This window comes from Malaclemys terrapin, chromosome 17 (genome assembly GCF_027887155.1).
Source record: "Malaclemys terrapin pileata isolate rMalTer1 chromosome 17, rMalTer1.hap1, whole genome shotgun sequence".
NCBI classification, from domain to species: Eukaryota; Metazoa; Chordata; order Testudines; family Emydidae; genus Malaclemys; species Malaclemys terrapin.
In genome coordinates this window covers 17823091-18280646 of record NC_071521.1, presented here as the reverse complement: position 1 = coordinate 18280646, position 457556 = coordinate 17823091, and the positions used below count along the sequence as shown (strand labels likewise).

Below are 457556 nucleotides of genomic sequence, written 5' to 3'. Positions count from 1 at the left end.
TTGGCACAAGGCTGGAATCCTTTGTCTCTCTGGGTTCCCACCCCTCCTTCTAATGGAAAAGTACCAGGTTTAAGATGGATTCCAGTATCATGTGACATGTTTACATGTCCTGTGAGACTTCATTACCCACTATACAGGAAGGCTTACAAGTAAACAGAGCCATCTACAACCAATTGTTCTAGTCAGTGGGAGCCATCAAGATTTTAAACCACCATTAATGGCCCACACTTTGCATAATTACAATAGGACCTCAGAGTTATGCTACATATTCCTAGTTTGAGATACAAGAATGATACATTCATACAAATAGGATGACCACACTCAGTAGATTATAAGCTCTGTAATAATACCTTACAAGAGACCTTTTGCATAAAGCATATTCCAGTTACATTCTATTTACACTCATTAGCATATGCCCATAAAACGTATGGAGCGCAACATCACACTCCTGATTTAGGACCAAATCCTGAGCCCACTGGAGTCAACAGAAAGGCTTCAATGGGCTTTGGCTCAGACCCGTCTACATGCATAATATGGGGCAGAATCAGGCCCATGACCCCGCCATGGAGGGTTTAGGATCTGAAGGTTCCATTGAAGCAAAATTCCTAGGTCCTCATCCAGCTCCCACTTCACTTTGACGTTAACAGGACCTACTCCCATAATTAACATTTAGCACGTGCCCAAGGGCTCTGCCGGCTACGCGTGGAGTTCAACAGGAACAGGATCGGGCCCCTAATCACAAAGGACAACACCAAAGAGCCAGTTCCTGTAGCATGACCTCGACCCCAATGCATGTAAGCAGCATTTACTCTCCCTGTATTTCTGGTGCAATACGCAGCTCAGTATATTACTCTCCATACCGCACTGCCCTCTGGCCATGTTAACTGGGCTCTTGGAACCATCACGTTGACATGGCCTGGCTTTTGGTGATCTTAACTGGCCAAAAGCAGCATCGCATTCCTTTGTTTTTCATTTGACGTAAATCAAATCTTCCTCCACCACTGTCTCCACATTACCGCTGGCAGAATTCTACTGTTAATTATTAGAGTGAGGCACTCATTTACTATGGGCATGTTATAAGAACACAGATGAAGAATACCTGGCTCTTACATAGTCCATTCCATCAGCAGATCACAAAGCCCATCACAAAGGAGGTCAGGATCATTGTCCCCATTTTACAGATGGGGAAACTGAGGCACAGAGTGGGGAAGTGACTTGCCCAAGGTTACCCAGCAGGCAACTGGCAAAGCTGGCAACAGAACCCAGGTTCTCCTGACTCCCAGTTCAATGCTCTCTCCGCTATCCAAAATGAAGTTAATGGAAGTCATACGGGGGCTCAGCTTGCAGGCTGGGCGTCTTATCCGGTAGGCTCCTTGGGCATGGGTTACTTTTTATTTTGGGTTCATGCCACTCCCAGCACAATGGGGACCTGACCCTGGGCGAGGCAATCCTGCGAATAACAACCAACAACAATAATGAGCTTGTATTCAAGTAACAGCTGGGAGATCAACGAAGAACCAAGGGGCATACAGCCCTTAACTGTACATTCTTTTGTAAATAAGAGCTAGCAAGGAAAGGGTCTCTGTCTTGGGTTTGTACAGCACCTAGCACAACAGGGGCCCTGACTGGGCCTCCTCGACAGTACCACAATCCAAATGATAAAGAATGTCACCGTTCCAGGCCTAGCTGCTCTGCTGTCCTCTTGCTGAGTGTGTCCCCTCAAGTGTCAGGCCTTTACCTCTCCTGGGGTGAAACACTGCAGTTCTCCAACTCAGAGACCCAGCCCTGGGCTACAGCCCCCCGTGGGTCAGCCGACACGTCTGTCCGAATTCAGCCCATGCAATTCCTCCCTTCAGGAATCAGTCACGAACACAGCGACCAGACGGCCTTCTTAAACCAAAGCATTGTTTATGGTAACAAAAGAAAATGAGAGAAAAAGGATTTTGAAGCAATGGTCTATACCGATCACCTTCCCCTGCCAGTAACCTAGGCAGACCGTGGGCACAGCCTGTCTCCTCAAAACACCCCCTTCCCTCTTGAGAACATGTTCCCTTTTACACCTGCCAGATTGCTTTTGATTTCCTGCGTTCCCGAGCCTTTTCCTGGCTTGGCCTGATCTCTCACCAGCTCTGAAATGTTCACGGAGAAGTGGCTTATCTTGAGCCATTCTTTCCCCTCCTGCTTGTTTTTCCCAACTGTCCCCTATTTAAACTTAACCCATATATTCATCAAGTAGCACCCCGATAGAATCACCATGTAACCAGCTTACCAATGACCGGCTCAACAGGCAGTATGCGTAAGTTATTGCAGAGCAAGTCCAAATCCGTCACAAATAATAATAAAACCACGGCACGACGCATGGGGCATAGATACAGGTGCAGTTTAGGAATCCTAGAACACATCCAGAGTTGGGAAGAGTTCCATCTTTGTGCTAAACTCTGTTCGTTTAATTGTGAAGCCATCTTCCCGATTCCCTCCTTCCCACTGGTTGTCTGTCTTGTCCACCTGTTGCATTCTGACTTTGGCCCCCATCCTGCAATGGGCTGAGCATGGGTTCACCCCCTTTACTTGCACGGTGCCCCAATTGGGGTCTGCATGAGCACGGGCGCCCACCCACATGCCGTGCTGGACTCTAAGCTCCCCTTCTTTGCTAGTGGTATGTACAGGAACACAAATAAAATAAGAACCAACAAAACAACAGCAGCAGGACCTAGAGGCCCCAGATAAATCCAGGGCCCCACTGTGGTGGGTGCTGTACAAACACTCAGGGAAATCCAGTCCCTGCCCCAAGGAGCTTACAATCGTCATAGACCAGACAAAGGGGAGGGAAACAGACATAAAACACTGAAGTGACTTACCCAAGATTACACAGCAGGTCCACTCCTGACTCTGTCCGGTGCTTTATTTGCTAACCAATTTATGTGTCTAAAATCCAGGACCAGGCACTTTGGGGGAAGTTCTTGGAATGGCTCCACTGTGTAGATCTTCTCCAGGTCAGCTTACACCCCCGTGACCCTGTTATGTATGGATGAGGGAGACCCTACCCTAGATGTCTTTGGGCTGGGGACCGTTTCTGGAGGGCCTTGTCCCTACAGTCTGGGAGGAAGCCCTGGCTCCCTGAGCTAGATTCTCCTCTGTCTCGCTGGATTTTTTCCTCTGGTCCCTTTCGTTTTCTCTGAGAGAAAAACAAATTGCAGCTCTGGGATGCCATGAGGGGCAAAGTCCAGGGCTGCCTTTTGCCACTAACCTCTATGCCTATAGATCTAAAAATCATTCACATGAGTTGGTTTATATGCAGCCTGGGAATAAATACAGTAATGCTCTCTCTACCCAGAGCTAGTCAAACCTACATTTCTTTCTCCCATTCCCCTCCCCCCCCCACAGATACACACCAAAAATTACAGTTACACATGGAATTCTCAAAGCTACATTTTGCAAGGTTTCCATTTCAATAAATAATGCAAGGTTAAGTAATAAATAAGTAACTACAGGGGCCGGGGGAGAGCGGCTGGTTGTAAAAGTACAGGGGCTGGTTTGAATCAAGCAATGCTTTTTGACCAGGCTGCAAATCCAGCCATGGTGTAAGGCCAGTCCCTATAGGAGGGTTTGCCCAGGGAGGAATTTGACCCAAGATCTTCATCCCCAGCCTGACCCTGGTGTGTCCAGCCCTGGTGAGTGGCGGGGAGGGCTAGCACTGCGGCTGATGCTAGGTTGTTCCTAGACAGACATCTTTCCCCCTCTCTCTGCTCCAGTGCCCTGCTGTGTGCTGCATCATCATCATCATCGCCCATCCTTCAGCCCTGCCTGGAGCCCGCTGCTCCTCCTCCCTAGCCCAGATGGCCAGTGGGCTGTCCTGCAGCCCAGTGATGGATGCACCAACCCGCCTAGGCGATTGGTCTGCACAGCGGTGACGTCCTGGAGCACCATCACCTCCCCTTCCCCAGCATCATCATCATCATCATCACCCCCCCCTCCCCATCTTCAGCTTCCCGGTCTCCCCCTCCTTCGCAGTCAGCTGAGAGCAAAGCCACGGCGAGGGCGAGAGGATTTTTACAAACCGGAGAGCAGCAGGAAAAGGGGGAGACACCCCCCCCACACACACCCCCGCAAAGGCACCAGGGCAGCATGGCACCCCTTGGGCTCAAGGCTGTGGTTGGAGAAAGTAAGAGGATGCTTCTCGTGTTGATCTGTTTCCCCCTTTGATCTCTCCCCTCCCTGGGCTGTGCGGGGGGAGGCTGGATCTGGGGCGTGGGGGGGGGGAATCTGGGAGATTAGATGAACTCTGTTTGGACGTGGGAGTGTGTGTTGCGGGGGGGGGGCAGGATCTGATGGGGAAATGGACTAGAGTCTTGGTAATCTTTTGCTGGAGAAAATAGAAAGGGGGGGGGATGTGTGGAATTGCAGATGCGCAATCCGGACCCTTGCCGGCAGGATCAACGCCCAGCTGGGGGGTGGGGGGAGGGAAAGGGGGCAGGGGAATCAGAGGAGAGGGAACCGGAGACATACATGGGGAAATGGGGGTGCTACCGTTGTTTGATTGAGGGAGGGGGGCTGTTGGGATTTTTCTGCAGTGCTGGGGGGGGGGGGGGGAGAGGGATCAACTGGCTTTCCCTTTCCATTTCCCCAGGCTCCGGGTCCTCGTGGCTTTGTCCAGCGGGCAGCGGTCGCCTGATGATGCCAATACATAATAAGAGGCATGATGATCCTAATAAACAATCATTAATAAATACATCCCCGCTGATTCCCGAGAGCCTCCGGGCATGGGAGGGGGGAGGAGGAGGTGATCCCTGCCTGGGCCAATAATAAATAGATACAAAATTCCAGGCTCGTTCGCCAAAATCGGCTGCGTTATTTTGCGCAGGCAGAGAAAGCCCTTGTTGCTACACCAGATCCTGCAGTGTCAGGGCAAAGCCGCCTGGACTCCCCCCTCCCACCCCAAAACATCAAATAACACCATGCAAGCAGCGCCCAGCCCTCCCTTCCCTTCCCAGCAGGAGCATTCCCCGGAGGAGGGGGGTGGCTGTTCCAGCTACCCAAAGAAATGGTTCAAATAAAGGCTGAATCTTCTCTTGGCTTTGGGCTAGGGGCTTTGGCAACCAGGGTATTTCTTTGTGCGGTTGCTCTGGGGTGTGTGTGTGTGTGTGTGTGTGTGTGTGTGTGTGGTGGTGGTGGGGGGAACTTAAGCTCTTATGTATGAATCCAAGGTGCTATTTTTGGCTCACAGATGATGATCTTCTCTAGATTTGGGGAGAAAAAAAAAATCTCTTAGATTCTCCCCCCCCCCCCATGATGTTATTTTTAGTATCTAAATAGGGGGTTCTTATTTTTAGCGCTTATGCAGGTGGGGAGTTCCTGTACAGAGTGCCCGTTCCTCATGCCATAATAATTAAACCGAGAAACTTTTATGCCTAAACAACTAATGACAAAAAAATGGTATAAAATGGTGACAACTTCCTCTGAGTACCCTCTGCCATGAATCCTATACATTCTTCGCTCTCTTGAAATTAATTAACCTTGTATTGTTTGTTTAAATGGAAACCAGGCAAAATGTCGCCTTAAAAATTCATTGTTTAATTTTTTTTATTTTTGCTTAGCGGGGGGAATGGGAGAATTTACATGTAGATTCTAATAGCTCTGGATACGGAGAAAGCGCTCCTGGAGCTTTGTGCCTTAAGCAGGCAGGGTCTTATTTAACAATCCTCCACACCACAGCATTGGCTCCAGTCTGCAGATGGTGTGGCTGAAGTGCGGTGGTGTGACTGTTTCATGGGATCATCCCATTAGATTTATGTCCTGCTTTGTTCCAAGAAATCACCTGCCCAGAGAGCTAATAGGCAGCTCTGCACCAGTCTCGCTCTGCTTTCGTTTTCCAAAAACCTACAGCTCATCGGCAGGCTCGGTCAGCGGAAAAAAAAAAAAATCCCTTTGGTTCAGCTGCTGCAAGATAATCCTGGAGGGGGGGTGAGGTGGAATTTAAAATATTGTGCTGCATTTAATTCTCTAGCACTAGATTGTCCTCTTTCACTCTCTAGCGTGTGAAAAGTAGGTTATGAAACCGACGTGATGCACAATGTATCACTGCATTCCTCAACAGCATTCCTTGGAAAAACTAAAGGTCTCAGCCGACCCTCCTTCCTCAGTCAAAACTCCCAAAGGCCACAATCTAAATGTATCTTCTGTACCTTCCATTCCTTGAACAAAGACCAGTAGCTGGAAGCTAAAGATGTTGACTTTTTACATATTTTCTTTCTTTGCTTGAATACAATATTAGCCATCCCATGTCGCACACACTTTCTTGTTCTAACCTCTGTGATGGGCATCTGACTGAAGGCAAAACTCTATGCTTCAAGTTTTTTATAACAAACTGCGCTGTTCTTCCCTTAAAAGAGCTTTTGTAATCTGTAAAAGAACCAGTAGGTGGGTATCCCTCTAATATAAGATTAGTCTGGGTATCTATAAGACTAGCGCTAGATTCTCTCCCTGTGCAGGGAAATGCTGCATAGGATACAGGTCATTTGGACTGTGATCGTCCAGAGAGGTCCATGCACTCTGACCCCTGTTGGCTTCACTGGGGCTTGGGATTCTGCCTACAGAGAGCTCTCATTGTAGGATCAAGGCCTTGGGAGAGTTTGCTCTCCATTTCCTTGGAATTGTCCTGTCTGGGAGGTGGAGCTCATCCCCTGACCATAGGTCCCAGCTCTCTGCGTGGAAGTCCTGTGCCGCCTCCTTGCCTCCTGACCACAATGGTTCCTGTAGGACTTCCTCAGTGGCCCTGCCCACCTTCTCCCATGGGTTCACTGGGCAGTTGCCCACACTGTCCAAGGTAATGCGGATTATGAAGATTATTGTGGGCTGGGATGTCCAGGAGGTTTTTCTGGCGGTGGTGGTGATGATGATGCCATGGAGAACAGTTGTCCAGATCCCGAGCCCACCCACTGATCCTGTGCACAGACGGGGTTTCCTCTCAAGTGGGGAAGGCAACATAGCATCATCCTCCCATGGCTCCTCCTTTTACATGGCCCCACCCTTCAAAGAAAGGCACCAGGCCTGGCTTCCCTCTAGCCCTTGGTGATAACTTTATGGACTTGACTCTGAATTCGCAGCCAACTCGTGTCATGATGATCCCTTTTCTGGGGCCATTCCATCCAGCACATCACCCCCTCCACCCACCCGGGGTTGTGTTTGAGAGCAAACACCGTGCAGCCCATGCAGTTGCAAAATAGTCTCATAATTCCACCCCCAGAAGGGGGAAGAAAAAAAAAATTTCACATTCCTGAATGAAACTTTGCAGGTCTGGCCTCTGCCCCCAGGCATCTTGTAAATTCTGAGTAAAATCTCTCCAGCGTATCTGAGTCCAGTAATGGTTAAACCCTGATTCCCAGCCCCTTCCATCACCATTTTATGAAACTCCTGTCCACCCTTTTTTTTGGGGTGGGGGGGATAAAGTTACCATATTTGCCAGCTGCCCTGTTTGACCCAGGTTTGTCCCTATCTTTTAAAAGCCAACCATGGCGCCCAGTGGAGCTAGCGTGATTATTTTTAAACCACGTTGGCCTTCCAACAAGTAGAGGGGGCTGTGCTAAGCAGGGAGTGGGTCGGGGTGCCAAGCAGATGAATTGGGGAGCATGAGCTTCCTCACTGCTTAGAAGGCTTTGCCCACCTCCTGCCTCATCCCATCCTCTGCCCAGTCCCCTGGACCTCTCAGCCTGCCTCTCACATTGACTTCAATCTCGGCCTTTGTGTCCTAGGTCCTAAGGCTATTTTCTTCCTCCCTTGGCTTGTTGGCAGTCTGCTTCTTTGCACCTCTCTTAGGCCAACTGGGTGGGATTGTCAGCCTGTTCCTCTGCTGGTTTTGTAGAGGTTTCCCACACGGTGCCCCACTGCCTTGCTGAAGTGGTTATGGGTTAACAGTGCAGCTAAAGGAGAGCAGGCTGTAAACGCCATGCCAGCTCCATTGCCCTCAGTGAATGCACACTCCAAGGATTCGCTTTCTCTTCTTTGAATTTAATTTCCTGTTTATTATTATTGTTTCTTTTCAAAGAAATGAACCCTTGTGTCGCACCGGAAATGCAAAGGCAAGGGCTGAAATTTGCAAACAGTTAGGGCATTTAGATCCTTTTAAAATTATTCAGGGGCCTTTGAGAAGTTTACAAACCCTTGCCCTGTAAGTATCAGAAACAAAACCATTGTTACAACAGCCTTTGTTTAAAGAGACACTACAAAGGAATATATTAGACACCTTTATTATTAGAATGAATGGAAGCCGTGTGTGAAGAATCCCCTATGTTGCTTGGGAAATCTCCACCAAGGTACCTGCAACCATGCTGCCCATATGTAGCATCCCCTATTTAAGCTTCCTTGTTAGATGTCCGGCTTTATCACTGTTCATGATTGACAAGTGAAAGCCACAAATATATACAAGAGGTCCAGGGTGCTCACGCTAATGGTGCTGTAGGACGCCGAACTCTCGCATGTTGGGATTGTTAGAAGAATTAACAAACCTTAGCTGCGTATTTGTTTTTTTGGCACGCGCACACACTCTCCTTCTCTCCCGTACATCTACACAATCCGAGAAACTGTTCTTATAGACACACAGATGATCAAGTGCCCAGGCCTGCCAGCCCTGGGAGAGATTTTTAAAAGCGCTCAGCAGCTGGGTACACTGGAACGGAGCCCTCTTGAAAAGCTGGCCTGAATAGTGTCGAATGGGCGGAGGCTTCACGGCCTTGCCCCTTGGGTAGTTATTTAGGCCCCGATGCTCAAGGCTTCTAATGTCCACGGAAATCAGTGGGAGGCAGGTGCCTAAATACCTTTGAGGATCTGGGCCTTATACCTGTGCGAGAGCCTGTGGCCCCTTGCCACCATCATGCATAGAGAATTCTGATTTCTTAGCCTTCATCACCCACTTGCACAGGCTCGTTGACCACCCAAGGTGCAAGGCAGGGGAGAACCAGCCCTTAAAGCATCACAGCTGAGGTGTTACTGAATGCAAAGCTTCTGCATTTGTCTGAGCGTCCCCTCCCCCAATACATTAGATATAACAAAGGAAATTATGGCTGGCGTGACAGCTTCCAACAATGGAACCTGACATTTCTTTCTAATGTATAAGACTTCCCCTCCCAGGGTTCAATTCCCTGCTCTGCTGCAGATGTCCTGTGTGACCTTGGGCAAGTCACTGTGATGGGGTTTGGGGGACAATCCAGGCCAGTGAGGGGTTGTGTCCCCACTTGCCCTGCAATCTTGGGTGCCTCAAATGCTTTGCTACTGTAACACCCTGCCTGGGATATTCATCGTCAGCAACAAGGATGCAGGTCGTACCCTGAGTGTCTTTGTATAACTACAGCCCTGGTCCAGAAACACACTAGCAGCCTGCCAGCAACGCACCACTGTCACACTCTGGCTTGCACAAGCCTTGGTTACAACCGGCAAGATGACCCCAACACACTCCCACGTCCTGGATTTCTGCAATGTGCAGCTCTCTCCTGGATAGTGCAGAGAAATCATAAGGTTCATTTGTTCCTCTAAAAAACACAAAACCCACTAGCTCGCCACATGAACTGAAGTTAAGAGTCGCTTTAATTCCAACACAGCACAAGTGGTTTAGATTAATAGTAAAACAAAATTATTAAATATAGGACATAGGTTAAGTGATGCCAAGTAAAAGGAATGACGTTAGAAAGGATTACAAACAAATAAAAATGATAACACGAATCTAAAACTCTAAAACTTAATCTAACAAGGTACAGGCTTGATGAAAGATGGTTTCTCACCTATATTCAGTTTCCAGAGACTTTAACCCCCCCATTGATTGAAGGACCCATCTTTCTTGGCTTGCAAGAGCTCTGTTCCATTGTATCTGGCTAGTGTTGGATGCCAAAGATGGTTTCTGTCCTTGCTTATATCTTCCAAAGTTCAATGATTTTATGTCAAGAGGCAGGATGACCTCAAGCAGTTTTTTCTCTTCCTGTGAGCTTCCCATCCTCCTGCTGATCTTCTATGTAATGAGAGCTTCCATTGTTTCTGGTCACACCTTGCTTAATTTCATTGGAGACAGACAGACAGCTGCCATCGTGAGGTTAGCTTGACGGGACTGTTTACATGATATGTAAATACATTCTCGTTGTCTTTCAAAGTGCTTTGGAAATAACTCTCAGTGGGGGAAAACATGTTCCTTTGTCTAAGGCAGATCCGTTTACCAACTCGCCTGGGTTAAACACACTTGAGTCATCATTCTAGCACATATCCATAACTCTCAATACCCATTGCTTACGTACATCGAACAAGAATATTAATGATCAGGGAGTGATTTCCAATGATACCTCACAAGGTGTGTTTTGTACAAAGATTACTACAATAGCGTGTAGGGTGTGAATCAGAGGGGCTTAGTGTTACAGTCACTAGTCTCTCTCTGCCTCAGTTCCCCATCTGTACAATGGGGATAACAGCACTGCCCTGCCTGGCAGGGGTGTAGTGAGGATAAATACAGTAGTGACGATGGGGTGTTCAGATACTACAATAATGGGGAGCCACCTCTCAGATAGCTGTATCTGAAAAGTGGGAGCTGTATCACATCACAAGATATGCATGTTACACGGGATATAAAGAACCAGTGACCGTGTGGGTAAGACCTGAGGCTGAAGGCCAAGTACCTTCAGCCAGCTGAGAACAGGTATCCCTTGTTGCTGCTCATCTTGAAGTGTGTTACTGCTCTTCTGAAGTGTGTTGCTACACATTTGCCTAGTGAGTCTTTCGCATTGGTTAACAGCCAGTGTTGGGTAGCTAAACTGGGAGTACCCTCCCAGTCATATTCTTCATCAGCCAATCAGGTTGCTCTTATGTTACCAGTTCTATGAAATATGCACATTGGTTTACAATTCCCATTGGCAATGTATTTACATGCCATTAATTTCCGTATGGGCTTCAGGCTATTTCTGTAGCATGATCACATGAGTAGCACATCTGTAGATGTAAAATTCGACATATTGAAGCAAATTCTGCCTTTGGTTACACCCATGCTCTGCCCTACACTGGGAACTTGCATTAGCATATCTATGTCTCAGGGGTGTGAAAAATCCACACCCTTGTGAGATGTGTTAAGCCAACCTAACTCCTGGTATAGACAGAAGAATTATTCAATCCCCTTAGGTACTGCTTCTCAGGGCCACCCAGAGGATTCAGGGGGCCTGGGACAAACAATTTTGGGGGCCCCTTCCATAAAAAAAAGTTGCAATACTATAGAATACTATATTCTTGTGGGGGCCTTTACGGGGCCCGGGGCAAATTGCCCCACTTGCCTCCCCCTCTGGGCAGCCCTGCTGCTTCTCAGGGAAATGGATTAACTACGCCAACTGGAGGACCCTTCCCATCAGTGTAGGCAGTGTCTACACTGAAGTGCTACTCCTGTGTGAGGTCTTTAGCCCACTTTTCTTACAGTTCCACTATTGCACCATCAATGTCAACTGGTGATTTGCCATTGATGCTAATGGCGGGAGGATCAGACCCTATGTCAAGCAAACTGTACTCGTTTGAAAGGCTCCATAAAAGATTGCTCTGCATTGCTCTGTTATAAAGAAAATACATTGCCTCCTGGGGTGACAAACAAGTTTTATTTCTTATAGGCCACCTCATTGCTAACTTTTAAATTATCCGGTCAGTCACTTTAGTGCCATGCAAATCACCCAGAGAGGCAAATTAATTCAGAAAGCGTGACGGATTGGAAGATACATGCAAGATATCTAATGAGCTGGCTGTAGCCCTATGATTTGTCCCCCAATCACTTATTTAAGACCTTATCTCTCAAGAGTGGTGAAGACCATCAATAAAAAGGGTAATCAATAATAGAGGAGAAATACTCACCCGTAGCCATTTGGATTAGCATTATTTTTCTATAAGTTACAGAAGTGAAATTGTAGCAGTTTGCTTTTTTCCCCTCATTTTTAGTAAAAATAGAGAAATTTAAGAGACCTAAAGTGGTGAGGCCATACAAGCATGCATATGATGATAACATCCAGTGTCATGGGATGAAATGGACGACAAAATCATTTTTTTCCATGACCATAGTTAGATCTGACTGTCACAGGCTCACCTGAGGCATCCTGTAGAACAAGCTCACCTTAATTTTGCAGAAAATAAATTAACACTTACCTCAAGATGGCCACTTGGGCATTAAAGTGCTTATTAACAGTCCTTCTCTGGGCCAACCAAAAGGCACCTGACCAAGGTGTCTTGTATTAAGATAGGGAGAGCCTCCCTGGCCTGCCTCATGTAGAACTGCTTTAGATAGTAGCAGCCAATTCTTTTTATCTGGCCTGCTGGCCTCTCATTGGCCTGTGAGTACTCCAGGCCCTCTAGCCACTGAAGGACCAAGTCTCACTGGTTCCACCAGCAGCTGACCCTGGGAGGCCTTTCTAGGCAACTCCTGGAGGTCTGAATTTGTTGCTTTTCTCTTCCAAAAGGACAGCTTCTTAGGGTGCCAAGGCAGCAGGACCTCCAGTAGAGGGCAGGAAATGGCTGGTACACCCTGTCCCACAGATCTGCATAATATTAAAGATAATAGGCTTGATTCTTCTCTTGGTTACAATGGTGTAAATGCAGAGTAGTTCCATTCAAGTCATTAACAGACACATACGTGGGCAGCACCCTGCTAGGCACCCAGACAGGAAGTTCATCAGCACATCTTGTTTTGCCGCTTCCCAGCCCTGCGGGAGAGCCGCGTAGCCCCGTTTCAGAAAAGCACAGCCAGTCCCCAGGCTGGGTCCCAGGACGCACTAGTCAGTGGGGAGGGAGTGGTTGTGGCTGCTGAAAGGGTTAACTGAATAACAATCATAGAACGTTGTCCCCGGTGAGATGACTCCTCCCAGGTGAGGGGTCCGCAGGAAGGGTCCAAGGCACCTGCCCCCCCCTGCCTTTTCAGACCCTACAATTCTTCATTATTTGTATTGTGGTAGTGCCTAGGGGTGCCACTCATGTATCCAGGTCCCATTGGGCTCTAGTATCCTTGGACTAGAGGGAAGCCAAGCCTGGCTGTAACTCGCCTGGCGCTACTAGAGTTTTTGGAGCTTGTATCTGCGGTGGCTGCTCACAGGCCTTGCAGGAGTGCTGTTAGCTGAGCAATCCCCACCTTCCACCAGTTGTTCTGTGATCTGTCCTGATCTGTTGGGGGAGGGATAGCTCAGTGGTTTGAGCATTGGCCTGCTAAAGCCAGGGTTGTGAGTTCAATCCTTGAGAGGGCCATTTAGAGATCTGAGGTAAAAAAATAGTTGGGGATTGGCCCTGCTTTGAGCAGGGGGTTGGACTAGATGACCTCCTGAGGTCCTTTCCAACCCTGTGATATTCTGTTATTCTACCCTGGAGAGCCTTGCCCATATGCTACCCTGAGGCCAGATGCACAGCACACCCACCCTAAGCCTGGCACATCTCACCCATGCATTTATTGCGCCCACACACCCTGCTTCAGCCCCGTCGCACCTAGTGGGCACACCAAACTGGACAAGGGTTGCCAGAATTTCAAAATGAGGCAGGGTCTCGAGGGCCCAGATGGGTGCAGTGTTTCCAGGACAAGGCTTTCTAGCATCTGTGGCGCCACTGTCTTTGTCAGGGTTGTTCTCCCTGAACCGGTGGCAGGCTGCTTCATAGCGTGACGTCTCTCTCCTTTCTCCCCAAGGTCAGGGGCTGCTTCTCCAGCTCGCTTTCTGAGGCGATGTCTTTGCTCCTTTCTGTTCCTTTGCGATTTCTGTGGTTTGGGCCCTGGAGCGGGACATGTCTCTCATCCATACACTGGCCCAGGGGGCACAGTCACCTGCGTTGACATGTCCCACCCGCTCCCCGCCTCGCAGACATGCGGTGCGGGACACGGGGCACTCCTGGAATTCTGCAACGCAGGCCTGCCCCGCGAATCCGGCTGGTCCCTCCCAGTAACTCCGCTCTCTGATTCTTCTCCCTTCCCCTTCACACGGGATTCTCCTGCAACCCGTTGCCATTAGCTCCCCCGGGTGTGCCTCAGCTGCAGTCAGTGCAAGGGATGTGATCTAGTGCTATGGATTTCTTGGGTTTGCTGCAGGGTATCTGGGTACTGCAGTACTGAGGTATTGTAGTATTGGAGGTGCTGGGGTATTGTAGTACTGGGGGCCTTGGGGTACTGCAGTACTTGGGGAGGCCTAGAGTATTGGGGGCTTGGGGTACTCGGACATCCAGGGCTCCTTTGGGGATAAAAATGCTCACTCCAAGAACTGCAGTCTCCTGCCCATGCAGCCCACACGCACGCGGGCAGCCCTCTGCTTGCTGCGCTTTGGCCTGCATCAATGTATTCCTCCTTCCCAGGCCAGGATTATCCAGCCTTCAGGTGGCCGTCAGGCTGACCAAGGCTGTGTTTGAGGGCTGGGGGTCTCTGAGAGGATCAGCCCCTGTACCGGTTGGCTGGCTTGTTCTGTGAAGAATTGAGTGATCTTCAGAGGGGTGGGGGCAGCCTCCTTGCAGGCTGAGTGCGCCCCACCTCTGCCACTCATCACCCCTCTCCTGCTCCCACTACGGTGCACCGAGCGCGGAGGTGGTATCGCTGTAATTAACCCAAATCACACGGCACAGCCTGCCTCCCTGGGCAGAGGCGTCTTTGTCAAATGAAGCCAGACACTTGCATTACGGCCCCCTCTGTTCCCCACCCTACATCTCCCCAACGTCTGACTTGCGCTGGCTGCAGGCCTTTCCCAACAGCTGCCTTGAGATGTGGAGGTCCTGAAAGATGAGGGCCATAATGCCATTCCATACGGCCACACCGGATATGGCAGATCAAAGCAGTCTGCTTGTCCCTCCAATCTGGTATCCTGCCTGTCAGTCACTAGGCTTCAAGCTGTGGTCAGGACTTGCTCGCTAAGTGCCAGAAAGACAGAAACAACCCCCCGTGTTTAAATGCACATGTCAAGAGCATTGGTTATGTTGGACACCAGGATTGCTAGGGAGACTGAAGCACTTGAGGACCGGCCTTCTGCCTCTAAGGTGCCAGAGACATGGGTAATTGAAACAAATCTCATGCTTCAGGGTATAGGTTGTGGGGTCAGGAAGGATTTCCAGCCTCCTCTCTACCGAAGATTCCACAATTGCCCTGAAGAATGCCGATGGAGTCTTTGCCTTCCTCTGAAGCAGGCCGTGGGCTTCAGAAATCCTCTGCTCGTATTGGCTGGCACCAGAGGCCATCGTAAATCTCAGTGGGCTGATCTGGTGCAGCAGGGGCAGGGCTAGCTCTGCCCCACCAAGTACAAGGAGTAACTAAATCTGAACAAAATCGCCTCAGCCCAAACCTGGGAGCTGCTTTCAGCCGTTTGTGTAACAGGCTAGCTCTGCTTGGGCAAGTCACGGCACCTCCGTGCCTCAGTTTCCCTACCTGTACAATGGGGATAATGACACTGAACTCCTTGGTAACGTGCTTTGAGATCTGTGGCTGGAAAGCGTTCTAGACGAGCTGGGCATTACTCTGATTGTTATTATTCTAGATGCAGGGTGTGAGCCTGGCAGCGGCTCTGGTGCCTTGGCCTGCGTTCTATCCGGGGCAGTGCAGCAGCCAGGGGAGTGCACCGAACCGCCCGCAGCCCTACCAGAGCTCAGAGGGGCACTTTTAACAGCTCCCTCAAGTAAGGAGCTGGTGGACAGCGAAGGCAGTTTAAGGGGCCTGCTCTAAACCTCTGACCTAGAGCTCTCACTGGGCAGCGGATGCAGCACTGAATCTGACGGAACTGTGGGTAGACACCACTCGGATGGCTCGTGGCCGATCTGATGGAACTGCGGGTAGACACCACTCGGATGGCTCGTGGCCGATCTTCGGAGCCCAGGGTCAAACAGACTGCAGCTTGCTGCAGAGCTGGGGGTGCTGGAGAAGGAAACTGCCTGCAGGGTACCAAGGCTGGCAGTTGACCTGTCAGAGACAGCCGCCCATCCACAGCCTGCAGGGCCTGGGGCAGGTTGGCAGTGGGGATCTGCGTGGCTGCACTCGGTGCACTGAGAGGACTCTGCCAGGGCTGCAAAGCCAGAATCCCTCCCCCGGCCAGCTTGTTCTCTCCAAACCTGTGCGTTCGGGGGGCTGCTCTTGCCGACCCCAGAGCTCCACTGGCAAAAGGAGGCTCACAAAGGATCAAAATGGCTCCTGCCGGGCAGCGCTGGGCCAGAGGATAAGGCGTGCCAGCGATCCCCCTCTCCAGCACCCTCCCGCTAGCCAGCTCCGAACACGGCGATGCACCTTGCAAGGAGCAGGGCGGGCTGCTGACGAACAAGTCCCAGCAATACCCCAGGAGCAGCCAGGGGCGTCGCAGCCTTGGCATCCTCAGATCTGGGCACCATCGCTGTGGGCATGTGGGAGCCAGAGGCCCTTGCACACAGCACCTGCCAGCGACTCCGCTGCTGGCACTGCATTCTCCGCTCTGCTGGCTCTCTTGTGTGTCTCCCCGGTTCCCGTTCTGGCCTGTTTCCTCAGGCACCTGCCGTGGGAGCCCCCGGGAAGGGGCAGGGGGAGTTGCTGCAGTCGGAGGAGAAAGGGGCTGCAGGCAGGCAGGGGTTGTGGTGGGTACGCAGAAATAGGCCTGGCTGTAGGTGAGGTGGGTGGGGCCCTGTCCTTTGCCCAGGGTTCCACAGAGCCTGAATCACTGCTAAGACAGTCTTGTGCCATCTCAGATCCCTTCCCTCCCGGCAGTGCCAGCCTCTCAGTCCTGGTGTGATCTGCCAGCCCACCCTGTGAGAAGGTGTCCCGCAGTGGTGTGAGGGAGAGGGGATCTCTTGGAGAGGAAAGATGCTGTGGACTCTGTCTGCAGGATGGGCGAGGCCTCTGCCCACACAACTAGAGCCCAGCCATCAGCCAGACACCTGCTCCGGGAGCCACTGCAATGCCAGGGAAAAATACTGCAGCCCCGTGCTACAGCAGCAGCTCTGTGGGTCTGGCTCCTCCCAGGGAGAGCAGAGCTTTAGCTGAAGGCTAGCCCTTTGAAGAACAGCATCATCCTCTCGCCCCTGGCAATATTAGGGCCAGCGATCCGGTCCAGGAGTAGTGAATTTGGGTTCAGACTGGCCAAGCTGCTCGGCACCCAGGGAAGAGAGGGAGGGGGGGAGGAGATGAGATGTCCCCTTTTAGATCCACGCCCTCTGCTTCCTCTCACACGCACAGAGACTGGAGCCAAGCCCCCAGGCTGATTTCCAGCTTCCTGTCCAGACATATCCATCCTTTGTGCTCACCAGCCACCTGCTGCAGGCACAATGCTACCTGCGCAGAGAGAGATGGGGGTGGGAAAGGATGACTCAGCTTGATGCCCGGAGGGGGCGTTATTGTTTTTGGACCAGAGGGAGATGGCGTATGTGACGGGGGAGACATTTCTCCCCTGGCAGTTTGTGTAAGACTGGATTCATCTGGAACCCAGTGGAGAATGAAATCCCCTTTGCCCCCAGGTACAGGTATTCAGATGGCTAATGCTTAGTGGGATGTTCACAAGTGCGCAGTGCTTATCTAGGCAGCTATAGACCTTTAAAAGTCTGGCCCGAAGGGACTTGGTCAAGGTCACACAGAGAGTCTGTGGCAGAACAGGAACTTGAACCTGGCTCTCCCAAACCTAGGCTAGTACCCTAACCCCAGGACCATCCTAACTCTCTGTAGACCCAGCAAAGATCTTAATAAAAGACGGTTGCAAATATATATATTTGAACTGATTAGTCTGATCTGGCATGTGGGTTCTGGGGCTTCTTCAGACAGGATGTGGCCGTATCCCGTGCAGAAGCCACGGAGCGATAGTTAATTCACCTCCTTGGAGACCCCGAATCATGGCCTCCTAAGCATCCGTTTGCTTAGAAATCTGGAAAACCTCAGTGTCTCTCTCTGCCTTCGCCTCAGCCATTCTGCTTGCTGGAGATGCAAACAGCAAATGGGATCACCTGGAAACTATCCTTTCCTCACAGGTCAGGTGCAGGAGAAAGTTTGTGGTCTTAGCTTCAGCACACCTGTCCCAGTGGCCAAGCCCCAGGGGTTTCTCCTAGACAGCAACTCCCCTGCTTCTAGAGTGGGCATGGTTCCCAGCTCTGCCCAAAGCCAGGGTAAAGTTCACAGCTGTTACCGTCCCTCGACTGGGGCAGCCCCCAGCCCCACGACTGGGCTGGCTGGAAAATCTCTGCAGCGAAGACAGATGCCTGAGATGGATTCTCTGGGCTGAGCTCCGTGGTTCTGGTTCGCAGGGGTTTCTGTGAACCTTTTCTCCACATTCGGGGGCGGAGGTTGCATCCTCTTGAATCTTGGGTGTGACTGAGATGGAAAATTCCAGGAGGGACCCAGCTGAGAAGGCGGAGACTCCTCTGCTGTGGGCTGAAACAGGGAGAAATCTCCAGCATGGGGTGAGTGCTGATGAACTCTGCTGAACGGAGAGCCCTGGAGACCAGAGAGTGCTCTGCTTCTCCACAGGAAAAGATACAGCACGGGTAACACACTGGCTAAGTGTCATGACCCCTCGCTGATGACGGGTCCATGTGGAGAATGGCCAGCTACTGCTACCAGCTGATGGAGCTACTCCTTGGGCTCAAGTGGCAGGAGCCTGGACTGTGATACTGAAGGTCTGGGGTTTTATCCCCTATGGAAGAGCATACTCACGGCTGGTGCCCCTCCTGCCCCTCCATAGCAGCTTCTCTTTCCATTCTCGCGCCCCCTGCGGATGGTCGCTGCCATCCCACAGTAGCCTGCCTCTTCTAGGGACTCAGCCCTCCAGCCAGGCTGTGATTTAGCTCCACCCCTTCCAAGGTCACAAAGTCCAACACATAAGGAGTCCAATGTCCCTACTGCTGGTCTTTGGCCCCAACTTTGGGCCCCATGGTCATTTCACCCCTTTGCTCAGAGCTTTCAGTGGTCCTTCTCCCCCTCACCGGACCATGGCTGGTAGGGGAACCCAGGCCCTCCCACTACACTAGGTCTCAGTCCAGCAGCCACAGTCTATAGAGTTCCTTGCCGACGCCTCCCTGGACCTCTTCCTACCACAGCCTGACAGCAGGCCTCACCCACAGCTTTTCTAGTTCACCCTTCTCTCAGGGCCAGGGCTCTTCCCCGGAATCTCCCAGTAAATCCCAAGGCAAAGGTACAAACTCTACCCAACTTCTGCCTTCCTCAGGCTTGACCTTTCATCCTGCTTACATTTCCCTTGCTGTCCTCCACTGAACACCTCCCACGGCTCTCTCCCTGGAAGTCCAGGTCTTGGCCTTTTATCAGGGCTCTCCCCAAGCCTTCTGCCAGACTTCTGTATACAGGAGCAGATCTCAGGGCCAACTCTCCCCTGGACGTCCTCCTTCACCCTCCCAGTTTCTCCACTCTCTAGTCAGGGAGCTCGCTGTAGTCCCCTTTTGCTTTGTACCAACCACCCAGCTCCTCCCCAGCTGGGTTTAGCCTTAATTGGGCCTGGCTCAGCCCCCAAGTGCAGCCAGGTGAGCTAATTGGCCTTGCTTACTCCCATTAACTCTTTCAGGGGGATTGTCATAGGTGCACATCAAAAGGGTGAGGTGGTTATTCAGCCACCTGGCCCAGGCAGCCCTGGGCCTCCTTGCTTAGGCTGTCTACTAGGGCCACATTTTCGGTGATGTGGATACTTGTCCACTAGAAACTGCATGGGGAACACGAATTTTTTACATGTAAGCCAATGGGCAGTCACTGGATGGGGGTAACTTTCAGTCACTGCAAAGCTGGGCTGGATTTGGACCTGTGGCCCAGGAGAATCTCTGGAGATGTCTTAACAAATTGTTAGCAGATATAAATTTGGCAGAAATACGTCTCTGGGCTGGCCAGGTCTCATGATCCAGGTGCTTGGTTTGGAAGGACCCTGTCTCACTAGTTGGACATGACCCCTAAAAGATGGTGTGATGCTTACACAAATTCCCCCTAGCCTCTACACCAGGGGCGGGCAAACTTTTTGGCCTGAGGGCCGAATCGGGTTTTGGAAATTGTATGGCGGGCCGGTTAGAGGAGGGGGTCGTGGCCCATCCCCCCCATCTGCCCCCTTCTCCGCCCCGGACTCCTGCCCCATCCAACCCCTCCTGTTCCCTGATGCCCCCCCGGGACCCCTGCCCCATCCACCACCACCACCCATTCTCTGTCCCCTGACTGCCCCCGGAACCCCTGCCCCTGACTGCCCCCCGCTGCCCCATCCAACCCCCCCTCCCTGACTGCCCCCCCAGGACCCCTGCCCCCATTCAACCCCCCTGTTCCTTGCCCTCTGACCACCCTGCCCCCTGACCACCACTCCGAACTCCCCTGCCCTCTATCCAACCCCCCCTTCTCCCTGTCCCCGACTGCCTCCGGAACCTCTGCTCCTGACCCCCTCCCGCCGCCCCGTCCAACTCCTCCTCTCATTCCTGACTGCCCCCCCCCCCCCCCGGACCCCTGGCCTATTCAACTCCCTATTCCCCCCCCCGACCACCCCCCCCAAACTCCCCTGCCCTCTATCCAACCCCCCTGCTCCCTGTCCCCTTACCGTGCTGCCTGGAGCACCGGTGGCTGGTGGCGCTATAGCTGCGCCACCACCGCCACCGCGCAGCACGGAGACCGGGTCAGGCCGGGCTCTGCAGCTGCGCTGCCCCAGGAGCTCGCAGCCCCAGAGCCCAGAGCATTGCGCCGGCGGCAGAGCGAGCTGAGGCTGCTGCGGAGGGGGAACAGCAGGGGAGGGGCTGGGGGTAGCCTCCCAGGCCAGGAGCTCAGGGGCTGGGCAGGAGGGTTCCGCGGACCGGATGTGGCCCGCGGGCCATAGTTTGCCCACCTCTGCTCTACACCCTCACAAAAAGGCCAGGTGGCCTGGGGTATAGAGTTCCCATGACTTACGGTATCAATGGTTTCCCAGGCCAGACCACAAGCAGAAAAAGCTTCTAAAGAAACAAGCAGATAGTGAATGCACCCGGCCTACATTTAAATCCATTAATTACGGGAAGCCAATTTTTACTGCAGGCCTTCTATCAGCAGAGGAAAATTCCACAGAGAGTCTGTAGGCTTTATTTCATGGTGGATAATACACCGCCATGGGGACCTGGATTGAAACTGAACATCTCTCATAAGTACAATACATTTGACTGTCTCCCTGTAGTAATTAGTGGACATCTATCTATCTTGGACGCCCATGGGCAAGGCTATTATCCCCATTGTACAGATGGGGAACTGAGGCACGGAGAGGCTAAGAAACAAACGGAAGGTGACACAGGATGTCTGTGGCAGAGCAGCGAATTGTACCCACCTCTCCCAAGTCCCTGGCTAGCACCCTAGCCACTAGATCATGCTGCTCATCTCTTCTCCAGAATGGCATGAATCTACATAACTCTGTTCAGGGGTAAGCCCAATGCTGGAATAGCTGGGGATGGAAAGGAATCCGGGCTGCTGATGCAATGACAGAGCTGGGTGTGGGGATCCATTCTGGGGGGAGCAGGATATGCCGCAAGACAAGACTCAGGTACATGGGCAGGTGTCTGTGTGACTTGAACAGTTTATAACCATGCTGTGTCTAGCACTACCCAAAGCACTGAGTTCCTTGCTTTCAAAAGTGCTAACAGCCACCAAACTTATTGTTTTAGAGGTCCTGTCAAATAGACTATTGCAGCCTGCAGCACTGGTATCTTGGCAGCAGTAGAGACAGCACTTCCTGTTGCTTTATTGCTGTGAATGCATATAAAACATGATCATAATTCATTAAAAACAGGCTTTATTTGCCATACCATTTCATCCCAGCAGCGTTTTGCAGCATGCATACTACAGCTGGGGAGTTGTGGAATATTTTTACAGATGTCTTTGAGTCTAGCCTTCCACTTATAAATAAATGGAGATATCCTATCTCCTAGAGCTGGAAAGTACCTTCAAAGGTCATTGAGTCCAGCCCCCTGCCTTCACAAGGAGAACTGAGTACTGATTTTGCCCCAGATCCCTAAGTGGCCACCTCAAGGATTGAACTCACAACCCTGGATTTAGCAGGCCCATGCTCAACCCACTGAGCTATCCCTCCTCCCCTATAGCACCTGAAAGCCAAAGCACCTCAAAAGCATGTGTGATCTATTGGGGCCATTACCTAAAACCAAGCAGCTGTTTAGCAGGTCAACGTAACGTTGCAGGGCACAAAGTGATACCTGCAATCGGATGGGGAGGTTAGGGTTTATTGAAGTGAGTGCCAAAGCTCCCATAGATTTCAGTGGTGCAGGGAGGTAGAAGCTATCAGAGCTTGGAGAGAGTCTTCTCATTCTTGGCCTGTTTTCTGTCTTGTGAAATAAGGCACCTCCAGTAGCAAAGTACCCCCCCCCCCCCCCCCGGACTCAGAGGGGAGAGGACCAAAGCTGGGTGACAGCCAGATTTTCCATTTCGTGGGAAATTCCATGAGTTTGAAAGAAATTCCCTTCCAAAATGTAAGGAAAGCAAATAAAAATTGAAATTTCCTGCGAAATGAAATTCCAAAAAAAGAAATCGTCTTGGCTTGATTGAAATGTTTCAATCAAATCAAAATGTTTTGTTCCAATTTCTACTTTAAAAAAAATTACGTAATGTAAAAAAATTTGAAACAAAAAGTCATTTCAAAATGGAAAATTGAAATGTTCTGTCCGGAAAAGATCAAAATGTTTAGAATGGTCCGGTCTGATTTTTTAAAATGAAATTTGATCCAAACGGATGTTTCTGTAACATTTCATTTTAACATGAACCAGCATTTTCCAAAGTAATACACTTTCATCAGAAAATTTTCAGCCAGCTCTAAAGAGAGCCCGCTCTGCCCCATGCTGATGCCCTCTGGTTAACGCCCATCCGCATTCCAACCTCGCTGAGCTGGTCTGCTCGCAGGCATATCTCCCCTATCCTATAAGAGCTGTTCTTTATTATATAGATCCATAGGGCTGAATTGTGGCATTAAGGCCATGTTCCAACCCAGAGCTAAGTGCATTCCAGATAGTGTGTGAGTGAATGGTACATATAGTTTACAAGGTGTTCCTTTGGGAAGAAAGGCCAGTCTAAGCCATGACTATTCCATTTATATGTTAAAAAAAAATGACTTTGATCTAGGATGGACTTGTGGTGTTGTTTCCCCCCGTGCTCCTTCTCCTTCCAGAGAATGGACAGAATTCCTTATTGTCGCTAAAGCAGATCACTTCCTGGGGTTGGTATGTCTGATGGGCTTTGACCTGGTGCTGTTGTCTGTATGTGCCCATAGGCTACCCACTGAATGTTGGCTCAAAATGAAAGCTAATAAATATATATAGAAATCCAGAGGCCAAGGATTTCACAATTGATTTTGGGTGTCAGTTTTGCAGAGGGCAGGTGAGCAGCGTTTTTTAAAATCAGGCCCCTTTAAGGTTTCTTGCATTGGGCACCCAAAATGACTAGCTACTTTTGGTTCTGAGCGTTCGTTCTTTCTAGTCCTCATTTAGGGCTTGATCCAGCAACCGAATAAGCATGTGTGTAATTTACTCACATGAGCAGTGTCATTGAGGTCAGTGGGTAAAATTCTTCACCGTATTAAGTATTTGCAGGATCTGTCCCTTAGTGGCAGACTTCGCCCGCCCCTGATTTGTTTTTTAAATGCTTTACATGAAAAACACCACAAGGTGCTGAGTTCTTTATTTGTTTTCCCAGTCATACCTCTGAGATTGCATGGCTTAGCAAAACCCTCCGGGAAGGAAAGGACAGAGAGAGGAAAATAACAAACCATAAGGCTTATGCTGCCTTTCCACCAATGTTGCAATTTAGCTGTACTTTCTTTTTGCTCTGGTTTAGTTGTGCAGCTCAGCGGTGCATCAGAATCCTGGGAGGAACTGATTGTACTGGGGGAGCTGTGGCGGAAGGGGAGTTTTTAGGATAGCAGGTGTTGTGGTTCCTGCTAACATACTAGCTAACTGTGGTGTAACCTTCTCTCCATCACTGGTCCACATGGAGGATAAGATCTGCTACTACCTGAAGGGATAACTTCTTTAGCCCCAGTGGTAGTGGCTGGTGCTTTTGGTGCTGATGTTGGTAGGGCCTTGCTTTTACGGACGCATTGCTAAGAGCTGGAGAGAGCCTTTCTACTCAACCCCCCTCCTTTGCTTTCAGGCATCATTTTCTTGAAATACGATGCTTTGGGCTGAAACATTTCATGCTTGGCCTTGGGTTTGGAGCTAAGTGCAGCTTTGGCAGAGTCCCATTTGAGAAACTGCTAGCAGCGAGGGGAAAGGAGGGAGAAGATGAAGAGAAGAGGCTGGGGGCAGGGACCTTAGCATCTGAAAGTCAGAGTGGGGCCATACAGTCATTGCTAAAGTGAGGTAGTCTGGACAAGGTGGGACAGAAATCCAAGCCAAGAAGAGAGCCGCTTAGCACTGGGCATGAGGACAACCCCCCAAGCCAAGCGATTGGAACGGTTGATTCTCAGCCTCAGTTAAAATGTCACCCCCCACAAACCCTCGAGATTACCCAGCTGTGATTGGTCAAACCTTCTAGGCCATAGTCAGCGACGTTTTCCCTGCAGTTCCCCCCGGGATAGTGCCCACACATCATACTGCCTGGGCTGCTGACTCTGCCCATCCACCCGTGAAAAGGTGATGCCTGGGAGGGGCAAGAAGGGTCACATGCCCCTCCCGAGACGCCTTGGGGGGGGGCACATTCAGCAGGGAACCGCAGCGGCGAAAGGAGCAGAACGTGGGCCAGCGGTCCTCCAGTGCGGCTGTACGGCTCCCAGCCCCGCCCCCAGCCCTTCCACGCAGCCGCGTCTCTGAGGTGTGTACAGCCCCGCCACAGGGCTCTCCCGGGAACCATAGCAGTGAAAGGAGCAGAACGTGGGGCTGCCGCTCCCAGGAGCCAGCACCCCGCGCTGGCAGCTCCTCCCGTGCGGCTGTACCAGTACCACCCCCAACCCTGTCCTCCAGTGCGGCTGTACCGGTACCGCCCCACACCCTGTCCTCCGGCGGGGCGGTACCAGTACCGCCCCCGACCCCGTCCTCCGGCGGGGCTGTACCAGTACCGCCCCCATCCCCGTCCTCCGGCGCGGCTGTACCGGTACCACCCCCACCCCCGTCCTCCGGCGGGGCTGCACCAGTACCACCCCCAACCCCGTCATCCGGTGCAGCTGTACCGGTACCGCCCCCAGCCCTGTCCTCCGGTGCGGCTGTACCGGTACCGCCTCCAACCCTGTCCTCCGGCGGGGCTGTACCGGTACCGCCCCCAACCCCGTCCTCTGGCGGGGCTGTACCAGTACCGCCCCCGACCCTGCCCTCCGGCGGGACTGTACCAGTACTGCCCCCAGCCCTGTCCTCCGGCGCGGCTGTACCGGTACTGCCCCCAACCCTGTCCTCCGGCGCACTGTACCGGTACCGCCCCCAACCCTGTCCTCCGGCGAGGCTGTACCGATACCGCCCCACACCCTGTCCTCTGGCAGGGCTGTACCAGTACCACCCCCAACCATGTCCTCCGGCGGGGCTGTATAGACTGCATCCCAGACTGGAGACGCAGCTGCGTGGAAGGGCTGGGGCTGATACAGCCGCGCCGGAAGAGCTGCCAGCGTGGGGCTGCCTGGTGGCCCCACATTCTGCTCCTTTCACCATTGTGGTTCCCAGTGCAGCAGGAGGACAGAGCCCCTCCCCACCCCAGGTAATATGGGACCTGGAGAGCGTGGGGCCCCCTGGCTAGGGCAAGGAGTCACATGGAGGAGTCACGTGGCGTGGGGGGGGTCACATGCCCCCCTTTAGCTGGTGCCCCCCTTCGTGTCCCTCCCACGAGTCGCTCTGCTCTTGTGCTGCACTGGGCCTCATTCTCCTGGCTGCAAGAGGAGCAAATAGGGGAGATCCTTGCACACGCCGTGCTGCACCGTGCAGTAGCTGCTATGCAAAGCACCATGCATGTTCATGACTGTTTGCACTGTGATTTGGGGGTACCTCTCTTCTCAGACCAGGCTCTGGCCGCCCTGAACGAGGCTATCCATGAGGTGTGCTTCTGGACCCGATGATCAGACTGTTTGGCTCTGAGCTCCATCCCTTCCATGTGACTCTCTGAGACACTTGGTGGATAAGTCTCTTACTGGCAGCAGCAGGAGGGCGGTGGCTAGGAGGTGGATCTAACATACTTTTTGGAAAGCTGGGGAGGCACAAAGAGGGCGTGTGGCTAGAGCAAGTCAGAAAACTGCCCAGCCCGGGGGCTGGTTGTAGTGGAATGGACTGGAGAGGAGTCCCATCCGGTCATAGACACCTGGACGGGACAAGGTTCTCTAGTCCGTTCTCAAGGATGGTTCTTTCCGTATGTCTCGTCCAGCCTCAACTGACTTGCTTCCACCTCTTCCATTGGGGGAGAGGATAAGGCCCAAGAAGTCTCACCAGGGGCACATATTCCCTCAGCTCAAACTTGTGTGTAAAGTTATCGCCCCTTGGAGCACCCTAAACAATTCCTCTGTCCCCAGCCTTCATGCTCCCGCTAGAGCCCGTCCCTCTCAATCATCATTAAGGTCACCGGCGATAAAGAAAAATTCACAGAGGCCTGTGAGCTGTCTGTGACTTTATCAGTCCGCGGAGGCGGCGGGGAGCTCTGAGGTACCCTCCTCCCGCAGCGGCTTGGAGCTCAGGGGCTCTGCCGCTCAGGCGGTGGGGGTACCCCACAGCTCCCGACTGCCCCAGTCAGCGGGGGGACCCTGCAGCTCCCAGCCGCCACGGGCTGAAGTCACAGAGGTCTCTGGAAGTCATGGATTCCGTGACTTCCGCGACCTCCGTGACCAAATCGTCGTCTTCATCATCATCCACTTACGCTCTCTCTGTATGATCGTAACAGGCGTGCAAAGGCAAGTCAGGCCATAGGGCTAAGGTAGAACCCAGAGCAACCTGGGATGGGATGGGACGGGCCTGAAAGGTCCGTTGCTGCCGGCCCTCCTTAGCCCTAGAGCTTGGACTAGTGGCGGGAGCCAAGATGCTCCAACGGTGAAAGTGGAGTGAGCCGGGCGTGCGAGGAACCGTGTGATGTTGTCGCCTCTGGTTGTGTAAGACAGACCTAAATGGGAGGTGAAATGCGATTGCTAAGGATTATAAGGGAATGGCTCAAGCTGCTTGGTTCTTGTTTCTAAAAGAGGCTCTAAATCCTTTGTTGTTTTCTTCGCGCGTTGGATTAGAAAGCTCCAGTCGAGCGGGCCGGCTGAGCAGCGCCCAGGGCTGCGCCGATGGAGTGGCCGGCTTGGAGGCTTTTGCTACTCGAGTGTTTGCACAGAGCAGGCCTCAGCTGGGTTCGAATCCTGTCTGCTTGGTTTAAAAGTGAAAAGAGGACGAGGGAAATCCAGTGCCTGAAGAATACTGGAGTGCGGAAACTAGGGTTACCATAAGTCCTCTTTTTCCCGGACATGTCCGGCTTTTCGGCAGTCAAACCCCCGTCCGGGGGGAATTGCCAAAAAGCCGAACATGTCCGGGAAAATGGCAACTCTGCTCCTCCCCTGACTCTTCGGCTCTGTTTAAGAGCCGAGCTGCCCGAGCGCTATGGGCTTCAGGTAGCCCCCTTGCCTCCGGACCCCAGCCACCAGCCGGGCACTTCCCCTCCTGGGCTCCGGCGGTGCAGGGTCCGGAGGCAGGGGGGCTGCCCAAAGCCGGTAGCGCTGGGGCAGCTCGGCTCTTAAACAGAGCCGAATAGTCAGGGGAGGAGCAGAGCCTCCAGCCGCAGCGGCTCTGCTCCTCCCCTGACTCTTCGGCTCTGTTTAAGAGCCGGGCATGGGGGCTGCCCGAAGCCTCTTAAACAGAGCCGGGCTGCCAGAGCGCTACCGGCTTCGGGCAGCCCCCATGCCTCCGGACCCTGCGCCGCCGGAGCCTGGGAGAGGAAGTGCCCGGCTGGGGGCCCAGGGTCCGGAGGCAAGGGGGCTGCCCGAAGCCCAAGCGCTACCGGCTTCACCGTTTGCCGGGCAGCCTCCAGACCCTGCGCCCCCGGCTGGGCGCTTCCCCTCCCGGGCTCCAGCTGCGCTGGGGAAGCGCCGGCCAGGGGCGCAGGGTCTGGGGGCTGCCCGGCAAACCGTGAAGCCGGTAGCGCTCGGGCAGCCCTTTCCCCCTGGCTGGGAGTGGGAGTGAGGAGGGGGCGGAGTTAGGGGGAAGGGGCAGAGTTGGGGCGGGGCTGGGGTGGGGAAATGGGCGGGGCCAGGGCCCATGGAGGGTCCTCTTTTTTTATTTAATAGATATGGTAACCCTATTGGAAACTCTGATCTGGCCACCTGCCCTCGAAGCCTGTGAAATCTCAGTCCCTGGAAGAGCCCCTCTTTGCCGAGCAACCACTTCCCACAATGGCAGAATTTTAGAAGCTGTCTTGGCTACTGCCGGTACCAGATTTTACTGTGTTTCGGTGAGTTCTTTCGCGTGGTCAGGGCAGTCCCCTCAGGACTGACACCAGGATAACTTTGGTTGCCCTCCTGATGTCACTATGAACTGGGCTATGAGCTTGCTGAGGGCTCTGGACTACCCAGCCTCACTTGGGACCTGCTCCAAAGCCCACCAAAGTCAATGGGCGTCTTTCCATTGGTTGGCAGCGACCGCCAGGGGCATGTTGTCTAACCCCCTGCCAAGACGCAGGATTTGTTGTGACTAAACCATCCAAGGCAGGTGGCTCCAGCCTCCTTTTGGAAGCCTCCAGTGAAGGAGTTTCCACAACCTCCCTAGGCAGTCTGCGCCATTGTCCTACCGTCCTTATAGTTGGGACGTTTATCCTGAGATGTAATCTAGATCTGCTCTAGTTTGAACCTACTGCCTCTTCTCCTGCCCTCTGTGGCAAGAGAGAACAACTTTCCCCCATTGTTTTTATGGCAGCCTTTCAAGTGTTTGAAGAAGGACTCACAGTGAACTTCTGGGCATGACGCACAACCCCTCCATTCTCACAGACCAAATCCCCCCAGCTACCCCGCTCAGCCTTTCCCCATACAACCCCCATGCTAATGGAACGGACACTCCCCTCTTGCTGCCTCAGACTACCCCTGGTCAGAAAAACTCAGACAAAACACTCCTTTTGGAAGGGGGGATGAATTTGCTGATTTGTCAGAATCGAAATGTGACCTGGAGATGGTTTGATTTCGATGAAGTTCTGATGGGGCCTAGCCTGCCAGGGAGGTTGCCATCGGACACTGCCTGGTTTCCTGCCAGGTTGCCTGCCTGGCTCCTCACCAGCCCATCTGGCAGGTTGCTAGCGAGCTGGCAGCTCTGCAAATCCCGATTCCCGAGCTCCAATGCTCACAGCTCCATGGCAGTCGGGGCTTCCATGTCCCCTGGCTCTGGGTGCGGCCCATCAGGTGGATGACCTCAAAGTCAGGGAGAACAGGGCTCTGCCGCTTAGTGGACTACCTTGGAGCTGGGTTCCTCCAGCGTCCACGGCTCTGGGGCTCCATTTCCTTTATGGGAGAATTTCAAACTTTTTTTGTTTCGGTCCAAATCAGAACAAAACCCGATTTCGCAATATCAAAATCCTCCATGAAATGGGATGATCTTTCTCTGCCCAGCTCTACCTGAGACCGAAAAGCTGCTCTTTGAATGGGGTGTGTGTGTGGTGGTGGGGGCAGGGAGGTGAGGAGTGGTGTCTCTCTATTACAATAATCCCCTATCCCTTTCCTCTCTCTCCTGCTGTCTCGGTCAGGCTGCTTGTCCTGCTGACTTGGCATGTCCCACAGCAGCGTCTTTGTGTTCCCACAGTTTCAAAATAAATGACACTAGCGCTGTCCCCAGGAAAGGAGCACAAATCAAGTGCTGCTCATCGGCCCCTTGGACAGGATGGATGCAGATGCCCAGAGCGCTCGAATGGCCCTGCCCCAGGCTGCCTCTGGAATTGCCGTCAGCCAGCTCTTACCATGTGACTGATCCCAGGCACAGCAGTTAGAGGTCACAGCCTGGTTCAGAAGTGGTAGTAGGTCAGCTGGTGTAAGAAAGTCTCCAGTAGGCAATTCACTCCTTCTTCCATCCCTTCTGCTTGTCATTCACACGGACCCACTCACTGACAAGCAAATGCCATCCCCTTAGACACCACCTCTGGGTGGGGAGCACTTTAGAGGCAGTATCCTCCACTGAGTAGAGCACTGGAGTGGGACTGAGGAGACCTGGGTTCTATTCCCAACTCTGATACTAGCCTGCTGGATGACCTTGGACAAGTCCACTTCCGTGCCTCTGTTTCCCCACCTGTAAAATGGGGATAATGGTACTGACCTCTTCTGTGAAGTGCTTTGAGCTCTGTAGATGAAGAAGCTGGGTATTATTATTATTATTCCCTGCATGCAAGCAGAGTATTGATCAGGAGTTGCAGTGCAGACCAACCTGGCACTGTTGCGGTCAAGGAGGATGAATCTAGGAGAGTAACGGGCTCAGCGCCCAGGACCCTCGGAAAGCTGGTGTGAACTAACATCCACCTTTTCTGTTCCTTTTGCAGAGATCATGCATGATGTCATCAGGAAGGTGAAGAAGAAGGGCGAGTGGAAGGTGAGTGGGGGACTACAGAGAGAGTTGGAAGGGGGCAGGCAGGACTATGGAGGAAGGGGTGGGGTTGGAAGTAGCCTGGGAGTTGCTGGCCTAGTGGAGGGCAATGAGGCAAGCTGGAGGAATGCTAAAATTGCCAAACACGATGAGTAACGTGTAGCACCAGCCCTCCTGGGGATTCTGCTCTGGCTCCGTGCATCCCTCCTTCCAGCGCGGGCCATGGGGCTGCGCTGCAGGCAGTTTGCCATACGAGGATGGGGAGTCCAAAAGAAAATGGCTGAGGAAAAGCATGACACCTCTCCTGGCCCGTTTGCCAAACGAAGGACAGGACTAGCAGAAGGTGCTGCAGGGCATTGCGGTGGGCCATTGGCAGAGTTCTGTGGCAACCCAGAACCCAGCGTGAGTTTAACTCTAGGGAAAGCTGGGCGTGCTGCGTGGCGGCACCGAGATGCACTGGCAGAGCGGCGTGGCAGAGGCCTGCGTGTGGGCCCCTTCGCTATGCTGGGCCCAGTCAGGGTCACTTGACTGTCGGAAGCGCCGAATTACAGCAGGTGCCTCCTAATGCCTGATCCCCCCTTGGACTCAGTCGCTGCGCTTCCTGCTCACTCGGTGTCTCTTCCGCTCCAGGTGCTGGTGGTGGATCAGCTCAGCATGCGCATGCTCTCTTCCTGCTGTAAAATGACCGACATCATGACGGAGGGGATAACAAGTGAGTTCCATGCCCCCTGACACTCCCATTCTGCTCCGGCTGCCATTGGGAGACAGGTGATCAGGAGGAGCTGGGAGACCAGCATCTTCCCATGGCAGCTTGTCTCACTCCATCCATTGCCCGCATTTTATTCTGAATCAGCTGCAGTACTTCCATCTGCCCGTCTGGCCCGGACAGGGCTCTGCCACTGGGCCTCACCAGGATCTAACATATCTCTCTTAGCCCCCGGCACACTGAAAATGTTCTTATACAGCTAGTGAGTTTCGAGCTTCATTTCTTCCCCAGATGGCCACTGTGCCCCTGAATAGATACACTGGGCTGACTAGGCCAGTGTGACCCCTTAAACCCAGGAGGCAAATGGATGGTGAGTCTCTCTTCCACTGAGCTATTGTTACCAAGGATATTTGCATGGCAATATTGCCCTCATTCCCACCGGGGCGGGGGGGGGGGGGGCAGTATCCCTCAGTTGTATGTCCACGTCTCAGTGTTTGTGGTGAGATTTTTTCACACACTTCCCTGAATGACTCGCCTGGCTGGGATAGCATGAGGAGCTCGTCTCTTGGTGGTATTTCAGTCCCTGGTTGCTGGAAATGCCACACTGAGCCCTGACATCATTGTATTTCAGCCCCATAAATAGCTCTCGGCGGAATTTAAAAAGCCAGCAGAAGAAAAATGTAACACACAGATATGGAGCCATTCAAGTGACTGGCGTTTGACCAAAGGATGCTGGGATTTATGGCATTTGCAACGCGACAAACATTGGATCTGGGGCCTGATTTTCCTCTCCCAGCAAGTTTACACCAGGGGTAACTCCACTGACTTCAGTCTGGGTTTACACCAGGGCAAGTGAAAGCAGAACCAGAACTTCAGACTGCGGGTGATGGCAAGAAGCTGTAGGAGCAAGTGGGACTCCCAGACAAACAAAGATCCTGTTATGGGAATGCCCCCAGAACACCGACCAGAGAAGGGTCAGTACGTTCTGAACAGCACAGATTGGAAGCTAGTGGGTGCAGAGACTGCCCCTTCATCTTGTGCATGTACAGCGCCTAGCACAAAGAGGCTCTGATCTCAAGCAGAGGCTTCTAGGCAGGAGGGCAATGGAAATAATTGATAATAATGAAAGGCCAAATCCAATAGTCCTTACTGGGCCCATTGAGGCGAATGGAAATTTTGCCCAAGAAAGGACCAAGGACGGTATGACATTCAAGATATACTGATCGATCCACCAGACTTCCTGGGGGATGTGGGGGGGAAGCTCCAGATTGGGGGGTTAGTTTGTTTTGTGGGCTGCAAAAGTCTTTTCAAGGAGATTCTTTCTGCTGTGTTGTAACGTCTGACCATGGCTTGTTTTGATCTTGACAGAGTCATAGAAATGTAGGGCTGGAAGGGACCTTGAGAAGTCATCTAGTCCGGCCTCCTGTGCTGAGGCAGGATCTAGTAAATCTAGACCATCCCTGCCAGGTGTTTGTCCAGCCTGTTCTTAAAAACCTCCAATGATGGGGATTCTACAACCTCCCTTGGAAGCCTGTTCCTGAGCATAACTACCATGATCGTTCGAAAGGTTTTCCTAATATCGAACCTCAATCTCTCTTGCTGCAGATTAAGCCCATTGCTACTTGTCCTACCTTTACTTACAGGGCCTGATTCTCCTCTTGTACCACAGTGGCTCCATCAGCATGCAACTCCAGACTTACACCAGCATGAGGGGGAGGAGAATCGGAACCAGATAGCAGTTGCCAGCTGCAATATATATTGGTCCTTATAAATCCTCAGCTGTAAATTGCCCCACCGTTTTATTGAGGTCAATGGAGCTATGACAACCTAGAACAGCCGAGGATCTGCCCCCAAGAACAGCAGGTTGTGGTCCAACATTTGTTCAAATGGCACCAAGCCCTGAAGCTTGAGTGGTTCTTCAGAGGTTTGGGCTAGTACTACTACCTGCCTCGTGATTTTATTTTAATACAAAAAAATTGGATTTCATCGCTAAAGAGTCCTCCGTTCCAGATCCTGATTTCCCCTGGGCTTCTGCCAGTGCTGAGGGTCATTTAATCGCAGAGGGTTGGAAGGATTGGGGTAGCTCATGTGGGAAAAGGAACTTCTACAGCTCATCAATGCAGGAGGGTCTATGGAAGAGGTTGTTTTGCAAGGGACCATGTGGCTCAGGGAACTGGTAGCCAGATATAGAACTTTACCGTGCCACCGGAAATGGTCTTGCTGATTGAGAGAGTGTGTGAATTGATGCACAACTGCTCGTCCACTTTAAACATATTCTCGTGTGAAACACGGACCTGTTATCTACAGCACATTAAATAGCTTGACAGTTTCCATTTGTGACACCTATGACAATTGCTGGACATCAAGAGGCAGGGCCGGATATCCAGCATGTAAGTCTGGTTTGGGCAGTATCAAGGCTCATCTGATTTGCACCTTACTGAGATGGACTGGTCATGTAACCTGTATGTCTGGGACCCAGCTATCAAAACAAATTCTATATTCTGAATTAAGTTCTGGCTACAGTCTGTGTTGTGTGGCGGGCAGATGGAACACTTCAAAGATACTCTGAACAAAATGTGCACAAGAGGAACATTTCTTACTCGAGCTGCAAGTAACTCGACTTGCATGGTGCCACACCATAAGAGTGGTTGGCCACAACTTCGAGAAGAACCATCTGGAACAGCTCAAGCCCAGCACCACATACACAAACAACATGCAGGCCAATCAACACAACCAGTTGACCTTCCCTGGATAAGGATGAAGTTCCCTGGGGGAAGCTGGTACATCTGCCTCTGGCACAGTCTTGTGCATGAACGGAGGACTCCACTCTCCAGAGCATCTTTCACAAGTGTTATGATTCAAGGGGAATAGTAATAAATACGTTTTAAAGGATGGAAAGAGCTATCACTAAAAAATCAACCCTTGGGGGAAAAAGGGGTTCTCCAGGACAGGTCCCAAAGCCTACAGTATACCAGCTGTGATGCTCTGAGCAGTTCCGGTACAATAGAGTTGTGCTTTAAGGGGAGTGGCTGTCTTGCAGAATGGAGCAATAAGTACCATGGCCGCTGGAGGTTACTGTCCCTTTGATCCTCTCCTTGGGGGCACTGTAGGAGCAAGCTAATGGCTGGGAACCTTTTTATTTGGGTGTTGGGAGGTTGGTGGAATCACAGCTCTTCTGTCATTGGGACTTGCCGTGTTGGTTAGGCGTGACCAAAAAGCAATGATTAGATAAGAGAATCCAGGTCACAGCGGTACAGATCTATACCCAATATATAGCTATATACAATGAAAATAGGGAGCCTGTCTCCTGTCACCTGCTGGACCAATCCCCTGTGTCTTGGTTGTGTTTCTTGTGCAGTTGTGGAAGACATCAACAAGCGCCGAGAGCCGCTCCCCACCTTGGAGGCCGTGTACCTCATCACCCCATCTGATAAGGTGAATCTCCAGCATGGGAGGGTCTTGTACCAGGGTCTGGTGAAAGCTAATCATGTTTGGTTGTAGCATCTGTGCCTAATGGGGTAATTGTCAGTGCCAGGATAAGAATGGATGGCAGTGCCCTATAAGGCACTTACAGCCATCAGCAATGATCATTAGAGCTGTGCAGAGGAAGGAAATTCAGTTTCACAAAAGATTTCAGGATTTTCTTGGTTTTTTTCCATTCCAATTTGGAACAAAGCCCCAAAATATCCCAATGCTCCGCGAAAGAAAATTCTGAGAAAAAAGTAGTTTTGGATAGATTGAAACATTTCATGTCAACAAAAACACGTAGTACAATACAAAAAAAAAAACCCCTCAAAACAAAAAGTTGTTACATAATGAAAAACCAAAATGTTTCATTCTGAAAATGTCAAAATGGGACATTTCAACATTTTTGGAATTCCCCTCCCCCCCCCCCGCCCCCAGTTTTTCTCCCAAATTGAAAATATGAAAATGTGCAGCCCAGGCCAGTTAAATTTCTAGCAGTGCTCAGCTGGAAACCTTGCACCGTACATTTTCTAACAGCAGTGCTGCGGGACTCCAGCGGTGTGAAATTTATCACAGCAGTTCCCAGCCAGGGTGTGAAGCAGCGTGAGCTTCTCTCAGATGCCTACTAGTGAGAACCTGTCCTCCCCTCCCCTTGTGTCTGTAAAGTGGCAAGGTCTGGGGTGGAGATTTTCAAAGCCAGCCAGGGGATTTAGCCATACAACTGCCGTCAGAATGAATTAATCTCAACCTAGATCCTTGATCTTAACGCTGCCCCAAAGTTTCTTGGCACTTCAGCTCCTGACCACATTGGACTGAAATTTACAATTGTGACAGTGTAAATATCTGTCTCCTAAGCTAATGGGTCAGAGCTAGTGGATGATTCCCTAGCATGGCACACATTGTGATTATTGAGACCAGCCAATGCACCAGCTGGGTTGTCTAATGATGCTAATCCTGATTTGTGGTGTCCAGCCTCACGTTGGCTTTTTTTTTTCTTTTTCTCCTGTAGTCTGTCCATTCACTCATCAATGACTTCAAGGATCCCCCTACTGCCAAGTACAGGGCTGCCCATGTCTTCTTCACTGACTGTAAGTACGCTGCCTCCATCCCTCTCCCTGCGTCTCTGATGGCTTGTAGTCTGGGCTCCTGACACACTGTGACTTCCATAATGCAAAGGGGCTCCAAGACCATGGCAGGAAACAAGCAACACTTGCATGGAGATTTGCAGCAACCTTTGCCTGAGATCTGTAAAATGCCTTGAAGAAATCCTAGAAATCAAAGCTGGGGAAAGCCCTGTACATGAGTCCAATTCATCCCCCATCCTGTGCAAGGTTTTTCTCTCTCATATATGTGCAAAGGCTGTGTCTAGTCTGAGCTAAATGACTCATGCAATGGGGCTTTCACCAGTTCCTGCGGGAAACTATTGCACACTCTAAATAGGCCTTATTGTTAGGAAATCTTTCCTATGTTCAGCCTTCGCCCGCATTCATCCCCTTGCTCCGGATCATCCCCTCTCAGGGCAGGGGTTTCTGGAAGGGGATATTTCTTCCAAGAGCCCTCTTCTAGCTGTTCAGGGCTAAATGCACTCCAGATATGTAACTCTACTGAAGTCAGTGGAGTTACACCAGTGATTAATTTAAGTCCCACGATCCTGATTCTCTGTCTGTTACCCCACAGTTACATTGGTGGGACTCCCTTGACTTCACTGGAGTCACATTTGCATAAAACTGGTGTACCAGAATGGTGCCTCATGGCCCACATGCTTAAGGGCACTCAGGGTTGGAAGGGACCTCAGGAGGTATCTAGTCCAACCCCCTGCTCAAGGCAGGACCAATCCCCAACTAAATCATCCCAGCCAGGGCTTTGACAAGCCGGGCCTTAAAAACCTCTAAGGAAGGAGATTCCACCACCTCCCTAGGTAACCCATTCCAATGCTTCACCACCCTCCTAGTGAAATAGTGTTTCCTAATATCCAACCTAGACCTCCCCCACTGCAACTTGAGACCATTGCTCCTTGTTCTGTCATCTGCCACCACTGAGAACAGCCGAGCTCCATCCTCTTTGGAACCCCCCTTCAGGTAGTTGAAAGTAGCTATCAAATCCCACCTCATTCTTCTCTTCTGCAGACTAAATAATCCCAGTTCCCTCAACCTCTCCTCATAAGTCATGTGCTCCAGACCCCAAATCATTTTTGTTGCCCTCCACTGGACTCTCCAATTTTTCCACATCCTTCTTGTAGTGTGGGGCCCAAAACTGGACACAGTACTCCAGATGAGGCCTCACCAATGCCAAATAGAGGGGAATGATCACGTCCCTTGATCTGCTGGCAATGCCCCTACTTATACAGCCCAAAATGCCGTTAGCCTTCTTGGAAACAAGGGCACACTGTTGACTCATATCCAGCTTCTCGTCCACCGTAACCCCTAGGTCCTTTTCTGCAGAACTGCTGCCTAGCCACTCGGTCCCTAGTCTGTAGCAGTGCATGGGATTCTTCCGTCCTAAGTGCAGGACTCTGCACTTGTCCTTGTTGAACCTCATCAGATTTCTTTTTGCCCAATCCTCTACTTTGTCTAGGTCCCTCTGTATCCTATCCCTACCCTCCAGCGTATCTACCTCTCCTCCCAGTTTAGTGTCATCTGCAAACTTGCTGAGGGTGCAGTCCACGCCATCCTCCAGATCATTAATGAAGCTATTGAACAAAACCGGCCCCAGGACTGACCCCTGGGGCACTCCGCTTGATACCAGCTGCCAGCTAGACATGGAGCCCTCCCCAGCTCTTCCTGTGCAATGATGGGCAAATCACGACACCTCTCAGATTACTACACCTTATCTGCAATACAGGGCTAATGCGATTGATCTGGCGTGCACGCCATTCTCTTTGCCATGGTCTCTTTGCACTTCGCAGGGAGGCCAAATTCACGAACAATGTGCATGAAGCGTTTTGCGATCCTGGGGTGGAAAATGCTAGAGAAGTCCTTATTAACGCTGCGACGCCCGTTGAGTGTGTGAGCGTGGTTCCTCACTGGTCTAGGGGTCCCCAAGGAGACAGTTGTATTGCTGGTCCTCGGGACAATAAGCACCAGCCTTAAGAATGTTTAATGGGCATTGGAATGAGGCCATCCACCCCTCTCTGGATTTATCGGGGCCTGTCTCAGGATGGGTTGGATACCTGCGTGCTTGGTTTTGACCTTGATTTTGGCCTTTGGGATTTAAAACTGCTGCTGAATGTTCCGGTTCTCCTTCTCTTCCCAGCCTGCCCCGATGCCCTGTTTAACGAACTGGTGAAATCTCGTGCGGCCAAAGTCATCAAGACCCTGACGGAAATCAACATAGCTTTCCTTCCCTACGAGTCCCAGGTGAGTCCAGGACACGGCAAAAGAGCAGCGATCAGCCTAGGAGACCCCGACTGGCACGGGGGGGTTGGAAAGGAAAATGTTCTAGGTTCGCTAGCTGGGGGCTGTGGCTCCATGGGGTTTGCTCTGTAGCTCAGCCTCGGGTTCCCTGGAGGAGGAGAGTTTTTGGAACAGCATGAAATGAGATATTAAATTACTAACCCCCTTTTCCCAGGGCTGGTTCTTTACCTCCTGCCCTGCTCTCTCAGCCCCGTCTCCTTCGATTATTTCTCAGGTCTGATCCTCGGTTGTGTCTTAACCCTGTGCTCCACCCCCACCCCATGCTATCGCCTGTCATTGGCTGTCTCCTTGGGTAACACCAGGGATGGGCCAATGAGTCCAGGGCACAGGAGGGGTGAAACTTTGTGCCATCTGTTGGGGAGCAGGCCCTTGCGCTGTTGGGGGTGGCCCACGTGACTAGGACCAGATGGCAGTCAACCGTCAGAGCCATTAACTCTTTAAATCCCAAGGGTTGCAGAGATTTGCCTAGCTGGCCAAACCAAACGTGCCCCCGGAGAATAAACCTGTGCCAGCAGCTGACACTAGGATTGGCATCTTCTTATCGTGGGGTTGTTGGCAGGGACAGCCTTAGCGGTACTGGCCCCCTGGGTGCAGAAATCATTTGGTTTCCCCTCCCCTCCAAGCCAGCTTCTCCTGCTGCAGGGAAAGGATGGACTTGTGCTTCGCGTCTCCTGCTCTGCCTGCTCCCGCTGCCAGCTTGGGGGTGGGTGTTTACACAGAAAGGTTGATGCTAAGGAGAGAGGCAGCACGGTCTTGGGGCCAGGGCGCTGGGTTGGGAATCAGGAGACTAGAGACCGGATTCCATTCTACCAGTGACCTGCTGCGTGACCTTGGGCGAGTCTCTGCACCTGTTCCTCCTGCCTTGGGAGGCCGGGATGTGTCTCTTCCTGGGTATGATTGTGCGCGATGCCTCTGGGAGGCCCAGCGGGTAACTGGCAGTCTGGGGAAGTGAGCTGACGTGGCATTAAGCCACCTCTGTGTTCTCTCGCTTCTGAGCTGAAATTTAGCTAAGCACAGAATCACGGCATCCACCACAGACCTATCCCCTCTAGCATCCCACCCTGCCCCCCTCAGCCAGAGCTTTTGGAGGGGGCCTTGTGGCTGTCTGACTCAGTTTCTGCAGTAGGGGGATTCTCCAGAGCTTTTATGGTCCCGTTACCCTTGCAGTAGCATAAAAGGGGCATACGCAGAAGGGAAAATTCCTCACTCCGAGTCTGTACAGCGCCTAGCACACTGGGGCCCCGATCTCAGTGAGGGTCTCTGGGCAGCGCTGTACTATTGCTAATAATACTGGTTGTAGGTGAGCTGCTGCAGTGAGATTTGCTGAGGTTCTGTCATTAGGATTTCAAATGTCTTTAGAGAGGGGCCTGAGCCATAACTCTAGGGCCAAATATCCCTGAGCTCTGGGGGTATGTGAAAACAACATGCAAACCCAGATCCACCTTTTGCAAACAGCCCCTCTCTTTATAACAGGCTCAGGCCAACCCCTGGATCCAAACACCCTTTGGGAGGTTTGAAACTTGGGCCCAGACCTGAACATTCTCTCTCGGCTTTGGCTGTCCGAGCCCTGTGTGCCTGGGCCCCCAAGCCGTGGTGCTTTATTGTTGCCGTGGGTAGGCCCTTCTCTGGCATGGGCAACATATTGCAGGGGACCCAGGCAGCCGCCTTGCTATGGCTCTGAGCTGGCACAGGGGTAGTGTGACCGCTGTCAGGGAATTCACGGGAATTTCCAGCCAGCTGCGTCTAGTTAAACAGGAGGCTCGTCTGAGAGTGGCAATGATCTATGATCCCTTCCTCTGGGGCTGTCCTCACCCCCTGCTCCATCCCTCTTTGCCGGCTGGACCCCGCAGTGGCTGTTTTGATTGCCCATCAGCCCACTGCTGGCTGTTGGTATCCAGCACCATCGTGGGGTACGTTGGCATTAGGCGACGACTTTGCTTTTGATGCAGCCCTGGAGATGCTTCTGTGAGGGCCACTAGCTTGGCCGATACACTGAACTGGGGCCCTCGAGAACCAAAAGCATGAGGTGCTAAATCTCCTGGGGTGGCACGGTAACCTACCCTCAGTGGACTGGGCACAGAGGGAGACTCATAACACACGTGGAGATGGCTGGCAGGGGTGGTGCCATGTCAGACTGGGAGAATTAGCTGGCATCAGCCTCATAACAAATCTTTATAGTGGTAGGCCCAGGTAAGATCCCCTTCCCTGCACCCCTTCATTGTGCCTTGGAGACGGGGAGACCCCTCCCAGCAATAAACCAGCATCATTCCATGAATCATCCAGCAGAGAGCACACATCAGTGGCCCGCGCCTGCCCCACACCTCCCCCAGGCCCGTACGTGTGTACGTGTGGTGCGGTGCCTCGGCCAGTACCTGTCTCCAGCCTGCTTGTGTTTGCACCAAGCCCCAATTGTAGCCCAGTCGCCAAAGACTTTTGAAGGGGACTTCGTCACGTGAGCGTAACAGGCCAACGAGTCACTCAGGCATTCGACTCAACTGAGGGGGGCCGCTGGGGAGGGATGAGGTGTGGGGAACAGGTTTGGACCGTGCAACTCAAACAAGCTGCCTTCGGCCTGGCTCTGGGGAAAGTTGACAACCCCCCATGCTTTTCAGGGTGAGTAGAGGTGAGCTACAGCATCCTTGCCACTAGCCCCCCCTCGCAGGAAACCTGGTGCTTGTGCCCCAGGCTGTGCTGAGAGTGCTCTGGCTGTTGGGGTTCCCTGCAGACGGGAACCAGTAATGGGTTGGGTGTTGCAAAGTGCTGTACGATGCCTGGAGTCAGACAAGAATTAAAAGGAGCATTGCTGTAGATGGGAAGCTGTATTGCCTTGTGGGTAGAGCAGCCAGCAGGGACTCAGGCGACCTGGGTTCTGTCCCCGGCTCTGCCTCTGGCCTGCTTGGGCAAATCTCTTCATCTTCCGGTGACTCAGTTTCCCCCTCTGCAAGATAGGGATAATGACGCTGGCCTCCTTTGAGATCTACTGAGGAAAAGTGCTCTGTAAGAGCTTGGTACCATTATCACTAGATGTGGGACACGCGGTAGCCCTGTCTTCTCTAGCCGTTCCTTGGGTGCTCCTAGTGTTGCATTCACATTTAAGCTCTGCCATTCCCGTCCCCTCCAGGTTTACTCCTTGGATTCTGCTGACTCTTTCCAAAGCTTCTACAGTCCCCACAAGACCCAGTTGAAGAACCCAATGCTGGAACGCCTGGCAGAACAGATTGCCACCCTGTGTGCCACCCTGAAGGAATATCCTGCTGTCCGATACCGAGGGTAAGGCTGTGCCCGTGGGGTGGTCTGAACTGGAGGCTTCTCCTTAAAGTATCTATTCATTGAGATCCCACCTTACACCTCCCCAATTGGACAGGGCTGGAATTACTTCCTGTCATTGGCTGCTTCTCTGGAGTAGATCAAAGAAGTACCAGAGTTGCAGGCTATTGTCCCTTTCTCCTCCTGGCCGAGTCCTTCTTCACTTCCATTTCCTTAATGGCAGTTTCCATCTGTTCCCTGCTCAAAATCCTTCCTTCCTGGTATACTATCCCCACCCAAGCACAACTCCACTTCCTCCGCCTCAGACACATAGGAAGGAGAGTGCATCGCCCCCAACAGCTGAGACTATGGTCCAGAAGTGGGGCGGGGAAGGTGCCGGGAAGACAGCAAGTGCTCTCCAAGGAGAGGTGGGGAGAGTGGAAAAAGTCTGCTAAAGCCACGTATGCTTGACAGGCCTGGTCAGAGCCCCATCCAGCCCACAGCTTCTCTGTGTGCCCTCCCAAGGTTTTACATGGAGGCTGGCTCCGTGAGGAGCATGAGAACTATGGTCCACACAGCCATTCTCCTGTCTTACTTCTCCCACGTGGGCCCTGAGCGCTGCAATTCTTGGACATTAGAAGCTGCTGAAATGGTCTGATTTAAGATATCTACATGTCTGGGGGGTTTTTTTTGCCAAGCTCCCTCATATAATCAACACTCCTCATAAGCTGGAAGGCCATGAGGAATTAAATGACTTTACACCTTTCTTTCCCTTCCTCCGTGCTAGAGATTACAAAGACAATGCCATGCTGGCCCAGCTAATCCAGGACAAACTGGACGCCTACAAGGCTGACGATCCGACCATGGGCGAGGTGAGTTCGGGCTGCAGGGTGCTGGATACTGGCTGTAGCACTTAGAGCAGCAGGAGTTCATGAAACTGCTGATGCTCTGACTCTTGGTTTACCTTTGAACCTGTCTGTGTGCAAGAGCCTCCCACGTCCCAGTAAGAGGAGAGGTTTCCGGTACACGCAGAAGGAAGACCACTGTAATCTTAGATGATTCACAACCATTTACATTAGGGCAGCATCTAAAAGCCCAAAACCAAGATCAGGGGCCCAGTGTGCTAGACAAGGTAGGCACATAGTCCCTGCCCTGAAGCGCTTACAGTCTAAATAGAGAGGACAGTCAAAGCCTGAGAGGGAAAGCAGACACTGAGTTGAAGGGCCCAGCCCAGAGTCACACAACACGTTAGCCGCTGAGCCAAAAATAGAACCCCTTGGCCTAGGCCTTATCCACTAGCCTCTCAAGTTCTTCTGGCGGGTTGTATGGCTTGGCTGATGGGAAAAGCCAGTCCCCCTTTTAGTGCACATCAAAACTGAGCCCTTGGTCAATACGTTCAGCCTAGACATGACCTCGGATCACCTACTGCTGTGCATGTGCATAGAGGCTCCGCCTAGAGCCCTCTGCGGGTGGCGCTCCCACAGTAGCAGCACGGAGAGCTCTCTGGTTCCCGGGGTTCCCTTAGCATCAGCAGGGAACAGTGTCCTGGCACATGCTGTGAGCAGGGCCCTTGCACCATCTCCTGCTCTACCCCAGGACATTTGGCTCAGAACAGGTGCAAACACCCCCAATGAACAGGGAGTTCCGTATTTGCTTCCGAAGTGGAACGTATCTAGCGTTGCTTTAAGCTTGTGCATAAAAACAAAACAAAAAAATCAGGCTGGAGAGGGACCATTCCGATCGTCTAGGCCGAGCTCTGTGTTCTGGAGTAGAGCTTCCCCCAGCGGTTCCTGCATCCGTCCAATAACGTATGGCTGAGCCGGAGCACATTTCAGCAAGTGACCTCTGATTTCCACCGTAGTGATTCGAATCGATGGAGAATCCACAGTGACAACGATTTGCTCTTTGTTTTGGCAGGGTCCGGACAAAGCTCGCTCCCAGCTCCTCATTTTGGACCGGGGCTTTGACCCCTCATCTCCTGTGCTGCATGAACTGACTTTCCAGGCTATGAGTTACGACCTGCTGCCCATCGAAAATGATGTCTACAAGTGAGTCCAGTGGAAACAGCCCAGGAGATGCAATACACAATACACCTTCATCCCTACAGCTCTAGCAGGTCCCAGCCTGATGGATCCTTGTAACGGGGTTCACACTGCACCCCTGAGTCAGGGACACTTCAGTCTGGTGCAACACCCGTGCTCTTTATTCTCAGAAGGTTTCCCACTGCCAGTTCCCAACTATATACAGGCTTCACAGATACTTTGCCTACAACAGGCCTGGCCAGCAAAGACTAGGCAGCTCCCATTTCCTTCTGTGCCTGACCTCTCTCTTCCCCTCTCCCCATTTTTCCCTGGCTTCCTCCCAGCCTTTATAGCTCTGGGCTAAGAAAATTGGCAGGTGCAGCCAGTAACCAGGCAGGCACAGGGCTATCCACCCAGCCCCAATCCGTCCCCCTTGATTGGGGCTGGAGTGGCAGGAGCAGATTAAGGGCTTCTCAACTAGAAGAGCTGCTAATTTTTCCCTGTGGGTGCGCCAGCCCCAGAGCACCCATGGAGTCGGCGCCTATGTTCTGTGGCATGCGCTGGTACCATACCACTGAAGAGACACCCCTGGGCGTCCATCTTGTGTGAAAGATGCACTGGCTTGTCTCTCCTCTGTCTGGTCTGGGGGAGGGAAGGTGCTAGAGGGGATGAGGTTATCTCCATCAAAAGCAGGAGGTGATGTGTGTTTCCCCCCCACTGTCAGTTTTCTCGCCATGTGACGCTCCCTGCTCTTTTCTCCAGGTATGAAACAAGCGGCATTGGAGAGGCCCGCGTGAAGGAGGTTCTCCTGGATGAGGACGACGACCTCTGGATCACCTTGCGCCACAAGCACATTGCCGAGGTGTCCCAGTGAGTGCTTGACCCTGTTCCACGTGCCTGTGGGTGGGACAGTCAGTCACCCTTCCTCCGCGCAGGGTCAGGCATGTACTTAAACAAGGGTGGAATTATTTCCACTGGCAAGATGAGGAGCGAAGGCAGGCGCTGGGCGTGCGTTTCAGTACAGCTCTGCCAACACCCCTCAGTCCTGACCTGACTCTGTAGTCTGGTCCTAGACTCCCACAGCTCAGCCAGTGCCCTGCAGTCCCCTCTGTAGTCTGGTCCCAACCTAACCGGGCTACACTGCTGTTTTTAGTGCACTAGCTTGAGCAGGGCTCGCGGGTCTGTCCACCCACGTGGACGACCCCTAGCAGAGACAAAGAGCAAAGCCACCAGTCCTGTTTGCCTGGTGTCCTGTGTCGGGAGGATTTGGGCTGCAGTGCTAGGGAGGGCACACACCAGTGCTGCACCTACTGCCCCACAGACCATAGCAGCTCTGAGACTTACGGCCAAACTTCCCCCTCGTTTCCCAGCCAGTGCAGCTCAACCCTGCTGTTTCGCTGTCTGCGTGCGGACCCCTTCCTGTGATCACTGGCCATTCCCAGCATACAGGGAGCGCAGTGCCTGTGGAGCGGAGCAGGAAGCACAGCACAGGATTAACCTTTGGCTGCTGCACGTGTGTTGTTGCAGTCAGGGGTAGAGTAACACTATATACTGTGCCCAGAGCCCCCAGAACTTTGCAGCCCTCTCCCTTCCCCCATCCTAGCAGCAAACCCCAAACCTGCAAACCCCTTCCCACCTCTCCGCCGCCCAGCCACTGTCTGCTCCTCCTCCAGCTCAGCAAGTGACGTGAGAGGGGGAGGAAGGCTCTGTCCTCGTATGGTGCATCTCTGCCTCCTGGAAGCTTTGTCTGGTGCAGTCTGCGGCCTGCCTGCCATGTGCTGAGGGCCCTGTAGGCTTTGCTGGCTGGGGATGGACGTGAGCTTAAAGTTAAGCTGAATTGGGGTCTCACTTACTGCTGCAGATGGACCCATCCTAGGACAGGGCGTGGATTCCTAGGCCCTTGCTTTCAACCCTGCCCTCCCCCGGCAAGCCCCAGTAACGCACAGGGAGGCTATGGAAGGCTAGAGAGAGGACGTGGGGGAAACTGCAGGGGACAGAGGAAGGGGTAGGGTGGGCAGGAGCCAGTGTGCATTGGGACGGAGCAGATGGCTGATCATTGTGCCCCCTTCTTTCCAGGGAGGTCACCCGCTCTCTAAAGGAATTTTCTTCCAGCAAGAGGATGAACACAGGCGAGAAGGTGATGCCATGGCTCGTGTAGGAACCGGCTCCTGCTAACCGACCCCCTTGTGCACTGGAGCGGTCTGCTAGAGACAGTCACAGGGAATGAGCAGGGGCCAAAGGGGAGGCTAGGTTCTCCATGGAAGTTTGAAGCTCAATCCCACAAGGCCCTCAAATTCCTGGGCCCTTTTAGAAACGAGGGAGAGGGCAGCAGTCCATCCATATTATTTAGAGAGACTCAACTGCTGATAAACTCCCTGAGTGCCAGGTGTGTGGGGGGAGGAGAGAAAAGGAGCAGCTGTTTCTCCTCTGAGGCCATCAACATCACATTCTAGCAATACAGGATTTGCCCTACAGGATGCAATCAGTGCTCCATCACTCCCAATATCCTGCATCAGCCAGGGGACAGTACCAGACTCTTAGGGACATAGGAATGCCAGACTGGATCAGACCCAAGACCCAACTAGTCCAGGATCTTCTCTCTGATGGTGGCCAGCACCAGCTGCTTCAGAGGAAGGTGCAAGAAGCCCGGCCGTAGGCAGTTCTGGGAAGGTTTCCTCCTGACCCCCACTAGTTAGAGTTTGGCTCTGAAGCATGAAGGTTTGTATCATGTGTTCTTTTAATATCCTTTGGAGGATCTCGTGCTCCATATTAATATCCAGTCCCTGCTGAGCTCTTGGCCTTGATGAGAACTGGTGGGAAAGGAGAAAAAACCCTGTCCCCAGCTGACTGTGCAAGATTGCATTTGGATTTGGGTGTGTGTGTGTGTGTGTGGGGGGGAAATGTTCCCCCACCTCCTGAATCCCCTTTCTCTAGTATTTGTAGCTACAGCTCTTATTACCGCTCATAAGGTTAGCCAGCCCAGGAGGAGACTTAGGGACATCCTGTCAACCACCCCCCAAGAACCCTGCATTTGAACAACTGCCCGAGAGAGTTACAAGGCAGGAGGTGTGATGCTCCCATGGGTGCCTTCTTTCCTTGCCTTCCTCCCTACGATGGCAAAGGCACAACAGGGGAAGTCATGCCCTCTCCTTTCCTTGCAGACCACTATGAGGGACCTGTCCCAGATGCTGAAGAAGATGCCGCAGTACCAGAAAGAACTCAGCAAGGTAAAATGAATGAGGAAAACAGGCGGCTGCTAGCAGAAAGGAATCTGGGCATGAGCACCCTTCCATGTCAAATGTCTAACGCGGGCCTGCTTCCTTAGGCTAAGGCAACAGTTCTCGCCGGGAAGTCTGTGGGCCAGTAGTGATCAGTGGAGCCCTTGCTGGTGGTCCCTAGAGAGAATTCTGATAAGGACCCACTGGTTGGTTGAGGGGCAGGAGGAGAGAGGGTCTACATAGGAGGTTGGGCAGGGCTGGAAACCACCTTGCTAAATTTCTACATTATTATTACAGTAGAGTTAGAGGTCTCCACTGAGCTCAAGGGCCCATTGTGCGAGGAACTGTACAGATATAGAATAGGAGACAGTCCTGGCCCCAAAAGAGCTTAAAAATCTAAATAGAGGAAACCGAAAACTGGCCAAGAAGAAAAGTGACATGCCCAGGGTCACCCAGCAGGTCAGCGGGGGAGCTGGTTCCAAAACCCAGGTCTCCAATCCACGTCGTAGTCTACAACCTGTCCGGTGTCGTTTATTCTCCTGGAAAAAGGTGAGGAGGGGGCTGGGAAGGAGGAGGAAAAGGAACCACCCTGTTTGCTTTAGCAAAATAACTGAGAGCAGCTGGAGATCCCAGACTTGTTTTTCCAGCCATGATGCGGTTCAGCACAGCACAACACGGCACAGCACGGTGTACATCAACAAGGATGTCTCTAGTGTCACAGCTGGAAATGGATATTTTTCGCAGAGCCCATTTTCTACACAGTGCCCCGTGCTTGAGAGAGCAGAGAGGGAGGCTGGGGAGTGGGCGTGGCAGGGCAGGGGTACGCTCTTGAAGTCTATTCACACATACCCAAATACAGGGCCAGCTCCGCTGCAGGTATCGATCAGTGCAGTTTCTCAACAGCCGGGGCTTTGGTCCGCTGAGCCAGTTTTAAGCTCTGGGGAACCTACTGCTGCTGCCACTGCTAGGCCCGGGTCTGTACCTCTTGTGTCTCCTTAGTACTCGACTCACCTGCACCTGGCTGAGGACTGCATGAAACACTACCAAGGCACCGTGGATAAGCTCTGCCGCGTTGAACAGGTCCTGGTCTCCTCTGTCCTTTCTTCACACTCCCTCTGGCACCACGAGCTCCCCGCCCCGTGCAGTCACTGCCAACTCAAACGCAGCCTTGGAGCCCAAAGATCCTGCAGACCCCAGGGGAGAATCTCCCCAGGGAGGTTCTTGGGGAGCCTCGGCTTGGTTTTAGTGCCGTGCTGCCTGGTCGTGGCGTGCTTGATGCTCAGTTGCAGGCTGTGCCAAGTGGGAAGGAGAGACACTCTCTAGAGGCAGGTGCAAATGGGCCCTCTGTCTAGCTTTAAACTTCTCTCGCCTTCCCACACCCAGTCAAGGGGCAGGGTCACTGGAGACTCTCCCCTCTATTGGAGAAACCCTCAGGCCTAGACCCTGGTGCTGTAGAGAAGGGGCCTGTTCTGGGCAGAGTGTTCCTGTCTCCGTGACCTACCCAGAAGGGTAGGGGGCTTTCATCCGTCACCAGCCCAGGTGTGTTACCGGACTGCCACAGTCCAAACCCTTCTGTCGGGTCAGCCTGGGGCTGACGTCTGCACCGCCCGCTCCTTGGAAGAGCGACAGTCTCACTTGGTTGGGGTGGAGATTTAGCTTTCGCCCACCACCTGCTTAGCCTCCTGCTCGCTTCCTCCAGCCCCAGTGATCCACCTGCATCGTCTAGATCGGTTTCCGTTTCAGGGCCCTTCACCAGGGAAAAGGCAAAAACACACTTTAGCTTCTCCCTTTAATCTAGGCAGGGAGGCGCTCAGAGCCCAGCTTTGCTCCTTGCACACTGGTAACTGGGTTTAAGTCGGCCTAAGGGAGTCAGAGCCCAGCTTCCCCATGCCCCTCGGACGCCAACCAGAGGCTCCGCATGGTGGCTTGCGGCCTGGCCCTGGGAAGGACTCCAGGGGTAAGAGATAATGAGTGTGTACGTTCTCTGCAGGACCTGGCTATGGGCACGGATGCCGAAGGGGAGAAGATCAAGGACCCCATGAGGGCCATTGTCCCAATCCTGCTGGATGCGAACGTCAGCACCTACGACAAGATCCGCATCATCCTGCTCTACATCTTCCTGAAGAACGGTAGGGGGAGAAACCGCTGAGGGGGTGGGGGATGGGCAGGGGCTCCTCTGGGCACAGGCAAATGGAGAAAGACCAGGGGAGGGAGGAAGGCGATAAGCTGCAGGCCGGGGTGGGGGAGGGGGGGAGAGAACAGAAGGAAAGCGGTGGGGCCAGAGCTCTTCAGACGTGGAGCCCAGGAGAACAGGCCACTGCAGGTGGCTGTGAAGGGCTCAGACAAGGAATGGGAGCTCCTTGCCCGCTCTTCTACGGCATGGGTAAATCATGCCCTGGGCACACTGATTTACACCCGCAACCCACAGACCTCGTTAGCCTGTGCCTGGGACATCAACTGCACAGATTATTAGTGCCTCAGACTGCTCACCTGAATAGTGCTCCCTCTGCCACGGACTAGCACGTCACCTTCTGGCCTCCCGGCATGGGGTAACTGTTCCCGCACAATGCAGCCTTCCCACGAGGCTGTTGCCATCCCCCGCCTCCTCCTTTTACAGATGGAGGCATGGCGAGGCGAAGTGATTCACACACAGTCACCTCGCAATTCAGTAGCACAGCTGGAAATCCCCCCAAGACCACCTAGCTTCCTGAGCTGGCGCTATGCTGTAGGACAGAGGTTCTCAACCAGGGGTCCGGGACCCCCTAGCAGGCCGCAAGCAGGTTTCAGGGGGGCCGCCGAGCAGGGCAGGCACTCACCGGGGTCCGGGGAGAAAGCCAAGGGCCCTGATCCCTGCCACCTGGGGCTGAAGCCTGAGCAATGTAGCTTCACGGGAGCCCCTGTGGCCTGGGGCCCCAGCCAATTGCCCTACTTGCTACCCGCTAATGCCAGCCCCGGCTTTTATATGCAGAAAAGCAGTGGTGGTGGCACAGGTGAGCCGTGGAGTTTTTAATAGCATGTTGGAGAGGCCTCAGAAAGAAAAAGGTTGAGAACCCCTGTTGTAGGAGATGCAGAACCAATGCACAGAACTGCAGGCCTTTAGGGCAGAGAGCGGCTCTGAGGGAGGGAAGTGATGGAGTGAAAGTGGGAGGGAAGATGGGATTGGAGCAACAGCAGCTTTCATGTTTTGAGGGAGGAGCCTCCTGATTGAGGCTTCCTGCTGATGATTGATGGGTGGTGACCTCGGACCCCAGGCCAGGAGAAGGGTTTCCGTTTGGGAAGCTGTTCCCCGTTTGCATTCCTAGGGATCACCGAGGAAAACCTGAACAAACTGATCCAGCACGCTCAAATCCCACCGGAGGACAGCGAGATCATCACCAACATGGCCCACCTCGGCATGCCCATCATCACAGATGTAAGCACCCAATCGCCCCCTGCTGAACCAGAACTTCCAAGTCCCTGTGTGCTACACTGGGCATCAGCCCCTCCCAGGCATCGCTTGACTGGCCAAGAGACCTCCAGCTATAAGCTTATTGTTCCTCCAGCAATGCCAGACCGTGACTGGCTCTGGTTCCCAACTGGTCACAAGCTGTGGGGTCTATTATCACCCTCCCGCTGACCAGCCTGGATTAGGGTTAGCCATTATTGGTAGATACCAGCAGAGGAGGCCACTAAAGTGACAGCGGAATTCTTATTAGCTTTGGGATTGTAATTAAATCCAAAATGGCTGGTGCGGACGGATCTCTACAGAAGCCAGGGAGGAGGGAGTGAATGCACTTACGTAACAAGGGAGAATTAGCGAGTCTGGGACCAGCTAATGCTCTCATCTCTGGGTCATTGGCTGTGGAACCAGCATGACTGGACCTCCCTTGCAGATGGTGATGAGACTGGCCCAGGGCAGGCATGGCCCAGGCAGAGGAGTGCAGACTGCCTCAGGAAATTGCTGGAGGAAGGGACTGGCACCGGGAGCACGTCTAGTGGGGAAACTGGAGGCTCCTCTAGGCTCCAGAGCCGAGCCTTCCTTTTAAAGGACTCTCTGCATGTGTCATTTGTGTCCAGTCTACCTTGCGTCGCAGGAGCAAGCCGGAGCGGAAGGAGCGGATCAGTGAGCAGACCTACCAGCTCTCACGATGGACCCCGGTTGTGAAGGACATCATGGAGGTAAATCATTGAGGAGTGTAGGGACAGTGAGGTGGGGGGGGAAGGGAGGAGTGTTGCTAGTGGAGGTTTTTGGGGCGGGGACTGTTTTTGTTCTGTGTTTGTAGAGCCCAATAGGGTCGGATCCATGGCTGGGGCTCCTGATCACTACATCAAAACAAATGGATAAAGAAATTCACCTGCTTCCAGGACCACATGGTCCTTCACAACCTGCACTGTGTGGGCTGCATCCCTCAGTTCAGCGAGCAGGACAGCACGCGATACGCTGATCTAGCGAGAGGTCCTTCTGTTCCATTTAAAATTGCATTTATGGAGACGTACAGAGCGAGGTGGAGCTCTGGGTGCGTCCCACATCTGAAATCCTGCCCCCAAGCTCTGGCCTCTGTGAGCTGGTCATCCTGCGTCCCTGGGCTCTGGTTTCACATGGCGAGGGTGGTGCCATGGTGGAGCAGGGTGAAGTGGGGACGGGGAAGGAAACATTTACTCAGTTCCCCCAAGGAACAGATCAGAGTTTCTGATCCTGCCTGGTGCAGAGAGCAGCACTGGGTTTGAACAAAGATGTTTTCCGATCTCACCTTCCAAGGGCAATTGCTGTAATAATACACCGACTCTCCGATCTCAATGGTGCAACCTTGGCAGGTGCTCTGAGGCCAAGCTGTTCAGTGTGGGAGAGGGGTTCATTTCTCTGTAATGCAGTTTAGGAAGGACCTTTGCCTGCGCTGCCATCTAGTGGAAAAAAGAACAGGAGTCCTTGTGGCACCTCAGAGACTAACACATTTGAGCATAAGCTTTCGTGGGCTACTGCCCACTTCTTCGGATGCATAGAATGGAACATCTATTGAGGAGATTGTATGTGTGTGTATATATATATCTCCTCAATAGATGTTCCATTCTATGCATCCGAAGAAGTGGGCAGTAGCCCACAAAAGCTTATGCTCTAATAAATGTGTTGGTCTCTAAGGTGCCACAAGTACTCCTGTTCTTTTTGCGGATACAGACGAACACAGCTGCTACTCAAACTAGTGGCAAAAGACAGCCCTGGAGAGGAACACAGCCGTGCCGTGTCTTTGGCGAGATGGGTGTGTCCCCTCTGACAGATCCTGCATCAAACACGACAAGGTTTTAAACTATTTACAAAGTCTAAAGGAGGGAGCTGGAGCCCAGAGCAAAATCCGGGCGTCAAACTTTGCAGCTCAGCCCCATCTCTATTAGGGCAAATGGATCCTGGACAAAGAGCCAGATCTTAGACCAATGCCTCCCCTGCGTGTCCATCTGAGCTTTAGGCTGGTTGAAGAGGACTAAACACTAGTACTTAGGGTTCAGAAGAAATTTCCCCCACCCCACTCAGATTATGCCATAACTTCCCATGCCCGAATTTTACACTTCTCTCTGGTGCTAGCCACGATTGGAAACGGGATGGTAACCCAAGCCTGATGCAACAGCACGTGTGTAAAACCTCCCCAAATGGCTGAGAACTTAAACTGGATGGGATCAGACTGCAGATCCCAGGGATGGTTCAGCCTGGTGCTGTTCTACACAAAAAGTGCTCTCAGCCCTGCTTGTAGCGGTTTCCATCACTTGACACTGACAGACACTTGAGACTTCCAGTGATGTTTGGGGTTATTGTTTGTGCTGATGTGTGAGTGGCATATGAGGGGCTACATATGTTTGGGGTTATTGTGTATGCTGGTCATATTGTTGTGTGGCTGGGGAAGGTTGTACTGGGAGATTTGCGTGGTTGGCAGGTAGGCCAAGTAATCTACCAACTATGCAGTCTCCCTCATACAACCAATGAAATTGTTGCATGCAAATGAGCTGTATAGTAAGGGTGGAGACTGGCTGAGTTACCTCTGATATCACAATGGTCTAGGACGAAGGCGTGTGTCTATGCCCTATATTGTAGCTGGACACCACACAGGTGTGATTTGTAAAATTAAAATGACTGAGAACTTAAAAATTGGACAGCAACAGACTGAAACCTAGCGATGATTGAATGTGGAGATATTCTGAACAGAAAGAGCTCTCAGCTATGCTTGTAGCTGTGTCCATAACGTCACACCAACTCAGATATTCGAGACTTCAGAGCGACACAAATTCCTTAAACCTCATTACAGTATGCAGATTAATTTGTATTACCGTCGCACCTATGAGCCCCAGTCATGGATCAGGGCTCCCTGGTGCTAGGCACTGTACAAACAGAACAGAAAGTTGGTTCCTGCCCCAAGGAGTTCACAGTCTGTTAGTGAATTGGATAGACCCCTACTGTGATCCAATATATCAACATTTGGGATATTATTGATGCTGCATGGGAGGAAACTTGGTTGGAGGCTAAGAGTGGGGGTGTTTTTATTCCCACATTGAGGGGCAGGGAAGGGTAGCTAATGTTTTATAATGAGGTATGTCAGGCAGAGAAGAGAAGAGGTGCACAGAGGAATCTTGTGCATACAGATCTACGGAGATGAGAAAAATCAACCCACCATTATCTTTGAATGCCAAATAATCGACCTAACGAACCCTTGGTAAGTGCTATGAATCAACCCCAAACCTGGCAGAGCGGAGACAGAGCAGATGCCTATGTCCCTAACTTTGGTTTTGTCCCTCACTGAGTGACTCCTCCATCTAGCTCCCACATCAGCCATTCCCCCCTGCAATCCCCCCCAAGTTTTACATCAGTGGTCCTTGCTGAAGGCAATAATGAGGTACTACTCAGCTCTGTGACCCTTGGCTCGGCCCTGCACCAGTATTTGGGGGGAGGGGATGTATATAAAGAGCAAGTCATCTGAGCAGATGACAATGACTCATTCAGGGTGCATGGCACAGCGGGGTTCCTAGCAGGTCATGCTGGGGAGCTGTGCATAATAATTGCCCTGTCAGGCTTAAAGACCCGGTGGGTGACAGGAGGTGGCTGTGAGCCAATAGAGACAAAGCTCCCATTCAGGAGCCAAACAGCTGGCTGGCTCCTGTTCTTCCCCCATTGCTCAGTTAGGCGGGACAGAGGCGCCAGGAACTTGCAGGGTGACTCGTCAGTTTTTCAGCCGCCAAGTGACGGTCCTAGGGATTTGATTGCAGAACGGATTAGCGTGGCACATGGCTTAGGTTTCGGGCTTGCCCTAGGCATTCAGTAGCGACGGCTGCAAGGAGAGTGACTCGCTCATTGGGTTGGCTGGTTAACCCAGGAAGGAGCAGGGAAACGACAGAATCATAGACATGCAGGGCTGGATGGGGCCTCAAGTGGGTATCTAGTCCCTCCCCACCTTGGCTGGGGCAGGATTGAGTTACCCAGACTCTTCTATAGCTCAGGGATAGTTGGGCTTTCCCCAATGGGACAGTTCTTGAGGAATTCTGCCAAGGATCCAGTGGGAAGGGTCCACCCCTTGCAGTGACCTTCACAGCTGGGTCCAGGAAGCTGCCCGATAAGAGGAATTGGAGCTCTGATCCAGATGGTCTCCCATGGGCTTGCCCACTACGTACTGACATCAGGCTCTTCTCTTCCCAGGACACTATTGAGGACAAACTGGACACCAAGCACTATCCCTATATCTCCACCCGCTCCTCGGCCTCCTTCAGTACCACTGCAGTCAGGTAGGTAGAGCCCTATGGAGAGGGGCCCCATGCCCTTTCTGGGAGGAGGTGCAGCTTTGAGCCTCATGCCAGCCTTGCCCCTCTGGGCTTCGCTCAGTTTCAAACAGGAGCACTCAGTTGGCCCAGTCTCATGAGACCTCTCCGCTCACATCACCTTAGTGTCTGAGCCTCCCATGCCGTGATGGATTCTATCCTCCCCACCCGCCAGCATCAGCCCCCTTGTAGAGAGGATAACTGAGGCACAGGGTGGATAAATGACTTGCCCAACATCACGCAGATAGCATATGGCAGGGCCAGGGACTGAACGCAGGTCTGCTGAGTCCCCACACTGAGCCTTAAGCACAACTTATCTTCCTACGATACCGTGTAAGCCATTCCTGCGCCAAACCTGGCTTGTTCCACACACAGTGTGCTCAATCCTCAGCCAGCAATGCAGCCCCCTTTCCGCAGGCCTAGGCTGGGACAGGACTGAGCTCCTGGAACTCTTCAGTCTGCTGTGTCGACAGGCTCACCAGCTGTGCCTGGTGAACAGGTTAAACCACTTCCTCCCAGCTCTCCATGGGAGAGGACACCTGCCACCAAGTTATTGCCTAGCCAGCCAGGATAACCTGATCACCCCAGGGGGAAAAATAGGGGGAGGGAGTAGAGAAAAAGGGAGCCAGAGAGAACAGAGTAACACATATTAAAGGGTCTGTCGGTATCTAGTTTATCATCATCTACACCCAAAGTCTCTAGCCACATTTCCCCAGAAGTTCTCTTACCTTTCAGACACGGTCAAAGTTTCCAGGCCCGGTTAGTGTCCCATGCTCCTCAAAGACAGTACCTTCCTCTCAGGGAGCTCCCTGCTCCTGCAGCTGCTTTCCCTTGGCACTTCTTCTCACCCCAGGGATGAGCTGGGTCTGGCTTATATAGGCCCAGGCCCTGCCCACTCCCAGCAGGCTCTGAGGGGATTGGTTAACCTGAGTCAGCTGCTTGTGGGTTTTTTTCTGCCCAGAGGTGACATTTCAGGCTGTCACAACATCCCAGAATGCATTGCCCAATGGTCCGCCAGGCACTCTCTCCCCCACTAAGGCACTATGGGATAATTGCTCAGGTTTTCGCAGCATGCACTGCTACGTACATGATTAGGCAGCAGGGCAGGTGTGGCTGCACTGATATGGGTGAGGGAAGCTGCAGTCTGGACCCAGCTCAACCCTGTTTGTTGTAAACGGGTGAGAGGAGGGGGTCGGGAACTGGCTACAAAAGTACAGGTGTATTTGGCAGGTGGAGAAACCCACAATTGCCCCAGCACCAGCAGCTCACAGGGACTTTGCTTTTGTTTCTTCTGCATTATTTCCCTTCTGACTCCATGGGAGTGAGGAGCGGTTCAAAGTGCCCAGAGCAAGGCACAGGGTAGGCATGCGGGTGTGAGGTATGCCTCGCTCCAGTCCAACAGCAGCCCCCGATGGTCCAGTTCTGAACCCCAACCATCCCCTAGATCTGCCGTTGCACCTCACCACTGTCCTGCATCAGCGCTAGTCCATGGCTTGCATTCGAATCCTGAACCTTTCCTAAACTGGAACACCTAGCGATGGAAACTGCTCTGTGCCTCAGTTTCCCCATCTGTAACAGAAGGATAGCTTACTGCTAATCGAAAAATATTTAAGATCTCTGCATGCAAAGTGGTATAGCAGCACCAACTTTTATTATTGCTGCCTGTGTTCTAATAATATTTAGCACTTTTAATAAAAACTGATTAACCCTCTCAGCAGCCCCAGGAGGGCAGGCAGCATTGTTAACCTCTCTGCTTCAGTGTGGAGTTCCCTGCTTCATTTTCCCCATAGGTACTGTCACTTATTCAAGACTGGAGAGGGAGCAGAACCCAGGAATCCTGACTCCCGGCCCTGTGCTCAGACACTAGATCTGGGAACAGAACCCAGGAGTCCTGACTCCCGGCCCTGTGCTCAGACATTAGCCCACATCTCTCACCCAGTACTGCCCAGAGGAATTCATCACAGAGGCCTTCACTCTTCCGTAGCAATGAGCAGACATAGGAGTCGATGAGCACTGTGCGTAGTGATTTCAAAGCCATCTGAGTGCAGAGACTGTGCTGTTTCACCTTGTTCCCTCCTCCCTTCCCTCTCTAGTGCCCGCTATGGACACTGGCACAAGAACAAGGCCCCCGGTGAGTACAGGGCTGGCCCTCGCCTCATCATCTTCATCCTGGGGGGCGTGAGCCTGAGCGAGATGCGCTGCGCCTATGAGGTGACGCAAGCCAGCGGGAAGTGGGAGGTGCTAATAGGTGAGTGCCGCGGGCGGTCTGGGCAGCGCCATGCACTGCTCCATCGCACTATCTGGCTCCATCCCATGCTTCTGTGTCTCACCCTCTCTCTGAATGCCATTCCTCTCTGTGCCAGAGGCAAGCAGACAAAATCCAGTCTCCAGATGACCGTGTGGGAAGGACCGATGTGGAAAGCTAATTTCCCGCCCTGAGAACATAGGGTTTGCCCCTACAGACCACTGACCCTTTGAATCTGGCATCCTGGCTCTGGCAGTGGCCAATACTTGATGCTTCAGGGGAAGGTGACCTCTCTCGCGCAGCCAATTTTTCAGTGCTACACAAAGGGGGTGGTTGAGTGGGAGGAAAGGGGAATTTCCTTCCTGACCCCTGAAGTGGTCTGCTTTGGCCCTGAAGCATGAGATTTGATTAATTCTTGTCACACCACAGTGTTTTTTATTGGTCAGAAAATGTTTGCATCTCCACAGATCTTCTCCAGGGTAAATGCTTGGAGATGCTGCCAACAGGGCAGCACAGAATGTGTTTATGTCCCAGGGGTAGAGCCAAGAGCCAGCTGGTGGCGGAGGGGTGAGGAGCCACAAACAACTCCAAGGGAAAAGGACTGGCTAATGCTTGATGCTGACAGGGAGAGACTGGCCTTTTCCTTGCTGCAGGCCAAGACTGAAGTGCACCATAGGTGCTCTGTGTCTGCCTCTGCTTTGGGTGGGGGCAGATCTGGAATAGCAGAAGCAGGTGTGGGTCCGGTCTGAGGGGAATGGGAGAATCTGCGCCTGGTTCTAGTGAGTGCTTTTAGGCCCCCACATTCCTGAGTATGAAATTCACTCCTGCTGCGTTAGCACGATGGGGCCTTAACACATCACTGCTCAGCTTGACACATACAAAACTTAGGCCCCTTCGTGGATCCTCTAACCAATCCCTCATCTGCTCACTGGATTTTCTCCATTGGAACATGCACTCCTCACTCCGCTTAACCTCTCCTCTGACCCCCACCGCCTGGTCAGCCACCTCTCCGTGCCGTTCTGTGTCGTGGGTAACGTCAACGTTCTCATAGCAGTGTAATATCTCCCGCTAACGTGCTCTCCGGTCTGCGACTCTGTGATCGTTGCATGTGTGTTTAATGTCCCCCCGACGATGCTGAGTGTCTCTAACCCTTCCTGGATGGCAGCAGTTTACCTCCGGGCCTCCTTGCTAAGCAGGGTTCTGACTAAGGTCTAGTCCATTCGATTCCTTCAAGGTTTCTCTCATATGATCCGGCCCAGCGTCCACTGGAGTCAATGGAAGGACTCCCATTGACTTCAGTCGCCCCAGATTTGGCCTTGGTCCTAATGTGCTTCTTAGAAGCCTTGCAGCTCCACAGAAATCTGAGGCGAGGGCTGGGGGAGGAAACAGCTGATCGATTGTTGCTGTTGTCTTCATACAACACACCTTGGTTCCCCACGGAGGCCCCGTGGTGACCGCATAAGACCAGCCTCTGAGCTCATGTGTAAATGCACGCGGTGTTGCTCACCCAATCATACATTTACCCCCATCTTTCTCTGTGTCTCTCACTGGCTTTCTCACCCATCCTCACCTGCTGTGTATTATGAATATTAGGCCTAAGTTGGCATGTTCCTTTAATTTATTTCTGTTCAAGAAGTCAGCCCGCCTCTGTTCTCTCACAGGTTCTACTCACATTCTTACTCCCACCAAATTTCTCATGGACCTGAGGCACCCCGACTTCAGGGACTCCACTAGGGTATCTTTTGAGGATCAGGCTCCAACAATGGAGTGAGAGCCAAAGAAACAAAGTAAAAGCAGCTTATTAAAGAAAAGAAACTCTTCCACTCGGAAGGGTTTTCTTTGATTCTTCCGTCACTCTTTTTTCTTTAGTTATTATTATTTCTACTCTTTTTTTTTTCCTTTTGTTTTTTGGTTCTTTGATGAGAAAATGCTTGCAGTTCTTACTACCGATTTGAAAATGTGTCCAGCGCCGCCTTCATTAACCCTATACCATGAATCTCTTTTTGGCCAGAACTTGCCGGCATCCTCATGCCATTAGTTACCCATTACGTAGTCATAGAGATGCAGGTGGCAATGGTTCGCTGGCCTTCACTTGACTGGAGAGACGCTTACACTTAAGGCATCTGAGTGGGGAAAGGCCATGAGGTGGACTCGTGTTTCACAGACCGTCAGGGTGTGTGCATGGATTTACAGCCCGAGTAAGGCCCAGACAGCACATGCATGGATGTGGAGCACGAGCTGAGCAATGTGTAGCCGAATCAACAAAGTCTCCTACATTGGTCCAGAGAGGACATGCATAGCAGATCAGGTGTTAGGACAAACCACGGTTTCCAGGTGGCAGGGGCCACACAGACTCCTTGTAGCATTCAACAACAGAGTTACATGACTGTTGGATAATAATCACCATCGGACATCAGATGACTGTCCCCGTCTTTCTCCCATCCACTCCACAGGGGAAAGTTGAGGTGTTGCCGTAGCCTATTTCATGCAGCTTTCTCCATCAGGGACTATTTCAATCCTCTAGTGCTAGGATCTGGATGTGTGTGTTTGGGGGGGGGCAGATCTGGATGCACAGGGGTTTGTTGGGGGGTTCTGGGTGTAATGGTAATGGGACTCTGCAGGGGGGTCCAGGTGAAGGTGGTTGGAGTTCAGCGGGGGGGTGTCTGGGTGTGTGGGGGGGACAGAGCTCAGCAGAGGGGTCTGGGTGTGGGGGGTTCAGTGGGGTGGGGATCCAGGTGCAGCTGGTTGGGGCTTAGTGGGGTGGGGATCTGGGTGATCCGTTGGGGTGGTCCAGGTGCAGGGCTCAGCAGCAGGGTCTGGGTTTGAGGGGGTCTGGATGCATGGGGGTTGGGCAGATGGAGGAGCAGCTCCCCATACAGTGATCCCTCCCCCTGCAGCTGAGAAGCGATGGGTGCGGGGGAGGGGGGAGTTTGCAGAGCTTCCTTCAATCTTGGGAGAAATCTGGGGGGGGTCTGACTTAGCCCTGGATGCTGTGCAGGGGAAGAGGAATCCTGTCTTCCCCAGCCCAGCCAGGACTAGCAGTTGAATCCAGCACAGGGTAGGAGCCACCAGCCGGGTCTCCCCAGTCCCACCCCCTACCCCACAGTGATTTACCTCTCTGCCAGCTGCCCTGGGCACCCAAAACACACTGCTGGGGAGGGTCGCATGACTGCTCTTGTGGCTTCTCATTGCTTCCCTGCCAGAAAGTCATTTTTCTGCAGGGAAGCAAAGAAATCTCTGGGGGACATGAATTCTGTGCATGTGCAGTGGCGCAGAATTCCCCCAGGAGTAATAGATGAGGAAAGAATGAAAGTAGTAGGGGAAAGAATCTTAAAGGGCCCTCCATGAACATGAGTAGAGCAGCACCAGATGGCGCTGACCTGTTTTCTAAAGGGGATGTGACACTGTCTCCCCGCTCCTGTAAATGCTCCAAGAGCCTCAGTTTATTGGAAGCAGCCGGTGAAGAATCAGGTGAATGAGAGCTGCGTTGATGCAGATGTGGCTGGATGCTAATTATTCCTGCCTCTTGCCAGCGAGGTCCTCCTGTCAGCTCCGATCAGCCAAACGTTCGTGTCACTGCGCTGCCACTCTGAGCTGCAGGGAAAAGGCAACGCACCTCTGCCCCTCCCAGCACTGCCTGCCCTCCATGTCTGTCATCCCATCCAGTACCTGCTAGGGGTTGTCAGTGTGATTAGCAAGGTGGCCAGGAGCCCAAGGGCTCCCCTTTAGTTTTGTTTAAACTGGATCCGATTGCGGGCCACTCTCACCATCTGAACCCAGAGCCGTGGCCTACAGCGCTCACAAGTCCTTTCAGGCACTGTCCCAACTTGAATCCAAGCAGCCGCTGTATTAAAGGGCCACTGTCCATGGCCAGAGGTTGGGTGCCAATGTCATTCGGGTGCAAGGGAGAGAATTGGCTTAATTGGCTTTACCAGACCGTATGTTGGCATCCAGGCTCATATTTCTTCAGTGCAAAGCCTTTTGGTTCAATTTAAGCTTCAACCTCCCCCCTCTCCCCCACTACAAAGTTTGCCAGGCCAAAGCATTTGAGGAGGCCCGTTTGCTGCACAAATGCACAGCATGACTCTAAATATATTTGCGTTGAAAAGCGTTCATAGCAATGACATCTCTTCTGCCTCCCTGGGTTGCTCACCCGGCATGCACTTGAGATGCCAGACTGACTCAGGGTTCCTTGCTTATCACACATGCATGCCCCATCCAGTCTGCAGTCAGTCAAGAGCTGGGGAAGAGAAGTGCTCGGTAGAGCCAAAATATCTGTGCTGCACTGTTCAGATCCGCTTCTCGAACATTGCTCTGGGGTCTTGCTCTCTGCTTTTACAGGACGTAAACAGCAAAAGCATTGTTAAAAGCGAGGAGATTCTCCCAGCCGATCTTAAGTACCCTAGTGGGAGTTTATCATCGGGCATGCAGATTGCTGGCAGGCGGCATGGGGTTTGGTGTCACAGATAGTTTATTTCTTTCAGGGGATGGGTGTCCACGTCCTTTGTGACGTGTGGTGCCCACGAAGCGCGGGACCATTACGTCCATGCAGAGCGCCATTGGCAGAATCATGGCTAGGACCCAGGTCATTTGCGGTACTGAACATCCCCATCTAGATTCCTGACCAGGATTTTAGAATAACTACAGAAGAGGTTGCTCCCAGAGACCCCAGCCCAAGTTTTTATAAGGCATGCTGGGATAGGACGTTGGGATTTACCCAGCGCAGTGCAGATTTCCACACAGTATGGACAGGAGTAATAAAACGCATAGGCATGGTATCTCATTGTGGAGCGTCTCGTCATTTCGACCATAACATCTGACTCCCAGTGCCATGGTCTAACTGCTAGACTGGTTCTCAACCCGGGGTAGTGTACCCCTGGAGGTACTCAGCGCTCTTCCAGGGGGTACATCAACTCATCTAGATATTTGCCTAGTTTTACAACAGGCAACGTGAAAAGCACTAGCGAAGTCAGAACAAACTAAAATTTCATACTGACAATGACTTGTTTATACTGCTCTATATGCTATACGCTGAAATGTAAGTACAGTATTTATATTCCGATTGATTTGTTTTATAATTACATGGTAAACGTGAGAACGTCAGCAATTTTTCAGTAACAGTGTGCTGGGACATGTTTGTATTTGTTTGATTTTTGTAAGCAAGTAGTTTTTAAATGAGGTGAAACTTGGGGGTATGCAAGACAAATCAGACTCCCCAAAGGGGGACAGTAGGCTGGAAAGGAAGAGAACCACTAGACTACACAGCCTTGCAGTTAGACCACGGGCCTGCGAGTCAGGAAACCTAAATTCTGGTCCTGAGTCTGCCACAGTAGTGGCGAGACCTTGAGTAAATCATTCTGCCCCTCTCTGTGCTGCAGTTTCCTCAGCTGTAAAATGGGGATAACAGCCCGAGCCTTGAAGGGATTTAAGCATCTGCCTCCCATTGATTTCACTGCAGCGGGGCAGGGACAGAAGAGAAGAGAGGGAAGCTCTCACATATAGCAGCATTTCTTCCCAAATGCTTCAGGAGTCACTTAGGCCCAGATCCTGAATTGTATTTAGGAGCCTAACTCCCATTGATGTTAATGTAGGCACCTAAATACCCTTAGGGATGTGAGTCAGTGATATTTACCTTCCTTTGTGAAATGCCTTGAGATCTCCGGATGAAAAGCTGTATAAAAGCACCACGTATTTTAACAGTGCTGCCAACTTTCACAGTATTTGCTGTTTTACTTAAAGCCCCAGCTCCAGGAGTCATGTGATCAAATGAGACTCTCGTATTTCATGTTTGTCTTTTAAAGTAAGTTTCTAGCCAGCCTGGTTTCAGAGAAAAGCTTGAAAACACGAGCCCCTAAGGCCCCAGAAACTGGAAGGCAACTAAAAAGAACCCAGAAAGCGTATGACTCTGTAAAATCGCATAATGTTTGCACCCTGAGTCATGATTTCTGAATGCTTTGGGATGGCAATGCGGTTATCACATACAGGGACCTATGGGTTCTTCAGGCCCCTAAGACTTTTTTTGTAGCAGATAATTTTCTTGGGATCTATGTGAAGAAGGTGACACCGGGAGGGCTGCTCTCATCAGGAAGCGCTCCGGCATCTTGCCAGTCATGTTTCGCTTTCTCCAAGAGGGCAGCTCGCCCTGCCGAGCACAGGGTTGGCAGACTCAGGTGTGAAAAACAGTCAACCCAGACGGTCAGCTTCCTTCCAGTGACGGCTTTATCTCTGGTGCTTTACAAGCAATATGGGAAGGAGTCTGGGGGGGAGAGGCCAGGGGGCTCCCTATGCCATCTACCCCAGAAGGAAATAGAGCAGATCTGCTGGGGAGTGGCGGGAGGGCTGCTGTCTATATTTCAGGGAGCAGGGCTAAAGCGACAGAGTGACAGGGCCTTCTTTCTCCCCCACCCCCTCCTTTCTTGCCTTATACAAGAGAAACTCGCGGTGCTCTAGCTATAAGATGAGGGGCCGTGTCTGTGGGGCAAACCTGGTGCGATTGAGGATGAGCCAAATCGCCATGCCTCTGTCCCCTCCCTCCACCCTGCAGTGAGAGCATTCTGGAGAGCAGCCAAGCATGGGAACCCCTGAGCCCAAATTCGGATGCAGCCCTCTGCATTAAGCAAGTGTTTTGGATACACTGTGCACCCTCCTTCCCCCACCACTGACGTGAGCCAGAGTAGAGGGGGGTAGTAACGTGGCTTAACCCCTCCACTGAAACGAGTCGGAAGGGGCGTCTCCTACTCCCTGGTGTGTGTCACAAAACCACATAAGAACATAAGTGATCTCTCTCCTGCCATCCATCTCCACCCTCTGACAAACAGAGGCTAGGGACACCATTCCTTACCCATCCTGGCTAATAGCCATTCATGGACTTAACCTCCATGACTTTATCCAGTTCTCTTTTAAACCCTGTTATAGTCCTAGCCTTCACAACCTCCTCAGGAAAGGAGTTCCACAGGTTGACTGTGCGCTGTGTGAAGAAGAACTTCCTTTTATTTGTTATAAACCTGCTGCCCATCAATTTCATTTGGTGGCCCCTAGTCCTTATGTTATGGGAACAGCCAGACGTAGTTGGGTAAGGTGCGCAGTCGGGAGAGTCCCCAGGGTGCATGTCAGCGCTCCCTTATTTAAAGGAAAGGACGTTATAAAGAATAGGAGCTGCATGGGGATGGATACTACATGGCAATCCAAGCCCCAGCACCAGGAGGCAATGTACGTTTAGCCGGAGTGGGTTTGTCTGTGCCTTAGGCAGGGGCCGGGAGTCATTGCATGGGGCTGGAGTTGGGTTCCCTGTATAAATACTAGGAGGTGAGAGCGCTCAGGGGCCTGTTTCTGGTTTCCTGTACAGCAGGGTGACGTGGGAATAATTCCACTGACCTCACTGGAGTTACATGGGTGTAAAATGCGTGGCAGTGAAACCAGGATCTGGCCCCAAATGAAGCAAGCTGGTGCCCTATTTGTGAAAGCGCGGCGCTAGGATCCCCCGTCACGGCCCCCGGGGGGTGGAGCAGTAGATTAGAGCGTAATGTGACTCTGGAAAGTGACCGGGGGGCGGGGGTTGTGCATCCACCCCCCCGTACCCTTGCGCACATGTGGGGGAAGGGGGGAGGCAAGACCGAGACCCAGCATGTTGATGCTGCGGCTGTCTGCTTGGCCGTACCATGCATACAATCTTGGATGTCTTAGCCTGGTGACTGGCAAGGCCAGGGACTGAGCTGTGTGGCCGCTGAATGGGTGCCATGAGGGAGAGTCAGGAGAGGTTCCTGCTGCCGTGACCAGCTCCTAGTTTCAGAGGGCAACTTGTGAAGGCTTCCCATTCCTGTTCCCTGCTCCTTCTCTTCTCTGGCCTGTTCCAGCATCTCCTGTCGCTGCGCCCGGCTAGTGACTGGCACCTCCGGCAGCCTCTTTACCCAAGGATGCCGTTCGCTCTGGCAAAAGGAACCAGCCCCACCGACACACCTTGATTTCCTCCCGTATGTAGGGATGCAGACGCAGCCCGTGGCTGAAGGTTCCTCTGCCTGTCTGTATAAGTCTAGCTTCCGGTGACCTCCCTCCCTTTCTCCTCCGCGCCTCTTCTCCATCTTTCAAGGGAGGCACATTTTCAAGTGCTGATGACTTTCCATTTGGTTCTCCTCTCCCGCCTGAGACGGTGGCGGCCGTGGTGGCGGTAGTGTCTTTCCCCGAAGGCCACCGCTGCATGTGCAGTCCTCATGCACCACACACCACCCTGGCCGCTCCATGCCCTCAACGCCGTTCTGTTGACGCGCAGTCCATGCCCCCACCACACGTTCCATGCATCATTCTGTTGCTGCACCTAGTTCTCTTGCTGAGAGGCCTCCATATATTTCTTTTTCTTTCCTTTATTGTTTTCTGCAATAGAAACACTCTTAATACCATAGGCTTCCATTTTTGCAAGCATTTCCAATAATGTACCGGGCTGTCTATGCAAGGTAAGGCCTCAGGTATCAGAGTTGGCCTCCGCTCGCCTGGCCAAGGCAGTGACCATCGTTGGGTTGGGAGGGCAGGTTCAGTGGCAGGGGGATGCCCTCTGGGGGCGGGGAGGCACACACATGCTGCTCACACACAATGCCTGCGCTCTGTCTCCCCCCCTCACTTCTAGAGCATGATGCGCGCTCTACATCCGGAGCAGTCCGGCTGTGTTAGCGGACGCCCGCCAGGCCCTGTCATCCCCTCTCCCTGCTATATACATGAGCAGTTGGGGCCATCCCTCCGGCCGCGAGGGAGCGTGGGGGGGTTCTGCCACCAAGCCACACGCCTCTTTCTCCGGTAGCCGAACGAGGTGTGGACATCGCTCAGCTGTGAGGGCGCACCCTACCATGCTCAGCCTGGCCGTACCAAAGCCCTCCAATGGGAATCTCATTCCCTCCCAAGCGCCCGAAACACCAACCTTAACTTTGCCTCTGGCCAACCACGTGTGCTGCCTCGGCTGTCACTATGTGGGGGGAGCAGGGCCACCCAGGGCCTTTCTTAGATGGGGTGCACAGGCTGGACCGCAGCGTGAACGCTGCCAAACTGACCCTTCAGAGCGCTGACGATCTTCCCGTCCTTCCCTCTGCCTCCCACAGGGTCCACTCACATCCTCACCCCGCAGAAACTGCTGGACACGCTGAAGAAACTAAATAAAACAGACGAAGAAACCAGCAGTTAAAACAAAACAAGGTGAACGAAACGACGACGACTCCACCTTCCTGGCTTATGGCAGTCCTCCCATTGGCTGTCCCGCTAAACGTTACTTTGCTGACCCATGGCTCCATCTCCCAGCCCCAACCCCGCGCTTTCTCCCTGTTCTTGTTTCTAGAAACCTGCCCATCCCCCACTTGCTCCTCATTTTAAGCAAAAGTGTTTGGGGGGGGGGGGGCAGGGAAGCAGAAACAAAATGCATTGTGTTAAAAAAAAAAACCCGAAAAGCAAAAATATTTATTCTCTATGTATGTAGCCCAAAACCCCAAACCAAACGCATTTTCAAATAACCCATTTATGCATCGCTAGAGAAGAATTTTCCAAGCATTTTTCCAGGCTGGATGGATTCACATGAATTACTTACAGCTATGTGATCTTGTACCTAACCCAGATGCAAACACAACTGCTCCATGTAGGAATTTGCTCAAATATGGACTTGGTAGAGTTCTTTCCGTTACTGCTGTCATTGGGGGGTTTTCTCAGCTTTTTTCGGGGGGGAGGAGGGGTGTATGTGATTCTTAAAGGTGTAGTTATTTTGTGTTTCATGGAGGAATATGTTAAATTGGGGGTTACCCATGATTCCAGCAAACCTGTCCCCAAATCTTCTGAGGCATCCTCTGCTGACAGATGTTGACCAGCCCTCCCCTCTCCCCCAGCAAGATTCAGGTGAGCACATCTGGACAGATCAATCAGATTGCTGCTGGAGGGGTGACCTTTCGCTTTGCATATGTAGGCGGGGCTTCTGAGAACAGCCAATCAGGACTTTGTTTGGGAGGTGGGGGGGGGGGGTAGATGTGCACTGACCAATCAGCTCGTTGGTCTATCTCGCTGAAGGTGGCCAATGCTTGATGTTTCAGAGGAAGGGGCAAAAGCCAAACAGTGCAACGCGCTAATTGCGAGCAAGTCGGGGGCAGAGCTGGGGGAAACGGCTGAGCTCCGTTCAATGATTGGCCGGTTGTGACCAAAACCAGCCCCCCCGCTTTAAATTGGGATCCTAGAGCTATTTTGCAGGCAGAAAGAAGGGATATTTTAGCACTACCTCTCACCACAAATTATCGCCCACTAGCGGCGGAGCCCAAACCTGCAGGTGCCCAGACATCCTTGTTATACTATACTGCTGCCCGTCCACATCCTTTCTCCAATGGTTTAACTCTTTTCATACCCAGCCTCAGTTTGGCATATTCCTTAAAGAAAAAAAAAATATATATATATATAGGGACATATTTTTTTTAAATGTGTGGGGGTCAAAAAAAATCTCTCTTTGCTTGCAAAAAAATTAATGAAACCAAGGCCGTTTATATCTCTGCATTGAACTTAAGTTTAAAAAAAAAAAAAGAATAATAAAGTAAGCTAGAGGCTGTCACCTCCTCGGTTTCCTCTTGAGATCCCTTCCGCGCTGGCCCTAGTAGTGCCTCCCCCGTTCGTTTCTGCTGTTGTCGTCCAGTAGTGAAATGTTCATGACTGTGGAAATCGCCCAAACTCTCCCAACCCGGCCTCCCCATGTCCCTCTTTCACAGCGGACTGCGTGTATATTAGTTACGGTGTCTTGTGATGTTCTTACAAGCTTGGCGTATAGTGGTTAAACTAGACCTTGTTACTTTTCTTTAACTTATTTCCTCTTCCTTCTCCCACCACCACTGCATTGCGATAGTTTAGGGGTCCTTTCCCCCCCCCCGCAAGGACTTGAACTCCACTCCCTCCTCCCACCCCGCCCTTCCCAAATAGATCTCTCGGTTTCATAGGTGTTTCAATTTTTTCCTTGTCATCGCCCCTGTTCCTGGCCCAGAACATTAGATAAGGGCAAAGTCTGTAAACATTTGCACTGATATTTGTTAGTTATTCCTTGCCCTTTCCCCTCCTTTTACATTTTTTTTTTAAATTAGCGTTGTACCTGATTCAGGATCTTGTCTGTTGGACATTTATTGCTTTTTTCTGTTACAGTTATTTATATAAACAAATAATTTATCAAAAAGGAAACATTTTAAAAGCATCTCGTCTTGGAACTTGTTTACCTAGAAACTTACTGGAATCTAAGTGTTTGAAAAGTGTTGAAGCACAAACATATATCATCTCTGTATATCTGTTCTTCTGTACGAAAGCACTCAAGTCAATAAATAAATACGCTCCCATACATGGTGCAAAAGGCTGCCTAGCGGGTCTTCTGTTGGGGGGTGGGTGGGAAGGAAGGTTGGTTAGAACATTAAGAGAGGGGGCCTCCCCCCCAGAGTCCCATGCTCAGAAACAGATCTGGTTGCAAAACAGAGGCTGGAAAATATTGCAACTTTTTTTTTGTTCATTTTCCCCCCCCTTTTTTTGGAGGTTGAAATTTTGATCCACTTTCATCAATTTCAATGAATCCACAGCCGATAAAAAAAAATAGGTAAAAATTTCACAAATGTCATCAATCTCCCCAGACCTGAAGAAGAATCATAGAATATCAGGGTTGGAAGGGACCTCAGGAGGTCGTCTAGTCCCACCCCCTGCTCAAGGCAGGACCAACACCAACTAAATCATCCCAGCCAGGGCTTTGTCAAGACGGGCCTTAAAAACCTCTAAGGAAGGAGATTCCACCACCTCCCTAGATAACGCATTCCAGTGCTTCACCACCCTCCTAGTGAAATTAGTGTTTCCTAATATCCATGTAGCACCAAAGCTTGTCTCTCTTACCAGGAGAAGTTGGTCCAATAAAATATATTATCTCACTCCCATGTCTCTTTAATATCCTGGGACTGATACGGCTACACCAACACTGCACCCGTCAGTCCCCCCTCTCACTCCCTCACTTGCCCCAGCCCACCTCCTGACTCCCCATTGTCTGTGAAAGTCAAAATGCTGACAGAATAACATGGAGACTTGCAGCAGCTCTACGCTTCGCAGAATTTTCTTCTGGGAGTGCAGGATTGACCACACTGGGTAAGACCCATCACAGTTGGTACCCAGCCCCCAATCAATGCTTTAATAATACCTTGCTCTTTTATAGGACCTTGCCTCAATAGATCTCAAAGTGCTGCACGAGGAAGGTCAGTATCAGGTGGGGAAACGGAGACAGAGAGGGGCCGTGACCTGCCAAGGTCACCCAGCAGGCCAGTGGCCAGCCGAGCCTAGAATCGATGTCCCCTGCGTTGCAGTCCAGTGCTCTAGCCACTAGGTCACACTGCCTCACCTTCCCATAAGGACACCAGGCCTTTGTTACAGTGCTGAATGTCTAGTAGGGACTAGAGGACAAATTTTTTCCGCTTCCTGCGGACAAAGAGCAACTGACACAGAACTGCGTAGTGGCTGAGTTGTGAGGAGCCCATTTGTTGCAATGGGGCTGGGGAGGCCTCCCTAGGGTTGGGAGTGTGCTGGTGTTTCTGCCCCCCACCCCATTCTGCTTCCCTCCCCTCAAACTCCCCTCGCAACACTCATTGTGCTCATCTGCACATGCCCAGAGACCTCGCGCTGGTCCCCACAGAGTGGGCAACTGGGAAGCTTGGAGGGGTATCTGCAGGGGTTCTGGGGCAGGGGGATGCTTGCAGTAGCTGGTTGCAATGGGGTTGAGCATCTGAAGGAACAGGGCCTACAACCAGTATCGGGGTCCTTCCAACAGGGGCTGCTGGTGCTGCCACCTCCTCACTGCTGCCACTGGCCGGCTCTGAGCTAGCAGGAAGAGCCGTGAAACGGAAGGCAGGGGGCCTTCGAGCTACCCGTTCAGCTGGCACCACAGTGGCACCGGTCCCCGTGGCGGCGCAATGGCCAGGTAATGGCTGCTGTGTGCCCAGGTGTGGGAGAGCAGGTGGGCAGGAGTGACAGGGGAGTGTCAAATGCCACGCCTGACACTGGGTCCAGGCCAGCACTCGGAGAGACCCTGTGCGCTGCTAGCAGGCAGCCCACACGGCGTTAGTCATTACGCACCTGATAAAGTCATTGGGAGCTTTGCTGAATTCATCAGGCTCATGCCCTCTGCTATTTACAATGGAGGCCTGCTCCGTCCCTCACAGAAGGGACATTGCCGTAAGCACGTAGCTGAAATCAATTTCCTCACCTCAAGTAAACCACCACACCCACACCCACGCTCAGGGGCACTGGGCTCCGTGCACAGGTTTGTTTGATAAAGAGCATGACAGTGTTTGCTATGGGAAAGAGTTGAAGAAACGCACCGTGTGCGAACAGATGCACGGCGTGGGAAAAGCAGAGGTTGTGGAGCGTGTCTCGGTAGCCGTTCCAGAGCTCCCCGGGGCAGAGCTGTTATATGGCGAGTCCTAGCTCCCACCTGCGTGAGTGCCAGAACTCCCAGGGCCTGGTAAGTCTTGTGTCTCTGCACACGCAATCCGCTAGCTAGAGGGCTCCCTGCACCACCTTCCTGCCTGTCCCCTGTGCTGCGGTGAGGCCAGTTCATCTTATTAGAGCTGGTTGGAAAAATGGATAAACAAAGTTTTGATTACAAAATGTAAGGCAAATTTTGCCGTTTCCCCTGCCTCCCCATCCCATTTTCCAGCCAATTCCCTATGGTTTAACAGGCAGAAGGGCCTGGGGGATCAACACACACTGGGGTTGTGGTAGTTTCTGATCCGAGATGAGGTCAGGATGGGCTTAGCTGTCCAATACAAGCCCCTGGTGCTGGGGGAAGGCTGTACGATAAGGACTGGACGCCTTGGCCACGTGCTGCAGAATTAGGCCCCTTTATCCATTTGCCAAGGTGTTCCCCTAATGTGCTGAGGAGCTGGTGTGCCCCCAGGCAAGCACCCGTGCAGACGAGCAGGATATTGGTCCAGACTGAGGGAATCATAGTGCAAGCCGGGCATGGCAGCTTAGCCCTCGTGCCTGCACATTTCAAGGTATTGGCAGAGCTGCTGGAGGCCTCACACCACCCTTGCAGCTATTCTAATGTACGAGGAGACCAAGGGACATTGCCACCCCATGCTCTCAGCATCCATAAACCGCTGAGTGACAGAAGCTGGGGCTGGACCACAGGGGATGGATCACTCAATCATTGCCCTGTTCTGTTCATTCCCTCTGAAGCACCTGGCACCAACCACTATTGGAAGATGGGATATTGGTCTGGATGGACCATTGGTCCGACCCAGCATGACCATTTTCAGGTTCTTCTGCCACTGCTGCATAGGGGAACCTTCCACAGCTCCTGGCTGCCCCACATTTCCAGGCATTGCTATCGTTGGGTTACAGTCAAAACACACCACATCCTGGCTCTCCTGAACATCTGCAGGTTTCTATGCCCTCAGCGACCTCTGGATAATCAGGGTGGCCTGGTGTCCTTTTCCATCCCTTTATCTCAAGGGAGCATGGTTAGTTTTGAAACGGTGGATGCATGGAGGATGTTGGGAGCAATGGAAAAGTCGGCACCAGAGTACCTCCAATCCCATCCAGGAACCTACATACCATAGGCTTGCCTTTGCTTGCGCTGTCTCTTTAAGAGATACCAGCCTTGCAAAGGTGACTGGGTGGCTCAGATTCTGATCTCAGCAGCACCGGGGAGAATTGGAACAAATCAAGAATGGCCCCTTGGCCCGCAATCAGGAGTTGGAAGCGAAGTAGCCTTACCACTGGGGACTCCAAACTGAAGCTAAAGCTTGGAAGAGAGGTAGCATGGTCTAGTGGGCAGGGCATGGACTGCACGCCAGATTTTTAAAAGTACTAGTGAGATTTTCAAAAACATCTAGGCATCTACTTCCCACTGGAGTAATGTGCCTAGATGCTTTTTAAAATCCCAGTCGGTATCTATTTGGATCCTTAAGCACCTAAATACCATGAAAAAGCTGGGCCCTTAGATTCAGGAGCCCTGGGATCTATTCTCAGTTCTGTGGCTGACTTGCTGGGTGGCCTTGGCCAGTCACTTCTCCTCGCTGTGTCTCTCGTTTCCCTCCCACCCACTGTCTGTCTTAGCTATTTAGGTCTTTGAGGCAGGACTGTTTCTAACTATCTGTATGTACAGCCCCAAGCACAACGGGGCCTCCCAGCCACTGTGGTAATATATAAGTAATAACTAGCTAGGAAGGCTGGCTTCCCTGAAGCTCAAGGCTGTATCCAAAACACATAAGAGAGACTTGGTTTGAAAAACAAACAAATTTATTTCATTAAAAAATAGGCAATTATTTCCTTACAAAATACTGTCAAATGGCTCTGCTAGTTCATTACAAAACCGGGAGATGCTGCAAATGTAACCGTCACTTCTTGTTATTGCAGTTCCTAGAATTAAATACACACACGCACACACCCGGACTTCTTGTGTTCTCCCAGTGAGGATGCATTAATCACGGTGTCCTGGTTTCAAGAGCTCGGGGGCTCTGGGCCACAGTACAACCAGCTTTGCGATAAGAAAACAAGTACATGTGCAAAATTCAAAGCTGTGTGTGCAATTCCTTTATAAGTCAATGGCATTGCACCCTTAAAAACCAGGCCTGAATTTGGTCCATCAAATGGAAGCCTCTTCTAGCAGTCTTAAAAAAAAAAAAAAAAAAAAAAAAAAAAAAAAAACCTCACACAGAACAACTTCATTCTAAGGAAAACTTTCACATTTCAATGTTGCTCGGTGAGATGGGGCCTCTCTTTATCCCTCACTATATAGCTGAGGTTGTCGTCAGTGGGTTCCGCTGTCTCTCTGGACAGAGGTTCTCACACAAACACACTTTTAAGAGGTTAATCTTAAGAGACTGCTCCCAAAATATCCCCCACTGAACAAAGCTCAGTTCTGCCCTCCATCTTTAGTAGAAGACCAGCTCTGACTCCATTTTTTGTCAGCGGTTGTTTGAGATGAGTTTCACGATGCAAGCCCTGAAGCTTTATGGATCGACCACAGCTTCCCCTTGTTCCAGGGCTCTGTCTGTGATGGGACATCATTTCAGTGGCTCGGTGAGGTCCCTGAGAGTGAGACCCCATAACTTGCCTTGTGCATTAAAAACAGCCACAACCCGATTATAATAATATTAAAAAAATGAAGCAATAAATAATTTTTTAAAATGGGGCACTTGGGGTAGGTCCTACATATAAACAAAGTCACAGGATCAATTCCAGAAACCCTTTACGTCATGATTTTTCTCAGATTAACCCTCTCCCCCAAGAACGTTCCGATTGACGTCAATGGGAGTTTGGTCTTCAGCAGGGATTCTGAGATATGGCCTGATGACAGATGGTTTGTGTGCAGTTACATTTGTGTCATGGAGAGAGGTACAGACCCTAAGCGGAGATGGGGAAAGACGAGGTTATTACCTCTCACAGAGGCTAAAATGTTGACTCTTTCTGTATGCGGTAGCCCACAGGCTAAGGCCTGGGTCAAGATTTGGAAAAGCAACTAGTGCTTAGGAGTGCCTTAAGTTTGGGATGTTCCGCTTGAGTCATCTGAAAGGGGACTGATTTTTGGAGGTGCTGATAACCTGCCCTCTGACATTCAGCCGTCTTTAAAGGGTCTCAAGTTGAGCACCAAAAATCAATAGTCACTGTTGAAAATCTTGTCTGCACACAAGCCTGCACTGGTTTGACTAAAGGTGTGATTTTAAACCAAGGCAAGGGTGTGCACGTACACACACACACTCTTCTAATCAGGTTACAACTTATTGTGATTTACCTGGCACCTCTAATTTACCAATACAAGCCTGGTTCAAGATCAATGAGTGTCCACATAGGGATTTAGTTTTATCTAAAGGGGGTTCCAAAGAGGATGGAGCTCGGCTATTCTCAGTGGTGGCAGATGACAGAACAAGGAGTAATGGTCTCAAGTTGCAGTGGGGGAGGTCTAGGTTGGATATTAGGAAAAACTATTTCACTAGGAGGGTGGTGAAGCACTGGAATGTGTTGCCCAGGGAGGTGGTGGAATCTCCGTCCTTAGAGGTTTTTAAGGCCCGGCTTGACAAAGCCCTGGCTGGGATGATTTAGTTGGGAATTGGTCCTGCTTTGAGCAGGGGGTTGGACTAGATGACCTCCTGAGGTCTCTTCCAACCCTGATATTCTATGATTCTATGGTGTTAAACCAGTGCAACGTCTGTGTGTGGACAAGCCTCAAGTGACCTTAACTCCCACGCCCAGGCTCCATCTCCTCATGGGCTCCATCTCCTCATGGGCACTTGAGGGTCAGACAGTTCAGTGTTTAAAGTGATGGTCGAACTCTCCCTACACTGCTGATTTGGAAACTAGAGTAAGTACCACTCTTGCTGGGAGAGTTTGAATGACTCATTCAAGAAACAGCCACCCAAGCTGGAATAAGGAAAAGGCCCTGCTAGGACAGCCTTTGAGAGTTAAATCTAGTCTGTGGACAGCCAGCTCCATGTTAAATTCGACAGCATGACGTACCATAGGGAGCAATGTCGGGATGTACCTTCTCTTCAAAGTTTTCCCCCTCTGTCCAAGCACGTGCTTTGATCCATGCTACCTGGCAATAGGATATAGCCTCAACAGTACCTGTGCTATATTCTCCTTCTGCAAAGCTGTGATCAAGTCCTATTATCAGATCAGCAACTGGCTGCTACTGCACTGTAGAAGGAGCCTGTTCCTACCTTTACCAAGGAGGCTTGATTGGTTGGGTGACCCTCTGACTCCAGCCCATATGCATCATTTGCACAGACAAGGACCACTATAGGCTGGAGAGGAATTTGCTCACTACCCCTCGCAGATTTAAAAGCACACACACACAGGGAACAGATTTTAAAAAACAATAAATTACATGTAAAAAGTGAAATGCCCTAAGGATTATGTTGAAAAAATAATTATCTTATATATGTGTGTATATACACACACACACACACACACACACATACACATACAAACCTGAAGAGAGAGTGATTTAGCCACTCATCAGCTACCACAATGAGAAATGTTCCCTTAAAAATATCAACATGCAAACAGGCGCTTCTTTAAGGGGATCAAACAGCTTGATAGAAGCCAAACCCTAAATCGAAGTTGGCAGAAAGGTCTGTGGTTTTAAAGGGACAGTGTCCAATTTTGGCTCAAACTTTTTTTTTTTTTTTTAAGAGGGGATTTACAAACCTAGATGACAATCCTGAAATCAGATGATAGTTAGATAGAGATAGCTAGAGAGATGGTTATTATGGGAATGGACGGACAGACTGATGGACAGAAAGACAGACTCCTACACCCATGCAAAAACCTTACTGATGTCAATAGAGTGGCGGAAATTTTTTCATCTGAATTTTTATTCCAATGAAAAAAATCACCTCCCTTCCCCCCGCCCCCCCTCCCCTGAACATTTTTGCAGATATGTGGTGGTTGTAATTTTCCAACTTTTGAATAAGATTTTTTTTTTGCTTAAAAATTTTCAATTATTGAGCCCTCTAGCGCTTGCTTTCTTTTTTCCTTCCTCCTCTGCCTCTTCAGTGGCAACACAGAAAGAAGGAGAAAGAAAGAGGGAAGAACCAAAAACTGGAAGATTTCCGGCTGTAGATTTTTTCCAATGAAAAGTGGGGAAATGTTGACATTTTTCCCTAAAAAATGTCGAGAAAATGAACACTTGCAATGACAAGTACTTACATATTTTTCTACCAGCTCTTGTCAAGGGGGGGAAGGGAGCAGGGGGCTGCACCCTAGTGGATCTGATTGCAGGTTCGGATGTTCATCTCCATAGAAATGGTTGTGAGAGTTCAAAATAAGTGCCAAGGAAAACAAGGTTAAAACAAAAACTAACGCCGCATTGGCCAGCTCCCGGACCAGCAGCATTGGGCTAGCCCAGGAGAATCAGTGCGGGGATAACCGCGCGGCTGGTGCTGCGCTCCTGTGGCTTCTCTCCAATTCAAGGAGAAGCGAGAGTGCTCGATGCCTCTCAGGATCAGGGCCTTAGAAACAGAAAATGAAACTGACCGTTTGTGCTTCCTCTGCCCGCCCAGCAAAGCCAGAAACGGCAGACAGGAAGGAGAGATGATAGAGAAAGAGAAAGAGGAGAAGGTGAACAAGCCTCTTGAATCCCCAGGCAAGCTGAGTTCCAGACTGCGGAAGCAAAGCCCTTTCGATTCTCCCGTCCCCTCCGATGCCAGCATAACACCAGCAACAACAGCCAGAAAAACAATAAAATTCCACATAAACACCTGATCCTCCTCTATTCCCCTTTGCGATGAATGTAGAACAATAGAGATCGGTACCCTGTCCCTGGCACAAGCACTCTGAGGTAACCTTTGCTGCAAAGGGAGCTCCACCCTTATTCTGATAGGGCCTACACAAAACAAGAGCAACGCTAGAAAAGACTCGGCTTGTAAACCGAGCTTGTCCCAGCTAGGCTGTGCCACAGCAGCCCGACGACGTGGTGTATTGGGACGGAGCCACAGGGAAACGGATTGATTTAGCAACGCAAGGCGGGGTAAGGCCCAAGTGGGAATTTCTGCAAGGGCTAGGGGAGGGAACTCACAGTGCGATGGTAAGCCATTGGCCGGGGTCCATCTCCAAGCTGGCCAATGGGGAGAAGGGGAAGGGGAGTTAAAATGTTACTTAAAAGTAGAGTGCTCTCTAGGGACGAGGCCGGGGGGATTCTAAAGTGCGAGTCACAGGCCCCTGGGAGGCCAGGGCAGCTGCCTAGTCACGTGTCCCGAGGTTTTCTCTGTCTTCCTTCATCTTCAAATTTGATCCTTTAAGAAAACCAACAACCACCGAAAGCTACTGGCCAAGCGGAGAGGGGCAGGTGAGATCCCCAGTGCAACCGCAGCTCTGGTCCTGCTGAGCAGACAGGCTTGAGGCTTAAGGCAACTGTAACATGCGGGCCGAGGGGGCTCTGGAGAAGGGTGGAGAGACTCTGCAGGTTTAGCTTCCAACGCGGATCCCGCGTGGAGACTCGTGTATCACAGGCTCCTTAGGCGCCGGCGGACGGCTCTGCAGCCCCACGGGAAGGAGGGGGAAGCTGAGGGACAGTCTAGTCATTCTTTGGCAAATTAGTTCCCCAGATGTTTGCTGGGGGGCTTATCTCCAGATGTTTGGAGAGGCTCAGCCTGCCGGCTCAAACTGTCCCCGCCAGGCCCCAGAGGAAGCCGTCCCCCGGTTCTGTCAGAAGAGGCAGGATCCCCTCAGGCGCCTGGCCTTGCTCAGTTCAGAGGTCAGCGACCTGTTCATTTGCTTGGTGGTGAGCTTCATGCTCTTGGCCGCTTCCACGGCCCGGCTCAGGGACCAGTTGAGGTCCTCCAGGTCGTCGAAGTCAAGCATCAGGGAGTGGTGGTGACCATGGGCTTGCTGCCGGGTGGCCCAGGGCTTCAGCTCCGCCACTCTGTACGGGCTGGAGTAATGGGCAGGCAGGCCATCTGGGCCGGGGACTGAGGTAGGTGCTGGTGGAGAACAGTAGCTGGAAAAAAACAACGACAAAGACTAAATACAGTGCGCTGAGGGAGGAACAAGCAAACCTAGATCATCCCTGACAGGCGTTTGTCTAACCTGTTCTCCAAACCCTGGGGGTTCCATAACCTGTCCAGAGCTGAACTACTCTCAGAGTTAGAAAGTTTTGCCTAATATCTAACCTGAATCTTCCACACTGGAAACTAAGCTGATTACTTGTTGTCCTACCCTCAGTGGACCTGGAGAACAATTGATCACTGTCCTCTTTAGAACAACTTTTTCCATATTGGAAGGCTTATGCCCCCCTCAACCTTTTCTTCTCTAGACTGAACGTGCCCCCTTTTGTATCCTTTCCTCAGACGTCAGGTTTTCCAAACCTATCACTTCTGTTCTCTCTCCAGTTTGTCCACATCTTTCTTAGAGTGTGGTGCCCAAAACGGGACACACTGCTCCAGATGAAGCTCCTAAGTGCCTAAACCACTTAGGTTTGGCAACGCTGCGTGGAGCAATACCTAAATAGCTTTAAAAATCTGGGCCTACGTGATTTGACCAAGGTCACGCAGGATATCTGTGGAAGAGCAGGGAACCAAAACCATTCTCCCAAGTCCCAACTTAGCGCCCTAACCGCTGGACTCTCTTTCCCCTCCACAGGCTCTGTTTTGGCCCTAGAGATCCTAGGCTGCCTCCCACAATCCCAGAAGGAAACTCTGAACACCCCTCCCCATGGTAACCCCAACCAACATGGCGTGGGCCGCTCTTACAGCATAGAGGGCGAGTAAGGCACCAGGGGCACTGTTGGGATGTAGTTGACAGCTGTGCCAGGGGGTGGGGCCGCCAGGTACCAGAGGCCAGGCTGTTGCGGCTTCTCGGGTTTGTGACTGAGGCCGGAGCCTTGAGGTGAGGCGCTCTCTGTGCCGCGGCCTGTCGCTGTGGAGAAGAACGACACACGGTAAGAGACACCCGGGTATTCGGCATGAATGGACAGGAAACCCACGAGGCTACTGCCATCCCTGGTGCTACGCTACTGACTCCAGGGGCGAGTCTGGCCTGAGGACAAAGAGAGGGCAGGGGATGCACCCCTCAATCTACTGGAATAACTCCCTGGGATGAATCACACCTGCAAGCCGCTGTGCTGGAAAACCCGGCCCTGGGATCTGCAACTGCAGCAAGTGTCAGACCCTCCGCTGTCAGTGCTCCAGCCCTCACGCGGACGCCTCTGAGCTCTCCCAGCCAGCACTCCATTCCCTCCCAGCCACTGCTGGGACTGCAGCAGCTGTGAGATACAGCCAGCGTGCCAATACTATTACCTACAGCGACTCCTACTGGCAGAGGCTGGCGCTGCAGCACTCCAATTCCATTACCTATAGCAACTCCAGCTGGCTGACGCTGGAACTAGCGTGGCTGGGAGCTCTACTGCTATCCTCTGCAGACCCTCCTTTTTGGAACGGCAGAGTTTTGAATTCAGCTTTCAGTGTGGCCTTGGCCAGTATGTCCCTCTGCTAGATGGGAACCATTCACCAGGGTCACTTCTCAGGCAGAGCGGCTCTTCATAGAACAGAAACATTCAAACAGAGCAAACTGGTCACCCACCATGTGCTGCTTTGTCCCTGGTTTTAGAAACAGGGGTGCTCCTGGTCCCGTTGCAGGTTGGACAGTGCGTCTTCTTTGGAGTGCTATGCTGAGCGGGTCTCACCGTGTCCCCTGCTGCTGCATTGCCTAAAAAACACAGAGGACAAACAGTGAGTAAAGTAACTCCACAAAGATCTAAACGCCAAACGGCTGTAGAAGTCCATAGGAGGTTTCAGGCTGTTTGGATTAAGGCAATTTGCAGAAAGTAAAAACTAAAAAGTTGATTGCAAAGAATGCTGGGTCACAACATGCAAATGGAACTGTACACCTTTAGCTCAGGTGTGGGTTCCTATCAGCGACAGGACTGCGCCCTCAGCAGCTGCAGGGAAACAGCCTCGGATGTGCAAAAATTCAGGCAAAGCACCTGAGGGGATCACAACTTGCATGCAATGTACTCAAAATGCTGGGTGCTAAATGCAAGTTAATCTTTAGCCGAGTTAAATGGTTCAATACAGGTGGCTGCTAGTCCGGAAAGCTGGTCGTTTCTTTATGTGCCGTCTGTTGCTAGCATTGGGAAACACGACGAACAAAGCAGGTTAGAACACAGAGCTTGCAAACGATAACAACTGGCTTTAGCACAATGGGAAAACTGCAAGATTGCAACAAAGGCCAGAAAAATCCAAGGATTACGGCTGATCTGACAGCCTCATCTTGACTAGGATGACCAGATGTCCTGTTTTTAAAGACACAGTCCCGTTTTTGGGGACTTTTTCTTATATAGGCGCCTATTACCCCCCACCCCGTCCCGTTTTTTCACAGGGGCTATCTGGTCACCCTAATCTTGACAATGTCACCCATCCTATGATTCTATGACCCTGTCGATTATGTGGGGTGCTTCCGTAATAATGAACAACATCCACAGAGTCACATGTAACAAAGGCGAGAGCAAGCGACATATGTGCAACTGGGCTGAGTTAACAGTCCAGCAGTGTAGGACGCCACATGCTTTGATCTGTACTAGCCTGCTCTCTTGTGGTAGGGATACAACCTAACCCAGTATCTGCAAATCTCACGGTCAGAGTGACTACTGGGCCAGTCCATTTCTGCACAATCTGCAGAGGGAGCCAGCTCCTACCTTTTCCAATATGAAGGAGGTCCCTCCACCCCGAGGTTGGCTCCGAGACCCTCTCACCACTCTCAGAGCGCATTCCACCCAAAACACATCTGCATGATCTCTGCATCTCTCTCATCGGGGTGGTGTGAGGCTTCGTTATCTCATTGGTTCAGGCCTTAAGTAACTAATGGTTTCGTTAGTGGGTATTTGCGAAGCCCTCAGAAATCTCAGGGAGCAGACGCGAATGAAGTGCAAAATCTTGTTATTTTACAGGTTGTAAATATTAAGCAAAGCAGCTCCGAGGCGTGATTCCTTGGGGTCTGGCCCAAGATGAGCAGATGGGATATTTACCAGCTTGTGTCCTGGTCCCTTGGCAATGGAGGCAGGAAGTGAGGCCCGTGTCTTCCCTCCGTTCTGGGGACACAGGTGCTGATAAGTGGTAGCGCGTCCCTGCAGAATGCAACAAGAGCTGGCTCAGCACCCTTCGCGGAGGGCACCCAGCTGGGAAGGGGGAGAAGGGGGGACTGAGTGGTGGCGCTCACATGGCTGGGAGAGGAAGCTCCCTCTTGCCTGGTAAGCAGGGCCGGCTCCAGGCACCAGCTTGTCAAGCAGGTGCTTGGGGCGGCCGCTCCGGAGAGGGGCGGCACGTCCAGGTATTCGGCAGCAATTCGGCAGACGGTCCCTCACTCCGCCTGGGAGCGAAGGACCTCCCGCCAAATTGCCGCCGCAGATCACGATCGCGGCTTTTTTTTTTTTGGCTGCTTGGGGCGGCCAAAACCCTGGAGCTGGCCCTGCTGGTAAGCACAACATCAAGTCAGCGTGTGCATGGGGCAGAGAGCGGAGATCCAGTTTAAGAACACAGGGTGGCCCATGGTGTTATCAGAGAGGCGGCACCAAGGCCGAGCAGGGCCTGGTTCGTGCTCACCCACCTGTGTAATGGCCCTTGAATGTCAGCGGCCTCGGAGAGCTCTGCCTGGAGGAGAAGCTTGTCCTGGGTTTCCCATCCCGAGCCCGCGGCACGGGGCAGTCTGACTCCGACGCTGTAGAACACCGAGAACACCCGATTAGACAGTCAGTCACATCTGGTAGACACCTCCCTAGTGAGTTTCTAACCAGCGAGTGCATTGCCCCGTGTGCTGGGGGTGCTGCTCCGGGTGCCTGTTCTCTAGGCACTATGGGATAGCTGACTCGCTGTTGTATCAAGCAGGCAAGGTACTAACAAGCTTCAACAGGACTTTATTTTTACAGTGGAAACCTCTTTTCCAAGCTGCTGCTGCACCCTCTGTAACCCTCACTCAGCCTCCTCCACTCCTCCCCCCGTTGTATCATCCTTTCAGACTCCCAGCAGCCAGTGCTCCCAGTTCTAATAATACAAGCAGCATCTAAACACCACACTCTCCCAGCATGCACTGGTACAAGAGCTATTAGGGGCGGGGTAGGTGTGGTGCCGTGGTGCGAACCCGACTCAAGCGTGTGTTGTCATTACCAGGTCAGAGGAGGGAATTGCAGGCGGGTCGCGCAACCACAGTTGCGCTTGTAGCAACCACCGGCCCTCGTGTGAATGAAACGCCACAGGATCTAGGGTAATGACCGTGAAGAGCTCGGCACACATTTGGATCCAGGTCCAGACTCCAGCTTTCCGAAAAGTCAGGAGGGCTGGATCTGGGCATGAGTCTGCCTATCACTAACGTTCCCAGGGTGCTGGTCTCAGTGCCCACTTGTGTGCACCATGGAGTGCCCATTCTCACCTCCTGCACGCATAGGAAGGGCGCCTGAAAATCCCTTTTAGGAGGGGGAATTCAAAGGAGGAAAAGCAGATCCTGGTGTCTCTGCAGTCTGCTGCCCCCGAGTACTTGCTCCTGGATCTGGTTGATCCCAGAGGGGGTAGGTTCCAACGGGTCTACTTACTGAGGTCCCGTTCAGGCCCATCCCGAGGGAGCGACGCCGACCTCACCCGCCTCGCTGGCTTGATCGCTGGAGCCGGCTCCCCAAACTCGCCTGGGCTCCTCTCTGCGGATTCGCTGGGAAAGGGACAGACACAGCGTGAAGTCGAGGGCTCAGCACCCCGGTTCTGGGTGCAGGGGGTTTTAACCACCCCCTCCACCCGGCCCTGCGGGGGCTCCGCTTGCACCGAGTGACAGTCACCGCCTCTGCCTTGAAGCATGGAGAGGACGAGCTGCCCTGTGCTTACAGCCTGCAGACGGGGTCCGTGGGGAGACTGGCAGGACTGCTGGGGAGACTCAGGGCACTAACACAATCATCTGTCACCCTCTGCGGCTCTGGCTGTCCGTGTGGTCTGCACATGGGTGAAATGAGCCTGGCCCACTCCTAGGACCCAGGGGAAGCTTGTCAGTCTCCCAGAAAGCTGCACGGGAAAAGGCCCACACCCCACCTGGCCCCCGTCAGAGCTACTGGCCCTTCACCGTGCGATAAAGGGCCCGATTCCGTCAGCATTACACGAGCCTAACTCCCACTAGCTTCGACAGGAGCTATACGGCCCCCGTGTCCCCAAAAGCGCCAGCCGAGGCTGGGACCCCCCCGTGTTGTCTCACACCTGGCGTTCCCTACTCCCCACTTCCACCTGCCTGGCACTACTTCCTCTCCAACCTGTCACACCCCCTCACCACTGCTGGAGCAAGAGCCTTCTCCTCACTTAGCTCCCACCGGCTGGAACAGCCTCCCTGTAACGTCTGCAAGTCTCAGCAGAAAACAGGTCAGTTCCACCGGGGGGCAGAAATCTCCCCGGGCACCGGAGAGAACCGGAGAAGGAGGCGGCTGTCGGCCAGCCTAGGTCACTGAACTCCCACTGGCAGAGTTTGCAGGAAAGGCGCAATAGGCAACAAGGCCACGTTATGCCGCCCACTGGCACCTACCCAAAGGGGCCTGAGTTTCGGACTGAGGGGCCGTTCCCCATGGGCTGCTTCCTGCTCCTAGTGGTGCGTGGGGACGACTTTCCCTCTGGGTAGCTGCGGGATCGGTGCAAACTCTCCTCCAGCCGCTGCCGAAGCCGTGAGACCTCGTCCTGCAGAGCCCGGATGGCCTGGCTGGGATGGGAAGGGGAAAAAAGGATTAATAAGTGCAGGTTACAAGAAAAATGTCCGATCCAGAAGGAAAATGGGGAACACTCCATTCTCGCCGCCTGTCTGAAATCACATGGCCAGTCCCATCTCTGCTCCTCAGACCCTTGCAGAAGGGACACCATTGCTCACCCCCTGGAGACTCGAGAGTTAAAAGTAACCACGTCTATAGGCCTGTCTACCAAGAGGCGTGACTGCAGCACATAGACATACCGAAGCTAGCTTTGATCTAGATCGAAGCTAGCTTGAGTAACAATAGCAGAGAAGCAGTGGCAGCATGGACTAGCCCCACCCCCCCAGGACCTGGGGTAAATACTCAAGCAGCTGACATTGCTTCACAGCTATTGGCCCCTAAACTAGCTAGTGCCCCTGTAAAATGCCACAGATGGTACTGGACACGGCGAATGCAGGCTGCAATCAAATAAACCGGCAGCCAGTTACAGCCTAGAGGGGCACGGGATTGCCCTTCCAAAGGAACTCTGGAAAGGTGGAGAAACCATGAGGGGTCAACAGCATTTGCTAAGAGACAGAACTCCGAACTTAAACCTGCATCCATGTGTGTCGCTCTCCTCGTTACAATTCTGCACCAGTCCACGCATGGCTCGCGTGGATGAGAGAGTGGGACAGGAACTGTGCACACATTTTCCACTAGAATCTAATCCCAGCGCAGCTTGAGTCAGCAACGCAACTCCGATCCGAAGAGCTGGACCAGCCTGTGCTAGGGGACGTGCACGTTGACCCAGTCATGGAGATCAACCACGCTCTTCTCAGGTCCGTGGAGAAGTTTTGCTACCTAAGGAGTACGCAGTCATAGAATGCCATAATTGAGCATGGGATTCCCCATCGCACAGCCCACGCCTGTTCTGCATTGGGAATGCCATCCCACTGCCTCTGTCAAGGGAAGCACCAAGCTAATTAGCTATCGGGCAGTCATGCTTACGATGCTTACCCAAGGCCAGATTTTATAGCCAGCTAAAGCAAAGCACTGTTCTCCTGGGGACCAGTACAAACGATATAAAGACACACTGAAGTCAAACTTGGAAGCCTGTCAGGTTGACCCCAGCTGCTGGAAAGCAACAGCCCACAGCAGAGCAAGATGGCAGCAGATTTGTCCTGTCACTGTTAACTGTTGCGAAGCAAGATGCAGCCTGCAATGGTCATGGACAATCTTGTCTGTCCCACGTGTAACTGTGTTTGTGGTTCTCGCATTGGTCTGATCTCACGTATCCGTAGTCACCTTTAGCGTTGACTGAATCCTCATATGTCAACATTGATGTGAGACTCCATCGGCATCAGACGTACCCTAGAAGGTACTTTCAGGATGCACCAACAGTGGCAGCGGCTGCACCCAAGTTATCTCTCTTCAGAGGCTTCTGCTGTCTGACTACAGGGCAAGCTAACGGTGCCACAGCTACGTGACCCAGTGTGGTGGCCCAATCCCAATGAGCCCCGTCTTCCACATCAGAGGCTCCCAAGGCATTTCACAGTCTAAAATGGATATGCAGGAGTCACTGACGTGCAGCCATCCCTGGTGCAGGACAAGACATGAGGAAGACTCCTGTATTCAACTGAGACCATGGGGGAATTTATGGAAGCAGAAGGTACTTGGCTACCCTGGAAACAGGCCAGGAGATGGGTTAACGCGCCTCCTCCTGTGGAAAGAGCCATGGGGCCTAATTGTTTAGAGGTGCTAAGCACCTACAATCCCAGCTGAAGTTAACTGGAGCTCTGGGAGCTCAATCGCCTCCGGCAATTAGGCCCCGTGGAAGCTGCAATGACCACGAATGGTCAGGGAAGGACGTGGTGAGTCTTGGGGAAGCAGCATCCATCTCACACTGACCCCTATCAGCAGGAGGGAGCGAACACCCATGAAGAATGAGTGGACAGGACATTTTCAATGTTAAGGACATTTTGCCAAAACGTGCTGCTTCATCGAAGCCGAAATGTTTTCTGGCAACGGATCCATTATGACGACCTTTCTGTCGGGAAACTAGAGAGGTGGACTAGAAAGGGGACCTCCTTCCCCAGGGCTGTTCCACAGCCCTTCCACTCGGGGAATAATGGGAGGGGAGCAGGATCTGTTTTGCTTTCGAGAGGACCCTGGGGGAGAATGGGAAGGAACGGAAATATGGGCTTTACACACGGAGCTTTTCTGAACGTCTGCAAAGATTTCAAGCCGTTAGGGATCACAGTGCTCGGCCGGGTTCTCTGGGCTCTGGAGTTGATTCAGTGCTGCTCCAGCGCTGGCCGGGAAATGTGATATTTGTGTCTATACATTCTAACTCGGCCCCTCTGACTAAATGCACAAGACAGCCAGCTGCAGAAGGAATGTTTAAACTGCTACGTTACTCTGCTGGCTACCACAGCAGCTGGGGGGAAAATATGCCTGCATTAATACTTACTGTGGTGGCATTTTCCAGACTGCCAGGCAAATGTATGCTTAGGGGAAGCGTGTGGCTTTCTTTTCAGGTCACCAAAGGGTTAACCACCTCCCTTGGGAGAGTGCCCGTCCTTTAGTTTTGCTTTGCCACGGGAACTAGAAAGATCCCTTCTCCTTAGGGAATTGTGTCACCTAGTCTTTCTTGAGATGCCCTACAGGGGTCTGGTTTTCAGACAATGCTCCACACCTGGCCACTGCAACTCAGGCCCCTTTAAGGCACTCAGGCAGGGCACCCAGATCACTAGTCCCTTTTGACAATCTTGGCCTGAAGGTTCCACAATGGAACGTGTCCTGTGAGCGGTGACAGGAGAACCTCAAACCACGTGGAGGTTCAGGCTGGATACACTCTGGAAGCATGGAGCCTTCTCCAAATGAGCCGGGCCTCTGGGTTCTGCAAAGGCAGGTACGAAACGTCCCGGGAACTGGCTCTCTCACCAGATAGCTGCAGGAGACGCAGCGAGATCAACGCTTTCTCCTTCCTATTTGAGCCCCATACAGCATAGCAGGGAGTGGGCTAGAAATACCAAAGAAGTTACCCAGACAAAGGCGACGCAAATTTGACTGGTCAATTCCAGCCTACTCATAATCTTGGGTTCAAGGCTCATTGAAATCCGTGGCCACCTCAGGTCTCTCTGAGGTGTCACTAAGCTGCACATCACAACGTCTCTCAGATCTTCATGGCGACAGCGGGGGAAGGACTCGGATCTCCCTGCTCCAAAAAGCACACGGCCCTGTCAGCTGAGCTGAAGGAGAATCTCCAGCAGCACGATGGGATCGGAGACAAACCCGAGCAGTGCTGACTCCACCCAGTAGGAGGCAGTGGGGCACAGACACACACTGTCCACTTCATTACAGGATGCAGGACACCTACTGATGTCAGCTCAGCTTTCGGGGGTGGCCCTGTTAGCCCTAATACACAGCACAAGCTGCTGCCCTTTAACTAGGCAAATACATAATCACCCTCAGGGAAATAAACGCCAGGGTCCAGATCCTTAGCCAGTGTAAACCAGTGTGGCCCCACATCAGCGACGATGCTGATTTATGCCAGCTGAGGATCCAGCCGCGTCAAATTAAAACAAGGAGAAAGGTTTGGGAATTCACACTAGGTTTGCCAACCCCACTGAAATAGTTTGCAAGGTTCTGGAAACCTCAGACTGCCCCAGGGTCTTCTCGCCCCAAGCTGGGCAAAGGTCTGGCTCCAATCGGGGTCTAACCAGACGCAGGTTTGTGAGAGAGCAGAGGGGGCAGGTTTCTTACTCTGTCATTCCCCTCCCTCCTCTCGTGAGCGACACGAGCGTTAACACTTTACCTGCCAGGCTGAAATGAGGCAGCCAGGCAGTGAGCAGAGGGACAGCGAGGCGAACCAGATCACAGTTTGCCTCAAGAGAGGCCAGTACTCCTGGCTCTATACCCCTAGTACAGAAGGCACTTGCATTGAACTAAAAGCTTTCAGTCCAGCTCACAGCTCCACACAACCACTCGGCTAGCGAGGGTGATGGGAACTCCCTGACCCTTTCTCACCAATCTGCTCTTGCTACAGCCCATCCCCGGGGCAGCGATCACAGAGGCTGCCCTGATCTCTCACTGTGCGGGATCCTCCCCCTGGTTACGCACTCCTAGAACAGCTGCCTCCAAAGACCACTTTGTCCCTGGTTTGCCCAGCAGTATCCGATCTGGCCCCACTCTGCTTCCCAGTCCCAGACACGGCAAAGCCTTTGACCGAGGGGCTAGCATCCACCTGCTAGAATAAGCCTCCGACCTGGCCTCGCTGTGGTGACGGTGAAGTGAGTTGGATGGTCTCTGCCTTGACCCAGGGGGCGGCCTGCGTACGGGGTGCAGCCCCCACGCTGAGGCCACACAAATCGGAGCGATACGCACATGGTGGAGAAGGGCAGGATTGGTGCTGTCATATCGAGTGTTTCTCCGCTTCCTCCCTCCGGCTAGCCGGCTCCAGTGACACCCCCGTATTGGTGAGGCGGCCTCCTGTGGCTTTGAGATCTCTCATCTCCACGAGGGAAGGGGAGCTGCCTCTGGATTCACTCCCATGGAAGAGATCTATTGTACCGAGCTTCCCAGCCTGCCCGTCCCAAGGCCTGGTCCCTCTCAGCACGTCTGAGCCCAAGGAAACAAGTGAGCAGCCTTTCTAAAGCAACATGCGCTGGAACCATTCCATCAGCCCAGTATAAACCAGTCCTAGAGCAGGGTGGAGACTGGAGATAAGGGATCTCGCCTGGGGTGGGCACTTTAAGACGCGGAGTGCTCGGATCTCCCCAGGAGCTTTAAAAACGTCCCTAGTCCTCCATGCACAGAAACCAGCGCAGTTTCCTCCCGGCCCCACCCCTGCCACACTCCCGTCGGAGAGAGGCAGCGTCCTAGCAACGCTCTCAGAAATGTTTGCTGACATTATGCAAGGAGAGGGCACAGAACGGGCAGAACACCCCACCCTCCCAGACCTCCCCTGCTCAGAGAAAGCAGATAAACAAGCCCCCCCCGCCATGATCGGGGGCTGCTTGGCTCGCTGGGAGCCAATGACGCTCCAGGGAAATCTAATGACAGCGCTGGATACAAAGCTCTTTCCCGAGAGGACAGCTCCAGGGATTGCAGTCGGGAATGGCCCAGAGTTGACACCACTAACAGAGAGCCCAGGGTGTGACTTAGTGTCACATCTTCACGTCATAATGCTCCATTGGGAGATCAAGTCAGGGCTCTTACAGCCTAGGACCGCAGCAGCCCAGCTCAGAGATGGAGCTGCCACTGGGGAGGCTGGTCACCACAATGGAGAAATGCTGCAAAGATTCGTGCACAGCCAAAGGTGCAGAGGGGCTGTTGGTCTCACCCCAGCAGCCCATCCCTGCAGCAGATGCTGGTACCCCAAAGGGCCAGGGAAAGCGGCTGCTGTTGCTGACACAGCCCCGCCCCCGAAGCCGAGTTCACACTCACTCTCGTTCCACACGGGAGCCCAGGAGGCCGTGGTGAGCCCGAACTGGGGAAGGCGATGTGGTGGTGGAGCTGGGTGGGCGTCTAGTTTTGCTGGGACGGTGATCAGAAGTGCTGGCCCTGCTGTGCCGCTCTGCCTCGGAGTCCGTGTGAGCTGGGGACATAAGGACACAGTGCCAGACGTTAAATGGCCGAGACCTTTGGGTGCCTCTGTTTATTTCACCAGCGACCTGGACCTGACCCAGACACCTTCCCTCCCCACTAAGGTGGCTCTGGGTGGGAGAGGATTCAGTCTCCATGGTCAAGTCAGTCCTTGACCTCTCTGCCAACACATGCACTGTGGACCTCTGCTCACTGGAATGAGACCTTCCCAAACTCATTCCACCCAGGTCACCCCATAGCCATGTTAGTCGCTATCAGCTTGAGTGGTATTCGAACCAGCACCCAGGAAGTGAAAGGCTCCATTTCCCAGGCCCAGTTTCCAGAGCCACCCACTGTCAAAGGAACAGGACTGAGTGAGTCAACCGACTGGGTGATGGAGGCTCCCCGGTACATTACCGGTTTCCCTCCGAACCATGTGCCTGAGGAAAAAGGGGCCACAGGCTGGATGTGTCTCAGGCCATAAACCAAAGGGAGGATTTAAGAGTCTGGGAGCCCTGAAATCTAGTCTCCCTGTGAGCAAACTTCAAGCCAAATCACAGAACCTGTCTCCAAAGGCTGTGGGCATGAGGGGGCGAGAGATCTCTGGGTGATGGGAATTGAGGGTGGGGAGAGGTCACTAGCTGGTACAGCCTTAATTTGGGGGACCAATACAGCTCCCCCAAGCGATGTGGAAGTGGATACTCTCTGTGGGCTTTTCTTATGTCTCTCTCCCCGGCTGTCTGAGCCCCATCATCCCCCTTTAAAGCACCATTTCCCAAGCAGGCACATGGGAATGACTAGCACTGGTCCAAATCTTTTAGATCAAAAATGAAAATTTGGGTGGAAAAGTTTCATTTTGGGCCACGTTTTCCCAGTGTTCTATTGAAACACCAAATCCCCCCAAATGTTGGTTTTCAAAACACGATTTTTTTAAACTAAAAATAATTTTTGAAAACCATGAGATAGGTGGGGGGGGGGGGGGAATGGAGAATGTTCTAAAAAAAAAATTGATTTTTTTGTTTGTATCAGCGGCAGCTCCTCTCACTGTAGGAAGACGGGAGGAGAACTCTGCCCCTTACAGGAAACAATGTGTGTCTCATGCTGGAGGTGCCCAGACACCCAGGTGATGGGCACTTTCTACTCACTGATGTCTGCGTCTGCTCCCACCTCGCTGGTGATGCTGTTTGTCCACTGGGGAGGGGAGCTGGTTGGGGAGGGGCTGCCCCGGGGCAGGCTGTGTCTCCGGGCACTGCCTCTGGGGGGCGCCTGACTGGCGGAGGTGTACATGCCCAGCAGTTCCTTTTCCGACGGCAGTGGGGCTGCCTCTTTCCGCAGGGAAGTGCGAAGGGCAGCAGGGCTGGATGTGGGGCCAGATCTTCCCAGCATGCCGGGGGTCCTGGGAACAAGGCAAACACACAGGCCTCACTGAGGGACTATCACCAACCCAGCTGCTACTGCGCTTCACCCAGCTGGCTGGTTTCTTCTGGTCTCTTCCTTGGTAAGTCTTTCCTGGCACCCGTCCCAGCCACTGCTCAGCCCACGCATTCTGTAACTACCCTCCCCCTGTTCACTAATCACCCCCTTTGCCATTCCATGTGCTCCAGACCCCCTCGCCCCATTCACCCTAGTCCCCAATTCACTGCTCACCCCATGCACCCCATTCATGCCACTTCCTTGTGCGCCTCTCCCCCAGTCTGATCATCTGCTCTAGTCCCTCCCTTTTCTCTCACCCCCATTCACCAATCCCCACTGGGCCCCATATACTTAGCCTCCTCCCCATGCATAGGCTCCATCACATCACACATTCCTTCAGCCCTGGACACTTTTTATCAGGCCCCCCCCAGGGCAGGAGAGGGGACGAGGGCAGGTCATAGGAGCGGGAGTGGGGAGAAGAGAGACAAGAGTCCATACGCAGTGCGAGAGGAGCGATGCTCCGGGGTGCGGGTCAGCGGGGACACCCTGCTGGCCTCTGACCCCACAAACCCGCTGTCCGTCTCTGGAGACACGATGCGTTGATCCTGCAATAAAGGGAAACTTGATCCAGTTCAGATCAACACAAGGGATGCTGGCCATGTGACCAGGCCGAGCCGGTCTGTAGCTGGAGGGGAGACCGCCAAGTACAAGCATACTGGTGGATGGTGCTGGTCAATCAGTAAGTGGTGTTCCTCCCTCGTAATCAGCACTGAATAAATGCCTCAGATGGTGTTAGGGGGTGCTACGTTGCTGGAGCCATTGTCTTTTATGGGAGAAAGAAGTCTGAAGTTCTGAAGCACATGGTCATTAAACTAAACCCCATGGTCCATTCTGCAGGAATCAGGGTGTTACCTCCACAGGCAACGGGACATATTCCACGTTGGAGAATTGCATTCTGCCCTGGCAAACTCTCCTGCAGCTTCAAACATGGAAATGATCCTTCCCTTCCTTTCTAAGAACCTGCTGGGTGGTGTTCTAGTGTGCTGTTAAACAGCTGTGGTGGACCACACACCAGAGATGGCTGCATTTCAGCAGCTGAGAAGGCAATTTCTGTATACATAGGGCCTTATTTTCAGAAATAGCTTCTGGATCTGTGCCCCAAATTTAGTGACCCCGAGTAGATGGGAGCCCTGCCCTCCATTTCACCCTTCTGGGCGCTTACCTCGGACCGGGAGGATTTTGCCTGACGGAAAGGCTTCTGCGGAAGGTGCTCAGAAATGGCGCTGCCCACCATGCTGCTCTGGCGGGATAGTGTCTCCTGCTGCTCCCCGAAGGACGGCTTGGGGATTGCATCCTGGGGCCTGGCTTTAATAGCCATGTTCCGAGGGAGGGACTCCTCACCCTGGACAGAGGACAAGCGACTGCTCTTCCTGACCAGCTGCCGGCGTTCCCCTGGCTGCAGGGCGTGCGACCTCCTCTCCGGGGGCTGCCTGTTAGGGTGAGAAAGCAACACCAGTCAGAGCCTTCCATCAAGATGGGGCAGTGCCCCCTTGTCATAGCTCTGCTGCCATCTGGTCTCCCAGTCCCTGCAGCACCACCAGGTTCAGGGGCACAGCCGCCCGCCACCCCACGGTTACTGCTGGCAGCGGCTCAGGGAGCTTTCGGGGAGCACTGAACCTACACGGCACAATAGGTCTGCACCTGCTCCCACTGGAACCAGTGGCGATGCCCCCATCGTTGCTGTCAGCATAGTTCAATGGGAGCAGAGTCAGGCCCACCAGGTGCCCAGCTAGTCAGGTGTCTGCTTCCACGCCCGAGGCTGCACCGCGAGAGCTGGGTGGAGAAAGGTCCGTCCGGTTCCCAAAGGATTTCCAGAGTTGAAATCTGGGTCAGTTCCGAATCGAAATGAAAATCAGAGTGCTTCACAAAAGGATGGGAGACCACTACTCCTGTGGGCTGTTTCTGGGAGCCCCGATTCCAGGGTGCTCTGACTGGAGGGCTGCCCCCAGAGACTTGGGAGCCCTAGGGGCCGGGCAGGCTGTGGAGGAGCCGGGTGGGCGCGCTGGCAGGAAACCAGGCAGGATTCCATTTCTCACACACACACACACACACACAGCTCTCGACAGACTGGGCTGTTGGAACTTTGTTGGCATCGCAACCGTCTCTGCGAAACATTTTGATTTCTAGCAACCAGCAAAGTCAGACAAAAAGGTGTTTCCTAGGAACCTCTCTGACCAGCTCTATGCAGCATTCTGCTGCGAGTCTGGCCCCGGTGAGGAAAAGCACCGTGAATCACAGGCCCCAGGGCCTACACGTGTGTATTGCAACGATGTGGGGAGTCAGCAACCAGATGGGTGGATTATACCTTAGCTTGTGAGCTTTATTCAGGGCAGGGCCGGCATCTTCCTTTACATATGTACAGCTCCTGGCACAGTTTGGGCTTTTACTGTGGTCTCTGAGTGCCTTACAGACATGCTACAAGTAAACAGCCAAAGCCTCAGTTTCTTGGTTCTCTCCTAGTCAGTAGAATGTGTTCAAGTTTGCATGCTCAGTTTTCTTCCCCCCTTCCCACCCCCCATCTCTTCCTCCTCTTGGCCTCGCCCTCCTTCTCCTCATTATTTACTCTGCAATGGGCTCGCCCCCGGGGGACAGAGCCCCCTTCGCTTCCGCAGCCAGCCCTGCCCTCCAAAGCGGGGTCAGAAATAGCTGAAGGCTCCTTTGTTCTGCTTGTGACTTGGAGAGAGAGAGAAAGAAGGCGTCTTTGTGCGCCTGGTTTATTACATTTTAACCGGGTAACGCGAAAGTGGGACTCACTTCTCATTTAGGTCACCCCCAGACACCCAGACACAATACCCTGGTAAATGTAACCCAGCAGAACAGCACGTAGTGGGGTTAGACTGAGTCCACACTGGCCAATACACCATACACCACTGCCCTGCTGCTACCCTCAGTTTCTGCAACATTGAAGATTTCATTTAAAAAAAAAAAAAAGAAGAAGGTGAAAAATTTCCAAAAGCAGGCCCTGATTTTGGGAGCCGAACTCGAGAGCATCCAGAGGCAATTCCGATTGTGAGCTCTTTGGGGAAGAGAGCATCTTTCTGTTCTGTGTCTGTCCGGCCTAGCACAACGGCGTCCCTCTTCTGTGACTGGGCTCAGGGGCACTACCCCAATACAATACAATACAGTCAGTAAGCAAGTCCATTTGAGCACCTAAAATGCAAGCATTTTGCAGAGGGTTTAACAAAACTCCTGACTCTCCAATCCCATGGAGTCAGTGTGTGGGATGGACGATTCATGGGGATACATTTTCGACATTACTTTTTCCCTTTTTATGCTTAAAGATCTTGCATGCTGTGAAGGGTATTTGTTTCAAATCTCTCTCTCTCCCCATGAAATACTAAGGAACAACAAAGGGCTGATTTTCAGAGATCTCAGGAGAAGCACTAGATGAAATGACAGGGAATTACAGGTTCCAGTCCCACATTGGGCCCTAGATAATTGAGACACACAGAAGCAGTGGCCACCTTTGAAAATCTGGACCTGTCTAGCCATCATGGCTGCAAAGAAAACTTTTCAAATGCAACGTAATGCTGTTCAGCCTTCCTGAGAAACAACAGTCCCGGACAGCCATGAACTACACCATTCCTCTGTGGGTGTTACCTCTGAACCCTAACAATGGAAAGACAAACACCAGTTTGTCAGCTGATCAGTTTAGCAGAAACATAAAGCCCTGCACTTTAGCCTTTGGGTTTCCAACAAGACAGGGCATTTAAACAAAGAAATGAAAATACAACAGTTTTTAATAGACATTTATTTTTTAAATAACAAAAAAGCTTTGTAACGATTTCCCCTCCCTTCTAACAGAGCCGAAATTTTGGGCCTACAGTCAGTTGGCGCTGTCCCTTTAAATTAGTCTCTTGTCACTTCCCCTCTCCCCCCAATTAGTGCAGGATATTCACAGGGCATGTGGTTTGTGCTCCTGAATTACTTACGGCTGAGTGGTCACACGGGTCCTCTCTTCCTTTAATGACAGCATCCCATGAGGGCTCTCAGCCGTCCCAGCATCTTCTGCAGCAGGGCCATCCACTTCCTGTGGGGAGCCGTTCTCCTCCAGGCCCAGCTGTTCCATGCTCAGAGATTCAGGCAAGGACTTGAAGCTATTGTAGCTGGTGGTATGAAAGAGATTGAGTGTCTCTCCAGCCAGCCAGAGGTCCCCTTCCTAGTGGCAGCAATACCGTGTTCCAGCACCCAGACCCAGTTAAAACACCAGGGGCACTCACACCTTAGGCTGATGCGCCAGCTCCCGTTTGATCTGGATTGACTGGCAGCAGCCAGTTTCGCAGGACAGGTTAGCAGCCGGATGCGTAAGCAAACAGGGCACTGGCAGCTCTATCAGAGCAAGGGATAGTATGGGCAAAAACTCCTCCCTCACTGCTCTGCCAAAGCACCTCAATCCTACCTGGCAGAGGCTCTCGTGATTTCAGCACCAAGCTCCCACCCACAGCTTTAGCAACGCAGGTGTGGCTGCCCCTGCCAGGCTGGTATCATGTGCTGGTTATTCCAGGGAACAAGATTGAAGCTGCTAAACTCATGACACGTGTGTCCATGGCCGGGTTGGACACAGGCGTCCAGAGATGGGAACCAATTGCCCTTTGTGCCATGAGAAGTCGATGCTTGAACTCTCGGCCGGCACGAGATCAGTTTCCCCTTCCCAGTTACGAACACAGTGATGAGGCCAAATGCACCTTTCCTGCCTGGGGTGGGCAGGGAAGCTGTTCTCAATGCAGAGATCGATGCTGTGTTTTCAGAGCCCCTGACCTGCAGGCCCCTTTGTGTGACTGCCTGAGAGAGCTGACACCGGCAAAGAACTGAAGTTGAAACACACCCCCCTCGGGCACAAAACTGCTGTACTGCATGATCACTGCATGCCGGGCACTTGTGTTGCACGAGTGCTGGCTGTGAGCACGTAACATGGAGCATGCATGTCCATTTCAACACGTCAGCATGCAAGGGGCCGGCTGGGTTACCAGGGACAACACTTACTGGTCCAGCAGGTTACCGAAGAACTTCTCCACTTGAAGCTGCTTGTGCCGAAGGGGCTCGGGAAGCTCTTCTCTCTCCTCCTCCGTCTCGCCACTCGCAGAACTCACCTCTGCGTCCACTTGCACTTGGGCGCGGGCATGCTTTGGAACAGGGGCCTAGGGGGCAGAAAGGGGTAAGGTCAGCCCCCCAACCAGAACACCTCTGCCAGCAGGGGGCGCTGCAAGGAATGGTACCATATGCTGGCTGCAAAGGACCTCAGCAATTTTCTAGTTCAAGCTACAAATGGGAAGAATCTTGAAAGAAGCCAGGGCTTCTACACTATGTCGGGGCAGCTCAGCACTACGCCAGCTCCAGCCTCTTCCTGCAGGAGGTGCTGTAGGGAAGCGAGTGGGAGCTCAGGCGGTGTGTGTGGATGGGGAGAGCTCACTGCTACTCCAGTTCTGGCCTGACCCTGTAGGAGTCGCTGAGGGAACTAGGCAGCAGCAGTGGCTGCGGGCAGGGCATCCCCGCTACTCCAGTCCCAGGAGTTTTCAGTAGTGTCTTGGGAGTGAAAAGTGTCACCTTGCCTGGGAAACCTCAGGCCACAGAAACCGAGAGCAGCACAGCATTTACCTCAGGGTAGGGAGTGCGAAGGGCCGGGATCGGGGCTTGAACCGATGGCCTTGGGGAGGAGAGTGGCGGCTCTGAGACCAGGGTTGGCAAACAGCTGGGAGGCAAGGCTGGCTCAGAACAACTCCTCGGGGAGGGCAGGCTCTGCAGCGCTCGGTCAATCCCATCCTTCAGCTCCTCCAAGCGCATTCCCAGGCGGAATATCTCCCCTTCCACCGCTCTGAAACACACCATGCCAGCAACAGAGGGGTGAGGGCCTTCAAAACCATGCCCAGGCGGAAAGAAACAGCCCACAGCTTAGAAAGGAAGGCTGGCCCAGCGGATAAGGCACCAGCATAGGACCCAGGTGCTCTGAGTTCAGGTCCTGGCTTTGCTACAGTCTGCTTGGGTGACTCCTTGTGGCCCCCTCCCCATCTGGTATCAATCCTTCCTTTGTTTGGCCTGTTTGGATTGCAAGCTCATGGCAGGGGCTGTCTTTGGGTGTGTGTACAGCGCCTAGCACACTGGGCTTCTGCTCCGAGACGGGGCACTGGCAATAGAAATAAAACATAACGACTGCCCCACACTAGAATGCTCCGGGCCAGGTTCTGAACCAGGTAAACCGGCAGCAGGGGAACTGTCAGACCAAAGGACACTAACAGTAGCAGGTGCTTCAGCCTTAGGCTGGCTTCTCCCCCTTCCGTGTTTTTACCCTATCTAGTATACCTGCAGGTGCTGTTATTGTCCATGTCAGTGACCATCAGGACTAACTTCACTGGTGTGGGTGGGGTTACCCTGGATTTACATTGTTGTGGCTGAGATCAGATCTGGTCCACTCCCACCCGCTCTTAGAGCTCATCTGTCACGCAGGATACACGTGCAGCTCCAGGTCATTGTCTGCAGTGTCAGAGCGTCCTTTTAAACATGTGAATAATGAGCCAGGAGAAATCAGCCGACAGAGCTGGCTAGTACGGGATTGGAACGCAGCAGGCAGTAATTCACTGCTTAGGATTCACAGGCCTCATCCCTTCATTAACGTCCAGAAGTATCAATCAGGAAACACAGGTAGATTAGAATAAAACGGCATAATCACAACAGGCCAGGCCAGTGTTACAAATGTGGCTGCATTAATCACACTGATGGACTGGACTGCGGCTCATCTGCACAGGCGTTAAGCATTCATTCACGCCCCTTTGCGGCTGGCTGCTCAAATAAACCCAGCTTTCAAACTCCAATCCCAGAGCCCCTCTCTGTCCAACCTACATTTTCTTTCTTGGGCTCTAACCCGCCCTTGGCAGCGTCTGGGCACCTCATTTATCCTCACGCCCCGGGGGCGGTGTTGTTGTCTGCATTTTACAGATGGGAACAGAGAGACTAAGCAATTTGCCCAAGGTCACAGGGTACCTGTAGCCGAGCCCAGACTTGAACTCCTGGTCTCCAGAGTCCCAGGCTGGCACTCTAACCACTGAGCCATGCTTCCCCTTGATATAAATCATCCTTTGAAGAGGACGTTGTTTAAGGAACAAAGGCGGATAAAAAAAAAAAAAGCTACCTGTCTGGATCGAAGTCCCCAAGGGGCCCCGCTGCGCCTGGGCGCTGTTGCTGCAGACCGTTCTCTTCCCGGGCCTGCAGATACGCTCGCTCCAGAGCATCCTGCGCGTCCTTCAGCCTCGCAAATCCCTACGATGGGGGCAGCACATCAAAATGCGTGAGTCTGAGCTTTCGGCCCCCCCACGCTATGGAATCCTTATGCCAGATGACACGCCCAGGACGGCGTCTGGCTAGGCCGCGAGGGTGGGATTTTGAACTCCAGCCAGGCTGAACTGGGCCTGTGAATCCTGAGTTTAACAAAGCCAGGACCACACGCATGCAGCCATCACGAGTCCTCTGAGGAGATAAACCTGGGACCTTCAGAACCAGAAGCATGAGCCTCTGTCAATTGAGCTAGAGAGTTACTCCATTAGCTATGCTTAAGTAGAAGGCTCTTATCCCCTTTGGGGCCAGCCATAAGAGGAAACAGGATCACACACACCAAATCAACGTAGTACAGTGGTGCTAGGAACTATATAGATATGCCCACCCCTGGCACAAGAGGACTAAGTAAGTACAGCATTGCTTAACAACCTCCTCCCTGCTCCGCTGCCCTGTTTGCCTCCCGACCAGGGCTGGCTCCAGGCACCAGCGAAGGAAGCAGGTGCTTGGGGCGGCCAATGGAAAGGGCCGGCACGTCCAGGTTTTCTGGGTCCCTCAGTCCTGCTCTTCCTCTTTGAGCTGCCGCCAAAGTGCTGCCGAAGAGGAAGAGAGGGAGCGAAAGACCCACCGCCGGATTGCCGTAGAAGAATGAAGCAGCGTGATTGAGCTGAAGTACCGCCGATCGGCTTGATCTTTTTTTCGCTTCGCCGCTTGGGGCGGCAAAAAAGCTGGAGCTGGCCCTGCTCCCGACGCTCAATGAAGAGGTCTTACACTGCAGCTGGGGCCCGGCTGTGAAACTCCAAGGTTGTGACTGTGCCCAGCTGCGGCAGTGTCACAACGTTGGCATCCCAGCAGCAGGTTGCCACCTCGCCCTGGCGTGATGCTGCACAGCATCGGGAGGCAACAGTACCGTGCCACGGCACTGAACAGCCTCAGGCCTGGTGACACTGCTTTACTGGGGACACGCAGGGTCTTCTGCATAGAATCACCGGACTGGAAGGGACCTCGAGAGGTCATCTAGTCTGCCAGGAGAGCAGGGGACTAGGACTAAGTATTATGTGCTTCAGCCCCTCTGGGGTTCTCAGTGACCGTGCCTGGCACTAGATGCAACTGCTACTCCACGTAGATCTCCTGGAAATTCCTGGGATCTCAGAAAAGGGGCTAATAAGAGAAGCAGAAAGTAAAGCTGGGTGTACCGAGAGCTGGTCCTGCGGGGTCAGTCTTCCCATTTGGATCAGTCCCTCGAAGGATTCCACCTGGATAGGAGGAATAAGGCATTAACTAATGTCCCATGGAGCTGACCTACAGGAAGGTAATTCTAATGGTTGCAGCATTACAATGGAGCTTAACCTCCTAGACCTGCCCCTCCTCTTCCTCATGGTTCCTTTCTTGTCCCCCATCCCTTGCTGGATTCTCCCCCAGAACTGACCAATTCAGTGCCCCCATTCCCCAAATACGAGTGGGTTTCGTTCCACACACTGCAGTTGGCTTGCTCTGGACCTCACTTGCCTGCATCTCAAATTTCCTCGCCTGACCCGCCAGAGTCTGTGTCAGGGGATCCTCCGGAAACGGTCTCTCCGTAGAGGTGCAGGCGTCAACCCCGGTGAGTGCGGAATGAGCCGGAAAGGATGGAGCCTGGTTACCTGGTGCTGACGATGGCTCTGGAAGAGAAGACAAATGTAAGAAGATCCCAGCTGTGTCATCTCCAAGACTAAGGGACCACCTCCATCCTGAGCACCACGGCAGGGACAAGCCAGTCTCCAGACCTGACTCCAGAGCAGTGAGATCAAATACATTCAGCTCACTCTCAGCAGCTCCCGATGAGTCAGAGAGCCCAGGTGAGAAGCATCTGGGCTTCAGTCTCTGGTGCACGTGTCAATCGGCAGATGGAACTCCTCGTGAACGAGCATCTGCTGAAAAGTCAGTCCTGCTCGGCTCTCTTTGCTTCTCCCACTGCTGCTGAGAAGATGGTGGGGGATATTTAGAGCTGGTACAAATGGTGCCAACTCCATTGAGATCACTGGCATCGTGGCCGCTTGCGCCAGTGATGAATTTGGACCCAGGGCAACACTGGACCACATCCTTCCTGTACAGCGACACGTGGGGCCTGCACATGGGCAGCACGGATGCAACTGCAGCAACTGGGCAGGTGATGACAAGATGCTGCATGAGAGGGGTCCCAGCAATGGGTGGGCGGCACAGCACGGGGTAGGGAGGGCGCAAGGTGAATGGATCCTGCACACCAGAACGAGCAGCGTCTGCAAGAGCACAGCACCCCTACTACCACGGTGGAGTCCTGGGAGCTGGAGCATAGGCTAGCGATGATGGACAGTATCTCCAGCTGCTGGTAGGTGGCGTGCATCCAGATTCCTCTGTTGGCATTTGGTCTGGAGCTGTCCCCATCCCTGCTGCCCCAGCTGTGAACAGCTGGAGAACAGCAGGCATAAGGGAGCTGCTTATTGCCAGGGCAGGAAGGAAGGGGGCAGCAGAACGAGAGGAAAAGCAACTTCACTAACAGACTCTCCAGTGCCTCAAACCCACCTTCATCCAGACCCGCTGGCAGGGCTGGAGCAGGAGTGGTGCTGAACTCTGCCGTCTGGATCTGTGGGATGCTGAAAGCCATGACCTTGGAGCCGTGGGCCATGGTCCCCATGTGAACACTGTGGCTCGGCTTCGGCGGGTCGGCGTACAAGCTCACCTGAGGGGCGGGGAGAAAACAGAGCAGAGAATTCAGGTCACTCCTGACACTGACCCTCAGCACCCGGAGGATCTGGCTTGCAGACACCGGGACAGCTTGTGGGAAGCACCAGCTCTTTGTGTTGCTTTAGTCTGGGGGGATATTCTTCCATGCTGGCCTGGGGGTAATGCTCTGCACTGCCGTAAAGGAGCTCCGGCTCCCATTCCCTGCTCTGATCTCCCACTGCCCAAGCAGGGAGAGGCTGAGAGGGCTCGGCTCGGGGCGTGTCTAGCAGCACCAGCTGTGGGATTCTGTCAAATGACGAGCCAGCTCCACCGCTAACCAACTGCTCATCCTGCCTCTCACGTTGCTAGGGGGCTTTCTGAGGGACAGCAGGAGTCTTATCCAGCCTTCCTGAGCCAGGAGAGCAGAGACTAGTAAACACCAGCTCAGTCTGGCCCTACCACCCCTTACGTTGCCTTAGAAGACCCCGATCTCCACCCCAAGGGACAACAACAGCAGCGTATTCCCAGAACATCAGTGCAGGGCTAATGACTGGGGTGGGTGCATCAGGGTGGATGGGATGGACGGGGACAAGAGTGTAATATAGCACTCAGAAGATGTGTGTCTACATGTACGCTCAAATCCACGCTTCGCCCACATGCGCAAAACTGCATGCGCACACACTCAAACATGCCCACACATCTCCACCTTGGCACGTTATCAAGATTTCAGGCACAAAGTGCTGAAAGCAGAAATCTCTCCCCGAACTATTTTCCAGCCAAACTCTTTCTTTGGCTCCCTTGTTAGCCCGGAAGGAGAAACAAGGATCCCCGTACTAGTTGGCACCAGGATACCCGTGTTGGCTGGCAGCGCCGCTCTTTTAAGTTGCACTTCACGTCCTCGCAATAAAATGCGATCCATTCAGAAACAGTATCGTAGCCTCAGCACCAAGGCACTTGTCTCTGCCTCCTTCCTCCTGGGCCCCTTTCCCAGCTCTCATCCCTCCTCTGCTGGCAGAGGACTTGGCTGGATTGCAGTAATCTCCACCATCTGCTCACTCCCGCGCCGTGAAGCATGGCTCAGAACCCATCTCCACCTGCCCCGCGTGAACCAAGATCTGGGAGAAGTTTCCTCCCAAGCTCTTCCTTTCATTCCATTTTTGGTAGCAAATTCTCCCCCGCCCAAACTCCCAGGAACCCAGTGGAGACAGAGGCAGAGCTTGTGCCCATCTGCGCTCTTCTGGACTGCTTCTTGCCTTATTGTTACCCCCCATCCACATGCCCTCTATAAGAACGGCCATAAAGAGTCAGATCAAAGGTCCATCTAGCCCAGTATCCTGTCTTCCGACAGTGGCCAATGCCAGGTGCCCCAGAGGGAATGAACAGAACAGGTAATCATCAAGTGATCCATCTCCTGTCGCTCATTCCCAGCTTCTGGCAAACAGAGGCTAGGGACACCATCCCTGCCCATCCTGGCTACTAGCCATTGATGGACCTATCCTCCATGAACTTATCTAGTACTTTTTTGAACCCTGTTATAGTCTTGGCCTTCACAACATCCCCTGGCACAGTGCGTTGTGTGAAAAAATACTTCCTTTCGTTTGTTTTAAACCTGCTGTGTATTAATTTCTGTGACCTCTAGTGCTTGTGTTATGAGGAGGAGTAAATAACACTTCCCCATTTACTTTCTCCACACCAGTCATGATTTTATAGCTGTCCTTCAGTCATCTGGTACAGAAGCGGATTTAAATGACAGGTTACAAACCACAGTTAGCAGTTCTGCAATTTCACATTTGAGTTCTGGTGACTTCCCCAGATTTAGCAACAGAGGGTCCTGTGGCACCTTTAAGACTAACAGAAGTATTTGGAGCATAAGCTTTCGTGGGTAAGAACCTCACTTCTTCAGATGCAAGATTTGTCACCTAAAAAGAATGGCTCAGGTTTGGGAAGCTCCCTCACATCCTCAGCCGTGAAGACGGATTCATTTAGTTTCTCCGCAATGGCCTTAATACCCTGGAGTGCTCCTTCAGCGTCTCGATTGTCCAGTGGCCCCACTGGTTGTTTAGCCGCTTCTTGTTTCTGATGTACTTAAAAATTTTTTGCTATTACTTTTTGAGTCTTTGGCTAGCTGTTCTTGAAATTCTTTTTTGGCCTTCCTCATTATATTTTTACACTTCATTTGCCAGAGAGTTTATGCTCCTTTCCATTTTCCTCAATAGGATTTAACTTCCACTTTTTCAAGGATGCCTTTTTGCCTCTCACTGCTTCTTGTACATGGTTTACATTGTTTACATGGGTGGCACTTTTTTGTTTCTCTTACTAAGTTTTTTACTTTGGGGTATATTTACGTTGAGCTTCTATTCTGGTGCCTTTAAAACGTTTCCATGCAGCTTGCAGGGATTTCACTTTTGGCGCCGTACCCTTTAATTTTTGTTTAATTAACTTCCTCAGTTTTGTGTACGGTAGTTCCCCTCTCTGAAATTAAATGCCTCTGTGGTGGGCTGCTGTGATGTTTTCCCCAACACAGGCATGTTAAATTTAATTATATTATGGTCACTATTACCAAGCGGTTCAGCTCTATTCACCTCTTGGACCAGATCCTGTGCTCGACTTAGGACTAAATCAAGAACTGCCTCTCCCCTTGTGGGTACCAGGACTAGCTGCTCCAAGAAGCAATTATTTAAAGGTGTCAAGAAACTTTATCTCTTCATCCCGTCCTGGAGGTGACATGTACCCAGTCAATAATGGGGATAATTGATTAGTGAGTTTTTTATTTTAATAGCCTCTGGAATCTCCCGGAGCATTTCACAGTCACTATCACCATCCTGGTCAGGCGGTCGGTAGTATCTCTCTGCTGCTATATTCTTATTATTCAGGTATGTAATTACGATCCATAGTGATTCTATGGTACAGCTGTATTGGCCATCGACCATGACAGTGCTGTTGTGAGCAGCTTGCTCGGAACTCGCCGGGTTTCTGCTTCCATTAGCAGCCACCCAGGAGTCTGCCCCACAGAGCAGAAATGGACGCACTTCTCTCCATACAGAGTTGGTGGCTAAAATGCAGTTTGCAGGTCAAAACTGCTCCAAGGAGTTCTCCAACTGGCTAGTGGGACAGAGTTTCAGCAGGAGATGTTTCATTCCCAGCCAGACAGCCTTGTTGCTGGAGAGGTGCATGCTGGGAGCTGGAGCTAGAGCTGGGCAAAATGTTTGCAGCAAATAGTACATTTGCTGAACAATGCATTTTAGGGGGTATTGAAACTATTCGCAAATTCAGGTCAAATTTGACTAATAGTTTCAACCAAAATAAAATAAAAATGAAGAAATCCGAAATGTTTGTGAAACGAATTGTTCCCACATTTAGTTTTGAATCAAGAATGAAAAGTTTTGTTCAACCCGAATTCATTTTTTTTTCTTTTGGTTTTTCATTTCAGCAAGAAAAACTGAAGGAAAAAAAAATCAGTTTTGATTAGAAACCAACCAAATTCTTTTTCTGTATTTTTCAGTTTAGCCCCCAAACAAAAGAATCAGTTGTTTGCCCAGCCCTCTCCTCTTCATACGTTTTAGCCATGGAGTGTTGCCTGGAACCAGCAACGTGAGACAGCAGTCACTCAACACGCATGTCACACACGAAGGACGACGCACAGCACCAAACCTAACTACTGAGGGGAAGAAGAGAGTATACAGGGCATGGATCTACATGGAAAAAGAATGTATCCTACCCCAGGAACTCATGCAAACACATACCTGCGTGTGAATCCTCATACAATTACCCATTCACAAAAGCATGCACATGTGGCCCTCGACAGGTCTTTCTGGCCTTGAGAATCATTCATTCATGAGGCAGGAACAGTACCATGTGATATAGGTGACCCCCCACACACAGCACAGGCAGTGGATTACAAACAGCAAATGTTTTGTAGCAATAGTAGCGTTAGGCAGTTTGCAAGCCACCCATCGGCTCAGCTCAGCCCTCAGATAGAGCGTGCATCTGTACAACCAACGTGTTTGGGGACAATGCACAAACCCAGAGGGGAGGTGAATGTGCTGAATGGATTTGTCCTTGCGAACAGCCTGCCCAGCTCTGTTCCATGTCAGTTCGGTGCCAGCCAGTTTTATGCCAGAATGCAGCAAGAGACTGGCTCTTGAGAATGGAAACGGAAAGAATTTGTGACTTGTACAGCCAGAAAACATATTTACCGTATTTATTTATAACAGAGACTGGGGGACTTGCACGCACCTAGCAAGAGACTTTGCCTGGCTCAGAGATTGCACAATCTAAAGAGACGAGACAGACAAAAGGCGGGAGAATATTATCTGCACTTTACTATAGGAAATCGAGGCACAGAGAGATTGAAAGTGACCTGCCCCCAGCCACGTGGTGAGCCAGCGTCAGAGCAGGGAATTGAACCCACAGCTCAGTGCCTTACCCACAAAACCATCCTTCCTCCCCAGTCTGCCTCTAATTTCAACAGCTGACTTCTATTCTAATTTGGGACTGACTGGAAGGATTGTTTAGTTTTAAGGAGCGCCAGCATGAGACCCGTGGACAGTCACGGTGTTGGGAGTAGAGGGAAGGCCCCTGTCCCAAAGCCAGCAGGACAGCCCTGATTCGCAGCCTGCAAGACAATTAGAGTCTGGAGTTCACTTGGGCACCTGCTTCACACAGCACCACAAGGTGATGGAGGGAGGAAGCGCGGGCCAGTGGTTATGACACGAGCAGAGATGCAGGAGAACTAGGTTCAAGTCCCTCCTCTCTTACGGACTCTCCCGTATGACTTTGGGCGAGTCACTTAGCCTCTCTGTGCCTCAGTCCCCAATCTGTACAATGGGTATAACAGCCCTGCCCTACAGGGGTGTTATGAGGATAAATACATTAAAGATTGTGAGGGGCATACTACAGTGAAGGGGGGCATGTAAGTACCTAAGATAGATGATGCCAGCGCACCATCGACACCACATCAGCGTCGAGATAACAGAGTGTGATAACCCGGGACAGACAACATTGTGTCATCGCTTGGACACAAACACTGCAGGGCCCCCCCACTCTGAGCAACATTGTGGTGTGATGATTGCATCCTGTAATGCACAGTCCAGCGTCCCCACCCACAAATGCGTGATGGCTGCTCTAGGCGATCCATTAGATGAAGAGGGAGCCTTCATGCTCTGGTGATCAAAGATAAGAACTTGAAACAGAAAGAAAAGAAAAGCACTCTGGAGATTAGAGAGATGCACATTTGATTTGCGGGAAAAGACCCGGGGGGGAAGCACACGACCAAGATACTTGGTGACCTGCCTACAAATGCTACGGCACTCCCACCATATAGCCTAAAGCTGCCAGCAATTGGAAGTTCCAGCCATCCTTACAGCCTTTCCGCCTCCGGAAGCAAAGGGGGAGCGTGGGCCTGGGAACGTGCATGTTTTTCTATATAAATACACACACTAGCTAATCGCTTGCAATGATTCAGAAAGCAGCGGCTGGTGCCAGCAAGACCTTTTGGGCTAATAAAATAGTCACGGACTATGATAAGTCACAGGCTTAAGAGCCTAATTCTTCCTTATTTAAAGACACACTGCAGTGCTTCTCCAGAAGGGGTCCAGAAGAAACGCATAGCAGTCCCTGTTCTCTGTTAGTTTCGGCCAAACCTTCACTCTTAAGCAGGCTTCCATGTTTGCATCCACGATCAGGGCCTTAGAGCTGTTCAGGCATTTATATTACACTCCTCACTGGTGGAGCTGAGACCCCTAGCTATCTAACTGACCTAAACTGCCAGCCCAGAACTCTACCCCTCTCTACACACCCCAATTATTTTCATCTGCAATTTGTGCGCACAACAAATGGAGGCCAGCGTTTGTAAATCTGCCTCTTTCTGTCTTCTCCTAACCAGCAAGCCCTTTCCCTAAGGGGACTAAGGGCTGGCTTCCCCAGAGGGATGGGCTGGCGGTACTGATCCTATGTAGAATTCTGACAAATAAGCGATGCTCTCGGCTGGTGATTCGTTCTGGTCTATACTAAAGCTAATGCTGCTTTCCCTATATTGAGGGTTAGTCTTTCCTAATGGTTAGAACAAGGAATTGGGAGTCAGGACTCCTGGGTTCTTTCCCAGCTCTGACTTGGCTGGGTAACTTTGGGCAAGTCACTTGACGCCTGATTTTCAGAAGCACTGAGCACCTGCAACTCCGATGGACAGCTGGAGGGGTGGGGTGTTCAGCTGTTCTGAAAATTAGGTCCTTAACATTCTCAGTGTCTCCGTTCCTCTGTGTGTAGAGTGGGGAGAACCCCTACCTCAAAAGGGGAGGTTTAATGTCTAATGTGCTTTGAGGTCCTCACAGGGCAGGTGCTGAAACAGTGCAAGTGCTGAAACAGTGCAAAGCATTCCAGGCCACGTCACCTCGAGCAGAGTGGAGCTGCTCCTTCATGTTTGTAGCACAGCTGGAGCCTGGCACTTCGGTCCCCCCAGCCCCTGAGTTCACCAATAAACCTTCCCCGTGTGATGCAGAGGAGAATGTATTGCTGAACAGCCGGAAAGCCTGGAGAATAGCGCTGCGTGCTGCACTGTTGCTTTAAGAGCTGGATGGATTCTTTGGGAAGAAGAGGTTCCACCCCATATCTACAGGCTGCCAAACCCATTATCCTAGGGGGACCCCCAGGCTGGGCTCCAGATGGGGGAGGGGGGGAAATCAGCCCTCACCCACACCTGTCTGCCTGCAGGGCCATGGTGCTGAACGAGGCCCCCTCTCTCCCCAGCCAGCCGGGACCTGGGAGCGGGTACACAGCGATCCTGCGGCTGGGAGGCTGTAGTGCAGAGTGACAGCACTCCCCTGAGCCCAGGGAGCTCCCGGCATGTGAGATGTTGCACTGAGACGTGTCAATCCCTGTTGCGTCGCACGGCAGTGCCAGAGGGAGATGTGCCGTGCCAGCCAAGATGACAGCTCCAAGACCTGCAGGGGAGCACGGGCCTTCACCAGGCCTGGGGGGGGGCCTTGCAGACAGGAGACCAGACACTGAGCAGGAAGAGGGAGGGTCGTGCTCTGCTTAGGAATGGTCCCCCACTCTCACTTCCAAACCCTGCTCACTGGTAGACCCTTCACCCCACAGAGGCCCTCACTCCCAGAGGGTGTCTCTCCATCACGCCAAGCCTAGCTAGTCACTTGCCCTTCTACCCCCAGGCCTCATTCCCAGATAACGCCCTGTCCACGCCCCACCTCCCTGCACATGGCTGGGCTCCCCATACAAGCTGCATTCCCAGACGGACCGCCCCCCCGCCAGACACAGACTTTGTTCACAGACAGCGTCTCCTCCACGCTGAGCCCCAGTCACTCCTCTCACCGGTGCCTCCCCCCAAAGCCCTGCTCACAGACCGACCCTCCTCAGCCAGCCCCGCCACATCCCAGACAGACCATCCCCACTCTGAGCGCGTCCGCACAGCCTCCCCCTGCTCTGGGATGATCACAGCACGCGGACTGGTGCCAGCTCTCTCAGCCACGGCTTTTCTCCGGGGCATCCCATCGCACTACCTGCTACAGCAGCGCGCGGCAAAGAGCGACTGGGGCCCCGGCTGGCGTGTGCGTGAGGCACTGCATGGGAGGCTAAAAGCGACAGGTGGCCCCAAAGCTAGGAGGACAGGGTTGCATGGAACATAGCTACACCCCAGAATGCCAGGGAGCAGCAAGAGGAAGGATTGCCCAGTGGTTTGGGCGCTAGCCTGGGACTCGAGAGATCCAGGTTCGGTTCCCTGCTCTTCCGCCGTGGAAGTTCTGTGGCTTGCGTTATCCAGGAGGTCAGACTTGACGGTCACACTTCCGGCCTTGGAATCTAGGACGTGGGCAAGTCACCATTGAAGAGAATGGAGCTGTAATAATTTGCACCCGCTGAGGATCTAGTTCTCTGTGCCTCAGTGTCCCATATGTAAAATGGGGATAACAGCACTGGCCTGCCACCCATGGGTGTTGTGAAGAGAAATACATTAAAGAGTGTGAGGTGCTATGGCAGGGGTGGGCAAACGATGGCCCACATCCGACCCATCAGACCTCTTAATCCGGCCCTCAGCTCCAGCCGGGGAGCGTGGTCGGGAGCTTGCCCTGGGAAGCAGCTAGCATGACCCCCCTCTAGCTCCTACATAGTACGCCGACGCATGGTCTGGCGGCTCTGCGCGCTGCCCCGTCCGCAGGCACCACCCCCACAGCTCTCATTGGCCGGGAACGGCGCCTGCGGACGGGGCAGCGCGCAGAGCCGCCTCCGCGTAGGAGCCGGAGTGGGGAACATGCTTCCGGGAGCTGCTTGAGGTAAGCGCACCCCTGAGCCCCTCCCGTGCCCTAATCCCCTGCCCCAGCACTGATCCCCCTCCCACCCTCTGAATCCCTTGGTCCCAGCCCAGAGCACCCTCCTGCACCCCAAACCTCTCATCCCCGGCCCCACCCTAGAGCCCGCACCCCCAGCCGGAGCCCTCACCACCACCTCCCCGCACCCCAACCCCCTGCCCCAGCCTGAACTCCTCATCTCTGGCCCCACCCCAGAGCCCACACCCCCAGCCGGAGCCCTGACCCCCTCCTGCACCCCTACCCCCAATTTCGTGAGCATTCAAGGCCTGCCGTACAATTTCCACACCCCGATGTGGCCCTCGGGCCAAAACCTTTGCCCACCCCTGTGCTATGCTGATGGGGGCCAGAGAAGTACTTTAGACAGAGCGAACGAGCCGGGCTGCACCTGCAGCAGACCATTTACCTAATCGATGGCAGGAAAGAGGGTGTATTCCTCATTGGTTCCAGCTACCTACGACAACGCAAAGAAACAACTGCAGGGGGCAGCCCCCCCCCCCCCGTCTTAGTGCATCTGCACACAGCATGTGCCTTGCAGCTGTGGTTCCACCCAGGTGCAGGGTACCAGAGAACCAGCCCTGCCGTCTCTGCGAAGGTTCCCGACAGCAAACTGCTGGGCCAGAATATTGATGGCAAGTGAAGCTACCAGAGGCAGGCACGCAAGAGCCACTTCAGAACGCACATGAACGGTCATGGGGGGGGGGGGGGGGGGGGGAAGGACCTGGCTGCCCGGGAGCTGAGGAGGGTACCTAGGGTGGAGCAGTGCTGGGGAGGGGCAGAGGGAGCTGGGGAGCTCCAGCCTAGCAAAGCCCCAGGCTGCAGGCCGAGTTAAGGGCCCACAAGAGGGTACTAGGGCTGCAGAGGGGCAACCCAGAGATAGGCAGAGGCAGCTGGTCCAACCCCCCTTGCCGGCGATGAGTGGTTTACAGACTGCGTCTGCCCCAGTGAGCGGGGGCTAGATGGTGACTGGCAGTAGCCACTGAGGCAAGGTGGGGATAGGAGGGTTGGGGGGGTTCCCCTGAGAGGGGAGACCCAGAGACAGAGGGGGTACTGCGATGGGCAGATCCCCTGGGCAAAGGGCACCGGGGTCTGGGAGGGACACGGGGGGGGGAGGGGGGGTCAGTGGCAGGCGAGACCTCAGCCAGCAGAGGGCGCTCCGGAGCTGGGAAAGAGCTAATTCCCTGGACAACCAGCAGGAGGCGCCGCGCCGGTGAATCGTCGCCCCGCCACAGGGAGACAGCGAGAAGCTTCGCCACGTGACATTGCGCCAGATTTCGACTTCCCTTCCCCCAGCGCTGTGCTCGCTAAACCGCAGCTCGGCAGCTCCCCAGAAAGAGGAAGGAAGCAAGAGGCAGCGTGCGAGGACGCTGCGAATTCAAAGCTTGGGCCGTTGGAAGGGGAGTAGAGATGGAGCCTTTTGCTGGGAGCCGGGTTCCTATTGAGCAACTAACCCTCCACGTGCGCGTGTGCTGTCAGACTCACCAAACCTGGGATGGAAATCAGACTGCTGCCCTCGCTGGGTGTGGGTATGAATCCATACTGCTCAGATTGATATTAACCCTGGAGATAGACAGCCCCCCTCCTGAGCAGACAGGCTGAGGGGGCAGATTCTGACCCTTAGAGACAATCCAAGCTTCAACCAGGGACAAGCCACTCTGGCCGTTTGGCCAGAGCCCGATCCTCAGAACTGCACCCAAGTTGCATAAACCTCTCTGGTTTTGGGAAGGCTTAAGATCCCCGCATGCAGCGCCCCTGTTTGCTCCTCAAGCTCCCGCATCGACAAGGGAAAACCCGGCCGGATGAAATGGGAACCAACTGCGACACTCGCCCTGCTCTCAAACCACAAGTGAATCTCTTCAGAAGCTCCAGAGAGCTTGGGTAATTTATTCCATAATTTCCGGGCTGCCTTGGCCCTTTCTGCTTCTGACTCAGACCAGGGCTGCCACAATACCGTGGAAAGGGCAGGTCTTGAGCAATCTCTGGACAGAAGGCAGCGCGGCCCAGTGGCTAGAGTCCTGGACTGAGAGGCAAGAGACTAAGGTTCTATTCCCTGCTGCGTGACCACGGGGAGTCACTTCACCTCTTTGTGCTTGGCTTTCCCTAGCTGTAAAATAGAGATAACGATCCCTCCCCATCTTAAATACTCTTACTATTGTAAATCTCACAGGCAGCCTGCTCAAGAGTCTGCCGGCCCAATGTGACAGCCCCCAAAGCATCTGGAAGAAACATCTGCAAGGAGGGGTGCGGTCCCAATCTCTGGCCTGTTTCAGACTCCCTGACCGTTGTACCTTTGCTCTCAGCCGCAGCCGGTCAATGGTGTTCTCAGCCTCAGCGTACTTGGTCAGCAGTCTGTGGTAGTCCTCCTGGAAGGAGAAGAAGGAGAGCACACGTCAGGGTCACGTAGGGGTGTTACTGTCACTGAGTATTTATATAGCAACATAAATGTCCAGCTGGGGGAAGGTGGATGCTGAAGAAGCAGTTAGCCACCGGGTCTGAAAGTGCCCGGTGCATGTGTACAGACACACACACACTGCACATGTAAACGCTGCAGAAGCCCGTGTATCCAGGGCTTCGGATAATAGCGACTTCAGAATTTAGTCTGCAAACCTAGAAGCAAGACATCAAAAATTAGTTCCCCCTCCACACACATGCGCACGCAATACTCTACCTGAATAAGTGACTGTGGTTTCCCTATGGTTAATTCTAATGCCCCGTCATTAACACCCCATGCAATGATCTGCCCCGTGGCAATGCTGACCGGGATTCCAGAGGGATGGACGTCCCCAGTCAGCATTGTCTCCTAGTCCAGAGGCGACACCATACAGGTGAAGGCGCCAACATTTATTCCCTCCATGCTCTGTGGCCCCTTTCTGCCCAGCATCTTAGGGGAAAGGGATAGCTCAGTGGTTTGTGCATTGGCCTGCTAAACTCAGGGTTGTGAGTTCAATCCTAGAGGGGGGCCATTTAGGGATCTGGGGCAAAAATCTGTCTGGGGATTGGTCCTGCTTTGAGCAGGGGGTTGGACTAGATGATCTCCTGAGGTCCCTTCCAACCCTGACATCCTATGGATAGGAGTGAAAAGGGAGGGCCCTCTGATTTCAATCCTGCAGAGAGATCCCTGGTCTCTCTCCTAGTGAGGCTTCCCTGGTTTGTGAGAGGTGGAAGTTACCTGCAGCTGCTTCACCAGCTCAGTGGCTTGCTGCGGGGACTTGAACTCCTCGGGCACCATGGTGGTGGAAGGGGTAGGGCATTTTTGCGGGGACCCCTCCGTGCTGCTCAGCAACACCTCCCGGACAATCTCCGCAGGAGACTTGAAGACCATGGGGCTCGCTGACCCCCTGGCCCTCATGGGCAGAGTCCTGCTCCGCGGAGGGCGGTAACTCTGATCGTCCTTTGGGAACTTCACCCGCGGCTCCACCTTGGACAAATCCGGCAGCGGGTAGTTGAGCTGGCCTCGCCCGTATCGCGAGACTTCGGATGCAGCCAGGGACGGCCTGGCGGGGCCTGACTTGGGCGAGCCAGACCGCTCTGCCTGCTTACTGGTGTTCCCCCGAGGGCTCAGGGACCTGGACTGCCTGATGAACTTGGAAGGGAGTGCTGGGGAAATGGCCTTCTTCAGCTTCCGAGCCCTGTCCTGCTGCTGGCTGCCAGCCTGCCGTAGGGAAAGGGGAGTCTCTATTGCCTTGAGCCTTGAGCTCTCCGAAGGCTCGGCTGCAGGCACAGGGCGGCGGTGGGATGCCCTGGCTCGAGCAGCAGAGGTTGCCTTGGAGATGGTTCGTGGGGGGTCCTCCATGCTCTCAGTATAGGAGGATTCTGGCAAGGTCTCCGCGTCGATGCTCGGGGCATTCTGAAGGTCTTCCACAGACAGGTGGTGCAGGAGGCTCCAGCGTCTGGAATCAGCCAGCGGGCTCAGCTTGGGGCTGTCCAGGTGCCCGCTTGAGGGCGACGAGGACTCTGTTTCTGCGGGGAACTCCAGGCTCTCTCCGAGTTGGCTCCGGCTTTCAAAGACATCAGCTCCGGTTCTCTGGCTTGGCTTGTGGGAGCGCTCCAGCAGGGTGCTGGAAGGGGGCGGGCTGACGTCGGAGTGTCCCGAAAGCTCCTCTCCGCCATCTGTGGTGAAGCTGAAGGATTTGCCGTAGTCCCCGTACAGAGCCTGGGTGTCCCGCAGAGCATCGGGGCTGGCGCTGTACTCTGAGCCATACTGGCCCTCAAAAGAGAGCTCCCCTTCACTCCCTGCCTCCCAGTCCCCCTCCTGTCTCTCCACATCCCCTGAGCTGGCTTGGTCCTCATCCTCTTCAGTCATGTCTAGCTGCCTGTCTCTCTGTGGGTGCCAGTGGGCTGGGGAGGTTGGGTCCTCCTGTGTCCCATCATGCTCTAGCTCCTCGCCATCATCTGGAAAACAAACAATAGTGCTACCATCACCAAGGGCTCTATGGTTTCTTTGTTCATTTGATTTCTCCCCAGGAACCCAACTCCAAAACTGCTCAGGAGAGTTGGGTTCTATTCCTGGCCTGCCACTGGCCTGCTGAGGGACTTTGGACAACTCACGTCTCCGTCCTGTGCTTCAGTTTCCCTATGTGTAAATGGCGGTCATGATACTGACCTCCTTTGTTAAAAGTGCTCTGTAAGAACTAGGCGGTGGTATTATTATTCCTACAAACATGGGGGTTTTTGTTTTGTTTTTTAATAATAATCCATGCTTTTTGCCCCCATATTCTCCTGCTGCAGCGAGTCCCACAGGTCATGTTACGTAGAGAAACAGTGATCACACATACGTAACTGTAATTCTTTCCAGTTCTGCCGTTTTAAAATATACTGCCTTTTAACCCTTTCTGAGCACCCTCTTGTTCCATTACAAGATGGGAGCAACCCAAGTGGCTTTCTCTGCACCATGCATACATTTCTAGACCTCCAGCATCTCTCTTTTTTTCTATTCTCCAAGCCAAGCCACCTAGTCCTGGGGTAAAATATTTAAGAGTGCCGTAGCAACCTAGGTTCCATCGACTGCCAGTGAAGCTCCCAAGTCACTTTAGAAGATGACACTTTTGAATATTTTACCCTTAATTTTGTCAATCTGGAAAATCACGTGGAGCTTCCCTTGCCCAGCGGGTCCAACTCTCCTCTCATACCATTTGAACGTTGATGGAACTTCATCAACTCCAGTGGAGTTTCTCCGATCCTGCTGGTGTGCATCAAGAGTATCAGGCCGAACGTCCCTGATCGTTTTTATTGTCCCTGCTTTGGGACGTTTCTATTTCTGTTACGGCTTTAAGGGGAGACGGCCAAACCTTGAATGCTATCCATCAGAGGACGACGTACCTTCAGTATATATGTAACGCTGAGAATATATTCGGGGTCATCATCATTAACCACATGAAGATATTTGCATATTATTCCTTGGCCCTCAATACAGGCGAAGGAAACAATTACCCGGCAGTTGGGAGGGCCGGCTGGGCTAGCAGAGATCAAGTGAGTTCACTAAACAGAGCTGTAGCTGCACGGGCAGTGGGATGGGCTAGTCACGCGAGTACAATCCCGACCTGGTTCCCTAGGTGCGTAGTCAGGCGGCTAGTCTGGCCCTCCGCCTATGGCCCCCCGCTCACCATATGTCCTGCAATCACCCTTCCCAACTGCAGCGCAGACGTACCCCGGATATCTTCTTGACTTTTCCGGCCACCACTGAGCAGATGCCTCCACGGAGATGTTGGCAAGGACAGCTCGATCTTTGACAACTAAATCCAAACCCACCACTGCATCTTACCGGCCTTAAGGATTTCTTCCCAGACCCATTACTTTGCCCTGGACTGCACTGACATTCACCCGTTCAACTGGCTCCCACCCGTTTGCACTGCTCAAACACCTCCTCTTTTCACCTCCGTCCAGAGTTTCTCACAAAATCTTCCTCAGTCTCAATTCACTGAAATGTTGGTACCATCAGGAAATCTTGCTGCTTCCACTGCTCCCTTCCCATTCCAAGGTCTTAAACTCCTTAGCATTACCCTGTTTTTCATTTTAACCATCTTACACATTAACCAGTCAATCTCAACATCCCTGGGAACAATCACCATCCCCAGCCAATGGAACGCAAGGCGCAGAGATTAAGGGTAACGTTTTCTGAAATGCCCAAAGGATTTAGGTGCCGACGTCCCAATCTGGGCTGCTTAGTGAGTAAGGGTATGTCTATACAGAGAAGAAAAACCCTGCAGCTGGCCCGTGCCAGCCAACTTGGGCTCAGGTTGTAGACGTCTGAGTTTGGGCTGGATCCCCAGCTTTGGGACCCTCCCACCTCTCAGGGTCCTAGATCCCAGACTCCAGCCCGAGCCCAGACGTCTGCACAGCAGTGAAACAGCCCCACGAGCCCGAGTCAGCTGGCACAGGCCAGCCGTGGGTGTCTAGTTGCTGTGTAGACTTAGTCTTCGGCACTTGTGAAAATTTACCATTGGTGACTTGCCCCAAGACACAGCAGCAGTCTGGTGTCACAGCTGAGAATAGAAATGAAGAGTCTCCTGGCTGGGGTTTCAGACTTCTAGACTATGTCCTGACCAGCACTAGTCCTGGTGTTTGCTCCCCAAGGACACTACAGCTGTTAACATCTTTCCATGCTGCGCAATGGTCATTTATTCCAACGCTCGGCTTCCTAGTTAGCACCGTGCTGGGACTTTGCCGCTTACCATACAATTCTAAAGGTTCCTTCCCAGAAAGCTGACTTCTACCAATACGGATGAGGAGAGATTAAAGAGGCTAGGACTTTTCAGCTTGGAAAAGAGGAGACTAAGGGGGGATATGATAGATGTATATACAATCATGAGTGGTGTGGAGAAAGTGAATAAGGAAAAGTTATTTACTTGTTCCCATAATATAAGAACTAGCGGCCACCGAATGAAATGAATGGGCAGCAGGTTTAAAACAAATAAAAGGAAGTTCTTCTTCACACAGCGCACAGTCAACCTGTGGAACTCCTTGCCTGAGGAGGTTGTGAAGGCTAGGACTATAACAGGGTTTAAAAAGAGATAAATTCATGGAGGTTAAGTCCATTAATGGCTATTAGCCAAGATGGGTAAGGAACGGTGTCCCTAGCCCAGTGGGTCTCTAACTTTTTTACTGGCGGCCCCCTTTCACATAGTAAGCCTCCGAGTGTGACCCCCCTAATAAATTAAACACCCTTTTAAATATATTTAACACCATTATAAATGCTGGAGGCAAGCAGGGTTTGGGGTGGAGGTTGACAGCTCGCGACTCCCCATGTAATGACCTCGCGACCCCCTGAGGGATCCCGATCCCCAGTTTGAGAACCCCTGCCCTAGCCTCTGTTTGTCAGAGGGTGGAGATGGATGGCAGGAGAGAGATCACTTGATCATTACCTATTAGGTTCACTCCCTCTGGGGCACCTGGCATTGGCCACTGTCAGTAGACAGGATACTGGGTTGGATGGACCTTTGGTCTGACCCAGTATGGCCGTTCTTATGTGTGGACTGTAGGTCATAACTGCGACCACACAGAGGTAGATGCAGGTACATATTCCCTGCACAACACCTGACGCACCTGGCACTCCCCTCTTGTGCGTCAGATGCATCAGGAGAAAATCTGCTTGAGTGAATTTCCTGAGAACTGGCCCTTCCCAACATGAGGGCTTCTCTAGCCTGCAGCCATAGCACCTTCAGCCCAGATCCTGCCAGGTCTCATAATCTGATTAACATCAGACCAACTCAGTGCTCGGGTGAGGGACCTCCCAGGAAAACGTTAAGGTGTTGCAAGCATGGGCACTGGAATTTCAATAGGTAGCGTTCTCTTTGCCCCAGTGCTGTAATGCTGAATGAGATTATTAGATGCACGCCCCCATCCCTTGTGATCATGAAAGACCACAGGCCAACTGCGGTTTCAATTGGATACAGAATGGCTCCTCTCTTCCTGTACTAAACTGTTGTGATGCGCACATCCGATGGGTTCAGTGTTCTACCCCAGAGGTAGCTGCATTTTAGTGGCAATACCTATACACTTAAGCTCACTGGGATTTGTGTTCTTCAAGGCAACTGAGCTGCATTTCCCAGGTCCCAGCAGACTACTGGGGTCTGGAGAAAACACCCAATGCCCTGGCATCGCCCATCCCCCCTGTGGCAGTCACTCTCTGCTCGGAGATATCTGTGCTATCTCCGTAGTACATGCAGGCTACCAGAGGAAGAGGACAGAAGAGAGAGCTGACTCACCAGCGGGTGGGCTCCTGGCATTGTCTCCTTGGACACTGCTCCACTCAAACTCCTGCAGTTCACTAAGGTCGAAGCTCCTGTCACTCTGTGCTAAGAGCCCCTGGGGGGAAGATGGCCCCTTCATAAGCTTGACGTTCCCCAGGAACTCCAGTTCAGTGGGATCCTGGGCCGGGGACTCATCCCACTGGCCAGCGCGACCCACCAGTCCGTTCTCGTCCAGTCCAGCAACTCCATTCTCCTCCATGTACCCCTCAGATCCCTGCTCCACCGCCTCCTCCCAGCGCTGCCGCTGCCCAGAGCCATGGCCAAGGCCCGCCTCTCCCCAGTGGGCCCACGGCGCCGAGCTGGCCATGTCCTGCCGTCGCCGACGAAGGGCGTGAGGTGAGGCGGCAGGGCGAGAAGCCTGGCTAAGGAGGCACCTGCCGGGGCAGAAGGGGCTTCACTTGCATCATTTCATGGTGCAGGCGCCGAGGAAGCTCCGGGGGCTGGGGGTGCTTTGCTTCCTTGGGAAATGTAGGTCACAGCGCAGCTCCATTCAGCGCTTCAGTGTCCTGCCTGCAGCTAAGAGGAGAGAGACGGAGAGATGCTTAATGGCAGTCAGGAGGGACACAGTGGGCTCTATTCAGACAGTCCCTCTCCCTGTGTGTCCCCCCGCCCCAGCCCAGAGATGTCAGCTGCTCCCTGAAGCTTTCCCCACCAGCTCTCCCCCTCCCCAGCTCCAAGGGCAGCCAAGTCACCTCATGGATTGTACCCTCCCCTCCCCAGAAAGGGGTCTGACATCCAGGCTAGGCGCCACACAGACGCCGTTGTGACATGGCGCTGCCTGGACTGGGGCGTCGCGACACGGGCGCTGTCACGTCGCCACACGGCGACGTCACGTTGGCCTGGGCCTCTGTCCAAGGTAACGTCCCATGTGGAAGCTAGGAAGGTGGACTCCCGCTGAGCCCGCCGGCCCCACGTGGCGCTCCCCTCTCGACACTGGGCGTGCTGCTGGGAGCGGCGGCCCAGTCAGACGCGCTCTGGGCAAGTGGCAAAGAACTGCTTAGTGGTACGTTCTGCTGGCCACAGCCTGAACCCAGCACCACGTCCTACTCAACATCAGCAGGACGGGCCAATGGTCTTCACCTTCCCACACAGCTGTCTCCCTGCCCTTCCTTCCACCACATTGCCTGATACAATCCCTCCCTGCCTCTTCCCAGCCCGGTCCCAGGATCACAGCCGCTCTACGAGCAGGCAGAAGGGGGCGCTGTGCCATAATACACACACACCTCCCTATTCCCAAAGCCTGGCTCATCGTGATGCCAGCCAGCACGGACAGTGTGTTCAGCAGCTGCCGGTCCTCAAACGTAAGTCTCACCTGTGAGCAGGCTGGCCATACCAGCCCTTCAGCGAATGCAGCGCCCCTTCACCTGGGCATGCAGACAAGACCTGCCATGAAACCCAGCGGGCCCATCTGCCATCTGGGCCAGGCGTCCGGGTGGGAGTGCCAGCCATGCTCTAAGTGGGCATTAGGACCCATCCTCCTCCGTCCTGGAGCAGACGAGGCGGCGAAGGGTCTGCCAGGGAGGTCACGCACAAACATGGCATTGCTCAGAGCGCCAGGGAGGCTTTCCAGCAGCTGCCGAGGCTGCAATTCTCCTACAGGGGAGTCTATTCAGGGCAAAGACTGGCTCCACCCCGCCCCCTCGTCCGTGCAGCTGGAGATACACTGACCCACTGTTACAGGCGAGGAAAGCAATCAATGGCTGGATGGGCACATCGGGCAACATTGCAGGAGCAGTCATGGTGGGGGTGCCCAGGAGGTGCTGCAGGGAACGGTGAGGGGCGCTGGCTGTGGGGGAGCTCCCAGCCGTGCCGGTCTCCGTCTCAACACAGCATTGGAGAAATGCCAGTCCGGCCCCAAACAAGTCCGTTCACCTGTCCCGCTGGAGCTCTGCGATGGGGTGATGTGCCACAGCCCATCTCCTCCAGTGGCTGGGGTGAGGAAAAGGAAATTCTCACCCCCTAGGGGAGAGCTGCCCGGTGTGCACACTGGCTGGGCCTGGGGAGCGGAGCCCTCGCCCAGGGGGGCCGCGAGCCCCTCTGCCCCCAGACTGCACTCAGCGGCAGAACTTCTTTGGCCTCCTCTCTCCAGCCCCTCCCTGTATACTCAGCCTCAGCCAGAGGCGACCATAGGAGTCTGACCCCGCCCCCGCAAAGGAAGGGAGGTCAGTGCTGCTCAGGGCCATTGGGGTTTGGAGCCCGGAGCAGCTGGACCTGGTGCTGCCCAGCGAGGCCTCCATTAGCAGCAGCTCCCATTGTTCCTCGAGAAACAGCCGGGGATGCTCTCATGCAGCTGAGCTGGTGTTTATCCTCCCCCCACACCAACCACCAGCCCTGCTCTCTCCCTTCCTGTGTCTCTCTGCTGCAGGGGCCTTTCCCCAGCCGCTTCACCCTCGCTCAGTCCTCGAGAGCCCACTGCAGGAGTGCGCAGGCATGGGGCCATTGCTCCGCCAGGCAGGGGGACCTCAGTGCATCTGCATAGCGAGACGTCTGCTCCGCTGTCCTCTTTGTGGGGCCCCAAGGAGCAGGTGATCTGCATGCACCCTCAGTGCAGGCTGCCTGCCGCCAGCTCCCACACCAGGTTGCTGTTCTCTCGCACTGAGGTGGGATTGGGCAAACTCCCCCAAGTACCCGCAGGGCTGCAATGGAGGGATCAGAGAGCAGGCAGAGGGCCCCAGGAAACTCCTGTCTGGCTCAGATCAAAGCTAGGTGTTCTCTCCCTCTCTGCACTGGACACTGCCCCTGGTTGTGCCAGGCACTGATCAGCCCAGCTCCTTGGTAAATTGTGACCTGTGGAGCCAGGAATTGGCACCACTATCTGCACGGTCAGACCCTTCGCCAGCCAGGGACGCCTGCACTGGACTTGACACTGTCTTGCAAACTCCTGCCGTGTGCCATCAGGGAGCAGCACGCGCAGGAGTGCATGTGCAGAGAGCACATCGGCCACCCTATCTGTCCAATAACAATCGCCCTCTTGCCCTGAAACCGCTGAGCCATGAGCCGCCTCTTTCACTTCACTAGCCAGTTTCACCCAGTCTGCCTCTACTCACACGTCGGCCTTCCCTTGGCAAAGGAACCTTCCCTTCCAGGGCGAGGTGGCACAAAGCCAGTGCAGGCCGTTTGCCTGATCCTGGCTGCCATGGACCAAGCGAAGCCACTTAGCAGCCAGGCCGCTGTACTGGCGAACAAGCCGGCTGATGTTCAGTGGTGCAAGCACCTGCAGCTCCAGCTGGAGTCAGTGGCCCTGGGACGCCGGCAGAGGTCCCTTTGTGGTGGACACCAAGCGGCTTTGGGGACACGGTGCCCATCAAGGCCTAGATCACTGGTTTGAATCTGGTTCCAGGAGAGTAGCAAGCAGCCAATCACTGGTGGCCTGTGTGAAATGAGCTGTTGGGTCTCAGCCTAGTTCCCACTTGGGTGGTGTCCACATAACAAAACCCACCAACCCAAATCATCACACGATGAAGAGCGGCCAAGGACTGAACAGGCCCTGGAAGCCCAAATGCCCTGGTCTCCCCAGCAGCGATGCCTCCGGGGGCTGCGGCTCCTGGCGTGGGTGGGGAAGCGTGCTCGGCTGCAGCTCCAGCCGTTCCTGTCCTGCGCCCCAGCAAACGACTGGCCTCCAACGCAGCATTCACCTTCACTCTTAACGAGCAGCACCCAACACAGCCCCTCCCACTCCACCCTGCCAGGCTCCGATGCCAACGGGCCGCTCCTGAGCGGAGAACTCACAATTCACCGCAGTTTGGCCTCAGCCAAATTCAGACTCAAGCTTGGGAAGGGGAAAAAAAAATGAACTCAAAGAATAAAACAGCACTAATCCCTCTCTTCGGTGCTTGGCTGGCAATCTTGGTGAACACGCCGCTTCCATCATTAACCCCTAGAGTGCCGGCAGCTCCAGCTTGCCAGCCCCACGAATGCTCTGGAGTCCCCAGCATTAGCTCTGCTGCTCTCAGCTCTTGTTCCTGTGCCAGGCACTGCCCCAAGACTGCTTCCTCCCATCTGCTCCCACCAGGAGCAAAATCGCACCCCAGCAAACTGCTCCTCTCTCCTGTCTTCCTTGCTGTGGAACAAGGAAGCAGAACGTTCTCTCAGCTGTGACCCCAAACACTGGTCTCCTCCCACACCCGATGCCTCACCCCAAGAAGGTATTATAACATGTCCACAACCACCTGGGACTTCACTGTCACCACTGCTGTGGACCGTGGCCACTCAAAGCTTCAGTGCCATTGAGGTTAGAACTGAGATCCCCCTGTTAAAAAAAAAAAACACAGGCCCCCTTCATTTGGTCTACTGGAGAATCACCCTCAGCTGTTAGCAATATAGGGCCAATGACACACAACTAGGCAGTTCTGCACAACTGGGCACACATCATCCAATACAGGGCATGCACACACACACCTGGTCATTCCTGGATTAAATCAATTTTTTTCCCTACCAGTTCACCCCTGACGTTAAGCCCCAGTTTACTCAGTGACTAACAAAACCAAACAAAGATCTCAGCAGAGCACGGCTATTAACCCCTTTGCTCCCGCATTCAGAATCAGTTCGCTCCGAGATCCAGGAGCAGCAGCCCTGGGAAGTGAGTTTGGGCGTGGGGTCGTCAATCCAATATCAGTGCCTGGAGCAGTGACACTACCCGGGACACTAATGGGCAACACGTGGGTCTTCAATTGGGGAGAACAAGGTGAGAGCACTAGGGGGCAGGAATAAGCCACTCCCAGAGAGCGCCGCAGCTTCTGCCATCTACCAACGCCAACCCCACAAAGATGATGCAGGGGAAGGAGCTAATCCAAAGACACCTGGCTGGTAGGGGGAGCTCGACCTGCCAAAGCCAGCGAGGACTCATCCCCCACAGCCCCAGGTCACTCGGCAGGGGAACAAGCTGGTCTCGCCACAGGGCAGCTGGGAGCGGAGAAAAGGACCTCAAAGAAGGGCATGACATGCCCTTGTAGAGTCCACCACAGGGGCCGTGCAGTGGGACCCGGAAAGGGGCAGAAGGGCTTTGTTTCAGGATGAAGAGCTCCAAAGCTTTCCTGCCCTCCAGGGTGTGTGGGCGGGCATGGAGCTGTTTGAGGTCCTTCCATTTCTCCCCAACGCTCTGGTGGCTGTGCAGGTCAGCAACAGTAAGTGGGGGAAGAGAGCCAAATAAAGGGGGAGGCTGACGGCAGAGAGAGAAGATGACAAAATAAGAGAACAGCCAGACTGAGCTTGGAGCCTGTTTGCTGTCTGCATGGAAACGTATCTCTGTGTGTAGCACAAGTCGGACTGTGCGTAAAAGAGACAGTGGCTGAGATCCAGCAGACTCATTCCACTGATGACCTAAGGGCAGGACTGGAGAACTTTCACTCCCTTCCTCTCCAGCGGATGCCTCATTACACTGCTCTACAGCCAAAATGCTTCTGAAATAAATGTCGTCAAACTTTACTAATTCTGGGTCACTGAGAACGAAAATGATGCTTAAAATTGTTGATTGGCTCTAGTTTTCAAGATATGCTATTGGGTCAGTATATATGACCCTTGACTTGGGAATGGCGGAGGATAAGTGAGTTATAAAGGGAAGGGATCTCAATTTATACCAGAAATGACTGAAATACATCTTTGACTGGATCTATGAATAAATTTATGACTGGGTTTGGACAGTACTTGCTTTTTAGGCAAAACAAAGAATGATGCAATCTGAAGCTGGTATTGCGTCATACATTATATGAATTGCATCACATTATTCCTAGAAGTCATGGATGATGCAATCATAACGAAGCTTACATCACTCTGCTGAACAAATTGCCCTATATCAGATCTAGAAATCATACAGTGTCGTGCTCTCTTATTTGTCAGTGTTTGATTTTGCAAAGGGACACATTTCTGTTTAGCCAAAGTGAGCAGAGATGCCTCGTACTTGTGTGAACAGTGCAGATAACTTCTGCTATGTTTGTGGTGAAGTGACTTTTGCATCACAAAAGCGCAGTATAACCAATATGGTTAAGAAAGCCTATCACCTTTATTTTGGCTGCAAAATTGGAGATCAGGACAAGAGGTGGGACCCACACATATGCTGCAACACTTGTGCAACAAATCTTCGCCAGTGGTTGAACAGGAAAAGGAAATCTATGCCTTTTGCAGTGCCAATGATTTGGAGAGAGCCAACAGATCATACCAGCAATTGTTACTTCTGCATGGTGCCTCCAGTTGGGAAAGGTGTGTCAAAGAAGAAAAAGTGGACTGTGCATTATCCAAACATTCCATCAGCTGTACGCCCACGGAGAAGGACTGCCGGTTCCTGATACACCGATTCACTCTCACTTGAGTCAGACAAGGAAGAGGATGAAACTTCTGGTCCTGAACCATTAATGTCACAGGACCCATATTTTCTCCCATCCTCCTCCTCTGAACCACACCTCATAACACAAGGTGAACTGAATGACCTTGTCAGGGATTTGGAACTACCCAAGAGTAAGGCAGAGCTGTTGGGCTCCAGACTACAGCAGTGGAATCTCCTGGCAGGTGATGTTAGGGTTTCCATGTTCCGTGACAGTCAAAAGGATCTTGTCCCATTCTTCTTCATGGAAGGTGATCTTGTAGCCTGCAACAACATCGATGGTGTGATGGCAGCCCTCAACATCATTCACGATCCAGGTGAGTGGAGACTGTTCATTGATACATCGAAGACGAGTCTTAAAGCTGTTTTACTGCATAATGGCAATGTTTTGCCATCAATTCCAGTTGGTCATGCAGTCCATATGAAGGAAACCTATGACAACGTGAAACAACTTCTGAGGTGCATAAACTACGACCAACATCAGTGGCAGCTTTGTGGCGATTTGAAGGTTGTTGCTCTCTTGCTTGGTCTGCAGACTGGATACACAAAGTACTGCTGTTTTCTCTGCGAATGGGATTGTCAGGGCTGCTTCCCCACTTTGAACTTTAGGGTACAAATGTGGGGGCCTGCATGAAACTTCTAAGCTTAGATCTGGTCCGCTGCCACCACTCTCGATGCTACTTCCCTTCCCTGAGTAGCCTTGAGAGACTCTTCACCAATTCCCTGGTGAATACAGATCCAAACCCCTTGGATCTTAAAACAAGGAGAAATTAACCATTCCCCCTCCTCCCTTCCACCAACTCCTGGTGGATCAAGATCCAACCCCCTTGGATCTAAAAACAAGGAAAATCAATCAGGTTCTTAAAAAGAAGGCTTTTAATTAAAGAAAAGGTAAAAATCATCTCTGTAAAATCAGGATGGAAAATAACTTTACAGGGTAATCAAACTTAAAGAGCTCAGAGGACCCCCCTCTAGCCTTAGGTTCAAAGTACAGCAAACAGAGATAAACACTCTAGCAAAAGGTACATTTACAAGTTGAGAAAACAAAGATAAACTAACACGCCTTGCCTGGCTGTTTACTTACAAGTTTGAAATAGGAGAGACTTGTTCAGAAAGATGTGGAGAACCTGGATTGATGTCTGGTCCCTCTCAGTCCCAAGAGCGAACAACCCCCAAAACAAAGAGCACAAACAAAAGCCTTCCCCCCCTCCCTCCCCCCCCCCAAGATTTGAAAGTATCTTGTCCCCTTATTGGTCCTTTGGGTCAGGTGTCAGCCAGGTTACCTGAGCTTCTTAACCCTTTACAGGGAAAAGGATTTTGGTGTTTCTGGCCAGGAGGGATTTTATAGTATTGTACACAGGAGAGCTGTTACCCTTCCCTTTATAGTTAGGACACGGATAGTCGTGCAAGAGATTCCCAGTACATCAAGAAAGATTGGCCACTCCGACAGGCATTGGAGCCTGGGAGGAAAAGTGTTCAGCATCCACCACTTGCTGAATCAAGGAAGATTTTGTTACCACCCTTACACATCAAGCTGGGTCTGATGAAGAACTTTGTCAAGGCCATTGACAAAACACAAGCAGCTTTCAAGTACCTCCGTGGAAAATTTCCAAGGTTAAGTGAAGCTAAGATAAAGGAAGGTGTCTTTGTTGGTCCTCAGATTCGTGAACTTCTTCGAGATGATGCATTTGACCATGCACTGCGTGGCAAGGAAAAGACGGCATGGAAAGCCTTCCAGTTAGTGGCAATAAATTTTCTCGGAAACAACAAGGCAGACAACTACAGGTTGTTGTGGAAAACCTCCTCAAGGCATACAAAAGCCTTGGTTGCAACATGTCACTAAAGATACATTTTTTGCACTCTCATCTAGATTTTTTTCCACCGAACTGCGAAGCAGTGAGAGACGAGCATGGCGAGCGATTTCACCAGGACATTGCAACAATGGAGAAACGCTATCAGGGCAAATGGAGCCCATCAATGCTTGCAGACTATTGCTGGACAGTGACAAGAGATGCTCCATTTAATGAATACAAGAGACAAGCCAAGAAGCGCCGAGTGGACACTGAATAGGACTAAACTATGTACATAATAGTTTTTTGCCTTTTGTTTCATAATAAATTTTATTTATATAACCCTTTTGCTGATTTTTAAAGTGTTACATAAACAGGACAGGTGAAATATTATCATGTAAAGCAACCATAAACACATGAAAAGACCTAGGTTTACAATTTATGATTAAAACTCCACTATCTACACAATATACATAGACTTAAAATGTAAAAACTTGAATATCTTAGAAACAGTAGCCAATCAGTTGTTTTAATTGTCATATTTGAATTCAGCACATCAAAATACATAATAAATAGCACATTTTATCTCTGAAGCAGACGACTTCTCAAAAATTGTAGACCAGTGTTGTTGTTATTATTATTGTGGCCCCGGGTTTCCCAGCGACTAGTGATTTCAAGAGATGCTTTAAAGGGGGCCTGTCAGACACCCATGCTCTGGAAATCAGGCCCCTCCCCAAAAGGGCTCATGTTGGGCCCCCACAGTCCCTGGCCACTTGTGAAAGCCCTGGCCTATCTCTATGGCTGTAGCACCTTTGGGCCCCAGTCAGGAATCAGGGCCCCAGTCAGGGTAGATACGGCCCCTGGCCCAGCTCACAATTCAGCCCGTAGTGAAATATACCCCACCTTTCTCATTACGCCCTCTCCCCCAACAAACACAGGCCCTGGTGGGCTTCTTCTCCCTGACGCAAGACCCACCCCCCTCCACTCAGCACAGCCACAAGCTTGCTGTCCCTAGCCTGGGCCCTGGCTGCCAGCTGGCACCCCAGAGCTGGCCAAGGGGCCGAGCCACAGTGCTAGAGAAACCCTCTAAGGAGGGGAAGAAGTCAGATTGCAGGAATTCTCCTGTGCTGCTAAGATTCCTGATACTTCACGCCACCGAAGGGCAACACGGACACCTCTCTGATCTCTTCCCCTGGGAGGAGATCGGTCCTGCCCATGGGCACCTCGTGCCCCACCCCTCGCCCCATCTGAACCCCCTCGCGGCTTTCGGGCCTGCTCCAAACACGCACCACAGGTGAGCAGGCGGCCCCAGAACGGCAGTTGCAGCACCACCCCGCTGCCTGCTGCGACCGCAGCTTCCTCAGGCCAACGGGCAGCCGCCCCGAGCCGGAGCCACAGCTCAGAGCCAACGGGAACCTGCCTCTGGGTGGGGAGGCTCAGAGCCCCCAAGGCCCGGCACTAGGGCCCAGCGTCACCTCCCATCGCCTCCTGCCCCCTCCCATCATCACCAGCAAGGACAAAAGCATGAGCACTGGAGGCTGATTTTACCCACCCACAGGCCAGGTCCAGCACGGGCAGGGCTGGTGCCAGCTTCTCCCAACACTGCCCTGCCAAGGGACCTCAGCCTAGTCTGCAGGAGGCCCCTACTGGACACTCTGGTGAGGAGTGGGATAGAAACGTTGTAGTGTTCAGGGCCCAGGTCCTGGGCTGGGATGGCTAACCAGCAAGCTGGCTAAAGCCAGTCGGGGCTGGGGGGACTGGGGGTGGTGGTTCATGGCTGGGGCCACCGCTGGGAGCCAGACAGAGACTCATCAACTCATCTACTGCAGGTCACTGAGCATGCCTTGATCTCAGCCGTGCTCCAGGATTGTCAGGAGAGAGTGGTAAAGAACCACAGGGAAAGCTATTTTCTGTGAACACTGAACAGGGAGTTTTCCTGGGATAAAGCAAACAGTGTCATCCCTAGAGTTACCCAACCATATAGCTTCTGCCTCGAATCTTCCCCAGCTCTCTCCCACCTGGCTTCCTCTACAGAGTTAAAGAAGCAAGACACATAGCCTCAGGCAACCACTAGTGGCCTGTGGAGAACTCTGAAACCTGTGGAGAACTGATTACTCATATGGTGCTAACTCTCCTCCTTGTTTCAACCTGTGAAATCATATTAGAAGGCGGCTAAATACCCCCTTCCCCCCGTTACTCATTTTCCGCCTAAGCAGTCCGGCTGCTGCCATGGAAAAGGTCTGAGATCTCCAGTGGGACCGGAGGTGGCCCGTACATTCGTGAATGGGAGGGAAGCACCCACAGCAGGTGGTAACAGTACCTGGGTTTTCTGGGAGGCTTCCTTCTGGCCCGGAGTTTTAAACCCAAATTTTCAAAAGCTGTCCCTGATTTTGGGTGCACAACTTGAAGCAGACACCTGATTTCCCGAGGCGCTGAGCACCCACGGGTCCCATTGATGCCAGTGGTGGGTGCTCGGCACTACTGAGAATTAAGCCCAAGGTGCCCAGAATCGGTGGTCACTTTGGAAAACATGGGTCTTGCAGCAGGTGTGCCTGCAACTGCATGCACTGGAGGAGGAGTCAGGAAAGATGTATGATTCACATCCGGGTTACCCAGCTTTGCTTCCCTTACTGGTCTTTTCCCCTGGCGCAACTCCAGAACCCACAGCCCTTTCAAAAGCAGCTGCAGGAGCCGGTTCTGAGCCGCTCGTATCATTACGACCTGCGTAATGTTCCCTGCTACAATCAGACCCAATGGAAGAGAAAACATCTCTCAAGAGATAACTGGTGTTAAATTAGTATTTTGTTTTCTCTCAGGGCGTCAAACCACAGCCATCAACACGAACTCCCTACAACCCACATGAGCAGTGTGTCAAACTCCCTCCAAGCCACACAGGCAGAGCGGCAACTCCCAACATACCCCTTACAACCCAGCCAAACGGTGTGAAACTCCCCACCACACGCCCTAGGCCCTGGGAAAGCGGGAATCCAGGCCATTTTCATTTCGCAGTGACGCTGCCAAGACTCATTCATTCAGTTTTACTCATCAACCAAACAGCTTCTTCTCTCACTGTTGCTCCTAATTAACACACCCCCGCCCCTGGAAAAACTCAAATTGGTTTCCTTGATCAAAACGTTCCCCTCCATCGCAACAAACACTGTTACTGTAGGTTGGCCCCTGACCTGGGCTGCATGGTGGTTACAGCAAGGCTGCTCAAGGATTCTGGGTGGGATGCTAGGCTATGGCTGATGTAGCTACGGGTCAGTGAGCCCAAGGGGGCTAACTGATTTTACTTGCAATTAGCTATAACGATAGTTAGCTTTGGTGCTAGGATCACATTGGTGGCAATGGAGGAGCAGAGGGAGTGCCTTGTGGTACTGCAGGTTTGGACTGGGACTTAGCGACTGTATCAGCTGGATCGGTAAACTGGAGGTGGGATCCCTGCTGGACGACTGCTGGTTGCTTGGGCTACTGGTGGTGAAGAGCTTAGAGGAATCCTGCTAAGAGGAAAGTCAGTTGGAAAGGATCCTGGGAGCCTAGAAATAACCACAGCAAATCAGATGAATGGTACATCTAGTCCAGTGTCCTGCCTGACAGGGGCCAGCTGCACATGGTCAGAAAAGTGCCCGAAACCTCACAGGGGACAATTATGGAGTGGACTGCCTACAGCCGGAGCATTGTGCCTGTATCAACATGACCCTAGCAAGTGGTCATAGCGGGAGAAAAGGGGCACAGGGCTTTTAATTCAGACAAGTGGTCACTGAGAGCCCAGTTCTGCCAACCTCACTCATGCCAAGAAGTGCTTTGCTTCAGGAGTAACCCCAATGATTTCAGTGAGGGGTTACCAGCCAACCATGGTATTACGGTGAGCAAGGGAGACACAATCAGGCCTCAAAGCATTGTGGACCGTGTTTTTGGGTGGGAGGGGGAGGAGTAGGGAAATCCATCCAACTCGGACATCTGAACACCCCCACCGAGGAGCTAGTCGAGTCTTTTTGGACTTGGATCCGCTCCAAGCTGCTCAGCTTTCCACAGTGATCCGACCCCACGTCTCTACTGCTGGGAGCGACAAACCTGGGCAGGCGAGGAATCAGAACGCAAGGGTTTCTCAGCACCTACAAGTAAATGACGCTCCAGCCACGGGCAGGGCAGCCCAGAGAGAGCAAGAGGAACAAAACCTCCACTGCAAAGCTCAGACCAAGAAGCAACCTCACCCTCCAAGTTTGACAAACCCCACAACAGCCCCGTTACCCAAAACCTGTCACTGCTTCCTACGAGACTCTTCCCCGCTCCCCACATCCCTAAGGAGACAGAACTCCGCCACTTGTATTCTGCACCACAATGAGAATAACTTCAGTGACAGGGGCTACTTGCTACCTTCTGAACGGGTCTTAGAAAATCCGCTACCTGATCACTGTGTCTGGGCTGCTGTTGGCGGAACCCTTCCCATGTGGGTGCCGAGCAAATCCGAAAAATCAGTCCATAAATATCCTCCTCTTTGGCAGAGCTAGGCCGAAACCAATCCCGCCGGATCAAAACACCCCCCCAGACTTCCAGGCGGTCTCCAGCTCGGGTCAAACATCAGCCTTGGGAACAAACCTGGCGAGAGTTTGGACCTGGATCCACACTTTGAGGTTCAGGCCCATCTGACTCACTTAGCCACAGCCTAGGCAACAGCTATAAACAAAGCTGTGCTCACCAAAGCACTCAGACCTGGCAGCCTCTTGCTTAACACGAGTCCCCCGCACGCTGCAGGAAATCCCCACTGAGGCAAAACAGGGCAACAGAAAGTCTAGCTGCTTTGGGGGCAGCGGCGACATTAACTGTCAGGCCCAGGAGAGGCCGGACGGCCAGGGGAGCAAGCCAGAGCGCACAGGCAGGCAGTGGAACAAGCAGCTGTGGTGATGAGAGCACTCGAAATGCTCATGCAGCCTGGCATGCCCACCCCACACTGCATCCTGCTCCCCTTCTAGCCTCTCTAGCCTGCGTCAGCCCGTTTCTTTCTCAGCTCTGCTGCCCGGGACTGGGCTCTGAGCAAAGACCCCAGATATTCCAACCCACCAGCTGGCGAAGTGCCCGACATCCGGAGTGCACAGGGGCTGCCCCGTTGCCAGCAACCCTGGGGGAGCAGAAGCAGTGGGGTTGGAAGGTTAGATGCACTCACCTGCTGCTGTCTGCCTTCTCCGTTAGCGGTTATAGGAGCCACTTTCCACACCCCCGAACGCAGCCTGGCTCCCTGCTTTGGGTCCCCAGAGCCGTGCAGCCCCGCGGAGCTCAGATCACCTCTTTCTTAAAGTCTCTCTCTGGCTCTCTCAAGCGCCCCTGGCTCCTCTCCAGCCTGTGCTGTCAGACGGAGGAGCCTCTCCCCACGCGCTCCCTCCCCGCCCCCAATCTCGCTTTCGAAGGCAGAAGCAGGAAGCGTGCAGGCAGATTTCCTACAAGTTTTCATGTGCGTGCGCGCAGACAAAACTTCTTAACCCTGTAGAGCCCTGCACAAGCCCAGTGTGTCCAGATAGTTCAGCCCGCCATCCTCATCTCTTCCTGCAGCCGTACTATAATCCCTTCCGGGGACTCCGTCTGAAACGCAGCTTTAAAATGGATCCACTATCTCTGGTGAATTGAGTGCTGGACTCTCACTCCTGGAGCTCGCTATTCACAGAGCAGGGGCAGCAGAGGAGGTGGTAGGGCCAAGCTCCTTCCATGCTGCTTGGCCAATGTGCCACCTCTAGGGGCAGCACTCAGTGCCCGCTGCGCATTCAGTTCTTGGCATCTCCGGTGATACCGCACAAAGCTGCATATCTCCACAGAGGGGCCCCTGGTGAGAAAACCGGGGCCAACCCTACAATACGACAGGGCTGGCAGATGTCTCAGAGGTGTAGAGTGGAGAAAGTGACCGATGCTAAGAAACCAGGGACCATCCCTCCTAACCAGGGTTTGGCAGATATGAAATCAGCTTGTGCAACGCGGTCTCCTCTCTCCGGGGAACTGAACGGCGAGCGACCAACTTGTGTCATTGAATGACTCGGACGGTAACAGCCTTTGGTCGCTAACGACCTGCCTTTGGGGATGTTCATAGCGGGACACCCCTCCTTTGTAAAATTCTCGTGCTGACTTGAGCTGGCTTTTAAGATTTCGCTCCTCCCGGGTTGCAGTTTCTGAGGTTCCTCTTAATAGAAAGGGTTCCTTTGGGCGTCACGGGTTCCTTCTGACGTCGTCTATGAAGTGACATCTTGTTGGGGGTCTCCGTTTCTACAGCGCCCCCCTCCCCACAGCATCTCACTAGCACACATGGATGTATCCTCGCCATACCCCAGGGGGGAAGTATCCTCCTCCCTGTTTCACGGATGGGGAAGTGAGGAACCCAAGGTCACATAGAAAGCCTGTGGCAGGACTTGGCCCCAGATCTCCTGACTGCTAGTTCTCGTGCCTTGACCACAAGACCAGGCCTCTTCCTACATTACTCCGTGCCGCCGCCTGCATAGCGTGGTGCGGGCAGCTGATCTGTGTTTACGAGCAGCGCACGGCGCTTGTCCGTTCTGCCCCAGGGGCACGTGAGGAGGAATACGACACACACCAAAGTGAAGGGGTAGTCGGAGCTGTGCAAGAGGTGGGTCTCCTTAAAGAGCAGCTCCGTGTTCTGACCCGTACGTCTCAAAAAAGTAAAGAAAATAGAAAACAAATGCCCCACGCAAGGCCAACATAAGCCTTGTTTTATTTGCCACATTCTCGGGAGCCCTCAACAGGACCCTTTTCATAAGGCGGTTTGCCCCCACACAAACTATTGTCAGGGGCATCTAGGCAGAGGACTGTTGCATGGGGGCTCCTCAGCCTAGATTCTATCTTTTTTTAGCGATAAAAGGCCTACTGAGGGAGATGGCAGGGTCTAGTGGATACAGCACTGGGATTCATGAAACCTGGATTCTATTTCCACCTCTACACTGACCTGCTGGGTGACCCTGGGCAAGTCGCTTCGCTGCTCTGTGCCTCAGTTTCCCCTCTCACCCTTTGTCTTGTTTATTTAGACTGTAAGACCCTTGGGGCAGGGGCTCGCTCTTAATCTCGGTTTGTACAGCACCTAGCACAATGGGGTTCTGATCTTGCTGGGGACCTCCAGGTGCCACTGTAATACAAAAATTCATCAGCCTAATACTGCGGCTGGGTCGGGGGCCTGTTAACGGGATGCAGAGCGTTTCACCATTAGGTTGCCAGTTCAAATACAAGCCAGGTTGGTAGCGCCAAGGGCTTTGTGCTCACAGGCGCTGAGCAGCCACCCCACCAGCTGAAAGCAATGGGCGTTCTCTGGTTGGGCTTCGGTGGTCGTGGAGAAAAGAGTGGGTGCTCTCAGTCTGCGGCCATCCATGGTTAACTCTACCTGTGTGTTATAACCCTTCCCGCCACGCTGCGACTGTCTTGTCTATTTAGATTCTCAACTCTTTGGGGCAAGGCCCGTCTGCTATTCAGTGTTTGTCCAGCGCCTAGCACAATGGGGCCCCATTCTTGGCTGGGCTTTAGGCACTACCATAATCAATAGGATTCGCTCAATGGGCATTTTAGCGGATGGCCGTCCATATGACAGCAGTGGGAAGTCTCAGTAGGAGGCAGGGGATTGAATTAGACTGAAGACCGAACTGCCTCTGCCCCCCAAGAGGTAAGGCATCACGTCAGGGCCAAGGCCCCTGGGCGAGACAGTGTGGGGGAACCTCGCCCTGCTACTGCGTCATGGCTAAGGCAGGAGGTGCCTTCGAAGAACTGTAGACAGAGGATTTGAGTGTCCAGGACCGCCGGGTCAGCACCTTTCCCCAGCAATACACTCGCACCGATTACATCACGCGCACAGAGTATTTGAAATAACAGGGAAGTCACGCAGAGGGAGAAGAGGCTGGCTTTCAAACCGAACGCCCCTAGACCCGGGTCTGGAAGCAGTCTCCAGGCAGCGGTGACTAAGGATGGACGTTCTGCTCCTTCACACTTGCTGCTTCTAAGCGCTGCTGCTGTTCTAGGCTAAGGGGAAGCTCACAGGACTTTAGAGTCTGGTATCAAAGCATGCCAGCTCTTCCCTGGGCGAGAAGGTGATAGCAGGCTCCAGGGGCCAGGTAGGAGACCCCAGGCTCTGGACTGGAGGCTAAGGAGAGAGATGTGTCACGGGTATGTGGCGTTAACTGAGTACTATTGTAGACAAGTCTCTGATTGTTCAGGATCGGGGCGTGATGTGACTCCTGCAGTTGTCTCCCCATCACCCGCTACTATCAGCAGGAGCGCCAGGGGTGCCAATGCCTCCCAGCAGGATGCAAGGTGACAGCATCATTTAGCGGCTGCCCAGGGGACAGGGAAAAGACAGGAATGACGCACACTAATTTCTGCATCGCAAGCGTTCACTGTCCGGGGCAATACCACCAGCATCTTGCAGTATGGGCCCACCCAACTCTTTCTATTGACATCTAAGGGTGCTGGATTGAGCCCCGGAAGAGGAAAAGGACTTTGAGAACCTGTAGTGCCGAGGAGCTGGGCTCAGAAAGAGAAGGGGCGGGAAGAGGTGCAATATGGGAATGAATTAGAGAAGGGCAAAGCGGCATTGGTAAAATAAAAACTGACCCAAACCTTCACCCAAAACCGAAGCCCACATGATATAGGAAAGGCCGATTCTTTGTTTTTCACATCAGATCGGTTGCCAGGAGCATCCAAACTCTCACAGCCACCCCCTGCTCCCCGACACCCAGCTCTGCAGTGCCCGGAGATTTGGAGAGCTCCCACAGGGGGCACAGAAGCTGCCAAACTCTTTGGCAACGATCCCAGCTGAGCCATTGAGGCGTGCCCATTTCTGGAACAAATATTTGCATTAAAATGCAGCCCGGCGCCTCAGGCAGAGAGAAGCAGGGTTGGTCTGCACAGCTCTGCGGCCTGAGCACTGTGTAATTACACACAATGGGGAGCAGAGAAGAGAGAGGTAATCATCACTCCCGGGAACAGCAGTGCTGTAATTGGCATGCTGGGGGCGTGTCATGTGCTGGCATATTCATGAGAGGGTAATTAAGCCCTTACTGTGTAATTAGCGATGAGAGGAGGACAACCCTCTGCAGCAATTGAAACCTCGGCATGGACTGGAATGTGCTTTGCTTTGCTGCGGCCAGGACTCGGAGAGGGCTGCTGGACTCTAGCCAAAGAGCGCTGCTCTAGAAGAGGAAGAAACAGAGAGGAACGGACCCAGTACTTCTAGCCACTTCTTCCTCGGTAGGGGCCGGGCAAAGTGGACTCAAGACTGTCCCCCAAGTTTGTGCCACGTGGTGATGGGACCATAGAAAGATTGGTCCAATGAATGGGGCACTAGCCTGAGGCTCTTGAGACTTGGGTTTGATTCCCTGATCTGCCACAGATCTGGGCAAGTCACTTGGCCTCTCTGTGCCTCAGTTTCCTATTTGTAACATGGGGATAAACAGCACTACCTTATCTCAGAGGGTACTGTAAGGATAAATACATTCAAGAGTGTAAGGTGCTCAAATACTCCAGTGATGGGAACCCTACACACCCCTAAGGTGGATGGAAATCACTCCTTCTGTATCTTTGAATGGGGACATGCCCTCGTTCTCCATCACCATCCCATATATCCGCTGTGGGCCAGACGCACCCAAGAGATGTAGTCACGGTGGCGGCGGGAACCCTGCTAGCCTCTGCTCTTCACTGCATAGCGGAGCTGCTCAACCGTTTCCGTTTCACATCCCAAGACAGGCCATGATGCTGGCACCCTCCCAGATCAGGCCCGCTTTGGAGATGGAGCCCCAGCCACACTGGGTTTGTGCTGGAGTGAAAGGACACAGGGCCCGGTCCAAAGCCCACCGACGTCAAGGGAAAGAGTCAAAGGGCTTTGGATCAGCCCCATTCTGCTGGACGGAGCGGCCGCAGGAGCTTACGAACGAGTCAAAGGGAACTGCGAGGGCTCTGATAGCTCAAGGTGGATGCCAAAGGGCAGGATGTTGCTCGTTCTGGGCCTAATCCCTGAATTCTGTACACACAACTCCCAGCCGTGCTGGGCATGCCAGGAACTCAGGATCAGGTCCCTTGGGGAATTAAGAGTGGGGCTTCAGGCTCAGTCTGGCACCAGAACACATTCTGGCCCTTTGTTTTCATTTTTTTTCATTTTTTTTTAATTTTCTCAGCAAATCCAAATGCTACCCAATGGGAGTTGTGAACAGGGAGGGTGACCCCAGGAACAGTGTGCCGGGTCCTTCATCGGAGCAGAATGCAATTCCCAAACGGGTCCAATGCAGCGCAGATGGCAACTCCACTTAGGAGAAATCCTCTGTTCACGGTGACGTTACTTTGACTTCCCTCTTATTCTAATTATTATTGTTAATGAGCTGTACTGCGGTAGCACCAATGAGCCCCAGTCGATGGTCTACATCAGGGGTAGGCAACCTATGGCACGCGTGCCGCCTTCGGCACGCGAGCTGATTTTCAGTGGCACTCACACTGCCCGGGTCCTGGCCATTGGTCCAGGGGACTCTGCATTTTAATTTAATTTAAATGAAGCTTCTTAAACATTTTAAAAAACCGTATTTACTTTACAGACAACAATAGTTTAGTTATATAGTATAGACTTATAGAAAGAGACTTTCTAAAAATGTTAAAATGTATTACTGGCACGTGAAACCTTAAATCAGAGTGAATAAATGAAGACTCGGCACACCACTTCTGGAAAGGTTGCCGACCCCTGGTCTACATAATGCTTAGGGATGGTCATACTTAGTCTTGCCTTGAGCGCAGGGGACTGGACTATAAGACCTCTCGAGGTCCCTTCCAGTCCTATGATTCTATGAAAAAAGATGATCACAGCCTCTAAGAACTTGTAATCCAGGGGTCCCCAACGTGGTGCCCGCGGGGGCATCTAAGTGCGCCCGCGTACTGGCCGGCGAACGAGCATCTGCCGAAATGCCGCGTCATCCAGATGCATCGCCGCCGAAATGCTGTTGATTTTTGGCAGCGACACCTCTGGATGACGCTGCTTGTCGGCAGCAACATCTATTGATGTTGCCGCTTGTCGGCGGCATTTCGGCGGATGCTCGTCTGCCGCCATGGTCCTCCGTGGCTCATCGTCTGGCGCCCGCCAGACGAAAAAGGTTGGGGACCACTGTTGTAATCTATAATGCCTTGTCTCCACTTGGAAAAGTGACTGCCTTTAGGTTAGGCATAGCCCACATGGAGTAGCTAAGCCCAAACTAAACACACACTTTTCCCCCCACCTAAAAATATAACCCGTGCACTGCACTGAATCTATCTGGGTATTCCGTTCTGCTAGAAGCGAAGCTGCCCCAGATTTGGAGTTGCCGTAATCAAGTTCCACTGTACCCCAAAGCCAAAATAAACCCACTTGAAATCAAATCAAAACAGTGAAAGGAAACAGGCATGTTAAGAACAGAACTCTTATTGCTAATAAGGATGGGGGACAATGAAACGATTCTGTCAACGTTCTGGACAGGAGCAATGTTTTGATAGAGAAACGGAAGGAAATGACTGGGCATTGGGCAGGATACAAGCCCTGAAATTGTTTGTGTGCCTTATTGTGTACACGTTAAAAGAGGGTTTAAAACAATTAATGTTTCCTATCCGTGTGGGTAACAAACACCTGAGATTGTTGCAGTGAGAGAATACAGAAGCTCTGAGGAGTGGCACCTTTTGTTTGTTGTGTCTGTGCAGTGCCTAACCCAATAGGGCTAAGGTCTCTAGGCATTGCCATCATCCCAAACACTGGGGCAAATTCTCAGCTGATGGAGACCGGCATAGCTCCAGTGACCTCAATGGAGTGAGACTGATTTACACCAGCTGAAGATCTGGCCCCTAATTCGCTTTTTGACGTTTATGTTTGGTTTTGCCCCAATGGTACGGAACGGCATCCCGGCACCGTTTGTGAGAGCCAGCATGGCGTTTCAGTGTTTCTCATTACCAGGCCGCCATCTCTCCTTCAGGAGTGGGGAACCGGGTCACTAATCCGGTCACGCTTCCTCCCTTCCTCTGCCATTCACCCCCACACGCTCTCTCCAGACAATTACATACCCCACTATGTCCCATAAATAGACAACCCCGGACATCCCCGAAACAGATCACCCGCAAAGTCCCTCTCCCCCAGAGAGACACCCACTATATCCCCTTACCCAGAAGCTCATTCCAAACACGTCCCCATCACCAGATCTCTAGTTCACCCCATGTACCACAACCCCCAAACATGCCCTCATCCATCCAAAGCCTCCCCCTAGCATATCCTCATGCTGTCCACCTCCCTTCATCAGACACACACCCCGCCACAGTCCTTGAAACTGTGAGTTCCCCCACACTACTTTAGGGGGAGCTAGAGCACAGGACTCGACTGGTCAGTTTCTCTCATTTCTGGTCAGTTTCACTTGTTCACCTGCACTAGCACAATCCTGCAATGTCTGAGTTGCAAAGGGCCTTGCTAACGGTCATGATTTTATTGAGAGTCTTGTGATACTTGGTGGTTTTCTGAAAGCCCCAGCTACTGAAGTTCATGTTTTCGTGAGAATCTCAGCTTTCCTTTTATCAAATATGAAATTTCTGGCCCTCACGGTCGCAGAGCAAAGTTTGAAAACGTAAACCCTTATATGCTCAAAAATCACAGGGCAAACAAAAGATTTCCAATGTTTTTGATGATGTTGTTGTTTTAATCTCATGATTCTTTGAGTACCTAGGTTTGGCAATACTGCAAACACAGAGGAAGATTAAAATTAATTAAAAAACCCTCTTTCTGTATGAATTCTTCTTGCAAACTTATGTGTATTGACTTGGGTTTGGTAAAAGAGGATTATTTTACAAAACCTAACCTGAGAACCAAATTTGCTCTTTCCCGCTAACGTATAAGCAGATGATACATACGATCACAGTGACCTTTGGCTGAAACTCAAGAACCGTTTCTCACCTCTTCTCCGGAAGTTAAAAATCAGAAGTCACTTTGGGAGGGGGGCGGGGAAGAGGTGGTCTCCAGTCCTGGCCTGGGAGTGAAAATGAAAGAGACAGGAAGGACCGGTAGAAATGATCAGATTAGAGTAGACACCCTGCCTGCCCTCCCCTTCTATGAGAGAAAGGGAAGCGGTGTAGGTTTTTTTGCTGCAGCAAAAAGAGTGATGGAAAAGGGAACCACGACTGTTTGAGACAATAAATAACAAGTAGCAAAAGCATAACATAAGAATTGGGAATCCTTCAACCCCAGCGACCCTGAGGGTGACCACAGATGAGAGGGGCTAGGGAGTACGATCTGCCAGCCAAACAGGGCTTTGCTCAGCAGTCTGTCCGGGCATCACACACAGCAGGACGCTGACAGCTGACTGAAAGGGGAAGTAACGGGAAGGGAAAGCACCCTGCCCCCACTTTGAGAAATCAGCCTGGCTCTGCTAATCTGTATTATCCATCGCTGGCTGCAGGCTGCTCGCCCCCACACACATGCAGACAAAAGCCCCATGCACCAGGCGTTCCCTTTGCTGGGAACGTGACCCAGCAGAGTCTTGCTGGAGGCAGGCAACGCTTGGCGTACCTTCACGGGAGTGCCAAGGCAATCACTGCATTTATTGGGTCCTTCCTTCTCTGTGCCCCTGGATGTCTGTTACTTTCTCCCATGCACTGCCCGGCCGATGCACCTCTGCTACTCCTGCCTGGTCCGTGCGCTGCTCTGCCAATATCCCGCGGTACGGACTCAGAGCGTTCCTCTGCTACTCCAGCCCTGGGCTCCCCTCCCCTCTACAACCCAGCTTTGCCAGTGCACTCTTCTATAGAATCCTAGACTCTCAGGGTTGGAAGGGACCTCAGGAGGTATCTAGTCCAACCCCCTGCTCAAAGCAGGACCAATCCCCAGATGATTTTTACCCCAGAACCCTAAATGGCCCCTTCAAGGATTGAACTCACAACTGTGGGTTTAGCAGGCCAGTGCTCAAACCACGGAGCTATCCCTCACTCTATCCCGTCCTGCAGTCCTCTGCTAGCCCAGCCCAGCCCGCACACTGCTCTGCCAACAACGCACCTCAGCACTGCTCGACTGGGCCACAGCTCTGCCAAAGGGCCCTGGAGGGATAAACTTCCAGCTCCCCTCCGAGCCGGTCGCCCCCCCAAGCAGTTCATCTCAGAGCGAAAGAGAATTCCAAGCGAGACACGAAGCCTCACTTCAGGCTGAAGGTAGGGGAGCCAACGAAGGAGGGGAGGAGGAGGCTAGAAGGCCAACCAAAAGGGCCTGTCCCACTTTCCGAACCACCAGTCCTCCAACAACCCAGGTCCCTTCCCCTAGAACAGGGATCGGCAACCTTTGGCATGCAGCCCATCAGGGAAAGCCCCTGGCGGGCCGGGGCAGTTTGTTTACCTACAGCGTCTGCAGGTTCGGCCAATCGCGGCTCCCGCTGCCCGCAGTTCGCCATTCCAGGCCAATGGGAACTGCGGGAAGCGGTGTGAGCCGAGAGACGTGCTGGCCGCTGCTATCCGCAGCCCCCGTTGGCCTGGAACGGTGAACCACGGACAGTGGGAGCTGCAATCGCCGAACCGTCCCGGCCTGCCAGCGGATTTCCCTGATGGGCTGTGTGCCAAAGGTTGCCGATCTCTGCCCTATAACATTCCTCCCAGACAGTCTTCCCCACCTTGCCACATGTCACCTGCCCAGCGAGAGCCCTTGGAAAAGTGTATTGGTTTGGAGATTAAACACCTGGCTACCCTAACTATCCCCCGTGGGCTACGGCAAAAAACGACGGCACTTGTGACCCCGTTCTCTGGAAGGGAGCGGCAAAGCAAGGGGGGCATGTATAGACCCCTTGGGACACCCGGCTGATGGGCTCGGTTCACGGGACGGAACACTGGTTTGAACCCGGTGCCATAAGAGCGGATCATAAGACCTAATTCTCTGCATGGAGAGGGGCAGTGGCCAGACTCTCATTGCTGGCTTGTCAAACCCTGGAGAGGGAGCAAAATCCCCAGGGATGTGTCTCCTTGAGAGATGGGCAAGGGATTCTCCCAGACACGTCTCCATCTGTCCTCTCAGTTGAGCAAACACAATCCCAGCTCAGGAATGAGACGAGCTGAGCAGTTCGTTAGCTCGAGGCGCAGAGAGTCCAAGAGAGACGTCTAGCCAACACCCTGCTCTCATCTGGACCAGACTCCTGCCTCCCACCATAACTAGGGGGCCTAGAGGAGAAGGAGGCCAGAGACACCTGCTAATAAAGTCCAAGGAAGCCCCGTTAAAGCCCAGCCCTAACTCCCTGCTGCCCGTCTCTCAGGTTCGCCTGAGGGGAAGGTTTTTCTCTTAGCAGCCAAGGAGTCTGCAGGTGAGTCAGTTTAGGAAGAGGTGTGTCCCGGCTACACGGCACTAACACGCCCATCCGCTGTGTCAGCCGGGTCTACAGTGCAGCTGGACGGCGAGAGGGGGCTTCGCTCCCAGAGCAGGGCGGGGCAGGGCACTTACTGGAGCAGCACGAGGGTCCCGGGGGTGTCGCCCAGAGGCGTAAGAGGAAGGTGAACTTGGGAATGGAAGGGGCTTGATCCTGCAGCCACCGAAGGCAGTGGGAGCAGGAGCAGGCTCGGAATTAGGCAGATCCCGAGTGAACAAACCACACGAGTCCCAGGGCCGAGAGGGGAGCCCAGGAGCCATGATCTCGATATGGACTTTGGCTTTGCTGCTGAGAAGAATGCCAAAGCAGAGGGGCGGGCACCCCGGTCCCGCTAGGAACCGGACCGAGACCCCTTCCCCAGCGGGCAGCCTGGCTCTGCCCTGAGTTGAGCAGAGTGGAGGGATGAGGAAACAGCTGTATTTCCACATGAGCTGCAAGAACATCCAGGCGAGCAGAAGGCAGAAGAAAAACTGCCTGTGGCCCGGGCAAAAAAAACGGAACAAAGAGCAGAGCTAAAAAACCAATGGGATGCCAGAGGACATGGCCACGGGAACAGAGGCACATACACTGCCTGTCTCCCTGCCTGGGCACAGGCAGCGCCTCCTCTCCCCTCCCCAGCTACCACAACCCCTCCCTGGGCACTCCCACCTTTCAAGCTAGGCACAGCCTGCACCCTCCTTTTCCTCTCTCCTTGATCCCCATGGGCACAGGCTCTGTCCCCCCTTTTCCAACCCCAGTGATCTCCAGCCCTGACTCATCCCAGTGCCAGACTCGGGGCAGTGTTTCTGTAAAGCAGGATATAAGGAATTGCGAATCGTCCCACCTCCGTTCATTTAACTGTGAGCCCTCATTAGCCAAGCCATTTCTCAGCATGGGCATGACCCCAGGAAACAGGCCCAAACCAGCATGATCCCATGAAGCGGGCAGCGGGCACAAATTTACCTCTGCTCAGGAACCCTTCGCGTTGTAGTGAACCCATTTAGCTGCCCCAGAAAAGCATCCCTAACAATTCCATCCCTACAAGAGAAAGCTGCTAGATTTCCCCCAATCCTTCAGAGGCTGCCACAGACCCAGAGAAATTAAGTCCCTCCAGATCTTATGCACGCTGATGGCAGCATAAAGCCATTTAAGCTTGATTGTTGCTAGCAGGGCTCGAGCACGGATTCCCTGACGCAGTAGCGACCCTGGGATTTTCTTTGCTATGGAATATCCCCCACAGCTGGTTCTCAAACCCTTGTCTGCAATGGGGATTTAGCCACTGGTGTAGCTACATCAGTGCAAATGCCTAGGTGCTTGCACTGGTGCAACTATGGTAATGGACCTGGATGAGCGTCTAAAGCCTCCACTCTAGGCAAGACCTAAAATCAAAACCAGAATCCTGCTGGCGACCACCACATTTAAATCCAGCTATTGCTGCGTGGTTCGGTCCCCACTGCGGGCTGGACCACAGCATAAGCTTTATCAGAGACACATTTTTCTAAGCGCCAAGTGCTTTTTATTACTGAAAGCCTGGTCAGCATCTCGAGGCACGCACCCCTCCCCAGGGGGAGAGAAGAAGGGAAATAATCCAACATGTCTGTGGGCCCAAGATTTTACTATGCTGCACACCGTGGCTACTGGGAGCTCCCTAGTTAAGGTGGGAGAGAATTTTCACCCTCCTTCCCCAAAACATAGGCCATTAGTACTACAACTAAAGAAAATCTCCAACTGGTAGCAGTATAGGACGTAGGACACATAGTCGAGGTTCTAATTCCATCAGTAGAATGTTTTCTCTCTCTCTCTCTCACACACCCACACACTCTGCATTTTCATTTATTACGATTGGGCTGAACCAGCTGGCCCACTCCTGCTTTATTTTACACGCGGATTTCAATGGGACCAGTCGTGTACGTAAAGTTAAGCGCACGTGTCAGCGACTGTAGCACTGGAGCCCCTATATTTACACCATGTTGTACATCAGTCCCCTGCATCAAGCCCTTTGTGTGTGCGCCGTTATCCCCAGCTCCCTTTTCTCCTAGGAACTGAAAGAGAAATCGAGTTTCCTCCAAACCCCCAGCGGTGGGCAGCCCAGCTGTGCTTTCACTTTTGGCACATCCACTTCCCTGCTACAATTACCCTGCTTAGAAATACTTGCCCTGTTTGTAATTTATCCAAAGATAATATCAAAATGAGCAACCCAGCAATGCACAGGGTTGGCGGTAGCAGCAATAATCCATCTGGATGCTCACCTGATCCACCCAGCCATAAAACCGACATGGTCTCCTTTATCCTGTCACACTCATCTTGCCCCTTGGCCATGCAAAAGATTCCCGCCGGAGTTGAAGGGCCAGATTCTGATCTCAGTTATGCCGGTGGACTTTAATGGCATGGTTCCAGATTTACCCTGGGGTGAGATCAGAATCTGGCCCACAGACTCTGCAGCCTTTTCTCTTTCCTCTCCCTGAGCAATGCTCACTAAAAAGGAACGTTACCGGGTTAAATATGGTCCAAAATATACGTTTTGTGAGTTCAAGTCTTTACACAACCTTAGACCAACAGAAATGTTTCCAAGATTTAATACAAACCCTTTTCACTGGACTTTAAAAGTAAAACACCATTCACCCTCTGTACCATTTGTATGCCAAAGGTTGCAGGGCCCTGCTAGTGGAATGTGAAACTGACCCAATACAAAAAGTGAAACTGACTAGTCAAAACTGACCATTGCAATCAAGAGAAGTTAGGAGGCTAAATACCTTTGAGGATCTAAGCCAGGTTGTCTAAAGTTAAAGCCCCATATATGGTCACCTTAAGCAGTGTTGCCAGCTCTTGCAATAATCTTGATATTTCGTGTTTTATTTAAAGCCCAGGGCTGTCAACTGAGGAAGTGAGAATCTCAGCGTTCATTATTTAAAAGAAGTAGTTTCTAGTCCTCCTGGTTGCAGAGAAAAGCCCGAAAACATGATTCGAGTGAAACCCTAAAGGCTCAGCAACTAGAAAGCAAGTGGAAAGATAGTCGGATCTGAGGGCACTCAGCATCCTTGACGATCATGTTGCCGTTCTTTAAACGATTATATATGGGGCCAAGCATTAGTAATAATGAAATACCTAGCTTTTATCTAGCACTTTTCATTTATAGACCCCAAAGTGCTTTCCAAAGGGATGGCATCCTATTATCCCCAATTTACAGATGTGGAAACTGAATCACAGAGAGGGGACGTGACCTGCCTAAGGTCATCCACCAGGCTAGTGGCTGTGCCAGGAATACAACCCAGGTCACCTAAATCCCCCGTTCTCTGTCCACTAGGCCATACTGCCTCCCATTAGGCACCCCACTTTAAAAATTTTAGATCTATTTTCACTGTCCAAGCTGAGCGAAACACAAAAAAGAAACTAACAGAATAAAGAGTGAAAAATACACTTTAAAAACACCTTTTCCATTTAATCATCTAATGTCTCATTATGCCGAATAGAGAAGGAAGTTTTCTGCAGGATTTTTAAACCCGCCAGTGTGCCTTGAGTGTTAACTGAAGCTGTAAAGGGAAACTTGATGGAATGATACCCCCTTGTATCTGGACATCTTCATACTCCCAGGCCTCAAGCACTCTCAGCACATTCCATATTCAGTTTGAGTTTTTGTCTATGCCACTATCATTAACGGCACGTCAGCATTTCCAGTCAAAACCTCTAGCTTGGGGGATTTTAAGTAGACCATAAGAATGTGTCCTGGCTGAAATTTGGCACAGGGAAATTCTCAGTACAGTAGGGAATTATGCCTGGCTTTATTTATTTATTTATATATATATATAGACTGAAGTTGTATGTGTATAAAAGAAAGGAAATAAATGACAAACAAACCCTAAACGTTATTTCTTAATTCATAAACTATTGTAATTTAAAATTAATGGAACGTTTATCGTGGAATAAAGTTCATAATAGCTCTTCTCTAGCATTTTGCATTAGTAGATCTCAAAGTGCTTCACTAAGGAGGTCAGTGTCATTATCCCCATTTTACAGATGGGGAAACTGAGGCGCAAAGTGGGCAAGTGACTTGCACAAGGTCACCCAGCAGGCCAGGAGCTGAGCTGAAAACAGAGCCCAGGTCCCCTGAGTTCCAGTCCTGTGCTCTATCCTCTCGAGTGTGGCCTCGCATCCCTTATATTAACACACACAAAACCTTCATTTCGTGACAGGTGAGGCCCCAGCAAGGCGCCCCCCACTCTCCCTAAATCTTCAAAGCATGGCAAGAAGAAGCTCAGGGGAAAGTCCCCCGCAGTCCTTGCCACCTTCGCAATGCCGACAGTGCTGTCAAGGCCACTCCACCAAGCTTTGCATCCATCTCCAACAGGCATTGAAAAGCAGCACAGGTCTTATCCTCCAACAGCCCAGGCACTCTAACCTCATACCTTAACACCGACTTTGCACTCTATTGTACCAAGAGCCTGGCACATCTGGCTGGCTTGCAGCCCACACCTTTCCCTTGAACGGATCATCCCGAGTGCATCAGAAATGACACCAAATGTTCTTCACCATATAGGCCCCTGGGGTAGAGTGTAGCAGGCATTCTGAGCCAGCAACTATAGACATGGGTGTTTTTCCAGCTCCAACCCCAACCCCCTTTTAAAAACAGTGACGTAAAATCCCAAATGAAACCACAGGGGGCAGTTTTAGGCTGGCAGTGGCAGGGTGCAATTCATTACCCAAGTAGGGATTTACCCATCACCAGGCCTTTAACTAGATCTCCTGTAAAAGTGCCCTAGGATCTGTAAGGCATGGACTTTGGTTTGGCAGCTAAGATGAGAGCTGCAGTATATTTCTTCCCCACTATCCCCCTTAGAAATGTGCTAAGGGATTATCCGCTGTTTACTCTGCAAGGACCTGGTCCCGTTTATCTGGCTCATGTGAGCGGTGCCCTTGAGTCCATCAGCTCGACTCACTCGGGGGACACGTAAAGGGTCTAACACAAAGCCCAATGGAACGACTGCCACTGACGTCAGTGAGGTGAAGATCTGGCCCTAATTCGACCGCCTGTGACCTACCCAGTCAATAACCTGCGAGGGAAAATGCCTGCAGCTGCATAGGCCTTGACATGAGATCAGCTGCGGCTGAGCACAAATAAAGCCAAGCATCTGGCCAGATGTGCAGCCTGCGCTTTGCACCTCCTGCCTTCTTTGCCTGGAACTCTGACCCTAGCAGGGGTAACGCCTTTATCTCAGCACCCACAAGTTGCACACCTAAAAACCTGGCAGCTTGCCATGCAAATCCTGGGCTGTGTCCCCGTCCCTATCATGGCTGAAGCGATGTTGGGTTTATTTCAAACCTTCTGAACTTCCCAAAGCCCCAGTGGTGCTCAGTGGTGAATGGGGATTAGCGTGCATGCGCTTGGGGTGCTCGGCACTGAGGGAGGGATAGCTCAGTGGTTTGCGCGTTGGCCTGCTAAACCTAGGGTTGTGAGTTCAATCCTTGAGGGGGCCATTTGGGGATTTAGTTGGGGATTGATCCTGCTTTGAGCAGGGGGTTGGACTAGATGATCTCCTGAGGTCCCTTCCAACCCTAATAATCTATGATATTCTCTAATCTATCTATGATATTCAGGGTAATTCCAACACCAGGAGGATGCGAGGTCATCACACGTCACTCTAATGCAGCTTGACAAGTCTCCCTGCCAGTAATGCTGCTCCGGACGCTGGCCTTAATCCCTGTCTAGATACAGCTGTCACCACCAGCAAGAGAAAGCCTCCGGTAGATCCCCTTCCAACAGCACGGCTGGGAAGAAGTAAATGGGATGGACCACACAGATGGCAGGAAAAGGGACCATAGGGCAAAGTGATGGGGCAGAAAGCATGGTGGAGAACTCTCAGATTACATTTTATATGAAAGGTACATTTTAAAACTAGTTGATAAAGGGTTAATAAGTGATGAGCTGGTGTTTTAACAAATGGTTAATCAACTGCTATAGGACCAGTTGATTCTGTAACAAGTGATGAACTATTTATTCAAACATCTATTCATCATTTAGTAACTGTTTTTGAAATGTGCCCTTCCTCTAAAGTGTGGCCATCTTATGAATTCTGGGGTGCTGTTAATGGCCCAGGTTTAAGGAAATAAGTATTTTTAAACCTTTCTTTTCTCAGAAATAAAGGGAACTGAAACTCAAACCAGCCCTTGCAACATCCTCCAGGCAACTACATGCAGGGCTAAATACCAATGTCTTGAAATCCCCCTAGTCAGCCCCAGCCTTGACTTACTGCCACATTTCCCGTCAGTGAGCAGAGCAAACTGATGAAAGGATCATGAAATCGTCTTGCCACGCTCTTTAAGAATAAACTTTAAAGTGCAGCAGACTTTATGAGCTGAAAGAGACTTTAAAAAATATGTACAAGTTCCGCCCCGGCAGCAAACCTACTTTAAACAGTTGCCTGTTTATAAAGGAAACATGCATAAAGCCCACAGTGGGGAAAAAATCTTTGGACCTTTTGAAGGCAGCTTGGATTTTAGTTGCCAGTTTGCTCAGCTGGCCTTTTGGTTGAATGCGTAATATAGGAGTCCTGATCCTCGCTCTCTAACCACCAGAATACGCTCCCTTTAAGCGGGGGGTCCTACGATCTAATTCCCCTGATCAAAGCAACAGAACATACCCCCTCAAAAACCAGGAGTTCTGACTTCCGCTCTTTTGGTCTAACCCCCAGATTACAACACCCCATCCCCTTGGTGGTAACGGAACCCAGGAGTCCTGCTTCCCAGAGCCCTGTTTTAACTACCAGACATCACGGCCCAGATCCAGGACTCAAATCCAGGAGTCCTGACTCCTAGAGCTCTGCTCTCATCACCAGACAACAGCCCCCTCCTCCCCTGCCCTCTTTGTCTCCCCTGAGACTAATATCCATAATAACCAAGCTGCTTTCCCGCCTCTGCCTCCCCCAGAGCCCAAGGGGCGAGGGAAGGGGTATACAGGTTTCTGGGTGAGGGAAGCGGATTAGCTGAATCACAGGTTCTTGTCAAGCAAGTCATTAATGCTTGGAGTGTCTCCTTGGTTGCCTAGTGAGCTTCACACACACAAACCAGCCAGCATGCCATGGCACTTCTAGGTAACCACAGCAACCAAGGCTTCAGCTCCGGGACACACACACCAAGATCTGTTGCATGAAGCTGAGATTCTTGTAAAGACCCCCCCCCCCCTTCCCACACACACCTTTTTTCTTCTTCTTCGGTTTTAAGAGTCTTCTGCACCTTGAAACACGAAGGTAACAGCAAGAAGAAACCAAAACAAAAACTCACTCAAACCAGAGGTGGCTGCCGCATTTGTCTCTGTACATGGCCAGATGTGCACAGTTTGTTCATTTTTAAGCCCGTTTTTTAAAAGTCTCCTCCCCCCCCCCCTAGTGGGAGGAAGGATTTTTCGGGGGGAGGCATTTTTACAGTCTCACTCCGGATTAAATCTCTGCCCCACAGATTTGCTAGCCAACTTCCGAACCTCCTCCCACTGCAAACGCACATGGAATTTTGCCGCGCGGCGGGCAGCTGGGAATGCAGGAGGGGGGTGCACCCCGGCCCCCTGCTCGCCGTGCCCGCAGCTGGGCTCTCACCTGAGCAGACGCCGGTTCGAGTCCCCCTTGCACCGGACCGAGCAAAGTTTCTCCCGCGCTCCCCTCCTCAGTCAATTTCCCGGAGTTACAGCTGGCAAACAATAGTCTCCAGCCTGAGAGGGGCAGATGGGAGGGGAGGGGCTTCTGCCTTCATTAGCATAATACATCAGATTGCCCGCAAGAGTAGCTAAAGGGCGGGGTGTTGTCCCCTATTTGCATGGCACATCGCAGGCGTCCAATCAGAGCGCTAAGGGGCGGGGTTCTCCTATATTTGCATAGTACGTGGCCTGTCTCCAATCAGAGATTGCAGGGGCGGGGTTCCAGGCTAAAATCTCCAATCAGAGTTGCTGGGGTGGGGCTTTGATGCAGCAGCTGGAATATACGCTGGTGTTTTCTTAATGAGTGCCTCAAACCTCTGCTGCGCCCTGGGATTGGGCAGCAAGAGAGAAGGGGCGGGGCAGAGATTCATCCCTCCCTCCCCTAGTCAGCTGGACCCGCCCCTATTCAGCCCACCATATGCCCCCAACTCACCCTGTACCTGACTTCCCTCCTCCAGGGGCTGCAGCAAGGGGGGAAGTGCAGACAGCAATTCCCCCTTCTTCTTGGCTGGTGTGAACGCTCCCCCTCCTGTTTCGCTCTGCTTCCGCTGCCCATTCCCTTTCCCTCCCCAGCCTACCCAGCTCATCTATTGTAGGGTTTTATGGGGCCGCCCATCACTGCAGTATCTGAGCCTTTTCCAGGTTAAATCAACAGCAATTGCAGCGTCTCTACCTTGACTCCCCTCCCTGAGTCAAAGCTCTCCTCGGGGGAGGAGGAGGTTTTTTGGGGAGGGTTATGGGGGGCGGTCAGGCATCGAAGGGGGTGTTTGTATTGTGAGTGTCACTTAGGGTGGAAAGGCTCCGTCCGAGAGGAAGGTTTTGCAGCATTTCCTAAAGATGGTCACACTCTGGATCGGCCTAGTGTGACCAGACCGCAAGTGTGAAAAATCGGGACGGGGGTGGGGGGTAATAGGAGCCTATATAAGAAAAAAACTCCAAAATCAGGACTGTCCCTATAAAATCGGGACATCTGGTCACCCTAGATTGGCCTGATCCCCTCGGGAAGTTTGTTCCATAGCCGGATCCCCAGGGGACAGCATGCTCTGTCCCCAGCTCTCACGTGCTTCGTCCTGGGATTTGGCTAGGCATTGTCCCAAAGGAGCACCGCTGTCTCACCCCCTCCTCCCTACTTCTTCTCTGCTTCCTCTCCATCTACCCCCTTCTTCCCTATCCCCCTCCTCCTGCTACGACCTGAGCTGGAGGAGAATCCCCATTTGCTTTCACCAGGACAGGGCCTTTGGCACACAGCTGAGTTGTCCTGATTCCAGCCAGTAGAGGGGAGGGACAGATAGACACACACTCACAAAGCTCATTCCCATAGAAACTATTGTTCATCATACAAGGAGAGTCACTCGCGCAGTTTGGTTTCCTCCCCAGTGTTTTATCTGAGGACAACGTTTCCCAATCTCTTCTCCGCGGAGCACTTGCTGGCAGTCCATGGGGCTGGCTCGCTTCATTTCCAGCTGCTTCGACGCACGTCCACTTAATGCATGAACGACATCTAACAATGCATCACTTTCCCAATGTTACTTTTCCACCTCAGCACTCGCTGCCAGAGGGCTGCTGTGGGCTCATGAACAGGAGAGGAGCTGGTCTGCCTGAAAGTTAGCCACTGTGGTGCATTGATCCTAAGCGATTGATTAGAAAAGGACCCAGGGCTCCCGGCAGGGAGGTGGAGAAGAAGATAATATTTAGCAGACCAGGCAGGTCGGAGTGGCAGAGACAGGGTGCTGTGGCACCCGCCTTGGAAAGGTGCCGATCACTCTTACCTGGCTGTCGTGAGCAATACACGCTAACAAACCCCGAGGCAGAGAAAGAGAAACTCGCTGAATCTTCAGCAAGCGCCATTAGCCTCTCTGCATCATGTGGCTGGCTGGGCTGGGCTGGGCTGTTGGGACTGGCGGGGGGGGGGGGGATCGGGTTCAGATGCCCTTGGCTGCCCAAAGGAGCAGGGAAAGTTCTAAGCCCTGCCATGAGATTTCGTGTATCTGAAGCTGATTATTAACTGCATCCCTCTTCTTCCGAGGTTCCTAAGGCTGCTGCTTGGGGTGGTGCTGCATCCTCAGTTATCTTCGGGTTCTTGGAGTCAATACCTGGAGCCAGTGCTGGGGATCTTTGCGTGGGCAGTTTGGACACCCACTGGCCCACCAGTGAGGGACCCTTGAGGTCAGGGTGGTGGTACACTGACAGGAAAGGCTGTACTGGGCTGCCTGCCAGGGACGGTCAAACTGTGCAGCCCAGGTAGGAATTCTAGCTCTGGACTCTCGTCTCTGGATCTGTTGGTCTATCTCTGAGCTGAATCCTTGTTTTTAAATGTAAACTTGGCTTCTAGCTGTATTGACTGCACAGGAGACTGGAGCCCTCTGGCTTTCTGTGCAATGGGTACAGGGTGGGCAGTGGCAGGACCCGCATCCCCTAGGTGCCCCCGCCCATGTGCCCAACCACTGACCCAGAGGGAGAAGCTCAGTCTCTGTGGCACTTTTCACCCTTGGCCTCTTTGCTGAGAGTGCCATCAGGGGGCAAATTCGTGAGGGGGACGGGGGAGCTGAGGATGGTGTTGGAGATATGCAGATCTGGTCTGAGAACCAGTAAACTCCTTTTGACACAGAGAACCCAACAGCTGCCAGGTGACCCAACGCTTCTGCACGTGAGAGGCCTTGGCTCTGATGCCTGGGCCGGAGAAGCCGCTGTCCGATGCCATCTTTACAGCCGGCGCCGGCTGCAGGCTTCACGGGTTCTTGGAAGGCAGAATCACCCCAGCAGCTCCCATTGCAGCTCCTCGGTGAGCAGCTGCCGCGTTCCCTCCGGTTGTTCTTCTCTGCCCGGCCGCCCGAGGTTCTAAGTACGCTGCTGGGTGGGGCACACGGTCTGTCTGGTGCTGCTGCGCTTTCTCAGGTTATCTTTCTGGGAGACACCAGAGGGCACCGTGAGACGGGATTTAACCGACTCCTTACAAAGCCATTCGCGCGCCCCCTGCCATCTGCATGGCCTGAGATTGTGTGTGACTTTCCCTCTCCCCACACTACACAGGCCTGGCCAGAAGTGGAGCGTATGATTGCGGAGGGGGCTAGGGGAAGAGGGGATGTGCGTCCCTGGGATGTGCCCCCCGTAGAGACATCCCGGTTAGGGTGACCAGACAGCAAGTGTGAAAAATCGGGATGGGGGTGGGGGGTAATAGGAGTCTATATAAGAAAAAGCCCCAGATATCGTGACTGTCCCTATAAAATCAGGACATCGGGTCACCCTAGTCCCGGTTTCCCTGAAGACTCAAGTTCTCTCCACAGAGAGCACGAGCAGCAAAGATCACACTTAAATTTCAACCCACCTCTGGGGGCACAGGCCCCTGGGCCAGGCCTGGGGCGTGGGGTGGGGAGCCTGTGACGCACTGTCTGCAGCTGGGCCTGGTGATGGGTCCAGCGGCCTGGGCAGTCTGAGAGCCATGCTGTGGGCAGAGTCAGACAGCCCTGGAACTGTGCGCAGGGCGGCCCACCTCTTCTGTGGACACCCCCAGGGGCCAATAGGGTGACCAGATGTCTCGATTTTATAGGGACAGTCCCGATTTTGGGGTCTTTTTCTTATATAGGCTCCTATTACCCCCCCACCCCCATCCCGATTTTTCACACTTGCTGTCTGGTCACCCTAGGGGCCAGATCAGCGACAGGGCTTAGTAATATATCCCAGGAGAAGAGGGAATGTTTGCGGCCCCCTCCACCCCCACAATCACACGGTCCCCACCTGCTGGCAGCGACTCAGGCCCGAGGGCTGGAGGTTTCTGCTCTGACTGTTGGCTTAGGGGGAGAGGGCAGCCGTGTTCTCACTGGTGGGGAGAGGACTGACCCATCGCCAAGGGGGCCTGCCTGATAAGGTGCTGGGAGCAGCACGGGAATGGGAAGGTCCCTGGCTTGCTCAGGAGTAGGGCTGAGCCTGCAAGGATCTTGCTGGCTTGCACAACAGAACACAGAACAGAGGAGAGGGAATATGTGTGCAGCATGCATGACCCCTGTACATGGCCACTTCTGTGCTCTGCACACACACACACACACACACACACACACACACACCCTTTGCATGCAGCACATTTATGCTCTGCACTCACACACATACACGCCTGTGGTACACACTTCCTCTGCACACACACTGCACGTGGCACAAACGTGATCTGCACACACACACAAACACACACACACACACATGCACTACACCACGCACACAATGCCCACGCTGCTGCAGAATGAATGCATGGCATAGGGTGTGCACCCGGGTTTCTCTGTTCTCCTTCCCACTCTTTGTCTGTCTTGGCTATTTAAATGCGAGCTCTTCGGGGCAGGGACTCTCTCGCGCTGTGTCTGTGTAGCGCTGAGCACAATGGGGCCCTGATCTCCGTTGCAATGCAAACAACAATAACAACGCTTAGACTGGGGACCCCTGGGTACAAACTGTTGAAACACAGAGAGCAACCACCCCTGCTCAGAGCTGATCGCCACACCTTTGCAGCCGGCCAGGATCGGGAGAGGCGCCCACTCGCCAGCCGACTTTTTTTCGAACCCGTTAGATTTATTGAAAAATTAAAAGCACAAGCTCTGTAGATATAAATACACTGACACTGCTGGCAATTTACAAGGCATCCATTCCTGGCTGTACACGCTGGGACACGGGGCCTGGAGCCTTGATGGGGCCCTGTGCCACATGCCTGCCACCCAGCCCCCAGCGGACAAGCCCCCGAGAGAAGACATTAAACCAGTGATCACCAAAGAAATCTCTCCCCCGTTCTCCCCACTCCCACTTCACTATGCCATTAGCAGCCGTGGAGTCCCCTGCACAGCACATGTTGCACTAACATTACTGCACGGCGGGGCACCCTGCACCTATGGCCCGCACCCCTTGACCCCATCCGATCTCCCAGGCATGGAGGGATTCTCTGTGCGGAGGAAGGCAGAATAACAGAGGGGAGAGAGATGCTGGTGGGGCGGTGGGGGAAGGGGCAGGGTGGGGGGTGAGCTCTCAAGGATGTGGCTGGCTTCCCTACCCCCACATCTAGGAGGAGGTGCAGGGAAAGACCATCTGGAATATGGCTTAAACTGGGAAATGAATCTGAACCACTGAAGAGAGACAGAGGCAGGGCAGTGCCCAGAGTAAATGCCCAGGCAGGAGATGCAGGGATCAGCCGGAGTCAGGATTCTCCTCTCTCCCACACTTTCCGTTGCTTCCTCGCCCCTCCCTCCCTTTGCCCCCACACTCTCCTGCAGTCCTTCTCAGCCCTGGGGCCCATCACCGGCACCGCTGCTGTCAGCCCCAGAAGCAGAGCACCGCGAAGCACCTGCCTGGGGCAGCCCGGGGCTGGCCGCCCATGTTCTGTGCCTGGAACATGTGTTTGTGCGTGTGTGTGAGTGGGCATACGCTGGGCAGGGGACAGTGCCAGCTCTGCCATGGAGGGTGGCTTCTGTGCTGGGGCGTATGGGTGCACGTGTTAACCCGCATGCCGATCCGCCCGAAGCCCTGTCCGATCCAGCTCCCTCGCTCTTCTGTCCGTTTGGCTCGGGGGCTGCCGAGCCCCCTAAAGTGCGACGTTGAACTCGGTGACCAGGAAATCGATGTGATCCTTCTCTTTTGTTTTAAAGGCCTCGGCGATGACACGCGCGGCTTCCCGGTGCTCCTTTCCCCGCAGCGTCGTGCCATTCACCTCCAGGAGCACGTGCCCCACCTTCAGCTTCCCGCAGTTGTGGGCAGATCCTCCTCGCTGTGGCAGGGCAGGAACAGACGAGAGGGAAGTGCTCACGTATATAGCAGCCTTTATCCCCAAATGCTTCAGGGGTCGCTTAGGCCCAGATCCTGAATGGTATTTAAGTGCCTAACTCCCACTGATTTCAACTCAGGCACCTAAATACCTTTGAGAAGCTAGGCCTAAGCCCACTCTGAAATGCAGCCACCTCTGGGGCACAACGGCTGCTTAACAGCTCCATGCAACATTACACAACAGTTTAGGACAAAGAGTGAAGAATACTGTATCCAGTCGAAAAATAGGGACCTTTAAAGAGGCAGAATGTAATTCCCTGGGTTGTGATCTGGCCAGTGGACCTGGGTTAGCCTTAGTTTTACAGAAAATGTCCAGGATGTTGGGACATCGGAGTAGGACACAGGAAACCCGGGGTCTAATCCCAGCCCTGGCCTGCAACAAATCCCTTCACCTCTCTGTCATCTCCCTCCCTGTGTCTATTCATTCTGTAAGCTCTTTGAGCTGGGACTGTCTCTCGCTGTGTGTTTGTATAACGCCCGGTGCAGTGGAGCTCTGATCTCTGGTGGCCTCTTTTGGCATTACTGTGATATGAATGAATGATAATAACAGAGCTGGTCCAATAGCATTGTGCGGTCTTTGGTTTGCCAGCTCCCCCGATTGCTGCATTTGCGTTAGTATTTGTTACGTGCAATATACTGTTATTTAGCTGGACTCACGGATTAGTCCGGACAAGTGGTTGCCTGAACTCTTTGCTTTGCTTTTTGCACATTGTGGCGCCTGGCTGCTCGTATAATATCAACGCTGCTCCCTCAGTGAACCAGCTTTACTGGAGGTGCATGAATAGCGGATACCAAATACCCAGCCACGAAGGGCACAGCTTTGCCGGCATTGCTGGAAAGCCATCACTCAAATGAGTATTACGGCCACCCCAGCAGCTGAAGTGATTGTTTGGAGCTCTTTGCAAATCTGCCGCTTCATTTTTTGAGCACAAGGGGGCAGGGCTGCAGAGTTACAATATGAGAAGGGCAAACTTTTTCCCCTCAAGCCTTTTTTTCAGTGACACATGCAGATTCGGTACATTTCACAAAGGCACGTTGGTTTCTCATCCATTCTGACCTTCTCAAAACGCAATGTTTCAATTTGTTGGTTTGAAATTACTTTTATGTTTCAAAACGCCTTTCATTTTATTTTTGAAATGTTTAAAAATGCCCCACATGTTTAGTTTGACACTAAACTCATTTTTTTTAACATTTCAATTTACTGAAACTTTCAACAAGTTTTCATTTTCCGTTCGAACCAAAACAATCTTGTGTTTCAATTTGTAGGACTTGCCAATGAACTGAAAAACCCGTTATTCAACCAGCTCAAGGACTTGTCTTCATCAGTGGCTCTCAACCTTCCCAGACTACGGTCCCCCTTTCAGGTGTCTGATTTGTCTTGTGTACCCCCAAGTTTCACCTCACTTAAAAAGTGCTTGCTTACAAAATGAGACATAAAAATACGAAAGTGTCACAACACGCCATTACTGATAAATTGCCGACTTTCTCATTTTTACCAGATCATTATCAAATAAATCAATTGGAATATAAATACTGTACTTACAGTTCAGTGTATAGTATATCGAGCCGTATAAACAAGTCAGTGTCTGTATGAAATGTTAGTTTGCCCTGACTTGGCTAGTGCTGTTCCTGTAGCCTGTTGTAAAACTAGGCAAATCTCTAGATGAGTTGATGGACCCCCTGGAAGAGCTCTGACGCATACCCCTAGTTGAGAACCACTGCTCATGGACACTTAGTCCAAGACAGGCTGGGGTGTGAGTCTACCCTGCATTAGCCTGCTGCACACTAAGGGTCCACGTGGACCTGCTACCGCACACTAACAGTTCCTTAGTGCGCTTTGATCTATCTCACCTGGACACTGGAGTAGGTCAAAGTGCACCAAGGAATGGTTAGTGTGCAGCAGGGTCCAGATGGACACTTAGTGCTCGGCATGCTAGTGTGGGGTAGCTTCACACCCCAGCGTGCCATGGACTAAGTGTCTGTAGACAAGCCCCAAGTTACAATCTCATCCCCTAGGGGAAATGCAAGGTGAGCCTCCTCTCCTGGACCTAGCTGACTTTTATACTCTCCTCTCCCTGAGAACATGCTCGCCCTCTGCTGGAGACGGGAAGAGCTGAACGGTGGCCCCACCCTGATATGAGAGGGACGATGTAATCAACAGCCAGCATTCTGTCGCCATCTGCTGGTGAGGGAACGATAAGCCCAGCAGGTGTAGAAGACAGGAGGGAGGCTGGATTCTGGGCGTGTCCCTGTTAGAAGAACCCAGGTGTGAAAATCTCACAAGACCTTTCAGAGCTCAGAGCCACGCAGGAGCATCTGCATCGGACTACTCCCGTTCCCAGCACACCGTACCTGTATGGTGACTATCCGGGGCAGAGGCTGCCGGGTGTTGGCGCCGCCCTCGATGGCGATCCCCAGGGTTGGCGCGCTCTTCGCCACTCGAATCAGGCATGATGTGGGCTCCAGAAGACCAGGCTGTGGAGGGAGAGACAGCAACGCGACTGAGGAGGGCTGGGTGAGGAGCCTTCTCTCCAGGCCATCCTGCCCCGCCCCCAGAGAGACCAGACCTTGGTCTGGGGACCCTATGCCAAGCAGGTTAACCCTTTCCAGCCTGCCTAGCTGTGCTTCTATGGGGCCATTTTCCATGGCGGAGGAACGTGGTGCCTGTGATCCCTCTGGCCACGGCCCTGCAGCCTGTTCAGTGACTTGGTGGGAAGAGCAGCGGAATGAGCTGATTGGCTGATGCGAATGAGACTCTGGGCTGCAGAGATCCACCATCCTTGGCTTCGCCGCTGAAGTGGGACATTGCAGCATCCTGGGGGCGGCCGGAGCAGGATGGTCTCCAAAAGGCCGTCGGCCCTGAGGCTCCCCGTGCACGGCCACCTCAGTACTACAAGCTCCGGCCCATCCCCGCCTGCTGTTGTGTGTATGGGCCCATCTACACTGCACACTCCCTATGGTGGCGTGGAGAGTACGGATGCTGCACACCCCCAGCACGGGGATAAATAGCAGACTAGATGGTGGGGCGTGGTTAAAGCAAACAGAGTCCAGACATGCCACAATCCCCAGGCTATATACCCTGCATGGCCCTCTAAACGCCCAACAGCGCCTCCTCACTGCTATTTTTAGCAATCACAGAACCATAGAATCATAGGACTGGAAGGGACCTCGAGAGGTCATCTAGTCCAGTCCCCTGCACTCAAAGCAGGACTAAGTATTATCTAGACCATCTCTGACAGGTATTTGTCCAACCTGCTCTTAAAAATCTCCAATGATGGAGATTCCACAACCTCCCTAGGCAATTTATTCCAGTGTTTAACCACCCTGACAGTTAGGAAGTTTTACCTAATGTCCAACCTAAACCTCCCTTGCTGCAATTTAAGCCCATTGCTTCTTGTCCCATCCTCAGAAGTTAAGAAGAACAATTTTTCTCCCTCCTTCTTGTCACAACCTTTGACATACTTGAAAACTGTTATCATGTCCCCTCTCTGTCTTCTCTTTTCCAGACTAAACAAACCCAATTTTTTCAATCTTCCCTCATAGGTCATGTTTTCTAGACCGTTAATCATTTTTGTTGCTCTTCTCTGATCTCCCTCCAATTTGTCCACATCTTTCCTGAAAAGTGGCACCCAGAACTGGACACAATACCCCAGTTGAGGCCTAATCAGCACGGAGTAGAGCGGAAGAATCATTTCTCGTGTCTTGCTTACAATGGAGCGTCCTTCTGCCTCAGCCTTTCCCTGTCACAGGTAGTCACACACCACAGTGTGGACGCAGCCTCCTTTTCCGTGGCAGGTAGCTACACATACCCTAAAGCCGCTGCCAGCTGTGTGCAGGGCGGACGTGGCCTCTGAGTGAAGGACCAGTGGCTGGGTCAGCTAATGCTAGCAGCTCCATCATCTCCAGGGCAAAGGGCTGCATGCTTATGGGTACGACGTCTCCACTGCAATCAGGAGTGTGACGGCCGCACGTGTAGACGTACCTGAGCAGCGAAGTGGCAGCAGCATGGACTTTACAGGTCCGCCTGGGTCCCTGGGGACGCTCTGCTTGGGCTCGTGTTGCTGCTGCTTTGTTATCTGACCTCGCTAGATCAAAGCTGGCTCAGGCCTGTCTGCGCGTGCTGCCGTCACACCTCTGACTGCCATGTAGACCCAGAGCATGAAGGGCCCCAGGTTCTAGTCCTGCCTCCCCAAGCAGGGACGAGACGTGCAGTACCTTTATACGCAGCCTGTCTCTTTGCCCAGCAACAACTACAGATGTGTCCCACTGCCTGAGCTGGCTCTGCTGGGTGCCTCACCGGTTTGGAGGCTGCCTCTGCTGGCCCATCACTTCTCGGTGCCTCCTTGGCGCTTCGGCTTTTCCCAGGGATCTGCTGCCGGTTCTTGTCCCTGCCGCTCAGCTCCACTTCGCCGATGTCCACCCCGCTGTCCTCGCTGAGGGTCTGCCCGCTGTCCGACAGCTGGGAGAGCGTGGAGGCTGGGGGAAGAGCGGGACCAGGGCTATTAGCAGGAGGGAAAGAGCAGCACGGAGGGAGCCGTCACATGAATATCACAGGCTTGGGCTGGTCCACGCCGGGAATTTACACTGGCATAGCTGTGTCGCTCAGGGGTGTGAAAAATCCACCCCCCTGAGAGACGTAGTTAAGCCGACCTAACCCCCAGTGTACACAGCGCTCGGTCAATGAAAGAATTCTTCCCTTCCCTTAGCTGCCGCCTCTTGGGTAGGCGGATTACCTACGCCGACGGCAGCGCCCTCCTGGCAGCCCAAGCAGCGTCTACACTGAATCAAACTTGAAAGCCAACACACGTTGAGCCAAAGGTTCTCCTCCTCCGTCTCTGGAAGGAAGATGGGTCCAGATTCAAGCAAACTGGGGCTAATTCATGGGGGTTGTAGTAAATCCACAGTCAGTTTGCAATCTCATAGGTTTTCAGCGAAGTTTCCAGTGAGCTTTGACACAGTCAGAATTTCCTTTGGGGCTTGTTTGAAAATGAATCACCAGGCCCAATGTCGGGGGTTCTGCACTCAGTGGGTTGAAAGCAGGACCCCAAGCCCCAGAGAAATGGAGCCCCCCAGTTTTGCAGAGCTGAGCTTATCTGCCTGACGCACATCAAGAAACACAGCGAGCTGCCGAACAGCCTGCATCGCGCCTCAGGCAAGCTGATTTAAGACCTTCATTTGCATACATTTGCATGAGATTTATTAACCAGCAATGAATTCTAAAAAACGACACCTGCAAATTGGGTGTAAATCGCCGGTTTTTATAGACGCGCCATTAACGAGGGAAACCGCATTTCCCATGCGCTGCAAAGGCTGAGCAGCGGGCCCAACCTCTTTGCCGCTGCTCTGGGCAGCCTTCGACGTCCCCCTTGACATTACCCTGGGGCAGCGTTCCTGCCCCCGGCTGAATGCAGATATTTTCACCTGAAGTCCCTGCCGCATTCTGTGCCGCAATCAAATGGTTAATTGCAGAACTCAGCAATGGAAAAGACCTATTAGGACAGTCTAGGTCAGGGGTAGGCAACCTATGGCACGCCTGCCGAAGGTGGCACGCGAGCTGATTTTCAGTGGCACTCAAACTGCCCGGGTCGTGGCCACCGGTCCGGAGGGCTCTGCATTTTAATTTAATTTTAAATGAAGTTTCTTAAACATTTTAAAAACCTATTTACTTTACATACAACAATAGTTTAGTTCTATATTATAGATTTATAGAAAGAGCCCTTCTAAAAATGTTAAAGGGTATGACTGGCACGCGAAACCTTAAATGAGAGTGAATAAACTCGGCACACCACTTCTGAAAGGTTGCCGACCCCTGGTCTAGGTGAAATTCACCCCTATGCAGATGGCCAGCAAAAGACCTACATGTCACTTAAACCCTCAGACGAGGTCCCATGTGGCATAGAGGCTACATGGTAGCCCGTTGCAGAGGAGAATTTCACCCATAGCCCATTGCTCCAGACAGTGCAGGCTTGTCTCCCCGCGGCCCCTGCACGCAGCAACGCTTCTCTGCCACTGTGAACCTTCAATCCCATCTGCAGAGGTTAAGCACTCAGACCCAATCAAAGTGCCGGCATGGCTGTCCACAGTTCTGGATGGACATCATCCATGGTCTACTTCACACACACACACCTTCAGAGAGTGGGTAGTTCTGCCCCCGAGACATTGCAAAATAGAGGGGTTCTACCAGGTCTTCAGGACATTTGTTGGAGGGAAATGACCCCAGGATACGGGGGGGCTTCTTGAAATGATTAAGTACTAAGATACTGAGGTAAATGACTATGAGCTTCATTGCTCAGCTCTACTCTGCTTGGGTCCCTCCACGAACTAACTGAGCTCCCAAAGCCCTATCCGGCATTGGGCCCATGTAGAACCTGAGATAAGTTCTCTTCTTTGCCCCTGGTTAGGGTTGTCCCAGGACGTTACAGACGCGAGGGACAGGAAGGTGAGGTGGGAGAGGTTTGTGACGTGTAGAATGCAGTGCTCAATCAGGCTATCCTTGACCGTGGTTGGGAGGCGATCTAGGGGAGTGCCGGGAACTGGGAGAGAGTCTGTGTGTCCGCACCTGTTTGTGCAGGAGATTTGGGCTGATGTCTATCAGCAGAAGGCTCGCGGAGGTGCCTCCACCCACAGGCTCAGCAACAGGGAACTGAGGTCAGTGTCCAGGCTGAATGTATGTAACAAGAGCTCAAACTGGACTTGAAATGGGTCTCGGCAATGAAAAGTCAGTTTCTTACCAACCAAGCCACCGAGCGTGCGAGGAGAGCTAGCAAGGCAGCATGCGCTGGTGGATAAGGCACTGGACTAGGAGTCAGGAGAACTGGCTTTTAGCCCTGGATCTGCCACCGCCCAGCTGAGTAACTGCGGGCAAGTTATTCCACCCCCTTTCCTTTCCCACCCTGTGTCTGTATTTAGAGTGTTAGCTCTTCAGGACATGGCCGGTCTCCTATTATATCTGTGTACAGCGCCTAGCGCAATGGAACCCTGACCTCAGCTAATGCCTCTGCTGCTCCTGGAAGGATAATAATCAGTAATAATAAATCTGAACAAACATTCTTAATGGGATTGCAGGTGGGGACTCAAACCATGACTGGGAGGAAGAGGAGGAGGATGACGGGCTGTATCCAGAGCTGTACCTGGCCCTACGAACCCGTTAGCAATGCTATGGTGGTGGACAGGCAGAGCATTCTATACAGAACAGAACCGAATAGAAAATCATGTTATCCATCGCCCACCAGCAGTGACATCTGCAGTGTGTAGATGGTATCACTAGAGGGCAGCAAAGCCACCTGCATGGAGTGTTTCCAGAGCCTGGGGGCAGGAGAAGATAGAAAATTGCCCTTTGGGGTTCCCAGGGGCTCGGGCCAGAGTCCATTCCAGGTGGGCACAGAAAGCCAGTTCAGGTGTTTCCCCCAACTGTACTTTGAGTGAATCACCAGGAGGCCTCTGCCTGTCACACAGTAGGACAAACTTTGGGGCTGATTCTCATTTACATGAAGGCCCCTTTACAGGGATCCGGGAGGTAAAGCGAGTCACTGACAGCGTAAACAGGCCCTAGTGACAATGAGAATCGGGGCTTCTGACTTCACAAGTGCCAGAGAAATCCAGTCCTGGAGTCTTGGTCACGCCGGAGCTGGATTCTAGCCCGGGGACACCTCAGCCAGCCACAAAGGACTGGGCAGAGGGCCGATGAGGTAGAAGATCAGTTGACTCGAGCGTGAGAGCAACTCTAGGGGTGTCACATGGCAACTCACTCCTTTGGGACCTCCTGTGTTTCCTTTTGGTAACTTTCCCTTGATGTCCCCTTTGCACTTCTCTTACCCCCCTCCACCGCCCCAAACACACGTTTAAAGGACCAATGCCTGGTTAAATCTGGCCTCCAAATTTAACTTTTTACCAAGCAAGCTTTTCTCAACCCAGACACTAATGGAAAAAGTCCCGGGGTTATTCCTCTTTTCTTTTAGAATTCCATCAGAAACAGATTTTATTACCAAACGCAGCAAGACTTGCCCAGGAGACCAGATGCAATCAGCTGCCTAGCGGAGCTTGGTCTTTAAGTAAAGGTCAGGTAAAATTGCATTGGAAAGCTAGGGGAAGCTTACAAAAGTTCTCTGAGTAGAAGGTGGTAGGGAGGCAGGGTGCTGTAATGAGTGCCAAGCCCCTCATCCCGCTCTGACAGCATTGCCAATGCCAAGCACTCTGAAATCAGCTTAAAAATCATGGGATTAAAACAATAACATGGGTCTCTTCTGATTTGCCCTCTCGGTTTTTGATCCTAAAATTTAATAATTATAATCATACAACACCTAGTTATAGAAGAGCTAGGTATTGTATCATATTAATTATTATTGTTAAAGGTGATTTCAAACTTTGATTCGCAATTAGGAGAACTAGACACTCTTTTTTTTTTTTAACCTGTAATCTGATATTCTCACATGACTCCAGCAGCTGGGGCTTGCAATAAAATCGGGAGAGTTGGCAACATTGCTTCTACCACCGCAGGCACACGTTGGGCATTGCCCCAATTTACCTCCTTCCTGCGGTTTAAGTAAAGGGCTTGCTTACATGAGGAAGTTATTCCAGAATAAGGTAGGGCATGAATTTAAAGTGCAGTAGCTATTCTGGAGTAGCTCCCCCTTGGACATTCTTATTCCAGTCAATTTTCCCGTGCAGACAAACCCTTCATAACAAAGGCCCAGATGGTAATGAGGAACCTAAATGCCTTTGAGTATCTCAAGCAAGGCTGTATTTACAGATATAAGACTCAGTCCTCAAACTCCCCCATCAACTGGCTGTTCTCAAGGGTTTCTCCCTGCCCTTCCCTCTAGCTCTCTCTTGTCTCAGAAAAACTCTCAGCCTTTTCTAACCCAGATTTGGGACTAGTGGGGTGTCCCTGTTCTAGCTGCCTGGATGAGGCAGTAGAATAGCCCTGCTTTTTCCCTCGGGGCCCTCAATCCTCACTGTAAATCCTTAGAGGAGGATTCACTGTCAATTCCTGCCCCCTGTGGCATTTGCAATGCTAACATCCAGGCCTTGTGAGATCAGGGGAATCTGAGATGCAAATTGACTAGAGGGTGGCTGTAAAGAAGCGTGAAACTGACTAGTCTCATTGTCCAAACAGAGCAATGCAACAGGGGAACAGAGAGCGAACAAGCCCCTTCTGTGTTAGTGGCCTGAGTGGCAATTTGTACAGTGGTTCTTTAACCCGGCAATGCCCCCTGGGGTCAGTCCAGCAGGCAGAGCCACCCACCTCGGGCTTGGGGCAAGGATCTCACTTCGTTCACGTCCGGCTCGCTGTTGGGCCGATGCACCTCCACCATGATAAAGTGCTGGTTGATTGCTGACTGTGGGCTGCCTTTGTCTGGCTCTGGGTGCGACGAGGGATGGGGAGGGGACCGAGAGGCGGGTGCTGGGAGGCTACTGGCTGGGGTGCTCTCAGGAGATGGGCTCTTCAGTCTGGTTGGAGACTGAACTCTGGGGAAGGGGCCTATCGGGTGCTGGTTGACCAAGGACAGGTGGGCACCCAGCTGCCTCCTGGAGCTGAGAGTGGCCGGGGAAACGGCGGCGTAGACGGTGCTCGAGGCAGAATCCGCAGTGGACGCAGAGGCCGAGGTGGAAGTCACGCTGGCTGTGTCCTTATCAGGGTGGCTGGGAGGCGGGATGGGGCTGGGAGGGGCCACGAAGAAGAGGCCTGAGTGGGAGGATTCAGAGGAAGGGCGCTGGGGTGTGTCTTTCGCTGTCTTTCGGAGCTGGGCAGTGGAGGAGTCCAGCGTTTGAGCCGGAGAAGGAGGTGGGGGCTTAAAGCCAGGCGGTTCCTCAGGGAAAGACGAAACATCGTCCTGTGAAAAACCAGAACAAAAAGCCATTAGACGCCACTATGTGGGACAATGGGCCCTTTCCCCTCCTGGAGACCTGAGACCTGGCCCATCACCCCTGGAGCCTGGTGTCCTGTTACCTCCAGTGACCCGCCTCAGAGGTTTCTTCCTGACCTCAGGGGCAATCTGAATATGCCCTGGAGTGTGAAGATTGATAGAGGAATAGTCCTGTTTTTAGCTCCAGTAACCATGGATGCAGTTCTTACTCACAAACCCCGAGTCCTTTTTTCTAATTATGCTGTGTTATTTGCTTCAATTGTGCCCTGCTGCAGTGAGTTCCACAGGTTAGTGATGGAGGAAAGTATTAGAGAAGATGGTGCCTTCAGTCAGCATCCATTTCCATTTGAGGAAGCACTGGCTAGAGAAGGTGAGATATCTTACCAGGGAGATGTCCGGCAGGGCATTAATACTGCTCTGGAGTCCCTCTCCACTTCCCTCCAGGTCTGCGGTGTTCTAGGCACACAAAGGAAGGGGAAAAACAGTCACTGCACTGTACCGCAACACAAAGCAAAGCAGAGGCCGTAGCACGAGAGGCTGCCCACGGGGTTAGGGTGAATCTTGGAAAACCTCACACGGACAGAAAGGTTTGCAGCAAAGGGAGCTTTTCAGTTGCAACGACAAAGGTTTGTATTCGTGGCAAGGTCTCCCCTGCAGCATGGGAGATCCCAGCAGAACAACTAGGGCAAAGCAACCCAGATGGGAAACGGCTTCTGCTCCCCGTGCAGACTAGGCGGGCCAGGCCTTCGGCTCAAGCAGTAGCTTTGTGGGTTCAAGCCCCACTGACACGCATTGGACTGTTGTTACGTTTGTTTGTTTTAATAATGCAAGGGACCCCTGAGGCCTGCTGCTGCCATGTGTGTGTCCCCAACCCTCCTGTTGATTTCAGTGGGGAATTTCAGGGGAGCAAGGGATGTAACCAGCCCACGTTTTTTAGCTTGGCAGCATCCCCTTTAAAAGCAGCCCTTTGCTGAAGCCAAAGGGCTGGCTTCTCCGCTCGCCCATCCCGCTGGGAATCAGGAGCGCCGCCGCTGTAAGCGAGGAGACACTCCAGTCCGGTGCAGCGTCTGCAAGGACTGATCGCCGGTCCCTGGGCGCAAGCCCCCTTGAGTTCAATGGAGGAGGCCCTCCTGTTAGTGGAGAGCAGAATTTGGCCTATGATCTACGTAGCATCAAGTGCTCAGAGCCATCACGGTGGGAGAAGCGTCCTTCCAAGTGAGTGGATCTCTCAGGGCTCTGTCTTTGCTCAGGCCTGGGCCGTCTTCAGAGGTGCTGCTCCAAGGATTGGGTGGGGATGGAGCCTCCCAAGGACTAGGTGATGGTCGTGGTGCGTAGCTGCGCTAGACTGGGGAGGGGGTGCAGGGAGTCCCTTACCTGGGGAGCAGCCTGGCAACGAGGGTGGGGCATGGCCGAGCCCGCACGCATTGGTAAGGTGCACTGGCTGTGACCTCGCTGCTCACGGTGTGAGATCACCCCTGAGTGTTTGAGGCTCGCTCTCCAGGTTGGGGGGTCCGGTTACTCTTTGGACTATGGGCTTGTCGGCGCTGGGGTGGGAGCCGCTCCCACAGCAGCCTCGTGTGGGTGCCTTGCTCCTGTGACTTGTCCTGGTGAGTAGGGCAAACCCTGCTCCAGGACAGCTTAGCGCTAGAGAGATGTGTCTGCATTCGGGGTGTGCAGAGCCCAGCCCCCGCCGTGGGCACAGCCGCAGACCGGACTGCCCCTGAGTCTGCAGTGACTGCGAGGTGGTGTGTGCGGATCTCCCTCGCTGTATCTGGGCCTCTCTCCAGGCCCAGGCCTCACTTTCCATCAGGAATTGCAACATCGCTGCAAAGAGATCACCCGCTTCCCTTTCCACATTCCCTTCCATTTCACTTCCTTCTCCCCACGCTTTCCCGCTAGCAAAATGCTTCTTCAGGAGCCCACGTGCCCCGGCAGCCCAGCGCCTTTGGCTCGCTCCCCTTGATCAGCTGAGCCAAGCTGGTGGTTTGAGCCAATCATATTTTCACTTCCTTGGGGGATCTTCCACTCTTTGGGGGCAATGAAAGGGTTAAATCAAGATGCTCCCCCCCATCGCGCGTGCACACCTCCCTGACACGAAATCAGACCAGACAGTCTCCGATGCAAATGCGTGCCAGATGTTGGGTGGGTTCCCCCCCCCCCATTATAATTATAGCCAAAATTAATTATCAACTGTCAAAATACAGCCTGGAATTTGTCAACGCCATCAGCAGAGCCTGAGAAATCAGCAAAAGAATTCAATTAGTTCGTTAGTCTCTCGGCACGGTGGGGCTGTCAATCAGGGACAGGGGGGAGATGGGTAACGACAGCCGGAGGAGAGAGGCTCGGAGCTGCGAGCGCCTGGCTAATGAATTCAGGGAAATGTCATGTCCGTGCACGGAGGGATTGTGCAGATCGGCTGGGCTGAGGCAGCTCTCCGCATGTCAATGGGGCTGGCACAGGCCCAGTTGGGCCAGCAGAGGGGAGGGCAGGAGTCCTGGGCTCCAATCTGACTCCAACACACAGCGGGAGCCCGGGGGGGTGGGGGTGGAGTTTGCCTCAGATGGGCTGTGACCCCTGTCCCAAGGCCAGAGCCATCACTTTCCTGCCACCATGGCGCTGCTGATTAGAGCAACTCCCTGTTGGGAGTGTGACTCCAGGCACTAAGCACCTGCTAGGATTTCAAAGCACCTGTCAGGGATGGTCTAGGTAACTGACCCCTGGCACAGCAGGGGTAAGGGGCACAACTTACCCCTGTCAGTCTCTGCAGGCCCTGAGTGTGAATCCAGGCACAAGTGCCCTGGAGTGTGCGAGTTCTACTGCACTCCACGCTTGGGAGTGTGAATTGTAACACGTGGCCCCTGCTGGGTGGGGCCCCCGGTGCTGATAGGCTGGGAGCATGAATGCGGGCACCAGGACGCCGGGGTGTCATTCTCACTGCGTGTGGGGGCAAGGAAGGAGAGAGAAGGCAGGCCGCTGTGTCCCCCTGGCCATAGTAGTGTGCTAGGGCCCAGTAGCAGAGCCTGCCTTGATTTTGTCTGTGTGGAGGGGACAGAATTGGGTTAAAAGGCCAACGATCAGATTCACCCTGGTTTTAGGCCAACGTAAAGCCCGGCTGAGGGCCCAGGTGGACAGTGGCAAGTCCTCCACAGCATCAGAGTGGAGTGGCATAGTGGGACTATACCCCCACATGTACTAGGGGACGACACAGACTCCAAATGCTGGCAGGTAAACCCAGAATCAACCCACAGCAAGTCCTGCTTGTGTAACACCAACAGAGCCCAGTCGTCGGTGGGTGGGATCGAACCTGGGACCTCTGGAGCTAAATGCATGAGCCTCTACTGCATGAGCTAAAAGCCACGTGGCCCTTAGCTAAGCCTGTAGATCAGGCTCATTAATCTCTTTCTAAGTGGTCTCGGTGCCACTAGATGGGACAGAACACCACACCCAGGAGGTGCGTGGGTTGCAATTGCAGAGTAGCTGCTGCTTGCAGGGTTTAAATTGGCTTCCTCCCGCAGGAAACCCGAGGGAGGGCAGTGGTGGAAAGAGCTCCTGTGAGGTGAAACTCCTGGGTTTCAATAGCACCCAGCACTGCAGTATCCAAGCCCTGCAGCCTCGCTCCACCGGAGGTGGAACTGACGCCCAGGAGAGCGCATGGCTCTGCAGTGTGGTTATAACACCTCTTGATCCCACGAGCCAATCATGTTCTCCAACATACTATGGTCTGGAGGGAACCCGGTCAACTGGAGCCTCTTCTTCCCAGCCACTGAGCACAGAGAACTCCTGGGCACTAGCCACAGGCCACGAGTGCAATGGGATCTGTCTACTGGGGGAGCGCGCGGGGGGCACTGGTGCTAGGATTCACGTGCCCAGCATATAAGCCCAATGGGATCCATATAACAAGGGAGCAGCATTTGCACCAGGATTCACACTCGCGCTCAAGGACAATTCCCCAACCAGGTAAAGTGTGTAGCCCAGAGGGGGGCTAGTTAACAAGCAAATCAAATGTCATTTGTAGTCCCAAGGGAACCAGTTTATTCTCCTGGCAGGGGCATGTAGCAAGAATAAGATACTGCTCCTGTTGGATTAGCAAAATGCCACTGAAACCTCTTCTAGTTAGACTGATCTCGCCGTCTGCAATTAAGTCAACAATCAGGCAGTTTCCATCAGCAGAAACCACTGATCTAGAGAGGCTGCTGCGGCTACAGCATATTTCCTTTCCCTCGCGCTAATGAGGCTGTTGGTTCATTTGTGCTGGAATGGGCAGGGTCCTGTCTGGGTTTAATGGTTTAATGTTGTCTATTGTTGGATAAACAATTGGTTAGTTTGAATCTGTGGTGCGTGTGCATTTCCCCATCGGCTGGAGAGCGCTCGCCCCAAGGCCTTCCACCCGTTACATGGCTCACATCCAAAACAGGCCCAGGAGGCAATGAAAAGCACCCGCGGCCAGGAAAACGTGTGAAGAAAGTGCTTTTCCTCTGTGCAGCTTTAGGACAGGGAATCGGGGACGGGGGAGAACAAGGGTGTGAATGGACATGGTTTGAGAGCAATGGGGAAAGTGGTAGCGTGGGAGCCCATCCCTCGGTCTGAGAGGCCTGCAGGATTAGAAAGCAGAAAGCCTTTGTCTCAGGGCAAGGAGTTCTCATTCCCAGCTAGCCCAGGATTGGGCCAAGGGTTATTTGGCAAGAAGGACGGGTTTCAGTGGGATTAGGCTTTGGGGACAGATAGCCCCAGCAATGGATAGGGGATGATTCATTCTCAGTCCCAGCCAGGCTAGCCGTGGGGCAGGAATTTCAGGAAGGGCTGATGGCATGCAGGGTTAAGGTGGGCCAGTGGGTGTCAATGGAGGGGGGGCAGTGATTTCAAGATGAGACAATTTTAGGGAGCGTGAACTTCAGTCAGCCCCCCACCCCCCGCCTTCCACCCATGCAATCCAACAGAGGGGGACACAGAATTGGGCTAAGCACCCACAGAGAGCTGCACCTTCTTACCCCAGCGCCGTACCCCCTCGAAGGAGAGAGACACCTAAATATCACCATCTCCTCCTTTATATGATCTCCAGCTGCTGCCCCTAAGCCTATAATCCCACCAAAGGGCTTGTCAATAACCACACAGGAAGCCGCGGCATTTCCAGTCCCCTTCACATGTCGCTGTTGGGGGTAGGCAGCTGGGTCTGTAACCCCTCCCTGGCCAGATTTTCAATTGTCTGCCTGGTGTGCCAGAGACAAGAGCTCCAAGCTTTCAGGCTGCCACCTGAGCCAGGACGTTAACAGTGCACCAGCCACATGCAGCTCGGACAGCTTCCAAAATGCACATGCTAGACCCCCAGCACCTGACGTCCTGCAGGGTGAAGTCCACTGAGTTCCTGTTCAAAAGATCTTCCCCTGGCAGGATGGGTGAAATATTAAGGCTCCAGGGCCTTATAAATAGGGAAGCTTAGGAGACAGGAATTGAGACCCACCTTTAACACCATTAAGCTAAAAAAGCTTCCAGGGAAGGCGGACTGAAGAGAGAAAGTATTTACCAAGAGAGTAAAGTCTGCTCCTCCCCGCCAGGCATGTGTGGGTACGGACGGCCTGCCAGCTCCCACTCCCAGTAGTCTATTCTGGTTCTTACACCATGGCCATCACCAGGATATCTAAAGCCTTTCCCAAAGACCTGGTCCAACGTGCAGTCTCAGTTTCAGCATGACACGGGTAGGGGAGTTTGCACTCTGGTTTGATGGAAGCACATTGCAAAGCTCTCCTGTATGCCGCATGACTGCTGCTTTCCCTGCCTGATCCGGGTGCAGTTCTACTCCAGCCAGGCTATCTGCCTCAGAGCTAACATGCTTGGTGAGGAGATTGGGAGGGAGGGAGGGGATGTCTCTGTAGCACAATTTGGCTAGCCTGGTTCTCAGGGGAAATAAACAAAAAACGCTGCCCGCACCGATCAGGGAACCCTGGAGAAACTCTGCCAGTAACAACCAGGCCTAGACCCAGGTGCAGCTCGCTCAGCCTGGATTATCAGCAGGACCTGGGCTTTCTGGTGACTGCGTCCTCTTCCCCTGCAGGGTGAACAGCACCGAGTTCCTTCCCTTCCTGCAGGACGGGAGGATTTCTCAAGGGTCACACTGCAGCAGATCTTTATGCTAACCCATAAGCAGGGTCCTACCAAATTTATGGTCTATTTTGGTCAATGTCACGGCCATAGGATTTTTAAAATTGTACATTTCATGATTTAGAATCATAGAATATCTGGGTTGGAAGGGACCTCAGGAGGTATCTAGTCCAACCCCCTGCTCAAAGCAGGACCAATCCCCAACTAAATCATCCCAGCCAGGGCTTTGTCAAGCCTGACCTTAAAAACTTCTAAGAAAGGAGATTCCACCACCTCCCTAGGTAACCCATTCCAGTGCTTCACCACCCTCCTAGTGAAAAAGTTTTTCCTAATATCCAACCTAAACTTCCCCCACTGCAACTTGAGATCACTGCTCCTTGTTCTGTCATCTGCTACCACTGAGAACAGTCTAGATCTATCCTCTTTGGAACCCCCTTTCAGGTAGTTGAAAGCAGCTATCAAATCCCCCCTCATTCTTCTCTTCTGCAGTCTAAACAATTCCAGTTCCCTCAGCCTCTCCTCATAAATCACGTGCTCCAGCCCCCTCATCATTTTTGTTGCCCTCCGCTGGACTCTTTCCAATTTTTCCACATCCTTCTTGTAGTGTGGGGCCCAAACTGGACACAGTACTCCAGATGAGGTCTCACCAATGCCAAATAGAGGGGAATGATCACATCCTTCAATCTGCTGGCAATGCCCCTACTTATACAGCCCAAAATGCCATTAGCCTTCTTGGCAACAAGGACACAATGTTGACTCATATTCAGCTTCTCGTTCACTGTAACCCCTAGGTCCTTTTCTGCAGAACTGCTGCCTAGCCACTCGGTCCCTAGTCCATAGCAGTGCATGGGATTCTTCCGTCCTAAGTGCAGGACTCTGCACTTGTCCTTGTTGAACCTCATCAGATTTCTTTTTGCCCAATCCTCTACTTTGTCTAGGTCCCTCTGTATCCTATCCCTACCCTCCAGCGTATCTACCTCTCCTCCCAGTTTAGTGTCATCTGCAAACTTGCTGAGGGTGCAGTCCACGCCATCCTCCAGATCATTAATGAAGATATTGAACAAAACCGGCCCCAGGACCGACCCATGGGGCACTCCGCTTGATACCGGCTGCCAACTAGACATGGAGCCATTGATCACTACCCATTGAGCCTGACAATCTAACCAGATTTCAGCTATTTAAATTTGAACTTTCACGGAGTTGTAACTGTAGGGGTCCTGACCCAAAAGAGGGCTGGGGAGGAGTTGCGTGGTTACTGTAGGGGGGGTTGTGGTATTGTCACAAGCAGCCGCCCTGAAGTAAGGATGGAGGTGTTGCCTTCAGAGCTGGGCTGCTGAAAAGCAATGGCTGCTGGCCGGGAGCCCAGCTCTGAAGGCAGCGCCACCGCCAGCAGCAGCGCAGAAGAAAGGAGGGCGTGGTGTGGTATTGCCACCCTTACTTCTGCACTGCTGCCTTCAGCCCTGGGCCCTCAGCCAGCAGTCACCACTCTCTGGCTGCCCAGCGCTGAAGGCAGCAGCGCGGAAACAAGGGTGGCATGGTATGGTATTGTCACCCTTACTTCTGTGCTGCCGCTGGTGCGGTGCTGCCTTCAGAGCTGGGCACCTGGCTAACAGCTGCTGCTCTGATGGCACCGCAGTGCTGATGGCACCGCACAACTAAGGGTGGCAACACCGCCACCCCCCTACAATCACCTGGCGACACTCCTCCCCGCAACTCCCTTTTGAGTCGGTATCCCCAGTTTGAGAAATGCTGGTCTCCCCTGTGGAATCTGTACAGTACAGGGTAAAAATGACACAAAAGACCAGATTTCACGGTCGGTGACGTGTTTTTCATGACCGTGAATTTGGTAGGGCCCTACCCATGAGGATACACCCCGCCGGTTTACTCTGACGGAGACTACAGGCCTCCTGTGGTTTTACACTCATTCCACCCCAACTCCATTTCGATGGGGCTGTTCCTGTTCTGGATCTCAGCTGGAGATGCCTCCGAAATGTTCTGCTGTGGCAATGGGCCTTTCAGGGAAAGGGCTGGCGGGCTGCCTGTCTCCGGCCATGCCAAGGCACCCTGCCGGTCCTCTCTTTGCTCAGGCCTTGCCAACAATGCTGCTGACCCCGGCTGTTTTCGGTCCGTCTGCGTGGAGATATAAATATCGTTCCATTTTTTGCTGAGCGGCCCTAAAAGAGGACTGGATTTCCCTTACGCCTAATATTTCTGGGCAAAATAGAAATTGCTTCTGGCTGTAAAAGGTAATGGCTTTTCAGCAAAAATGTGCCTTTAGGCACTCACTCTATTTTAAGATCACGTTTTATTGGCTCTCGCTTTAAAAAGGCCACTGAAGCCTCATGCCACAGCTTCGAAAAACAAGCGTTTAGAAACAGCTCTGCTCCTATCAACAGTCAATTTCTCCTCCCTCTAATGTATGTTATTCATGGATCCTAAGGGCAGAAGGGGCCTTGGTGATCATCCAGTCTGACCCCTGCAGAGCACAGGCCAGAGCGTTTCACCCACTGATTTCTATACTGAGCCCAACCTGCAGCGGAGCTAGGGTGTAATCTTTCAGAAATATACCCCGTCTTGCTGTAAAAACTCCAAGTGATGGAGAATCTACCACATTCCTTGGCCATCGGTTGCAATGGTTAATTAAACTCACTGTTAAAAATGAGCACCTCCTTTTTTCCAGTTATTGCTAACGACAGGAGCCGGGCAGAGAAAGGTCCTTCTGTTTCGAGGAGGACTTTGGTATTTGAAATCTGGTTTGAGTCAGATTTAGAATAAAATTCAAAATTCGCCATGAAAGGGCATAAAGTCTCGGTGTTGGGGCAGTGTGCCCGGTGGGCTGCCACTGACTCACCCACTCCGGGGATACCAGGCTCTCAGTTCCCTGGCAGCCCACAGGCGGACTGTCGGGGAGGTGGGTAGGCAAGATGGCAGGAAACCAGTGGAAACCTGGTTTCTGTTGGAACTTCGTCAAATCAGACGGTGTCCACAGAACATTTCAATTTTGACAAAACAAAGTTTGTCAAAGTTTTTCCTACCAGCAGTACTAACAACACAGGCACGGACACAGGGTCATAATAAAATAACTATTTATATAGAGATGTATTTTATATTCTCTAGTCCCACTGCACTTTACTCACATATATTGCTATACAACAGGGATCACTTCACCCTCTGCTGAAAGGCGACCATTTCTGGTGTGTAGCTTGACAGTAGTTTAACACCTCTGAGCTACACTACACCTCAATGTCATTTTAGCACAGGAGATAACAGAGATCCCATTAAAACAGTGAATGGAGGATTCCAAGTTAGACTTTGGCCAGGACCTGTCCCTGGTTTTACAAGCACCCTGGGGAGAGTTAATGACTGCAAGCAGTCAAGACCACCATTGTCTGCCTCATGGATGTGTGTATTCCCTAGCAAAGGTCACACAGCAAAACAGTGACAGAGACAGGAACAAGGCCTAGATCTCCGGAGTGCCAGGCTCCGGGTGCTGCCGCCTTGAATGAGGCTAAGTGTGGCATGGTGTCATCCCCTTCCCAGGGGTGAGGAAGGCTGGTGTCACCAGGTCCGCTTTGACACACAGGATCCGTTGGACTGCTCCTTAATTCACCACAATAGCAATCAGACCCTCACTTGGGACTCAAGGTGTGTGGAATATGGGAGGCCGTGGTACTAACACTGTGCCCCCTTCAGCTCAGAATCTCTCAGGGACCCCACGGAGAAGGGGATTAAAAGGGGTAGCCAATCATCTAACTACCCTTGCGGTTCATTTGTAAAAATGTCCAAGAGACCAAATAACCAAACTTAGCCAAATGTATTGTCTAAAGACAAATACGAAAAGGAGATATGCATGCCCTCCTTCCAGGAACCAAATTCTTATCTTGGAGCAAGTTCACTTCCCACCGAAGGTGTGTGTCAAAGCTAGACATTTCAGCTAGTAGAACTGATAGTGTGATGTTACAAGTTACAAAACTCTTTACACATCACTTCAAATATAAGTTTGTCCCACTAGTTTGTGCCAGCGTGTCCTTGGTACCACCATATATTTTCCAGATCTCATTTTGACGGCTACATTCCAAGCGTTGATGAGCCATAACAAAAGTACGCTCCGGCTGTACTTGGTACGAAGTGTTCATGCATCTTTGCCTTGACAAGTTTCCTATTTTTTAATTCCAAAGCTGCCTTCAAGCTTTGCAAAGTGTTGTGGGATAGCTGACATGGGTGAAGAGAATCGTGGGAAGCGCATAATACATTCAATTAACATAACTTCCCAACACCCATATATATATATATAAAATATATTATATAAATACCATGTGCATACTGCCTATTAACGTGCTGTATACTACACCTAACATATATACATTGGCTAACAGAACCCAAACCACTCCATCTAACCTTCATGGTACTGAACAGCACCTTTCACCAAACACTGCGCTATCCCCTCGTCATGGGAGCACTCTGACCATCTAAGGGACTTCCCAGAGAGCAGGGGTCATTAGATGGGGAGGGGAAGTGCACAGCATGAGGCATTTATGAAGTTGCTCCTCTTTCCCTAGAGATGCCCCCCAGCTCACATCCAAGGCAAGGGTCACTACGCCCATCTGCACCAATGGAGACACGGACCCGAGTTCATGGAGAGCGAATTCAGGGGTTAGTAAAGGAGCTTGAAGCAGAGCCGTCCAGTGAGGTGGTTCTTATTAGCCCACTACTCACTCGAAGCTCATTTCATCAGACAGGTCTGAATTTATCTCCGCCTGGACTAACTTCAAGCCATCCAAATGCAGGCGCAGTTCCACTGAAACCAATTACTACATCAGCTACAGTCCAGGTGCTTTAAGATTCCACCTGCCCTGCAGGGTGAATTCCATCCAATAACCTTGAGATCCCTCCCTGCCGGATAGAAGGGGCTTTTAAAGATCCATTACTGGATGCGCTCAGCCTCACAAATGAGAACTTTCGATCATTCACCGTACAGTGGGGTCCGACTCAGCCCCTGTGTGATTCCTGGGCAGGTCAGGAGAGCTGCACTGGGGATGAGTTTGGACCAGTGTTTTTACACACCTGCACCCCGTCATTCAGCCTGCTGTCGTGTCTGATTCAGCCCTGGTGGCAGCCTTTTGGGGCTCTGTGTGCCTGGCAGATGTTCTGCGGATGGATTAGAATTGCAGTACATGAGAGTGCCGGGCTTCTCACCCAGTTCGGTCCTAGAGCCCATGGTACGGTTTCAGGAGCCCCGCCCCCAAACATTTTGAGACCCCGCTCATCTAGCCATACCGAAAAAGGAGAGTGGTCGTGCCCCCTAGGTTAAGAACCCATGCTATTATGCATTGCTCTTTATGGCACTTGAATCCAAGACAATGCGGACCTAAGACCTTCAGGAGAAAGTCATCCTCTGCCTATTCTCACCTGCCTTAGATGGCCAATGTGACAACCCCCTCCCCACAGCCAGGGCACAGGCTGTCTGATTACACAGAGCAGCCGACAGATGTGGTGCCGTGATGGAAGGAGCAGGTACAAAGGTATCATGAGACAAGCTGGAATGAGACAGTAGGTAGAAAGGACAATCGGGGACAGATCAGATCAGACCAGGAGACTGGCGCTGCGCTTGCCCTTCCAATCTCCTACTGTTGCGCCATCAAGTGCACGGGGAGCTTTTGTGTAGACAAGGCGCCGACGTTTTGACGTGGTCCGAAGTGGGTCAGGGGGCATGGCGGTAAAGACGTCAGTGCCTTGTCTACACTGGAGCTCCAAACATCGCTGCCCCGGCAGAGCTGCCCCAACACTAGTGGCAGAGAGGGAGATGCTAAGGAAAAGCTGAGTGTTGGCAGAGGCAAAGGAAGCGAAAGCAAACACCGAACGGGGCTGCAGCTGTTCACATGGTTAGAGCACCAAGAGGCATCAGCCTCTGGCAGCAAACAATTGGATTATGCTCCCCCTCCTCCATCCCTTTCACTATGGAAACCACAGCACGCAACTCCCCACCCCATTGAAAGGACCCTACCTCCATCAGGTCTATTAGCCACAAGAGCCGCTCCTGGGGGAACAGATTCAAACAGACATAAAAGGGAAAAACAAAATGTTAGGGAGGAAGCAGAACAAACAAACCAAACACTGCACAACTCCCTCTCCCCCCACCCCCAAGCTCGCCATCCCATGGCACATGCATTGGGTTCTCTCCCATGCATTCAAATAAAGGCAGCAATCGCTCCGTTCAGAGAGAAGCGCAGGGAGATGGGGCCAAATAACTAGCATCGGTGGACTGCGTGGGCTCTTTCTTGGTTTGCACAGAAATAACAGGCCCCCTTGAGTTCACCCTCTGTCATCTCCTCCTTCGGCATTACTGGGCAGAGTTAAAGCAAAGGATCAGGGATTTAGGGGCAGGGAAGGCTGATCTGGCCACACTGGTTGCTGTGGGTGCACTAGTCTGAAACTAGTCTGAGGCTGCAAGTCTCACGGGTGGAAAGGAAGAGCAAGGATTGTCTGAGGAGTGGTCGTTTTGCATGCCCTGTTTTCCCTACAGATCCTGGGGCAAACCCGGGGCTGATTTACACCCCAGGAAATCCCACTGATTCCTCTGGGGTCTGGCCCCATGTGCTCCAAACAGGGTGTAATTTGCGAGGGGGTTGCTCACCCTGGCTCCCGCATTCTGAAGCTCTAGCCTGTGTACCCAGAAGCAGGGATCAGTCGGTTGCTGCAGAGGACAGCCAGAGAGTGGTGGATGAAGGCAGGAATGCATCGATCTGCCCCTTTGGGATCTGAAGGGGTCACCCAATATTTTCCCAGCCTTCCCTATCCCCCTGGTAGTCATTTGACTTCAAAGAGCTAACACCACTTCTCGTCGAGGATTGTTATTTGCCAGCACCCTCTCCTGCCCTCCTATCTCTGGAGATATTTTGATGGCAACCCCCTATGTAGGGTGACCAGATGTCCCGATTTTATAGGGACAGTCTCGATATTTGGGTCTTTGTCTTATATAGGTGCCTATTACCCCCCACTCCCTGTCCCGAATTTTCACACTTGCTCTCTGGTCACCCTACCCCTATGCCCCAGAGTGACTCTGGAGTTTCCTTGTTTGGCTCGATCCAGCGTGTTGCTTTAATCCACTCCAGGTTGTGCAGGAGGTATTAACTATGGGACTCCCATTAAAGGCTGAAAAAACCATGCCCGGTGCCATGAAACTTACGCTCGGAGCTCAGACTGGGCTGCCTCATCCCCAAGAAAGGCCCCTCTGCTTCTCCCCTGTTGGCTGCAGGGTCTCCCATTAGAACAGAGCTTGGCTTGTTTTCCTACTGCCCCCCTCGCCGCGCTTATCTGGCAGCAGCCACTGTTGTCTGGTCCTTTCAGGGAGGTTTTAATTTTCAAGGCAGCTAATGCGTTTATGATGAAAGGCAATTTACGGCCGGGAAATTAATTTTGTGGCCGCGCCACTGCACGCTTAGAGGTGATTATGATAACTTAATTAGACGGTGCACGTAGCGACGGCCCCGAGACATTGCAAAGGAGTCACTTCTGCGCGGGGAAGAAGAGGACTGGCAGGGAATGCAGATGGCGCGATTTCCACCAACCCTGCTGAGGGGGGAAGGGGGTGATAGGCAGCATGTGTGTTTATGGGGGCACGGGGAAGACGGGGACTTGTTTAAAGGGACAGCTAGAAAGGCAGTTGGAGCCCAGGCCTGGTCAATGAGAAAGGGAGGGCGGTGATATAGGGCGGGATTTTCAAGCGGGCTCAGTGTTGGTCAGACTCTGCTGGCACTCCCCACTGACTTCAGCGAGTGAGTGAGAGAGGGGCGTGGGTGTCCTTGTTGAAGTGGATCAGCTCAGCCCTTCTCTCTCCAAGACAAAGGGCCTTATCTCCAAGCTCTCCCACGACCTCTAAGGAGCGCTCCACCAGGTTCATCACCTCTGCGGTCCCCGGGACCCTGAAAATGGCCCTTTCCCAAAGACCGGGTATGTCATCTCCAAGGTCCCGCATGACCTACAGCTGACATCTCCTCACAGATCCTGGACACCACCCCGAGGGCCCTAAGGACTTACAACCAGACCCTCCCTAGAGGAAAGCAGGTGCCTCATCCTCCCGCTTGTTCTGTTCCTTTTGGCCCATAGTGGCAGGAGGGTGGAGTCCAGAGGGTGATTCAATGCACTGGTCTCCAGCACAGCGGAGCTCTGCCCCCTCCTGCCCTCATTCCCACCAGAGCTCATGGGGTGGAATAGCTCAGTGGTTTGAGCATTGGCCTGCTAAACCCAGGGTTGTGAGTTCAATCCTTGAGGGGGCCATTTAGGGATCTGGGGCAAAAATCTACCTGAGGATTGGTCCTGCTTTGAGCAAGGGGTTGAACTAGATGACCTCCTGAGGTCCCTTTCAACCCTGATATTCTATGTGACTGCTGAATTGCTTATGGGGTGTCCACATGCATTTTCCATGTGCTTCAAGAGTCTCTCCGTTTGCCCTGGCTGCCTGGATGGGGTCCACCAATACCACTTATACACAGGTCAGGGGAGATCTCGGGGCACGAGTCTGATGCTTCATCCCCCACCTGTTACTGAAGCCATGCATATGGCATCGGGGGTAGAAGTGCTGTCACGGAGCCTTTTGAAGCAAACCATGATATTCTCTAGGATTATAGCTATGCCTCTGTTGTTCAGGGTTACAGGGTTTGCCCAACGAGAGCCGATCACTGGCCAATCAAAGCTGGCACCTTGCCATCGACAGTGGCCCAGTATCTCTTGCTTCAGAGGGGGAGATTTCCTCTTCTCTCAAACAATTCACTCAGCTGATTCTGCCATGCTGTGGAGATGGAGGAGGGGATGGGCCAGGGGGTTGGAAGGTCGATTCTTCCTGGATGCCTGTGGCAATCTGCTTATGCCCTGAAGCATGTTTGGTTTGATCACGTTGATCTTAGCTTCAGAGCGGTGGGAGCAGTGAATGGGCAGCACTTTTAGAGCTAAGCCGGCAATGCCATTCTCCTCCCCCACAGGCACCACCTCAGCGCCACCTCTGCATAGAGACTCGTGTGATGTCTCCATGATGCCTGCAACCCGCTGCCAGAGTGGAGCTCCTGCAACGTGTGAGCGCGGAAGGCGGGAGAGAGCGGGTGAGCTTGGAGAGCATTTTGGAGAGCTGAGGGGGAGCAGGTTTGCGGAGGGCTGGGGGGCGGGGGAAATGGGGTTTTCACAGGAGGACTTCACGGGATGGGAGGGAGGGGGTAGGGCTTCAAGGAGAAGCAGGATGGTTTGGGAGGCTGACTGGGAATGGCAGGAAAGCTGAGCTCACTTACCCGAGCCGAGCTGACCGTGGTGGAGGTGAAGTGGCTGCTAGTGGAGGAGCTGGTGTCGCTGTAGGACGTCATGGAGTAGGAGTCCGCACTGGGCACCGAGGGCTGCCGGGCCTTCATGGACTCGATCTCCCGCTTCAGAACCAGGTTATTGAAGCGATCGAGGTCCTGGGGGGCTATCACGCCCCTCACCTCAGATAGCAGCGAGAACTGGAAGTGGGGGGAGGGAATGGCCAACATGGAGACAGCGCATGGGACAGCTGGCCGTTCGCTGCACCATGAGGCCATGCATTTTTTTAACCCCTTAATGCCAAGTGTTGGAAACCCTAACAGCAGCCACCACCTTTGCAGCCAGGCCTCCTAAGTGGACCCCGCAGTATTTTCAGGTTTGCACGCTCCCAAAACGACTACGTGTGCTCCAGCCAGCAATGATGCAAGCTGATGACCATTGTGCATGTAGAAATGCACAGAGGTGCATGTGCAAATGCTGCATTTACTAACCGCGTCTGTATCAAACCCAGCTGAGCCCACCGCCCCCTTCAGAACAATGCTCTCCGCTCTCAGCACAGCGGGCGCGTTTCACAGCCGCACAGAGAAACCTCAGTAAATTGGACAACCATTTGCTTTTCACTATTCCTTCCTCCGGCAGCGAACTCCATTTACTCCCCTTGTGGCCAGGAGCCTGGTCTCATTATGCAATCGGCAAAAGCAGAGTGAGCTTCTGTCCCGTTTCTTAACCACAGCGCTCCGTGGCTTTAGAACGAGACCGGCCCATTGTTTAACCGCAGCGGGAGTGGGACGGGCATGCGGCGCCTCCTACTCTGCTATCACAATGCGGGACAAAGGCTGGCCGCCCTGTTACCTGAGTCCAGTGGGGTGGAGGCTTTGTGTTGCCCGCAGCAGCCCACATCCATCTGGCACTAGTTCGTTAAGAGCAGTACGGGGGGGGGGGGGGGTGTCAGGGCAGTCAGTGACCACCCCATTCCCAGGGAACCGTGTCTTTCAGGATGTGCCCCTCCCACTTTCTCGCCCCTTTGCTCTGCCCCCCATATAGCCCTGGGTGATTTCATTGTCCACCTGGTGGCTGTGGGAATGGATGCCCCATTGCCCTCCTCCAGAGACACGCTCCAGCCTGTTTGCTGGACTTGCCTGGGCTTAGAGGGGCTGAGTCCAGGCTCCTGCCCTCTGTTGGCTCCAGGGTTCCCTCCCAGCTGAGAGCGAGCACAAAGAACTGTGCCTGGCCAGATCGCACAGGGGCTCTGCCGCTGTGTGTCACGGGGACCCCAGCTATCTCCAGCCGTATGGCTGGAGCGACTCTAAGCTCCTCACACCCTGGCACAGAGTTTGTGCACCAGGGCATTCTGGAGAGGTGGTTCAGGCTGTAACCGGCTGCCATCATGGCCCCTTGTTTCAGCCACTCCCTGCACCCATAATCAGTCATTAGTTGTGTTGTGGCAGCACCTAGAGGCTCCAGATCAGGGTCCCATTGTGTTAGGTGCTGCCCAGACACAGAGAGACAAAAAGCTTACAATTTAAACAGACAATGGGTGGGAGGGGAAATAAAGGCCCAGAGAGGGGCAGTGACTTGCCCAAGGTCACGCAGCACATCAGTGGCAAGGCTAGGAACAGGCCCCCAGTTTCCTGGCTCTCAGTTCAATCCCCTCCCAGCGGATCATACGGTCTCTCTGCTGCAACTTTGGCTTGGGGAATTAGTTGGCTTACAAAACCGCCCCGTTTACTAATGGCTCGCCAGCTAATGGTGTCGCTGGAGCCGAGCTGACTTCAGCCGCTATGCGCGGTTCCATTCGCTCTGCTGTGGGAGAGCCGCGCTTCCCTGGAGCTGGGGGTAGCTCTGCCTTTACCTTGGCGTGCGTGTTGAGTAGCTCGAAGAGCGCCATCACGAGGGAGTCAACGGAGATGTTGGTCTCCTTGTACTCGTCCAGGTAGTAGGCCATGGTCGCCCGTTCCTGTTCGTTCAGAAGGTGGCGAGCTTGCTCCTCTAGCATGACGCGGGTCTGGTTCACCAGGCTGCTCAGCGTCACCTGGGAGCCAGCCAGGCCCCTGTAAAACACAGGCTGAAAGAGAACACATGGGGAAGGGTTTATCCTGGGGCTGGGGCTGAGAAACTGGCCTCAAGAAATGCAGCAGCAAGAGTAGACAGAGGTCGACCGTAGCGCCATGTTAAAGGTTACATCCCCCCACCCAGGGCCTCTGCTCAGCCATTCCTGGCCAGCTAACACTTCTGTCAAGGCTGACCTGAACTGAGAGCTGGAGAAAGGTGCCTGGTTGGCGGCCGGCATATAGGCTGAAGGCCTCTTATCTTCAGAACAGGTGCAATATGGACAGCGGCAGAGCCATCTTCTCTCCAGCCCAGAGTTGCCGCCCCTCAGCCCAAGCCGGGAGGGACCAGGTCTGGGTTGAGAGGGGAGTGAGGCCTTCTGGTCTGTTTGCTACTCGGCCGCCCGGCTCAGGCTCCCGCTGGTGGTTTTTGTGAGGCGGACGCTGAATGGAGAGCGCAAGCTCATTTCCCACCGGCCACCAGGCGGTATTGACTAAGGCCTCCTGTAATGGAGGAGTCCGCCACTGAGCGCAGCAGCGCCTGGTGGTCAGCCCACCCCACCCCACCGGCTGGCATTAAGGGTGCACAAGGGTCCAGGAAATACATCTAGACCTAAGGGTCCTGGGAGTGAATGGTGCTTGGGGAAGGAATCTGGACACGGTACCTCTAAAGGCCTGAAACCTTGCAGAGAAAGCAGGGCAAGTGGCCCCTCTCCCCCAGCTAACTGGGAGAAGGGGAGCAGCAAAGAGGCTGCCGGCTCCTCACAAAGGGCAGGCGCTGGCGGGAGGAGGAGTGGGAGTTCTGCTGAAGGGAGCTGACAAAAGCCTTGCCGTTCACTTCATTCACAATCCCAGCTCCTGAAGGCCTGGGGAAGGAACCCTGCCTAAAGCAGGGCACAACCGATGGACCTAAGGCTGAGAGGCCTGGGAAAGAACCCTACCTCCAGAGACAGGGCTGAGGGGGAGCTCCTGCCTCCAGGACAGTAGGGCTGACCAGTCCCAGGCAAGAGGCAGAGGAGTGACTCTTCCCAGGCCAGCTGCTGCAAGAAGGGCTGGGAGCAGATCCTAAGAGGCACCGCCACAGCTGCCAAAGAAGAAATGGAAAGAAGTCCTAGATTCCAGGCAGGGATGGTAGAATCCAGAGAGCTGGGGAAAGATGTTGACAGGCTTGGAAAAGGGAGGCACAGCCCCGGGAGAATGGCAGAGGGACTGAAGGGAACAGTCCTTGGCTGCCTAAACAGGGCTGGAACCCAGAACAGAGGGCGGGCCTGGGTTCCCCTACCCTTCCCCAGGCCAAGAGCGAAGGTGTGGGCATCAGAAAGAGAAGAGGCCAAACATCCTGGGCCCCAGATGGAGTTGAGGGGCCCAAGCTCAAAAGCCACTAGACTGGGGGTCCTATCCGGCACTTTTCTGTTAACCCCAGAAGGGGAACAGACTGAGCAGTGCCCTGGCCACAGGTCATGTATAATGACAGACCGTCGTGGCATCGGAAGGACTGCAGGGGGTGCTAGACTGAAAAAAGCCCTGCAACACTACACCCAGGCCCAGGAGGCGCTCTGGAGGTGAGGTCTGACAACACCCCCATTTTCAAAATCAGCCTCTCCTTTTGGGTGTCCAGCTCTGGCTCTCCAGTGGCGCTGAGCGTCTGCAGTTCCCATGGGCTCTGGGCACTCAGCCTGCTTGGCAAACAGCACCCACATGCTCAGGGCTGGGCACCCACACGGGACAGCAACCAGCATCAGCGGCCGCTTATAAAAACGTCGGCCTTCATTATTACTAGGCTGGAGTTGACCTGGCCTCTTAAAGGGGAGGGAGCTTCGTAGCCCACGACCAATCCCCCTGAGCCATCCAATCTTCCTCGCTGAGATGCTCCACACCCATTACATGCTTCCAACAGAGCCGTCCTCTTTATAAAGCATCACGAGAACACAACCCAGCCCAGATTAATTCTCAGCCCTGAAACAAGAGCTTCATTATCGGCTTTACGGTGAAGTGGCTGCAGAAGCCACAGGGTTTTAATATTAACCTTTTCCTCTGGTCCCACTTCACATTCTTCCATGGGACTAAAGCCTGGTATTTAAAGAGAACGTATTGATGTCCTGCACATGGTTCGTCTCAACAGCAAGCTACAGAAATGCCTACTGTTCGCTAAACCATCGACTGTAATTGCAAGGTGTCTCTTGACTAAAATCAGATGGATAGCTCGGAAAGGGGAGGGGGGTAGCTATCAGGTAAGAGCTGCTCATTAGTGCTCTGTGTAAACTCGGAAGCTTGTCTTTCACCAACAGAAACTGGTCCAATAAGAAATATTATTACACCCACCTTGTCTCTCATTTTTGTAGGCATTTGGCAATCTGCTTTCCTTCAGAGTTGGTAATGATCCAGTCCCCCTCCATGGTGCCCAGGGCTCTGTGCCGAGATGTGTCACTCTAGGTTGAGGGGTAAGATTGAGATCTTGACCGCTTGTAGTCATGAAAGACCTCCCGGCACTATTCACAGTCCACAGCCAGCCGTCCTGGCCAGATTCCAACCTGGGTCATTCAGCCAACCTGACCTCCTGGCATTGGAATTGGTTAGGATGTACCTCCCTTCTGTTCTGTTGCTGGGCCACTGTTAAGCAGCTGCCGTGTTTCACGGCAGAGGTGGCTGCCCTTCAGTGCTGGGCTAAGTGACTCCTTTATAGGAAAGTGTAGGAAGTGTATTGGCTCCATTTGGATGGCAGGGGATACAGCAAGGAAAGATCTTTACCATCCGGTAGAGCTAACCGTATGTTTCTAAAAGCAACGGACACCTCTGTGGTGTAGGATGCATCCCAGCTGAAGATCTCCCGCCCTGGAGGTGAGCAAACTGTATTCAGATGGACAAACTGAGGCACAGGGAAGCAGGACTGCTCCCTCCTCAGCTGTGACTCCCCGACACCAGCTTCATCGCACTCACAACCATCTCTGATCATCCCTGGGATGTCAGCCACACCCCTCCTGCCAGGACCTGGCCTAAACACACCACCTGTTGGCCCTCTGGAGCCATGCCCTTCTACAGGGACTCTGCTAGGAGATGAATGTGGAAGAAAGAAGCAAAAGAAGACATTGAAGAACAGGACTCAGGAGAGGAGAATTGAACAAGTGACCAGCTAAGATCAAGGGAGAGCTGCTAGCGGTACTGCATGTGAGCTGGGTGACCTGATGGGTCAGAAGAGGTCACTGCAGCGAAGTGAGGAGAGGTCATTCAGTGCAAAAATCAGTGGGGCTTAGAGGCCACCATGACTGTCACGCTACATGTGAGCACAGAGAAAGGGGGATAGGTACAAACAGAACTCAGGAGTCCTCACTCCTCCTCCCTTAATCTGACCCTGGACCCACCCATAAGCAGGAATAGAACCTAGGAGTCCGGAGTCTCAGGTCATTGCTCTAACCACTGGACCACGCTGCCTCTGCCAACAAGTGGGTGGTGTGGACCAAAACGGCAGTAGCCCTAGGTTCCTGCCAAGCAAGTAGTCACCCCCCTCCCCCCAAGATTAAAGTGTGACTATCTAAACCTGTAGCTATAGAGCTAAAAAATTACTGCACAGCAGCTGGCGAAACAAAGTGTTTGCCCTGCCTCCTTCAGCTAGCCAGGAAGTTATCCCTTCAATCGCTACTGATTTAGCATTTTAACAGCAGCTTGTATTGCTCCCTGGGTGGGCGAGTGCCAGGCTTCCTTCTAGGTAAAGGGACAAAGGAAGATCAACCCCAGTTCCCGCCCGCCCGTCCCCACAGATGCAAGCTCAGAGCAGAACCCAGACTGAAGAGTGAGTACAGAAGGCAGCCAGCAGCTCCCAGCTGAGTGCCAGGGAGATATAAAGGGCTGTTTCGTTTGGAGCAATTTCTAACCTGATGCGTTCCCTGAGCAGACCAGGGGGCTGTTGTTCAGCCTTCCTACATCAAGGATGCAAATTGTTGTAAAGAAACAAAAGCCAAGCGAACGAGACATGGGCAAGCCGGGGAAGCAGTGAAAACCTCGCAGGCTGTTTTGCTAAATAAGGAGGGTACATCTGTTATCAGCGCACGCCACCTGTGAAACTTCCCAACTCCTTTCCATTTCAAAGGAGGACGCTGCACACAGAGAGAGATGCCGATAATCTCGGCAAGGCGGCAAATCCCCGTCGCCGGATTCCTGGCTGCGTTGTGGCATGCGGTGCTGGGGTGGGGATCTCCCCGGTCTCAGAGGCCTGGCTCTGCTCAGACTACTGGGCGTTGGAAAGGCCCTGGGTGTGCGAACGTAACAGCTGGTCTGACACAGGTAGAAGATTATGCTGGTGCCCAGGATGTTTCAGACTTCGCAGCTGGCAGTGACAGGGCACTGCTGGGAAGACACCAATACCGGTTCTGCGCTGTCCTTTTCTCAGTGTGTAATTATTCTCATTAAGAAGGCAGTGCGATCTATTAGAACTCATTAATTACAGTCTGACCCCGCTGTTTTCCCTGCACTCTGAGTTCATAATTACCCCCCCCCAGCTTCTCCTCCCAGGCACAGCGCCACTTCTGGGTTCCCGGATCACTCTCCTGCGGATGCGGCTTCGATTTTGCTCTACCTCTGGGGTGCAGCTCAGTAAAGCTGCCATGGGGAACAGCCCTGGGAGGGCCGGCAGCACCCCGCCACTCGCTTGCAGGAGGGAACTCACCTACCACCACTGCAGCTCTGCGCCCCGGTTGAATGCAAAGCTGTCTTGGGCAGAATCAGATTGAAGAGCAACTCCGCTCTCTAGGGACTTGCCGGGGTGACTTTGGTGGGTGAGAGTCATTTAAATGTAGCCCCCTCCCCCCCAATGATCATTCGTGGGAGGTGGCGTTCCGTTCTTCACACCCACTGCTGCAAAACAGACCTTCCAACTCATCAGCACGTTAAGATAATCCGTTCCCATGCCCCTCCTCTGAGCACCGATTAGAGTGTCGCAGCAGTCCCGGCCGTGTCGTCTCAACCCCGAAGGGGAGCTGGCAGGCAGGTGAAAGAATGGGACTGCTCTCACCCCTGGGGCGCTCCAGGGCTTTGGTGACCTGGGACAGCACCGGGTTTGATGAACCAGCCTAGGAGCGAGAGAGAACCCCAGGGTCTCTCCCGGGCCAACAACCTCGATACAAAGAATTTCATTTATAGTCATTACAGCTGAGTCCCATCTCATCTTGCTGGGGTGGAGGAGGACTCCGGACGAGCTGAACAGGGTAGGGGCGGTGGGTTTTCAAGCCATGGGATGGGTCAAAGGGCTGCTCCCTATGGCTGTTCTCTCCCGTGCCCAGGGCTGAGCAGTGTATCAGTATGGCAGCAGCCGGCAGAGAGACAGAGACAATAAAAGAATCAGAGCAAAATGCAGGAGGGAGCACGCCTGCACCAGGCAGAGCTTTGCCGACCTCCCTTCTGCCTCCAGTCTCCTTGCACTGCTGCGTGTCAGGCCTGCAACATCAGACACCCTCATGACAGACGAGACTCTCTTTCCACCCACAGCCTTGAGCAGCTTGGGCCTGCCAGGTTTTACAGGGCCCTGGACTGAGTCTGATGGTTGCCAAGTAGCCCCATAAGCTCAGGAGGTCGCTGACCTTCACCTGTGCCCACAGGCTTCCAGCAAGTGAGGATAAGCCAAGGACAGGGCTATTGTTAGAACTGTTGAAGGGGAAAGACAGAGCTGGTGGCACATAGCTCCCTGCCACCACTCCCACCTCCTTCCCCATGCCCAGAGACAGGGCCCCTGGATGGCTGGGGGTGGGCACGCAGGTGACGGGGTGTGGCTGCTAACTCTGGCCTGGCCTGGCTGTGCTAGTGTGTACCAGCCCTCTGGAGCTCCAAGACTTGCAGACTTGATCACCCATCTGCCCCCACTGGGACCCAGACCAATGGTACACACTGTCCCAGCCCCGAATGGCTGGAGACGGAGGAAGGGTTGTGATAATGCTTCAGGATCAGCCTGGGATGGAGATGGCTGAGATTAGTCTCTAGGATGTCCCCTCTGTCTACTCCCTTGTAGCGAGGATGCACCTGTTGATTTCCGGTTGGTCACGGGTGCTGTAAGTGTGGCAAGAGAAATCCAAACCCATCCGTCATCCTCTTCCCCCACCCGTAAGAAAGGGCACTATCAGTGTAACAAACTGGAGTTATGGGATGGGGGGGAGCAGAACCCCTCTGTCTCTGCTACTCCATCCTGAGAGTCTAATTTCCACAGCGCAATGGACAAAAGCACCGCCAGCGAGTTATCCCATTGCCCAGCAGCCCAAGTCATCTCACTCACAAAACCATGCGATGCAGAGCCTGGCAAAATCACTCTTGGGTTCAGCTGTGGTCCTTTATGACTCTCCCCTGAACTGACACGTCCCCAGGGAGACCCAAAGAGTGTGGAACGTGAAGCTCCCCCTCGCCTTTGCAAGAGTTTGGCTCCGTCCTTCTCGCTTTTGTCTCTTTGAATGTCTCTTCTTTGATGCATATGAATGATATGGGAGATCCAGAGATAGGCAACCCCCAAAGTAGCAGAGCCCTCCCCTGGAGCAGGGCTTTGGCCAGGCTTCCCCACCTCCTCACCTTTTAACCCATCTGGCAATCAACTGGATTGCCTTGCCTGATGGAAACTCAGAGCATCCCCATCCTCACTGGAGTCCCGATACCAGTCACTCCCCACGTGTCTGCAGCACTTGCACCAGTGTATGGGCAAGAGGGTCTAATGAGAGAGGTCTAGGTTGGATATTAGGAAAAACTATTTCATGAGGAGAGTGGTGAAACACTGGAATGGGTTACCTAGGGAGGTGGTGGAATCTCCATCTTTAGAGGTTTTTAAGGCCCAGCTTGACAAAGCCCCGGCTGGGATGATTTAGTTGGGATTGACCTGCTTTGAGCAGGGGGTTGGACTAGATGACCTCCTGAGGTCTCTTCCAACCCTAATCTTCTATGATTCTATGACCCTGACCACAGAAGGTGGCTGGTGGAAGGGAGGGCAGCAGCCAGTTCTCATGATGGAAGGGGATCAACCTCTTCCCTCTCTCCTAGAGAAGGGTCAGACACCAAGGCCAGCTGGAAAGCACTGACGAATCAGGAAACATCTGCGTGCTCTTGAAGAGCAACATCTGGGTTGACTATCAGAGCGGGTGAAAACATGTTTGGCTCTTCAGGTTCCTTCTTCTTTCCTGCAACTTTCTTATTAACAAGCCATCTCTTCCCGTTTTAGAGCAGAGCCACTGGACAGGACACAGAGCTAAGCACTGCCTGGGACAGTAGGACCTCGCTCTGCCTGAGTTATTAAAGTACTCTGAGATCTATATCACTTTCCATCAAAGTGCCACAAAAGTGCTCCGTATCATGATTTTGTCATCCTTGGGACTATAGAATTTACCATCTGGGATCAGTCAGTTGGTCCATCCATTCCCATAGCCTACCTCCAAGGTGACCAATACTTGATGCTGCTGGAGGAAGATGAAATTCCTGTCCCAGCACACAATGCCCCGGGTAATTGTGCCAGGCTGCACATGAGGGAAGGGAAGAATTACACCCCGAGACCCTTAAGCAATCAGTTTATGGCCTGGAGCATGTGATCTGATGATCATTACACCTTAGTTTGCATGATTGTCGCTATTTCTGTTGGCCGTCAAAGCTATTTAAAAAGCCAGCCACCATATGCATGTTAGGCAAGATGCATCTTCTTTCAGCACCAGATTCTGATGAGAAGTTCTGTTCAGAGCCGACCCTACTGCCAACTCAAAGATCATTGGGAGGTGGCACACACAGATCTGTGTACCTACTATCCTATTTTTTATCATGGCCTGCAAAACCTCTCGGAAGGTTGGGATCCAGAATCGATCCTTGGCCACTGCAGCGTTTCCCCAGAATCCTTTGCACTGTCACACGATTGCATCCCAGAATCCTTTGCACTGTCACACTATTGCATCCTGCCACTGCCCTGTTGCAAGACCACCATCTCATGCCGCTGAATGTCACTGTTTATCTGTCACTATAAAAATCACTGTGCCCCATGAAAACCCACAGCTGATCCCACCGTTTCCCCCCTCCCCAGTGATAGGAAATGGAGCAGAAACTGCAGTGCCCAGGCAAAGGATTGAAGAAATCACATCATAAATCACAGCAGCCTGCAAAACTCATCCTCTGGGGGGAGGGGGGAAGGGAGGTCAAAGAAATGGAGGGAGGAGGGAGAGAGCTGGGACTGTCTGAGGGGATGGGGGAGGGAGCTGAGAACTGCTAGGGTAATTAAGAGCAACTTACAAGCTTTTTAATGTTTTTCCACAAGATAAACCGCTGACAACTGGACATCAATTACCTGCCAGCTGCACCCCACAGAGCCGCGGCTTCCCTCCCAGATCCCTGCTGCTCCAGTAGGCTGGCCCTAGCTTCACAAGAGATGAGCCGCTGGCGAGCATTAGGACGAGGAGGCTATTGAAAGGAGGGGAATGGCAAGAGGTGCAATGGAACGAGGGGGCCGAGCGATGGGCTATCCCAGAGCAAGAGTCTTCAAGCTGGGAACACGCTCAACCCACAACACGCAGAGCTGCATTTCCAGCACCCTGGATTGTTTGGGTCTTTGGTTCAGCGGGCTTAAACGAGAGGGCGCTGGATTTGGATCTCCCGCACCGGTGCTCCGTTCGCTTGGCTGCAAGGACTCCGCACGGCCGCCGGTGTAACAGCGATCAGAATCTGGCCAAAATTTGGGTCAGGACCCAGGTTCGGATTCCAAGGGCTCCTGGAGCATGGGGGCGGGGGGGAAGTGGGGTTTGGGTTCATATTGCGGGAGAAGGGGGCTGATCTCCCAGAGCGCGAGATATGTACTGACCAAAGAGAGCAAGGCAGCTATGCAAAGACGGCGCTCCTCTCCCCGTGGAAGCTGTGCTGCCTTTCATGCATTCCTGGGGTATAACCGGCTCTCCAGCCTGCCCAGGACAAAGCCGAATTCCAGCCCGGAGGGACCCCTCATGCGTCCCCTTTCATCTCCCCAGGTCTGGAGTCCTACCTTTGCCGTTGCCTCTGCTGTGTGATCACCAGCTGCCCTGGGAGGAGAGAGAACAACCTTTAGCACCGAGCCAGCTCATAACAGCCCGAATTGGCAGGGTGGGACTTATTAGCATGGACCTTATTAAAAAGGCTGTTTGCCCCTCCCCCGTTGTTCTAGGTTAACACTAGACTATTAAGTTGCAGGCCATACGTCTCTGACTAATGGCTTCTAGACCAGGGGGAGATATGTTCTAGACTCCGTGGCACTGTCCCATACTGCTGGGTTCTAGGCTATGGGCACAGTCTGCTGGGTTCCAAAATATGGTCCTAGAGTATAGGTTACCAGGTTCTAGGACGGGGGTGCTAGGTTTCAGGCCACGGGTTGCTGGGTTCCAGATTACAGGTACATATAACAGGTTCATGGACCATAGCAGGCCAAGTCATGGAGTACAGGCCACTAATCTCACAAAACAACATCCAGGCAACTCTGTACAGAGTACATGGGATGCTGGCTTGCAGGCCATACAAAGCAAGGTTCCACAGATCCCACGCTGAACGCATACAAACCCTGCTGTGTTCACCGGGGTCTCTCCGATCTGGGAGCTCGCTATCCATTGGGTCTCATCCACCGTGGTGCGGGCGTGGGGCAGCCTTCCGATGTCCTTCACAGTCATGATGAGGTGTCGCGACGACTTCAGCAACTTCACCGCCTCGTCGTGGGGGATGCTGAGGAAGCTTCTGCCGTTCACCTCCAGGATCTGATCTCCCACCTGCAGACACAGGGACAAATGAGTGACCTGGGTGAGCCCGGCAGACCTCCCAAGCATCTCTTCATGTTAGAGCCAAGCATTCCTCTCGCTGGTGCTAATCCAGTGTTACCAGGTATCCACCGCATATCCTGGTGTCATGCCTTATCTACAGAGCAGTGCCCCTCTCCTGGCATTACTGGGGAGGGATAGCTCAGTGGTTTGAGCATTGGCCTGCTAAACCCAGGGTTGTGAGTTCAATCCTTAAGGGGGCCACTTAGGGATCTGGGGCAAAAATCAGTACTTGGTCCTGGTAATGAAGGCAGGGGGCTGGACTAAATGACCATTCAGGGTCCCTTCCAGCTCTATGAGATATAGGTATATCTCCCTATATTTCCTTTCCTCTTGATATAGTTGCAAAAACCTTCCTGTGATGGCCACCACCTTGGCCAACTCACTGAGGGGTCGAACTGGGGACCTGCAGAACTAGAAGCGGGAGCTACTACAGCTTAAGCTAAATCACCCAACTCCTCTCCTCTGTGGACCAGGCATAGAGAGGCACCCATAACACATGCTCACCACTGGGTTACATTTCCAGGGTAAGATATTCTAAAGGGATCAGCTGCCTTGAGCAAGTGAAGGGGTGAGCGTAGTGTGGGTATCCCTGCCGGTGCTAGCTTTAATCTAGCTAGCAGGGGTAACAACAGTCGTGTAGAGATGGTGGAACAGGCTAACAACCAATGTACAAGCCGGCTGGGGAGCCTGGCTATGTACTCGGGTTGCTGGCCCAGGTTGCTACAGCTACGCTATTACTGTATGCCTACACCTGCTGGAATCACACCCTCCCTTGCAGTGTAGACAGACTCTTATAGGGACCAACTAAGTGGCCGGGTTTTCCAAAAAGTTCAGCACACGGGGTACACACCGGGGGGTGAGTGCTTTGAAAACCTGGTGTCTAAATAAGTCTACACGGCAATGAGACACCCGCAGCTGGCCCATGCCAGCTGACTCGGGCTAAGGGGCTGTCGATATTTAGCCTTGGGCTGCAGCACAAGCTCAGGGCCCCTCCCACCTCACAGGGTCCTAGAGCCCAGCCTGAATATTTACACTGCAATGAAACAGCCCCGCAGCCGGAGTCCCATGAGCTCGAATCAGCTGGCACAAGCCAGCCCTGGGTTTTTAACTCCAGTGTAGACATACTCTAAACAGGAGTGGAGCTCTTCTGAAAAGGCGGTCCCAACCGTGAGCGATGAGCAATCACTATCCGGTTGCCCACTGCGCACAGAAGTGAGGGATGAACGTCGCTTTGGGGCAAATACTGATTTTTTTTTTTAAATGGAACAGAGTTTAGTAATTTTCACCGACTTAGTAGTTTCCCCTGGCCACCCCTCTGCTGGCTGCTGTGGGCTTCCCCCATTATCCTGTTGTGACCTCCCACTAATCCCTCCCTCACTGAGTTCAACCTCTGCATTTATACTAGCGCCAAGCTTGTCCTTAAATTCTCTCACAGTTCCTCCCCTCTTTCTCCTCTGGCTGGCGTCTCGGTATCACAAAGCTGTCCTCAGCCTCAGTTGGATGGTCCCTGGTTAGCTGTATTTGTCACCCAATAGACATGTAGGTAATTAAAGGCTTTGGAGCTCCAGTGGGGCTGCATTGATTCCTCCAGTAACCAATCTGTGTCGCTGCTGATGGCTTCTCTCGCTGGGACCTGACGTGAGCTAACACACCCTGCAACTTCTTCTCTTTGTGCTCCCCGGGGGAAATCACCTGCTTTATTACCATCCTGTCCCTGGGAGTCTAAGGCTAGGTCTACACTGCCCGCCTGAATCGGCGGGTAGAAATAGATCTCTCGGGGATCGAATTATCGCGTCTCGTCGGGATGCGACAATCGATCCCCGAATCGATGCTCTTACTCCACCAGCGGAGGTGGGAGTAAGCGTCGTCGACGGGGAGCCACGGAGGTCGATTTTGCCGCCGTCCTCACAGCGGGGTAAGTCGGCTCCGATAGGTCGAATTCATCTACGTTATTCACGTAGCTGAATTTGCGTATCTTAAATTGACCCCCCCCCCCGTAGTGAAGACCTGCCCTGAGCCTCATCTCATTCAAGCCAGCAGGATCTGGCCCTAGGTTCACAGGCTGGATTAACGCTGTCCCCTTATTCTGTAATCACTCCTAAGCCCCGAGCTGATTTCCCAGCCCCCACACGGCGCTTACAAACCAAGCCAGTTAAACAAATCAGCCAGGAGCTGGGAAAACACTCCCCTCCCCTGATCAGTTTGCATGTCAGCTGTTCACCCTTCCAAGTCCAGATGACATCTGGGCTTGGTTCCGTTTTGAGCGGCAAACCCTGCTCCGAGGCTCTGGGTAATTCGCTCCGGGGAGGGGCGCGCATTCTGCATGATACATTGCACTGTTTTTAACAACTCTGCTCTGTTAATCCATTTGCACCCAGCACCCACTCAGAGCAAGAAGTGTTGCTGCCTCCCGTGGGCTGGTCTCCTGGAGCTTCATCACAGGGTCGTAGGGGAAACCAATTTATAATCTCTCTGGCTCGGGCGTCCAGGCTGCTGGAGACTGTCACTTTGCAGCCAGATGGTGGTTGCCTGGAGTGTCACATGGATGCATCATTTTACAGCACTGCTGAGAGTTTTATCTGCAGCAAGAAGTCCATCTCTTGGCATGACAGGGCACAGCCCTCAGCAAACAAGGGTGTGGCAGGCACCTCACTCTCACTCCGTCTTGAAAATGTAATGGGGAGTCATCTGCAGAGCGAACAATTGGCCACTTCAAACTTCTCACTAGCCTGTCAATCAGGGCCACTTGGAATATCCTGGCAACGGCAGGGACAGAATTCAGATCCTGAACCTACTGCAACAGCACAGCCACTCCCAGCTGAGCTCAGGGAGAATACCCATCAGCTGTTAGCAGTATAACATATATGACACAAAGTGGAGCAGTAAAAAGCAACAGAGGGTCCTGTGGCACCTTTAAGATTAACAGAAGTATTGGGAGCATAAGCTTTCGTGGGTAAGAACCTCACTTCTTCAGATGCAAGTGTGGAGCAGTGCGGATTCTGTGCAGTAAAGGGCAATGGGGACACATTGGTCAGTTCAGCACAGTCCCTGTGAACTTAGTTCTTCCTTGTGGAGTTTTGCTCTATGTTTGCGGCTTTACGTTAGCAATAGGCAGTCATACAGTTAGCCAAAATGGGCCAACCTGTGAACCTTGAAGGAGCTTGTACCCAGGGTTCCAGTCCAGACCAGGGCCGGCTCCAGGCACCAGCCCAGCAAGCAGGTGCTTGGGGCGGCCAAGGGGAAGGGGTGGCACGTCGGGCTGTTCGGCGGCAATTTGGAGGCGGATCCCTCTCGGAGGGAAGCACCTGCCACCGAATTACCGCCGGAGAAGAAAGTGGTGCGGTGGAGCTACCGCCGGAGTGCCGCCGATTGCAATTGCGATCGCGTTTTTTTTTTTTTTCTGCCGCTTGGGGCAGCAAAAACCCTGGAGCCAGTCCTGGTCCAGACCAATCTCCCCACTCCATTTATTAATGTGCAGTGCTCCAAAATCCCCCTTGGCTAAAAATAACTCCAAACTATGCAAAGATAGACAGAGGTCTTCTCCACCCGCTGGTAGTCCTTCTGAGCAGAACACCGACAGCTGACATCTTTTCAATCTCTGTCCCTGCCCTCTTGCATGCAGTCGACTGACAATAAAGCACCCGCCAACGTTGTGAAACTCCAATCCCTCATTGCAGCATCTTAGGGTTACCATACGTCCGGATTTTCCCGGACATGTCCGGCTTTTGGGGGCTCAAATCCCCGTCCGGGGGGAAATCCCCAAAAGCCGGGCATGTCCGGGAAAATCGGGAGGGCTCGGTGGTGCTCGGCCGGGGCCGGCGGTGCGGGGCCGGTGCGGGGCCGGGGGCATGGTGCCGGGCCAGGGTCACAGTGCCAGGCCGGGCGCGGTGCCAGACGGGGAGCCGGGGGCGCGGTGCCGGGCCGGGGTCCGGGCCGGTCAGCCGGGCCCGCGGGGAGCCGGGCCGGCGGGGAGCCGGGCCGGCGGGGAGCCGGGTCAGCCGGGCCGGCGGGGAGCCGGGCCGGCGGGGAGCCGGGTCAGCCGGGGCCGGGGGGTGCGCCGGGCCGGCAGTGCTGGGCGGGCCGGGGGTGGTCGGCCGGGGCCGGCACCCCAGGGCCCGAGCCGACCCAGGCTGGAAACGCCGGGGGCCAGCCTGGGCCGCGCCTCCCCCCCACACCCCCCTTACCTGCTTCAGGCTTCCCGCGAATCAAATGTTCGCGGGAAGCAGGGGAGGGGGCAGAGACTTTGGGGAGGGGGCGGGGCTGGGGGCGGGGCCGTGGAGTGTCCTCCATTTGGAGGCACAGAATATGGTAACCCTACAGCATCTGGGGTTAATTCCACAGTGTCTCACTCCTGCTTCCAAATCAGGCCAGCTTCGGGGATGAGGACAGGGACTAGACTTCATCTTTCTTCTGCCTCTTAATCCTCCCTGTCCTTTAATGAAGATCATCTGTCATTTCATTTCATAGCCCATATTTCCACTGTAATCAGAGACTTCCTCGGGCTGCTCCACACTGCTTGATATGGAACATTGTTTTGGGCCTTTTTTTTTTTTTGGCTTCCAGTGTATCCAAATCAGCTCTTCCCTCCACTCTGTATCACGATCCCCTAAGTTTCTGATAAGCGGCTTCTTTGAAACAGCTCTTTCATATCTGCTTAACCACAGCCTTCTGTTTAGACCTTTGTTCTGACAAAGCTGTTGTCTTTATGCTTCGATTTCAGTGGAACAAGCCGTTACCTTCAGTAACTCCCTATTTGGAGGGGAGCTGAAGCTAAATATAATAAATATAATAAAATGAAAAATCAATTCCAGTGTGGCTTGTTCTGCCCACCATGGCGGGGCTCAGAGCTGGCCGGCCGGGTCTTGGGGGTCCTCCGGGCGCCGTGGGGACAGCCGAGGTTCGGGGCTGCTCCAGGCCGCTGGCTGTCTGGCAGGGGTTCGGGACTGCTCCAGGTGCCAGCCGGGTTTGGGGCTGTGCCAGCAGTCCAGCCTGCGAGAGTGGGGCAGTGGAAGGGGCAGAGCCTTGGGTGGAAGAGGCGGGATGGGGGCTAGCCTCCCCAAACAGGGGGTGCACACGCCGCCCATGAGTTTTACTGCTGTAATTCCATTGATTTCAATGCGACAGGGAGCAGAATTTGGCTGCGTGTGTCAAGGATAAAGCATCAGGAGACCTAGGTTCTTTTCCTGACACTGACTAGCTTGCAAAAGTCATTTAACATCTGTGCCACGGGGTGTGGGGGTAATGATCAGTCGGCTTACGTTGCCACTGTTATCTGAGCCTCATTCAACCCTTGAGGTATGACAGCGCCAGCACCCTCATTTAACAGATGGGGAGCTGAGACCCAGAGGGACTAAGTGACTTGCCCAAGAATTAAACTCGGGTTTGCCAAGCCTGCGACTAGCATCCTAACCACCGGCCCGGCCTCTCTTCAGAACAATGTTCATGCAACTTGGTGAAGTCCACCGAGAAAAATGCTACCCATTATTATTGCATTTATTACTGTGTGTGTCGGGGCGGGGGGGAGCTGCCAATTACCATACGCCACGTGGCACCAGAAAATATTGCAGCCTCGGCCTTGAAAGGTCTCTCGTTGGGCAACACTGGAGCAAGGCCAGTCTCTACTCTCCAACCATGAAGCTTTCAGCCTGAGTTCCCCAGCCTACCATGAAGGGTTTGAGGGGGCGGTTAGTGCTCTGAAGGAGTTAGATAATCTGGTCCCAGTGCCCGCAGGCAACAGACACACTTGCTCTTGTCTGCTTTTGTCATCCTGGTGCCATAATCTCCTGCTGAGCCCCTAAAGATGCAAACGGCTCCTTTAATTGCACTGCCTAATGCCAGCCAGCCTGCGCTGCGATTGTTTTCCCCTCCTGGTGTCGGCTATTGAGAAATTCCACAAAATGGATCCGAACGGCAGCAGGCACAGAAGAGAATCCTCGGTTAGCTGGGTTCTAGGGTCTGGCTCACGAGCTCCGTCCCCTTTCCTTCCCAATGCTGCTCCCAGGCGAGGTGCACGTGTTCCACACAGAGAAATGTGTTAGAGGGCCAGAGGACTAGCTCGCACCTCTCCCTATCCCAAATTCGCTATGTGTAATGGACTATACCAGGGGTTCTCAAATTGGGGGTGGGGACCCCTCAGGGGGTCGAGAGGCTATTACATGGGGGTTGCGAGCTGTCAGCCTCCACCCCAAACCCTGCTAGCCTCCAGGCTTTAGAATGGTGTTAAATATGTAAAAAAGTGGTTTTAATTTATATGGGGGGGGGGTCGCACTCAGAGGCTTGCTGTGTGAAAGGGGTCACCTGTACAAAAGTTTGAGAACCACCGGACTATACCTTTAAGAAATTTGGGAATGGATCGTACTAGGAAGTGCAAAGGGCTGGATCTGGGTTTGGTAGATGCAGAAGGAGTAAAACTGAAATAAAGGGCTGGTGGACCCTTCTGGCTTGTCTCTCTGTTGCATTGAAGCTCCACCCTGGTTGTGTTGCACAGCATTGCTCTGATCCATAGGGAGGTGCTGTTCCATCCCAGAAACAGTTGGATGTCAGTGGCAGGTGAACTGATCCCTGTGTATAATTTACGAAGTGTTCTGGGTTCCTCTGGCATGAAATCCCCATCCCACAAAGGAGACTTCTAACTAATGACTTGCTCTCTGCCTGATAAACCAGGACTCATTTGATCCCCTGAGATCTCCAAGAGTGACATGGAAATCATACCGATATTAGTAAATGCACATAACTATGTAGCTGCGACAGAGGATTGAGCACGAAAGCGTCAGGAAATGAAACCTGTGAGCGGGGAACCCAGGAGAGGCAAGATTTGTGGATGACACAATTATTCAGACTCAGACAACAAGAAGGACCTAACAAAGTTGGGGGCTGACTGGGCAACGCAATGCAGGTACCGTTATTTGTAGAGTAGTGTAAGGTCACACACATCGCAAGGAATGACACACGCACTTTGATGGTCAGGAGAAAAACCTAGGCAGCATGGTGCACAGTTCAAGGAACATCTGCTCAATATGCAGTGGTGGTTTAAAAAAAAAAAAAGGGGGGGGGGACAAGATTTTGTGTAAAGCCAAACATAGAGAATAGCCCCCAAACTGTTCTACAGATCAACTGTATGCCCTCACCTGAGCACACCCTTCAACTGTGGTCACTCTCGTCTCTGAAAGGATACCAGCAGAAATAGAAAACGTCCCAGAGGAGGGCAACAAAGATGATCAGCATCACAGAAAGGCTTCCAGGCAAGGACAGATTAGAAAGGTTAGAACTGTCACATTTAGAGAGCAGACACAGGAGAGGGGAGGTGGCAGAGGTATCCAAAGTACTAAATGAGATCGAGAAGATGAGTCGGGTGCTTCTCACTTACCCTCTGTCATAAGAAGAGAACAAGGGGCATTCAATTAAATGGAAAGGCAGCACATTCTAAACCGATCAGAGGAAATCAATTGGGATTCCGTGCACGATCTGCGGAACTCTGTGTCGCAAGTTAGCACTGAGGCTAAAAAAGGCATTTATAAGAGCTAAAGGCACAGTACTGTAACTCAGCCAACCTGGGTTCTATTCTCAGCTCTGTGCTTGGCCTACTGGGTGACCCTGAACAAGTCACCCCACCTCTGTGCCTCAGTTTCCTCCTCTGTAAAATGGGGATGAAGATACTGACCTCCTTGGTAAAGTGCATTGAGATCTGTAGATATAAATTACTTTATATCCATATACAATAAGTCCCTGAGTTTTTCATGAGTAGATTTCCAAGTGCTTTACAAAGGTCAGAATCATTAGCCCCACTTTACAGATGGAAAACTGAGGCACAGGGAAGTGAAGTAATTTCCCAAGGTCACCCAGCAGGCCAGTGTCAGAGCCAGGAACAGAACTCATGTCTCCCAATTCCCAGGCCAGGGCTCTAACCAGTAGACAACTGTGCCTCCCCTTCTATAGTTAAAACTAGAATAAAACAAAATCTGTAAGGGATACAAGCCCTCATGCTTCAGGTCATTAACAAACCAGTGGCTGATGGGGGTAAGGCAGAAACTTTCCTTGTGAGCAGGTTATTCCATAAGTGTCCAGTGTCTGCTACAGATATAGAGTCCCAGTCCTACGTGCAACTCTCCTGGGATCAGAGTTAAACTGGGGTAACGCCGGCATGAGCTGAGAATCAGGCCCAACGTTTCCTGAATTCTATATAATTGCAGGTGTGTTGGAAACCGATTCTGCCTCTCCCATCTCTGCAAAACCACCCCATCATGTGCCATTGCAGCAGAGGGCATCTGACTATTGTCTCTCTCTAGCAAACAGGTCCGGTGCAGTAACCCAAACCTCAGTCACGCAGCCCACGTGAAAATGGCACTTTCCAGCCAGTTAAGAGTCACACTGTAATAGCACCCACAACAAGAGTTCAGTCCGCAAAGACAGATGCAGCTGCTCCTCCTGGCTGGACCATTCCCCCCTTCTGAATACCACCTCCTCCCGCATCTTGCCTGGAAGGAGCTCAAAGTGCTTGGACAAGAAGCATCATCATTATCCCCAGGCAGCAAGAATCTCCCAGCATTGAGCTCATGGTTGCGGAGAGGATTGTTAGGGTTCGATTATTGATGAATGAAATGTCAGATAAGCTAAGATCCATCGGCTTTATTGGCCAGAGAAAGGGTTAATATTTTACCCAGTCCTGGGAAGCAGTTTTCAATCTGTGTCTGCCCCAAAGGATGAGCTTCATTTGAGTTATTTGTATAGGGTGCTTGTTTACGACAAGCAAGAGATTAATATACCTCACTCCCTTTTTCGCCTCTGCGTTCCATACACTGCCATTCCGGATGCCAGTAGACCGTAAAGTACAAATAGTATTAGACCCATAATGTGAACTACTGTTTTGTACTCCAGTGCCTAGCAACATTCATATATAATACTCCGGAGAGGATCCCACAGGCACGTACAAAAAAACCCCAGCCTTGAACAATTTAACTCCTCAGTAAATTTCCACAATAAAGCTTAACATAAATGCAAAAGCATGCAGAGAGCATAAGCATCCTGGTTCATTGTATAATACTGGCTAACAGGATGGTGGTAAAACACCAGGAGCGGCTGATGCCCTGCGTGGTAGCAGCCCCACCAGCTGTGGAGCAGCTCGGAAGAAAGGACTGGTGCAGATGAGGCCAGAGACTCACTCCAGACCACACCAGGAGTCTGAAATAGAACTCAGGTCTCCTACCTCCCAGTCCCCTTTGTCACTGAGCAGAGCCCACTAGGACATCAGTGCTGGCAGTACCAGGGGAAGAAGAAAGCCAGTAGTTGTAACATAGCCTTTGAAAGGCAGTGATACAAAATGGAGCTGGTATCAGAGGGGTAGCCGTGTTAGTCTGAATCTGTAAAAAGCAACAGAGGGTTCTGTGGCACCTTTGAGACCAACAGAAGTATTGGGAGCATAAGCTTTCGTGGGTAAGAACCTCACTTCTTCAGATGCATCTGAAGAAGTGAGGTTCTTACCCACGAAAGCTTATGCTCCCAATACTTCTGTTGGTCTCAAAGGTGCCACAGGACCCTCTGTTGCTTAAAACGGAGCTGGTGACTGGTGGCCTGGAATCCCAGCTCCCCACATTTCTGTATGGCTTCTTGCTGCCTCTCCTGGGAACAGCAACACAAGATTTGGAGCAAGAGGCTCGTAACAGCCATTCGCCCTGCTCAAACTTGCTCTGTTCCCTCCTCGGCTTTCCCCAGTGGAAGGTGCTCCAGGATCAGCCGCTAAGTTTCTACGCCGGCTCTGGAAGCAGATCAAGCTGAATGTGTCTAAGCTGGTGAGATACAGAAACCAGGCAAACTGGAGAAAGAGCTGCAGATCGGGTCAGGCAGACAGCAAACTTGGCAGCCCCGCTGCTTTGTTAGAGTGAGTTTAACTCACAAATGTCACGAGTTCTGATGTCCTCAGAGAGCAGAATTCACAAATTCCCTTCACACGCCTTTAAACCAGCGTTCAGAAAATTCCTAACCGCCATAGAAACAACTAGGGTAAATTACGCAACAGTCTAACCGGCTAAGACAGACGTACGTCGGGGTGAAGAAGCCTTGAATTAAATGTGCAATGAGCATCACCTCCTGGGCCTCTTTAATGCACTGAGCAATCCATACTGGAATGGAGTTTTGCTGCTAAAAGAAGGAGTGTCTATGGCATTGCAGTACTAAAACGATGACAATTCAAGTTCTATCAAGGAGTTTTATTGCAATTATGAATCTTTAATAGTTTTTCATATCAAGTATTAAATTTTCATTTTTTTTGTACAAGACAGAGATGCAGTTTTAATGAGCCATCTTATAACTATTTCATAGAGGTCCAAAACGCCAGCAAGCCCTTTCCATAATGAGGAGTCTAGGGAGGGGAGCAGACAAAGGAAATGAAGGAGACCTAGCACCATGATTAGATCTGGCATTACAGGTGCCGGAGCAGACGCCTGTGGTGGGGTGCAGCACAATCAGTTTGTGCTGTTATAACAGTGCCTTGGGGTGACCGGAGAACACCGTCTTAGCCAGCAGTTTCTGGTGCTGCTTTGTGTGTGGTCCAGCAGAAAGAACACTAACTTGGACTCAGAAGACCTAGGCTCTGCCACTGACCTGCTGTGTAATCTTTGACAGCTCACTTCATCTATCAGTAACCTGTTTCACCTCCTGCTTGCCCTTTGGCTATTTAGCTTATAAAATATTCATGGCAGAAACTGTTGCTTACTATGTGTTTTGCATAGTGCCTACCATCATGAGGCCCCAATCGCCATTAGGACAGTAAGTGCTACTGGAATAATAATAAGAGAGGAGAAACTGCAGGCAAAATATACCTATACATTACAGATCTTGTAAAATAGTTATTGATGAAAAGCAAATGATGGAATACTTGGAAAAACTGAGCATACACAAATCCGTCAGCCCACATTCTACACATTTTTGCCAGGGATTTTACTAATTAACACCAATAACCATTTTTCATAAACCAAGGACAACTAATGACCAGTGAAGAGAAAATGTAGTACCAGGTTTGGTTTGGTTTTTTAAAGTTGATCCTGGCAATAACTGTACTGTAACTCTAGCTCCAATAAGGGGAATAAAGGCAGAAATAAGAGAAGTATTCAGAGAGAAAAATCACTGCGCCGGACATTGTTGGACAGATTTTCAAAGGGCTCATCACATTGGGTGTCAACAATGGGAACTACTGGGAGTTGAGCACTTTTGAAAATCTGCCCCAAAATATTGGCGTTGAGCACTACCAATAGAGGGCAATGGAACCAGCAAGATGAGTTTATACAGAGCAAATTTTGCTGGACAATCTTGGTGGCTTGTTTGGAGAGAACTGCAAGATGACTAGATGAAGGGAGGTGCAGTGGATGGAATATAGATGGATTTCAGTAAAGAGTTGGACACTGCACCTTGAAAAATTAATTCAAACTGGCTTGGGGAGGACTGAACGTGAGCGAAAAGCCTTGAAACGGAAAGGTAATGCTAACTAGCATTTAATTGATCTGGGAGCGAGGTGGCTAATGGGATGCTACAGGGGTTAGTGTTAGGACTGGCCTCATTTAACATCATTAATATACCAGAAGATGAAGGTGAAATGACATTAATATCTATTAAACTAGAAGGAGTTGCAAACCCTAGCCAAGATAGAGAACTAATACAAAGACCCAGAGAGATTCGAAACATGGTCAGAAAAGAAAGAAAAAAAGAATCAACTTGGAAGAATGTGACCTAATATATAAGGGGATATAATCCGAGATGCCCAGACTCAATCGGTGGGAGGCAGTAATATTGAACAGACCTAGAGTGATGGTGGATAGCAAATGAGACCAATGCACGTGTCGTCTGGCACATGCAAAGGAATCAGATGGCAGAGCAGGGAGGTCATAGCCCCTCTCTATGGGCATGGTCCAGTTAGAGGCTTTCCATTCACTTCACTGAGCTGTGATTAGCCTCTATAAGCAGCTGTTGACCAATCACACCTGGAATATTACGGTCTCTGCTGGGCGCCACGTTACCAGGAAGGTGACCGGAGTTCAGAAAGCAGGAAAAGTGATCGGGGGCTGGAGGGACTGATTTATGAAGTAAGATTAGGAGAGCTAACTTGGTCTAGCTAGGCAAAGGAATAACTAAGGAGGGGCAGTCTACCTGGATGGGGAAGGAATTATTTACAGGGATTCTCAGAGTTAGGGTGTGACATTGCAGTCTATAGGATTTTATAAAAATATGCTAATGAGTGAATATAATGTAACTGGGATATGCTTCATGCAAAGGGTCTCTTGTAAGGTTTCATTACGAAGCTTATAATCTACTGAGTGTGGTCATCCTATTTGTATAAATGTATCACTCTTGTATCTGAAACTAGAAATATGAAATATAACTCTATTGTAATTATTCAAAGTGTGGGCCATTAATGGTGGTTTGGAATCTTGATGGCTCCCATCAACCAGGACAATTGACTGTGGATGGCTCTGTTTGCAGGCAAGCCTTCCTGTGAATCAGGCTGGGAGGAATGAAGGCTTGAAGTCTTGCAGTGACATGTGATCATGTCACGTGAACTGGAATCCATCTTTAACCTGGTGTCTTTCCATTGAGAAGGATGGGGTGGGAACCCAGAGAGGGACAAAGGATTCCTGCCTTATGCAAAAGATATATAAATGGGTGGAACAGAACAAAGGAGAGAGAGGAGCCATCATGAAGAATCCCCTAGCTACCACCTGAGCTGGAACAAGAGCTGTACCAGGGGAAAGAATTGTGACCAGGCCTGGAAGGGGTCCAGTCTGAGGAAAAAACTTACTGAAGCATCTCTAAGGGTGAGATTATCTGTCTTCAGTTTGATTAGACATAGATTTGCGTGTTTTATTTTATTTTGCTTGGTGACTTACTTTGTTCTGTCTGTTACTACCTGGAACCACTTAAATCCTACTTTCTGTATTTAATAAAATCACGTTTTACTTATTAATTAACTCAGAGTATGTGTTAATACTGGGAGGGGGGGGGACAAACAGCTGTGCACATCCCTCTATCAGGGTTATAGAGGGCGAACAATTTATGAGTTTACCCTGCATAAGCTTTATACAGGGTAACACGGATTTATTTGGGTTTAGACCCCATTGGGAGTTGGGCATCTGAGTGTTAAAGACAAGAACACTTCTGTAAGCTGCTTTCAGGTTAAGCCTGCAGTTTTGGGGCAAGTAATTGACCCTGGGTCTGTGTTGGAGCAGACGGGAGTGTCTGGCTCAGCAAGACAGGGTGCTGGGGTCCTGAGCTGGCAGGGAAAGCAGGGGCAGAGGTAGTCTTGGCACATCAGGTGGCAGCTCCCAAGGAGGGTTCTGTGATCCAACCCGTCACATAGGGTTAAACATTATCCTGGATTTTTCATTAAGGAAACTTACTGAGGCAGGTTCAGAAAAATCTGTCAAAAGTTTCATGACAAAATAAACAAAATATGACCTTGGGTATAAATATTTAAATGTTGATTATTTATAACAATCAAGGCTGTTTTCTTGACACCTGAAGAACTCTCTGTTTCACGGCTGGGATGTTCTAATGTTCTGAGGCTAGTACTTCTGAATTGCAGTAGGATTTTAATTAGCTGGGAGTCGGCTTTCACCGAATGCTTTGCATTGTCCATGTAAGGATCAGGAAGCCCTTAACAAACCCTTTGCTCCTGTGAGTAATTAGTATTGGGCTTTGAGGGTACCCGAAGCACAGAGCGGCTAAGGATGATGCTTTCAAGACTAAGAAAGTACAATGCCCACTGGGTCTCTTGGCGGCTCAGACAGTGTTCAGCTCCTTTGAAAAATCCGGCCAAGGGAGCTGAAATTTACACATTTAAAACTCTATTTGTGCTCTCCTCATTTGTTTATTGTCTCCATTGGCTGCTTTTCACCAAATACCGTTGGTCTGTAAGTGACTTGTCCCAGGTCACACAGGGAACCTGTGGCAAAGCTAAGAATGAAACCCACATTCCCTGAATCCCAGTCTAGTACCTTAACCATAAGGCCATCCTTTAGATGGCTGATATTTGTTGGCTCCTTGGGTGAACACTTAATAGGACTGGAGTTAATGATCCACTTATAAAATTATCATTCACCATATTAAATATAGCTGAGGGCAGATAACATAGTTTAATATGCATAGAGCTATCCGGTAATTTAGGACCTTATCCAATGCCAATTGACGTCAATTAGGAGTCTTTCCATCAACTCCAGCAGATGTTGGATCATGTCCCTAAGGAACGAAGTCTTTCTATTTGCCTGGTATAACCCGTTACTTGGAAGGACTTGTTTAACTTCAGTTTCTTTCCGCATCTTAGAATCATGTCTCTCTGTGCCTTTGCCCATATTAGCTTAGGGAGTGTGCATGTGCATTCTTTAGTCTAAGTATCATCCTGTGTGGATAATAACAAGACAGAGGCCCCTTTCTGTTCCTCCCTCCACCAAATATTTCCAAATTTACAGCTTGCAGTGTATGCAAATCAGGGAGAAGGAACTATACACAAGCATGCAGAACCCAGTGTTCAGCAAAGCGTCAGGCTTCTGGCACGCACAAACCAGTTACAGGAAAACAGCACAGCGAGGAGCAAGGCATAAAGGATCAATAGGCAGAGATGTAATGTGAAAACAATGCTCACGGCATGAAGCCTTGCATAGAAAACGCCGCTACCTCTTAATCCTCACCTGGCCAAGAAAATAACACAGGATTAGACGGTGCATTTTTATAGAAGCGTCTCCAATTATTTCCTTCCCTCCACTGCCTGGGAGATGAAATGATAGGAGGAGAGAGAATGCTGTGTATTATAAATGGAAATAATCAGAGAGGGTGATAATAGAAGGCTGTATTCTTGATATGGCCGCTATTATTTTTTCCTATACGTATTTCCCTTGGCCCAGATGTTCCATTAGCTGCTCTGGCCTCCTGGCTGAGCTAGGAAAGCAGCAATTTTCTCTGGGTGGTGACGGGCGCTGGTTGGGGGAGCTTGGTGGAACGTGGAGGCATCGATTATGAAAATCATCTCAGGGAATGGAGACCAGTTCCCCTCCCTCTCCTGCCATTAATCTTGCAGTGTTTACAAGGGGGAGTCTGACAGGTCGGTGCTGGGAACACACAGGTTTGATCTCACCTCAGCCCAGTGACTTGCGTTATGTCCGAAGGCAGCCCCGGGTGGCACGTCTGTTTTCTTTTTATATTAGGGGGAAAAAATGCAGCTCGTGTGCCATGGTAAATATGAATGGGATAACGTTGCTGCCCTGAGATTTCAGCTGCCATGGAGCACTGTTCCTGCTGCCCCTCATGTACATGAACTAGGGGAAGTGTCAATGTCTCCCCAGGGCCAGGGGTGTGCCTTAATCTCAAAGAACAGCTGTTTTTAAAGATCTGGCATGTAGGCAGAGTGGTTCCAAAGGGAGAAGCCCACAATCCCAGAGGCCATGTGACAAGGGTGGTATAAGAACTGAATAGAATGGGGATGGTCCAACGCTGAAGGTTTGTAGGGCCAGCTGGGAGTAGAAAGACTGAAGGAAGATTAGCTCTCAGTCTATGTAAGGTACCTACCTGCCCCCCAACATGGCATTAATGGAGCACCTCACAATCTTTAATGGGTTTATCTGCACAATACCCTGTGAGGCAGGGCAGTGTGATCATCCCCATTGTACAGATGGGAAACTAAGGCACCAACTAGTTGAATGACTTGCCCAAGGTCACACAGGAAGTCTATAGCAGAGCAGGAATTGAACCTGGATCACCCAAATCCCAGAGGAGCCCCCTAACCTTTGGCCCATCCTTCCTCTCCAGCCTCCAATCTCAGGCAATTTAGCACATGCCGCAGTAGCGTCAAAAGGGCAGTGCCGGGACGTGGGATGAGTGCTCCGCTGCAGAAAGTTTAGCAGCAGTGGGGTACTGGGAGTAATTTGCCAGCCCATCACAGGGGAAGTGGGATCAAGGTGGATTACACCTCGATCCCTGATAATCCAGGCCTTTGTCAATGTCTTGAGGGAACATAAACAGCTGATCACAAGGAGTTTGTTATCCACCAGTCCTACACTGAAGCAATAGGCACAGTCTATTAATTCATTTCCAAGGGAACCCCCCACAACACCTTACCCTCAGTCACTGCTGAATCGCACTGAAATGGAGATGAAGAGCACAAAGTTGCGACCCTGAGGAGACGGGCCATTTCGAGAAAGGCCAAACAGAACTGGGTTATTTTGAGCAGCACAGCCAGAAATTACAGCCTGTAAAACCTGCTTCTGAAACACGCTCCCAATCAGAGGAGCCAAGGACTATTCCAGAGTCCAATGCATCTCTTTACAACTCCTTTACAATTTTCCTGTCTGATATTAAATCATTGTCTATTGCATCTGCCACCAAAGCCTGAGCCATCCGCTGAACTCCTGCATTTCCCTTGCCGAGACCTCTCTCCTGGCTAAGGACTGGGCTCAGGGAGTCCCTTGAACCAAGCAGAAAAAGGGCCTTGCCTTATGCCACCTCAGCAGTGACCGTGCACCGAACCCCGGGCACGAGGGCAACCCAGCTGCAGAGAGAATGCCATGGGAGGTGCTGTAGCAGATCCTCGGAGTTCTTGTATCTCGGAGACAACCTGGAAGCAGGCATTGGTCCTAGGGTGACCAGACGTTCCGCTTTTATAGGGACAGTCCCGATTTTTGGGTCTTTTTCTCACATAGGCACCTATTACCCCCCACCCCCGTCCCGATTTTTGACACTTGCTGTCTGGTCAGCCTAGTTGGTCCTAACAGTAGGAATTGAATACGGCGATGCGGAAGTGGCCAGAAGCAGAGGCAAGTCGCATCAATTTAGGCTGCCTGCAGCCACGCACAGGCTCAGCCCTGCATTTGCCACCTACGGTGCCGATCGCTAATGGAGATTATTCTTGCGAAGGTCACTGAAGCGGAAGGAAACCAACACAGACATAGTGTCGTGCCGGCTGCTGCTACTGTGAGTGCAGGCTCCCCAGCCCCGCATCACTGCAGCTAATGCAGTCTCACACGGACGTACTGAGAGGAAGGAGTTAGGGTGACCAGCTAGCAACTGTGAAAAAACGGGACAGGGGGTGGGGGGTCCTAGGCACCTATATAAGAAAAAGTCCCAAAAAACGGGACATCTGGTCACTCTAGAAGGAGTTCAAAACTGCAGCTCCAAGTGGCTAGCAACGACAGGTTTCTCTGATCAGGTCGGAATGAGAAAGATGCACCGGGGGGGACACCAAGCCCAGTCACTTTAATAGAAAAAAAAGTCTCTTCTCTTGCAGCACGGGGAGACGGGAGAGTGACACTTGCTTTCCCCTCCAGACACCGGCCTAGCTCCTGGTGGAGAGACTTCCATTCGGATGGGAAACAAGGCTGCATGGGTCGCCACGGGCAGTGCACTAGTGCAGAACAGCAGGTGCCGCCTGCTTCAGAGGGGCTGCGTCCATTGTGTACAGTGGCCCTGCACACACACACACACACACACACACACACACACACACACACACCCACCCCGTGGCAGCTCTTCCAGACTGTTTTTAACAGCCCAGTGTAAAAAAAATCAGCCTGTAACCATTCATCCATTCATTAGGAGCAATGCCCAGCGCTAGGGGGATTGCTGAGGTGGACTCCTAAAGGCCCAGTGCAGTGGTTGGGTTACTGTGTTGGCAGCATGAGTACGGAGACTCACATCGGCTGGAGATCCTGCTCTCTAAATGCATTCCCAGCTGAGCCCCAAACCTCCCCCCACTTCCGCGCTTGCCTCTCACCTTCAGGCCGGTGCTTTCCGCTTCCGAGCCCTTATCCACCCCGGTGATGTAAATGCCTAGCGCATATTCTGCTCCTCCTCGGATCATGAGGCCCAAGGACTTCCCTTCGTTCAGCACCAGGTTCACCTGTGGAGAGGGAGAGCTGGTATTTACGGAGCCCTGCAGACATGCCCAGTACTTTACAGGTGCAGGGAAGAGGCACTGCCCCTACCCCACGTCTCGGACAACATGGTGTTGTCCACTGGCCACCTAGGCCCTACGTCACGGCTCGAGGGAGATGGTGTTTAGAAGACAGCGTGTACCTAGAATCGGAGAATCTAGCTGATTATGAACTGAAAATGTGCTCCTTGTACAGGGTATGAATCAGCCCCTTTGCTATGAGGAGGAGGGGGGGGGGAACGCCTCCCTAGCCGCCTCCAGCCATCTCCGCGGCAGCCCCCGAATGGTTCTGTTGTGTTGCAGCCACAATCTTAGCAGTGGCTGTCCCTTCCCTGCTACAGCAGCTCTGTAGCGCCCCACTTGGCTGCCTGCTGCATTGCAAGGCAGGGAAGTGAGTCATTCTAGTTTTTCACCGACTTTCCTGCCACGCTAGCGGAGTCCCGGGGAGAGCAGGATGGCAAGGGAAACAGCTGAAGTATTGGTTGTGGGCCCTTGCCATGTTTGTGTGTGTGATTATGACAAATAAAAATAGCAAAAAGAAGAATGGTCTCTCCAACCTGGAACAGAGAATCGATATCAGACTTCATAACAGTTTAGGTAAGACCCAAACTACTTCATTATTAAGGGCAAAGAGTAATTATAACAAAAACAATCTTTGACTGGCTAAAGAAATTTGCCTGCACAATTATGTAGCAATGGTCATTTTGTTATTCAGCCCTGGGTTGGGGTTCTTTGTAAAGTAAGATCATAAACTGATCACCAGAATGATTCCTTTTCAGAGAAAGAGAAGCAGAAGAGAAAGAAAAGGATCAAAAGAAAAGCCTGAAAGGTAAGTGAAAGAGGCTAGGAGAGGAACGATATGGCAGAGAGGAGGGAGGAAAGAGGGAAGGGATAAATTGAGAGATGGAAGGGAATTAGGGTCTTGGGGAGCACAACAATAAAAGAATTACTCAAGAAGCAAGTTGATCATGCCAATACTTCCAAAAACGGGGGCCATTTATCCGTAAATGTATCTTGCTTGTTTCTATTGCAAAATGCTATTTGTTCCTTTGCCACCAGGATCGCCAAGTCACAGCACCATTCTTCAACAGTTGGGTGCACTTTGGACTTCCACCATGGCAGAATTAGATGTTTGGCTTCTCTGATCAGAGGTCTACCCACCCCAAGTTTTTTCGAAGGATTTCAGTTTCCAAGGTGGATTGGGTAGGCCTAGGAGGGAATGGCCAGCCTGCTGTTCAGTGAAAAGAAAGCAATAGGCCCAAATAGTTGCCTCTGTCCAGAAAAAACAGATTGCAGGGCAATTCCATAGCATGTGGTATAAGTTAGTGCCGGCCACATTGCAGCACTAGCATGTGTCAGACCCGGCTGCTCTAGATCTGAAAAATCGCTATGGAGTCCAGACCATATTCCTCTGCTGGATCAATCTGAACCCCAAATCTAGGGAGCAAAGCTGCATATCGGAACAAACCTGATTCCACTGAATGTGGGTAAGGGAAACGGAGAACTCTTGTTCCTGTTTCCTGCCAACATTTCTCCCTAAGGAGAGGAAAAGGCACAAAGGAATCATGTTCAGTTATGTGTTCAAGATCCCTTTCGTAATCCAGCCCAGAACAGGTCGATGGGCCATTAAAATGTTCCCGTTACTCCAAACTGAAGGCTGAATGTAATAAAGGAGGACATCTAAACTTAGAAGCAACCAGATACCCGGCTTTCCTTGCGGCCACAACTGTGATGGATTTCTCCTCGGGGAAACAGGAGAAGTCTGAGTTTAGGACGGATGCTAGTGGGAGCAGGGCTACAATTTCCAAAACCAGCTGTGTGATCAAAGGATTGAGATGCATTTTGCCTATTTCTTTTATGTTCCCAGGAAAGAGGACTCCCAAGTACCTGACTTGCACCTGCTGCCAGCAAAAAGTGTTACCCAAGAGGGTGGCATCATGCACCCTTCTAGAGATACCGAGCGCCTCCGACTTGTGCCAAGCCATCGATACCCTGCGATTTCCCCAACCAATTCAATAGTTTGTTGAATATGTGGGGGGTGGTCTGAAGGGGTTTGCTGATGAATAAAGATAAATCCGCATAGAGGCATATTTTTGTCTCTTGGGGTTCTATTTTATCCCCTGTACCTCCTAACACTCTAATTTTTATTGCCAGAGGCTCTTAGGCCCAATCACACAGGAGTGCTGACTGCTACCCAAGAAGGGGAGATATAGTGATTGGTTAAGACACAAGAGGTAAGACTGGAGTACAAAAGTCTAATCCAGAGCAAATGACAGCAGCCAGGGAAATAGAAGATAGTGCTGAATAGAAGCTATTTTCAGGTAAGTCTGTCTTTTTATTCACTGTTTGTACAGCACCTTGCACAATGGGTTTAAAAATCAAAGGCCGCCAGGGCTAGACCGAGCAGCTGTTATACTTTCCCAGACTTCCCCTGGAGAGACTGTCACCCTGTTGACGGCTCAGATCCAGGTCTCGCCGGACACACATCACTATGCACACAAAGGGGCACATGGCTGTGACCATCTGTCCTAACGCAGCCCACAGAAGCAGAGTAGGAAGATGTGCAAATGGAGTGAGAAACTGTTGGAAGAGTACCTGAAACAGGACTGCCTCTCTGCTACTCAGATACCTCTGGCACGTCCTTTTGCTGTGCCACAGGCAGGATACGATTCGCCGTGGTGAGGGTATAGGGGAGATCAGAGCAAAAGCTAGCTCTGAAGAATCTAAAAGCCCTGGACTGGCCAGGAACTCTGCATGGGATGAGGGCCAGCCCAGTCTGCATGGCCCGGGACCCAAGTTATGCAGAAAGGCAGAGGCAGGCTCTCTGGAGACCTCAGAGTAGATTTTCAAAATGGGCGAAAGCAGGATTTACATGGATACCTGCTCCCATACACTGGGAAAGAGTTCAGAACTTAGGGACCATGATGTAAACATTAGGGGGTGAGGAGTAAATAGGGAAAGAAATGCAGAAGTGCTGCATCCAAAGGGTAACACCACCTCTTAGGAGCTACCTCCATGAAGCGACTCAAGGAAACAGCAGGGAAGAGATCACAAGATGGCTACATGTGTTTTTGGGGGAGGAGACTAAGGGAATCAAGTAAACAAAAAAGCAAAAACCTAGAGACGTAGGTAGCCTCGTGATTGAGGCCCTTGACTAGACGCAGAAGATGTGGGTTCAATTCCCAGCTTTGCTACGAAAACCCAGGGCAAGTCATTCAATCTCTTGGCGCTTCAGTTCCTCACTTGTAAAGCAAGGAGAGCGAGTCTGACTTTTCTGTTGCATTTGAGCTCTTTGGAGCAGGGTCTGTCTCTAACTATGTGTTTGTGCAACGCCTTAGGGAAAGGGAGAACCTCCTCGATTGGTGCTACCGAAACACAAATCCTTGAGACACACACAAGACTGGCAGGGTGGGTCAAACAGCCTTTGTCTCCCCACTCCAACTCCCCCCCGCAACACCCTCCTAACTAATAAATGATGGAGAATAACCACACTCAACATACAGCCGTATATCACCTCACCTTCATAGCTCTCCCAGCATTTGACACTTACTAATTAACCCCCCTGTGAGGTAGGCAATGATTATTGTTACCCCCAATGTATCAAGGGGGAAGCTGAGACACAAAGAAAAGGTGTAACTTGTCCAAGGTCACACTAGGGTGACCAGACAGCAAGTGTGAAAAATCGAGACAGGGGGTGGGAGGTAATAGGATCCAATATAAGAAAAAGACCCAAAAATCGGGACTGTCCCTATAAAATCAGGACATCTGGTCACCCTAGGTCACACACAGAGTCAGGGATAAAACTGGGAAGAGAACCCAAGAGTCCTTGCTCTCACATTTGCTTGTTCTAGCGATGCTTTCTGAGCCGGAGCTTCAGCTGGCAGAAGTCCACTGACTTTGATGGAGCTGGGCCAGTTCACAACAGCAGAGGATCTGTCCCACTGCCCATGTTCTTATGTAAACATGAGATTACAAATGAGTTACACACTTTTATATGGGTTATGAACTTGACCGAGCGTTCTCTCTCCCCTTTATGCCAGCACATAGCCTAGGAGTCAGACAGGAGCAGTAGCTACAAAGGGGCTCCAGGTGACCTCTTCTTCCAGAATGACACAATAAAGGCACAGCAGGATGAAAAGAGATCCTCAGAAAGGTGGGGAAGGCCTTTGGATCAGAGCTCCCTGCAACATCCCGCGCCGCTGTTAGTGAAACAGGTACTGATCTGCACAGCAGAGGCTGTGGCTTCAAAGCAGAGGGAGGCAGAGATGAATTATGCAGGAAGTAATCTCTTCCTTTCTCCCATACAAATGTCTGTCCTGCATATTAGGGAGGGGAATTACAGAGCATGCTGAGAAATCCGAGGGGGGAACCACCGGTCCTAACAGCAGCAATCTGCCGCTGCTCCTCCTGGAACCGCGAGGGCAATTGCAATGATTTTACTAAGGAAAAAGGGATTGGGGTAGGAGAAGAAAATCAGCTCCCCAATTCTCACTTAGGCAAAGCTCCCACTGATTTCAAAGGGTGCAAGCAATGCTCTTATTTCTAAATCACAGGACGGCGAGATGGGGGGTTGGGGCTCTATTCCCAGTTCTCCCACAGTCCTCCCTCCCCAGGCAATTTTGGGTGCCCACCTTGAGCCCCCTCAATGTATTTCAAGTCTGCCAGGAATTTTTATAGGGCCAGATTTTCCAAAGGCTCACAGTTAGAGCCAGACTGTCAAAAGTGCCAACAGGTACCTGGTGTGTGGAGCTTTTCAAATCTGGCTTACAGGTGCTGTATGCCTTTGGGCCCTGGCCTGGTAATGGTGCTCTAGTGTGTACACCTGTGTGAGACAGCACACGGGAGTTAACTCTGTGTTTGCTCAAGGGCTTCAGGAACCCCCTGGACCTGTGTGTTGTTCTCACTAATGAATAATACAAACACAGACGCCACCCTGCCCAGCGACAGCTGGCACACATGCTGCAACAGACAGGTGTTAATTACTTTCCACAGACATCTGGCAGCACCATTATCAGGCAAACGTAGGGCTGACAATTTTCCCCTGACGGAGGCAGACACTCTAGACCGTGGAGCTGCGTTTACAGAGTTTACCGTTATACCCGGTTTTCCCATAGCCTCCCCGATAGTCACCCTTAATATTTCCCTGAACATTCTGCTCTAAAAGTTTGTCTACATGGGGACAATCAGGAAAGCTAATCCAAATGAACTAAACCTGTGATTTTAAAATGGGTTAGTAAAGCCAAATCAAACCCTTGTATGGATACCCTCATTCAGAACGAAAGTGGCCTTAAAGCAGTTTAGTTTCCTGAGTGTTTTGTTCCCATGTAGACAAGCCCTAAGTGCGGTTGGAAGACTGGGTTTAGTAGAAGACAGGAGGCCAGGTCTCCGCTAGAAAGGTTTGTTGACATAGATGTGTCAGACGGGGTGTTGGAAAACCACACTCCCTACCCGACAAGGCTATGCAGGCAAACCCCCCCGTGTAAATGCAGCTATAGTGACAAAAGTGTGTGTCAGTCAGCATAGCGTATGCCATTCTGGGAAGTAGTGTCACTCTGTGGGCAGAAAAATGCCTTCCAATGGTATATGTGGTGTCTGCACTGGGGGCTCTGCTGGTATAGCTATGTTGGCAAAGCAGCTGCAAGGTAGACAAGGCCAGAGGAAGGGAGAGCAAAGTGGAATTCTTGTCATTGTTTAGGTAGCAACAGTGCCTGCAGTGCGCTGGATACTTTCCAAACACGGTCCCTTCCCTTGAGAGCAAACAATCCAAGACAGGGGTTCTGAACTCAGCTTAGTTCACTCCTAAGAGAAATCAATGAAGGCTGGGATTTTCTAAAAAGCCTAAGGGAGTTAGGCACTCAATTGATTCCATTCTATATATGTTCTTATACACGTGTTTGAGCACCCAACTCCCACAGGCTCTTTGAAAATCCCAGCCCAAGGATATAAGAGGAGGACTTAGCTAGTTTCTTGTAGGTGACACGGAAGAAGTGGGAAGCCCATACACTGGCCCTCACTCTGTCTTCTGCATCACCCCTGGTGGCTCATTACAGATCACATCATCACCCAGTGAAGCCAGTTCAGCTCCAGAGGGGACTTAGGAGAAAAAAAAACCCCACATGCCAACCATCAAGCTGTCTGGAGTGGCTCACAAACGTGGGTTCCAACCTCAAGGCAGAGTGTGACAAACCAGGGCACAAACCCCAAACTGGTTGTGCGTTCTATCATTAGATTTCACCCATCAAGTATCAGGTGTGAGCTCCTCAAGCATTATAACAGCCTTCACATGGAGTCACTGACAGTCACCTTGGGTATGCCAGTCTATCTGGTCTCTCAGGCAAGCTGGCTTTGTGATAGATGGTCCCTCACACCAAAAAATCACAATAATATTAAGGTTACTACCAGTCCCAAAGGAGCAGTCACATAGCCCAGGTCAGTTGTACCTCAGATCTCTCACCAAAGACAATGCTTGTAACCAATCCTATATTAAACTCTCTAAGGATTTGTTAAGAAAAAGAAATAGATTTATTTACATGGTTAAAGCAAGTAAACGTATGCACACAAATTAGTCTTAGGTTCCAAAAAGTAATAGAAGCTGCTGTAATGGGTAAGCTCTATATGTCCTGTAGGGCTAACTCAAACTAAGAAGCTTGTGATCCCTTGCTTATGCTTAGAAATATTGCCCTCTCCAAATTCCACGCAGCACAGCAGTCCAGTGCCTTCTGGGATTTTTATTCCCCTCCCCCAGAGTTGAAGCTGTGATGGGACAAGCATTTGTGCATGTGCCTTCTTCACGGGTGTGAGGAAAACAATCAAGGAAGTATGTTGTCCACTGATGTTCCACAATGGTTTGCCTGGTGTCTATAGGCCTTCTTTGGTTGGGCAAGAGATGACACCTCTTCTGGTAAACTAGTATTTCACATTTGGTAATGCTTCTCCCTGGACTATGTGAGTTTCCAGTTTTATAGCAAACACGTTTATAGTTACAAAGCAAATACTTAAATCTTGCTTTATAACATGGGATGCAGATATATAAGTGAGATTAATGCAGGCAGCAACTCACAAGCATTTCATAAAGTCCAAACACGAAACACACTCTTATAAACTTAACAGCTGTTTTAACAACGCTAACACACAGGTGAGCCAGATGTTTCCAGCTATGCATTAGTCAGTGTTCAGTGAGGCACAAGAGTCTTGGCATGAGCTGGCACCTGGTCTGCCAGCGTCACAGTGAACTGTCAATTGGTGTCTTGGCAGCAGGGCAAAATTCCAACTGAGGACTATTCATTGCACTTTATAAGCTGGATCCAAAGGCAGTTCTCATTTTTATAACCTGATTTTACAGCTGCGTTGCAGGCCTGCGAACGTCCCATTGTCACCCATTCAAGTTTTTACGGGACTGCCAGCAGCCAATCAGATAATACCACGGTGCATATTAATGGGACTCTGCAGAAACTGCTCCATATCCACCCCAGCCTTGTATTTCCTCACCTGTTGTTCCCTTTTATCACTGCTGGCTTGTAGAAAGAGAGGGGAGAGGGCTGCTAAGCTGACTTCACACTGTAGCATGGACATCATTAGCCTCATCAGGGTAGATGAGAAAGAATGAGAGGAAGGCTTTCTAGCCAATTCATTCATGCTCTCTGAGTTCCATGGAGTGGCTACAGCTGTGAAGGCTAGATACTCATATACAAGAAACTCGCCAGCTAGGGCCTCTTCTTACCCATGCCTCCAAAATGTTTAAATTCATTGGGTTTTAACCCCTTCATTGCTTTTAGGGGCACAAGGTCCTGAAATCAATTCTAGGGTTACATAGTCATGAAAGACTTGTAGCAGGCCCGCTGCCCTACATGTTAGACAGGAGAGCGGGACAACATTTTTCAACCCCAAAATGGGATTTTGGCTTGGTGGACAAAATGCTCTTTGGGACCAATAAAACTGATTTTTGATGGGAGATTTTTTCCCCCTGTTTCATTTGTTTTAAATTGAATTTTGTTGGGTGCTGTTTTCTAAAACTGAAAAATATCTGATTTTTTTCCATCCTTTTTCTTCTTTCCCATTTATTTATTGGCCAGTGACTGCAATAAACTGAATTATATTTAGGTTTCCCCTTCCCTTTTCCTCTCTTTTCTTTCTTCTTTTTCCCTCACTAACTTTTCAAATCTCCTCCAACTTTGAAAGAGTCACAGAATGGGGAAATGAAAAACAAAACTAACTCAGTTTTTTTTAGTTAGTAGACGAATCAATTCTATACTGTTCTTATATCGCGCTCATCACACAGTATCTGAGTGCTTTCCAACAGTCCATTAAGCAACAAGACTAACATCTGTTATGTGCTTATTTGCCCACCCTCTCCCCTGGGGGAGAAGTGCATCCAGTGGTGTCTCTTGTTTCGGTGCAGTTAATTTTTTTAATTTGTTTTAAACATGCACTAAGACCACACACCCCCACCCCTTTCCCAGAAGATCCAGAGTGAGAAGAAAGAGCTAGAACAATGCAACCCAGAATGAAACAATGGTGCAGGAAAAAGAATAGCCTCGTAACAATACCGGCAAACAACTATAGGGGGTGACAAATCCCCATGGTCTGAGACTGTTGGGTACCTCCCAGCTAGTCACACATTCATAGAAAACCTTGGGTGCCTGTAATACCTGCTGCCATTTTGATAGGGTGCTGGATTTTTTTTTTGGGGGGGGGGAGTGGGAGGGGTTGTTTTTAATAAACATGCTGCTAAGTATTTAGAGAAGACAAGGTCAAAGAAAGATTAATGTAATCAACCGCACGTTTCATGTGCTTAAAGTTCGGCACCCGCTGAAGTACCTTGCTAAGTTGGTGCCTTAAGGATCAAGGAGTGAAAATAACTAAACTCGGGACACTGGCAATTAAAGAATACAAAGCCCTCTCCCCTACATCACGAGCCTGAACTACTGCGTAAAAACCCCCAAGCACGGCTTAAAAATATACACAGCCGCTGGCAGTCACAGAAGGCTGGGATGGCGAGGACTTAATTGCATTTCTTAATCAACTAATACCGAAGGCTCTCAGCTAAACGCTGAAGACGACCCAATTTATATTAAACTGCAGGCTGCCAAGGAGAGCATCAACTGGCAGTGAGGGACAAAAGAAAACAATCACATTTCGAGTGCCTGACTTCTTGACAAAAGGCAGATCCATGCTGTAGCCAAGAAATGAAAAGGAATCAAGTATATAGAGGAGGAGATCTCTTTCTTCTCTGATTTGGGATCAGTAGCCAGGCAGAAAGGAGGAGGGCTTAGAAAACGCTCCAGGACCTGAACATTGGAGACAGGGTTATTACACTTTAGTACTTACTGTACTAAATGAAGAATGAAATACAGGGATAAAAGCGACTGGCTTTGAGATAAGGAGTCAGACGCTTTGTCAGAAAAGATGTAGATTTTATGCAGGAACCTCACAGTTCTTCGGGCTCGATCCTTCACCATTGAAATAAATGGGACTTTTGCCACTGAATTATATGGGAGCTGGATCACACCCCTTAAGGAGCGAAAAAGGTTGAGGCTCTTCACAGAAGGCCGAGTCCAGGATGGGGCAGGTGGCTGTCAATCACCTGCCTTCCATAGGTCCTTGAACTGGGGGTGCTGCCGCAACCACTGGCTTTAAGTGGTTTTCATCATATCCGGGGTTTACAGTTTGGTTCAATGGCGCTCAGTACCCCCACTGCACAAATTGTTCCACTCCTGCTTTCTTCAGATTCTGCACTGCTTCAGGGGCCAAAACAGCCCTGCATAAATTAGAGCAGCCCCAGGTGCTGTTTTACAGCAGCCTTCCTGGGCCTGCCCTGCGGTTTGAAGTAGTACAAAAGTCTCTATAGTCATGTGTGCTACAGACACTCCCCTGTCCCACTCCCACCCCCAGCACATCCTCTGAACTGCAGCTAGCCAGGGCCCCTTTGCAACACGCTGTCGGCCCCTGTGCACGGCTGGAAAGGCAGACAGCAGGCAGGGAACAAAATCTGTCCCTGAATTATTTGCATCAGCTTTAATTTTAGTTCCAGTCACATGATTTGGGGCAGTTGGGTAGAATTGGTTTGATCTATTTTCAGGGTTTATAATAGCCCCCCCAGGTATCTACGTGTCTTCCATGTAAAATTAACAGAAATAACAGAGGCCCTAGTGAGTGGAATTCATGGAGTCTCTGGCACTTTTCCCTTTTGGAGGTCCAAACGCTTGTCGGGGTAGGTTTTAAGATTTTTATTAATTTCCTCTTCTTGGTTGGGACAGAAGGAGGTGTCAGTGTTGTGTTATTGTTAGGGCGGAAAGGTGTGTGCAGATGTGTTTTTATCGGTAACCATCAGAGAAGTTTAAACTCTGTACACTATCAAAACAAAACACTTCCACTAAGCTAAATAGACCGGGTCAAAGACTTATTAAAATTTTCACCAAATTTTGACACAAAAGGAAATATTTTGATGAAATTTATGCTACATCCTCCCCCCTGCCCCCACCCTTTTTTAGCCAGCTCTGTTGCTAACTATAAATTCAGGGCCTACACAGCTGCCATTTAGCGTGTGGGGGGGATAGATTTACCTCTGCCTGACCCTCCTCTTCCCAGTGCCCCCCCATTAGCAGCCTGAATCCCCCAAGCTGATAAGCCCCAACACCCACCCCCTCCAAATCTGAGTGAGTGGTGTTGTGACCAGGCGCATAAGGTTGCAGCGTTTGGCCCAGCAAAAGGGTCTGGCCATGACCTAGGTGGTCCCCCAGCTCTGGGGGCTATGGCTCTGAGTGACAAACTACACTATGGCTCGATATTACAGGGACACAGAATCGTTGTGAATTGTACTATCATCGTTGCAACAATATATACAGATGTAGGCTCCTAACATGCCCTTAACGTTACATGCCTGAGAAGCCCCAGTTGAGTTCAGTGGGGCTACTCCCATGTGTAAAATTAAGTATGTCTAAGGCTAGGTCTACACGACAGCTTATGGTGGCACCCAGGGGTGTGAATAAGCCACCCCCGAGTGACATATGCTACACCGGCATAAGCACCAGTGGGGACTGTGCCATGAGGCCTGGGGAGCTTCTCCTGCTGACATGGCAACCGCCTCTCACGGAGGGGGGTTTATTATGTCGCCAGGAGAGCTCTCTCCCATCAGCATAGGACAGGGGTGGGCAAACTTTGTGGCCTCAGGGCCACATGGGGGAATAGAAATTGCATGACAGGCCATGAATGCTCACAAAATTGGGGTTGGGGTGTGGGAGGGAGTACAGGCTCTGGTGGGGGGGATGCCGGCTCTGGGGTGGGGCTGGGGATGAGAGGTTTGGGGTGTAAGAGGGGGTCTGGGCTGGGACCGAGGGGTTCAGAGGGCAGGAGGAGGATCAGGGGCTGGAGCAGGAAGGAGTGCAGGTTCCAGCTGGGGGTGTGGGCTCTGGGGTTGGGCTGAGGATAAGAGGTTTGGGGTGCAGGAGGGTGCTCTGGGCTGGGATTGAGGGGTTTGGAGAGCAGGAGGACAAATCACAGCTGAAGCATAGGGAGAGGCTCAGGGGTGCAGGCTCCGAGCGGCGCTTACCTCAAGCGGCTCCCGGAAGCAGTAGCATGTCCCTTCTCCGGCTCCTACATGTGGAGCGGCCCCCGACTCTCGGAGCGGGGCCATGCGGCTGCTTCTAGGAGCTGCATGGTGCGGCCCCCAACCCGGCACCCTGCCTGGAGCGCCGCCGAGCCCCAGACTCCATGCCCCAGCGGGAGCTCACTGGCTGGCTTGATTTGGCCCACGGGTCGTAGTTTGCCCACGCCCGGTAAAGGGCATCTTCACCAGACATGCTGCAGCACTGTATGCTTAGACAAGCCCTAGGTGTTTGCAGGATCAAATCCATAGTTAACGCTGCAACTTTCTTCTTCTCCCAAGCAAGGATGGAGACAATGAAAACGCCATCACAGCATCTTCAATAAGGAATTAGTCTTAAGTCAATACTGGTGAGATTTTTGGTTGTTTGGTTTATGCAATTACCGGGAGATGGATTCAATATCTTTTAGAAAAGCATTTGCAGGCAGGACTTATTCTATACTAGATCAATTCTATATGTGACTGTGTTCCAAGTTTTAAAAGTTTCATATTGCTGATGTTATCTTGATGACATTACTGCTAGAATACAATAAAAATAAAGTTTAAAAAGACACAAAGTCCCATTCTCCTCTCATTTATACTAGGATAACTCTACTGACTTTAACAAGGTTATTACTGATTTACACCAGCATACGGGAGCAGAGGATCAGGCCCATCCACTTTGTATCTAATCGAATGCACAGTATATTTGGATTGGCAAAATTCAGATCCGAGAAAAACAGGTGAAAGGATGAACTGAAAAAAATAAAAAATGAATCTAACTAAAATTCTGCACACTTGATTGCCTCTAGTAATGACACTATTGTAAGTATTAGTGTTTTGGACATTATTAGGGCTTGTAAAAGAAAAAAAAGAAAAGAAAAAAGCAGTGGAATGATTTTTTGTGAAAATGCCAGCTTTCCTCTCAAACTTTTGATTTCTCATTGGAAACCCAATCCTCCTCCGCCACCCAACAGCTGAATTTGCAGCTCAAAGCAGAAGCAAGAAGTAATAAAAAGCCCGAACAAGAAGGAACTGTATCTTTCATGCTGTTAGGACTTTGAGGGGGCAAGGATGACTAAGCATAACAAAAGATCCCCTGTGCAGAGCTTGCTCGTTATAGAAACTTCTATTACCTTTTGAAACTTATGACTAACTCATTTGTGTGTGTGTGTGTGTGTGTGTGTGTTTACCTGCTTTAACCTTGTAAATAACTTTGATTTCCTTTTCCTAGTTCATAACTCTTTAGATAGAGAGCCACTCCTATAATAAACTACAAAAACTGTGGTTGGTGTGAGATCTAAGGGGCAATTGACCTGGGGTAAGTGACTGGTCCTTTTGGACTGGGAGTAACTTGAATAATGTTCTGATTTGTGTTAGGGGTTTGTCTATCACAAAGGCAAGCTTTCCAAGGTGACAAGAGAGATTGGAGTACCCAAGGAGACTGTCTGACTCCATCTTATAGCGCCTAAGAAGTTGACACTGGATACTTGGGTGGTGAAATCTAAGAACAGAACTCTCAACCAATTTGGGGTTTGTGCCCTGTTTCACAGTCTGCCCTGAGGTTGGTACTCATACTCTTGAGTCACTGCAGGACAGCTTGACCACTGGGGTAGAGCTTTGTTTAAACGGCTGGGTCCACGATTTCTTGCCATGCGAGATGCTGAAAGCATGCGGTCAGGGTGACTTCTGCTAAGGCAAGACCTTGCTGGGAATGTTTAGCCATCCGCTCAAGAGGATGCGTATGATCTAGAGTTAGAAATCATGAATCCAGATCCCTGTAGCATGCAGCAAAAGGGACAAAACAATGATCTAGTGCAGCCAAAGCAGCCCTTGTCAGAAGGACCTGGGGCCAGATCTTCAGACGAGTTCCACACCCAACGTGCACCTGATGGGTTGAGCTCTTTAGAAGATCTGGCCTATGGGGCATATCAAGGCTTACAGCTTCTTCTTCTTCTTCCCCCTTTTCCCCAGCTAACTGAGGTCAGGTCTCCAGATCATTCTTTTCCAGGCTTCCCGTCCAGCACCCGTTGCATATCCACTCCATCCTCCCATCTATCCACCGCTTTCTTGTTCTTTGTCCACAAACTCTAGTCTCAATTGCTTCCTTAACAGGATGTCCTTCTTCCATTCTTCATATGTGCCCATGCCACTTCAACTTCCTCTCTTGCAGCTTCTCTCTCCTGCAGACCTTGATCTCACTCCTGGTGACATTATACCATGTATAGTCCAGCAAAGTCACCCCTCTCACTGCCCTCCAACATCTCATTTCAATGACTTCAGGTCTTCTCAAGTGCCTCTCTTTGGTCACTCAAGTCTCTGATCTGTATAGAAGCGCTGGTCTTGCCATGGTTTTGTCCAGTGCCCCTTAAGTCTGGGCATCTGCTTATAATAAATCACTCCACTTATCTTGACCCAGACTTCCCCTACACTCAGCAGCCTTGCTTGCAGTTCTCTGATAAAGGTCTCCATTTGCTGCTAACCAGCCCAAAGGTACTGAAATGCAGAGATCTGATTTAGGCTCCAGCCCTTAGCGCTGATATTCATCTGTCTTGGTTTTGCACAAGTCACTCATATGACTTCAGTCTTTTCTTTACTCCTTTTGAGGCCTTCATTTTTAGTTCCCTGTTCCAGATATCAATTGCCTGGACCAATTCTCCCTCGCTATCAGTGGTCAGCTCAATATTGTCTGCACAGATCAACTTCATACCATTTTCTATTTGTATTTGCTCACTTATGAAGTCCATCACAATTCTGAATAGTAATGGACTAAGTGCTGATCCCTGGTGGAGATCAACCTTCACCACAAAACCCTCTGTTACACCGAAGGGCATCTGCTCCTTTGCCATGGAACCGCCCTACAAATCAAACACCATCTGGAGCAGGTCCTCCAGTGCCCCACAGAATCATAGCAGCGGCGCTAGCAGTCACTTATGTACTTTGTCTAAGGCTTTCTCCGCGTTCAGGAAAAAGCAACTGTGCTCAGTGTTCCCCTCCAGTTTGCCACCAACTATCTAGCAATGAACGTACCATCTATTGTCCCTTTTCCTTTCCTAAAACTAAACTACTCCTTCCTAAAATGGGCTCTGCTGTTTGGCAAACGCAACGATGATTCTGTTTCATGCAGTAGGACAGAAACTTAATTTCTCGGTACTTTGAATGGTTGTATATACCACCTTTTTGTTTGTCTGTTGGTACCAGTATGGACTTTCTCCATTCACTTGGGATTTTCTTCTCTTTTCAGACTATGCACAGGACTCACATGAGCCAGCATATACCAAACTCTTTCAAGGCTTTGATAGTTTCTGCTGTGACTTTGTCTGGACTTGCTGCTTTTCTGAGTGCCATCTTCAGCAATGCAGCCTTGACCTCTGCCGCCTACCGCTCATGAAAAGCCAGGATTGCTGGTTCACACAATGGCAGTGTAGCCTATGAAGGGTTCTCATCATTAAGCAGACCCTCATAATATTCTTGCTGTCAGGTATGTACTAGCAGCCTGCCCCCTGCATCCTCCATAAATGATGTGTCCACTTGGTCTTTCTTCCTTTTGTTTTTTGTCCGGAACCATCACTTATCTTTTCTTTTTGGGAAGTTGAGGGCAGATGTTCAACGTATCATACAGCTTCTCTAAAGTTTGGTTTCTTGCCTGTCTGACTGCAACATAATTCACACAAATGTGGGCACACGCACCCACAAAACCATCCTTCTCCATACTTTTGACCCTCTCTCTCTCTCTCTCTCTCTCACACACACACACACTCCTACCTCTCCCCAGATTGGTTACACTGCTCCCACATCCCCTCCTCCCAATAGCAGCCGTTTCCATGTCAAGCCTTCCTTATAATGAACGCTTTCATCTACAGATAAGCGAGCTTGTTAAACAGTGCTACAGACACCTTGCTGCTGGGCACACAGAACAGCAGTGGCAGGGAAGAACGCTGGCTGGGAACATTTCTACCCTGACAGGTGTGCGATGCCTGCTTGGACCTTGAGTTTAACCTTGCAAGAAAAGAAAACGACAGGAGCATCACGGCTATATTTAGCTACATCCCCTCCCTCTCCAGTTAACCTTCTGTTTTGCGTCGCATCTGTCGCCAGCTCTAGGGCTGAATTCCGATCTCTGAACTGTTCTTCTCTTTCAAATGCCACTCATTCAAGACGTCGGAGTATTTATTCCCAGACATTCAGGCTAATTAGAAATGGAAGCTGGGGAGGCGGGGGAAGATTGCCCACCCTTTCCAAGGATTTTAAAGCTGGCTAGACATCAGACACCACCCTGGGCTTCTGTCACTCCTGCCTGGCAGCACTGAGCTATCCAGGGACATGGTGCATTTCCCTGACATTTGTAAGCAGGATAACCGCAGTCATAATGGCAGTATGAAAAACAGAGGCACGGCCTGGGTTAGGCCCTGATCCTGAGGATCCAGTGGCTCCTGTTGAAATAGCTGGGAGTTACGGGTGCTTAGTACCTTTTGGGATCCGGTCCTGTGAACCGGGGCATGTTTTGAGGGCTCTGTGGTGCATGCTAAACCAGGGCAAAACGACTTGGATAATTCACCCCTTAAGTGCACCCTTGGACAAATACCTCCAGAACAGCCTCCACAAATTCTCTTGTAAGGTCGCACTCCTCTTCACTCCCAGCCGTGGCTATTGATCCTTATAGCGCCATCGTCAGTCATTACCCGGCAGAGCCAGGCACCACTCGGTAATCAGCCTGCTGGGCAGCACTGAATAAAAGAAAGTGTGCAGCGGCCCATGGCTTTCTTCCGCTCAACATACTGATGAGGCTTCAGGAGCGGATTTTTCTGCTTCGCTCACAGGACAGAGTAACAGACGTACCATGCTCCGCATATTGCTGCTAAAGAGCATTAAGGGTTGGCTTGCGAGGCAGGCGCTGAAAATCGGGAGAGCTTTGAGGGAAAAGGAGCCCAGCTAACAGGAGCGCACCCCCTTCCTTTGGCACTTTTAGCCTGTAGCCTCGCACAGCAGCGGGCCAGGCTCAGAGACAGCAGGCGCGGAGGGCTCTGGCCTTCTGAGCATTTTGTGTTCATACAAAAGGAAGAAGAAGAAGAAGAAATGAAAGGCAAGAGGAGAGTGACATGCATGAGAAACACTTCCAGGCTCCAGCTTCAAAGAGCCCCTGCCAGCCCCCTGGATCCACAGGAAGGTGACACAAAGCGGGGAGGAGGGACCCGACCGAACCAATCTCCCTCCACGATGCCTAGTTTTCTCTTCTTCTTATGTGAAAATAATGGCCCCCTTCTCCCTTGGGGCCGGCCGGAATATTTCATCAGTGAAGCAAAACATCTTGTCCCTTCACAGGTTTTTCTATCCGACCGCCAGGAGAGGTGTGAGCTCACAGGTGCCTCTTCTCACATCAGGCCATGCTAACAGCTTCTTGGGTGAGCAGTCAAGGAGCTAGGAACTGTTAAAGTCATTGAGGAGAAGCCTCAGCCTGAGTGGTTAGAGGCACGTTAAGGCCCAACCAGCACTGAGTCTCGGAGCCTGGGTCAATTGCCTCAGGCTTGTGGGACTGAAAATAGCCCTGTAGATATTCCCCTTTGGGCTGGGGCCTGGTCGCAGAGACCCTCCCCCAGCCACTGGGTTCTCACTCCAGCTGCAGCCCGGGGTCTGGAACATCTGCACTGCTCTTTTTAGCCCTACAGCCCCAGTCAGTTGACCCAGGCTATGAGACAAAGCTCCGTGGGTTTTATTTGCGATGTAGACATAGCCTTAGAGTTGCTCCACAAATGATGCACGGGTCACAGAGTGAATGGGTCCCCCAGGCACTGACATCGATAGATACAGTAGATGGATAGGCAGTTCTGTCTAATAGAAAGATACTCATCTGTATGTCAGTCCTGCCACATACATGTCCATCAACATCATTGTAGTGTCTGAGCACCACAGTCCCAGCAAACTGAAGATAGCAGTGCTTCACCAGCTTTCTTCCATGGGTAACGCCAATGCCCTGGGTGGGTCGGTGTTAATGGGGATCAAAGCCGGGACCTCTGGATCTTAATGCACTTAAGATCTTCTTAGCCCAGGCTCTAGCAGGTTCATCCATCCGCAGTTGGCCTAACACTCTAGAGCAGTGGGCTCCAAACTTTTTTGATCGCGCACCCCTATCAATGAAATTTTTTTTGAGCACACCCCCCCCGCCGCGCCGCAGGGCCGGCTTTACCATTTTTGCCGCCCCAAGCAAAAAAAGCCGCTCGGACTCCCGCCCGAACTGCTGAAGCGGTGCTGCTCCGGCAGCGCTCCTCCTGCCACGCACCCCGAAGGATCCGCTTGCGCACACCCCACTTTGGAGACCACTGCTCTAGAGGGGGACACGGCTTACACGTCTCCAGAGAATCAGAAGGATGGAGAGGAAACATCTGACTCCCCTGGGACCAGGCAGTTCTGCACAAATGCATCCAACATTGGCTTCCTTTAAAACATTTCTCGTTTCAAAAGGGAGCACTGTCCAGTGACTAGGGCAGAAGATTGGGACCCAGGATGCCTGTCTCTGTTCCCAGCTTTGCTAGGGGCCTGATCCAACTGCCATTAAAGTCAACAGTAGTTGGACCAGTTGCTGCGAGTCCTTGAGCAAGCCACTCCATCTCGCTGTGCCTCTGTTTCCCCATCGGCAAAGTGGATAGAATACCTACTTCAGAGGGGGAGCCGTGAGGTTTCTGGCTCGTAAAGTGCTTTGAGACCTTTATCTGTAAGGAGCTATGGAAGCACAAAGCATTATTTCAAATCTCAGCCACTAAATACATTATTTTTTCTGGTGTCAAAAAAATAAAATAAAGAAAATTAAGGCAAAGCCAAGCTGGGTCGATACACTTTTCCCCCCACCAAGCCCTGACTCCTAAGCTTTCCATTTTGAGGAATGTCTGGGAGATGGACAAGAGAGGAAGAGAAGTGGAGGAGCAAAAAGGGTGAGAGAAGAAGAAGAAGAAGCAGTAGGATTAAGTGAGAGAAAGAGGAAAAATACGAAGGTATGAGAGAGGAAAGGAAAGGACGTTTGGAATAAGTCAATTTCCCCTCCTCCCCTACTCTCTCAACTCACATGCATGCATACAAGGTGGTGTCCAAAATTCACCCCTTCTTGGGAATTATGGTTAAGTATAAGTTACAAGTCTTTGCTTGGCTTATTCCTAGACCACCTATGTTTGTCCCCAATTCCCTCTAAGATCCATGACCCTGGATAGGAGCTAATGAGCCTCCCCATATCTGGCTGTCATGTGAGCTAGCCAAATAACCCTGCCTCTCTCCACAGCGTCCTAAACCCAGATCCCTTGACAGAGAAGAAAAGCAGACGAAAAGCACTATATTTGGAGAGAAAATCCTGATGTTCTAACTCAGGCTTTTTCCAGCCTTTATGCAGGCAAGACTCCCACTGAAGCCCCCCTACCCCTCAAGGTTTCAGCATTTGGCCCAAAATTAAATGGTGAAAGAAAACAAAAATGATCTGAGATGGAGGGAAAGCAGCAATAAGTCCTTTTGCTATACAACCATCAGAAGAACCATGCCCCAAACCACCAGAAGAGGGGCCAGTGTGGATTTTTTCATATCAATCAGATTTGTTATTGACATCAAAGTTAATGGTCAGCCTGGGAAACATCACAGAAACAGTGTCTGGTCTGCTCAGCAGCTTCCCAGCTGCAAGTGCCACTGACAGTCCTATTTGCATCTGAAAGAGCCTTGTTTCCATCTCAGTTCAGGAAAGGTGTTGGCTCTTTGATGTTCAAAACCACCTTTGATTCTAAAAGCCTATAAGAAGGGCCTCATTTTCTATTCAGTTCTATTGAACCCGGTTATATTTTGTCAGGGCCTTGCTGGCTTCATTCCCATTCAGTTCTACGTGATTCTGCCATTACAGGGACCGACAAGCTGAAGCTAAAATCTAGACACAAAATCACAGAGGGATGTTTTCTGGGCATCACACAGAGAGTCAAGAGAACAAAGTTGTGAATTTGGGGAACAGATCACAGAGCTGGGGGTCCTCTTCTCCACTGCCCTGCCCACTTCTGTAGTTATTTGCACCACTGCAAAGTGAATGCAAAACACTTTGGAAGCATTCTGCACTATGCACGGTGCAGGGCAATGGCACAGGACCAGAAGCAAAGGGCCAGCCCTTGCTCTGGTAAGAACCGATGATGGAAGATGGAATGGCAGAGTGGAGGGGGCTTGAACTTCTATGGCAAGAGGAGATGAGGCCCCAGGGCTTGAATTTCTCCCTCTTGCTCACCTTTTTCTCATCCCCCTCTTGCAGAAGCTGAAGGTGACTCCTCTTCTCACCGTCCTTCCGCAGGGAGCTGCTCTGGTGCTGGGGCAGGCCCATGGGTGGGGATGCGCTCCGCCCCTGGGGATCCACCCAGGTGTAAATGTGATTGGTGACATAGCCCCCAGGGATCCGCCCAACCGAATGCACCGACAGGTTCAGCTTCTTGGAGCCTTTCAGAGCCTGTGAGACAGTCCGGGAGAAAAAAAGAATTAATTCCAGAGCCCAAGGGAAACAACAATTAATGCAAATGGAATTTCAATAATGCTAAACTTTGCTTTGCTATGGAACCGTTCATTTGGTGATCTCCAAGCACTTTACAAACATGGATGGAGCAAGCCTCACAAATCCAGGACATGGACTCGGGATCTCTGAACCCTCTGCTGAAATGCAGCCACTTCTGGGGTAGATCACAATAGCTGTTTAACAGCCCACATTGTTCCTACAGGACAAGCAGCAAAGATGAGCACATAACTTGAAACTGAAGCAGGGTCAGAGGGAAGCATGTTGGAATGAGGATAGGATATTGGAGTTAACAACCCTAACTCTTATGCAAAGCACCAGGGGATTGAGAATGATCTCACATGGGCAGGATGCTGTATTCTGTCTAACGTAACTGTGGGTACCAGATGGGTCTCCTGAGTTGCAGGCAAGTGCCCTAACCACCGGACCATCCTTCCTCTGCAATATTTGGATCCAGATCTACTGTATGCTCTTGCCATATTTGCGGAGCAGCCACACGCCGTTACCCAGAGTTACAATAGGCAGGGTGCAAATGCTTTAGAAGAGATATACATCTCCATGTCTCCGGGCATAATCCAACCCCTACAGCCCAGGGTTAGGAAGCAGTTTCTCTGATAGGCAGGTTATTCCATACTCACGCACTAGGGGTTCTCTTTTCTTGCACCTTTCTCTGAAGCAGTTGGTTCAGGTCTCTGATAGAGCCAGGCTCCCAGGAGAGAGGGGCCATGGGTCTGGCAATTCCCCAGGCCTGCTCAGCCCAAATTCCCCACTCCATCCTCACCACATCCCAACAGCAGGACTCCTGCAGTCGTCCAGGACAGGGGATCTCCACTGCTCAGGAGCAGCCTAGGACTGACCCAGGTCTGGAGACGGAGCCATTTCTCCTCCTTGGGAAAGCAGGCCAGACCGGCCAGAGCTACATCAGCGACAGGGACTGCTGTTTGTGGAAACCTGCCCTGCCTCTACCCAGCCCAGGGAAGACAATTGGAAAGATTCCCCTTGACTTCACTGGGCTTTGGAGCCGGCCCACGAAAGAGAATCTCAGTCTTGGGTGCCGTTCCTTACCGTACACCTCCCAAGCACAAACAGTCAATTAACACATGAAATAATTAGTTCAAAAACCTCCACCCCACCCTGAGGGGACCAGGAGATCCAGCGGGGCCTGTTTGCCGGTTGCCCCTCTGGCTAGTACTGCAAAGGGCTGATAGCTATTCTGTAGTTAAATTTCACGTAATTAATGTTAGGGGAGCTCGACCAGCTGCTCACAGGGTTCAGTAGCATTAGGGTGACCAGACAGCAAGTGTGAAAAATCAGGACCGGGGGGGGGAGTAAGTAGGCGCCTATATAAGACAAAAGCCCCAATATCAGGCCTGTCCCTATAAAATTGGGACATCTGGTCATCCTAAGTAATATCAAGGCAGCTTAGTGTTTGGTAGCGGCCGGAGGCTGCTTTGCCGGTTTAATATACATATGCCTGTGGGGCAGAGACAGCAGATGCTCACCTTGAATGGGGAGCAGGAAGTGTGCGCCAAGGAGCCCAGGGTGTAGAAGGGGCTGGGGCAGTGGCAGGGCTGGGGGCAACCGGTGGGGCAGGCATTCGCCTTGGCCCCAGAGATGCACAGCAGACTGAGGAAATGGACCTGTCAGGGAAACTGTGGCTGCAAGATATCACCGCTCCCCAGCATTCAAAGCAGCTGCCTGCCCAGCTCCCGCTGCTGTTGTAGGTATATCTGGCAGCAGACCCACCCTCTCCCCCAGGGGAGACAGCCCTCCCACCAGCCCAAAATGACACAGATCTGCCGGGCTGCCCCTTCCCTGCCCAGCCCAGCTCCAGGCCCCCACTTCCAGGTGTTGAGGGAGTCAGGCCAGAAGAGAAGGGGGCCCAGGCTGCCCCACCTCACACACTCTCCAGGTACAAAGGGCATATTGTGGAGGCAGAAAAAAAATAGATCACTCCCCCCTCCAGAATGTTTCTGCGCCTGGGATGCTAACCCCCACCCTCCTCCTGGTTCTTCCAGCCAGGTTTGGGGGCCAGGTCTCCTGTTGAGCCAAACTAGAGCACCATGCCTGGGGTGGGGGGGGACTTGCCAAGAGGTGCTGGTATTGGCCGCTCTCAGATCCGGGAAATGGGATTAGCTAGGCCCCTGCACTGTTCTGGTGGGGCAGCTCTGAAGCTCTCCCTGCAAGCAGATCCCCAGGTCAGCTGCAGAGAGGAAGCCCTGGATCCAGCACGTGACCCATTCCACGCTTCACCCCGGGGAGCCATTTGGCTGCAAGATCCTTCCAGCCCACTCTGGGAGCTGAAGGGAGGTGTCACTGAGATTGGCCACCACTGCAACCCAGCTCCAAACATGTGCTGCCACACCCAGTCACGGAGGTTTAGTCCTTTACAGCAAAGGCTAAACAACCAACCAGAGAGCAGCCCTAAGCCAGGACCAGGTCCCCAGGCTTCAGGGCCACCCCTCCCAGGGGTCTCTGACACTCCAGCTGTGGCAGTTCCTCACCTCAGCCAGCTCTGCTCCCTCCTTGGGGCAACAGTCCCAGGGCGGTTTCTCTAAGCCCTCCCCACGGGAGTTAGCCTTTGCTACCCGGACTTAGTTTAGCTCAGCCCTCCTCTCAGTTGCCGCCTATCAGCCCTTTATAGACCCAGGTGTAGCACAGCCATCTTTAATTAGCTGGATTAGACTCCAGTCTGGGGCACTGGGCTCAGTCTAGCCACAGAGACCAGCTACCCTGTGATGGGGAGGGGCTTTAGCTGTGGGCCGGCTTGCGCCCGCCCACTTCCCAGCACCCAATAGGGAACTCCCCTGTGACAGGAGGTCTTTAAAAACAACCCACGGCCTTGGATTAATTGCAGTGACTTCTAAACGCGGCAGTCTGTTCAGGGGCTGCACCACGACCTCCACCCCAACAGGTACCTATGGAGAGAGCTAAGGCTCCAAACGTGAGTCCACAGTGGCTTTGCCTTAGCAGTGAGTGCTTCCTCGGAGCGGAAATGAAGCAAATCCCAAGGCAGCCCTGTTCTGAGCAAGGAATATAATCAAAAATAATACCCGGCACCTATATAGCAGTGTTCAAGCATCAGCTCATTAATATGGCTTGTGAACTAGTTGATCTGTTCAGTAGGAGCTAACATCCAAGTCAGAAGACCAAGAGAATATCTATACTGCAAAAAAACCCCAAACAAAACAACCCCTTCAGCCACAGCAAGTCTCAGAGTCCAAGTCAACTGACTCATGTTTGTGTTATGGGCTAAAAATAGCCGCCTGGCCGCCCCTGCTCGGAGCCCAGGCTCCAGATGCCACTTTCCCCCTCTACTAGCCAGTAACAAAGCTCTGAAACCAGCAAGCCCCAGATGGGTGAGGGAGGCCCTGAAAACATGCCACAAAGACTCACAATGTGAAGGAGCGCATGTGAAAACCCCACAGCACTCAGCCTACAATGATGGGCAGCAGTATAAAAACACTAAGATAGCAGCCCTAAAACAGAGACTGTAACAGAAAATGAAACTTTGGGAGGAGGGATAGTTCAGTGGTTTGAGCATTAGCCTGCTAAACGCAGGGTTGTGAGCTCAATCCTTGAGGGGGCCATTTAGGGATCTGGGGCAAAATCAGTACTTGGTCCTGCTAGTGAAGGCAGGGGCCTGGACTCAATAACCTTTCAGGGTCCCTTCCAGCTCTATGAGATAGGTATATCTCCACCTTATTATTTATTTTTTTTTAAACCAACCTATAAACCTATAAACCATAGGTTTCAGAGTAGCAGCCATGTTAGTCTGTATCCGCAAAAAGAACAGGAGTACTTGTGGCACTTTAGAGACTAACACATTTATTTGAGCATAAGCTTTTGTGGACTACAGCCCACTTCTTCTATAAACCATAAGAATTCTTGCCCTGCTATTCAGTCCTACAGCGTATGTCAAAAGAACCTACAGAAAGGGTCGTGTTCTCGATCAAATGCTGTAGGGTTTTAGAGCAATTTCTTTAGAATCCTGTCACATTTCTATATTCTATAGAACACTGTTCGTTTCAGCAGAGACAACAAGCCGCGGTCAGCAAGGTCTTTTCCTTGCAGAGGACTATACCAAGTAATCACAAATAAATGCAAAAGAGCAGGAAAACAAGCAGAGGTGGTTTTGTCTAGTGGATAAGCCACCAGGTTGGGAGTCAGGAGACCTGCATTTTGTTCCCGGCTCTGCTGCATGACTGGCTAATGGCTTCACCCCCTCCTGTTTTCCCCTCCCACCTTTGTCTTATCTATTAGAGTGTAAACTCCTAGGGTGTGGTCTACACTGCATTGTAAACCCAGGTCTGTGGGATTCAGGCTTGTGGGTATGTCTACATGGCAACCTCCCCTCCCCCCCAATGCAGCAGGGTCCTAGGCCCCAGGTCCTGAGTCAGCATGGGTTTAGTGTGCAGTGTAGACATACCTGTAGGGGCAGCCAGGGGTTGTCTCATTCGGTGTTCGTACAGCCCCTAGCACACATTCGTTTCCACGGAGCCGAGTGCAATGGGGCCTTGATCTTGGTTTCTAGGTGCTACTGTTACTTAACATTAATAAAGAGAAAACTCCCCACCAAAAGGTCAGCTCAGACTGATGACCCTGGCTGTGTAGCCCACCCTTCCCCAGTGCATTCATCTCCATCTGTCCCCTAAGCATCCATCCCATGGGGTCCGATTCCCCAGCACCGAGGGCCAAGCTGCACACCCAGAATTAGTGCAAGCTGGTGCACGGCTGAATCCTTCCCCACTGCTTCCTCTGATCACCTGTGCAAAGGAAGGGGGGAAGCTAAGCTGGAGTTAACCCCTGATTTGCCATGCAGCAGATCATGCCTGGCAATGGTGAGGCTAGAGAGAACCTGAGCCTGCCTGAGAAAGCTTGCCCAGCCATTGGCGTGACCTCGCTTAGGTTCCCAACGGCACCACGCCTGGCCTTGGTCTGACACGAGCCCATACAGCCATGACTTTGCAACACATTTAGGAGATAAAAATGCCAGAAATGGCAGGGGGGGAACCGGGGAGGGACAAGCATGACCATTGACGGTGGGAGGAGATGAGCGGAGGGGGGGCTTTTCCCTTCCTTCTGAGCTCCCTGTCAGCCCCTGACAGAGCGGGAACACCAGGGAAGCTGCTCTCGGAAAGCTGGGTAAACAGTCTGAGAGGCTGAGTGGCCGGAGATTTACAAGGTACTTTTAAGGTCCCCCGGTGTTCCCCTGACAGTACTGCCGGGGAAATGGAATCTCAATTAACGGCCAGATGTTTTATGTATGAAGCTGACAGCAGAGACTCTGGGAGGCTTGGAAAGCGAATGCAGAGCCCTGCCTGGCAGCGCGTGGCTGGACCAGGGCTCCCAGGCAGCAGCAGGGAGTGGAAACGGAGGTGCTGTCTGTCACCAGGCCGGCTTTCCAGAGCGGCTCTCCCAGAGGAATAGGCCAGGCCAGCCTGGCGGCTGTGGGACCCAATTCATCAATGTGACCAAGCTGAAACAAGCACAGGACCCGAGGGTGCCTCAAGCCACCGTTGCTCCTTCCTTATTCTGGGGCCTAGGGCTGCTCTGTTGTATCCGGCTGCTCACGGCCACAAATGGCTGTTATACAGTAGGTCACTGACCAGGCCTGTGGTTCCCCCGGAACGGCGCTGACACCCCCGCACTGCCAGGGACTGCCCCAAGAAGTGCCGGGAACCCTTGTGCTGTCTGCGTAAGGACTTGCCCGACGCTGGAGGAATTCCCTAGGATATGCCTCTGCCAGGCTCACCGCCCTTTGCACCAACACAGCCTTACGAAGGGGCTGTGAGCAGGCCGCCTGTCCAGACTGCCATCAATAGAGGGACCCCTGTGACAGCAGCAGCCTTCTCTGAATAGCCCAGCACTGTGGGATCCTGACACAAGTGCCCTGCATTGACCAGCACAGGGACAGTTATACCACCCCACCTAGGATGGCCTAAAGCCACCGCCACAGCTTGCATGGGAGGCAGAGGAGAGATCCAGGAGCAGGAAGAGGACAAGGACCTGCCAGGCAGGAAGGGTCTGGAAGGGAGAAGATGGCATATTTTAAAGGGATTAGAGCTGACTTTTTAGTGGCTCCTGTCCTCATTTATCTCCAGTTTATTCTCTCTCACACCCATCTCCCCGAGGCAGGGCAGTGCAGTTATCCCCATTTTACACATGTAGAACTGAGGCGCGGGATAGATTAAGTGACTTGCCCATGGTCACACAGACAGTCTGTGGCAGAGCAGGAACTGAACCCAAGACTTGAGTCTACTAGACAATCCTTCCTACCCCTCAGCCAGGGGTTTGAGTGAGCTGGAAGCAATCACCATGACGCACAAATCCCAGCTCCGGAGGCAGGTGACCTATCCAGTTATTTTGGTAGTTGGGTTTGGTTTTTGCTCCAACAAAGAAAGAATTAGAAACAAATATAAGGGAAAGAAATTGGCTCTGTAATCCTGACATTGCATTTGCTACATCTAAGCAGCCACATCTAATGGAATGCCGGCGCAGTTTCCACTTGAATACTGATGAAATTGCTCCATTTGTCCTTAACTTCACAGTACAGGGGCTGCTGGAACTTTGCCCTTCACTCACAAAATCCTCCTGTCTCAGCTTTTAAAAACAATTGGTTACTTACTTCAAACTGCAGCATCAGGCAGGGAAGTTAATTACCAGCGACAGCAGATAATGAGCCCCCTCTACCACCACCAACGGTGGCTTGAAAACAGTTACGCCTGCTCCCCAAACGAGATCTTTTCTGCCACAAAAATAACATTTACCTCCAAGCTACATTTCTTCCTGTGAGCTCAATCGTGGTCCCAGCTCCCACCCCAGTCTATGCTCTGGTGAGCTCAGAGGCAGGCAGGCGGCCTCATACGGCTGCTAAGTGGGATGGAGTCACAGCTCCAGCAGCCCCCCTCACTCCTTCTGTAGCAGTAGCTTCATAGCAAATCACCGCCCCCTCCTGCACCCTGTTGTGCTAGGTGCTGTGCAAACATGTGTGAAGAGACCGTCCTTCCCTCAACGAGAGTATAACCTACACAGGCAAGATGGACAAAGGGTGGGAGGGGAAAATGAGACAGGAAATTGCCCAAGGTCATGCAACAGACCCCTGGGAAGCTGGGAATAGAAGCCTTGCCTCCTGGCTTGATGCCCCTTCTATTAGGCCAGGCCGTCTACAGACTGGGTCAAAATAATCCTAGCAAGAGCCTTGACCAGCTCTGTGGAGCTTTGTTCTGCAGGTAAAACCGCACCTCCCTCCTCACGTGCACCTGCCTGACACCATTCAATTCATGGGGTCCATGGGTGCAACTGAGGCTAGAATACGGCTCTGGATGTCGAGATTGTTCATCTGTCAATCAGACCCAGCGTGCAGCTTATATGCACCCTGTCATCACACACGGAGACTCTTCTAATGCCATAGGACAAAGGGGTGAGTTAAGGATTGTCCGAGATCCCTCCTGACATGTGTGGGTTCATGCCAGAAACTTTATTTTAATTCAGCCTTTATTGGGTTAATATCCTTTCCAAAAAATAAAGGTCATTGTAACAATAAATGGATAAACCTTTCATGGAAACACATGACATTGGAAAAATTGGAAACTACATTTATATACCACCTGAAGGATCCCAAAGCAGAGTATTAAATGTGTGGATATTTATGTGAGTAACTGTGTGAGTGTAATAAATCACTTCATGCACCATTGAAAATGCAGCCACCTCTGGAGTAGAACATGGCAGCTGTTTAACAATGCACAGCAACACTATGCACCAGTTAAGGAAAGGAAGAGAAGAATACCATATCCTATTAAAAGGTGTGTTTTTTTCCTCCTGGAAAACAAAGCTATAGGGGTTCTCATTCAAGAAGGCACTTAGGCATGTGCTTAACTTTAAGCATGTGCTTAAGTCCCACTGTCGTCAAGAGGAAGTCAACAGGAGCTTAAGCACATGCTGGGAAAGTGCATTCATAGATAGGCATATTTATCAAAGTGGATTTTTTGATTCATTAGATTGTGCCAACTTGGAAAGCATTTTAATCCAGCTATTTCACAAAATATTCTGTCTGGAAATGCCTCATAACCATCTGCAGTATGGAGCTATAAAATATACGTATTAATAAACAATAGTAACTTTGCCAGTGGGTAAAAATACCAGGGACTAAATTCAATCCTGGACACAGCTCTGTTGCAGTCAATAGTTACACCTGAGATGAGTTTGACCCTAGGGTTTCATCTCTGGGGACAAATCCATCTTTTTATATAGGTCACAAGTCAAAATAGGTTGGAGAGTCTCATCCTTAAATCCCTAAAGGAACGTGTCCACATTGGCAAGCCACAGCCCAATTCCCTGCTCAAGACAGGGCCCGAAAGTGGAAGAGTAGGGTAAGGTGCTACAGGAGCCAGATGCATTTAGCAGGGTGTGTATGTTAGGACACTAAGGCACTGGTCAAAGCAGCTTGGATTATTATTCTCTATGCTTCAGTCATGCCTAGAGGCCCCAAGCAAGACCAGGGCTCCACTGGAGAAGATGCTGCAAAAGTACTTAGGGTATGTCTACACTGCAATCAGGAGATGGGATTGCTAGCGGCACAGGTTAGCCCGCTCGAGTATGTACCCAGGATCCTAGGCGGGTGGGGCTAGCCCCTGCCTCAAAGAGTTTACAATCTCAATAGACAAGAGGAACAAAGTAAGTATTATCATCCTTGTGCTACCGAGGAAGAACTGAGGCACAGAGAGATTAAGTGACTTGCCCAAGGTCACACAGCGAGTCTACAGCGGAGCAGAAAGTTGAACCCAAAGCTCCTAAGAGCCACTCCAATGTTGTAACCACAAGAATATCCTTCCAGGTATAAGTGCATTAGCAGAATAGGCCAGGGCAATGGAGAAAATCTCTCCCGAAGCCCTGGGTGTATCAACTATGGGTCAGACAAGTGAGTACAAGGTCCGAGTTACTCCAGGATCAGAAATCCTCAGGGCATCTGGAAGCTTTCAGCGCCTCTGGAAGCAGCAGTGGGCGTGGATGAACATCGGTGCAGCCTGGAGGAGGTGAAATGGTGCTTTCCTTTGAACAATGGCACCAGGCATGTATGGGAATGAAACACAGTAGGCACAGGACCTCTGGCACAGATTTTGAACACATTCACATTCACGCGTCTGTGCACTAAAACAGGCCTTTATGAAACACTGGCAGGCCGAGCTGCAGAATTAAGAGGCATTGGAGAAGCTTTAGAAGATTCCCAATGCAGCTATCGATCACTCAGACGCTTTGGCAAGCCCCAAGTTAACCCAAATATTTTACTGTTTTCCCTTGCTGGGGAGGCTGTGTCGGCCTCAGCCAGAGTCTCCCTATTTCCTCCCACCTTAATTTTCTCTTCCGCTGTCAAAGATGGCCGGCTAAGAGGGGCCTCTTCAAAGTGCTGCTTGTGTTCTATCTTACGGACTGATATAGCCCCTGTTATTCTAGTACTAGACGGGTGACCAGATGTCCCAATTTTATAGGGACAGTCCCAATTTTTGGATCTTTTTCTTATAGAGGCTCCTATGACCCCCCCTTCCCTCCCCCGGTCCCAATTTTTCACACTTGCTGTCTGGTCAGCCTAGTGCTAGAGCACCTCAGAACAGCCCCACAATACCTGTGTGAGGTAAGGAAGTATTCTGTGTATGGTGAACAGAGAGGCTAAGGCCCAGATCCTCAGGGGGTACTTAGGCTCTTCATTCCTATTGAAACTTTGTGTTTCATTGGATAGAAATGAGGAGCGAAGCATGAGTGACTTGCATAAGGCCATATGAGAAGTCTGTGGCAGAGCAGGGACTTGAAGCTGGATCTCAAATCCTAAGCCAGGGCCTGAACTTCTAGACCATCCTTCCTCTTGCTCATGCTGTTGGCTAGGTGGGGTACGGTAGAGACTTCAAGTGAACCCGCCCATAGAATGGGCAGAGCACTCCCACTCTCAGGGCCTGATTGGCTGCTCCCCTCCACCTTGCCTCCTCATTTACCCCAGTGCAAAATGACTGGAACACGTTACCATCCTGATTGGGAGCATTTCACACTTGTCAATGCCTGCACAAGAGCAGCCATGATTCAGGTCCTCTGTCTGCTCAGGGGCAAAGGACTGACCTGAGGCTCAAAGGCAGATCCATGGGTCAAGTGAGTTATCATAGCTCGTGCTTTCAGAATCGGGATAATAAAGAACCCTTGGGTCCATCCCCCCCGCTGCATTGCACGATCATCTATGTGCATTATAGGATTTTTTCTTTTGCTTTCCCCAGAAGTACCTTGTATTGGCCCCGGCTAGGGGCAGGGATGTGGGACTTAGTAGCCCAGGATCTGATGTCGCTGGGGAAATCTTAGACTTGCCAAACCCCATGTATCCAATGCTCCATATTGTTTGAAATTTGTTTCCAAATTACTTTCACCCCCCGTTTGTTTTTCTAGCTCCCACCTCAATGTCCCAAAAGCTGCAGTTTCAAGGACTTCTGCAGAATCAGGGTTTACCTGGATGTCCCTTTGTTGCACTACATTGCCCCAGCATGGCAGACCCAGTTGCTTTTGTAGTTAATAAACTTGTCTTGTTTTGTCTTAAATCAGTGTGCCTGGAAATCCGAACTGGGGGCAGAACGCTGGGTATATTCCTCTCCGCATTGAGGGAGGGGGCGAATTTCATGAGCTTACGCTGTACAGTTCCCTGTGCAGCGCAAGATGGTCTAATTTGGGGTTTGCACTCTAGAGGGGGGTGGGCGCTTGAGTAACTGGGCAGTTCCTTGGCTGAAGCCTTCCCAGGCAGGGGCTAGTCAGAAAGCCTGTTTGCATGTTACAACAGCTGGGTGTGTCCCTACGTGTGTGCTGGTGAAAGTGTGAGACCGGGAGCGTGTCTGCAGCTTCTCACGGCAGTACAGTTGAAGGGAGCCCTGGCTGGTGGGTCAGGTGGGCTCAGTGGTACCTCAGTTCCCAAGTGGCACCCCTGGAGGAGGGGAACCCATCACATCCTTGTCCATCCTCATTTATTCTCTTCATTCCAGTTGGATGTGCATGGCCATCAGTGCTCTCAATAGTTTTCAGTATCAAGATGGGGGTGGCTGACTTTACTTTTTACCAGGGAAAAAGTTTGCAGGTAATTTTCTTATTCACTGAAAAAATGTTACCTGAGGCCTTTTGAAAGTTGTCAAAGGAAGAGGAGGTAAAACAGCCCTCACTTACTCCTGACAGCTGTTTTTGACAGCTGTGTCGCACCAGTGGAGGAGACTTCCTCCAAAGGATACCTCGGGCCATCCGGCCACCTTCAAAGCCACCATCACGGGCAAGGCTGCGCCCATAAATTATTTAATTCCACCCTGGGCTTGTCATGTTTTACCGCTTCAGCAGGGGGACACTGAGTGGATTTAATGGTGCAATTTAATGCAAACGACCAAGGTAATGAAGTGCAGCCTGTAGATGTACTACTGCTGGCTGAGTTCTTTTGTAGCTCTGACACGCTAAACAGAGCTGTCCCTGATTGACATGCGGATGGGAGCCTCGCAAGGAGCTACAGGGAGTGGTGCTGGTGCTTCACAAGTGGTGCTCTTCCCTCTCGTTCGGCACTGAGCTGCGTTCTGGAGGCAAGGAGGTGACAGCTTTAGAATGAGATGTGAAGCGAAAGTCCTGTCACAAGATTCCCCTTGACGCTGTCTGGGCTGAAAGGCGCCATGTAAATGGAAGCTGTTCTTAGCCACTGAACCAGAAGGAGGCAAGCGCAAATGGGCTGAGACAGAAAAAGGGCAATGGTGGTAGAAGTCGTTCTGCGAGCCCTCAAGGGGCCCAAGGGAGTACGAAATACCCCCATTCCAACACACATACAGCCGGATTCTGTTCTGAGGTACCCAGGAAGGTTACGGCATCAGATTACAACCCTGGACTCCAGGGCCAATGGTGACTTTACACCACCCCATGCTGGGCCAGTCGTTGATTGATTCGGCCCCTGGGGTAGGTTAGAGGGGCTGTCCTAACAGGTGCTCAGCTGTCCCCTGCTCCTACAGGTCACCGAGATAGCCAGGAATAATCAGGAGGAAAGGAAAGTTCTAACGAGGCCCTTGTTCCTTGGGAACAAACCCAGCAAACATCCCGCACTGGGGACAGCAGAGGTTCAGCTACTGACTGCACCAGCAAGACACACCCTTGACTTCAGGGGAATTCCCTGGGGACCGCCCCTTTATGCCAGCAGGGAGCCATTGGACACCAATGAATGGAGCCCTAGGTACCCAGCGTTACATTAATGGAGATATCCTATCTCCTAGAACTGGAAGGGACCTTGAAAGGTCATCGAGTCCAGCCCCCTGCCTTCACTAGCAGGACCAAGTACTGATTTTGCCCCAGATCCCTAAGTAGCCCCCTCAAGGATTGAACTCACAACCCTGGGTTTAGCAGGCCAATGCTCAAACCACTGAGCTATCCCTCCCCCCATAGAGCAGGCTAGAGTCTCCTCTCGGTTACACCAGGGTAGGGTCGTACAAATCGGAATGCCCATTTGCTCCATATGGTCCTGCAGGGCGAACTCCTGTGCCAGCCTACCTCCTTGGGATCCCACTCCTTTCAATGGGCTGTGGACACTGAGGTGACAGGAACACCTAGAGGCCTTAGTCAAGATCAGGGCCCCATCATGCTGGGCGTTGTACACACACAATGAGAGACAGTCCCTGTCGCAATGAGCTGACAGTCAAAGCAAAGGGTGGGAGAAAGGAAGCAATGTTACCTCCTTGTCATAGATGGGGAAACTGAGGAACGGAGAGACTAAGTGACTTACCCAAGGTCACGCAGGAAGTGTGTGGATGAGCTGGGAATTGACCCTAAGTCTGTACCAACCTCAGTATGTCACAGGGACGAAGTCAGCCCTGTGGATGGGAGACCCCCAGTTCCTGCAGTAATCGCTTTCCTTTCCCTGCGCTTCTTACCATCCACTGACTGTGAGTGGTGCCTGATCTCAGCCCAGTTGTTCAGACATGTTGCAAGCAGGAATTGTATCCCTCTCTCTTCTTTATTTTATCTTTCAGTGGATTCAGCCCTGGTGGGAAGGGGCTGGGTTGACAGCCCTGGCACCAAAGGCCTTTCAGTGAGCCACAGAACAGGCACCCCATGGGGAGCAGCCAGGCCACCTCCCCGCCAAAGTGTCTTGGCCCTGGCTGGGGGGACCATCTCCAGAGAAAAGAGAAGGGTTCATTCCCCAGGCTCGGCCAGCTCTTGACCTCTCTGCTACATGTCAGCAAGTGGGAAGCTCATCTTCCATCCCCCGCTGTGCCTGGTTGGTTTCATCCACCGGTTGTACCCAAGACTGTAAGATCTCTGGGGCAGGGATTGCCTTGGCATGAGTGTTTGCATAGGCCTAGGGGGCCTGACTGGGCGTGGGTTATGGGGGCAGCACTGGGTCCCTGGTAGAGGGGAGGTTGTGGCCAAGTTCCACCAATGCAGCTTCTTTAGTTGGCAGATGATCAGCAGGGGCCTTGCAGCAGGACTCACACCTCCTGAAGCTGGAACAGATCAGGCCTGGATTGGCAAAGAGGGTGAGAGGTTGGGATGAGACAAAGGAAAGGTCAACAGACTGCTCTCGGTGTGAAACAGGAAAGGGAAAGGAACAGCTGTCCAGAAGTCCAGCTTCCCATCAGCAGGTTCCGGGAGCTCATTGATTCTTAGACAACAAGGGCTTCCAAACCCTGAACAGATTGATTCCTTGCTGGTGCCATCAGGCTGTTCATAGTGAGCTGCTGCCCATCCAGATTCTCCTTAAACCCCTGAGGCCAAATGGGGTCTGGGGCTCTCCTCTTTCCCACTCAAGATTTTTTCAGCCTTTGAAAAATGCCAGTTTCATGGGGTGGCATTCAGTCCTGACATAAACTGGTGCAACTCCATGGACTGCAAGAGAGCTTTCCTCACACCAGAGCTGAATTCTGACCTTATCCCAAATCTTAAAGCTGTGTCACAAGCCTTCCTTCCCTTAACCGAGCATTCGTGGCTGGAAAAGACTGAAATCGATACCAGAAATCAGACAGAGCAAGCAGGAGCCAACCAACAACTGTATTCCCTGGGGCATTGAGGCTGATATGAGGTAAGCTGGTGGTTCTCAGTTTTCCACACCATGACTCCATGTTACAACAGGGAAAGATTTGGGGATCTACTTCTTCATCTAAGAAAGGGCAGGTGGTTGTGAGGCCCAGGTTGAGAGACCATGGTGGAGAACCTTTACATAGGCTCAGTATCTGAAGAAAAACCATGGTGCAGTCCTCTTAAAGTCATTAAGTTCTCTCTCAGCCTTTGAAAGTAGTGATACTATTGGGCAAAGAATAGCTTAGGTAATTACAACATTTAGACTGTAAGCTCTTCAGGACAGGGTGTGCTTTCTATGTCTGGAAAGCATCTAGTACATTTTGGCTGGATCAGTAAATTAAAATACTTCTGCCTCCTTAATTTCCCCCTGCAGTGTCTACTGGATACAGACTCCTTCACTTCCTCTCTCAAACTGTTGTGTCAACTTGCTGTGCGCTGTTGGCTGCTGTGATCCACCCCAGAGGCAGCTGCCTTTCATTAGTGCGCAAACTGCCTGTAACGTGCTTTTGAGACCGTTAGATGAAAGGCTCTGGGCAAGTCTGTCAGACAGTGTGTGTGTGTGTAGGGAGAGGAGCTAAAGGAAACAAGTCAAGTGGCATTGGAGAATGGTAGCATCAGGGGACCACCCTTACAAAAATCACAGCCGGGAAGCAGACACTAATCATCCGTAAGTATTATTATGGCAAGCAAGTGCCAAAGACAGGGACAGGACAGATTTTATAAGGCTATTGATTCCCTCTATTCTTTAATTGTCTATTCCGTCTTTCATGATTTAAGTAGATTTCTTTTATTTTAAAGCACTTTTAAAATAGCCTATTTACCCCCAAAATCTCTAGCTTTAACGAGTCATTAATATAAATACCCTGCCTGCTGCATGGCGCTATTAAATGGATTTGCAATACAGCGTTTTATTTGCTAGGATCAATCTTCTGACTTATTCCATCCCTTGGGGAAATCCATTTATGTCAATAGTGCCTAATGAGATCGACAGAATTTGTTTCCCTTCTCCTCCCTGCTTTTTCTTTTCTTGACCAGTCCTCGCTCTGAGGAAGCTGAAAGAGAGAAGCCTTCTTAAAACTTCTCCCTGGCCCTCATAAGCCCCTCAGCAGGAATGCAGATGTCATAAATCAATGGCCATTAATCACAACGCGTTTCCTGGCAGCCTGAATAAAAGGCCCATCTCACACGGCTGCGGCTCACTCATTTACCTTCGCTGCTAATGAAATGAGCAATCTATTTCCAATTCATTTGGTTAGTGGCACTGCTGTAGAACACAGTCGGATACAAGGAGCATTAACTCACGGCCATCCTTCTATCTCCCCCTTTTCCCCTCCCACCTTTTCTTCTATCAATAACAGACCTGTTTGGTTTCTTGAGCTATTCAGAGGGTAGGAGTGCATTCCTCTGCCTGGGTAATTATCCCCCGTTTGCAAACTGCAAAGACTAGTGCTGAGGTTCTAGATAATTGAAAAACTCCCACACAGTTTTGCATTGATTCCATTCAAAATAGAAACATCGGGCATGAAAGAGTGAAGGAGGGAGAGAAAGAAAGGGATCGAGTCTTAACACATGGCAGAAACAACACGCAGAAGTTTGCACAACCACTGTTTCCTGCATTCTCCTGGCATGTCCCTATTAGAAGAGACGGGTGAATCAAATAGCTGAATGTCCTCGACGCTTGGCCCTTTGGACCCAATTAGGCTGGACAAGAACAACCAATTGTCAATATCACAGAGGGAGCTTCCAGCATTGTTATGGAGGACAGGTGGGAGGGTGGGAAAGAAATGTACTTTTAAAATGAGACCATTTGCTGCCTGTGGCTTAGAGCGCCCCTCTGTGCCGATGGGAGGAGCAGACAATCCAGGCATACAAAAGGGGGAAGGGGCCTGAGACCTGCTCCCTGGAGAGCGAACACAATTATTATTAATAGTATCCCAGCAGCAACTAGATGTCCCAGCTGAGCCTGGAGCCCCTTTGTGCTGGGCACTGCACGAACATACGACAGACACTCCCTGTCCCAAAGAACTTGGAGTCTAATAGGTGAATCAGACAAAGGGCGGGAGGAGAAACAGGCCAAGAGAGGGAAAATGAAGTAACTTCCCCAAGGCCACAGAGCAGGTGGGTGGCCAAGGCAGGGGTAGAACCCACAGCCTTATCCAGACTGGGTCTCAGTTATCACTAACTGCCTCCCTTACTGGCAGCCTATGAATGACCTATGGAGGCTGCTCTCCCTCTAGAGAGGCTCCCTCTTGGCAGGGCTGTGTGGAGGCAGTTGAAACGGCCCATCCTGTACCTGTGCAGAAAGAGAGGCCTCCGTTCCCCAGGGCTGCCAGCCCAGCACCTTTCACCAATGCCAAAAAATGACTAAGAGACAAGAAGCAAACCAAACCTAGCGGGGGTCTGGCTCCATCCTGATCAGTACTGCAGCCCCAGCAAGCCCCAGCTGTGTGACTGGGCTGTAGTCGTCCGTCAGGCTCACGTGTGACCTGCGTGGGAATATCTGATGGCAGAACTGGGCCCAGAGTCTTCAAGCTACTTGGACCTGTCTGGCAGTGCGATGAACTGAATTGAGCTTATACCCTTCCAGCGGGGCCTGAAGGACAAGGCCGGGGGAAATCCTTTACTACAGCAGTTCTGAGTGTGGTTTGTATCATGAACACAGGGCCTGACACATTTCTGGGCCGGACCAGTGCCTTTGCGGCCTTGACTCTTCCCATGAAGGACCTGTCTCTGACCACCTCTCCACAGGGTTTCAGCTGCACCCACAATCCCTCTTGTCAGTACCCTCATTGTGTCTCCTCCATTCACCCTAATTTCTGTGGCCCCCCACTAGAGCAGCCTAGCCCCCGGCTTTTGTCCGAAGGATCGGGTTTTCCACTCTTTGCCCCAGCCCCATCGCTGCCTTCTGCTGCTTCAGGATTTACTTGGCCAGAGCTTAGTCTTTTTCACAGCTTTCCCTCCCAGCTGCCACTGGAGCCTGGCCTCTCCCTTTTGCCCTGTGCCTGAAGTGTGTGTGCTATGGGCAACTGGGAAGGGACAGAGACAAAGGAGATGGGGCAAGAGAGCTGGGGACAGAAATAGGAGTGCGGGATGGGGGAGCAGACACAGAGAGGAGGCAGACTTGAGATTTCTCAGGGGAGGACGAGCAGTGAGAAATGACAGAGGGAAAAATCACAATGGGGGACAGAGACAGGGGACGTCAGGTGAAGTCTCCATTTTTTTAAGGAGCCTCTGGAGTCAATACAGGAGGAAACAGCCAATCTGGCCCTGAAAAATGTGGAAATTAAAATATATTTTGGTTTTCAAATAGTTGGTGAACATGCAAATGCATGCAAACGAGCATACATACTTATGTAAATATATGCACATTTGTTCACAGGCCTTTAGAGGGCCCAGTGTGGGGTGTAGGCAGGTTTGATCCCCACCTCTTTGCTAGGTGTAGGCACCTGAGGATGACCGAGGAAAGCTCCAGGTCCCTAGGGCGTTCTCCCTGGCTACCTCAGAACCTGGCTGCATGCTGCAGTAGAAGACGCTAGCCCAGCCCTGCTGCTGTACAGAGACTCTGGCACTACCCCAAATCTCTTTGATGCCCAGGCCTGGAACAACTGCCCGGTGGATCCTTATCACCAGTACAGCTAGTCAAAGACTAGGGAGGATTTTTCACTGAACGTTTGAAAAGAATTTTTGTTTTGTTTGAAATTTTAATGATAATAATAAATAATAAATACAATAATAAAACAAACACACACACCCCACACTGGATTTTTGACCATAATACAAAACATTGGCATTCTCTATTTTTTCCCCAGTTCTTCCCTTTTTCTTTTCCCTTTCTCCTGCTGCTGAGAAAAGGGGGGAAGGAAAAATTCTAGTGTGTGTGTGTGGTGGGGGGGACCCAAATGCAACATTTTTTGGTATTTGGTTTTTCATTGAACAAAACAGAAAATAATGAAAGCAAATTCATGGAAAATGAAGTCCTTTTCCATTTAAAAAAGAAAATCAATCAGGTCTAATTACCAGCAGCCCACACAGCCCTTTCTATTGCTGGCTCCCTTCCCAGTGTTGTGCAGAATGCAACATTTTAAGCCCAAATAGTGAGGGTTGTGGGCCTGAGAGGAAAATGGGGTCATTGATGTCTCTGTATTCTAGGTGGATCCCTGATTCACGAGCTGTTGATTTTCTTTACGGTGGGATAATATGTGCACTCTGCATTTGTCAATGAGGAACATTCGGGTAATGCACCATCTAAGAAGCAAAGCAAAACAACTCTAGTAAATGTGTTGTCAGTTTAAATGAGACTGCCAGTGATTTAGACTTCTGTAATTCTCTGTGTAGGCATGACATTGAGAAAAGTACCCCAAATCCGTCAGCCTAACTAGAAGGGGGGGGGGGGGGAGGCAGAGAAAATAAAGAATTTAATCCATGAATTATTCTGCACCCTACATTTTAATTTTCTTCTAATACATAGTTGGGCTGAAAAGAGAAGTTTCTCTGTTGGGTCAGTTTGTGTATTTCTTCACTGATGCAGAAATGTTTCTTTACGACATTCCAGCGAATGTCACAGGATTTTCTTATCATTTATATTCCAGCATTGCCTACTGGCCCCTAATGTACCAGGTACTGTGTACACAAATGCTTTGAAGAGCTTACTATCTAGCCAGACTAGAGAGACAACAGGTGGGAGAAATGAAGCATTATTAGCCTTATATTCCAGCTGGGAACCTGGGGTACAGAGAGACGTAGGGCCTTACCTCTTTTACACTTGTGTAACTCTGTCGATTGCAAGAGTTACTCCTGATTTGCTGGTGTAATTAAAAGGAGTAGCAGACCCTAAAAGACTTGCCCAAGGTTTTGCAGGAAGCCTGTGGCAGAACAGAGAATTGAACCTATATCTCCTGAGTCCCATGCCAGTATATTAGCAACAAGCCCAGCCTTCCTCTCCGTAGCTGGAGCATTTCTGTGGACCTGTGTTCAAATCCTCCCCCAGGTCCTAGATAAGATGAATGTTGTCATCTCAGCTTAGTCCACACCACCAAAAAAACCCACTTCCCTGTTTGTCACAGTCTCTGCTCAGGAGTAGCTTGGCCCTTGACTCTCAGGGCAGTGTTGTGGCACATTGGTGGCTCAGGACTATAGCAGAGGGGGACAGTTGGGAGCTGCATCAGCAGAGCTGTGCGGGAAAATATGCCGGCGCTATGCTCCATCATTGCCAGTGGCCTCTGCCTTTGAAGAGCATTAAAACAAAGTTAAAATACAAACGTTTCTGACTCAAATAGCCAACCCATCCCCTCTCCTCGACTGGAAAATCCTGGGGACTCTGATTCCCCTGTCCGCCGGTGAGCTCAGCATGCTGCTAGAATTCAAATGTACATTGCTTGCAGGAGAGCGAAACAGAGCAGAAGCCCAAGGCTATTTTTTTAGATGTCTGTGTTTGGGATCATTTTTCCCCTTGTATTGATTTTGTTGTTGTTGTTGTAGTGCAATTAAAAAACAAACAAACCTGCACCCACCCGAGATCCATTTACCAAGGATTCAGATGTCGCCTCCAGCTAATTATCGGGGCAGATGAATGGTCATCCTACTATTCACATCCATCTTATCCTTACTGCAACCACTCTAGAGATTCAGTTTGGGCCACTGGTTTGTACACCAGCTTCTAAAATGTACAGATGAGCGAGCCCAGCACAATCTGTATGAGTAAAAGCTTTTATAAGAACAAGCCTGATACCTTTTGGGGAAACGGGGAGCTCTGTCTATCTATCTTGCCTCACCAGTCATTTGTCTGGCAGTCTGGAAAATGCAAGCATCCGGAGGGTTAAAGAGTACACTCATCCGTACAAACGGCTTCAGCTGAATGTCTGGTGCAATGCAATGGCGATTATCAATCGTAGCAAGGAAGGAGTGTCAAATATGCTAATCGATTAATTGGGCAGCAACCAGAAACGACAAAATGAGGCTCGTGTTCTTTTAAATTGTCTGGCAGGCAGGATTGTTCGAAATATATTTTCAAGCTTCAGATCAGCATGTCTCTTTTGTCGCGTCTCAGCAGTGCCTTAGCAATGCTGCACGGTACCCCACTAGAGAACCAGCAGCCGGAGCGCTTTATAACTTGGACGGAATATTATAGCCTTTGAAAAGATTGCCCGGCTTGCTGCCTTGTGTATCCAAGTGAATAGACTGTTAAAAATAATTCAAAGGAGATTTGATTTGATTTTTTTTTAAACGCCTGCTTGGCAGAGGCAGAGTGTGAGAAGAAAAGAACATCTCAGAGTGAATTAAAACCCTGTGTACCAAACTGAGGCAAACAAGAACAAATGGATAAAATCCACCCTTTGTCCACCAGAGCCTCTTCCATCACAAACAAGTCTTCTCAGACAGAACTGCACAAGGGGAACACACCTGCTAAAAGGATAGGCTACTTGTGAGCGGTCACATCGCTCTACTGTATTCTGTATTTATTTTGCTTTCCAGCACAGATCTGTCTCATCACAGCCTCTGCCCTGGCTCCTTATCCCTGAAAGGAGATCACAGAATCCTTTTAAAGATGCTGATCTGAGTTACACTGGTGCAAATCTAGGGTGGGTCCACTGACTTTGGTGGAGTTACTCTGGATCCACGCCAGCAGGAATGAGATCAGAATCAAACTCATCAGGCCAGATCCTTTGTGATAAATCCATGCAGTTCCATTGATTCTGGTGGAGTTACTCTAGATTTACATTGGTGTAGCTTCGATTGGAATCGGACTCATTGGAATTCTGCTGATTTACACCCGCAGAGGATCTGGCCCAATTATCTGTTTCCTTCAAACTGAAACAATTGAGCTGCAAAATAAGAACCTGACAATAAGCTAGGGTGACCAGATAGCAAGTGTGAAAAATCGGGACGGGGGTGGAGGGTAATAGATAGGTAATAAAATGTTTTTATTTAACAAAAAGCGCCAAATATTGGGACATCGGTTCACCCTACAATAAGTGAAGAGGAGAAATGTCTCCTTGTGTGATACATAGCGCACATTGTTTTTGAATTGAAAGTGCCTTGGACAAAATATTATGGCTTAGTGAAACATACACTCATTTGTCTGTTGCTAAAATACCAAGGATATACTGTAGCAAGAGTAAACACAACCAGGTGAGCGCTAGAAAGCATAGAGACAATGCAAACGTCTTCACTTAGAGTATGATTTAAATTACAATGTGCTTTTGATAAGCCCCTGAGTGCTAGAGCGTTGGAGCGACAATTGTAATGAAGTCATTTAATTTTGATTTGGATGAAACACATACAGACTACGGAGCAGGCTAGGCATAAACCCTCAGCGCTCGCACTGGGTTAAGAAGCCAGTCATTACGTGAATTTGATTGGGAGTGCTCAGGTAATCTAGCTACTTATATCAGATTTACACTAAAAGAGCTTCAGTCCAATATCCAAGTCACGGCACAACAGTAAATTTTCAGGTGGAATGGTATGTAACTCATCAATTTATGTCTCCTTTGTCTGGCTTCGTGGCAGTCTTATCTTGGAGCCAAGTTTCCACTCTCAGGATATCCTGTCATTGTAAGACTCGTTCGAAATAATTACTATTCCACGGATTGTCTATGGGGACAGCAGCCAATAGAAAGAGGAACTGCCTCATGTCAGACTCGGTCTCTCGCTTCCTTCGTGGAAGAATGCAGGAAAGACTAGATTATTTTTGCAAGGTCAGATACAGGATCAGATGCTAAAAAAAGGTAAAAGTGACTGAACTACCTTGGCCTACTGAGATGTATGTATTAGTCACTCTCTGAATTCATTTCATAGACTCCATGAACCTATGTTTTTATTTATCTTATCTGAATGACGGACGGTTTGCCTATGCTTTTGTACAGTACCCATCATTGTGTAATCTGGGCATCTGGCAGATGCAATATTGGATCAGACCACTGGCAGGCTATGATTCTGTCCGTGGTCAACATGTGATGCTTCAGAAGATGGAAAGAAACCCATAAATGCAGCAAGCGAGGGGAATGGCAGAATGACTAGAGAGGAAATTCCTTCCTGACTCCTGTGGTGGTCACCTTGTACCCTGAAGAATGAGCTTTGATTACTCCTATCTTACGGTAGCATGCTTTGCATATACTGATGTCTCCAGACACAGAGAGTGGATTTTCGCTGCAGGACAATTAAGATCAGAATGCAGTAGGGAAGGCATACTCCTTTTCAACTGAATGGGGAACCAGACGAATACCCCTCAGAAGGCTGGAAAGCACACTTTAATCAGACCGCTTTAGAAGGAAAGCTACTCTCCCCTAATAATTTAAAGCAAACTTCTGGACAAGACAATGTTCAGGGAATCTTATTAGAGTGATTTATGTTTTTGTGCTAGGAAAGGACCCCAGCTGGTACTAAACTCTGCTCACATTTTATATCAGCAATAACCCTAAGTCACAGGAAGAAAAATTGCACACATTTCTCTGGGCCTGAATTCTTGTGCACCTTAAACTCCCGAGGGCCAATTAGCCCTGGCATTGGCCCATTGGACTAAATTCTGTTATCATTTATGCTGGTGTAACGCACTGACGTAGGTGGAGGTTTCCAGATTTAGCCTGGTGTAATTGAGAGCTGAATTTGGTCTATTGACTGTAGTGGTGTTGCACATGCTTACGCCAAGGCTGAATTTGATCTCTATTGATTTCAGGGGGAGGTTGGGCAAGGAGTGAAGGACTGGACTGTATCCTTAACTCGCTTTGTCATTGCAGCTCAAATGGTGTAGAAGATCCTCTTAAGTGCTCAGGAACCTACTATAACTGCATACAACACAGTGAGTTATGGACAGGGGGGCTGGAACCATTTTTATAGTGGGGGTGCTGAGAGCCATTGAACCAAACTGTAAACCCTGGATATAATGGAAGCTACTGCAAAGCAGGGGGTGCTGCAGCACCCCTAATTCCAGCACCTATGGTTATGGATGGCGTTTATACCTTAACCCTGAGTTGTGTCTTTTGAAGTCAGATCCCTAACGTTATTTGACATATAGGTTTTCAGCTTTGCATTTCCTTGGGGTTTATTTCAAAAGCGGCACAGCAATACGATGCATTAATTTCACTCAGTTTTAAAATCTCCAGAGGCGTCACCCTGGCTAGCTATGTGAATCGTTATGTGATTGCCTTTTAAAAGAAGGAGCGGGGTTTCTTCAGTGCCATCAAAGTGTATTATACGCATCATGCTTCATCAACGGACCACAAGAGCTCTGAAAGATGCCCGTTCCCCTGAATATGTGATGAAATGGTTGTTTGAAAAAGTTTCAGCCCATGTGTAGATAATTTCTGAGCTTCCATTTTGTATCCTGATCATTTCAAAATACCCACAAGGAGACCTTATTATGGAATAGCCCCTTGGCAAATTTTTTTTTCGAACACTACTGTTCAGACAAGAAGCTCCGAGTGTTTTACACAAATACTAATTAATGAAGCCTAAAATATCCATGTGAAGAAGGTAGATATGGTTATCTACATTTTACCAGTGGGTAAATAGAGAGACAGAGCTTCTTAAGTGAATTGTCCAAGGATACAAGGTTGAGTCAGTGGCAGAGCTATGAATGGAATTCAGGAGTCCTGGCACCCAGTCCCCATCTCTAATCACTGCACCATGCAACAGAAATTTTCTTTCAGTTTTGCGAGCACAGAATAGCATATTAAATTGATAAGATTCCATTTTTATTCTAATTTTTCTTTAAATGTTAAAAACTTCAGTCTGGTCCTGAGATTATTTATACCTAAATTTCAGCTTGGAACAAATTTCTTTTGCTTTAGGGTAGAGATTTTAAAATGTTGGGAAGGGGAAAGTTGACAGTTTAAAAATGAAGGGCTTGATCCTGTAAATTTTTATGCAAGCAATCTTTACTCACCAGGTCATCCCCATTGAAATCACTGTGACTACTCACAGGAGTAAGGGATTGTAGAAGCAAGTGCTGGTGAAAGGTACCAAACTGACTGGGCTGGAAACCAAAGTGCTTCAGTTATCCACAGAAGAACTAAAACACAGACAACTGCAAGACAGCCTTCCAGCCCCTGACCTCCCCTCCCCAGCTCTGCCAACATACCTCAGCCCTATGGACCAGCCTGTCTGGCTCATTGACCCCTTGGCTGTTCTGCTAAGATTGCCAACTATTGTGCCATGGGAAGTCTCCGAATTGAGCCCACCAACCTATTTCACCAAAACATCTTGCTGTCAGATAGCAACAACTTCTGGTCACTCGAACCTGAGTTAGGTTCACATCAGCGAGCTGCCGCTGTAAAATTCCTTCTGTGGATACCCACCACCTAGTCCCTTGGCTGGTGAACTCTGACTTATGGCACCACGGTCATTCTTATTTATTTGTATTACAGTCGCTCTCAGGGGAGGTTGGGGAGCCGTTGTACGGAGTGCATGCAGGGAACGTTCCTGAGCAGCCGGCAACCCTGGTGTGTGACTATTTTCTTTTTCATTCTGGTCTAGTGGTAAGAAAGGGAACCTAGGTTCTGTTCCTAGCACTGCCACTGAATCACTGTATGGGCTTGGTTGGGGGGTGAGGGGAAGTCATTTTGCCACTCTGTGCCTCAGTTTCCTTAACTGTGGGAGGTGGTAGGATGGTCTAGTGGATAAGATACGAGGCAGATCCAGGTTTAATCACTGATTTCCTGTATGACCTTGAGCAAGGTACTTAGTCTCTTTGTGCCTCAGTTTCCCTGACTGCAAAATGAGATGACAGCCCCACAGAACTGCAATCTGTGTGTGTGGGGGGGGATCCATGAATGTTACTGAGGTGCTCAGACTCTATGGTAATGGGGTCTCTAACTAGATAGACAAACATTTGGAAATAGGATAATGATACTTGTCCACCTCTGAGAAGCACTTTCAGATAGTGGTTGTGTGCAGTATATTCCCGCCCTTTACTATTTAGTACGATCTCTACATTAAACCGACTGGCACGTCCCTGTGCATTGTTAATGCCTGTTTTTTCGCCCTTCCAGCATGCCCTGGGAGTGATTCTGATCTCTCCTTCAAAGGGGCAAACCAGGGGCCACGCCACTGAATGTTTGGAGTTGCTCAGGATTTACACCGCTGTGCCAGAGGCAGAATCCTGCCCACGGTCTTCAGGGGTCTAAGGTTCACAATCTGGGGGTCAAAACCCTGCTGCCCTCCCCACCTTGCTCAATGGGGGGAGGGGAGGGGAGGATCCAGGGTAGTGAGGAGGGTGGTGGTGGTCTGGGAAGGGGTGAGAACCACTGCCCCACATCTCAGTTTATTCAGCCCAATCGCCAAAGAAGCTTCCCCTCCGCCCCCCCGCATTTCACCTACCTTGACAGCTTCGGCGTGGGTCACCCTGTCCAGCGACTTGTCATTGACGCTCAGGATCTGGTCCCCGACCCGGAGCCCTTCTTTCTCTGCCAGGGAGCCCGGCTCCACCAGGGAGACGTAGATGCCCACCCCATGCTCCGCGCCCCCGCGGATGCTGAAGCCCAATCCTTCGTGGGTCTTGTTCCTCTTCAGGCTCACCTGCCGCACCGCCCCGCGCGGCTCCTCCGAGGCGGGGCCCGCCAGGGGAGCTGTCCCGTCGGCGGCGGTGCTGAAGTCCGGCCCGGCTCTCCGGGGAAGGGGCAGAGGGGCGGGCGGGGGCCAGCCAGAAGCCGCGGGCGGCGGCGGCGCAGCCAGGGGGGCGCCCCCGGCGCTGCAGCCGGGCAGGAAGCCGGACTTCAGGCAGAGCCCCTCCGAGGTGTACTGGTCGAAGAGCAGCTGGTCGGAGCGGGGGATGACCAGGCGCAGCATGGGCAGCAGCTGCCGCTTGCCCGGGCTGTCCAGCAGCACCCGGAGGGTCTGCACCAGGTCGAAGACGTTGCGGCGGGCGTGGTAGACGTTCAGGCAGTGGATGAACTGCTCCCGCTCGGGCTCGCTCAGCAGCAGGGTCAGGGCACGGTGCAGCTTCCGCACGTTGGCCGAGAGCAGCCGGCTGCCCGCCCCCGCCGCCGCCGGGCCCGGCGAGCTGGAGCCGGAGGAGGTCACGGACAGGCGGTCCAGCCCGGCGCTCATCGCCCCGCAGCCCGGGGGGACCCCGCTGCCTGGGGCCGGCGTGTGCGTCCCGGTCAGAGCATCCTCCGGCAGCGCCCTGCTCTGGGGGGGGGGTCCCCTCAGTCAGCCCAGAGCCCCCGCCGCGGGGAAGGGGCGGCTCGCCGGCTCGGCCAGGGGCTCACCCCACGGGGCAGCGGAGCCATGAGAGAAGGGGGAAGCCCCCTGCCCCGAACACACACGCCCCGGAGCCGAGACTGGGGCCGTGCACAGCCCAGAAGCTGGAAAGTCGCTGGAAACCCCCCCCCCCCGGTCCCCAGTCTGCCCTGGTCCCGGGGCTCCTGCAGACCGTGTCCGGGGAGAAGCGATCTCTCCCCCGCCCGGCTTGTTCTTCGCGGGGAGCCCCCCGCCGGGCCGTCGGCAGCCCCCTCGCTCCCAATCCGCCCCCGCGGGCCAAGAGCGGCGCCCGGCCCCTCGGCTCCCTCCAGCTCTCCCGCTCTCCAGCGCCTTTCTCCCGCCGCCGAGCGGCCGGGCTCCCCGCCCGGCCCCGGAGCCAGCGCCCGGCGCCCGCCGGGCCCCGCCGCCGCTGGATCGGGCCCCGCAGAGCGACTTTGCCAAACTGTTGAGCCGGCGCCTGCCCCGGGTCCCGTCCGCTCCCCTGGCGCCGGCTCGCCAGGCCCCGCCCCCTGCCAGCAACACCTCCGGAAATGACGTGTCCCTGACTGCTCTCCGGTTGCCAGGAGACGGGGTGATACAGTCCAGGGTGATACAGTCCAGTTCGGTGCATGGGGGCCTCTCACTGTGGCAGGCGCATTGTGGGCTTGGATACAGGAGCACTGCGGCGCCTTTTCCTTCCTTCTTTCTGGTAAAAGCAGAGACAACCTCTGCAATCCCCCATTGCCATTATAACCGCAGGGGACAAGCAATTTAAATTAATGGCGATAGCCCATCTCCTAGAACTGGAAGGGACCTTGAAAGGTCATCAAGTCCAGCCCCCTGCCTTTAGTAGCAGGGCCAAGTACTGATTTTGCCCCAGATGGCCCCCTCAAGGATTGAACTCCCAACCCTGGGTTTAGCAGGCCAATGCTCAAACCACAGTAATTTGGTATGCATGGAGAGACTCAGATCAAGGCAGTGAATTGTTTATTACGCAAAGAGGACTTGAGAGAAGAGCAGTTGAGAGGAACTACAATGAATGGACTTGCAAATTTCACAGCCGGGGATGTGCTGTTCTGGAAGGGGATGTGAAGTGTCTCTGAGTTTGAACGTTGTGAGTCTGATTCTGCTCTTATCCTGTACACGAGGGTAAATCAGGAGTGACTCCGTTGAAGTCAAAGGAGATACGCCAGTGCAAAACTGGTGCAGCTGAGAGAAAGGTCAGACCTTCTCTTTGTTGCCAGTTGTTTAGACATACTGAAATTCTCTTTGCTACCTTTTTTTTAAAAATGTACAAACAAGTTGTCTGAGGTGCCACTGTCAAATGTGGGAATGAATTGTCTACCCGGGAGCTAATTTCCATGGCATGCGGTTAATGTTCAAACGTCCTTAGCTTGGTTTTCCCATTATACTCAAAATAAAACTTCATATTTACCCAGCACTTTCCATCTTCAATGTGCTTTAGGAACATCAGGCAATTAATTCTCAGCACACATCTTTGCTAGGTAGCTCCCATTCCCTGGTATGCTGGTGAGATTTCAGAAGTGGCTGGTGACTCTGGGGGATGCAGTGTTGGGGTTCACACTGAGGCACCTGAGCGAGGCCTGATTTGTAGAGTATGAGTGCTGACCACTTTCTAACATCAGGCCCATTTATAGTCAGGCACCAGAAAATTAGGCAACCAAAATCACGAGTCCCTTTTGTAAATCTTGGTTATAATAAGTGCCTACAGAGACAGATGGATAATGATCACTCTTGTTTAATAACATTGAAAGCAGAGAGGTAAAGTGGTTTGCCCAAGCCCACAGAGGGTGTTTGTGGAAGAGATGGACTTAGATGTTTAGGCCATTAAACCATGCCGCTCTCCTCTCCAATTATAGTTGTCATGACTGGGTTTAATAATTCGTCTCCATATGTGATTAACCTCTAATCTTTTTACTAATAAGGATAGTAGTTGTATTATGGGGTTCAGGGACCTCAACTGAGATTAGGTCTCCTTTGTGTTAGGTGCTGTACAAACACAGAGCAAGAGACCATACCTGCTCCAAAGATCTTACAAACACAGGTCCCAACCCTGCATTGTCAGCTATATAGGTCTGCCCCCATGCAGAGCCCCATAGAGGTTAATTGGGCTCCATGCAAGTGCAGGGCTCTGTCTGCATGCAGCCCATTGCAGAGAATGGAGCCTAAATGAGGGGTTTAGTATGTTTGTTTTGTTTTGGGTAATAACAGTGCTGTACAATCTGAGACCTGATCCTGCCTTCCTTGTCCAGCCATTGATTTCAGTGAGAAAAAGAGAGTGCCAGGAATGGTGGATCAGACCCATTGTAACTAATGAGTCATTGCCTAGGGAAGGATCAGGGTGTGAAAATGGTGAAACGGGATTGTTTCCATCCCTTTAACATGCAAAATGCGTGTGTGTGTGTGTGTGTGTGTGTGTGAGATCACAAGTCCTCACCGTACAGTGGCAACAGGCTGGAAGGGGAATAGGCTGATATTTCACTGGTAGTTTCCCCCCATCCATCTTGCATAAGTACCTTCAGATCTGCTCGCAAACTGTGCAGTTTACTCTGGTGTTTTGTGCAGCTGAGACCCAGAATTCTGTTTCCTCCCTGATAGTGAATTAATTGTTTAGAAATGACATGATGGGAAAGGAAGATCTCAGTGTATCTAAAAGCTGCTCTGGGCCAGCCTATAGGTCAGAGAATAAGAGTCAGTTTACACACTGTTCTGAGGAGAATACCTTGGTTTGGATGTCCACTGCCCCTTCAGAGTGAACTGGTTGTTTGACCCTTGAGAGTATTTTTTCCATTGCTGATGTGCCAATCCAAGTTGTTAATAATACTAGTAATTAATAATAGCTAATATGTTTAATAATTATTAATTCTGGTTAATAATAATAGTAATAAGTCATCTACACTAAAGCTGTGACTCATCAAAGCATTTAAGAACATGCTTAAATTTAATCATATTTACATCCCATTGATGTCAACAGGACTTAAGTACATGCTTACTTTTCTGAATAGGGACTGGCTGATGTCCCTGCTTACATAAGCCAGTCCCTATTCCCTGAGTGACTCTGGGCCTAAGGGCCTCATCCAAACCCATCAAAGTAAAATGGAGTCTTTCCATCAACTTCCTTGGTCTTTGGATCATATAATACAGCTCCGTTCATTTAGGAGACTCAAAGCACTCCATAAACACTGGCTAAATCGCCTCACAAAATCCCCATCTGGTACATTCTGGCTATGTAGGGTCCATTTACACTTACCATTAAATGCAGTCACTCCTTAGTGGAATCCTAAAGGCAGCTCCTAAACATCGCCTGACACAGCAATCTAGGCCAGGAAGTGAAGAAGGATACTACATCCAGTTATGACAGAAAGAAGAAATGTAAGGGAGAGCATTAACCCAGGGAGACAGCTATGGCAGAAGGGGTAACACCCCCATTTCTAAAGAGAAATGTTATGGTAGCTTAAATGACCACAAACGATCAGGGCTTTAATGAAGCAACATGGTCTAGTGGGTAAGGCAGTAGTTTGGGGCTCAGAGGAGCTGGTTTCTGGTCTACACTTTGCCACCAGCCTGCTGTGTGACCTTGGACAAGTTGCTGAACCTCTCTTTCTGCTCCTACACAGTGTCTGTCTTCTCTGTTTGGATTGTCAGCTCTTCTGGGCAGGGGCTCTCACTCACCGTGTGTGTACAGTATCTGGCACAATGGGGCCTTGGTCTTAGGTGAGGCCTCTGTATGTTACCATAATGTAAACAAAACAATAATAAACGGAGAGATGGACCTTCTGGCAGCACAGGGTCCCCTGGCATGACACCGGGGGATTGGATCCCTTCTCCTATCTATACTCTGAAGGTCTCCCATCCAAAATGGAGCCAGCCCATTGCTTGAGGTGGAATGACTGCAGGCCACGAGCGTTCTTCTTTCCAAGGTAAGATCACACCTTCAAATTAATTTCACTTGTGACCTTTGCTAAGCTTAGAACATGACGCTTCAGGAGAAAAATCAGTTGAAAAATGCATTGCGACCACGGGGTCTCATTGGTTGATTAATTTTGTTTATTATGTACATTTTCATTTAATCTTTCCTTTTCCTCTGTCTTTGGCACATGAGCGAAAACCATTTTCTATTCCAGAGTCATTAAAGTCTCTCTTTCTCTCTATCCTTTGCTGAAGTGCCTTCTATCCAAAGCAATAGAGGAGGATTAAACTTAATCTATCAGATGCATCTCGCTGGCAATAGAATTCATTTTATTCATGGATATAATGAAAGGGCTTTAACAGCTGCATTACAAGTAGTCTTATGTATCAAAGCTTTGTTGGCTCATTCAGGGCTTTGTTTAAAACAAAACAAAAACTGGCAGATTCCTAATTTGGGTTCTAACTCTGATAAATAAGCAGATGGAACAGCCAATGTAATTGGGAAAAAAGGACAATACAGTATATGGCAGAAAAGTGAGCAAAACTAAACAACACAACAGCAGCAACAGAAATTAAAAAAAACAAGGGAAGGGCAAAAAAGGTAAAGAGTTAACAGTAGAATAGAATCCCTTCAAAGTAGTTGTTACCGACCACACATTAATGCCTAAAAACTGCCATGGAGAATCTGTCTATCTAGCGTATTTGTATGCCCTGTGAAAGACTCAGACCAGTGGGGTACAGGAGTCTGGTCGAGGGCAAATATACTGGTCACTGGATGAGTAGTTTTCTGTTCCCTGAGTGACCAGGGCAGGGGCTGCACTAGAGTAATCAGGAACCTGCTAGAACCAGTTAAGGCAGGCAGGCTAATTAGGACACCTGGAGCCAATGAAGAAGAAGCTGCTAGAATCAATTAAGGCAGGCTAATCAGGGCACCTGGGTGTTAAAAGGAGCTCACTTCAGTTTGTGGTGTAAGTGTGAGGAGTTGGGAGCAAGAGGTGCAAGGAACTGAGAGTGAGAGCTGCTGGAAGACTGAGGAGCACAAGTGTTATCAGACACCAGGAGGAAGGTCCTGTGGTGAAAATAAGGAAGGTGTTTGGAGGAGGCCATGGGGAAGTAGCCCAGGGAGTTGTAGCTGTCATGCAGCTGTTACAGGAGGCACTATAGACAGCTGCAGCCCACAGGGCCCTGGGCTGGAACCCGGAGTAGAGGGCGGGCCTGGGTTCCCCCCAAACCTCCCAATTGACCTGGACTGTGGGTTTTTCCAGAGGGGAAGGTCTCTGGGTTGTTCCCCAACCCACATGGTGAATCTCTGGGGCAAGAAAATCCACCAATAAGTGCAGGACCCACCAAGATAGAGGAGGGACTTTGTCACAGCCCCCATCATTGTTGTACCTGGGCACCAGGGGAGGCAGGTGAACCTGCCCTTTGGGGAGGCTAGCCCTTGGCCCCTTTTGCCCCCACTCTTCTGCTGGAGCCCTGGGACCTCCCCACTGTGGCTGGAGGAGCCCCAGCTGAACTGCCCCAATCTCTGGGCCACCAGCCAGTCTGAGTTGGCCTGACACTGGGGCTGGCCCATCTGAGCTGCCCTGAGCCGGCCCACCCAAGCTGCCCTGGCTGGTCTGAGCACCAGCCTGTCCCCTGGGTCACTGGCCAGCTCGAGCACTGGCCTGATCTCCAAGCCAGCCGGACCCCTGGGCTGGCCTGCCCTAGCCAGCCTGGGCTGCTGGCAGGCTGAGCCCCTGCTGGCTTGGGGGGAGAGGAGCAGCGGGGGGGCTCGGGGTGGAGCATGGGCGGGGCCATGGCCTGGATTAGGGGAAGCTTAACTTCCCCTGGCCTATTATACCCATTGCCCATGCTGGGCACCTCACACTCTTTAATATATTTGTCCTCACAACACCTGGGAGATAGGAAAGTGTGAGCATCCCTTTTTTCGATCGCTGGGGAAGTGAGGCATGAACACGAAATGATTTTCATACAGGAAGTCTGTAACAGAGCAGGGAAGGGAACCTGCCGTTGGCAAGTTCTCCATTAGTACACTAACCGGGGACCAGCCTTCTTGGTTACCAGGCCCAAGCCGGTGGAGCTTAGAGTAGATGCTGAGCTGGCCCTGCACATTTTGATTGTTGCTGGCTCTAAAAGCGGCTACATGCCCAGCAAGCATCAGATAACGGGACAAATTCAGCCGAATGCAGCTCAAAGTAAACAGTGGCAACTCTCGTGGAAGTGGCCAAATTTTGGAATGATTGCGCTTTCACAGCGGTGTGAACTCGAGAGACCTCAACTCTCCATTCGGCTGCCTACCTAGGAATATCTACTGCACTGGGTAATCTCTCAGTGCCCAGTTATTCTGGGCTTAGAACAGTGTAACTAAATAACATCCAGGCCCAATAATAACTATTTCTCTCCCCTGTCGCACTTTTCCTCAACAGATCATAAAGCACTTTACAAAGGCAGGCAGCGTCATTATCCCTATTTTACAGACCGGGCAAGTGAGGCACAGAGCGGTGAAATGGCTTGCCCAAGGGCACCAAGAAGGCCAGTTACAGAGTCAACAATGGAGCCCAAGTCTCTTGAGTCCCAGTCTAGTGCACTTGCACCTAGGCCACACTGCCCCCCTACACTAACATTGCATTTGACCCCTGGAGTGAGGGCAACACAAGCCATGGGGTCTGATTCCGATCTCTTTTACAGTGGTGCTATTCAGGTGGAATGCTCTGGGAGTTGCTACTATTTAACATGTAGGAGGAGTGTTTAAGTTCCCACACAGAACTGGTCCCTAACAGTGTGGCTTTGGGTACAAGTCGTGTGTGTGGGTTTTTTAAAAAGGAAATAGAGCTAGAAACATGCAGGGAAGCAAGACCATTTGCATCACTTTGGGGCAGATCTTCCGCTGTGTAAACTGGCATTGCTCCTTGGAGTCAATGGGGCCAAATCCTCAGCAGAGGTAAATTGGCATCAGCTCCATGAAGCTAGTCCTCAGTTGGTGTAAATTGTCATAGCTCAATTGATTTCCACGGAGCAAAGTCCTGAGGATCTGGCCCTTTTAATTGACAAGTGTGAAGATGCAGGTAAAGAATTGAATACCCTACAGGGCATTTTGGACGTAAAACCTAATATCAACATAAGCCAAAGAAGACTGGATCTCTGCTTCACTTAAGCTACACATTTACTACAGACAGGTGGTGTAGTGGGTAGGGCAGCAGTCAGAATCCTAGAGTACTATTTCTAGCTCTGGCAATGGTGCACTTTATGACCTTGGGTGTGTCTCCTAAACTGGGGCTTATGACACTTATCCCATCGTCTTCTGACACTCTGCAAACTAGGGATGGGAGCTAAGTATTATCATTCCTTTGCTTCTCCCGACACACCCCTATACAGCTTTGTCAGTGCCTCACAGTCCTTAGCTGCACATTTTGCTACGACAGTCAGGCATCTCTGGAGCACAGACTGCCAATCATAACACATGGCCTGTTGCTTTGGTAATGTGGACTGTGTTACACTAGGGACTAGGGTGAGATCAGCGTATTAACTTCAGGGGGCAGAAGTCAACCCTGGTCATTGAGATAAAAGACGAATTGTCAGTCCGATGTGCCCCCAATAAGGTTGTAATCCTTCCACGAGGGGAGCGTTTGGAGCTACAGTCACTGAGACAACTCAGGCTGCCACAAGGGTCTGTCAAGACTTTGATTCTGAGTTATTTGAACTGCTGTGTCCATAGCGCGTGGCTGTGTTATGGGGCAGTGCAGCCTGTTGGAGAGTGGAGGAGATTGAAGGGGGAATTCGAAATAGCAATTTGCTATAAAAAAAAATCCCAAAGTAGGGACTTTATAAGAAGCTTATTGTTGACCCTTGCAATCTGCACTGACCCTTTTTAATAAGATTACAGTCCATTCATCTTCAGAGCAGGCACCCGTAAATCCAAGAGCTAAAACTCATAAGATTTCAGATGGGGAAAAAAAAATGCAGGGCTAGAGTTTCAAACCAGCTCAGGGCCAGGTTTCCAAATCCTCAGCACTGACAACTGGGGCCAGACTCCCCAAAGAGCTCAGCTCCCATGTAGGTATCTAGCCAAAGGCCATATTTTCCAAGGAGCTCAGCTCTCCCAATGGGCTGAGCTCTTTGGAAAAGCTGACCCCTTATTTTGGTGTCCAAATGAGGGCAACTTAGCTCTTCGAACACTCTAGCCCCCTGTGAACACATGGAAGGAGCCACCTCATAATGAATCAACTGGTGATTTGTTTCCCCCTCACTACAGTACATCGAGGTCATTCAGACACACTGTAGGTTCAAGCCGCCTACGATAGTGATCTGTGGAGTTTTAGTTTTAAAATGAAGCTGCCTCTGATTCTTCTCTTAGGCTGCTTTAAGGGCCGGATCCAAAGCCCGGTAAAGCCAATGTGTCTCATTCCGCTGGCTTTCATAGGTGCTGGAATGGACCTAAATACACTCAGTGGAGTGACACCAGTGTACTTCTGAGGAGAACTGGACTCTAGGGGCACTAAAGAGACAATTGTGCTGATTTACACCACATTTACACTAAGGATCTAGCTCATTGTGTTTGAAACCAACTGTACAGTTCAGGTAGGTACAATTCATACTTCAAGTTCCCAAATAGAGGACACAGCCTGGGGGAGGGGAAGAGGGGGTACAGTTGAGGGGTGTTGGAGGGATGGGTGTGTACTCTGAGGGGTTACTGGAGGTGCTAGAGGAGTGTATGTCCTGGGAGGGGGTATTTTGGGAGTGCTGGAGGGGGTATAGTTGAGGGGTTGGAGGGGGATATAGTTGAGGGAGTTGGAGGGGGTGCTGGAGGGATGGGTGTGTACTGTGAGGGGTATTTGGGGTGTTGGAAGGGATATTTGGGAGTGCTGAAGGGGTATTTGGGGGTGTCTATATTGGGAGGGAGTATTTGGGGGTGTTGGGGGTACCTGGGGCCTCACACTTGAGATAGGGGGCAATGTCACGCTCCCTGCCACGGTGGTATGGTGGCTGGTGCAGGCCTGGGACCCAGCACCAGCCTGTCAGTCAGGGCTTTCCTGTGGGCCGCTGCCTCTCCCCAGGGTGGGGAGCCAGAGTCTGGCCCTGTCACCCCTCCTGGCTGGGTTCAGAGGCCCCACGGTGGGGCAGGCGGCCTGGCTGAAAGATGCTTGGCGGCTCCACTCACCTGGCGGGCCAGGCTGGGCCAGGTGGGATCTGGCAGCTGCGAATGCAGGGGAGGGGCCAATCGGGGCAAGATGGCGCTTTCTGAGATGCAGCATCTGCTTGCAAAAATCCCAGCCATTTCCTCTGATTTGAAAAACCCTCCTGGTTGGAGGGCTGAGGATCCAAAAGAGGTTTTCCTGGACATTACCCAGACATATGGTAATGCTAAATTCAGGGCTAAATCCCTTCCCAGTGTGTCTCAGAGTCGTGTGAGTTACCCAGGCCCTGAGAATTTACCGGCCTGATACTGTGTTTCAGTGGAGTTACTTCCCACTGGCACCAGTGTAAGTGGGGGGAACACCAGGCCACTTACAAGCACAGCAGTGCCAGTTCCCTTACTGAGTCTGAGCAGAACCTTACTCTGCAAGTGGCTCCATTGATCTGAGCGCAGGTCACAGTGTGACCCACTATGTGCTTATGTTAAGCAGTAAAGGAGCTACGTACAATGTGGGTCAAAGCAGGGGGTGGGGGGAGGGAGACGGCATCCACTGGGACAGGTGAAACAGCTGGGAAAGAGTTAAAGGCTTCCTGCCTGTCACATGACTCAGTAGGGGATTGAAAGAAAGGGCTTGTCCTTTTCTTTGGGGGCTGGGAGAAGCCAGGGGAAAGACTCTGCGGACAGCAGTCTGGTTCGGTGAGGGCACCTCTCACTTGGGCCCAGGCCTTCAGATTGCAGCACAGTGCCAGGGCGTTGGCTGGAGTGGGGGTGGCTACCCCATGTGTGGCAGTTCCTGGGCGTGGATCTAATGGTGCCTCCCCTGTTTGCCCCCCAATTGCACATTCCTTGCCAGCCTATAAGGCTTAATCCTGCCCCATGGAAGCCCATGGGAGATTCTTCATCAATCTGACTGGGCGCAAGTTCAAGGCAATATAGCTTTGTATGGGGCCCACCTCTCAGAGGTACAGTGAGTGCAGAAACCAGCCCTACTCTGCCCCTAACCACGTCCCATAGTGAGGAGGCTCCTCCCCCGTTGGTGATTTCTAGCCCAAGAGGAGCATGCTCGTTTCCCGTAGGCGACGCAGGGCAGGAAGAGGCGATGCTTGTGTCTTGACACTTGGGCTTCAGAGCCCACTGGAATGAAGAGTTCTGGCAGGCTGGCTGGTTGGTTGGTGAATGCATGATACGTAACAGCAGCCCAGCAGCGGGACTCTGGACATCTCTCAGTTCTGAGAGTGCATTTAAAGGCTATAATGCCCAACTTCTGTAGTGTGGGCATTGATTTAGTCCTATCAGTAACCTCCAGCAGAATGAGTGCTCTCATTCCTTCAGGATAAAATAATCCAGTGCCCTTGGAGAGTGCCAGACGAAGACATCGCCTCGCCCTTCGCTTTAATCCAATTGCTGTTGCTTCCCAGAACTCCCTCCTGAAAGCTGGTTGTGCAGTCTCCAATGCCTTTATGTTCCCAGGTAAAAGAGCCGTTGCGCGAAGAGGGTGAAAAGCACATTTCAGAATGGCAATTCCTTCCTGCCGAGCTGGAGGATTTCACTGAACTGTGAGAAAGTAGGGAAGGAAGAAGGAACCCTTCTTTGCTGTCAGGCTCCTTCAGAGAGCATTAGGAGAGAGGCTGTGTTCAGGGCTGCATCTTGAGTAAATCCTGCTTTAGCAGATTGGCCCACAATCCTCTCATTATAGTGCCTAGGATGTGCTGTATGAACACGTGCTGCTCCCTGGGGTGGATGAGAATCAACTGTGAGTGTCTGAGTTTGGGTGATATTTACTTTAAAAAACCCTGCTCCAAGGGGGGGGAGGGGAGGAGGAATGAGTTGGTTGCAAATATTTTCTGATAAATAGGGAAATGCTGGGCCTGGAACAGGTGATTATTTGTATTATGGTAGAAGCCCCAGTCCTGGACCAGGCTCCATTGTGCCAGATGCTGCATGAACACACAACAAAGAGACGGTCCCTGCCCCAAAGAGCTGAATACAAGACAAGAGACATCAGGTGGAGACGGACGGAAGAGCACAAGGACACAATGAGACAATACGCAATAAATGGTATTTAGTTATGCTGGGATTTATAAAAGAGCTAAGAGTATGTCTACACTACTCACCGGATCGGAGGGCAGCGATCGATCCAGCGGGGGTTGATTTTATCGCGCCTAGTCTAGACACGATAAATCAACCCCCGAGCGCTCTCCCGTCGACTCCTGTATTCCACCTCCGCCAGAGGCGCAGGTGGAGTTGACGGGGAAGTGGCAGCAGTGAAGACACCAGGGTAAGTCAATCTAAGTACATCGACTTCAGCTACGTTATTCACATAGCTGAAGTTGCGTAACTTAGATAGGCCTGGTCTACACTTGGGGAGGTAATCTAAGTGACTTAGGAGGATCACCAGTTAGAACTGGTCAGCAACCAGAATTTCCATTGCGTGGGAAATTGACATTTTGGGGAAAAAAAGTTATGAATGGGAATGAAAAGTCAAAAAAAAAAAAAAATTCCAACAAAAGTTGATCATAGACCATCAAAATGTATCATGCTGATAAGGTAAAACCAGGTTGTTTTGACTTTTTCATTTCAGTTAGACTTTGTTACATTAAAAAACCCACAGTGAATCAAAACAATAACATTGAAACAATGTTTTTACTGTGCTTCAAAACGTTTCAGCATTATCAAAACAAACCGATAAAGTCCAAACAAGGGGCTTAGATTTTTTCCCTGTCAAATGTTTCATAAAAATTGAAGTATTCCAACGAAACATCATGATTTTGACAAAACTGCATTTTATGATGAAAAATTGTTCCATCAAATATTTGTTGGCCAGCTCTGCCCTCAATAAAGCCCCAAATAGAGCAATGCAATTTAATATAACCCAGCCCTAGGCCGCCAGGTGACTTAAAAACTCAACCCCACCCTCCTGGCAATTCCCCACTTTTACAACCCCTCGGCCTCATTTCTAAATGCCTGGGGGACAAAAAGCTTTATGATTAGGGCTTCCCTTTTTGTGCAGCACAAGACATCTTTGATTCTCAGTATAAGGCTGAGTGCTGGGGATAAGGAAGAGGCAGACAAGGTGTGCTGCAAAGCATGGGATTTCATTACAACCTAGTCTCCAACTGGGGCTGCTTGTTAGCCTGTTTGCATGATTTTATTACAGATTCATGTCAGCTCCCACGCAGTGAAGTGCAGGAGGTTTGATCCTGTGCGCTGCTGGATGTCTGTAGATTCAATCAACAGGAAGGCGAGGTCTCTCAGCAGCCTGCAGAGAGCCCAGGTGCTGTACACATGTAGGACCAGATCCTCTGATGTAAATTGGTAACCCTCCATTGAAATCAAGGGAGTGATGCCCCTTTACACCAGCTGAGGCACTGGTAACATCTCAGGAACACAACCACACAGATAAAGTTAGCGGGTCTGGGGGTGACATGGGCACACATAGAGCGAGCATCAGGCTGAGAGGGACAGACATAGGATGGGAACAACTTGTGGGATGGAAATATGCTCCTCATTCCCGCAGGGGTGCACTTCCTCAGAGCCTGGGGATCTATAGCCTGCCTGCAGAGATGCAGCATGGTCTGGAAATTAGGAGACCTGGGTTCTATTTGTGACTGGCCGGGGGACCCTGGACAAGACACTTCCTAGCTGTCTGGGCCTCTCTTTCCCCTCCTATCATCTGTCTAGCTGGTCTATTTAGACTGTGAAGGCTTCAGGGCAAGGATTCTCTCACTATGTGTTTGCACAGCGCCTAGCATGATGGGGCTCTGATCTTGGCTGCTCTAGGTGCTACTGTAATACAAAGAATAATGTAGGTCAAACAGGTTGCAGAGATCCCTAGCAGGTATAGTCCCACCCAACCTGTGTGCTTTCTCTCAATCGTACACCACCTGAGGTCTAGTGCATAGCATAATTGCCAGGCTGGAGAACACCAAAGGGATTCAGGGGGAAAATGCAGTCTATCGATGAACTAGGATATGCTAAATTGGTCTGAGCTTCCCAGGCAATTTGCTCATTTTCACCAGCTGAGCCTCCTAGCAGGTGGGAGAATCCGCAGCCTTCGCCCACACAGAAACCTGCACCGTGCTAATTCTTTATTAACAATCTAATGCGTTCATTATTCGGGCAAATTTGTTCCGGTCTGTTCATTTCTAAAGCCCGTCCATTTAACGGGGCCAAACTCCACACTCAGTGACCCTGGTGCTAACTGCTGCTCTCAGCCACGTGGGTGTAAAGCCAGGGGGATTCCACTGACATCAGCAGAGTTTCTCTAGATTGAACCAAGCCTGCTGAATCCAATCATTGAGCATCCACGCTTGCTCGAGGGGTTGGTTTGACGGTAGAGGCAGTTGTTGGCAGCAAGTTGGTTTGCTCTTCACAAGGGCTCAATGGCCCCTCTTTGGGCAGTGCCTAGCGCGGCAGGGTCCTGGTCCATGCTGGGAGCTTGTTGGTGCTATGGCAATAATAGTAAGAGTGGGTGAAGCACCCCTCTTCATAGAGCCTGCAAGTTCCAGGTACTTCTCAAATCCCACAGAAGTTCGCCGGTGCCGGGCCTTGTGCTGGCTTCTGCAAGGGCTGAATTTCATCCCCTGTGAACCGGTGGGTTGGGAGGAGCAGGGGAGAAGACACCTCCTGCCGCAGACATTGCTGAAGCCCCACACCAGCAAATGAGTCCTAAGGCCCCCCTATCCCCGGCCTCTCTTGCGCTATTGCCCTGTACTGACACCAGGCTGGTGGGCAGATGTCTCTTTTGCCCTTAAGCAGGTTTAGGACACTAATAGGGATTTCTTTCATGGGCCTCCTCTTGCACAGGTGCAGGTATGTTCTCTCTGCTGAGCCACAGGGCTCGGCTGCATGACAGGAATTAAAGGTCCAGAGGCTCCAGTTCTGAACAGCTGTTGGCCAAGTTGATCCAGCACATCGCCTGGCTCTAGTGAGACACAGAATGTATAGAAACACTATAGCCCAGCATCCTTTGCCCTGTAATTCATTCCAAGGCTTTGGAAGGGAATGGAAGATACATACTCTTACTCACATGAGTAATAAAGGATCAAATGCCTTGTCACTACAGTATAAACACATCTCTCTGCCGCTCCTCCTCCCAGAGCAAATCTGCCCAGGAGGCCAGCGTGAAGGTGGGGGATTGTGTTCCCTGCTGAGTTATTAAAACACTGCAAGAATAGAATCAAAAGAACATGCGATAGGTTAATGAAGTACTAATCTCCGCTGCTTCGTGGTATATGAAGTAATAAACAGCTGCTGCGATTGATTAAATGTAGAAGCAAAGCAGAGGCACTTAATCAATCACCTAAGCCTTTTTATTTTTTAAGTTTGAAATTAATTTAGTGCCAACAGAACACCAGTAACTGGAGCCAGAGGGCTGCTACTTAACCCCAGGAATGAAGTTGTCTGGATGGCCACAGAGTGAGCTCCCCAGGCACTCGATCCCTTGCCAGCTGTTATACCCACCACCCAACCCAATATCCACATCATCATTACACTGAAACTCAGCTGGCTTCATGTTCCATTCCATCGGGGAGGGTTTCCACTGGGCAGGCTGCTCCGGAGGAGGGAGATCAGCAGGATTGGGAGCATCGAAGGAGCCTGCAGACCAGGAAGCAGGGCCAAGGGGGTAAGACACAGGAGGAAATGCCTGAGTCGTGCCATAGGGTCCCACCCATTCAGACCCTCCTTTCGAGTTTATCGGCACCTCTGTGCAGCCATTGCAACTGATCAGCCAGCGCCAATACTGATCCCCAACAGCAAACAGCAGATGTCAGTATCTCAGGGGAACACAACCTTCCTGCCACTCCCGAGCTTTGTAGCACCTGGATACCACCACGATAGAGCAATTTCACAGCCCTTCCATGGTCCCCCAGCTCCATCGTAGCAGGGAAAGGGTCCAAAGCAGCGTCCAGAGAAGTAAATGAAGCAAGCAGCCTAGGCTCTATGTTGGCATCCAAAACTGACTAGCATCCCTGTTGCTCAGGGTTAAGATCCCTATGGCATGACTTAGGAGAAGATCCATTGATGGGGCAGTTTGAGGGAACCTGGCACTGGCCTTGCCCATGCTGTCCTTGTCTTGGGGATAAGCAGAGAGATACCATCTCTGGGGAATCTCCACCTGGTGCCTTCCATCGACACTACATTCATGATGAAGATTATTTTGGTAGATGGGCCAGCGTCCCAGTCTGGGTTAGGCCCCTCTGGAAAAGAAGAGGAGTTATTCCACCTGGCAACAAGGCCAATTAGGAGGAGATACTGTCCTTGTAACAGAAACTGGACACACATTGAGCTTTCAGGACAGCATGGTCCTATCTATTTACCACTTACTCAGCCATCTACCCTGTCTATTCCCATACATAACCATCGAGCTATGGTACTTCTATGGCCTCCGTTGCCATAGTACGTGAGCACCTCTCAGTCTTTACCGTATTTATCCTCTGTGAGGTAGGGCAGTGCTATTATCCCCATTGTATAGATGGAAAACTGAGGCACAGAAAGAATAAGGCGCAGATCTCAAAGGTATAGTGAGGCAGAGTGGCCTCCAAGCTTCACAGGGAGGAACTACCACACTCCCCGTGATGGGGGGAGCCAAGCCAGCCCCATCCCTTGCGCCAGAAGCAGGCGGGAAGTATAAGAGGCGAGCCCTTCAGCTCAGTTGGAGGGGAGCCAGCAAAGGAGGCTGACATCTCTAGCCTGCTGCAGGACTCCAGCCGCACTACCGTGTAGGGCACTCGCCCCAGAGGAGAATGAGGAGCTGCAGGGACTGCTGTCCGCTGCTTACCCGGAGAACAAACAGATGACAGAACCCTACCAATGGACTGTGAGAGGAAGTAGCCCAGGGAAACCAGACATTAGTCCAGGTGTGCTGTCGCAATATGAATCAGTGTGTTGCAGTGGGATCCCCGCTGAACCAGTGGCAGGACTACCCGCCACTGTTAGGGCCCTGGGCTGGGACCCAGTGGAGCAGGGTGAGCCCGGGTCCCCCAACCCCCTGACATTGACCCCACCCCTGGGCTCAGTGGTTTGAGCATTGGCCTGCTAAATGCAGGGTTGTGAGTTCAATCCTTGAGGGGGCCATTTAGGGATCTGGGGCAAAAATCTGTCTGGGGATTGGTCCTGCTTTGAGCAGGGGATTGGACTAGATGACCTCCTGAGGTCCCTTCCAACCCTGATATTCTGTGATAGCGGCCTACTGGCTCTAGGCCTGAAGGTCTGTGCCTTGTGTGTTGGCTGTCTGCCCTAGCCCAAAGGCTGAGCTAAAGACGTATTGCTCTGTCCCGCCCAGAGGGTCAGAGCCCTGACTGTGTAAATTACTGTCTGCCCCCACGCTGTAGAGTGGTGCTTGGCCGCACCGAGGAGGGCAGAGCCCTAACCTAATAATTGACTTGTGTGACTGCCAACACAGCGCTGTCCATGCCGGCACTTTTGTCGGTCGGGGGGGTATTTTTTTTTTTTACACCCTGACCGACAAAAGTCTTACTGACAAAAGTGCTGGTTTAGACAAACCCGTAGTGGTCATCCCTCCCCTTCAAGCTTGGAGAGAGGCCATAGGCCACTACGAAGGGTATTCTAACTCCCATTGATTGCAAGATTTGATTTGAGGATCTGGGCCTAAGTGACTGGCCCAAGGTCACACAAGAAAGTCAGTGACAGAGCAAGGACTTGATCGTGGGTCTTCACAATTCCACTGCTGCTTTCCTTCCTCTCTATATACCTTCTTAGAGCTGGTCAACATCATTTGGCCAAAACATTTTCTTGCAGACACAGGGGAGTTCATTGAAGATTGTTTTTTTCCTTGGGGAAAAACATGGTTTTTGATGACATTTTTCGATAGGAAATTAAAAAAAAAAAAAAGAAACAAAATAAAAATTTCAATTTGTTACTAAATTTCCTGTGAAAAATTGTCAAACAAAAACGTTTCACTTGAAATTGTTCTCTTGGAAGGAGGGAAGGGTGGGGGTGAAGAACACCAAATCTTTGTTGACCAGCTCTACTTAACTATCTCCTCTAACTGGCTGTCCACCCATTACTGTGGTATCCAGGTGCTGTCTGGATGGGATTACAGCACTGAGTAAAAAGAAAACTGTAACAAAACAAACCCAACCCCCAACAACCCATGGGGCATTCCTGAGGATGGTAGGGAGCGGGTGGGGCTGGCTGAGATAAATGAAGGAGGTGATCCTCTGACTTGCACATGCTAATACCCGCAAATACATCGCTAATGCTCTCAGTTCATACTCATTAGCCTGGCCAGCGGAGACAAGACAAGCATGTTATGTCATTGGTTAAATCCTGCTACATTTCCCAACGACTCCAATTATATTTTTAAATATTTATTCGTTTTCCCACGTGGCATGATTGTCTGTGTCTTCTGGAGCCTGGCAGGCTCACTCAGAACAGGGGGACCCAGCACTTGGGGGTGCCTCATCTCCTCCCTTCCTCCTCCCCCCCCCCAAAAGCTCCCAAAGGTCACATACATGCCCTCTGGCCCAGGTCCTAACACAGCGATGAAATAAAGTATTTCCAGCTCATGTGTGCGGGAGAAGGAAGGGGTGTGATATCGCATGCACACAGCAGCAGAGAAAACAAGACATATGCACATGCCCACACAGACACACATTTGCACACAAACACAAGCACACTGATGCACACACAGATGTGCACACCCACACACGCTCACATTCACACACTCCATCTGAAGGCATGTCCGGCCCATGCTGATTTAGCGACTGCAAGAAACCAACTCTCCTTGGAAGTCCCAGCTAGCATCTGAGACAGAAGAGACTAAATATTTATGGACATGTGCTTCATTCATCATCTCCAGCTGGGTCTGCCCTCCCTCCTCGTCATCTACCCCCCTCCCCCACCATTAGATGGCTTCAGGCCTCTAATTTTAGCTGGCAACTCTCCCCCATAATTTTCCCCCGGGGAGTGACAAGAGGATAGGGAATGCAGGATAATCTGTTGCACTGCTACAGACTAGGGACCGAGTGGCTAGGCAGCAGTTCTGCAGAAAAGGACCTAGGGGTCACAGTGGACGAGAAGCTGGATATGAGTCAACAGTGTGCTCTTGTTGCCAAGAAGGCTAATGGCATTTTGGGCTGTATAAGTAGGGGCATTGCCAGCAGATCGAGGAACATGATCGTTCCCCTTTATTCGACATTGGTGAGGCCTCATCTGGAGTACTGTGTCCAGTTTTGGGCCCCATACTACAAGAAGGATGTGGAAAAATGGGAAAGAGTCCAGCGGAGGGCAACAAAAATGATTAGGGTCTGGAGCACATGACTTATGAGGAGAGGGTGAGGGAACTGGGATTGTTTAGTCTCCAGAAGAGAAGAATGAGGGGGGATTTGATAGCTGCTTTCAACTATCTGAAGGGGGGTTCCAAAGAGGATGGAGCTTGTCTGTTCTCAGTGGTGGCAGATGACAGAACAAGGAGCAATGGTCTCAAGTTGCAGTGGGGGAGGTCTAGGTTGGATATTAGGAAACACTATTTCACTAGGAGGGTGGTGAAGCACTGGAATGGGTTACCTAGGGAGGTGGTGGAATCTCCTTCCTTGGAGGTTTTTAAGGCCCGGCTTGACAAAGCCCTGGCTGGGATGATTTAGTTGGGAATTGGTCCTGCTTTGAGCAGGGGGTTGGACTAGATGACCTTGTGAGGTCCCTTCCAACCCTGATATTCTATGATTCTATGAAACTTAACTAATGACAAGAGCTTGGAAGGAGAAGAGGGGTAGGAAGGGTAATTTTAAATAAACCTCTGCATCGTTCAGCTGAGGATCTCAAAGCGCATGAGGAATATTACATTATTGGGGGCCCCACTCAAACTCCCATTGAAGTCAATGTCAAGTCCTCCCTCTGACTGCAAAGAGAGCTGGATCGGGCCTTAAATTGCACATCTCCCCCCAGAAGCCTGCTGTTATTGTAACCCTTTTGCAGGTGGCTACATGGGGAGAGGCTAAGGCCCAGATCCTCAAAAGTATTTAAGCACCTAACTCCCATTGAGATCATTGATGGGAGTTGGGCACCTAGATACCTTTGAGCATCTTGGCTGAGAAAACGAAATAATTTGAGGATCAGGGCCTCCATGGTTTGCTAATTGCCATAGAGCGAGTGAGGGGTAGCATCCAGGACAGAACCCAGGTGGCTTAGTACCCAGGTCTCATCTCTAACCATTAGGCCACCCACACTGATTTTAACTTAAGGCACTGTTAGCATCGTTTCCCTGCACACTCTGCAGGGACATTTGCACCCTCTTCTCCCAACTCAGCTGCAGCAGGGCTGACTGCTGTGTATCGTAGGTGCAGGATGTGGGAGCTGCATCTTCTTCTTCATGTCCCCCTATGGGTGTTCCTCTTTGGGCGTGTCTGCATCCCACGCACCTTCAATTGGAGATTTTTATTAGCAGCATCAGTTCAGCCCAGACATACACCAGTGATATCCTCGTGCCCCACCTCAAGGTTATATCAGGCTGCATGGGTGGTCTGCCCTCAGTTCCTTCTCATCCGCCTCGGCCTGACACGGAGCTCGGTGTGTCCCTCCATGGTTGCTGAGCTTGGGTATTTCCTTAGTTTAGTTAGTAGTTACTTCTGGTTTAAAAAAAAAAAGTTTATTTCCTCAGGGGACTTCCTGCCTGAGAGGGGCTTGCCCAGTTCACCGGGGTTTAAATGTTGCCTCATGTACAGAGGCTGTTCCCATCAGCGATGGACACAAAATGTGGTCACTGCCTGGGAGAGTTACACGTCCCGCAGAAGCGTAACTTCTGCTTAGCCCTCAAATCCTGGACTTGGAACCACCAGGAAGGCAGCTGTGATTTCTGATGATGGGAGGGCTCCCTTTGCCCCCCTTTGGCACCAGGTCAGGAGACCACCCCGACCCCATACATCAGTCCCTGGGGGTCTCTAAAGCTCCTTCAACTTCGGTGCAGCATGCTCCCAGAAAGAGGAAATACTCAGACCACCTCTAAACATTCTAAGAATTCCCTCTCCCAGGGATTCCATCTTAAAAAGACCTCCTCCTCTGACCAGGTCAACAGCCTCAGAGACATCATCCTCGAGGCTCGGTACCATAGAGGCAAAGAGCTCCTCCAGAACCAGTGGAGCGGGAATGTCCCACAGTTTTAAGTCCAAATGTGGCTCTGAGAAGGCTCTGGGTATTCTCTAGTGGAGATGGTAAGAAGATCGGTACTGTCGGATTGCAGTAATCCCTTGGTATCCTTATCGCGTTATTCGGTACCGTGAAAGCCTCCAGCCACATCAGCACTGTCTGCAAAGTGCTCCAAACCATCAGTACCATCCAGCAAGGACAAGTAGACTCTCGTGCCGCAAGACTGTAGATACCCAAAGGACTTATTTGTGGCTTCTGAAGCAGAGTCTCCATTGCTGGCAGGTACTGAGCACCTCTCGGTACTGAGAGCTGCTCGGTCTCTGGAACTGTATACATCCCCGGTATCGTCACCTCCCTTTTCCATTGGAGCTCCCCCATTAGATGAAGAAGAGGATAATGATGATGAAGAGCTCCCTTCAGTATCATTGATCTCTGTTCAGGGTTCCCCCCCCCATGTACCTGTATATGAACCCCCTTTCTCAAAGGAGCAGGGAAGTTGTTTGGGGGCCTTATTGCTCTGAGTGGAAGCAACCGTGGAGGCCAACCCCTCCCTCATATGTCCTCACTGGCCATATTGGGAGACTCTCTTACCCCACAACAAAAGGAAACATTTGAAGACCAAGAGTTTAGAGTGGACAAAAATCCACCCCTCAAACTACCATCTTGTCCTGTTGCTGAGTGAAGCAGTAATGCCTCCTCCTCCATCTATGATGATTTTTGGCAGTTACAAGATCTTGTTAAGGGGTGACAGATGCCCTATGGATACCTCTTGAGGAGGTCACAGAATCCCAACACAAATATTGGTTATTCTTCCCTTTGCAATGCCATCCAGGCTCTGCTGGAACCTGTGAAAACCATTTGGCAAACCCTGGCTACAGTAATGCCCACATGTAAGAGGGATGATAGAAAGATTATGTTCCCACCAAGGACTCTGAGGTCCTATTTTCTCACTCTCCACCTAACTCTCTGACTATTGACGCAGTGAATGAACAGGGCAAACACCATCATTCTAAGTCCACCCTGTATAACAGAGAACAGACACACCTGGATCTTCTGGGGAGAAAAATCAGCAACCCCACAGTTCCACATTTCAAATGACTGGGCACTGATGGCCAAATACAACTTCACAAATTTATATAAAGTTTGGATTGTTTATTAAACACCTTCCTCCTGACCAAAGGGAACGATTTCAGGCCACTATTGCTGAGGGACAGTTATTGGTCAGGACGCTCTTAATGCTTCAGATACCACGGACGGTTCCATCTCTACAGCAGTGGTGCTACACAGGGGTTCTTGATTACAGGTGTCTGGTTTCCTCAGAGAAGTCCAGAATATGGCAGAGGATCTCCTGTGTGATGGACTGAAGCTGTTTACAGAGAATACCGATGAGTCGTTGCATACCCTTAAGGACTCCAGAGCCCTTGTTACGCAGCTGCACTCCTGCAAACGCAAGAAAGTTTACTAGACCACAAACGGCTCAAAGACCCCCCCCATACAATTCTCTGGGTTTCAGAGACCGAAGGAACCTCCTAGAGAGAGAGAGACACACACACACAGATTCCAGAGAAAGAGACCCTTTAACTCACCTGATGCAACTTCGCAGCAGGCTTCATTATCGAACATCAGTTTTGACAGAACAGGTGAGGGTTTGAACTCCGCTTGCTCATTAGCCTTCCAGCTTCAATGTTTTGCCCACCTCCCCCCATCTGGAGATCAACTCTGCCACTCCCAGCAAGCATGGGAGCATATTCCCTTGGAAAAATGGGTGCTGGACGTAATATCATTGGGCTACACTGTCCATTTTCCCTCCCTCCCCCTTATTCCCCTTCTCTGTCCCTCTTCAGGGACCCCTCTCACGAGTTTCTGCTTAACCAGAAAATAAACTCCCTTCTTCATTTAGGAGCCATAGAATTGGTCCCCCTGCAGCCAGAATACCTGTTGCAACTAAAGAAAAACCGGACAGTCACTTAGTTCCCCTAAATAGTGGTATGAAAAGCTGTCAGGGCAGCCAGATGAACCTTGAGGGTTCTCCCGGTTTGTGCACCCTGCAACTACAAGGTTTATGAAAGGCCCTGGGAAATCTCTTCCCACGGTCCCTACCCCAGTTTGGGACCTTAATCTGGTTCTTCAAAAGTCTCATGAAATCTCCTTTTGAACTGATGGTGACCTGCTTCCTCTAGTGGTTGCAGATGGCAAATGCAGGCATTTAATTAACTGCTATTGCAGTATCTCCAGTGAGACGGGTTTAATTGCTTCTGTTGTAGTGGTTGTTGATTTTAGATCTTGGATATTGAAGCAGAGGAAGGGATTAATAAAAAGCCACCAGAAACCTGAATGGAGTCACGTCTATGTGAAATGCAGCAGTTTATGCTGGATACGACTTGGTATAGCCTTTTGGAAGTGAGGATAAAAAAAAAACAAAAACCACAACAACAACAAAAAACGACCACCCATAAGCAATGCTATGATTCCCCTTTTACTAAGAGCTGGCTTCATTGCTTACCATAAACTCCTGCTTACAACAAGTATGCACAAAGCACATTAAGCCCAAAACACAGTGAATTTACTGTGAATATTAAATCTCTCTCAGAATAAAAATCTTCTCTCAAGTTGCCAAAAAGCCTAGAAATACATTTGCCCTAGCCACTTAAAATCAGCCACATCAAAGGGAAAATACAGCCACCCCTTGTTTTTCAATAAGCTACCTATCAGGATTATTTTAAGGGGGAGGACAGCATTACTCAATCAGTAAGAGTGGGCTGGGAGTCAGGAGACCTGAGATCTACTTGCAGCTTGTTCGCTTACCTGCTGGGTGGCCTTGGGCAGTCGCTTCTCTGCTCTTTGCCTCAGTTTCCACATCTGTGAAATGGGATACATTCCTTCGTAAAGCCATAGATAAAAATTGTGATGCAAGAGATTCATTATTAATTGAATCTCTGCTATACCTATAGGGCCTGGTCCTGTATTCTTTGTTCACCCTCAAAATCCCAAGTCCCGGGCAGGCTGGTATTCAGGCTGCTAGCCCTTAGTGCTTAACACTGTCAAACTCCTGCAGAAACATTAAACCAGTCTCACCACTCTCAGGAGTTAATGAATACAGCCTCTCTTTTAGAGGTGGGGAAACTGAGGCACGGAGCAGTATGAAGTACTTTACCCAAGGCCACCCAGAAAGTCAGTGGCAGAACCAGGAGCTGGGATTAGAAATCATTAATTCCTGGGATTTAGTTCTATGCAGCATATCCACTGCCTCTTAGTGCATAAAGGGCCTATTCCAACAGCCAAACACATTACAGCATCCCCAAGGTTAGACACTTAACGAATGACCCCTTTCACCAGGCAAACAACTGTGGCTGATCCCCTAGGCCAGGGTCAGCAACCTTTCAAGAAGTGCTGTGCCAAGTTTTCATTTATTCACTCTAATTTAAGGTTTTGTGTGCCAGTAATACATTTTAACTTTTTTAGAAGGTCTTTCTATAGGTCTATAATATATAACTAAACTATTGTTGTATGTAAAGTAAATACGGTTTTTAAAATGTTTAAAGAAGCTTCATTTAAAATTAAATTAAAATGCGGAGCCCCCCGGACCAGTGGCCAGGACCCGGGCAGTGTGATTGCCACTGAAAATCAGCTCGTGTGCCGCCTTTGGCACGCGTGCCATAGGTTGCCTACCCCTGCCCTAGGCTGATTGCTGGAGAGAAGATACAACCGTTAAGGAGCAAAAGGGTTACAGTCTACAGGAGCCAAAGCTTTCCCAGGGTGCATCCCTGGCACATACTAAATGCTGAACACTAACTGCCTAATTGCCCCAGTCTCGTGCTTCCTCATACATAAAAAGACCATCCAGTTCTTCTCACAGAACTCCCATCAGCCTTCGGTACACGGCACAGGTGCACAGCGCCTGATTGCAAATTGAATTCCATTATCCCAGCATCACCACCGTTTCCAGAGCGGGGTGGAGGGTGATGGGATGGCAACTGAAGCAATGTAAGTGAGCCGGTGACATGAGCCGCTGCGAGTGCCCTTGGGGTCGCTCATGCGTGACACTGATAGGAGTGCAGATTGCGCCGTGCGCTTGCTGCTCCATTAGCGGCCGGCTTGTGGGGCTGAGGACTCGGCCATATGGGCAAGGCAGCTCCACTTGGCTTCCCACAAGGGATCATTAAGTGAGCTAGAAACAATTTCTGTCTAAGAAGAAAGGGAATAAATAAAACCTGCCTCCACCGCCGCTGTGGGAAGGATGGAATAAATAAATAACGGGGCAAGGTGAAATGCTAGCCTGGCCCTGGGGCTCATTTACAAACACGGTAACATCCCTGCCTGCTGAAAAGACTCAGGATGGGAGCTGATCCCAACCAACTCCAGGTATAGACAGCGCTGCAAGGCACCGGGCCCTTGCCAACACTTGTTTGACACAGAGGAGCTGATCCCGGGCCAGCTCTGCCTTCCCTTGACAAGTCACTTCACTCCTGATTGTTGCCACTTGCATTGGCTATTCTCTGCCCTCCCGGAGATCCCACCACCCTGCACCGGGACAGGGACTGGAAGTATGTTCTGCAGGGCAATGTCACTAGGGGTGTAATTGAGGCAGAGCGAAGGAGTTCATGAGGATCCTTCTTATTGGTTCACATGTATTGCATAGCCCCAGGGGAAACATGAGTGACAGGTCATGCCACACACTTTCAGCAAAATATAGGTGCTTCCTAACATAGACATGTAATCACTGCCTCCATGGGAAGCAAACGCAGGCGTACAGGAGACCTTTCAGTAGCTGACACTACAATGTCTCATTTAACTTGGAATAAACATATCTGGAGCCTCAGCGTTGACGATATTAAGGCTACAGAATTCATAGCACATACTTGAGAGCCGCTTGCCTGTTACACTAAATGAAGACAGCAGCCACAGTCTATGCTCCTCCTGCTTCCAAGTCTAACCTGGAAAATGAGAGCTGACAGCAGGGATGAGTGGAGTAAATAGTCTGTTCCGGGCAAAAGCTTCCTCTCCTTTAGGATTTCTTGGCGTTGGAGATTCGACTCTGCCACCGTCTAACAAGAATTAGCTGCTACCATCTGTAAATGTTCCTGCAACAGGCCAATGGCATCCAGAGAAGAGACAGCAGAGATCAGTTTTGCTGCTTCATTTTGACCTAATGCAGGAGCCTAATCTGAGTCAGAACTGAAGTGTGTGAGCGGATAGTGTCCTGTGTGGGATGGTTACGGGGCTGATACACCCCATCATGGAGGGGGAGAGGTGCGTCACAGCCCCGCGAATGAGTTTGAAGGGGTGTCCCGGGTCTCACGGCTGTGCAGCTCAGGGGCCTCAGTCCTTAATGCAGCCCTTGATAGCAGGGTGGTGCAGCCTATCGGTCAAAATCAATACCACAGCCCCTGCTGTCAGGACAGCGCAGCCCAACGGCCAGAGTCAGTACTACTGGCAAACCGGGCCACCCCCCTGGGGTGGGTGGTGGCCAGGATAGGGGGATCTGGGCCCACCCTCTCCACTGGGTCCCGACCCAGGGACATGGGTTTGCCCACCACCAGCTCAGTGAGGGTCCAACCAAAACAACCCAGGCCTTGGTCCAGTTCTGTCACCGTTTCCACACAAAACCTACCTGGGTCACTTCCTACCCAAGTCTCTAGAGTCCTCCATCTCTGGGATTCTCCAGTCTCTCCCCCATGTCCTGTCCTGGTGTGTCAGGGTCTGTCTCTAACTGGCTGGCCTCTCGTCTTAGAGTGCAGGTGGTCCTCCCTCAGGAGATGGCAACAGACCTTCTTTCCCACCAGCCATCATCCCGGACTGAGCTGGTCTGCTGGCTTTTATATCCTGCTTCCAGCTGGCGCATGCCCAGCAGTGCTGAGGGGGTGTGGCCTCCTCCGCTAAGAGAGAAGGGTTAACCCCTGCTGTACCAGTGCGGGGCTGATACACCACATCACAGGGACAGACATGGAGCTGGGGAGAGGAGGGGTTGAGGTGGAGATAAAGGATTGTACATGGAAAAACCACAAGGTTTTTACTGTTGCTATGCTCTATTGAAGAATTGCAGCGTTCCACCCCAGGGGTGGCTGCATTTGACTGGTGGGTGAAATGGTCACTGTGTGAGTATACAATACACCACAGAGAATTTGAATCCCCGATTTAAGTGCAAAACTCAACTCAACTCAACTCAACCTTAACTATGGAATGCTCCATAATAATGTGTTGAGCTTTAGGTGATCCTGAGGGATAAGGAGCAATGCCCATACAAGAAGGCATTATCATTAACTCTTTGCTGGCTGTTCTTTTTTTGCCTAGTCTGGCAGCCTGCTTTGAGGTGCTGGTGTTTCACTGGGATATCAGTATTTCACAGGGGAGCTACCTGGTACCTGGAGCAGCATTCGCGGGGCTATTGCTAATTATCCTTTATAAACAACCCTCTACACAGCATCCTAGATTTACTATGTGCTTTACTTACCATTACAGCTAGGGATAGTAGGACATATTATCCCAGTCTCCAAACCTTTATGCTGGCTCCCAGTTCGGAGCTTCAGGCTCAGTTACTCTGTTCCAGCACCTGGGACAAGGCAAGGGAGCAGGGGTGGCACAAATGTAGCTTTAAGCCACTTTTCTATTTCCTGTATCCAGAAGTTGTGCAGAGACCTGCTCAGCCCCGAGTATAAATGAGGGCAGCCTCAGGGGTGCTCTAATTTGTACTCTGCTTCCTGTGATCCCCCGTGGGCAGTAGGAAAGAGAGACTAACCAGAGTGCGGTGTACTGTGGTCACACCCCTGATCCACTCCCTAGGCTGGTCTGGTGTACAGTCCATACACTAGCTGTATACCAGGTGGGGAGGCACATGTATACAAGGGTGTATTTTTGGAAGCCAGTTCTGTCCCCATTAAGTTCCCTTTGTGCTATCAAAGCAACATATCAGGGCCTTAGCATCTTTATAAATCAGCCCAAAGTTTCCACACTGGGATTTAGAATTTTTCATTTGATTCCGAAGGCCGTTAATGGAGCAGCTCCAGCATATCGGACTGAGTTGCTTTCCCCCCTCCCTCCCGTTCCCAGCAGATCACTACCAGCTGAGTTGGCTGGACAGTTAATTTTCCATGAGAACAATATTGGAGCAGGTCAGCCACGGCTTATACTTCCTGCTCCTGTTCATAAGCCTCACTGTGTGTTAACACTCCAGAGCAGGTTCAGGAATCACCAGTGCACCTAATTTTTCCTGATCACCATCACGTTATTGTTCTGCATCATTTGGTGCTTGCTCTAACATTGTGGTTTCTGCATTTAGCTCTGGGAGGTGGTGGAGCGAGGGGCCTGCCTGTATTATATGGGGGGGGGGGGGGTTGGTAAATAGAGCCGCAGGTGCTATAAATCAATATACCTCCCTTGACTTCTGTAGAGTGATGCTGATTTCTATCAGTTGAGAAACTGGCCCACCGATTGAAGTGTGCTCTATACCTGACGAGCCCCTGGGACCCGGATGAAAATGAAATCTGTACCCTCTGGACTTTTTCTATGCAAAGATTTTAAATAAATATAGAACTACACTAATTAACTAGTGTAAACCAGTGGGGATTTGTGATGGGGTGTTCAAACCCCACACTGGGCCACAAGGGATTACGGGATTATTTTGGGCTCAGCCAGCCCCGCCCTGCCACACCTGTGGCAAATGCGCCATCTGCTGGAGGAATTAAAAGGCAGGGAATTAGCTCAGTTGGGTGGCAGAGCTGGAGGTGAGCAGATCTGTAGTTTACAGCCCCAGTAGTGGGGAGTCTAAAGACTGACACAGCTGCCCAAAGGGGCCCTTCCTGAGGGAGGGGAGGACCTATCCCAGAGAGGGAAATATCCTGTGAACATTAGTAACCTTGTCTTATTTATTGTGGTTTGGATTTCCCCCACAAGGAGAAAGTCTTAAACTAAGATGGGGGTGGGAGGAGTTAAATGGAAGATGCTCAGGGAGAACAGGCTCCTTGGTTGCTAGGCTACTGGTAACCCACAGGCCCCTGGGTCAGAGTCTGGTAGAGAGAGGAGGGCCTGGGCTCCCCTTACCAACCCTCTTGGCAGTCAGGGGTTGTGGCTGTGACCACAAGGCCATGTTCCCCAATTGGACCCTGAGTGAGGACCATTGTAGGAGTTTAAAAATTATTATTACTGATTAGGTTGTTTCTGGCTATGTAAGGAAAAAAACTCCTTTTAGAGAGCCATATACTGCTAGACCTATGTGCTGTGTAGTTAGGGCAGGGTATGTCAAATCAAGACTTCTGTGTTTGAGTCCTGATTCCTGCCACTGACTTTTCTTGTGACCCTGGTCAATTCACTTAATCTCTTATGGTGTATTGAGGACTGTGTTGGTAATTGCAAGCTCTCACTTTTTAAGAGTGGGAGCATTTCCTGGTCCTTCTTGTGAGTTAGGGGGCTCTGCAGGGAAGGGTGTGAACTGAGCCAGCCTGAGCAAATTGGGGTGAGTTGTGCCTTACTGCCTTAGGGAGCAACCTGGTTTGTGTCTCTCGTGTTTTGGGTTCTTGTGTGTTACTGGTAGGTATTCTAAGAAATAAAGTGCTGTGAGGGCCATCCTTCCAGAAAGCATCCTCTGTGTGGACGGCTCCTCTTTCGGCTGCTCTCCAGGGATCTATGGGACAGGGACAGTCCCATCCCCCTCTGCCGGAGGAAAGTCTGATAGAACCCATCCCTTCAGGTGGGTTATTCCTCTACAAGGTAGCCACCAATATCTATATTCACAGTACTGGTAACTGTGGCAGGAGCTGGGCTCCTAGAGTGCTGGGGAAAGAGTCTGTTACAGAAACAAACACGCTGATTGCCAGCTCTGTGCAGAACCATGCTCGGTAACCTATGATCCTCATGCATCCGAACAGCAAAACTTTGATCATCCTCCTCTTGCTGGGTTGGCTCAGGCAGGCAGCCAGTGTCTGTGATCTGCCTGGGGAGCAGGGAAGATATTGTGAAAAGAATTTCTCTTTCATGCTTTGTCCTTTTTAGTGCAAATTTCCTTGAGCGTATTTGATGCCGGGCAGAGCAAACAATGAAGTGAGAGCGCAGCAGGGCTGGTGCTCTGGGAGCCAAAGAGAGGCTTTCAGAGCAGCTCCTCAAAAGACAGTTCGTGCTACCTCTCGGATGCAGTTACCGAGAGCTGCTGGAAGTGAATTTCATCCCCAGGCAACAGGCAGAGCCCAACACCATCCGGAGTTGTAGCGCAGCCTCATTAGTCAGCCTGCTTGGCTATACAGAGGATGATGAGCTACAGCATTGCATGTTGTTGGCTCTGCCTTTGCCTAGGTTAGACTTCAAGAAAAATGTCCTAATCGTCAAGGTGTCACGCTCTCTAGAGTAGCTCACAACTGAGAGTGCCAATCTCGGGTCAGACTGGCCGAAAACAGGGCAGATGCCCCAAACTGGTTGTATATTGTATAATTAGATTTCACCAAGCCATAATGTGTGCACTCCTGGGTTACTACGTTAGCCTTACCATGGAGTCAGACAGCCCCCTTAGGCTTTCCAGCTTATTTTACCCCCCAGACAAACTGGACTTTGAGATGCAAGGTTATTAAAACCAAAAATCACCTCACAGGTTACTCCCAACAGGGCTGGATTTAGGGACAGATGAGCTGGCCTGTGGTGCTGGGCTTGTGGGGTGCCAGGCTTGGGATGCTGTTTTTGTTGTTAGTGACAAAAAGGGAAAATAGAACGTTGGAAGTGTGGTTAGATGTTTGGCTGCGTGTGTGTGTTCCCTCTGTGTCCTGTGCCACCCCAGCCCTGTGCTGACAGCTGGCACGGCAGACCTCAAGCGAGCCACCCAGTGACCACAAGATCCGTTAAGGGACGAAGCACCCAGCCAGGTTTATTGTTGACAAAGCATGGTACTAATATCCTGCAGACTCTAGCGGACCACTAATACATGTATGCCCATAACAATGGACCAGCTCAGTGAACGGTGGGATTTTCCGTTCCTCCCTAAGGCCAGACAAAGATATTCCCTTTGAGATACATATTTATACCTCAATACAAACAAGTTAGTACTGCCCCTTTGACATGGTTAGTTACTGCCCCCTGACGTGGATAGTTATAACCCATCATGTTGGTTTGATCAAAACATCTCTATTACACACTGTCATCCTGACCTTATCTTTTAGGAGGGGTCAGTGTATTCCTGTTATCCTTGGGGAATGTTTTTGTACCATCCTTGACCTCAGGATGTTCTGGTACCACTTGATATTGGGATGTTTTTGCATGAGCACTTTGTGACTACCATTTCTTCGGAATGTGTATTTCTGCAATATCAGCCCTGATCTTGCCAGATTCTGTGAGCAGATCCTGCCTCATACCAGGCCTCTGATACAAGGGCTTATGTCTCAGGCTCTCTTTCTGCTACATGAAGTAACATGTTTCAGGTATTCCATATGTGGCTTCATTGTTCACTAACCTCCTAGAATGTTCTGGACCTTTGTAGAATCTCATGGAACCTTCCAGACTTTCTGAGAACTACATTTTCCTTGAACCTCTTAGAAAGTTGTCAGCCATGCCCTCATGGGTATATAAGGGGCAGGGCGTCACCAGTCAGTGAGATACAAGAATGCAGCGAGCCCAGCTGTGATACTGTGAACCTTGTTTTATTGTGTAATTGTGAAAGTGTACTTGTGTTTTACGACTTGAAGAGTAAGTAATGACTAATAAAGGACATATTTAATCAGACACCAGAATTGCAAATCATGCATCAAAGTCGTGAAATGGGCTACAAAAACAATAAATAAGGCATTCAAAAATTTAACAAAGGGTGTGTGTGTATGCCAAAGACAGTTATTGCCTTGGGTGTCATTTGGTCTAGGACCAGCCCTAACTCCCAAAGTGTCAGTCACTTACCCCAGGTCAATGGATACCCTGGATCTCACACCAAAGACACTGCTGACAGCCAATTTCTTTAGTAAATTAACTGTTAGAATCCAAAACAGTTCAGAGATACTGGATGGACCCCTGGATCCATTCTTATAGCTGTCTTCCCTGGAAAGCAATCTGGCTAGTGTCTCCATCACACCATGAGTTTTTCTCCATTGACTATGTGACGTTGCACTCCATATGTTTTATGGAAATATGCTTATGAGTGTGAATATGATGTAACTGGAATATGCTTTGTGCAAAAAGTTTCTTGTAAGATATCATAACAAAGGTTATAAACTATTGAATATAATCCTCCTATTTGTATGCATGTATCATTCTTGTATCTGAAGCTAGGAATCTGAAGTATAACTCTGAGGTCCTATTGTAATTATGCAAAGTGTAGGCCATTAATGGTGGTTTAGAATTTTGATGCCTCCCATTGACTAGGACAATTGGTTGTAAATGGTTTATTTACCTGCAAGCCTTCCTGTGGGCCAACCCAGGAAGAATGGAGACTAGGGGTCTTACAGTGACATGTGACCATGTCACATGATACTGGAATCCATCTTAATCCTTGTACTTTTCCATTGATGAGGCAGGGGTGGGGACAAGCACAGACAAAAGATTCCCGCCTTGTGCCAAAGCTATAAAAGGGGGTGGAGCAGGACAAAAGGGGCTGGCCAGTCATGAGAAGACCCCTGCTTACCACCTGAGATGTCTGCTGGAACTAACAAGGACTGTACTGGGGAAAGAATTGGGCCCAGACTAGGAAGGAGTCTAGTCTGTGAAAGAAGCTTATCGGAACATCTCTAAGGGTGAGATATTACCTGTAATCAGTTTCTTAATGAATTAGGCTTAGACTTGTGTGTTTTTGTTTTATTTTGCTTGGTGACTTACTTTGTTCTGTCTGTTATTACTTGAAAACACTTAAATCCTACTTTTTATACTTAATAAAATAACTTTTGTTTATTAATAAACCCAGAGTAAGTGATTAATACTTAGGGGAGCAAACAGCTGTGCATATCTTTCCATCAATGTTATAGAGGGTGGATAATTTATGAATTTACCCTGTATAAGCTTTACGCAGAGTAAAATGAATTTATTTGGGGTTTGGATCCCATTGGGAACTGAGTGTCTGGGTGCTGAAGACAGGTAACCTGCTGATCTGTTTTCAGTTAAGTCTGCAGATTTGGGGGCGTGGACCAGACCCTGGGTCTGTGTTGCAGCAGGTTAGCATGTCTGGCTCAACAAGACAGGTTTCTGGAAGTCCCAAGATGGCAGGGAAAACAGGCTCAGTGCTAATTTTAGCACATTAGGTGACAGTCCCGAGGGGGGTCTCTGTGACCGAACCCATCACAGGCTAAATGCAGACTGGGTCTGTGGATTTCCCATTCCCAATGACCTATGCTTTGAAGTTAGTATGCTACTCCATTTACAGTCCGAAGGCTCTAATCCCGTTGGCTGAGAGAACCAATTGGGGATATAAACAATGCATTTAGTTATAGCCATCCAAACAATCTTTCATTAGTTTCCATGCAGTTTACACATCAGGTAAATTCTCACTAACTTACACTTTTGATCTAGGTTTAATTAAGTACAGGGATAGATATAATGTAAAGCAATAGCAACCAACAGGTCAACTTCGTGTAAATGTAATTACCGGGGCATATGCCATATAAATGTAATGTGATAACATCCCCCTTTGCTCTATTCTAACAATAGAGAATGGTCTATTAGAATGGTCTAGATAATAGAATGGTCTAGATAATACTTAGTCCTGCCTCAGTGCAGGGGACTGGGCTAGATAACCCCTTGAGGTCCCTTCCAGCCCTACATATCTGTGATTATCTGGGGATGAAATTCACTTCCATGCAGAGAACCAGCAAAAGGCCTAAGCACCACTTACATCCCACTGAAGCCATATTTTGAGGAGTGGAATGGATGGCTAGGCATTGTGCTGACCCAGTGCAGGGGGGTAAATTTCACCTTAGTGTATTAGGAGCTGTGTGATTTGAGAAGGCAGCTTTCTGTCCACTCTTTCCTCGAGTCTGTTGTTGGCTTTAGCTGGTTTGGTCAAATTTGAGCAGTGCAAGATCAGCCCCTGGGTGGGTGATCACAGAGGTTATCACTGAGTAGGGATCTGCAGAAGCCAGGTCACACATAGTTGGAAGGATCTGATTTTAACCAGGACAGTGCTGGCAAGGGTCAGTTTGTATCACTTTAGCTAGATCAGGACAATGAAAGCTGTACAACGTTTGGGTGTAGACAAGCCCTAAGGGCGTTAGGCCCCTAGGTGCTTTGGAAAATCCCACTAGGCACCTATCTGCATCTTTAGGCACCTAAATACCTTTGAAAATCTGGCCCTAGCTCCATTCGTCCCCTTTGAAAATTCCAGTCCACATCTGCTAATATCAGCTGGGATTTTGAATCCCAGGGAGTTGAACCCCCATGACAGTTGAGTGCCTAATTCTCTTAAGCATCTTTGACAATTCCAGGCATAAAGACATGCAGGTCCTGCTAGTGCAAAACCTTAAGTTGATAAAAATTGAATAATAATAAAAATACTTGGAAATAACCAACGGTGTTAGCCATGAAATGCATGACTAATTAAATCCTCCTTAGCCTAGCTGTGATCAATCCTGGAAGAGAATGAGAAGCTTAAACCAATTTTATACAAACAAACGGGGAAAGAAGAAGCCCAGCACACACCCGCAAAACTAACGAGTTGCCTTCAAAGGCGCCTGTAGAGCAAAGACGTGTTCCTGTGTGAGGACTATTCTGCCTGTGGCATTAGGAGACGGGCCCAAAGCCCCTTGAAGTCAATGGGCATAGTCCTATCAGCACTGATGAGCTTTGGATCTGGCCCTAGGAGAAGGAGGAGCTACGAGGCTTCTGCTTGCGGTGCTAATGTGACAATGGGGCTGTAACAGATTTCACCCCTCTCAGAGTAACTGACCGTGTTCATGGATCATGTTATTTCCTGCAAGATGAATTTGTAATGTCTCCCCTGGGATTCCATCGCTCATTCCTGGCCTAGTAAGACAGCGTGTGTATGTGTCTCACCCACGTGCACACAGCCGAGTCCTGGAGCCGGCTGCAGTTCATGCGGATGTCCGACATCGATGGAGAAGGGCACTCGGGTCTGGAAGGCCTGAGGGGGAGGGCCCCGAGCTCTATGGCCCTCTGAGCCCAGATGACTAAGATTAAGCCAAGCATGTTATCCGATTGGCCTGTCGCTCTGCCCTCCCTTTCCTCACCAAGAGCTCAGTGACTCATTGGACCTTCCTGCCCATTGTGCTCCCTTTCAGGTTCTTCTCTGGACAAAACTGTTCCCATAACACACCAGCTGGGAGGAGACCTAACTGACACCCTGCCTGAAACTGGATTTCCCAACCAGGGTTTGGGGTGAGGGTTTGGAAGGTGCTTGGAGAAGTCCAGATAAAAGATGCTATACATGTAATCTTCCCTTTGGGCATGTTGGCCCCGATCTAACTCCCATTGAGTTTTTCCCTGTGGGCCCTCATCCAAGAAATGATACAACATCCAATTCAATTCTGATTTCATCCACACAAGCAAGTGAAACTGGAGGGGAGACCCAATAGCTTCTTAGGGGCAGGACTATTTAACAGAGGAGGGGCTGGATGGCTCTAGTCTAGCTCAGTCATGTTCTTATACAGCACCCATCACCATGGTATCTGATTGCCTACAATACACACAGTTTTTCACTAACAGTTCCAAGTTGGCCTAGGTTAGTATCTGTTCAAAGACCTTTCCCTTCCGAGGCCTCTTTGACGGACAGAACAAAATGAACTGTAGGGGGAAGGGGCTCTTAATCTGGTTTCTCACAGGTGCTGTCCACCTCACAGTGGACCCCTGTTCTAAAGTGGTCAGGGTAGGCTTAACCGGGTTACCAAGAGTATAATGGGGTTGATCCATGCTCCAACTGTATTTCCTGTTTAGTCCTTGGAAATTTCCCTCCACTCTGTCATGATTCAGTTGAATAAAGCAGCAAGTTCACAGCCTGCAGTCCTGTGGGTAGATGTATTTTTGTTGCACTTAGCAGTCCCTTTACCAAATCCCCTTTGTTAGCAGTCTCTTGTCAGAGAGGTCAAGGACTGAAGGCACGGCGAGGACTGAACCCCTCTGTTCATCCCAGAGAGAGCCACTCCAGGTCAGAGATGAGATAAGCGAGGGGGGCACTACAGTGGAAGCTTGCACGGCCTCTGCCCATGTTGTTCCTTGTGCATGGAGAGACTTTCACGCCCCAGCGCTGTAAATCAAACACCTCTCACCAGCCCTCCATTCACTTCAGATAAAAGGGACAAGCAATGACTCAGGGATTTTGGGAGACTCCATTTCAGAGGCTGCTCTGGGCTGTGATTGGTTACAGCAACAGTTGGCCTTTCTGTTTGGAGCCTTTCCCCCCATCTGTCTATATTAAATATACTATATATGGGCTCAGCCCTGAGATCTTCTATGGCCTCTTTGTGCTGCTCTCCTAGCACAAAGGGGTTCTACAACTGACTTGAAGACCCAGCTGGACATTCCTCCACTACAGAGGGAATCCCTGGGTAGCCTATAACTGGACCTATGCCTTCCTCCTCCTCCCAGAACCCATCCGGAGGGGTGTTTTGGGGGCGTGGCAAGAGTACTATGAGTTCCAGCAATCCTTGAGTAGACATGCAGCTTGCTATGGAACCACGGGGACACCCACTTTATTGTACGCCAGTGAAATATGGGTGCCGAGGAAGGCCGACGAGCGGTGGGTTGATGTTCAAGAGTCTTGTCCTCTTCATTGGCTACTCCCTATCACGTGGCAGGTCAAGGTCAGCCATAAGGATATTTGTAGCCAAACCCAGCAACCGCCTCCATTGGCACTGGTTCGGTTTCAGCGGCTTTCTGGGTCCAGCCGTGTTGTTAGGAGAGAAGGTGGACAAATTATAAAGCGTGTTTACCAAGGAATGCTGCTACATGGCCAACGATCACATAGTCACCAAAAGCTTCAGTGGCATGATAACATCGCCAACGGCAGACAAACATGGAGCTTCCAGCCACCTAGGGACCTAGCTAGAGGTCAATCCGGGTGGGGCTTGATCTGCAAGGAGGCTACATCCGTTTGGGATTTCCTCTGATGATAATAAATGCTTGAGCAGCCATCGCAGTTGGAGCATAGTTTAGGGCATCTATGAGATTTCTCTAAACTATGCTGGGAGCTGCTCCAGCCCCTGGCTGCCCCCAGACTTGGTGAATCACAACCCTGCTCCTTTGAGGCAGGCGCACACATGTCTGCTGAGCACAGCAGAGAAGGAGGCGAAGTGCAGCAGAGAACGGGGTGTATTTATTCCAAGCTGAATGGCAATTTCTCTGCTGCTGTTTCTGTGCATGTATTGTGCAAACGATCTCCAGCAAACATGCACGGCTGTTACAAATATCCTGTGGCAGGGCCTGAGAGACACACGCTTGTTTCCTCTTACTGGCATTCAACCTTTTCTGAAATCCCCAGGCCATGCCAGACACTCTAGTGTGCCCCCCCACACGTATTCAGCGATTCCGGAGTGTGCACCATACATTGGACTGCATGGGGGGCTGTGAGCAAGTCCCTTCACGGGTGTTACTCAGGGTTTCCTTCCTGGATGATGAAGAGATGAGGCAGTGTGGCTGCGTGTCCTTCCATGAACAACAGCTATTCACAGTGGCTGGGACTTTCAAAGGAGCTTATGGGGAGGGGGGAGGGGGGCTTCTGGTTCCAACTCCCATGGAAAGTCAATGGAATTTGGGTGCCTAACTCCCTTAGGCTCCTTTAAAAATCCCAGTCTTCCTGCACAGCATGCATTGTCCCCTTGAACTCTCACTAAAGTCACTGGAAAGGCTCCTATTGACTACCAAGATGCTTTGATCAGGCCCTTGACAATGGTTAGGAGTCAAAGGGTATGTCTACACTGCAAAAAAACACCTGTGACAGCGAGTCTCAGAGTCTGGATCAACTGCCTCGGGCTCATGGGGCTCCCGCTATGGTGCTAAAAGCACAGTAGAACCTCAGAGTTACGAACCCCAGAGTTACGAACCGACCAGTCAACCACAAACCTTATTTGGAACCAGAAGTACATAAATCAGGCAGGAGCAGAGACCAAAAAAAAAAAGCCAATACAGTACAGCACTGTGTTAAATGTAAACTACTAAGAAAAATAAAAGGAAAGCAGCATTTTTCTTCAGCAAAGTTTCAAAGCTGTATTAAGTCAACGTTCAGTTGTAAACTTTTGAAAGAACAACCATAGTGTTTTGTTCCCTGAAACAAAGCCTGTTGCCAACTCTGTCCACATATCTATTCAAGGGACAGCATCATAGGACCTAACCACATCAGCCACACCATCAGGGGCTCGTTCACCTGCACATCTACCAATGTGATATGTGCCAGCAATGCCCCTCTGCCATGTACATTGGCCAAACCGGACAGTTTCTATGCAAAAGAATAAATGGACACAAATCAGACATCAAGAATTATAACATTCAAAAACCAGTAGGAGAACACTTCAACCTCCCTGGACACTCAATAACAGACTTAAAAGTGGCCATTCTTCAATAAAAAAACCTTTAGAAACAGGCTTCAACGAAAAACTGCTGAATTGGAATTAATTTGCAAACTGGACACCATTAAATTAGGCTTGAATAAAGACTGGGAGTGGATGGGTCTTTCCCCCTGCTAATTCCCCCGCCCCTATTGTTACTCACACCTTCTTGTCAACTGTTGGAAATGGGCCATCCTGATTATCACTCCAAAAGTTTTTTTTCTCCTGCTGATAATAGCCCATCTTAATTAACTAGTCTCGTTATAGCTGGTATGGCAACACCCATTTTTTCATGTTCTCTGTGTATATATCTCTTCCTACTGTATTTTCCACTGCATGCATCCGATGAAGTGGGTTTTAGTCCACGAAAGCTTATGCCCAAATAAATGTATTAGTCTCTAAGGTGCCACAAGTACTCCTGTTCTTTTTGCTGATACAGACTAACACGGCTGCTACTCTGAAACCTGTTTCGAGTGCTGAACATTTCAGAGTTACGAACAGCCTCCATTCCCGAGGTACTCCTAACTCTGAGGTTCTACTGTAGCAGTGTAGGCGCTCCCACTCAGGCGGGAGCTGGGCTCTGAGACCCACCCCCCTCACCAGGCGTCAGAGCCCAGGCTCCAGCTAGAGTGGGAATGACCACACTGCTATAGCATCAACCCCGCGAGTCTGAGTCACTTGACCCAGGTCTGAGACTCGCTGCCGCAGGTGTTTTTTTGCAGTGTAGATGTACCCTAAGTCACCAGGAGTGTAAGTCTGGAGCCGGGGCGCCAGAACAGGGAGAGCCAGGGGGCTATGCGCTCCCACTTTTTACTGGCCCTAAGGTGAGCAAGGAGGGGGCGGGGGCAGAGAAGAGTGAACAGGGGGTAAGGTTTGCGGGAAGAGGTGGGGCATGGGCTCAGGGAGAAGAAGTGTGAGGGTGGGGCCTCAGGGGGAATGGGCAGCACGGGGGCTTGGAGAGAAGGGCAGGCACAGGGACGGGGGCTCAGGGAGAAGGTGTGGTGCAGGGGTGTGGGGCGGGGCACGGTTTGGGTGCCAGTGGGATCCCCCACCCACTTTTAGGGAACTTCTGCTGCTCCTGGTTTGGAGCCGATTGTGTGAACCAGTGCAGCTCAGCCCTGCTCTCCAGCCCCGGGGCCCTCTTGCCACTCTCCCCAGCTTGCACGGTGGATTTCTGATGTATGCAAGTGCGAGCTAGAAGGAAACCTGGCAAAGGCTTGCACCCAGCGGCAGGGCTTGAACACAGATCTCTAGTCTGGTCTACATTGTTTTTATAGTGCACTCAGTGGGCGACGTGACTAATATCTGTCACATGTCCTTTGGGTGGGAAAGGCCAGTGGCCTAAACCCCCATCCCTGACTCTTCAATTGCATATTCTCTGAACACCCATCACCATGTTATACCAGACCAGTGAGTGCTTAGGAGGAAGGAGTTATGTTGATCTTGTGCAGCTGGCCCTTTCATAGACAATCGATCCCTGCTTAAGGTTGTTGTGCTACTGTTTGCAGAAGATGAGCTTTCTGAGGCCAAAATAAATGAAGCCTACAACACCTGTATTGGTGTTGGAAGATGGTGTATTGTTCTTGATGATTAGTTTGTTACCATGGTTATTTCAGGGTAATCCACCCTATTAATGTCCTGAATCCATCGAGATGCTGTTTCATTACACCAAGCCCACACCAATCTCCCTGTTCCCAACCAGGGGCGGCTCTATGCATTTTGCCGCCCCAAGCACGGCAGTCAGGCAGCCTTCGGCGGCATGCCTGCGGGAGGTCCGCCGGTCCCTTGCCTTTGGCGTACCCACCGCCAAATTGCCGCTGAAACCGCGGGACTGGCGGACCTCCCGCAGGCATACCACTGAAGGCTGCCTGACTGCCGCCCTCACGGCGACCGGCAGGCCCCCCCCGCGGCTTGCCGCCCCAGGCATGCGCTTGGTGTGCTGGTGCCTGGAGTCGCCCCTGCTCCCAACCCATTGCACACTTAGCTGTGTGGCTGCATTAGCAACTCTTTACTCCTGCAGACTGAATGGCCTTGGGCCTTCTCCACAATTGCCAGACAATGAAAGATAAGTTTTGACAGCAGCAGGTTTGTTGCTGGGGGACTTGCAAAGCTGATGGCTGAGGTGGCAAGAACAAAGATTGACGTTCAGTGCTAAGATCTGCCTTGCAAGGAGCAGTGTAGGGAAAAGTGCAGTGGGTGGAGGGGATGGAGGGAGGGAATACTAGCATCAGAAAGGAGGTGTGATGCAGGGGAAGTCCATGGGCCTGATTCAGCAGGGCCTTGTGCCTGGTGTAGTCATTTGGACCAAGAATCCTGAAAGGTATTTAAGCATCAAACTCTCATTGAAATCAATGGGAGTTGGGCACCTCTATATCTTTGAGTCTCTGGGCCTTAAATCTGTGCCACATGAGTGTGAAATGCTAAATCAAATCAGAGTTGGCCACTCACTTTACCCCAGCAGCAGGACCAGCTCTACCATTTTTGCCGCCCCAAGCAAAAAGCAAAAAAAAAAAAAAAAAAAAAGCCGGTCGGCCTGTGCTGCCCCAAGACTGGCCGGAATGCCGCCCCTTAGCATGTGCCGCCCCAGGCACGTGCTTCCTCCGCTGGTGCCTGGAGCTGGCCCTGCCAGCAGGAGCATTTTACTCCTCCATTGCAGAGAGGTACATGGGCCACATAAGGTTTACAGTGGCACGGAAGCAAATCTATTTACGTATCTGATCCCTCCATCACCTTTGTACCTGTGAGATAGGGAAATACATTATCATTATTTTAGGGGTAGGGAAAGTGAGGCACTAAGAGCCAGATTTTCAGAGAGGCAGATAGACACCTAGTGAGACTGACAAAAAACACTGCAACAGGTTAATGTCACTGGGCACCTATTTGAATCTTTTGGGGCCTAAATGCTTCTGAAAATCTGGCCCTGAGGGACCTGAATAAGGATCACACAAGGAGTCTAATAGCAGAGCCAGGAATTAAACCCAAATATCCAGAGTCCCAGCGAAGTGCCTTTCCCACAAGACCATCCCCAGCCTTCCTACCTACTACAGCTGAGCTATGCTGCTGGTTCTTTCATAGATATTTGCTCTGCGCTTAAGGTTGTTATGCTTCTGCGTGCTCTATATCTTATGGGCAGAGGCAGCCGCTGCGCACACAACACAAGCTGGAATCAGGTGTTTGCTCTAATCCCGCACGTAGCCAATTGGAGCTATTCCCAGCTTCACCTTGCTTTGGTGAACAAGGCCAGGTCTACGCTCCAATTTTACACCAGTATAACTACATCACTCTGAGGAGTGACACCCCCGCCCCTCCGAATGACGCAGCTATACTGACCTAACCCCTGGTGTAGATAGCACTATGTCGCCTGGAGGGTCTGATAAATGGGGGTGAGGGGGAGATCCCTTTTGTGGACAGCCAGCCAGCCAGTTAGCTATAGAATCCCTCTTGGTGGTTGTTCTCTACTTCAGTGGTTCTCAGACTAGGGCCGCCACTTGTTCAGGGAAAGCTCCTGGTGGGCCGAGACGGTTTGTTTACCTGTCGTATCCGCAGGTTCGGCCGATCGCGGCTCCCACTGGCCACGGTTCGCCGCTCCAGGCCAATGGGGGTGGCGGGAAGCAGCACGGGGCGAGGGATGTGCTGGCCGCTCTTCCTGCACCCCCATTGGCCTTGAGCAGCAAACCGCGGCCAGTGGGAGCCGCGATCGGCCGACCTGCAGACGCAACAGGTAAACAAACCGGCCTGGCCCGCCAAGGGCTTTCCCTGAACAAGCAGCGTCCCTAGTTGGAGAACCACTGTTCTTCTTGCTTTGCCTGTAAAGGGTTTAAAAAGTCTCCCTGCATAGGTAAGTGGAAGGGAGTGGGCACCTGACCAAAAGAGCCAATAGGAAGGCAAAAACTTTTTAAAATTTGGAAAACAACCTTTCCCTTTGTCCGTCTGTTGTTGTTCTTCGGAGAGAGGGGACAGAGCAGAGACAGGGCAGGGACTATGCTGTAAAAAGCTTTTTGTCAGGTATGGAAATCATCAGATCATACCTAAAAACTCCTCATTTGAAACCCCAGATATGTAAGTAGATCAGATAATGTCTACAAAGACGCGATTAGGTTTATCTCTGTTTATTTCTTATTGGCTTGTGGACTCCTCTGTGGTAACTCCAAATGCTTTTGTTTTGCATGTAACCTTTAAGCTGCACCTCAAGAAGGTTATTCTTGGTGTTTAATTTTTGTAAGTGGTTTTTTTAAATCTATCAAAAGCCTAAGTTCCAGATGTATTTTCTTTTTTTTTTGTTTTAATAAAATTTACCTTTTTTAAGAACAGGATTGAATTTTTGGTGTCCTAAGAGGTTTGTGCGTATGTTGTTTGATTAGCTGGGGGCAACACTAATTTCCTTTGTTTTCTTTCTCAGCTCTTCCCCGGAGTGGGGCGTGAAAGGGCTTGAGGGTACTCCACAAGAAGGAATTCCCAAGTGCGCCTTCCTGGGTTTCAAAAAGGGGGGTTTTGCACTTGGGTGGTGGCAGCATCTACCCATCCAAGGTCAGAGAGAAGCTGGAACCTTGAGAGTTTAATACAAGCCTGGAGTGGCCAGTATTAATTTTTAGAATCCTTGCAGGCCCCCACCTTCTGCACTCTAAGTGTCAGAGTGGGGAATCAGCCTTGACAGAGGGTTTCTCCCCTGGGCATAGCTACCACCTCTCACGGAGGTGGACTGACTATGCTGATTGCAGAAACTCACCCGTCAGCATAGTAGTCTTCACTGAAGTGTTACAGCGGCGCAGGTGCAATGGTTTTAAGTGTAGACCTGCCCTAAGAGTTTCTCTGCAGAGGGAGCCCCACAACCCTCAGTACTCGTGCCCTAGAGACCTGGCTGTAGAGTGATTTCTTTCACAATGAGGAAAGGTCACTCTGTCCCATTCACGCTGTTTTGTGCGAGTGTCACAGTGTATTTTCCTGGTCTGCAGCGCTTGTAATAAGCATCCAAATTAAACGGAGCCCTTGAAAACTTTCAATGTCTCTGAGCAACATTAATAATGAATGAGAGTTATACAGCATCCCTTCATCTAGCCACACATCTCTCAAAGCACTGAACCATCGACATATGCTGGGCCTATTTCATTCATCACTGACCTGCGACTGCCTGATGGCCGCGGCTGTTTAATAGTGCGCAGCACTGTTACTCAGTGGTTTGGGGCAGAAAGTGAAAGCCAACGCATCCACATTGAAAACACGGGAAGTTTTTGTAGCAGTGAAAACATTGTTACCTAAATGGAATGTTTCCAGGTGAACCCGTTCTTGCAGAAATCACCCGGGAGTTGCTAATGATGATAAGCGCTCAAAGCTTTGGGTTTGCCTATTATAGGAAAGACAGCACTTATTGACCTATAATAGGTTTTTTTCTATATCACCCTCGTATCTAAGAGCCTGATCCAATGTCCACTAAGTCAATGGAAAGAATCCCAATTATTTAGGGACCCTAAAGCCACATTTCTTCAGTCTCGCACAACAGATTCAATAGTACATATTTACAAGTTGCAGTTTATTCCCTGCACTGAACTGGCACTGCCGATCAGTAGCTTGTCACCCATTTGGCTGGGAGTCCCGGGATGCCTAGCACCTGCCACTAAATGCAATGTTAATGGCACCATCTGAGATGAGGGCCCCAACCTCTGAGCTTGACAAATCCCAGAAGCATTTACAGGTAGCAAATCAGAGTCTGGGAGATTTTGCTTGTTCCCAAAGGAGGATTTGAGCTTCACAATCACACCTCTTGCAAAGGAAAGTGTGTTCAGTCGCAGTACAATTCAACTTACGGTTATATCTATTAATCTACCCCCTCGCTTAATTTACACCCTGGCTGGTATCAGGAAATTAGGAACTGAGACTGTTATTAGCACCCTCGGACTTAGCCTGGGGCATCTGAAATTCTGAGTCCTACTCAGGGCCGGCTCCAGGCACCAGCCCACCAAGCTTGTGCTTGGGGCGGCACCTGGAGGGGGGCGGCGCGGCGCTCCGGCCCCCGGGGAGAGCGGGGCCACGGCTGGGTTCGCCGCCCTCCTCCCAGGGCTCCGGCTGCCCTCCCCCGGGGGGAGAGCGGAGCCCCCGTCGGGGCTCACCGCCCTCCTCCCAGGGCTCCGGCCGCCTCCCCCCCCCCGTGGGGGGCGGCCGGCGGCTTTTTTGCCTGGGGCGGCAAAAAAGCCAGAGCCGGCCCTGGTCCTACTGAGTGCCAAAGGCACTATGCCAGCCTAGGAGAGTCCATAGAAGGGATGCCACCGGTCCTGATTTTCAGATGGCAGTCACGATTTGGATTGGGCTGTTTCATATAGTACAAGCAGCGCCCACAGGACACTGAAGCAGCCCCCTATCGTTTCCATCACAATTTCATGATGCAACAGATTTGTCCTGGAGAAAGGTGACAACGGTTCACAGCACGAGTACAGCCTCCTGAAAATTCTGTTAGCAGGTCTACTCTTGCCATCGCATATTGATCCACATTTACCCCTGGTGGAACTCTGGGGGCTGCAACTGAGTTACACTGGGGATAATAAAGATGGCCCACGGATCACAAAGTCTGGATTGAAAATGGAGCATTCTTTCCCACATGGAGTCAACTTTTGAGCCTCAGCTGGCATAAGTTGAAGTCATTGGAACTACTAGTTGAGGATCAGGCCCAATCCTTCATTTGCCCGTGTCAAAATTCTCCCTATACATTATCTTAATTTTCTATTCTTTTATTTAATTTATAAATCTAAAATACCCTGCAATGTTTACAACAATAACAAATAATTATCAATGACCAATAATAATTAACAATTAATTACTAATAATTAATCATTAGCCTGCACTTATATAGTAGTTTTCATTCCAGGATTGCAAAGTTATTTACATTAATGAATTAAACTTTGTAAGATAGGTAAGGGATATACAGCGATCACTTCAATTGCTATTAAAATGCAACTAACCCAGATATTTACGGGTTGAACACAGCAGCTCTTTTAAAAAGCAGAGAGCTGCACTACACAACTGTTAAGGTCAGCAACTGAAGAAAAATAGTGTATCCAATTGAAGTGTGAGGGACTTTAGGGAGGAAGAATGTAATTACCTGAGCTGGAAAGAGGCCAGACACTAGGACTAGCATCCCATCTCTTATGGAAAGTGCCTTGGGATCTTTAATGACCACATGTTTTGGGACAGGGAAACATTTTTGTACCGGCTCTTTTTAGAAACTCAAAGCAAAGCTAAAAGGAGACAAAAGAAAGCTATTTTTTTCTTGTTGCAAAAAGATCCCATGATTAATTGGGATGGAGGGGCTGATTCAGCAAAACAGTTATGTGAGTGCTTAAAGTCAAGTTACCATGGGGGAAATGGCAGACAAGGAAGGAAAACTGGAAAAAAAATGCTTCTATTAACAAACCGTTTTGTTTAATTTTAAAAAATTGAAAAATTCCATGAAAAAGGACAAAAGAAATGAACATCTTTTCATTTCAGGCAAAGCTATTCGCAAAAAAATACCAGCCATGTTTCACTGTGCACCCATTCACTGGGAATTGCACTGATGGGATTTAAAAATAATATTGAATACACGTCATATTGTGAATCGTAACTCTGTTTGTATTAATTGCATGTATTACGTAAGGCTGTAGCTTTTTGACTAACCAAGGGCTCAGTCATGAGCCTGGCTTCATGACTATACTGTAGAGGGGAATAAGGGGATGACAGAAACCCTTTTACTCTTGTGCATGGGCTACCCACATCACTAAACCATCGCAGGGCTGTACGTCTCCTGACAGGCGGGCAAGGAGTGCGTGGATAGAGGCTGGGAGTGGGCAGAACCTGTGTTCCATTCCTCCGTTGCATCAGCCAGTCCAGCTCAGCTGTCACAGAGGGGGAAGGGTTGGTGCACCTCATTTCCCCCTGGGACAGAACGGAAGCAGGGACTGAGTGGTACCAATCAAGCCCCAGGCTTATAAAAATGTTCTTCCCTTCAGGGCTATGTCAAACCTCGATGAAGTTTCATATTAGTTAAATTAATGGTGGTGGGGAGCCGGCACTGGACTGATAATGGGCATCAAGGTTCAGTCTTAACTATGCAGAGATAGCGTGTTTCTCCATAATACACAGTGGCAGGTTCATGTAGAATGTGGTGGGGAATAAAATCTAGGTTCAGAAATGCTTGCGATGCCAATTAATTCAAAATCTGTTGGAAACCAGGCCTTGAAAAGTTGGAAACTGTCGAGCCTATCCCAGCTCCGACTCTCTGACTTTGGAAAGATGAGCTGGCTTGGTGCACCTGCTCCAGAGTATCTGTGATGACAGTAAATGGCAGTTAGTCTAAGTATCTGAAAAAGGCAATTATCCCGCAGGAAAGAAAACCCCCACCATCCATATTGACTCAGGAGGAAGGAAATGTCAGCCTCAGATGGTTTGCTGTTGTATTGTTTTAAAGCATTTTACAGCAGGTATATATTGTGGGTTCATCTCTAACAGGTACTAATTAAAAACATACACACATCCCTTAAAACCTGCTGCTTCTAACAGATGAACGTCCAGGTGGAAATCTTCACTTTCCCTGATTCACAGGACAGTGTAGAAGGAATAGGATGGTCCTGGACCAGATCTACACCCCATTGAAGTAATGGAAGGATTTCACTGGGCTTTGGGTCAGTCCACTTAGAGTGGGAGAGGTGTGGATGGCTCCAGGGAACGAGAATAGGGCAAGAAGCTGCTTTAAATCTGGAGGGGGCATGCAATGGCTGAAAATTGTTAGCATTTGACAGTTGTTCTCTGGCCATGTATGAAACGATTTGGTGGCCACAGCCCACTTTTAAACGCAACTGGGAACCCTCGTTGGCAATCGGCACAGAGATGGGTAAAGGACAGACAGCCTGATCCACCCCATTGCCTTTAATGAGAGGCTATCAGTTGCCTTCAATGGGAGTTAAATCAGACGCTGAGCATGGAGTCTGAATTCACTTCTTGTCCCCCAAGGTCTGTGTAGTGAGAGCCGAGAGGTACATTGGTGGGACAGCGCGCATATGTGTGCTCGCATCTCTACTGCCATTTCTGTTCTGTAGATCACATGAATCTGCAACTGTCTCCAAGCTTGGTTCAACATACAGTGTTAGGATCAAAGCCTTTCTCCCCATCTTTCCTTATCTCTTCTTTTCATTTAAGTGAATTCAGTGCTGGATGGACAGGCCCACTAACCTCATTGACTTAGCCTCTCGGACTGGCAGAAGCTCATCCTGCCAAACGCTCATCATTCCTATTTAATTCTCTAAATATCCAGCCTGACTCATTGCCCCATGTCCTTTCCCTCATAGGAGACAGAGACAGGAAAGACGTACGAGCAGATACTAATTCTTCCCTGCAGAACCGTGAATCACTGCCACAGCTCTAATTCTTATAATTGTAGGTGTAACTTACAATATGCAACTATACTGTGAAGGCCAATTCTGGTATTTTCAAAGGGATACTAAGGGAATTAGGTGTTTTCCAGTGGGAGTTGGGTACCTAATTCTCTCAGGACCCTTTGAAAAGCTCAGACCCAAATGGTCAGAGAAGTTCATAAATACCCAGGCACTTTTCTGCATGCTGAGTTTAGGGGTTCAGAGCACAGGCCCTTGGAAGCAGCGTGATTCTCATTACATCCCAGTGTGGGACTTTTCATGTAGTGTGATCACATGCTGGCATATTGATGCTCACACCCACGGGGTCTCATGGTGCTGTGACGGGGCCAGATTCGGATGTGGCAAGATCATCCTGCGGTGCAGGAACGAAGCAGTGCCACCGGGCCACGTTATCCTGTACCCCGGTATGCTCAGCAAACAGGCTGCAAATCTCCCCAGTATCCCAAATCCACTTGCAGCCATGGGAGGTTGGGGAGGCCCAAACCAGGAGAGCAGAAAGGGCTAGAAGAAACCCTGAAATTATGTAGGGTTACCATACGTCCGTATTTTTTTGTTAGTCTCTAAGGTGCCACAAGTACTCTTCTTTTTGCGGATACAGACTAACACGGCTGTTACTCTGAAACCCGTATTTTCACCGGCTTTTTGGTTCTCAAATCGCCGTCCGGGAGGAATTTCCAAAAAGCCAAACGTGTCTGGGAAAATAGGGAGGCATGGTGAGCCTAGCCGGTGAGTGCTTGTGCCCCCCGCTCCCGGTCTCCGGCCCTGCCCCCATTCCAACCCCTTCCCCAAATCCCTGGCCCGCCTCCTGGAGTCGATGCCTATGCCCACACCCCTGCCCTGCCTCCAGCCAGCCCCACACCCCCTACACGCAGCCAGCCCCTGCCTCCAGCCAGCCCCGCACCCCCTGCCTGCAGCCAGCCCTACTGCACCCCCTGCCCTGCCCGCAGCCTGCCCGTCTCCAGCCCCTGCCGGCTGCCGCACCCCTAGCCCTGTCTCCAGACAGCCCCGCACCCCCGTCTCCAGCCAGCTCCGCACCCCCTGCCCTGCCCCATGCCCCTGTCTGCAGCCAGCCCCACGTCCACTGGTGCCCTGTAGTTCCCAGGGCAGTAACCCTGCACCCCTGCTTCAATGAGGGGGGCAAGGAGCAGCGGGGCCCCACACATGTGAAGCGGAGCTCGTTTCTAGCTCAGGCCCATCTTTTTAAAAAAGCACTTTAGGCGGGGTTACCATACGTCCGTATTTTCCTGGACACGTCAGGCTTTTTGGTTCTTAAATCGCCGTCCGGGAGGAATTTTCCTCCCCGGAAAATACGTACAGATGGTAACCCTCTTTACATATCTAAACACGTCCGGGAGAGCAGCCGCAACCGCGAAGGCCCCCCCAGTGCAGTGCCCTCTTTTTCTGAACGTTCAACTAGGGTAACCCTACATTATGGGCTGGGGGGGCAGAAGGGAGGGACCCCCACAGTAGGGTGACCAGACAGCAAATGTGAAAAATCGGGACAGAGGGTGGGGGGTAATAGGAGCCTATATAAGAAAAAGACCCCAAAATCGGGACTGTCCCTATAAAATCGGGACATCTGGTCACCCTACCCCACAGGGATGGAGGGGGAGGGAGGGCCAGGCCCATGGGTGGGCGTGGTCAGATCTCCCCAGGGGCGGGGCTTGGCCTCTGCAGCGTCTGGGCGGGGACGAGGCTGCAGCGAGGGGGGAGGGGAAGCAGACGCACGAGCCCCGCCCCCGGCCGCTCGCAGTCAGCTGACGGGATCACGTGAGCGGCGGCGGCCCAGGTGACCCGGCGGAGCCGCGCAGGAGGGAGCCGCAGGTCGCGCCATGGCGAGCCAGTCGCAGGGCATCCAGCAGCTGCTGCAGGCCGAGAAGCGCGCCGCCGAGAAGGTGGCCGAGGCCCGCAAGCGTGAGTGTCCCCGGGGCGGGGGGGGGTTCCCGGGCCCGGCCGGCGCGCGTCTGTCGGGGCGGCGAAGGGGCCCGGGGCGCTCTGGGGGGTCCCTGCCGCGGCTGACTGGGGGGAAGGGGGCCACGGGCCGGCTGCAGAAAGGAGCTGCCTCCCTGCGAAGGGGCCCTGCGGCCCCGCTTGCACTGGCGACACGTTCCTGCTGGTTTGTGGCCGGCTGACGAAGCCCCTCCATTGGGTTCCGCGGCGGGCTCCGTGTTTGGGGTTTGTGCTGCTGTCCCTCTCCCCCAGGTTGAAGAGGGGATGGGTCGAAACCTGTGGTTCCCTCCCTCGCTTCCCTCTGGATCGGAGGGTGGGTCTAACAATCCTCTTGGACTTCCTCCATCTCACAGGACCGTTCACTAAGCCCCCAGAAGACTGCGCTGTCCTGCACGCCGGTTACTTAGGAATAAGGCTGCGAGTCTGTCACGGAGGTCACAGATTCTGGGACTTTCTGGGACCTCTGCAGCGGCTGGTGTGACGGCCGCTTGGGCAACTCCTGGGCCGGCCGCTGCTGGGGCAGTCTCCGGCCACCGCCCCCTTCCCCCAGAGCAACAGCAGTGTCCCCAGATGGTGCCCGCCCCAGAGCACCAGTGGTGTGCCCCTCCCTTCCCCAGAGCACCCATGGCACCTCTGGAGCCCCCCCTCCGGAGCACCCAAGATTTAGTCAAGGGTATATCGTAAAAGTCATGGCCAGATCCTGGGCTGTGTATTTTTGTTTACTGTCCGTGACCTGTCTCTGACTTTTACTAAAAATACCCATGACTAAATCTTAGCCTTACTTAGGAGTAGTGCTGGTCAAATGTTTAATTGCTAATTATCTGACATCCCTCTCAGCTCATGGAACATATCTTGATTTGTGCGACAGTATCTGGTTGTACATATTTGCCAAATAGCTTATGGAAACAGATTTCAGCTGATGTGTTGCTTGCAAGGTTTTTGCTGGTCATGATGCGATTTGTCACCCAAATCATGTGGTATTGTTTCTGACTGGATAACTTAGGCTCTTTAAACAGGAGATTAGCAGTTGATGAATAACACTCTTTCTGGTACAAATTGTTGGACAAATAATCATTTGGCATAATACATATAACTTTAGAGTTTTGTGAGCATTTTCACAGACAAACTGGCTTCCCACATGTTTGTGAATAACAAACAATATGACCCCAGGAATAATATAGTAAAAGAAGTGAGGTTTTTACCCACGAAAGCTTATGCCCAAATAAATCTGTTAATCTTTAAGGTGCCACCAGACTCCTTGTTGTTTTTGTAGATACAGACTAACACGGCTACCCCCTGATTCTTAAACTAGCTAGGTTATTTGTGGCATGGAAAAAAATCAACTTTTCAGTGGCAAATAGGAAAATTTCCATGGCTGGCTGTGGCAGGCGGGTCTTATGCCATCAACTTCTGCTGGCTTTAAGGTTTCATTGATTTTTTTTTTTTTTTTTTTAAAGTGATTCCTATGTTTGAAAAAAAATCTTGCAAATATGAACAGACTGTAAACTAATACAGTGCAGCTTTGAGTCTGCAGACAGGTGCCTCCAATATAACTGCTGATGCTAATAGCTTTCTCGAGCAATAGCAGGATGAATTAAGAGAGTGGTCAGTTGTGTTGCTTTTCAGGACCCTTTGGACAGTGGTGAAACTGATCACTATTTCACACAGCTGCTACAGACCAAGTTAATCCACTTTCCATCATCCTAGTGATGTGTACACGGGGTGTGTGTTACGTGGGTATAACGCTGTTGTTCAGGGGGGTGGATATTTCACACCCCTAGGGGATGTAGTTATACCAACCTAATGTCCTAGTGTAGATCAGGCTTAAGATCTGTGACTTGAGAGAAAAGTGTGTGCAGTGCAGTGTTTTGTATTTTTTTTAAATATATACACGCATATGTGATTATGTTTTTGTTAGAGAGGACAAGGTCAAAGAAATGCACTTTGCACTTAAAGTGGAAGATGGCGAGGTTTGTGGTGGTCCTTAGTTCCTGTGGGAGTTCATTGCAGAGTCTTGGGCAAGCCCTGAGAAGGCTCTGTCTCCTGGGTGGATGTATGGGAAAGAGGGGGTGGGTGACACTTCTCCGTTCCAGCAGCTGGGGGGGCATTGAAAGGCTTCAGAGTCATCAGGCAACTGTTCTGCTAGCTAAAGATTAACATGAAAGATGGTGCCACCAAGCCAGGCCCAGGTACTGCTCTCTTTCCATCAACTGGGGGGCTGGACCAGTTTTATTGGCCAAATACCGGCCGGAATTGGGTGGCCCCTCCATGTTTTATCTGCCTCTAGCTGGTAGGTTTACTCCCTTGGCGGCTGTTAATGAAAGGAACGTTGTATATGATGCTGACAACTTACATAGAGATTAAAGATGTGTGAGATCCTGGCCCCATCAAAGCCATTGACATAAGTGGCACTAGGAATTCATCCGTGGTCCCAGCCCTGAGGAGTTCAAGGTGTCCCATTTTTCAAGGCCGGTTTTAAGGACTGCCTCTGGCCTAGTAGCTTCTGCTTCTTACACTGTTGTGTGGGAAGTGGATTCCTTTAGTTCAGTTTAATTATAGAAAACTTGAAGGGGAAAGGTTCATGTAACGGCTAACTCTCTTACGGCTGCTGCACATCTGTCTTGCGGCAAAACTAGGCTAGCTTGACCTTTCTGCCATGCAGATTCACAGTGCTCTGAAGTGAGTTATACGCTTTCTGTGAGCTGAGCCAGCGGCGGGGTGTTTTCTAGTAACATCTGCTGGGTTTGATGGCTGTTTGTTCATTATCAGAGCTCACCAGTTGGAGAGCATGACAAGGGATCGGTGGCACACAAGTGCCCTTCGGGCGCTTTTTGGAAGATCTGGAAATACCGGTTATCTGTACAAACGTGGAAGGCTGGGGGAGGTTGGAGAGGGCATGCTGCATTCTGGAGTTGACCTCCTGCAGTCTCTTCATAGCTTGCTATAATTGCAAATGCTACAGCAATTGTCGTGGGAGTCCGATAGCGTGGGGGGAAAGTGCTGTCACCATTAAATCTGGCCTGGCTGTCTGGCGTCAATTGGTACTTAACAAGGCTCTTTCTTTGGAAACAGGAAAGAACCGGCGGCTGAAGCAGGCGAAAGAAGAGGCCCAGGAAGAGATTGAGCAGTACCGCCTCCAGAGGGAGAAGGAGTTCAAAGCCAAGGAAGCAGCTGTTAGTTTGTTAGATAATTTTGCGGCTCCATCAGTATTACTTGCACTGAGCTCTGCATGTGGTGATGCGGTTAGATCTCTGGGAAATCACATTTGGCTTTTGCTCCTCTTGGCGGAATGCTCCACGTGGGGTGTTCTGTCCTTGAGCAGTTTCCTTTAATTGCTTCTCTGTGCAGCCAGAGGTCTTGGTTGGTATCAGCAGAGAGGAGCCGCGGCATCAGAACAATGTTGTCGCACCTCGGAAGCTGGAATTTCTGCCTTAGCAGTAAAGCAGTTAATATTAACAAGATCATGCAACTGACCAATGCTCCTGCGGTCCCATTCATAGAGTAGAACGCTATAAGTTACTCTGACAACGCGCATTGTATGTATTAATGCTAGAAGTAGAGACAATGCTCATCTCCCTGCTTCCCTTACCAAAGCCAGTTCATTCTCACAAATGCTGTTTGTTATAATGGTACCTTGATAGAAGGCACTTGGGCCCCGGACGGTATTTAATGCTAAAGTTTGTCTGAAATACTGCCGGGGCCTGGATTACCCTCCCATCTCCCAGTCGGGGACACTCACAACCAGCATGCAGGTCACAACCTGAAGTGTCTGTGCTGGATAGCCCTGGTTCAGCAGCCTGTCTACAGCCCCAGCCTGGCTTCCACCAGCCTGGGCTACTACTTGCAGGGTGGCCCCAACAGGCTCCAAGTCCACAGCTGGGAGGAAGATCTGTGCTCTGCAATGTACAGCACTCTCTGAACTGTCCAGGAGATAAGGTTCATTTGTTCCTCTAAAGAGACAAAAGCAGGTTACAGCTCAACTGAGCTAAATACGCCCTTCCTTGCAAGGTTTAGAGTAAAAAAACAACCTCTGTCCATTGCTCCTTCTAACTCCCCACCCCCCATGTGCAGAATGAATTTTGGTATGGGCACCAATATGGAGGTGATGTGTGACATCACCTTCATATTGATACACATAACAAAATTCATGTGGTGGGAGTGGGGCCGAGGGGTTTGGAGTGTGGGAGGGGGCTTGGCTGGGGCAGAGGGTTGGGGTGCAGGGGTGTGAGGGCTCCAGCTGGGGATGTGGGCTCCGGGGTGGGGCTGGGGATGAGGTTTGGGGTGCAGAAGGGTGCTCCAGGGCTATGGTGTGGAGAGACGTGCTGCTGTGGGGAGTCCTGGGCTCAGGGGGAGAGGCGCCTCTCCCTGCCGCGGCAATTCCGGGGCTGGGGCCACAGGATAGGCATCCCTCCCATGGCAGCTCTGGGTTCGGGCTGTGGGAGGGGCTCCACTGCAGGTTGGGGGCCAGGCTAGGTTCGGGCTGGGGAAGGGTAGCCCCTCCCCTGGGTGCAGCAGGTTCCCTGAGTGCCTGTGCCGGCGCCAAGAAGGCTGCTGCGTGGCCACGCAGCTTACAGGGAATTTAGCCTATGTCCTATTGTTAACCATTTGTAAGTGATACTATGTAAAAGGAATAACGATAGAAAGGATTACAAGCAAATGAAAGTGAAAACATGCATCTGAAAGTCTAGAACTTAAATCTAGCAAGTTACAGGCTTTGTTCAAAATAATTTCTCTCACCTATATTCAGTTCCCTGAGACTTCAAGCCCCCTTTTTGCTTGAAGGACCCACCTTTCTTCGCTTGCAAGAGCTGTGTTTCCTTGTGTTTGGCCAGTGCTCAATGCCGAAGATGGCGTCTCTCCTTGCTTATATCATCCACAGTTCTGTGACTTTGTTTCAAGAGGGAGGATGACCTCATGCTGTTTTTTCCCTTCCTGTGGGCTTCCCATTCCCCTGCTGGACCTCTGTGTAAATCAGGGGCAGGCAAACTTTTTGGCCTGAGGGCCACGTCGGGTTTCCAAAATTGTATGGAGGGCCGGTTAGGGGAGGCTGTGCCTCCCCAAACTGCTAGGCATGGTCTGGCCCCTGCCCCCTGGTCTGGCCCCCCTGCTTTTCACCCCCCAACGGCCCCCCTGGGACTCCTGCCCTATCCACCCCCTCCCCACTCCCTGTCCCCTGACTGCCCCCCACCGCCCCATCCAAAACCCCCTCGCCTTCCTGAGTGCCCCCCCAGGACCCCTGCCTCCATTCACTGCCCTCTGACTGCCCTGTCCCCTATCCGCCACCCCAAACTCCCCTGCCCTCTGTCCAACCTCTGCTCCTTGCCTACTTACCACGCTACAGCCGTGCCACCCAGAGCACCAGGACAGGCACCCATGCTGCCCAGCTGGAGCCAGCCACACCACTGTGCAGCACAGAGCACCGGGTCGGGTTGGGCTCTGCAGCTGCGCTGCCGCCCAGAGCATTGTGCCGGTGGTGCAGTGAGCTGAGGCTGCAGGGGAGGGGGAACAGCAGGGGAAGGGTTGGGGGCGACCCTCCCGGGCCAGGAGCTCAGGGACCCAGCAGCAGGGTCCTGCGGGCTGTAGTTTGTCCACCTCTGATGTAAATGGAGCTTCCATTGTTTCTGGTCGCACCTTGCTTAATTTCCCTGTAGACCGGTAGATTGCTGCCATCCCTCATGTTTTGGGGAAATCTTTCTCTCCCTTTGGTCACAGGCTGGAAAGCCTAATTTCAACAAGTAGCCATAATTCCTTATGTAGTGTTTGTACATTCAGTTCACAATGATATTAATCACCAGGGTGTCAGGCTTTCATAAAAGCCCTCACTCTATACCATTTTATAATACATTAATATTGTAAGGAGTCAGGTGATTCAATTGTTCATCACTTGGGGTTCAGCCCCACTGTCTTTATAGACAAGTAAACCTTTGCAATGGCTTCTTTGAAAAGTAAAACTGGACCAAGCTTTCTCTCCTGCTGGGTGTAGACTGATCCTGTCTTCTCCCCTTCTTGGTAATGTGAGGTTTGCCTCCACCCCTTGTTAGCATAATGGGTCAGTCTACATGATATGTAAATACATTCTCATTGTTTTTCAAAGTGCTTTGCAAATAACTCCCAGGTGGGGAAAACTCTGTTAATTTCTCTAGTGCAGATCTATTTACTAACTCCCCTGGCATGCCTTGTTTAAACACACTTTGGTAATCATTCCAGCATATGTCCATAACTCTTAATACCCATCGCTTACGTGCATCACACACGAATACTAATGATCAGGATCAGGGAGTTATTAGTTTTCAAATGATACCTCAAGCTGTCCTGTTCTGTAACGAGGTGACTACACTAGTGTGTAAATACAGGGGTGCTTACTGTCACAGAGTTGGGGATTTTTGAAGAACATCGATGAATCTGAATTGCAGAAGTGCCTTACATCTTAAATTACATTGTTGGCAAAGGTCTTTGACATTTTTCATCTGCAATTTTATTATTGCAGTAGTGCCTAGAGAGCCCTAAACTGGAATTGGGCTTCGTTGCTCAGATAGCGAGAGAGAGACCATCCTTGCCCCCAAAACCTTAATCTAAATCCGTAAGACAGTCTAAGGATGGGAGGGGAAAATAGAGCACAGAGAAGTGACTTGCCCAAGCTCCCGTGTTGGGTTATTGGCAGAGCTGGGAAGGGAACCCAGATCTCGCCTGGTTCCCAGTGCAGTCCATTAACCACAAGACGATGCACCGAAGGATGTAACCGTTCTGCCATTCTAGATATACAACTGAGCACAACGTTTTGTTTGGTTGCCAAGTAACTCTTAGTGGGCTTCTCTCTTTCCCGTGTCTCTCTTAGGCTCTTGGGTCTCACGGCAGCTGCACCACAGAAGTCGAGAAGGAGACCCAGGTGAAGATGAGCGCAATCCAGGGCAACTTCCAGACGAACAGGGAGGAAGTGCTGAATAACCTGCTGAAGTTTGTGTACGACATCAAACCGGAAATCCATGTGAATTACCGCATCAACGGCTAGGGGAGGAGGCAGGAATGGGCCTGTGGAAGTGTTAACAGTAACAGCTATGCTTCAGATGAAGTGTCCAGCCCTTAGTCATGCTATAGCTCTGTGTGCTTCTTGTAGAGGTGTTACATTATTTCAGTAAGTTGTAGGCCCCTCTATCTTGGCGAGACTCTAGTTAACCTATATATGGATTCAGAGCTTATCCAAAGATTTCATGGCCATGTCTCAAATATGCATTGTGTGATCTAGGTATCAAGGGGAACATTAACATTCTGTGCTTCTTGGTGGGTATTAAAAAAGCGGTTTTCTTTGCTCAGAAAAGGGGTGTGAGATGCAGGACCGGTTTAAATGGCAAGCCTGTGAGTCTGTACCTATTAGAAAACACAGATCTGATGTCCTCCTAGAGTGGAGTTTGTCACTGTAGTGGTGTTGGTAACATTAAAATAGGGTTAAGCCCAGTCTAGGGGGGAAAAAAAAAAGTCTGGGTGTGCACTACTGGCTAGTAGTCGTCAGGAGCTTGTGAATTACTGTCTTAAGACCCTCTATATATTCTACTGTTAACTTGAATTAGAAGCCGGGCACTATGATATTTGAAAGTAAAGAATTTATTTAACTCTGGAGTTTCTTCAGTTGTTTCTTCTTTTTCTCCCCCCCCCCCCCCCAGCCTTTTACTTACTCTCTGTTACAGTAGCACCTAGTTGCTGTGTATACACAGGGGTCCCTGCCCTGAGGAGCTAACAATCTAAATAAACAAGACAGATAGAGGGTTGGAGGAGAAACATCCTAAGGAGATGAAGCAACTTGCCTGAGCTCACACAGCAGGTCAGGGACAGAGCCTGGAATAAAACCCATGTTTCCACTAGACCACTATGCACCAGTGGCCCCTTCCCCCCCCCCCCCCCCCCAAATGCCTGGAAAAAGTGTTTATTCCGTGATCACTTGGCAAAATGGAAGCTAGATTAGCCCCCCTTCATACTCCGTACTGATCTCTGCTGTACTGTAATACCGAGGTCATACTGGTTTAGGCAGCATCCTTCTGGTTTTTAAGGCCCGGCTTGACAAAGCCCTGGCTGGGATGATTTAGTTGGGAATTGGTCCTGCTTTGAGCAGGGGGTTGGACTAGATGACCTCTTGAGGTCCCTTCCAACCCTTATATTCTATGATTCTTCTGAGCTTAAGAACAGCATAAATATGAGTCTTTTTGGTTGTCTCCTGACTCGTAAAGAGATCGAAGTGCATCAGACCCCATTTAGATAGAGGCTTCTTATTTTGGCCTCATCTCTCCATTAATTGGGGTGGTGATAATCCCTAAACTTGATAAAAGCTCTGTAAAGGGGGAGTGAGGGAGACCAGTCGGGCAAGGGCTGCTTTTATGGATAGTGGCGCTATAATTAAAATAAGAAAGATTCTACTTGATGCAAAACTGTTGCATGGTAGCGGACAAGAAATAACCCCCTACGCTTGTCTAGCATTGTTTGTCGAAGGGTCTAGAAACTCCTATCTCACAAGGATGCTTTGATAGCGGTTAGGAGAGAGAGCATCAACCCTACCTTGTTGAATGAGGTAACCAATGCACACAGGGACTTGCTCAAGGTCATGTGATGCAACGAGAGAGCAGATATTGCTGCCTTGTCAGTCTTTTGTCTTAATCGCTAACCTAAATTTTCATCAAATATCTCATGAAGGGAAGACCCTCTTCAGAAAATCAAGCTCTTAAACTGGCTATGAAATTGAAACAAGCAGCCCTACCTGTGTTACATTGCAGTGGGCCTAGAAAGAACCAGGGCCATATGATGCCTAGAATTACGTAAGCCTCTCTCTTAGAGCCAGCTCCACTGGACTATAAATAAACCATATCAATGGCTGGACAGGTGCCAGCTGACCCCCCCCCCCCCCCCCGGGAAAGGTGCTTGGCCCCTAGATTTAATCCAGTTGTGTTGAAGCATTTGGTGCTGCTATTGCAATGGATGATGCAGTTTGACACCCCCCGCCCACACACACACACACTTGTCAGTCTGAGAAACAATGGAACTCTTGCTGTGCTAGTCTGGAAGCACCTCATTGTTAATGTCGAAGTGCCCAGAGCTGCTTGGTCACGCTGGCTTTTCCTCATTCATCCTTTAGATTGGGGTGGATTATGTTCTGTTCCACTCCAGAATTCCTCTTTGGCTGGAAATGTAAAGATTTCAGCCATAGCTCGTGCTGAGGTTTTAATGCTTTTTAAGAATGCCAACAGCCTTTTGCTTTTCTACCTATTAGCAGGCTGTTCCCACAAAGTCTTATTACAAGAATTATCTGACTGCGCAAATGTGCACAGGGGCAAATCTCTCCAGTTTTTCCTCTCCAGCCAGGGTTGCTTTGTTTGCAATGCAGAGGATTCCGTTGGAATGAAAGATGCATAAACCTTATCCCAATCCACTGTGGGGAAAGGACACCTAGTGCAATTATTGTTCACAAACTAGATTTCACACGTTTCATCTTAAAATTAGACTGCCCACTAGTAAAGATATTTTCTGCAGGCAGGGGCATACATTAGACAAAAGGTCTTTCAGTTCTCAGATTGGATTCATCTAAAATTCCACCTTCTCCCTAATGACTACTTGATGAATTCAGGTGTAGCCTACACCAGCTGCTAACACAGTGTTTGAGAGCAAAGTCTACCTTTCACTGCTCTGCATCGGTGGCAGATGGCAAATGGTAAAGCTGTGTGTGACGGGCTATCAACTGAGCTCAGGTAGTGGTTGAAATCCTGTTAATTTTAATAGCGATTGCATGCCCAGATCAAGAGCAGTAGTTTTTGTTTGTTTTTAATAGACTTTTCTCTGGTGTCTCTCACTGTGGTATTTGAGCACGTCACAAGCATTAATAAATAGCTGCATGGTATTTCTCAGATGAGGAAACCGAGACCCAGGGAAATTAAGGTCATAAAGTCTGTAGCAGAGCTTGGGAACAGAACCAACCCCACCTGCCGTCTGCTTGTCCAACATCCCTTTCATATGTCTTATGTATGTTTCAGCAATTAGACACACAAGCTGAAACTCCACCCTTTATTATTTGTCTTGTAGCTCCTAGGAGCCCCCATCGCGGACCAGGACCCCATGGTGCTAGGTGCTGTACAAACACAGAACAGGATGGTCCCTGCACCAAAGAGCTTGCAGTCTAAGAACAGTTTAATCGTGTGTGTGTCTGTCTGTCTGTCTACATAAGCGTGAAGTACCAGTTTCACATGCATAGGTAATAGCATGGAGTGAGCCCAAAGCAGCCCTGCTGTGAGTTAGTGACCTTAGTTCAGTGTGCACAAGGTTACTCGGTTTGCGGACACCTTGCCTTCCATATTCAGTCAACGCACCGCCTTGTTCTAGCGCACTTGTTACACAGTAGGCTGGTTAGAGGGAAAGGGCTGTATTTCCTGCCCAGTTGCCAGGCAGCAAGAGGAAAGTTCAGTCTCCTCTCCTCCTCCCCCAGCCCCCCAACATCAGCTCACTCTCATCTCTGTAAGTGTCCCTTTGGCCAAGTGTCAGTCTTCATCTGTCACTGATCTATTGGTGCTGGGAAATTCTGCATTTGGGTCTTTGTTCGGAGGCGTTTCTGCACTCGATAAGCCTGGGCGAAGGAAGTCCCTGGCAGCGGTGGTTCCTTGGAGCCTGATTCTCTTTCCCCTTACACCCATGTGGCACTAATGTCAGTGCTTCTGATTTACACCAGCGTGAGGATAATCAGGCCTCTGTTTTGGAGCGGGGAGGGAATTGACTGACTGCACATGGAGGGCAATAGGCTAAATTCCTGTGGCTGCTAGGGATAGAGGACTTTCTGGACAACAGCGCTGGCACGTTCTTATACTGTGCTCTGCGCTGCTCCAAACACAACTAAAGACCTGGTTTGCAGGGATAACTCGGGGCAACGAGAACGGCAAGATGCTCAGCAATTCAGAAACGTCCGGATCCAGCCCCAAGAGCTACAATTAATATTTGCAAATTGTGCTAAGTACCCTACAAACGCACCGTAAGGGATAGTGCCTGGATTCATAGTTTATATAACCTGCTTGGGGGGCGGGGGGGGTCTGAGCCACAGAGGATGCGAGTCTCTTACAGCTCAAGTTAAGGAAAGGTGATCTTTTAGCTCTGGAGGTCCCAGGTCAGTCCCCAGTGTGGCAGCCAAGTAGACAAGATAGGAAAAGAGTAGGGAAAGGGATACAACCCAGAGAGCAAACTGATGGTTTGCAGCAGGGCACTTTATGATCAGGATAAAGACTGTCCCTACCCTAAATCACTTACAATCTAGGTTACATGGGACACAGTGAGAAGGGGCATGACAGTGAGGAAGTTTACACAGAAGATGAAATAGTGGCTCTTTCGGCAAAGTGGTCATTGGGTGTGTTTCTTTTAATTAGATGTATTAAGTTACCATAGGAGGTGGAGGCATCTGCTTTTGTTTCATCACCATGGTTAGAGATGCAACTCATTGAAAATGGTAAATATTAGGTGTGAACATTTTTTAAAAGCCTGTTTTATTTTGTTTTTGAAATTTTCCACAGCCGTTTTCTGTATTTTTTTTTTAACACCCACCCACCCAAAGTGCCTTTTTTTTCAGTGTTGAGGGAAATTTTTTTATCCCATTTTTCTCCTTCCTTCCTTTTTCCATTTCCAGTGACAAAGTGGAAGAGAAGGGGAAAAACGGGAGACAGAGGAGGAAAAGAAATCAGAAATGTTTTCTTTAAAAAACACACATATTTTGCAAAAATTGTCATTGAGTCGAAAAAGCTAGTTTTCATCAACAAAAAATTTCAACCTGATCTAGGTGGAAAGTTTGTGGCGAGAACTTGACTTTGTGACTGCCCCTGAACACAGAGCAGAGATTTTAATTGTGCTGCCTGAAATGATGTACAGGTCTCGGGTTTTTTTTCTCCCCCTAGTGATCGTCAGGTTCTAAATTAATGCATCATTTGTAGGAGTAGTTCAGGTTATTCAAATGCTCACTAGCTTTTGCTTGTCAGTATTGTATTGCAACTGCCATTGTTCTTCCTATTCACCTACGTAGGTGAGATCCCTCTCATGGTCTCTAGCGTGAACTGACCTAAATGATTTTGAGTCCTCTGCAAATGTTGACACCTCACGGCTCAACCCATTTTCCAGATCACTGATAAATATATCGAACAGCATCAGTCCTGTTCATTGCTAACCTTTTGCCAGGATGACATTTGACCAGTTTTTCCTTCTTTGTTTCTTAGATACTTGCCCCTCTCCCCCACACTTTATGATTTCATTATGCATTCTACCAGTAATTCATAACAAATGGTAAAGATCCTTAGCTGGAAGATCTGCCTTTTACCGCAGCTGAGAATCTGGCCTAAAATGTTAAGGAAAAAGAATATCAATGCCTCCCCCTCCTCCTCTTCCCCCTTCCTTAACAATGGTTTGAAAGACAATCCCTCTGAAAAGAAAGAAATTAACACTTTTTTAAAAAAATTAATCTCATGCAGTAAATATGGTTGCTTAGACTGGCTTGAGAATAATTAAATAGATATTAAATTACATTCAACTACCTCAAAATATCTACTAAGGAATCTGTTGGATCAATACCAGAGCTGGTAGCCAGACTGAAAACTGCTAGCTTCCTTATTTTTAATTTGAGATGCAAGAAAGGGTTTTTGCATTACCATAACCAAAAAATAATTTACCTCATCTGGGCAGGAAATAAGACTTGGGTAGAAAAAGCAAGAGCTGCACATTCCCCATTAAGCAAGATCAATTTTTGATCTCAAATGTATAATTTGAGAAATATCTTGAAATATAATTAACCCTAATGGCTCCCGATCCTTGGGTTCTGATGGGCTATACACAACACTGGACCAGAGAGAGAGAGAGAGAGAGAGTGTATATTGTGAGAGAAGATCTAAAGGAAGATTTGATACTGGTATGAGGATCCCCAGGGCTTCTAGGGCCCTTTCTGCTTTAGAGCTGTGCATGCCTTCGGAGACTTTGTTATAATTTCTCAAATAGCTTCCATGCTGAGCCTAAACATTTCAATCTCCTGATTTGTGACTTCCGGGCCTTTTAGGCTAGTCGTTTCCTCATTTGTTTGCCAATTGCTTTTCTAAAGTAACAGGAGTTGGCAGTGGCGATCTCTAGGGGGGAAAGGCTACAGAGGAGCAGGAGACTTGATGCTCAGGAACCACTAGGCTCTCGCAGCCCTGTCACTCCAGGTGGATGCACAAAATGACAGAGGCACACGCTGCAGCCCACTCCAACTTACCTGCATAAAAGCAGCTGGAGTCATTTCCCCCTCCCTGCTTGCACAACAGACCCACTAGATTTAAGGCTCCTCTGGATCCATAGAAGGGGCTGGCAGGATTTGCCCCTCTGCTAAATCTCTGGTCCCTTTGAAATCCATTGGAATTTTGGCACTTAGAATCATAGAATCTCAGGGTTGGAAGGGACCTCAGGAGGTATCTAGTCCAACCCCCTGCTCAAAGCAGGACCAACCCCAACTAAATCATCCCAGCCAGGGCTTTGTATCAAGGGGGCCGGGCTTTGGCTCTGAGATCAGCTCCCAAAGGTAATTTTTGCTCAAGAGTACCAGAGTTTATGCACTGTAGCTAATCACAAAGCAAGCAGCCAGAGCGATTCAGTGTCATTTTTATTACCCATCTGTGGTTTGCCACAGGCCGTTTTTAATAACCTGCGTTCAGTATCCTTTCTAAACACCAGGCCACTGTTCCATTGCCATGCCTGGATCCTTAGCTGGGGGAGAAGAGAAGGAAGATGCAGTTACTCGTTCTGATGCAATGCCTATGCAATTGCATCCTGAGCTTTGCCTACCTGTGTTTGTAGAGGGGAGATGATACGGTGTACTAATGACAACAGAGAGACAGCCTGCAGTGGCCAATGCAATAAGGCCCCATGTGGATAAGCAGCTATGAAGTCAAAGCAGTTCCTGTGTTTCAATGAACACATTGCCTAGTAAGGATCAGAGTAAACCAAACGAGAGAAATTCCAGGCTAGATGAGAATCACCGGGGGAGTATGTGCAGTAAGTGGAGCTAATCTTTTTTTTATTTTAGTCACCATTCGCTAGTATAAACAAGTGTGCTACGATCCGGGACTAGATCTGTCTCATGCCTCCCTGGAACCACTTGGGATTGTTTGTTTCTGGTGTGTCCCGATTCTATGGCAACATCCTGACTACAGACAGTGTAAAATGAACCTTCTCCCTTCCCACCCCACCCCTTTGCTTGGGGGAAGCTGTAATCCCAGTGTTGCGTGTTACACAATGGAGAGCAAACTATGGCGTGACTCCCTCTGATTTTATGGCCGATCCTGTCTCATTTCTCTGGGAGAAGCTGGGTTGGATGCAGCAGGTAGGGAAATGGTACAGCGTGTGTCCTTTGAGTGCAGCCTCATGTTTTGAATCAGATGTGAGTAGTCCACAACTAGGATCTGATCTAGGCCAGTCAGGGGAATGAAGAGGTGGGATCCCTGACTGATGTCGCTGTGCTGGCAAAACCCCCTAGAAGAGACACAGTTATATGGGTAAAACTGCTGTTACCAGGATAGTTTCTTTCACTTGGGGTGTGTGGAAGGGGGTGAGGGAGGGAACTGAAATAAGCTATGCCAACAAAAGCACAGTTTGGCTGGTATGTGCTTTGTCCCCATAAGGAGTGCCTTACTGGTTTGTGCTTTGTATCATACATGCCTTACTGGTATGTGCTTTGTCCCCATAAGGAGTGCCTTACTGGTGCAGTATACTGGTATTCTATACCCCCAATTAAGGGCTCCTAATATAGACCTGGCCTTAGACCCACTACCAACCCTACTAAAGTGATTGGGAGGCTTTCCACCCACTACAATGGATCAGACCCCTAATGCAAAACTAACACATCTTTTCTTGGTCTCTCTCTGCAGCAGTTTATTTGTAAGGGAAACCAGGAAAATGTCCTAATTTGACGGTCGATTCTTGTAAACATCCAATAAATTCCCAGGGCTGGGTATGTATCTCCCTTTCCTCTTATCTACATTTGTCTGTTTATTTGCATGGCCAATTTCTTAGTACTGTATATTACTCCCCAACCTTGAGCAATTGGTGCAAAATCTCCAATCTCTATGTATTTCAGAGAGAGACGTGTTTGCCACAGCTTTGCTTAATTCCTGCCTTCTGTAGCTGGGAAGGGGATATGCATGGCAGCCTTGGCTGGCTTTTAAGAAAAGAGCACAGCTACCGCCTCAGTGTTTGTTCACTGGCCTTGTTTTACGGGGATGAGTGCATAGTTTGGTACCTCTCAACAGCAGCACTCTGTTTGTGTGTGGGGGGTTTGGGGATGACTGATAGGGGCAGAGCCTTCAGTGAGAACAATGAATCAGAACCTTGATCAAAGCAGTTATTTCTTATGAGTCAAATATTCTGGTAAAGGAAATGTCACCCTGCTGGAAATGAGCGCAGTCAGCGAAGACAAGTTGCACGGTGCTCAATGTCAGCGGCCATCTTCTGAAGGCTTTCACTGCAGACTCCAGGGGTGCCATCCCGTTGTTAAAGTTCTGCTTTGGCTAATAAACCCACAGCAGTTTAGATGATGCAACCCTGGGGTGGGGTGGGAAGGGAAAAGGTTCATTTTACACTGTTTGCAGCTGAGAATACAAGGTGACCCTCATCTTCTTGTTTAAGGGAAAGTGTCCCCTTTGGACCATGTTGATGATCAGCTTCCTGGACCTCCACTAAACCTGTGGGGCTTAACCCCAGCTCTGAACTCCCCCAGACTTTGAGGTATTTGAAATCCGGAGGCTCTACAGTTGTAACAGATGGGGAAACACTGTGTAGGCACTCTACAGGGTTAAAACCACCAGATACAACATGCCGAGGGGAAAACTCTCACGCACATGAGCTATTTTGCAAGTTGGTGCCTGCAACACAGTGTAATGAAAGCGAGAGGCAGGGTGGGGGCGAATATGCTGCTGTGACTTCCGTGGGTTGCACCAGTGTATTCGTTTGGATCAAGGCAAATGAGGATGATTTATTTCTGCAGCAGCCACACTGTACAATAGCAAACAAGAAAGAGGTCCCCATCCCAAGGTTCAACAGTGTTAAGGCACAAAGGGTAGGTACCGCGATGGTCATACACAAGACAGGATGAGAGAAGGAAGTGAATGGGGTGGACTCATTGGATACAGAAGACAACACGAACTAGGTGAGCTTGTCTCTTGAAGGACAAGGGGAATGCATTTGGTTGAACATTAACCTGGAGCTTAGCTAAGAACATGAGGTGTCACAAAAGGAAGTACAGTAGCCCGGAGTGAGTGAAGGAGGCAAAGGGAGTATTCACAATAGTAGATTGGCAGAGCATACGGGATGGGAGGGAGCATAGGAGGAGACAAAGGCAGAGTCCCAGAGCACTTTGGAGGTGAAGAGGAGAACCTAAGAAGAGAGGAAGGGAGGGTGGAGTTGGAAGAAGGACAGATCTCCACAGAGGGGCATTGCTTCCACACTAATGGAGAACCCCGTGGAATGACATGCACGCTGGATAAAAAGGTAATGGTGAAGCTATGGAATTTGCACCCTCTTCCTGGGTAGGAGGGGCTGGTTTCCAGCAGCAGCTCTGCTGCTGTCTGTGAACTGCCAGCACGCATTGCCTGCTCTGAGCCAGCTTTTCCCTCTGAAGTTTTCTCCAATGGGAAACTCTTTTCATGTGACTGAAATGTCTGTCACATCTAACCCTGCGGATCCCGAGTCAGCTGTCGCTTTATATGCTACCAGCATTGATGGCGCGTTTAGTGGGTGTATGGCTCTTAACTCTGGGCTGTGGTTCGGTTAGATCTCTTGTTTTCTTTTTTTCATTGTCCTCCCCGTTTGCCACCAGAGGGCAGGAATTGAGGGCGAAACCAGGAGGGATAGTGACATTCACCACCTATCTTTTGACCTGGGGAGAAGAGTTTATTTCACCCTCGATCAAGGAAAATAGGATGGAGAGGGTTTTTTTTTTTTTTTTTTTTTTTTGAGGACAAGAATGTTCATTATTTGGGCTGGCGTCAGGGTGATGTGATCTGGTGGAGAAGGGCTTGGTGTGTGTGTGTGTGTGTGTGTGAGTGTGTAAATAGCTGCTGTCACAATGGAGATATTTCATGGTATTCCCTGCCACAGCAGATCACTCATTTCCTTGAGATTGCACAACTACTCACCCCCCTAAGCACTCAGTCTGAAAAATGCCACCGCTGCATGGGTCAAATTCACACACCTCTCCTGTTGTGCCAAAGTATCAGAGCTTTACTCCTTGAACTGAGTTTCCTGTCCTTTGTGGGTTCCTGCTGCAATCATAACGATCTTTTAATGTAGTTTCTGTTGCATCCGGTTCCTGTTTGACTGCACTTTAGCTGATGACTATCATGGATTTATGTGACTGGATTAAACCTCAGTGACACCAGGGGATGCAAACAGAGTAATCTCATATCTGATTGTGGAACAGCATTGATAGGCTTTGTGAGGGAGCCCTGCAGCTGCAACACAGGTGCGTGGGAACACAAGTAAGGGTCGAGAAGTGAAGAGTAATTGTGGCGCATCATCCGTGTGCTCATAGAGATGCAGAGGAGCCCCAGGCCCGTAGCGCAGTTACTGATGCAGGACAAGCCTCAGAACATTCAGATGCTCATTTGGGATAAGCCTCCCCAGTCTGGCTGCTGAGCTGAACGATACAAACCTCCTGCATCAGCAACATGGAATCAAAATCTCACAAGCACCATGTCACGGTCCAGGGCAACTGCCCCTGTATCCAGCAAGAGCGCCTGCTTTTTGGCTTCTGGCTCCCAGCCATCAGCTCTCTCGGGCGGAGACCTCACCATGCTGCCTTCTGACCGGGCTGAACAGTTTCCCACCTACACTGTGAGTTCCCCAGCAAGTCAGACTGCCTAAGCAGGCCTGCTTTGCTGTCTCCTCAGAGGCTAGAAATGGCATAATTGCCCCTAATTTATAAGGTACCACACAGCTTCTCTAAGCAAGCCCATTTATTCTTAAGGTGAAAGTATTACAGAGAAAACATATTAAAACACTAAAGGAACCTACACACATGCTAATAATCTTACCGGAGACCACCCTACCCTACCCCAGCAAGGCCTCTGGGGGTGGGGCAGTCCTTCAAACCCACCAAGCGGTTTTGCTGTGCTTACAGGTTCCTAACAGCATTAGCTCAGAACAAGCACCCCTATGAATCTGAGAGTCCCTCCTTTATGCTGTTGGGACCTTTGACCTTGGGATGCTGGGAACAGATAAACAGGGGGTTGCTCTTCAGGGTGTAGCTTCAAGAGGTTGTGTCTGGAGATGGGGATTTGCATTTCCTCCCCGTCCCCCGCTATTTCCGCTCAACTAAAAAAATCATTCATGTCCGGTACATTGTTTAAATGAATCCATTGAAGCTCATAATACGTCCCAGGGTTTACATTGATCATGTGTCTCTCTTAGAGACATCTACCTCCCACAATAATACATTAACATTTGCATTTTTAATCCAACATACAGTAGAAGCTCAGAGTTACAAACACCTTGGGAATGGAGGTTGTTTGTAACTCGGAAATATTCGTAACTCTGAACAAAACGTCATGTTCTTTCAAAAGTTTACAACTGAACATTGACTTAATACAGCTTTGAAACTTTACTATGCAGAAGAAAAATGCTGCTTTCCTTTATTTTTTAGTAGTTTACACTTAACAGAGCACTGTACTGTATTTGCTCTTTTTTTTTTTTGGTCTCTGCTGGTGCCGATTGCATACTTCTGGTTCCAGATGAGGTGTGTGGTTGACTGGTCAGTTCGTAACTCTGGGGTTCGTAACTCCAAGGTGCTACCGTACTCCTAAAATCCTTACAATGAATCCAATGAGCTTTGTCCAGGATATTGTTATATCTGACACACACTGTCTCTCTCACAGGGCTGTGTGACTTCTGTTTCTGGAGCTGAGAACTGAAATGCACAGGCGAGGGTGAAAATGAGAACAAAAAGTTACCCAGGCATTTCTGACCCAGCGCAGAGGTTCCCTGCGGGTGCTGGGTGGAAGCCCTAGTCTGTCTGTCTCTTTCTCTTCGCCTTTGTAATGTTCCCATCACTGTATCATCATTTCTTATCTGAACTGGTTTTCTCTTTCTCACGCAGTAGTCCATTATGATGCACCTGGTCAGTGTCCAATATTTACAGTTCAGTGACTTGGCTGCTTCAAAGCCTCAGTCATGTATATTCTCACTGGCCCCCGATCCTTCTCCCATGGAAGAAAATGGCCAAGCTCCCCCCTGGCTTCAACAGGCTCAGGAGAGGCCCATTTGTGGATTAATTGCCTACAAAATGTGCATGATCGTGTTTAATTAAAGGACGGCTTTTCCCATGAACAAAGAGGGCTGTTGCCTCATAGATGGGAGGTGTGGACGCCTGGCACCCATGCCTGCAGCATCATACATATACATGGGGATGCTTTATTCATGAGGACTCTGGAGCTGACCCAAGAGTACTCCATTAAGCATTTGGGCATAGTCCATCAGGAGCAGAGTCCGCAGTGCTCCTAAGAGTTTGTAGGCAGCTGTGCTGCAAGGGCTTTTTGTGCCAGGTGGTGTCATGTCTCTTCCTCCTTGCAGGCAAGATTGTGACTCCCTTGCTCAAGTCAAGTCATATATTACATCACAAGCAAATTAATGGGACTTTTCTTCAGTGTGAAGAAGAGTAGCACCGTCTAGTCCACAGCAAGAACAGTCTTTTTATGTGTTCACTTAGATTTAACTGGGTGTTTCTATGGAGTAAGAGAGGAAAGGGGAAGAATTGTGAATATAGAGTGTTGGATTTATGACTGCAGGAGATAGCGATCCGCATGAAGCCCGTTTCTTCACCATGGCCTGTGAAAGCCAAGCAGACGGAGCTGAGAAGCAAAGTCCCCTCTCCTACTGTGGGACCCATGCAGATGACAGCTCCCTTCACTGGGTGAAAGGTAAGTAAATAGCTCAAACTATTGATTGCAGCAATGACATTCTGAATCAGGTGGCATTGAACTAAGAAGCTACATTTTTTTTTTTTTTAGGGCTGCTCATTTTCAATTGAAGAAATAGAACCATTATAATACACCTCTACCCAGATATAACGCTGTCCTCGGGAGCCAAAATATCTTACCGCGTTATAGGTGAAACCGCGTTATATCGAACTTGCTTTGATCCGCCAGAGTGCGCAGCCTCGCCCCCCCCGGAGCGCTGCTTTACCGCATTATATCTGAATTCGTGTTATAGCGGGTCGCGTTATATTGGGGTAGAGGTGTAATTAAGCAAAAATAAAGAACACACCCCATGGCCAAGAATTACAAAAAAGTGGCTAGTAATTTTGGGTCCCCCAAGTTTGGGGAGCCCAATGTGGTACACCTTAAAGAGGCCAGCTTCTCAGGAGTGCCCTGCTGAAAATTAGACCCCTTTAAGGCATCTCTATTGGGGCCCCCAAAGTCATAAATCGCTTGTGAAGATCTTAGCCTGGATTTGTAAAGTGACTGACAAAGCCTTGCTCTGTTTATGTTGCTTAACACAACACTCCTTTAGAAATGGGCTAAAATTCCGTGTCCATCTGATACAATAATAGCCATTCGCTCCGGTAGCACGTTTCATGCATAGCTCGCCAGGTGGTTGCCCTGTGCAGATTCAGCTGCAAGATCAGGGCCCAAGGTTTCAAAGTGACTTTAAAAGACATCAGTGGGAGCTGCAGGTGGTCAGCTCATCTGGAAATGAAGCCATGTAAACGTTTTAAAAAGGGTCCATTCATTTTGAGTGTCTCTGTTTCTGGTTTGCCCAGTTTAAGACATCTAGTAGCCAGTGCCTGATTTGCAGAGGTGCTGAGCACTCATAGCTCCCTTTGGCTTCAACTGAAGTTGTGGGATGCCCAGCACCTTTGAAAATCCCTGGGGCTAAAACTGGGCACCCAAAATTATTAGCCTTTGTCCTGAGTAACTTGCCTAAGGTCACAGAGTGGGTTAGCGGCAGGGCTTGGAATAGAACCCAGGTTTGCTAACTCCTGCGCTACTAGACCAGACAGCTCGCTTTTGGATGATGTAGTTCATCTCAGCAAACATGTAGAACATTGTTTCATTCACGTACACCACAGGTCTTGAAATATGCCTATTCCATGGATTTTAATCTGGATGGGCCACACCTTTGTGTGAGAAGGAATTTAGCTTCCTTGTTGTTACCCAACACAGGGGAATCCATGGGTGGGGAAGAGCTGGTGCAGAGGGTGGGGCGAGGTGTGCCATGGGTAGGAGGGGGTGGGGTAGACTCTGCAGTGCTCTGCCTTATCTTCAGCCAAGACAGCAGTGCCTTAAGCCCAGTTTCTCAAAGGTATTTAGGCACCTAGATACCATGGAAATCAATGGGCGTTAGGCTCCTAAATACTTTCAAGGAGCTGGGCCTTAAAGCCATTTGTCACAGATCTTCACAGCTGTTTTGAGTGGGTTGAATCCATTGTCTGGTCACCCACGGGACTGGCACATGATCCCTTTCCAGGTCAGATCACTTCCTCTTTGGGCACACGTAGGATTTGGTCTCCTTACCTTTCAGCCCTTGGTCCCTCCAGTATAGCCAGAAGGCTGCGCAGCTCTTCGTGTTGTGATTTTCTTAGAAACGATGGAGTAAGAATTCAGAGTCCGTCACATGCTGAGAGGTTCTCAGTGCAATCTGCCACTTCCTCAATTTGCAAGCCCACTTCAGCACTCATGAGGAAAACACACCACAGAGCAGTCCCTTATGATCACACCCAGCCTTCTCCTCCGATTCTTTTTGCAGAGTTTCACAATGGCCAAGTGCTTATGGTTCTCACTGCTAGCAATACCTGCTCTTCCACCTTCTTTGATATGGAGCTTTGTGCAGAGAAACTGAAGACCTTTGGAATTCAGGTTAGCTCCTCACCGGGAACCTGGCTACTTGATGGCTTACTAGGGTGATGGGTATTTTTATGCCTGTGTCACTCGCACCTGTTACAAGAGATCAGGGTCTACTTCATATATGTCACTCAGAAGAATAGACGGCCTATAGAAAGAGGGCTATCGCTTACACCTGGGCAATCCTATTGACTTCAGTCATCTTTCATGTGCATCACAAGTCGATATCTAAATTATTCGGCCATCTAAGTGCTGCATCATTGAGGGTAGCAAGGTGTTGCACTCCTCTACCCTGTTTGACTGTCTGTATCGCTGCCCTGCAGTCACATTGGCTTAGCCCAATCATCACAACTTATAGCCTTCAGAGAGGTTGGGCGTGTATAAATTTCAGCTGCGTCTGAGAAAGTGATATTACAAAGTACAATGATAGTGCTTTGAGATCCTCTGGCGATAAGTGCTCTGTATAACTCAGGGCTTGTCTACACGCGGAGTTGAGTCAGTTGAACTGGTGTGATTTTAAACCAGTGCATGTAAACAAGCCCTGCAGCTCGTAACAATCAGTTTGCAGACGCCTAGAAGATAATAAGGGGATACGTACCCGTCAGCACAGATTTGTAAAGAACAAATAGTGTCAAACCAATCTGTAGAGGAGTGGACTCACCCCTGCGGCGCCTCCTGGTGGTCGTCCAAGGAATTAGCTCTTCTAGTGTCCTGGAGCGCCCCCTGCAGGCCGGTGATCCGCCTGTCCTCTGGCCCCATGTCCCTCCCAGACCCTGGTGCCCTTTTATCTGGGGTACTGCCCCCTGGCAGTACACCCCTCAGTACTAGGGTCTCCCCTCCCTGGGGAACCCCCACCCACTATCCCCACCTCACCTCAGAATAAGGCCACTACCAGTCACCAACTAGCCCCCACTCCCTGGGGCAGACTGCAGTATAGGCCACTCATCACAGGTAAGGTTGGGTTTGGACCTGCTGCCTTGGCCTACCCCTGGGCTGCCCTCTGCAACCCCCAGTATCTTCTAGCCCAATGCTAGGCCACAGCCTGGGGCTTTCCAGGCTGGAGCTCCCCAGCCCTGCTCCACTCAGGTACCCTGTGTCAAGCTCCCTGCAGCCAGGCCCTTCTCTCTCTGAATGCAGAGAGAGACTGTTTGGGCTCTTTGCTCACAGCCTTTTTATACAGGCCAGCTGGGCCTGATTGGGGGATGGCCCAGCTGTGGCTGCTTCCTCAATCAGCCCAGCTTTGCAGCTGTCAGCCACAACCTTCCCCCAGGGCTGTTTTAATCCCTTCAGGTCAGGAGCGGGGTACCACCCCGCTACACAATCTAATAGCTTTCTTTGACAGGGTAACAAGTCTAGTGAATGGTGGGGAAGTGGTGGTAAGGTTTTTGTTACCGTCTTGCATGATCTTCTCATAAACAAATTAAGGAAATACAACCTAGATGGAGCTACTATAAGGTGGGTGCATAACTGGTTGGAAAACCATTCCCAGAGAGTAGTTATCAGTGGTTCACAGTCAAACTGGAAGGGCATAATGAGTGGGGTCCCACAGGGATCAGTTCTGGGTCTGGTTCTGTTCAATATCTTCAATATCTGTTCAATATTTAGACAATGGCATAGAGAGTACACTTATAAAGTTTGTGGATGATACCAAGCTGGGAGGGGTTGCAAGTGCTTTGGAGTGCAGGATTAAAATTCAAAATGATCTGGACAAACTGGAGAAATGGTCTGAAGTCAATAGGATGAAATTCCATAAGGACAAATGAAAAGTACTTCACTTAGGAAGGAACAATCAGTTGCACACATACAAAATGGGAAATGACTGCCTAGGACGGAGTACTGCAGAAAGGGATCTGGGGTTCATAGTGGATCGCAAGCTAAATATGAGTTAACAGTGTAACACTGTTGCAAAAAAAAGCAAACATAATTCTGGGATGTATTAATAGAAGTGTTGTAAGCAAGACACAAGAAGTAATTATTCCGCTCTACTCCACTCTGAGTAGGCCTCAGTGGAGTATTGTGCCCAGTTCTGGGTGCCACTTTTCAGAAAAGATGTGGACAAATTGGAGAAAGTCCAGAGAAGAGCAACAAAAATGATTAAAAGTCTAGAAAACATGACTTATGAGGGAAGATTGAAAAAAATGGGTTTGTGTAGTCTGGAGAAAAGAAGACAGAGAGAGAGAGAGGAGGCATAATAACAATTTTCAAGTACATAAAAGGTTGTTACAAGGAGGAGGGAGAAAAAATGTTCTCCTTAACCTCTGAGGCTAGGACAAGACACAATAGGCTTAAACTGCAGCAAGGGAGGTTTAGACTGGACATTAGGGAAAACTTCCTAACTATCAGGATAGTTAAACACTGTAATAAATTGCCTAGGAAAGTTGTGGAATCTCCATCATTGGAGATTTTTAAGAGTAGGTTAGACAAACACCTGTCAGGGATGGTCTAGATAATACTTAGTCCTGCCATGAGTGCAGGGGACTGGACTAGATGACCTCTCGAGGTCTCTTCCATTCCTATGATTCTATGATTCTCCAGTCTGTTTCACTAAAAGACCTGATCTTAGCACTAAAAGATCCAGTCTTGCTCCCACTGAAGTCAATGGTCAAACTCCCAGTGGCTCAAATGGGAACAAGTATGGGCCCATTGTTAATGGAGAGAGAGACTTGAGTAACATGCTTGCCAAGGGTCAGTGAGCAATTAGACAAACCATTCATTGTGCTGAAGACAGAAAGGGATGGAGCAGAACTGGAAGTGTCTGTGATGGACACAGCATGGCAAATTCTCACCTTTAAATATGATCTTGGTCTGACATGAGCTCCCATGATGGGTCCTTTTGCAGTTTCATATCAATACAGTGATTCTGCTTCAGAAAGAGTTTCACCGCTTTCAGGGCAAGCTGGGCTGACTGCATGAGCAGGGCAATGACACACACACACACACACACTCTTTAGTTAAATGGTGCAAACCCTTGTGTGGACTTTCTTATTTCAGTTTACGAGGGGCTTATTTCAGTTTTGCTTAAACCTGTTCCTGACTGACTTCAGCTAAACCGAAATAAGTTTGATTTAAACCAATATAAGAATGTTCAGACAGCCTTTTGCACTGGTTTAACTAAATTGGTTTAAGATCCCATCAGTAAAATTTCTGCAACTGCTGCAACTCTGCAGGTAGGTGTATCCTTAGTTATACAGAAAGCATGAGGATCTCAAAGCACTTTACAAAGGTTGGTGGTATCATTTACAAATGGGGAAATTGAGGCACAAATAAGCTTTTTTTAGGCCAGATTTTTCTCTGTTATACCAATATAAATGAGATCAGAATTTGGGCCAACATTCCTTGTTTGGAGGCAGAGTCTGGGACACAGGCCAATCGCATTGAATCTCCAGTCTCATAATCTAATCATGTGAAATGCTGGCCTGGCTCTTGGCGATTGCCATTCTACTCTTCTTCTGATTGTTCTTCTGCATTAAAAAGTGAGTGGGATTTGTTTGTTTTTTGATTTCTGAACAGATGACAATGGATCAGTGGAGGAATTTAATTCAAAATGCCATTCTGGAACCTGAAGTAAGAAGATACATGTTCTACAACTCCAGAGCTTTTGGGATAGCCATTGCTGTGGTAAGGATCATGGCCTCTCATTGAGGTTAATTGGTATGTGCGGTTACTGATGTACAATGAAAATTGCCTTGGGGATTTTCACAGGAGCCTAAGGGAGTTAGGTGCCATTTCAATGGGAGTTTAGAGAAGGGATTGAATTTTCAAAGGCACAAATGGGAGTTAAGTGTCCAACCCCTATTAACTTTCAGTGGAAGTGGAGCACCTAACTCCCTGAGGCCCCATTGAAAATCCCATCTTGCAGAGATTGCTGTATAATGAGGCAGGTATGCACACTGCCAACTTTTCAGGAGTCCCACCACAGGCTGCCAGTTAGCAAAGCTTTCGCCGTGGTGGCTTTAATGGGGATGGAACTCATTTACTGGAAGCATCTGCCTCAGCCCATCCTTCTCAGCTCTCCAACATCATCTGAAAACACTCTGGACCTCATTCTCATGTACCCTGAGGTCTTCTCACTTCTCTGGCAGGGCCGAGGAGTCTTAAAATGGGACTCAATTATATTTTCACCATCTTTCAGGCCCCTTTTCATGAACACATGAATAGTCAGAGGTATTTTTTAATGTCAGCCATTGTATTTTCGCTAATGCTGCAGTGTTTAGATTTTTAATATTTTTCTGTTTGGTATTATTGATCTAACCTGTCTAATTTATCTATCTATCCCATATAACATTGTACCACGCTGTATCATACCTACCTTTCAGTCCATCTCTAATCTATACGTCCCATCAGGCAACGTCCTGTCTTGAGATACCACTCCAAGGTATCCCCAAATGAATACGACTCATTGCCTTCATTAGTCCCTAGAGTGGTCCCTTCAGGCAGGTGCCATTGTACATCATTTTTGCATTATTGTATTTTAACTGTCTTGGCTGTACCCATCGTGGTGTGGGAACTTTATAAACACAGTGACTATAATAAGTATTATTATCAATACACCCGGGGGAATCTGTTTCTTACTAAAAATGTAGGAACTTGGTTGAAATCCTAAGTATGAAACACCATCAAGAATTCATCTGCTGTCTTTGATGATCAGGAGCTCATTCAATCCCAACTCTCATTCTAGACCTCTCTCTCCCCCAGGATTCTTATTAGAAGGACCTTTTGTCCATTAACTCTCAGAAAATCCCTGGTAGTTTATCTAATTTATGAGAAGGGAACTTTCTTGTTCTCTTGACCTTTCTTCTGCTTTCGCGATTTTTTGTGAGTATTGTTTTCTGAGTCTCTCTGGGTCTTTTCAGATTTTCTACATCTCAGTCTGGGCAAATATTTACTCCACCATGCAGCTGTATTCCTTTGGGTGCCACTGGGAAGTCAGCATTCTGGTGACGTTGGCTGCCATAGCACTTACTATCGTTGTTATATTGATTATTGACCAACATCAAAGGAAGGTAAGGAGAAATTTTTCACGTGTTCAATTATGTGTTTCTTTCCAAGCAAACAGTTAGGGAACAAGGTAATTGTCTAGAAGTATTTGAAGAGCATAATTGACAAGAAGGGACAGAATATTTTAGAATGGGCAGGTATAATTAGAATAACCAATGGGGTGCAAAAATAAAGTTAGGCTGCATATCAGAAAAAATAAAAGTCCTCGGGCTTGATCCATAGCCCACTGAAGTCGATGAGAGTCTTTACGTTGACTATGATGGACTTTGGAGCAAGCGCCGAACGATGAGAGCTATAGACTTAATCTTCCAAAGAAAGGGGAAGCTCCATTGTTTGAGATATTGAAACCTAGACTGGAAGATATACAGGACTGTCTGAGATAATCCTGAACTGACTGGTGGGAGAAGGAACGGGTACAATGATCTTACAAGTCATTTCTCTCTCCAACTTCTGGGATTATATCACATTTTGTGGTGAGAACTCTGGTTGAATAGACCTGGTATGTCAACTTCCTTCAATGGCAGCAGAGTTAGGCCAGAGTTGAGTGCCTCTGAAAAGACTACCTGAAATGGATAGTTTCTCTCTTTGCTTTGTTTTCAGGGACTTAGGACTTTGGGACCATCAGAGTCACTGTCTCTTTAAAATTCCTGGTTACAGGCTGGCCTGGAAAGTCACTGTGGGACATGCTAACATCTTCTCTGTTATTTAACAGATACACGTGAATACTGACGTGAGGCTGGCAGCTGCCAATGAAGTCTTCATGAAGCACAACTTACTTCTGGGGGTTGCAGATGCCATGGACAGACACCAGAACATTCTACAGGTATCCTTTCTGGGTGAGACAATTTCCCCTCATTGCTGGTGCCTGCAGATATGGAGGTATTTATCATCAATCTTCTCATCAAAGAGGCTCTCCAGAGTTTTTTTTTTCATATCTGGGGCCTGACCCACTGAAGACAATGACTCCAACTGAGTTCAGTGGGCTTCTTTATTATTTGTTGAGTGCCAGTAGTGGGCTCAGGGCTGTACAAATATAAAGGAACATGTGGTCCCTGCCCCTAGAGCTTATACTCTATGTTGCGAAGACAAACTCATTAAGGCACCTAATACACCATTTTCACAAGTGCCTCCTGACTCTGCATGCCCTACTTAGACACTTTAAAGGGGCCTGATTTTAAGAGGATGAGTGCTCAGTGCTTTCAGAAAATCGGGCCTCTTTAAAACGTCTCAAATTGCCCCCTGCCCCCAACATAGAGGGACACCAAATTAGTAGGTACTTCTAAAAATTTAGGCCCAGAGGACCAAACGAAAGTGAGTCTCAGACCCTACTTTTTAAAGAGAACTTTTGTGGATTATCGCACAAGAGCTTGGAAGATGTGCAGTTGAAGAAGGGGGTTGAAGAAGGGGACAAGAAAACAAAGACTCCCCGCCCCACCAAGCATAAGAGGCAGCATGCGAGAAGGCACAATGATTAGAAATGGAAAGGAAACCAGGAGCTGAGAGGGGAGGAGGAAGAAATTAGGAGAGATGCAAGCAGGAGGGGAGTTATGCAAAGTCTTGAAGGTGAGGGTGACACACTTGAGAACTTGAACTAGATGTTTGGACAAACCTGGCTACACCTCTAACTAATCAAGATGGCTAATGGAATAGGCTCCGGCTCTGTGCATGTGTGCTGGGCTTGTCAGAGAGCAGAACTAGGCCCAAGGATGTATATTTTTGTCCGTCTTACTCCAGTGTTTGACTATATCTTTTCTCAGCTTTCATATTGCTTTGGAATTCCCTTGATCATGCAAAGTAAGACTATAGATGGGTACCCCCCGCAATCCCCAAAATTGGTGGAGCACCTCATTTTCCCCTCCTCAGGGACTCCGTGGCCACCACCCACAAGCATCAGTGGGTCCTGGTTTCTTAGTGACTGGGGCCTCAATCTAGTGGCTGGGAGCACAAAACCAGCAACTTCCGGGTTATTAGGTCACAAGTACAGAAAATCAAGGACTACGTAAAAATAAACCACAGTCTATTCCCTGGACCAGACAGAGGTCATTTAAAAGAACGGGAGGGGAACAGGTAAAGGTCTCAGAGAAAATAAATAAATAAGGCCCCAGCCCTCCCAGAACAACCACTAAAACCCCCAGACAAGAAATACCCCCACCATAGTCTCCTCACAGACCTGACCAGGGCAGTGGGGCTGGAGCTCAGGTTGTAGGGCTGGTATCCCTGTCTATGCATCCAACCACTCTCCTGTCCAGCTGGATAGCATCCTGGGCAGTAATGAGATCTGGCCGACCCCTGGCTCCCAGTGCAGGGGGGCCTACGGGAACCACTGGTTTTTCAGCCCTCATGGATGTAGCTTTTTGGGGCCCAAACTCACCATTGTGGAGGGAAGGCTCTGGTTTGGCCTCCAGCCATCTGACCGGGTCAGTCAAAATGGCTGCCTCTTCTGTGACTGTAGAGAGCAACAACCAGCCTCCTTCCCCTGTAACTCTCCCTCCCTGGTCACTTGACCCCTCAGAGTGAGCTTCACAGGGGCCAGCCCAGCGCCGGCTCTTTGGGGCCAGGAGTTGGTCACCCCGGCATGCCAGTCCAGTTCCTAGGTGTGTCCCTCCAGCACAAGCAGATAGGCCGTCCCAATCTTTGCCTGTGGAAGCTGTGTCTTGTCTCCGAAGTCCCCAAACTGGCAGGCAGTGGGTACAGATAGATACGTTGCTAGCTCAAAAGATGGAGCATTAAGGAATTGTATTGGTGTCTGTCCTGTAAAATGTTCCTTCCTTAACATTCCTCACCATCATCAGCTTTGCTTTGTCCATTTCAACCTGGAGCAGTGTCGTCACTCCTTAGCAGGCTATATTACAGAACGGAAGAGAAACCACGAGGTAAACGATGCTTGGAGCAATCCGAGCTGACTGTGCTACATACAACCTCTAGGATTCGGAAGAAATGAGGGGTATAGTGCATGGGTCAGGTTCCCAAGTATACTCTGGTTGTCTTACCCCACTCTAGTTACACAAAACAGCCAGAAACTGTGTTGATCTGAAAGTGAATCTAATAAAAATAAAAAGGATCGCCTGTTTGAATTTCCTTGTGATCAGGCCTTGTTGTAAATTTCTTCATCTAGGGCCAGATTGTTAGAAATGCGTGTCACAAATCAATTGTATGCATACGTGTCCAGTTCACATGTGCAATTGGGTGCTCGCGTTTCTCAAAATCTGTCCCATGATAATGAAACGTAAAAATGTAATGAAAGAAAATGAACAGGAATCAGGGCCAGATTTTGATACCCTCACTCACACTGCGTAGTACCTAACTTCCTGAGCCGTGCGACTGAAATCAATGGGACAGCTCAAGGAGTAAGAGCCGATTCTGTTTGACTGAGGTTATATAATCGAATCCCTTCAAAAACCGCTCTAGCTCTTTGCCTCTAGGATGTGCATGAATATGTAAATTCCACACTGGAGTGTCATTGCTGGTTAGGAGCCCACGTCCCAGTGTGCGTTTCAAATCCCCACTCCTGTAATCCTCTGAAATCTGAAGAAGTCCCACTGGAGAAGTGTTGGATGCACCAATGGGCGGAATGTGACAAGCAAACTGAACAACCTAACAGGCATCCCACGTTTCAGACAAAAGCATTATTTTTTATTATTTGCTTAGGGCTGGACTGTGAATGTCTTGAGGGTGCGCAGTTAGTCACACAAGTAACATAGCTGAAATGACTGGGTTTACTTGTGTGAGATACTGCTGACCAATGTGAGTAGGAGGATTACAACCTGATCTGTAATCCTGGGTGCTGTACAAGACATAGACCTAGTCCCGCCTGCAGGGAGGTTAAATTCTATGCTGGACGCACAGCATGTGTTAGATGCACCACCTGATGAAATGCAGTTCCTAGCTCAAAGCAGTGTGGGTGGTTCTAACCTATTTTTAGGCTGGGCAGAATTTGATGTTTATTTTTTTAAATAATTTTGACAGATAATATTGATGTTTATTTTTAAGCACTTTTTCGAGGTCTATTCATTTAAATGTTCACATTTGCAGAAAATTGTGGGGGCGGGTGCCAGACAATACAGTACGCTGGAGTCAGACAATAATTATTTAAGGACAGGAGGTGTTGAGATACAAAAAGTTAAAGCTTTGATGACTGTTAAAACATTAATTGTCAACATTGTATGTCAAAACATAGGAAGTAAATATCCTTAAATCAGACAGTAATTCTCCAGCAGCATTTTTTGTACTTTGCCTATTAGTACATTTCTATTAATATTGATGGAAATAGTTTTTCATTGGTGTGTGTGTGTGTGTTTGTGTGTGTATGTGCGTGCAGTGAAGTTGACGTTACTGACATTCACCGATAAAAATCGAATCCTGTCAAACGTACATCTTTTTCATGCCCTTCTTTCCTGGGTGGATAATTGTTGATAACTGCAGCACCAGACCTTATAAATTATCCTTGCCAGCTACTCAGAGAGGAAAGGCAGAAAGACAATGCTGCTCACCTTTGGAGATCCCAAGACCTCTCCTTGTGTTTTTCAGTCAGCCCTGAGGCACAATCTGGACCAGTTCTGTGTCACTATGGAAACAGTGATCCACTCGGGTCAGGGAAGAGGAGAGGAGAGTTCGTCTGAAGAGTCGCCTCTTCTACCCAGTGACAAGAAAAGGACTCTGGCATGCAGTGAACTGCTCCATCTCATTCCAGAGGGAGCTCCAGAGGTAACTTGGAGGCTAAGCAGCAAATGTTTTCTCTCTGATTTAGCAAGAAAGCTTCAATGGGATGGGTTTGATTTACTGTACATTTTTATACACAGAGCTATTGAGTGAATTTAGTGCTGGTGACAGCCCTGGAAACAGAAGCCCTCTAGCTATCTGTAGAACAGCTACAATATGAGCTGTGGCGAACCAGGCTTGCCACCACTCCATCCCTGCCAACTTGGCTCAGCCCTGACTCCCTGGCAGGATGAGGTTGTTCAGTCTCTATGGCTCACTTAGTCCTTGGCCCCTCAGCTGGGCCTGTCAGCTAATAACAAGTGTGGGGACTGTTCTGTGAGGTTGACACCAACACGCTGAATCATTTCACATAGGCCCCAACATGGCTCTTGGATGGTCATAATGTTCTGTCACCGTTGACCTGAGCTGTATTTGAAGCAGTGACCTAGCTATCACTGGGTTCCATTACCGTTCCTTTGAGCCATCTAGTAACCTCACTTATATTGCCGTTAAGGACAGAGGGCCTGATCCACATTTGCAGTAAGGCAGTGTAAAGGTGTGTACACTTTAAAGTGAGTGTAACTTAGACCCCTTTACATAGCCAGAATGGTGTAAATGTAAACATGAATCAGGCCCAGATAAACTTAAGCTTCTGAGTACAGCAGAATCCCCTTGCTTTACGGGGACTTTCCTCAGTATTTACGGGGACTTTCCTCAGTATTTCTATTCATCCCATTTTTCATACAAGAAATATAGCTACAAAAGGTCTTTGATGGCTTTTGCACTATCCGCTGTTGTAGGAGCATCTGTTTTGGGGCTGGATCAGGAATAATAAGGAGAAATGCATTAAGAGTTATCATTTAATATCTAATACATCATCGATTGGGGGACAAGATGTCTCCTTGGCAGCAGATATTGACACCAATATCTAAAAGCTCTTTTTCATCTTTGACTCCTATGATTGCCCCAAGACTCTATCACTTCATCTATCTATGGATGCTGACCCTAGAACTCTGTCACCATGGGCACTGTGTAGGTATTGATGTGTGGCGTGCCTCTGATGTTGATCTCATTTTTGTTCCAGGTGATGGCCCAGCAGCTGTTGGTGATCTTCAGTGGCTATTACATTAGACTCTTGATTAGTGGTCAGCTCCCTCAGGTCATCATGTTACGGCATGTGGAACACATGAATATTCCCTGCCTTTGCCAGTTCATAGAGATGAATGTGCTTGACACAGGACACTGTTGGTTCAGGACCAGGTGACATGAGGGGCCTGGAAAGAGTTGTTGCAATTAATACTGTTCAAATACAGTGGTCAATGGAAGAAGCCAGGGCATAGGGAAATCCCGGAGAGAGATACAACTGCATCAGGGATTTGTTTTGACCAATGAGAGGACAGTAATGAGGTGGAGGACATGACTTTAGTTAAATATTCAAAATCCCATTCAGAGACAATAAAAGAGACAGATACCTAACTGCCCAACCGCCCTCTTGAACAGGAGCCAAATCTCATGCGAAGAAGTGAATTGTGCTGCTTATGACTTCCTTACTTCTCATCAGGTCTGTTGGCCATCCAATACAAATAGTTGCATTTAAGTGTGTTTGTAATGAACTATCAACTCATGCTGTGAACAGTGCAAGTAAGGATCATGCCTGGATGATGCACAGCATGTAAAGTTCAGATTGTTGAATGTTTAATGCAAGGAACATGGCAAGATCATGGCTAGTTAAGTTTCCTCTTTTATGCCCCACTCATGTTCCTTTCATCATGCATGTGTGATCCTTGCATTTTTCCCAGCATAGGGAAATGACCTGGCTATTATCTTTATTTTCTTGCACAGACATGCTCTATTTTCTTTGGCTCTTGAGATCAGAGCATAACATCTCTCATGCTTGCTCCATGCCGGCAGAAACTCACAAACTCTTAGCATCCCATTTGTTCGGGACTTTTGTTGGTATTTGTTATTTTCTAGACACGGACACTGCACTCAGCACTATACAAAACACAGAAGATGTCACTACCTCTGACCTGGAGAATTGTTACCCTAGGAGCATGATCAGAAATGTCCCCCACGCCTTTGACTCTACCAGGAGTTAGGGGTGATGAACAACTTCCAGAAGGTGCTTTAAAAGACAGACAACATGGAACACACTACGAAATCTTAAGCAAAGTTCTTTATTGAGCACCTTTTCTACAGTTTTGGGACAGTATTTTTTTTTATGCTATCATTTGTAAATGACATGGAAAAGGAATTAGTTTTAAGCAGGAGACCAAAGTATCTGCTTGTTACCGGGTTAATTTAATAAATGGCAAGTGAACGAAGTGCTTAAATTATGCACATAATTGTGTCCTGGAGTAATAACCACGAATGGGCAATCAACATACAAGTCAGACATGGCTCGTGCTTTCCATATGAATCCATCTGACAACTGCAGACCCTATCATCTGGTTTCTGCAGGTAAACTTAAGGCTATAGTTCCATGGAGGAGTTGATCCAGTACAAATGGCAATGGGGATTTACATGACCTCACGACCATGACAGGCTGTAAGATTGTAGTAGCTGCCTTAGGCACACAGATGTCCTAGTGACGATCAGAGTATATGGGGCTAGACAGACAGTTGTAATGATGTGCTCCTGCCCTTTTATTTCTAATTGTAAAGTCCCCTGAATAGCTTATTTCTGTCGATGAAACACATTCATTTGTAATTTGCCTCTCCATGGAGGCACTTAAAGATCTCATTTAAACCAAGTTCCACCTATTACATAGGAACATGGGAACTGCTAGACCTCATCAGACTAGCGTGATCCAGCTCAGTATCTCATCACCGACAGGGGTCCCTACCCGACGTTTTTGATGAAGGGGCAAGAAAATTCATAGGGAACAGTTAAAAAATAACCTGCTCCCAGGAGAAATTCCGTCCTTACTCCCCTCGTTGGTGTATGCCCTGAAATGTGCGGTTTATGTCCCCTATAACCTTTTGTTAAATGAAGTGTGGAGGTTCGCGCTATCCATGTAAGTGTCCAATCCTTTTTTTGTAGCCTTTTTTTCTGCAGAGAAATCCTGGCTCCTCCGCAGGTTTTAACAATGACTTCAGCGAGCATTTCACCCCCTCCCCGGCCTCAATAGTTTCTCATGGTAGGAAGTTCCGCATTGTTCTGAGCAGGTCTTTGTCATGAAACTCTTGCAACAGACCAGTGTATGATAACAAAATAGAAAATGTTACCTCTTGTTGTCTTGACAGGGCACTAAACTGGGAGTCAGGATATTTTGGGGCTAATACTGGGTGAGCAACTGACCTCAGGCAAGTCACTTCCTCTCTCTGTACCTGTTCTAGGGTGGTTGGCCCTTAAAGGAAGCAGGTTCAGACCAGAACTGGTGCTCCCAATTTGGCTGATTAAGAGCCTGGGGCGGCACCAGAGGGAGAGTCAGAGAGGTAGGAGGTCCTTGAAGGGAGCTGTAAGAGATTCCCGGGGCAGCGGGTGGTTAAAGAGCAGCAGAGGGGTTTATGGCTGACCTCCCCAAGCTGGAGAAGGCTGAAGGCAGTAGAGCAGCATAGGGACTTTCCTGCTGACTTTGAAGCCAGCAAGTTGAAGCTGCAGGGCTGAAGCCAGGGGAGCAGTGGAAGGGCTTCCTTGCCGGCCTGTCTGAGATGAGAGGTTAACAGAACTGGGGAGTGATGCTGTTCCCCTGGTGAGAAGGATGTCCCAGCAGAGAGGCTAGTGGTGGGGTTCCTGTTGGGAAGAAAAGGGGCTGCACTCCCGCTGGAAGGCCGTCCTAGCAGAAGGACAGGAGAGGACAGGTGAAGAGCCCAGGTGTGGTGGATGATGCCGGAATGTGGCACGTGCTATGCTGGTGAGCTAGATGTGATGGGATTTTAAAGACTATTTTCCTGGGATGGGGCATGAGGGAGTGATAAGTGGACTATGTTCTGGGACGTTTGTTAGGGATTATTTGCACTATGTTTTTGTAATAAAGTCCCCCTCCTCCCCCGGAGGGGGATTATTGAGGCAAGAGAGCCTGTCGTGGAGCCTTTTTGAGAGGGGAGTTGGGATGTAGCCCTGGTGCTGGAGCTCCCAGGTCCCAGGGGGCACCCAAGGATGAGGGGGAATCATTCACAGTACTGCTGAATCCCTCCCCTCCCAACCCCCCCATCTGTCTTCTCTGTGTAGGCTGTAAGCAACTCAGGAGCACAGGCTATCTCTTACTATGTGTGCAAACACATGGTAAGACACCATGGGGCAAAATCTGGGCTGGGACCTCCACCGCAACCGTAATACAACTAATAAATAATTCACTGTGTACTCCAAAGGAATAAATGCTCGCCAGTGGAACAACACCCAAAGGCCATAAATGTACAGCACGCCTGCTTTCATTCTGATTTTAGTCTTTATTGCTGGTTGAATTGTGGGTTTGTAGCACAGGAAGGATTCGGACTTGTTCATCTCCACACAAAGGAGTTTGTGAATCTGTCGTCATTGCTCACTGTGACAATACAGGGAGAACTTCCCAGAGGAAAGGAAATCGGATCACCAAGGGTCAGATCCATCCACGCATGCAAGGGGGGTATCTTCCCTCCATGGGCCAAATTCTGCTCTCTCTTACTTCAGTGTAGATCCAGAGTAACTTCATTGAAATCAATGGAGTTTCTCTGCTTTATGACCGTTTTAGAGACAATTTTTAGCCCTGAAGGCCAGATTCTGTTCTCTGTTACACCAGTGTAAATTCAGGGCTACTCTGGTCCAGATCCTCAGTTGGTGCAAATCAGCATAGCTCCAATCAGTGGAGCAATACTAATTTATACCAGATGAGGATCAGACTCTATTAACTTCAGTGAAGTTACTCTGAAGTTACACCAGTATACATGAGACCAGTATTTGGCCCTATATACGTATTGAATACGACTTTGGTTTGTTATTAGCTTGAGAAGGATAACATATTCTCCCTGGCCCTAGTACAGAGCATGGAGTGAGTTTTGCAGGCAGCAGTTCTAGCAGATGCTGAATGTCAGACTTAATTTGTCTTTCATGCTGGGAAACCCTTGTGGCAAGGGGTTAATAAGGACAATTCATACTGTTATACAAATGTATAGAGAGTAAATGCAAGATGGATTGACTGGTGAACACACATTTCCGAGCCCTGGGGAACAGGAGCACCAGCAGACCAAGACCCTCGCGGAGTCAGTGAGAAAGAAGGCCAAGGGCTTCCAAGGAGGGCCCTGAGGCCATCTACCCTCAGGATCCGCAGGGCTGTTCAGGGCCAAGCATCTTGTTCCTAGTGACTGCGTCCGTCACTCGGGGAGGGGCTTCTGATACCACCGTGTTTACATCTGAAAACACAAGCGCAACGGAGGAAAGAGGAGGAATCAACAATGGGGGAGTTAAAAGGCTTATCATCGTCTGGACAAAGCTTCAACATCAGCTTGCCAGGAGGCTACGTTCCAACCCTTACAGCAGGAGATTGTAACACAGAACAGGGTAAAGCTGAGGCTATGTCTACACTTAAAACACTACAGCTGCATACCGGCAGCGCTGCACCTGTGCTGCTGTAGCACTTCAGTGTAGACACAACAGTGCCAGGAAGGGTTCTCTCGTTGCTGTAGTTAATCTGCCTCCCCAAGAGGTAGTAGCTAGGTCCTCGGAAGAATTCTTCTATCGAACTAGTGCTGTCTACACAGGGACTTAGGTTGGCTGAACTCTGAGGGGCGTGGATCTTTCACACTCCTGAGTGACGTAGCGGTGTGGCTCTAAATTTCTAGTGAAGACCAGCCCTGAGAAAATTAGGCCAGATTTACATTAGAAAATGTTTTCAGTCTTAAATAGCTCTGCCAGCGAAGCTTCCTAGCGTCAGCAAAACGGGCTCTTGTTGGTATCATTTAGAATGGTTCAGTGAGTGAAATAAGCAGCTCCATTGATTCCAACAGAACGAGGCTGATTCACACCAGCTGAAGATGAGTCGATTATCTTAAAGGGGAAGTTTAAATCCCACTGCCAAGGCCACTGATCTGACACCTGTTAAACTGCGATTTCAATGCTGGGCCTCTCTGCAGCCCCACCCCACCTGGCTTTTAATAAGTCTGTTTAAAACTGGTTGTTTTTTAGTCACAAACAGCGATGTCAACGGAGCTCGGCTGGCATAGGCTTCATGGCCACGCCTCCTGCTGCTGCATAGGGCAATACAGGTTGATACTGACAAGATCTGAGCTCACTTTCACTTAGGGTGACCAGATGTCCCGATTTTATAGGGACAGTCCTGATTTTAGGATCTTTTTCTTATATAGGCTCCTATTCCCTCCCACCCCCGTCCCGATTTTTCACATTTGCTGTCTAGTCACCCTACTTACCCGAGAGCAAATCAGGACAAACTCCACTGAGTTACACTGGTGTAAAACTGGTGTAAGTGAGAGGAGAATCAGGCTCATTACCTTGACCATGTAAACCCATCACTCACTGCTTCTCTTAGAGCTTGAGCAAATGATTTGGAGCCCGTCTATGGAACTCACTTCTTGTGCCTCAGTCTCATCAATCTACTATCCAACTGTTGCCACATTTTAAAATTTAATCTAAGACCTCTGAGTAGGGGTTAGGACAGCAATTCACTTAGCCTTATCTTATCGGAAAGTGGTGCACGCTGGGTATATTCTGCAGCAATTTAACAGGAATAAAAGTGCAAGTCTGTCAAGCGACAGCCATATTTTGCGTCTCCAAGAGCTTATCAGAAAGGAGGGGGGGTCCCAGCTGATTCAGTGGTTAGTAGCAAGGTATTGAATTTCAGGCAGCTGGGAGAGCCGCAGGCCTCCTGGGTCTTGCATGAGCCATCTGCAAAGTCATGCTGACTTCTGTGTTTTCAATAACTTCCTCTGACTGATGCAGGCAGCGGGTGGGGGTGGGGCTGAATTTGGTAATGAAAATCAGAGCTCTGTTTGCCACTGACCCTGGTGTGTGATAAGACATTTTGGTGTCGAACAGGAAGCCCCCTAGATCTGGGAACTTGAGGGCGCTAAGTGCTTACACAGCATATACCCAGCCATCCCTATGACTGTAGGTGGGTCAGCTCAAGTAAATTTATACCGGGATTTTTTTTTTAACGGTGCCTCCTACTGGGCAAAATGACAAGTTTTGAAAAGACTTTAGCTACCCAAAACCAAAGCCGTGTCTGTAAGGAAATGTGGGGGTGGGATATTGCCCGTCCATAATAATTTGCAGCCCACCCAACCTTTCATTCCTAGCTACGGCACTGCCATGCAGCAGGTTAGTAGCAAAGCAAAGAATAGAACCTAATTCGCCCGAGTCGCAGCCTGCTGCATCACACCACCTTTCTAATCTAGCATGCTTGTTCTCCCCCACCACAGCAATCTTCATGACAGCTCCAGCAAGTCCTTTACTTACTTTGGTTCTGGCTGTGGTCAGCTGGGTGGGCCGTGGTGGTAAGGGGCTCCTCACCTCTGTGGCCACACAGGCTCCCAATTTTTGATGCCACATACCTGCAGGCTGCAGAGAGAAAGGAGATCATTTGTTTTTATCCCTCAAGCTAAGGGCAAATATTTGTTGGCCCCTGTGGGGCACTGGGGAAAAGAAGCTGCACAAGGCACCAGGGTGGTAGGGGTGTTCACAGGAGCAAATCACCCCCTCTCTGATCCTACCTGAGCTAGGGGCCCAATGAGTCACCTTTGCAGGCATAGTGGGAGTCAGGGGGGATGTAACAAATGGTCAGCAAGAGGTCCAGATTGCAATAGAATCAAGTTACACCATTCAGGGTAAAAGCTTGGGGCAAAGACTTTCCTTCTGTTCTGTGCTTGTACAGCACCTAGCACCATGGAGTCCTGTTCCAGGACTAGGGCACCTAGGTGCTATACTAATATAAGTCCATTTCCTGTCAGGGCTGGAGAAAAAGCCCGGAGAGAGCGAGATTCGCACTGATACCACAAGAGATCTTGGCCAAAAAGCACAGAAGTGAAGATAGTTGTATCGACTGGACAAAATGTGCCCAGTTGCACACTTAACTAACTCCAGTTTTCTCCTGTGTAATTCCATTCACTTCAGCAAAATTATTCCAGATTCCCACTGGTGCAAGTCCACAATCAGACCCACAGACACGCCGTGGAATTACGCCGGTTTTCCACCCGTGTAAATGAGATCAGAATCAGGCCTAATGATTGTTTTTAAATTAATGAGCAAAGTTTTGCTTTATTCATTAGATAGTAACCTCCCCCTCCCTCCCCCACACACTCTCTCCCCTCCCCCTCCAGACCCAGCTAGACAAAGCATGTGATGTTATTGTGGGAAGGGAAAGATGTGGAGAGCACCAGCTGATAGGACTTTACCTCCCCTTGCAGGGTGACACAGCAGATATCACAGATATCCTTTTGTCCCCGGCTGGGATACCCCACTGTGGAACAGTCCCTCCCCCCCAACAGTGAAGACAACACCCATGTAAGGAAAGACGCTGAGCAAAGGCCTGGCAGCTCAGACTGCATTTCAAAGAATTCCCTCATCATCCTTCTCCCTGCGACTGGGGGACCAGTGATAGTCGGGGATACACGTGGATTTATAAACCAAACATCCCCCTCTGCTCTGCTTTGTCTGAAGAGGTTTCCTTACCATTGATAATTACTCAGACCATCTCTGCAACGCTCCAGCCAGGCTGTGCTTTCCTGCTGCTCGGGCTCTGGCTCTGCGCGTCTCTCCCACTCAGCTGGGCTGTGGTTTTATTTTTTACCACGCTATTTCCTCCCTCCCCGGACGTTGCCCCAGTAACATGAGTCATGTGGCTCGAAGGCCAGAGGGTGTTGTGTAGATCTTTGCCGTCGCGCCCTCCAGGTAGGGTTGTGAAGAGTGGAGTTCAGATCCTTCCCTGGCCTGGATTTTGATCTATCCTACGTCGGTATATTGCCCAGGTTATACAGCGATTGGTTAGGCACGCAGAACCGTTGTATCTAAATGGAAGCAGCGGTCCCTGCTGTAGCTCCATTGACTTACATGAAGTTACACCATTGATGCATTTGGCTCAAGCTGTGGGACTTGCTCCAGATGCCTCAGAGGGATCCAGGAATCAGCCGTTGTTCAAGCATGGTTCTGCCTCCTTCAAAACACTGGTGTGTGTGTGTGTGTGTTGAATCCCAGTCTCTGAGCTAAACCAGAGGCTGTGGCCGTGGTGCAGTGTTTATCTGTATAGTTTAGGGGTGGAGGTAAGCTGGATTCTCCTCCTATGTTGTCCAGCCAATGTCCACCTGCCCCTATGTCTTCCTTCCAGAGCAAAGATCTCTGTGGTCCACATGGACCACGTGTATTTCCCCCCCCTAGCACGAGGCTCAGATTTCTCTAATGTAGCCTCCCAGAGTTCTGCCTCCACTAGAACTCTGCCTGTGGGCTGAGACAGCAGCCATTTTTCCTCATGAGGTTTTTTGTTTTTTTTTAATACCCTCACACCACCTTTATTAAACAAGTTTGTGTACAACACGCTTCAGGCAGTGACTACAGGCATGGCAAGGCACCGAGCTGGCTGAGGTTTCCTTCCAGCTCCATCAGACACTGCACAGGGTGTGTGTCATCTCTCCATTCCCATTGTCCAGCCACAGGGACTGCCGAGCGGCATCAGCAGGATTGCTGCATTTCAGAGACAGTTTTTCCTCCCGAGAGATCTACCATCGCGGTCAGGCTGCTGCATCCCCAGCCCATCTCTCTGCAGCGCTAGGGCTCGCCCCCAGGCCAGGCCCATCACAGTTTTAATGGGGCTCAGAGTCCCGCTGCTTGGCAACCCTACTGCAGTTCTGTTGCTCGGAGAGGAGCAGCCATTCCCTCAGCGTCTCTTAGCTGCAGGGCAGACGTCTCTGCCGAGGGCCCTCAGGAGTGGCTGCAGACTGTTGCTAAGGAGATGCACATGCTGTGGCCTCTCAGGGTAACTTTTCTTTTGTGCTTTTTTGTCGTTGTTTTCCGTAGGGTAGTCTGAAAGCCTGTGCTTTGCTCTTTGAGTGTGGAAAAGCAACTATTCTGCTAACACACACACACGCTGCACCAGGTGTGAGGTTGCAGCCACACTGGATCAGACCCAAGGTCCATCTACTCCAGTATCCTGTTTCCAAGAGTGGACATCACCAAATGCTTCACCGGGAGGTGTAAGATCCCTTCAGAAGGCCGTTATGGCATACCTGCCTCCCTCTGCCCCACACAGGTCTCTAATATTGAAAGATGGGCTTAAACCCTAAAGCACTGGGTTGGAGGATTAAAACAAAAAACAACAACCCAGCCATAACACAGCACACAGCCAGGGCCGACGAGAGGCGGGGGGAAGCCAGTACAAATTACCGGGGCCCGGCGGTCTGGAAGGGGGCCCGGGGCCTGGCTTCCCCCCTCCTCGTCAGCCGTGTTTACCCAGTCCGCCCTTGCTGGGGGGCCTGAAAAAATTCCGGGCACGGCTTCCCCGGCTTCCCCACCCTCTCATCGACCCTGTTTAGCCAGTCCGCCCTTGCTGGGGGGCCCCAAATTTTTTTTCACCAGGGCCTGAACCCGCTTTCGGCGGCCCTGCACACAGCTAACCATGTCTGGTACCTTCATGAGCAGCCTGAGCCAAAGACCGAGAATTAGATGGACACGAAAAACCATCTTCCCCCTCCACTCAGCCCAGTCACCGCTGGGACACACTCACCTGTTGGGGAGCGTTGGGGAAGCTGCTGTCTATGTGATGCCTGCTTTGTGGATACAGAAAGGACCCTCACAACTGTCAACCTTTCACCTTCGCGAAAAAACTGAAAAGAACAAGGATGATTGCAGCCCACATCTAGGGATAGTTGCATCTGTGCTGAGTCTTCATCAGGCAGCCTGATTTGCTCTGGGCCTTTGGGATTGAATATATTTCTGAGGGGGTTATCATTTGGAGACCATATGTACTACATAAGGCAGGGGAGTCTTGGCTGTTTGCATTACTGACACAGCACGCTAGATGGCGATAGATTAAAGAGAAAAGGTCTGAGGTGCGAGCCGCTCTCATGATTAATGGCAGAGAAATTCATCTAGCCCAGGGCATGAACTGAGCAAAGAGGTCATGGGCTAAAGTTAGAGAGAAGCCAGTAGTGAAATACCACTGTGAACAGCTAGAATGACTAAATACTCCCAGGATGATGACACAGAGGCATCTGTATAAAGTATAGAACTCCCCGCTGGTACCTAAGAAGGTTCCTGGTCCATCTTGCATGACCTTGTGCCATTTCACGTTCCCCTTCTGAAAATGTGGTGACTGTGCAAAAGTGGCACCTTCTCAATCAACAGATCTGTTCCCTGTGCATATTCAGAGTCCGGCCTACTGATTTCAGTGACAAAAATAAATTTTTACTATTCTTGTTTTACTCTTGCTAGCCACACAGAGCAACCTAGTGAAGGGCGAGTGAGTTGGATTCTATTCCATCACATGCATTATCAGCTGCATTGTTCGCCAAATTCCAGTTACAGAAATCTGTATTATGTACTGACATCACTTCATGAGCCCAGAAGAATCCAGCTTGACTTTCAGGTCCCAGGGTGGATTTGCAGGAATGTAGTTAGAAAAAGAACTCTCCAATTTTTAACTGAGCAAATTTTACTTGGTGCCTTTAAAGGACAACAAATACAGTAAGTAAGGAAACCAATAATGCCATTTTTAGAGTCACTTTCTAGGGAATAACCACCTTTTGGTCCTGATTCTCCTCGCATTCACCTGGGTGTAAACCAGGACTTGAAGCCAATGGACAAATTGTGGTGTAAAATGAGTGCAAGAGGAAAAACAGCCCCTTCATCTTTATTCTCTGTAATGTCCCTTTGTTCTTTAAAGGGCCGGTATGCTCCTATATTTCAAAGCCCGCTCTTAAAAATATTGGTCTACAACCTATTCTTTGGGAAGGCTTGCCTAGGAGCACATCCTTGGAAATCAGCATAGCTCAGCTGAATCAGTGGACCTCCAGACTTACGTGCATGCGCTGCAACTTCAGTAGATGTGTTTTTGAGCTATCAGACTATGCATCTGCCATTAGAATCTGGTTCTTATATCTTTGCCTAAATTAGTCTCCTATAATCTCCTGCCGTTGCACGGCTATTGGTGTGGCTCCAGTGGCAGAGAGGCAAAAAGTCCGGCTTTTCTATGACAGGTTTCAGAGTAGCAGCCGTGTTAGTCTGTATCCGCAAAAAGAACAGGAGTACTTGTGGCACCTTAGAGACTAACAAATTTATTAGAGCATAAGCTTTCGTGGACTACAGCCCACTTCTTCGGCTTTTCTATGGTTTGCTCCCTGTCCGGTGTTGAGACAAAACGCCATTCTGAAGAGCTCGCCGCTCCGCCCCCACCGGCGTGGTCTCACATGAACAGTGCGTATGAGGTCACGCCGTGGGATCATGCAGGCAGGAGCGGGGCCACACAGTTCCCAGAAGCAAAGGCAGATTAGGGGTTTGTGGGGCCCTGGGCCAGAGCAAGTGGGGGCCCCTCCCTACCCTTTCCGCCTTCAGTCCTCCCCTTTTCCCTTGGCACTCTTGCCGGGAAGCTGAGTTGGGGCGTGGGGGCTTTCCCCGCTCCCTGGCAGGAGCGCCAGGTGGGCAGACTGGGTCAAGGCATGAGGGTGCCCATTTTTCCAGGAGCTGCCTAATTGGCTGGGGCCCCTGGGCATGGGACCCGTTGGCCCAGTGGCTAATCCGCCAATGCCCAGAAGTACTGGATTGTCCGCTATTCTGGGGACACATCAGTGGCCACCCTAACAGGACGCTGCTGGCATTTTAAGTACCGTGTTATCTAGCCTGGCTCAGTGCAGTTTTTCCAGTACAGTTTCCATGACAGCTCTGAATAGGGAGGCACCACCCATCACCCCCTCTGGTTCCAAAAGCTGTCTCTGCCACTGGGGTCTCATGTACTGGTAGGAACTAGCAGAGACTTAGGGCAGGTCTACACATAAGACACTGCATTGGTGCAGCTGCACCGCTGTCGCACTTAAGTGAAGATGCTCCTGTGTCGATGGGAGAGCGTCTCCCATCCGTGTAGTTAATCCACTTCCCCAAGAGGTGGTAGCTACGTAGACGGGAGAAGTTCTCCCATCAACCTAGCGCTGTCTACACGGGGGGCGGGTTAGATCGGTATAATTGCTTTGCTCAGAGGTGTGGATTTTTCGCACCCTAAGCAATGTAGTTATACCAATATAGGTCTGTCGTATAGTCCTGGCCTTACACTCAACAAGATAAGAGGCAAGGCCCATCCAGGAATCCCAGGATCATTAATAATGATCATTCAGGACAGCGGTCAGAGCAGGGGACATTCGCAGGTGCTTGTGGTTTTCTTTACCCCTCTGCATTTTTCAAAGGTTGGAAAAAATTAGGAAAACTCTCCCCGACCTGCACTCTCATTATTTCTTATTTTTGCTGCGGCTCCTGGATTCTGGCTGGACAGGAAGTGAGCCATTATTAGTGTTTTTTTTCCATACAGCACCATAAAGGTGTACAGGTCTATACACAATGAAGAAGAGATGTAAATTAGAGTGCCCCAAAGCGCTCATAAAGCTAATTAAATATACCGCAAGAAGGGCTTTTTTTCAAGGCATTTTCAATCTAACTGGAAGCAGAAAATGTCAGAAATCCCATGAAAAAGAACTTTTTCTCACCTTTTTCCAACCTAGTTGTTAGGCTCTGGGTTCTAGGCAGTCAGGCCTGGTGATGGGAGTTGTGATCAAAGCCAGACAAAGAGTTGAGACTGGGCCAAGGGCAGCAATGAAACCGGGGTCCAGGGACAGGTCGTGGGTCAGAACAGGGGTCTGAGTCCATCAGGGTCATAATCAGAGTCTGGATGCAAGTCAGAGGTGGCTTGGAGTCAGTCCAAGGACCTAGGGGTCAAGAGGTTGGTGCAGGGCTGGAGCAGGGTCAGAATAAGGTCCGGACAAGGCTGGAACAGGAGCAGAGATAGGGTTGAGGGCAGACTAGAAGTAGGGTTACCATATTTCACAAATAAAAAAAGTGGACCCTCCACGGGGCCCTGGCCCCGCCCATTTCCTACCCCCGCCCCGCCCAACTCCGCCCCTTCCCCGCCCCTTCCCCGCCCCCTCCTCCCTCCCACTCCCAGCCACGCGAAAAGGGCTGCCCGAGTGCTATCGGCTTCACGGTTTGCCGGACAGCCCCCAGACCCTGCGCTCCCTGCCGGCGCTTCCCCAGCGCAGCTGGAGCCCGGGAGGGGAAGCGCCCAGCCGGGGGCGCAGGGTCTGGAGGCTGCCCAGCAAACCGTGAAGCCAGTAGCGCTTGGGCTTTGGGCAGCCCCTATGCCTCCGGACCCTGCGCCCCCGGCTGGGCACTTCCCCTCCCGGGCTCCGGCGGCGCAGGGTCTGGAGGCATGGGGGCTGCCCAAAGCCCGTAGCGCTCGGCTCTTAAACAGAGCCGAAGAGTCAGGGGAGGAGCAGAGCCGCCGCGGCCGGAGGCTCTGCTCCTCCCCTGACTCTTCGGCTCTGTTTAAGAGCCGAGCTGCCCGAGCGCTACCGGCCTCGGGCAGCCCCCATGCCTCCGGACCCTGCACCGCCAGAGCCCAGGAGGGGAAGTGCCCGGCTGGTGGCTGGGGTCCGGAGGCAAGGGGGCTGCCTGAAGCCCATAGCGCTCGGGCAGCTCGGCTCTTAAACAGAGCCGAAGAGTCAGGGGAGGAGCAGAGCCGCCGCGGGAGGGGAAGTGCCCGGCCGGCATTTTCCCGGACATGTTCGGCTTTTTGGCAATTCCACCTGGACGGGGGTTTGATTGCCGAAAAGCCGGACATGTCCCGGAAAAACCGGACGTATGGTAACCCTACTAGAAGTCTAGGGCATCTGTGGTGCTATGAGGCAGCAGGCGAGCTCCTAGCCAAGCAGGGCTGTTGCACAGCCTAACTTGTAGCTCTGGCAGTGAGGGTGAAGTATCTGTGCCCTGGAGTCATCTGACCTGGGCCCTGTCCAGGGAAAGGCCGCTGCAGCATGCCTGGGTGTTGAGTCAGTGCATGCTCTGCTGGAGCTGTTGTGCACTATTCACGATCACCCATGCAAATAGGTTTCTATTTGCAGGATTCTTTGGGAAACAGCTGTACTTTGCTCAGGTGCACGTATTTACATGCCGGCAAAGGGATTCATGTGTGATCAAGGATATGTGCCGTTCACTACTCGTGGTTCATCGTTCGTTATTTCTTATTCTCCCATTTAAAAAGTTTCAGTCCTCCAATCAGGGTGCAGAAAAAAAAATCGCATGTTAAGTACCCCATCACACTGAGCAAACAATGAACAGCCTGCAAACAAACCAGAGGATGAAAATTGTTCATCCAGACTATCTGCTGAGTACTTAAGGAGACTGCATTTACAGAGATTGGGACTCCTTCATGAATTATTTGTGAGCTGAAAAAGGACTAAGTCACCTAATAATGGATGGAAAGCAGGAAGAAGCTATGTCTTTAGGCAGGTTATTCTATGGTCTTAGAACATAGGACTTTCGCCATTTTTCAGTTGTGTAAACTGAGGCAGTTAAGTTACTTGCTCGAAGACACAAAGCTCATAACAAAAGCTAGAAGTTCTGATACTCATAAGAACATAAGAACGGCCACGCTGGGTCAGGTCAATGGTCCATCTAGCCCAGTATCCTGTCTTCTGACAGTGGCCAATGCCAGGTGCTTCAGAGGGAATGAACAGAACAGGAAATCATCAAGTGATTCATCCCCTGTCGCCCATTCCCAGCTTCTGGCAAACAGAGGCTAGGGACACTTCAGAGCATTGTATTGTATTCTACTCTGTTCTTAGTTCTTATACCACTCATTACTATAGTGTCTTCTAGCAGTGCATTAAATTGAAGTATTCCAAAACTGTCAATGGTGTAGGGTTTCTTACACCTTCCTCTTAAGTATCTGGTAGTAGCTGTTTTGGAGACAGAACATTGGACTAGATGGACCATGGGTTTGACCCAGTATTACAATCTCATAATTCATTCGTAATTCTGGCAATGCTCATGGGAACAGAAGAAAGGAGCAAAACCAAAGCCCAGGTCAACGTGATGCCAACCCATTTGAAAATGCAGCTGCTGCTTTATAGCATTTAGTGGAGTTCATAGTAGGGAAATACAAGCCAAGATGTGCTTTCGTAAACATGCAAAAGATGTTGTTTACTCCAGTTCTGAAGAACACCACTTATCAGCTGAACAGGCCGTATCTGAAAAGCTCATTGTCGTCAGTATAAGTCAGGAGCCTAGTAAAATGTCATGTACTCCAAACAAAAGATTTTCTTTCTGGTTCATAGTGTCCGTTATTGGAGTGACCTAGGAGTCTGGGAAATGGCAAGACATTTACAGTTGTGTCATAAACTGAGACAGAAGATCTACCCTAAATGTCTTGCCATTTCCCCGACTACCAGGTCACTCCAGTACCAGACACTATGAACCAGAAAGAAAATCTTTTGTTTGGAGTATATGACATTTTACTAGGCTCCTGATTTATACTCCCTATCAGTGCCAGAGCCGGGGAAGCTAATGATCCAACCAGAGGACCAAATTCAGTGATGAATCCTGGTCATATGCCACCTGCCCCCTGAGGCATATGTTGTGCATATGCTAAGAAGAAGAATGCAAAGGTTTTTTTTCAGCTCACAGCCATTCATCTGGTCAGCAATACAGGGCAGGGAAAGCACTTTGCCCTATTTAGGGAGAAAAAATCAGTTTCACACATACAGAATGGGAAGAGACTGTCTAGGAAGGAGTACGGCAGAAAGGATCTAGGGGTTATAGTGGACCACAAGCTAAATATGAGTCAACAGTGTGATGCTGTTGCAAAAAAAGCAAACATGATTCTGGGATGTATTAACAGGTGTGTTGTGAGCAAGACACGAGAAGTCATTCTTCCGCTCTACTCTGCTCTGGTTAGGCCTCAGCTTGAGTATTGTGTCCAGTTCTGGGCACCGCATTTCAAGAAAGATGTGGAGAAATTGGAAAGGGTCCAGAGAAGAGCAACAAGAATGATTAAAGGTCTTGAGAACATGACCTATGAAGGAAGGCTGAAGGAATTGGGTTTGTTTAATGTGGAAAAGAGAAGACTGAGAGGGGACATGATAGCAGTTTTCAGGTATCTAAAAGGATGTCATAAGGAGGAGGGAGAAAACTTGTTAACCTTAGCCTCTTAGGATAGAACAAGAAGCAATGGGCTTAAATTGCAGCAAGGAAGGTTTAGGTTGGACATTAGGAAAAAGTTCCTAACTGTCAGGATGGTTAAACATTGGAATAAATTGCCTAGGGAGGTTGTGAAATCTCCATCTCTGGAGATATTTAAGAGTAGGTTAGATAAATGTCTATCAGGGATGATCTAGGCAGTATTTGGTCCTGCCATGCGGGCAGGGGACTGGACTCGATGACCTCTCGAGGTCCCTTCCAGTCCTAGAATCTATGAATCTATCTATGAATCTATTGCTCCATTCTCTACCTCACTGACTCACTGAAGAATCCCAGATCCAGTCAAAGGTTTCACCCCTCATGTGGGACTGACTCTCTTTATCTGAGGGCCCTGCTCACTCTGCATGATTGTGGTCTCCCACAATAGCCGTGTTCCACTGGAACAACGGAACCGTTAGCTTCATGGCTGAGTCTAGCAAGTGCAGGATCCTGAGTTTTCACGATGACTGGCCCTTGAATCTGGAACTCCTAGATTAAGTCAAGTGACCACAAATCTTGCAGCAAAATGCAAAGTGCACTTCTTCGGCCAAGCCTTACCCCAGTCATTAAAAAAAAATGTCCAGTCCGTGTTAGGAGGGAAGAGAAAGACAGAGATAGAAATCTCTCAATATTTACACAACATAATTATGGGAGGTGCCCAAATCCCATGGGGATGGGCTCCATATGTTGTATTTGTGTGGTGAGGAGGAGTTTGTGTAATCACTCACAATCAGCAGTAACAATGAACACTTTTGTTTTGATTCATCAGGAACAGCAAAACCACAGACAACTGCCTGGGTGCAAGGAAGAAGTTGAACGGACCCCCCGAGCAAATCCCCTCCTCTCTAACCAGCAACTCATGGGTACTAACAGCAGTTTCCCTGTTGAGCACATTCCCTGTATATAAAACTACAGCACCCCCTATGCATACATAACACCCCTCCCCCCCTAAGGCCACATAATCATCCAACCATCCTGGGTGCTCTGGCCTGCATTGTGGTCTCTGTGTGACACTCGGCAGGGCAGGTATCTTTGGTGACTGCGATTCAACGTGAACCCCTGGTGAGACAGGAGCATTGTCCCCTTTGAGTAGCGGCTCAGTGAGCTCAGAGACAGAAGGTGATACCGATAATGAAGAATCAATGGTTGGGTCTACAGGAAGCTCATCTGAAGGCTCCTCTGGAGTAATGTTGTTTGGACATGAGCATCTTCTCAGCTGGTCGATTTGGCGAAGCTAAACTTGTCCGTTGGCACTCTGGACCTTATATGAGATGGGACCGGTGACCGCGATGATTGTCGAAGCAATCCACCTTGGTCCAGCTCCATAACTTCTAGCAAATACATGTTCTTGTGGTGTGAAGGAGCACAGGGTAGAGGATGACAGGGAGGAATACAGAGCCTGATCCTGCTGATGCTGCAATTCCTCAAATAGATTGGGGTTCAGCTGGTCAAGTCATGTCTTAAGATGTCATCCCATGAATAGCTTGGCTGAGCTAACTCCAGTAGTTGGGCATGGAGTGACATGTTGAGCGTCGAGAAACCTGGCAAGCCTTGTTGATGATCCTCATTATGATATCTTTGGTTGTGTGCACCAGCTGTTTGGTCTGACCGTTTGCTTGGGTCTCGCGTTGCGCAATTGTGATCACTCAAGTGAAGTTGCTTTTGGCAAAGTCCTTGAATTCATCAGAGGTAAAAGCACTTCCATTATTGGACACAATAGTATCCATTAACCCATGAGTCTCAAACAGTTGGCGTAGAGGAGTGATCATTACAGTCGACATTTGTAATGAGACTAAGATCACTTTGAGCCATTTTGAGAATGAGTCTACTATGATCAGAAAGTTCTTTCCGTGAAAAGGCCCCCTCAAAGTCAATATGGATTCTTGACCATGGTTTGTTGGTCACTTCCCAAGGAAACACTGGGGATTTTGGTGAGTTATGTCAAGTAGTTTGGCATGCACTACACTCATTGATGATTTTTCTGTGTTGGCATCAATTCCAGGCCACTAGACAAAACTTCTGACTAATGCTTTCGTGCTCACAATTCCTGAACGTGCTGTGTATAATGTAGATAAGATGACTCAGCGACCTCTTTCTGGAATAACAATGTAATATCCCATAAGAAGCATACAGAAAGCTCATGTTGATGGTTTAAAAATGGTGTGAACTCCAGAGGCAGTTTCCCAGCTGGCCATCCCCTCCACACTCAGGTAAGAACACATGCCAGTGTCAGATCCTTGGCAGTCATTTTTGTGACCTAAAAAGAACAGGAGTACTTGTGGCACCTTAGAGACTAACAAATTTATTAGAGCGTAAGCTTTCGTGGACTACAGCCCACTTCTTCGGATGCTGTAGTCCATGAAAGCTTATGCTCTAATAAATTTGTTAGTCTCTAAGGTGCCACAAGTACTCCTGTTCTTTTTGCGGATACAGACTAACATGGCTGCTACTCTGAAACCTGTCATTTTGTGACCTAGTGAGCCTTAAGAGGTAGGTCAGGGAGGGATTCCAATGTCAAAACTTCAGTTGGAGGAGGAACGGCACAATCCAGCATCTGTAGTGGCATTTGGCTCAGTGCGCTGACGATCGACTTTCCTGGCTTGTAGACAAGCGTGGGGTTCTAAGCACTTAGCATGACACTCCAGCATTGTATTCATGGTGACATGACTTGAAGTGTTGGCTTGTTATTGGAGAGAATTCCTAGAAGTGGCTTGTTGTCAGTACAAATTTCATGTACAACTCATGGCCGTGGATGTAATTGTGGAATTTCTTGAAAGCAGCAATGATAGCGAGCACTTTCCTTATCAATTTGTGCATAGCTTCTCGTGGTGGATGTTAAGATTCTTGCATAGTAGGCAACAGATGCCTCAGTTCCATCTGGCAAGGGATGGCTAAGAATGGCTCCGCCCACAGGTAATGATCAACAGCCTCTGTTTGTTGTAATGGATGAGGACAGAGTCAGGTGTTAGTAACTTCCTGACATTCTTGAAGGCTTCCTCATGCTGGCAAGTCCATTTCCATGGAACTGCCTTGTCAAGAAGGCGATGAAGAGGTTCAGCAACTGTTGCCTTTTTTGGAAGAAAACTGTGAAAGAAGTTGAGCAACCCAAAAAATGCTTGAAGTTCCTGTTTGGATTTCAGCTCGGGGGCATCATGGATTGCCTGTACTTTGTTTCTGGGTGGATGGATACCAGATGCATTGATGCAGTAGCCCAAGAAGGTGACACTTGTCGCTCCAATTTCACATTTTTCCTTCTTGATTTGAATGCCTGACTTCTCAAATCAGTGCAAGACTTCTCAAAGTCGCTCAGCAAGTTCATCCTCAGTTGATCCCATAATCAGGACATCATCAAAATATGGTACAGCGCCTGGAATTCTGGAAAGTAGAGTTTTGATGAAGCATTGGAACATTCCTGGTGCAATGGAAATTCCAAACCGGAGATGCTTGACTCAAAATGCTCCTAGAAGAGTGATAAATGTCTTTACATCTGTGTGTCTTTGTTAACCATCAATTGTTGATATGCTTGGCAAGGTCAAGTTTTGTGAAGACTTTTCCTTCAGCAAGAACAGTGAGCAGTTGATTAACAGCAGGCTCTGGGTAAGGGTACTCTTTGAGTGCCATTTTCAAAGTGCACTTGTAATCTACACAGATTCACACATTGTCATTTGGCTTGCTTATGGATACGATTGGTGTAGCCCATTTTGTATGTGTAACTGAATTCCCTATGCAACGAAACACTCTAGTGCTGCATCAATCTTCAGACACAGGGAAATGATACGTTCCTGACCATCATGTGGATTGGTGTGACTGTTGAATCCAGGGCGAACAACACTGGTGGTCCCTTGTAAGCTCCCACTTCTTCAGAAAATACTTGAGGGAATTCATCCATGATCTTTCTTAGTTGCTCTTCACTGATGGCATGGACTCCTTGGAAGCTGATTTCCAATGGTGTGAAACAATTTCTATGTTAGTGGATTTTATGTTGACCTGTTGTGACAGTGAGAGGGCAATCTTGCACAGAAAGAGCCATAGCAAACATTCACAACACAGCTTTCACTGAGGTTGACATTTTGTCCATTGTCGTCTCAAAGGCTGCATGCCGGACTTGACAACTTGGTAGGACAATATGAAGAAAAAAACAACAGAATGTGACTTCACTGACGATTGACATTCCAGAACCAGAGTCAACTTCCATTTTGCAATCATGGCCATTGATGAACACTGTTACAGATATTTCAGAACCATGAGATTCCTTGTTGCAGACTCTCCAAATGTGATAAAGTTTCTTGACATTATTGTTGAAGGAGGCGTAGGATTTGTTTGATGCTTGAGGATAAGAATACTTGTCATGGTCCTTCTGCTTCACCCTACTGACCTTTGATCGGCAGACTGGCTTGATGTGACCTTTCTGTTTTGCAGAAATGGCATTCTGTGTCTTTGAATGTCCAAGCAGAGCATTGAAGCTATCCTGCGCAGCTTAAGCAGATGTTCAGAGGACTAATCTTGTCTCAATGTGATTGAGTTCCCATTGTTCCGCTGAGGACAATCATCTTTCTTTTGTGACAGACAGTGTTCACGTTGGTTTCCGTGACATGAATTTTCTTAGGGTACAAAGCCGCCATTTTGGTGGCCATGGCCTTTTCCTGAGTGATGGCGAATGTCAGATTCGGCTCAGCAAGGAAAGGGCATTGGAACGCTTCATCCTGAACTCCACTGGGGTTTTGCGGCATGTCATTGAGAAAATGATCAAAGGTACCATGTTCCGCGATGCGTAGGCGGTGATGCCCTTGTCAGCTCATTGATTTTGTTTATGAAACTGAAATCTCTGAACAATGACGGATGGCGTAGGCAAGAAATGCAGAGAGAGACGGCCTCTTGTGAGGGTCCCCGAGGAAGGAGCAGTACCTCTGTGGAAGACTTCACATGTCATGTCCCCATATCACATATGGATTGGCTACAGAGCTTGCTTATATGCTCACATGTGTTCATCCTGAGATACTTCAGCACTCTGCCAGGTATGGCTGAGGTTTGTTTAAATAAGGTATTTTACTTGCAGTGCTACCTACTGTCTGAACTGTATAATACACTTTAGCATTCTATTATGTTTCCTTTTGGGAACTCTGTTATTTTAAATTAGAGCCAAATAAACAAACAAAAATCTGAGACCCCAAGGAGGGCTGCTGAGCAAGACTGTGTGGAGTATTGTTTAAGGAGCCCTGAAGAAGGGGAAAACAGGGGCAGGGCACTGCAGAAGCACCCCTGGCCACCAAGGGGTGCTTGGATGGTGGCCACTGGTCTACATAGGGGCACTTGCTGTTGGGCATAGAATGCAAATCAGAGCCTACCCACACTTCTAATGAAATAATTTACATTTATTTAAACAAAACCTGAGCGTATCCTTTCATAGGTGTGCACCAGCGCATCTGGCTCATTTTACATCAACACCACTGGTGATTAGTGCTCATGCCATCACAAGTGTATCACTGATCGAGCCCGTGGCAGCCGGCTCTGGAATTCCGGAGATTAAGTGTTACCTGAACGGAGTGAAGGTGCCAGGGATAGTCCGTCTCCAGACGCTGGTGTGCAAAGCTCTGGGGGTACTCTTCAGCGTAGCCGGAGGTAAGAGGGAGCTGACAGATGCATCATGGACTAAGTGTGTGATGGTGGGGAACAGAGTTTGATTGAAAATCTCCAGGTGGGCAGGTCACTAGTGGCTCTGCACCTTTATAGCCAGTGATGGGAAGGAGAACAGAGACCCTGGTCTGAGTCCCAGGAGCACGCTGCCTAGAGCTACCTGAACAAGCCACAGGAAGCATGTCCCCCACTATGCCTTGGGAGAGTGCAGACACCTGGGGATAACAGCAGCCCTCTTTGATGGGTGTATTTAGTGCAGTCCCAGTGCCAAGGCTCAGGTGCATGGCTGAAGTCCTCACTGTCAGAAGCATGTGTTGGCACAAACACGTACATGCCCCACTGGGACATGCCTGCCTGACACTGCCTAGAATATTGACATCCTGGAGTCATGCTGCCCCTGAATTTCCCCGAGAAGCAGGCCGTGCTCCTACTTTGGAGTTTGCACTCAGCCTCTGTGCTGGGCAGCAGGTTGGAAACTAGTTCTACACAGGCACAGGGGTGACTGGTTTCTGTGCCCCATGGCAAAGAAGTGATGGCCCCCTCTCCTAGTACTGCAGAACAGGACGGAGCATGCTGGGTTTAGCTGCAAATGTCTGACTTCTGCTATGAGAACACTTTCTGTTTTTCAGGTCTCTTTGTAGGGAAGGAGGGCCCCATGATCCACAGTGGTGCTATTGTGGGGGTTGGCTTGCCTCAGGTTAGTGCTGGAAATGCTCTGAGACTCTCTGCGACTTGGGCTCTGCCTGGGATGAGTTAGGCACTAAGGCCATTGTGAGGGGGGATAGCTCAGTGGTTTGAGCATTGGCCTGCTAAACCCAGTGTCATGAGTTCAATCCTTAAGGGGGCCATTTAAGGATCTGGGGCAAAAATCTGTCTGGAGATTGGTCTCACTTTAAGCAGGGGGTTGGACTAGATGAGATCCTCTAATTTACAAAGAGTGGTGCACTTTAGTCACAGCATGTAAGCCCAACATTGCATCAAAATCCCTGGATGTTACCAATTAGTAATCTGAGAACACTTCTCTGATACTACCATTTTATTTGCCATGGATCTTGCACAACTGTGGGTGTTAGCGGCGTGGAATTTCACTTGCGGGGAAATACATTGCAAGGTTTTATGGAAGCCATTTGAAAGCAGATGCCACATGGTTTATAATTTTAAAGGCTTTTGACATTTGTTATTCCTATCTCAGATCTTGTGTCCAGTGCGAGGCTGTAGTTCATAATGTACAACAGAGCTTTCAAGTATACAAAAACCACAGGAGCAGCATGAAAAGGGAAATAGATCAATAGATAACATTCCATGTTGTTATGTGGTTGGAGCATTGACTTCCTCCACCAGGCTGACTCAGCAAGAGATATGCATCAGGGGCCACCACCGATATGGAAATGAAATGGCTCAAATCCATTTTGAAGGTTGTAAAATTCCTGGATTATTCTAGTACTCAGGGCTGTGTGGTCTAGTGGTTACACCACCAGGCCTGGTCACTCTAGAACAGAGTGTAGAGGAGTGTTGTCGAGTGGTTGGAGAACAGGCCTAGGCAACAGGAATGCTGGGCTGTGTAGGCCAGGGGTAGCCAACAGGCGGATCCTGGGCTAAATCCGGACTGCCAGATACATTTGAACAGCCTGTGAAATCGTTTTATTTACTCTCTGGAGTCTGGAGTCTGGAACTTGACTACACCTTGACCAAGAAATGTGGACCTTGACAAAAAATAATTGATTATGCCTGGCATAGACTGAATGCTCTTCTAATCCGGGTAGCTGGTTATTCCGGAGCAGGGTGGGGCAATGAGGGGAAAGTTTGCACTGTTGCTGCCCACGCTATACCTCTTCTTCGGATAAACAGAGACCTTCGTTATTCATGGGCGTGACTCCAGCACCTTTAACAAGAACTCAGTTCACTCAGAGAAAACATACTCCCCCGCCGCAGATTGCTGGGCCAGTGTTTTTGCTCCTCTCATGCTGCAGCCAATAAGCGGCTAAGAAGAGACATGAGCGTCCCGGAGCCATAAATCAGATAGAGTGAGAGCTCATGGAAACTGCCTTTTATTAAGGTCCCCAAATATGCATGTAATTTACAATTTAAAGGGACAGTTATTGTGTGATAAATACCAAGTGCCTATAGCGAAATATTTATAAGGATGTAACAGAGAAACGCACTTGTCTATAACAGGGTCATTAAGCCACAAAAAACGTTTTAATACCCAATTATCATTTTATCATCACAAAAAGTATCTCCCCCTAGCCTGAGTGAAACGATTAGCTCGGGATTTCATCAGGTTTTCAGGTTAACAAAGGATTGTGGGACATAAGTAGCAGCATCAGAGTCTTCGTTTTAAACCATAGTTGGTGAAATTCACCCCCTGGGCACCACTTAAGCTCTGTTTTGAGGGCTCAAATGATGCCTAGGACCTATGCTGGCTCTCTGAGCACTGGTGAAATTTAACCCAGTGCATTCTCCCTTCCTCTCACAGAAACCCCACGTCAATTCCAGTAGTTAAACCCCATAGTCCAATGTACAGTAATACTCACTTTTCCATAGCACTTTTCATCTGTAGCTCTCAATAGTCGTATTACCCCCATTTTGCAGGTAGGGAAACAGAAACATGATCAATTTCACTGAGCAGAGCCACCAATACAATCCAGCTTTCCCAAGTCGCTTATCCTTGGGGCCATATATTGTTATTATTGTTTGCATTGTGGTAGCACATGGGGCCCCCAGTCATGGGCCAGGATCCCACCGTGCTAGGCGCTGTACAAACACAGAACAAAAAGACAGTCCCTGCCCCCAAGAGCTTCCAGCCCAAGCCATATATAGATTTAGGGCTTATCTACACAGCATGATAAAGCATGCCAACGGGATGTAATTTGTAAAGCACAGTCACGTGCTGCGCTGTAATTGCCCCATGCAGACCCTGCTGATGCACTCTAAAGGTACCGAGTTTGCATTAACGTAGTCCTGTTTGAACCTACATTAACACAAACTAGGTACCTTTTAAAGCACACCAGCAGGGTCTGCATGGGGCCATTAGAGAGCAGCATATTTAGTTAGCTTTACAAATCACACCCCTCTAGTGTGCTTTGCCTGCAGCATATAGACAAGCCCATCGATATAGATGGAGTCAGTGTAATAGGGTGACCACTTAGTGAGCATCCCCTCATGGCCAGGGGTCACTTTGCAGGCATCCTGCGGCTGTCAGCTCCCTCTTGTTTTTAACACCACCTCTGCCCAGGGCTTGTTTACCAATAGATAAGGACTCTGAGGACTGTTTGGATCTTAATAACAAATGGTTCAAACAATCCTTAGAGAGTGCCCACAATAAAATCCCTACCCATGACATTCCTACTCAGCTTCAGTTCCTCTGCCACACACAGAGCTCTTCCTCTTCCCCGTCTGCTTCACCCAAAGCCATCCGCCCTTTTTGGCTGGAACGCTAGCCCTGGCTTCCTTCTCCTGCAGTGTCTTCTTTGGTTTTGTGGAATAGCAGACTGGCTTCCTGAGGCTATTCCTGTCATGCACTCTGCTTTGCATTTTCCCAGTGACTTAGGCCATGTCTACACTGCACAATTATGTCGACCTAACATGTCACCATACAGCCACCGCAGTTATTAAATCGCTTGTGTGTGCGCACACGTGGCTCTTTGCATCAGTGGTGCGCGTCCTCACCAGGAATGATTATATTGTCATCGAATCATAGAATATCAGGGTTGGAAGGGACCTCAGGAGGTCATCTAGTCCAACCCCCTGCTCAAAGCAGGACCAATCCCCAACTAAATCATCCCAGCCAGGGCTTTGTCAAGCCTGACCTTAAAAACCTGTAAGGAAGGAGATTCCACCACTTCCCTAGGTAACCCATTCCAGTGCTTCACCACCCTCCTACTGAAAAAGTTTTTCCTAAGATCCAACCTAAACCTCCCCCACTGCAACTTGAGATCATTACTCCTTGTTCTGTCATCTGGTACCACTGAGAACAGTCTAGATCCACCCTCTTTGGAACCCCCTTTCAGGTAGTTGAAAGCAGCTATCAAATCCCCCCTCATTCTTCTCTTCCACAGACTAAATAATCCCAGGTCCCTCAGCCTCTCCTCACAAGTCATGTGCTCCAGACCCCTAATCATTTTTGTTGCCCTCCGCTGGACTCTTTCCAATTTTTCCACATCCTTCTTGTAGTGTAGGGCGGCTCCTGAAAGCCAGTAACCGTTGACATAAGCAATGTAGGGTCTACGCTGACACTGCGTCAGCCTAATTATGTCGGCCGTGATTCTACGCCATTCGGGGAGGCGGTGTTACTGAATTGGCATAGAAAGGTAGTTATGTTGGGGGGAGCCAAATTTCAGTGAAGACACATCTACAGCTAGATCAATACAAGGCCTAACCCTGTAGTTGACCTATCCCTGTAGTGTAGACCAGGCCTTAGATTCTTGCACCTTTCCCGGTGGCTTTCAAAAATCGCAGAAGAGCTTGTTTTTATTGAGCTCCATTTTCCTTGTATTCTTGATACATGTTCCAAGAAAAAAATTGTTACTTTAAGGCCTCTGAGTTTTCTATGTAGACATCTACTTTCACAGGTACGGCCTTTACAATCCCAAAGGATCTGATTTCGCTCCAGTACTTCAGTCTATATACTGCTCTCCCCCAGAGAGTGCCTTCCGATTGGCTGGAAGAGAGGGAGGCCCTGCCCCTCCCTATGATACAAAGTTTCTGATCCTGGGCCCTTAAAGGGACAGTGTCCTGGGGAGGAGGGTCCCCAGGACACAGCAACAGATGTCAGTCAGCGCCTCCCTGTGGGACCCCCTGCCCAGGGCTGGGAGCCAGGGTGGGGTCTAGCAGCTGTGGCATGCAGGGGAATGGACCAATCAGCTGCAGATGCAGGGGAGGGACTAATTGAGAAGCAGACCAATCGGATCTCTTTCTGACCTGCAGCTTGTCTGCTCTGCAGAAACTGGGGTCATTGCCTTATTTGAAAAGTCTGCCCGGACAGAGAAAGGAGGCTCAAAAAGGAGGCTCTGTCTGGGGAAACCCAGACGTATGGTAACCCTGCACATAACCACTCCTTTTATGATATTAAGTGTAGTTACGTTGTGTGCGTGGACAGAATCCTGATGTATTTTGCACTATGCAAGACAATTACAGCAACATCTCCCTGTCTAGGCAAGCGTTGGTTAATACTGGGTTCCCAGAAGATGCCTTGATCTATTCAGGCTGCTGGAATGCCTTTGTAATAATACATGCACAATCTAGACAAACCAGAGGTTTGAGGCAATCACCTCATGATAGTGATTATTACTGGCAATGTAGTTGGCCGTCCTACAGTATGAGACTGTGAGTACATAGTTTGTGAGTTGATACCTCACTACACAAGCTCTGCAGAGGCACTCTGGCTTTCTGGGTACCATTAGAACTGCCTTTTTCAAAGCACGCTTATCTTGTTGACACAGTTGTTTGCTAGCTGACTCACAGGAGGGGAAGGGGGTGGAAGCCTGGCATGTGAAATGTGCTAATCCAAGAATCCTTCAGGGGAATGCTTATAAATCAATCTACATGCCCTCAGGGTAGATTTCCTTTTTAAATTTAATTTTAGGTGGAAGGGAAAAATAGGAATGCAAGGGGCAGCAAGAAAAGTCAAGTGCAGGCAGAGAAAATATTCACTTGGGATTTGAGCTGGTTGGGAATTTTCCATCAGGATGAAATTGGGATGGAAAAAGGGAAAAAAAGTTCCATGGGAAAATATCCATTTTCAGAGCAGATTCTGCATCTTGGAAAGAATAGGCATAGGGATCGGATGCTCAGCTAGTTTAATAATAATTAATAATTAATAACCATGTTGAATTCAATGGTGCTGAGGGTGTACTCTGTAAGGTATGTAAGCAAAATAAAATAAATACTATTGCCAAAAATGTAGAGGAGGTTTGGAGATGTTTAGAGCTGGGTAGGAGATTTAGACCCAGAGCCTCAAAGATATTTAGGCTCTTAACTCCAATTGATTTGAATAGAAGATAAGAACTAAAATACTTTTGAGGATCTGGGCCTTCACTGTTATTATTAATGGAACATATTTGGCTAACCCCTCTGGGCTGGTGTGAAAACCTTAGTGATTATGCATCCCACAGTTGGCGATGGGCCTGATTCTCCTCTTATTAACACTAGTTTTACAACACCAACTCCCTTGCCTACGGTGTGGTCACCCCGATCTACAGCCGTGTAAATGAGATTAGACTCAAGCTCAGTGCGTTTGCTACAGGGTGAAATTCACTCCATGCCGGCACAAAGACTATGTACCATTTAAGGCCCACTTCAGATGTAGGTTAGGATTTTCAAAAGCACTCGTGTGACATAGTGAACTGTTGCAAGGGAGAGAAATCAAAAAGAATCCCCTCCCCAAACAGCTGATTCCAATTAACCAATCCTCTCAGAGGCTGCTGGGAGTGGACAGTGGCTGGGCCTATATAAACCAGACCCAGCTCATTCCAAGGGTATGAGGAGGTGGGACAATGTGAAGAAGACTGAAGGGCTTCTAAGGCAAAAACATCTCTAGGAAGGTGCTAGAGGAACAGTAAACATTTTGGGGAAAAGGTACTGAGTGCGGGACATCCACTGGGCCCCTTTTCCTTGCGACACTTTGGACTTGCCTGAAAGGCTATAGAACTTATGGGGGAATAAGATTAAAGCCTTCAGGTGTAGGGGGTGAACTGGATCTGAATAGACCCTGTAATAAGTACTCCTTGATTCTCTCTGGCTCCCTTTTTTTCTTCTCCTCCCTATTTTTTTCGGGGGGTCAGGTCATCCTGGCTCACCAGGTAATAGTTTAGTGACACCCTAACTGACTTTCAATGGGACTTGCTCTCTGAGGTCAATGATAGGCTTTTGAAAAGCACACCCAGAGACTTAAGCAAAAGCAATATTAGGCACCCTTAAACTGATTTAGGAACATCCTCACAAGAGAGTTGCCCTGATTAAACCAGTTTCTAAACTGACTTAGGCCTTGTCTACACTACAGCGTTAGGTCGACATATGCTGCGTTAGGTCGAATTTATAATGTGCATGTCTACACTACCGAGCCCTTTCCGCTGACCTAAAGGGTTTCTAAAATCGACACCAGTACTCCACCTCGGCGAGAGGTGTAGCACTAGAGTCGACCTTCCCGGGTCGACTTAGGGGTAATGTAGACACAACGCTGTGTAATTCGACGGGAGGTGTCCCAGAGTGCTCCAATGTAACCGCTCTGGACAGCACTTTCAGCTCCACTGCACTTCAGCCAGGTACACAGGAAAAGCCCTGGGAACTTTTGAAGTTCATTTCTGGTTTGATCAGCGTGGAGAGCTCACCAGCACAACTGACTATGCCTGTCCAGGGCCGCAAATGCGCTCCAGCGTGGAACATACAGGAGACACTGGATCTGATTACTGGGTGGGGAGAAAAATCTATGCAGGCAGAGCTCCGAACCAGCAGAAGAAATGCTGACTTCTATGCAAAATCTCACAGGGCATGGGGGACAAAGGCTACGCCAGAGACACACAGCAGGGCCGCATGAAAATAAAGGAGCTCAGGCAAGCGTACCAGGAGACAAGGGAGGTGAACAATTGCTCTGGTTCTGAGCCACAGACAAGCCGCTTCTATGAGCAGCTGAATGCGATTTTAGGCAGGGACCCCCCCAGTACCCCAACACTCTCCGTGGATACCTCCCAGGCGGCCTCGGGCAACAATGAGGAGGATATTGTTGATGAGGAAGAGGAGAAGGAGGAAAATGCACAGCAGGCAAGTGGAGGATCCATTCTCCCTGACAGCCAAGACCTTTTCCTAACTCTGGAGCCAATCCCCTCCCATGGCCTATTGCTGTGGGACCGTGATGGTGGGGAAGGCACCTCTGGGGAGTGCACACTTGTAATCACACTACAGGTTGTTAAATGTAATTGTGTTTAATGCTTAATCTGAGGTAAACAATTGGGATACAATGGCGGCCAGTCCAGCTACACAAAAGATGCTCCCTGGAAAAGCCTGTTTATGTGCCAAGAGTTTCCCCACCAAAAAATGTCCCCGGGGGGCCCCTGACACCTCCTACCCTTTCTTGCGTGCTTACCATGCCTGCCCGCAAACCGAAATCTGCTGCCAGTTCTCTGCCGTGTGTTGTACCTTACTGGTAAGCGCTTCTTCTAAAAGACAAAATGTGGCCGTGTACCTCAGGGAATGTATTTACTGTTGTGAAGTGTTTCATTCATTGCAAGAGTTAACCTTCTGTTTTCAACAAAGTATGTTCTGTGAGGCTACCCTTGTGGGGTTTTTTTCCTTGCAGCTCCAACCTTATCTATGGGTGCTTCCTCCACACCAGCACAAAGGCTGTCCCAGATTAGAAAACACATGTTCTGTGATTTGATGTGTTCTTCCGAGACTGATAGGGCCCAGCTGAATTCATGGAGGCTTACGCTGTCAGAGAGCAAGTGCGCTGACCAAGAGGGCAGGAAAGCATGCAGGGAACAAGCGCGTAACACGCAAGAGGAGATGTTGCGGCTTATGGGGGAGCAAATAGACATGAGGCGTCTGGCTGAGGTGCAGGAAAGACAGCTAGACCTTACTGCCCCCAATGGTGAACCAGCTGCCCTCCTCACCAAGTTCCATATCCTCCTCTCCCAGACATCCTAGAATGCGGGAGGCTGGGAGGGGGAAGCTCCATTATCCCTTGAACTCAACTCCAGGGGATGATTCATGGAGCAGAAGGCTCTCATTCCCACAGCTTTGATTGCTATACAGTGCAATTATAGCAAGCTATGTGTCCTTGCCCCTCCGCCTGTGTTATCAGGCCCTTAGACCGGGCTTATCTTTGCTATTTATTGCTGTCTCTGTTCAGCGTAGAAGCGGCATGTTTGCGGCTCTGCCCCGGACCTTCCGTTTGCCTCTCTGGCTTTGTGGTAGGCTTGCCTTAGCTCCTTAATTTTCAGACGGCACTGCTGTGCGTCCCTGTTATGGTCTCTGTCCTTCATGGCCTTTGAGACTTTTTCTAATATTTTGCCATTTCGTTTACTGCTACGGAGTTCAGCTAGCACTGATTCGTCTCCCCATATGGCGAGCAGATCCCGTACCTCCCGTTCGGTCCATGCTAGAGCTCTTTTGTGATCCTGGGACTCCATCATGGTTACCTGTGCTGATGAGCTCTGCGTGGTCACCTGTGCTCTCCACGCTGGGCAAACAGGAAATGAAATTCAAAAGTTCGCGGGGCTTTTCCTGTCTCCCTGGTCAGTGCATCTGAGTTGAGAGTGCTGTCCAGAGCGGTCACAATGAAGCACTGTGGGATAGCTCCCGGAGGCCAATAACATCGAATTCCGTCCACACTACCCCAAATCCGACCCGCAAAGGCCGATTTTAGTGCTAATCTCCTCGTCGGAGGTGGAGTAAAGAAACTGGTTTAAAGGGCCCTTTAAGTTGAAAAAAAGGGCTTCGTCGTGTGGACGTGTCCAGGCTTAATTCGATTTAACGCTGCTAAATTTGACCTAAACTCGTAGTGTAGACCAGGCCTTAGAGATCCCCATTGGGGCAAAGCCATCCACTATGTCCTGCACGTTTTCCAGAGTCACTACCCTTCTTAGCAGAAGTGAATTGATTGCCCTGGCTAGTTGGATCACAGCAGCCCCCCCAGTAGATTTACCCACTCCAAAGCGATTCCCGACTGACCAGTAGCAATCTGGTGTTGCAAGCTTCCACAGGGCTATCGCCACTCGCTTCTTGACTGTCAGAGCAGGTCTCATTTGGGTATTTCTGAGCTTCAGGGCTGGGGAAAGCAATTTGCAAAGTTCCATGAAAGTGGTCTTACGCATTTAAAAGTTATGCAGCCACTGCTCCTCATCCCATACCTCCATCACGATGCGGTCCCACCAGTCTGTGCTCATTTGCCGGGCCCAGAAGTGGCATTCCACCATGTCAATAAGCCCGGCTGCCGCCGCCAGCATGTACGAATTGCTCCATTTCATGGCTTCCAGCACGGCTATTTGCGTGACATCACATTCCTCCACGCGGCGGCTCCTGACTAGGCTCTGCAAATATCGCAGGACAATGTGCGAGGTGTTTGCGATGCTCACAACAACAGTGTAGAGCTGAGCGGGGTCCATTCTTGCTGTGCTATGGTGTCTGCACAGGTAACCCAGGCTTAGGCATGAAAATGATTGTTTGCCGTTGCTTTCACGGATGGAGGGAGGAGGCATATACATCATGGGAGGCTGATGACATGTACCCAAAACAACCCGCAAAAATGTTTTTGTCCCATCAGGCGTTGGGAGTCTAACCCAGAATTCCAATCCACAGCAGGAACTGTGGGATAGCGGCGTGAGTCGATGCTGGCCATGGGTATTGAGGATGCGCGCCGCCGGCGGAATGTGCATAGTGGGGACATGCAGCTAAATGTCGACTTTAATAAATTCGACCTAATTTCATAGTGTAGACATACCCTTAGTTGAATCTGCCTTAAAAAGGGTGTGCAATGTCCTAAACTGCTGGGGAGAAGTCTGGCTCTACAAGCACCAGGTCCCCAGTCACGCAGAGATGATCAATGGCATTTTTGCCAGAGATATCACCTCAGATTCCAGAGGCGACAAAGATGTAGTTATTTGCACTTCTGGTTCCTTGCTAAAGGCAAGGAAATCTGTTCTTGCAAGATATTGTGTCTAATCCGAATCAGGAAGAGCTGGAAATGTCAAGAAATCTCATTCTCATGATATTTCCAATTAGTTCTGATAAATCTTAGATACACATCTAAAATGTGTGGGAAGGGGGGAGCTGACTCACCATTGTCCTGTGCTTTGCTTAGTCATTTTGGCCTGACTACAAGAGAGTTGGCTGCTTAACTCGGTTAGATGGATGGTGCCTAGGACACAACCCTCTCCTCAGCATCTCCTGTTGCATAGCTTAGGTATCTCCCTGCCTAGAGTGCTGGGTTTTGTGGATTGCACTCGAAGGTGTCGATCTCGCCCAGTGCCTTGTACAAGGAGCCTGTCAGCTTTTGTGGCGTTGCAAGGCTGAACATTGCAACACTTAAGTCCCTTTGTGGATCTAGGCCTTCAACCTGTGTGAAATGAGTGCAACAGCCTACCAGGTCAGAATGTTAACTAATTAGTCTGCACTAGTAGTGGTGACTACATAAGTTGCAAGGAAGCGGAGAATTGGGCCTTGGGTGCTTCTCTGAACCCAAATGCTTTGAGGACCACCCGTTCCCCAAAATGCTCCGGCTGCCACAACAGGCGAGGTTGAGTTGAAGTAAATGGGATGCTGTAGCGGGGCCGGTCACCCTGCTCCGGCCCTGAAAGGATTAAAAGGAAGCCCTTGCACAGGGCTGGGGATGAGAACCAATAAGAAAAGGCTGGGAGGCAGCCAATCAGGGCCAGGCTGGGCCCTATAAAAGAGCTGCAGGGCCAGAAGGCAGTCAGTCTCTCTCTAGCTTTGGAGAGAGATGGACCTGGCTGCCTGAGGGAGTACAGGGTACCAGAAGCAGAGCTGTGCTGGGGAAGGGCAAGAGGAGCTGGGGAGCTCTTCCCTGGCAAATCCCCAGGCTGAGGCCTTGTTTAAGGCCTAACAGATCCTGGGGCGGCAGAGGTGCAGCCTGGGGATAGGCAGAGGCAGCTGGTCCAACCCCCTTGCCAATGATGAGTGGCCATTGCAGACTGCAGTTTGCCCCAGGGAAAGGGGGCTAGATGATGACTGGCACTAGCCACTGAGGCAAGGGGGGCATAGAGGGTTGGGGGTTCCCCAGGGAGGGGAGACCAGAGTGGAGGGGGTACTGCAGTGGGCAGAACCCCAGGAAAAGGGCACTGGGGTCTGGGAGGGACATGGGGGGCCTGAGGCAGGCGAGACACCGGCCAGCTGAAGGCGCACTGGGGCTGGTCAAGAGCTAATTCCTGGATGACCAGCAGGAGGTGCTGCGCTGGTGAGTCTGTGATCTGCTACAGATGCTGTGATCTTCTTTAGGCAATCAGGACAAACGGATACTGCAAGGGGAGGAAACGAGGCTTAATTGAAATATAAAGGTATATGTGTCTCCAGGGTATAGAAGAAAATTTAGTAGCTGTTATGTTGCTGAATAAAATCATGGGAAAGGTGGCATATAAATCAAGAAAAGACCAGGTTCTGAGCCCTGGGGGGTCCTCTCAAAATTGATTGTGGATTGATATGTGGCATGATGTCCTCGGGGAGGGAGATCAGACAGGTGTCCTGGTCTCTGAATACCAGGTTGCTGCCAGTGACCTGCAACAAATAAGAGCAGTGATTGGTACAGTGAAAACATAAGTGGCATGAGTAGGGTGACCATATTTCCTAGTTTCAGATTTCCAGAGCCTCATGCCTGTGGCTGGACCTGAGCCCTGTGCTGCCTGTGGTTGGGGCTGATTCTTCCCCCTTGCCCCAAGCTCTATGCGGCTGGGGCTGAGTGCCTGAACCCTGCTGCCTGGTACCTCACACTGTCACCCCACCGATGTTCCTCCACAGCCCTCCCAAGGGGCTGCACCTGACTTTTTTGATGAACTGGGTGTTTGTTTGCTCTTGTCAGCTGATCAGTTTTTTTTGTTTAAAAAAAAAAAAGTCAGGACAGAGCTTAAAAACGGGATGTAAGGTCACCCTAGGCATGAGGGATATTAGAGAGCAGCCTGCACCCACTTAGTGTTTGTGTCCAGTCCGAGTCTCTTCTCGCTCACCCTGGTGTATGTCAGGAGTGACCCCCCCCAGAGCTGCGCAGGGCTCAATCCGAGATTCTGGCTACTTTGTTCTGCCTTGTGGCTAGGGCAACAGGGCCACCAGTTCTTACCTGGTCCTTGCTAAGGCAGAATTCACAGAGAGGTTAGTGGGCCAGATCTGACATCACACAGGCCTCCTGAAGGAGTCTGCAGCTCAGTGCTAAGGGAGTAATAGTTGTTGAGGTATACTGAGAGGAAATCCAGCAGAGAACTTTTAGCTGAAGTTCAGATAATATTTCTATGTAATGAGATCTCTTAGGCTTTAGAACAGTCTGTGTAATGGAAGGGGGCGGGGAATCCCATCCCACTGAAGTCATTTCAAATTGAGCTGGCCAAAGCACCCTAGAATATACTGTGAGGTGCAGTCCTGCATGGGACAGGGCAAGGGATGGACTAAGTGATTTAATAGTCCGAACATTTAAAGGCTGTCGAATTCTGTGATGAATCCCAAAGCTGCCTCTCTACTCCTGCCTGTGCCAGTCTGACATCTCCACTTGGATGTCCTACCTCCATCTCAAAGTTAATCTACAAAATCACCTTCTAGGGACAGAAATAAAGGGGAGCTAAGGGTCTGCAGAACCGGCTTCATTGGCCACCTGAGGATTCCCCCATTGTATTGGGGGCATGGTCAGAGGAAGTGGACATGGTTGGAGTATTGTTGGGGCTTGAGGAGCTTCACCAGCTGGCACAGGTTAGAGCAAACTTAAGGCTGCTCTATGTTACACCCTGGTCCATCTGCCAATGAACAGGTAGCATAAAGCCATCTTTCCCTTCCCACTCAGGTCTTGCACAGCTCGCTGGGTTTGTAGATTGGGCCCCTTATCTTTCCTCCTACCTCCCTGTTTTACCCAGACCTTTTTGGGAGGAAGTTATGTGAGAAGGGTGGAACATGGGTGTGGCAGGGTACTTAGTGAGCATGCTATAGTGCCTAAGCCACTGGACTGGGAATCAGGAGACCTCCATTCCATCCCCGTCTCTGCCACTGACCTAGCCTATGAGTCACCTCATCTGATTCCATTATCACTTTTTGTCTCTTCTATTTAGACGACCTTCACCAGGAAGGGGTTGTCTCTCAGTCCGGCTATGCCTATACACGGACTTGAGTCTAACGCCTCAACCCCTCAGCCGTTCTGGTGAGCAGCTGCAAGTGTTCTGTTCTCCCCGCCCCCCACATTACCCCAGAAAAACCTTGGGCATGCTCTGGGCGCTCTCACTTTGGGTCATTATCCAGCGAACTGTGGCTCAACGGGGTTCAGAAAAGCTAGGCTTGCTTATTAAGTTGTGTCTCGACGTGCGCTTGGCTAGCTGGGGAGTGCCCAGCTGGTGATCTGGGGTCCAGGGGAGGTAAAATTGGACCCCCTCAGCCGGAATTTGGGAAAAATCTTAGAAAAAGGCTTAGAGTGCCACTGGAAGGATGCTCCTGCTGCTTGTAGCTGGGGGCAGCGTTCTGGGCTTAGGGGGCTGCATCTGCCCCAGTGGGTGGAAGGATGGGGTCCCAGGACCCCCAGCCACAAGGTCCACAAGTTATCCTCCAGAGGCCAACTATTGAGACTCTGTTGCTCTCCTGTAGCTCAACTATTAAGCCTTCCTCTGTGGCTTCTTCAGGCAGGGAGCAGCATCCCCACGGCGGTCCGCTTCGGAGGACAGCCTGGCTGGAAAGAATTGCATCCACCAGATCAACCAATTGAATATAATGGGCCCAGTTCACCCACAAACAGGGGGAGGGAGCTAGTGGTGGCCACCTTGCCTGGCCCCAAGTCCCTGTGGGCTATCAGGCTCCTCCAGGAGGAGAGGAGGGTGCCGTGATGCCAGGGTCGCCCTGTCCTGCCCCAGGGAGCCACAGGAGGGAGCCAACCTCCATCAGGCACTGAGGGCACTTTGCTGAAGGGGGTCCCTGGAGCAGAGTTGTTGGGGAAAGAGAGAGTCTTTGGTCAAGGGCTGACTTTCAATAGGTGGCAGCGAGGTAGCTGCTCTGCTACACACACAACCCTGATCTAGAAGCAGGTCTACAAAGGCCTTAGCACCAGCTTCCCCACGGACAAGAAGTGTGTTCTGGGTGAGGTGACTCCTTCCCAGCCACGCTCCACTCCTGACACGCAGGGCTCTCCGCACAAGGCTTGGCCCAATGCATGGGGGGTGCAGTACCCTGCCTCGCTCTGTGCCATTTTTAAACCTTACTGCAAAGGTGTGTGGCCAGAACCAAGCACTATTTTCTCCTGGCTTTAAATCTCCTGCAAAGTCAATCTTCCTTTGCCAGCTTTCCTGTTAAATACGTCCCTATTAAGAACTATAGTCTCAAAGTTTCTTCATTATTAGAGTTAATAGAAATCACTGTAGTTATCCAGACTTTTTTGGTTTCCCACCTTTTGTTGTTTTGAGTGGATTCTTGCAAAGAAGGAATCACATTTTTTAAAAATAGGATTAAAAAAAGACAGTGCTGAAAAGAGAAATAGTCATTCTCATTTTTTTGTCTTTTGTTTTTTGTCAACCTATCACCTTTTGCTCCCTTTGTATCATGCCCATGTGTAGTATGGAGAGGTTGCCATGTTAATCCAGAAAGCATCAGAAATCTGTATCAAGAAGCTGCTATTACATGTACAATAGGCAAATAAACCCTTCACTGCGGCTTCCCACAGTAGCAGCTCAATGCCGGGGGGAGGAGGCAGAAGAGGGGGGCGGGGTTAGAGTCTGGTTGTGTCACTGACTTCTTCTGGACTTGGACAAATCACTTAGTTGCAATGTCAAGTGTCTAGCCCCTACAACTGGGGCAGTGTCTTCAAAAGATCTCCTCACCCAATGTGCTGGACTCTTGTGACAATCTCACCATGTATTTTGGTGCTTAAATGGGAGCTGAGTGGTTTCTTTAGTGGATGTCTGACCCCAATTGTGGGTGCGGTGCTCCCTTGAAAATAGAGCCCATAACTTCTATGTCTCCATTTTCCATCTGTGAAATGGGGATAAGGAATACTGCCTCCCCCCCCCCCAATAATTTGTCTATTTGGAATATAAGCTCTTCAGGGGCGGGACTCCCTCTCTGACCACATGTCTGTACAGCACCTAGCACAATGGGGGTCCTGACCTCAGTTGTTGCAGCTGCAAGGTGCTACCACTGACCAAATAAAAGCAGTGTTAATTGTGGTGTCCTTTGGTCCATGGAGCTACTTCTGGTGTGTCTCTTCCCTACCACAAATCTTGCATGTTACACCCCGGGTGCGGTGGGGGGAGGGGGGTTCAGAGTAGAGTTTTAAATGAAAGCAACCAATTAAATAGCACAAATAAAGTCCTAATTCAAAGTGGGAGTTAATAGTTCAACCCTGTACTCTGACCATAGCATTCCATTGCAATAAGATATAGTCTTAATCATCTAGGGACAAATTCCAACCTGGTATAGGAACTTGACCAAGCCCCATGGGTATGTACACAACATAACAAAGGGTAGGTTAGACCCAGATAAGGCTATCAATGATTTAGAGAGAAAATTCTTCCTACTCGTCTACATTTATCTGTTGCCAATGCTATAGATTCTTGTTTGCCACAGGCAGGCAGTGTAGTTTAGCGGATCCTGCAGTGAGCTGGGAATCCTGAGTTCCATTCCCAGCTCCAGCTCTGACATGCGGAATGACTGTGAGCAAGTCACTGTGGATACAATTTTCAAAAGTGACTTAGGCGCCATGTCACTTTTGAAAATTTTACCTGGTCTCATGGAAAATCTTGTCAGCTTGGATTCCAAGCTTTCTCAAAGAAGGAATTTTGTATATGTGCAATGCCTATCACTAGGGGTTCCTGATCTTGACTGGGGTCTCCAGGATCTGCTGTAACATACATCCTCGTTGGTTTTGCTGCTAAAGCTATAGTGTGCATATGGAAACTTTACTACTGTCATCAGAAGCTTTATATGCTGAATAAGTATAGATAAAAGGTGGGTGAGGCAATATCTTTTATTGGAGCAACTTCTGTTGATGGAAGGGTCGCCGAGCTTCTTTCACCAGCAGAAGCTGGTCCAATAAAAAGATCTTCTTTCTCATGTCCTGGAACCAACACTGCTACCACACTATGGCAAACAGTAAGTATAGATGAGGTAGTAACCCCCGCCGTTGTGGATAAGAGACCCAGTAGAGGTTAATAAGGAGCAGAATTGAACTGAACGAAGAACACTAGCCCTTATTCCACCCAAGCCTGAGCGGATGAAGTGCTGGCTTCCCTAGGCTACAGCCCAAAACAGTCGTGAGCTGCTCCACCCACCCAGCCTGATGATACATAAACTCGGAAGTGTCCTGAGTGAACTACTTGACTGCTCTGCTCACCAGGGCCGCCCAGAGGATTCAGGGGGCTGGGGCAAAGCGGGGGAGTGGACATAAAAAAAAGCACCACCCGCTGCAGCGCTTGTACTCACCGGGTGGTGCTCCGAGTCTGCGGCGGCGGCAGCGGGTCCTTCACTCGCGCCGCGTCTTCGGCAGCACTGAAGGACCCGCCGCCGAAATGCCGCCGAAGACCCAGACCGCCACCGGGTGAGTAGCCAGGAAAGGGATTCTCGGCCGGGGCTCGCAGAGCCCCTGCGGGGCCTGGGGCAAATAGCCCCACTTGCCCCCGCCCCCAGGGCGGCCTTGCTGCTCACTTAAACGGGTGTATGCAGTTAATCTGCAACAATAGGTGGCGCTTGGTTGGAGTGCCACTGTTTATGGACAGGGATTGACCAGGGTACCAGCACTACTTTTCCTCCAATCGAATCCCTTGGTTTGGAGAACACTGCCCTTAATATTTTGAGTTACTTAGGATAGCATGTGATAAACACTAATTTGATAGCCTCAGTGACAGTCTTTTTGTGGGGCACCAATATTGGCAGGACGCAACCAGCCTCCAGCTATTTCTGCAGTTTGGGGTCACATAACCACACGAATGCTGGACTTACAGGTGCCATCAGCTACATAGAGGGCCCTGCACCCTAACCTGTATCCCAATTATTTATACCTGCAGAACAGCCACCAAGAAAAGCACAGGGGAAGCTGGGCTGAAAGTTTATCCTCACAACCCTCCCCTTTAAAAATGTGTTCTCACAGAAGAGACAATCTGTCTCACGCAGCTGCAAAACATCACACACTGGGCACCAAAGAGCAAGTGCTGCCTTATGAAGAACAATAAGGGTGTGATGGGGTCCCCCTGGACTGTGGGAGCGCTGACCCCTCCCGAGCCCACCAACTTGGGTTGCCTCTCACACTATGATGCTGATGTCAAGCTACAAACCCCTGACAGGCACTGCACTTACTTCATCCACAGGTGATCTCCAAGTCACTCATGAGCCAACAATAGAGAGGCTCCAGCCATTTCCCCCCAGCTCCCCAGCCTTGCACCCCAGAACTGTACCATCTTGTACCAGATGCCTGACCTGTGTAAGCTCATTACCTAGTTTTCCATTCCCACAAAAGGAAAGTGGACATGCCACAGCCCTTGTTAACCGGTGCTGAGATCCCCCCCCGGCACTTCAACCAAAACACAGTTTTAGGCAAAATATAAAACAGATTTATTAACCACAGAAAGATGGATTTTAAGCATAGAGATCAAAGTTGGTTACTTAAGAAATAATAAAAAAAATCCTCAGTCTAAATTCTACAAACTAACCAGGATTTGAATCAAGCAGTGTTTCATCCCAACAGAGGGCACACGCAGGTTACAGTTCCTCAATACACGGACTGGGACTCTTTTCCAGCATGGGACCACACTTCCCCAGTTCAAAGTCTCTCCCGCCCCCCCAGATGTGTTTCCAGATGTTGAGATGGAGGTGGGGGAGTGATGCCAAGTGATGATGTCACTTCCTCTCTTTTATATTTTCCTCCAGCTTTGCTGTGATGTGGGGATCAGGCAGTCCCCCTTGGTCAAGCAGTCTCCATTGCATCCGTGCACTCTCTGAGAAGTCTCTGGGATTCCGTTTAATGGGCCATCAGCACGTGTCTGGCTGGGGTCCTTTGTTGCAACTGAAAGATTGGCTGTGCGCATTTCCCAGTCTCACAACATATTTCAGTAACACACACAGCAATGCTTCATAACTTCCCATATACCGATAGCACATACAATCCAACCAGTTGTTATTGTTCAGCAGATCAAGACTTTTAAAATGATACCTCACAAGATATATTTTGTACAAAACGTATAATCACAGTGGTGAATATGGGGGTTCCAGGGTACTACTTTGAGGTCACACGTCCGCCCTTAGTTTACTGCAGGAGAGTTAGTCACTGACTGATGAGGAGGCAGTATGCGTAAGGTCCTCTTTAGGTTTTGACCATACAACTCCCAAGGGTTGCTAAACATTGCAGTGTTACCCCACATGTGCTTTTGCAATGTTCCGTGTACCTTTCAACACTTTGTGGATCAGTCTGGAGAGCTCAAAAGTTAGAAAGCATCTCTTTGTGTCTCTGCAGCATTGTTAATGCTTCTGTTTTTACAGCTCGTGTTAATGCAGATATTAATGTTTTCTAGAGTGTACCCTTCTAACGTCCCCCAGTTTTTGTGCTAATGTACTTCTCTGGTGCGTTGTTCTTCCCCTGCCCTGAGAGCTTTGCAGCATACTTGGCTCCAGATGGTAGTAATGTAGAAAGTAGTATTACAACTGCATCACTTAAATGGAACTGATCTGGATTAGTTTCCCCTGCAGTTCCCCAACAACACAATCTTTTAGCCGAAGCAACAACAAACCACCAATGGGCCGAGCTCTCTTTCTGCATTGTATCTACCCCACTGGGGTTGCTATTGCCATCAGTAAGCTTGCATAGAAGTAGCTCACAGCAGAATTTGGACCATTAGCGGAGTTACTCCAACGGGCCTTGTGCCTAGTTAGGAATGTGCAGATGTTGGTTATCACTTGATTAACCTTGACGTTCAGCTTGTGCTCTGCTTTATTTATCTCCAGTGCGTTGATTATGCTTCGGTTCTTCTTTATATCTGCCAAGAGGTTGCCACACTGAAGATTAGTTTAATCTGCCTGCTCTATTTTTTCTGGCTGAGGCATTCACTTGCTCATGTTGAATTTGTCTTCCTCCTTATGCCAGGAAGCAACAACAATCAGTCTTCCTTTCTGTACAGCCTTGGTCCTGTCTCCCACCATAGGCAGGGGTTGTTTGTTTGCATCCTGAAGCTGTCAAGGGTTGATTTCAATTTCATTGATTTAATGTGGTGATTCCAGCCCAGAGAGCTAATTATAAGACTGCAATTTCACGGGGACTTTCATTTGAAGCTCTCAACCTGCATCACTTCTGGCCATTCACAACATCCCTGTGGCAAAGTTGAGGAGGACCCAGAGCTCCTTGGGAGTACTGGTGAGGATTTTTCCACACGGCAGATGTTACAGCAGCAGAGCACCTCCTCCAGCGATGGAAAGGGGTTTTTCCCCATTGCTGTAGTTAATCCGAGGTAGGGTGACCTAACCCCTAGTGTAGCTGCAACGAGGTTAACAGAAGAATTCTTCCATTGACCCAACTATGGTGCTCAGGGGTGTGAACCAGTCTCACCAGGGCTGGCTCTAGGGGTGGGCAAGCAGGGTGGTCACCCTCCATTCCAAAGTCCCAGGGGGGCTGAACTGTTCTGATTCTTGGCCTTCCCCCCCACCCACTCCGGATTGGCTGTCCAGCCTTTTATTTTTATTTTTGCTCAGCCACTTGAGCATGGGAGAGCCAAAAATGTTTTCTGTTCTTGCTGGCAAAATGGTGAGGGGCTCTCCTGGTTCTCATGAAGGGTTGCTAATTTTGGTTGGGCTTATTCCTGGAGGTTTCATCACACAACATCATCTTTAATTAGAGAATCATCTTTAATTCCTGGCAAATTCAGGACAATCCTGGAGGGTTGGCAATAAAGTAGAACAGCATCAACAGGAAAGACTTGAGAGACCCACACTCCAGAATAGCCTATAATCTGGTGGTTAGGGTCCTTGCTTGAGAGGGGTGAGATCTGAGTTAAAATCCCTGCTCCAGAGTGGAGCTTCAGATGTGGCTCTCTGACAACCTGGGTAAGTGCTCCTACCCGTGGGTATACAGTTATAAGGGCACACAGATAGTTTGCTGGTCCAAAACAGTCCAAATATCTCTGGAACCAAACCAACGATCTTTTCTGGTATAGGGTTTTCTCTGCTGGCTGAACTGACAAAACAATTAATCACCCAGCTCCACTCCTCTGAGTTGGATTCATGCCTTGCCACTAGCTGGAATGAAGGCCATAGGCAGAAGTTTGAAGTGCCAAGCTAAAACTGGCTTACTTGTATGAGCCCAGCAACTCATCACACTTCTGTTCAAGATCTCCAGATGGGCCAGACAAGTTCTCCCACAATGCACTGCAAAAGTGTTCAGAGTAGTGAAGCTTATGCAGCATGAGGAACCATGGGATGTGCCCTTACCGAAGTCGGTGCAAAAATATGAGGTAATGGCTGGGTGAGGTTCTGTGGCCTGCAATGTGCAGGTCAGACTAGTTGATCATAGAATCATTGAAGATTAGAGTTGGAAGAGACCTCAGGAGGTCATCTTGTCCAACCCCCTGCTCAAAGCAGGACCAATCCCCAACTAAATCATCCCAGCCAGGGCTTTGTCAAGCTGGGCCCTAAAAACCTCTAAGGATGGAGATTCCACCACCTCCCTAGGTAACCCATTCCAGTGCTTCACCACCCTCCTAGTGAAAGTGTTTCCTAATATCCAACCTAAACCTCCCCCACTGCAACTTGAGACCATTGTTCCTTGTTCTGTCATCTGCCACCACTGAGAACAGCTGAGCTCCATCCTCTTTGGAAACCCCCTTCAGGTAGTTAAAGGCTGCTATCAAATCCCCCCTCACTCTTCTCTTCTGCAGACTAAACAAGCCCAGTTCTCTCAGCCTCTGCTTGTAAGTCATGTGCACCAGCCCCCTGATCATTTTCGTTTCCCTCTGCTGGACTCTCTCCAATTTGTCCACATCCTTTCTGTAGCGGGGGCCAAAAACTGGACGCAATACTCCAGATGTAGCCTCACCAGTGCCAAATAGAGAGGAATAATCACTTCCCTCAATCCGCTGGCAATGTTCCTACTAATGCAGTCCAATATGCCATTAGCCTTCTTGGCAACAAGGGCACACTGCCGACTCATATCCAGCGTCTCATCCACTGTCATCCCCAGGTCCTTTTCTGCAGAACTGCTGCTTAGCACAATGCTTCCTTCTGATGTTAAAGTCTGAGTCAAGTAGAGTGTCAGGGTAGATGCAGGGCATTATAACTACTGGACTGTTATTCCATAGTGTGGCCACTTGCCCTCATGATAGCCTAGGGTGACCAGAGAGCAAATGTGAAAAATCAGGACAGGGGGTGGGGGGTAATAGGCACCCATAGAAGACAACGCCTCAAATATCAGGACTGTCCCTATAAAATCGGGACATTTGGTCACCCTATGATAGCCTAACACGAATGAAGTAACTCAAAGGTAGATCACTTGACCTAATTCTATAGTCAAGACACAGGTAAAAAGGTTGTAAAGAATGGTAGTGCTGAACCACAACTCTCATCAACCAGGAAATAGGTCAGGAAAAGAGAATTCTTCCCCTGACTTGCCATGAACTTTGGAGCTGGGTCCAAAGACCATTGAACGCAATAGGGGAGTTTTTCCAGTTGCTTTGACAGTCATTGGATCATGCTATTGCTTTACCTTAACGCCACTCATCAGTTCTTCATACCTGTTGGCATGGGCAAGAAAAAGCGTTTTGTAATATTATGATGGGGGCTAGATCTACAAGCCTTCAATGCCACTTAAGTCAAACCTTTAATCTCTGCTAGCTTGTGCTGCCTTGTAGCCTCTTGGGTCAGGACAGCCATCCAAGCATGCTTCGTAATTCTTTTTCTTAAAAAAAACCCAAAAAGCTGCAGCAGAATAACTTGTAGCAGGTTGTCTTAATGTGCTTCCTATAAAAGGAGAGGCACTTGCATTTGCAGATCACTTGCATTAAGATAATTTATATCTTTATCTCATTGTATCACTGTTCAGCACTTATCTGGCTTTGCCAACAAAGAGAAGGCAGCATTTTAGAACAGTATATTTTATAAATAAATCCCACTGGAGGATCCTGTTTCTGGAGAGGGGTAATGTAGGTGGGATGGAAGAGTGGCTTCTAGGTGAGAACCTTCCAAACTTCTCTGGGCCTGATTCTTTTTTTAAATAGCAAGGCTACTTTTAAAGAAGCAAATTCAATTGCTCAGATATTCAAAAGTGGCTGGTGAGTTAGGGTGCCTCATTTGGGTATGTGTGTCAAACTTGAGACACCTTTAAATGGTCTTATTTTCAGAAGGTAGGAGCTAAACTTTCTAAAAATCAGGTCCCTTTAAGGTGTTTCAAGTAAGGCACTGGAAAAATTACAATAGTCTTCTTCTCCAAAAAACCTTTCCCGATGAAAACTTTGTTGAAACAGAGATATCTCCGCAAAACCTTTTCGAGCTTCAACAAAACAGTATATTTCAACCACCTCTAGTCTATATACAGATTTAGTACTGTTATAACCAGTTGTGAAAGTGAAATGAATTATATTAAAGAAATAGAATGAATTAAAGAATGCTGTATGTACCTTTAAGTAGAAATGAGAAGTGCTGCAATCCATGTGGCAGGAAAGCAGACATTAACTGCTTAATGAAGGGCAATTGGTGAAGCATTAACCTTAGATTGATTAAAAGTTAATAAGGAAGCAGGATATGCATAGTGTGCCCCATGGAAATTTTACAATTTTGCTCTCTCTGTCCCTTTATTTAGTTCGCACCCTTTTATCTGTATAAATAAGACTGTTTGAATCCTGCATGGGGGCTCACATTATCTGAATGTATTAGCAGAGCGCTGTGCTAATAAAACAGAGTGGTCTGACAAACTATGAGTCCTGACTCTAACTTTGACAATTTGGAGGTTCCACCGAGATGGCAACCGTCTTCCCTGGGGCCATGTGATTCCTGACCATTATTGTAGGATGACCGTGGCAGCCGGCACCTGGGCATTTGGCCCGAGCGGTCCTCCTACTGAATGGAAGGGCGCACGACCACAGTGAGGTCTACGCCATCAAACCTGTTGGTTCCCACTCTGTTCTGGTAGGGATCCCGGGATCTGACATCAGGAATCTGGTCAGGTAATTATTTCTGTGTTTTGTCCGGACTGAAGACTGTCCTGTCTCTCTGTCTATCCGTCCTCCTGTGGAGTGTTTGAGTCTGGGTGCCATCTCCGTCCGGAGATCGGCCGACCAAGGGGTTCCTGTCCCCGCGGTCTGAGTGAGTGAAATCTGCACAATCGCAGCCGCACCACACGTTGGGTAAAACCTTGGTGTGAAAGCAAGGGCGATTGAGTCAGTAGCCTGTGGGCTCCTTTTGTGTGTTGCACCGGGCATCGCTCTGACGAACCCAAATTTCCTTCTTGTGTGATTGGTGTGTGTAAAGTCCTCCTGTATTGGTAACCAGACGTCTAAGTCGGGACAGTTCCCTAAAGGAACGCCGGCTCTGTATTTTAGGAAGGGTCTGGACTCCTGTAAATTTCTGGAAAAATGGTCTAGGCTAACTCAGGGGAATCCCAAAACTCAGTGGCCACTGTTCAAATCTTGGAACAAAGACCGAGTGGACATCTTAAAAAAACAAACTTGGCCAACCTAAAACTAAATTGGCTAAAGGAGAGGTTAATTGTTTCATGCAGTGGTGGGAAGAGGCAAATCGTAGGTGGACAAAATCAAAACTCGCCTCTCTCAAATATTCAAATAATAAGTTAAAAGCTTTATTAAAAGCCTCCTCTCCCACCACCAGACCGAGCGCTCTTCTTTACCCCGTTCTCCAGAAAAAACAACAACAACAACAACCCCGGATCGATCCCAACTCCCTTCATACTCCCCTCTCATTGTAAAAAGGATAAAATGCCCTTGTTCTGTTCCCCTTCGTTGTCTGCCTCAGAAACTGATTCTTTAGTGTTCTACTACCAATTCAGCAAGGAGGGTGGGCTCCTCAACTAGCCCCCACCCTTCCTGGTCCCTTTCCTTAAGCATTTCTTTCAAAATTGTGAAATGACCATAATATCACTCACAAAAACGGTCCATTGGAAAAAGCAGGATCGGGCCCAGACAAGCAGGCAAGCAACAGATAAGGAAACTAAAAAAAAAAAAAAACAGGTTGGAAGCCCTAAGGGCATAGTGTCAGGAGTAAGTGCAAGTATGAACCCTGGAACAATACTTAAAATGGTGAAATCTGAGTGGATAAAGGTGTCATTTTGGGAAATAAACAAGTGATTTAAGGAAAGAGAGTGAAAAGTTAACTCTACAGAGGCTGGAGAGAATTAAACAGTTAAACTCTGTGAAAATGTTAAAAAGGACCTTGTTAAAAGAATTCTTGGTTTCTTTGCAGCCATTCTAAAGGAAAAATGGGCCCTTTTCCAGAGGAATGTCTGTAAATAATCCAGGTAAAGAGACTATCTAATTAAAATCATTTGACTATGGACAATTGAGTCAAATTTGCTAAAAGAACATAAGGGGGTGGGGGGGTCTATTGGAACTTAACTGCCCCAAATGTATAAAGGGAATGTAATCTATGTACAGCTATGTAAAAACAAAGCAGTGTAAGAGGGATGTTAAGGAAGAGAAAATGTGTATGTATCCGTCTGTCTGTGGGAATATGTGAGGTTTGTAAAACTCCTGTTTTGTAAGTTTAAGATAAATTGGTTTTGTTTTGTTTATAATGCCACTAAAAATCCATTTGACTCTAATTCAAAGTTGCAAAACTGACAGACCTTTTTGCCAGACACAGGTAATCAGAGTTGGTTGGCTTTGAGATTTGGTATTTAACCCTTAAGGGGTAACTTGATTCTTTACAAAATTTAAATGTTTTCAAATACAGACCAAGTCATGACTGCAGCAGGGCAGTCAAAATCAGAAGAATAGGGAGAGATTCTGGATTCTGTTTGTTTGTTTTTGTAACAAAATAGCAGATGAGAGCTGTAGGAAAAGAATAAAGACAGTGGCCCTCTGAAGCAACAGCAGGGGTGAGGTGCACAAAACAAAAAGAAGCAATGTTAGAAACACCGAGCCTTAAAATGGCTCTGTGTAATCAGACTGTCTCTTTGATAAGGGTACATAAAACTCTGTAAGAACAAAAGAAACAGTTACACCTCATGTAAAAATGAATATGGCTAATGTTTTAAAAGTTAAAGTATAGAAGGAATGTGCAGATGTGTGCAGTGTATATTATAGAGGGGGTAAAAGAAATGCAAACGAAACATGCTACTTAATTAAAATCCGATTAGGGCTCCAAAGGAGCCACAATAGACTCTGTTTTCTTTTTCAGCTCCCTGTGTGTTTTGGAAGCAAGAGTTAAAAGTAATCAAAACTCTGGTAAAAGTTAATTGTGTTCCTTTTAAGACAGAGTCTCTGAGCTCTGCTAATGGTTTTGAATCCAAAAGCCAAGCCTGTGTGGATGCAAATTATCTAACTGATAAAGGAAGTGAGAGAACTGCCAGCACAAAGAAGTTGCAGATAAAGAACATACCTGGTCAGCAAACAAATTGTCTAAATAAAAGGCACGGTATAACACGATACCTTTAATTAAAATAAATTTAATGTTAATAAATATCCCTGTAACAATGTATAGTGTGTATGATTTTGGGGAAAAAATCCTTTATGGTAATGATGCTTTTCAGCTGTTACCTGTGAACAAACTTAAAGCTTAACACAGCAGGAAAGACATTGTAAACTTGGTCTGCTGTAAAGGGAAAACTGAGGTACACCACCTCATGGATTTAATGACTGAACAGTGGGATGATTTCCCCATAACTCTTAAAAGATAGAAGCCATTAAAACCTGGCCTGCCTATAGAACAAAAAACACAGGAAAATATGGAGGTAATCCTCTTGTTTTGCCTGCAATCAGCAAGGGTATTTGTGAAAGAAAGGAATATTTTAAGTAATAATGAATACCACCCCAAAAGGGGTAGAAAAACGTTATTTTTGTCTTTCAGAAAAAGCTGATGCCAGCTACAGGACAACCTAATACAGAAACAAAAGTGGGTATGATTATCCATGCCTGTTGCTCCAAAGCCCTGCAGTAAAAACATCTCACTAGGATCCTAGATGTGGGATAAAATAAATAATGAGACCAAAGTACTGTATAATGGGCTATGTGTATGTGTTAATTCTTGGGGAAAAAGTGTTTTCAAAGAATGGAAGTGTTAGCAACCTTCCAATAGACAAATGTAAATGTAATGTAAGTAATGTGTTTACAAAAGGTAAAAAGGTAACACAGTTCCTAAAACAAACAGAAAGGCAATGTGGGAAACCGAACCTTTCATATTATACATGCAAATGGCAACATGTTAAGAATTGCCACTGCAGAAAGACATAACAGCTTACCATTGGTATAACATATTTTCTGAATGGTCTCCCACAACTACTGGGGTACTAATGTTACTATCCCTAATTGGTTTTGGTTTTAAATTGTATGTGGGTTTAATTGGAATGTTTGCAATGTGCTGTTGGATAAAACACATGTATGCAAAGCTAGAGCCACAGGCCCAAATCACCTCCCGGTATTTTCTATTAAGTGGACTAAATAAGAAGTGACACTGGTGATTAATAATCTTAGTGTCAAAAGGGGGATATGTAGGAGTAGGATTTTATAATGTCCCATAAGAATTAATGTATTATTTGATTTCATCCTGTCAGCCACCCTTTTTGAATAGCAGAAAGGAATGACAAACCAGAACAATCCTTATGACTGATTATGGTCACCCTTTTGTTTTAGAATAAGTTATAATGTCTCCTATGGTTTCCTATATGTATTACAAAGTAGGCACTCTAGTTAAATATACATTTCTTTATTTTAAGGTTTAGTAAGTAAGAAACAGGATTCTCTATTGTGTCTATGTTAAGTAGATTAGAGGAACATTAAAGGCCTGGGTCTCAATGTAAATTGTCTTGGTTATTGATTGTAAAACTTAGCAAGGTTTAATTTGCAATGCCTTTTTGCTCGATATAAAATACTACTGTTTGTATTCTCAGTCTGTTTGTGTGAATGAGGAATGTATGCATCAGAAAAAGATAAGGTGTGAAGGCCATTGTTATAGCCAGAGTCACGGAAAAAGAAGTAAAGAAACTTAAAGGACATCAAAGAATCATCAGGTACTGCTTACTATCCAGATGGCTGTTAAACTGTCTGGCATCACAGCGTGGATATATGCTTCGCAGTGTAAGAAGGCACCATGCCCAGCAAACCAATCATCACCTCAGGACCACGCAGAGTCAATTTTGACTCCAGAAGAAGACATAAAGGAACAGCCTGCAATACCTTATCATCTACGCTCTCGTAAGGGCTGCCAGAAGCAGATGACGACCTAAAGCAAGGCCCAAAAAGAAGCAGTAGTGAGCCTAGCGCCTGTTGCCTGGTGGATGTAAAACCATGACTGCGGTTCCCTCAGTTGAGGTTGTCAGAACCAGAAGGGCCTTGCCTCCAACATGAGCCTCTGGTGGTGCCTGTTCCTCGGCTGCTGATGTCTTAAGGTCTGGGGAGAGTCCACAATGACAATTCTTTTATCCACCAGCAAGTGTGGATAGCTCAGACCCTTAATATTTCTAATTGCTGGGTCTGCAGCCACATCCCAGCCCACTCTCAAGCTGGTGTTCCTGTCCTGGCAATCCCACTCAATTCCCCAGACCTCACTGGAGGACCTCGTCCATTTAACAAAACATGGAACAATAATGACACTTGGGAAACAGTGGGAATAAATGTATCTAAATGGATAAGAGTGGTGGAGGGAAAAGGTCATTGGTGTTGGGTGTGTAATGGGACAGGGCTGGATCTGGGAAAAAGCCGTTGCCTTCAGCATATTGTGGCTAATGGTGTATGGGATTATTCGAACAAAACTAAAAAGTGGCCGGCTGGGTATGGGGATATGACATTTTTTCTTGACCAGAGGATCAAACAGCAAAATCAATTTCATGTTCCCCCTACAATAACCTTAGTGAAAACAATAAAATCTTTCAACATCATGCAAAAAGGCTCCTAAGGTTACAAGCAGTAGTTGAAATAATGGCAAATGAAACTGGAGAGAGTTTAAAAACAAAACCCTAGCCAAAGAAACAGGCGATCTGACAGATGGCCCTCCAAAACCATCAGGCATTGGACATAGTGCTGGCGGCCAAAGGAGGGACCTGTGCTATCATTGGAAAAAGAAAAAATATTGTGTGTATATACCTGACAACACCAATAAGTTTCAGAGTAGCAGCCGTGTTAGTCTGTATCCGCAAAAAGAAGAACAGGAGTACTTGTGGCACCTTAGAGACTAACAAATTTATTAGAGCATAAGCTTTCGTGGACTACAGCCCACTTCTTCGGATGCATATAGAATGGAACATATAATGAGGAGATTACCAATAAGGTAATAGATTGTGCTAGTCACTTAGAACAAATCGCATATCTTCCCCATGAAGAGCCAAGTTCTTTATGGAAGTGGCTAAGTAACCTGTTAAATTTCTCTGGCATAGGAAACTGGTTGTTTCAGGGAGCCCTGACTATCCTGTTTGAAATCCTAATGATTTTTGTATGCTTTCAGCTAATCTCCTGTTGTATCCAGAATTGTGTAAGGTATGCCACCCAAGTGACTGCCCCAAAACAGAGTGCTAATATGATGATTTTAAAATATCACTGATTAACAAAGAGATAAAGAACGATTAATATTTGGAACCCAGTAATTGTTGGTCTTTGCGTAAGCTTGACCAAAAGGAGGGATTGTGAAAGTGAAATGAATTATATTAAAGAAATAGAATGAATTAAAGAATGCTGTATGTACCTTTAAGTAGAAATGAGAAATGCTGCAATCCATGTGGCAGGAAAGCAGACATTAACTGCTTAATGAATTGCCCCACTTAAGAGTAATTGGTGAAGCATTAACCTTAGATCGATTAAAAGTTAATAAGGAAGCAGGTTATGCATAGTGTGCCCCATGCAAATGTTACAATTTTGCTCTCTCTGTCCCTTTGTTTAGTTCGCACCCTTTTATCTGTATAAATAAGACTGTTTGAATCCTGCATGGGGGCTCACATTATCTGAATGTATTAGCAGAGTGCTGTGCTAAGAAAACAGAGTGGTCTGACAAACTATGAGTCCTGAGTCTAACTTTAACACAGTTCAGTTGTTTTTTTCACCAAAATAGCTCTGCTGATACCACCATTAGTGTGGGCACAGGTATGACAGTATAAGGCATCTTTACCTGTATAATTTATCTTTTTATGGGAAGCGTAATAAGCTATGACAGTATAAGCACTGTGATGCTGGTATAACTCCATCCATATTAGGAGCGTTGTTAACTATAGTTAAAGCAGCACAACTTTTGTGTCAACAAGACCTTAGGTTCCTATCCTCAGCTGGTATAAACTGGTTCAACAGAGCTGTGCCTCTTCGGGCCAGATGCTTAGCTTGGGTAAAGGTTTGGATTCCGGAGCACAAGATGGCCCCGCATGCCAGGTTGCTTTGATTACAACTGTACGGAGAATGAAAGCTCAAGAGAATGGTATTGAATGCTGGGGCACGTGGGAAAATCTGGCTGTGTTAAATATAAAAATAGCCTGTGCTAAATAAAACTGGTGTTTCCTGGATTGAGGAACAGTTTGATCAAGGGCTCTGGATTTAAAGTACCTTATTATGAGCACCCTCGTTCTGTTTGTACATCTTAAAACGGAAAACTGGGACATGAGGTCTAGTGATTACATTGGAAAATAATCAAAACTAATGTTCAAATTTAGTCTGACTTTCAGAGAAAGTCCAAACTTAGCTCTTTAGTGACAACACTATAAATCATATTTCAAATACTTCCCATCTGTTACCTGAATAGACTTCTTTGAAGAAACATTCAGGGCAGTTAAAAAAAACCTTCTGACCTGGCTTTGATGGCGGATAAATGTTTGCTTTTCCTGATGTTGAATATTGAACAAACTTACATGATCTGAAAAAAGATTCAGCCATGTCTACCAGATCTTCTCTTTAGAGACAGAGGACCAGATTCAGTGGAGTTACATTAGTGTAAATCTAAATTAAGTGAGAGCAGCGTTTGGCCCAGATATTGCAGTTTCCTTACGTTGGACCTGATCCCAAGCTCATTTAAGTCAATGGGATGTTTTGAATCAGGCCCCATAGGCAGACGAGCTGGGCTCAGATCTGAGAACAGGAACAGATTGTGATCTCAGCTACACTGGTAGAAATCCAGAATCTTGAACTGAATATCTCCAGGATGTGCTGCTGAGATGAGAATCAGTGACTCTTCTCCTGACAAGTTTCTTAAGGTTAAAACTGTTCATGTGAAGGGCAGTGTATTTAGTGTCACTTATTACATTTGTTGTATGTGTTCCCCTCTCTTTCCTCCTCACATAATAGCAAATAGACACTTTGCTGCAGTCTAGTAACTGAACAATCATTCAGCCTTGAGGCTAATCCCTGATTCACAATATGCATCACTGTGCATTTTACACAGTGACAATCTTTTTGAACTCCGCAGTGATGCGAGTGCCCTGCATTGGAAATGAGATGCCTGGTGCTTAGAATTCTGAGAGCAAAACCCTCTCTGGTAATGTACTTTGCCAGGCCTTGAAAAAGCCGCATGGCCTTGCGGGATGAACTCAACAGAAAAGTAGCCCTGAGGAGAAGCAGGGCTTCACCAGATGCACTGCTCAGGGATGCTTTGATCCAGTGAGGATGAAGCTTTTAAAGATCCCAAAGTGGCCATGAGGAGTCCCTCTGGAAGGGCTGATCCACATCAGTGATGGTGAGAGATGAGTTGAGAATTCACAGCTGGCAAAGGCAGGATCTGTTGGGATCTAAGGATCTGCTGCTGTTTACAAAGAGAGAGGTGGGTAAGAAACGTTTAAAGGGAGAGGCATGTAGGAAGAACTACTCTCTAGGCCTCAGCTCCACTGGAGAGACCGTATGGAATTGTGGCTAAGGCACTAGAGTGGGCCTCAGGCCTGAATACCAGACTCTAGAGTTGCCAATTGTGGTCGGACATATTCCTGGAGGTTTCATCACATGACATAATCTCAAATGAAAGATTAATCTTTAATTCCTGGAGACTCCAGGGCAATCCTGGAGGGCTGGTGACTCTACCACAGATTCACTCCGGCCCAGATCCTCCAAGGTCCATAGGGCCTAACTCCCTTTGATTTCAATAGGATTCAGGTGCCTCAATGACCTTGCGGATCTGGTTTCTCTGTGCCTCGGTTCCCCATTTGTAAAATTGCTAATAATCTAAACAGACAAGACGTCTCTTATTAGGCACCTACCTAATGCACTGGGGAGCCCTTTCTCTGCTCGGTGCTATTGTCTTGTAAACAATAATACTGCAAGCAACAATTGATAAGCTGCCCTGTCAGGAAGCCTCAGAGACACAGACCACCTGTGCAACCTGCCTCAGAATCAGCAGCGTTTGAGGATGGATCCATCTGCTCATCTTGTGGGGGCCAAATACCTGCTGACAGAATGATCTGATGGAAAGTCTGTGTATTTTTTCCTTCTGTAGACCCCCTTACTGGGCTGGTGTTGGGCTGGTTCAGTACTAAGGAAAGACTTCAGGACTTGGTCTGCATGAATGACAAGGGAATTGCAGTGTCCAATCCCAATGTACCTAAGGGATTTAGGTTTAGGGGCACAAGTCCCATTGATCTGTGCTCCTAAATCCTGTATGCATTTTGGAAAATCCCCCTTAGTAGGCTGCAGTGGCTTGTAACTTAGTGGCCAAGGTTTTAGGGCACTTGCTGGCCAGGCATGTTAGTGACTTTCTGGGCTTAAGGGTGAGCTGCAAAGGAGTGGGGGAGTAGTACACTTGTGCCCATTTTTGCTTCTATATGATGCATAAAGGAGGCCTGAAAGGGGGTCTTGCCAGTGCATTGACTGGAGAAGTAGCCAATGATTTCCCAAGAGCTGATGAGAGAAGGAAGGGATTTTTAGGTGAACTATTTAAAACGTCACTTTTGTTAACATTTACCTAACCTTGGGTAAAGGGCATCTTTGTTGACGATTCAATACAACCCCTCTAAGGGGCTGGAACTCTCACTGCTCAGCACGGAGAGATCCCAAAGTCCCTCCAGGGAAACCAGAAAAAACCAGACTCGACATTTCTGCTATTTCTAGGGCTAAACCCCCTCTGCTCAAAAGCCTCTTTCCTGCTTTTCTTTATACACCAGAATGAAACGAAGGGCACAAGCCCAATTTGTAATAAGCCTTTGCAGGTAACAGTTAAGGGTGTTACAGAACATTTTGGACCAGATTATAGGGCTAGATGGTTCCTGTTAAGAGCAGAGTTAATAACCAGTGGCTCCACAGTGTGTGGGGATTAGAGTAAATAGCTAAGCTATCGGCTACCAACTTTCCAGTAGTGGGGCTTAGAGCAGTGTTAATTTGGGCCAGGGCTAAGCCCCATCCCTCTAGGCTTGGCCATACATAACTCTAGCACCTCTGGGCTTGCCGGATTAGTTATGAAAGTAAAAAAAATACTGCTTGAGCCCCGATCCCTAATTGTTTGAGTCCGGCACCTTTTTCATTACAAATTAAGCACTGGCTCGGAGTATATTCCCTGTACCTGAATGAGCGTAGAGGTGCCAAGAAATAGCGTTTTGAAAGGGACCACTCGGTGCAATTAAAGCCCCAAGAGTGACCTGTCGCGTCTTTACAATCCACTGGGACTGTTTTCCAAGATGGAAAATGGCTTTTGTTTTAAAGCCATGGGAAAGCAGCTGTTTTTCAGATGTCCTGGCGCTTCTCCAAGCACCAGCCAAGGCTGACTTGTGCTTTATTGCTGCAGAGCCAGCCAGCAGAGGGGGCACAAGATAGCATCCAATCTGGGATGTGTTAGCTGAAGCCGGTAGACGTACTAGTAGGCTCCTAGCACGTGCAAAGCACCCTGCACTAGAAGAGAGATTCTCCAGTCTGCCCTCTGTTGGGCTATGTGCCAGGGCAGGGCAGGTTTAACCCCACACCATCGCTGCGGAGGGGGAATGCACTAAAACAGCATCTCCCCTGGACACATCCCCTTTCTGTCCACATCACCCCACAGCTTGGCTTGTGGTGGCTGGGAGGCTGCAGTTGCTTTCGGCCACTGTGAACTCCCCCCCCCCCCCCGAGGGAACATTCTGCCTCTGGGGGCCTCCAAGCTTTGGGAGCGGAGCGTTGTAAACCCTGTGAATAACTTAGTCCCAAGCTGTGTATATATTTTGTTAGGCTCTAGAGTTCCCAGATCAGGGCCCCGTTGTGTTGGGTGCTGTACATACAAATATTAAGAGTCTGTGCCCCAAAGGTTTTATCTAAAGAAGATGCAGAGAAGCTGGGAGAAGGGCAGAGTCACTGTCCCCATTTTACAGATGAGGAGCCAAGGCATAAAATAAGTGACTTGCTCCAAGTCACACAGGTAAATCTCTAGCAAAGGCAGGATTTGTACCCAGATCTCCCGAGTCACAGCCCAGTATATTAACCACAAGAGCATCCTTTCTCTCTATGTGAAAAGGCTAATGTATAGAAGAAGGCAAAGAAGCCATGGTTTTAGGTTGCCTTGAGTTCCATATAGAATAAGGGGGAAGCACCCCAGTATATAGAACTGGGAAAAGATCAAAATTGATAGCAAAGGAACTGCAATTTTTTGTTTTCCTAAAACATGATTGCAAATAGCAGGCAGCAAAACCAAGCTACCTGGTTCTGATCTCCGCCAGGGCAAAACCAGAGCCAAAAACCTCTGCAGTGTTGTGCTTGCTGAGCGATGTCTCACATTAGCATGTACGATGCATTGAATTTGTATTAGCAGCTAATTGGTGTTAACAAGGAAGTTATTTAAGAGAATTATTAGCATAATTCATCAGACTGCAGTCACCATTGTACAGTAATAAGCTTAGAATTATATCAGCACACACTCATTATTCCACTTTTACATTGCTTAGATATGGAGTTTCTATTATTTATCATCCCGCCAAATAGTGTAGTGCTAATACTCAGATAGCAATGAATTATGGAAAAGCAGGCAGCTTCTAAACTGGGTAGGACACCTGATTCACCAAAAAAGCCGCAAACATTCTAGCTCTTGAGCACGACAAAGCTCTGTAAAATAGGGGGAACCTTGAAACGAATGGAACAGATTTGGGTCACCTTGCACCAATACCACTGTCCCGCCACCGGTGAACTCCACCAACGTCAATGGAGTCGCACCAGCATGTGTGAGAAGAGCACGAGGCCAACAGCTTCTACGACTACTGATCGGAACCAGGGGCCAGATTCTGGGCTGATGTTCGTCCCTGTCAGCCCCTCTGAAAGCCTTGCTATGGCACAGCAAGGGATTGCACTCAGGTCTAAGTCCCTGGTGACCAGCTAACTCCTGGTGCAACCCAACCTTTCTCTCTTATCTAGCCACTGCCCAACAGGCAGCTAGTGAGGTTTACCCAGTCAGTGGGGACAGCATGCCTCTTTCCCACAGTTACTGAGCATGCACCATCCCCTCACAGCTCCTTGCACAGAGCATGGACAGCAGCTGCCTAAAAGGAGGTGGGCTGGTTAAGCCCAATCGGCCATTGCAGGGGATGTAAATGGGAGCAGAGAACATACTCTCGTTAGGACACAAAGAAGCATCTGAGCCTGGAGACACAGCCTTGTTACAACTGAGAATAAAGGCAGGAAAGCTGCAACCCAAAGGTCATCCGTTACCGGGAGTGTTTCCTATAAATGTCCCCTTCTCCTGGGGCCTCTTGTTTGGGGATTATAATGAACAAAGTATCAAAAAGTCACCAGCAGGAACTGATGTAGTTGAAACGTTGTTGGGGAGAAGACAGATGACAGCTGGTGGGACAAGCTTCCCAGAGAGTGGAACAGAGGAGTAAGAGACAAGTTCCTGAGAGAACCGGATGGATCCTTCACTGGGTAGTTTGCCATTGGAGTCAATGGCTCTACATTCATTTACAGTAGATGAGGATCTGGAAGGGTTGCCACCTGTCCAGGTATTCCCAGATCATACCTATTTTGAGGTAGCTGTCCTGGGAAATCTGTTGGGGTGCTCAGCGCACACCTGCCAGCTATCCAGTTTTATGGGTTCAGGATCATCCCACATGTCCCACTTTTTTTCCTTTTGTACCTCAGATGTGGCAACCCTGGGATCTGGCCCAATGTATGCTAAATAACTGTCACACACAAAGCTAAGGTTGGAAAGTCAAGTACTCAAATGCTAGGGAATGCCAGAATGAAGGCTGGATCTGTAACCCGCCGGGTACAGTCAACTTGCTACTAAGAGCTGTGAGAGGACAGAACATGTGCAGTTTGCTCAGCACTAGGTTCTATGAAGAGATGGACCGTGCACATGTGCAGTGTAGTCATGCCTAACTTGTGAAAGTCTGGAGCATGCTCACTGAGGGTAGAATCTCTGGAGATTTTACTAATCTCTAAAATCTCTGCTGAGCATGTACAAACTGCAGTTTTTCAAAGGCTCATAACTTGGCCAAATGTGGGTAGATTTTCATAGGATGGCAAAAATCCACATCCCTGATGCAAAGATTTCTGCCCCGCCAAATTTCAAACCCCTGCTCCCTAGCAAAGAGGTGCAAAAGATTTTAAAGTCCAGAATTTTTTAACATGGGCAAAACAACATCCTCCCCTCCCCCCCCCCCCCCGGCCCCGAGACTTACTCTTGGAAATGGTTGAACCATTTTGGCTGAAATGTTGCAGAGCAGTTCAGTCTAAGGTTAATTGGGCAAAGTGAATAAACAACTGCAACAGGATCTTACAATGGGAAGTGTCAGGTGACTTATCTTAATAGGTGGTGTTACCAGACTGGCTCAGATCTGCTGCTTGGACCATTTTTTAAACCGATTCTCCCCCACCCCTTCCCCTCAGGATACTCTGAATACTTCTCTTGGGCCAGCTCCTCAGCTGGTGTAATTCAATATGGAAGGTAACTTCAATAGAGAGAAACCAATTTACAATGGCTGGATCTGGCCCCTTGTTTTCAATTAGGAAATCTGAGTCTGCTTGAAAAGAAATTGCTGTGGTGCATCCTCACATTGCAGTGAAAATAAATCCATGGAGATATCCTATCTCCTAGAACTGGAAGGGACCTTGAAAGGTCACCAAGTCCAACCCCCTGCCTTCACTAGTAGAACCCAGTACTGATTTTGCCCCAGATCCCTAAATGGCCCCCTTAAGGATTGAACTCATAACCGTGGATTTAGCAGGCCAATGCTCACACCACTAAGCTATCCTTCCCTCAATGCAGGATATGGGAATATACCAGGATTTTAAGTGCCTAAATATGGATTTAGGTACCCAAATTTGAACCTATGAGCCTTAAAACCATAGGAACTGCTAGCTCAGATCAAAGCAGGTACCCATCTAGTTCATTATGTCTCCAGCCATGGTCAGCACCAGCTACTTCCTTGGAAAGTCCAAAAGACCCAGCAATCGGTTGTTCTGGACTAACCTGCTCCCAGGGAAAGTTTCCTCTTAACCCTCAATAGTCAGACTGACTCATGCCCTGAAGCCTAGGTCTTCTACAGAGATTGCTTTTCCCCTTCATCTTGTTCTGCAGTGTGTCTGAAAGGTGCAACTTCTATGTAGTCAGATCAAAATCCAAACTTCCCTGTAGTCTGGGGATTTAGTTCAGTCTATAGAGACGAGGCTGCCATTGGCATTCATAGAGGCACAGATCAGGATCTAAACTTGCCTTGCAATTGGGCTGTTCAGGTGCATGATTTTGAAATTTTGCTGCAGCTTCAGGGTTTGGCCTCATGGTTAAGGAACGAGACTGGGACTCAGGAGTTCTTGATTCAATTGCCTGCTCTACCACTGACTTCCTTGGGCAATCCCTTAATCTCCCTGACCCTAGTTGCCTTTCTCTAACATGGGAATAACCGTGTTTTACAGAGGAGTAGGGAGCATGTTAGTGACACATGCAGTGATTACAGTGACCTGTCACCCTTACTTGAAAGCATGAGCAATAAGTGCTGTTGTGGACAGTAAGGAAAAGGAAACATCTTTGCAAAAATCCCCTGCCTGTTCAGACAAAGGGGGGAAATAAGAAAATCTCCCTATGTCTTGGCACAGCACTAAGAGCTCAATCCTGACCAGGGCTGAGTAACCTCAACTCCCGCTAAACTCAATGGGACTCGAGGGAGCTGAACACCTGACAGAATCAGACTGCCAATGGCGCTTCCAGTGTGACCATATTTACAGAACGAGAAAGAAGAGAAACCAGAACAATGTGATAACAAGTGACTAATTTGCCCAGGGAGATGGTGCCTGAGTAAGCAGTCAGTCATTTCAGGATTCAGAAGTATGAAAAGACCTTTATCACGTGGTTACCTTGAAGGTCATGGTGCCCTGAAATGCTAGGAAGGAGTCCCAAGGCTCAGCTATTAATCTAACCTCAGTGATGATGATGATGATGCTTTAATTTCCACCCTACCTATTTTTTTCTTGTTGGTTTAGCTTAGTCGCCGTACCTGCTCTCCATGACGCTGACCGCAGTTGATGCCACCTGATAGCAGAGCGATGGGAGAGAGAAGGGACTTTACGGGGAAATCAGATGCGGCTGGCATCATTACTCATTTTTTGAATTTTAAAAGAAATGTAACTGACATGGAAAGACGGGGTGGAATTTTTTTGAGTAATATTTCCATGCACTTCCTGAAATTTAATGGGTGGTTACTGAAGTCATTTACCGTAACCGTGTAAGATGTTTCGATTCATTAAACCACACTGTTCTAGAGGGCTTTTGTGGATCTCGTTATCATTTCTGGGGTCCATGAAATATAAATCCAGCGGCCCTCCACAAAGGTCTAATGTGCCACAGAAGTTATGAGCGCTTTGTATTGTAGTCAAGGCCTCATCAGTTGTGTGTGTGTGTGTGTGTGTATTCAGATGAAATTATCAGCTGTGAGATACACCACTGCTCTACTGGACTGGGACTTGAGAATCTCTGCTTTCTAATCTTCTGACACAATTCCCTCTGTTGATTTGGGCAAATTGTTTAGGACCTAATTCTGCCAATGCTGAGATCAATGGTAAAATGTCCATTGAGTTCAGTGATGTAGGAGCTCTCTGACAGTTTGCCCAGGTATAACACTTAGTTGCCTCACAGGTGTGTTGTGAGGATGAACTCATCAGTGTCTGTAAAGCGCTCTTAAGACAAAAAGCTCTGTATAAGATATCGTATCACTCATTTCTGGGGCTCTGATTCTGTAAACGTTTCTCCCACATTGCTACATACAATAGGCTTCTTTCCCAGCTCTAAATTAGACTAAATAAATATTAGAATGGCTGGATTAGAGTGTCAGTCAGTCCTGCCAGCAGCCACTATACCCGTATGCACGTTTCGGAGAAATCTACAACTTAACACGTGCCTGGCCTATGATGCAATTAGATCATGCAGGGGGAATTTTTATGACCTCAAAATAACCTTAGTAATGATTCAACTTTATAACAGAAGTCAGGTGATCAGCTGAGTGATGACAGGGGTAGCATCATGTGATAGTTTGCATCATTACAGAAGTTATTATGGGGTCATAAAACATCCAGTTGCTTGTGAAATCCAACTAGAGAACCTGACCTTAATGACTACGGTGGCAATGCATTCCAGCGCAGCTGACAACAAGCTTTGTGTAGTTATGTTTCCCTTTGTTTAAATTTATTTGCCACTTAATCAAGTCACTTCTTGCTCTCCTTTTATAACATGCATAATAACTAACCCCCTCGTAGTCAAACATAAGCCACTTGGCAGAGGCCACGAACTTGATCCTTGTTTCCACTAATGCTTCTTTCATTGCTGTGGTAAAGTGAAGGAGGATGTAGAGTAGATGTAAATATATTTACAGCCAGTGCACTTTAGTAATGCACAGGGGGCCTTAAAACTAGCATTAGGGTAAATGAGAATCAGGCTCCAGTCGCTACATCTAAAAGAGATTTCCAGTAATATCTTGCTAACACATTACAATTTTTGAACTACCGATCAGTTGGGCTGAGTCCAGGCCACCTAAAACCCTTGTGGTTGTCCCTCAAAGTGGGCCGTAGGCTAACTCCAGAAACACAATTGGGTCTAAATTTAAACCGGCTGAGATCCCCAGCTGCTGGAACCCAGCTTAGCTCTAATGATTTCAGTTTGCCACAGGTAAGGATCTAGTCCTAAGTCACTAAACATCTTCCCATATCTGTAGTGTTTGCTAACCTGCTGAGGGGCAGGTACATGTGGAGGGAATTAGAAACAATCCAAAAATACTGCATGCCATGGAACTGGTGTCTCCCTTTTATGCCCAGTTCTAAGCCATATCATGTTAGCCTGGAGTGGAACTGACCCCACAGGAACGGTTGCTGCAAAGTTTCCATTCTGATGGAAGTGCTAAAGCGTAAGTCTAACAGCACTGGACATGTGACAGTGAACGCCTCCCAGACACTAGAACTGACATGGCATTTGGATGTTTCATGGGGGTTTGGTGCAGATTCGGTCTGAGACACACAGAATAATAAGACTTCAAAAAGGATTCCTTTTATACGGCTGTGGGAGCGAGAGGGCTGCAGTGAGGCTCATCAGAAAAGCAGAGAAGGGAACAGGCCTGAGAAAAAGGGGCTGTTATTGGTGGAGAGGTTGCATTGAGCCAAGGGTGGTAGCCCTGTCCCAAAACTCCCGTTCAGAGGCAGACAGGAGAACAGCAGCTGCTGCTGGAAGATTCAGCCATTCCTGGCACACATCCCACCTGGTGGGAGAAGAGCAGGAAAGCTTATGGGGGCAAGAGGGTCGTGCCTCTAGCCTCAATCTCTGCTCCTAGCCTTACATAAGTGACACAACCCGGGTACTCTTGGTGTTGGTTTGTTATTGGCTCCTACCACCAACTTCAACCTTCCCCTTTCAGCACATCTGCCCTGACCCATCAGCCCCAGAAACAAACAGGAAAACTCCACAAATAAAAACTTAGGTACAGGGCAGTTAAGGGCATGGTTCCAAAACCTTAAACCAGGAAATGCCCATTAAGAGGAAGGTTTACCCTATATTTTGCGACACCCATCTCAAACCATCCGCTGTCAAGGGGAGGTTGCATCTCAACACAGAGAAATACCTTCTGCTTCAGGTCAGAGAGCCTTTGTGCTCCCCATGTTCATCTGACTCATGCTGTAGCATGTGTGGATGGTAGACAGTTGGGGGTGAGGTTGCTGGAAAGCTGAAATGCTTTTGGGGGAATGAATGGCTGGGGGCAGAGGGGCGAGGGGGGACACATTTGCATTACAGAGCAGGTCAGAGGAATGTGAGGAGTGGGTGATTCAGTCTTTACAGCCTGCTCAGGCTTTGACTTCTCTGCAGACTGTCTAACAGAGGTGTTGACCAATGGCAGCTGTGGTGGTGGTAGACTTTGTGATGTGGACACCAACCACCAAGAATAAGAATGAGACCCATCAACAAATTTAACATCGGCAGCTGTACAGTCTACCCATTATTTTTCCATTTCCTCATTCTGGCCATGGCTGGAAGCAGAATTGCTGAAATGCTAAAGGGCCAGGAGCCCCTGGCGTAAGTCTGTTGACATCAGTTGCATTACAGCAGGGATGACTATGGCCCAAAGTGTTACACTATTTTTAGCTTAACTGGAAATAGCAAGCGCAAGAAATCTTGTAAGTAGGTTTGGAAGGATTAGATTTTTGTCAGTAAATGTTGATTTCACTGACAGTACACACAGAAACCAATGAAAAAATATTTCCATCGATAAGTGAAATTCACAGATAGGCAAAGTAAGAAAAATGCTACTTGGGAGACTCAAAATATTAAGGCTTTGTAACTGTTAACACATGAATTGTCCACATCACTTGTCAAAATGTACAGATAAATATTCCTAAATCGAACTCTAACATTCTCAACATCTACTGTTATTAAATAATTGTCTAACTCCCCTGCAATTACCCACAACTATGAAAATGTTTATCAAGTTAAAATTTAAAACTGCTTAAAACCTTAATTTTGCACAACTGTGAATTTAAATGGATGAAAATAAAAAAAACTGCTTAAAAATAAACAGTGATAGCTCTTGAAATTATTTTAGAAATTTTCATCCCAGTTTTGAAGACCTTAGAGGATCCTACAGCTCAGATAAGCATCTAAACTTTTGGAAACTTATCTGAACCACTTGAGGTTTTCTCTTCATTGGTGTCCAAACATGCCCACAACAAATGGAGAAGGATTTTCCAGTAGTTAGGGTATTAGCCTAGGACTTAGGAAACGTAGGTTCAAATCTCTGCCTTGCCATACACTTCCTAGGATACCTTAGGCAAATCACTGCCCAGGAAGATTAAAGAGGTTATAAAACTAAAAAACTCAATAATAATGGGGGATTTCAAGTATCCCCATATTGACTGGGTACATGTCACCTCAAGGCAGGATGCAGAGATAAAGTTTCTTGACCTCTTAAATGACTGGGCCCTGGTCTACACTGGGTGGGGGGGCAACCTAAGATATGCAACTTCAGCTACGCTATTAGCATAGCTGAAGTTGGCGTATCTTAGGTCGACTTACCTGGCCGTGAGGACAGTGGTGAATTGACCGCTGCTGCTCCCCTGTCGACTCCACTTCCGTCTCTCGTGAGCTGGAGTTCTGGAGTTGACGGGGAGCGCATCTGGGGATTGATTTATCCGTGTCTAGACGAGACGCGATAAATCGATCCCTGATAGATCGATCTCTACCCGCCGATCTGGAGGGGTAGTGAAGACCTGCCCTGCTTCTTGGAGCACCTAGTCCTTGAACCCAGATGAGGAGAGGCAATTCTTGATTTAGTCCTAAGTCGAGCACAGGATCCGGTCCAAGAGGTGAATATAGCTGGCCCGCTTGGTAATAGTGACCATAATATAATTAAATTTAACATCCCTGTGGCAGAGAAAACACCACAGCGGCCCAACACTGTAGCATTTAATTTCAGAAAGGGGAACCAAACAAAAATGAGATTAGTGAAACAGAAATTAATAGATAGAGCACCAAATGTGAACTCCCTGCAAGCTGCGTGGAAACTTTTTAAAGACACCATAATAGAGGCTCAACTTAAATGTATACACCAAAGTAAAAAACATAGGAAACCAAAAAAAGAGCCACCGTGGCTAAAAGACAAAGTAAAAAAAGCAGTGAGAGGCAAAAAGGCATCCTTTAAAAAGTGGAAGTTAAATCCTAGTGAGGAAAATAGAAAGGAGCATAAACTCTGGGAAATGAAGTGTCAAAATATAATGAGGAAGGCAAAAAAAAAAAAAAAAAAAAAGTGAAGAACAACTAGCCAAAGACTCAAGGAGTAATAGCAAAAAAATTTTTAAGTAGATCAGAAGCAGGAAATCTGCTAAAGTGGGGCCACTGGACGATCATGATGCTAAAGGAACACTCAAGGATGATAAGGCCATTGCATAGAAACTAAATTAATTCTTTTCATCGGTCTTCACGGCTGAGGATGTGAGGGAGATTCCCAAACCTGAGCCATTCTTTTTAGGTGTCGAATCTGAGCAACTGTCCAAGATTGAGGTGTCATTAGAGGAGGTTTTGGAACAAATTGATAAACTAAACAGTAATAAGTCACCAGGATCAGATGGTATTCACCCAAGAGTTCTGAAGGAACTCAAATGTGAAATTGCAGAACTAGTAACTGTAGTCTGTAACTTATCATTTAAATCAACTTCTGTACATATGACTGGAGGATAGCTAAGGTGATGCCAATTTTTAAAAAGGGCTCCAGAGGTGATCCCAGCAATTACAGGCAGGTAAGCCTGACTTCAGTACTGGGCAAGCTGGTTGACTATAGTAAAGAACAAAATTGTCAGACACATCTATGAACATAATTTGTTGGGGAAAAGTCAACATGGTTTTTGTAAAGGGAAATCATGCCTCACCAATCTACTAGAATTCTTTGAAGGGGTCAACAAGCATGTGGACAAGAGGGATCCAGTGGATATAGTGTACTTAAATTTTCAGAAAGCTTTTGACAAGGTCCCTCACCAAGCTTTTAAGCAAAATAAGCAGTCATGGGATAAGAGGGAAGGTCCTCTCATGGATCGGTAACTGGTTAAAAGATAGAAAAGAAAAAGTAGGAATAAACGATCAGTTTTCAGAATTGAGAGAGGTAAATAGTGGTGTCCTCCAGGGGTCTGTACGGGGACCAGTCCTATTCCACATATTCATAAATGATCTGGAAAAGTGGGTAAACAGTGAAGTGGCAAAATTTGCAGATGATACGAAACTACTCAAGATAGTTAAGTCCCAAGCAGACTGTGAAGAGCTACAAAAGGATCACTCAAAACTGGGTGACTGGGCAACAAAATGGCAGATGAAATTCAATGTTGATAAATGCAAAGTAACGCACATTGGAAAACATAATCCCAACTATACATATAAAATGATGGGGTCTAAATTAGCTGTTACCACTCAAGAAAGAGATCTTGGAGTCATTGTGGATAGTTCTCTGAAAACATCCACTCAATGTGCAGCGGTAGTCAAAAAAGAAAACAGAATTTTGGGCATCATTAAGAAAGGGATAGATAATAAGACAGAAAATATCCTATTGCCTCTATAAATCCCTGGTATGCCCACATCTTGAATACTGTGTGCAGATGTGGTCGCCCCAACTCAAAAAAATTTATTGGAATTGAAAAAGGTTCAGAAAAGGGCAACAAAAATGATTAAGGGCATGGAATGGCTGCCATATGAGGAGAGATTAATAAGACTGGGACTTTTCAGCTTGGAAAAGCGATGGCTAAGGGGGGATAGGATTGAGATCTATAAACTCATGACTGGTGTGGAGAAAGTAAATAAGGAAGTGTTATTTACTCCTTCTCATAACATAAGAACTAGGGGTCACCAAGTGAAATTAATAGGCTGCAGGTTTAAAAAAAACAAAAGGAAGTAGTTTTTCACACAATGTACAGTCAATCTGTGGAATTCCTTGCCAGAGGATGTTGTGAAGGCCAAGACTATAACGGGGTTCAAAAAAGAACTAGATAAATTCATGGAGGATAGGTCCATCAATGGCTATTAACCAGGATGGGCAGGGATAGCCTCTGTTTGCCATAAGCTGGGGATGGGCTATGGGATGGATCACTTGATGATCACCTGTTCTGTTCATTCCATCTCAGGCACCTGGCATTGGCCACTGTCGGAAGAAAGGCTACTGGGCTAGATGGACCTTTGGTCTGACCCAGTATGGCCGTTCTTATGTTCTCTTTGTGTCTCAGTTCCCCATGTGTAAAAGAGGGATAATAGCACTTTCTTATCTAGGGGTGATGTGATGTGATGCATTAAAGGTTTGGAGGTGCTCAGGCAACAGTAGTAGGGGCCACACCTGTACTTATCTACAAATAGACTGGACATAGCAGGAGTGAGATGTGTTTGAGGCTTTACAGTAAGCAAGTGGCTGCATCTCTGAAAGTGGCTTGACAGTACAGCTGACATGTTGGGAAGGCTTTCTGCCACTCAGAGGCTGGAAATTGTCACTGTTGGAGAAATATCAGCTGAACCCTGGACAAATTGCACCCTCCAGCTTGACTCAGCACTGCCAAATCTTAGAGATGGTAGCAAGTGCTTCTCAAGGAAGGTTTTTTTTTTTTTTTTTTTTTTTTTAAATCAAAGACACTAGAGGTATTCAGTAATAAAACTGAAAGGAAAGCTGCTGGCTTGCAGAGGCAAAGCTGTTGCACCCCAATGCTAACGTGCTTTTTGAGGTTTTTCACCCAGTGCAGCAGTGACTGGCTGATCTTTCACTGTTTCAGATAGGCTCACCACCAGTACCAGGCAGTATTTATAGCTGCATCTGTTGCTAAGGCAATATTTGGGACTGCTTCGTGCTGGAGAAAAAGAATATAATTGGAAGCATGCAAAGGATTCCTGAAGCTGTATCAAATGGGAAGCTCAGGACCTGGATCTGAACTCACCAGCAGCAGTTTTACACTACTGACTTCCATGGAGCTACTCCTGATTTCCACCAACATCAGCAAAAGCCGAATCAGGTCCTCTGAGTTCTGGATTCCTCCCCCACACTTGCTCCTCTGGCTTTGCAGCACTGCTTGAGTCCTGAAGATCCCCCTCCTCCTTTTGAAGGAGGTTTTCCTTAGCCATTGCACAAAGAAAATTCACCGCCCCCATCCTGGTGTGTCCTGAGAAATGTCATGGAGCAGCTTGCTCCGTCTGTATATCCCTAAGGGTGCAAATTGCCTCAAAGGAGGTGGCAAGGAGGGTAGGCCCTGTCCTTGTCCCACTTCTGCACAAGCCCATGGAGAAGAAAGCCAAGAGCTTTCCAGCTGAGAATCTGGGGGATGGGGAAGGAGTGGTGCTCTGTGTGCATGATCCCTCTTGCAGCTCATGGTTCAGCTTCACTACTCATGGCTGTGGCTGAATGCTCCCCATCTCTTCCCCTTCGTAGCCCTCCATGATGTAAGTTCTGCGCTGCAGGCATCTTCACTGCAGCTGAGGAGCGCCAGCTTACGAGACTCAATCAGTGTAATCTCTCCAAAAGGTAATTGCTAAGTGGTATGTGCCTGCCACAAAACAGAATGTGCTATTTTGATCATATCCCCCAGCCCTGCTAGCAAGACCCATGGCCTCTGATGGACTTGAGGTCTCCTGTAGGCAGCACGGAAAATTCCTGCCTCAGGTGCAATGCAAATACAATGTCCTCTTTGTTTAGTTTGGCTCAGCCTCTCTGGTTTCATTTCTCATTGGTTCTGTTCCCGATGAAGTCATTTTCTAAAAAAACCTTCCAAGTCTCTCAGCCCATGAACCTGGTGGAGCCAGCTAGTTGGAAAATATAGCAGGAAGTGCAATTTGTAACTCACTTTGGCGTAACTCGAGCAATTGAAAGTGAAGCTGTTAAAGCAATGGTTTCTCTTGGTCAGCCATTACAGATAAAGGAAGATAGTGGTAAAAACAGATGGCACAGACAAATATACCCAGTGCAGCCCCCAAACTGCCTTGTGCTCAAGAGGAACCTTGCTTTAATTACACTTCCAACTGCGTCCTCGCACCTCTGGAAGCTATTTCTCTCCCCTACCTCAACTGCACATCTCTGCTGAGCTTCCCAAATCTATTCAGGGTTGAAAAAAATCTCCTAGATAGCTACTGGGCGTCCACTCCCAGAACAGACACCACACTGACCAGAGTGGACTGATCTGATCAGAAGAGACTTGTGCACAAACAATAGCATCAGGGACATTCCGAGGGCCAAGTTCATCCTTGGGGAACTGCTCCTCCATTGAAAGCAGTGGAGTTACAGGGATGGATGTGTCCACAGATGTCAGAGAGAGAGATTCTGGGTTGAAACCTCAGCCTATGCAAGTGGACATAATTCCACTGAGGTCAACTGAACGACACTCATTTTTGCCATCTGACAATCTGGCCCTACATTTTTATTTCATAACTTTGAGAATCCAAATCCCTAGAAAATGTTGGTTGAATTCTGGGTCATAGGCAAGAAATTTAAACTAACCTTTTCTTGTCTGTGCCAGCCATTGACGTTAGGGAAGTAAGGGAATGGAAGAGATCTGTCTGTAGAAACTTATATGTGCACTAGGTGTGCCAAAGTCTGATGTTTGAATCTGGACCAGGATCCAATCTTTCCCAATATTCAGGGACTTGTTGGGGGGCAGGGGGAAGAGGGCAGATCAGAGAGAAGGATCAAGATCCTAATATTTGTTTAAGCTGGATATGAGTCAACAGGGTGCCCTTGTTGCCAAGAAGGCTAACGGCATTTTGGGCTGTATAAGTAGGGCCATTGCCAGCAGATTGAGGGATGTGATCATTCCCCTCTATTCGGCATTGGTGAGGCCTCATCTGGAGTACCATGTCCAGTTTTGGGCCCCACACTACAAGAAGGATGTGGAAAAATTGGAAAGAGTCCAGTGGAGGTCAACAAAAATGATTAGGGGTCTGGAGCACATGACTTATGAGGAGAGGCTGAGGGAACTGGGCTTATTTAGTCTGCAGAAGAGAAGAATGAGGGGGAATTTGATAGCTGCTTTCAACTACCTGAAGGGGGGTTCCAAAGAGGATGGATCTAGACTGTTCTCAGTGGTGGCAGATGACAGAAAAAGGAGTCATGGTCTCAAGTTGCAGTGGGGGAGGTTTAGGTTGGATCTTAGGAAAAACTTTTTCACTAGGAGGGTGGTGAAGCACTGGAATGGGTTCCCGAGGGAGGTGGTGGACTCTCCTTTCTTAGAGGTTTTTAAGGTCAGGCTTGACAAAGCCCTGGCTGGGATGATTTAGTTGGGGTTGGTCCTGCTTTGAGCAGGGGGTTGGACTAGATGACCTCCTGAGGTCCCTTCCAACCCTGATATTCTATGATTCTATGATGCTTGAACTTGGAGCTTTGAGCCACATGTGAAAATGAGATCCAGGCCTGAGTTCCACAAAGCCTGGGTGTCTTCAGTTCTCTCTCTAACTTACACAGTAAACACTTCTTGGATATTGACCACAAGCAAACAATTTATTAATGTAATTTGTGATCTAAGCAACATTTCTGGAATATGTAATGTTATTAGCCCTCTGGTGGCCATTGTTTTCCTATGACAAAAACTCCGTTTCATACATCCCTACTTTCTCATTTACCGGATTGCAGCTTTCAAAGCCTGCACTTGTCACAGTTGCCAAGATGGATGAATGAAGAGAATTTAGGAGAGGTCACAGCATTTTCAGTTTGGAAAACCCCAAGATTTCTGATCTGTGCAAACACAACTGCAACTTTTTTGATCACTAAATCTTTGCTAAGAGACGTAACAAGCACTTTTTCTTTGACAGCATACACTGGCCTCTCATTAAATATCTCTGTAGGACCACAGAGGCAACTTCCTGAAAATGAATGTGCAGTAGAGAGGTGGTTGAAAAGTATTTTGCAAATATTTTCAGATGAATTTCTGTTTTGTGCAGAGAGCCAGTGCAAAGCTTATGAGCTTCTTAAATCCCAGTTAAGCCCTGTTTTGAGGACTTAAAAGGGTCTGAAGTTGCACATAGACCTTGGGTTGGCTCTCTCTAGAGGATGAATTTCACCCTTTATGAATAAAAACAAGAAGTTCCTACGATTACATGGGATCATATAATGTGTTATTCACAAGTATATGGATGGCTGCTGGATCGTCATTACATTATTTGCAAATTTTGAACACTTTACAGATGTTAGCCCAAGTGTTTCTTCCTCCAGCAAGTTCATTATTCATTATTGTTTGGAGAACAGAAAATTTTTAATCAGGGAACAGAAATAATACTGTGTGATCATGAGTAATATATATTTGAAGAGGAGAAAGTGTCACATAGATTGAAAAATATTTGTCCAAATTATTTAACTAATAGACCTATGGATAAAGAGTACATTGGCAGACATCAGGACAGGTTTCCAGGTGACTTACTAACAAAAACCAACCAACCAAACAAACAAAACAAAAAAAACAACAGTAAAATTTCAGTGAATATAAGACCTGATTGTCCAGTGCCTTATCCCTTGTGTAGGTAACTACACTTGGGCAACCCAAGATTAAGATACTACTAGTGGCATGACTGGACAATCTGGATTTGGTAGCATCTTACACTCACTTTGCACAGGTGCCATGGCTGACATGAGGTACAAATCAATGGAGATTTTTTTATAACTCACAGTTCAGCCAGCATGGGTTCCATATGACTAATGAATGAAATGAGAACACGAATAATTGCTAGAATATTCCTTACACAGTTTGCACTCGTGCTGAGGAGACGGCACTGTGAAGATCCCCAGGGTCAGATCTTATTTCAGTACAATTCTTTCATGTCTTGACTGTTCTCCTTTCTGAGGATATTTCTTCCATCAATATTTCCACCTCTTGTCTCTGGTCTCTGGTTAATGGACAAGCTGGACCCTCTTCTCATCACATTGATCCCCATGCTAGCTCACCAGACATGATTCCTTCTTCTTGCCCAAATGCTGGGGGACGAAAGGCTAACATGAAATTCCAGCACCTCTTTCAACAGGGTTTTGTGAATTCTTTGCACAGCAGTTTCTGTTTTTATGGTGTGGCTAAGACGGATGGAAAGATGGAGCTTGCTCATGAAGCAGCGGCCGCTGAGTAATAAGTTATTAAGGTCACACCAAAGATCAATACAGTTGAAATGTTTTCTTTTTCTCAGCCGCAGAAATGAATGTGAGTGCTGATTCTTTCACTTTTATACTTGGTGACTAGATATGTTAGCTGTAGCATGCAGGACACCAAGATTTTCTAAAGATCTTGTGGTTAGATTACTAAGTGCTTGACATCCGCAATCAGGGGTCAGATTTTCAAAAGTGCTGGGCACATTAGAAAATCTGGCCACCTATTTCAGGGCCTACATGGGAGCTGAATGTATATTTTTGCTTGTTGCGATACGTCTCAGCAAATAATTCAGAGTCACTTTTTTAGTGTCAAGTATCACAGGGGTAGCCATGTTAGTCTGGATCTGTAAAAAGCAACAGAGAGTCCTGTGGCACTTTTAAGACTAACAGATGTATTGGAGCAAAGCTTTCGTGGGTGAATACCCACTTCGTCAGACGCATGTGATATGCATCTGACAAAGTGGGTATTCACCCACGAAAGCTTATGCTCCAATACATCTGTTAGTCTTAAAGGTGCCACAGGACTCTCTGTTGCTTTTTTAGTGATGATTAAATATTAGTGTGAAGTTTAGCAATCTATCATTCATGATTGTTGCACTGAATCCTCTTCAGCAAGCAAGGACAAATCACATTTGATTTCACAAAAAATTGGAGATGGGAAGGATTTGAACTGGTAATGCAAGGGTGTTTTCTCTATGGGACAATGCTCTGGTGTTTTGTCTAGTCTTGTTGTCAGTTACTCTAACAACTGGCAGCTATCATTTCTCTGGGACACAATCATAAAAGATCAGGGTTGGAAGGGACCTCAGGAGGTCATCTAGTCCAACTGCCTGCTCAAAGCAGGACTAATCCCCAGACAGATTCCCCCCTCTGTGGCCCCCTCAAAGATTGAACTCACAATCTTGGGTTTAGCAGGCCAATGCTCAAACCACTGAGCTATCCCTCCCCCAACCCAGTTTGACCTCTATAGTGTTCCATTCTAATTGTTATGATCTCTATCATAAGGCGACGTGGAAGGACAAAGTTTTGCTTCTGAAATCCATGTATCTTCTGTTTAGAACGATGATTATAGGCCATAACTGCAGCTGGGGTGTAAACTGGCATTGTTCCATTGGTTATGGAGTTACACTGGTTTACCCCAGTTGAGGATATGGTCCATATGTTTGGATCACCAGTTAGAAGGACTTGAACATTTAAATGGAGAATTGAAATACAGAGCCTGATTTTCCACTCACAGCGTCAGTGGAATTGCTTTTGGTTTTCACCAGTGTAAATGGGGTGAAGATGAGGCCTGCAGTATTGTTTTGCTGGGTTTCTTTTTCTGTTGATGACTTAATACCAATTTAAAGTCAGGCTAGTAAAAAACTGAACCAGGTAAACAGAAATAAAGAACCTTCAGTCCTTTCACCCCCTGCCTTCCAAGGGCTCCAAACTGCCTACAAAGGGAGAATTGCCAAGCTACAGTGAAATGCCCATCCCTCTATGCTGACTGGCAAAAACAATTAAAGTCTCTGACGCAAATACCGATCTTGGCATCCACATCATTTACCTGCAGGTTTGAACTCAGTTCCCATTGTTGCTCCTGTTCCCCTTTCCCCTGTTTGAAATGCAGCCCTGAGGAGTGCTGGGTTCATACATTTCCTGGCATCAAAGGGGTTAACCCAAAATGATCACCTGAGCAGCAGTAGCTTTCAGAGTATTTGCCCCTCCCTCACCCCCATTCATGAAGAAAACGTGGCTTGGTTCAGTGGCTCTCTATTGTGCTTATGAGGGCCAGTGTTTGGTTTTGAAGGGATCTGGGCAAAGACAAATGTGTGAGGGCTTCTGTAACCTTCATATCTAGAGAAGCTGAGAGAAGGCTTGGCAGCTGCTTGGCTTGTGGGTGCAGTGGACTTTATCAGCCTAGGGAGAGGTGGGAAATTGGAGAGACCTCTCCTCCCTCCCTTTGGGAATAGATCCTGGAAAGCGAGTGCTCTAAAAGCACAGAGACCTGTGTAGCTGGGTACTCTTCACATACCTAGGGCTGGCCCTGAAGCCTAGTATTTACCATCTTTACAGAAGCAATAGTCTGTTTCCAGAAGGCGCTCTGGAATAATGATCTTCAACCTGAGGCTTTGGCTACGTGCCGAAGCTGCATCAGTTTGACGTAAATCAGTGTGCAAACCAATGTAGTTAAACCTCTGCAAATCCCTTTGTGGATGCTCTGCGTAAAATCCTGGCTCAGTTGAAATCAAGAGCCTCCATGTGGTCTTTTGCACCAGCTTGATTAAACTGATTTAAAATCGCAACTTCTGAAAGCAGTACAACGTTCCCGTTTAGGGAACACCTGTGCTTGCTGGTGCCTCCTATTTGCGGCACGTTGCTCCCATCCTGATCCTGAAAAAAACCATCTCTGGTTACCTTAGCAGCTGCTCCTAGATATAAGGCAATTTAAAACCAGAACACAAAGACCCTCGCCTACACAGAAGTGTTGAATCTATACTGGAGTTGTACCCAATTAAGGTGAGTGGCAATGCTGCCTTTGTTTCCGCTCATGCTGTCTCCTTTATTTAGCTTTTCAGTAAAATGCCTGCACTATAATAAGTGGTAGACTGAAAACATCAAATGTCTGAAACAAGTTAAAGTCCCTATTGTTCTTTGGTGGCTCTCTGACTTTGTCAGCCGTTCTTTGGATGTTGAAGCAACCTATAAAGGAGGGAAAAAAGGGCACAAACACACATTAATGCTTCTTTATGATAAAGACCTGAATGGTTTTTTAAAATGATCTTTTGTCTTTTTTTTTTCCATTTGAGAGATTGATATTTTCTACCCTAGGAATCTAGAGAGAACGGGATATTAGGACATCATCAGAAACAAGAGGGAAGAGATTGAGAGAGGAGGGGAGTGTTATCGGACTGATTAAAACTCTTTTTGTTTTTAACAGCTGTTTCACTCCAATGCTCCTGAAACATGTTGGAGAAAAGAAGTCTCTGTTAAAAATCAAAGCCCACAGTCCCTTCAGTGAAGTGGGAATGCTCACAGTATATATCTGAGACCTCTAGCAGTCTTCCAATTAAAAAAGGGAAGGCCAGACTTGATGGTTGACATTTTCAAAAGGGGCTGATGGTTTGGGGTGCCTCAAATTTGGGTGTCCAACCTTAAATGAGCCTGATTTGAAGAAGGTGGGTGTGCAGCATTTTCTCCAAATCAGGCTCCTTTAAAGTGTCTCAAGTTGGGCACTCTGAGTCACTTGACACTTTTGAAAATCTTGATGGTCATTCCTGATATTTCCAGTGTAAAAAAACCCAACAACTAATCTCACATGCCCAATGCAGGCCTCCCCACCTCCCGCCCCAAAAACATTTCAGGCCTTCGCTATCCATCATAAAGATGCAAATAGGCACAAACCCCGTATCCCCTGCCCTCGGTTTTTGGTCATCTTTCAAGGCCTAGTGCTACTGATCTGGGTGTCTACTTCATTAGAAAGAAACAACCCTCCCCTTTAACCACATTATTTGACTACTGCACATGGGGCTACTGCATTCCACAAAGCATCAAACCACACTGCCCTCACCCCTTCTGCTTTTCTTGTAAGCCGGAGCGTGGGTACTGGAATCTCAACCGTTTGCGTTGCGTGGGTTTGCAAAGAGGCACGAGGCCTTGCATCACCCCGTTGCTGTCTGACCTGAGCTGAGAGCAACAGCAGGACTCCGTGCAGCTGCGAGGTGCTGGGCACTTTACCGCAGCGGCGCATCCTTCTGGCCATGCGGCCCTTCGGAACCCGAGCCGTGCCAGGGATTGGAATGCACAGGAGTAAGGATTGTGTGGCTAGGAATGGGGCCTGCCAGGAAGATGCTCTTGGAGAAGTTGCCAGAAGCTGTGTTCATAACAAAACATTTGGTTCACAGAGATGAATCAGTCTTAGTCACGGGTCCGCTTGCCAGCTGTTTGTTTTTCCAGCCCCCCCAATCGTTGCTGAGCAAGGGGTTCGGCTATGAAAGTTGCCTAAGCTGTAACATACACGTGTTGTATTTAGGGTCCTGTGAAATGTTGCTTGGGAAATCGGCATTCTCTTTTATCAGAAGGCCTCACAGGGAAGAAGGCAAGAGATTTCCTCCCCTCCCCTTCATCTCTCCACTCTCTCCTTCCCAGGTCTGCACAGAGCTTTTGCAGCCTGCTGGCAGAGGGTGGACCTGTGTGAGCTGCCATCTGCTAGTGCAGTGGAAAAGGCAGAGGCTGTAACAACACGCTTGCTTGAGGCTTGCCTGTTCAATCCCCGTGCTCCACTCTGCTGCCGCCTGGTGCGGTGGGGCTAGAAAAAGAGCTGATTTGGGGGGCCAGAGTGATCGTGTTTTGATACAGTCTCTCTCCCTGGCTAGGGCGATGAAAAGAGCAGGCCGCCCCTGTTGTGCCCGGAGCGGGGACAGGGTTCTGGCTGGCTGGCCAGACATTGATACGGGGTCTTTCACTGCGATAGCTAAGTGAGTTGTTATTGTTTGTTTCTATTGTGGTAGTGTGAAGGAGTCCAAGGTATGGACCTAAATGAGGGAAAATCGCCCTCGACTTGTAACCAGGGACAGGGACCACTATACAAGGTGCTGTATAAACACAGAACGATGGCCCCTACAATCTGAGGGAGAAGTTCCTTCATTTAGGGCTTCAACAGCAGGGCAAGAGAACAATCCTATGTCTCTCTTAAGTGCAGGGACCACCACAACAGGGCCTGGCCTGTTGGCCTGGGAACTTGGCCAAGGTCCTCAGACCCACCCCCTTCCCTTCCTCCTGTATTTGCACACCCTCGAGTCAACAGCATGAAATATCTGAGGAATTCTCAGCCTGCTCCTTTCCAGAGCAACAGTAATGACCAGTATGGTGCATACTCAGGCCTAACTGCTCAGAAATGGTATCGTCACTGGTCATTGCGCTCTGTACACGCAGCAGCAGAGCCTGCCAGCCCTGGGGCCTGACTTTGCTTTCCATGACACCAGTGTAAATGGAACCCTTCTGCCAGGCAGTGTCCACGGCAACAAGGGCCGGGTTTAATATCTAACATTACAAAACAGACCTGGCTCGAGCACCCACCCAGAAATCTGGGAAAACTAATCAGCCCTGGGCACCTCTGAGAGGCAATACTTTGCTTAACAGCAGAACTTTTATTAAAGGGAGAATTTTATTAATTTGGGAGAATACCACAACAATGATTCAAAAGTAAGTAAACTGTAAACCCTCACCCCACAGTATCTTGGGCAGTGTCTCTTGCCTCAGTTTCCCAGCTTGTGGTGTGAAAGTCAGGTTGACAAAGGTCACTTTCACATGCCACTCCCCTTTCCCTCTGCGGCACCTCACTCATGATTGGGTGGCTGAAGTCAGCAAAGCCCCAGAATCCAGAGGTGCGTTCATGTGGGTTTACCTCTGACCCCTGACAGGGGGCAGGCCATGCCTCTGCTGCTGTCACTGTTATCTTGGCCGCTGTTGCCTTTGCTGCTTCTCATGGCTGTTGCCGTGATCTCCAGCTGCAATGCTGTATTCTGAGGTTCCACCACTTAGCGATTTCACCGGGGAGCAGGGAACCTCACCGCCTCTGCATCCTTGGTGTTGTCTTTCACCATGACAGGGTCACCACCCCAGGGCTAAGGTGCAGTCCCCTAGACCTGCTCATCAGTGATTTCAGCTCTGGTGATCACAGAGGAGAAACAAGGACTCTCAAAGGAGTCTGCTCAGTGCTGTCCTTAAACATTGGAGGGGAAGAGTCAAGCGGTATCTAGGACTCTTTAAACGGAGGCCATACTCCCAGGTAGAAACACCTCTCCTCGCCCCCTCTGATATTCACTTGGATTTGACATAACTACCCCCCGTTTAGTGACGGAGGTTCTAGTTATGACCCCTTAATTAGGGCGTATTAAATACAGTTCTACTGCCCGGTAGTCATAACAACATTTCCTTACCCCTGGCCTCAAGGCTAAAGTGGATTTTAACACAAAGCAGCCAAAACGGATCACTTTGGGGAAGCAGGTCTGTCTACTGAACACCTAGGCAAAGTCAGTGTGCCAGGCAAATACAGTCTGCTCTAGAGGTTTTTTCTCCTAGTTCATCCATAGATGGCAGGGGAGAGCTTAGTTGGAGCCTGGCCTACATAAAGCAAGTGGCTCGGCAATAAAGCCAATGGACAAAATCCTCAGCTGCTGTTAACTGGCATAACATCAGTGGAGGGACGACAATTTATATCAGCTGAGGATCTGGGACGATGGAATTTTACCACCGTCGGGCTCTGACTTTCTTGTGCACAGGGCCAGTCCTATATGCAAGAAGAGTGACATTCTGTCTTAAGGCAGTTGCCATACTTAGCACTGGATATCAGGGATTAGAGGGAGTGCCCCACGACAACGTATGATATAATACCAGCTTTGAGGGGTTATTTGGTAGAAACAGGTCGAAATCACAGAGCTCAGATCTGATTCCCAACTTTCCCCCAGTTCATGGAGGCTTCAGAATCAGGATTCAGCTACACCCCGGTTATATAGATGAGTTTGAGCTGAGACGTTCATGTCCCAAAATTCCTCAAAGACCCGAGTCTGGTGTTCTGGTACGGGCCCAACTCTCGAGCCAGCATTTTCTAATACAAGTGCTTAAATTTAGGCAATTGACTCCAGCTGAATAAGTAACATGATTTTCAGAGGTGCTGATCACCTGTAGCTTCCACTCACGGCATCAGCCTCTCCTAGCATTCTCTCTTTGTTCTTTCTCTGAATCCTTCTAATTATATTTGTGCCCCTGTTCCAGTTTCTGTGCAACCCTGTTCTCCCTACTCCACATGACTCTCAGGTATTTCTTTGCTTGAATGAGCATTACATTATTGAAATGAATGGCCTCAGATTCTTTTTTTTCTCAGGCCTGGAACTTTGCCTTTTAACCAGGAAATTAATCTTCACTGGGGCTATCGACAGGTTGGGTGTTTCATCCAGCTGTCTCTGATAGTTGCTTTTTCCTCTGTGCTCAGTTTGGGCAACGGCCTTCTTTCTCGCACAGACTGTATCAAGATCAATGGCAAAGTAACATTTTCATTTTTTATGATTCAGCTATTATTGCAAAGCATTTACGAGCTAGGGTGTGCCGGGGGGCCTTGGGAGCGGCACAGGGAGTCAAGTGCTGAGCAGAACAAGTTCACTTTAGGGTTTCTGTGGCTACTGGAGATGTTAGAAGAGCCGGGCCTGTTCCCTGGCCGGTGTGTATCAGGATAGCATCACTGACTTGAATGAAGCCATGCTAAGGATCTGCCCCCAAATCGCTACGTTGTGCAATGCAAAGTGCAAGTGATTCTGGGAGTGAAGCCAACAAACTGTGTTTACACCTACTTCATTGTGGTCCCCCACTAATGCCTCATTAGGAAACCATGAGTCAAATCCTCACAGGCATGGCTCCATTGAAGCAGCGGCAGTTTACCCTAGCTGAGTATCTGGCCCTGAGTTCCTTATTCAGGTAAAACTCCCTCTGCGTCGAATCCTCCCAAAGTAGCTGGGATCATTGTTGAGGAGCTCCAGGGAGCAAGGGATGGAATAAACCGTGTCCCTCATGTCATCCTGCTAAGATGGGACGGAATAGAGGATCCACGTGATGGCTGATCCTGGGGGCCTCTGCTAGGCCCAGCTCCCCCTACATGACAATGCACAGAGAGGCTCTGTGGAGCTCGGCTCTGTGTCCTACATGGTGAAACACTCACTGTGTGTTCCCTCCCACCCCTGATCTCACCCCACACGGTAGAATGGCACCAGGCCTCCTGCGCCCAGGCCTGGGCTAGATTTGCGCCATGGACCTCAGTGGGCGTTTTGCCTGAGTGAAATCTGAGGTAGGACTTCAGGATGCGTCTGCTCCTTGCAAGCCTTCTGTAATGCGCTGCTAGGCTCCTGTCTGCAGAAGCGGGGGTTCTGAGGAACAGCACAGCAGTAGTTGTGTCTGTGGCTGACAGAGAGAGAGATCATATGATACTATGTGTTCCTTCATTTCATTCAAAAATGCTGACTCGATGCCCACCTCGTTTGGACTTCCCATTCGAAAAGAGAGGAGTCAGCTCAAGCCACTTTCAGTATTAAAACTGATGCAACGGGGGTCATTCATGTTCCACAGCTGCTTCTCCGGCATCTGATTACGTGTGAGGAAGAGGAAGGTTCCCATGAGCCACTAATAACGTTGTAAATGCCTGCTCATCTCCAAAAGTCCCTTGCGCCTGTGCACTTGGCTGAACAAGCCAGTCCAAGGCTTGTTAGGCAAGATTTTCCACTTCTTTTAAGTAAATACAATAAAATGGATCTTGGCAAGATCATGTTCCTCAGATTTGCAAGAAGGTCTTGAATGTCAAGTATGATTTTGATTTCATGATGACTTGGCTATTTTTTAACGTGTCTAACTTCATAGAATCATAGACTTTAAGGTCAGAAGGAACCATTATGATCATCTAGTCTGACCTCTTGCACAACGCAGGCCACAGAACCTCACCCACCCACTCCTGTAACAAACCTGTGTCTGAGCCATTGAAGTCCTCAAATTATGGTTTAAAGACTTCAAGGTCAGGGCTGGCTCTGGCTTTTTTGCCGCCCCAGGCAAAAAAGCCTCCAGCCGCCCTCCCCCCCCCCCAGCGCAGCAGGGGAGGGCGGCTGGAGCCCCGGGGGGAGGGCGGTGAGCCCCGGCTGCGGCTCCGCTCTCCCCGGCGGCCGGGGGGAGGGCGCCGGGGGGAAGGGTGGCTGGAGCCCCGGGGGGAGGGCGGTGAGCCCCGGCTGCGGCTCCGCTCTCCCCGGCGGACAGAGCGCTGGGGGAAGGGTGGCGAGCCCGCCGTGGCTCCGCTGTCCCCGGCGGCCAGCGCGACGAGCCCGCCCGGGGCTCCGCTCTCCCTGGTGGTCAGAGCGCCGGGGGGAGGGTGGTGAGCCCCGGCTGTGGCCCCGCTCTCCCCGGCGGCCGGAGCCGGAGCACCGCGCCGCCCCCCTCCAGGTGCTGCCCCAAGCACAAGCTTGGTGGGCTGGTGCCTGGAGCCGGCCCTGTTCAAGGTGCAGAGAACCTTCCAGCAAGTGACCCATGCCCCACCCTGCAGAGGAAGGCGAAAACCCCCCAGGGCTTCTGCCAAGCTGCCCTGGAGGAAAATTCCTTCCCGACCCCAAATATGGCAAACAGCTAAACCCTGAGCATGTGGGCAAGACTCACCAGCCAGACACCCAGGAAAGAATTCTCTGTAGTAACTCAGATCCCTCCCCATCTAACATCCCATCACAGGCCATTGGGGATATTTACCGCTAGTAGTCAAAGACGAATTAATTGCCAAAATTAGGCTATCCCATTATACCATCCCCTCCATAAACTTATCAGGCTTAGTCTTGAAGCCAGATATGAATGGGATCCTCCGCTAGTGTGTATGTATAAACAGAGCTGGTGGAAATTTTTCACATTTCAACATTTTGATGAGTGTAGCGGGGTGGTTCCCCGCTCCTGCCCTGCAGGGCTACAAACAGCCCAGGAGAGGGCTGTGGCTGGGGCAAGAAGCCTGGGCTGATTGGGGGACAGTAGGCTCAGCTGAGGCCATGCCCCAATCAGGCCCAGCTGGCCCCTATAAAAGGCTGGGAGCCAGACGCCCAGGCAGTCTCTCTCTGCCTTCAGAGAGAGAAGGGCCTGGCTGCTTGGAAGTGCAGGGTGCCTAGAGTGAGGCAGGGCTGTGGAAAGGCCAGAGGGACTGGGGAGCTCCAGGCTGGCAACTCCCCTGGCTGCAGGGCCTTGTCCCAGGCCCCAGAGAGGCACTGGGTTCCAGAGAGGGGCAGCAGGTCCAGACCCAACTTTGCCTGTGATGACTAGCTGATAGACTGCAGTCCGCCCCAGGGTGTGGGGGCTAGATGGTGACTGGCAGTAGCCTTACAGTGAGGCGTGGTGGGGTTGGTGGGTAGGGGTTCCCTGGGGAGGGGAGACCCAAAGAGAAAGGGGTTACTGCTGGGGGGCACCCCAGATAAAAGGGCACTGGGTCCAGGAGGGACATGGGGGTAAAGAGGCAGGCGGATCACTGGCGTGCAGAGGGCACTCCAAGGCTGGCAGAGCTAATTCCCATGGCTGACCAGCAGGAGGTGCCACAGGGGTGAGTCCACACTCTCACATAGTGGTGGAAAATGTGGGCATAAGCGGTCTACCCCTGACACAAGGGGACAGGGCATGGACTGTGGGACTATTGCCCAGAGATGGTGGAGAAGCAGGGGATGATGGATCCCAGATACACTGGAGTCTTCTATGCAGAGGCCCCCGGTGCGATCCCTGGGGGCAGCGCCCTGGCAGAAGGGCTGCAGGGGCTCCGGGAAACCCAACAGGGACTGTGGGAGGTGCATTGGGCCTTCCGTGAACAGATGGGGCAGCTGGCAAGGGAGCAGCGGGCCCTAGTGAAACTCCTCTGAGGAGAGCTTCGGCGGAGCCGCCGAGGGCAAATTGGACAACCCAGGGCCAGGAGGCCGGCAGCAGAGCAAAGGATGTGTTATGCCTGTTTAAGGCAGGGACATTTAAAATGGGACTGTCCCTACTGGGATGGGGGCAGGGTGCCTCACCCAGAGGAGGGGCAGGGGCGAGTCCCAAAGACAGAACGCCGGGTGAGGGAACCCGGGCGGCTGTCGACATGTTGGACCTGTGGACAGAGAGGCCACCGCTGGAGAGACTGCCCAACCCCAGGGAGCACGACCAAGGGTAGCCCAGCGGAGGCTAGGCCCAGAAGAGAGAGACTGCCTGGGCGTCTGGCTCCCAGCCTTTTATAGGGGCCAGCTGGGCCTGATTGGGGCATGGCCCTGGCTTAGCCTACTGTCCCCCAATCAGCACAGGCCTCTTGCCCCAGCCACAGCCCTCTCCTAGGCTGTTTGTAGCCCCACAGGGCAGGAGCGGGGAACCACCCCGCTACAATGAGGTTTTGAATTTCAAATATGAAATGAAGGAGAAAAGCTGTGTTGAAATGTTCACAAAATGTACTTACTGGACAACCTAAAAAGCCGGTCACATTTTAGTTTTTAAATTTTGACAAAATCTCAATGAAATTTTGAAAAGAAAAACAACCAACCCAAAGGGGAAAAAAATCTTTTAAATTGTGACCTACCCCCTCTTTTTTCTGACCTGCTCTATTTCCGAACAAATCAGAAGCTTAATAAATGTAAAACATTGTAAGGCCAACATTTCTGCAATCAGCCAACAATTTTGGATGTCCAGCTTTCACTGTGATGAAATCTGAAACATCCAAGTCATAAACTTCTGAAAAAAACAGCTTTATAAGAGAACAGCAGTTAGGCACTTAGCCAGAATACCGTTATTATAACACATCCCTATGTTAGGATTTGAGGGGACTATATTGGTTTTCTGTTTTTATGTCAGAGTCAAGGCATTCCACTCTGATCTTTCTTATGTATAGTTCTTCTAGGGTTTAAGACATGGGAAAATGTGACGATATTTGTTTGTCTAACAATCCACCTACTTGTGCATAGCAGATAGCAATCAAATATCTTTTGTGAATGACTGCTCAAGTTAAACACCAGTTACAGCACCTGGGAATACTGGTATGCACAAATTAGCCAGGTTCTAGCATTTCTTTTCCAAGTGGTGGCTTTTCTTCCAAGCCACTAGGACCATGCTATCCCGTGTGACTTATCTGCCATTAGCACTAAAACAATCTTTTGTGAATATAGGGATTAAGCCTTGACATTTTGTGACATGACCAATTTGGGGGCCTAGTTGTAGGGCCTTACTACATTGCAGGACAGTATATTCTCCTGGAGTGATGTTTTTGCTTTTGGGCTTGAGGGCTCTATGGTCGCTGGAGGTGTTGAGCTGCAGCTGTTAAAAAGAATATATCTGGCATTTTAAAAGGAGATTAAGGGAGTTAGGCATCCAACTTCCTTTAGGTGCCTTTTGAAAATCTCATCTGGAAAGGCTGTTTTCCTCAGACACTGGACACGTGCAGCCAAGCTTAGCATTAAAATGACATGACCTTCTTTTCCTTAGCAGGGTTTTCTGGGTCTAGAACAAGAACTCATTGTATGACGTCAGCACTGGTGAGGTAGTCACCAAACAATCCATGAATTTTTCCACCCACGCAAACCAAGATATTAACTTTATTTGTTTAGTTCTGGCCTTGTGGTCTGTGCTGCAGTTGAACTCCGCTGAATAGCTCTTAATGTCACCAGCAAATGGCTCTCCAGGGTTTCCAGTTCATTCGGAGCTTTGTAAGCAAAGCCCCAGGGAACATATGTGAACAAATGGCAAGGGAAAACAGTGCTACATGAAGCTAATCATGGGGCGGGGAAGGGGATGTCAAAATCTCAGGAACAAATATGCGAACAAATCAGAACAATTCCACACAATGGGGGCTGAGGGTGACTAAGCTGAATTTAAGGAGAACTCCAAAGTTCACTTAGTGGGATGGGGAGGAGAAAACAACTACCAATAAGTTTTTGATATCGAAAACCAAACAATTTTTGGTTTTCCCCTTCCTCTGCCCCCTCCTTTCCTCTTCTTTCTTTTCTTTCTTTTGTTGAAATAAATGGTTATAACCTATTTAGAAAGGATCAAGTGGGGGAAAAGGGAGGGGAGTAGCACTCAATGGCAAAAAATGGCATTTCCAAGTCACTGATAATGTGGAAGAAAAGGATCTTGAAGGCTTATGGATCAATGTCCTATCAGATAAAGCACAAGATGGGGGCATTAGCTGTTGTCAGGTACAGACCAAATCCCACTAGGGAACAGCATGACCACCTTCTTACATTCCTATCTGTAGGAAAAAAAGCTGTGTGATCATGGGAGACACTTGGTGGAGATCTTATGCTGCCAGTACTGAAACATCATTGGAATTTCTAAATGTTATAGATCATAATTCCTAACTCAAAAGGTGTTGCACCCAGCTGGGAGGAATTCTATACTAAACCTTGACTGATAAAGAGGAACTAATCACAGAACTAAAACTGAACAGTGATTTAACTACAAGTAATTATGACTTGATCATATTGGTAACGTGCAAACAGAAGAAAAAGTCCAGACCAATGTTATATATAGATATTCGGTGCTTTAAAAGGGCCAGTTTTACAAAACTGAAAATAATTATGAGCCAAATCAGCTGGGAGGAAGAATTAGGGCAGAAAAATGTGAATTATAATAGGGAATAATTTAAGAACACTTTGTTAGATGCACCAAAAGCCACAATCCCACAATGGAGGAAGAAGGCTGTATTGGTTAAAGGCCTGGTTTAGAGGGTAAGTAAAGGCAGCTATAAAATTAAAAAAATGATAATACGTGGAAGAAAGGGAAGTTGAGAGCAATGAACATAAATCAGAGCTAGAAACTGAAGAAAATTGACAAGGGAAGCAAAGGAATAAAATCCATGGCCAGTAGAGAAAAAGACAATAAGGCGGAATTTTTTAAGTATATAGGAACAAAAAGAATTCTAACAATGGTATTTGTCCGTTACTAGATGGAACCGGTAGAATCATCCATAATAATGCGGAACAGACAGACGTGTTCAGTAAAGAAATGTGTCTGATTTCCTGCCAGCTGGGGAGCTGCTGGGGACAGGAGCCTGGACTTCCGAGGTCTGGAGCAGCCTTGCTAGACAGACTGCCCCACAACTGGGGACCCTAGGACTTATTGGCCCTCTGCCGCACAGCCAGGAGCCTGGAAGCCCCAGCTCTAGTCAGGCCTCAGTTCCAAGCTCGACGGCAGGGAGGCTGGAAGCCTTGAGGATTCTTGTTCAAATCAGGGCTTTCAGGGCTTAGAGCCCTCCAGCTCCCTGTCAATCCGCTAGAGAGAGGCATTGCCTGAAGCAGAAGAAAACAAGTAGTCTTTGTATTATGTTTTCCTTAAGGACATTCTGTTGAATCTCTTACACATGCCTTTTATTTTATGCTCTTCACTTGCTGATCTCACGGTTCCTGGCATGAATGAATCCCCTTTTTCTTTCTTCCCTGTTCTTTGTTTTTTTGCACTTTCCTTGTCTTATGGTCACTCGAGCCCACATACAACACCACACTTGTCCAAGAGTGACTAATAACACACCAGACTTGATAAAAGTCAGATCCTGAGCTACAAAGCTTATAGCCAAACTTTCCCAAAATCCTGAGCCAAAGTTTTGATTCAGTCCATAGTTTCACGGGGAGATCCAAACTTGGTGCTCGTTCAAGTCCAGATGCAGTCTCTAATACAAGCATTTATGAGTGACTCCTCACATAACCCCTGGCTGGTAGGCATTGTTATTACTGCTGTAGCACTCCCTATTGCTATTACTGGTCCAGAAGCTCCAAGGCCCATTGTGCTGAGCACCATACAGCACCCAGGAAAACACAGTCCCTGCCCTGAAGAACTATTACCTTCCTCTTACAGTGGCTTCACAGGAAGTCAGTGGCTGTATCAGGATCAGATCTCATGAGTGCCTAGCTCTTAGCCTTGAGAACGCCATTCTGGACCATGTTGGGTATCACAGCTAGAACCCGTGGCAACTGGACAAAGGCCCAGAAACGTGTTGCCTGAAACCACTGCGACGGTGTTCATGTTTCATAGACACATGCCAGTTGCCATTCCAGCGCCACTGGGTCCGTGCATCATACAGTAGCTGATTGTGGTGCCTGTGTTTGGATGGAGAAAGCACCCACAGGGATCCATTTCCCTCTTGTAGACATGTTGGCTATGGAGTTTACACAATGTGGGCTGGATTGTTTGGAAGCAAAGCTAAAAGCTGGTGTTGTTGACTAGATCAACTTCTGTGTCTTTTTCGCTGGTGGGGTTGAGCTTGTGTTTGCACAAGAGTATGCTTCAACCAATCCCTGCTTCCATCAAGTTTTGCTTATGGGAACCGAATCAAGTTCGTCGTGTGTCCAGATATCAAGGCCCAAATTCTTGAGTTTCTTGCCTCATGCCTTTCTAAGTGATCTTTCTTCTCCCCTAATCCTGGGATCAGCTGGCAGAGAGTTTAGCCCCTGCCATAAATTAGAGCAACCTAAGGTCAGCCCTGATTTAGATTGGCTTGGAACAATTGCTGGCGCAGGATTACAAGGGTGCAACAGGCTCTGACTACGCCCCCTTCTCCCTATTGGCCACACACCTGAATATGAGTCAGCTCTGTGCCCCTTGGGACTTCCCTCATGCAAGCCCAGGTGTCCACTTCGGCCAGTTTTCCAATGGCTTCACTCTGCCTTCAAAGCTCAAAGCAGCCAGAAAGAGGACCATGGATCTGCCCCTTAGAATTTGCTTTTCAGAAATAGGGACGAGTCATCTTATTCTAATCCAACAGGAACAGCATCATGAATCTTTCCACTAACTTTCACACATCTCCCTTGACATTTCTCATGTGTGTGGGTGAGTGCACTTCCGGGGCCAGAGGCAATGGTGTTACAGCGTGGTGGAAAAAACAGTTCTTGTGCTATATCTAGCATGACCTCATACATGATGGGGGAGGGATAGCTCAGTGGTTTGAGCATTGGCCTGCTAAACCCAGGGTTGTGAGTTCAATCCTTGAGGGGGCCATTTAGAGACCTGGGGCAAAAATCTGTCTGGGGATTGGTCCTGCTTTGAGCAGGGGGTTGGACTAGATGACCTCCTAAGGTCCCTTCCAACCCTGATATTCTATGAGGACACAGAAATTTCTTTAGGCCTGTTTCTGTACTGGCAAGATTTCTGGAAGATTTCAGAGACTTGGAAATTATTATTATTTTTTTTTTAAACAAGCTGTGGCTGGCAGATCAGCAGTATTGGGCCACTTATTCCAACCAGACACAGGCTCTGAGCCCTTTGAGATCCACCCATCTTTACAGAGTGTATTTACCTTCTTCAAGAGAGTAGCCTTGCTTTTTTCCTCCTGCCATTCATTCTGCAGGCAGCTTGCCTCATAAGCCTTGTTTCTTTTAGGGTCTGTCTATGCTGAAATCAGAGGTGGATATCACAGCTAGAATTAGTGGCAACTGGAAACAGAAACGTGTTGCCTGAAACCACCACAATGGTGTTCATGGCAACACACTAACTTTAATTTAGCTAACACAGCAAATATTATAGGAGCAAAGATATGGCAACATGGACCCAGGGCAGGTTAGGAATGTGAGTATGTACCCAGGGTTCTGGGTGGACTTATACAGCCATTGGTGCTGCCTTTTTGGGGGGAGGGATAGCTCTGTGGTTTGTGCATTGGCCTGCTAAACCTAGGGTTGTGAGTTCAATCCTTGAGGGGGCCACTTAGGGATTTGGGGCAAAATAACTACTTGGTCCTGCTAGTGAAGGTAGGGGGCTGGACTCAATGACCTTCAAGGTCCCTTCCAGTTGTAGGAGATAGGATATCTCCATTAATTTATTTAAAATCTTCACTGATATTTTTAGCTGTGCTAGCTAGATAAAAGATCGTGCTGGTATGCCTACCTAAGCTGCAGTGTAGACAGACCTGTAGAAGCAATCTCCATGAGCCAAATGCTGCAGCCCTAGGTCTGCTCTTCTTCAAGGAAAACTCCCCATGGAAGCACAAGCTGGATGGAGCAGAACTCATTGACATCAACAGATGTTGCTTGCACGCTACAGTGAGAGGATGGGGTTTCTGGCGTTTCTGAGTGAGAACTGCAGCAGTTAATCCAGTATAAATGAGCTGCTCTTTAAACAGAAAAGGGAAGGCGCCAACAGCAAAAGCCTAATTGTGCCTTTAAAAATGACCCTGGCCCCACTTGAGAACATTTTAAAGCAAAAACAAGAAACCAAAGTATTTGATCAGGCAAGTCCTCAGTGGCAAGGGAAAAACCAACTAACGAATGACCCAGACTGTTCTGCCAGGGGGATAGCTAACCAAACCGTAAGAGACAGTGTTTGCATTCTAAGAATCAGACTCCCACACTCCAATAGCTCTCTTGTATCCTGGTTGCCTTTTGTTTGGAGCTTGTTTATACTAGAAATTGACTGAATCCCTGGAGCTCTTCAGCTCCAGAGTCTGGCAGGGGTCCATTCAATTAAACTAAATGGCATCCACCTTAAAACTGCTACAAGTATCTGAATATTTATTTACATACTGCATGAAGCTCTGGGCTCTGATTCAGATCCAGCCCACCTCTAATCGTTATATTTAGGAATGCGGCATCAGATTAATCACAACTTTATCAGTGCTGCTGCAGTCTCTGAGGACTGAGCGAGGACTGGCCTGCCTCCCGCAGACAACCCGCCAATCTTAAGCATATTCTCACCAGCAACCACACACCGCACCACAGTAACTCTAACTCAGGAACCAATAAATGCACAAACCTCGATGCCCAATCTGCCCACATATCTACACCAGTGACACCATCACAGGACCTAACCAGATCAGCCACAACATCACTGGTTCATTCACCTTCACGTCCACCAATGTAATATATACCATCATGTGCCAGCAATGCCCCTCTGCTATGTACATTGGCCAAACTGGACAGTCCCTACGTAAAAGGATAAATGGACACAAGTCAGATGTCAGGAATGGCAATATACAAAAACCTGTGGAGAACACTTCAGTCTCCCTGGACACACAATAGCAGATTTAAAGGTAGCCATCCTACAGCAAAAAAACTTCAGGACCAGACTTTAAAGAGAAACTGCTGAGCTTCAGTTCATTTGCAAATTTGACACCATCAGATCAGGATTAAACAAAGACTGTGAATGGCTAGCCAACTACAAAAGCAGTTTCTCCTCCCTTGGTGTTCACACCTCAACTGCTAGAAGAGGGCCTCATCCTCCCTGATTGAACTAACCTCCTTATCTCTAGACTGATTCTTGCCTGCATATTTATACCTGCCTCTGGAAATTTTCACTACATGCATCTGACGAAGTGAGTATTCACCCACGAAAGCTTATGCTCCAATACGTCTGTTAGTCTATAAGGTGCCACAGGGCTCTTTGTCGCTTTTTACAGATCCAGACTAACACGGCTACCCCTCTGATACTTGACACCCACACACAGCCGAACATCTAACCACAAAACTCACTATAGTTATAACTGTAGCCTATATCCATAACTCTTAATACCCACTGCATACATACATCACTCAAGAATATTAATGATCCGGGAGTTATTAGCTCACCAGGCATATTTTATATAAAAGATTATTACAATAGTGTGTGGGGTATGAATACAGGGGTGCTTAGTGTCACAGCTGTGAACCTTCTTTCAGGAAACAAAGCCACCTCTAATTGACCGGGGTTATGAAGAGACGTCCTGTATGTGCAGGCTATTACTATTATTTATTTCTATTATGGTAGTGCCCAGATGTCCAAATCAAAAATCAAGGCCTCATTGTACTGTACACATACATCATCCGAAAGACAGTCCCTTCCCCAAAGAGCTTACGACCATGGCTTCTCCATAACGATCTGCTGGAGGGTTTCTTGCAAGTCAATTGCAGCTTCTTGTTCTGAGATAGGATATGGGATGAGATGGACAATTGGCCTCGTACAATATGGCAAGTCATAGATTCCTGCGCTGGTTCCCTCCATCTCACAGAATATGCATAGTGGAAACAGAGTCCCCTCTTGGAGACAATCAGAGACTGCAGCAGCACTGATAAAGTTGTGATTAATCTGATGCTGCATTCCTAAATATAACCATTAGAGGTGGGCTGGATCTGAATCAGAGCCCAGAGCTTCATGCAGTATGTAAATAAATATTCATATACTTGTAGCAGTTTTAAGTTGAATGCCTTTTAGTTTAATTGAATGGACCCCTGCCAGACTCTGGAGCTGAACAGCTCTAGGGTTTCGGTCAATTTCTAGTATAAACAAGCTCCAAACAAAAGGCAACCAGGATACAAGAGAGCTATTGGAGTGTGGGAGTCTGATTCTTAGAATGCAAACACTGTCTCTTATGGTTTGGTTAGCTATCCCCCTGGCAGAACAGTCTGGGTCATTCATTAGTTGGTTTTTCCCTTGCTGCTGAGGACTTGCCTGATCAAATACTTTGGTTTCTTGGTTTCACAGGATTCTTTGTCGCTTTTTGCGTGTGGGTGTTCTCCCTGTGTGCTGTCCCAGCTCCAGGGCCACCCAGAGGATTCAGGGGACCTGGGGTCTTCGGTGGCAGGGGTCCCCCGCCGCCGAATTGCCGCCGAAGACCCGGCTCTTCGGCAGCGGGACCCGGGGCGGAAGGACCCCCCCCGCCGCGGGTCTTCAGGGCACTTCGGCGGTGGGTCCTGGAGTGGAAGGACCCACCGCCGCCGAAGACCTGGAGCAGAAGAAGCTCCGGGGGCCTGGGCCCCGCGAGAGTTTTCCAGGGCCCCCGGAGCGAGTGAAGGACCCCGCTCCAGGGGCCCTGAAAAACACTTGTGGAGGCCCCTGCCGGGCCAGGATCCAGGAGCAAATTGCCCCACTTGCCCCCCCCCCCCCCTTCTGGGCGGTCCTGCCCAGCTCTGCGCAGACAGACAGCACAGCAGAGCGCGAGCAAACCGTCCAATGACCACAAGATCCGTTAAAGTACAAAGGCGCCAGAACAGGTTTTTTGTTGACAAAGCACGGTAATAGCACCTGGCTGACCAGGAGGATACTAAGACATGTATGCCTGTGACAATGGATGCAGCTCAGTGAATGGCGGGACTTTTTATTCCCCCCTTGGCTGAACAAAGATACTCTCTCTGAGATACATCTTTATACCCTGATACAAACAAGTTAGTACTGCCCCTTTGACATAATTAGTTACTGCCTCCTGAGGTGGCTAGTTATTACTCATTACCTTGTACATGTTGGTTTGATTAAAACATTTTTATTACGTACTGTTATTCTGACATTATCTTTTAGGAGGGGTCAGTGTGTTCCTGTCATTCTTAGGGAATGTTTTTGTACCATTCTTGATATTGGGATGTTCTGGTACCACTTTGAATCAGGATGTTGCATGAGCACTTCTTAAGAATATGTATTTTTGTAATATTAGCCCCGTTTTTACCCCATTCTGTGAGCAGGTCCTGCTTCATACCAGACCTCTGATACAAGGGCTTACGTTTTAGGCTCTCTTCCTACTACAAGTTTCAGTTAGTCATGCCGAGGGAGTTGGTATACAGGTCTGCCTAAGACAAAGAAATGTGTATTTGGTTCTCTGATTTTCAAGCAAAGACAATGAAGCTTAATTTTTACTTATTAGGTAAACATAGCTATTAAGTTAACAACTGGAGGAAGAAAAAGCATGGAGCTTCCTTCACTACCAGAGTCCATGTCACCTTCCTCATAACTTGAATAAACTTAACTTTGAGGAGTAACCCTCTGAAGAATCAATTTCAAAGGTTTATTGGTCTCTACAGACAGGAGAGACTGAACTTTAAGTGATGAACTATTGAATCAACTTATTTTTGTATACAATATTATAGTTTTATAAGAGTGCATAGAGTGAGGTCTTTTCTGAAAGAAAATCACAGTGGTGATTAATATCATTGTGAAATGTCTGTATTAACACTAGGTGAGGAAATATGTTGCTTCTGGTCTGTGACCAAAAAAAGGAAGAATTAGGCTTTTCCCTAGGCACGAAGGGAGGCAGCTATCTACCTGTCTCCAATGAAATTAAGCTACATGCAACCAGAAACAATGGTTTCCATTTACATAGGAGTCAGCAGGAAGGTGGGAAACCCACAGGAAGGAAAAAAACAGCCTGAGGTCATCCAGCCTCTTGAATAGAGTGACCTGATGTCCCGATTTTATAGGAACAGTCCCGATATTTGGGGCTTTGTCTTATATAGGCTCCTATTATCCCCCACCCCATCACGTTTGCTGTCTGGTCACCCTACTCTTGAAAGAAGTTCAATAAACTTTGGAAGATATAAGCAAGGGCAGATGCTATCTTTGGCACCCATCACTAGCCAGACAGAAGAGGGAACAGAGCTCTTGCCAGAGGAGAAAGATGGGTCCTTCAGCCAAGGAGCTGCTTGATGTTTTTGGAAACTCAATATAAGTGAGAAACCATCTTGAACAAAGCCTGTCGCCTATTAGATTAAGTTTTAGAATTTCAGATGCATGCTTTCACTTGTATTCAGGGCCGGCTCTGGCTTTTTGGCCGCCCCAAGCAAAAAAAAAACAGGGCGGCCAGAACAGCAAAGCAAAAAAAAAAAAAAACCTGTGGCGCGGCTGGAGCGCGGGTGCAGGGGGACCAGCTGGGTGGGGAGGGGTAGGGAGCGGGCAGGAGAGAGAGAGAAGGGGGCGGCCAGGGCTACAGCAGGGGCGCTGCCATGCGGCCCCTCCCGCTGCGCCGCCTCCTGCCACGAGGGCTCCGCTCTGGTCGGCGGGGAGGGAAGGAAGAGGACTGCCCTGCAGGGCGCTCTGGTTCTCTGCGCCGCCGCCCCCTACAGGGCGGCCGGAGTGGAACAAGAACAACAACAACAACAAAAAAAGCGGCCGGGCCGCCCTAGGATTGGGCAGAATGCCGCCTCCAACAATCTGCCGCCCCAAGCACCAGCTTGCTCAGCTGGTGCCTGGAGCCGGCCCTGCTTGTATTTGCTTTGTAACCCTTTCTAACGTTACTCCTTTTACATGGCACCACTTAACTTGTGTCCTAGTGTTAATAAATTTGTTTTCTTTTTACTATAAACCAGCACAGTGCTGGAAGGGTGTATTTATCTTAGTTAAGTTAATAAACTGTGATGTGCTTTTTTGTGTTTTTAGAGCAACAAGCAAACTTTATTATTTCTCTGAGCTGCCCTGGAGAGGACTGGGCATTATAAAACACATGGTTTGGGGGAAATTCGGGACAGGGAGTGTGTTGGGGTCACCTTGCTGGTTGTAACCAAGGTTGTAACCACCCCTGACACTCAGGGTGTGATCTGTATGCTGGTAGCTGGTTGTGAGCAACCCAGGCTGGGAGCCACAAAGGCAAAGCCTTGTAAGACAACCATTGTTGCAGGACAAGTGGTGACACAATCCCTCACTGGTCTGGATTGCATCCCAAGCCCCATAACAATATCCCTCCTATATTTATTTTTATTCCCTGCTAATGAACTGAGAATGATCTAATTTCCCATGCAAGAGCCAACTCTTCAGCTGCTGTAAATCAGCACCGCTCCATTCATGCCCAACTGAGGATCTTTCTTTCTTTCTTTTTTTTTTTTAAATTGCACTAACTTCTTGGTCTCAGTGGGAAAAAAAGTCCTTGTATCAGAGCTGGATACTGCTGCACAGCAGAGGGGTGTCCACTTCTTGCATAGTGCCTTAAAGGGCAAATTTAAAAAAAAATAGGGTTAGGGAAATGCACTGGATTGAAGAATCCAAGGACCTGAATGTGGAGGATGCTTGGAGTTAGTTTCTGAAACTTTGACTTAAAGTATCTGAAGCCTGCATCCCAAGCAAGGGGAAAAATATGATAGGGAAATGTCGAAGACCAAGCTGGACGAGCAAGCATCTCAAACAGGTTATTAAGAGAAAGCAGGTTTCAGAGTAACAGCCGTGTTAGTCTGTATCCGCAAAAAGAACAGGAGTACTTGTGGCACCTTAGAGACTAACAAATGTATTAGAGCATAAGCTTTCGTGGACTACAGCCCACTTCTTCGGATGCATATAGAATGGAACATATATTGAGGAGATATATATACACACATACAGAGAGCATAAACAGGTGGGAGTTGTCTTACCAACTCTGAGAGGCCAATTAATTAAGAGAAAAAAAACTTTTGAAGTGATAATCAAGCTAGCCCAGTACAGACAGTTTGATAATAAGTGTGAGAATACTTACAAGGGGAGATAGAGTCAATGTTTGTAATGGCTCAGCCATTCCCAGTCCTTATTCAAACCGGAGTTGATTGTGTCTAGTTTGCATATCAATTCTAGCTCAGCAGTCTCTCTTTGGAGTCTGTTTTTGAAGTTTTTCTGTTGTAATATAGCCACCTGCAGGTCTGTCACTGAAAGCAGAAAGCCTACAAGGAATGAAAGATGGAAGGGATCAGCAAGGAAGGCTACCTCTTGGAGGTCAGAAAGTGTAGGGAAAAAGTGAGAACTGCCAAAGCCAAGCAGAGTTGGGCCTTGCAAAGGAAATTAAAACCAACCGTAAAAGGTTGTATAGCTATATAAATAAAAAGAAAACAAGGAAAGAAAAAGTGGGACTGCTAAGCACTGAAGATGGGTTGGAGATTAAAGACAATTTAGGCATGTCCCAACACCTGAATGAATACTTTGCATCAGTTTTTAATAAGGATAATGGGGAGCGTAGGGGTAGTGGCAGAATGGCCAATGAAAATGAGGATATGGAAGTAGAATTACCACATCAGAGGTGGAAGTCAAGCTCAAACAGTTTAAATGGTATTGAAAGCAAGTGGCCTGGATATTCTCTATCCAAGAATAATAAAGGAACTGGCACATGAAATTGCAAGCCCAATAGCAAGGTTTTGTAATGAATCTGTAAACTCAGGGTTCATATTGTATGACTGGAGAATTGCTAATATAGTCCCTATTTTTAATAAAGGGGGGAAAGTGATCTGGGAAACTATAGACCAGTTGGTCTGACTGTATTGCATGTAAGGTCTTAGAATAAATTTTGAAAGACAAAGGAGTTAAGGACATAGAGGTAAATGGTAATTCGGAAAAATACAACATGGTTTTACAAAAGGTAGATCATGCCAGACCAATCTGATCTCCTTCTTTGAGAAGATAACTGATTTTTTTAGACAAAGGAAATGCAGTAGATCTAATCTACCTGGATTTCAGGAAGGCATTTGATACAGTTCCACATGGGAAATTATTAGTTAAATTGGAGAAGATGTGGATTAATATGACAATTAAAAGGTGGATAAGGAACCAGTGAAAGGGGAGACTACAATGGGTCAGATTGAAAGGTGAACTGTAAGGGTGAAGGGAGGTTATTGGTGGAGTTCCTTAGGGATTGGTCTTGGGACCAATCTTATTTGCTATTTTTATTAATGACCTTGGCACAAAAAGTAGGAGTGTGCTAAGGAAGTTGCAGATGACACAAAGACGGGAGGTATTGCCAATATGGAAGAAGACTGGAATATCATATAAGAGTATATGGATGACCTTGAAAACTGGAGTAATAAAAGTGGGATGAAATCTAATATTACAAAGTGTGAGGTTATGCACTTAGGGACTTACAACAAAAATTTTTCTATAAATTGGGGACATATCAGTTGCAAGCGACAGAGGAAGAGAAAGACCGAGGTGTACTGGTTGATCACAGGATGACTGTGAGCTGCCAATGTGATGTGGCTATAAAAAAAGCTAATGAGCTCCTAGGATGCATCAGGTGAGGTAGTGTTAGTACCATTATATAAGGCACTGGTGAGATCTCATCTGGAATACTGTGTGCAATTCCGGTCTCACATGTTTAAGAAAGATGAATTTAAACTGGAACAGGTGCAGAGAAGGGCTTCTAGGTGATCCAAGGAATGGAAAACCTATCTTATGAGTGAGCTTGGCTTGTTTAGGCTAACCAAATTAAGGTTGAGGAGAGATATGATTGCTTTCTGTAAATACATCAGAGGAATAAATACCAGGGTGGGAGAGGAGTTATTTAAGTTAAGCGCCAATCCTGACACAAGATCAAATGGATATAAACTGGCCATCAAATTTAGGCTTCAAATTAGATGAATGTTTCTACCCATCAGAGGAATGAAGTTCTGGAACAGCCTTCCAAGAGGAGCAGAGGGAGCGAAAAAACCTAAGTGGCTTCAAGACTGAGCTTGATAAGTTTATGGAGGGGATGGTACGATGAGACTGCCTACAATGGCCTGTAGCGGATCTGCAACTGTTAGCAGCAAATATCTCTAATGACTGATGATGGAACATTATATGGGGAGGGCTCTGAGTTACTAAAAAGAATTCTTTCCCAGGTGTTTGACTGGTGGGTCTTGCCTACAAGGTCAGGGTCTAACTGATGGCCATATTTGGGGTCAGGAAGGAATTTCCCCCTCGGGTCAGATTGGCAGAGACCCTGGGGTTTTTTTCACCTTCCTCGTCAGCATGGGGCATGGTCACTTGCAGGTTTAAACTAGCGTAAATGGTGAATTATCTAACTTGAAATTTTTAAATCATGATTAAAGGATGTCAGTAACTCAGCCAGAGGTTAGGGGTCTATTTCAGAAGTGGGTGAGTGAAGTTCTGTGGCCTGCAATGAGGAGAAAATCAGACTAGATGGATCATGACGGTCCCTTCTGGCCTTAAAGTCTCTGAGTTTATGAATCTATATTCAGACCTCCCTTATATAGAATAATCAACACATTAGGTTCACCTGCTACCACCCCTATACTGCATTGTTTAGGGTTTTCTCTGGGCCCAAGGGGTTTAAAAGAGATCCTCTCTATTCAGTAACGCAATTCCTAACTGCTTCTGAATGACAGAACATGGGCTTCTGAAGCACCCTCTTTCCCAAACTTCCTTTCTGGGAAGTCAAACCACTTAAAGACCCAGTTCCCAATAACACACTTACAACTAAGAAAACTATTAGATTTCTTCCTAAAACGTTTTTTAAAGGGTGCTGCATTTTAAAATGACATTCGAAGAGTCATGGTGATCTGGAGAAAGAGCTTTTCAGTGAGATCCTTGGTACTTAAAACACAATCAATTTGTTTTTTACTAGTATGAGGCTAAATGAAGATCATTTGGTTTCCTTGTTATGATCTGATCCAAAACAACATAGCTCGATAAATGACAAGTGCCAAGGTGTGATGCTTTGTACCTCGGGGGAACATCCAGCACCCCCATGTTCATCCTTGTAAAATGATTGTGTGGTATCCAATGCAAAGATACTCATGTAGGGTATCTTCGGAAGGCTCGTGATGCACTGAGCATTGTTGTTATAGTAATGTTATGTTATAGGTTATAATTTTATGTATGTAGTTATGAGGCTGAAAATGTATCCTCATGGCTTAAAATAAGCCCAGGCAAAAATTCTCCAAGAGCAGAGAGGCAGTTCACACCTCATCAGGGCTGGTATGGGACAAACCCAGCCCAGCCTCACAGGAACAAAGGACGCTGGCCTAGGCAGCAACAAAAGAATCTGTTAGACTTTCAAGGGAATCACCCACCTTCCTTTGGTCAGTTTGGAACTACGATGAGGTAATGCTCACCTGACTTTGAAGGGGGGGGCAAAGCCAAGAGGGAAGAAAGGACATGATAAAAGGGAGAGACGTTTGCCATGCTCTCTCTCTCTCTTCCACCTACATCTACAGACACCACCACCAAGCGACTGAAGCGCTGCTCAAAGGGGAGATCCTGGCTGAAGAGCAACCAGCCAGCCTGGGGTGAGAAGCACCTAAGTTTGTTAGGGCATTGAAAGTATTAAGATCAGCTTAGAATGCGTTTTGCTTCTATTTCATTTGACCAAATCTGATTTGTTATGCTTTGACTTATAATCACTTAAAATCTATCTTTGTAGTTAATAAATCTGTTTGTTTATTCTACCTGAAGCAGTGTGTTTGGTTTGAAGTATGTGAGAGACTCCCTTTGGGATAACAAGCCTGGTACATATGAATTTATTTGTTAAATTGATGAACTCATATAAGCTTGCAGGGTCCAGTGGGCATAACTGGATACTGCAAGACAGAGGTTCCTAGGGTTGTGTCTGGGACCAGAGGTATTGGCCAGTGTCATTCGGCTGCACAATCCAAGGAGCAGCTTACATTCCAGAGACTGTGCGTGAACAGCCCAGCAGTGAGGGTTCTCACAGCAGAGCAGGGTAAGGCTGGCTCCCAGAGTCAAGGATTGAAGTGACCTAGCAGATCACCGGTCCAGATAACCCCAGAGGGGAACATCACACAAGGTTGTTTGGTGCATGATGAATTCTTGGCTATTTGGTCTTCTTCTCTTTTATTATAGTACGGGTGTATTCCCTGCGCAGTTCTAACAGCTTCACATATTCGATCCTTGCAATGGACGAAAGCTGAATGTAGCCTCACATTCAACAGAACCATGCGGTTGCCTTAAAAACAAAACAAAAAAGCCCTAAAGAATTGACTAGAGAATGTTAACCTCACTATATTGCTTTTAAACCAGCCCATAGAACATTGTTTCTCAAACTGGGGTCGCCGCTTGTGTAGGGAAAGCCCCTGGTGGGCCGAGCCGGTTTGTTTACCTGCCGCGTCCGCAGGTCCGGCCGATCGTGGCTCCCTCTGGCCGCGGTTCACCGCTGCAGGCCAATGGGAGCTGCTGGAAGCAGCGTAGGCTGAGGGACGTATACTGGCCGCCGCTTCCAGCAGCTCCCATTGGCCTGCAGCGGTGAACCGCGGCCAGTGGGAGCTGTGATCGTCCAGACCTGGGGACGTGGCAGGTAAACAAACCGGCTCGGCTCGCCAGAGGCTTTCCCTACACAAGCGGTGACCCCAGTTTGAGAAACACTGCTGTAGAACTATGTGCCTCTTACATGCTATAGGGTTTTTAGGACTAATTTCTACTGAACGTCATTCAATTTCTATAGAAACGTATTGTTTTCATCCTTATGAGATTCCATAGGTTGGTTAAAAATCTCTGCTGAATGAATCCCACTTGCTCTCAACTCCTATAGGGTTTTTTAAAGCGCGCTCTCTATAGAACCTTATGCGAGCAGTCTGATTCTGAAGGTGATTTGGAAGGGTGACCCTGCAGGACCTCAGTCCCAAGGGGAAGCTGGGACTGAAAGGGTTAAGTTGTTCCCAAGTGCGGGTGTATCGAAATAGTCCTTAACCGTTTTGCCTTTTTGACAGCGATGCTTGGAGAGTTCTTCTTTTCTCACCTACCTGCCACGTGTAGCTGTTTCTATTTACCTGTGAGACTTCCTCTTTGTATGCAGAAAAGCAAACAGGCTCAATCCTGGAACATGCTCTCTGTTCCCGCTAAAGTCATTCTCTTCTCACTGACACCATTTTAACAGCAGAATCGCTCCGTTTGCCTTCCATGGAATTGCTCCCGATTTACGTTGAGATAAGTGAGATCAGAATCAGGCCCGACGGGAGCTGACGTCTGGTGTGTTGAGATTTTCAGGAGCGCTCCAGAGAGGTAAGAGCCCAAATCCCATTGAAAATGGAGGCGATTTGGGTGCTTAGCACCCTTAGATTCCATTAAAAATCCCAAGAAGTGCTCAGCACCACATATAAGAACATAAGAACGGCCATACTGGGTCAGACCAAAGGTCCATCTAGGCCAGTGTCCTGTCTTCCGACAGTGGCCAATGCCAGGTGCCCCAGAGGGAATGAACAGAACCAGGTAATCATCAAGTGATCCATCCCCTGTCGCCCATTCCCAGCTTCTGGCAAACAGAGGCCAGGGACACCATCCCTGCCCATCCTGGCTAATAGCCATTGATGGACCAATCCTCCTTGAACTTATCTAGTTTTTTGGGGGGCCCTGAGTGAAAGAGGAAAACATTTACTGTAAGTGATTGCATGAGGGGAAAGGCAAGCTGGACTGGAAATAAGATCACAGTTTCATTTAATCAAGAATCATTCAGCAATTCCTTTTTGGTCCCCATTTAGTTTGTTCTAGCTTATTAGGAAGTAATCAGAGCTGTTATATCTGCTCCCCTCTCTTTATTTTTTGGAAGTGGTTGGCTGAATGTATGGGTAGATTTTACTGCATTAGGGGAAACATATCTGACACATTCAAAGCCCATCTGAATGTAGTTTAAGGCATTGTCTTACCCACAGCAATACTGGCATGACACCTCTGGACACAGATAAGGGGAATGGCTTATTGAAAATGACTGAGCACTGGGAACAGAGATTTGGAGTACAAGCCCAGTCCAAAGGTGCATTTAGCATTCCCAAGTGAGAACATGAATCCAGCTTTTGGTTTGTGCCCTTTATGTGACCCTTGTGAGAACTTTCTGAGTTTTTTTGTTTCAGCAGAATTCAGCTGGAAGATTTATGAGAATTAGAAGTTGTTGATGGACGCATCCACTGTTTTCACAACAATCCTGAACTTTTGCTTCTGTTTCAAATCCCAGTTGAAGCCAAGAATTTCAGGGTGTGAGAGAGAGAGGATGATTAATGACTTTTTTGAGCCTTAGAAAATGTGTGCTTCAGGTTGTTTTTGAGTTTTACACAAAGGGTACGTGTGGACACCGTAGATTATTTGATCCCAAATGGTTCACCAAGATGGATCCGAGCCTCATAACGTGGATATAGATCTGGATTTCAAACCTCAACATTTGTGTTCCTATTTAGCCCATTATAAAAATAGGGACCACTTGCAAAATTTGAATTCATATTACAGGTTGACCTGTCTGTCCAGCCATCTGTGATGCGGTGTATACCCCACACTAACAAAGAAAGAGTTAACTGGAGCGAGGGAGCAATTAGTGCCCCTGTTGCTCCTGGAGGGTGGGGCCAGGCCTAGTGTAAATTTAGGCACAGCTGGGGAGGGGCTGGGTGACTGAATTAACCAATAAAGGAAAGTTATAGGGCAGTAGAAGGGAGTCTAGAGGGATACAAGCCCTTGGGATTCTCGCTCAAGAAGAGAGCTCTGTCAAAAGACCAGCAAAGATCCTAGGAAGCAAGAGGCATGAAGTAAAGTTAGCTCCTGTGGTAAGCCTGGACAAAAGGGCAAAGCCTCTGGCAGGCAGCCCAAGATTTGGGTTTCTGGCAGAAAACATGGGGAGAGGCAGACAGGAGCTGTGCCTCCAGGGAGCGAAAGCCTTGGTAGATTCTGCTTGGTACAGGAGCTGGAAAGAACTCTGCAGAGCTTGGGAAAGGGTTTCAGAGTCTGGAGGAGGGAGTATGGAAGGAAGGGGCTGGGGAAAAGGGCCTAAAGACAGTCTGATTTGGGAAGTAGTCCAGGGAGGCTGCATTGACTCTGAGGGACAGACCTTAGCTGCTTGCTACAGGGTTCTTGGGCTGGAACCCAGTCTAGAGGGAGGGCCTAGGTTCCCTTACTGGCAACTGAGAGAGGTGGCATGAAAGCTTCCTGATATAAAAGGTGTAAGGACCATTGACCATTGGGCTGGTGTAAGGACAATGGACTACAATTTAGTGGGATTCCGTTACACCAGATGGGGTGAGAATGAACGTGACCTGACTGGAGGCCATGTGATGAGAAGACGCACACCACTGCAGGGCCAAAGCAGCTGTTGGCAGTGGGTGCCAGAGGAGAAGCCTGCAGTATCAGACCCAGCAAGGAGGGGGTGTGCTAGCCAGTGAGTCATTCTTCTATACCCTTCATCTACTTGATCTAGTTAACCTGTCTAGTGCACAAGCTACTGTACTATCCTTTCAAATCCTACACCTCCACACTAAAGTTCAATGAAGTTTGAATCCAGGCCTATAGTTTAGACCACGTCTCCAGGGCTTCTTCCAATTTTATTTGCTCAGGAGAATATTTTCTAGTAATCAGAAGTCCAAAACAATAGAGTATTTTAAATGCACTGTTGAAACCATGTTTCTGAGCTCATGTTCTCCCTTTCCATCTGATTACAACTTTCTTTCTCCTGCCTAGAGACGTGTCTTGAGTTTCAATTGATAAAAAAACAGTTGTCTGAAACAAAAAACGTAATTAATGAAATAACAGCCCCTTTAATTTGAAATGAATTATTTTACAATAATTAAATGACATGGGCCTCATCATTTCTGAGAGCCAATCAGAAGCACAAAAGCACGTTCTATAAAATTCCTAGTCAAGCACCAAACTAATGTAATTAGCTCAGCTGTGTGTTTTGTCACTGTCTTCCTGCTAGATCAACGGCGTGAGCAGATGGGCCAGCAACTAATTTAATTCAATGGAATCATTTACTTCTCTCAGAACTAGGCCATGCTAATTTCTGCTAAAAACAGGACTCACGAGAAATATGGTAGCTTTTCTCTTTCAGTTTTTCTATTCCTAAATGCTGCAGGATCCTTTTAAATGTTAGAGAACATCCAACCAACAGATCTTCATAAATTCTGCTGCTCGGTGGGGTTTGAAATCCTAACAAATTGTTTCCACTCTAATCGAAGTTTGCCAGGATTGTCCTGGATAGAACAAATCAAGGCCAGATCAGCGGCTGTAGATCAGAGTAGCTCCACTGCCTTCAAGTGTGACATACAGGTGGAAGAGAATCTACTGAGAAATATCAGAGGGGTAGCCATGTTAGTCTGGATCTGTAAAAAGCGACAAAGAGTCCTGTGGCACCCCTTTGTCGCTTTCTACTGAGAAGATTACTCAATAGTTCTCTTCTGTGACGGAATTGAATAGGTGCCAGTCTCTCTCCTGTCATTTGTGTTACTTCTGATGCATGATTAATCCCTACGTGGGATGAGCTTTGCAACCGGAAGGGAGAGGCAACGCGGGGTTTGACTACAAGTTTGATGCTCTGTCTGGATGGCACATGCACAGTTTCGCTCTTAGGTGTTAGTCGTGAGTTTCTTTGAGGAAGCTTGTCTTGGGGAAACTGAACAGATCACAAAGCAGGGTGCTCACTGCTGCCTATGCACTTGTGTCTGTGATGTCTTTGTTGTTTCAGCCAGCACTTGACACTTTCTCTTCAGAAGTTGCTAAGTGTGGGACTAAAATTAACCCAAATCAGCTATTAAAAAAAAACAAAAACCAATCAGGATTGAAGCTGGGTGAAATTTTTCAGATGAATAGATTATTTGCTGATAAATGCAGTTTCAGGGCAACAAAATCATTTGGAATTCAGCCAATAGTTTCAGTGAAAAACATTAAAACTTTTCATTTAAAAATGTTTTGTTATCAAATTTAGCTAGATGTATTTATTTTTTTTTAAAAGGGGTATTCCAAGTGCTGACATGTGGCCAGCATTCCCTTTGAACAAAAATAATAGGGACTCTTTGGGACTTTTTTCATTGATTCCAGTGGAGTTATTTCTGATTTATTTATACTGGAAGCAATGTAAGAACGAAGCCCATCAATTTCTGTGGGACAGCAACTGGATTCAGAATTTTTCTGCAGTGGAAACCTCTAGATTGCACGTAGGTTTCCTTTGCAATAAACTTATTAGGCCATATAATTCCATCCAGTTTTTCAGCAGAACTCATCAGGGAGGTCAAACATATAAATGGAAGTTATATAGAATAAGATAGGAATGTGCAGAGTATCTTTTCGGGACTCTGACTGAAGGACAAAGAAAACTCTGCTGATGAAATGGTGGAGCCTGTGAATGAATTAAGGAGGGCGGGACAGAGACAAGGTGGGTGAGGTGATATCTTTTATTTCCATTAGTGAAAGAAACAAGCTTTCAAGCTTACACAGAGCTCTCCTTCAGGTCTGGGAAACTAGCTCAGAGTGTCACTGCTAAATACAAGGTGGACTAGACTGTTTGGTGTAAGTTATTACCACATGTTTGAAGGGATCATTCAAGGTGAAGTGGTGTGTTAATACTCCTCCAGTCATGGGGAGGAAAGGAAGGTGGGGAAGCACCTGGAGGAGGCTGGTAGTGCATTACAGATTGATGTAATAAGCCATAGATCAAGTGTCTCTGTTCAGTCCATGATTTTTAGTGTCTAGCTATTAATTTAAGCTCTCAGGAAACCTGCACAACACTTCCAAAAGATGAGCCTTTGAAGATGAGGACTGAGAGGTCAGCTGTAGAGTGATCACTTTGTGAATTTCTCATAAACTCCCTGTAGAATCATAGAATATTAGGGTTGGAAGGGACCTCAGAAGGTCATCTAGTCCAACCCCCTGCTCAAAGCAGGGCCAATCCCCAGATAGATTTTTGCCACAAATCCCTAAATAGCCCCCTCAAGGATTGAACTCACAACTCTGGGTTTAGCAGGCCAACGTTCAAACCACTGAGCTATCCCTCCCCCTGTAACTTGTGTTGTTTTAAACAGAACTGGACAAAGGCCTACAGACAATACTTCTTCCCATTTCTAGATCACATCTCAGCTAAGGGTCTAGGAGGAACATGGAGCACGAAGACATGAAGTGACTTGCTGAAGGTCATTCAGTGAGGGAGTTGGGAACAGAGCCTCTGAGCCCTAGTTCACAGGCCGCTGGGCTAATCATTGTGCCACATTCCCTCTCACTAAAAGAATCAGTGTGGTCGTGTGTCTAGGGTGCTGGACTGAAAGGAGCTGTAGGCCCAGACCCACAAAGGGATTTAAGCAGGACCATGATCCACAGAGTCCCCACTAGCTGCCGCCTAACTCTGTAGGCGCCTAAACTCACTCCGCACCTAAATTTTTGCTGTAAGAGTACCCCCTGGCTAAGTTTCTGCCTCTGGGTGCACACATGGCTGATTCACTCTAGGTGCCCAAACACTAAAGCCTCAGTGTGATCCTCAAACATGCTGAAGATGATGTTCCATTGTCTATTTGGCTGTGGGGCCCAATCTGGCACTGGCATTACTGAGAGCATGACTACCAAATTGGGGTCCATTCAAAATCCAACTGGTGTTGATGCCACCCCAAGTCAGCTGACCCGAGCCAGCTGTAGGTGTTTCTTTGCTCTGTAGATGTCCCCTCAATGGACATAGCCCACACAGAAGAGTAAAGGAGCCTTGTTCCCCTATACAGGTGTAGAGTGCAAGGGATGATCTTACTCAATGTTTGCATGTCAGAAGGCTGCCAAATTCCAGCCTCCAGCCTGCCCCATGCTTTTGCTGAGCATGGCAGAGATCTGCTTAGCAGCAGGGGGAATCAGCAGTCTGTGCTTTAGTTATCAAGGGGCAGGGCAAGCAAACACACACACCAGAATTAGACCCAGCAGGCAGTATCATCTCTGAGACATTCTCAGAGGCAATGTGGGTTAAGCAAAGTACCAGCCACTCAGAATGCTACAGGGAAGGGGGTTAGATAAGTACCTTGATATTGTGCAATCGAGCCAGATCCAATGCTGTTTGAGGTCAATGCAGAAAACTCGGCAATGGGCATTGTATCAGGTCTGTAGAGAAGACCAGCTCTGCCATTGGATTTCGTGTGTGACAGTCCTTTATCTATTCTGTACCTCCATTCCCCTGTTTGCACAACTGGGATAATGCTAAGCTACATATACCAGCTCAGTGTTGTCGGGCGGGTTATTCAGAGAATAATCACACAGCTTTTTGAACAAGCAAAGTAGTAGGTGCTAGCACCATTCCAGTATACTGGTTATAACAATAAATCACTGGAGTTTGGTCTCCAAGAGCAGTTTTTGTTGTCACCTAAACCCTGCAATGGAATTACAGCCTTATTATGCACAGCTGGCATGACATTGCGCTCTCTACAAATTCAAGGATCTGTGACAGATGATAATACAAAAACTCAGATCAATAACAGTAAATCAGACTACCCAGCTCGATGATGATGCTGTTTTAAAAAGGGACCAATGGCTTTTATTAAATCAAGAAACTGAGATAGCTTAAAAATATCTAAGAAACTGAAAGCAGGATACATCACCGCTCCTGTGACTTGAGTGGCAGCTGGTGGTGGTTTTGTGATAGGCGGGGGGGAATCTTCACTGAATTTCTGACCTTTTGAAATGTTAGGTACACTTGGGTTTCGCACGTGTGTGTATGTTTGGGTGCAAAATTTACTAAATGTCAGGCTTTTGGCCTTTCTTACTGTCCTGTAGCTCTGCCACCTTTTGTGCGCTGGGTGACGAAGAACTTCCTTTTATTTGTTTTAAACCTGCTGCCCATTAATTTCAGTTGGTGTCCCCTAGTTCTTATATTATGGGAACAAATAAATAACTTTTCCTTATTCGCTTTCTCCACACCACTCATGATTTTATATATCTCTATCATATCCCCCCTTAGTCTCCTCTTTTCCAAGCTGAAAAGTCCCAGCCTCTTTAATCTCTCCTCATATGGGACCCGATTCAAACCACTAATCATTTTAGTTGCCCTTTTCTGAATCTTTTCTAATGCCAGTATATCTTTTTTGAGCTGAGGAGACCACATCTGTTCGCAGTATTCAAGATGTGGGCATACCATGGATTCATATAAGGGCAATAAGATCTTCTCTGTCTTATTCTCTATCCCATTTTTAATGATTCCTAACATCCTGTTTGCTTTTTTGACTGCCGCTGCACACTGTGTGGATATCTTCAGAGAACTATCCACAATGACTCCAAGATCTCTTTCCTGATCAATTGTAGCTAAATTATATTGTATGTATAGTTGGAGTTATTTTTTCCAATGTGCATTACTTTACATTTATCCACATTAAATTTCATTTGCCATTTTGTTGCCCAATCACTTAGTTTTGTGAGATCTTTTTGAAGTTCTTCACAGTCTGTTTTGGTCTTAACTATCTTGAGCAGTTTAGTATCGTCTACAAACTTTATCACCTCACTGTTTACCCCTTTCTCCAGATCATTTATTAATAAGTTGAAAAGGATTGGTCTTAGGACAGACCCTTGGGGAACACCACTAGTTACCCCTCTCCATTCAGAAAATTTACCATTTATTCCTACCCTTTGTTCCCTGTCTTTTAACCAGTTCTCAATCCATGAAAGGATCTTCCCTTTTATCCCATGACAACTTAATTTACATAAGAGCCTTTGGTGAGGGACCTTGTCAAAGACTTTCTGGAAATCTAAGTACACTATGTCCACTGGATCCCCCTTGTCCACATGTTTGTTGACCCCTTCAAAGAACTCTAATAGATTAGTAAGACACGATTTCCCTTTACAAAAACCATGTTGACTTTTGCCCAACAATTTATGTTCTTCTATGTGTCTGACAATTTTATTCTTTACTATTGTTTCAACTAATTTGCCCAGTACTGACATTAGACTTACCGGTCTGTAATTGCTGGGATCACCTCTAAAGCCCTTTTTAAATATTGGCATTACATTAGCTATCTTCCAGTCATTGGGTACAGAAGCTGATTTAAAGGACAGGTTACAAACCATAGTTAATAGTTCTGCAATTTCACATTTGAGTTCTTTCAGAATGCTTGGGTGAATGCCATCTGGTCCCGGTGACTTGTTACTGTTAAGTTTATCAATTAATTCCAAAACCTCCTCCAGTGACACTTCAATCTGTGACTATTTCTCAGATTTGTCACCTACAAAGGACGGCTCTGGTTTGGGAATCTCCCTAACATCCTCAGCCGTGAAGACTGAAGCAAAGAATTCATTTAGTTTCTCCACAATGACTTTATCATCTTTAAGTGCTCCCTTTTTATCTTGATTGTCCAGGGGCCCCACTGGTTGTTTAGCAGGCTTCCTGCTTCTGATGTACTTAAAAAACATTTTGTTATTACCTTTTTAGCTTTTGTCTAGCTGTTCTTCAAACTCCTTTTTGGCTTTTCTTATTACATTTTTACACTTAATTTGGCAGTGTTTATGCTCCTTTCTATTTACCTCACTTGGATTTGACCTCCACTTTTTAAACGATGCCTTTTTATCTCTCACTGCTTCTCTTTTACATGGTTGTTAAGTCACAGTGGCTCTTTTTTAGTTTTTGTACTGTGTTTTTTTAATTTGTGGTATACATTTAAGTTGGGCCTCTATTATGGTGTATGTGAAAAGGGTCCATGCAGTATGCAGGGATTTCACTAGTCACTGTACCTTTTAATTTCTGTTTAACCAACCCCCTCATTTTTGCATAGTTCCCCTTTCTGAAATTAAATGCATAGAGTTGGGCTGCTGAGGTGTTCTTCCCACCACAGGAATGTTAAATGTTATTATATTATGGTCACTATTTCCAAGCAGTCCTGTTATAGTTACCTCTTGGACCAGATCCTGCGCCCCACTCAGGACTAAATCAAGAATTGCCTCTCCCCTTGTGGGTTCCTGTACCAGCTGCTCCAAGAAGCAGTTATGTAAAGTGTCAAGAAATTTTGTCTCTGCATTTCGTCCTGAGGTGACATGTACCCGGTCAATATGGGGATAATTGAAATCCCCCACTATTATTGAGTTCTTTATTTTGATAGCCTCTCTAATCTCCCTTAGTATTTCATAGTCACTATCACTGTTCTGGTCAGGTGGTCGATAATAGATCCCTATGTTATAGTCTTATTAGAGCATGGAATTCGAATCTCTATGGATAGTATGGAACATGTGGATTCTTTTAAGACTTTTACTCCCTGTGAGCCAGCTGGCATGCTAACGAGTTCATTTCTAGTGAATCTCTGTTTCTGTGCTTTAATAAGTACAGTAATTACAGAATCCAGCCTGAGACAGATGATGGGAAACAGAGATGGATGATAGCAATCAAGGAACGGGATCAATATTATTAAATGAAGAAACCAAGAAAAACCTGTTTCTCAATGCTTGCTTCTCCCCTGCCCCATCCTTACTGTAGTGCTTCCAGAAGCAAATGAGTTTCCTTTGGTAGAAGAGGAGGGTGGTCTCTGAATTCCAAGTTGACAGATGGATGCAATCAGACATGAACACAGGAAGGAAGGAAGGCAGACAGACACTAACATAGACGCAGAGTGACGCATACAGGCAGAGGTAACGAGGAGATGGAGATGTCTCTGTTGCCATCATAAGGCCATACTTCCAATATGAGCTGCTTATTGTGCAGCCACAAACTATGGGTACTTATTGTCACGCTGTCTGGCATTCACAGCTGTGAGTCACTTCAATCGCAGGTCAGACTGTCTGAAACAGGGCAGAGTCCCACTCCCCACTCCCAGCTGGTGAAACAATCTATAATCAGATTTCACCAAGCCAGTAACAAATGTGAACTCCTGGATCAATACATGAATCATACCATAGAGTCACGGACAACCCCCTTAGGCTCTCCAGCCTATCTTACCACCCAGATAACTGGACTTTGTGATACTGGTCTCCATAGCAACCATCACCTCCCATTAGGTCACTCCCAACCCCACAGGGTTGGTCACTTACCCCAGGTCACTTGATTTCACACCAAAGACAATGCTGGCAGCCAATGTCTCTAGTAAACTAACTAAAGGTTTATTAGCTAAGAAAAATAAATGGGTTATTGAGAGGTTAAAGTGGGTAAAATACACTAACAGGTGAGTCTAGGTTTATAAGTCCAAAATGATAGCAGACATGTAATCTGTTAGTTTTCCACCAGTCTCTCAGGGTTACCCAGAATAACTTTGGGGATCTCTGTCTTGCCTCTGGAATGCTTCCCTGTGAGTGTCCAGATAGGTCAGAGATACAGGATCGTTCCCTGGAAAGCAATCTGGCAACTGTTTTCATTCACAGCATTGGCCTCTCCTCTGTTGACTAAATGCATATTGAGTCTGTGAATTTCCATGGTCGAACACAATGACCCATGCTTTGAAGTTAGCAACATTCTTCATTTTAGAACATAAGAACATAAGAACAGTTGTACTGGGTCAGACTAAAGGTCTATCTAGCCCAGTATCCTGTCTACCGACAGTGGCCAATGCCAGGTGCCCCAGAAGGAGTGAACCTAACAGGTAATGATGAAGTGATCTCTCTCCTGCCATCCATCTCCACCCTCTGACAAACAGAGGCTAGGGACACCATTCCTTACCCATCCTGGCTAATAGCCATCCATGGACTTAACCTTCATGAATTTATCTAGTTCTCTTTTAAATGCTGTTATAGTCCTGGCCTTCACAACCTCCTCAGGCAAGGAGTTCCACAAGTTGACTGTGTGCTGTGTGAAGAAGAACTTCCTTTTATTTGTTTTAAACCTGCTGCCCATTAATTTCATTTGGTGGACCCTAGTTCTTATATTATGGGAACAAGTACATAACTTTTCCTTATCTACTTTCTCGACATCACTCATGATTTTATATACCTCTATCTTATCCCCCCTTAGTCTCCTCTTTTCCAAGCTGAAAAGTCCTAGCCTCTTTAATCTCTGTTCATATGGGACCCATTCCAAACCCCTAATCATTTTAGTTGCCCTTCTCTGAACCTTTTCTAATGCCAGTATTTTACATTTCCAAAGCTCTAGTTGTGTTTGGATGGGTAAAAGTAATTATTGGGATACACACTATGTAAATTGTAATAGCACACGACAATCCTTCATTAATTTTCATGAGGTTTACACATCAAGTAAATCCTCATCTTAATACTAAAACACACTTTTGATCTAGGGTCAGTTAAATCCAGGGATATACATAATGTAATGCGATAGCAATCAACAGGCTATAGATAGGCGAAAATGATACCTATTAACACATATGTGAGTTGGTCTATGCCTACTAGGACACTTAACATTTCTTTGATATGCACACGCAAGTGAATTAGCCTATGGGTCTGATCTCTTGGCCTGTCAGCATCACACTTGTACCCATTATGCAAGCACCAAATCTCCTCATATGAAAACACAGCATCAGAATGTTTCTAACTTACATGAAGCTTCCTGGGGTCCCCATAGACTCCAGCATCATTCTTGACTTTCCCTTAAACTGGAGGTGGGGAGCAGGACCAGTGTAGGATCCGTACAAAAGTTTTATCTCAGCCAGGGACTGCCATCAGCAGGGCAAGTTCTGCTCCTTGTAAAACCCTGTTGCAGTACTAGGGAGGCATAAAAGGCCTTGGTCTGACTTAGGGGTAGTCCCTTGGTATCACAAGCTCAAGAGAGTGGGATACTTTCTCACCTAGTTCTGTAAAATACTGTGGATCCGTAGACACAAGAGTAAACCTCCAGACTGAAAGATCTGTTTTCACAGCTGTGGCCATGCAGAAAATTGGGAGCCTCAAGTTTACATTTGGATTCAGTATTTAGGGGTGGGGGGTGGCTGGACTTTGCAAAGATATATAATGAATCTCCAGAGATACCTCATAAATTGGGCCACCCCACTGTACTCCAGAATGAGGGATTTGCTTTTCAGTTAATAGGGAGACATGGTTGAGGGGAAGGTCACTCGAGACACACAGTGCCATTGCTAGAGAGTTCTGGTGATGACTGTTTGTTGTAACGCTACAGGGGACATTTGGAGTGTGTGTATGTGAATTTCAAAGAGTGTTAAGCTAGCTCCTGAGGGGTTCTCAGTTGTCTTCTGACTAGTTCATCATGTTAAGGTGTGGCTGTTTATTATGAATCTGAAAGATGGTTAAATGATTAGGGTGCTACCATGGAACTTGGATGACCTCGGCTCTGAGCAGTCCTCTGCTTATTGGCATCCAAATATTTGCATAGGAACAGAGTGCTTATCTAAAGGTTACCTCAATTTGAGACATCTCTCTGGCCAGAAAACTAGGAGCTCTCCGAAGTTCTGGTCAGTTTGTGGGAATCTCAGTTCCCCTTCTGTAAACACTTCCCTACCTCACAAGTGTTGGGGGACAAACCCATTAAAGATCAGAAATGCATAGATGCTGTGGTAATGGGGATAGCGGGGGTGGGGGATGTAGCTATCTTACACAGTTAGTCAGCTCCTTTTCTACGTAGCAAGAGCTTCATGAAGAATTTTCATTCTTCATAAATATTCACCAAATAGTTTGGATGAATAAAATTGAACACCGGATGTTGTCCGCAAACCACTCACATCGGCTGTTTTCTATTAGTGATTTATGCACTGTGATTGGCCACCTAAGTCACATGGTACTGTCTGAGTTTCCCTGACTCGGAGGAGTGAAACACTTCAAACACAAAGATGACAAAAAGCGAATAATGAGTAATACATTTTCCAGTGTGAAATTCGGAATGAATAAATATTCATGATAAAATTCTTGACTCTTCCAAGATTCATGGTGATATCCAGCCGTCATCTGAATAATCTCAGATACTGAATAATATGATGCCAAAAATCAAAGCAAATGAAACTCAGTGCTTGAATTTCTAAAATATTTCTGGCTCAGCTAGCTCCACTGAAAAGCTTTGGAGTATTGCAGGTGAAAACAGGATTATTAAGGTAGGGAGACAGCATCCAAACAAAGTCTCTCTATGCCAAGATTTACACGCATGGAAAACAACATGCAAACCTGACCTGATTTACGGCGTGTTTGGCATCTTTTAGCTGAAAATGGACAACGTTTTCCTGCAGCTCAGCTAAGTAGGGAACTTACAATAATAATGTTCACATACAATGTTAGTGGGTAGACATAGTTTCAGTGTGTGTGGGATTGTCAGGGCAACCCTCCAAATTCCCTTTCTGGCTCAGCTTTGTAAAGAAATGATAGCTCTGTTAGACAGTGATTGCTTTCTGACTTGGTTCCAGTTATGCTGGGAGTATCAAGCTCCTACAGAAACAAGTTGAACGCTAACTTGCCGTGATGGAATCTCCTGTAACTGCCCATAATGTCATGCCCCAACATGAAAAGTGATGATGGGGAAGGAAATGAAAAATATTCATTGTCATTGAAGAGCAGGTTGTGGAAAAATGATGGAAAAAATGAGAAAGCAAGAACCAGCCTGGCTGTACTGCATTTTGTTCCTGTGTCTCATCCCTCAGGAGTCAGTGGCATGTTGGGAGACCCTTGTTTATTTTAGATGAAGGCAAAGCAGGAAAAGCTGAAATGGTTTGAATACAATAGTTTTGGGATATGGTTTGATAAAGGTCTGGAGGCAATTAGAAAAAGCACTAGAGTGGTCTAACCTTCAGATCCTTTGTGTGTCCCTGATTCTGGGTTCAGCTGGGGACCGGTTCAACACCTTGGAGTAAATTCAAGCAGCCTCTTGGCTACAGTAATTTACACCAGGCTTCCTACAGCCCCCATGAGTTGTTTTGGTAATTGAGGAGAGCCCAAGAGCAGACATTCCCGAGCTGCACACCTACACTGGGTGGGACTGGTGAGTAGGTTGTGGGTGACAGAGCAGATACACCATCTGGGGAGGTGGAAGTCCCAGATGGCCAGATCCTCTGGTTTCTCTCTGGACTGCTGTGCTCGTTTGGATCTGATTAATGCAGAGGCCTGTGTACTGATTGCATTACTCTCCCATGCTTAATTCATTAACTCTCCCCCCGCCCATACACACAAGTTTAGTTTAAATGAGGCTGCTGCAGAACTTCCAGTCTTCTGCATCAGAATGTTGCAAGCTCCAGGAATTGCACTAACTCAGAAGTTAGCTCCATATGTTGTGGTTACATCACCATCTTCAGCAGGGAGACCCACACCATCATTTCCGGTTCCCAGCCTCCACAAACACAACCCCTTTTCTGCTTGAAGATCATGTCAAGCCCGTGAAAAGGAAGGACAAAACGTATCCCTTCACATCAGTGCAGTTACATCATTGACATATTGACCCATACTATTAATACCTATCTTATCTGGGCAATTAAGGTTCATGTGGCTGGCGCAGTATGGTACTCTTCTAGGAGGAAGTCACCTGGGAAATTCCTAAAGGTTAACCGCATACCATTTTGGACAGTAATACTCAGACCGAGGTTTGCAAGTCGCAAGTAGTTTTAATGGGTTTCCTGCGACTCTTTGCAGCCCATGATATTAAAACACTGTGTAAATTAATTATTAACCGATCAGGGTGCTTTTAGTATGTTATTAACCAATTATAGTTGATACAATAATACTTGGTCAGTCATTTTGCTGTGAGAATATATATAAATAGTAAATGAAGCAATGATTTCACACTACAGTGGCTCTTCTGGGTAATGTTGATCGCTAATTTGGTTCCTGAACCACTGAGGTCTGAGTATCATGGATTTAGGATAATAGAAAAGTAGGTCTGGAAGGAACCTCAAGAGGTCATCTAGTCCATCCTCCCCATGCTAAGGAAGGATTAAGTATACCTAGACCATCCCTCACAGATAGTTGTCTAACATGCTCTTAAAACCCCCCCATGATGGGATTCCACAACTTCCCAAGGTAACCTGTTCCAGTACTCAACCATCCTTGTAGTTAGAAAGCTTTTCTTAATATCTAACCTAAATCTCCCTTGCTTAAAAGTGAAGTGATTACATCTTGTCCTGTCCTTAATGGACCTAGAGAACAGATGATCACCATCCTCTTTCTAACAACCTTTTACATATTTGAAGACTGTTCAGTTCCCCCGCCACCACCCGTTGTCTCTTCTTTAGACTAAACATGCCCAATTTTTTCAATCTTTCCTCAGAGGTCAGGTTTTCTACATCTTTTATCACTGTTGTTGTCCTCTGGACCCTCTGTAATTTATCCACACTTTCAAGTGCAGTGCCCAGAATTAGACCCAGTACTGCAACTGAGCCCTCACCCGTGCCAACCAGAGTGGACCTGTTACCTCCCATGCCTTACATACAACATTCTTGTTAATACATTCCAGGAGGACATTTGCCTTTTCAACAACACATTGATGACTCATATTTAGTTTGTGATTTATTATAACCCCCAAATCCTCTTCTGCAGGACCACTGCCGAGCCAGTGATCACCTCGTGTGTATTTGTGCCTTTGATTTTTTTTTTTAAGTATAGCCCTTGTCTGACCCATCATTTGTATTTTTTGTTTTAAAGAAAATATCTAATGTGCCCTTTACCATGTGCCTCCTAAAAACAACCAACTCTCTGTGACAGTCAACTAGCTTGGAGAGTTTTTTCTTTTTTCTTTTTCAATACTACTGCTACTACTAATCTGATGTCTTCTTTAAAAAGAACTGGAAATCCTATTTTTGAACTACAGATATTAGACCAGATTCTCAGTTGGTCTGAATTGGCACAGCTCTGACTTCTGAGGTTACTCGTGTGTATAGTTAAGCACATATTTAAATGCTTTGCTGAACAGGGACGAGATTAAGCATGCGAGTAAAGTTAACAAGGTGCTGAATTGGCGTCCCAATTAAAAACCACATGCTATGTTTCTGATGTGTCCAGTCAAAACTGCTTGAATTCTGAATATCAAATATTCACAACAAAAGTGTTTGTGAATGAGCCACACGATCACAAACAGCTGCATGGGAGTAAATTTAATTTAACTAAGAGATGGTACAGGGGTGACTTGATTATAGACTATAACAGGGGTCGGCAACCTTTCAGAAGTAGTGTGCCGAGTCTTCATTTATTCACTCTGATTTAAGGTTTCGCTTGCCAGTCATACATTTTAACGGTTTTAGAAGGTCTCTTTCTATAAGTCTATAATATAGAACTAAACTATTGTTGTATGTAAAGTAAATAAGGTTTTTAAAATGTTTAAGAAGCTTCATTTAAAAGTAAATTAAAATGCAGAGCCCCCCGAACCGGTGGCCAGGACCCGGGCAGTGTGAGTGCCACTGAAAATCAGCTCGCGTGCCGCCTTCGGCACGCGTGCCATAGGTTGCCTATCCCTGGACTATAAGGACCTACAAGGGGAACAAAACTTTGATAACGGGTTCTTCAGTCTAACAGACAAAAGTGTAAAATGATCCAAAGGCAGGAAGTTGAAGTCAGACTGGAAATAAGATTAAAGTTTTTAACACTGAGTTACTAATGACTGGAATAATTTATCAAGGGTTGTGGTGGCAATTTTAAAAACATGACTGGATTACCCCCCATCTCCTCTCCTCCAAAAGACATGCTGTCTTTCAAAGAGAAATTAATTTAGGGGAATTCTACAACCTGGGGTATGTAGGAGGTCAGATGAGATCACCACAAGGGTTCCTTCTGGATTTATAATCTTAGTCCGTGAGTTTAATGTGCATGAGCACCTGCGCCCTGAAAAGCTGCACACGACACCATTCTCCCTCGCTGACTTTAATAGGAGTGCATTGTATCCTGTGGGCACAGGTGCTGACTTTCTAACTTCCCCTGCTCAGCCCCAGACCCTACCCCCACTCCAATCCTTCCCCCAAGGCCCCACCCCTGCCCTGCCTCTTCCTTCCCCATTCTTGTCCCCTCCTCCAAGCGTGTCCACCCCCAATGCCTCCTGCACACCACTGAACAGTTGATTACCGGTGGGCAGGAGGTGCTGGGGGGAAGAGGGAGAGGCTGATTGGCAGGGCCCACCAGTGGGTGCTGAGCACCCATTATTTTTTTTCTGTGGGTTCTCCTGTCATGGAGCACCCATGGAGTTGGCCCCTATGCCTGTGGGTAAAGAACTGGCCCCATAGTGTTGTTCTCAGTTTGTCCATCTCAGAAGGATGAAGAGATTAATTGACTCTATGGGGCTCCACATCTCTCTCTCTCTCGTGATTCTACTCCTCAGCTGGTGTAAATTGTTCATTGACTTGATGGAGTTATGATACTTCAGTCCAGCTGGGGGTCTGTCCCAAGGTATTTCAAACCTGCTGCTTAGATTCTTAAGCCATCCACTGCAGTGAAGTTTGGATGCTCTGTTGATTTCCCCCTCCCCCCTTAACTAATTCAGTAACAGTGGGGAATAACCTTATCATTAGAAAATTCCACCCGTTGCTCTATTGTTCTTACCAGAATTGTTTCATCTTTTTGCTGTAGGCCCAGATATTTCCCCTTGATTTGCATGTGGAATTCCCACTTCCTGTTCTTCTTCAAATCATTGAACCATTGGTGAGATTTATGGATGTTTGATGTTATCTGCACTTAACAATTCCTCTTTGAAAGAGCATGAAAAATGGGCCAATGTTCTTTCTCACCCTACACTGCCAGGAACCAGTGGGAGTGGTGGATCAGAGTCAAGAAAATCTAGCAAAGGAAAATGTGGTTGGATAATGGGAATGTTTTATGAATATCTACCTGGTTTCTACTAGACCGTGGAATTGTTCCCAAAGGATGTCATTGGATCCCCATCACCTGTGTCATTAGAAGGCAAAACATTGGAAAACATTATCATGTCTTGGCAAGGGATGGTCTAGGTGGCCTAACAGCTCTTTTCCACCTCTCATTTCTGCATGCATGTAGAAATAAGTCTTTCATTTCCATTCAAGGGCAATACTTGATGTCAGTTGGTAGAGACACACCTGCATTTATAACACTTCCCTGGGTGGGTCATCAGCAGGAATTGAACCTAATGGGCTAACTCTATTAGATGGCTGCTGTTAGCAAGCTGGTATCCTCTTATATTATCCGCTATAGGAAGATAAAGGAACCCTTGGCCAGCATAGTATGTGACCGCAGCCTCTTTGATTTCAGGGCATTGGTGTTTCTACCTTACTGGGAAGGTAGGAATGCCACTGGGGCTACAGTTACTACAGTGCTGTGGGATATGATTCACAGGATTTTAATAAGGAACAAAATGGAAAAATGACTTTGCAATGGATCTGGTCAAACTATTTATTACAAATAATATTAGTTATGATTTTAGCCCCAGTTATTCTAGTGACTCATTCACAATCAACCTTGATGTTCTTGGGTCATAACTAAGGCTAAAATTTTGTCATGGATATTTTTAGTAAAATAGACAGGTCATGGGCATGTGATACAGGAGGGCCAGGGAGCAGTGGGAGAGTGGTAGAAGGGAAGTATATAAGCCTTAGGCTAATTAAGGCATGGTTCCCTGTAGACTAGGGAGGGTTGCTACAGGTTAATTGGAGCACCTGTAGTCAATTAAGGCCCTGTTAGCAACCTAATAAACCCCCCTGCTTCAGGCAGTCAGGGGAGAAGGAGGAAGGAGAGAGGACAGGAGCTTGGAGGTGTGCTGTGAGACTTGGATGATCAGAAAACTGGAGTAAGGGAGACCCTGCCCCAGCAGGGGAGAGAGACTCCCTCCCCAAGTGTTTAAGGACAGAAAGTACCCACCCAAGGGGGAAGAAGGTAAGAACCCGCAGGAGTTGAGAGGGGCTGGGACTTAGATTGAGGAGCAGACCCAGACCCCTCCCCCGCTTCCCTCCTTTACCACCTTCCTGGGCCACTAATGGAGCCCTCGATGCCCCAAGAGCAGGGTCAAGGTTTGGCATCTTGGCCCCCTGCCAAGAAAAGCGCAGGACACACCATACTATATCGGCCATCTTGTCACAGGCAATAAAGAAAAATGGGGGCCAGACAGGTCATGGGCAATAAAGAAAAATTCATGGAAGCTGTGACCTGTCCCTTTTACTTAAAATATCCATGATAAAATGGAGGGGGCTGGACAGCTGCAGGGTGGCTGGGAGCTCTCAGGCTCCCTCCCACCTGTGGGGGCTCAGAGCTGCAGAGGTCCCCCTGCCCTGCTGTGCAGATGGGGTACCCCCACTGCCCATGGTGGTTCAGAGCTTGGGGGCCCACTGCCTCAGGCGGCAGGTGTACTTCACAGCTCCCTGCCACTGCGGGAGGTGGCGGGACCCTGCAGCTCCCAGCCACCGGGGCTGAAGTCACAGAGGTCTTTGGAAGTTACAGCCTTCCGAGGCCTCTGTGACAAAATTGTAGCCTTAGTCATAGCCACTGTATTTCCAGTCCCAAGAATTCAAACCTCATGAGTCAGGGTCCCAAACTTCATGTAATTAGCTTAAAAGCCATGAAATAATAATAAGGGGTTTTTTTTATTCTAAGGCCTTCTAGCTTGAGACTTTAGGTCACATTCACTTCACGTTTTCAAACCGTCCTCTGCAGCCATGAGGGCTAGAAATCTAGGGCTTCTCTATGCAAGGACACTCCAGAAAGTTAACCTGAAGTTAAACTGGATTGGTTAAACTACGTTAATCTCCTGTGTAGATGATCTTATTCAGAATTAAATCGGTCCTAATTCATTAGTTTAAATCATTTGGAAGCGGTTTAATGCAGCTTGTTTAATCCACTTTTTAAAAGTTAGTTCAGATTAAGTTTCTTGAGCATCCCAGTGTAGAAAAGCCCCCCAACCCCCTTTAAATGGCAGATGAGATTTTCATGCAGTCTCTTAATTCAAGCTTCTATGGTTTTATGAAAAAACACGAACTATAGTAAGATTGGTGGTAAAATCTGACAGCACCATATTTATGACTAGTAAGCATTTGTAGTAAAATTCACCCTGTTGAGAGACAGCACAAACTCTATACACAATTTAATAACCAATTAAAACTTCACAAGAGGGTTTACATGGCGCTAAACTGGTGCCTAAGCCCTGCTGGTGTCCCTCTGCACAGTAGTGAATTTCACCTTCACTAAATTATTTGGATGAATAATTTGCAGACTGTAGGTTGCTCATGAACTTTGCACTTTGACTATTCACCATTCATGTTGTGCAATAGGTCACCTGATTTATACAGTTTTTGCTCCCCAACTGAGTGACTCACACATTTGAGAAATGAGAATAGTGAATAATAGTGCAAGGCCAGTGGGAATTATGTGTGCTAAAACTGATAAGGTTAGTATTCACAGTCATTTGCATGACTGCATTATGTTGCCCAAAGACTTTGGAATAACAATGACTCTTTGAATCAAATTCCATGCTTTTATTCCTGACAAAAGTAACAAATCAGGCTTTTAAAAATTATTCAAGCAACTATAAATTATATCATACTGCATATTTCAAAGCCACATTTTATTATAGCTGTTGAATATGATAGAGCTAAAGATCAATTTTATATTGTGTCATTATAACAGTTACATAAAGACTAAGACATAATACCAGTTAGTTAAATATAGTATCAATAAATATACTGTGTGCACTTTCAGGAGATTTACTGACGTTTTAATATAAAACTTTTTAAGATCAATGAAAGCACGTCGTTTGGGGAGCACTAAAATGACAGGCCCTGGAATGTTAACATAACTTTTATAACGCTGCAAGAATCAACAGAAATTCAATTTCTCGATTTATAGTAAATAATAGTGTATAACTTGCTTGTTACATAATGCCTTTCATGGTATTCTAAAATCCTTTGCAACAATGAGTTACAAACTGATGAGTTAGAAACTGATGAGGCATAGCCAATTGTGGTGGCCATCTTGCATTCAGCAGTGATTCATGGATTGTCTTGGACAGTAGAGGCCAGGTCTTCTGAAGCCCCCAGCATGTTTGGTGCACACTGGGTGCTGAACTTCTCTGTGGCACTATGGGAGCTGCTGAGTACTTTGGAAAATGTGGCTTTTATTTAGGTGCCGAAATGGGAGCTGAACTTTCTGGGAAATCTGCCCCCACCTGTGCTTGCTGAACCATGAATATCTGACCACAGGGACTCAATCCTGCAAGGTGCTTAGGACTCCTCAACACCTATTGGAGAGGGTGGGAATTGGCGGCACTCAGAAATGCTGCCTGACACTGAACAGCTAAGAAGCTGTTTAAATGAGTGGCAATATTGACGATGACACTGGGGCTGTCCCCTATTCTTCTCAAAAAGTGCCAAGGGATCTCCCCACCTGGGCAGCAACTGAGGAGGGGCTGAGTAGACCTTGGTTGACCAACTCATCCAGTGGTGGTTGACTGCAGTCCTGCAGATTTAAAATCCCATCTCTCCCACGGGGGGAATTCCCTGCCTTACTGGGTGAATTCCATGGAATAACATTGATCCTTGTTGTTGTCTCTTTTTGACCTGAGCAGTTAGCCAAAGTTTGGGGCCTGGTGCAGATGATTAATTGGAAGTAGACAGTGATGGTGGCTAGTATTTTTCCAGTCTGGTTTACTTTCAAGGAATGTACAAAGTCCTGCTTCTCCAAATACAGGAGGAACCAAGCACATAAGCAATCGTTTCTTAGCTTACAGCCCCAGACCTCTTTAACCAACCTACTCCAAATATTCTCTCTAGCTTTTTCCAGGATCACATTATGCTCAAAAGTTACTAATTGGTTTTCTTGCCTCTGCCTCTCTCTGTCCTGTATTCTCCCTTCCCTCACACTATCTGCTTAACCAAAACAATACTCTGCAAAAGCCCTCTCCCCTCTAAGTCCAAAAACTCCGAGGTGGATTCACAATCCCTTGTCTTAGGGGGATGGCTTGTAAGAATTTTATCCTGATCAGAGGTGCTGGAACTAGGAGTGCTGGGGGCGTGGCAGCTTGAAGTGGTAGAGGGTTTTCAGTTTGGTTCAATGGCTCTCAGCACCCCCACTATACAAATTGTTCCAGCACCCCTGATACTGATAGGTATGGCCATTGAGGAGTGTGTTAACACCCAATCTCAGAGGTTTGTGATGCAACAACCACCTCTCTGCACAACTTTTCATAAGTGATGTACCCGAATATTCGGATTCTAATTTCTAACCTGCATTGTTAAATCTATTCACCTAAATTTGGGTTATTGCTGATTATGTAGCGCATGACATTTAAAAAACTAACTTTGTATTTGTGGATAATCTAAGCACTACACCCAGATGTTCAGACACTCTTTTCCCAACCTATGTACTATATTCTTTTTTTAATATTCGCTTTACTAAAATGTTTAAATCTCTCAGCATCACATTCTAATAAAATACCTTCTCTCCCTTCAAGGCAGGTTTGTTCTGAAAGATCCAGGACTGTATAGACACTGCTCAGTCGGTGGTTTAATAGTTTTCTATCTAACCCTTTGGAGGGAGTGAATTTAGTGCTGGTGAAAGGCACTGGGCTGATAGAATTGGAGATTGATGTCACTGCAGAATGGTGGTAGCAGGGCTAGTTGCCTCCCTTCTCCCCCAATTTGCCACTGGTATAGAGGGACCACATCTGGCAG

At 49.4% G+C, this 457556-nt stretch overlaps 5 protein-coding genes and 1 long non-coding RNA gene across 15 annotated transcripts; 3 read left to right on the top strand and 3 right to left on the bottom strand.

Annotated features, from left to right (window-relative positions):
• The first annotated feature begins 3986 nt into the window (after positions 1-3986).
• STXBP1 (syntaxin binding protein 1) lies at positions 3987-67815 on the top strand. Of its 2 annotated transcripts, XM_054007563.1 has the most exons (20): positions 3987-4162; positions 30344-30393; positions 31018-31099; positions 34452-34528; positions 35568-35646; positions 37811-37914; positions 41093-41241; positions 42005-42089; positions 43135-43265; positions 44001-44108; positions 45315-45375; positions 46400-46465; positions 47456-47536; positions 48447-48585; positions 49759-49868; positions 50513-50614; positions 54108-54193; positions 56320-56474; positions 58133-58258; positions 65555-65638. In XM_054007563.1, exons 1-19 carry the CDS (start codon positions 4126-4128, stop codon positions 58240-58242), a joined length of 1812 nt encoding a protein of 603 aa, XP_053863538.1. In that variant the 5' UTR covers positions 3987-4125; the 3' UTR covers positions 58243-58258; positions 65555-65638. The 2 variants fall into 2 exon arrangements, with proteins under 2 accessions (XP_053863538.1, XP_053863539.1); XM_054007564.1 differs by lacking the exon at positions 58133-58258 and having other exon boundaries at positions 65555-67815.
• Positions 67816-75544: 7729 nt separating this feature from the next.
• Positions 75545-147271, bottom strand: AKNA (AT-hook transcription factor). Its single transcript, XM_054007962.1, has 22 exons — positions 147219-147271; positions 116141-116701; positions 111106-112328; positions 110225-110299; positions 99481-99637; positions 98449-98600; positions 98136-98195; positions 96800-96927; positions 95272-95488; positions 94660-94814; positions 93609-93782; positions 90839-91106; positions 90115-90221; positions 89349-89599; positions 88066-88216; positions 82482-82652; positions 81517-81629; positions 80538-80648; positions 79960-80058; positions 78516-78641; positions 77687-77852; positions 75545-76935 (listed from the first exon to the last, which is right to left on the bottom strand). Exons 2-22 carry the CDS (start codon positions 116490-116492, stop codon positions 76644-76646), a joined length of 4548 nt encoding a protein of 1515 aa, XP_053863937.1. The 5' UTR covers positions 116493-116701; positions 147219-147271; the 3' UTR covers positions 75545-76643.
• A 4584-nt stretch (positions 147272-151855) lies between these two features.
• WHRN (whirlin) lies at positions 151856-254546 on the bottom strand. 4 transcript variants are annotated; one of them, XM_054007040.1, is made up of 13 exons: positions 253553-254546; positions 227903-228118; positions 207924-208049; positions 189927-190129; positions 189379-189415; positions 180209-180421; positions 178350-178556; positions 175076-175108; positions 163360-163431; positions 162354-162942; positions 157407-157585; positions 155462-155584; positions 151856-153053 (listed from the first exon to the last, which is right to left on the bottom strand). In XM_054007040.1, the coding sequence occupies exons 1-13, from the start codon at positions 254279-254281 to the stop codon at positions 152871-152873; spliced, it is 2910 nt and encodes a 969-aa protein (XP_053863015.1). In that variant the 5' UTR covers positions 254282-254546; the 3' UTR covers positions 151856-152870. The 4 variants fall into 4 exon arrangements, with proteins under 4 accessions (XP_053863015.1, XP_053863018.1, XP_053863014.1 ...); XM_054007039.1 differs by lacking the exon at positions 151856-153053 and adding an exon at positions 155063-155358; XM_054007043.1 differs by lacking the exon at positions 175076-175108.
• Positions 254547-303196: 48650 nt separating this feature from the next.
• Positions 303197-310990, top strand: ATP6V1G1 (ATPase H+ transporting V1 subunit G1). Its single transcript, XM_054007817.1, has 3 exons — positions 303197-303342; positions 306451-306551; positions 310214-310990. The coding sequence occupies exons 1-3, from the start codon at positions 303261-303263 to the stop codon at positions 310385-310387; spliced, it is 357 nt and encodes a 118-aa protein (XP_053863792.1). The 5' UTR covers positions 303197-303260; the 3' UTR covers positions 310388-310990.
• A 6524-nt stretch (positions 310991-317514) lies between these two features.
• Positions 317515-337258, top strand: TMEM268 (transmembrane protein 268). Of its 6 annotated transcripts, none has more exons than XM_054007060.1 (11): positions 317515-317728; positions 318273-318355; positions 319030-319128; positions 323184-323315; positions 325144-325253; positions 328749-328856; positions 330092-330241; positions 330949-331059; positions 333029-333109; positions 334764-334940; positions 336019-337258. In XM_054007060.1, exons 4-11 carry the CDS (start codon positions 323219-323221, stop codon positions 336196-336198), a joined length of 1014 nt encoding a protein of 337 aa, XP_053863035.1. In that variant the 5' UTR covers positions 317515-317728; positions 318273-318355; positions 319030-319128; positions 323184-323218; the 3' UTR covers positions 336199-337258. The 6 variants fall into 6 exon arrangements, with proteins under 6 accessions (XP_053863035.1, XP_053863034.1, XP_053863036.1 ...); XM_054007059.1 differs by having other exon boundaries at positions 319030-319890; XM_054007061.1 differs by lacking the exon at positions 319030-319128.
• Positions 337259-339282: 2024 nt separating this feature from the next.
• Positions 339283-343785, bottom strand: LOC128825223 (uncharacterized). Its single transcript, XR_008442637.1, has 3 exons — positions 343536-343785; positions 342324-342425; positions 339283-340264 (listed from the first exon to the last, which is right to left on the bottom strand). It is a non-coding gene; the product is annotated as an uncharacterized LOC128825223 (long non-coding RNA).
• Positions 343786-457556: the final 113771 nt, after the last annotated feature.

What these genes read in the sequence shown, in the direction of transcription:
- WHRN (XM_054007039.1), bottom strand. Translation starts at nt 254,281, where the DNA reads ATGAGCGCCGGGCTGGACCGCCTGTCCGTGACCTCCTCCGGCTCCAGC. An exon ending in CCCACGCCGAAGCTGTCAAG is followed by an intron (nt 228,119 to 253,552) that starts GTAGGTGAAATG and finishes ACTGTCTCACAG; the next exon opens with GCTCTGAAAGGCTCCAAGAA. An exon ending in CCCTGCCGGACATCTCCCTG is followed by an intron (nt 162,943 to 163,359) that starts GTAAGATATCTC and finishes GGTTTTTCACAG; the next exon opens with GACGATGTTTCGTCTTTCCC.
- TMEM268 (XM_054007058.1), top strand. Translation starts at nt 323,174, where the DNA reads ATGACTGCAGGAGATAGCGATCCGCATGAAGCCCGTTTCTTCACCATG. An exon ending in TGAAGACCTTTGGAATTCAG is followed by an intron (nt 325,254 to 328,748) that starts GTTAGCTCCTCA and finishes ATTTCTGAACAG; the next exon opens with ATGACAATGGATCAGTGGAG. An exon ending in TTGACCAACATCAAAGGAAG is followed by an intron (nt 330,242 to 330,948) that starts GTAAGGAGAAAT and finishes GTTATTTAACAG; the next exon opens with ATACACGTGAATACTGACGT.
- STXBP1 (XM_054007563.1), top strand. Translation starts at nt 4,126, where the DNA reads ATGGCACCCCTTGGGCTCAAGGCTGTGGTTGGAGAAA. An exon ending in CAAGGCTGTGGTTGGAGAAA is followed by an intron (nt 4,163 to 30,343) that starts GTAAGAGGATGC and finishes TTCCTTTTGCAG; the next exon opens with AGATCATGCATGATGTCATC. An exon ending in CTACATCTTCCTGAAGAACG is followed by an intron (nt 48,586 to 49,758) that starts GTAGGGGGAGAA and finishes TTGCATTCCTAG; the next exon opens with GGATCACCGAGGAAAACCTG.
- ATP6V1G1 (XM_054007817.1), top strand. Translation starts at nt 303,261, where the DNA reads ATGGCGAGCCAGTCGCAGGGCATCCAGCAGCTGCTGCAGGCCGAGAAG. An exon ending in GGTGGCCGAGGCCCGCAAGC is followed by an intron (nt 303,343 to 306,450) that starts GTGAGTGTCCCC and finishes CTTTGGAAACAG; the next exon opens with GAAAGAACCGGCGGCTGAAG. An exon ending in TCAAAGCCAAGGAAGCAGCT is followed by an intron (nt 306,552 to 310,213) that starts GTTAGTTTGTTA and finishes TGTCTCTCTTAG; the next exon opens with GCTCTTGGGTCTCACGGCAG.
- AKNA (XM_054007962.1), bottom strand. Translation starts at nt 116,492, where the DNA reads ATGGCCAGCTCGGCGCCGTGGGCCCACTGGGGAGAGGCGGGCCTTGGC. An exon ending in GGCTCCCGTGTGGAACGAGA is followed by an intron (nt 82,653 to 88,065) that starts GTGAGTGTGAAC and finishes TTCCCATCCCAG; the next exon opens with CCAGGCCATCCGGGCTCTGC. An exon ending in CCTTACTCGCCCTCTATGCT is followed by an intron (nt 76,936 to 77,686) that starts GTAAGAGCGGCC and finishes GTTTTTTTCCAG; the next exon opens with CTACTGTTCTCCACCAGCAC.